The sequence below is a fragment of the Ixodes scapularis genome, unplaced genomic scaffold, assembly GCF_016920785.2.
Source record: "Ixodes scapularis isolate PalLabHiFi unplaced genomic scaffold, ASM1692078v2 PGA_scaffold11__112_contigs__length_91849675, whole genome shotgun sequence".
Taxonomy (NCBI): domain Eukaryota; kingdom Metazoa; phylum Arthropoda; class Arachnida; order Ixodida; family Ixodidae; genus Ixodes; species Ixodes scapularis.
The window spans coordinates 59,879,469-60,318,989 of NW_024609837.1; the positions used below are offsets into that span (position 1 = coordinate 59,879,469).

Here is a 439,521-nt window from a genome sequence, read left to right on the forward strand (position 1 = left end):
GAGATAACCCACCCTTATGAGTGACACAATTCGTTTTTTTTTTTTTTAAACATTGAAAGATAGTTTACTTTTTGTAATTGCAGCGTCCTGGCCCATGATGACCCATGACAAGTGAGCTCCTGCAGGAAATAAGCAAACATTCCTAACTGGGAAGGACAGTCGTCTCTTCTTCATTGACTCTGAACGTAAAAACAAGTTTGGCAGGTTACGGAATACAAAAGCGGCATTTTTAAATAATTTTTCTTGATCGCACATGGAACGCTTCATCCCACCCTTAATTTTCACGCGATTTTTTCTTGCTTTTTAGGTGGGCTATCTCTCAGGGACGTTGCGGTAGTTTCGTCAAATTGTTCGTCTAAATTGAAGACACGAACTTCCTCTTGCAGACTGCTTTCTTTATACACGTTAATTCAACTTATATATGACATGACAATCTTCTTTCGTGGGCCACCTAGAAGAAGGAGATGACGTAATAAAAGTAAAGTAGGGCAAACTTAGCGTTATAGTTTAAATCGCCATGGTCCCCGCCAGAAAAGGAAAAACGGTTTATTGTAAATAATGCTTGTTTGCTACTTTGTGCCACCGAAAGTGAAAGGGTGTACAAAAAAAAACAATATTGAAATTTAAACAAGCAAACTATATATATATATATACTCACTAGTAGTAAGACGAAAACACATAAATATACAAGGAAAATTACTTTGTGGGCGGAGAAAAGTAAATCCACGTTCAGCTTTCAGCAGCTGTCAGACTGCTCGCACATCATACAAGAGGCACGGAGTTTCTCCGCAGACATGACACAGTTGTCCGCGGACACGGCTCAGAAATGTCCGAGGCTTGTGTCTTGTCATACAAGAAAGAATGCGCGCCTCGGTCAGTTTCTGTAGACTTTTGCACAATTCACGAGCAATCTGAGCGCGGATTTAAAGGGAAATCCAAGACAAACCTCGTTTTGTCGACAAACACAGTTTTTAATCGCAAAACAAATGAAATAAAATGGGTAGTTTTAAACTGTCATGCTAGTGCCATCTGCAGAAAAAGATAATTAAAAAAAAAGAAAAAAAAAACATTTGAATCTCGCTGTTCACCATCGGGAAGCAAAACTGACTGCCTCAGTGGCGTAATTTTTTGTTTTTTTATTTACTGTAATTTTTGGTTCCTCGAAGGTCGTCAGGAGAAACGCGTTTCACGCATATACAGAAAAAAACAATTAACTAAGAAAACCTTGAAAAGTGAGGCCTAAATGATTGAACGGTAAACGTAAAGGGGCCATGAAACGAATTTCCGGGTGGGATAAATGATTTTAGATTGGGACTTTACTATAATCGCATACGTTTAGTGGGTCAAAAGAAAGAGGGTAGAAATTCAAAAGCCTGATTTTCGGTACAAACTTTTGAAAATATAGCGGAGTATTTGGTACCTTCTTTCCTTCGAAAACTCTCCGCCCTTTCACTAAGATACATCCGCACTACCCAAAGCACGTCAGCGGTGCAAAAGTGACGCATTGGACACGAGAACTGCGTCACTCGGACGTATGCTCTCGTCAACAATCAATCCATCGACGAATATTTGGATTCGCGCTCGTAGCCAATGAGTGCTCTGACGGAACTTATTGTCACTGGGGAATGACAAGTTCTATGGCGTTCATAAAAAGCACGGTGGAAGCTAGGAGTCATCGCACTGGTGCCCAAGCATGCCACGACCACGTGATTTCTGAATTCGCCGTAGAAAAATCGTTTCATGACCCCTTTAAAAAAGCAACGATTCGACGCAAACGACGTTAATCGAGAGAAGCCCAAAGCAGTGACAAGGGCTGCAGACAAAGAGCAATCCCCGTATATTGCAAACAGGCCAAGCCACGACGCAGACGGCAACGACTTGCAAAGTTCAGGGTACTTCTGAGACATCGGAAGTTTCCATTTTCCTGGTAAGAAGGTAATATCTCTTCACCTGATATCGATTTCGCAGCTAGTTACGATAGTTATACCTTTTTTAAAAACAATTGAAAAAAAAAAAAGTTCACCAAGTTGTTGGAGCGCGTGAACTTCGAGAATATGGTGAGCTCCGACCGGCTAGAAACTTGAGCCATGAACGGCGTGTCGTGCGGTAAAAGCATGATCCGAAACAGCTTCAGCTTTTCTGTCAAGTTTATGGTAAAGCCCCTCTATCCTGGGAAAAGTGACGCCATTCATTGTGGGAGCTGCTCAAGACACGTGCCGCCCTGTCACTTCTGGCAAGAACATGGCGTCTGAAATCTAGCTCAGTGCTGCGCAGTGCCGCCATTCACAAGGGCTGCATGTTGCACGTGCCTCGTGCATCGACGCACCTTGCGCTACTTTTGAGACACCAAGGGGCTTCAGTTTATGGTGTTTCGTTGTCAAAGGCTAAACGTCTTCATCTCGGCACTTCGTATCCTGACGAAACTCTGAACCAGGCTTAAAAAGCACACTTCGTGGCGTACCATTTTAATAAACTACACTTAGCTGTTCTTTCCCCCAGCGCAAAATAAAACGCAAAAGAACAAGAAAAAAACTTGAAGCTACTTTATTGTTGCCGCTATTACGTTCATACGGCCCAAGATCGTGTAAAAAAGGAGACGGCGAAACAAAACAAAGCTGTTCTGTTTACGAACGTGCGGCGCCATTATATCCCAACGATAAAGCGTCACGTCATGATAAAGCGTCACGCGCGAACACGTCATCGGCGCGTTGTCGCCTCTTCCTTCGCTTGTTCGCGCAACGTACAATGGAGACACCACACTAACTTCGCACTGTCAAACATCCGTTCAACATTTTTGTTATATATATATAAAAAAAATTTTAGTTCAAAACACGATGGCGCACATTTAAGAAAAAAAAAAAAAGAAAAGCAATACGGCGAGCAAGTGTACCGAAATTCGTCTTTCGCACATCGGAAACGCAAGAAGGAACATTCCGACCACAAGGCAACACAGAGACCCCATGGAAACCGCGCGATGACGAGGCATTCGAGCACGCACCGTCCGATTGGTTTTGGGTGGGGTGTGAACAAAAGCTCGTGGCACGAGATGCGCAATGTGCAGACGAACTTGCAGGTCGTATAAACAAAGCACGTTTTGTTGTCCTCCTTTTTTTTCTTCTTTATTCTTTCCCACTCTCGATCGGGTGTTCGGGACGCTGAAAATTCAGTGACTCGCCGCCAGTCTCTTCGCCATTACTTCTAAGTCACAACCGCACCGCTAAAGCATCATAAAAAAAATCTGTCTGCAAGCACTGTCATAGGCGTCTTTCTTGCAGGGGGTCCGGTCATGTTGGTCAGTAGAAACTGCCTGCAGGCATGTCTGAAGCATACATGTTTGAAAGCAAGCAGGCTTCCAACATGATTTGAGCTGTGCCGCGGGTAATTTCGTCATACATCTCTGCAACGGTCATTTTGTGTAATGTTTCAGCAAGTCTGACTGCGACTTTATTTTTTTTTTTTATCTTACTTGAATTTTAAAGAGCTTAGCTCATCTGCATTCGAGTGTCCAGCAGCTACCCCATTCCCAAACCAACAAAAAATAAATAAAACAAAATCCGGCCAAAAGAAAAAAGTTGCGAGCCCGGGGTTTTAACCGCGAGCCGCCGAGCCTTTTTACGCGGGCCAGCGAGCGGCTCCCGGGGTTCGAACGTGGGAGGCGGCCAACGCCAGGTCGCCGATCGCCAGAAGCCCCCGGGGTGAGGAGGAAAAAGCTTCTCGGCTGCCAGCCGCTGCATTTTTTAAGCTGCGCGGCAGCGAAGCGCTGCGCCCCGCCCGAGCAGACGGATGCCTTATGCATGAGCTCGACTGGAACCCGCAAGATCGCCGCCTTCCGATCACCCCTAAGCTGACAGCGCAGTGGGAGCCACGTGCTCCACTAGGTCAATGGCGCGTCGACCTTTCATCACGTGATCACTCTTCCCGCCCACACCCGCGCGCGAAGAGCGCGATCAGACGATGAAAGACTGTCGATCGATTGGTCCCGCGAGGTGCGTAACTACCACCGCACTGTCAGCTTCGAACTGAACGAAATGTATACTTTGCTCGTCTCTTAGTGGATAGAGCGGGGAAAGTTACGCGGCAGCCAGTCCAATCGGCTGCCTCCCTTTCATCACCTGACCCCCGCTCTCTTCGCGGCGTGGTTGTAAGACGATCACACGGTGAGAGGTGGACGTGTACTGGTTTAAACGAGCACGTAGCTTCGACCACACTGCCAGCATAGGGGTGAATGGAAAGCAAGGTGCGGGGGGTCGCTTGGCGCCCAGCCGTGGAATCCCACAAAATGGACTTTGAGGGGGGAACTTGTTTGAAGTTCTGGAGGGACCGAGCGCTGATGCCAGCCGCCGACGCTGCCTCCGGCGGCATTATTGCAGCCATGCTTTTGAAAGAAGGAAGAGAAATCGAGCGAAATTCGCAGACCTCTCTCGGGCATCAAGCTATATGCCAAACGTGGAGGGAGCCACAAAAAGAGCTACGCTTCGGAGTAACAACATTTCAACCATGGATGGATGGATGCTGACGGTTGTGCGCTTCGTAACGGGCGGTAGCCAGCGCCACCTAGCCTAGAACTAGCCATCTTGGTCCATCGAATCGTTGGTCCATCGAATCCATCGAAAGAGCATCGCCAGGGAACTGAGGATGGTTAGAAGAGATAGGGTGGAAATTTAGGGAGGGGGGGGGGGGGGGGGGGTTCGAAGAACGAAGGCACGTTCCGGGCGATAGCCTTCAAAAGGGCACAGTTGATTTGGGTTCTTGTTTGGGACGTCTTCTGCAGAAACATCTGGACGGTTTCAAAGTCTTTGCCCGTAATTCCGCCTGGTGCAGTTGAAAAAAATATATATATTTGGCGGTTCAGGAGGGAAGACCACTACCCGCGTGCCAGGCCCTTCCGCTCGTCTGCTTGTCCTGAGCAGGAGAGAAACACGTATCTAACAACGCCATCAAAAGCTCAGGGAGTCTCACTTTCGAATCGGTAAGAGTCTTGCGCTCTCCCTCAGCAAAAAGCATCGAAATGGCGGCGCCAACGAGTAAATCGGCGGTGGCATACATAGCAATTAGATTTAAAAAAAATGCTTTCATAAAAAAAATAAAAAGAAAACGTAACCGCTATGTTGAGCAAGGACATGTAACATCTTAGAATAACGAAAGCTCGTGACCATGGCTCTTCCACCTTCACGCCACGCCGTCACACCAGGCGGATGGTGTCAAACTCATCCATTGGACCCGAACCGGACACGACGCCCACCCGAACGATGACCCGGCGCTCGGGTCCAATATGCGCCTGCGCTATGATGTCACTTGCGGTGACGTCACGAACCTGATTAATTTAGGAGGCGTTGGCTAACACCCGCTTCACGCTCGGTAAGACCGCAGCCACCTCTATCGATCCGACCAAGCCAATCAAACAGCGCCAAAAGTGAACCGTCACGGCGCTGGTCGTCTTTGTGCGGAAGTTCGTCTGCTACATTTGCGGTGGTTGTGATGACGTTAGAACGCCGAGCTCTGATTGGCTCTAATTGAAGGATAGTGGGTAGACCTCGAGGCAGCTTGCTTTGAGGTCTGCCCACTATCCTTCCAACCAAGGCCAATCAAAGATCGGCGTTCTGACGTCACCACAACCCCTAAAAAAGGAAGTAGACGAACTTACCCAAGCAGCACAGAGGTGGCCAAGCATTGGCCAATAGCTGGCAATGGTTCTTGGGCCAGTGACCACACAGTGGCCAGCCATTGGCCGATGACTGGCCTTTCCCTGGTCATTGGCCAACGGCCAATGGCCATCAGCCATCGGTCAAGCATTAGCCAATGAATGGCCACTCTTTGGCCACTGGCCACAAGGCCATCTCCAGCCGTTGGCCATTGCCTGGCCAAAATCCGTGCTGCTTGCGTTGCGCTCCGTATGGCAGCGGCTAAACAAACCACGCATTTAAACACTAAAAAGTGCAGGATAGCGGCGCGTTCATTATGCGTGACTGGATTCGTAGGCGATGCCAAACGTACGAGGACGGCGAGCGCCGCGACGACGCATTTTTGCCGCTGCTAGCGCTACATGGCGACGCAGCTGGAGCGAGAGATGCACGTCCACAAACGTGACGCGCGTAAGCGTGACCTTGCCGTCACACTCGCACCCCCCCAGCTCTCCTCTCCTTTTGTTGCTATTCATTTTTTTTCTTTCTCTCTCTCTCTCAAGGACGACAAGTCAAGACACCGCGGCGCAGCTGGACCGAGAGGCCAAAAAGCAACCTTCCAGCCGCCAGCTTTTTGGCTGCGGCAGCCGCCGCTTTCAAGAAACGCTCTTCGAGGCGCTCTGTTTGGTCGAGTCCCTTATGAGCGCACGGCTGTTCGGAGTGTGCACGTGGAGCGAAAGCTCGTACTGCGGGAACCAAGGGATCTTTGGTTCGACAGTCTCTCCACCCCCCCCCCCCCCCCCCTGCCAATTTCGATCCGAATGAGCATCACTGCACTGGCAAAATGTCTTAATTAAAGCGGAGACATCAGGCACCTTTTATGGGGCTGACTAGGGTCACAGACACTGCTTTTACGTCGTACAAAAATACACATTGATTGCTGCAGACATAAAAACAAAATTACGTTTTTTTTTTTTTTTTTTTTTTTTTTAGAATAGGTGTTTTGACGCACCTTGAACCGCTTGAGGCGTCGCTAAAACTCCCTATTACCTCCGGACACGCATGAAACGCGTTCAAAGCATGTATGCTTCATACACGTGTACGGTTCCAACATCCCTGCAGACAGTTTTCGTACGAACAATGTGACAGTATAAACCGCCATACATGGAAGAAACACGGATCACGCAGAGACATGCAGATTTTCTTTTGGACGATTAGCAGTGTGACCCGCGGCTTACAACTTTCCGCGGTCGTAATAAACACACATTACCATTTCAATTGACAATTATACCAATCCCTTCACCTGGTAAGACGCTTTGAACGTCCTTGTCAACCACCAACGCTTTCTCTCGCGATTCAGAATCAAGTTGCCGCCAAGTAACACCTCCGCGAGATGACTTCCCCCCGGGACAACAACTACGCCAATCGGCCGCGCAATACACACCTCGCGCCGTCGCAGGCAGCGAAATGCGGAACGCACCGGCGGCGCGGGCACGGATGGAGCAGCAGCAGTGTGCGACTCTTCGAGAAAGCAAAGATATCCATCTTGGCAGCAGGTCCGCCCGAGCAGAAGCAGCGGCGGCACCCCGCGAGTCTAATTGAAGGGCGGTGCGCGGCCAAATCGGCCTCCTTCTCGGCGGGGTGCCTCTTGGGCAAAGGGGAGGCCGGCAGAGGCGGCGGCACCCGTCCCGATTCGTTGCCGAGGTGCCAGGTTCGACTCCGCAGGGGGTTTGTTGTTCGACTGCGCTTGCACGCCTCCCGTCGATGAACGACCGAGATTGGGAGCTTTGCGACGGCGAGGTGCTCCGTCCCGCGAGTCCATGATCTGAATCACCTTTACGGGTAAATCCAGAGCTCGAGTTCAGCAAAAAGTGCGACATTTGTCGTAACATGTTTATACAACTTTCTTTTTTTTTTTTGAGGAGGGTTTGGGGGGGGGGGGGGGGTATTTTTGAAATTAACGAAGGGCATATGGCACGCCCCAGCGAAGGACTGAGCACTAATTTGGACCACCTGGAGATCGTTTGACGTGCAACCGAAAGTTCGGTTACACATGCGCGTTCCCCGCGAAAAGCCTCTGTCAAACTGCGGTTACCTCGGCCGAGATTCGAACCCGCCACCTGGGGATCCATGTAGGCCCGCGGGGTGGCTGCTCCGGGAGGTCAGTCTGCCAGAGGTTTGTAGTGACATTAATACACGCTGAACACGAGAAAGGTATAGTCACTGCGGTACGACTGATGGCTCCTGTCACGGTGGTGATCATGCCGCTCAGCGCGCACCTTTCGTAGCGCATGTTTCGCCCCACCGAACGTGTTCTCCTTGGAGAACATGCACGAAAAACCACCAGCATGGTGCGATGACACCACGTGTGACGTCATCGCACGTGACGTCACACGCACCTGACGCAACCTGCAAGGCAACCTTACTAGACTACCTCAGTTGTGGAACTCCCATGGAGGGGGGTACCCCTCCCCTCCTTTCCCCTTCCCTCACTCCAGTCCACGGCCCGCCAACTCCCTAGATCAGAGCTTCCTACAAGTATAGTGACATTCTTTGAAGCGCCGACTGCGTAACGGTGCAGGTTTTAGGAAGCGAATGGCGGCTCACAGCAGAGGACTGAACTGATTGACTGACGCCATTTTGTTCCCACGGATTGTGCTGTGTCATTTGTATTGGTTGGTTACTTGTAAAGAGAAGTATCGAGGGAATTTAGCCTCCCGTCGTTCGGAGCGCCTTCTAGATTTTCGCTTCAAAGCTGCGTGTTCCATAGAGTACGGTGGAACGCCATCTAGACGCTGTGCTTCATATTCCTTAGAATACACTGCAGTGACCATAGCAGCCATCCGGCGCGCCGAACGATGGAAGGCGAGCCGTGATGAGAGAGTGCGGTACTGCCCGTGCAAGCAGGGCTGTTAAGAATGGAACCTTCGGCGACCTTCTTCCGAGTTTCAACGCTGCGGAAACGAGTCAAGACGAGTCCGGGACCGTCGCCCGCTTGTCGGGGCCTGCGCGAAACGAGTCCCGACGAGTCCGGGACCGTCGCCTGCGTGACGGGGCCTGCGGCAACAAGTCTCAACGCGCCCGTGACGTTAGCGGGACGTGTGTGTGTGCGTGGTGGTTGGTGCGCTCGGGAAAGGGAGAGAGGCATGGCCTAACTGCGGAGAACTTTGGCTACGTCACACTGGACGGCGGACTTTTCTGCGTCGCACTTGACGGCGGGTTCCTGCATCGCACTGGCTGCCCTGGCGGAGAGTGAGGGAGAAACGGACCCTATATAAGGCGGAGCGCGAGGCTGCTCCGTTGTTCTCTCGGATTTGACGACTGTATCGCTACCATGTAATTAAACCCTTCGTTACGTTACCAAGTCTCCCACCTCCACTGAACCCCTGGGTTCTTCACTTCGGGGAATGGACGTCGTCTCGAGCCAGGAAGCTTCCGGACGTGCGGCCTAAACCCCGCCTCGAACAACTGGTTGGCAGCAGTTGGGATCGGACCATGCGACATCGTGCTACATCTGTGGGTGAGCGTTTGGACTTTGCTTTGAGATTCGCCGGGCTTCAGATTATGGGTAATTAATTTTGAACTGCTGGGAATCCTTAGGGTTTGACTCGTGCGCTAGGTTTGTGTACAACCTCGCGACAAGTTTTATAGCAAAGCCAAAGCTAAAGAGCAGCGATCATGGATCTAATGAGGTTACTGAGAACAGATTTACTCTGTTTATGTGAAGAATTTGGTGTGGAGGTGGAGCAAAAGATGAAGAAATCTGAGATCAGTAAAGCAATTTCAGAGAGCGCGGAAGCAGAGGATATTAAAATTGCGTGGGAATTACTTCAGAACGCTAAAAGTGAGGCTGCAGCAAAAGAGGAACGAGAACAGGAGCAGGCTGCAGCGAAAGAGGAACGAGAACAGGAGCAGGCTGCAGCGAAAGAGGAACGAGAGCAGGAGCAGGCTGCAGCAAGAGAGGAACGAGCGCAGGCTGCAGCGAAAGAGGAACGAGAACAGGCTGCAGCAAGAGAGGAACGAGCGCAGGCTGCAGCGGCAGAGGAACGAGCGCTAAAAAGGCTAGAGCTCGAAATTGAACAACAGCGATTAAACTCGCAGAACAGTAGAGTTGGGGCTACGGTACGAGCAAGTGAGGCCGAGTCGTATCAAATGAAGAAGCTCCTGCAGCCGTTTAAAGTTGGGGAAGACGTGGGCCTATTCTTAGTTAACTTTGAGAGGACATGTGAGAAGTTGAGCTTCGCCCCAGAAACGTGGCCGCAACGGCTTTTGACTTTGTTGCCCTGTGAGGCTGCAGAGGTTGTCGCGCGCCTTAGTACTATAGACGCGGACGACTACGACAAGGTGAAGTCGAGCCTTTTGAAGCGGTATCGCCTTTCTGCCGAGGCGTTCCGTCAAAGGTTTAGAAACGCATCCAAAAAGAGCAGCGAGGGCTACTCGGAATTCGCGTACGGGCTTAAAACCAACTTGATAGAATGGTTGAAGAGCGAGGAAGTGTACGAAAGCCGAGACAAGGTAGTCGAGTGTGTGTGCCTCGAACAGTTCTTTCGTAGCATTCCGCAGTCAGTGAAGCTCTGGGTGCAGGATAGGGTGGGAGTCGACTCTGTTGAAAGGGCCGCTGAGCTAGCCGAAGAGTACGCGACGCGTAGAAAGCTGAGCGGAGAGGACAGCGAACCCGGCCGGAGCGATCAGCGCAAGCCCTTCCAACAGGGAAACGGCTCGCGAGAAAAAAGGCCCGAGAAGCCAGAAACAGGACAAAAGGTCCCAGAAAAGAGCGGAGATCCCTCGAGCGGAGATCCCTCGAACGGAGACGAGGCACGGAAAAGCCAAAAAGGGCAGTTCGAGGCAAGGAAGCCGTTCCTGTGCTACAACTGTCAGGAGCCGGGACACACAGCGGCCAGGTGTAACAAACCGCGGGTTGTGTTCTCGTACGTGAGCGGTAGTGACAGGGACCTGGAGCTTCTTCGTCCCTATCTTCACGAGCTCCAGGTAAACGGAAAGCCGTGCAGGGTACTTCGTGACAGTGCAGCGACGATGGACGTTGTTCATCCGTCGTATGTAACTACATCCGACTTTACTGGAAAGGTAGTTTGGATCAAGCAGCTGCTCGAGAAGCACAGTGTCTGTCTGCCTATGGCGAGAGTAAGGATAACTGGCCCGTTCGGAGAGCTAGTGACAGAGGCGGCTGTCTCGCAAACAGTCCCGTTGGAGTATCCCTATTTGTTTTCTAACCGGTCAGATTTCCTGCTGCGCGAAAGGGGTCAACAACTGGGAGGAGGGCTAGTTCAGTCGTGTACGAGGTCCAAATCGCGTCAGCTCGCCCCTTTGTTGACGAGTGATCCAGAGCGAAAGGCAGCTGACGGGGAGCAAGCACTCCCAGAGTTGGAGGCAGAGAAACGGGATGAGGGGGTCCGGGTTGTAGAACAGCACCGCCCTCGTAGCACTAGAAAGCGTACGCCGTCCCAACGCGCCGGCGAAAAAGGCGGAGGAAGACGGGATCATTAAAGGATCTCTCGTAGCTCCGGCGTCACGTAACTGTGGTCCTCCGTTACGAGTAGACAGAGTGTCTTTGACAGTCGAGCAGAAGAGCGACCCTAGTGTGTCAGGGTTTTGCGGTACTGCTCAGGAGATTGCTAGGACCAATGTGACGGGGCATGAAAAAGGCGGATTGTTTTATCGGCGCTATAAGGACCGCATTTTCACGTCTAGAAATCACGTGAAAATCGATCACTATGACTTCAGCGTAAGAAAGAGGAAAGGCAAATTTAACGGCAATGCCGATGGGTTGAGCAGATTTTTCTGATATCACCAAAAAGAGTAGGGATGATCTCAGAGGTTTTCGTCATCCACGGGAATGAGGATCTAAGTGGGGGCACTTCGTTAAAACCTCAAAAGGACCTCACAAATTGCGAAGAGTTTTTTGTCTTGTATTTTGTTCATAGTGACCTCGTTGGAAAAATGAGTTTTGCTTTGGCGACAGCGGGTCTCGATACCCGAAATTGTCCCTAGGTTTTAAATTGCATTGTTTTGGCAAATTTTGGTAATCCGTAATCCAGTCTGGCGGGTCTCTGGCGGATTCCGAGCGTTTGACTGCGGTGTGGCGTGGTGTTGTGGGGGACGTTTCCGCTGATGCCTCCGTTGTGAGAGGTTTGGGAGTTTGCTAGTGCTTGCAGCATCTTCTCAAGGCCTACTCCAAGCCCACCTCTTCAGGCCAGCGATAGTACCACCGGCCATTCGAGGTTTCCCTGGCCCCGGAGGGGCTGTTAAGAATGGAACCTTCGGCGACCTTCTTCCGAGTTTCAACGCTGCGGAAACGAGTCAAGACGAGTCCGGGACCGTCGCCCGCTTGTCGGGGCCTGCGCGAAACGAGTCCCGACGAGTCCGGGACCGTCGCCTGCGTGACGGGGCCTGCGGCAACAAGTCTCAACGCGCCCGTGACGTTAGCGGGACGTGTGTGTGTGCGTGGTGGTTGGTGCGCTCGGGAAAGGGAGAGAGGCATGGCCTAACTGCGGAGAACTTTGGCTACGTCACACTGGACGGCGGACTTTTCTGCGTCGCACTTGACGGCGGGTTCCTGCATCGCACTGGCTGCCCTGGCGGAGAGTGAGGGAGAAACGGACCCTCTATAAGGCGGAGCGCGAGGCTGCTCCGTTGTTCTCTCGGATTTGACGACTGTATCGCTACCATGTAATTAAACCCTTCGTTACGTTACCAAGTCTCCCACCTCCACTGAACCCCTGGGTTCTTCACTTCGGGGAATGGACGTCGTCTCGAGCCAGGAAGCTTCCGGACGTGCGGCCTAAACCCCGCCTCGAACAGGGCCTATTAGCTATTCCAACTGAGCTAATCCACTAACGTTGCTGCAAGGCAGGTGACGGCGTCGCACCCGCAAGGCAGGTTTTTGCGAACTTCTTTTACTGTGCTTACGCCACATTATTTCGGGTGGTCAGCGATCAGAAATCAGATTTTTGTTTCCTTCTTTTTTTCTTGTGGTGCTCATATTAAATAATGGCATGGCACACTTGTTTTCTGTGTTTCTGTCTAATTTGGAAGAGGAGTAACTATAAAATCGGGCTTTATGTGCCTTCTTAATGAAATCAACTCGGAGTTGAATGACGTTGACGACTGAGCTAGTTAGTTGTTCCTTCACAAAGACACAAACAGCGCAACCACATAGACTGTTTGTGTCGTGGTACTGTTTCTACAACTTAGAGTAATAATGGCCACTCCGTGCGGGGGTTTCGAAAACAAAAATCAATTTATATTCAACGGATAATGAAAATTAAAAAAATAAATAAAACGAGCAAGTATGTAATCAACAACCTGATTGATTGTGCCTAAAATGATTCACGATTTCAAGTAACAATACAGGGCGAGTCACATCGGTAATAAAACAACGTAAATACATCAAGAGCATTCGCTCTCTGCATCGTCCATCTTTTTTCTTTTTTTGTTCTTGCGATGCACACACTGTGACGCGCTGGTCACATGACGCACTCGGAGTACTGCGAGGTCCGTTCTCACGAAAGTTTTATCCACAATACAAAACACGGATCCCTAATTCTCTCTCCACATCGAACGCCTGCCATCGGTAGCCAGGACAAACACTTCTTCGACCATACCAACACAGCACATCTCAAAAACCAAAACAGCCACAACACTCACCTTAAAACTAACACCCCCGCCTCTCCCCTCCCCCTCCAAAAAAAAAACAAAAAAACAACGGGGAGACGCTTTGCAAGTGGCGCAAGCGAAAGCGGAGCTCGCGCTGCCAACCTATCTACACGTCCCAATTAAAATCCAGTAAAGCGAGGGACCCATGTCTAATATTGACTCTATTAAAAAAAAAAGAAAACATAAAAAAAAAAAGAACTCTCGGACCCAGCTATTATGGTGTTCGTTCCCAAGCGAACCGACGGTTCTGACCCCTGGTTTGAGGGTATCCCCAACGCGGTCCAGCGATACCCACTCCCGTTTTTTTTTTCCCGTTCCTCCTTTCAGGGAACAGGCCGATCGTATACCAACCAATCCAAAAGCAATTTCCGACGGCGTCGGTCGATGGAAGAAAGCGGTCATTAAGGTGTTTGCGCCCGCGGTGAACGCGCTTTGGTCCGACCTGAACGCCGAGCCGTTCCAACGTACTTCCTTCTCTCTCTCGGTCAATCCGCCGTGGGAATATAAGGGAGAACACGGTAGGACGAACGAACGAGGCTGGACGAAAGAAAGTAAACGCAGCGCCTATATAGAGTCGCGGATAATGACCGCGATATTCACTATACCGACGGCCACGCTTGACCGCGTCGCGAGAGAGTGAACTGTCTCGACCGAGCAGCAACGAGGCGCCATATGTATACATGAAACTGTCGCTGTGGCTCGCCGAAGAAAAACATTTCCGTCCGAAGAATTCAACTTCGTCTATCTTATTCAGGAACAAAAGCAAGAACGAGGTACACAGGACAAGAAGAAGGTGCTGACTTTCTTCTCCTACTTCTATGCAGGGTTGCTTCTCGCGGAGAAGCAGAATTAGAAACGTTTACGCGTTGTAAGTCACTGCCCTTGTTTTTCCTTGTGTTTGTCTCCTTCTCTTGCCCTTGTCTTTTCAGCGCTGCTGCTGCTATACTGTCAACACCGGTTATAACGAAATCGGTTATAACGAAATAGCGGCTATAGCGAAGCGATCCCTATTTTCCATTCCCTTTGGCACTCCATTATAACCGAAGTCGTTTATAACGAAATAGCGGATATAGCGAAGTGATATCAGACTCCCGCTGACTTCGTTTTAACTGGTCTCGACAGTAGTCCGTGACAGGCTAAGACTAAAGTGGAGAGGACACGGCCGCCTCTCCAGCGCTCGCTCTGCTAAACGGTGGGAAGAAGTGGGAGGAGCTTCCCTTGAACTCTTAATTAACCAATCACCGACTACAGTTGTCCGAAGCCTTATCTTTCAAATCGCAGTAATAGGTTTTTGTTTCTTTTTGTCTTCCAGAGGCACCATGTACCCGAGATCCACGAGTAAGAACCGTTTTTGAATCGTCACGATTGCCACTAGCACTCACCAAAATGACGGCCGCGCTCACAAGAAAATCTGTGAATCTAAACGTGACTTAGTGGCTCCAGGACAGACAACACGTCGGCCACACTTGCTGCCTTTCTAGATTCATTTGTTAGTCACACGCTCGGCTGTATTTTGATGTTCTCTACGGTGAGGCCACACGAAACTTGTTCGGTATGGAACACCCAGCATCTGAAACGAGACGCACATGTTCGACACCAATTCTTTTCGGAATAGAAACTTCCCAACCAAATGTAAACGAAATTAGTCATCCCCAGTTACACGTCATTTGAGATTTACGATGCAGCATTAAGGCAGCATATTTCAGTGATAAGTTCGTGCCGAAGAACGGACCTAACACCCACATCTCTCCGCTTAAAAAAAGAAAAAAAAAGAGGACCGATTTTAATATTTTTTGTTTTTCGGAAATTCAATATATATCATCTCTCTCTCTCTCCCTCTGCGAAAGCTTTTTTTCAGATTTTTTTTTTTAAGAACGCTTATATAACAGCGAAATTCCGCTGTAGCAATCGATTTCACTATCACTGGCACAAGCGGAATAGTTACATCTATACAGATTTTCCACAAGGGCGCCGCCATCTTTAATGTCGCCATATCCAGTATGGCCGAGAGCATTGACTTGCCGTCTCCACGCCAATAGAAAACATTCGGGATACATAACCCTAACCCTCATTCTCGTTTTGCCTCACCTCTATCTTTTTTTACTATTTGCATGTTGAATTTTTTTTTTCGCCGCACATGCTTGATTTGTTTTTCAGGCGGCTGGGAACGAAAAAAAAAACAGAATAAAAGTTATAGCGTCACATTTTAGCAGATTCAAGTTATATCATAAGCACGAACGACCATGTCTGACAAGGACGGTAAAATTTTGTCAGTAGCTGATAAGGACAAAGTCAGGTGAAGGCTAACCTAAACAGGAAGATCCCGCTCCGTCCCAATTTTTTCTTTATTTATTTAGTTTTAACTTTTAGTTTGAAAGAGGGGAGCTGTGAGTACCTCAGTTAAACGCTGCAGCAGTTAGTGAGGGCAAGTGGAGGGGCATACTTTCAGGGGGTCGTCGTGTTGGCGCAGCTGAACGAAACCTGGAGGTCTCCCGTTTTGTACAGCTGTGCCGAGGTCCTCCAAGTTCCCCCCACATGCTTCCAAGGGTTCGCCAAAGCTTCGCGCGAAAGAAGACAAAAATATATATATTCATAAAGTTTTGTTGGGAGCGGAAAGTTCGCGCCTCCTCGGTGATCTCAAGGGTTTCCAGCTTCGTACCCCTTTCACCACAAGTGTTGGGCAAAGTCAGAAGCCCCCCTCCCCTTTTTCTACCACCAAACCTCTCAAAGTACGTGGCCACGCTTTCTCAGGAGACAACCGTGAATACGTGGCATCCTTTTCTTCGGAGAGGTAAGCCTTCTGTCACCTCAGACCAAAGCAAAATGACCATCGACCATAATCCGATTTCGACTTACGATGCACAGCAACGGACGCTACTAGCCAATCGAAGCCAATCCATTGCCAATCCATACAACACGCGGATAAAGTAATGACGTGACCGATGTTTAAAGCGCTTATAGGCTGGGATGCCTCGTAGCGACCACTGCGGTTCAATCCCAAGGTGAAACGGAGAATACCTTGCGCTTTCCAGAAAACAATATTGTAGCAGACAAGGATAACTGTTCTTCTCGGGAGCGTTATGCCGCCCGATTGCCCTCTTGGCGAAAAGACGCAGCGTGTCAGACAAATGGTTCAAGATGCTGCTAACCCCTCCGAAAAAGAAAAAGGAAAAAAAAGACACGAATGCCATCTTTCGACACGCTGGCACATCGTTTCGAGTGGCCACTTGAAACCGTACCGGTGAATTGTAGCCGGTGTACGGTTAAAAGAAAGAGCGGCGTTTGCTCCCTCGAGCGTGTCTGGCATTCCGGAGGCGGCGGGGTGCACCAGGACTTTTCCAGGAACTGTCACTGCTTTCGGCCGTAAGCGCAGTGGCCGTCCCTCCGTCCGTCCGTCCCTTCGTGCCTGCCTTTTGTCAAAAAAATGACTAAAGGTGCCCGCGATGTCGGCTTTCCTTCTGTGCGTGTGCAGTAGCCCGCTAGGTGCCGCCACTTCAAGCCTCAAAGTCATCTGGACGTACGGTAATGTGTTCGTAGTGCGTGTAGTGGCCCGCTAGGTGCCGCCACTTTACGCCTCAAAGTCATCTGGATGTACAAGAATGCGTTCGTAAAGCGTGTAGTGGCCCGCTAGGTGTCACCACTTTAAGTTTCAAAGTCGTCTGGATGTAGGTAGAATGTCTTCGTAGTGCGCGTAATGGAACGCTAGGTGCCGCCACTTTAAAGTTTCAGTCATCTGGGCGGGATGTCTTCGTAGAGGGAACGTTTCAGATTTCGGCTTCCCCTTTTATCGAAATGCGACGGAACAACTTTGCCAAAGTTTGCAGGAGGGGAAAGTTATATTCGAAAGTTGGGTATTTCACTATGTTTTTTTCCAGCACAGGGCGAGACCTACCACAAAAGTTCAGGCTCCATGTATGCAAAAACGTCAAGTGTACTATGCGTAGAAGCACTAAAAACAAATGCACAATGTTCAAAAGTGTAAAATGTAAAAAAAAAAAAAAAAAAAGTTGTCTTTGCACGAATTAGTTAGACCCCTGATCTCCACATAGGGGGCTGGATGGCGCATTGAGTAAATAGGTGTGAAGCCGCCGGAAGTAAGCGGCTTGTCCCGGAAGTGAGCGCTTGGCAGGCTTTTCAACTGTTCCGAGTGCTGGTTTAAGCAGCGTTCAGGGCCCTGGATTTTTTCTTGTGATATCACAAGAGCCTGCCTCTTGCACAGTAACGGCACATGCAGACCCGAGAAGTCTCCTGGGAAGCCATTGGATGTGGACAATTTTAAGATTCTAGTTGATCAAGTGTGCATATGTCCCATGTTCACACGCCTTATGATCGGGAGTTAATTTAAAACGGAAATATTAAAACCTACTCAAAGACACAAGAAAGCGTGATATAAAACATGGACCGAATGCATCATAGGAAGCCCAGCAGACGCCTGACTTCCGGAACAAGCTTTGAACTTCCGGTGGCTTCACCTGCGCCAGGCTCGGAGAGCAGCTATGCGCCATCCAGCCCCATATATAGTAAGAGAACAGTGACCTCAACCCTACCCCAAAACCTAATACAACTTCTCGCTATCTGAACTATCGTTCCCCATCTCAGGGTTTACAAGATGTCGATTGATTACCAGCTCGCCTGCTCTCTCTCACTGCTTGGAAATCTTATTGGATTGTATCTGGATTTCAGGTTTTTCGAACTTTTTCCCTTTGCCTACAATCTGAATTTCAGGTTTCCAGATAGAATCCAACAAGATTTCCATTTCCATAATCCAGATAGGAAAAAGTTCTATCTGGTTTTGGGGTAGGGGAACCAAGATGGGTGTTTCGGTGCCAGAACGTGCGTGTGTATTTCTATAGCTCGACACAATTTGCACACACAGGTGATCGTCGGCTATTTAATTTTCTTCTTCTTGAGACAATGGATAGAACCACCATGGTTAACCAAAAGAGCTACAACGGCAGGGTGTATTTTTCAGATGCCGCGGCAGTGAGAGCGGGAGAACGACGACAACGTCGTTGGCCGTACTTCAGCTGCACGCGTACGCACGAAACTTTAGAGACACCGAAGTGCAATCGAAGGAACGAAACTCGCCCTGAAGAGGGACAGCCGACGGACCTCAGGGCCGTTCTTATTCTATCAGTGACTGCTAAATTTTATTTTTATTGATACTTACACCGGGACGACTTCGTCAAAATATGCACACGCACAAAAAAAAGACAAAAAAGCGTAAGCCCTACAGCCCAATCATAAGTGCCGGACCCAAATCCCCGTGTGGACCTTTGCAGGCCTCTTAGGAGGGGGAGGGGGACGCTCGAGAGATTTCAAGAGTGCGTAGAGGCGACTAGGCGTGAACTCTGCCGCTCTATAAGCACCCCGCCACTGCACCGGGTGTCCTCAGCCCCGAGGTTCGCCTGCTCTGGATTTCCTCCGGTTCGTAGAGACGGAATAATCAATGACTGGCTTTGGAGCTTTGTTCCAGTGGCCGCTTTAGGGTAGCCATCGGAACACGCAATTGTTTAGTTTACATATATTTTTTTTTTGTCAGTGTTTGAATGAGCGTTTTTGCTTATTAGAAAGGTTTGCACATTAGCAAATTCTTTTGATAATGCCACATAATCATAATAGGGTTATTTATCAGGTCGCAACAACATGTTTATATAAAGAGAACCCCAAAACCCAACCAGAACTTAATTGAAGCCGCGCCGTCCGCACAATGAACCCTCTGCTTTTCATGGACGCCACAGTACGGTACCAACGTTCAATAAATACGCAGGCAGAAGACTGCGAACGTCCGTGTGTTGTCAGCCGGCGTCAGGAGTGAACGTAAAGTCGGCTGGAGCAGTGTTTTTACATCAACATGAGTGCTTCACGGTAGAAAAGCTAGGGGAATGTCACGCAGATCTGGTAGGGGGCCGAAGACACACTACGAGGGCATAATACAGACGGCCCGGTACGTCGTTACATTGGTTACACACAAAACTGTCTGCGGGTGTTTTCATTTCAATTCAAGCACGGTTTTAGGAGTCGAATTTCTAATACTGAACAACAACAAAAAATGTTTTCGGGACCATTCTTGACATAAAAAAAAGAAAGCAAATGGCAAGCTTGGCCGACTTTAGTTTTTGCTTTCAAGTAATGGACCCCTGAAGCGTTCAAAGGGATAACTGACGTTTCTTCAACCTGTCGATGATCGCTCGTTTGGATAGCACTCCCTATTCTTCACCTCTTACACCACTGCACTATAACTCCATTGTGACACTCGCAAAATTATTTCGTAAAGCTTCCTGAATTGAAGCAAATCTTGCATTCTAAAATAATTTGAGAAAAAAAAGTGCAACTATTTTTTTTTTTTTATAATTTTTCTGTCACGGCTTTTTTTAAACAAAATCTGTCACGTTAAAAAAAAGAGAAAACACCCGGTAAATATACCTACTTTACATTACCAGAAAGAAAGTTCGAATTTTGATAAATGTAGGTTGTACAACAGCAAGATTTGTTGTATTACTTGGTATTACGCCAAATTTCAATTATTTTTAAGCTTACGTGTCACGTATTAATATTAGGTAATCAACCATATCCATATCAGAATATTGAAAATAGCACCCATGCAGTCACAACGCACTATCTACATGGCTCAAGCTTTATTTGCGATCATACAAACAAAACACTATTTTCTATTTATATTTTCCGATTAACCACAATCGTAACCTCGCTTCTAACAAAGGACGAAGCAAATAAAAATGGGATTGTTAAAAAAATCGGTCCCAAATGTATACTTATTGCCACTTGCGCTACCTCACCCCCGAATGAACAAAACACGTCCCCTTCTGTGTTCCCGAGTCTCGGGTTTCATTAATATGAATCATCACCAGCTCGCTTGTTTTTTAAGTATTATTTCACTTACTTATCCTCGGTGATTATGAGCCCATCGCAATGCGTACACTTATCTGCAAAGAAAATAACGTAAAATGTTCTTGCTAACGTTTTTAAACTCCTACACGTACGGCTAGCTACATAGTTCTGCTAGTTATTATTTGTGTCAATTTTGAAGTGGTTTTTTTTCTTTCCTTTCTGCCATGCCTTTAAAGGTAAATTACAAATGAAATATAATTTAAAAAAACGCATAACTTTGAACAAACATTACGAGACGCTATGCGAAACCCGCGCTTTCAGTGACGAGAACAACACGAGAACAACAGCTTGATGCTTATCTTATCAGCACTTCTTCCTATTGTCAAAGATGTCCGTCTCCGAAGAAGCGTTCAACGGCTCTCACCCTGCCAAATATTTCCAGCCTAATTGCCCCTCGTCCACAAAACATCGATGACCATCAAAAGACGACGGGAAGCCACGTTCTCGCCTCGCCAATACTCGCAGTCAGGACGCTCGGTCGGCCGTTGTATCTCGCCGGCAGTCGCGTATAGATCTGCGCAATTTCCGTTCACTCGAGTCGAGAGCGCGGCTACCGTCACGTGCGAATGACGCAACCTGACGCAGCAAACTTTGCTCCGTTTCCTCTCGCAAACACAGCCGGAGCCTCGCGTACAACCGGGGGCTCCGACGCCCGCTTCCTGTCGGGGGGAGGACGGGGGAACAGGGCGTTAGGCCTAAGACCCAGAACCCCGCCGACGTCGGTCAACAAGCGAGCGCCGGCCGCGCTTACGTCAATCTAAGCATCGGGCCCCCTTTGAGTGACAGGGCCAACTTGAAGCGGCGCTGGTCTCTTCGCTAAGAGGAACAAACAGGAGGACGGTAAAGTTGCGTTCGTTGTGAATCGTTCGAGCGTAGGGGATCAGTTTATATGGTACGAATCATGTACGTTATACTGGGTGTCCTATAGTCTCTACAAATCTGAAGGAAAAAAAGCCGTTCGTTTTATTAGTCAGGTCTGTGCAGGTGAGTTGTATGGCCAGTGGGACACAACATAAAGGGCTAATCGTCGCGACAACTCAAACAATTGATAAGAATGTGTCGATTAACTTTTCCGATTAGTGAAAATGAACGTATGGTTCCAATAGACCAATCTCACGGCCGGTTTGATTACGTCACCGCTGCCCCCATGCATCGTGGGAACTGTATGTAATCTTTCTGCACGAGCGATGTAACCCCGCCGAGTGCCTGCGCGAGCAGAGCACGAAGCAGCACGCGCTGTCTCGTGGACTGGCACCTGCCTCCTATGAACTGCGTAGTTATGGCGGCGTCACGCATGGGTGGAACGCTTAATGAGGTCGGTCTATTAGAAAACTTGCTGAGAACCGTCGAAAACGACCGAGTCAGCCAATTTTAGAAAGGTTTGGAGCGCGACAGTCTCACTTCTGCGACAGTCTCAAGAATAGCGCTATTCGAAAACGCGGACGCTATGCGGAGAGCAAGTCGTCTGCTTCTTGCGCAGGAGTGGCAGTGACGTCAGAACGACGCTGAGCTCTGATTGGCTGATTGAATAAAATAGTGGGAAGACCTCAAGGCATCAACCATCAAGGCTTACCCACTTTTTTTTTTTTTTTTTTTTTAACAGCCAATCCGAGTTTGGTGTCGTTCTGACGTCACGGAAACTCCTGCGCAAGAAGCAGACGACTTGCTCTCCGCAAGTCGTCTGCTTCATAAGCAACGCGCCGAAGTGGTCGGCGTTCCTCGATTGGCAAAACGCTCGCTACGACGTCATTCGCGGGATGGGTTCTGCTCCCATCGACGGTAATAAAAGCAATGTCAGACTGTCGACTTCGACGGCGCTCGAATAATAAAGAAAAACGACGAACTCCAAGCCTCCATCGTGCTTTCTGCACACCCATACACACACACATCATCATCAAACCCGCCGGTCACAACCTACGACGAGTAGCGAGGATCACAACTCCTGACGTCACGATGAGGGGGCAAATCCTGGTAATGACGTCACGGACGGTAACCGTAAAGCCGCCGATACATTGCTCAGATATCTTTTCGAGGTATGTTTGCTTCACACGTCTTCAAACATGTCTGTAGACAGTTTTTGTACGACCAGTGTTACAGGACCCGTCGCACATGGAAGGATGGATGGATGGACGAATGTTAATGGCTATAGCCTTTGCAACTGGCGGTAGCTTGCGCCACCTAGCCCAAGTCTAAAAAGACAAACACGCCACCGACAGTTTTGCAGACTGTCTTCTGGACGATGGATTAGCAGCGTGACCTCGGCACGAAAGAACGCTCCCGAAACATCGCGGCGCTAAGATTCGCAACTTTCACGGGCTATATTTGGAGTGCAAGTTCGTCTGGTTCTTGTACACGGGATTGCAATGATGTAAGAACGCCAAACTCTTATTGGCTGATAAAAAAAAAAAAAAATAGTATGTTGACATCGAGGCATCTAGCATCGAGGTCTACCCACTATCCTTCCAGTCAAAGCCAATCAGAAGTCGGCGTCGTTCTCACGTCACCGCAACCCCCGTGCAAGAAGCCGACGACTCGCTGTCCGCATAAGGGCGGCTCCATACTTCCTTCCGAAACGCCTGTCATCTGGATGATTGTCGCCGAACAGCCGAACGAGGTTCGGCCCGTGACGCGTAATTTATTCGAGTTTCGTGAAACACGAGAGATATGCGAGCCTTACGTCATACCCCCGCGTCAGGAAATAGTAAGCAAGCACCTTTGTTCCGAAGCCGAGCATCCAGGAGCTAGGGAGCGCGATTCTCCCATCGCCCAAAGTTGCGAATGTTCGAAAATACTAAAATCCGGTGGCTGGGTCATCGAGCGAGGGACGGGGCTTACCCGGCTGCCTTTAACCTGCGAGGCGGCTTCCCCGCAACTCGAGCTCCCTCTCTCCGCTGCGGCGGCCACAGGCAGGCGCCGTAGCTCGTCCGGTCGTTCCAGATAAGGGGCTTTCGCTTGGCGCCGGGCTTATCTAAACCACGTCCAGCGCGAACAGTCCGAAGCCACCGCGAGCCATTCGGCGCTGGCGGAGAAGTCTAGCCCGTATACTCCGTTCACCCTCAAGCTGACAGCGCGGTGAGAGCTACCTGCTCGTTGGGCCAGTCATGTATAGAAGACGTCTTTCTTTTTTCACGTGGTCACGCTCATACTTTAACCTGCGCAGACAGGGCAAAGTGTGGGGATGAAAGAGAGGCGGCTGATTGGCCCGGAGAACGCGTTGCTCCCGCCGCACTGTCGGCTTAGGGATGAACGTAGTACTGCCGCCCGAGACTCGCAGAAACCGCCGAGGTGGCCTGGGCTGCCTGCCCGGCAGAATTCGCGTATCGCACCGCGCAAAATACCCCGGCTCCTTTAGGAACGACGATGAACGACGCATGCCGCGTCTGCTGTTTTTAACGAACTTTCCTCCCTCCCTCGTCCGAAGCACCCCGAGACGCAGACAGTGACTCGAGGCAAATAATAACATCGATGGCAATACGAAAAACAAAACGAAAAGGAAAGCAATTTACCGGACTGACCTTTCTATTTTTGCTCGCTTCGTTTGTGTGCATCGTGTGTGTGTGTGTCGTTCTCTTACTGGAAACGGTTCTGGTAGGAGAACGTCGCTGGTTATCGTAGGCCTATTGCAGGCCGTTGCACAACGGAAACGTTTTGACGCGCGGAAAATTATGAAGTCAGATATAATCTTCTTAAGGTAGATATATATATAAAAAAAGGAGCGGCCCAGCCGACGCGGGTTAATAAAGCTCGGGCAGAATACCGCACCGTCATTCACGGCGCAAAGGGTAGACGTACCAATAGCAGTTCGAATTGAAGCGTTGCAAAGTTTACAAAACAGAAACACACACATACACAGACAGAAACAAACACACATGACATATTAGCAGTGTTAGCGTTTTTCTTCTTTTTCTAGCGGGAGAAATTACTATCTTTTTTCAAGTCTGTCAGATGAGTTAGGACCATTAAACTATATGCAGAATAATTCAGACAAACATAAACACACACAAAAGGCCTATGCAGATTCTAAACTTAGAGACTGTTTACCGGAAGTTCGAAGCGACGCCATATTAGTCAGATACGTCTAGTGGACAATACATTTTTTTTTCTTTTTTTTTTTTAAAGCCTGTGAATTTCGCTATGAAGCTTTGAACTGCCATCACATATTGCACAGATTAACATAACTAATAAGATGTACCTCGGCAGGTATGGCTAGACAAGACACCTGGTAGCGCGTAATAACAGTAAGATTATGCAGTGGCAATCATTTTCTGGGTTCTGTGCATGGAAGCATTCGGAGTCAAACGAGAGAGCTTCCTTTAAAAGATAAGGGTTCTTCAACTTAACATGAGGTCTTTAGGCTAATAACAGCGGTATAAAAACTGTTAAAGAAAGCAATTCTTACCCTGCGCCTTAGATATAACGGGTTTGAACAGTTTTCTCAAGTCCCTTTAGAGATTTTTTTTTTTTTTAGTTTTTCGTCACGGCGTCCGTCGTTTATCAGTGCGGTTGTTTATGCCAGATAAAACCACAATCGAGCTCAGCGAAGCGCCATGACCTTACAGTTTTAATCTGTGCGTTTGTGTTTTTGCGACTTCTAAACGTTAATGAAGTGTCCCTCTGACCACACGGTGTAACGAAGTATGGCGGAAAGATAGCAACTGCCGCCTGTCAGTTTCCCACAGAGGCGCTATCACACTGCTGATCGCGTTCCAAGCATGCGTACGTACGAAGCAAACCCGCTTAATTTGAACCCGCTTAATCCGAACCCACTTAATTCGAACCCGCTTAATTCGAACCCACTTAATTCGAACCCGCTTGATTCGAACTCGATCGAGACGTGCCCGCAGAGAATTTTGTCATTATGTCTGCAGAGAAACTCCGTGACTTTTGTCTGATGTACAAACAGTACGTGTTATCGCGCCTTCCTTTTTTTTTTTTTTTTGCGTCGGCGCTGTTTAATTTGAACAACTCTATCTTCTCATCACGCCCTACGAGATTCTTGGAGCATAATAAACGCTAGCGCAAAATATCCAATATATACGTGAAAACATGTGATAACTGAACATCTTGGGAAATGAAAAATAAAGAAGAAAGAAACGAAACCTGTAATGCTTGGGCCTGTTGGCTGGACATCGATTGAAACTTTCGCTCACGTTTTTAATACGTGAAATTTCCCTTCCCTCTTCTCCCTTTCTCCATTTAGGCCTGAGAGCCCTCTCCTTTGAAATAAATGATTATTCGTCATCGTCATTATCATGTCGTCTGTGTAACAGCACAATTGCCTTCAAAGGACTGGTGTACTTTAAAAGATCCCTTAAACTAGCCACGACAGCCACAAAACTCCTGGCTTACACTAGCGTATACTCCCTAAAATACGCCAATTTCGCTTGGTTATCTCACACAAAAGCCACACATCTAAACTGCAGATAATACGACGCAGGGCAATTATATACAATAAATACAGGCGCACGGACTCACCAACTGAACTTTTTGAAAAAGTCGGTCTATTAACCTTGGCTAGCGGAGCTAAACAGCTCAGGCTGATGTTTTTGTACTTTCTTCTTCAAAATACCTTAAAATTTCCAAATCCAAGTATGTTTTGGTTTCTAATACTAGAGTAACCAGGCGTGAACACTGTACAACATTGTCTACATATTCTTTTAAAAAAGACAGTTTTTTGTACTCTTTTTTTTTTCTCAATTAGTCACCAAAGAATGGAACGAACTTCATCATTCCGTTACTAGCAGCGCCACAATAACCCAATTCCTAGCACATCTACATGCTTTGTCAAACAAGGGATGAGTGATGTAAGATTACCAATTTTGTTTTTTTTTATTGTAGAACGATTGAGGGCTGGCCTGCTATGTTTCTTTTTATTGTATGTTTGTTATAGATCTGAATTCTGGCTTGTACCTTTCTTAGGCACTGTTCAATAGCGTGTATGTGTATGTTTCGACCTTAAAGTGGCAATTATAAAACTTCCAATTTTCTTGTATCTTGACTGACAAGGTTTCTCGTCAGTCAAGTTTCAACAGCTTTCTTGTATCTTGCGTCCTTTCCTGCTAAAGTCCCTCTTGGGACTGGCAGTATTTTCAAATAAATAAAAAAATATCAAATGAGTACATAGAATTATAGCACGCAAGACTTCTATCAATTGAGACGTAGCTCTTCGGTGTACTCAGTTTAATTATATTTTTCTTTTTCATCGGCCGGCCGACCCTAAAATGTTCCTCGTCGTCAGGTACTTCAACGGAATGTTTTGGTTACTTTTTGAACTTACGTTCATTTTGTGCGTGCGCGCATATATTTACTCCCGCCGTAAACGGCTTTGGCCATCATGAAAGTGTATGGTCAATTGCTGGGCAATTGTGTTGCATGCATGAAACTCACGTGAAGTTAATTTTCCCGGTGAATTTAGAGGACAACCTAAATTGCCATATAGGCCACCTGGGATCCAGTCACGTGACGTGAATTTTCCCGCTAAATTTAGCGAGAAAATTAGGGTCACGTGACATGATGTCACGTGACGAAGAAACTGAATTGGTGTGTAGCTCTGTGACGTCCCATGATGCAACACTGCGCGCGTTGCATTATGGGCCGTCACAGCACACGGCTTCACAAAATTGCGGCTTCACAAAATCCGTAACAACTAACCAAAAAAACGTTAAAAAAAAAACCTTCGTTTTTTTGCACAACGTGGACCGTACGCCGCACAAGTGCGTCTGCTCTTTTCACGTTCCGTGCGCATTCTCTGCGTCGCCCTCTGATTGACGTGCCTCTCCTCGCGTTCTCATGTGCCAGAGACGTATGCATTGAAACCACTTGCTCGCCGCGTACACCGACACACTGTTTACAAACGAGCTCGCGTCTGCCCACAGTCCGCGTGTGCGAAAACCCGATTCGCGCGAGGCGAAGCTTCTGCGCATGCGCAGTGCCGACAGCAGCGCCACCGCGGGGCGTGACGTCAGAGGGTTGAGTTGGTGAATAGGGGGCGGTTTGACAAAGCGGGACGCGGTTCACTTCCGGTGAACCGCGTCCCGCCATGTTGACCGACAACGTTCGCCCCACTTCTCCCAAAAGACTGTACGCAGACGATTATAGTTAATGGGCTTGTTTTTGGAGCTGTTGAAAAGCAGGAGCGTGGAGAGTGGCTCCGTCAACAACGGGACTCAATTGGCTGTACTATAGAGCCAAGATGGGCGCCGCCATCTTGGTACTTGGTGCAGAGCACACGTAACTGTGGATCGTCACCATTCAAAAATGCTACTTCCTCAGCTTTAGATGCGGTGTCAGGAAGCTCAGGTGATCATGTTTAGCTTTGTCGCGAACTGTTTTAACACGTCTGGGGGACGAAGAAGCGTCTCCTGCGATTTCGAACATAGCTTCAGATTGAAGCTATGTTCGTGATTTTAAGCACAAAATGGCTGGAGTGCCGTTACACCAAAGCGTAGCTTCCTTAGTGGCTCCAGGCTCGACGTGGGACGCATTTGGACCGCAGAAAACCTTGCCCACTATGCGTAAGTTTAGAGCGTAAAATGCTTTTCTAACGGGACCCCCGATCCCAACATTTTGTCCGTCCTTCGTCCGTTCCCGCATTTCTCGCTAGACTTAGCGGGGAAATTGATGTCACGTGATCTGACGTCATGGGACCTACACACTAATTCAGTTTTCCCGCTGGATTTGGCGAGGGAATTGATCTCGCGTGACCTAAACATCTACAGTTTTCCTGTTACACTTGTATGACTCCCTGCTTTTGGCGTTCAAAGTGAATGCAGACAGTATAGAAAAAGAAATAAATATAAATAAATAAATAAATCTAGCGAGGAATGTGACTGGGTGGATACGCCACCGTGACGTCGATTTCCCCACTAAATTTGACACTGGTAAAAATACAGCTTTTCCTTCACTCCCCGAAAAGACCGTTTAATGTCTCCTAAGCAACTTAATTGAGACGACCGCTCTTTAACTACAGCATTCCAGGCATTATATAAAGGCACCTACTGAGGCCATTTTGGTCACTAACAGGTCGACTTCCTAAACACTCTCTCCCCCCCCGCCCCCCCCCCCCCCCCCTTGGTCTGCATCCCGCATTACCATCGGGAAGTATAAAACTCGAAAACCAGGTGACTCTCCTTTGTGTCGCCGACTACTACGGCAGATGCAGTCGATCGCACGGCGTGGAAAAAAACAAAAAAAACAAAAACAAAAACAAAAAAAACTAGAGAGAACTGGAAAACACTATTCTGCCCCTGCCCTAACCTGGCCCCCCTGCCCCCCCCCCCCCCCCTCCCCCCGCATAGAAAGATATAGTGCAAAAGTTTATCGACTTAAGACCTCCGCAAGACTTTGAGCCGGAAGAGCGTCACGTGGAACCGCACCGCTGCAGCGTCTTTGACAACTGGTGTGTTTCTTGGAGCCGGGTAGATCGCGTACTGTCACACACTTCTAATGTGAGCGGCGTTGACCGAGAAATGCGATGGAATGAAAAGCCTCATGGCATCGCGCGACTATTGCGAACGATAACGCTAATAGCCTCGTCTAAAACGGAGCACCCGCTACCACGTTGGAACGGGGGATAGTCTGCCGCATTATGGCGTCACTATAATGCCGCACTGTCTTTGCTTTGTTGTTCAAGTGAAACAATCTGAGCGGCGATCCAGAATCGTTACTTGTTCTTTGACAATTGCTTTCATTTTTTTTTCCCCACTTCAATCAAGGCAATATTTCCCCGCGTTCACCCGTCAACGGCTGAAACTGGGCCTGCTATGTTTTGTAATCCTCAAATTTAAATTTGTACTTTTCTCGCACTATTTATAGACCCAAATTTACGCGTCAGTAATGTTTTTTTTTCCTCACTATCTTTGAATGTTGTTGAGAATACTAGCTGATTTCACTGTAACCTTTCAGCTGCGAATACAATTCACTGCCAACCCGATCAAAGTTACCGCCACGTTCAGTTATCATCATCGTCATCACAGGGACAGCAGTCTTCATATCTCTTTGGGGGGAGGAGGAGGGTATGTTTACAAAGCCTTGAACTTTGTCTGCCTCAACAGGCGACTTGTCTCCCAGCTGTAGATGAGAAACTTAGTCAGTGCAGCACAACCGCTAGCCTGGGGTTTTTAACGCGAGCATCACGCAGTACTGATACACGACCGCACGCCGGTACGATGCTCATCTAGATCGAAACGGGCACGCACTGGCTAAGTTTCTTATCTACAGCTAAGACACCAGACGCCCACAAAGGAAGACTAACTTCCGGCTGTATTAACATACAGACAACAATTTACTTTTGCACTACAAAAAAAAAAAACACATTCCATTGGCGGATTGTTTGCTTGGGCACCTTATTGTGATATAAGTATATACATATATAAAAACGGCGATTCCCGTAGTTTACTGTTTAATTAATCGTCTTAGGATAGAGCTTGCTCTTCCCCGAAATATGGGCTACGAGCGCTATCTTTTGGGCACTCAGCGGCCTTCGTATGTGCCTCAAGCCATACATGTTTTGTGGCGTTCCTTTGCGAAGACTTCGTGCGTTAGGTTCCGACAGACCTTGTCGAGCGCTAATTGCTTTCTGCATTCCACACGGGCGGCTTTCAGTTAAGCCCAGAAGCAGTAAACGTAACGACAAAGAAAAAAACAGTCGCGTCTGCCAGCATTTCCGGAAAAAAAAAAAGTCGAGGTACAACTAATTTTATAGAGCCAAGTGTTATCACTATTGACGAAGTGCGCGAGCCAAACAAAGCGTTACTGTGGTCGGCATTCCAGCAAGAATTGGCGAAACGCTCACCATAACGTCTAGGATTTTTTTTTCTCTTTGTTTTTCTTTGATCAACGCGTTAACGGAAATAAGGGTAAGGTCAAACTTTCAACGTTTACGACGTGGGTTTAAAAATGCGACGACTTCAACCGTCCGCCCTGCTCTTTACACCCTACCATCAAACTGGTCGTTTGTCTTGTCGTCGCGGCGAGGGAAATTCCGGAAGTGACGTCACGGATAGTATAGCGATAAAACCGGAGTCACACACTGCTCGCACACCGTACAAAAGACGCGGAGTTTCTCCGCAGACATGATGACAGAATTATCTGCGGAGACGCCTCACGCGTGTTCGAATTAAGCGGGTTTGCTTCACGCATGTTCGAATTAAGCGGGTTTGCTTCAAGCGTAGATGTATGCTGCGAACAAGTCTGCAGGCGGCTTTTGTATGATGCACTGTAAAACCCGTCATTGTCGCGGCCCTGATTTTTCGCGAATCGGGCAGCGGGGTCATTATTCGCGACCATCATATTTCGCGAATTCGAAAGGCTGGAATTCGTCTCTCCAGGCAATAGAAATATTTGCACCGACTAAAGTTCGCGAATTTTACAAGTTGCAAAATTCGCGAAGATTAAGGGCTCGCGAATATATTAAGGGGTTTAACAGTATTTGCAGTCGGACCTCGGTTTATTAAGACAGTGCCATCGATACATCTCAGCTAAAGCCCCTGAATAAAAAAAAAAGAAAAACATTAAGCGGTCTTAATCTAGGCGCTAACAGAGTGGGGAGGGGCTTTTTCACCCTGAGATGTTACACAAGGAAGTCGAAGCTTTAGGAAGTGTGATCTAAGCGACAAACACATCCCGGACTAAACGAAGCGCGATGAGCTTAACCCTAGAAATTTCACATCGTTGGGATGTTGAAAGAACCAGACGCAGCGTGTCACGAAGAGTAAATTAAAGGGGATGTAATGCATAGTGATTCAAGCATAGCATGGAGGATTTAGCCCTACTAAGCTGTGGCGATTTACGGCAATGCACTTAGAACGCATACACAAGCCGGCACACAAGCCTCGACCACATCTGCAAAGTTGGCACAGCCCCTTGTCACTAAAAAGTTATGTTTTCATCTCTTTGATCCCTAGAACGTATCGTGAAGGAAGTGCCTTCCCACATCCATAGCAACCATCACACATCTTGACCCTTTAAAAAGAAAAAAAGAAAAAAAAACTAACAAGTGTTTTATTAGAATGGAAAGTTGGGCGAGTTGGTAGGAATCCTTTTTGAAAAACAGCGCGAATAACACACGGACAAGAAGGAGAGAACACACAGGACGAGGCGCGTTTTATGTAGTTGGGCTGTATTAACCATTCGTTTTTTACGTTTGTAATTCTGTCCCCATTCCCACCTGGAATGTTTCGGTCTTGAGGGTACAATAAATTAATAAATAAAGTATAGACTGGCACGCCTGCGCCCCCCCCCCCCTTTTTTTCCCTCAGTACACTATTTTCTTTTCTTTTTTCTTATGTTTTTCACGCGCGCACGAACGCGCTAAGTTTTGTTTTCGTTCTTTCCTGGTTTCCTCTACAATTTATAACCTAAGCATAGAGTAATACGCCCTAACTTAACCACGGTTACCGCACTACACTTGTGGACATCATTGTCCACAAGGCTATGCAAGCGATGGGCGCAAGTGCGCTTGCGTATTTGAGCGCCTATCAAAGCTGTGCACGCACAAATCGAAAGAATAAAACACGGAGGACAAGCACGGGGCAACCACGTTGTTTTGTTCTCATCCTCCGTGTCCTGCGTGTTTTATAATCTTTCAATTTTAAGTATTCATGTTCAACTCGTTCGGCCTTTATCAGCACTCTTCACTTCTTCTGAAATATCTGTTCGAAAGTATGGTGTGGGTGACTGCGCTTGTGCGTAACTGCACTTACGGGTGACTTAACTACGGTTAAGGGTGCCCGTGTAACTAGAGGGTATAACTAGCTGGTATTACTGCACCTTGATTTTTATAATTTATCCAAAATAACTTGGCAACTGCACTTCACCCTTTCACGAACTTATGGGCGGTCGCCTCGAACGAGCAAATTTTCTCCGCCGCACAACTCGCAACAGGAAAACTCAAACAAACAAGACGATAAAATATCCACTGCATCACCTGGAACGAAACGCACGTGGAAAGAGAGATCCCTCAATATCATATACCACGCGCGCAAAATATCCACGTGATCTCTTTTTCTTTTTTGTGCTCTAGTTGTTTTACTTGAAACGAACAACGTTCTCTGTCGATTCAGTTCGAAAAGCCATGGGCCATTTCGGTTAAACACCCTCCCCCTCCCCTTACCTCCCCTCCGCTCTTAGGTTGGAAAGAATGAGTCACAGTGCGGAGTAGCACCATATAACCGTGCATTCGCCCGCACTCAACAGCACAGGGCCCATGCGGAGCTGGTGTTGCAACAGGAAAAGTGCATCAGCTTTCCTCCCCCAGTCAGTCCCCACCTCCCTGCGAACCTCACGTTCGGGGTTATAACCCCCCCACCTCGAATCCACCCGGCCCCCCGAACTTTCTCCCTTACCCCTAGAGAGAAAGTCAGCAACTCTCAGCGCTCCCCTACGCTCCCTTGTCTTGGCAAACGGTAGAAGCCACCGCCCACGAAAGCCAATCACGAGGGCCGAAACGAGCCACGTGACAACGTATACCGTCGGACTGCACTTTTGTCTGAAGCTGTCAGTGACTTCGCTCCGTGGCTTGGATCTCCTGGGGGCCGGCCGAAGGTGTTCGTCACTCGCCAAGCTGTGGTGAACCCGAGTCCATTCCCCCGCCATCCCCGTCACGACTACCATATATACCACTACCAAATAAATAAATAAATAAATAATATAATAAAAAAGGATATTTTCAACATGTTTTAAAGGTAATCCATTCATTAATAATCCTCAAGTTTGAAAGCGGTTCCCGTATACACTTTCACCAAAGATGCCCACGGACACTTAATTTTGGTTGTTCTAACCAGAAGTAGTTTCGGTTGTCCTAGTTTATTTTATCAATTCTTTAGTTATATGCATAAATTGCACGTGACATCATCACGCCATGTTGGTGGTCATTCCTGCTTGCGATGACCGTCATTTCTAATTTTGCTGATAAAAACAAGTTCTGCGGTGAAAAAAGTCTGCTGCAAAAGGCACGTGCTCAGCACCGAGCAATGCTCAGCTCGTGTGACGTCGTTGCAGGCCATGTGGCGATTGCAGACATATTGCTGGAATATACGAGACAACAGACGACAGCCAACATTTGAGTTCGAACAAGATCGAAATGAGATCCTACGGACCGTGGCTTCTTTAAGATACGATCCTCCTCAAAGAAACCGAGTCCTCGCCAAAATTGTCGAATCAATTTACTGCGTTTTTTTAGGTCATTTGTTAGTTTCACTTTCCGGCCTGTTACTCGTTCGGCCACACAACATGCTCCTTTAACTCGGCTTAAAATATGTTCCTAACCAAGGGCTATACTAGCGGTGAGATGGGTGCTCGCGCTTCGACGACCTTTCCTCTACCTGCCCTTTGGTTGATATCCTCTACTTCACATTCCATGGAAGCTTGGCATAGCACGTTCGGCGTGATTGCTAGCGTGCACGCCAAGCAATGAGGGCATCCTCAATTCAGGCCGCACTCAAATCTATGAGCCGATACCTCGGGGACAACTTTCTGAGGCAGCCATATGGGCCAACGTATAAGCGGAGAGCAAGTCGCCCACTTCTTGCGCGGGGGTTGCGGTGACGTTATAACGACGCAGAGGTCTGATTGGCGTAGATTGGGGAAATAGTGGGTAGACCTCAATGCTAGACGCTTTGAGCTGTACCCCCTATTTTTTTTCAATCGGCCAATAAGAGATCGGCGTTTCGACATCATCACAATCCCTGTGCAAGAAGTAGACGAATTTGCTTTCGGCACACGTTCGCGGACCTTGAGCGGCGATGAAGGCCATGCATCTGCTATCTTTAGCCTTAATTCAATGCTACAAAAAAGTGTCTCGACTGCAATAGTAATTTAGTTATTAATTCCGGCACCTCTCCGTTTCGATATGAACGAGCATTGTGGCGGCGTGTGATCATGTAATCACTTGTATATAAACTGTTGAACATACACTGACTAAATTACTCTTCGGGAGCGTTGAACCACTGATTACAGGTCTTTAGGCAGAGCGACATCCCACTCTAGAAATATTCGCAAGTTTTCTTCTTTTCTTTTTTTCTTTTTTGATTTAGCTTAAGTATTTCAGGAGCTGTCGTTATCAATTTCTGCTCGTTACAAAGTAATAGGTAGCTTATCTATTCTCATTATAAAGCACACCGCCATATTTTCCGCAGACTCGCACGCACGCACACACACACACACACACACACACACACACACACACACACACACACACATATATATATATATATATATATATATATATATTCAACCGCGCATGCATATTGGTTGTGTTTTATTCTTATTTTAATTATTTAGCGATACTCTTATTGTCCTGACAATTGCAAGAAATTTCCGGGTCAGATACGAGGTTCAAAAGCAAATACTGCCACCAACAAGCTAAATGACTTCTTTTTTTTTTTTTTCGAGGGAAAAAAGTAAGTGACGTGCACCAGCTGTCTCTAGAAAAAAAAAAAAGTATCTTTAACGAAGGGGGAAAAAAACGCCGGTACTTGTGAACACCATTTCACACACTTACACGAACCAAGCAGACACGACTTTACTACAAGCACGTACCCTCGGAGTGTGTTCAACGAAAAACAGCCCTCAAGCCGAGCCAACTTCCCGTCGGCCACCACCAAAGCCAGCCGTTAGGCCTAACCGTAAGGCCCACAGGGGTTAGGCGGACCAACCGTCAGTAAAAACCTTCCAGAACAAGGCTTAGCGGTTCCGCCGCTCCGCTCGCCGCCCACTTATCCCTCCCCGGGCCCAGCGAAAGCGCGCAATCCGAAATGACACGTCCCTGCCTACCCACCCGCGCCAAGCAACAACGTCCCTGCCTACCCACCCGCGCCACGCAACATACAGTCCGTCCCGTGTGACAGCTCGTCCCAAAACTTTTCTTGTTTTCTTTGCCGCGTCTGCCTCTCTTGTTGTCTCATTTGACAGCTTCGGCGGCACTTTCGTTCTTTATGTTATCGCGTCTTTTTATCCCCTCTTGTCGGAGGCATTCTGTGGATGCGAAGGCTTTGCCACTCTGCACGTGGGTTTGTTTCTTCAGCGAAGGCAGAGGGAAGGAAAATCAGTGGCTTTCTAAGCTCCGTTTCCACCTTACGATGGAGCACAGCGGACGCTACGAGCCAACCCCAGCCAATCCCCTCACTGAGAGCGTAATCACGTGACCACTCCCCGCGGGTTACGGCGTCCCTCCTGAAGACCACGTGACGCTCAGGCGACACGCTATTGGTTGGGCTCGCTCAAAGCGCCCGCCGCAGTGCGTCGAAACAGAGTATAGTTGAGAGGGTAAGCGCGGCGTCTCGGCGGGCTATTATTATTGTTATTACCTCGTCTTTATTATTGTGTAGGAGGCCGAGAGATGTCGATTGCGTGAGCGAAATGCCTGCCAATCTCGTCGAAACAGGCGGCTATAGGGAGTGAGCGAATTGAGGGCTTGCACGGGCCTTCCTTGGGACGTGCAACGCTGCGTCGGCTCGTTGACGTGCCTTGTCATTGTGCTGGAATCCGACGGGGGCTCCGCTTCCCCAAGAAGGCGAGTGTATTTTCCTATAGTGACAACTAACGGTGCCGCGAACTTTTTGGCGAACCCGAGTTTCGACTTGAAACCTCGAGATTCGACTCGTCCGGCGCACCTTCGAATTTTTGCCAACATTCGACAACGTAGACTTTTGAACTGTGGAGTCCAACTTCTACACTGTCTTAAAAGTATAGACGTTTTCTGTTTCCTGACGTTTTCAGTCACGTGGGTTCCGTATCTGGTATGCGGGAAGAAAAAAAATAATAAAACCTTTTAACCTTGAATGTGCGAGAAAATGTAGGCGAGGCAAAACAAGAATGTCTAGACAATCACGCATTTTTCGTAAACACCTTCCAGCGGCGTGCAGAGATCAGAACAATGTTTTACCGCATGCTAGAAGTGACGCCATTCAAGATGGCTGCGCCCTTGTGGAAAAGGTGCACAGAAAACAAGAATTTGTGCAGTGCATTTGATTCTGTTGTGCGTATCTATGTTTAGGCAGCGGTAATCATTAATCAGCCGTACCTGGTCTCTCCACTGTAGATGAGACATTTAGCCAGTGCAGTATACCACTGACAGCTTCGTGTCGTTAACGTGGGTCACAGAGTATAGTTATTACACGACCGCACACCGTCACGATGCTTGTCTGTCACACAACTGGCATGGTGGGGGTCGAACCGAGGACTACTGGGATTTGGAGTTAGAGCCTTCGCTTCTTGTGTTCCGAGCTACAGTTCATCGACACACCCAGCCACCGATCCCCCTGGCTGATTAGGGTGTGGGATAGTGCGCGACACGGAGAGGAAACGTAAAATGGAAGACTGGACAGAGCGCTACTAGCAAGACGCCTAATGTTGTAGACAGAGAGTGACAAAAGATGAAGTAAAGAGTAGCAATAATTTAAAAAAAAAAGATAAAAAAACAATGTACAATATTAGTATTAAAACAGGCTATTTGGTTTAACATATGTTTAACCAACTAGCCTGCTAGATGATCTTGGCGCGGTTTCCCTGGCTTATTTTATATTTTACACGATACAAACGCACACACACACAAACTTTTAATTATTTAGGCAGTTTTGATAATGTGAAACAATTAGGCGATAGATATTGGTAGCTCTCTTTCGCTAGGTAGCGTCGCCAGCTTTTTTTTAATTTCCGAACAAGCGCATATTCGTGAAACTTTTTGTCGAACTTTGCGTTAAAATTCAAATAATTCCAACTTAAGTTATATCAGATTTGCTGGATTTAAATAAAATTTATTTGATTTAAATCACTGTAGCTAAAAAAAAAAACTGAAGCTTTATCACTATGCGTATTCTTAAGAATTACATATGGACTAATCAATCAACAACACGAAAGAATTACTTACATTTAAACTGTTTAAATACAATGTAATTAAAAACTTGTTATTCACGTAAATCCGCCATACCAGAGAAAAAGCAGCTTATATTTCTACTGAAAAATCTGTATTTTTGTTTTCGCCTTATTTGTTTGCGTGTGTAACATTAATTTTCTTGTTTTGGTTTATTTCGCGTTTTGACTTAGGCTACATCACGCACATGACATTGAAATGTAGAATTTAGAATGCGATGTGAAATGTACAGCAAAATCCTAGATGCTCTGATTTGCTCAGAAAAGCTGTTCGTGTTCAATCAATCTGCTTCAATTTTTTTTTTTTTTTTTTTTTTTTTTGCTTAACGATTTGTTGATTTTAATACAATACATGTGCACAAAGAAAGCATCAAGTGACATACGAAGAGCAAATAAAGTAAATAAAAAAAAGTATCTTTGGGAATTTCGGGGAAAGGAAGAACGACGGGTACCGGGCTCGGACGCTATCGCTGCTCTCGTTGCCAGCATTAACTGTTGGCTCAGACTCGATCGTTGCGTAAGGCGGCCTTCCATCGTTCCGTCGTCGGGTTCGTGAACGGCACTAGGCCGGGGATCTTCTGAATCATCATAGGAAAGCCGATGTGATTTAAGTGACAATTTTAATCACGATTTAAACCATCTTGATTTTTCTTCTCTGCCTCGGTGATCCTGTTCGGCCCAATCATAGTCGTCCCGTTTCTACCTAATAAGCTAGAGTCGCATGGATGTGAACGCAACCTAAGGCACTCTTAAGAACAAGACTTCATCAAGACTGGGGCGAGGTAGGGCCCCAACCTTGGCCTTGATATCGTTTTTTTTTTATTTTTTTTTATTTTTTTTATTGCTTCTGTTCTATAACATTTACTAATTTTATTTCTATCAAGCATGTCCTAATTCCTCCGTCTCGACTCCTTGTCGAATTCCAAGTCGGAAGAATTTGACAATGAGTGCGATCTATCTTGGTATACGAGGGCACGCGAAAATCTAAAATACAAAAACTTTTTGTTTATTTATTTTTTTTCGAAACAAGACAGTGTTTAGAGAAAAGTAGGAAGTTTACTTCGAAAACCTGCAGATAAGCAATGATCCATAAAGTTGCCCATCACTGACGATCGCTCGCGACGCAGTCTTCATCAATAACTTCGACAAAAATTTAAAAAAGAACGGCGAAACCCGTATTTTTCAACAACACTATCAAAAAAAATGTTTTGCCGAACTTTTTTTAAAAATTATTTTCCTCCTCCTTCGCATCCCCTGGAGAGGAGATGCGAAGGAGGAGGAACGTGTGACGTGTGACGTGTGGAATGAAAGAGAAGCTGCGAGTTTGGAGCTTGGACGTTGACATCGTGAGACTCTCCGACATCCTTGCTGTCCCCTATTCGCGTTTCCAACGCTCTGTAGGTTGCGCCACTCGTTTTTCAAAATGGCGGATACATAGTGAGTGTCGGCGATGCGTGTTGGTATACCAGTTGCTGAAGCTGTCTCGTACGCCCACTTCAACGAATGACAGAAATAATTCCCGCTCATGTGTGCAAGCTGGAATGTTAGGCACGCCGGTCACCTCTTTATCCTGAAAATAATAATGATGTTTAGCGTAATATTTACACCAAGCGACACATTTTAATTCAGAAATAGGTCCGAAACCATATTCTATATCGGAGTTATGTCTCAATATCGACGTTAATTACGGTTTCACTTGCAAACATTGCGATGCAAACATTTGCCTAGAAAAGCCTAGTTCGTGGACGGTTTCCAATTATAATTTAAAATAGAGAAAGTAAAACAAAATCCGTTTCCTATAAATGAAAAAGTACAGTGTGCAATGCCACAGCAAAGTTAATATGGAACTCCTTGGAAGTTGAATTTGTAAGTGCTGTTAAAACTTTAAGTCTAAATTTTCACGAACATATGTTATGGGACTCCCATATTCAAAACCTTACACTTAATTACTCCCGAATATTGTAGCTATTCTGTATAAACATGCTACCTCATATTGTAAAGCTATTATTTTATAATTCATTATTTAATTCTGGTTTATCCTATTGTCATCAAGTGTGGGGGACCACTAGCAGAAACCTTAATATACTGTATTTATTGCAGAAGAGAGCAATTTGGAGTCGTAGCTAAAACGTCATATTACTTGCACACTGAATTAACTGTTTCTAAAAATAAATTAATAAAAATACAAGAACATTTCTAATATAAGCTTGCGACAGTATACGCGGCCTCCCTTCAATTTTTTAACCACCCATTACCACGGACATCTAAACTGTCAAAAATATTAAATATGCAGTACGTAGTGCTGGATCCTTGAGAGTACCTCGTCCTCGAACAAACTACGTGCTTCAATTGGTGAAGTATACACTGCCAACAGTACTAAACATTTTAAAACACCAAAAATGTTTGTATTGGTGCACTTAATATAAGAAACATTACGCCGGATATTAATCTCAAACTTTTAATATTTTCTCCCACATAGCTTCCGTACTTTCAATTCGTAATTTGTTTTTCCCCGTTGACCGGTCTCCCAGCAGGAGGCAGGGGCTTTGTCGAGCTGCATTTCTGCAGCATTTTTTCCTGTCTCCATCAGCCATACGTATAATGGGAGTAAATAAAGTAATTGAATTGAAGTAACTTGAATTCAAGATATTCTTACAATGTAATTATTGAGCCAAGCAACTGTTTGCGGAAAATGTGTTTTCTGGCATACGTGTCCAATCCAGGCACTCCAATATGTTATTTTTTTAGAGCTTAGGGAACGCTTGACGCATAGAACTGTATATTACATCTTGTATTTATGGATGTCTTGATAGCGATGTCTGAATCTTTCATATACCAAAAAATGTGTACCTTTCCGTAACTACTATTATGTTTAAACTGCCTATTTTTGTGATTGTTGCGTTTACTAGGGCGCCTACATTATCGCAATTGCAATTTGTATTAATAATAATGAAATTAAAATAACTTAATATGTAGCTTCTCAAACTCTAATGTTATTTTTTTTTTCGCCTATGATCTAATTTCAAACGCGCGAACAGCTATAGCAATACAGAGGGGGCAAATTGTCATTACGGGTGCCAAGTGTAGTAATTTTAATTAACAAGTTATGATGTAGAAATAGTCTAAATGAATAGAAACTTTCTATCTAATACCAAATGCATGTAAAATTACATTAACTGTGGGCAAAACATATGGTGGTACTAAAGTCGCGACCTTCGACATTCGGCAAAACTTCCAAATTCGCCCCTAAAGTCCTTTCGGACCAAATGCCCCTGTAACAAAATGCAGGTTCCGTTGTCTTCGTTTATTTTTTATTTTTTTTTAATTTATTGACAAAAAAAGTTTTTTTAGAACATTTTTTATTACTGCACTTGTTTACACGCCGTCGTTTTGTCAGTTTCATCCTTTCCAGTACGAAGAGACACTTACCCTCTCACACGTGTATGTTCACTGCGGGCGGTACCCTCTCACACGTGTATGTTCACTGCGGGCGGCACGTCTCGTTGGGTTTGGAATACCGGTGAAACTGGAAGGTTCAATGTAGTGCTGCAGCACTACATCGGGACAACGAAGAGTGTAGTTTGCATAAAAAAAAAAAAAATGGCGGTTCGCGAGCCACGATTGCGAGCACTCCCGCCGTGCCCGCTGAGGAGAAGAGCCGGTAAACCCTCGCTAGAGCGCTTTCCGTTTCCGCCGCGAGAGGGCGAGCAACGAGCTGGAGTCGCGAATAGACCCTTTTCAACAATCCACCACGCAGCATTAGAGGTCGTCAAGTTGCTTGGTGGTATAGGTTTTTTTTTAGTTCCTAGGATAGGTGGCGCAAGCTACCGCCCGTTACAAAGGGTATAGCCGTTCGCATCCATCGATTAATGGACACAAAGCGTGTGATTGGATCCGAGTCCTCGCCGAACGATGACGCAGTCCTCGTGTCCAATACATACTCAGAGTACGCGCCCAAACAATGGCAGACAGGCAGTGGCGCGTACTTTTGGAAAGAGTCTACTGAAACGAGGGAATGCCCTTCTACATTGTATGGAGGTTCACACGGTAGATGTCGCATTCATAGAGTCGTTACAGTGTAGGCTGGAGGTTCAACTGGCGCTAGTGTCGATTCGACTTCCGGGATGCGAATTGACGCAGACAGCAACCAGTCTCTACTTTCGCGGTGCTCACATGTGCATTCCTATCGGAAAACGTGCGCGCAGTTTGTCTCTTCGTAGGAAAATAAGATTAATAACGTTCGAGTTTTGGGTTGTACGGAATAGTATGTACCCTTCTTAATATCATAAGTCTAATTTCCTTAGTTAGAGGATTTTTCTTCTTCAGTGGACGATGTTAAACTTCGCTATATCTCGGGCTCAAAGATGTGTTCCAGAGAAGCTTGTGCAAACACGAGCGACCAATCTAAGCAAAATAACGATCGAAAGGAATGTAGAGTGAGCTCGAGGTTCGCCCACATTCCGGTGACGCTTATATATTGCTAATATGCCCGTCCCGTCATATATATGAAAATGACTCCGTCGTGTATTTTTACGAGCAGTGAAAAACATTCATAACGTAAATAATAAAGTGCATGGGCTATGAAAGGTGCCTCTTTTTAATACTTCCTACGCCGGGCAGCTTTTATTGGGCACCTGCTTCCTGGCTTCACCCTACTTTCAAAGATCTCGAGCGTGCGGGTCAGGTTTTGAACGCAGAACAAGCATCTTCCCACATATGCACGCGTAGAGAGAATAAAACAATGCTTACTCATTACAAATCGGATTATATTAACTTGACCTTCGTTCTTTATTTTGATCGTCTACATGCACATTGAGTTACTCATCCAGTGTTCTTGAGTAGCTCTTTCCATCTTGGTTTTCCCCATGTCCTTCATTCGCTTGGTACTTGAATCCCATCCCCCATGCAGAAAAGCGCCGACGCCGTGTTCCCGCTAATAGTGCCCGACAGTGTACATAAATGCATGTATGAAGCTACTTTAGCACTCCGTATAATAGCACAAATTTTACAAAAATAAAAATATAACAACAACAACACTGTAACTGAACAATATTTTATTTACATGATTCAAAAATGTTCCAGGCTACTTAAAACGTTATAATTATTCGTAATATTTGCCCTTGTAATCAAGCAGGAGTAAAAACGCTTCCGGTTTTCCCCGTAGAAATCCACTACCGGAAGTCAATTTTCGGCCGGTTGCTGTCTGCCTCTATTTACAACACCACACCAGCGCCAGCTGAAACTCTAGCGTACATTATAATAACTCTAGGGTCACATGGTATGCAAACTTCTGTGGGCGTCCGCCACTCCCAGAGGAGACGACGCCCCCCTGCGTCGAAGACGCTACTTTTAGAAACGGGAAGGTGGGGCTTATCGAAATGTATAGCTAAAAACTTCTCCGGCCTTGCGGCGAAAATGCGACACAGAGAAACTGGGAAGTAACGCGCACCCTCGAAGTGACGGACGCCGCGTGGATCATCTCACGGATAACACACCAGAACGTGCTACTGGGGAGCTTAATCGATGACCCGCAGTTGCTTCTACTATTGAGACAGTTCTCAACACTAGAACCGGCCGTCCGCAAGCTTGTTCGAGAAAGCGATCTCTTTCAGCGCAACTGTGCAGAACGAGACGCCTTCTGACACTCAGTCAGCCTCTCAACTGCACACGCACACGTATGTGAATGCGCCAAAGTTCTTCACAAACGCACAACTACGAACTCTCACATACACACACACGCATGAGCGCGCAAGAGTTTATAATTTTTTTCCGGTAGCAACACACACACACACACACAGACAAAAGAGACGTCTGCTCATGGAGGAGAATACGGAGACAGCTTCGGAAGCACACATTTCGACAAGTTCTCCCAACAGACGCAGACGCACATACACGGTTAGTGTAGTAACTTCAGAAGCACAAAAACACAAACTTCAAATAAAAGAAAGAACAATAAAAAAAAAAAAAACAGCCGAAACAACCAGACACTAAATGAAAAAAACATAACGAAAGAAAAAAAAAAGAACGAAGAGACAGCTTTCCCTCGCCTCAATCAGGCTAATGGTCCCGCACCCCGTTTGCGCTCGCTGCGGCGGCGTCGGCGGCTTCCAGCGGGCTGCCTTGGGCGACGGCTTCGTCGTCGGATCCGCCGAGCGCCGCAGAGAGCCGTGCCACCACCGGCGCTGCCGAGCGAGTAGAGAGATGCCGACGGCGGTTGCCGCGAGGCAAAGCCTGCAACCTTCCTTGCCCGTCCGGGAAGAGCGGCAGGCTTGCCTTCTGCACGGACGGCGGCGGTAGCGGTGGATCGATGTACCCGGGAGACACTGGACACCGCAGTAGAGAGCGGTCGCGAAAAAGGTTGGGAACAGGGCACGAGTTCGGTCCACAGCTAAATTAGATGCGCGAAATGTTTGAGGAGGGCGAACCAAGTCGGTCTGCTTCGAAGAGTGGCGTCTATTCGTCTTCCAGTGGTCATCCCCCCGGGCTAGTAGTGAAGTACGACTGCCAGCCTGGGGGCACTCGCAAAAGGATTACACCACCACCAAAACAAGCAAAACCAAAACTAGAAGTTTAGTGCATCGGGGAAATTTAGCAGGGCCTATCTTTTCGAGACAATAACATTGCCAAGTCGCGGTCTAGCTGCTCGTATACATCGTGCAAGAGACGCGGAGTTTCTCCACAGACAAGGTGAACAGAATCGTCTGCGGACACGGCTCATATCTTTGTAGGCTTCCGAAAATGTCTTCAGGCATTTTTTGAACGACCAACGTGTCAAAGCAGTCTTTCAGGGAGGCGTCTCAGACGGCGTTTGCCGGCTGTCTTTTGTAAGACGTGCGAGCAGTGAGACCCGCAGCTTTTTTTTCCACCCAACTTTGACCGTCGAGCTCAATGTACCGCTCTGTTCGCTCTTCACGAGTCAGTGAGAGCCACCGAATGACCCCAAGATTCGTGCGTTACGCGAGGAGCGACGTGAAAAGGACTGCTGACCAGTCGCGTCGGAGATAGGAGATTTCCCTTCTTCTTTTCGAATTCTTTGGTAGAAATGTCTGAAACGTCTTACGGTGTGTGTGTGTGTGTGGGGGGGGGGGGGGGGGGACTCCTTTTGTCTCCCACTTCTCCTCTCCTTCCTCCCCTAAATCGATGTCACTGCCACTTACGCGAGGTAAAAGCCCAAAAGGCAGACCGTATGCCGCGTAGCTTCAGAGCGTGATATTAAATAGATTAAGCTGCCCGGTCTTCACTAAGGTCCGATGAGCAGCGGGGAGTTACTCCGCGGCGAGTACGAAGGGACCGAAAGTGCGCGTTAGCACTCTGACGTGACCACTCTAACTATCAAAGATATCTGTACAAAAAAAAAAAAAAGTTAATCTAGCCGGGACTTGATGATGTGGATGCTTCGGCTAGTGGGTAATTTATTGGCTATTTGGTTTCTGGTGTGTAAAAATTTAAAATGTTCACATTAACGGCAAACGAGAAGAAGCTGACTATTTGAGGAAAAAGAAACATATCACTGAGCTGGTAGTCAGCGCTGCGAGTCTGCTTCCTTCTTGTGTGCCTCTCAGTGTGACTGTATATCCGCGCTATTCCATCCTAGCCGAGAGAGAGAGAGAGAGAGAGAGAAAATATTAATTTTAGCACGCCTAGGTCCGGCGCTCCAATGTAGCTTTACCGCTCTTCCCGACAACGAGCTCGCGCTTCAATCACATTTCTGTAGTGTCCGCTCTCGGCGTTCGCTCGCTGCTTTCGGAATTTAGTTTGCTTCAAAATTCGGGGGTGTTTTCATTTTCTCCACGGACTCGGTGTTTTTCGGTGGTTATTTTCCGTGCCGGTAAAAAGAAGAAAAAAATCTGCGTTTATCACGGCAATTATGTCGAAGAAAACAGAAGACAGCCGCCAGATTCCCCGACCTCCAGAGAATGCGCATGTGATCCAAATACATAAAAAAATACTTGTTTTTACGAATGAGAGAAGAAGAAAAGAAAAGAGATGGGGTTCACCGAAGGAATTAGTGGCTTCGCGGACAGTTGCGTGCAAGCAGTGGTCCGCATCATCATAATATAAAACCGATTCGAGGTCAATTCTTTTTCGATGTTTATCGGTATCAAACAAAAACACGAAGCCCTACTCATAAGCTGGAACTACTCCTTCCAAAGTTACGCCCCCTCTCGCCCGTAGCTGTCCTCTTAGACTAGGAGAAACGGGAACAAGACTTTAATAAAATTAGAGACTCGGGAGGCTTCCTCTACATGTTTAGTTCTTCTATGTGCCGGGGAAGTAATCAAAATCTCTGAATCAGATGACCAGTAGTTACAAGAAAAAAAAAAAAAGAAGCGATTTGTATTCATTACTTTATATAAAGTTACAACTCAACCCCCAACGACAAAACGCTCAAGACACCTACGATGACCAAAACAAAAGTTACTGCTTTCGCAATTCATTTGCTCAATGGATTACGGACGGTGTATTATGGCAACGCTTTCACCGTCCTTCCAATAGAAATCCTCAAGCCACGATCGCACTGCTTACACACCAGAAAAAGACAAATACGCAGAGACTGTATGAGACCTTTTATTGACTGTATGAAGAAACTGGCATACTTATCATAGCAAAAAATAACCCCTGTCTGTTTACGTCTTTGAAGAATGCATATGTAGGAAGCAAACATGGTTCCAGCAGATAATACTGACATGTCATGGTGTAACAACAACATATACAACAATCTTTTTTTTTTTTTTTTTTTTTTGAGCACGAGTACGCGGTCACGCACCATTCGGTCCTGGAGGAGTGTTCTACCCCCTAACACGAGGCTGCGCTGCGGCGAAGCGACACGCACAAAACCGCGATCCCAACTCCGCGAGCGTAGCTTCTCCGCATTGCACTACCCGCGCGGTGAGAGGCGCACTCAACGGAGCCAACCACCCGAAAGCAGACGACCGACGAACACTGGGAAATATCACAAAACTTCCAGTTTCCAGACACGAAGATAAAATAGAATCCCACGTAGATAAAATATAATCCCACGTTATTCTGAGCGGTGACAAAATAAACGATGAACTTCGCCGCAAGCTTACCGCGACAATTCGGCACTGTAGCGACGCACGAACCATTAGTTTTCGTATTGCTACAGGGAAACGAACATTGGACGCAATGCTGGTACAAAATCCTCACACTTTCGGAGGAGTTCTTACACTGAATGTACTCCTCTCATGTAATGCCCGCAATTGAGCCTTTGAGGTACCATGAATAAAGAAGTAAATGAATGCACCGGAATGCGGCAGGGTAAGCATTTTGGGCGCATTATGGTGCGAATTACGTGGTAATCGCATCACTAGACTCTGATACGTAGGGTAACTTTAGTAGCGTTACGATTCCCACATCATAACGAATACGCGAAACCAAGTGAGTACGAATACAGTCCATAGTAAATGTAGCGCGAGTTGTGCACCCCGACGGAATGCTAGAGAAGCACCTCGCTTGGTCCAAGTTTGGGAATCCGAGGGGCCCAACAGTGCTTTGCTCCAGAGCGTTATTTACTGCCGAATATACACTTCTCGTTGGATTTTCTACTGTTTTCCTCCGGTTCGCCGCGTGATCCGCAATAGTGCCCGACATGTCCCAGAAACGATGCGCGTCAACCGAACAACCCGCGGCGAAGCTTAATAATGGCTTTAGTATTATGGTTCCCGAAAAGCGTCTTCCGTTAATCTGTTTACCACATCAAAAAAAAAAAATAAAAAAATAAATAAAAGCGGTTTGCCGATTTTTGTTTGGTGACGTTATAAACATTTCCTGCTGTCGCCCGTCCCGATCCTGGCGGTGTTTCAGCAGCGGTGGTAAATATGGCCGACGCCTGTTCGGCTGCAAGTCGAGGCTCCAGTGTGACAATCCACGGAAGGTTCATCTGCCAGGAGTTGCAACGCCGCGACGACAGCGACACGTCGCGTTCGCTCGTGATTTTCGTCAACGCTTCTACGACCAACCGCCAGGGTCGCGACGTCCTACAGCGTGACACCCCGGTTCTTCCGTGACGTCAGTTGTTGATACTTTGGGACCACTTATGATGCGTGGTCGAGATGGGACACTAGAAACACACCAGTCGGAGACGCGCTTCAGGCACCATAGTACGTCAAGCTACACTCAAAGTTGCCAGGTGAAAACCGAACCACTCGAAACGAAGCCCAATTCTGGCATTTTTTTGGGAACTGAGGAAATGGCAACGACCGAACAGCCAGGAAGTGAACCCTAACCCTTGCACTTGCTTTGTAATGTGGGGCCCAAATAGCCAGGCTCTGGCCGAAGAATACCAAGTCAGATTATGCCTTGGCCTTATGGGGGCCTTAATAACCCTGAATGACCAGACTAAAAACAAATTTTGGCCCAAAGGACTGTGCTGCCTGGGCAAAAGAAACAAAAAAAAACATACACACGTCAATGTAAAAATTCTTTAAAAAAAAGAGACTATCCACCGGCATGCGCAGTCACACGAAAACACACCGCGAGAAAGACGGAAAATAAAAGAACAAACGTCAGCTCACTCCTGAATTCGGTCTTGACGCGTAAGAACGCGAGACGAGCAGTCGTCCAACTCCGCCCGCCAAAAACAGCACGATCCTTAAAAAGACACACACACACAACACCCTCGCCTCCAAAAACAAAAAACACGCGCATTAACCATGACAAGCAAAGAAAGCCAACTCAACACACACACAAAACAAAAACAGAGCAAAGAAAAAAAAAAAACAGAAAGGCTGTTCGGGATGACGACACGTCGCACGACTGCAACCCAAAAAGCAAAAGACGAAACAAAACGCCTGCTACAACTACAGACAAGCAAAAAGCCAGTAACGGCAGCAGGACGGTTGCACTCAGATAGCCAGCCATCGAGCCAAGCCGGAGGAAGGCGTCCCATCCAAAGCCAAGCCGAGCCGAGCCCGGCGGCGGCAACGGCGGTGGCGGCGGCGGCGGCGGCAACGCTAGCGTCTGTAACGCCCCCCCCCCCCCCCCCCCCCCCCTTCCAATCAATACGTGGATGCTTTTAGGGAAAGGGCAGCCTGGCAAAGTCGCGCAGCCTTTCTCTCTCATTCTCTTCTTCCCCCTTCTTTCTCCCGGAGCATGCTTTCCATCACGGCAACGAGGGTCTGTGCAGGCCGAGCCGCGCACAGCGAGCCTTAGCGAAAATAACCACACAAATAACGCAGAAAAGCGTATCGAAGAAGCTCGCAGGCTCCCGCACGATGCCTTTAGAAGCGGGCATACGTCGTTCCGTGCGTTCTGAGGCAAGATGTGTCGGGAATAGCGGCTACGATTTCGAATATGTCTAAAAGTAACCACCCCCCTCCCCTTTTTCTTTTATCTTCATCCTTCTGCAAAGACAATCAAAGTCCTTGATTGAAGCGATCGTTAATGTTAAATCACAAGGCGATTCCAAGACCGGCGCGAGCTTCGTAGCTTCGTTATAATGCTTCGGCGTCATGTAAGCCTTCTAGCGTGCACGCGCAGCAAAAGCACCACGGAAAGGAGCGAGACAATGTTGCGGAGGCAGGGCATTAGAAAGATAAGCCCTGCCGTTCTTCCCCTTCTTTCGGTAGTTATAGCGTGTCGAGATAACGGAAGACGTATCGCATTAATACACACGCGAGGTAATGCATGAAGCGACATAACCTATACTACGATTCTCGGTAAAGTAAAGGAGTACGGCACTTCGTGGTAGATTACTGATCTTCCTCTTCATGCGTTGAATCAAGATATATACAGGTGCCCCTCAGATTAGCTTTTTTTTAAATTTATTTTATCAATACGTACACGTTGTACACGTTTCAAGAGCCAAAATCATGGTGTTTTTGTTTTTGGTTTTTCGTCAACCGAACTGTGTGAGAACTGCTTCATGCAGCACATAAAGGATGCGCCAAATCTACCCCTTTTTCTCGATGTGACAACGACTATGGCATTGTCTCAGCCCACATCACACCTTCTCAAGTTTGGAACCTATTGGCGATTTTTCGTCACGTGTTTCCGAACCCACTTTCACGGTTTCTCCTTTATACCACAGGCGCCGTGAATATCAGATTTCCCCGAGAAGGCTCGCGAGCAAACCTACCGCCGCAGCTTTTTTGTTTCAGCCTCTAGCTGGCGTCGATTTCGCTGCAGGGTCGCCAACAGAAGCGACTAGCCCTCCTCACCACTACATCTATTACTCGGCCGTTCAAACAGAAGCCAAGCTCAACAGACTCTAGACCTCACGCTCAAAGAAAAGCCTCCAAACAGAAGGCTAACAGCCTTTCCGACAGATCTTCGAAACAAAGATGCAGTTGGTCACTTCCCCTCCGATCCGTTTAAGCGTACGACGTACCCCAGCGGGACGCTAACCAGCCGTTCTGCCAATCCAACGATGTGAACCTATCACGTGGGCTACGCGATCCGCGACCTTCCCGAAGATCACGTGATACCCTCACGATGCACTGTATTGGCTTTCTGGGCTCCTTATAGTGTCCCCCACGGTCCATCCCAAGGTAAAAGCAACGTACAGAAACAAACGCCCGCTTCCCCTACCCGGAGTTCTCAAGTACCCTATGTTGAAGAGCCCTCGGGATGATTCTGGAATCCTCCACCTTTATATATTTATTAACGTTCGTGGGGAATAAAAGGAGGCTAGGCGGGGAGACTCCGGTCCTAGACGCAGTTTTTATGCCGGAGACAAATCCGAAGAAAGCCCTTAGTGAGTGCTCCCGATCATCTCTCCGGCGAACGGGAAGACAGACACTTCCCCTCCCTGCGAGTTGGGGGAGTTGAGAACCTTCTACGTTACTTAGGCACGCTGAATTCCCCCGAGGGTGACAGAGACCTTGATGCCCGTGATAGACCCTCTCGGAAACAGGTAGCAGACGGTGCTTAATGCAAGACATTGCTAAAAAAAAAAGTGAAGCTTGCATTAAAGTTTTGTAAGCGGAGGTGTCGTAATTTCTAGCCACTCGGTCACGTCACGGGACGTCATCATGTCACGTGGTCAAAGAAAGTTACATCCCTTTACACGACGTAAGCGGTCCAAAACCGTTCTGCCCGTTTTGTTCTAGGATACTATCACTGTACTGCCCGTGGAAGCTCCATGAAAATCACCTTGTCCCTGCCTAACTTTTCTCTCCGACGAAAAGTTGCTCGTTTGTGTCTTTTTCACAACCGTTCTACACAAAACCGTTCTACATTTCACCTCGCATCGATCATCACCTCAAAGTTGGAATCTGCAAATGTAATACCAACGCATTTCAACTATCATTCGTCCCTAAAACGTCTTTGGAATGGAATCACCTTCCGACTTCCGTAATTTATATTGTTGATGCCCAAATGTTTAAAAATGCTATAAACACTCTTTACTGTCCTGAGCCGCCATGATACCTTATGTACTCTTCCCTTTTGTTTCCGTCTGTGTGTTATTTTGTTACTCCCACTTAATTCTTAATTAATTAATTCTTAAAAATTAAAAAAATTAATAAAATAATAATTAAAATGAATCGTCAGCGTCACTGCTTCAGGCTGTCACTGAACTCTTGTCTTCCAAGCTTTCTATTTCCTGCGATGGCATCGAACGTTGCCACCGTCTTGGTTCACGCATAGATGGTAAGATCAGACCCGTAATTTTTAAAGTGATAGACCATAGAGAAAAAATATTAATCTTTAAAAACGCCCCAAGACTTAAGGGCACTCGTGTGTTTATCAACGATGATTTTTCCCTTCGCGTGCGAAATATTCGCAGTCAGCTATGGCGTGGTACGGCTGATTTTAGACAGAACGGTGCGAAGGTGGTTTGGCGCTACGATTATGCACTTGTCAGTAATACTCGCTATACGTGGGATGTGTCTAACAACTGCCTTGTAAGGGTCAATCCCCCTCGCCTTCCGGATAATTCTAATTGACTTCCTCATGAAAACTCGTTTACCTTATTGAATCTTAATGCCAGGAGCATTCTCCCAAAGTCCACTGAATTTGCTGGTATTGCAACTGCATATTACCCTCATGTGATTTGTGTCACTGAAACGTGGTTGCATGACTCCGTTCTTGACTGCGAATTTACTCCACCTAACTACATTGTTGTGCGTTGCGATAGGTCATGTGGTAGGGGTGGTGGCGTTGCTTTATTTTTCAAATCTGATGTTAGTTTTTCTGTTCTTCCTGGCTTACCTAACACTGAGTCACTCTGGTGTAAAGCTTATATCGATAAATTTGTTCTTGTTATTGGGGCAGTTTATAGAGCTCCGGGTACTTCCCCTCAGGTTATTTTTGATATTCACGATTACATTTTAAAGCATAACTTCGGTGGTGGTAAATTCGTTCTGACTGGAGATTTTAACACACCTGACGTAAATTGGAAAACGTTAATAGTTGGTAGTCGTGATAAAATTATATGTGATGCACTTGTTGATACTGCACTGTCATTCGATTTAGATCAAGTTGTTAGTGAATGTACCAGAGATAACTCAACTCTTGACCTAGTTTTTCTTAGTAACAGCATTGCCAAATCTGGTTATGAGTGCAAGGTGGTTGATGGTATTTCAGACCACAGAGCTGCTGTTGTGACACTTAATATTCGTGCCTTACACGTAAAACCCGAGATTGTTACTGTTTTAGACTTTAACAGAGCTAATGACGAGTCAATTCTTGACGAACTTAGTTTTGGCTTTGATGATTTCGAGACCTTTAGCCGTGACTATAATGTTGATGTGTTGCTTAGCAAATTGTGCTCATTAGTAAATTATTGTATTAAACGATTTGTACCAGTCAAATATAAAAAGACAAATCAAGCCCAGCCATGGATTACTAGAGAGGTATTGCAATTAACCCGCAGACTAAAAAGAAATCGGAAATTAAAACTTTGTGATAGTCCTTCGGACGTCAAACGGTTTGAAAGCCTAAAAAATAGATTAGTGGCAACAATGACAGCTGCTAAATATACTTATTTCAACGTTACATTGACTAACTTTATGAAGTCAAATCCGGCTAAGTTTTGGAGGTCGATCGTTCCAAAAAATGACATTTCCCGCAGTTTTATTATTGAAGATGAATGTGTCACTGACCCCGTAGACATTTCGAATGGCTTTAATGCACATTTTCGGTCCGTATTCACTGAAGATAACGGTTGTGATCCTTCCTTTTCTTTCAATCTCCCGTGTTCGTCGTTAGAAAACATTCCCATCAGTACTTCTGGCGTCCTCCATTTGCTCCTAAACATTGACTGCAAAAAAAGCGCAGGTCCCGATGGTGTTCCTAATTCATTTCTTCGCCGTTACTCTCTTTGGACATCGAGATACTTGGCCTTAATCTTCGAGAAGTCTCTCTCTTCTGGAAGAGTTCCTAAACTTTGGAAATCAGCCAGAGTTGTTCCAATCTTTAAATCTGGAAACAAACAGAGCCTTCTGAATTACAGACCTATTTCATTGACCTGTACCTGTAGTAAGCTCCTCGAGCATGTAGTCTACTCCCATGTTTCCGAATACCTCGAATGCAATTCAATTATCTGCCCTCAGTAACACGGTTTCCGTCGTCATTTTTCAACCATCACGCAACTACTGGAATTCACTCATGATATCGCTACGACTTTAAATAATAAAGGACAGGTTGATGCCATATTCATAGATTATTCGAAGGCATTCGATAAAGTTTCTCATTCCAAACTACTGTTTAAGTTAAAGGTCATACTTAAAATCCCCTTTTACTCGACTGGATCACTGATTATTTAAAAGACCGGTCACAGTTTGTTTCGTATGGGAATGCTAATTCATCAGAACCTAGGGTTAGTTCAGGTGTTCCAAAGGATCCGTATTAGGGCCCCTTTTATTTCTCCTGTATATTAATGATATTGTTGATAACATTCCCGTTAAAGTTCGTCTTTATGCCGTGACTGCGTCCTATATAACGATATTCATTCGGCTAATGACCAATTGTTACTTAATGAATCCTTCGCACGTTTCTTCAATTGGACCAAGCAATGGCAAATGGAAATAAACTTTGAAAAATCTGTGTTTATGAAATTTACGAATAAGAAATCACCTTTCGTTTTTAGCTATGGCATTGATGAAATAGTACTAAGGGAGGTAAGCGACTTCAAATATTTAGGTATTATTTTTACTTCCAACCTTAAATGGGATAGGCACGTCGACTATATTTGCTCCCGCGCCCTCAGAAAATTGGGCTATGTTAAACGCACGTTAAAAAATTCGTCTAAAGAGGTAAAATTAACCGCTTTTAAAACTCTCGTGAGGCCGATTTTTGAGTACGGTTCAGTGGTCTGGGACGTTCATTTAAAAAAGGACATTAATCTCATTGACTCTGTTCAGGCTAAGGCTATCCGATTTATTTGCAATCGATATGATCGACACTTTTCACCTTCATCCGCTTTGCCAACATTAGGGCTAGAATCTTCATCGCTAAGGCGAACTATCAAGCGATTGAAGTTGTTATATAAAATTGTTAATAATGAAAGTGGCATTGAATGTATGAAGTATATTTCGTTCTCAGATATTTCGCGCACTAGGCGTTACCATCCCTTAAATATTGTACCCTTTCGTTCTCACGTAAACTGTTTCAAAAATTCCTTTTTTCCGCGCACTGCTGAGCTGTGGAATAGTATTGACGGTTCTACGCGTATGCTCCAGTACGACGACTTTGTTATAAAACTCGCGAAAGTTGACTTCCTTTGATGTTTGGTGTTTCTGGCGAATCATTATGTTGTTGAATATGTTCTCGTTTATTGCTCTCTCTACTCATGTTTTCAGTTGTGTAATCCACTCCTGCAATGACTTCAACTGAGGTCGCAGTATACATAAATAAATAAATAAAATAAATAAATAAATTCCGCTTGGCCTTGAGGGTATTTAAATAACTAAATAAATAAAAAAAAACGCCGAGCAAAACAAACAGACAAACAAACAAATTCTTCGTTGTGATTGCTGAACAGTGTGGTTTCCCTGGTTATTGAAAATTAGGGAAGGTGGCGCCATTGCATAAAGGAGGTGTGAAGCATTCTCCGTATAACTACGATCAATCTTACTAGCATTAGACGTAAGGTGCTAGCGCCTGTCATTTATTCTCAACTAGCTAATTTTTTAGAGTCTAACTGCTTTTTTAGTACCGCCCACATGGCTTTCGAAAATTCTTCACTTGCGAGACTCAACTTTTATTATTTACTCTATCGAAAGAGGGTCCCAGGTAGACTGTATATTTCTGGAATTTTCCAAAGCATTCGATAAACTTTCTCACAAGCTACTATACTGCTAAAACTGAAGTCTCAATATTGATGCGAATGTTTCGTCCAGGATCATCTGCTTTCTCACTTACTGATATCAGTTCATAGCCGCTAAGGATAAGAAATCTCCCCTTGTTTCGGTTAATTCTGGTGTACCACAAGGTTCTGTATTGAATTCCTCATTGTTGCACATATATATCAATGATGTGCCATGTTTCATTTCTTCTTCCATTATTTTTTTCGCCGATGATTGTGTTATTTACCGGGAGGTTATTAACACCTTGATTATTTAGAATTAACTCAGTTTCTAATTGGTGCGATTTGTCCTGGGTGCAACTAAATACGACCAAATGCAAAGTCACAGGATTATTGCGTAAATCTAATTTTCATCTACCTTTTCTTGCGAACGTCCCCTTACTTTCCGTGTCTCCATATAAAGACTTGGGTGTTCCTAGATATGCAGATATCTCGCGGCAGACACGTGTTGAGCACGTGATTAATAACGCTAACCGCATACTGATTTATCTGAAAGGAAATTTCTTTCGTGCTCCTTCATCTCCAAAACTTGTTCGCTCTAAGAAAACACTTGTTTGCTCGAAGGTACAACATGCTTCTGCTATCCGGGACCCTGGTCATTCTAAACTCATTAATACTCTAGAATCAGTACAAAATCGCCCTGCTCGCTTCGTTCTTAACAACTATTATCGAACCGCCAGCTTGACCTCCATGAAAGCCACCCTATCGTTGTCTAACCTTGCTTTACGCCAAAAAATAGCTCGCTTGTGTCTCCTTCATAAGTTACACCATACTAACCATTACTTCACGAGCGACTGCTGAATCGCCCGTTTTATATTGCCTCACGCACGGATCATACATATATGAGGTAGGCATTCCAAACTGTAACACTTATACATTTCAAGAGGCGTTCATCTCGAAAAGTTATGGGGACTGGAACCATCTTTCAGCACCGATAGCCATAATTGTCAATAATCTACTATTTAAACCTACCGTCAATAATCTATACTGTCTCGACTGATTATCAAAATGTACTAACCCCACTCCCCTCTTTAATGATGATGCCCTTGAGGGTATTTTAAATAAATAAAAAGATAAACATGCAAGCCATGTATGGCGGCATAGACACCTATTCGGCTCTCCAGCATTACCTTCTTATATATATTTTACTAACCTCTCCCCCAAGCACACACACACACACAAACACAAAGTGCCTTATACGTAACATTCGGTGTTTTCGGTAAATACCTATAAAGCCTGGAAATTCACCCACGATGCGGTTTTACTGAAATCGGGGAAAACCGAAAAAACTCCACATTCAAACTGTTCTCGAATATGAAAAAAAAAAAAAAAAAAAAAAAAAACAGTTTAACGGGATATAAAATATGTATCAACAGCTTTAATTAGTGTTATTAGTGTTTTCCCGAAACTTAACCCCCCCCCCCTCCCTCCCCTCCCCTACCCCCCTCTCCGGCATCTAATGAACTACCCTCGATGCTTCTTCTTGCTGTGGAACAAAGTATCTTATCTCGATTCTTTTACTTATCGGTACGGGGACGTTTTGCAAGTATTTGCTTAAAAGCAACTCTGGTCAATATCGTTTCATTTGTGATTACGACTGTTTTTAGCTAAAGCAAGGTCCCTGAATGACAAGATATAATTATTATTATTTTTTTCTGCTCGATAATGGGCGTATTTTTATATATATCACGACTCAAAGTTTGGTTTGGGCGCCTACGGCAAAACCGAAACTACCTGCTAGAGGGATGGCAACACTGATCATCAGCCGTTCGGCCGCGACGTAACGTCACGAAAGTGCCGCGCCAGTGTTGCTCGACAAAAAGCTAACCCGCTTGCCGCCCGCTAAAGAGCAGCGGGTTGCATCTTGAAAATCGGTTTAAGTGGAGTACGCGGCTTTACCTTGACGTAATATTTCAGTTGGGATCATATTTCGTGTCACGAAAGCGACACCAGTTATTTCTTTTCGTTTCGTTTTCGACCGGAGTTGCCCTTCTCCACTAAAACCGACTTTCAAGATGCGACCAGCCGCTCTTTAGCGGGCGGCGAGCGGGTTAGATTTTAGTCAAAAAACACTGGCGGAGCACACCCGTGAAGTCACGTCGCGGCCGTACGGCACATGACCAGTGTTGCCATCCCTCTAGCAGATAGTTACAGTTTTGCCGTAGACGTCCGAAAATAAACTTTGAGTCCTGATATATCTCCAACACTACACAAAACATCGAAAAAAAAAAAACTTTGTAATTTAGAGACACTGCTTCAGCTGAAAACCGCTTTGATATCCCCAAATTAAAAATAAAAATAAATATATTGACCAGAGTTACAATTTAACGCGTAAGTTCCCCCTACTCGAACGAAGAATCCCATGTCCGTACCCTGTTTTCTTCGACATAAACCCCGATCAACAGCGTTTTGTTTGCATCGACAGAAAATATGAACACCACGAAAACACAAAATTTGCGAGGAAAAAAAAAAACACCCCGAATTAAAACAAAATCACGAAAAAACACGGATTATTCTTTATACGGGATCGCATAAACCCAATTAAAAATTACATAAACAATTGAAAGCCGTGCCACGACCTTTTCTTTACCCCTGAACGCCAAGACAAAAACCTTTTCTTTCTTCTTGCTCAGACGCCAAAAAAGCCCCTTGCACCGTCCTATGGATATATGGTCACGTCTGCAGTGAGTTCTTAACAGGAACCTAACCGATATCAAGGGCGAATCGCTCCCCGAACGAAGCCATTTCGCGGACGTGTGGACGGCCAATGTTGCCGACCTGAAGATCGTGCAACGATCCTTGAAAACAATACGCCATAAAGAGGAGAGAAAGAAGAAAAAAAAAAAACCGAATATAAAAGAACAGAATACCATAACACGTTCTGACCAGAGGGTGCCAGGACACCTCGTAAGACCCTTTCAATATTGAAGAGATCTTGCTGTTCGTTTCGCTTTCACTAAGAAACGCTGAATTAATAAACCCCACTCCCTCTCTCTCTATTTTTGCCTTACAATGCCATTTTTTTTTAATACGTGAAAAAATAATGAAGACGTTGGATTCTTTATTTGGTAAGTTAAAAAACAGTTTATTTTTAAGAAAGGGAGCGTTACGGTTCGTGATTTTGCGTTGGTGCTTCTTTCGAAAATAGAAGCGAAGGGGCTACTGTAGCTAGAGATTTTAAAGCATCGCTCAATGAATAGGCAACTCGATTCCATTAGAATGACTAGAGACGTGACTTATCACGTTGCATTCATATGGCTGGAAGAAATACATAACGCCTATGCTTTTTTCGCTACATTTTCTCGTCGCTAAACATATCACGCGTTAAGTTTATGTAATAACTTCCTGAAAGAAGTATAATTTTTATTTTCGTTTTATTTTCTTTTAAGTGAAACACAGTTTTCTGGTTCCTGTACCCTTAAAAATATAGTTAAATTAAAAAGCGCACTTACAGCAAGGTACAAAGAGCGTGTTGTCGAAGTGAACTTCAGAAGAAAGTAATAATAATAATAATAAAGACGCAGAAAACGAAATATTAACTAATTTTTAATTTAGTGACAAATAAAAGTGTAGTCATCTGTGTTTCGACTCGTGTCGTCTCTTTCGTTTTGAGGTTTAAGGTAGTGGGTGTTCCCACGTCAGATCGAACAATGATGGTCCGGGTCATATTTATTATGTTAACGTGAAAAAAAAAAATATTTGTCAAAGCCATGTTCCCGGGCTGGTCATTCAGCTATATTCGAACGCCGCAGCTAATTTTATTCCTGAGATATAAAATGTCGAAGCTCGAGGTGGGGAAATTGCCAAAAGTTCGATTTGGTACTCGACACGGCCGTCAATTTCCCACCGAAGCATGCACGTGGTCAATATATATATATTTTTAATTATTTTACAAAAAATTTGAAAAGCATACACGAAATATTAAAAAAAAGACTATACAAAACTTTTATGAAAAATAAATTGCGAAACAGGTTACACAAAGACGTTTTAAAGACACATTTACAAATTATCTACTACCGAACTACATCATATAAAACGACGCAAAATATATCAAAATGATTATAATGCAATTAAATGCAGAGGGGCAAGCGAGCTGGACAGTAATGATGAAAATAATCCCTGGAGAAGGGGAACAAGACGGGGGAACTGACGTCTAACCCCTGGTTAGCTCAGTTGGTAGAGCGCTCCACTTGTAATGGAGAGGTCCCGGGTTCGATACCCGGACCAGGCGGATTTTTTCGGTCGCTCACCAGTCACCTAGCTGTGTTTGGAGATTTATGTTTGTCCCTTGTCCCTCTTGTTCCCCTTCTCCAGGGATTATTTTCATCAAAATGATAATCTTTAAATGCGTTTTACGAATATTTAAATATATAGGATTGGCCATTATTGTAGTTTTGTTATGAGAGCAGAAATGCAGTTCCTTTCTCTAAATGTAGCACAACTGGAAGTCAATATAAAAAAAAAAAAGTATAACTCCACGTTTTTCTTAAACTCTCCTTAACGGTTTACAACGACTTGAACTAACTTGTGATGGGAAACAATTGAGTAATATGTGACCTCCCTAAGAGAAAAACGACAGCAGATATTCACTCAAATTGAGCTAGCTTCTCTTCGTCACAGGGACTTTGCCGCACGACGTCGGCTTAAAACAGACATTTTCTAGAACCGACAAGGGCTGGTGGCTCTCTCGCGTAAAGTGTAAAAAGTTATGATGTCCCCAGGTTAACTTTATATGCCTCCTGCTTCGCCCAGGAGGCGCTGCGGAAAAACCGGCTTGTAGCGCCCCCTACGATTTGTTTATCGGTATTGGGTGTACACACTTTGCGCATTTCAATTTGTGTCGCGTGAAAACTTCAGCCGGCGGTATGAATTCCCCCCTTGCGATTGTTTTACGGCACGGAATCGAACCAATTTCTAACGTGGGAAGCTTCTTTCGTTCCTCGACACTTCGCAAGGGGAAGAAACTCGGCGATGCATGCTAGCGCAAGCTGCGTTTACGCCGTACAAGAAGCCGCCAATTTGGTGTAGGCGCGCTGTCAATCGCATAAACAGCGAGCTTCCTACGATGTCGAGCTTGAGGTGAGCATTACGAGATACGTTAACGCGTCTTGTAAGCAAAAACTTCCAAACTGAAGTCCTTCCGTACAGCCAACGCGATCAGCTGATGACCAACCTCATAAATACGCGAAAGCAGACGCAAGCGATCGAGCGGCGACCGGCCGTCCGTCGGCCGAGCAGATCTTTCCTACGCCGCACGCTGCTTTGCGAGCTCTAGCATCTTTTCTTGCGCATTTGCGCTGTAAGCTCGACACAACCTAAGATCAGCAGTAAGAGCTCCGCCTTCAGCCTTCAGCACATGCTTTTTGCCCTCGGTAAGGCGTTGGTGCGCGCGCACACTCCTTTGTCAAAAAAAAAAAAAAAAAAAACTCTCGCCCGAGACGGCGCTTTTACTGCTGATCTGACCTCGCAAAAGATGAGGTTCAATCGGATCGCTCCACTGGTCGGACAGTATAGCGTGTTCCTGTTCGTAAAATTCGCACCACACACGTTTCCATGCATGCCACGGCCGCTTGATCGAGTGGTCGTGTTTACCAGAACAACCTGGAGGGCGAGAAAAATAGTAATCTCGCTTACTCAGTGCGCTGGGCGGCTAGTATCGTTCCCTCCGCTCAACTTCATACGGTTTCGATGGGAACCCGTAGAAGTTTTTTCCGGGGTTAAGCCCTTCCAGTCCTTGACAGCTGACGACGCAACAGTACCGTCGATGGCGACGTTTCAAACACATCGAGGTCGCGGTGCTCGTTCCCGGTTTCGACATGCTTGGACGAAGAAACATTTACTAGCTTGTTGTTAGCTCGGGTCTCCGGAATAACGTCGTGCGGTGACGATTAAGAGTGACACATTTTGGGTCTTGACCACGCGAAAGCATAAATAACAGCTGCGTGCGCGGGTAAACAGCCGTCCCCGAAAAGGGGGCCGCGGGACTAGTACTACTCAGAAACTCTATCGCCCGCTACCGGAGGGCGCAACAGTACGATCAAAGCTTCAGCGCAGGAGGCCTATATTTGTGCTTCCTTTGTGTTTCCCCCTAGCCCCCCCCCCCCTTTTTTTTTGTTGCTTTTTTTTTTTCGTGAAACGTACAAGTTGAGTTTTTTTTACGGAACGCCGTAAAATGCTGTGCATGCTTTATATATCTATATTCTGGGTGGATTTAATAGTTTTCAATTACGCACACCATGTTTCTAACTGAAACGGTACCTTTAAATGTATTCACTAGAACGTTAATTGCTATAAGTAATTAATAACCAAACTGCATCACTTTTCTCCTGACTTTGCCCCCTGGCAGAGGCCAATATTATATTCATCAACCATTCTTCTTTGCGATGCGCACTTTTCGCAAGAACGATTTGGCACGCGTTTCGTGAAACACCCTGTATGTACAGCTGACTGCGTCTCCCAAGGACATGACTTTCATAATATATATACAGATATGTACAAAATATGACCCGGACTACCACTCTATCAACTGACATGGAAACACCCGACAACAAAACCGTCCTGGTTATCGACTTCTGTCTCTATTCGATTGCGCGGTACGCATCGACACTTAGAAATGGGTAAGCTGGCTTGTTTGTCGTCACACATTGTTGAACGCTAAGATACCGACTCGCCTTCCCTCCGCGCTGATAGGTCCGCCTCGTGTGAAGGCTTTGGGTTTCACGGTAATGCGCTGTGCACACGGTCCTCAACTGCCGGCAACAGTGGCGTCCACAAAGAGTCCTTCGTGAGCAAATGGCCCGGGAAAGTGGAGGAAGCCTGGGAGGCGGGTTTTGGAAAACGCAAGGAACCACAAACATAAAACTAAGCTAGGGAGAGCATGACTTTCTATAGCCTACAATGGAGCAGCACTACTGTACAACCTTCGTCAATTGATAAAACAAACAATCTTTTTTTTGGAGTTGGCGTTTTACGGCAAAGCCCCTATAACGAAGACATGCTAGCGCAATTTGAGTGAAGGTTCGTTGCCTTTCTTTCTCTTAAAGAAGTCCAATGTTTTGCCATTACAAATTAGTTTAAGTCACTGTAAAAGGTTAAGGAGAGTTTAAAGAAAATAAAGAGTTTTTATATACTGACGTGCAATTTTGCCACGTTTAGAAAAACGAGCTGTGTTTCTACATTGATAAGATAACTAGAATAATGGCTAAGCATATTTTTCTTCTGTATCCGTAAAATGCATTTAAAGATGATTATTTTGATATATTTGGCGTCGTTTCGTTGAAGAAGTTAGTTGCTAAATATTTTGTGAATGTGTATCTAAAAACAGTTTACTTGAAGTGGTTCCATTTTTTTTCTGCATGGAAATTTTTTTATTGTAGTTTTTAATATTCTGTGTACTCGGTGTAAGCCTTTCACACAATAAAAATTATATATTAATACTACGTGCATGTTTCGGTGTGAAATTGACGGCTGTGGGAATTGGCATAGCGCAACCTTGGCGATCTCCGTGCCTCGAAATGTTATATCTCTGGAAGAAAATCAGCTAGGACGTTCGCTTACAGCAGAATGCTCCTCCCAAAAACATGGCTATCACATAAACATTTTATATAAATATATATAAAAAAAGGTGACCCGAACCATCATTGTACGATCTGACGTAGAAACACCCTACTGTTATTACATTCACATTGCAATTAACTTTGACTTCGCCGCATCCTGCAACGTAACCCTGTTACCGTTAAAACATTTGGAAGAATAGTGCTAAGTATGCAGATAAAAGTAAAATTAATATAACCCTTATTTGGTAATCTCTGACCGTAGTAACAAATTAAAAAGAAACAGACAGAAAGCTCTATAAAAATAACCAGATTAAGGTTTTTTTTTCCTTCTACTTTCTTTTGTAAGGACGCTCCAAATATCTCAATCAACGTTACGAAACCGGCTTATGATTCACAGTCAAAATCACCAACGCAAACAGAAACTGGCTTTGCCTCGTGGCAGATGATCCCCAGACTTTTGTAAGGCTTCACAGACTTCTCATCCCTGGCCGACATACACACGTACGCAAGCGCAAACACGACATACGCAGACGGGAACACACAACGCAACTTCCGCATAAAGAACCTATTCAAAACAATAAGAAAATCGAACAAAAAAAAATATATATATATATATGTCACCCGACGCCGCCACGTGTCACTGTTGTTCTTTCGACTCGTACCGGCTACGCGTGGCAGAAACCGCGGCTACGGCTACGGCTGCGGCCACAAGAGCGGATTGCCCATCGCCTCGGGCCGTTGACGCAGTCTTCGGGGTCCGATCCGCGGCAGCTCGAGATTAAAACTCCAGTCACCCTCGCCCAAAAAAACACACCCACGATCGGGAACCGCTACAAAAGCATAATTTGACGTCAGCTGTTGGTTTAGCGCCTTTATTTAAGAGAGCGAGAGAGAAAAGGCCTTCCACGTAGCTAGTTGGGGCGTAAGCCACGACTGTCAATCACAGCACGCCGTTTCGCTCGCTTCGCTCGCGCTGCGGCCTGCAACACGACGCGGCCACTTGCCTGCCTTTCCGTGAAGGCCCCTGTTGATGCAACGGATTCGCGGAGCCCAGAATCTGAACAAACAAAAAAAATAAAAGGAACGAAGGCGGCAATGGGCGACCAGTTTGGCGACGTGATCCCACCCCAACGCAAAAACAAACACTTAATTCGAACACGATGATGCTACGTTGAATTATGCTACGTGGGTTGACTTTCGCGTACCTTTTCCGAGTTCATTTTCACTGTAAGCATTCAAGTAATTTGCACGCATCATAAAAACAACTTTCAAGCGATTCCGTCTACCGTCTTTGACAGCCCTCGCTGGAGAATTCGTTTGTCACTTGTTCACGATAAAAATACGTCTTAAATATTGTCGATTAGATGCGACTGACGTGCTTGTGGGAATAGGCAGCCGAGTATCAAGTTTGGAACCCCGACTTTAGCAGACTTCGTTATTCCTAGACACAGGGTACCTTATATCGCAACAGCGGCAAACGCAGTTCTATATAGTAACATAACGGTAATCAGGACCGCGACCGTGTGCTGCTAAAAGGAGTTTCTTTACTCTTCCGCTTCCCATCAAGCTTTAATCTCACCGTACCGACACCAGAGCAGCAGCTTCCGGAGTAGGGCAGCTTTTTGTATCGCGTCACCATCAGCATCAAATGAAGTTCATAGTTCCGCCAATTGTGCGTTACGGGCACGTTACTGGTCAGACTTTCACGATGCACGATGAGTTCGGACATTATCGGAGCAATAAAAGAAAAACAAGACATTTCCGGGTCAACTGCAGTTGTATCATTAGCGATAGATTGCTCGTGCGCTGGCGAAAGTTCGAAAAAACTGTCGTCTGCTAATCGCATAAACAGACGGTAGTATTATTTTAAAGGAGTCTACTTATATTAATCAAAAACCAACACAACTGAAAACGTGTCCCACTTCAAGCGAATTTTGGAACATCTTTCGTCGGTTCAAGCCTTCCATTAAGGTTTTAACGAACTTGCCCGATAATACTTTCCTTTACAATGTATGTCGCAGGAACGCAGCGTAATATAATGTAACGTCGTCCCTTTTATTGATGGCGCCGCAGCTCGGGGTTGAGCAAAATGACGACGACCAGATCACAGTGACGATGGCTACGAAAATGCATTCGTAACCATCGCAGCCTGCACCGCAAACACAGACTCCAAGCTGGCTTCGCCACAACATAACTCTACTTGAGGGGAAGCCGAACTTCACGACAGGAAATGACTCCTCGCGAAAAACTTTCAGGGGGCCCGGAAGGAGGAAGTCTGAAGGGTACCACGTTCGTTGATAAATAATTTGTGTCTGTGCTTCTAAAACGGGCTTATTTGACGTGTCTTTTTTTAAACATAGAAATACGATTTTTTTTTTTTTGCACTTGGAAGGAGGTGCAGAGTTGGGAGGTCGATGCCATGAAAACTTGGTCACGGACGTGATTAATCTATCTGTGCGTCTCTTTAGTTGGCGGCGCGGTGGTCTGCACATTTGTCTTTAAGGACTACGAACCACCGCCATTCGCTTCTTGCGTACCGGACATCGTCATGCGGCAGGAGCCCATGGACGTTTCCTCAGCTGCGGCCGTAGTTCTACGGAAATTCATGCAACATAATAAACCTATCCACCAACCTTGTTTATTTTTTTTTTTGCGTGAAAAGTTGCCTTTAAATTTTTAATATTCCGTGCACACGTGATAAACCGTGCGTAAAATAATAGTAAAAATTATTACCACGTGCCTGCTTCGGTGTGAAATTGACGGCTGTGCAGAGTACCATAGTGAAACATTGGCAATCTCTACGCCTCGAGTTTCGAAATTTTATATCTCCGGAAGAGAATTTGCTATGGCTTTCGCAAATAAAACAGGGCTTTACATAAATTTTTCACATAAATATAAAACAAAAATATGATCCTGACCACCATTGCACAATCTGACGTGGAAATACCCTATAGGCGGGATCACACTGCCTACACATCATTCAAAAGACAGTCTGCAAACATCAGTTTCCGCGATATTCCTGGTTCGAATGCCGCCTGCCGAGTTTCCCATGGAACTCGTTGCCGTGCGGTATTCGGAGCTCCGATCTCGTGGTGACTTTTGTTCATGTCTCGGAAAGCACAGCGGTTAACTCGTCAGTGCGGCAGGGATGCCCTTTATCCCCCTCCACATTTTGCTCTCTACCTAGAGCCGCTATGTCAGAGTATCACCAAAAGCGAGAAGGTGAAAGGCTACGCCTTGCGGGGTGCAGCAACCTAAGTTTTGGCGTACGCAGACGTTATTGCCTACATCTGCAGAGACAAAGCAAGTGTCAGTCACGCGGTAGCGCTCGCGCGCAGTTTCTGTGCGGCAACTGGTGCGGCAGTGAACTTGCAGAAATGCAGAGGGTTCTGGCACGGATCCTGGGCAACGACGCCCTCTGAATACGAGGGTATCGAATGGAGCTGTACGCCCTGTGAATACCTTGGAGTGCCTCTGCAGCACATCATAAACAGCCCGGCCTAGTAGTCGGATGCAGCGACCAACCTGGAACAACGCGCCAAGCGCTGGTCTTACCGAGATATGTCGATCTTCACAAGGTCGACAATCCGCAACGTCTTTCTTGTAGCCAAGCTCCGGTATGTTCTACAGATACTTCACTGCGCAAGTCGAAACATAAGAGTATATTTGTTATGTTTGTATGGAAACCCTCCTGGGAGCCCATGCGACGGGATAACCTTTTTCCGGCGCATCCCAGAAGGTGGCATCGGCCTGTCGCATCTATTTATGCGCCAATTGGTATCAAGATTTCTTTTTCTCAGAGATCAGGGAACCCCTTCCGTTTGTGAAATGATTCAAACAACACTGGCATCCCACCTCCCAACGTTTTTGGTGTCATCGGCGAGAGACCGAACCCCTGTCAGTGGGGTACCTTACAGAAGTTATCGACGCCTTCAGCTTCTTAAGGGTCAGATTTTCCAGGGATTAATTCAAAACTGTTTCAAAGAGAAAAAAAAAAAAAAAAAACTATCACGAGATTTTGTGGATGCTCATTTCCCAACATCAATCGATCGCACCATTTATGAAGAGGGCCCTGGTCGAGATGCATTATGTCGCGTAAAAGAGATGGGAATCCCCCCAACAATCAAAACCTTTTTTTTTTTTTTAAATTGCACTGTTTTGTATTACCGACTAAAGTATGACTAAATAAGAAAAGAGTGTTCGTTCCATGCACACTGAATTGTCTACTGTGCAAAGCAACGTAAACTATAGAACATATTTTTATTGATTGCTCAGACGCAATTTTTTTCTGGGACGTCCTGCGGCACACAGTGAAAAAAGACCTTAACATTTCACCGCAGTCAATGCGTTTCCTACCGGTTTCTTCAAAAGACACTGTGGCGTGTGATCTCATTATGCTCTTGGGCTTATATACACCGACACGCGGGCTTGACGTCACGGCGCTGCGGCGGCGCTGCGATCGCGCCGGAGCCGAGGGGTGTGGGCAAAAGGGCGCACGTTTCACATGGGCGTCATAGCATTTCAGCATGCCGCGAAGCTGTGTTGCCGTTCATCTCACCGAAATGTACAAGAAAAGTAGCGGACTGAGCTTCTACAAGTTCTCGGCAGGCTCTGAAAGGCATAGAAGGTGGATAATATCCGTGGATCGAAAATTATGGTCGCCTCGCGCGTTTGTGCGGCAAGCGTTTTCTTGGAGGCAAGTGCGGCTTCCATTTCAATCTCCGTCCCGAGGCTTGCTTATGTACAGGGAAACCGTTGTCTGATCGAAACCACCCGGATTTCGTTCCCATGGTGTTCGCGCACAAAGCACCGGCCAAGCGCTCGTCGGAGGCTCGCTACGCCCGTGCTATCCAGCAGAAGGGGATCGGCGACAGAACGGCAGTGTTGTAGGCGTTACCAAAAAAAAGTAACGAAATACGTTACTCGTTACTTGCAAATCAAAGGTATGCGTTACCGAGCTACGTTGCCTAAAAATAAAAGGAACGCGTTACCGCTACCGATAAAAAGTAACGCACGTTACTTCTGCGTTACTTTTTAAATTATGATTTGCACGTTTTACGGTTTTGACGATACAGGTAAGCATAAGCTCACATATCAAAAAACATTATGTTCATGCAGAAACAGAACATAATTACTTTATCTCTTTTTACGGTTTCACCTAAATACTGACGAGAAAAACGCAAAGAAAAACATGGCTTGACGCCTAAAAACACGGAAAAACTTGAAGTGCAATTGTAGTAACGAGTAACGTAACTACGTTACTTGAAGTAGCAACGTAAGGTTACCCGTTACTGTGTCGAAAAAGTAACGAGTAGGTTACTATGTTACTGTAAAAAAATAACGCGTTCTTGGTAACGTCGTTACTTGTAACGTGTTACCGCCAAGACTGCAGAACGGACAAATCGTTACTACTTATCATGCCTTGTGGTCATGAGAGTAGAAAAAATAGCATACCTTGACTTGAAGACGCCGTGTGTATTTATTTAAATAATAAATACACTTCCGCAGACCCACAGCCTGCTGATCCCGCCGGCAGTGCGGAAACCGGCTCGAAGTAATCGTAGGCCTCGAGAGACTTGTACGCCTGCTCCGTGTCGGCCGTGAACTGGCTTGGCGAAAAAACTAAATAAACTACGACGTAAGCCGTCGACTTCGGTGGCAGCAACTTCACGTCGGAAGTCCAGCAGGCCTTGTTTACGGCGTACGGATCCTCGTAGGCAACGCGGTCCACGCACGGTTTGTTTCGATACCGCCGCCGTTCAGGCTCGGGTAGCGAGCTCAAATAGTCGGGCATAGCATACGACAGACGTTGCCAGGAAATACGACTCACAAATAAAGCTAGAAGCGTCCCTACAACGTCAACAACGAGCGCACGCCACACAACGCAATGGCGAAAACACGGAGGGCCGGGTTGCTTTTGCCCACACAGCTACCGCGCATGCGCGGCCTTCCGGCCGTGTTGGTAAACAGAGCCGCTCCGCGTGTCGGTCTATAACATATAGAAATCTCGGACGAATTAAGACCTGCTAATGATTATTTTACTCGGTGCATAGCCCAAATCAAAAGTATTCGCAAATCCAACCCTCTATAGACGGCGCGGCGGTAGTTCCAATATGCCGGAAGAAACGGGGACAGATTCTTCAGGACTTGCCGTGCGCCTGCTCGCTGACGCTGGTCAGTGCGCTAAAATCGATATATTTGTCAACAAATGCGACGTGGTCAGGCTAGGATCGTATTACAGGTGACGAAGATGTTGACGCGCGTTAGCAAATCAAGCATGTGGATATTTAAAACTTGCAGAAACCTCAACTTGCGAAGCTTTGTGGTGGGCGAGCCCGTTTTATGCACCGGCCACGTCACCGATTGTGGCAGAATATTTTTGAGGGTGAAGAAGATATCGTGTTTGCGCTTTGACTGGCCATTAGTGCTCTCAAAAAGTGAGCCGCGCACGGTGACCGTCCAAGCTTCGGTAGAGCAGCGTTCACAGTATTGATGTCTTCGCGTCACAGCCTCGCAACTCGCTGCTCACCGTCCCGGTTTTAGCGTATTGCAACACGTGATCAAACTTCTCTCTGGTTACTGATAGAAAGTTTGTTACCGCAGGCTACCGTGCGGTGTACCATTACAACCGGAAGCTCGCGCTGCTCCTTCAGAACACAATTTTCAGAGCGAGCCACGAGCGTTGCGGTGCTCGGGGTATCCAACGGCTGCCCGCGGTAACTTTGCTAAAACTGCCTATTACTATAATCGGCGTGTTCAGGGGCTTTACTTCTTGCTCTATGAAAAATTAAGATTTTAATATACCGTACATTTGTTTTTGTACCGTTTCATTTGAAACGTTGAGGCCGCTCTCGCCAAAACTGCCCGTTCTAAGCTCTCGTCAAGAACGGCTGGCTAACAAAGACGCGCTTAAAATGCCTCGAGCATTTCTTTTTTTTTTTTTTTTCTTTTGCTTTGTAATTACCTGAAAGCAAGTACGCGAACTCTGTATTTTTAAAGTGCTTGGAATAAATGGTCATGTTCCTTGTAATGGCCTTAAAACGCGAACCCGTTTCCGATACGTATTGCTCGACATATTCGTAACGCGATCAGTTTTCTCCTACTTAGGTGTAGTGTGAAGCTAGCTCCATCTAGGGCAACTATGAACAATGCCTCCACCACCCCCAATACCTGATCCCGGAAGAATAATAAAGTTTCCTCCTCCTCCTGGTTGTCTTGGAATGCAACGCTGATCAGATGAACGGCATCGCTCTTCGCCACGTGCCATCGGCACGCTTCGCTCTTTGCCACGTGCCGTCCGCACGAGGACAGCCAGGGTGTCGTGATTGGTTGTAACGCATTTACATTGTTGAAGGATTAATAAAAAGGGCAGCGCTCGGAGAGCGCGGAGAGATTTTGCCTGAACCGCCACCTCGAACAGATGTATCCTTGATCGGACCTATTGACGGTTGATGTCCTCAGTCGGAATTACCGGGCCGCTCCACGGCATAGAACCACGCTTGACAACTCGGCGAGTTGTGCCTCACCGGCCACCCTACGTCAATGGTATTCAGCTCAGCATAGACTCTAGATCATCTATGAAACCAAGCGGCGTTATGTGCGGACCAGGGGCATTCCCCTTTAAACATAACATTTGAGGAAATAATAGACGTTTCATAGACCGTACGCTAAAGCCCTACTTAACTATCGGGAGCGTTCGCCGTCACGTCAAGCACAAATTGAGCGGGTGGCCCTACAAAAGACCAGAAATCCACAGCGTATGCGATAAACGAAAAGTCCGTAATGAAATTAGACATCCCGGTTCTTCATGCACCGCTGTTGCAAGGCGGAGCACAAGAATGCCTATTTTACCGCGCTCACTCTTTGCGTTAAAACAGATTCACCCATCAAGCCCGACAGTCCCTGCCACCTTTTCCGCGCCGCAGCCGCCGTCCCCGCTCCTCTGGTTCTCCGTCCGTCCGCAAGAGGGCGAGTGGCGGGCTGGAGTCGCGAATATATGAGTGTCGCAGAATTCTGCCTGACTGGTTGCCTCTGCTCTCTAGCTTAATAAATAACAAAGAGTTCTAGACCATACTATTCTCCTGAGCTAACTTATGATGTGTACCTCTCGTCCTGTATTCCCGTGCAATAAAGACGAGAAAGAAAAAGTATGCGTGGCCTAGTCGGTAGCGTTTCTGGCTCGCTACCGAAGGTCGGGGGTTCGAATCCCGCGTCCGCCTGAAATTCCGCTTCCACCCAGAAGTCATTTGAGACATCCAGCGACCTTTAAATCGCATTACATGTCATGTTTTAATCACTTTCATCCCACGTGTGACGTCACGTTTTACGTGAACGTTGTTTGAAATTCCCGCGCAAGGTCATGTGACTGTGACATCATGATCCTATTGACTTGTTAGGCTTTTCCCGCCCCACCGACGCCGACTTGTCCGCGACACGATCTCCTAAACGCCATCGCGTTAAAAGGTATTATTCTTCGAAAAGTGGCCTAAAGCAGACATCTTTTAAGGTTTAAAAGCTATCTTTACACGCGGGGTGCTCTTTTCTAGTATGATGTCTCTCCGAGAAGGGTCAGTGGAGAAAGGAAGAGAGGACTTCGATCCTGAGAGGGGAACATTCTGAGCCCACTGTCATCCATAAGCTAGCTTGCTTCCGCCGGCAGCGGACCCTTCGAGGTCTACTGGTTCCCTGAACTCCCTTCGAGGAGCAGAGGTGCGAGGGGGTTGACCTCGGCTCCGAGGGGGCGAAGTGGCAGGTGGAGCCAGGGGGTCTTCTCCCCCGCTACGGGATGGATGCTGACGAGGCAGCACCCACTTTGTTCCCAAGGACCCAGAAGGCCGCGACATGGCACGCGGATCGTCCCGAAACATATTGTTTTCCAGTCGAAACCATTGGCCGCACCGGTCGCTTGCGTGCGGCCTGGGCAAAAAGTGGCCTAAAGCAGACATTTTTTAAGCCTTTGGAAACAAAGGTGAAGCGCTACTCTGCATCAATACAATATATATATATATATATATATATATATATATATATATATATATATATATATATATATATATATATATATATATATATATATACATACATATACATATATTAAAGTAACCTTTAAGGCGAAAATTTTCTTTCGTTTCCGGAAGGGGCAAGGTCGGGAGTGTGCTGGAAACAGTTAGCCAACTCCGGTCAATATTCTTGAATTCGGGATTACAACTGTTTTCAGCTGAAGCAGTATCCCTGAATAACAAGATATATTTTTTTTCTTTGTTCTCGATATTGCGTATAGTTTTACAAATATCACAGCTCAAACTTTTGCTTTCGGGTGTCTACGGATAAACCGAGACTACCTGTTAGCTGGATGGTAACACTGATCATCAGACGTACGGCCGCGACGTGACGTCACGGGGGGTGGTGCGCCAGTGTTGCTCGATTAAAAGCTAACCCGCTCGCCGCCCGCTAAAGAGCAGCGGGTCGCATCTTGAAAACCGGCTTTAGTGGAGTCCGCGGCTTCACTTTGACGTAATATTTCGGCTGTGATCATATTTTGCACCCCTAAAACGATACCATCATTTATTTTGGTTTCGTTTTCGACCAGAGTTGCCCTCCAAGCTTCATTCTCACATACATCTGCGACACGCTCCTTATTAGAGCATTTGACACAGGAGTCGCTACCCCGACAGTTTCGCGACCACCAGCAGACCCTTTGGCACGTGAGCACCGCTGAGGATTCGGCAGATAGGGCCGGACAAGGCACTGAAGGTAGCCTGACTTTACAGTACTTGGAAGAGTCGGAGAGTCGAAAGTCAAACAAACATGTCTTGCTTAACGTTCTACACAATCACGGCAAATGGTAATGCGTCGCGCTACAACAAATTTCCGGCTAGAGAGACTCTCAGCTAGTTGCTAATACTGTGTCAAGCGAGTCATCTTCAGAGATGACCCCTTAGACAGTGTTCCGATTTGGGTCAAGAGTCACACTGACCTTATTCGCCTGGAACGGAGTTCAGGGCTAGAGATTATTTACTTTGCTTATTTATGTTTACCTCAACAAGAAGGTCGCTTTATGCTATCTTTTTGGCGCTAAACTCTGCGCCGACAACCACTTCAAGCACTTCGGACACCAAAATGGGGTGAAAGATTAGCAAGTGGCTTTAACCCCTAGGCGTGTAAAACAAGACTCTTCCGTAAAGAAATTAGGGGACTTTTGTGACTATGTCGAGAACATCGGTGCGGTCTCTTTAAAGAGGCCGATCAAGATGTTTTAACGAATGGGAGGAGATTCGGTGCTCGGGTCAATAGTGAGTTGGTAAACCACCCACACTACGGAGCCGGACACGAGGGTAGGCACTGTGCCATAACAAAGAGGGTTTCGCTGACAACTTTCCGCGGCACGATACCCAAGTGCGGCTGGAAGGTCAGGACCTGCTTCCACCCAAGGTTGGCCCTGCAGCCCACGAAGATGAAAATGAACAGAATGAGAAAAAAAAAAAAGAGGTAAAAAGATGAAGGGAGGAGTGAAAGAGTCGACGGACGTATTTCCTGGCCGGGTTTTACCAGGACAGCCAACGGCGAGGAGCAAGGGCCCAGGTAGTGTATTGCCCCGCTTGGTGGGCCCCGAAGGGTCCAAAACCTAATCCGGGCTCGGCTGAGACACCTGGATGCCCTTTTCCCCAGACACGGGGGCGCCATGCACAGCCAGGCGGGGGTGGGTGAACCCACATGGCTTGGGGTCCGCGGTGACGCCACTCACACCAAACACCTACTTACGTAGGGCACTTACGGAGGGCACTTACGGAAGGAGGTGTTTGGTACTTTCCGGTACCAAGAAGGAAACAAGGGTCGCTGTTCCGAAGAAAGTCTCGCAAACAGTTCAATGCGGGTCCTGTTTCAAGTTAAAAAAAAGAAAGAAAATGTCGACTTTTTCTTACATTTTAATGAAGCTTTCTTTTTTTTTTTTTTAAATCAAGGACAGCTAAGGGTTTCGTTGAGCTTATTAGTGCATAATACTATAATAGGGCCAGCTGAACTTACGGAAATAGAATGTAGAAAGAGAAATGGAAATACATTATTCTATATTGTCAACCCGATATGTCTGCCCCTTTTTCTCTCTATATTCTATTAGAGCGCAACTCTTAGGCGCCCGCTTCCGGCTTCAGCGGCGTCGCCGTCGGCGTAACCGCGCGGTGCATTATGGGAAACGTCCCACAATGCACCGCGCGGGACCATCGTGACGTCATTCGTGACTGGGTCCCGCGCGGTGCATTGAGACATTTCCCATGATGTAACGCGCAAGGAGGAAGAGGGAGGGAGAGGAGCCTAAATAATGAAGGGAGGAGGAGAGGAGTAGCAGGGAGGATGAGGAGCTAAGGAGAAGTATACCCTCCCCTCAGTACCCTTCCCTCCTCCTCTTCAAGAGCTGCGCTCTAATTCGGCGTTACAGGGCGTTGTAAACGTCTTTTTGTTTTTTCCTAAGTTCAGCTGGCCCTATTATAGTCAGCTCCTATTTTGGCATTTTTGGTTTCTCCCGATTTCGATAAAAAACCGTCTCGAGAGATCAATTTTCCGGGTTTATCTGTATCCAACGAAAACACGGAGCCTTAATTCACAACTAACATATTTTCAATCCTAAAGGTAATCTTGTACCACCGAAGTGCCCACCACACCTGCAGAAATGTGACCACACGATCCCTTCGGATGGCAAAACTTTATTACCAGGCGGTAAAAAAAAAGCAAGCAAAAAAACAACGCTCGGTCATTTCTGTAATCTCAGTCGTGCACAGCACGACACAAAGCCGCCCAGTTATTTCTGCTATGACTCTGACATGGCGTACTCCATGGAGACTCCACATCTTTCCTTCGTGCTTCCTTTCCATCAAAATAGACAAAACAATAAATAAAGGCTACAAAACCCGCGTACAACAAGCTCGTGCCGCTTCGCGAAACGTGTCTCATCTCAGCGTGCGCTAGCGAAACCAGTCTGGAGATGCGTTAACCCCGGAACCTTTGGCAACAGAAACAAGACAGTTTATTGTAAGGATCGGCCAGGCCTCGTTACCAAGACGAAGTTCTCGACTCGTGACTTTCTGAGAGACGCGCTCGGTTTGTCAGATCTTGCCACCCCAGGATCCCGGTCTCATTACACCTATTTGCTCTAACGAACCAACCCCAGTTAAACTTGGAAGATTGAAAAAAAAAAAAAAAAAAAAACCCAATAAACCTACATGTTTTTTTGTTTTTTTTTCAGTTAAAAGTTAAAGAGCTTTCGTCAGAGAAAAGTCGGAAAAATTTTATCAGTCCAATTTTGGCCGCGTACTTTTGGAAATACGACCATATGAATTGAAGAAAAAGAAAGAGGAAAACTTTCAGCTCAAACGCACAAATCAAAAAAAAGAAAAAAGAAAAAAAAAAACGCACACCAGTAGGGAATGGACGAGGTGCTTGGCCAAGTACTACGGTAGTTAAGCTTGACTCTCGAAGACGGCAGCTTCGGTGACTCAAATGTGTAACGGACCCCACCGTTTGTATAATCCAGTGGCAAAGCAAAAAAGCCATACAACACAAACACCGCTCGTTAAAAAAAAAACTGATTATGCTTTACATCTGACGACAATTCGATGTTGGTCGCGCTGGTGGGACCGGTTGGGCCAACGTACAAGTTAAACAGATACGGACAATCTAATTCAAAATGCAGCTAGAGCAAGATTGCCACATCAGATCTTTCTTGCGCGAAACTTAGTCATTATACGTGCCACCAGTACGAAAAAAAAAAAAAAAAAAAACATAAAAAAACAAATAAATGAACACGCACGTAGCATAAACCAAATGTACCCGTGTCAAAAAAACTCAACTATAGTTCTTAACAGGATAAGAACGGCAGAGCGTCTCTTTCGGACGGTCGGCCTCCAGCACGCTTTCGCCGACTACCGCCGTGCTTCGGCAGCGCGCGCACGACCGAAGCTCACGAGACGTCGAAGCGGCATCGAAGGTAGGAAACTCGCACTGGAGGCGGGACAGCAAAAACTCCTCCCTGTACACCTCATCCTATCAGAAACTACAGATCACTAGCTGTGCATCTTGCGGCCGTTAACGGAAAAGTGGCTCGGAACCGTCGGGGGTGTTTTGTCACGAGGCCGGTGACCTTCGGGCGCCTGCACATAGAAAGTTCAAACTTTCACCGAACGCGCACCGAGCAGGTCAGCTTTTACCGCGTGAAATTTCCAAAGCGCCCGATTCTATTCCCGTAAATAAACAACAAAAAAATTCCAAAGTTAAGGTTGGGGGCGTTCACAGACGACCGAGTTAACGACTCAATTTACTTGTGACGCCATCTCCCGATAGGCGCATCAACGAGCAGACGACGCATTTCGTTGTCTCTTTGCTGCGCCTATCGGGAGATGGCGCAACAAGTTAATCGCGTCGCCAACTCCGTCGTCTGCGAACGCGCACAACCTCGACTCTAACAAGATTTCTGAGCTCATTTTTTCTTTACAGGAAGATAAGTGCGTTTTAAAGTTTCACGAGGTAAAACTGACCTGCTCAGTGCAGATTCAATCAAAGTTTGACCTTAATACGTGCAGGCGTCTATTTTTTTTTCCGGCTCATTTTACAGGGGAAGTTGGGACACCCCACATAACAGAGTAAATGCAATTGTGCGCAAATTTAAATGCAACCGAGAGGCTCCAAACGTCTTCCAGCGCAACGGAGAGGTTAGACACGAGCGCTGATTGGACGCGAGCATTAACTGAACGATCACGCAGCGCTCGCACCCAATCAGTGATTGGCGCCAGCCTCCGCTGGGTGACGTAGCATATTGACCACTCAGGCCTTCTTTTCTAGGAAGCGTTGGATCGAGTTGGATGATCTCGCCACTCCTCGAGAGAACGAGTGTAAGTAAGCTAGAAAAAAGAAAAAGAAAGAAAAAGTGTAGGGTGGATGAGAAGGTGGCCGCGGCTCAGCACGCTTGGATTGTTTCCGAAAAGAAAGCCTTGGCCGCCGTCCACTTGCTCTTGGGAAAACGCTGTTCCAAGCTCCAGCAAGAATCGGCGTCAGCTGCGATGGAAAAAAAAAAAAAAAAGAAAGAGAAACAGGCATACACGAGTGAAATTTTGGAGACAAACAGGAACACAAATACAAATACAAACACAAGCGAAATTTGAGTACGAGATTGCTTAATGGTGTGTATGGAAATAGCAACTACTAAATGAGTGCAAATGAAAAAAAAAAAAAAAAAACTGAGACAGTTCGAAGAATTTGTTGGCAGGAAATTTATAACGATACACTTTACTACCCACCATACGACCTAAAAATGAAGGGTAAACTGAAACGTGTACGTGGGGAAACGACGGTTAAGTGCTTAGGTAATATCGAACCAAGAAATAAAACCGTAGCAACAACGTTAGATGTTTTCAGTGGAAACTTGACGAAGGCCTCTGGACTGTTTCGTAGCAGCAGCGCCAGTTAAAATAAATGAGGCGAAAGAAAAATACTCTCAAAACGTTATCAACAGGCAACACACGCGCTTCCTTCGAAACAAAATACACAGACAAGTAAAGGGCCGTTCACACACTTGCAACCGAGTAGGACAGAGAGCGACCAGACCGGTTTTTAAGCCTCTTGCGACGTTTTAGGACCGGATCGGCTGCTGCGGAGCTGGTCCTAGGACGCCGCAAGAGGCTTAAAAACCGGTCTGGTCGCTCTCGGTTAGAAGTATGTGAACGAGCTTTAAGAGACAATACGCATTAAAGATAGGAGTAGGCAAGAAAAACAACATCAAGGAACATTCAACCATGTGTGTGAAGAAAGACAAATCATCAGTCGAAGTACTTTCACTGCGTGACTTTGGCCATACTAAAGACGTTCGACACAGCGTTCCCGTCACGCAGTTACAAAACCACCGCACTCTAATACTCTGTGTGACGCGCCGAACATTGGACAGTACCTCCCAACCAACTGCACCCGATATTCCTCAAGCGGACAAACAAATAAACGACCCAAACGAGCGAACCAAAACAACCGACAGACTCAACTTCCACCGAGAGTTGGTCACAAACGGACAATGCAAAAAAGCCGCAAACCAAGCGCACATAAAGCACGCACACTACCCCAAACACACACACACACACACGGACGCAATGTGTCCTTACGCAATCCTCCCCCTCCCCTCCCCTCTCCCCCAAACCTCACTAATAAAAAAAAGAAAACAGGCACACACGTTTTTTTGGAACAACACCTTCGCGTACTCACTCGATTTGACTTTATCCCGGGCCGACTTCTACATCAACGCGAGCAAACAAGCTATACAACAAACACCCCACACACTAAAACAAAACAAAAAAAAAAAAACCAAACAAACCCCTTTGAAGGAAAAGAAAAACAAACAAAAAAAACAAAAAAACTGGCGGCCCACACCCCAAGCTTCTACCCCAAAAAAACGAGCGTGCGTCGCCGGCCGTATGACCACCGCCGCCACCCAGTTACGCGCGTAGCTAATGGCCGGTCGGTATGAAAGAGGCGCGTCTACCCCGCTCCCCCTTCCGTTAAAAGCCTCCTCTGTTTCTCCCTCTCCCCCCCCCCCCCCGCGTTAAAAGCCTCCTTTCCTCCCCATCCTCCTCCCCCCTCTCCTCTTCCCATCCCTAATTAGATTCATAACTCCGCAGGGACACACACACACGGCGTGCCATAGCCGCACGCGGCTGCTCAGCGTGAACGCATGCCGCTGTTAGCCGGAAAGCCAAAGTGCATTAGCCTGCTCTCGCCGCGCATGCGCGGAAGAGGGAGGGGCGGCAGACGCCGGCGCGGTGCCGGGCGATCTTTTGCCATCCGTCAGAGGAGTGTGCCACGCAACGCTCACGACAGACAGTGCGCGCGAATGGGCCAAAAGCGGAACTTTTTACACGCGCCTTCTTTTTTTGTTCTGTTTTTCCCCCTCGTTGCAGGGAACACGCCCCCTTTAGTCATACGGGTGACGATAATAGTAGCGGTCATAACTACGGACGGCGCGAACCTTCCACAGATCCAGTTCGACCAGTTTCGATATTTTCTTCTGCGAACTTTTTTTTTTAAGGTGAAGTTTGACTGAAGCGCGACTATTCTGCGCATTCGCGGAAATTGAGAACGATCTGACGCCACCAGGCGGAAAGAGGAGTGTGTGTGTGGCATTAATTGGATAATTTGTTTCGCATTCTAACACAACTAGATCGGTAAACATTTTGTTCGCTTTTATATTGCGTAAACAATGGTAATCACTTTCTACAATTTTGACCGAGTTATAGTGCTATATACTTTTTTTTTAATCTCCCGTCTATGCGTTTGGCAACACTGTTCAAAAGTTTTAACTACCAAGCACGTAGAGACTACCAAACGCAGAATATGTATTTACTGGTCTTAGCATTATTGAGCTGTCTCCCATTCGCTGCTCTTCAGTCAAAACATCGCCGCCGACATCACCAGCGCGAATATTTGACCGAAGTCAAATATTAGTTACGTCTAAAAGTTTCTTAAACGGTCCGTCCAACTCTGCAACGCACCAAGTTACCGAATTAGGCTGACTCTAGAGGGCAAATTGACGCGCAACCAACAGCGCAGTCAAGGCTACGGCGTTGACGTAGTAACAATGAGCTAAACGTCATCACCATTGCCCCTTTTTGCTAGTTTTCTTACTCCTCCGGGGAAGCGTAACGGTGACGTCAGCAACGTCTCCTTTCGGCGTTCGGCGGTGTTCACGTGATTGGCGTAACGCGCCTGCTCAGCGCGCTTCTTGGGAGCGGAGCAGTCCGGCCGTCTCGACGTTACCGCTGTCTCCCTCGTCGCAACTACCGACGTCGTCGTCTCACCGTTTGTGATTATCCTCTCCCGGAGTTTTGTTCATACCACGTGCGCAGACTGACATGCACACGTCGTCGAATCCCGCGGACACCAAAACGTGATGAAGAGTGCGGTGCAGACGACACTTGTGCCTGGCGCACGCCCGGCCCAATCCCGCCCGTCGTTGCGTAGAGGATCACGTGACATCTCCTACCACGTGAACAGCCACGTTCTTGGCGGCCCGAGACATATGTTGACGGACGGAGCCGATGTTTCGATTTCTGCTCATATAGAAAGTAAAATTTAACAATATATATATATATACCATTTTCCGCGAGGCAGATGACGTATAGTGTACTTTACTAGTGCCTCTTTAATGTGAAATCTCCCATTATCCCGTCAGAATTCAGCGAAGTTGCCCTTTAAGCCCCAGCGCAGGCGCTGCTACAATCCTGCGAAGCAAATGAAGCTGCGCCAAAGGTGCGTTTTGATCAAGCAGAGTAGATCACGAATAGTAATCACCATCAGCACGCATAGTAAATCACGCCTCGACGCTACGCTTTTTTTTTTCTATGCGCGACTGGTTTGGCCCCGGTGGTAACAAACCCACGAATACAAGCAGCGCCTTGAGGATAGAGTGAACTAGAAAGTTCACTCTATCCTCAGTTCCCTGTAGTGAGGATAACACTCTTTTACGCGGTTTGATTGGCTCCATCGAAACTACGGCGCCCGAAACGCTTCACAGGCAGGCGTGTTTAGCGTCCCATTCTGCCCACGCATCGAAAGGGGTCTCGCGTAACATTTGATAATTGGAAATTCAGACACACTTCGAATCTCTTATACTTGCAACCGTACGCGGAGAAAGATTCGACGACGACGCGCGAACTATAATTTATCTATCAACGCAATATCGTTGAAAAGCTCGTGTCGCAAAAAAGCCAGCGTCACTGGCGTGACGCGAAAATCCAGATTGGTCGATAGGGACGCGACGTCACAGCCACACGACCTCGCAAGGGAATATCAAACAACCCAGAACGCTCACGGGACTCGTGACGTCACGCCTGGAACGAAAGTGGTTAAAAAAAAAGTGGCACGTAACGGGAATTCAAAGTCGCCGCATGTCTCAAAACGATTTCACTTTATAAAGTAATTCATTTTTCTTAAAGAAAAAGTCTGAACAATATTAGGTAGCGAGCCAGACACGCTACTGGCTAAGCCTCGGAAGGCACGCTTGCACGGCGAATGAGAAGGCGATGCAAACGGGGTCCCGGATCAAGCTATCGCGTTCCACTCTTAAAGGCGAAGCTTAAGCGACTGCCATGTTTTTTGTTTTGTTTTATCTTTTCCATTATTCTTTCATTTCATTTTAAGTGCAGACGGAGCCGACGCAGCCAGCTGATAGGACCAATCAGACAAAGTCAACCGAGCACCATCGTGGTGTCCGTCATGTTTCTGTACATGTTCCATCATCGCTGAACCCATCCTATACAGAAAAGGCGTAGCACCGGCTGCGTCTGGACTTAAGCCGAAACGAAGCATAAAATCCCCACTCGGAATCGGCAAAATTTCCAAAATAAATAAATTAACAAAAAAAAAGTAGTCTCCCGCGATCGTTCGCCCAGACGAATCCCAAAGACACACTGTCGCGCCCCTAAAACAGCGAAGGTAAAATTCGTAGTCTGACAAGCTCGTACCACGACGAGTGCGCGACACAACCAGAACAAAGACACACCCCGTCGATCTAAAACTGTCAACGCGCAAAAAGCAAGACCCATACGGAAGAAGCGGGTCGCGCAAGCCAAACTAAAAACAATACAGACACACAAAGAAAGAAAAAATAAAGAGACAGAGGCCGGTTAAACAATACAGCAGGAGCAGCAAAGGCGGCCGAGAGTGCTCGGCGGCAGGCCAGTCATCCGGGGGCCTGTCGAGGCTCGCGATACCGAAGCACTCCACGCCGGATGACGTCATGGGGAGCAGACGACCGTCGCCGCGAGCAGCGGCGTCCATTAACCCCCCTTTCCACAGCCCCCCTTCTACCACCCCTCAACCCCGTCGTCAGTAAAGCCCCCATCGGGCTCGAACAACGCACTGAAACGACGATTACGGCCCGAACGCAGCAGCAAAGAAAACGACGCAGTCGGTGCGGCAGACGGCGAAAAAGAAGTTATTTGTCCGCGTTCTTTGCTCTATTATTTTTTAATTATTTAATGCTCGTTAACGGCGGCAACGCACCAATCACATAACTTCGTCCGTCCGTACGATCGTGCATCTCCCGCTAAATTTATCGGGGAAATTGGCGTCACCAGTCTCAAAAATAAATTCAATTTTCCCGCTAAATCTAGCTGAGAATTCGACGTCACGTGACCGATACGACAATTCCATTTGCCCGCTAAATCTAGAGAGGATAGTGATGAAAAATGGTTCGTCACGCCCCCGAAACAACTTTAAAGTGCCAAGTCCTGACGTCAAGCGACAACAAGACTTGGCAAAATGACGTCAGTTTTTCGCGGTCTCCTCCACCATTTACTTGAAAAGGAAATCATATCATTATTATCATTATTGTTGTTGTTATTATCATCATCAATGTTATTACAAATTTCAACAATCGCTTCTTTAAGAATTCCGTGCACTATAGAGACGCAAAAATAAAGGTTGCTTTTACGTCAACCGTTTTATCACAACGAAATTGACTGCATAAGCAGGATGTTACCGATTGACTTCAAAAATTGCCAGCGACCTCTATCTTCAAATTCAACCCATGGAATGCAGCATGTAAGAAGCGACCGTTTAAATTTGTTCAGACACATTACGCTTTCATTCCGGGAAGTGAAGAGCACACTGTTAATTAATTTACCCGCTAAATTCAGCGGGGAAATAGATCTTACGGTGCCAAGCAACCGACGTAACGCGATATCATGCGACGTGGTCGCGCGAGGCGACATCGCGGTGCCCAATCGCGTACGCTTACGTAACACACCGACGTCACGTGGCGTCCATTTCTCCGCTAAACTTGGCGGGGAAATGTACCGACGGACGCTCGCGTCGGACCTGCGCCCCCGTGTCGGCCTCCCCTGGGTGACGTCAGAAATCCCGCACTACGGCCTTGTTTGGGACAACTCGGGCGAAGGCAGAGAGCTCGCTCGCTACCACGAGCGATTTCGGTCGCAAAGCGCGAGCGAGACAAAGGCTGTACAAAAGCCAGGGCCATGCTCTGATCGCGCACACGTGCAAGCGCGCTCGTGCAGTGAAAGCGTCGTTCAAGGCTACGTGCTCGTGCTTGCAGCGTCGGCTTAGCTCGCACTTGTCGCGAAATGAAGTGTATATATGGTGTATTCTAGAGTTAGTATTGTGTACGCTAGAGGTTCAACTGGCGCTAGTGTGCGGTTTAAACTTGAAGCAGATGGCAACCTATCTGAAATCAACTTCCAGTGATGCACGTCTTATGGAAAACAAAAAGATAAAGAGTGCATTTTCTCCCAGGGCTTGATTATAAGTTATTATCCCAAAATAATTCGTACGTACCAGACACTTCGGAACATCTCTCAGTCACGCAGACGAAAATATTTGTCAGTTCCTGCATTTTTTACTTCAAATTTGTGGCATTAAACGCGGTGCTAAAATGGCTTCAGACGTGTATTTATGTACGCTGTCTGCTAGGGTTTTACGTGCAAAAGCAATGAAGAGCACCTCGAAAATCCAGAGACGTCAAGGGCTACGCACTAACACTGGTTCAGTACCCAGCTGTGCATGCAGACAATCAAAGTAAGGTAAAGCCAAGTAATGAGTGAAATTGGCAATAAATAACATCGTTGACTTACTCCCGGTTTTGATCAACATGGTTGATGGTGCGTACAAAGGTCATCGTCCAAGAACTGAGCTTCCTTCAATAACGTAAATCTTGTCTGTCTCGGAACGAGGTAGTTTTACAGAGCAACAATCAAAAGCTGTCGTGGCTCCCTTTGCACGATGTTACGTCAACTACAGCTTGCGCTGTTGCCAACGAAAACTATGTGTTTTGCGGGTGCGATCTGAGCAGTTTTTTCTGTTTAAAATTTAATTACTTGCGCGGCGAAGGATTTAAAAGTTCGGATATTGTGCCCGGAACATTTCCCTAAAGTAATGCCAAAGTAGTTGTTTTCCGAACACACAAAATTTTACCGGACAATACCCTTAACACCCGATAAATTCAGGCACAATAAAAAAAAACAACACAAAAAAAAAAACGTTTTTAGTGCGTTTACTTTTGCTGTTTTACGCGTTTTAACCGCTCGTAAACCGTCAATACGGCAATACCCCCTCTGTTTTCGAGGACGCATAGACCGCCGCCTTTTCTGATTTCCCACGTCGAGCAGAGGCATTTTAGTGGCATGCAAATATCGCCGATGATCAAGATTAGCGTCGTAGGGATGTCGCCGCTCCTTGAACAAGCGCTACCTTCGTTTCGACCGTCATTCTCGTTAAGATTCGCAGCTCGTTTTTACACACTTGCCGTGGGACATATAGGACTGGATTAGGAATACTCGGAAGTTAAACTATATATATATATATATATATATATATATATATATATATATATATATATATATATATATATATATGTAGTGTCGGACATCAGAATAATTAATGGGAAAATGACCGATTAACTTTTCAATTAGTGAAAATAGACGTGTGATTTCAATTAGAAACTTGCTGAGCGTCATCGAAAACCACTAAATCATTTCAAAAAGGCTGAGTGCGTGAGAAACGCAGTAGGTCACTTAAGTTACCACTCGTGGAGCAGGTGCAAGGCTCGCGGTTGCGGTAAGGCGTCCGCGCGATTTTTCCGCCTCTTATCTAGCCCCAGCCTTGTACCTGCTCCACGAGCGGTAACTTTAGCGCACTACTACGCTTCTCACGCGCTCAATGTCTTTCTGAACATTACTCATTTAGCGGTTTTCGATGACGCTCTGCAAGTTTCTAATTGGAACCATAAGTCTGTTTCCACTAATTAAAAAGTTAATTATTCACTTTTTTAGTTAATTAGAGAACTAATTAGTATCGCGCATTCTCTGACGTCCGCCACCACGAGTATTATGGTTCAGAGATTATTACCTTTTTACCTCCAATACATTAATTTTAAAAACTTTTGTCACTCCTACGCGAAACACCCTGTACATACCGTGTAACTTTAGCAATTTCACTTTTATAAGGTTAATCGAGTTACCTACTATTGGCTACGATCCAAGTAACAAAGGTAATTCCGGTGATTCTCCGTCGAAGAGACAAAATGCACAGGAGCACCGCAAAACAAAAGTGGACTGGTTGCTGTCGGCTTCAATGTGAAAACCGGAAGTTCCATAGCCTGCCAGATGAACCTCTCGCACTGAAGACACGGTGTTCAATACAGACACGACGTCAAAAGAATATGCGAATACGCCTCGGGTATACGCCCGAAGCATATGCTTAGCTTCACACGTACGTTCCGACATGTCGGAGGACGGTGTTTACACCACCAACGTCACGAGACCATTCATCCGAAGGAAGAAACACGTCCGAGACCGTCTCCTGTATGACCCGTATTCGCTGTGCGACCGTGGCGTTTATCGAGAGACCCGCTCGCGAGAGCACGAGTCTGCCCCACGAGTCTCTCCTTCGTGCACCGCCTTCCGAGCACCCGGGTTACGGTGGCGTGCGCAGAACGCTCGTGCCCGACTCACATCAACCTTTTTAAACGTCGATTCACGCGGCTCAATTTTCGCTCGCGACTTTCCCAGATGCGACGACGCTCGATCGGCACCGCAGCTTCCGTCGCGCTTTTTCTTATCGCAAGAGCGACATTGCAGCTTGGAAATCGCGAGCAGGATCGCACCCTGCGGATCGGGCTCGAAGTGAGATCGGTCTCGACACTTCAGCGTCTCATCCAAACTTTTTCAAGTGTCTCTGTTCGGTCGGAGGGAGAGCTCTCCCCAACGGGTAGCTTCTGTTCAAACGGTGTCAACAACGAGACGCGAGAACGTCGCGCACATATAAAAGCTCGCAAATAAACAACTGACCGCAGCATGACTGGTAACCTCTATATTTGCCGGCAGAGCGCGCCAGTCAACGCCCGATCATAAGCACGGGCACCACGGCAGCCCGCCTTCCTTTTGTCCCCTCGTCGAGAGAGAGAGAGAGCGAGAGCAAAGGGGGGTTGACCTATTAAAGAAACCGAGGGAAGCGAATAATATGAGAAAACGAGGGAAAGAAAAAAAAAAAAAGATGACGTCCGCCACCGGAAGTATCGGGCAGAGGCCGGAAGTGGGTCGCTGAAACCAAACCGGATGTCAGAGGAAGAGTTCCGGTTTGCTGGTCTAACCGCGCGCGCGCACTAAAACGTAGAATGAGGGGAAGCGGGGAGGACCCAACGCAACTCCGTTCCCCACGCGATGTTTTACCCGCGGATTCACTCATTACTCTCTCTTTTTTATGTTTTTTTTTTTTTTTGTGCCGTTGACAGCGCCTCTTCTCCGTTTTCGGGTACGCATAAACCGCCACCTTTTCCCAATTCCCATGTCGGGACAGACGTACGTTACGCCTTATTCGTGCAACGTACGCAGCGTGGCCTGTCCGAGGGTAGGGCACTAATTCAAAGCTAGATCTCAGGACAAACCTTTCCTATATCTGATCACGCCAAAGCTCGAATGAGTTAGAAAAACAACCCTATAGACCGTTCCATTAGGGTCATAGCGGAGGGCAAAAAGAGGAGAAAATGTCCTACCCCTCCCGCCCTATGTCGTCTGCTCCGCCGAGTGGGCAGTAACTAGCATCCGGCTAACGTACACACTGTTTAAAATCGCGTCATTTTGGGAATTTCAAGCGCAGGTGCGCAGATTTTGGTATGCCAGTTATCGTGTATTACTATGCTAGATAAAACAGACTAACAGAGTCCAATTGCGCTGTTATCTGCGTGCAAATAAAAAAAAATAGGGAAAACTGTGTCAGACTGGCCGGTCTCTCCGGCGAAAAGTGAATCCGGTGGCTGTACCTTTTTTACTATACAGAGTTCGTACTGGTGTAGGCCTTTAGCCACCATGAGTGGATGTCTGGAATAATTAATAAAAACGTGCTCTCCTGTCGCAATACACGCAGTAGTTGAGGGTAGTACTGCCGGCTGACTCAACTGCTATTTAAGTAACGGAAAAAAAGATACGTCAGTTGATCATTTACCGAAGTAGAACAACAGAGAACTCTAGGCTGATTTTGGAGTAGCCATAACTATTCCAAGAACGCGAACCACTTCACAACGGCAGCCACGAGCGAGAGTTCGATGTTCCGTGCAGCCCGCCGATACAGCCCAAAGATGGAGAATGGCAACCTCCCGGTTTGTCGTCTGCTAGCGGAGCCGGGCGCGTGCCCTTCTCTCGTTTTACCCCGCCAAACCCGCTGAACTTCCCGGATGTGTGGAGAGGGCGCTGCTGTCGAACAAAATGGTGCCGTCCAGAGGGCGCTAAATGGAATGGTCCATAGTCAGCAGAAGGTCAAGAACCAAGTACTCGCTATGCTTATAGCGCGAGCTTTCCGCCTTCGATAACAGTTCGTCGCACGCCCAGCCAAAGCCAGGGGGAGGACGCCGCGAACCCGAGTTGGAGGCGGAGCTTCAAGCGGGATCATAACCTGTCACCAACTATATATATATAAGAAACGCCGAACGATAGTGAACGGTAAAATAAACCAGTAACGTAGTACCGCGAATTCGAACTACAATTAACGGGGCGCCGTTGCTGAGATCCACGCCACGCGGTACACCGACTGTTGGCGGTCCATCTTGGAGCAGCCGTACCTCGCTACTGTAGTCACAGATAGGATTGTATAGAACGCCAGGGAGGTGCTTGGGTCGTCCTGCCTTCAGCGCGAGCTTCCCTCCTTCGATGATGCTTGGACGAAAGCACCACGGAAGGCAGCGAGTTCGTGCCGGACATTGGGCATCCAAACGAGATGCCTTGCGTTCTCGTCTTCTCAGTGACTGCTGGCACCCGAGTGTCCTGAACGGTTCTTTCAGCCGTAAATCATTATTCCTTCTCAACTCAAAAAGGGAAATTAGAAGTCACCCGGTAGTGCCGTAGCGTTTCATCGGATGCAACGAATCTGAGCTTCCACAGTGTCTTTTCAACCGCACCATGCATGTGACGATAAGTGACGTCACGGCACTGGTTGGACACAAACGCGAATCCAAACGTTCGTCGACGTTTTTTAAAGGAAGGGAGACCAAGAAAAAGTCCGCGCTATACTTTCGAATTTCCGTACCAAAAAGCAGGCTTCTCGGCACTAGTTTTCTTTCGACCCACTAAAGCGACATGCGATTAGTAAAAATCCCAACCTATCAAGTCGTTCGTCTCGGCCCCAAAATTAATTCCGCGGTCCCTTTTAAGGTGCGGCGCGCCAAGCGAAAACAAATCACTCGCACGGTTTCGCCTCACGCATACGGCTGCAATCTCTCAGAAAATGCTGCATGGATGCCTCGTACTACACGGGCCAGATTACATCCGCTATTGCTGACCTTCTCTCGTCTTATACCGAGACACCGAAACTACAGTTGACGGGCCTCCACAAAGAAAAAATCTGGGGAGAAGGACACAAATAGAATCTAAGATGGCAATAACCCGGCTTCCTACGGTAATGACAAAGTGGAAAAAAAAGAGGGGGAAAAAAAAACTTTACGAGCCACGCAGCTTCTACGCTACCTTACCAGCTCAGCAACAAACACAGACGGCGATAACCGCCCCCAAACGCAGACGCGCGACTAATTGATATAAATACCTGCAAACGACGAAGCGACGAGATACTGACGCTACTGATCCGTAAAGAAAGAGAGACATCGGAGTTCTCAAAATACTTGGCGCAAAAATAAAAAAAAGAACAAGGGCAGAACGCGAATCCCGACCTTATTTTCGTCTTCAATCTAAAAAAATCGGAAGAAAAATCCTAAAACACGCAAACAAACAGAAAACATTATACGGCCTTCCTTACAACAGCCTCCCACCCTGCCCCAATAAAAAAAAAAAAAAAGAAAGACGCAGACACACATGCAACCTTTGGCATCTTTTCTTTCGCCTCTTTGCTCTGAATTTATTTTTAGTGCCACCATATCGTTCTTCTAGGAACAAACTTTTTCTTAAAAAATAAAATAAAAAATATACCCGCATCGCGTTTTTTTTCCACCCCATCCCTGGAAAAGAACTAAACAAGTAGAAATAATATAATAATCTTGAAAGGAACGGCAGAAAACTTTGGAAAAGCGTATGCGCTGGTCTCGTCTCCAGCCCCACACAAAAAAAAAGTATTCCGTTTTCAAAACTTCTTTTCCTCACTACGGGCGTTGTTACGACATTTCTTTTTTCTACACCAACAGCACGAAACTCTCTCGTGTATATTTACTTCGCGAGCACACAGCGAGTTTCCAGCGCCCAAGACACTAACGCACACTGCCGCCGCCGATCCTCTGTCTGCCCAACGCAATAAAACACACACAAAAAAAAAAAAAAATACACGAAAATTGCGAAATTTAGAAGAAACATCGAAAGAGCAAACTATATCAGAAAACCCGGGAAGATTTTTTTCTCCCCCTCTCTTTCGATAGACGTAGAATATATACCCTAAAGTATATACACATAAATAGAAGAAAAAAAAAGAAAGTTGACGAAAGACAAGCGAAAAAGAACATAAACTGCCTAAGGCAGGGAGGAGAAGAGGGGAAAATAGGGTAGAAAGAGGAGGAAGAAGGAAATCTAGGGAAGAGGAAAGAGCGAGAGAAACGAACACCGGTATTGGTCGTTGCCAAGCGACGGGGGCGGAGTTTCGTTTCCGCCAATGGAACGCGTTCCGTGTCGCCTGGTAGGCGACGAAAGGGGAGAAGAGGAAAGGGAAGGTTTCTCCCTCTTCACTTCAGGCACTGAGGAAAGGAAACAGATACATAAACCGAAAAGGATAAAAAAGAAAAGAGAAAACGTGTTCTAAAAGGGACAATAACATACAACCGAAAGTTGCCCAGAGATAACTTAGAAGAAAAAACATAGGGTGCGAGTACGCACATAACAGACGTGGAAGAGCGCGTGCGTTTATATAGACGAGCACATGCACGTCCACACGCGAAATGCCCGCCAATGTTCGAAGGAGCTTTGATACGAGCACCCAGATTCCGGAACCTCGCTATGCCGTGTCGTGGTCACACGCGCGGCAGAGCCAATCAAAGCTGTAAGCGAAGCAAAGAAAAAAGCGTTTCAAGGTAGCCACATTTTATCCATCTGGTGCTTATAAATAGCGTTTGCCACACTTGTCCGAAGCATTCATTTGACGCTTTTTTTTTTTCGTCCTCCAGGAACGCGAGAGAGCGAAACGATATCAGACGAGCTGCGTGGCCAAAAATCAGGAAGTCTCTTTAACCGTAACGATCGCTAATTAGGCGCCACAATGGCGGCGCCTACCAGGACGCTGGGGACGACAGGAGTAGCGATGTTCTATTTACTGGTTGTAGCCACGCGCGAGCGTTTTCATCACCGCTGTAAAGGTGAAACTTCCTGCAAAATACATTCGAGTTTTGCAAACCCGCCCCATGAGCAAAGCACCCTTAAAAGCTAAAGGGGCTGTGCAACAATCATTCGGTTAGAACGTATCTCGATTTGCGCAAGTTTACTGGTGCTAGTGCTACCCACATACCCTAATGTCGGCGACAGGTTAAGAGTGAAATGGAAGCTCCTCCCACCTGTTTCCACTTTAGCAGAGCGAGCGTTAGAGAGGAGGCAACCCCCTCTCCAGCGTCCGCTCTTCTCCCCCTAACGACGAAAGATCACTGCGAGAGCACTTGGGCTCATGGCAATCAATGCCCCTGCAAGCATTCGGGTAGTGGCTAGTGTCAAATCGCCGCAAAACACGGCAATGTCCGCAACTCGGCACGCGTCCCCTGCTTTTAGCCAACACTCAGCGTGTGGCGACCAAGAAAGTTACCGGCACATAACCCGCCGGTCCGTCTATTCGACCGTCCGTGAATTTCTTCCCTAAATTAAGAGCAAAAAGAATTAGTCACATGACGTCACGTGATGCCGGGTAACGTTACACGGCGACCCAACACCCTGTTGTCAATTTCCCCGCTAAATTTAGCGAGTAAACTGACGTCGCGTGACTTGAGGCCGTTTTTTTCCCCTTCTTTTTGTTTTGTTTTTACTTTTCGGATAAGGAAAAATATAAGTAATGCGGACGGGATCGGCGAACACGGTATTAAATGGGAGCTTTCGAGCGCGCGACGCAGCGTTCAGGTGATCCGGGGGATCAGGCGGATGTCCGGACCATATCTCGCTCCGATATCCACGTCGCCCCGTCCCACACACGCGTCTCCACTTGAAGTCCCCCCACACCCTTCCCTCTTTACTTCTTATTCCTCCTCCTTCTCTTTCACCCGCTGAAAAAAAAAAAAAACAACAACAACAACAACAATAAACTAAAAGGTCCGAGCAAAAAATATTAAAGAAAGTAACAGCGTTTCGACGCGAACACCACGATGAGCGAAGCGAACCTTTCCGTAAAAAAAGACTGGTTTTAAACTACTTTATTTTTTTTCGCCGTAGATTTTATTACCTTATTAACAACTCGAGAACACACCAAACTATGCACATTCAATGCCGCCGTTAAGAGGACGAGAGTCCAACGATTGATGCGTCGTGTATAGAGATCACAATTATTTGTCTCCAGAAATTTTTGTGTTACGCCTCGAGCATTTATTAAAATCAGATGACTACTATAGCCTGGAAAGCTACGATAATTACAGATACACGTTAATAAGGTGCACACACAAAAAAAAGTGCCTTTTTTTTATACAACGTAAAACAAAAACGAGGGAGTACTGAATCAAGGGTCACTAATCGGCATAAAATTTGTACAAACAACAATAACAACACAAAAAATTTGCAAACGAGATACCGCCTACAGCAAGCGATAAAATTCGACAATGTTGCAGGGCACTTTCATATTACACAACCACCAAAGAAGAAACCAACAAAGACAACACCCCCTGTAAAGCGTGCACCACCGCAAACGTACCATTAGTGCGGGGAAGCCAACCAGCAGTCTAAGCGCGCAACGTAAACACTTAGAACATAATACAAATACTGCGCGCGTTTTGTATAAATTTAATAACCGTCAGAATTACTTATGAAAACAAGCAATCTTTCTGTATTACCGCTCCTGAAAATGATTCTACTACAAACCGAGCTGGACGATGAAATGTCATCGGCGCTGATTTTCGGAGTAATCCACACCCTTCACTATTAGAAATGAGCTTGGTTTCCCAAAAAATTGACCTTTTCGCGCAGTCTGGGCTAATTACTAATATACCATTGAATGCGGGTGCCCTGATGTCATATCAATTATCCACCTTTTACGTTAATGTCAAAAGACGAATGCCTAGAAAAGATCTAAGACTAGCATTACTAGGTCAAATTTATGCAAATTAGTCCTCTATACAAAATTCCTTCGGAGAATAAAAAAAAAAAAAAAAAAAGTACGCGGAGCGGACACACATAATTTGTTCATGGGCTGTTCTTGTTGAATCATTTTCCCATGACAAGTTAGTCCTAGTTGTATTTCCTCATCTGAACTACCCATCTGGAGATATCACATCATTGCAACTATTAGCAGCAGTACAAAAAGACAGAAACAGCAGCAAGGAAACAAGTAGGTGAACGAACTTCTTTGAAAAAAAAAATGCCCCGAAAGGTCAAACATAGTAAAGTACCAGTAAAACAAAAACACTATAAACACATACAAAATAACAAACAAACAAGGAAGTTGTATGTAATCACGATTGAAAACGTCAACGTCAAACAAAACCATATTTAGTTTTATTTATTTATTCAAATACCCCTCAAGGCCCAATGTATGAGGGTAATACACGGGGGGGGGGGGGGGGGGGGGGGCAAGCAAATATGTAGTACGCAGATAGAAGACAAAAATTATGCAGACGATATGAGAACGAGGAATAAAAAAGAACCTAAGTATTAGTATAACTACGCACGAGCTCCTGAAAGTTAGACATATCTAGTTCAGTTGCATTGTGAGCCGGCAGGTTAATCCAGTCGATTAAGGTCCGTGGTATGAATGATCGTGCGTAACTAGATGAGTGGCATGTGATGCGCGCTATTTTGAATGAATGATCGCGACGTGGAAAAATAATGGGTGTTTTAAAAAAAATCGTCGTGAAGCGATGCGTGGTGATAGAGCTTGTGAAATAATGAATATGATTTCCATACTTTTGAACTCTACAAAAGGTCACGTTACACCGAAAAACGTCCACCCGAAATCTGCGTCTCAAGTCACAGTGTCTAGTCACAACAGTCTGACTGTCACACTGTCCTGTCTAGACACTGGCAGTTGATTGGCTAAAGTCGCACTCAACGAGGGCGCGGTATTAGCCAAACAAAAACGCTCAAGAAGAAAATCACTAAAACGTGAGGTGTGAACATAATAAAGTCAAGCTCAGCGCGCCTTCTTAAGGCGTGAGTGACTATTGCACACAACAACAGACACACATACACCCAACACGCACTGGCGCAGCCCGCACCACCGTTGACTCGAGCGTCCTTTACTTCATAACCGAAAAAAAAAAGCTACGAACTAGGGCACGGCCGGCGTCCACTATAGGTTGAACACATCTCGAAAAACACAGAACGTGAAAAGAAAGCATCCCATCGCCATCGACAGCAGTCAAGCTCTAACAACCCGAGAATCAGCATAACCGCCACCGCCTCATTTAAAACGCACCCCCAGCCTCATTTTCGGCGGCGTCAAACCCTCCCCCCTTTCCCGAAATTGATAAACAGTCCGAAAGCGGAGGATAAGCTTCTCCCTTACCATCACCGCGAACCGCGCGGTGCTCAATCCGTACCCTCGTCACTCTAATGAATAAATTAGCTCCGCGAAAAGCCGGCGGCCGGGAGGGGATTAGGCCTAAGTAAAGCGCGTGCCACCGCGTCAATCGGGCTAAAAGCAACAGCAGGGCACACCCCCGCAGGAAGCGCCATCTAGGGAAGCCTCCGCAAACACAACTCCCTCTCGCGCGCGGGCGCGAGGGAGGAACGAGGGGTTCAGAGACAGGATTAAGCGGTAATCCGCCAGAACTAATCGCCAACTCCGAGTCCCTCCCCCCTCCTCCGCTTCGGCTTCGCCACCGCAGACGCGGCCTTTTTGGTGGGCCAAGATGGCGGCGGCGGCGCCGACGTGAAGATTAACGAAGAACTCCCGCACTGCGGGAGAAACTGTTAACGCTAGGCAGCTAGTTTATATGCTGCTGTTTTGGGGGGTCCTCTCCCATTGTTAGGTACCCTCGCGGGGATCAATACGAGGTATACGGCTTTCATTGTCGTTTATCTACGAGCTTAACGTCAATAATCTGAATACGAAAAAAAAAAAAAAAAAAAAACACTCGACCTTGCGAAAATTGTTATCCGAGCCCGAAATTCGCATGGCTAATTGGAATTAAAAGTCTGAATCTCGGAGGAAAAAATGCACAAAAATAGAGCGAAGGATGATGCAATTTTACGGAATGTTGGCGATGCACGCGATCGCATGATAGACGAGTTCCGGTTACCCATACTGCATTCCAATAAAGCAACCGATCAACATACCTAACAAGCGCCTATTCCTTACACATTCGTTCAAGAGTTATTCTGGAGCAACGCGAACAGTTGGGTTATTGTTAGTAGATTTAAATTACACCGAAGATTCAACGTGAAATATGAAACATAGCAGAAATATGAAGATACCTTATTTTGCCAACGGCTGAACAGTACGTCGTAGTCCCTCTAGGATTCCACCTTCCATTTAATACATATTCCTACGACAACTCTGACCTTAAAGGGACACTGAAGTAGACACTGAGATCATCTGTTTATGGTGATAAATCAATCTACAAACTCTAACATTAAAAAAAAATATATCGAAGTTACACTTATGGGCGGACGATTTTCCTATTAAAAATCTAATCAAAGATCGTGACACGTCCCTCTTTCTACTCCTTGGAGCAGACACCAGGAGGCGCCGTCGGAGTTTGTCAAACAAATCAAACAATAATCGATGTATTAAGTCTCCTACGCCTTAAGATTTTACGTTTTTTTCCTTCTTTTCATCATAAAACACAACGCGCAATAAAAAAAATAGCAATAACGTTCGGAATCTCCACGCGATATAACTATTTTCATCGGTCAAATTCTACGGAGGCGGTGGTGGGAGACCTGACGATGCCGGATTGCCCCGCCGCCCAAAAGAGAAAACAGTGCCAGAGTATTTCCATTGCTGCGAATTACCGGGGGACGTCTTGGCTTCTAGAGCAGGTAATTTTTTTTTATCGATTAAAGCTTAACAAGCAAACAACGTTCCACCAAAAACAAGCTCCTAGAAAAAAGAAAAAAAAGACAAGGAAAAGGCATTTGAGTGTCCTTCCTCACACATTGTACACGAGACGCGGAGTTTCTCTGCAGATATGAGGACAGATTTATCCGCAGATACGGCTCAGAAATGTCCCAAGTATGCTTAGCTTCGAACACATACGCACGCTTCGAACACATCTGCAGCAGACGGCGTTTCGTATCACCAGTGTGACGTCACCAGGGGTGGAACTCATGAAATGTATTTGGGAGCAGCCACGGGAGCAGCTGAAACCGCTGTTTTGGAGCAGGTTGGGAGCAGCTAAAACTACCTTCTGGAGCATGCTAGGAGCAGCCCAGATCAGTTTTCATTGCACTTCATTTTGTGTCTTAGACGAGCACGGGAGCAATTTCAATTCTGCTTAGCAGTACAGATGAACATGAGTGGTTAGGGACCTAGGTAAATGGGATAACAGTGTAACAGATGCGAAAACTTGAAACTTTGTGAGCCTTAATGAGAACCAAAAAGCAAGTACCACATGTTTCTGAAGATGGTGTTTTTGATATTCTCTGAGTGGCTTTCAGCTGCTCAAAATGCAAATCAGCACTGCTTATCGCACAACCCACACGTGCTCGACATAGTAATTATATGTGCGAACCTCTTGACGTGCGAAAGCAACGGACGTGCAGTTGCGTGGAGGAACAGGGAAACAAATTTCGAGTTTATCCTATTGTGCAACTGAATACCGAAGCAGCAGACTACAATTAACGGAGTTATTGTATTCAAAGCGATAAGCAGGAGCAGATCTACCACTCGCTTTAGAGCTGCTGGCCGGCAAGGTATCGGATCGGACCGCGTTTCAGTTCTATCAAATCACAATTTATCTTGCGGGAATGCGGTTCCAACTTCTAACGATGAAGTACTAAAAGGAATCTTCTGCTCATTTGTTTTCAACTGGCTGACGTACGCATCCCGGGCCGCAGAGCCCCAGGCAATCTGACGCTTAACGACTCGACCTCACCTCGGCCGACTTGCTTAACCGCTTACGGTTGAAGAATAACAATCCAGTCGCAGGTGTAACACTTCGAATCCGATCCCCGAGTTTATTTTGCGCGCTTCCGACTGGGGATACACAGGGAGAATAAACAGAACAAAGGATTGCAAGGCCGGCGAAGCTAAACGCGCTAATCGTTGCCAATCGAGTCGATAGAAACCGAAACCAAGACAAAATACTTTTTTTTTGGCGCACGTTGTGCGATTTGGTGCACAATGGCGCAAGGTATTGGCTGTGGCGCAGTTTCCGCGAAATGGCGCAGGATGGCGCAGACAAATGCGTCTGGCGCGAAATGGCGCAAATGGCGCAGCCGTTCCACCCCTGCGTCACAAAACATGACCATCAAAAACACCGAACCAGTAACAAACACCGTTCACACACACGTCCGACACACCTGTCCTCGACAGGCTCCCTTTGCTGCCCTTGGGCGTTCCACCGGGCCACGACGCAACGCTTTTGCGACGAGCGGGCACCCCCCATCTCACAAACATCCGCAGTGCAGACATAAAGGACACGGGCACGAGCGCTGTGGCTTTGAAAAGAAGTGCCTCCCACATGCACCAAGTTCTCACACGGACGAAAGCCTCTTCTTCTGAGCTATAGGCATTTCTCTTCACTGCAGACATTTGAGAGACGGAGTTATTATATATAACGGTCGGCTTTTCGGGCGTTGCGAGCGGACTATAAGAGTCCCACCCACGCTTAATCGAAGCACACGGGAGCCAATTTTAACGCGGTAAATATCCAATAAACGAGAGCACGCGGGCATGCTTAGGCGAAACGAAGATCGGAGCGCGGGAGTAATGGGACATAAAGACAAATCATCCCACAGTATAATCGCAACTCAACTCTCTGACCTCTCACACCTGTTGGCGCAGATGCTTCGCCTGAAACGAAATATCTGCACCTGAGTTTTTTGTATTTTTCCCCCTTTGCCGCTGTAAGCAAAAAGAAAAAACAAAATAAAAAAACGCGGACTTGTTTGTCAATAGTGCGTTGGTCGATGGTCACCGACAACTTTACAAACGGGGGATGAGGGCAGCTCGAAGCATCCCATTACCGCTCCGCGGCCAATAAGATTGCAGCATTAGCCAATCAAAACTCACCAAAACGATTCAGGAAGCAATTTAACATAATACTACGTCACGCCCCCACGTTTCTCAGGCGGACAGTGACTGCAGCGCAAAAGAGCGCGTAGGAACGCTAAAAAAAAAAAAAAAGCTCCCCAAAAAGTGTTTAGAATATAGGGTTAACGTTTGTACCAGTTAAGCATAATTGTAACTGTAGAGCGAGCAAAAAAGAAAACAACAACAACGTACAAAACGACGAAACTTACCCCGCTTTTTGCCGCAGTGCAAGTCCAAAAGGCATTCCTGTAAAAAAAGAAGTAAAATATATGTGGTCATCAATGTTATCAAACAAACCTACAGCACACAAAAAAGCCTAATCACACACAAAAAAAAAGAAAAACAAAACCGCAAAGGCATTAAATCTTGCTGGAAGGAGAGGTTGGAACGGGAGGAAGAGGCTAGATCAAGACTGGTCGGTTTATGGGCGGTCCAATGGAGACAAAAGCAGCCTTTGTCGCACTCGTCCGTCACGTTAGAACGCGGTACCCTGGCGTCCGAAATCTGGCTCTCGCATTCAAACGCGTTCCACGACTGCAGTGGAAACAAAAGCCACTCACTAGCTTTACCTATACCTACTAATCCCTCGAATCAGACCTCGGCGTTCTCGGACGTCTCCTCCGCGCTCTTTTTCCTCCTTCTCCCCCTCAGTTTCTTGGCACATATAGACGCTTTACACACGCGCAAAATTACAGCCGCCATTGCTGACCTTCTCTTGTCTCTTCCATATGCCGAGCCACTGAAGCGAGCGTTGACAAGCCTCCAAAGAGGCCAAGACTGTGGAGAAGGACGCAGTGCAATCTAATATATCAATAACTTGCCCTGCTGTGGTTATGATGAAGTGAAGTAAATGTAATATGAAGAAACAAAAACTGAAGGTCAGTTATGGCGGCGCCCATGCACAGCTGCGGCAAAGCGTCTGTAGATGACTGCAAGCAGGGCACCTGGCCGCCGCCATGTCTCTGCACGCGCGAGCAAGCACATGCAATCGCAAGCCTGTCAAGGCAACGTTCATACGCACGCTTCGCGTACGCATGAACGTATGCGTGCAGTAAAGACAGAGGCGTAGGCCCGTGAGCCTAGCTCAGCAGTGTTCTTTCATTGTACACGAACTTGTGCCACTTTCCAAAGTCACGCGCTCGTGCCCATGCCTTTGCCTTCTCCGCAAAGATTTGTAAGACGGATATTTTTTTTGTAATATTTCTCTACCGTCATGGCGCAGCACGCCAAAAAAAAAAAAAGAAGAAGAAAAGATTCTGTAGGCTTACAAACAAAAGCCGACTTCATCTCACAAACATCTGCAGTGCCGACAAATGCCCGGGTGCGAGCGCGTGGCCCTGGAGTATTCACTGGCGGCCATAGCTGTGTGCGCGAATTCTGAGCGCCTGCTGATGGCGAGCTTCCACACTTCTTTTGCAACGTGCATTCCGCATCATCGAGAGTGCCGGTCTTAGCAGCCTGTTGATGTGAGCTCGTTCTGAGCATGCGCTCTAAACAGCACCCACAAATATGGCGCCCAGTGAATACTTCCTATTCGCGAGGTATCCCGCAAATAAAACATCATCGCTTCACGCGCCTGTCCCCTTGTCTGCACGCGTACACATTCGTAAAACAAAATATAATCGGCAGACAATTTTTTTTTTCTTTCACGCTGGTGAAACGAACCAGACAAACAAAAGAGAAGAAGAAAGCGAACCGTCCCAAATTCGAACGCCTCGACCAAGAGACCATGACCAAGAGAGAAGCGAACAGGACAAGCGGCGTCTGCCCAGTGCCCACCACCCCCGCGGCCGTGCCGGACACCCCGGAGTCGCCAGGGCCCGAAGCCATGGACGCCTCCGAGAAGCGCAAGACCGTCATCGTGGTAAAACAACTCGCGGGGCTCGAACCACCCGGGTCTCACCCATTGTCCCGTTTTGTTCCACCGCAAACTGGCGCCACAATCTGGGCCAAGCCAACCGATCACGTACAGAAAAAAAAAAAAAGCTCAGAATCATGGCGCATTTACCCCGCATGCGTGATATGTTGTGGGTGACGGCAAACGCACTAAAAAGCCGATGAAAACCGTGACGATTCACTTAAATTGCTGCGTGATCGGCTCCGTCGAATCGCGGTCTATCAAGCTAAAGACGCTGGTTCACAGAGCACCGCCTTCTTAACCTTGCACGTTCCAAGGCACCGGACCATCCACGATCCATTCCAATATCGCGTGCAAATGTACAGTGCCCCTCAAACTTAACGCCGCCACTAGATCGTTCGGTTTATTTACTTGCTGAGCTATTCCTGAACCTAGTGGTCGAACTACTTGGTGAACATTCGCGTCCCCGATAAGAACCCAACCAGGGGAAGGTATTCGAGCAGCTGCAGCGACCAATTTATCTTTGGGTAGCATGCAATAGATCGATATTTGCGTAACCGAGTGTAACCGAGTGGCGGCGTTACGTTTGAGGGGCACTGTACTTCTTTGACCGGTTCACTCGAAGCACGGGTGTTTCGGGGACCCTCTCAACACAAGCAGACGTAAACTCCCGCGCCCTATAACGAAACGTGAGCAGACGGTGCCGGACGAACGGTTTTGTTTAAAGAGAAACGGAGTAAACGGTAAGGAACGAGTGCTCGCAAAGGCTTATTTTTCGCATCGCCCGGCAGTCCGAACCCAGGAGCCATACAGTGCCCGCGGTTGCAGGTTTGGAGTGCGAGGCTCTGGTAGCACAGAGCATCAAAGAGCCATTTCTCGGGGAACCTGGACGTCAGCGCACAGCTTTTGCAGCGGCGACGACCCGAAACACGCACTTGTTCGCTCGGGAGAAGTGTGTTTCGGCATCTCGCCGCAGCGGGGCGCCAGTCACGTGGCTCTCCCCTCATCCGTTGTTTGCCGCTCCACCTTTTTCCACTTCGGCGGCCGCTTCTCGTGGCGATCTGCCGGGCTTTGTCAGTATATAGGAGGCTATGATTCCACACTATCGAGCTCGCCGGTCTTGAGAGCCTACAAGTGCGAGCTCGTTCTCTGAGCACGCCCCGTGAACGGTGCACTCAAATATGGCCGTTATACTCAATACCCCCGCCCCAGACGCGAAAGCGCCAAGAGGCGTCCATGGAAACGCTACGCATCTAAAAAAAAAAAAAAAAACACTCGCCACGCTTTTTCCCTTTCCCAGGTGGGCATGTTCGTGGGAGCGGTCGCACTGCTCGTGGTCGTCTTCGTCTCGTACATGACGTCGGCCGAACTCGCCTACCTCGCGAAGATCCGACGAAGCACCCAGGGCGGCCACGACGCGACCAACCGCACGACGCCGAGGCGCGTCACCGAAGAGCCCGACGGATGGAGAGGCACCACCGACGACCTCTCGGACTCCTAGCGGACGTGGCGACCGGAAGGTTCGGCTGTTCACCGTACCCGTCGACAGTTTTCTGGGTGAGACTGTTTGTGTTTCAACCTCCGATAAAGTATGCATTGCATTTTTACGATACCACCTTTTGTGGGTACAGTAAGGAGGCTACTTAAGGGCACATTGACAAAGTTTTGACAAGAATGTAAAGCTCTCACAGCGTCACGTGTCACGACGTCACAATTTCACGTGACGTCACGATGTACGTCAACGTGCCACGTGCCACGAACACAAAATCCCCGAGGGTTGCTTTATGAATACCCTGCCTTTAAAGCAAAAACGACAAAAAGACAAAAAAAAAAAAAAAAACACCTTCAGATGCGCTAAATTTATATCCATACTCTATAGCCACTTCTCTACACAATCACCGCGCAGATTTAGGCAATTATCACAAGTTGGCACAAGCTTTCGAATGTCCTCCCCGGAGAAGGTTGCCGGCCGGATTCTCAGTGGTTCCATCATGCGCCAACATGACCGCCAGTCAGCACGAAGGAAACTGCACGAAGTATCGGGAAGGACGAACAAAAGGGGTGGCTGTGGATCCAGGCAGCAACCTTCTTTGAGCACGCAAAAAAGCTAGTGCTGCGTCCTAATGATCGCCCCAAAATCTGCGCCGTGGTTACACGAATAAGTAGCTAGAATATAAATATAAATTACGAGTACATTTTTCTTCTCCTCCTGTATCGAGGTTTGAAAGCAGCCGCGCTTCGATAGGAAAACGCTTTGATTGGGCGCCAGTCTGGAAACCGTGGATACGCTTCAGTAATGCTTAACTACCAGACGATTTACCCCACTGATCTTTATTGCAGTAGGTCGGATCGCGGATCGGGAACACGTCGGTGGCACAACCGGCGGCCATTGCTTAACACCAGGCAATAGTCTATGGAAGAAACACACAGAAAAATGGAGGAATATTGAAGCTTCTACGCGGTGTTCAAAGGCGAGTATTTTATGAAGTGGCGCGATCATTATATCGGGTATTTGGAGATCGAATAGGCATTCGTCGAGCGTTCGAAGGCCCGTAAAAAAAATCAAACTAGTCAGAGCGCCCACGGCTGATCTGGCAAGGTTGCTCTCGTAGTAGAGTAAACAAAAAGAACCTGCCGTCAACGAGACCGTCCTCGGGAAAGCCCAGAAGTTGATGAACGTCGAAAAAGTTCCACGTTCGCCGCGGCTTTCCGGGAGTGAGCGAATTCGGCGTAGCAAAGCCTTCAAAAGCTTGTCGTCAGCTAAACCCAACTCATCGAAACTGTTCTCAACTCCTCGGTAACTTTAGCTAACTCTCGACTCGTTGAGCTGCACTACAGTTTTCGCCCAGCGGAGTCACTCTTGACCGCGAAAAATATGTTTATATATATAAAAAAAAGAACTGTGTGGGCTGTCGATTTTTTTATGTTTGTGCACAAGCTATTTAACCAGCTCATCGAAAAGCAGTCAAAAAGTTTCATTGCCGCAAGAACAGCTTAAAAGCGGGGAAAACGGCACTCGCTTCTCGTCTTCCCCATGGAGTCCCACGCATTTGGTGGTGTCTGTCACGCAATGGGTGCCGGTAATGCCAATCAACTCCAGGAAGACAAAAAAAAAAAAAAAAAGCTTCGATTTGCGATTTACTTTACTACAATAGAGGTCGGTGATCTAACCATAGAGCAAGATGGCGGCGGGCGCCCAGAAGCCGCACTCGTAAACGTCCATGGTCACACTTGTGAGGTACTCGTTACAAGTAATCAAATTAACTGTAATCCATTACTTTTTTGGAGTAATTTAGTATATAATTCGGCGATCCTAATCCAATCGTGGAGAATAAAAAAAAACAGTTTCAAAACAGAAAAAAAAGAAAGCCGTTTTTGAAATGTTTGGAGAAATAAAAAAAACAGGAACGCTTACTTTTTGAAACAAGAGCCAGTTACTTTTCAAGTAATTAAATTAGATACCATACAAGCGAGAGTCATTGTAATAGTAATCGATTACCTAATCTCGAGTAACGCGTACAGTACCGTATTAAAAAAAGAGTTATCGTTATCAACGTTTTTTTATCAGCACAGCGCAAGGACATCACAATAGGCTTCTTGCTATTTTTCAGGTGGCGATTACGGTCGGGCAGCGCTGCTTCGAGGACCTGTCATAAGCGCACCGCGAATTCATCGCGACAGAACGGACAAGGGGCTTCTGCGTACCCGCGTTCTTTACATCCGGACACGCGGACGACTCGGGGAAATTTCGCTGAGATTCAACGACACACCAAGAAATTATTTTCGAATCAATGATTGGCCCGTAAAACGAAATCGGCAGGTATCGGTATACTAATGTGGCTCTAGACGAGTAATAAACTCCAGTCAAACAATGTATCACCATGTAAAAGGTCAATGTCCACTCGCGGAGAGAGGAGGGAAGGGGGGAGCACTCCCTTGCTGCATATGACTAGCGCGTGCGCGCAACATTGGTTGTTGACGGTACCCGAAAAAGAACCGCGAAGCGTAAATTTCACAGGGGTGGAACTCATGAAATGTATTTGGGAGCAGCCACGGGAGCAGCTGAAACCGCTGTTTTGGAGCAGGTTGGGAGCAGCTAAAACTACATTCTGGAGCAGGCTAGGAACAGCTCAGATCAGTTTTCACTGCACTTCAGCTTGTGTCTTAGACAAGCACGGGAGAAATTTCAATTGTGCTTAGCAGCACAGATGAACATGAGTGGTTAGGGACCTAGGTAATGGGATAACAGTGTAACAGATGCCAAAACTTGAAACTTTGTGAGCCTTAATGAGAATCAAAAAGCAAGTACCATATGTTTCTGAAGATGGTGTCCTTAATATTTTCTGAGTGGCTTTCAGCAGCTCAAAATGCAAATCAGCACTGCTTATCGCACAACCCCCACGTGCTCGACATAGTAATTATATGTGCGAACCACATGACGTGCGTAAGCAACGGACGTGCAGTTGCGTGGGGGAACAGGGCAACACATTTCGAGTTTATCCTATTGTGCAACTCAATATCGAAGCAGCAGACTACAATTAACGGAGTTATCGTATTCAAAGCGATTAGCGGGAGCAAGGTTAAAGTACGCCGACCAGATCTACCGCTCGCGTGACAGCAGCTGGCAGGCAAGGTTCCGGATCGGACCGCGTTTCAGTTCTATCAAATCGCAATTATCTTGCGGGAATGCTGTTTCAACTTCTAACGATGAAGTACTAAAAGGAGTATTTTGCTCATTTGTTTTCAATTGGCTGACGTCCGGATCCCGGGCTGCAGAGCCTCAGGCAATCTGACGCTTAACGACTCGACCTCACCTCGGTCGACTTGCTTAACAGCTTATGGTTGAAGAATAACAGTCCAGTCGCACGTGTAGCGATTCGAATCCGATCCCCGAGTTTTTTCGCGCGCTTCCGACTCGGGATACACAGGGAGAATAAACAGAACAAAGGATTGCAAGGCCGACCAAGCTAAACGGGCTAATTGTTGCCTATCGAGTCGATAGGAACCGAAACCAAGACAAAATACTTTTTTTGTTTTTGGCGCACGTTGTGCGACTTGGTGCATAATGGCGCAAGGTATTGGCTGTGGCGCAGTTTCCGTGAAATGGCGCAGGATGGCGCAGACAAATGCGTCTGGCGCAAAATGGCGCAAATGGCGCAGCCGTTCCACCCCTGTTTCATCCGAGGACTTTATTTTTTGCCCTTTTCAGATGAGTTCAAACTGAAAGCAAATTCGTTTGTACAATACATCTAGACACTCTCCTGATCTGTGTTATACAGAACGACGACCGCGCCAAATCCTCCCCTCGTGGCGTGGTTTATTTGGCGAAGCCTCTTCCCCCACCTGCTTTCTCCCCTCGCCGCCGGAGCACGTGAAGACAATACTTTAATGTCCCTATATTACGATTATTTTTTGTGGTTAGTTATTCAGCTTTTAATGGACCACAATCCCCAATATTGAGAAATGATTTCTCGAGTTACAAAGTCCCATCGTTCACCATATTTTAAGTAAACGGTCGGTCGGATATAATGAATTGAAACATGTAATCAACGAACTCTACAGATAATGTATATTTTAAAATAATATATAAAGTTTAAAATGGTCATATGTTATCGTGCTATAAAAACGGAATACGTCAACTAATCAAAATTACGAAACATTAAATTACGAAGAACCCTTCGATATTACATTTTCCAGAACTTCCATATCGATAAATTCCACGTGAAGTATGTTATTAGGCCTACAACTTTTCCCATGCAGTTACGGCAAATTGCAGTTTCTTAGTATAAAATACAGATGGCGACACGTGTTCAAGAATAGCTTGATGTGCTTTCGCCGTCGTGTGCCGCTTGGAACGCCACGTGAAAGGCAGAAAAAGTGCCAGATGTCAGGGTGTCAGGTGCCTGAATGGCCGCAGTGAGCGAGCCCGAGATGTCATAAATATGATCACATTGAAATGTGTGTAATTGACCTCCAAAATCCCCGGTTTGCTAATGGCGCACAGGCAATTTTATATATTTCAACGCGACGGTTGTTTTGTTGTGCATGTGTCCCGCCATTAGCTCAGGACGACTTGCGCATTTTGTTCCGACATAGCCTCCTCTATACTCACAAAGCCGGGCGGTTCGACGACGGAGCCATTAAGTGCCCGGTCGCAAATTTGGAGCGCGAGGATAGGTAAGCAGGGAGCATTTCGCGGGGAACCTGGACATCAGCGCACAGCTTTTGCAGCGGCGAAGACCCGAAACATGGTCTTCGAACCCGACGAGAAAAGAAGCGGTAGCGCGAGCAACGCGAGGAGCACGAGCGGACATTCCGTCGCTCGGGAGAAGTGTGTTTCGGCGTCTCGCCGCAGCGGGGCGCCAGTTACATGACTCTTGTCTGCCGCTCTGCCTTTTCACTTTCGGCGGCCGCGTCTCGTGGCGATCTGTCAGGCTTTGTCAGTAGAGAGGAGGATATGGCTCGGAGCGTAGGCAACTGGCCCCCTTGCACGTGAACTGGCGCAGCCGTGCGCGTTCCAAAGAAAGCTCGCGCAGAGAAAAAACAAGCGAAGGATTAGGGATGCCAATTTCAGGATCTAGAGAAATACAACACTGTATCGAAGCGCCACCACGCATGATTTCTTGCATTAGTGTACAGGTCTGGAAGGCGATCTTACCGCCATCTGTTGGATCAGAATCACACTCACCAAGGGTGGGGTTGCAGCACGCTGCATGTATTGGCTGGTTGGATACCCCTCTCCCAAAAAGCCAAGTAGCGACTTGCCCCTGACTGGAGGCCCACATAACTCCTGCCCCCCCCCCCCCCCCCCCCCCCCCCCCGCTTTTTTCTCTTCACCCCAAAATAAACAACAACAATGCACGTATTGGCGTCTGCAGTAGCATGGCAGTATAGTCACTATCCTACGGCCAAAGCCTAAAATAAATTGTATCTTGCACGCGCGTTTCTCGACGCCTTATTTTGGTTATTTACTTCGACCCCTTTATACGGGGAAGGCGAGCGGGTTCGGCGCCTAGACCCATTCCCAACATTCTCCTCGATGCTCGACTTAATTTAACTGATAAATTGCCCGCGGTCATGGGTGGCGAGCAGACGCCACGCGCGGAGGATCGCAAACTGATTCGTCTCCAAGTAGTACAACACGCCACATTAATGCATTACTACTATATTCTAGTTCACTGTAGCATTACTGCTACATTATCCTACAGTGAAAAGAGCGCACCGGTCTTTTTGTACGTCGTTTCGAGAGGAACCACTCTTCTCGGACTTTATGCACTGTCAGCATCATCTACAGCTGAGACGCCAGACACCCACTAAGGCAGACTAACTTCCGGTTGTATAAACATACACACAACAATTTTTGATTCGTCTTTAACTATACAGACCCCTTAGCTAAAGCACCGCCGGACCGGATACCCGTTGTGTCGCCACTGTTCGGACGATAGATTCATAATCATCATCGTGAAATTGACATAGTATTAAAATATGAAACGCGCGTGAGTAAGAGTTCGAGTTGGAACGTTGACGTGTGTGGACGTGTTTCTTCATCGCTTTTACCGATATACAACATAATTTTGTCCGACGAGGATGTTGAGATATCAAGCATAGCCGTTGCTGGTTCGGTCGTCCGACGGTCCACGAACACCGGCAGCCTTCCGGTGTTACCTATGTTTCAAGAGAAACCAGACAAGCCTCCCGTACTCCCGTACCTTGGAAGCAATGGCGCCGGTGTCCGAAAATTACCCGACGATCGTGAACGCCGGCGATTTCAGTCCCGAACGAAAAAAAGGCAATGTGGATCTACGCGTTAGGCACACATTGCCGCTGCGTGCGCCCACTCCAGTTTCTACGCCTACTATGGGGACGCGGGACAAAGATTGAGGTCAAGGCAAGGCACCGATTACTCAAAATGCCTACATCTCTGCAATGTCCACAGATACGCCGAGACATACAACGTCGTGGCCGAGTGAAAATGATTTCGACAGCGTGCTAGCCCAAATGCCTGACGAGACTGTTGGAAGGGATCGTCACCGCCTTGAAGTATCTTGCTACCACCTGCCACTTTGGGACGACCTCTGGATGAGGCTCTACGCGACCAGCTGGTCGAAAAGGTTCTGCTTCACCAAGGTACGAAAACGTCTTCTGCTCGAGGACTCTGCACCCACTTTAGACAGGGCCGTCCTACTGGCTCGTCATGGGGAGCAAAGCAGAAGGGAAAACCAGCTCATAAATAACATCTCGGCAAGTTCTGCGCCAGTTCAAGACAACCTTTCCGACGAACAAGCCTCTGCGAGCTGCGGAAGTAAAGTTACTTGACTATTCCAGGAAACCCATTCCAGTGCAAGGGTGCATTACTGCTACATTATCGCGCATTGATATTTGTGTACGTCGTTTCGAAAGGAGCCACTGTTCTCGGACTTTATGCACTGTCAGCATTGTCGCTTCGACTCGAAGGATCTACAATGCAATGTCTCCCAGATTTTGAACAAGCTAAACGTGAAGAGGAAGAAGAGGTTGTATGTCAGGTGACCAACTGCTTGTCTACAGGAGACGTCATAAAATTTCTACATACAGAAGATTCTGAGTGCAGTGCGAAGTCACTGGCCATCACAAAAGCGCTCTGCATGACCCCCTGCGGCCATACCTCCAAGATCCGTTCAGAGCTGTCCGAGATGAAAGGTCTTCTTCTCCGAGTGGACAGGATCGTTCCGAGGTTTACTCTGACAGCATCACAGCAAGAGGCATCGCATGGGCTGATGATGCTCACCCAGGAGTAGTGCGCACAAAACAGTGCCTACGCTTGCTCTACTGGTGGCCAGGTATGGACACAGCAGTTGAACGAACTGTCCGACAGTGTGCGGTGTGCCAAACGGCTCACAAGTCGGCAAAGAGGTCTGTGCCACCACTTCAACCAGTTCCCATACATTCGAGACCATGGGAGAAATTGGGAATAGATGTGGTCGAACCGCCATTCGAGCGTGCTCCACAACACTGCAGATTCGTGATTACCGTCGTGGACTACTGCAGCCGCTGAGCCAGAGGTAGCATTCACAAACAATGTGACAACAACTACGGTGACCACATTCCTGCGTTCAACTTTCAGCAGAGAAGGCTATCCATCAGAAGTTGTGACGGACCATGGCAGTCAGTTCATTTCGTCACCGTTCAAGGACTTCCTCCGAGAAAGAGGATATCCGCCACCTTCATTCGTCTGTATACCACCTACAGGCGAGTGGAATGGTTGAAAGATTCAACCGCGTACTTAAAAGTTTTGTTCAACTTTCAAGTTCGGAAAATCACCTTTTGCAAGAGGCGGTCACTGAATACTTAAAGTTTAGAGAGCGACACCTCACTCCTCAACCGGTTCCACAGCAGCCCATACTTGCCGCATGACAGAAATCTTAGGACAAAGCTGGATGTCACGGGATTGGTTCATGTTCCAGCGGCCGGAGGATCATCCGAAACCAAGCAGGAACAAAAATAGAAGGTGGAGAGACACCGGGTGAAGTTGAAGAAATATACAGATGCCAGGCGAAGTGCAAAGGCTCGAGAATTTCAACCAGGTGATGCGGTACGAGTAAAGTTACCCACTCGTCGTTTCACGGGAGATCTTTCCTTCTCTATGCCTCGGAACATTATGCTCGACGACGGGAAAATATGGAACGCCAGCAAGTTCTCGAGAGTACCAGAAGAGTTAGTTCCTACGTTTTGGGGGCCTACTACACCACGAGGCACCGGTTTCGGCATATCGGATGATGTTCATCCCGAAATGCTGTGGCAGGATGGTGAGGAGCAAGGGACAGAAGAGGCCACTGAAACTCAAGACATTCCTGAACAAGATGTTTCGACTACGCCACCACCAGAAACGCCTACGGTGAAACCTCGGAAATGTGGACGAAAGAGTGCGCCTCCTGCTAGGTTCAGAGACTACCAAGTGTGGAAGAGTGCTTAGAGTATTGACTCCTGCGTAAATAGGAACTGTAAATATTTTCCCAAAGGGGACAATGTTGTACCACCACTGTTCGGACGAAAGATTCAAAATCATCATCGTGAAATAGACACAATATTAAAAGATGAAGCGCGACTGATTTAAGGTGCTCGAGTTGAACCGTTGGCGTGTCTGGGTGTATTTCTTCATTGCTCTTGCCGATAAAACATCGGTGACTAACGGTGAACGTTAATTGTGAGAATGAATTCTGAGAATCACAAAAAAAAAAAAAGCGTAATTACAGCACCGGTGGAATACCCAAATGCTGGCTCTCGCCGAGGTAACAACACGGCACAAAAATCGCAAGGTATGAGCATTTTCTCGTTTATTCGTTTGACTGCCATCGAAGCAATACTTCGCTAAATGCTTCTCTAAGGGAATAGAGGACCTTACGCACACGCCGTACATGGGTACTTGTTGAAAACACGTTTCTTTGTATCGTTTTTTTTTTTATTTTTTACGTGGTGCTTTGGGATTCATCGCTGGCCAGCCGGTGGGAAGACACGACCCAAGTCTTCCTCGATGTTGACGTGCGATTCGGGACCCGACAATACACCACTGACCACGAGAAACAGACCCCCTTGAGCAGCAGGGTTAGCAGGGTGGAACAGCGAGAATAGCAGGGTGCCAGCCCAGCCCAGCCCAGCCCAGCCCAGCGCCCTCCCCCCTTTCCTTCGCAGAAAGATGCACATGCTTCCTCTTGTGACGGAGAAGGCCGTATGAAAAACAAGCGGCTGAATCCAGTCCGGCCGTGGCAACCGGCGTTGTGCCCGTTACCGAAAATAAGTAACGAAATAGAGTTGCTCGTTAGCTCATCGAAAATGAACACGTTACCGAGATTCGTTACCGTCCTGTAAATGTAACGAAACACCGTCAGCTTTAATTCCATGAACCAAGGAACTTCTGCGTCAATTAAGACTTCACTATTCCGCAGCGATGAGCCGCAAATCGTGAACGTCGACAGCAACTGAACTTGTAAAGAACTATTTGTCATTCTTGCTATTTTTCGCTTATCAGATTTGTAGAGTGCAGCGCGGGCACAATTGTCGCGTTGACCCTTTAAACAAACCGAAAAAAAAAAAACGTGACTAATTTTAGTTCAACGTGACGAGCGACGTAATTTGATGGACAATACCGTAAAATTGGTAGCGAAACGACTTTATTTGTTAGAAGTTTCAAATGCTAACAACTACGTTACAGAAAAAAAAAGACGTAACGCGTTACCAGTAACGTCGTTACTTTGCACGCGTTACTTCCCAACACTGCTATCAACGTCATTTTCAGCAGTAACCTAGGACAGACTAGAGCCACGAAATGAGCTACGCTTAGAGCTACACCGATCTGCTAGTGGGCGCCACCATCTTGGTGCTCAAAGCAGAGCAGACGCAACTGTCAATCGTCACAATTCAAAAATGCGGCCTCGTCAGCTTTAGACAGGGTGGTAGGAAGCTGACGTCATATCGTTTTGTTCTGTTGCGAACTGTTCTAACTAGAGCCACTAAATGAGCTACGCTTCAGAGTAGCGACACTTATCCATCTTGGGGCTTAAAGTCACGGTTGCCAGTTATTGGAAGCTGTATCTGAAATCCCACGAAACGCTTTTCTGTCCTTTAGAAATGTTTAAATAGTTCGTGATGGAGCAAAGCAATATTACACGAGCTTCCTAACACCGAATCTAGAGCTGACGAAGTCGCACTATTGAAATACGACGGTCGGCAGTTGCGCTCGCTATGCACTAATCACCAAGATGGCGGCGCCCACAACAATATCGGGGAACAGAGTGCAGACACTTATTTGGTGGCTCTACACTTTGTCTCATATTAGCGTGGCGCATTCTAAAAGCGCGAGCTGTTTGCATTAGGTGAAGTCTCGGCGGCTGCATGAGCGCTCGTGCAGCGAGTTCTCCAGTCAAGGCAATCAAAGCGACCCGCTCACGTTTCCACTGAGGTAGCCTAGTTTCCACAGCCTTCGCAGTTGGTCCATGCTAAGGTGGAGGGATCGGTGGCCGAGTGGGCTAGCGCACACCAGCTCGGAGCACGTGGAGCGAAAGCTCGCGCTGCAGAACACAGGATCCTGGGCGCTGCAGAACACAGGATCCTGGGAGCAATCCCCACCCCTCCCCGTTTCAATCTGGACGAGCATCGTACCCGGGTACCGGCGTGCGGTCCTGTATCACCACTGCGTGATCCACTATAAAGACCCGAGGCTTGCGGTTGTAGTGCACAGTGCACTGGCTAAATTTCTAATCTACAGCTGGGAGACTCGTCGCCCATTGAGGCAAACAAAGTTCTACGCAGTATGAACATACAACCCAATTTTTCTATGCTAAGGTGAGACGAAGTATAGCTCTAACATTGTTTTCAGGACGGAAAAACGTTTCCCTCGAGTCCAGATAAAGCACCAAGATGGCAGAATTGTCGTTACACTGAAGCGTAGTTCATTTGGTGGCTCCAGGAAAGACCATCATTCGCGTAACGTATCCAACTCGAAAAACATGGCAAACGCATTACGACAAAATAACCTTTTTATTAGACTACAGCAGCGGTCAGGCGATCTTCGCACGGCACTGTCTTTGGCATTCTGGGTGTCTCCTTCCCCCTCCTCCCGGGCGACGGAGGCGGAAAAGGCTGGTTGCTCGCTGCCGTCCTTCAGCTGTTACAGCTTGGCCCGTCGCCTGACCCTGCCAACGTGCGTGACGTTCTCGGAAGACGTCTGCGTAGGCGGCTCAGTGTCGGGAACGTCCGTAGGCTGATCAGGCGGCTCACCACTCGGAACATCCGTAGGCTGCTCAGGCGGCACGACTGATGAATGCTCACCATGCTGCATACTCGACATAGATGCGTTGCCGTTCGACGTCGCGGGGAAGACATCGCCACCGCTAGGGCCAGGCACGCCGGGTGTTTCGGATTCGGCAGGCGTCGTGTCGTTTTTGGCCTTGGACCCGCCCATAATGATTAGGGCGGCGATGCCAACTAGGGCAGCCACGATGACGAACACAACCACGATCGGCAAGTAGCCGCTCGACATGGACCCGCCGGCGGCTTCGCCGCCCGTCGTTCCCGCGGTGGAGCCGACGCTGGACTCCACGCCGCTCTTGGACTCGCCCGTCTCATCCCCCATGGAGCTGAAGGACACGGCGCCGGGGACAACGAATCCGCCTCGCTGCTTGAGAACGCTGCGGCCGCTTGTGAAATCCCCGACCACAGCGCGTGGCTACAGCATCCCTCCGCACGGGCGCATGCTTCCTCGTCTTCTTTGCAAAGACCCCCTCACGGAGGATAATAATAAGAAAAAAAAAGTTTACAAATTTACAGTTTAGCGTGCGATCACCACAGCCAGCACACGCGTGTTCCTGGCTTCAGAAAGTGGGCAAGGCACGCACTATACTCACGAACGCCGGAAATGACACAGGACACCTTTCCTGCTTCGATGAATAAAGGCTGAAGTGAACCCAAAACAAAATAGTCGTTAGCTGTTTAGGGAGCGGGTGCTTACTCCGCCAGCGTGCGGCGAATTCGTTACCCACTGTAGGGAAGAAATTCAGCCAGTCCAGCTGTACGACTGCTATAGCCGTGGGTCTTCAACGTGTATCACGCAGTAGTGACACGCGGTCGCCTGCCGGTACGATGCGCGCCCAGGTCGCGACGGGCTGGGGGGGACGATTTCGATTGATTGATTGCTTAGGGGCTTTCTAATGCAACAGGGACGGGGCCATCCTACGCCAAACTTAAATATTTAGACAAAGCAGAGGTAGAAATTTATTTAATGTAAAAGTTAAAGTCAGATATCCTGGTAGAAGACAAAATGCGGACAAAGATATAATTAGCTGTGGTGGTCACGTACAATAAAACGTGCATGTTGAAAAAGCTAGAACTTACACAAAAAAAAAAAAAAAAACCGCATCTCCACGTGGTGAATGATGTTGACTGGGGCGAAGCTCGGGTGGTGCTTGTCAGCGTAGACGCTGAGCCGCAGCACGCCGAGCCTTTCGTTCGTTTTCATCCATGTCACGCTGCGGTCAAATGCTCAAATGCGTATATAACCACGTTCCATACCACACATTCTCTTTCTGACATGGATGAAAACGAACGAAAGGCTCGGCATGCTGCGGCTCACCGTCTACGCAGACAAGCACCACCAGAGCTTCGCCCCAATCAACCTGCAACATCATACACCACGTGGAGATGCGGGCTTTTCTTTTTTTTTTGTTCTACACGAGCACGGGAGCACGTGCTCACGTGCTCGTGAGCACGAGCACCCGACGCCGGACATCGGACGGACATACGGACATGGCTAGCCCCTAAGGAGCTTCGCCCCAAAAATCTTTCTCAAGGAACGTGACAACACGCTCGAAAGGAATAATCGGCTGCTCACTAAACACAAGGGCAGGGTGAAATGGAATACAGTACATGGACAATTCCGGAAAACAGGAGCGTCTTTGTTGTCCAAAAGCAGAGCAGAGACCAAGAATATGCCACACCGTCAAGATGTCATCACAGTGTTCGCAAAAAAAAGGTGGATCTGCCCAAGGCGACAAGTATACATGGGTGGCATAAGTATGACCAAGCCTCAAGCGACAGAGTATCTCACGAGACCGGGTTTTTATAGGAATGGCTCTCCCATATCCCTAAACAGGCTTGATGGAGCGCAGGTCATTGTCAGGCTCTTGGTCCCATTCTGATTGCCATTTTATAATAATTACTGCCCTAATAATAGGTTTCAGGTCTTGATGTGGTAATTGCAGACGTGTTTACTGCATATTATAGGAAGAGGCCGCAAGCCTGTCGGCCTTCTCATTGCCATTGAGCCCAACGTGGCTGGGTACCCAACAAAATATGATGTCATACCCCTTTTGCAGGCCTTCATTTTCGCACGCACGACTTGAATGAGATTGTGCTTTGAATCCTTTACGGAGCTGATTGCAGTTATGACACTTCCTGAATCAACAAACACGACGGCCTTCATTGTATGACTTTCTATAATACAGTCCACTGTTGTTAATGCACCTTAAAGTTCTGCAGTGAATATACTGCAGAACCGTTGAACGCTCGTGAATGATTCAGAGTACACAGCAGATCCAACAAAAGAGGTAATCTTTGCCCCGTCGCACCAAGTGATAAAAGAAGATACCCCGAAAGAACCTGTTGTCAACAAGAACCCATAGACGGTGCGTGCGTAAGGTCCTCTATTCCCTTAGTTAAAAATTTAGCAGATTATTGATTTGATGGCCATCAAATGAATAAACGAGTATGCTAATATATCCAGCGATTTTTATGCCGTGGCATTACCTCGGGGAGAGTCAGCATTCAGGTCTTCAACCAGCGCTGTAATTATGCTTCTTCTGGTGATTCTCAGAGTTCTTGCTCAGAAGTAACCTTCACTCTCAGTCACCGAGAATCTAGCAGCACCTTACGCGCTTGTCGCATTTCCAGCACAACGTAAGGAATGTAACGCAGCATGCTCCGCGATAGTTTGCAAACGTTTTACGCGCACGCTTCTTCTTTGTCGACTTCTCCCGCTTGCTTTGACCAAAGTCCATTGGCGAGGTGCGCGACCGAAAGCGTCGCTGTGGTCGGCCTTCCACGATTGGCCCAAAAGCTGACTATGACGTCGGAAAGGGTATACCATTGACGGAAATAAGAGGAATGAAAGAACTTTAATTTCGACGGTGTTGGGAGTGTTGCTATGAGAGCGCAATGATTTCAGGCTTCCACCATGCTATTTACAAACACCATCGAAATTGTTGTTCGCAAGGTAATGACGTCACAAGGGGGAGCCATAGGAGGGCGCCACCAAAACATCTCGCCGCTAATATTGGCGACGTGCGCGACCGAAAGCGTCGCTGTAATCGGCCTTCCACGATTGGCCCAAAAGCTGACTATGACGTCGGAAAGGGTATACCATCGACGGAAATAAGAGGAATGAAAGAACTTTAATTTCGACGGTGTTGGCAGTGTTGCTTTGACAGCGCAATGATTTCAGGCTTCCACCATGCTATTTACAAACACCATCGAACTTGTTGTTCGCAAGGTAATGACGTCACAAGGGGGAACCATAGGAGGGCGCCAACAAAACATCTCGCCGCTAATTCAAGCGCACACTCCCGCGCCATGGACTGTCACATAGCTGCAGAAAATTGCCCCCTAGTATGGCACAGTGGCACAACATACGGCCACGCTGTGACGCGGCTCCCGACCGCCCAGTAGCTCTTAAATCCACTACTTTTTTTTAACTACTTTAACTAGGTGTAAAGGCCCTCTATCCTGGGGGAATGGGCGCCGTTCATTGTTGTGAAAGTGCTCGAGACACGTGCCGCGCGCCAATTCCGGGAAGAACATGACGTCTGAAATCTAGCTCAGCGCTGCGCTACGCCACCATGATCTTCCCAAGGGCTGTACGTTGCACGTGCCTCGTGCATCGACACACCTTGCGGTACTTTTGAAGTGTAGGGTGCCTTCATACACACGCGCGCTTTTGCTTGAGTGGTGACATTTCAGCCATTTTTCCGCCCAATCTTTTTTTTTTTTTTTTATGCATGTTGAAGTGCGCGCAATGCGGTGTCACTCAGCGCGAGCGCGTAGCTTTGACTAATGCGTAGACGCCATTTTACCGCCCAAGTCACGCACCGAGTGCGCCAGAGCGTCACGCGCTGGGACATTCAGGGCAACAATGGATGTCTTCACCCTGAGACAGACAGACATGTAGGCACCCTAACTACGTGTAAAGCCCCATGTTTCAAAAGTAGCGCAAGGTGCGTCGAAGCACGAGGAACGTGCAGCCCTTGGGAAGATCATGGCGGCACAGCGCAGCACTGATACAGTGTGATTTCAGACGCCATGTTCTTCCCAGAAGTGGCGCGCATTGCGCGCCACTTCTGCCTCGAGCATTTCGACAACAATGAATGGCGCCACATTTCTCATGATAGGGGGGCTTTAACTACGTGCCAGAGCAACTGTATATGCTCCGCATTGTGGAGCAGAGTACCGCAATAGTGCTTGCAGGGCGGCCATGTTGGATCCAAAGCCGCACTGCGGGAAGCGACCGTCGCTTCTGCACGAGCCCCGGACGCGCGAGCTACGCGATCGTCCTCGTGCCGTCGTCTTCCCCGACACTGAAAACATGTTTTAAAACACCGCGCGCGTTATAAAACAAGGCGATTATACTGTATCCAGTGGCTACACATTACGTTGAATGGTCAAGGAACCTTGCAGTACGTTCTGTTTAAATGTAGGGTGTATATTTTGCAAACGCGAAGCGAGAAACACGATCCACCCAAAACTTGGCGCCTGCAAAATCGCTTTCCCGCACGAAAGCCGGATCCAGCTCGGTGTACGTGACCACCTCCCCACCAATACTGAGTTGGCGGCGAAAGGAAAAGGAACGCAATACTCTGGCCCATCGCCTATGCAGTTACTCGAATTACGTGCCAGTGCCGCTTCGGAAACAGGAGTTATCACGTCTCACTGAACAGGCCGTAAGAGAGCGAGAGCGTATCGAGTCCGGCAGTGCATTGGTCTGACACGATCCACAAATCTCCGACAGGGGGTGCCAAAACTAAAAAGCCGACATTGCACAAGACAAAGAAGACGAAGTCCGGGGGTCGAGAGTAACGTTCTTCTTTTCTTCTGGGTGAAATATTGAGTTGAGAGTTCAGCGTCTCTCCTGTCTCCTGTACTCTTCTCTATAGTTTCCTCACGGTGCTCGCTGACCTTTAACAATGTATAGATCTATCAGTTGACAAGCCCCATGGGAGAGAACCACTCGAAAACAGTTCTTCCTAGTTGCCTGCTCGCGAGCAGGTACAAGTGAATAGCATTCCTAGCGCCACCAGCGACAAAGCCTCCACGGGCGAAGGAGGAAGACAGTTTTCGACTGACGCTCTATTTCCGCGAACGTTCGCGCACACTTTGTTTAGCATTAAAAAAAAACAAAAAAACATATAATCACTTTTCCCCGGAAGCAATGTGCATCCAACGTTCCACCGGTTCTGCTCATAGGACGGGCTGACGGCACAGCAAGCGCCACCAAGCGGACGTGTCACGAAAAGGCGTCAGGCGTTCCAGGAAGCTTGTCAACTGACTTTGTTTGACCAAGTAGCGCCGGGGAGGGCAGCATCAGGCAACATGGCGAGGCTCCCCGCTCCCGTAGCCCAGTCCGGATTTAACATGAGCATAGCGGACTCCGACGATTCCGACGAACTTTCCGTCACCAAGCCGGCCGCGTCGGGCGCCCCCAGCCCCAAGATGATCGTCACCGTGGTGGTCGTGTCCGTGGTCGTCAGCTTCGTCACGTCCGGGCTCGTTCTACTGCTCTTGGGCTCAAGGTCGGATAGCGGCTCCGATTCCAACTCCACCGACCATACATCGAACTCCAAGCCCGTATCGTGTCCGGTGACTCGACTATGTCCTGGGACGGGGACACCGTGTGTTCCTGGTTCCACATGCGCCCCTGCGCCACCGGCGGCGCCCGCTCCCATGCAGCAAACACCTTGTCCACCAAACCTCATGTTCGTACATGTCCCTCATTATTTGAAAAGGAGTCGTCTGGACGGCTGAGCGTGGTGGCCAGCGTTTCGCTAAGGCACTTCAAGTCCCTTAGCCACACGCTGGCTTCAAAAACATTCCTTGTTTAAGTACCTACTTCGTTTCTTCACCGCTCAGAGACCCAGCTTCTTCGGGACTAAGACACTTAGCCATGAAGAACCCAAATCCCTCAGCGAAACATCGGCTGATCCTCTAAATACCGGTACAGAGATTTATTCAGCGCTAAGAGCCCTAGCTTTTTGAGCAGTAGCTCCTTCGGGACTAAGCGACTTCGCCTTGAAGAACCTAAGTACCTTAGCTAAACGTCGGCTTGCACTCTGGGGGCCGCTGTAGGAATTTCTTCAGCACTAAAAGCCATTGGTTCTTCGGCTTCTTCAACGTTAATAGCTCGACTTAGCTGAAGAGAATATACTTCGTTTTAGCTTAAGTTCAAACGCAGCCGATATACAAGCGCGAGCACGTGGCCCTGAACAGTGCCTGCCCTGCATGAGAGCGCGTGCCCGACAAGGACGCTAAAAGCCCGGAGCTCGCGCTTGTAGCATCAGCTGCGTCTGGATTTAAGCTGAAAGGAAGTATAATACCCCGGTCAGACGTGCACGTTAAAGGCCTTCAGAACGAACCCCTTTAAAGGGTCGGCGAACCAGTGCTCGCCGATAAGTGGGAGATCGCGAGCTGATTCGCTGATTCTTTAAAAGTGTTCGTTCTCAAGGCCTTAAACGGGACCCTCTGAACCTCAGTTTCTTAGCCAAACGGCGGCTGGCACTCCGAAGGCCGGTTTAAAGATTTCTTCAGTGCCCAAAAGCCCTACCTTCTTCAGCTTCTCCAGCGCTAACAGACCTAGCTCCTTCGGGACTAAAGGACTTAGCCATGAGGAACCCAAGTCAGCGAAACATCAGTTGACACGCTGAAGGCCGGTTCAGAGATTTCTTCAACGCTAAGAGTCATTACTTTTCTTCAGCTTGTTCGGTGCTAAGAGACATAACTCGTTCGGGACAGAGGGACTTCGCCAGGGCCGTAACCAGGGGGGGGGGGGGGGGGGGGGGTTAGGAGGCTCTGATTCCGCCCCCCCGAAATTTTTTTTCTGGGTACGGCCTTGGTCGGTGCACTGGCAGCCAGCCGATTTTAATCTCCACCTCTGCGCACGCGCAGTGGCGCCGGTCGGCTACCGGGTACCAAACCGGGACCGGTTCTCCGGTTTGCTGTAACTCCCCATTATATGCCACCGATGCACATGATTCATAGGCGAAAATAAGACAATAGACACTTTCAAAATGGCCGCCGTTGTCCTCGAAACCCCCCCCCCCCCCCCCCCGAAATTTTTTTTTGGGTACGGCCCTGGACTTCGCAATAAGAAATTTAACTTTATTAGCGAAGCATCAGCTGACACACTGAAAGCCGGTTCATAAATTTCTTTAGTGCCAATAGCCCTAGCTACTTCAGCTTCTTCATAACTAGATCGCTTGCTCCTTAGGGACTACGAGACATAGCAATAAAGTCCATTCGGGAAACGTCGGCTGATTCTCTGAATGCCTCGATTTCCCGAGCTAAATTTAGCGAGGACACTGGACTGAAGCTGTCATGGTCACGAAGACGCGAACTTTGCCGCTACATTTAGCGGGTAACCGAATCGCTGTACAGGTCCCGTGATGTCAATTTCCGTTAACGTTAGCGGGGAAACAGATTCGACGCTTCGGCAGCGAGACGTGAATTTTCCCGCTAAATCTAGCGGGGAAACTGAGTTGACGTGTGGGTCAACTGCCTTCAATTTCCCCAAGATGTATGGGCCACGTGACGTCACTTTCCCGCCAAATCTAGCGGGGAAGCTGAATCGGCGTAGAGGTCACGTGACGTCCATTTTTCCGCTAAATTTAGCGGGGAACTGAATCGGTCCGCATATCCCGAGACGTCAGGTCACGTGACATCAATTTTCGCGCTAAACGTATCCGATAAACTGAATTCGTGTATACAGGTTTCGTGATATCAATTTCCCCGCTAAATCTAGCGAGAAATGCGCGGACGGACAAAATTTTGGGATTGTGCGGGGGAAGGGGGGGGGGGGGGGAGGGTGGTTCCAAGAAGCATTTCATGCTTTAAAGCAACGAGCAGCTTGACGACACGCTTTTAGGGCCACTCGGTCTGCTCCCCCAGAACGCGACATCGGCTGCAGTCGGAACTCGAAGTCGAAAACGGATTGTAGTTCGAACCACAGCTCTCTCACAAACAGGGAGGGTGCGTCGGGGAAGCCCGTATAAACCGAGGAACACACGAGCGACAGAAAACGGGCGCCGCGCGGCGATACCCATAGCAACAACAGCCCGGGACGCCGTGACGTTGACTTCTATGCCAAGCCGCCACGTCACAGCGTCCGCGCAAGTTGCTATAGAAACTGCCGCGCGGCGCCCGTTTTAGTCGCTCGCGCGTTCCTCGCTTGAAGACCCGACGACCAGTTCGCGCTTTCCACTTTTCCCCCGCTTCCTCCTCTCCCACTTTCCACCCTGTCCACCGCTGCCCGTTTCCTCCTCAGCATGGTTACGAGGATCTTCTGCCTTGCAGAATCTCGGGACTCTCCTCAATCTGCGCGCATCTTTTCCCCGCAGATGTCCCGGCGGCACGCCGTGCGCGGCCGGCACCTTCTGTCCGGCACAACCGCCGCCGCCGCCGCCGCCGGCCGAACTCGCGCCCTGTCCCCCCACCGGATTTTGCCCCAACTTCCAGCCGTGCGTCCCAAACTCCCCGAACGCCTGCCCGCCGGCGGCGCCGCCACCCTGGCCGCCGCAGCTTCCGCCGCAGCCGCCGCAGCCGCCGCAACCTGTCCCGGCCGGTGAGGAATGCCAACAGGGCCAGGCGTGCGCCGCAGGCGGCTCCTGCCCGGCCACGGGGTCGTGTGCCGACGGCGCGCAGTGCTCCGCGGCCTCCCCGTGCGCCAGCGGCGAGGCGTGCACGTACAAGTGTCCCACAAGTAGGAGAGGACACGTAAAGCGAAGGCATTTGAAACCAGCGGCGACCAAGAAGACCCAACCGACGGCGGGGAAGGGCCGCAAGCACGTAAAGGTCGCCAGGACTCCGAGCAAACCGAGGCATTTCCGCAGCGCCGAGGAAGCCGGTAAGCACCGAAGACTGCGTGGGCATCGAGACGCGTGTCGGATCGCGGGTGCGCGTCTAAAGGGCTGTCCAAACGTGACAACAAATGCCGTGCATAGCAAAAAAAAAAAAAAAGTTTTGAAGCAGCTTAGAACCGGAGGAAGACTACCACTTCTGGTACAGCAAATGCCGTGCACGGCATCTGTTGTGTCGTGCGTTACTTGACAACGAGCGAAAGCTATCGTCCCCTTGGAGCGGGCGAAGCACCTGACATCCGTTCCCAGAGGTACACGGGCGAGAACGTAACCCTAGCAGCAGTAGAAAAGGGGAAAAGGGAATGACGATGATAGCAATTAACGCAAAAGTGCGAGCGAGCTGGAGACAGAAGGACGTCGATGCTTTGTCGCCATGGGAGAGCTCATCTATCGAAATTCGCGAACGGTGCCGTCTCTATCCCGTCCTTAGCTTTGACAGCGTGGTATACTCTGTTTCACCTTATGATGTACCGCAGGAAAGGCTGCAAGCGCGAGCTCCTTTCTTTAGGGCACATCTCGGTGGCACGAGCTCTGGTGCATTAAGGGCAGCTGCCAACGCTATGAGCTCGCGCTTCTAGCCTTCGCTGCGGTACAACGTAAGATGAAACGGAGTATAGTAGTAGTATGCGTTCTTTTTTTTTTTTTTTTTTTTTTTGGGGGGGGGGGGGAAGGGGGGCACGTAAATTGGCCATGTAACCAACAGTTCAATCGTTTATATTTTAGCAGAGAAACGTGCGCCCCTACTACACAAAGCCTCTCACCTTGAAACTACGGTGACGGTCAAATTTAAAAATTCAACACGTTATGAACGTATATGATATGGGCGATTTCATCTCAAATCAGGCATGTTAAAGATGCTTTTCTTTTTTTGTGAGAAAAATATACGTTTCTGGGGCGTTTATAAAGGAAGGAGGCATAAATCGTTTTTCTGTATTTTTTGTTCTCGAGTTATGGAGCGTAGAACACGCTGCGGCAGAAATTAGCATTTTCCTTTGCCGTCGCAGGTCGTATGTTTGATACCCTCTGCTGCCGTTCTTTTTTCTTTGCCTCCTTTAAACGTTTTTCTAGCACTTAGTAGGCACTGATAAAATACAAATTCACAAGATTTTTTAAAATTTTTTCTTAAATGCGAAATATTTCTAAAAATTTGTTTTCTAAAAAAATGTCAAACTCGTCACTCAGGTCGATTTTTGGTCAACTTTTGACAGATCATTACTTTTTCTGTACTTGAGGTACATTTTACTTCTTTAGCTTTATAGAAAGCCCTAAGCATGCCTAGTATACATATAGTAATATCATTATGATCTGCTGAGTAGCCGCTCCGCTACCTTCACGTAAACGCTGTGAAAAATAACAAATGTTCACACATTTCACGCGATTGATTTGTGCTATCGCGATTTCACGCGATAGCACAAAAAGTGAAAACATTCTTTGCTTCATAATTTATTTCTCAGTACTCGTACATGATAAAGATACAAACATTGCTTAATTGGGAAGGCAATAAACACGTGGTTTTTTTTTTTTTTTAAGCAATACTAAACATAGTCGATTAAAAAAAATCCGCAGTTTAGGTCACAGTTGCTCGAGGAAGCATGTTTGGGGATTTTTACAAAGATTGGAGCGACGAATAATAAATATTAGTTATAATGTTGTTTTACCTAAGTGCATACATATTACAATAAAAAAAATATAGATGGTCTCTTTTGAATACTTTGAGATTGAGAATGATTCACGACAATCGTCAAAACCTCGTCGTTCTTTCCCGCTTCTTTTCTTTCTTTCTTTTCTTTTTCTTTTTTCTCAGAAACTAAACACGTCAGAACATTAAAATAAAAAAAAAAAGATTGTTCATCTTGGAACATGAGCCACAAAATATAAAAACCTAAAGCAAAAAAAAAAAAAAAACGACTGCACCTCGTTGCCTGAATCCAAATGAAACCGCCCATATACATATATACAATTTTTTTTTTTTTTAAGCATAATCTATGTTTAAATGAAAAGCCAAGAAAGTTGAGTCATACGGCCAGGGGGACATAATATAGGGGTCTAATCGTAATGATCAGTCGGCTAATTCGTTGAATTCGTTAATTAACGTTTTAATTAATGAAAATAGACATGGTTCCAATTGGAAACTTGCCGAGCGTCATCGAAAACCACTAAATCAGTAATTTTCAGACAGACTTTAGGGAGTTTTCGTAGATCGCTTTCGACGTCCCGCAAAGCTCTCCGCAACCCGCTACGCTACCCCGAACTCTACAGTCAAGGCCATCGGCGCGCAGGCGCATTAGCGGCTTCTTCGTTGCGGAGGGCTTAGCAGAGTAGGAAACGCGGTCTACGAAAACTTCCTTTTGAGCGCGTGAAAAGCGTGGTAGTGCACTAAAGTTACCACTCGTGGAGCAGGTACAAGGCTAGCGGTTGCGGAACGCGACGACAATAGGGAGTTTTCGTAGATCGTTTTCGCCGTCTCGCAACCCGCTACGCTACCCGGAACTCTACAGTCAAGGCCATCGGCGCGCAGGCGCAGTAGCGGCTTCTTCGTTGCGGAGGGCTTAGCGGAGGGGGAAACACGGTCTACGAAAACTCCCTAATAGGGAGTTTTAGTAGACCGTTTCCGCAGCTCGCTAAGCACCCGGATAGCGCTCCGTAATCCGTCACAAGACCTTGAAATATGCAGACAAGGCTGGCGGCGCTCATGCGCAGCTGCGGCGTTTTCTTCGCGGATACCGTAACGGAGAAGAAAAACGATCTAGTACAACTCCCTAATAGGGAGTTTTCGTAGATCGTTTTCGCCTTCCCGCAACGTCCTCCGCAACCCGCTACGAAAGCCGGAACTCTACAGCCAAGGCGTCAAGTATGCAACGCGGGCTGTTTTTAGACGCACAAGGTTGTCTACATTTTTTTTTTTTTTTTACATAAATTCGCAAACATGCCATTTAGAGCAATTTTGACTACATTGGGATAGCTATATTAAACGAACGGTAAGGAGCTATGTCATGAGTATCCGCGGATTACCCGCGAATATCCGCAGTTAACTGGCGGATGCGGATAAAAATGAATCAGATTTGGCGGATTGCGGTTCGGATGCGGATGCCAGGGGCTGCGGGTGCAGATCAGATGCGGATATTCGCGGGTTCGGATCTACATTTTTTGCCGAGGCGGTCCCTAACCGTGTGCGACCGCACAGTGTAGAGTGAATAGGTGAGTGGTGCGGAAACATTGCTCTGTGTATGTCTGTCTTCAGAGCGCAATCATGTTTTCTAACGTACCATACCAACTTGCCCAACAATCAGCACTTGCCATCGCGGGTTTCCGTACCTAAGTCTTGTAGCGCAGTTCGCGTATGCCCAGCATAAAATGCGCCAGCGGAGACGATTTAGTGGGTCTGCATTTCAGAGAGGTGAACCAGTGTGAATCCGCCCATGCTAACGATATTCTGTTTCTTCTACACAGCAACCTCGACAAGTAAAACGTGGCATCAATGTTCGGCGTGTTTTTTTTTTTTTTCGGCAGCTGGAAAGGTGTTTTTAATGCATGTGGTTTCGAGCATGCAGTTGAGGGTTTGTGTTTAAAACTTAAACTGATAGTTCCTGACACTATTTTATATCGTGATATTTTCTCAGTGGCTCCCGCCTTATACGAGTACTTTGCGAATCCCGGACAAAAGCTCAGCCATTTTTTCACAGACCTGGACAAAAGCTCACCAGGATAAAATGTTATGTTGGTCTTAACACGAGTGCGGACAACTTATGTGCATGCGTGCAACACTAAAATGTAACAATAAATTAAATTTGACATGCGCATGGATTGATTTGTTGATTAGAGTAGAAGCAAGTTTATTTACCGATTGGTTAGAAGCGAATGCAGTCCACTAGTAGCTCCAGCAGTCTTCGTAGATGTCTGTATACCCGGAACATCTCGCAAATATTTTGCAGACGATTCTGCAGGCGCAGAGTAGTTTTTCGCACCCGCTTCACTGGGTAACTTATTTTCATCTTTGTTTGAAGGCCAAACTCCCGTTCCAAAAGGCCAAACTCCCGTTCCTTCAAAATATTTTTAAAAATTCGCAACTCAATTACAGTTTTGCTTGTTTTCCTTTCACATTACCCTGAGATAATCCTTGATTTCAAATACACTTACGACGCACAATGACAGAAAAAATTCAGTTTTCTTAGCAATTCACTTCAAATATTACCCTGTGCCCCAAGAAAACCCATGCATTAGTAATGAAAATACATTGTGCCTAACCTCCATGTGCACGTCTAGCGTAAGCACATGGCGTGACATAAGCACAATGAAAAAGCGAGGTGCACCGAGGGTGACTTCGCTTTTTCGGTCACTCTTCGAGTTTAAAACATTCAGCTCAGAAAGTTTCTTGGGCGTGGCACAAGGGTGCTCCAGCATACGTTCAGTCAAGCAAGCTTGATCTTATCAGCTCCACTCAGTTTCGGTCCCAAATCGTTGCTTCTCAGCTGTCTTTATAGCTTATTTGTCCACACTTTTGCATGGGATGGGGGTACCAGTTCTCCTAAAAATGGTGCAATTTCCATCGCGTCCGCACTTATTCTAGCCCGTGTTTCGCCCGGCTAGCAAAAAAAAAAAAAAAAAAAATGAGGTGAGCTTTTGTCCGGGTCTGTGAAAAAAAAGGGTGAGCTTTTGTCCGGAGAGTTTTTGTCCAGTTATTACATATACTTTGCTGCGGTGTGACCGCCTTTCCACTCACACTTTTGTATTGTTTGGCGAAAACAAAGTGACGCAATGTCCTTTGTTAATGTTTATGTTTAGAAAATATGCAAATGCTTCAAATAAATGTTATAAAAATTTTTTTTTCTTCTTTTGAGCGAATCTTTTGGACAGTGTTGCGGACTCCCAAGACGATCTCATAACTGCTTTACGATTAGCCTCCTGTACTATGTCCCCCTGACCGTATAACTCACCTGCACAAATTGCACAAGTGTAGCTTTAACGGACTTTTTTTAATCTGTTACATTTTGATAAAAACACCCTAGTGTATGTATATATATATATATATATATATATATATATATATATATATATATATATATATATATATATATATATGTGTGTGTGTGTGTGTGTGTGGTGACAGAAATACCCAGGTTCAATCTAAAATGGGCCGGAAAAATCAGCCTGCATGTAGCAATCTAAACACTCCGCCAAAGATGTATTTGACGGGTTGATTTTATCTTGTAAAATTACAAAGCGTAGCTTCCTTTCTGTGAAAAAATAGGGCCGAAGAACTTGCCAGGGTCAACAGCGGACGGCCGTTGACCCAGGCAAGGTTTTGGTGGGGCGCGTTTTGTGCACGTATTGATAGATGGAACTACCTCTTTATCGAGACCAGAGTCATTGAGACTGATCGCAACGACCCTGGTCTATTAAAATGAACATAATCTTTTACAGCAGAACTGTTAAGGTCTAGTTTCCCCAGTATCGTGTCCGTGGACAAACAAATGTCAACACAAAACTCCAGACAGCTACCGCCATCTATGAGAAATGGCGGCAGCCTTTCCAGCCTTTCCACTCTGGTTTTCACCAGAGTGGGAAGCCTGAATTCCTCTAGGCATCATCCTCAAGGTCGTCCTAGAAGTCGTCCTTGAGGTCGTCCCAGAGGTTGCCCTTGAGGTCGTCAGAGAGGTTGTCCACGAGGTCGTCCTAGAAGTTATCCTTGAGGTCGTCGTAGACGTCGTCCTCGAGGTCGTCCTGGAAGTCGTCCTTGAGGTCGTCCCACACGTCATCCCTGAGGTCTTCCTCTAGGTGTTTTCCTAGACGTCGTTGAGGTCATCCTAGACATCGTCCTCTAGGCGTCGTCCTTGAGGTCGTCCTAGACGTCCTCGTTCGTAACCCCAAGGACGTCGTCCTTGAGGTTATGACATAAATAACCCTGGATTGTTATATATATATATATGTACGATTCTTTAACCGTTCAAGTAACCAATTACACCATCACACTTTAATCCTTTCATTTATAAATAGTTCATTCCCACCACTTGAAGTAACAAAAAGAAAAGAAAATGCGGTTGCGGAACGACGGCACACTTGCTGCCGATGAATTTCGTCTGCGTGTTGTCTGCTTTGTATCACTGGTCAGCTACACCTTCAGACGCTGCTCCCGACGCCATCTATAAATATGTGCATCAAACGCGACCTGCCATTCGACTCTGTCGATTGCATCAGCATTCACCGTTGACCCTGGCAAGTCTTTCAGCCCTATTTTTTACAGAAAGGTAGCTAGCTACGCTTTGTAATTTTGCATGACAAAACTGACCTGTTAAATACATATGATGAAAATTTTAGATTTCTACGCACAGGCGCCAATTTTTATGGCCCACTCTAGATCAAACCTGGATATTTCAAACAGCTTGTGTGCGTGTGTGTGTGTGTGTGCGTGCGTGCGTGCGTGCGCACGCGTGCATATACACATATTCGCGACTCCAGCGACCTATAGGGGGCGCCACCACCAAACAAACATGGCGGCTGAGTCCAGGTCGCGTCGGCTCGGCCGGGCCACCTGAACGGGTGGCGCGTTCAATTTAACAGATTTTCTTTTGTTTGATGCCCAATTTTATAGGTATTTGGACTGCAATGGTTAAGTGTAGCCGGTGCACATAAACTTGCAAAGCATAGTTTATTTTTCCTGGTGTTTTTTGTTCTTTTCATGTCAAATTTTCGTTTCGGAGATTTCGTTCAAAACCGAAACTATGGGCTCCGTAGAGACGGTAATATACTAACCAGTTTTGACCATCTAAGGAAAGCAACGATGACTACAGTATTGTTCCACCGAGAGTAATTTTCAGCTAACTCGCATGCCTCGACCATGCGACTTATCTGTCCGCGAAATCGAGCTTTTGTGCCGTCTGCTCGGTGAACAACACAGGCTGCAGGAAAATTACGAAAATTAAGCAAGCGCTTTTTGAGCCAAGGATCATGTTAACCCGCCGGCACCCCACTAAGCAGCTGATACTCTTATTTCAATTCAGGTTTTAGTAGCAATTGAGAAGTCATTTTGACAAGCGGGTTATGTATTATATTACGTACTCTGTCCCACTAAAGTGGGACATAGTACGTAATACGGCTTCTAACAACGTTGGAAGCCGTGACAGCTTCTAACGTTGCGAGACTCGTCCCCCACCTTTTGAAAACAGATAATTTCCCTCATTCATCATTTGCAGGGAGCAGGTTTTCCTGAATCAAGTAATTGCGAAATCAGCCCAACTACTTCAGTGGGGTCCAGAGGCTTTTTCGGCGAAAAGCAGCCAATATGAATAGCCAACGCACTGACCGGCGTGGGTGGCTCAAACTTAAAGCTAACCGAACACAACCTAGCTCAAGAAAAGCAGCTATCGAACCTTCGCATTCGCTTGACTGCAACCTTGATGTTACCTCCAGTGAAATGCCTTGTCTGTCGTCCTCAGTCCACTGTTCTACATCCTTATAAAGAAACCACTTATCAGTTACCAAGCAGTCGTCACTTTGAATGTGATTCGAGACAGACAAGAAATCAAAACGTTTTTCCGTGATTCCTTCCCATCCAAGAAGTCGAAAGCAAGCGATTATGTGTTCTGGAGTAAACGGGCTTTCAAACACGTGATGGAAGGAACCAATCTACTGAGGCTTCACCACACTAATGAACACTCAGGCAAACTTAAGAAATTTTCGGACCTTCGTCAAATTACATTGTTCGCCACCGCGCTGACAACATGTGTCCGCGAAAGCCACCAGAGACGCGGAGGGGCGCGGAGTGACCTGGTCCGGCTGGTTCCCTGTTTTCCCACTTGGTGGCGTCCTTTTTGCTGGAGTCGCGAATACGGGGTGTTTTACGAGAAGTGGACAAATTCAATATTGCGAGAACTGAGCGTCGCAACGAAAAAAAAAGGCTTGTGTCGTTTTGGTCCTGGGCCAGGATAATTAAGTTGTTAATTATTATTGCGTAATAAACTTTTTTAATATTGTGTTTAAGGCTATGATTTCAATTGGAAAATTGCTGAGCCTCGTCAAAAAACACAAAATAAATTAATTGCAGGACGATGGAAAGCACGTGCAGCCTTTTACGGCTTTCTGCAGAACTGCACAACTTTGAAGGGTCTTTAAGTTTCGGTTTGCAACCGGAGCGCTTCTTGGCAACGACGGCACCGTGCCCCATGGAGAAATAGTGCAACCAGGCGCTGCTGAGCTGCCCTCGCGCAACGCAGCAGAGGCTGGTTGCACTATTTCTCCACGGGGCGCGGTGCCGTCAGTGCAATTTTGAGGCAAATCAGACTACCAAAATTTCGCCGGAGTGAAGTACCAGCCCTAAACTCAATCGAACTGTGCAGGGCAAGGATCGCATCTATCCCCCGTGACATCCAAGCAGCGCACCAACGATCGCGACATCTACAACATTCACGACTAGACCGTGCTTCATACTCTCAGTGCAAGGAGTGCCCTTTTGGAGTCGCATACCCGTCGCCGGGACTGCTACAACGCCGGCCTCTGTCGAATAAACCACTCACTGTCTCTCTCTCTCTCTCTATTTCGATATGTTGTGTAGCAACGTTCAAGCGACTGTGTTGTATGGCAGGAAAAAAATTAACAGAAATTCTCTGTTAATCTAGAGCACAGTAAGAGCAATAGCTGCGACAAGTCAGGGCTAAGTCGTTGGGTTCAGGTACTACAAAAACCCTGAGTATTAGCGGCGTGTGTGAACTACAGGAAACGTTTCTCTAGCTACCATCATCATCGTATGCGGCGCCACGGGTCGGACAGACTGGGACAGACCGTGCAGATCTTGGATACCTCGGCTCGTCAGCTCGCTTTGTGCACTGTAATTGGGTAATGCACGACAAAGCCCGTTATACACGTTGTGTTTATTTGGTGAAGAGATATTTGTACTATGACATTTTACCAAAGACCGAGACCGTGGCACGCGTAGTCGTGCTAACAAACACTTTTGGCGGTGAGATGTCGAAGCGCCGGGATCGTGGCACGCGTAGTCGTGCTAACAAACACTTTTGGCGGTGAGGTGTCGAAGCGCCGGGATGGTGGTGTGCTGTTCTCTATACCCCAGTACACAAAAAGCTGGATGATGAAGATAGAATGTCTAGCACTTTATCCCACTACAACTACCAGGGTGAATAGGGCGGGAGTATCTTTTATTACGATTCAGACAAAATAAAACAGAAAGGAACGTTTCACCAAATTGAAACTAGAAAACCTAAATTCGTGAACGTCTTGCGTGTGTAGTAAACGCTTCAGGGAAAGTGAATCGGCATATCCTGCTGATTTCAATGTACTATGTCACAACTGGCATCTTTCTAATTCCAAGCTGAATCATTTCTGAATTTTCTAAGCCAATAAACAAATATTTCCACAAAATAGATGACATAAAGAAACGGTGGCTGGCTCCTGGAGTCGTTTCAATTAAATCGCTGCTTTATCACCCGATCGACGCAAAATATTCGAGACAACTTAGCAATCGAAGTCTTAAATCTGGTAAGCCGGTGACACTTCAGCATCCCGAAAAATGAGGTATACACCTGCCTTGAAATACTACCGCTTGTAAGTTTCATTTTGCGGACCCAAATGTGCATAATGCATGATGCGCTTCTCAGCGAGTGATTTGAAATTTGTAAGCAATTCTTAGTAAAAACTGGACAGAACAAATTGATCAATCGCCCAAATTTGCCAGGCCACGTCCAACACTAGGAATTCATAAATGTTTCTACTTTTCTTTCGAGCAGAAGTCGCGATGTGACAAACTTCTTTGCCACATATTCGACGCGCGAGGAGCTAAGCGTCAGTTGATAACGAGAATTCGCTCGTTGGCAACTGTCCAGTCACACTTTGATAGAAGCGTCGGTATCGGCAAGCTGAATGTAGCTAAAACAAGTGTGCGGCGCTTTGCAATGCAAATGTGTGTGTGTGCACAGCTAAGGAGACAGCACGTCATTTACTCTGGTGAATGCAAAACCTTTTTCTACAAATCTCCACAGATCTGAAAAAAAAAAAAAATCAGAGAGGCTGTGAAGAGCCCTGAGGCACGCCACACAAGCTGCAATTTAAAGCTCTAGGCTTGTCTTGAAACATTCAAAAAACATTTTTTGTAATATAAAAAGCAATTTTGAGGCACTCATTAGAAAGATCACTCACAAAAATGTAATACACGTTTCACTAAACAACTAAACCATTTTTAATCGGCATAGATGCAAACTAACATAGCCGCTCCATGCTTTGACATAGTGCACCGTCTGCTCCCATCCTACCAGCTCCGTCACAGAGGTGACGGTGTGAGGTGGCGTAGACGCGCTGGATGAATTTTATATTAAGAGGTATTAGCCCCGAGAGCGAACACAAGCGTCGCTGCGGTCGCCGCGCCCTGATTGGGTGAGGTGTACCGTGACGTCAGGGGGAGCACTCCGCTCCGCGATCTCGCATCGGCTCGCTTCCCAGCACCGGTTTCCTGGTTTGGCGTTGTGTGCCGCAAGCTCTTCGAGGAGCTGGACTTCAATTACCCGGTGTACAAGACGTTGAGTTAGGCCGATATTGACGTGCTTCCGTACATTTTATAAGCGTGCTCGTCCCTTTTACCTTTAAAATTGGGTTACAAATCCCGAAAGCTATCGGAGGAGGCAATTCTGCCGATGAACCTTCCCTCCCGTCCACACGACACAAGGCGATCTTGCGAGGGGTCGGTGAAGCGGTGGCGCAAGTGTTTCAGACGCTGGAATTCTGTTCCTTGCCTGGTCATGATTTAGGACGATATTACATCATGCTTTTAAGGCATTTGAAGTGGCATTTATATCATGGGCCTTTGAGTGGTCGGCAAATTAGCTCGCGACCCCGACTCTGCGCTTCCACTCTGCATGCGCTGGTTCGCAGATGTTTTAAAGGTCCTGCGTCTGATGATATTTGAAGTGCTCTTGGAACAGGGCTGTTTTACATCAATGTAGCTTCTTCGTGAATTAATTATATAGTTTATACACGTATGCAGGCATATTTCTTAGAAGATGCACGATTACTGAAAATTAGTTTGTATGGTAGCAGCAAAAACGGCCGAATTGCCCCCAGGTGCCTGTATGATACGTATTGAACTGCCCAAAATATGCACAGCAATAGTGCTGTAATTTGGAATGTTTATGATTTTTCCTGACATTCTTTATTCCAGCCTTGGGTATTAAAAATAGACGGTCTAGTCTGAATTGTCATTTCCAATTAAAAGAGACTGCTACAGGTCCCCAAAAGCTTCCTCAGCCTTCAAACTCCCTACAGCTGGACTCTCTGACAACAGAGCAGAGCAGGAGTAAAAGCAAGCATTCGAACGTCTGTCCAGCGGTAGATGCAGCACTAGTAGCAGAAAATGTGGAACCTGTGAAGGGCGACTGTCTGCGTGAGAAAAGCTTCTGGTATTTTAGCTTCAGGACACTTCGATTTAAGTAAAATCTCAATTTTAGGGCTTAAGGGACTAATAACGAGCTAGACACCTTCGCTTACGTTTGTTATACATTACTTGAGGGTTGATATAAACAAGTCCACAAATATCACCCGTGTAGTCCTTTGAAATACTATCCGAATCCAGCAAAGGTTAAATGCGAGCAATGTATATAATAAATGTTCCTTGTTTTTTTTACTTTGCTCCTGCACTTGGACTGTCTTACTTGTGATTCTCTCCCCATGGCCCAGACTGTATTTAGCATTTTGCTCGAGGAGCATGCAGCTTTTCTGCTTCGGCGATCTTGTTTGAAAACAGAGGTACAAAAAAAAATAGTATACATAACCTGCCAATTTATTCAGACCATCAACAGCATTTATTGTGCGAGACGTAAATCTATAATGATGTTCCTGCAATTGTGCCCATATTTCTTTATTTTCATATACCAGCTGCGATTCATGCGTTGCCTGCCCTGTCAAGCACGCTTAAAATGTTGGTTGAAGTTTCGCGTGTAGCTACAGGCCATACCTAAATAAAGGCTCATATAAAAATTTACACTTCCTACGGAAAAACGCCTAAAAAAATTAAATAGAAACGAGCGCGCCGACAGCTAGCGTTGTCACAGCCTCCACAGGGCGAGCGGGGCGAGTCGGGGAAAAATTCTCTCCTCGCCGTGACATCACTCCGGTTCGCCGTAAGGGGGCGCCACGCGAACTTCTCGGGGCTAATACCGTGCTGCGAAGTTACACTTAACACTTAAGTGTAACTTCGTAGCACAGTATACATCAGTGTCAAACCAACTAGCCCAAATCCAGCATTGTTGGATTTTATAAACAAGTACCGTCAAGCTGGTGCATGCTGGGACGCACTTGAGCCAAAAATGGCGGCGCTGCGCCGCAATCTAGTTTGTTGCGGCGGCACAGCGCCGGCGTCTACAGTAGAACAATAGGAGCGAGCTCGCAAATGGCGGTGCATCACCGGCAGCCACAGAAGACAAGTAGGAGCGTGGGCGTCTGGATGTGGGATATTCCACGAGCCGAAAACGGCGACGCATTGCCGGCATCCAATAGGAGCGCCTGCGGCACGATCAAATGATGGCAGTACCTGGGTAAGTCAGAATATCCATCGCTCTAACGTAGCTGAGTGGTAATGCCCCCGCCTCGCAAGCAGCGGTCCCCCATGGGTGCCAAGCAATCTTTTTCAAAGATTCGGCAACGTCGACGATGGACGCCCTACAATGCCAACAACTACAACATCAACAACGGACGTCATTTAGAGTAATGGGAAGAACCCAGAACAACTATCGCTGTAAAAAAGAAAAAAGGAAGCAGTTCCTGGCTGTATTTTGCAAATTAATGCTGGCGACAGCTGAGGCATGGCAAACCTTGCTGCACACAGTTAAGCTGCTGTGTTTAAATTTGTCGGATTTGCGTCTGGCCGAATTTAGCAGACAGAGTGGGATCCAACGCCGTGACCGTAAGTTGCCCCAAATTTAGAGACACAATCTCCAATCGGTTCAGGGGAAAAACAAAAAAAAAAATTTCCCTTTAAATATAGAGGCTAAATTGCGACACTAAGCGACATGACGCCATGTTACACTAACGTCAGTGTCACGCTGTTTGTGACCACGTGGCATAGTGATATGCCACTAAATTAGACAGAGGAATATCTCGCTAAATTTGGCGGGGAAAACTTGCCCCTAAATTAGCGGGCCAAAACCTAGGGATTTGCGGCAAAACATGACATATAACTAGGGTTCCGTGTTTTCGGACAAATAAAAAAAACCTCGAAAAAACACTTGCCGGTAAAATTTTGGCTATTTGGATTTATCCAATAAACTCCGAATTGTTATCTGCCAGTCCACCCCCCCCCCCCACACACACACAAAAAAGTCAAACAACGTTTTCTTTTTGTTTTTTGTTTTAATCTGAGCAGCGCAGGGTGTATGGTTCTAGGAAAATGCCACCATAACTATCTTCCAAATGTCGGACCATTGTCAAAAGGGGTCCTGCCCCTCGTCAAGGTTGATACAGGGCAACAAGTCATTGCACATTCAGGACACGCCAAAAGCCACTCAAGGAGAGGGTATGTTTTTGTAACAGTGAAAGTTATGGACCATAGAGATTGTATAAAACAGGGAAGAGGGGCAGTTGAAACTTCTTTATTACCTCCTTAACCACTCCACCTTGCGCAGCGGCGGGCTAGATTGATGGAGTAGGGAGGGATGACTACGAGCTTGCTAGCGACTACCTCCGGGAGTTTACTAATTAAAGTTATCGACGTTTATCGAAGCAACACTTGTGTGCGATTTTTGGCGTGGGACAAATTAGTATTGCCAATGGCAATGGCACCAATGCCAAATTCAACTAAAGAAATTTTTTATTTTGTTTTATTTAATGTTTTATTTTTTATCTGGCACACGTTTAGATCCGGTTATCATTTAGGTATTTATTTATTTTTAATAAGAAACACTGCGAAATTAAACTCAGAATTTCGGAGAATTGGGAATCAAACAAATATAAAGTCCGATAAACTCAGAATCTTCGTCAAAAAATACACTCCGAAAAACACCCTCCGGATTTGAGGAAAAATAAACTCCGAGAACACAAAACCCTACATATAACTCACGCTGCAAAAAAAAAAAGAGAACAGTAGCGAAGTGTGCAACATAGTAGATCACGTTCACATTGAATAAAGCCCACAAAAGAACGTAACACCAAAAGTACAAAGTAAAATTTTTCTCTTTTAGTGCAGGCATGTGACCACCTCTGACATTGCGCCGCTGCAGTGGCACTGCTGTCGGCTCTGCGCATGCGCAGACGCGTCACTACACGCGAATCTGGTTTCTGCACATGTGCAGAACCCACACTTGGGCAAATGTCGACATGTTTGTAAACGGCGTGTGTCGGTCTGCATTTTTAGGGGTACCACAGGCTTCCGTGGAACGGATAATTTATTTACTGGTCTACTGTAAATTTCGCACAATCTGAGAGCAAACATACAAGGTTTTTAATGATTTAGTTTAGTTTCTTAATGTGAAACAATATGTCCCATAATTATTACACCCAGCCCACCACCAGGTAGCGCGTTCAATTTCAGTTTTCAATTTCCGCACACGCGCCTGATAGCCGTAAACTGTTGCCAAACTTTCTGTTGGAAGTTTAAAGGAGCTGAACCTGGCCAGACTCAAATGTCAGCAGGTTGGTGAAATCTTTAATAGTCTTACTGACATCAAGTTGCAAGGTAACTGATGAATGTGAGATACGAAACAAAGGGTTAGAGAAAAAATTACATCAAGTCGAAATGAAGTAAATTTTATCAGCCTTTTCTTACAATTATAATTAAAAAAAGAAAACACTTATGAAATAAAGTAAATTGAGGTTGTTAACATTGCAAACAAGGCATATGTCCCTGGTGAGCAAAAGTTCCACCTGTGGTCAAATTTTTGATGTTCAACATCATGGCGATAAAAATGACACCCGTGACAACTGCACAAAAAAAAAAGACTTTTCTCCATTTAACTGGCTAAGAAATTTTTTATTGAACAATCAGGAGTTTAACCTATTAATTCCTCAGCCACGGTTTAAATGCATAAACGAAACAAAAAAGGTCCATAAATCCGTTTCTTCGGAGAACATAGACTGCAGCATATTTCAGAACAGATTCGAAGCAGTATTGAGAGAGACCAAACTGTGCAGCATCGCACAAAACTTTTGCTTCTGGCCATGGTTTTTAGTTTTTTTTTGTGTTTCTTATTGAAGTTAAAGGGCACTTCCATTTTTGCAAACTGCAAACTTGGAGGAGGTTTGCCAGTGATCAATTAAAAATTTCCGTTTAAATCCGAAAGGAAAAGAAAACTACTACTTGTGAACAGTATTCACCGTGAACGCAGCAAAGAAAAATAAGAAAATGAGCTCTAGATTTTTTGTTTCTTTTCCAGATCATACAGCATTTTCTTTTTTATTATTTTTTATCACGGTCCCCTGAACAACTCGCCAGCACTAATATGACCAAACTCTCAGCCACGTTGCACCTACTGAACAATAACTAGGAATGTATAGGCCAAAGATATAACGGTCTATTCGCAGAACAGATCTTTATCTCCGAAGAAATCTGAAGAAATGTCGTAGAACTGCGAGGAGGAAAAGCTGCAAGAAGCAGGAGGCTGTTAAAAAAATTCAAGCAAGCTTTCACAAGATGTGGTTTTATTTATTCGAGTCAGCGAAGTTCCCATTTTTGTTGAAGGGATACTACAACGAAATTTCGGCGTTTATAGAGAAATAAAATGTAAAGATGTCACTGCGAGTTCACAGAAAGCATGGTACAAGCAGTCTCTTCTCTTTAAAATCTTTAGACCTTCCTCTTACATTGGCCCTTGACCTTGCCGTTGTAAGCTATCTGGCCCCCATACTCAAATGAGTTTGAAACCACTGTTTCAAGTGATGTGGAATGCAAAAAAAAACTTCTTGAAGTACATCAGCTATCGGACAACACCTAACATTTGCTTGGTTGTGCCCAACACTTCAGAATGCGGCACCGTTGCTTTTCATGATTTATTTCACATGTTTTATATGGACGAAGGACCTGAATGCCGTGCAATAAAATTTGCTGTGGACTGGAAAATGCCTGTATCTCGTACAACTGCGCCAGAACCTTCCCTCGTGCGCATCGGTCAAGAAACATCAAGGATGTTTGCATTCACAACCTTTTACTTAACACCCCGATTGTCTCGTAGCTAACCCGCTCGTTATACATGAACCATACAGAAAATCTAAACTAAACAACACTCGCGAACCAAGTTAAAAACAAGGTGAGAGCCAGGTTAAAAGCGAGACTGCAACCATACGAAGACGCGCTCGCACGATGGCACAAAAAGAGTGCCGATTTTCTCAGTGTTGCGTACATGCACTTACATTTGTTACGTGCCGGCAAGACAGAGGGATATCCAGCTCGCCTTTGTTGTAGATTCAATATTTTAAGTGAGACACGAGCTGAAATGACATACGAGCTCGGAACGCTCGGAAGATCGTTGCAGGGCGTGTCACATCCTAAAGGAGCAACTGTCGAGCCAGTCCCACCCACACACTGGATAAGACATTTCCACTGCCAACTAGGACCGAAACTTCTTAGGCACGCATGAATCTGTCAAATGTCAACGTGGCACCGACAACACCATCAGAAACTAAACAGGACGAAACCACAGAGTCAGGATGGTGGTTCTGTTGGAGTTACTATCCACATGTCCGCACAGGCTCGGGGGATCAGCGGACATCCGTGACTCAGTCAACGTGGCCTCAAAACGCAACAACGTTTAATCCCCTCCACAGCATGTGATTACAACAAAAGGAACGGAGATGGCTAATCTGCCAACCTTTACCTCATCTTCTTAGTGACGTCACCAAATCACTTGACCACATTCAACCGTGCACCTGGCTGCATCGAGGTCGAGGGGTGAGGGAGCGAGTTACTGGCAGATGCATCACGTCTCGAACCCTATTTCTCGGACGCATTCAGTTGTGGCAATGCCTGCGTCCCGAAACTTCCCGAAGGCGTCGTCGTCACTTCTGTGTACGTCTTGCCCGAGACGTCACAATCTGATGTCGAGAATGTCGTGACTCAGAATGTCCCAGTGGCAAGTCTCAAAGGTGCGCCACGACTCATCACCGGAGAATCACATTGACGTCACCAGTAGAAAAAACTTTGTTGGTGTGTATGTCAAATGCAACCTACCACCCGGAACAAAACCCGTCTTGACTTAGTCTTTGGCAGGGGCGCTGAACTGTGTGCTGCGAGTTCCGCTTCCTACAGACTTTAGTGACAACAAGGCTGCAGTGTGTACAGTCGAGTAAATAAAGAGTGGATGTGCAGAAAAGCAAGTGCTGCCATATAATTGCATAGAAGTGCCACACTTTTTTTTTTAAATTTTCGGGGATTTTTTAAGTGCGGCTTATACGCGGATAAAAACAAAATAGTTCTGGATGCGCATAAAAATATTAACAAACCTATGATCGCACGCAGCGGTCTCAAGCGCCTTCATTTCGGACTCGATCGTCGCAACCCACGGTGTCCTCGGTGCTCGAATGTGACCGGCGTCGACGGTGGCCAGAGTCGCTCTTTTGAGCTGTGCAGGAAGCGCCTTTTTGGGGTACACGTTAATCATGTACTCCGTAGAATTTTCTCTTGACGTTCATTTCAATGCCGACGTCGAGAGGTTGCAGCGCACCGGCAAGCCCACCTCGGATCGCACGCTTTGCCCGCCCTTGTATTTGCGACCCGTTGCACGTCCGCCGCACTCCAGGGCACGAGTGACAGCTCGAAAAGTACTTACCCACTGCTCTCAGGTTGTGGGGTCTGCACAAACCAACTTAGCAGAACGAAACGTCCACAAAGCCCAACGGCAACATTTGAAGACCCGAGCATCCGATTTCGCGGCAGCTACTTCCACATGGGCGGAAGGCAACCGTGGATGGGACGAAAACCATAAAAAGGGCAGCTTTCCAAAGCTCTACTCCCATAATCATCCTCATCTGCGCTTCAAAGTGTGGCAGAAAGCGCGAGCGGAGCTGCGTACGTGGTGGGGTAAAGATGGCAGGGACACGGAGCGCACGCCACACCGTGGAAACGGTCACACAACACCTCAAAGAAAAGGGAGGGGGGGGAAGGCTAATACACAAATAAGTTTTTAATTTCTTTTCTTTCTTTTTTTTTAATAGGGATGTGCAGCCTTTACACGAGTGCTGATAACAGCTGTCATTATCCCTTTTTTGCTTACTGAGGCGAAAGTAAAATGTAAAGGTTTTACGTTCCAAACCAATGGAGGGCATCTAACATGAACCGACAGAGGACTCAAGGTTGCTTTCGACCATCGAGGGACCTTTTCAGGTGCATCCAAGATCTCAGTCACACGTCGCCTTCTCCGTAAGGTGCCTCCGTCGGACTGCAAGCCCCTCGGCCGGGATTCGAACCCGCGACCTGGAATCTGTAGGCAGCCGCTTTGCCTCGGCGCCACCAATGTGGCGCGCGCTACGGCAGTAAGTCGAGGATGTTTCCGTACTTATAACGCGGCGATCGCGAGGCTTCACCTCGGCAATGAGGCAACGAGACTCGAGCACTACCCGAAGACCATACCAAGGTCGAGGATTTGAACAGACGGCCCTCGACTTACCTCCACGTAGTTGGCGAGCAGCACGGGACTGAGCTCCTGTTCGAGCACGGCCCGGTTGTGCTCGTTGCCGAAGCAGCATGACACGAGAGTGGGGAAGAGCACTTGGGTCAGCTGGGGATCGCTGAAGTACTCGAAGGGCAGGGTGCACAGCAGCTGAAGCAGTGTGGGCTGCTCTCCCGACTGGATCACAGCCTGCACACCCCGTGGGAACTAGCTCAATCGACGGTAAAGTGCTGCTTCAGATGGCTGGAAGTCTGTCGGCCTCAATGAGCGCCTGGCATTTCTACCCTAGATGAGAAATATAGCCAGTGTAGCACGACTGCTAGCCTGGGGTGTTTAAAGTGCATCGGAGAGTAGTGATTAAACGAACGCGTGCCAGTACAGTGCTCTCGTCCAGATCGAAATTGGGCAGGAGTGGGGATTGAGCCCAGGATCCCTGGGTCCCACAGCACGGGCTTTCGCTTCACATACTCCGCGCTGCAGTGCGTTGACATATTCAATCACAGATGCTCCTCAATCAGAGGTTGGGGATGCTACGTAGTGATACCTGTCAATAGCAGGACCCCTATACACCGAGACAGTCAATTCACAACAAGGAACGAAATCCCTGAGCTAGTTCCGTCAATAGTATAGAAGTAACTGAAATGTCCACGCCTGCATTACAAACTTGCCACAACTTTTGTTTGGGGTAAAGTAAGGTTACAGTACTTTCGAAATACTCCTGCAGGCATTCGAGGTGCTGCTATTGATGCAGTGAGGATTTCTTTTCTAACTTACTTTACTGCTGAAAGGAAAGTGCAAGTCACTACACTATTCCTGCAAAATTTTGCCATTTGCCGAAACTACCGTAATATCCCGAGTCATCGCCCACCCCCCAACCGCCTGAAATTTGTTAAAAAAGTGGGGTGGGCCACGTCTCGGTGGGTGAGCACAAACACTTGAAAAAAAGCGGAAAAAACCGCCTATTTTTCTCTGCGTATCTAGCGCTGATGCACAAGAGATACATCAAACTCAAAACTCGATTTAGTTTCATTGTTTTATAGAAAAAAATGCTCACGAAAGAATATTTTACTATAGCGAAGTCCGTTGCTTGCATACGCGCTAGAAACACCGCCGATCTGCATATAGCACGAACGTTTGTTCCGTGAAAGAATGTCACCATTATGTTCTCCCAGTTAGTAAAAAAAAAAGAAGAAAGAAAAGTCTACAAGAAAATATAAAAACCGACCAGGCGCAACGAGCGAGCGAGCGGACCAAAGAAGCGACCAAGAGCAATGCTGGGAAAGCGGGAACGCCGGTGGTCGCGTTGGCAAATACTTTGGCGTCGGGCCAAGTCGGGCGCCTTGTCAATTGCAAGCTCTTGCGCAACTTTCTTGTTCGGTGCGTACATACGTGCGTCCGTGCACGGCGGGCTATCAATGCACGGTTGGGACGCTCTGTAAACGTCTGTGTAGGACGTTCCAGCAAAGCTTTATTTACGCTTTGGCTTTGCCTAAAATATTGCACAACAGCGGTCGCGACGGGCGGGAAGAAGGAGCGGGTTCGCGGTGACCTTACTTCGGCGGAGACAGACTTTGACCTAACACTCCGCGGTTACGTTAACAAACTCTTATTTTGTTATCTCCATCGTTTTCTTTTCGCACGGATACACGACCACTTTGGGGTCGCTCACGGAGGAAATGCGTAAACAAAAAAAGTGTCTTTCCCTCCTTCGTTTTACTTTGTCACGGACGTCCTCCAACTGTAAGGTCCGCGGCCGCGTCATTCGGGTAAGATGAGTGTTCGCGGATCCCAGAGTCCGCGCTGGGGTATTTGAAGGGGTGGGCAATGACTCGGTGTTTTTCCGGAAATCGATATTGGCCAATAAAATGGGGTGGGCGATGGCTCGGGGATGGGCGATGACTCGGGATATTACGGTAAGTCATTTCGTCGAGGCTACGAAAGCAGTCTGGCATCACGTGCATCACAAAACAATCTGCGCCACACACACACAAAAAAAAAGAGGCCGCATCTCCACGTGGTGAATGATGTTGATTGTGGCGAAGCTCTGGTGGTGCTGATGATACTGGTTTTATTGTTCATAGGTAGTGCTGATGGTGCCGATTTTGTTTTTTTGCACATGAGTAGTGCTGAGCTCCGGGTTGCATTTCGACTTCATTATTATTGCTTTATGGTCGGTGAAATGCAGAGCCAGTGGTTCTTCTAGCAAATCAGCTTGGATCCGCTAGAAGCCGTGGGAACGCATCCACCGCTTAAGTCAACAGTCCATGTCAGAAAGAGAATGTGTGGTGTGGAACGTGGTTATATATGCATTTGAGCATTTGACCGCAGCACCCTCTCGTCTATAAACGTTGAGCCAATGCATGCAAAGTTTAACGCGATTATATACGGATTTGACCGCAGCACCCTCTCCTGTATAAAGCGGTCCTGAGTTCAAACCCCCGTGCGGGTGTAAGTTTTTTTTTTTTTTTTTTTAAAGTGGGCCAATCCCAAAAGCAGTGCAATCAGTGTGAGCACAGACGCCGGACGGATGGATGGATGGATGGACGGACAAGGCTAGACCCTAGGGAGCTTCGCCCCTAAAAGGAAGCAAGCAGACTGCCACAATTTTTGGCGTACAAGTTGCATTCCCTCCCTCCCTCCCTCCCTCCCTCCCTCCCTCTCCCTCCCTCTCCCTCTCCCTCTCCCTCCCCCTCCCCCTCCCCCTCCCCCCCCAAACTTCCGGAACGCAACACGACGATGACAACGGCACGACCAAAAGGACTCGTCGGCGCGGGAAGGCGCAAGTCTCACGGAAGCACCCGCGAAAGGTCCCTGCGGCAAAAAGAGTCACCTGGTTGTCCGGAGAGAGGACGGCGAAGTGTCCCACCAGCAGCACCACCTGGTGCAGCAGGGGCCACTCTTCCCAGTGGCTACAGTACCACAGCAGGTAGCTGGCAATGTGCCTGAGCTGCAGGGACATCCCCTCGGCACCCAAGACGGCCTGGGAGGGACCGGGGGGTGGGGAAAGCGGCTCCGTCAACCCGATTGCGGGTGTCCGTAGCCACATTGCGTGTACGTCACACAAGAAACGTGGTGTTCACCACACACACGATGGCAGGATTGTCTGCGGACCGTGTCTCGGACAGTGTGTGCAAACTGTATTTTGCGGGATGTATTAGCAGCGTGACAGTGACTTAGGAAACCACGTGGCTTAGACGTTCCGTCGAATGTAACAAAGGTGCAACAGCACTCGATGAGGTTTCCAATAGAAAATGGACGCCGCGGGACCGGAGGTCGCGCGATGTGGTCGTGCGACGTGATTCCATGATGCCACATGGCCTGACATTGCGCTACCTCGGGTCACGCAATGTCAATGCAGAGCGCAAGTTTGTCTTCTTCTTTTGAAGGGGCTGTGGTGACGTCAGAACGCCGAGCTCCGATTGAATCTGCTGAAGGATACTGGGTATACCTGAAGACAGCTTGTTTTGAGGTCTACCCACTATCCTTTAAGCAGGGCGTCATACTGACGTTTCCGCAACCCCCGCAAAAAAAGCAAGTGACTTGCTCTCCACATTGCCTTGTTAAGTTTAGCTGGGAAATTGATGTTATGTGATGTTATGATAACGCGCAACACAGCAACTTAAAACTGCGACGTAGATTTCCCCACTAAATTTAGCTGGGATGTGGATGTCGCGTGACGCTGCGACGTCGTGCGGTTGGAGCAATACTAGCAAGAAAGGCCCGTGAAGGGCTTCTATATAAAGCTGCCGCTTTAAGAGAACAATAAATAACGCCTTGGTGGAAACTGTAGATGCACGCCCAAATAATTAAAAAATGCTCGGGCTTGTGCCGAACTCCCGCAAACGGAGAATCCATCCAGAAATATATTCATATATGCGAACGTCACGTGACATCCAGAGCTTCTCGATGTCGTGCAACGTCAGGTCGTATGACCACACGGTCATGTGACCAAGTCACGTTGCGGTCGTGTGACCAGGTCATACGCCATTACCCTACATAACATTGTGTGGTCAAATGATCACGCCCAGCCTGTTTGCAATCTAAATAATTGGCTATTGCGATCAACTGGCTACATGCGACGTCACCACAACACCACGAGGGCCACTCTGCCTGCGATCCGATTTATCCATCATGACAGATTGGCTGTCAACGTCACTGATTGGCTATGACTCACCAACCGTGATTGACTGGCCGATCAACTGATCGACGTCAACCCACCTGGAACATGGGCAGATCGAGTTGACCCATCTGGTTGAGAAGATCCAGGGCCGCGGCGGTGACGGTCAGGCGCCCTGGCGGCAGCGCGGGGGGCTCTTGCCCCGCTGCCCTGCTCCCTGAGGGGGCCCCCATCTGGAGCAGGGTCCCGTACAAAAGGGACACCGACCCCGCCAGCTGGGTGACCCCGAAGGTGGCTGCCAGTTGCGTGGGGTCCTCCTCCTTCTGTCGGCGGTGTCGGCTGCAAGACAGGGGGCGCGTAAGGAACCATACTTCTCGAAGACAAGCCCCATCTCTTCCTGAACGAGAATACGGAGCAAAGGCTACCAGTCGGGGCATCCGGGTTTTAACAACATACAGGGTATATCCCCTTAAAAAAATTTACGGTATCTTTTTAATAGACTATGCGTTGTCGAATGCTCAGTTTTCATTCAAAAATAGTGCTAGTGGACCAAACCAGGTGCCAAAGTTTCAGAACAAACCGTTACCTTGTTAAAAAGTTGTGAGTGATTTTTGGAAACTGCCGAGAACAAGCCCCATTTTCTTATCAAAAGTTCTACAAAATAACTTGCATCTTTCGAAAAAGGTGACAATTAGTTCTGAAACTCTGGCAGCATCTGGTTTAAACCACTAGTGATACGCGTTTGGGTGGAGGCTGAGCGTTTGGCCATGCATACTTCATTTCTCAGGTGAAAAAAAACCACTATTGATTTTCTTTGGAGAAAACAAGCTATGCATCACATGAAAGACTTCTCATGCACACCGAAGCATTCGTGAAAACCACTCAATGCCACAGTCTTCTATAAGAAAATAGGTTTATTATCTGATCTTGTTGACGTGATGTTGTGATGAGAAAACTGAGGACTGTTGTGATCCTAATAATGATTCATAGAAGTTTTGGCACAAAAGACAGATGGGTGTCGGCGTCACTGACGTCTCGGTGTTGCACTAAGGTTTGTCAGCTGGCCAGCTGAACAATAGCTGGTTAGCTGAAGAGTAGCTGGTCAGCTAGATACACTCGACTTCCGTTATTTCGACCTTGACGGGACATTGGGTAGAAGTATCCGAATTGGGTAGAAGTATCCGAAAGTCAAACTAAAAGATGCTTGGGAAATTCTGAATATCCTGTGCATTAGATCAAGTAGGCTAACATTTTTATAATGAGCCGATGCATACCGCCGCAGGGCGGCGGCATTGGCTGTGTATGTCCTTCGTGTGTTCGGTGCGGCGGCAGCAGCAACGGCAGTGACCATCGGTGGCAGTAGTTGCCACCAGCGCCGCCACCGCCGGTAACCACTGCAACACCGCTGCGGCGCAGTAGTGTTGCAACGGTTGTTTTGTGTTGAGACCCACCCGGCTGTGTCCCGTGTCTAGACATGTGCTCTCTTTTTCTCTCTCTTCACAATTTGGCGCATGCTTCAAAATTTTAAAACGAGTTTTTTTGCCAAAGTGCGCAGCCGATCGCGCTCCTCGGTGCAGCCGATTGCAGCTGGTCAAATTAACCGATATGTTATATTTTAAGAGTGAAATAATAAGTTTTTTGTTTTTTTTCCATAGAAATATATGGGCTTTTGTCAGGACCTTTGAAGAGGGTGGAATGAAATAATAAGTCGAATTAAAGGGGTAGTGAAACGAAATTTTAGCGCCGATCTTGTTGCATAAATATGGGCTAGGGACAGGCACCACCTCGGAAATATAAATATTGCGCTGTAAAACACAGGAGAACTAATTTTAAACTAATTAAACGATTTCAAATTCTCATCTGGTGGATGGGGGGAAGTTCTCGTGACATCACTTGTGCCAAAATAGCAGCGCCGTTCTGCGGCAATACGGCGTGCCGGCAGAATTCGCCTAGGCCTGAACGCGTTCGCAAAGCCTTGGCGGAGAAAGCCAAAGCGTAGTTGGCCACAGTGAGCTCGTTCTCGTTGCGGCTCTTTGCACGACACGGCCCGAGCATGCTTCTGGCACGGCCGGTATTAGTTGCTGCGAGTTGCGAGCTGCGAGCCGACGTTAAAAAAGATATGTCTGAACTACGAGAGTGCCAGCAAGAGCCACGCAAATACCTGTTCACGCTCGGAGCGCTCGGAGCGGACACGCGCGTTTGATCGAAGTGCTGGATTCGCTCTGTTAGACCGCGTTTCGGTAAGCGCTTCTGGACCGATCTTTTACGATTGCAACTGGATACTGACATGACACTCGACAAAGAAAGGTTAGACCGACATCGCGTAGCTCCCACGAACTGCTATAGCTCGACAGTGACGTAGCGTCGAGTCAGAATAAAAATGGCATACCAATAACAGAGTGTACATACCGAGTTGCGAAGGTAATCCGTATGGCGTTTATTTGAGCTCTATATCACACAAAACAAGGAGATAGAATCAATGAGAGTCCCTTTTCGACGACAGCGTTCGTCACCGCTGTCTCGGAAAACAAGGAGATCGAGATGACAAGGGGAAAATATTGACCTCTGAAATTTAGGTCAGGGATCAAACTACTGGTCCGGTAAGGGTCCACAAGGGTCGCCGGTCATGGACAGACGGTCTTGGCCAAGGACCGCCGGAGCAACGGTGCGCCGAGTCGATGTTGCTGCTAGGCCTACTATATTCTGCCGAGCTCGCTCGGTCGGCAGAATCGTGGCTGTTGTAGCTCTTCTCGTGTGTTTGTGGATCCTGCGTTCTTGATCGTGGTCTGTTTTAAGTACTCCTTCCTTTTTTTCTTGCTGGTTGAAGTCGGGACGCACGAGAAGAGCACGAAGAAAAATAAATGTCCGTTGGTGGCCGATACCAAGTAACATAGCGACGCTGTCGGCCTTGTTGATTTGATCGTAAAAAGTGCGTAAGACAGCTTCGGAGCTGTCGTAGGATTCTGTCGTAACCTGCGCAAAGGTTACGACAATTTCGTTTCGAGAGCACGGGTTTTCTCTCAAATTTGTCGTACGCACTTTTTTCGTCGTGAATTCGCTTTGAGAATCCGGCCTCAGAGCTGGTTTTGTCAGTGCTGCCGTGGTTGCCGACTTGCCGTGGTCCCGTGGTGCAGCGTGTGTGCAGCCCTTGCACATCTCAAACGGCCACGTTGTCACGGGTCGTAAATCGTCGACGCGCCACCAAGTGGCAACGCTCGTAACCACAACATTCACGCCGTAGCCTTTCCCGACCGGCACAAGTGACGTCACGAATGCGCCCAATATCCCAAGACGCATCGCTCTCTCCGATGGCCGATTTTTGAGCGCGCGCCCAATCGGGCCCATCAGGGTGAAAAATATAGCCATCCGTTCAAAATACAAACGCGCGATTATGATTTATGAATATCATTGATCATATTGAACCTATTTCTGACCATAATAGGTGTATTTCAAGTTTCGCTTCAGTATCCCTTTAATGCAAGTCAGCTGTAGCATTTAGTTAGCTGAAAAGCAGTTGGACAAAACAACAGCTTGTTGGGTGAATAGTAGCTGGTCAACTGGATAGCAGCTGGCCAGCTGAACAGCAGTTAATCAACTAAACAGCAGCTGGTTAGCTTAATAGTAGCTGATCAACAGGACAGTAGCTGGTCAGCTAAGAAGTAAATATTCAGCTAAACAGCGGTTGCTCAGCTGAGCAGTTAGCTGAATAGTAGGTGGTTAGCTAAGCAGTAGCTATTCAGCTAAACAGTTCTTAGCAGCTCGTCAGCTTCAGCTGAGCAGCAGTCAGTCAGCTGAACAGCAGCTGGTCAGTTAAGCAGTAGCTGTTCAGCTAAACAACAGTATCTCAGCTGAGTAGCAGCTGGTCAGCTGAATAGCAGCCGAGCAACTGTATAGCAGCTTGGCATGGTCAGCTTCTAGACCACAATGTTCTAGCAGTTTTGAGAACCATCAACGGAGTCAGAGATGCAAGAATATGATGAATGATGACATCAACAGAGAGAAAAAAAAACCACTGACGTGCGCTTGAGAAGCATGAAATGCCATTTCAAGCATCACACTCTCCTAAAATACCATCGTGGCACGTGTACAGAAACGGCTCACCTGGCTGCTACGAGGCGTGCCAAGCAGGCGACAAACTCCATGGCCTGCACCAAGAACTCTGTGAGTTGTGGGGATTCCGAGTCCAGGGGCGCCCGGACTTTCCCCAGACACTGGGCCAGTTTGTCCACTGTGCCCATGCTCACGGCATAACTGAAAACGGCACCACAGAGAAAAGTTACGTTAGAGTTGGATGGATAGGTAGACATTAACCATTTCATTACTGCAATACTTTTTCAGTTTGTGTCTTAAAAATCCTGAATTCGCGCACTTCTCACTTAGTAGTTGCGCACAATGAAAAAGCGACACCCGCAGAGCTCGCGGGTGTTGCTTCCCCGCAATGCACGGGCGCTCGGCGAGAAGTGCACTCAACAAGGCTAACCAGCTGCAATTGTGCGAGAGTATATACCGTAAAATACCGGGCGAGCGCCCACTCAAACTTTGGAGATAATCGCGAAAAAATGGGTGATGGGCGCTTGTCCGGTCATGAATTTTACACATAAATGTACCGTGCTTATTTTCTCAGATCTTACAAATTTGGTAATAGACACTTAATGTGGAATGGGCGGATCCACGGTATTCTACGGTATGTTGGGCAGCGATGTCTTGACAGCCTGCATTCATCATTCATGCTCGTTTCTTTCTTCTCAAATTTGAAATTGAAGAAAGAATATTTATTTGCATAGAGGTAGTAAGCAGAATTAGAAATCCCCTTGATTAGGATAGCTGCGACAAATTTGTCGTTTACATGCCAGTTTATGAATATAGTTATGCTACAATTAGCGGAGCTTAGAAGTGGACAAGTAGAAGCTCGGGAACAACCTTCAGGAGTTCAGCTTGATTTTCTTTTTATGCATGGTATATCAGTGAAAGGCATAGAGAAAACTATTCAATATTCAATTAGAAAATATTCGTCCAAAACCACTACGCGCTTTGAATTCGGTTCTAACTCAAAATTTACTATTTGCACATGACTAGTTCTCGCACTTGTTTTCACAAACAATATTTACAAAACTATGTTTCTAAGCGTGATAACAAGGGATTTATTCTGGTCCTGGACTTTGGGTTAAGATAGTCATTGAGCTTTAGAAGTTTGCATTTGCGTGAGACATACATCCAAAAACACGATATGGCACACAGAGCAAGAGTCTGGACAGAAGTTCTTATTTCTTTGCGAGTCTTCTTAGTTTTTGTGCAGACAACGCATCTTCTTGTCAAGCTCTCTTTTTTCTCGGTTGAAGGTAGTTAGTGGGTGAAATGTTGCTCTGTCAGTCTTGAGAGGGTGTTGTCAGAGAGTCTGCCCTTTCTGAGTCTGGCCATGGGGTCAGTGTTCTGCTGGATCAGTCCTCCCACTCGCCTAGACCGGAACTCGAGGTGCGCCATGATTTACCCAGTCTTCTAGTAAAGGATGAATGCAGGAGCAACAGCGGGAACGTCCGCATCGGTGAGCACAAACGAATCAAAGTTATCCTCGGTATCTTTGCCAACATGTTTTTACACACTCCTGTAGGGATCGTTGCAGCTCTCAGCAAACATGCTCACGAGAGAAAATCTGACGGTTGCAAATCAGTTGGCGACTTTTCATCTTCGGGTTGCGGGTGCGCTTTTCTCGCATGAAAAACTTCTCGAAACCGTTCAATACCTTGCTTGTTCTGCAAAATGGTGGACAGTGCCGAACCGCCAATGCCGGAATGTCAAATTCTTTGGCGATTTCAGACTTGGGCCGGCCACTCTTCTTAACCTCGCCGATCGAAGCAATTTTCGGTAAACACTCCCAATCTCCCATACGATACACATGAATGGGTAGTATGCCGCAGGTGCGCGCGTCAAGGGCTCCCGGAGGGATCATTTCCTCCGAGCTCATCGCTCTCTTGACCCGATTCCGACAGGTGTCAAGCAGCGTTGGGATGTGGACGCTGCTCTCGCTGTGTTGCTGCTTTCTGCCTGCGTCAACATTGAAAGCAGCTCTCTGCGCACTGCGCCCTCCATCACCCGTTTATTACGATTTCTTGTTTGCCGTTTTTCCAGTTTGCCATTTGCATAGGTGAAAAAGGGGGAGGAAACGCAAGGGTCTCCGTGCGCCCCCATGTAGGATTGCGTGCTTTCGGCACCACGACCTTCGTAATAAGCGTGGTCAGCTGCCGATACACTTAGAATAATCCTGATAAAAATGTGCATATTTCAGTCGGGACCACATTGAATTTTGATGAAAGCGATTTCGTTATAAAAAGATATCACTGTTGTTTAATGGTAATGCCTCCGCTTCGCACGCAGCGGACCCAGGTTCGATTCTTGCAAGAGGCGGGCGGTGGATGGCCTACATCGCCAACTATAACATCATCAACAACGACGACTACTACAACGGCTACAACATCATCAACGGACATCGTTTCCAGATGTGGGATGAGTCCATAACAGCCACTGCTGTAAAAAAATATGAGGATGCCAACCTGCACTGATATGCTGGTTCCTCACCTTGTGATAGGGTGTTTGTCGAAACAGAGAGGGCATCCTTAACTGCCCCGTGCGGACTTGAGCACATTTCGTAATTTAACCCACCGGTTTCTGAACTGGTTTCCTAGGGACTCTGGGACTTCCCCAGCCCCCAACTTTCCCCAACCGTCTTAACCTCTGCGTAAAGCGTTTTTCGTGTCTAAGTATGATTCGAGAAGATTATTGTTGTCTCATTGTCACAATTAAGTGTGACAATGAGACAATGAATCAATCACTCTCTGGTACATGAATTATTGTTCAGGGGGCTTGTAGGCGTCTGCACAGCTCTACTCTACTAATGCTGAGGTCGTAGTTTTAATGTAGTGTAAAAACCCAAGACACTGCCCAAAATTAATTTTAAAAAAAGTGGGGTGGGTCATGACTCAATGGGTAAGCACAAAATGTGTAGAAAAAGCTAAAAAAAAACACCCATTTTTTCAATATATCTAGCATGACTGCCACAGTCGTACACTAAACACAAAACTCGAATTAGTTTCATTGTTTCATACACGAAACTCATGAAGGAATGCTTTACCATCGCGAAGTCTGTTACTGGTATATGGGCAATAAAAACTGCCGATCGGCATATTGCGCAAACATTTGTTCCGTGAATGCACGTTTCTTGAACGTTGCTATGTTCTCTTCGTTAGTAAAAAAAGATTTAACAAGAAAATCGAATCTGCTGCGTTCGCGATTTGCGGTATCCGTTCCAGAGTTCGTAGCGGATCCCCGTGCTTTTGTCGGTGATCTGCGCGTGCGATGTCGATTTTTAGCTGCAAGTAATACGTGCGAGTTGTTCCCGCGTGTATATGGCATCGTGAAATGCGATTCTGTTGCATCCGCGATCTGCAGTATTTGTTTCTGTAACATGCGAGCTTGTAGCGTATTCCCTTGTTTTTGTCCGCGATCTGCGCGCGCGATGTCGGTTCCCATGACAGGCAAGATTGTAGCAGGTTCCCGCGTCTTTATTGCCCCCTGAAACTTGAATTTGCTGCGTCCCAATCTGCGGTATCCGTTCCCGTGAGGTGCGAGTTCTCGCCGGGTTTCCGCGAGTCCTTCACACTGTGAAACGCAAATCTGCTGCATCCGCAATCTGCGGTATCCTTTCCAGTGACACAGGAGTTTGCAGCGAATTCCCGCGTGTTTATCGCATTGTGAAACACAAATTTAAGGTGTCCGTGATCTGCGGTATCAGTTCCCGCGTCACGTGGTTTGTAGCAAGTGCCCCGGCGCTTATCATTAATTTTTTATCAAGTTTTGCTGTGGCATCCCCAAAGATAGCCCACCCCATGTTTTTCACCATTTATCTCTTCATTTTGAGTGCGCATCCTTACGGGATTTTACGGTAGGTGCTACGAGCGAGCGAGCCAGCGAAAGAAGCAATGAAGGGTGATGCTGGGGAAGCAGGAAAGCTGGCACTCTCGTTGGCAAACACATTGGCGTTGGGCAGAGTTGGGCGCCTTTCAAACGCAAGGAGCAGGCTCTTGTGCAACTTTCTTGTTTGGGGCATACATGCGTGTGTCCGTGCATGGCATGCTATCAACGCGGGTATAGGCGGCGTTGCTGTGTGGTGTGGACGGCACCCCGAACAGAGAGCTCGAAATGAAACGCTTTACAAACGTCTGTGTGCGGCATTCCAGCAAATATTTATTTACCCGTCCATTTTGTCTCAAACACTGCACAACCTTACCTACCGCAGTCGCGACATTCTGGGAGAACGAATGAGTATTCGCAGTGACCTTATTTCGGTGGAGACTGACTCGGACCTTACACCTTTGACCTCGCACTCCACGGTCACATTCCAGGATGTGGAACACTCGCTGACCTCGTGATCCCTGAATAGGTTACCGCTTGTGTCATCTTTCCGATTTTCTTCTTTGTCCAAACAAACTTTTTTGTAAGCAAACAGAGTTTCATTTTGTTACCTCCACCGTTTTTCTTTCACACACGTGTACTTTCACATCGGGGTTGCAGAAATCGGGGAAGGAATGCTTAAACAAAGTGAGACGTCTTTCCCTCCTTCGTTTTACTTTGTCACGGACATCCTTCAATCGTAAGGTCCGCAGCCGCATAATTCGGGTAGGATGAATGCTCGCGGAGTCCATGTTGAAGCATTTGTAGGGGTAGGTGATTACACTGCGTTTTTTTTAAAAGCGATATTCGCCCACACGATACACGGGGATGGGCAATGACGTGGGGCATTACGGTACTCGATTTTGTACAATTCCCATTTGTACAAACGATACACCATTTTATGGTCAGTGACAAGATGAGGACAGCAGGGAGGGGCTTCAGTTGTCCCACCCCAGCACGAGCTTCCTACCTTCGACGACGTTTTTCAGCATTTTGTGCACCTTGAGTGCGCACGTGCAGCCAAAGCGAGGCGGAAGGCACAGAGCGCGCGTTGGAGGACGGCCGTAAGGAAAGCATGGCCCACCGTTCCCACTCTGTCGGCGACCACGGCAGATGTACTGAGAAGCACGACCCACCTTATCACGTCCAGCAGTCGCTGGTGGTTGTCGTCCGACGTCTGGACCTCGGAGTCTGCGTTGGTGACCCCGCGGAGCGTGGCACGAAGCAGGTTTAGAAGCGCAGTGGCCACGGGGTCCTGGCCGGGCTCCAGAGATGGCACCGCACGTCCGCTGCCCGGGCTCGAGCCCCACTCGTCGGGTACCGAGAGCTACAACAAGAATTGAGAGATGGCCTCACCAACGATGGCTCCGATTCGCAACATTTCATTGAGTTTCAGGGAATGATTGGCAGACAGCAGTTGATCACTCGCTGTTGCTGTGTGCTGGGTAGGTTTATGTTGTCACGAAGGAACAAAAGAGGAAACAAAGAATAACTGAGGAAGCTGAAACGTTTAATGGGGCAAACTTGTGCCCAAGAAATAAAAGAGGAAACAAGATAACAGCAGAGCGTCGCGGGCGTCGAAGTCGGCGAAAGAGCAGAGTCGAACGCTGGGGCGAAACTGACTCAACAAGGTCGCGGGCGGCCTCTTATCTTGAGTGCGTCGCTATCTCGAAGATTCGGCGAAAGCGGCTCGAGCGTCGCGTGATTGGGGCGAGAATGAACACGCACTTTCTAGAAAACAAAAGCAGGAATAAATGATAGAAGTTGCGTGCGGTACATGAATAAACGAGAACTTTCTGGGGGTTCCGGATCGAGCGTTGCTTTCTCAGCCCTGCGCGCGGCATCATCCCCCCCCCTTAAAAGTGCACCGTCCCGATGCAGCACAAAAACGGAAAACAAAAAACAAAAGGACAGCAGAATTCCTAGGCGGAGTTCACAGTCCACAGTTCACTCGTCGACGAGAGTGGAGAGTCCTATCGTTCGTAATACGGCTTCAGCCGGACGACATGCACCACCTCGGGTCGCGGCTGACGTCTTGCAGATGGGCGCGTTCCGTCGGGTAGGACTTCGTAGTTCAGATCGCCCAGGCGTCGGATGATCTTGTAGGGTCCGAAATAGCGTTTCAGGAGTTTTTCGCTGAGACCGCGACGACGAATCGGCTTCCACACCCAAACTCTGTCTCCGGGCTGGAAGTGGACGTCGCGGCGACGAAGATTATACCGGCGAGCGTCGACATGTTGCTGGTCTTGAATTCGTAGTCTGGCTAGCTGGCGGACCTCTTCTGCACGTTGAGCAACCACCTGGGCGTCATCGCTCCCGTCGTCGACTGACTCGTGCGGCAACATAGAGTCTAGCATAGTCGTCACCGCCCGGCCATACACCAGCTGGAAGTGCGTCACTCCTGTGGTCTCTTGCACTGCAGTGTTGTAGGCGAACGTGACGTAGGGCAGCACTCACTGAACTCGACGAGAAGGTCACAGATTTGTCGTCGTTGTGGGGTAGGCAGGACTGGGTCGATGTCAAACTGCGAATACGGTGTTGTCTCGTGTGGCCACGAAGAGAGGTCTTCTGCTATTTCGGTAATCGCGGCTGAGTCCGCGAGTTCCTCGGCGTGACCCACGGCGGTGCCTTTCGTAAGGTGCTGAGCCTCCTGTCGGAAGTTTGTTACGAGTGCAACAGTGTGTCCGTCTTGGAGCTCCGCGATGCCCCTTGCGACGCCGATCCGATCCCTCTTCCTAGAAGCAGCTGGAGGCTTCCCTCGAGTAGAACGTCGCCACAGAAAGCCTCGTCGATCCCGATGGGTAAAACACTCGACCGCGGCGGTAAGTTCACGTGATCTGCGAGGACTCGGACCGTGGATGACGTCGCTTTGGGTTCCTTCACCGCTGGAGCTGGTTTTCGTAGCCAGAGCGTCAGTCGGTTTTCTCTGAGGTCGATGACGGCGCCATACTCGCAAAGAAAGTCCATTCCTAGGATAACGTCCCTCGAACAGTCTTGCAGAACGACGAACTTGACAGGGCGCGTCTCACCGTGGATCTCGACGCGAGCAGTGCAAATCCCGACTGGTGTGATGAGGTGCCCACCGGCGGTCCGTATCTGTGGGCCATCGCACGGCGTCGTCACTTTCCGAAGGCGTTGGGAGAGCCTCCCACTCAGGATGGAGCAGTCTGCACCCGTGTCGACGAGAGCCGACGCGTCGTGGCCGTCGATAACGACGTGTTGGTTATTCTTCACCGTTGCAGGAGCGTCGCTTCGGTCTCTGGTGGTATTTGAGTGGGGGCCGTCCGACGTTCGTGGAGGATCTTGGCGTCGGTCGTCTTCGGCAACTCCACCTCCAGAGGTTGCCACGCTTAGTTTCCCCGGCGAGGAGCGAGGGGCCCCCGACAGGCTTTCACGTCGGGGTCGGTGCATCAGCGAAGCTGGACGTCGTGGTGACGGCGACCGGGATACACGGCGAGCTGCAGGGGGAGACTGAAGTCGTCGGAGGTATTCTTCAATCTCCCGCGGTCGTTCACCGGAGCGTGGACGTGGATCGTTCGGATGGAAGCCACGCAGCCCTATTTGCCGGTAAAGGCAGCGGCGGTAGATATGGTCGGCCTCCCCACAGTGGTAGCAGATGGGTCGTCGATCCACTGTCCTCCACACGTCGGTTTTCCTCGGCGCCGACTGTTCTCGGCGGTCGTACTGACGTCCTTCGTCGTTTCGTCGGGGGTACGTCTGCGTTGGTGGGTCTCGTCGTGGCGCCACCGGGTAATGACGAGCAGTTGGCGGCGGTCGTCGGGCCACTGCGGCGTAGGTCAGTGTCGGCTCATCGGCTGCGGCCACGGTGACAGGGGCTTCCGGAAGGAACGCTCGCTGAACCTCGTCGCGAACAGCCTCAGCAATGGAGATTGAGGCCGGGCACTCAGCAGTCGGCAGAAGCTGCTCCTCCCGGACAACCTCGCGAATGAGCTCTCGAATGCCCGGGATGCCGTGGGCAAGGCCGCAAGGGGACTGCGGAACCGCGCTGACGCCGGGTAGCCTCTGGTAGTGGCTGTCTCGGGCTTGCAGGGCACGCTCGATGTTCGTCGCCTCGGTGACAAAATCTTCGACTGTTGTCGGAGGGCTACGAACAAGGCCGCCGAAGATGTTTTCTTTCACGCCCCGCATCAGGAACCGCAACTTCTTCTCTTCAGGAGCGTTTGGGTCGGCGCGGTTCATGAGGCGGAGAACGTCCTCGACGAAACTTGTGACGCTCTCGTTTGGCCCTTGGCCACTTGCTTGAAGAAGTTCTTCGGCCCGCTGACGTCGCTGCTGGCTGGCAAAAGTGCGTCGAAGCTCCGCCTGGAAGTCTTGCCACGACGAAATTGACGCTTCGTGGTTTTCGAACCACGTGCGTGCCGTGCCTTCCAGAGCGAAGTAGACGTTCTGGAGGCACTGCTCCGGTGTCCATGCGTTATGGCGGGCAGCTCGTTCGTAATGTTGCAGCCAATCTTCAACGTCCTCTTGGACCTCCCCGTGGAATGGCGTTGGAGTCCTGGGTGCGACGGGAAGGTATACGATGGCGGCGGCGGACGGGTTCTGCGACGACTGGTTGTCCATCGGCGGCCTCGTTTGCTGCCTGGTCCTGGGTGGGAGAAGTTCGTATTCCGGGGGTAGACTTTGGGTGCGGCGACTGGATCGGGTCGTAGGTTCCTCGTAGAGTAGGCTTCTCACCGGGCTTGGAATCAGACTTGCACTGCGGGCCCTTGGAGGGGAACGCTGCACGGGCATGCGGTACCCCGCACCTCCACCAAAAATGTCACAAAGGAACAAAAGAGGAAACAAAGAATAACTGAGGAAGCTGAAACGTTTAATGGGGCGAACTTGTGCCCAAGAAATAAAAGAGGAAACAAGATAACAGCAGAGCGTCGCGGGCGTCGAAGTCGGCGAAAGAGCAGAGTCGAACGCTGGGGCGAAACTGACTCGACAAGGTCGCGGGCGGCCTCTTATCACTCTTGAGTGCGTCGCTATCTCGAAGATTCGGCGAAAGCGGCTCAAGCGTCGCGTGATTGGGGCGAGAATGAACACGCACTTTCTAGAAAACGAAAGCAGGAATAAATGATAGAAGTTGCGTGCGGTACATGAATAAACGAGAACTTTCTGGAGGTTCCGGATCGAGCGTTGCTTTCTCAGCCCTGCGCGCGGCAATATTACGATTACCGTTTGGTTTCAGCTAGAACAGGATTACCGTTGGGTTACAGTTAAAGCAGAATTCTAAGCGTTGCAGATCAAAAATTCACTTACTGTTTTAGAAAACACTCCCTAAAGTATAAATTGCGACAGGAATTGATATAGGAACAATATCAAGAAAAGGTAAAGTTCTATAGAAATGTTCATAAAACAAACATCAAAATCCTAGTATAAAGGCATGAATAGCGATGTTTACAAAACAAACATCAAAATCCTAGTATAAAGGCATGGTAACAATCGTAATAACAAGACTAATCGAAACTGGAAATTATAAAGGTGGTACGACTAGCGTAGTAGACGAGCGAGGTTTAGCTAGGCTGACCAGCAGTGCACCAAACTAAAACCAACCCCCCAAACCTTAGAGCGACTTCCAATCAGCTATTTGAGTGCCATCTCTTATTCGTTGGGTTTTACATAAAAACTTCTGGTTTTTGCCGGACAATTTGTTAAAGAGGATGAGACATGTATTATTGTTGCTGTTTACAGATTTAAAAGTATACCTTGCTAAGGTGAAACAAATATATTGGTTAGCTAAAGTTTCTCCCCTTTACTCTGCTCTCATTGGTCAGTTGTTTTCTTGTATTTTGACCGTTGAGACCAGTTGCACGTTGGCTGTGTGCTGCGCCGGCTGCTTTACGGCGCCTGGTACCTGTGCCGGCGGTGCTTTTGGTTTGCGGCAGCAAGCAGCGGCGTTGGCTTGTTGGCCGTCGGTCTGTTTCGTCTGCCAGTGCGCCAAGCAAACAACATGTTTTTCGGCTTGGTGGTGCTCTAGTTCTGGTGACAACAGCATTGCCAAGTTCTTTGGCTTCCCAAGTGACGAAAAGCAAAGATAGGGGCCGCTTCCTTCTTTGGGTTATGCAGTGTCAGATCGCCAAAAACTTGCTGGTGCATGTTTCATATTACAGTATAGACCACTTACAACGTAACCGCTTATAGTGCAGGACCGGGTATAACGCGGCTTTTTTAAACCACCGGTTCACCTCCCATAGAACTCCATGTAATTACATACCACTTAAAATGCAGGCGCGCGAAGGGAAATACCGGATATAGTGCGGTTTTCGGAACAGCCCGGCGACTGCGCCAACTCACCGATGCAGAGAGCACGCTTCCCTGTGCGACACTAGATAACGGCGCGAGCTGCAAGCGGCACTCGCGGGCAAGGAGGTTGCTCAAAGAAGCGGGGAGAAGCAAAGAGAGAGGCTTCAGTTGCCATAGCGACGAAGGAACGCACGCACGTGTCGTTCACGTGCGTGCGTCCCTCCACCGCCTTTGCTGCGTTGGAAACGTTGGAAACAACCGCAACGACAGACCAATCGCAGGTCGAGGAGAAGTGTTCGCGCACGTTGCATGCCGGTCGCGGGCCGGCCGGCCGGCTGCTTCTATCCGCAAACATGGCGTCGGTTTGGATCGTCGACGTAGACGGCGTGGTAGAAGCTCATCGTTCAGCGTAAAAGCGCTATCCTTGACTGGGAATTTTCGTTGTGTGTCGCTATGATAACCCACTCGTGCGGCGATGTTGTGGCGGCACTCTTAAGACGGCAGAAACGCCCGTGTCGTCGTGTTTGTTTACTTCGACTACAATGGTGCTTTCTAAGCATTTGTGTTTTTGAACATTGCCCGGATTTCTTATTTGGAGCATTTCATGCCTGTGCTCAAGTTGAAGGTATTACTGGCGCGTGCCGTATAAAGGATGCGAATTTTCACGCGTTTTCATTGCCGGAGAAAAGTGATCAGGGTTAGCAATCCTGAACGCTCGCAACGTTCGTCCGCAACCCGCGACGCCGTTCGACGCCATTAAAAGGCTGCGCCAGGCAAAAGTCGCTGATTAATTTCAAAATGTCTGACACACTTGAGAGTCTGGTGAAATAAAGACTTTCCTCAAACTAAGCTTTATTTTTCATCTAACATAAAATAAATTCTTTTACAAAGGTAAGTTAACTGATGGCATGCATTTTGGCCTGAAAAATTTATGTTTTGGTTATAGCGCGGCACCGCTTATAGTGCGGATTTTCGTGACTCCCGCGACATACGTTATATGCGGTCTACACTGTACCATACAAGCAGGTGCCGTGCTGCTGCTTATCTGCATAGTCGCCAAGCGGTCTACACTTTAGTAGAGTTATTATAGAAGGTCAGAAGGAACAGGGCAGTTAGGCTGAGCAGTACGGGGGGATTGTTGTTAAGCACTGCAGCTCGGTAGCACGTGCGTGGAGCGAAAGCTTGCGCTGTAGAAGGAACCTTCAAGATACCGTGGCAATCGAATCACTGTTGCTGATTAAGGCAAAGCTGAATGTGTGATTGCAGGTCTGTGAATACTTGAATAGTAGTTTCGTGTAGACTTTGTTACTTTATTGTGCCATGAAGTGAATGTCTGTTTCTGTATAAAGAGAGTGCCTAATAGAAAGAGAACTTGCAAATTAAATTTGGAGTCGTGCTCGGACCAGCAATGTGAAAAGTCACCCATCTTAAGGTGTGAAGCACCAGCAGCTGGGCGCACTTTGCATTCATTGATTGACAATTTAAAAAGAAGCGGCTATCACTGGGCATGCACTGTTGCCAAGGCGATCTCAATCCAGCGACGCAAAGTCAAGTGGAATCATTCAGGAAGTGTAGAACATTTAGATAAAAACGTAAAAACACACTTTTTTCCTAAAAAAAGAAATTGCCATGACATTGCTTTGTGGAAGAATGAGACGGCAGCAATGGGATGCAAGCTCATTCAGAGTTTGAAGCGGCTCCTGCTTCTCTTAACTTCGGCGACAATAGGACGCAAGATCGTTCGGAGTTAGTCGCTGAGGGTGAGAGAGAGAGGAGGGACAAGGCTCCTCACACCCTCTCCCATGACCAGGCAACTGCCATGACAACGGCACCCATTTTCTTTATTTTTTATTTCTTGTTTTGTATAAACCCAACGCCCGTCAGGTGAGATTTGGTGCCACAGTCTGCAATTGGAGTCCCAATGGGAGGTATAGGAAGATTTCGGGGGTTGATAAAACTGTGTGAAAGTTTTCTCTTCTTCTCGATTTCATCAAAAATTAGGTTAGAATTATACGTTCAAATATTTTTTTTATTTAAGGCGAGATCTCCAGTAAAGGGGTTGACTTATATTCGGGTCGATATGGTACTACTCTACTTGTTACCACAATGTATCGTCCTCCTGTCGCAATATACATCGCTATTAGTGCACGAGTTTTTCTTAACCCTACCTAGCATTCCCCAATGCGCAACTAGACTGCACAGAGAATATTGCTCGATAAAACAAGCCCTCCTCATTTGAAGTGCCCTTGCTCAAACACTGTTGCTGCTGTCAACTTCTGCTCAGTATATATCTAATATGAACCTTATGCTCAAAAGACTATGTATTAGATGTTCCCCATGCGCCGGGCCATGACCACCTAGGTAAAGAGCCGTGAACGTAAGTGCTGAGTTGGTCGGCGCTTGGCTGGGACTCGCGTTCAATGAGTCAAAACACGAGTTCCAACTAAACGCTGGCCCCGGACGTAAAACATTCGTCACTATCTACAGGGTGTCCCCCCCAAAAAAGTTTACAGGGTTTTTTCACCCAATATTAAATTATGCATCGCCGAACGCTCATTCTCCGCCCAAATGTAGTGCCGGCGGCCCAAACCAGGTACCAAGGTTTCACAACTAACCGTCATCTCAATAGAAAGTTACAAGTGAATTTCTGAAATTTTCAATGGGAAAAGGGCGGCCGACGGAGCTCTTGAATACACAGAGCCGAACGGCACCAATTAACGAAAACTGGCCCATTTTTCCGTTTAAAATTTGCAGAAAACCACCCAAAACTTTTGATTAAGATAACGGTTATTTCTAAAACTTTGGCATCTGGTGCGACCTGCTAGTGCTACATTTGGGCAAAGAATGAGTGTTTGGCAATAAATAGTTAATTTTTGAGGCAAAAAAAAAAGCGCCGTAAAGTTTTCTTGGAACACCCTGTGTTTGGTGTTGACAGAGCCGAACTTACGTTGAGACGATGAGTGAGGATGTCGAGGAGTACTCCCACCCTATTGCTGAGCACAAGGTAGCTGCAGTTAGCATCACTCTTCTCGCAGGCTATCCTCAGCACCACGCATGCACGAACAAGGCATCTGAAAGAAGATTGTTCGAAAGTACACTATAAGGAACGAGCACACGTACCGCTTCAAGCTGTGCTCCCGACGAGCTTTTGCAAACGTTACAAACAATCTGAAAGGCTACGCAACTTTAATAAATTGCCCGATTCACAGCTACACTAAGTATTGTTCGAAAATTTGAACATTATCAATGTTGCGAACACCATTTTCAGAGTGGTGCTAGTTTAACTTTCCAACGGAAAGGAAACCTGCATGTTTGGTCATTTTGCCAAACGCGTTTAAATGCGGTAGCTTTATAGGGTGAGTAATGCTCTTCATCCAGGTGGTGCCTAGGGCAGGATTTTGCATGAAAACAGATTACGTCACACAATTGTCAGTTTGCGATGCTGCACGCACTTCTCTTCAGCACCACCTGGATACAAAGCTCTCGCGCTGAATCTTCTGGATCGCCACGAGAGGAGAAGCGCACTTTCCTGCCCTTTCAACTCCTTTCAACAAGGAGCTGTGCAACGATTTTAACATTGAAAGAATTTGCATCTTCTACTTTTTACATTGCTTATCTTGTCACAAAGGACAGAAAACACATCTCCTTCCTTCGCAATGTTGCGATTCCGCCACGTAATCGCGAGGCAAAAATGAGAATATTTCCCCGACCTGCAGCCGCGAGCGGCGGCCACGAGAACTACGCGGCGTGACGCCAATGGGGGACTCGTAAAAAGATGGCAAGTTGTGCAAATATCTGCTCCATAAAAGGTAATTTTCTATAAATCTTGTCGTTCCAACATATATATAAATGCGTCAAAAACATGGTATCATCGACAAGACTTATTATACGGAGTTTTAGTGGCGCCATCTATCCGAGGTCCACAAAACCGTCAGCTCTATCTGCTACTGTGAACAGCCGCCAGGAACCGGAGGGGAGGGGGACAGGGCCGGATGGGGGTGGCCGGACCAGGACAAGCACGTTGGCACTTTCCTCCTTTTGCCATGTTGATCGCGCTGCACAAGCACGTGGTCGCAAGCGGATGAGTTTTCGCTGCTCACTGATGGCTCTAGAGAGAAAACTTCACTGGAACCTTGAGAGTCACAGAGCGCGTGACTCGGAAGGTGGTGAAGGAGTTGAGAGGTGCCGAAAACCTCAATCTCTGTCCATTTTTTAAACTAAAACTAGGACATGCAGGGAAAAGCGTTTTTCTGTTCTTTACTTCAGAAAGGTCGAGACACCAACTCCCAAATTATTTAAGCAAAGCACTGAAATTGTTGCACAGCTCCTTTCAGGACTGACCAACCTACACATTTTGTGCCTGAGGTTGGTTGGCCCTATAAAACTACCACTTTAAAAACATAATCATCTGCTAGTGCAAAAAGAAATACTGTTACTCAGGTGTCCTTACAGTCAGGTACTCAGGACATACTATTTCATAACTGTTTTAGTGTGAACATTCATTCATTTCAAAGGCATCACGGTCGTGATTCCCGAAACACCCTTAATCACTAAATTACCCGTAGTAATGGTTTTACAACTGCAAAGTGTGAATGTTTCTACCATCAAAATCGAACTTAATTCATAGTGTCCGCTCAAACGCAGGTACCGTGCGCATCAGCCAAGATGGCACCGAGGGACAAAGGAATGTGCTAACAAACAGCTTTTCTCGCTTTCTCGCCTAGCATGACACAGTGTGGTCTTGACAACCCCACTGGCGATACCTGTGCCAGTGCGGGTATTTCCATCACCAAATACAAACCAAATACTCGTATGGTCTGCACCTTTAGATAGCCCCCACAACGTAGAATACCAACTTTTAGACATAGGAGCACCAAGGGAGACTTCAAGCATTGGTTTTCCCATAAACCTGTAGCCTCGCACGACGCTCTCTCAGCCGGCAAACTTTTAGGACTTTGTTCTCTATCGCACGAGTCGCGAATTTTTACATGGTGGGGGGAAGTGTAGCGCAGAAACAAGACGACCTGACAACTGACAAACACTCGAGCGGAGTGCTTGAGCCGATGTATGCTACAGTTGAGAGGCACGACTACCTGCAAAACAGCTACGCATGCATAATTTGTGGACCATCGTCCGGAAAATATGGTAGGCACTGTGTGTCTCACAAGCAACTGAACTGAATTGGAGAGGGAGAGGGGAACGGCATTGCCAGTCACCGTAACAATACTTCGTTTCGGCGTGAGTCCAGACGTAGCCGACGTTACGAGCTGATGGGACTGATTAGACAGCGTCAAAAGTGCACCATCATGGTGTTCCTGAACCGATCATAAACAGGAAAGGCCTAGTGACCTGCGCTTTTGACGCCACTTGATTGATCCCATAAGCTCGTAGCGTCGGCTGCGCCAAGACTCGAGCTGAAACAAAGTATATTGTAAAGTACTGCAGAAGCGTCCCTTTTGTTCAAGCGACCAACATTAACATTTCCTGAACTTAGGAATTCTGCAAACTATACGTTAACCGCCCGACTTGACCAGACATGCGCCCATGTCTAGCTTAACCAATGAGGTAGAGGGCCTTAGAGTGATAAACTGGCAGCTGAAAGTGACCCCCAATTGGCCACAGCCATGTGGCACATTTTTCACCAGAAGACATTTGATCTTATAATTTTACGTCTGGATTTTAACGAAGTATCACGCACAAAAGGTTGCTTATTGATCTTTAATAACAGTACCGATGAGAAGTGTTATGTTTTATTCTATTAAGTCCAAAATGTGCTTTTACGACAAAAACTCGGGCAGCTTTGCAATGCCTCCGCTAGATGCCGTCAGCAGCGGTGCTGTATTTTGGATCTTCATCTAAGCTAGACACCGATCTCCGGGGCTAACAGTATTGAAAAAATAGTTTATTGTGTTTATTACAGCGATCGCAAAACACAAATCTCGGCTCAGTTTTGCATAAAAGCCTCAGGATTTAGTACGGCCATGTGTCCAGTGGTCCAAACTGAACAACATAACAGCAGACAAATGGGGTCACTTTTACCTGGTGAACGGGATACCAGTCTATTGCTCCAAGCCCCTCTACCTGAATGAACTTAATACAGTGTAGACCGCATATAACGTATGCCGCGGGAGTCGCGAAAATCCGCACTATAAGCGGTACCGCACTATAACCAAAACACCAATTTTACAGGCCAAAATACACGCCATGAGACAACTTACCTTTGTAAAACAATTTATTTTATGTTAGATGAAAAATAAAGCTGTTTGAGGAAAGTCTTTATTTCACCAGGCTAGTACACTTTTCTCTCAAGTGTGTCACGCATTTTGAAAGAAATGAGCGACTTTTGCCTGGCGCAGCCTTTTAACGGCGTAGCGGGTTGCGGACGGACGTTGCGAGCGTTCAGGATTGCTAACCCTAATCACTTTTCTCCGGCGATGAAAACGCGTGAAAATTCGCATCCTTTATATGTACGCATCCTTTATACGCACCGTATAAAGGATGTAATACTTTCAACTTGAGCACAGGCATGAAATGCTCCAAATAAGAAATCCGGGCGATGTTTGAAAACACAAATGCTTAGAAAGCACCACTGTAATCGAAGTAAACAAACACGACGACACGGGCGTTTCGGCCGTCTTGAGAGTGCCGCCACAACATCGCCGCACGAGTAGGTGGATCTTCCCTTCTAGTACGTGCTGGGCTATCATAGCGACACACAACGAAAATTCACAGTCAAGGATAGCGCTTTTACGCGGGACGATGAGCTTCTACCGAAACCGACGCCATGTTTGCCAATAGAAGCAGCCGGCCCGCGACCGGCAGACCGGCTTGCAACGCTCGCGATCACTTCTCCTCGACCTGCGATTGGTCTGTCGTTGCGGTTGTTTCCAAATTCCAATGCAGCGGAGGTACGCACGCACGTGAACGACACGTGCGTGCGTTCCTCCGTCGCTATGGCAACTGAAACGACTGAAACCTCTCTCTTCGCTTCTCCCCGTTTCTTTGAGCAACCTCCTTGCCCCGCGAGTGCCGTTTGCGGCTCGCGCCGTTATCTAGTGTCGCACAGGGAAGCGTGCTCGCTGCGTCGGCGCGGTCGGCGGGCTGTGGCAGAAACCGCACTATAACCGGTATTTCCCATTGCGCGCCTGCATTTTAAGCGGTATGTAAATACATGGAGTTCTATGGGAGGCGAACCTTTGAATGTTTAAAAAAGCCGTGTTATACCCGGTCCCGCACTATAAGCGGTTACGTTGTAAGTGGTCTATACTGTACAGTTCTCAGTGAAAACAAGGTGGCCGCTCCCCCGGTATTTTACGGTAGGTGAAGGAGCAGTCGCCGGAACTGAAGTGCACATCCAACAAATGAGCAAACGTTAATCGCACCTAGAGGGCACCACGGTGGGCAGTTCCGCGGTGGCCTTGAGGACGCAACCCAGCAGTTCCATCAGGGACGAGAATCCGCCCAGGTGGCACAAAGCGTCAGCGTCGGCGGCGCTGCCGACCACCAGGGCGCGCTCCAGCTCCCCTAGCGCCCTGTCCAGACCGGACACCAGAGCGCCGTCCCAGGGGCCCTGCCCCTGGCCGCCCAGGCAGCGTCCTATCTCCTTCAGTGCCTTGGCCAGCCTGGGCGACACGGAACAACAAACCTTTCTCAGGCACCGAGAGCTTTGTTGGTTAACGAATTTCGGGAAGCTAGGTGTCCCGAAAAAAAAACTTGACGACATTTGTTTCGTTGCAAGAACGAACTATGCGTTGCCGAACGTTCGTTCTCGGCTGGCGGTTTGAACCAGATGCCTAAGTTTCAGAACCGTTATCTCAATCAAAAGGTATATAAGTAATTTTTTTCGAAATTTTAACAAGAAAATGGGGCTCGCTCTCGCCCCTTTTCGGTAACTGCCGTCTTTCATCTCTACGTATATTGAGGGCTCGGTCGGGACTCTCGGCAACCATTTTCCCAATGAAAATTTCAGGAAATCGCGACTTTTGGATAAAAGAACGGCTAGTCGTGCGAATTCGGCATGTGGTTTGGACAGCTAGTGCTACATTTGGGTGGAGAATGAATGTTCGGCGATCCTTACCGTAATATCCCGAAAGACGGCCCACCCCTAAAGATAGCCCGCCCCCTATTTTCCCCATGATTCACTATTTTTTTCAGAAATGCCAAAAGCAGCCCACTTCCAGTAATTAAGGGGACCCGACCAATGGTGACCTCAGCAAAACCAGTTTTACTTAGCCATGGCAGGAGGTAAGCAAACATTGCTGACTGGGAAGGGCAGTTGTCTTTGGTTCATCGCCACTTCCTGCTATTGGAAGTTTCGAGGGTAACAGAATCTAAAACTAGCATTTTTTCAACTCTTTTTTTATGCCACACCGAAAGTTAGCCTACCCCTTATATTCATTCAATTTGCTATTGATTCTAGGTGGGCTATCTCTTGAAATATTATGGAGGTTTACTTTTTGCGTCAAAGAAAACCTTGTAAACTTTTGGGAGACAACCATAGTTTTATTTTTTCCATACATAACAATACACACTCCCTTGACCCGATTCAGACAAGGCTTGGGCAGCGTTGGCTGCAGGCGCCGTGAGTAGTATTGTAATGTAGATGCTGCTCCCGCCGCTACCTGCCCGCGTCGGCGCATCAACATCGGAAGCGGCGCTTTGCCCTTCATCACCCATCTCTTCTGTTTATTTGTTAACCGTTTTCCCAGTTTCCCATTTAGCTTGGTGGAGATGGGGGAGGGAACACAAAGGTGTCCATGCGTCTCCGTGTAGGCTTGCATGCTTACGGCACCTCGACCTTCATAATAAGCGTGGCCGGCCGCCAATACACTTCGAATAATCCGGTTCGAAATGCATGCATTTCAGTCGGGATCATGTTGAACTTCGATAAAAACGATAATTTGGAAGAAGCGATTTCGTTACGAGGGATTACTGTATATCCTCAACCTTACACAGGTATTTTTGTCACATTTTGTTTCTCAAGCTGGCCAACAGTGTCGCATGGTCGTTCCAGACACCCCAAGAAACCCGATTTTCAAACACGGTTTATAAAATGTGGATGCAATATTTGGGATTTAGGATCTTTGAGGTCTCATTAATTTTATAAAATTAAGTCCGGGCATATCTATTTTCTTTGCACGACCCCTTTGAGCGCTCTATTTGACCGGACAAGTGCCCACGTCTAGATTAACCCAGTTTTCAGTGAGAGTGGGGTGGGCACTCCTCCAATATCTTACGGTAACGAAAAACGGTACCTGTTTGTCCTGCGTTTCCTTTCTATATCTAGCCCATTTGTGCACCGTTTTTGTATTATGTTCGCAGAGCAGGACTTGCCAGAAGCACACACACCTCATCTTGTTCTTCGATTCCACGGTCTTGGGCCTCTCTGCAAACGCTTTCTCGTAGAGTCGGCCCCTGCACGAAAGCGAGAAAATGCGTCGGATTGGATAGAGGCTCGTTGTTACTGAGGTCGGATCCAGCCGACAGGGGGCCACACGCCTCTCACCTTGCGCTCATCTTGTGTCTGAGCTTCTTGCAGCGCTTGCGGTGGGCCTTCTGTCGCTCCCGGTCCATCGCTATGCTCGGATCCAGCTGATCTGCCGACGCATCCACAATGTGTTTCAGGTTGTACGATTCCTGTAAAAAAAAAAAATAGGGAGGAAAAATTATTTTTGCAAAATGGCTAGATTACTTGATCATGATTGGATTAGTACGTAACAAAATCAGAGATTCTTTCCCAAAATTTTAGAAACTGGCACACGCAGCTTACAATACCTGTAAAGATTTATGCATATTACTCTTTGCATTCACTACATTTACATTCATCAGAAGCATCTTCCAATGCACAGTAATGAATGGAATTATAGTGAAGAGTACAAATGTCAAAACGAAGAAGTAACACAAGAATATATAAATCTAAAAAAGTCCTTGCCAATCAGGAATTCTAGAGAAGGGTGTTTGATAAGGGTTTTCCAAAAATTCCCACTTAATTCCAGCTCATGTGCTGATATGACTAATAGACTTTGTTTCCCTCCTAGCAACCTCCTTTGCAAAACATTGGGTGATTGCAGTCATGGGGCCTCCAGAGACTCACAAAAACAAATAATACAAGTAGCTATCAAATTTCATGTCAGAATTTCAATGCCAAGTATTGGTCTGCACAACTACTACAATGTTTTCTTTATCAGAAACTCCCCAATATACTACCATCAATCGCAAATATATGTGCAGCACATACACATCAGATCTATTTTATGAAAACAATAAAAGGGGCTTACACACTGATAAACATTAAGTTATTGTGCGAGTAGTGGATTTTGAGTTTGAAACGAATTCAAAAAGAATAGTGTTTTTGGCCGAATATTTTTTGATTGAATATCAAATTGTTTTTTCAAGTCTTTTCCTACTGCGAACCATACTTAAATAAAAATTCAGCTGAACTTATGATGGTTGTTTCCAATCTTCCACTCATCCACTTCTAAGCTCAGTTAATTTTAATATAACTATATTCATGAATTGTGACAAGCAAACGACACATTTGCCACAGCTATTCTAATTGAGGAGATTCATAAATCTGCTAGCGATATGAGAATATTCTTTGTTCTATTTCAAATTTGACAACAAAAACAAGCATAAATGATGAATGCGAGCTGTAAAAACATTGCTGCCTAACATACTTTTGCATATTCGCGGTGGGTTAGCCCCGTTGAGTGCGCTTCTTGCCAAGGACCTGTGCACTGTGGGAAAGCAATACCCGCAGTGCCCACGAGCTCTGCGGGTATTGCTTTTCCGCAGTGCACGGGTGCTCGGCGAGAAGTGCACTCAACAGGGCTTACCGCCACGATCAACACTTGAAAAAGTATGAATATCGCATTTCACCTCGAATCAAATATTGAATAGCGCATAATTCTAAATTACCATTCGAAAGCTCGATTATTCACACAACACTATTATTTTAAGGTGTTTTGGATTCAAGACGCATGTACTACAATCTGTGTGGTTCAAAAAATAACTCATGAATGGGACATGACAGCAATGTCTACCTACTGTTTCGTACCATAAACTTCAAGATGTGTAAAAGAAACCAAAGACCATTGTAGGTTAGCAATGAAAGGCTGCAGAGGCCTTGTTAAGAGAGCACCTTGACGTTTTTCCCCAGCAGTCTATATCAATGTTTGATGTAAAATAAATTATTGATGACTGAATGATTCATTTCTTATTTCACTCATTGCATGATTGATTGATTCATTCATTCACATCAGCATTTTATATGAGTTAAAGAAATCTAATTAGTTTAATATTAATTCCTCGATGGATTACTTGATTGGTTGATCGATTGATTGAAGACTTACCAGTTCCTCCACAGACGGGGCTTCACCATCGTAATTCTCACGGATTGCCTCCTGGTGCTTCTTCCCTCGCAAATGACTCAGCAGGTAGACCTCCGAACCAATCTGCAAAGTGCGATGCCAGATTGAGCACGCGGCAATCCGGCTGTAACTCGAAAGTTCTTGTGCAGCACCCTTCTAGATAAGCAACAATGGTGCTTTGAGGTGAGAAAAAGTGACCTCTCGAAGGTGGCACAGATTTGTGCTCTCCTATTATGTCTGCTTCATATTCAAGACTGAGATTGACTAAGCCATGGGAAAGACAACTTCACTGACTTTCACACCCAATTTTTGCCACCAACTCGTCAGACGGTTAAATCTTCCCATCAGTAAAATAGTCAAAATTTACCCTTTTGAAAAACCTTATTCTTAAGAGAAACTCTGCTAGGAAATTCTGCTTAAACAGTCACTCTTAAAGAAGCTCCATTTATGTGTCAATTTAATTGCAGCATTACAAGGCATTTAGAGAACAAAAAAGCTCGAAGATCATTTTACATGGAACAAGACAAAACATTCAAATTGAAATGAAAAATAAAAATTTGCCCCTTTCTTATCTTAGCATGGTCAAGGCAGTAGTCATACAGAGAATGTATTGAGCATTGCTTCACAGCAATGCTGCACAGGCGAATTTGGTATATATGTTATGCGTGGAGGGCGCAAACGTTGTCACGCGTAGCACGTCTCAAAGAAAGCATCTGCCAAACCTAGCGCTTGAGCAGGAATGGAATGCGAAGTTCATGTGTCGCAGTCGCGCATCCCAGCTTTGACTCTCGTGTATCGCGTTTCTTGGTCTCCTCGGTAACATGCGCTTGTTCTCGTCTCACTCGCTTCCTGCACACTCTTTGGCCACATGTGCACCCACACTCGCTAGATAACAAAGCCATGGTGCTCGAAGAACGGAACGGGAAGACGGAGAAGTTAACCTTCCCGGTCTTATAGGCTGTTCTGTGAGGGGGGATGGGGAGATTAGCCGAGAGGATTTAAGAGGAGAGAAAGTAGGAAATAAAAGGCGTCAAAGTCACTCGATTCGAGCGATTCAAACCCGGCACTGTTCACGAACACTGAGGTTCATCCACCCCACAAGCAAAAGCCCAGGAGTACTTAAACTATCGGAAAGAATAAACACAAATTTGGGACGAAAACAGACGCATACAACTCTTTCAGTTGTATGCGTCTGTTTTCGTCCCGAATTTGTGTTTATTCTTTCTAATTGTTTAAGTATATTTACCAACACGCTCGTTTTAATGTTAACCCAGGAGTACTTTCCTTAGGAAACAAACCGGAGCTTCTGTGGCCTTTGCTCCTTTGTGTGGTTCGTCTCGGACACCTAGAACCTTGGCCACGGGGAAGGGCCGGTTATACAGAAATGCAAGCATGCTTTTGAGTTTACTGGTTTCTTTTCCATATCATCCCCAAGAGGCCAGCATTAGCAAGGCACAGATTAGGTACGAGTAGGATTCCATGTTTCCGGAGTATATTTCTCGTGAAATTCAGAGGACGTTATTAAAAGTTAATTTTTTGCCAAAAATTTAGAGTTTATAGTGAAAAAAAAAGGTTAGGGCACAAACGAGCTGGTGGTGGTTAAACATTTGACTAAAAGCCCCGAGACTGGGACCGCAATCATGAATCATGGGAATGTGGTAAATAAGCCATCCCTCACATTGGACACAGAACAGAGAAAGTTCCTACAAATTTGGTGCCTTAGCGCGTTAGGTCAAGTGTTTCGTTGCGGCCTAGGAGGTTTTGGTTGCTTTTATCAGATTTAAAGTTTTATCAACATCAGTTCACTTTGTGTTGGATTCCTGGTCGTTTGGTTTGTTGCCTCCTTCCTGTTATAGTGTTCCAGCTTTTGCCAGAAAAGTGTGTGTTTTGAGTGATCCTTGAAACGCCTTTCTTTTTGGGTTTCTTGGGGGCACTGTCAATGTAGAAAACGTAAAAAAAAAAAAAAACGGTCTTTTGTTTTTATGTATAAAGGAGGTCACTGCACCTCAGTTCTATTGCAAAGGTTTCTTTGTTGTAGTGTTTGTGGCACCAAATTCTCCATTTCTCCCTCTCTCCCCCTCTCTAGTCTCTAGTGTTTTATGTAGGATTTGATGCCTATATAAGCCCATTCGTGGTTGAATAAAGTCCAGCTGTGTTTCAGACTTTGTATTTGTTTGTCCCTTCTCGTCCCAGTCTCGGGGGTTTTTTAGTCAAGAGTTTATAGGCAGTTTATTTTTGTTAGATTCTCAATTCTCAGAAAGAGGAAGTTTAATATTTGCTATGCTCCCAAATTTCTAAGATAAAAAAAGAAAAAATACATATTAACCGGAAATAGCAATACGCTAAATTTATAAGAAATCACCCTTGCCATTGGTAATACTAACTGACCTATGACAAAACTTGAAAAAAGAACACTTTAGAATTGCTGAACTCATTGATGCAGTCGCAGGAATGCTAATTTTTTTCCCATCCTGTTCCACTGCCCCTCCTTGTTGCTGCAAGAGGTGAAGTGATGAGATTAGAAGCCTCAGCTGCCCCCTCCCTGCTATGAAATCTTAAGGGGGGACATAAACCTAAATTTTAAAATTTTTTGAAAAATTTTATTTTTCAATTTTGAGGTTTTCAGTTTTGGAAACTAATTATACACCCTTACACCAAATTTGCTAATCATACACCAAATAGTTACGTTGAAATAAAATATTTTCAGCACATTGTGAGGCAGTAACAAAGTAAAGGAGTTCAATGTTTGAATGCATTTTTCTCAGTTCCACTTTTTGCTGCAAATTTCATACGAAGGAATCTTTTGTTCGAAGGTGAAAGTATTCTGATACCACAATTAAGATGTTTCTGAACTGAAATTTACTAAGGAATCAGGCTATCTACTTGATTTTGTTTCAAGTTGAAGTCCTCAGTGATAAAAAAAACTAAGTTTTCAAAAATTTACATAAGACAGATATGCATCTCATATTTTGAGGTAATAACTCTTTCTGAAATATTTACATTTAAGTTATTAAAGCTAGATAGCCCGAGGTCCCATATCCCCCTCTTTATATTCAAGCAGTCAAAATGGTGCTTAAAAGCTTCATTTGCATATCATAGATTTCTTAATGTATATCATATCATAATTTCTTAACACATCATCCTATGCAGGTATGTAAATTTGCCCTAGAGAGCTGAAAGTTTGCACAGTACACCTACATCTGAAGGTAAATCTCCCCTGCAAATTTCATCACGATCACTTGAGTAGTTCAGAAGTTCGACCTCTAGCGATGAAAACGGGCGCCACGTGGCAGTGTCGTAGCAACCGGGACAGTCGTCCCTACATCACTTCTGCACGGCGCCGCGTCGCTCGCATATGGTCGATTTAGATAAAGAAGTTCGAAGCGCCTGTGGTGCGCCTAGCGGGGAGCAGCAAATGCCGAGCAGCGCCGAGTTTTACTGTTCACACGTTCCACACTCAAGGTTATCAAATCGCAACCCCACCTTCCTCCGAGAAGTTCCAACTGGAAACCAAAACAGCGGGTTTTGTCGCGACCAAGAATTACAATGCCCGGTCCTCCCGAACGAACCTCGACTGCATAAATGTTGAACCTTCTTTCGTTGATATTACGAGATTTGGAAAGAATCTGGGGAGGATTCCTCGAGAGGACCGCTGACCCCGCGCTCTGACCAAACTTACTTGCTTGTAGAATACTTTTTTTTTTCTCGCAATCGTGACCTCCAAATTTAGTTTTTCGCATAAATCTGAATTAAAAGATGTTTTACCGGCGAATGTTTTTCGGGTTTTAATGAATTTACCCGGAAACACAGAAACCCGGGCACGAGTGCCACATCGACGTTTCGCCAGAACTGGTGTTCGGTCGACGACGGCGCGAGTTCCAGTTCGAACTGTGCTCCCGCTGCTGGACGGCGGCACTTACCAGGACGTTGCAGAGGGAGCAGATTTTCTTCGTCTCGTACGGCACGTGGCGCGGGGCGGCGTCGTCATTGGATGAACACTTGCGAACACTCAGCTCGAACGCCTTGAGCCGAATCTGCTCCATGTTCTCCTCATGCCTCCGTGCACTCTCTTCTTGCTGTCGAACCAAGGGGCGGAATCAGAGGGTCATTCCCACTATGCCAAGTGTTTGAAAGAAAAAAAAATGTGTTTCTTCCCCTGCAAAAACAAACTGCATGTCACCCGACGCCCGGGTTCTGCCCAGAGCTATTGCTAGTGGTTAAGGCCAGATGCCAGAGTTTCAGAGCTAACTGATTCGAAAGTCGTAAGTGATTTATGAAACTTTTCAATTAGAAAATGGGGACCATTCTCATTGGCAGGTGCTGTTCATGTCCCTGTATTTGTGGCTCCATTGGCAGCAATTTTCTCGCTAAAAGGTACAGAAAATCACTTACGACTTTCGAATTACATACAGGTAAATTTCTAAAACTCGCTCCTGGTTCCTACGGGTGGCGCTACATTTTGAAGGAGATAGTTTGGCAATTTGTAACTTATTTTTGCAGTGAGAAAAGCATGATCTCTTTTCTCCCGAACGTCCTGACAAACAAATCCATTGTATAGTTATAAGACCACGTGGAAAGTTTGCATAGTCTCAATTCAAGAAAGAAAGCAACGGTTTATTACAATGCTCAAGTGTAAAAAAAAAGTGAGCTGAAATTTTTTTTTTTTTAAGACAAGCAATTTAAAAAGGTTAATAAAGCTTTCTGTTTTAGTAAAAAGTTGCCCCCGGAAGATGAAATACAAAACACGCATGTTTCAATATTTTATCTTAGTACAAGTCCTAAACCCCACAAAGTAGAATGTAATGAATACTTGTGAAATTGTGGTCGACAGGCAACATATCTGCATTTTTATCAGCTAAACAAGAAAAAACAAATGTTTAGCTGAAATGAGCCTAAGTGAAAAAATTTGATTAAAACAAAAAGATATCTGCGGATGATCGGCGAGTACCCCGCAAATATGCAGGGCCCTACAGTTAAGAGAGAAACACCCATCAGCGGCTCAAGCAGAACAAGCGGCAATGAACTTAACATTCAGTAGTCTTAATGGGATGAACAAATGTGGGTGATCACTTTCAACCTTTTGAAACTTGCGGCCTCAACAAACAGGTGGAAAATATCATTGTCTTATAATAAGAATAAAGCATCTGTAGTGCCCTGCATATCCACGGGTTACCCGCGGATGATCCGTGGATATCCGCAGTCGACTGGCGGATGCGGGTAAAACCGAATCAAATTTGGCCGATTCGGGACAGAATGAGAATACTAGGGACAGCAAATGCGGATAACCACGGGTCAGGATCTACATTTTTGTCGGGGAAACCCATAAACGTGTGCGATTGCAGAGTGTACAATGAATGAGTGAGTGATACTATGAAGTGCATCATCGAATGTTTTGCGGGAGCAAATTAGTCTCTTAAAAAAAAAGGTGGCAATCGGGAAGAAAATATTCTTTTACGCCGAAAAACACACGATTCACACCAGATTGCTTTGGTGTGTTACATCTCGCTAAAAATGCTAACCCTATAGAAAGTAAAAAATGCAGGGGCATTGATCGTCCCGGGAAAGCGTGTTCTTGTTTGGCAGGAAATGGGCGAAAAATTTTCTTCGGGCAAAGAAAACCAAAGACCTGTAAGCCACACCAGAATAGAAGAAACCTCCTCAACAAGTGAAACACAAGTGTTTGTGTGTGTGTATGTGGGTGTGTGTCTGCAGATTTTTTTTCTCAACAGCTGCAAGTTACTGCTATACTCGTGAACAACTTTTCATGGGAGAGTGCGCGTGCCCGTACCATTACCTTCATTGTCAAAAAAAGTTGCCTCTGAGCACAAATATATGGTCTGGAGCACGCAGTTGCGGATTCGTGATTAAAACTGAAAACGATGGCAGGTTACGCTATGATTAAATATTCTGATATTTTCTCAGGCGTGCTCGCATCTTATCATGTGCATGAGTACTTCGCTGCGGTGAGTGAGCACCTTTCCTCTCCTATTTCTTTATTGTTTGACTTAATTAAATTAACAAAATGTTAGTATTTGTTTCTTAATAATAAAAAAAAAGCATCTGCTAGAAGTAAGCGTTACAAAAAGAAAGAAAACAAATATCAAAAATTTATTTCTAAGAACGACCTCATAACTGTGACCATCTTTCCAGTGATGTGAAATGTATCACTTATAGTATAAATATGATAAAACAGAATACGATAAAATGACTCGCTGTATTCTGACGAAGATGAGCAAATGGCTTACAAGCTACAATCCAGACACATTTTTTCTTTCATTCATGCTTCATTTTACGATTTACCAAGAATGCAGGTCAGATGTGGCTCTGAATTTTGCAGACACGGATACAAAGCATGTGGATGCGGATCGGATGCAGGTGCAATAATTTCGCAATATATCAGATGCGGGTCAGGTGCAGACACAAAAGTCTGCAGACGCAGATGATCAAACTGTTGTCCGAGCAGGGCTTAAGGCATCTGCCAGCAACTTTGACTCTCTGCCAACCATAGAGACGAGAGACATTGAATTAAAAAAATAACTACATTGATAGCTTCATTAACATCTCAGCTCTCAAAACAGAGGACGTTCGTACAAGGCTGCTGAAGACTACTAAGTCTGCACTAGACATTGCAGGGTCCCTTTAAAACTTGACCCAGCTTTGACCCCGACTATTTCACACCTTCCCGTTTCCTCTGAAGCACTCGCTTCTTCACCTCCCCCTCCTCACAACCTGCACACTCTTCCAGCATATGTGCGAGTCTCACCTTGAGTTGAATTTTCTTCTGTAGTTCTTCAGTTGTCGCCAGCTGTGCTGCATTCAATGCCGTCAGGCGTTGCTCACGTTCCCTGCATGGCAGGCATGCAGCTTCTTGTTTTCCAGCTTGTCAAGCTTCGTCAATTAGATCACAATTATTTAAACCGTTTTTTACTCTCATACTGTATTCTAAACAAGCAGTGAACCACGTAAAAAATTCTACTAGGATGAAGAAACCTAAATACAAATGCTACAGTCGTTATTTAGCATCTCCAATAAAGACTCATTAATTAAATCTTCACATGCTTAGGCAATAAAACAAAACCCAAGCTTCCAACGTGCGATTCAAATTTCCATGACTGCCTCCTGGTTCAGTTCTTCCACGTTTCCCGACTTTCACAAGTTGACCGAAAGCCTCTGTTAACTGCGGATACCTCAAAGACGAAGGGTTTCATCTGCAAAATGATAATGCATCTTGAGGTGACATACGTATCCTAATAAATAAATAAATACATAAATGAATAATGTCCAACTGTAGGTGTTTTTTAGAAGCCAACAAATTCCTCAGACCCTTCCCAGAAGAAACAAGAAAAAATAAAAACCCAATATCCATCTTGTCCGAGTCCCCTTCTTTTTCTCAAACGCACTGTCCCAGCGACAACCAGAAATGAACCTATTTCAACCATCCATTACCCATCAATTTCACGAAACAATGGTTTGGGTCGCGTCACAATCATTGAACAGACAGGGCTTTGAATTGGACAAGGACAAGCCCGTCAGAGTGCCCACCTCTCCTTCTGCTTGAGCAGGCTCTGACGCAGCTTCTCCTTCTCCTGCTGCTGCTGCTGCACCTTCTCGTCCTTCAGCTTCCGCTTCTCCTTGATCTCCAGCAGCTTGGCCTGCCGCTCCGCCTCCAACACCTTACGACGCTCCTGCACCCAAATGTCGGCCCAATGTCGGCACCACCTCCGGCTAAGCTACGGGGGCCCCTACGGCCTGTTGCAACGCAAGTGCTACGACGAACGACGACTAATGCTGTGACTGACGATGACTGTGCCACTAATCTCCTTGTCTCTCCCTTTCGTTATTCCGTTCTTTGGCTCACTAACAGATCATGCTGTTAAAGTCTAACTGACCAAACTGTCAAGACAATTCAGTGAGAACAGTGAGAGGAGCCCTGCCTACGAAAACAACGCTCCACTAAATGCCGAATGCAGCAAGGTGCCTCAAGCGGGTGTTTGCTTTTGAAGGCGCGCCAAGGCATGTCTTTCGATCGCGCCGCCTCGGTCAGTATCTAAGCGTGCAAAGGCACAGAGATGCAGCACTTCGCAGTGCTGAGGCACGTCCTTTGATCACGCCGCCTGACCGCAAAGGCTTGCATTCGACGAGCTGCATAATTTTTCGTGGGGTGCTACTCTTTCGCGAAGATTTCCACGATTCTCAAGGTAACACGACTGTTCACGCAAAGTTTTCAAATGCTTTTTCGGCGAATGATGGCGGACGAGCAGAAAATGCGTCTTTAGGCATGCAGCCGCCCAGCTTCTATAACGCTTCGCCCGGCCGACTTTATGCGGGCCCAAGGTGGCTGATTCGGAGCCTCCGGCAGCCGCATTTGCGGAGCGGGAAAGCGCTATCCAACAAGTTGTCACGGGGATCAGGGGTTAGCCCTCTCACAGCTGTGGGACTCCTAGCTCACCAGCGTTACGTTCAACACGAGGAAACAAACTTTCTGCACTGGCTCATAGTGTTGGAAAAAAATCCCCCTCCTCTAAGCGCTGTCAGCTAGTGCGGAAAGTTGATCCTCGTAGAAGTGCTTAAAGGACTAGAAGGCAGAACATACCTCAGCAGCTGCTTCCTTGGCGGCCTTCTCTTCGAGCTTCCGCTGTCTCTCTCCCTGGAGAAGCAAATAAAATAAACGCCTTATACAAAAATTTATTAGGCTAAAGCGGGCAACCTCTTACTCAAACATCCGATTAACTGATGTCTCTAATCATAGAACATTCAAACACGTATCTGATTAAAAAAAAAAAAAAAAAAATTTGTGGCCCATTTTTTACATAGTATCGTATTTTCCAGACTATAGTCCGCACCCGATGTATAGTCCGCAGGGGGAAATTCGGGGGGTCAAAAATAAAAGATTTTGCTTAGATAGCCCGCACCCGGTGCATAGCCTGCACCCGGTGCATAGTCCGCACCTGGTGCTTAGTCGACACGAAAATCTTTTCATAGACGGCACACGTTTACAAATGTCTGCTTTTTAGCTCACAATAAAGCCTATAATGTGCATAAATCATCATTAACATACACTTTCGTGCACAAAATTAGTAACGTCTTGTCATAATAAACGACCTTGAAAAACATAATTCCTGTATAGTCCGCACACATAGATAGTCAGCACAGCCAGAAATTTCAACTTTTAAACATGTATAGTCTGTGGACTATAGCCCGGAAAATATGGTACTAGTAGTCTTTCAGATTATGCATAATAAACAACTTTTTACAAAAAAAAGAAAGAAGTAATTATTGGTGAAAGATGCAAGACAAGACATGCTTCACTGCATTATGAAGCTGCACATGGGAGAAGTATACCGCGAGGAAGTCAAGCCAGTATGAAGTTGCTTGGTAGCCAGCTTGGATCGGGCAATTAGCACGGCCCTAGCCTGGCGCACACATACAGAACTGAACAGGCACATGCTCAATGTTTTACTGCTATATATTCAGCCCTGCTTCAAATGGCACACAAATGTGAGTCAGATGTTTTAATACATTAAAGTGATGTGCCAAATTTCAGACAATGTGCCACAGACCCACACCTAGCATCCTACACTATAGCTGTCTTATTATGATAGAAAGAAAATGGGCACTCATATACGTAGCAGAACAAAACGCAGCGCAAAAAAAAAAAAACCTACGCGCAGCACTGCAACTTATCACCAAGATAAAAGCATAAGATCTAGAAAATGTTTTAAGACGTAAAAGAAACAACAACCTAGGATCGATAAAACGTGAACAGGAAGGACTACCTGTATGTCCTGCAGGCGTGCTTCGTGGTCTTTCTCCTTGGACATCAGATCGATGCGCTTGTTTTGCGCCTCCAGAGTATTGATGAAGGCGATCTCGTTCACCTGCGCAGTTTCGTGGCCTTGACCTTAGGACTCGACCTCTGGCATGGGTGCAGTCAACCTTTCTGTTTTCCCACTGCCATACAAGTATTGAAACCCATGTCTTCCAAACCCATCCCACACTTATAGGAATCTCGATGTCCCTCTCAAAGTATGGCTCCTTCTCATCAGAACTAAAAAGAATTTCAAATGTGCCACTCGCTTTTGCTATTTCTAAAGAAACCACGAGACATACATAAAAGACTTGTATGGGGTGTTCACATCTGCTCATCAAAATTTTGCGCCTGTTTACCGCTTCACTTCTTTGTAGCACTAAGCATTGTTTATTTACTCATTCACTCGTAACATGCATATTTCTCTATGAATACCCCTTTTTTGCTCCCACGTCGAGCTATGCTACACGGTTCGTAATATCTTATGTGTAACAGTATTGAAGACATTTAAGTATCGAGCCAATCCCCACTATAGTAAGACGCCTTCCTCACAAATGAGAAAGCGCAGGCGATGTCCATACAACGTGCATTGCTAAACAGGGCAAAAGCATGGCCTTATTTGTGCATTTTAATAACCGAGAAAAAAATAAAACTAAGGTATTGGCTATTTCCTCAGCGGTGCAGCAAGCACCCTCCATCATGCTACATGGCTGAACCCACTTGCAAAGCACCACGACAGCGACTATTTAAGAAAATGTAGACTGTAATGAACTGAACAACCCGGTCACAACTTTTTGCCCTACCTTTTCTTCCTCGTCGTGAGCTCTCTTCACCTTGTTCTTCAGCTGCATCTCTCGCTTCTCAGCGGCTCGCTGCAGACGCTTCTCTAAAATCTGACGGCGCTGAAGCTGAAGTTCCTCCTGCTGGGCTTTCTTCTCCTCCACCTGCGCAGAAGCCCGGCCCACGTAATACTTCGTTGTTTCGTCAACCAGTGACGAACATGGCTGGCTTCGGCGTGTGGAGCAAATGCTTGCACTGCAGAGCGGGCTAGCAGTAGTAGAGTGTGACAAGTTAGTGGCGCCCCCCTCCAGTCCGCCCGTCTGCCGCCGCCAGGCTCAGCGGGCAACATTGTTCACCACGCTAATAAACACCGTTGAGCACACGCGCTCCGGTCAGTCATCGTCCACCCTCACAACCAGGCTGCGTGTCGTCTCCTCAAAATTTTTCCAACTACAGCACGAACAACAGACGCTCTCGGGGCTGACCTAAACAGACGTGCGACACAATTACTTCACTGGCTTTAGGATCTGATGAACCCCTAAACAGGCATACCCTACAAAAACATGGCATGACTATGAATTTATGGTGATGCTTTGGGGGCAAGAAATTGCATCTAAATCATCAATCTTCAGCATCTATGGCCTAAACCATTCACAAGCCCGCACAGCAGCACAAGCAAGCTCGGAGCAGGCTTTCCTGCAGCACAATTATGTTGTGCGGCAAAGCCCAACATAGCAGCGGTGCTTCTTTCATATTTCTTGTACCGTAATTGTATCTGTGCACTTTGATACTGTCTACATTCCGGACACAATTGCTCAAGTACATTCGGGAAATTCACACAGTCCCTGCGTACCGTTCCTACCAGAAAACGTCTCGCTCAGAACAATGAGAGATTCTAAAACGATCCTTCTCTGCTAATAAAGGTGACCTCTGAGATTAGCAATGGTATTTTTTTTAAGAAAGTAATTCTACTATGCAAAGAAAGAAAAGCGAGTAAAGCCCACCTTCTTGGAAAGATCACGGCACCGCTGTGCCTTTTCCTCTCTGATGCGTTCTCGCTGCTCCTGTGCCTTGGCCTGTTTCTCCTGATGACGTTGAAGAGTCTCCGAGAGCGGCCTGCAGCAAGTGGACAGCACACCTTTTTCGTAACATTAATTATTCAAAGTTGCTTATGTTACAGAAGCGTTATTAAGTAACTGTATTTTACCTAGAGTTCCCGGTGAATTAATTTTCCAAAACTTTGCACATACAACTGCAAAAGTGATAATGTAATATCAAACATATTTCTGGAAGATCACCGAGTGATTGTGCACGTGTCCAAAGGCACAATAAGCATCCACCCTCTACTTTGGAAACATTAGAAAAATAAGACATGCCAAGCACCAGACCCTGACTTCTTAGCAGACCTAGCTAGCCAAGATTCTCCTACGCTGCTTCTCTGAGAATGCTGGAGCAATGTAACAAAGCTCGATGTGCACATGCCGGTGCTAGGCAGTAAAGCACACTCCACCACGTGCCTGCTCTGCATCTTTGCTTTCAGATAGCCGCATGCGAATAGTGGATTCTGAGTTCAAAGCAAGTTCGAAGCAAATAGTGGTTTTGGCCGAATACTTTCAAACCGAATATTGAATAGTTTCTCCAAGCCTTTCACCACTGTTGCACCATGCTTACACGAAAACCTAACTAGACTCGTCAAAGTGGTTCCCATGCTTGCCCACTTGTCCATTTATAAGCTAATTTTTATCAAATTATATTTATGAACTGACCTGAGAAAGTCCTGTGCCTCGAGATGGCAAGTAAACAACGAATATGACGTAAAACAAAGCTTATAGAGATGTCCATCTATACCTTATTGAATGGATTTACAAACCTTGCTATATGAGAATATGCTTTCTTCAATCTAGAATTTAAAAAAAAAAAGAATCACAAGTGATAAACACAGGTTGTCAGGGCATCTCTGCATAACATATATGCTCACATAACAGCCAGTTTAATTTTGAAAAATTTACTGCAATGCAAATATCAACATTCCCAAAGTTTTTTTTTTTTTTTAAGTACACCAGATGCATGCATGCACCATCCCACTTTGAAAGTGTGTTTTTCGCTCAAGCACGCAAATTGCGATGTTCACACTTTTAAAAGTGTTGATCGCAAAGGGTGACCCCGTCAAGTGTGTTTCTTTCCCAGCACCGGTGCGCTGTCGAGAAGCAGCACGTGCGGAGCTCGCTTTCGCGGGTGTTGCTTCTTTGCAGTGCAGCTATGCTCGGTAAGAGAGGCGCACTCAACTGGACCAACCTGCTGCAATCAACATTACAAAAATATGAACATCGCAGCTCATCTCGAAGTGAATATTGAATAGTGCATTATTCGAAACCACTCTTACAAATTTTTAATATTCGCATAACACTCCTGAGTCAAACAAGTGTCCTCCAGTTTTTCACGATTATATCTCCCAACTTCTGGATGGGCCTTGCTTGGTATCTTGCTGTAGTCCCCGCATCTGGAGTAAGCTGGTCTAGAGAACAGGTAACCCAGACCACAAAATTTTGTTTGCCTGAAATTTTCTAAAAATATACACTTCAGGAAAATTCCGAGACATACTGTCACAAACAAAAGAAAGCAGGTGTGTGCGAAAACTAAGACAAAGTGGCTCATCGGGAAAACCTGTACCCGCAACTAAAATGGAAAGTACCGCACATTTTGCGACAATGACGAAAGGGGTGACTGGCTCGTCTGCTTTGCCCATCGCGGCTTTTTCGTGGCCCTTGGAAGTCGACAGGTTGTCTTGCGTGTCACGCGCAACGAGGCAAACATGTGTTGAGTGGGAAACAATGCTCCCAAGACTGTCTTCCCTTCTTATGTACTTTCACTTTAAAGTTAGTTCACTCATTTGCATTTGAGTGTGATCGCCTCCGCGACAACTTGTGGCCACTGATGAGAGAAAACATTGGGGCCATCTATCGGGCAGTTCTGGAAACACTTCTGATCTGCGTACAACTAGACCGAAGGTTTTGCAGTATTCGCAAAATCAAATCTATGGTGCATAGGCAATGAAAAATCTTTGCCGAGGATTCGCTCCCATCTTTGACCATACCTCGGCAAACCTCACTCATGAGGGCCCTCACTCACCCTCACTCACCCTCATCCTCACAGGTGAGGTGAGGGTGAGTGAGTTTCTGAACCAGGAAAATTCATGAGTGTGAGGGCCGTGAGGGCAGTGAGGGCTGTGAGGGCTGTGAGGGCGGTGAGGGCGGTGAGGGCGGTGAGGGCGGTGAGGGCGGTGAGGGCGGTGAGGGCGGTGAGGGCCATGAGGGCGGTGAGGGTCGTGAGGGTCGTGAGGGTCGTGAGGGTCGTGCGGGCGGTGAGGGCCGTGAGGGCCGTGAGGGCCATGAGGGCGGTGAGGGGTATGAGGGCCATGAGTGCGTGAGGGGCATGAGGGGCGTGAGGGCCATGAGTGCGTGAGGGGCGTGAGGGCGGTGAGTGGCGTGAGAGCCATGAGCGCGTGAGTGGTGTGAGGGTGGTGAGTGCGTGAGGGGTGTGAGGGCCATGAGTGCGTGAGAGCAGTGAGTGGCATGAGAGGCGTGAGGGCTGTGAGGGCCGTGAGGGCGGCGAGTGCATGAGGTGGTGTGGGGGGCCATGAGTGCGTGAGGGCGGTGAGTGCGTGAGGCCCCCTTCAGATCGAGCATCTTTCTCAGCAATTCTGGTGTTAATGACTGGTTGTTCTCTAGCTTTCCCTAGATCGACACGAATTGCTGAGATCGGGTCCGGCTCGAAATAAGCAAGCAACTCGGAGCAATTCGAATACGTTTGAAGCGGCTGCATCCAATCAGGGACGCAAAATTTTCACGTGATACCTCGTGCCGGTGATGATGACACCGAAAGACTTGGTTCTGGTTTGAAATCGATCGTTTTTTTGGAAATAAACTGTTTCAGAAAGGTGCATTAGTATTTTTAATGGGCGGTGAGTGGCGTGAGGGCGGTGACGCCGGTGAGTGGCGTGAGGGCAAAGAGTGGCGGAGGGCCGTGAGGGCGGTGAGTGGCATGAGGGCCGTGAGGGCGGTGAGGGCCGTGAGGGCGGTGAGTGGCGTGAGGGCTGTGAGGGCGGTGAGGGCCGTGAGGGCGGTGAGGGCCGTGAGGGCGGTGAGTGGCGTGAGGGCTATGAGTGCGTGAGGGCCGTGAGGGCCGTGAGGGCGGTGAGGGCGGTGAGTGGCGTGAGGGCGGTGAGTTTCGCGAGGGCCATGAGTGAGTGAGGGGCGTGAGGGCTGTGAGGGCGGTGAGGGCGGTGAGGGCCGTGAGGGCGGTGAGTGCGTGAGGGCCGTGAGGTTCAGTGAGGGTGAGTGAAGGGCTGAAGGTGAGTGTGACTGTGAGGGTGAGTGAGGGGCTCAAGGTGAGTAGCTGTGAGGGTGAGGGTGAGTGAGGGGCTTAGGTGAGTGTGGCTGTGAGGGTGAGGGTGAGTGAGGGCGACCTAAAATGCCGACCTCTGTCTTTGACACACGCTGTAAGATAGCACAGCACGACGAGAAAGGCCGCGAAGCATGCAGCCGCGCCCTCGTGCGCCGTGCCAATGGGTTCTTTTTTGCTTTCTAGTAGCCACCGACCCCAGATAACTGAGTCGGCAAAGCACCTCGCTCAAAATCTCACAGTGGTGACTTCAAATCCTGCTGGGGACTGAAATCTTATATGGTTCACTATGGGCGTAACACATTCGGGGTCGGTTTTTCGTTACAGCCGGCTGTTACAACCAAACGTTACAGAACTCCATGAAAATCAACCGATAAAACACATGCTGCATTTAAAGAGTTGGGCACCTCTTGCGTGAGGCAGAGGAGAGCTTCTCGTGCATTTGGAGGGCCCTTCCAGGAGTCCTCAGCTCCAGGTCTTCCAGGCAGTCCATCTGCTCTCCCCAGCTCAGTCCCATCTCGTACACCAGTTCCTCCGCTGAGTAAAACAACGAGCAGCACGGATCAGTGGAGAGGGCACCTCAATCTCTAACAGGCGTGCTGCAGCAGGCACCGAGCACCTAAGCAACACTACAAGACGGTGCAGGTGCAACATCTAGCTTGCCAAGGCATAAGGGGAGTCCTCATGTCTCGACGGTGCAGGTGAAACATCTAGCTTGCCACGACACAAGGGAAGTCCTTATGTCTTGATGGTGCAGGTGAAACATCTAGCTTGCCAAGACATAAGGGAAGTCCTTATGTCTTGATGGTGCAGGTGAAACATCTAGCTTGCCAAGACATGAGGAAAGTCCTAAACCTCACCAGGCGAAATGGCTTCATGACAATTATACTACAGTAGAACATCTCTATAACAAAGACTGATATGGCAAAGATCATGTAGGGTGTCCCAAGCGGACCTTCCGCTGTAAAACAAGCCAGAAAAATCAGCGCCTGCAAGTAGAGTTATAACTTTCACCGAATGCACACCGAGTAGGTCAATTTGACTGTGCAAAATTTCAAGCCACAGTTGTCGTCCTGTAAAAAAGATATGAGCAAGAAAACTGACCTAAATCGAGGTTGGGAGCGTTCGCAGACGACCGAGTTAGCGACGCCATTTACTTGTGGAGCCATCTCTGATAGGCACAGCGAGTAGACAACAGAGTGCTTCATCTGCTTGCGGCGCATATCGGTAGATGGCGTCCCAAGTAAATAGCGTCGCTGACTCGGTCGTCTGCGAACATGGCCAACCTTGACTCTGGCAGGATTCTTGCTCTCATTTTTTACAGGAAGAGAACTGCACCTTGAAATTTCATGTGGTAAAACTGAACTGCTCAGTGCACAAATGGTGAAAGCTAGAGTCCATAGATATCTCTCCAAGATATCTATGGACTATTGATGTCTTGGCATGACACCTTGGCAACATGTTGAACTCGGGCTATATGACATCTTATAGCCAAAAAAATGAATGTGTTGTCTACCAGTTTACTTGACTTACTTCTTTATTCTGTTGTCCCTGATATTTCGATTCCTTCTAAAGTGTTTCCCAACTCGAGGAGAATAAGGGGGGAGGGGGGAGGATTCATTGAGGATTGTAACATGTATCGAACCTGGATTATATTGAGATACCAAAGATACGTCTGAAATTGTATTTCATAGATAAACAGAAATGCTATTAGAAATTGGTTTTGTGAAGGATACCTGCTATTGCAATGCTGCCTACGCTGTGCAGAACCATAGTGTGAGAAAGGCTCTTTAGGTGGGGAGACACAGCTCCCTGCCGTGACCAGATAATGTCCTCCTGTGCGCTAAAGTTCTCGGAGTCAAGTATAGATGGCGCTGCGAACTGTAGGCCGGGTGGTTTGGGTACGACCGACCGTCTGGGCAAGATGCGTGATCAGTGCTTTAGGGAGCTTGCGCGAGGAAGGCTACTGTTCTGGGTGTAGTGTTGAAGAGGGCGTTTTCTACTTTATCGCCTGCCTTGTTTTGGCATGAGTTAGACCATCCCAAAATAGTAAACCAGGGTAAAGAACAGACAGGGGGGGGGGGGGTTTGACCCGCCAAACCCCCCCGCCCCTCCCCCGCCCTTTTTCTGCCTACGCCACTGGTCACTACGCACAACAGTCGAACCCTTGAGTTCTCGAGTCAAGGTGGATAGCGGCGAGCAGCAATAGATTTATGGACCTTACACCACGGTACTCGCCCCTCTCAGCCTAGCACATCTAGGGTAGGCAATGCCGCCAAAAATATCCCAACTATTCCTGATTAGAAAACAAAAAATACATATACCGTATTTACTCGCACAATGAACGCAGTCGCGTAATGAACGCACTCCCCAAGTCGGCTCTCAAAATTTTGACTTTTTTTTTTCACTTGCATAATAAACGCACCCCCAACACGGATGTCAAAATTTTGACCCCCTCCCCCCACAGCGCTAAATTAAGGCACTTTTCTATCCTGGTGCAGCGAGGTCGCGAATGCATGGGCAGCGTGGGCAAACAAAACGCCTTGCAAAAGGCGTTAAAAAAATTCGAAAAGATCCAACGGAAGCAAAAAAAAAAAAAAAAAAGCTCCTCTCCATGTTCTTACATGGAGAGGAGCTTTTTTTTCTTTTTTTTTTTTGCACGGCGCAGTCTGGACTTTGGGTTCGCGCGCCGCCGCGCGCAAGGAGGTAAGAAAGAGAAGCGCTCTAAGTTGAACGAAACAACTTGCGAAAGGCGGCAAAAAGAAAAGAAAAAAAAAACCCACCGAACTGAGAGAAAAAAAACAAAAGGAAAAGTTGAGTTTTTTTTTTTTTTTTTTCTTTTGCACAGCGCAGTTTGGTTACGGGGGGGGGGGGGGGGGGGGGGGGGGGGGGGTCGCGCACTGCGCTTAGGGAGGTGAGAAAGAGGAGCGGAGAAGCGCTCTAAGCAAACGAAACAGCTTGCGAAAGGCGGCAAAAAGAAAAACAAAAAAACAACCTATGGAACTACAACCTATGAGATAAGAAAAAAAAAAAAGATTAGCTTTTTTTCTTTTTTTTTTTTTTGCAGAGCGCAGTTTGGTTACGAAGGTCGTGCGTCGCGCGCAAGGAGACAAGAAAGATAAGCGGAGAGCCCTCGCCTAAGCAACGCCTAAGCAAACAAGACAGCTTGCGAAAGGCAAAGTCTAAGCAAACAAGACAGCTTGTGAAAGGTGGCAAAAGAAAAAAAACCCAAGGAACTAGGAAAAAAAAAAAAAAGATTTTTTTTTTATTTTTTTTTTTTTTTTTGCACAGCTTAGTTTGGTTACGGGGTCGGGCGCCACGCGCAAAGAGATAAGAAGTTACTTCGATTTTTCAAAATAAAAGGTCCGTTCATTATGCGAGTAAATACGGACGCAAAAATTTTACTTCGCGTAATGAACGCCCCCCCCCTAACTTTGCATCGATTTTTCGGAAAAAAAAGTGCGTTCATTCTGCAAGTAAATACGGTATATACATCTGTACACTACTAAGTAAAGCCACGTGCACCTGCTCATCAATCTGAATGCGAGTTGTAATGTTCTTTCTGAAATTAGGGGTTGTTTGGTGTTGGGGATCCCACACAAATATCGAGCCCGTCATTGGTGTGCTGGGTGGAAGGCAAGGTGGGGAAAATAAACATGTTAGAACGTATACCGCGACCACAGTCAAGCTTTGGAATAAGAATGTTATCCCAAAAATTATAGCATGACGCTCAAAGACGCGTCTGTTTGCATTTCCTCGAGCATGCCTCGAACCTTCTATGCTCACCTTCAGGCAGCATACTTCCAGGCCGTTCGAGCTTTCCAAGTACTTTCAGGAAAAAAAAGTGTGAGATAAACCACAGGAATTCTTTCCCAGCAGAATGTGTCGCAGTGATAAAACTTGTGGTGCCCTCTAGGAGAAGGCAGAGCAAGCAGACAGAGGGGGACATTATCTGGTCGCGTGCTCCTAAGGGGGGCCGGCCGCAGTCTCCTCGCCTGAACAGGCCTACCTTACACCATGTGCAGAACTAACGCAACACTATGCCCATCACCAAAAGTAGTTTTCTCTTCTAGACACCACATATATAGTGTTCATAAAGTTGTAAGATGCAAATAAGCTGTCTGTAGAAGGTGTGAGCAACAAGAGCTTAAAGTAAGTTGCCCCCCCTCCCCCCCAAAAAAAAGAACAATACACTTTGGAAGTGGTGAAGGTGGCCACAAAGATTACTGTATGCATCTGCTAACATGAAATGCACACTGAGAACTTGAATTAAACTTAAAGGGAAAATACCCTTTTGTTTTCTACAAGGCAAATCACATAGGCATGAAATGCACACATCATGATACAGTCGAGCCCGGTTATATCACACTCGGGTATTTCAAATTATTGTTTATATCAAAGAGTCCAAACATCCCCTTGAAAATCACTGTAACAGTATAGGAGCGTTGTCTCTTTGTATCCAACTCCCATGGTGGGGACACTCTATATAGCGCACAAAGCCCGTTGCTTTTACCGCGATGCAATTGCGCCGGTGGCGAGCACATCGCTTGCGTTGCGAGGCTGGCAGACCGCCAAGCCCGCAGGCGCATAGAGAGAGTAGGGAGCTTGGTAGAAGAGCGTGTTGGTTTAAGTCATGGATGAAGAAATAATAAAACAATTAAAACAGGGACAACACAACCACATCTATCAGGGAGTGTTCGCTGTCGGAAAGGTAGCCTGCACCTTTTCCCCGAACACAGCTGCTGCAGTGTTCAAAGAAAGCCTAAAAACAAAATAAAAAAAAAAAAAAAAAAGTCTTCAGCAAGTTGAGTGTGTTGACAACGGGTATTGCAATTGCACTTCCAACGCCTTATCTTTGTTTACCTTTTTCTTTTGCCGTTATTGCTTTGCCCGTCTTTTTTCATTTTATTTTTGCCTTTTTTTTTTGCTTGAATTTAGTGAACTTACTTTTTTGTTGCTTGCTTAACGTTCGTTATTTGTTTATACTCTTGCTTTTTCATTTTTCTTTCTTTTTTTTTCTTATTTTCATGTTTTGTCGCTTAAGCCATGTAAAGGTCCCGTCAGGTGCATATGCAAGTGCGGGGGCGTTTGAGGTCTCTGCCAAGTACGCTCTACTGTATTTAGAGGCTCTTGAATGTTCTATTTGGTAAGCTCCCGTTTGTTGCGACCTTCGGTATTAGCAAAGACATCGAGAATTATCAACTCGAGCTCCTAATTTAAAATTTTTGTATCTCAAATTATTGATATATCAAACTATTTTATGGTCCCTTTTGAATTCGATGTATTCGGGTTAGACTGTAAAGCTTGAATGAAGATTATTGAGACTTCCTTTCTGTGACCGACTTGGTTTGGTGGCTGCAGAGGCACTTTACCTTCAAAAGCTTCCGAATCATCAACGTCCACACCGTCATCTTCAAAAGGCGAGACAACACTGTTGGCAACGGCCTCTTGCGGATCCGTCTGCACCAAGAAAATCAGTGGTCAGTGTGATGAACAAAGTGAGTGCGTTTATGAAGAATTCAAGTAGACTAAACCAAACAAATGACAACGAAACAAGCAAAGCTAAAAGATTAAAAACCAAGCCACAAGTATTAAAACATGGAAGGTCCCAAAAAGCTGAGAGACTATTACTGACACATGTACACCTTTTGGTATAGATTGTAATTTAAAAAAAAAACATGTCGCATAGATTCCCCCCGACATCCCCCCCCCCTTACAGCCTATAAAACAAAACAGCAACCTTCACTTTCAGTCTTATAATGCATAAAATACATTATAGGAAATTGGTGAGGGAGTTGGTGTGTCATGTGACGTATATTTTCCCGGAAAATTTAGCAAGGTAACTGAATGGTCCCGTGATGTTGATTTCCCCCGCTAAATTTGGTAGGGAAACTGCAACAGTGTCTAGGTCACAAGACATTAATTTTTCCACTAAATACAGCTTGTAACTGAATTGTGTGTAAATGTTCACATGACATCACTTTCCTGCTAAATCTAGCGAGGAAACTAAATTGATGTTTTGGCCACAAGACGTAAATTTTTGCACTAAATTTGGCCGGAAAACTGAGTCGCCGTATAGGTAACGTGCCAAGGTCAAGTTCCCTAAAAGTACAGGTCACGTGACGCCACTTTCCCCGCTAAATTTAGCAGAAAATGCCCGGACAAACAGAGAGAAGGACAAAAATTTTGGATTGGGAAAGGTGGCTCTAAAAAGCAGCTCATGCTTTAAAAACGCTCGAGTCCGAACACGATGGATGCTAGAAACTCGGGAAACCGACGAGGAGATCGGACTAGCATTGTTTTCTTTCGTTAGCTTCCTTGGTGTCAGAAAACCACCGTGATCCTATACTTGACCAACCTCCTTGTTACTTCAACATCTGAACGTGTTGCCAAACGAGATGCACTGCCGAACCCAGGTACCCCAAATCCCGTCCCCACTCCTGCCCGTTTCGATCTGGACTGGCACCGTACCACCCTGCTGTCGCGCATCATTAGTGCACGATGAATGTCGAAAACCTCAGATGCGGTTGTACCGCGCCAGCTAAATTTCTCCTCTACAGCGAAGACACCAGACGCCCAAAAGGGCCAACTCAATTTCCCCATATAAACATACGCACAACGCAATCGGTTATGCCAGCTACTCACCCTAGCATCCTCCAGGGGCGAGGCAATCCTAGACAGCACCATCCTGTCAATCGCCTCCGCCTCTTCCTCCTCGGCAGCCTTCAAGGAGCGCAGGCTCTCGCGGCTTGCCCTCTGCGACTGGGGACGGTCTCTCCTCCCTTGCTCCCCTCTCCTTCGCGACCTCTCTCTCTCGTCTGAACCCACGAAACTCTTTGACTTGGAACCCAGCGTCGGAGTGGGCGGAGCTGCGAAGCCATTCTTTTTGGGCTCGCGCCGGAGGGCGAGCGACGGCATGGACGTGGCGCTACGCGGCCCGACGTGGTCTCTCGCTGCAACGTTTCTGGGCCGAGGGTTCTTGGCGACGACGGGCGGGCCGGAGGACAGCGGCGCCGACGACCGTCGAGTTTTCGGGCGAACGGAAGAGGCGGGAGCGACGGCGATCGCGGGAGCGGAAGGTGACCGCGCGACTCCTCCGCGGGGTGGCTCCGACGAGTGGTGTGAGTTCGGCGCGTTCGGATGGCGGGGTGCAAACTTTTTGGGCGGCGAGTTGCGCGACCTCGTCTTGTTGCGGCAGACGGTTTCCCATCCCTCGGAGTCATCTGGGGAGAAATGTAAGGTTGTTTTTGTAGCGGCGGGATTAGTACGTGGAACTGATGGAACTTGAATGAACTCGTATGAGCCCGTAAGAGTTCATACAGACTTTTATTTATTGGGAAAAAAAATTAGAGCCGTGTTTGCTAGAGAGGGGTTCTCAGAACTCGTATAAACTCATCCAAGTTTATTTAATTTCTTTTTGCTTATTTCTAAGGTACCTACAGTGCACAGAGGTAGTCATGAATAATTTTTCCAAGCCTTTCAGTACCGTGCACCATACAAAATTTCAGCTGAACTCATGCACATTGTTCCCAACTTTCCACTTGCCCACTTCTAAGCTCAGTTAATTTTACTGTCGCTATATTTAGGAACTATGGCATGTAAACGACAAAATTGACACAATATCCTAATCTAGAAAATCAATCCATTAATCCACTTGCTATGTGCAAATATTCATTCTTCAATTTCAAATTTAACAAACAAACAAAAACAAAAAACAAGCACGAAGGATGAGCATGGGTTTTCAAGACATCACTGCCTAACACATGCACCTGCATAATTGCGGCAGGTCAGCCCCGTTGAGTGTGCTTCTCACCGAGCACCAGTGCACCGCGGGCAAGCAATAGCCGCGGAGCCCGCCAGCTCTGCGGGTGTTGCTTCTCCACAGTGCACAGATGCTCGGTAAGAAGCACACTCAACGGGGCTAACTTGCTGCGATCGACACTTGACAAGTATGAACATAGGAGTTGGAAACTACTATTCAAAAATTCAAATATTAGCACACCACTACACAGAGGTCATGACTGCATAGGGTAAATGATACAAAAAGCTATTTTTTTTTCTCACATACAAAAGCACATTGCTCGACAACAGAATTATTAAACCAAAATGAAATACAATGCATCAAAAACATAATGCACAGAGAAAACACACAAGAGGGTCTAAGTGAAAGGAAGAAAACATGGCAAACCTATACGGGTTCATGAGCAACTGCATATCAGACATATACTACTTCCAATACATTTACTTCTTAGCCCTTTCTAAATCCTCACTGCACGGTTACATAAAGCTACAGAAAGACCTCGACCCAAGCGATGAAAGAAGATATAAAAAAAACTCCCGTCCAGATTCTTTCTCGTCGCCGCTCACTCACCGAGATCGACGGCCATGGGGTCCAACGAAACGCTCTTTGTCAGCAACGTTGCCTCGCCACAAGCATTCGGACCCTTCACCATGTCCGCCCAACTGTGACCGCTCGAGGTACTGCTCAGAGACAGCGTCGATTCGCTCTTCCGAACTTCGCCTAACGGTTTGGCAACGTTGGAAATTGGCTTGGGTGGACTGACGACGGTGGTTGCCTTGCGAACGGTCGCTGTGGTCACGACGGTGCTCGAAGCTGCCCCCCTTGCTGGTGGAGCTGTTCTTGCTGGGTTGACAGCTCCGGGCCTAGAGGAAGGAGGTACTGAAGGCCGTGAAGGAGCATGAAACCGCTGGGACGGCGACCCGGTCTTCAGCGAAGAACTGTAAGAGGCTGGCTTGGGTTCTAAAACAAGAACGAAGGTGCCGACTTTATTAATGTGAAAAATTGTAACCATAGTCTCATTTAACGCGTCTCGTTACTAGAGGTCCGTGAAGAACAGAACTTGTTTACAGAACTCTCCTCATTTAGCTCCAAGAAACAACGCTTTCAATGTGCCTGCTGCTCTCCCACTCACCACCTAGAAAAGCCACGACTTCCCGTCGCTACCGCCATCAACCATTCAGTGGTCAATACATAGAGCTGAAGAAAGATCTACACCGTCCAGATCCCAAAAGACAAGAATTTTCTGAATCCTAGAGTTGGTTCAGAAAACTACCAAACATGCATTTGATTTCCATTAATCCACTCGACTGAGGACTTTGGCCATTTTCTCGAGTCTAATTTAGAACAAGTTTGTGTAAATCGTAAAAACAATTGTCCGCACTATGCATGACGCACACAAAGTGAAATAATCCTCTGATCTCCCCAAGCCTTTACCTGGAGTGATCCTGGATTTGGCATCAGTCACACTGGGACGGGGTCCTGGTCTTGGCACTCTTGCAGATGTTGACTTGGCTGATGGACAAGCCTGAGACAGAATGGCTGCTGCCTGACCTGTCTTTTGAGGCTTAGGGGCCTCCGATGCTTTGGATGGCTCCGGTGTCTTGGACCGTTCCAAGGTCTTGGAGACTTCTGGTGGCTTGGACGTGTCCGTAGTCTTGGAGACTGCAGGGGTCTTAGCCGACGCCGTAGGTTTAGACCTATCGGAAGTCTCGGAGGCCTCTGATGACTTCGATAAATCTTGATCTTTGGCTACCTCTGAAGTCTTAGGTATATTAGAGGCCTGGTTGGACACTTCTGGAATCTCCAATGTTTCAGGCAACATGGCTGGTTTTGGAGAGCTAGACACTTCTATGGGCTTGGGTGCTTCTGTTTCAGGGTTTCTTAGGCATTCAGGTTCCGCAGGAACATCAGCATCATTGGCACTCTCAATGTTTCCAGTTATCTTCACTTCTTCTGAACTACTTGCTATATCTAAAATACTATTCTCCTGCTCCGAGCTATCTGCTTTTACTAAAGCCCTGGCCTCTTCAGAAGGCTTGGCTTCTTCAGAAGGCTTGGCCTCTTCCAAACGCTTTGGCTCCTCTGGGGTTGTTGCGGGTGCTCTTGCAACATCTTCCACTGTCACCACGGAATCTTGGGCCGATGTTGACGCTACACTCGACTCGGGGAATGATTTATTGACCACATTGTCAGCATGGCTGTCGTTAGCCGAAGTACCTACAAAATGGCAAGCATGAGAAATAAGCAGCACATAAGGTTCCCCAAGAGCTCACGATTATGCGACGACACATTACGTAAGACATTCAGTATGCAGACCAGAATTGAGTATGTAAAATAACATTCACCTAGCTCAGTAAATGAATATCGGAGAAACATTTGTTTTTCTTTAGAATACCTAATATATACTAAGAATGCAATAATCTAAAAGTATTTTTCTAAAAAACAAAAAACTGAAAGAAACAAAACGAAATAAGAGAATCGGTTTCTTCAATGAAGAGCTGCCCGATAATGGAACTTGAAGAACACAATGTTCGGTAAATGACAGCTTTAAAGAGCAACTCCGCTTCATTTTTGTTTTTAAAAAAAACAATGCAGTCCTCTTCAGCATCACCAAGAAGGACCACAGATAAAATATTAAAACATAGTTGTGACTACATGTTTTTAAAGTCTGGCAAACTTTGCAACGTGCCAAATTGCCGAAATCTGCTGACTCTAGTGGGCAAACTGAGGCACGACCAACAGCACAGTAAAGGCTACGGCATGTCCGTAGCCAACACTGAGCTAAACGTCATCACCATTGCCCCTTTTCGTTTGTTTTTACTTCTCCAGGCATGCGTAACGGGCGACGTCAGTGACGCTTTTTCTCGGCACTCAGCGGTGTCCAAGTGATTGCCGTCGACAGCGCAGTGCGTGTCTTGGGAGCCATCCGGCCATCCTGCCGCTATCACCATCTCCCGTGACACAACCGCCGTCGGCGTCTCACCGTTTGTGATTAGGGCGTCTTCGTCCCGCAATGTTCTCCGCAATTTGTTGCGAGATCCACGACTCTGCAGGCAAGGCTAGTGCCACTCGCGCGCAGTAGTGGTGTTCTAGTTCGGGAGAGCTTAGCCGAGGTCGGGAAACAATCTATGAAAACTCCCTAATGTCTCTCGGAGTTTCATTCGCATCATGTGCGCAGACTGATGCCACAGCTGTGCAGACGTCACCGAATGTAGTAGGCACCAACACGTAAGAACCTTACCGAAAACTGGCGAAATGTGCAGTGCAGACGACACCCTTTTCGCCCGTCGTGTAGAGGGTTACGGTAATATGTGACATCTTGTACCGAGTGACAGTCATGTTTTTGGCGACCCGAGGTCAATGCTGCCAGATGGAGCCGAAGTTTCGGTTTCTGCTCACGTGTAACGTAAGATTTAACAACATGCACCACACTTTTCGCAAAGCAAATGACGTAGTGCTTTTTATTAGTGCTTTTTAATGTGAAATCACACATTATCCCGAAATTTTCAGAATTGAGCAAAGTTACCCTTTAAAGGTCTAAATATAAAGGAGAGGGGTGTAAATGCTTTTAGGTTACATGGTACAAGCTACCACCCGATACAAAAGGTATAGCCAACACCATCCATTTATGTACCGCATTTTCCGGTGTGCAAGACACACGTTTTTAAAAAAATTTTCGGAGGTGCGTCTTAAACACAGGTGCGTCCTATATACTAATTTTTACTTAGAAACGTGCGAAAAGTGGGGGGTGCGTCTTAAACAATGATGCGTCTCATACATAAGACACAATTTTTTTCCCCAATTTTCGGCGATGCGTTTTATACACAGGTGCGTCTTATACACTGGAAAATATGATATACTGAATGACCGTCATACCTGAATCCGAAGAGCTTATCGACTTGCCGGTCTCTGGCACCACCTTGAGAACACAGTCTGCTCCAGAAGCATCCTGGTGCTCTAAGCTCTGCACCGAGCCGGCCCCAGAGACCGTGCATGGAGCGGCAGCTGCTGGAATGGACTCCGGACCACACTGCGTTCCGACCGTGAGCCGCGAAGGTCGCTGCGCAAGTCCGGGCCTTGGAGCCATGAAGTTCCGCGGAACGGGTTTACCCAAGGACGGCTTGCGCACTTCCCACGTTAGGCAGGTCGGCCTGGATGGTTGCAAGATTCCGCAATCAATGCCAAAAAAAAAAAGTTTTGTTTATAAGTGTCAGGTAAAAGTAACTCTGTTGTGAGTTTGTTTACACAGTGAGAAATTAGTCAGCCCCCAATGGGTGTCGGACGTGTCCAAAGCAGATGAGAAACTTAGCCAGTGCAGTACTGCTGCAAGCCTGGGGTCTATAGTACGAGCACCACCCAGTAGTGGTAAAGGACCGCGCGCCAGTGTGGTGCCGATTCAGATAAAAACAGGCAGGGGTGAGGACGGAACCCGGAAGATATGGATCCTGCAGCGTGAGCTTTCGCTCCACATACTCTGAATTGTGACGTGTTAACATACACGACCACCGATCCCTCGGGAATGTTTTCCGTCCTACCTGTTTGGAGGGGGAGTGCTTTCGAGCTGTTTGCTCAGCTGGATCCAGTTGATCAGCGCTGTGAACTCCTTCCGGTAGTTCTCCAGAATAAGAATGGCTTCCTGCAAAAGCAAAATATCAAGATCAGAAATCAAATGCCACAAAGAAAAAAATATTGTGGAAATGGCCCCTATCGGTGACTGAGCTCGAATTCTTGTTAGTGCAGGGAGGAAGTGTCAAAAACACACTTTGTACAAGGCTGGACTGAACAACGGTCAATGTAATAGGGCTACAAAAAAATGTCCTTGCCTCCTCCAATACATCTTTACATCGTATAGTAGTATTAAAATTAATGTATCAATGTATTTCTTCCCAACAGCATCTGAATCTTCTCATTTGCTGCATTACCATGACAACTGTTCCCTTTAAATAAGAGAGCCATGCCAGAAGAAAACAACTGAGAAAATACCAGTGTTGAAAACAGGTTTAAGTGTGGGTACATGAATGTTGGTTTGGCATCATTTTTAATTGCCAATTTCACAATTATTCTTAATTTGCAATACTAAAAAGCATACCGGAAAGGGTAAAGGCCGGTGATTCCGAAAACATAGGCAGTTGGGGTAGCTCGAAAAATCACCGGAGCACCCTGCACCCGCACCTTGCACTCCAAGGTGCTCTCGTCGGTCTCGCAGGTGTGGTAGATCTCGTCCACGGCTCGCTGCAGGTTCTCGAACAGGTAAGCCCAGTAGCGGGCTCGTAGACCTTTGTCCGGACCGCGGCCGGCTGACGACGACCTCGCGCGAAGCTTGGCGCCCCCGCGTGCGGCGGCGTTTGGCGGTGTCCCCATACCGGCGGCAGGAAGGGGAGGCTTCAGCGCCGGCGACGGCGACATTCACCAACGGGGCAGATACTCTAGGAGCCTGATTCCCGAAAAGACGGCGTGAAACGTCAGAGGGACCGTGAAAGGGAGGCGGGTGGTGGAGATCTGAATCGGCACACCCGAGCAGAGTTAATGCGGAACGCAAGTTCGTCTGCTTCTTGAGCAGGGGTTGTGATGATGTCAGGACGCCGAGCTCCTATTGGCCGATTGAACAAAATGGTGAGTAGACTTCCCAAGGCATCTAGCATTGAGGTCAACCCACTATCCTTTTAATCAAAGCCAATCTGAGCTCGACGTCGTTCCGACGTCTTCACAACCCCTGTGCAAGAAGCAAACAAACTTGCACCAAGCATAACTCAATTTGCATTGAATGTGGCGTCCTCTCGTTTAGGGCCTCTGCCTCAAAGAGCCACTGAAAAGAAAAAAATCGTTTTTTCTAAACAGTCTAGGTGAGACGTGCGTGTCAAGAAATACATTTTTTTAGAAAATTTTTTTTTTGTGTGCAATATTGATGGCGCAAGATTTATGTTAGTTGCATCTGAATTATGCATGCAAGTTCATGACATCACAAAATGGCCATACACTCTTTCCACCTCAAAGAGATGGTCATACTCTCCACTTTAACGTGATGGCCACAGCTTCTCCCCCAGACGCCCGAAATGCCAAGATAAAACAGGTGGAAAGGAGGTAACCACCTACTAAATTGTGTCTCGCGCCGTCAAAATTGCTCTAAAAATGTTTGTTTTTTCGCATAGACTTAATTTTTTTACTTGCGTGTCCCAACCAGACTGTGCAAAAGAAATTGTATTTTTTCTTTTCAGTGACCCTTTAAAAGGGCACTAAACCACTTTTTGTGATGGTTTATTTACGGCCGTAACCCAATGTGTGGTCTCTAAGCATCCTAAGAAACCAAACGTTACGTTCATGCAGAATCTCCTCGTCCGTCAATGCCCTCCGGTATTTACGATAGTTCGAAGGTAATCAATCTTTGATACCGATTTTAATAGAGAAAGGGCCCATAGACTGAGTTATGACCGTAAACAGACTACCGTGGGAAATGGTTTAGTGCCCCTTTCACTGAGGAAATTTGCTGAACCTAAACCACAGTTTTTACGAGAGACATAAATGCGTCTATGAATAGAACTAGTGCTTTAACAACAGACAATTCCTGAGAAAATGAGCCGAAAAGTTGGACAAGTAATTTCAAGGGTTAAGTAGATGACTCTGTTGACTCCGCCGATAACAAAAGACCCACTCGGAGTGCGTGGCCCAGCCCCCGTCTCAGCCACACACTACGATTGGGTCTTTCATATTGGTGGAGACTGTACCTTCTCTCCCACGAGCCGGTATCTTGTTAAGCATCACGGAGTCCTTCACGTGATGGGTAGCATTGCAGAGCAACTACTGGCCAGCGGTTTAATTTTTACTCTTCATTTCTGTTGTGCTGCTTCAGAGGTTTCGATCAACCTCTGACAAGCCTTACTAAGTAAACTGCTTATCACCAAAAATAAATATTTTCTTCAATGGCAAAAGTTGTAGCATAAGAGGGCAAGGAATGTGCGCCTCATGGATGCAGATTTTGCACACACACAAGAAACAAACAGCGCATGCACATAAACACTGGTCCCTGTATGTTTTATGGATGCGAGATGTTTATTCCGGGCGCCACAGGGCTAGTCAAAGGGATTGATGACCGTTAGAAGGGACCGTATAAATCGGTTTGTGAATGTATCGAGCAAAACTTTCTTTAAAGAGGTGACCAAAGAATGTGCCTTAAGGGTATAAAAGTTTCACAAAAGTTTCACTGGACAAACTTACCCGAGTAAAAAGGTTGAAACGAAAAATATGAAATTTCTACCTACTGCAGCCAATAGATGTCGGTAGATTGAACAAGTGGGAGTCGGCAGTGAAGGCACCTAGAGTACCACATTTTTTGGCGTGGGCTACGGTGATGACGCCGCTGTTGTTGGTGACTTGTTTGAGAGGTTCCCCTCCTCATTAAGGCGTGCCCCACCGAGTGTAGAACAGTAGGGCGTCCCAAAGGTTGCTGCCAAAACTCTGCCCGAAAATGTCGGTGGACCTCTTTCATTAAAAGAAGACAATTTTTACCTGTTTGCTGAGAGTTAAGCACATTATGAAGATGACTTAAACCCCAAAACAGCATGGGCGAAAGTTGCAGACAAGAAAAGAGACACAGTAACAACCAGAGAGTGCAAAGCAGACTGACACGTAGCCAAAAATAATTTTTTCGAAAAATAACGAGACAACACATCTGTTTTATTTTTGTTTTATCTTAATCTTTTTTTATACTTCATTTGTAGAATAAAATAATCGTGCACTGACAACTTGTGCGGAAAAGGGTGTGTCACTTCTGGCTCAGAAACATTGTCTGCTATTGCCGAGGTCGAGGACTGCTATGCAGAAAAAAAACAAGCCTCGGACAGCGTCTGAAGAGTGCCTTTTGAATTATGTATTATTTAGCAGTGTGACCGACTGTGGCCTAAGAGCACGGCGCCAAAACATGTCGCCGTAATATTCCCGAAATTTCAAACGGGGGGGGGGGAGCCTTCCCTACTGCACCCTCCTCCGAACGCCCGCGTGCCATGTTATCGTCTGCAACCACGGCATTGCTCAAGCATAGCGTCTGTAGAGAGCCTAGATTGAAGAGAGGGTCCATCTCAGACCAATGGGATAGTCTGCAATCTAATGGTGGACGCCACCTGCGAAGATTGGTCGCAAGTGCGCTTTCGTCCGGCGAGGGGAAAAGCAGGCGGAAAGGCAAAGACGTTTGCAGACGATCAGTGCTTTCGGCACCTTCTCGCAGCTTGTGCAGCAAATGAGACTCGTGAACCACATGACCCCGAACGCAAAGTTGAAAACTCTATAATGCAAGCTGCCTATTTGCCTGCGATAAAGCCGCTCAATGTGTTTGGGTTTGTCTTGCAAGTAGCGTCAAATGTGCCAGTGCACGAGGCCTGGGTCGAAAGCAGCCCTTGGAAGCAAATAATGGAGCATCACTGAAATGAACAGCCCATGGAAGCGAATGGTGGCAGAGCACCCGCTCTTGCTTGTTTCTACAACAGTGATCGGCGGTACTTTTAAAACAACTTTATCGAGAGGCTTTAGCCTGAGAGCTTACAGCTGCCATTTGTCAGTTGTTAAGAAAATCAAACGCCTTTCTTCTGGCAGACGACCGCCATCAGTAGGGATCTCATGTTTTGCGTTTCCGACTTTTTACTCAGGTAAGTCTGTTCGGTGAAATTTATATACCCTTAAGGCATGTTCTTTGGCCACTTCTCTGGAAGAAAAAAAAAACAAAAAAAAACAACAACAAAACAACATTCAGCTCAATACAACAAACTGATTTATGGGGGTCCCTTCAACTCGCACAGTAAACTGCCAAATAAAAAGTTTTTTTTTTGTTTTTTTAGGTTTTTCCTACATTGCTCCCTTCAAACAAAAATTCAGTTTGAAAGAATAATAGCCACCGACGAACCAAATCTAGACCGCCCCAAGAGATACTGACATTCGTGGGAGTGTCCCTGGCAAGTTGACTCGTCAGACGAAGAGTTTCAGCTCAGCAAATTTAAGAACCAAATTAGTAGCCTTAGGAATACATCACGGAGACAGGGCAACCTGAGTGGTGTCTCTGTCAGCACACAAAACTTCAGTATGCTAATAAGAAAGTGCGCACTTAAACTTCCGAAGCATCTGCAAAGCGTCTTAAAAAGGGAGGTTCGGGGTCGGAGTGACGCTGGCTCACAGTAAGCTCGCGACGAGTTCGTTTGAAGTTGCTGAGAATGAGTAATTCCATAGAACTATTTAATATAATGTGCACAAGGCTAGACAGGGCAGGGTTGATCAGGGTTGATAAGTGCATCAGCTGCGGATAACAGTAAAAAGACAATGGTTCTATGTTAAAGAGACAGCTGAATACAGGGTAGTGTGGCTGGAAACGCACTTAGTTCGGTAAGTAGTTAAAGTCCATTTAGTTAGTCGCTGACAAAACCTCCTACACAATTGTCACTTACTGTTTGCTCCTGTGCGTCCCACAACTTCCCACACACCTGCCAAACCGAGTCAACCGAGTCAACCGAGTCCTTCTGTTCTGCAACAGATGACTAAAATCCAAACAAATGTTCCTCTGAAACAAGTGAATAGACAATAAAAACGGAAACCTTTGAATCGGGCAATGTGTTCTGCCATCTAGTGTGCTTTGACAGTACTTACAACATGTAACTTTTTAGACTTTTAAAATGGCTTTACCTACTTTTACTAAAAATTTATAAATTTAATCAAACCTCTAGTGCTATTTACAATATTATTTTTGTTTGGGTTTCTGGAAAGTAACTTGCGAGCGACGTTTGTTGTTAAAACAACCCGCATACAGCTCAATGAGTAACCCAATCTATTAGCGCTTATATTTATTAAATGTTAATTTTCAACTGAAAACTTTGTTTTTATATTTTGATCACTTTTATTTTCGCCAAATTGAGCGGAAAAGACAGAAAGTGCGAGGCATAAACGCGATCAGCGTAAACATCAACGTTCAGGAAAGATGGCGTCCTTCAGGTGCATACTGGCGAAGTTCCCGCAAGCGAGTTTCCTCAAAGTTCTAACCAACACTAACGTTCCCCGGGCTGCCGCCAGCACGTTACGTTACCGTCACTTCTCGTCACATAAGGACGTTCTTCAGCAGTCCCCTTCACACTGCCTCGGAGGTAGTGTAACTCCATCACATGCACTATGTGCACCTCTCATCAATTCGAAAAGGTCCTGTGCTAGTCGGAGCGGTAATCAAGACCAAGACTTGATGAACTGTCCACGCATCGTCTGGCCGAGCTTCTTTCTGACGCTGAAGAACTGGATTCAGGCTACCTTCATCATCAAACCGTACTTGGACAGGAGCTACAACCAGACGGAGTTTTTGAATGGAGCTAAACAGGTGACCTTTGGCTTGACTGATGTCTTCGGCGAGTCTTCGTTTGGCAAAATTTCCGTCACAGTGTGTCTTTAGCCGCTCTGTTGGCGGCAGCTGTTTTGTAGACTCATTTCGCGCATAGCAACGAAATATTCTTAGCCTGAAATTTCACCTCACACTAATAATTTAAAATCAATGACCATCACTTTTTTTACAGCAGTATCGTGTCCGTGGGCAAACAAATCTCGACACGGAACTCCGGACAACTACCGCCATCTATGAGCGACGGCGCCAATCAGACAACCGGCCAGCCGGTTGTCTGGTTGCCGCCGTCGCTCATAGATGGCGGCAACCTTTCCACTCTGGTTTGTTGACTTGCGGCCGGCCATTACTTCATTCCCACTATAGTACAGCTTCGCTGGTCTTCCTTCACCAAAACAAAAAAGCTAAACATTTTTTTTTTTTTTTTTTACGTAAGAATAATTGTTAACAGCTTAATCACAAAAACAATACTAGAGATAAAAGACAGAAACTGGTGGTTTCACCTGTGTGTTGTACTTGTATAACTAGGGACATCTCCAGATTTGTAAAAGGAATGCACCTAATGGGGTATCCACATGAAGGAGAAATCCGCCACTTTCCTCCGCGGAGCGCGCATCACGTGAGACATACGTCATCCCTTTTTGACGCCTCAAGGCGCCCTTCTCCTCCGTGGCGGAGACGTGGAGGCTTCGTATTTTAGCATGAGAGCTCCGCAGGTGCACGCGGCGGAGCCAAGGACGGAGTTTCCCGGGTTGTTGACGTCACAAGCTCCTTCCGCGGAGTTCTCCTTCGTGTGGATACCCCTTAAGAGACGTTTACACCTACGCATGCTTTTCAAAAGTTACCTATAGTTAGAAATAGTAACATCATACCAAGGGCACTTTTTCACCCCCAAAAATAAAACAGCATTTGAGATACATGAAAAGCACCTATACTTCGTTTCACCTCAAGTCCGGACGCAGCTGGCCCTACAAGCTGATAGAACCAATCATAGCGTCAAAAGAGCAGGTCCCCGGGCCTTCCCTGTACATGACTGCCTAAACAATGATGGACAGAAGCATGACGGCGCGTTTCTGAAGCCCACCAGCAAGCAGGGTCGGCTGTGTCCAGACTTAAGGTGAAACGAAGTATGGTTACTGATTTCCAGTGACTAGTACCCAGGTACCTTGCAACCCCAATCATCCCTTCACTGTTGGCTACAGTGAACGTGATGGGTTTTCGTGTTTTGTCACAGGTGGCGAATCTCGTTTATGTTTCTAGGCGTTAACGTACGTCTCTGCCCTGGTGGCCAGAGGAGACTTCAAGTCCTTGGAAGGCCTGGTTGCCAGCCCTGTAAGTGACGGCATTCGAAGGTTGGAAAGCTTGGACGTGCCGGAACGTGCTGTACTTCGTTTTGCCGTAACTTGGCGAGCACGAACGCTTACGGCCTTCTCCCCCAAGCCAATCAGAGCAAAGGAGGCAAAGCACGCGACTGTTTTTACCAAAAGGTGCAGGGGCGAGACGGCAAGTCTAGCAGTTGGAGGAGAGGGGAAGGAGGAACTCCTCTCTTACCTGGACCCTCTCTCGCATGTCCCAGACGTTGCTTTTGTCCCCCTATAGATGATTAGCCTGGTGCTCAAAATTGGTATAAAGACGGCTTTCCTCTTTCTCTCTCTCTCCTGCCTGTGGCTTTGACAGCACTGCGCACAACTGGTGAGGTACAGTCTAGTGGCAGGCCTTCCGATGCACCAACTGGCTCGGTGGGGCCGTAACATTCACCGTTTGCCAAGTTACGACGAGTCAGAGTGGGGTTGGAAACGCAACTCCACATCAGTCCCTTGCCAAGTGGTCAACTTCTCTTATTGATTGGGGAAAGGCTACCGCTAACTAGTTTTTTCCAGCTCAAAAAATCTAAAACTTGCTAAAGGAATCTTGAAAAACCGCCAGATTTAAGGCGCAGGCCAGGAATGACTGTTTTAACACCATGTTTCAATGTTTGCCTCCTTTTTATCTCAAAGGTATCGCGAGTGTTATTCCCACAGACAGCAATTTTGTCGAGAGTGAGTAAAAATAACGACACTGCGACTCTAGCTCAGCACAGAAATTAAGCCATTTACGACCGACAAACATAAATGGGAGCACATTTTAGTTGGCCAGAAAGCACACCAACACGACATGAAAACCGCCAGAAATCTCACTGACTGCAAAACCATAATTTCCCCCGCAAAACAACTCTGAAAGCCGCCAAATTTAGCGGGAAACCTGCTAAATTGGCCACACTGCTCTAGAGCGACTGAATTCTTAAATTCTAGGCTAGGTGCGCAAGCTACCGCTTGTTATAAAGGGTACAGCCATTACCATCCATGCATCCTTCCATCCATTCATCCAATCAGTTAGGCTTGGGCAGCTGCCCTTAATTCGCCCCGAATTTCTTCTCGGCACCGCCATTTTGGTGCCTAGTGCCGGGCGGGCGCAATCGGCGACAGTTAGGATTAGAAAGCCAAACTTTTTGAGCTTTGGACACTGCGTCGGGAGGCTTGGGCAACAGCGTCTCGCTCTGTCCCGATCTGTTTTAACGTCTTTGGAGGACGGAAAACCGTTTCCAGTGGTTTCAGGTAGAGCTTAGGGTGAACTGCCAGCCACGGTTTTAAGGACCAAGATGACTGAACTGTCGTTGCACCGAAGCGAAGCTTACTCAGTGGCTAGCTACCTCCATACATACTCCTAGTTCTCTTTCTTAGACAGGTAGTACTCCACTTAAAGGGCAACTCCGCTTCATTTTTGGTTTTGAAAAAACAATGCAGTCCTCTTTAGTATCGCCTAGGAAGACCACACGTCAAATATTACGACGCAGTTCTGTCTAAATGTTTCTTAAACGGTCCGGTAAACTTTGCAACTCGCCAAGTTGCCGAAATCGGCTGACTCGAGCGGGCGAATTCAGGCGCAACCAACAGCGCAGTCAAGGCTACGGCATAGGCGGAGCCAACATTGAGCTAAACGTCATCACCATGGCCCCCTTTTGCTTGTTTTTACTTCTCTGATCGAGCGTAGTGCATGACGTCAGCAACGTTGCCTCTCGGCGCTCAGCAGTGTCCACGTGATTGGCGTACGCGCCTGCGCAGCGCGCTTCTTGGGAGCAGACCAACCGCCCGCCGTGGTCCCGCCGTTACCGCCGTCTTCCTCATCACAACCACCGTCGTCGTCTCACCGTTTGTGATTATTGCCTCTCGGAGTTTCGTCCACACTATGGACACCACATGTGCAGAGTCGCAGACTTATGCCGCAGTTGTGCAGACATCGTCGAATGCCGTAGACACCAAAACGTGGCGAAGAGTGCGGTGCAGATGACACTCGCACCTGCCGCACGCGGCACGCCCTCCCCCATCCCGCCCATCGTTGGGCCGAGGATCACGTGACATCTCATACCACGTGATGGCCATGTACTTGGCGGCCCGAGGCCAATGTTGCCGGACGGAGCCGAAGTTTTGGTTTCGATTTCCGCTCGTGTTTAAAATTAGATTTAGAAATATATACCCCATTTTTCGCGTTATATACCCCACTTTTCGCGAAGCAAACGATGCAGTGTCTTTTACTAGGGCTTTTTAATTCGAAATCACTCATTATCCCGAAATCTTCATAATTGAGCGGAGTTGCCCTTTAAGAAATAGATTACCGTGGGAAACATTGCCAATAGGCGAGTGAGGTTTTTAGCTTTTTTGGCCCAATTCCCCCTCCCCCCCCCCCTTCCCAAAAGGTCATCCCGGCAATATCCCACACTGCCTGGTCGTGGTTAGAAAAATGCAGAAGGGCGAGCAAATTGACTTAGAAGGGAAAGGGGACGAATCACACTTTTGGTTTCTGGGCTAGGCGGTGCAAGCTTCCATCCGTTATAAAAGGCACAGCCATTAGCATCCATGCATCCCTCCTCTGTTATGTGGGTGACTGCCGATTGGCAATATTATTTTTAAATCTTTTAAACATAGAAAAATAGAAAAATTTGATGGGGAGTGGTGCACCATTTGGGGGGATCGGCGGTGAGTGTGTTGGTGCACCACAGCTCGGTGAGCGAAAGCTCGCGCTGTGGGACCCAATGATCCCGGGTTCGATCCCCATCCCTGCCAGTTTCGATCTGGGTGTGCTTCGTACCGGTGCGCATTTCTGTAATCACCACTGCATAACACACGTTAAAAACCTCCGGCTTGAAGACGTATTGCACGGGCTAAATTTGTCACCTACAGTGGAGACGCCCATTGGGACCAACTGATTTCCCGCTGTCTTAACAAGCGCACAGCAGAATCACTTCAGTAAACTTTGTCAAAAAACACTTTTGCAGAAAATAACAGTTTGGCCTGCATTGCTAATTTTGACGAGTGGCGCACAAACGCATGGAGTGTATGCGCCCTCCTGTAGCATCTCGGTTTTCGACTTGTTAATGGTTACTGTACTCTACCTCAGGATGCGCAAGAGTGGCGGTATTAATGGCCGCTACATTTCATGCAGACCATTTCCGAAGTGCAGAGGAACTATTCCCGCTTCACCGAAGAGCAACGTCAGAAGCTGTCCGTGGAGCTCACAGACATTTACTTCTGTTTCCTGTACCAGATTGGCATCATAATGGACGACAGTAAGTTTACATACTTTTATATCTCGCGGAGCAGAAAGGCTTATGCTGGGTCTTTCTGCGAAGGCTTTAAAAAATAATAGATCTAGGGCAGTGTTGCGGAATGGGCACCTCCATTCCATTCCATTTCCATTCTGGGGAATTAGAGTTTTCGATAATTCAATTCCTTTCAGCTCCTAGGAATGGGAGCAGTGGGCCCATTCCCACTCCTGGAATGGCTGAATCGTTCCATTTCATTCCTCTAATTCCTAAACGTAAAGATTGGCATTTGACAGCTACATTGTGTTGCCGGCATAAGCAGCATAAAGCTGACATTATCAACGCTATTGCAAAAAAATGCTAATGGCCTCAAAAAAGCACCGATTTGACTAAGCGGAGCGCTGGTGTACTAAAGTGTTTGTTTACATTGTACTGCAAACACCAAGAAGGCCCTTTGATATGTCGATGCTTGTTTAAGACATCGGGCTTTCGACCATGTGGCTCACAACGAACAGCAAAACTCAAATCCACTCATTTTCTTTCTTTTTTTTTTGCAATCTTTTTTTTTTTGCATTTGATTTTTAGGACATACGCGGCCAGCGTGTTTGTTTGGTATTACCTAAAAAATATTGAGTTTGTGCGTGGCACAGAAATCAGCTATATTACTGTATTCTTCAAATACACCAGCAACACGGCTAGTACGCTGCTGGAAGCGACTCCATGCACAGCGGCAAGAACACATCCTCTGAAAAAGTGCAACCTCTACAGTGCAGCATGAGGGACCGTGTAGACCATGTCACGAAACTGTCTTTCAGCAGGTCTAGTCAGTTTGGTCATGCAACAACAGCGGTGACGATTTTCTACTTCACCTTATGATGAGCTGCAGCAGACAGCATGAGTGCCTTCTAAGTGTCGTGTGACCCTGGGGCGCAGCAACGTGCCGTACATGTAGTCCTGCTCACGGTGCTGGATTGCCTGGGGTCACTCGTAGTGTCCGCAGCGGTCCATTGCAAGGTGAAACAAAGTATGCAGAGACTCAAGTCAAAGGAAATGAGTGGGAATCCGTTAGCTTGCTTGTAACCCTAACCCACTTCAATGTAAAACATAGAACACAGAAAACATGCATCGGAACAAAGATCAAGAGGCGGACTTACACATAAAAATTCAGTATAAAAAAACAAGCGTCGGAGCAATGTGCAAGAGAAGAAAAGAGAAGTGAGTCTCGCTTTGTTTTAATGCCGAAGCGAACCCACATTTTGCACTTCAAAGGAGTGTGCGCGAATGAACCTGGAAGGCAGCAGGGTTGGCCGCCTGCTAAACAATGCTCCTTGAACTATAAGAAAACAATAACTGATTATCTTTCGGCAGTGCGCGAGTCAACGAGTTATCAGAGCTGATGAGGAGCCGAGCAAGGCAGTTTCTTTCTTTGTCGCTCCCTTCGTTTCTTTTGCTTGGTGCTTGGTTTCTTACTTCGCTCTCGCGTAACGCCGGTGAAGCCCGTCGCCTGCGCCTCCGTGAAAGGTGCCACCGCCACACAACCCTCCCCCCCGACCCTGTGCTCTTTGCTCTGACGCTTGTTTTTTGTATTACATTTTCTTGCGTATAGGTTTGTGAGGGCTCCTCGCGGGCTAGCAGTTTCCCGCTCATTTTATTTCTGAGTAACTGACTTGCTGACCGGCTCGGTTTAGCTAACTGTAAACACAAAAAAAAAAAAAAGAACCGGGCCCATTCCATTCCCATTTCAGGCAAAAGGCATCTAATTCCATTCCCATTCCATTCCCCTCAACGTTGCTGCCATTCCATTCCCATTCCATTCCGGGGTCGCGAAAATGCGGAATGATTCCGGAATCATTCCAACTCCGGAATGGCAACTCCGCAACACTGATCTAGGGTGTTCTATAAGAAAGAGAAACTCTTTTCAAGAACAGACTGCCAGCCACAGCGGACCTTGGGGATGAAAAGAAGCACCGTAATTTCCTAAATAATTATCTTTAATTGGTGAATTACATGTTTACTTCGTCAAAATAAACAAAAGGTTTCAATTAGAAACTTCCTGAGCATCGTCGAAAACCCCTAAATCAGTGAATTTTCGATTGACAAAGTGTGAGGATGCGTTAAATTTACCACTTTAGCAGCAGGCACAAGGCCGGTGATGTGAAAACAAGAATGATATTAATATTATATGTGTTTTCGCATTGCCGGGCTTGCACTGGCGATTTTGAAGCGAATAGTAGTTTTGGCCAAACATTTCCGAATCATATATTGAATAGTTTAAGCTTTTAAATGAAAACCGAGCTAAACTCGTGAAGGTAATTCCCAAGCTTCGGCTTGTCTAGCCAAGTTTATTTTAATCCAACTATAGGGTGGTCGAAGTCACCAGGCTCAATCTAAAATGGACCGTAAAAATCAACGCCTGCACGTAGCAATCTAAACCTTTCGTCAGAGGTGTATTTCACAGGTTGGTTTTTCTTGTAAAATTACAATGCGTAGTTCTCTTTCTGTAAAAAATAAGGCCAAGAAACTTGCCAGTGTCTACGGCGGGCAGCGACGCAGACGACAGGGGTTCAGTAGCGGCTATGTTTGGCGTTCGTATTGATAGATGGCGACGGGAGCAGCGTCCGAAGGTGCAGCCAACCAGTGAAAGAGAGCAGACGGCATGCAGACGAGATCCGTTGGCAGCAAAGGCGCCGCCGTTATGCAGATGCTTTTTTTTACTTTCAGTTTTACTTTTATTGTCCGCACTTATGTTTTAACCGAAGGTACATTTCAAAAAGATTATGTTCATTTTAATAAACATTGGTGGTCGCGCGCCGTCTCGATAGGGAGGTAGTGCCATCTATCAATACAAACGCCAAACACACCCTGCTACTAAACCTATGTTGTCTGTGTCGCTGCCCGCCGTAGACCCTGGCAAGTTTCTTAGCCTTATTTTTTACGGAAAGAGAACTACGCATTGTAATTTTACAAGAAAAAAAGTGAAAGCCGTTTACAAATCCCTGTAACGCCGAATTGGAGCGCAGCTCTTGAGGAGGAGGAGTGAAGTGTACTGAGGGGAGGGTAGACCCCTCCTCCTTCTCCTCCTCCCCCCTCATTCTTTAATATGCTCCGGGGGGGGGGGTCACGTGACCTCGGGGGGGGGGGGGGGGGGTGTCACGTGACTTCGGGGAGGGGGGTCACGTGACCTCGGGGAGGCGTGACCTGGGGGTCACGTGACCTTGGGTGTCACATGGGGGTCACCTCAAGGTCACGTGACCTCAGAGGGGTCACGTGACCTCAGAGGGGTCACGTGACCTGGGGGGTCACGTGGGGGTCTCCTTGGGGTCCCGTGACCTTGAGATGACCTTCAGAGGGGTCACGTGACCTTGGGGGTCACGTGACCTCGGGGATCACGTGACCTTGGGGAGAAGACCACGTGACCTCGGAGGTCATGTGACCTCAGAGGGGTCACGTGACCTCAGAGGGGTCACGTGACTTGGGGGTCACGTGACCTTCAGAGGGTCACGTGACCTTGAGATGACCTTGGGAGGGGTCACGTGACCTGGAGGGGTCACGTGACCTTGGGATGACCTTGGTTACGCCGACGCCAACGGCGACGCCGCTCAAGCCGGGAACGGGCCCCTAAGAGCTGCGCTCTAAAACCGACCTGTGAAATACACCTTTGACGAAAGTTGGAATACATTTTAGCGCTCAAAAAACCGGGACAAAGAGGCGAGAAACAGACAGCACAGTGCGCTACTAACAACTGATTTTATTACGTGAAACGACACTTTTATACCATCAGAGTTTCTGATTTTGCTCCGTCACTAGCCAACCCGGTGCCAGGCCGCGTCATTGAGGAACGCACGCTCCTTGTCCAGTAAATCAATTGAGGCCACGCTGACACATGCTGCACCACCCTTCCTAATCTCATCTGCCTCGATTATCTCCCTCACAGTTTTTTCCTTGTGCCGTGCCAGAATCTTGCTCTCGGAAAACAACGGCATACACTTGCACCTTTCACAATGATCAGACAGATGACCGTCCCGATAATTTCCTACTTTAAGTTTGTGCTCCCTCAGCCTATCATTAACACACCTACCTGTCTGACCTATATACTTGTTTCCGCATGATAAGGGGATCTGATATACTACTCCCTCCGCACATTCAACGAAGGGATCCCTGTGTTTTACCGCGCAGCCAGAAGGGGCCTTACAAAAAGGATCTGTCATCCTACATAATCTACTAAGTTTGTTTGGTGCGGAAAACACTACTTTCACGTTTGATCTATTGGCCACCTTCCAAATTCCAAAACCAACTAGCCCAGCAATCGACTCTTTTGACGAAAGGTTTAGATTGCTATGTGCAATGTTTTACGGTCCATTTTAGATTGACCCTGGCGATATGGACCACCCCATATATATTTATTGTCTGTGGCCTCCGAAAATTTAATGCCTACATTATGATGGCAAGTAAATGAAGCAAGCGACATAAAATCCTATAGATATGTTCGTGCTACATCTTATCGATAGGATTTAAGAGTACTAGTCCTGTTATGCGCAAATATCTTTTCTTCACTTCCACCTGATTAACCCCAGTTGTCAAGCATCTCTCTTTCTCACATATACTGCTAGACCAGGCACGTAGCCAGAAGGGTGGCCCATGGCCGCCCCCCCCCTCCCCGAAATCTTCCATTTTGTTGGGGCCTTCTCTCCCCCCTCCCCTCATACAACATTTGGTCATGGGCGAGCCCCCCTGAAACAAAGTCCTGGCTACGTGCCTGTGCTAGACCATATGTTGCACGGCAAGATGTGGGTGACGTGATGCTGGGATTATGTTGGCAAGGTTAATTCTACCGTAAACCGGTTTTGGAGGTTCAGTGGAGACCGGAAACCGTCAAGTCAGTTGGTCTTTCCGTTCTTGCAGGGAACGACCAGAGGTTCGTCGAAGCAACCGTCGTCTACCATTACATGCCCGGTCTGGAAAGGATACGACAGTCACCTTCGCTGCCAGACGAGACCATGGAGCAGGTCCGGAGTAGGGTGCACGTCGCCAACTACAGGTGATGCCACTTTTTCTAGTTAAAAAGGCGACGATTACGGCATTGGCATTAGTCGCGAGCATGTTTCATGTCGAACCAAATTGCTCAAAGGTGTCCCAGCCCCTACACTGCTTAAAGACGATCCAAACTTGTTCGCAGACATGCTTTTGCTAGACGTGCTTTTTCAACTAACGCTGCACTACAGTTACCGACAGGGCAAAAATGGCAGGGAACCTCCTTCGAATGTCAGACTTCCAGCATGCGCACGTGCCCTCCACCATGCTTTGACTGTGTGTGCACGCTCGGAGGCGAGGTGGGGAGCTTGCACTGGTTGCGGGATGACTAAACTCCCCCCTGCCATGCCCATCCCATCTGCAACTGTAGTTCTTCGACGTCCAACATTTTTTCCAGTTGTCTCTTTTTTTTTCGCTATTTCTTACTTTTTCAGCATTGTTTTATTGTTTTAATTGTTTTATGGTCTAAATCATTAAAATTATGGGTAGCTCCGTTGGTTGGCTGTAACACAACAATCTGCTTGTTCCCAAAAGTAATACATTTTGTGCAAGTGACTCACAAATCTGTCTCTTATAAAAGGTGTGAAATAACTAAATGCTAGGTTTTTCCTTTTTTTTTTAAGCATGGAATGTATTTTATGGGTTGTTTTTTCACGAGAGATTCGTCATGAACAAGCACCATGAGGGGGTGACTCACTGGGAGCATTACACAATCCATTTTCCCCACTAATTTCAGCGAAGGAAATCAATGTCACGTGATCAATAAAAAAAAAAGTACTGTAATATCCAGAGAGATGGCCCACCTAAAAGCGAGAGCAAATTGGGTGAATACGAGGAGTGGGCTAACTCTCGGCGTGCAATCAAGAAACTTTGTAAGAGTGCCAAGCTTGCTTTCACATTGAGGGGCAATGGAGCGTAGAAAACTGTCCTTCCCAGTTTGCAATGTTCATTTATCTTCCGAAGTGACTGAATGACACCAGTTCTGCCGCGGTCACCGTGGGCCAAGGCCCCGCAATTATTAGAGGTGGGTCATCTTTTGGTGTTTTCTGAAAGAATAGCAAATCGTGCCAAAAATAGGGGGCAGGTTATCTTTCGGGGGTTGGGCACCTCTCGGAATATTACGATGGTTTGCTCGCTAAATTTAGCGGGCAAATTGATGTCACGCTACCTAAACACCAATTCTGGTGTTTAGGTAGCGTGACCCATTGAATTGAGAGGGGGGGGGGGTTCAACAATGCGTGACCCGGAAACGCTCAACTGACAGAATAATTCAAATTCTTCGTCGAATTTGGCGAAGAAAAAAAAAAATGAGTAAAACAAGTACACGGTTTTACATCCTGCACTCCCGGGTGTTTGTTGGCACGACGAAAAGTGCGCATTTGTTTTACGTCACACCTTCTTCGCGCGCAGGTTCATCCGCGAATACACCAAGGGTGTGCAAGGCGACTGGACGATCAACCAGCTGAATCACTTCAAGCTGGGACCGTGACCGCCCCCTGTACGCAGAACTTTGAACGCAGGTCGATAGCAGACCCGTTTTCTCCCATACCTACACGTAACCGCGGTGCCCCGAAGGCGTCTCCAGCCAGCGTGTTTAGCATCTTGTCCCGAGGCAGAAACCGACGATGTCGCAGAAGCCAGAGCGTCATGCCGTTGGACGTCGCGGTCCCGGCGGCAGGCCGTGAACGGTGAAAAGCACAAGCGAATGCATCCATTCGACGACAACGCTCCTGTCGTTGTCGTCGACGGGTGCTGCGGAGACAAGTGAACGCGCAAGCGTCGTTGCGCCGTCCCGACCTTTGGCTGCCGAAGCCTCCGTGGACTGTCCCAATGGAGAGAGAAACCTGCGTTGGAACGGATGTCTCCCACATCCAGCACCACCACTGAGACGCCGCCGGGACCACGACCGGTAACACTTCTAAGACGACGCCAAGCAGAAATTGAGGGACCGCTATTTTTGGACGCAGTAAACACGCCAGAGTCTGAGACGCATTCACGGCACTGCAACGTAACGGCGCCTGCGGCATAAATTGTCGGCAGGCTTTCTTCAGAGACACTGTAAATTGATGCACTCCGTCCGACGAATAAGCGTCGAATAAAAAAATTGAGTTGTCAAAAGAACAATGTTTTTTTCCAAAGAAAGAGAAATTATGCATACCAGTTACGCCCCTCGAAAGTATGCAGAGAGAAAGCCGTCTGCTTCTCGCGTGGGAGTTGCGGCGAAGTCAGGACGACGCCGAGCTCAGATTGGCCATGATTGAAAGGATAGTGGGTAAACTTGAATGCTAGATGCCTCGAAGTCTACCCACTATTTTTCAATTGGCCAATAGGTGCTTGGCATTTTGACATCATCGCTACCTCCTGTGCAAGATGCAGACAAACCTGCTCTCAGCTTTCCTGTCCAGACAACTTTTTTCGTTTGAACACATTTGCAAGTCTTCGACTGGCAGTCGTCGCAAACGTGTAGTTTGGCAATGTTTGCAACCACTTGACTCGCTCATTTCGTATACAACATTGGTTCGTGCGAGTACTACTGGGCAGTCGAATCGTCTCAGTCTACAGGCAAGATGTTCTTCCTGTTTAGGCACAATTTAAGCTTAGCTGGGACCATGTGCTGGAGGGGCATGCCTATATTAAAGACTTAATCATGTATTTAGTATTCATAATATTTCAATTGTATTAAATTTCTGTTTTCTTTTTGCCACTTAGCAAATACCTGTCAAAGTAATGACTAATCGGATAGATTATAATTGCTGCCAGCACGTTTCACAAGGGTAAAGATAAGCAGAAAAGGATCCTTTGCTGCTTAGAGTTCAGCCAGAAGTGCCAAAGCACAGGCACACTAAAGGGTATACGCCGAGCGGCAAAAACAAAATAACTGCATTGCAAAATGCCAGCGCACGAGTTTTTATGACAACAGCCGATAAAATTCATGGGTCTCGTTGCCTTTCAGAGGACATCAGGCTGGTTCAGACATCTGCAATCAGCGTGTTAGCTACGGCTGCGTCCGTTGCAACCGGAACGACCGCTCTGAATTACATTCACATTTGGTGTGAAATTATGTGGCATCAAGGAAGGAAACGGCAAATAAAAACATTAAACTAAACGTTCTGCAACAAATAAATATCTTAGAGCCCTTCCACTTCACGTGCAGATGGAGGACCAGCAAAGCTGTTTTTTTTTACGTCTAGGACAGTGCCTAGAGGACGACCTCTAGGACAACTTCTAGGATGACGCCTAGGACTACCTCGAGGACGATGCCTAGAGATGATAACAAGGGACCAGGACCTCACTATCTAATAATGCCAAGAAAGGCCGAGTCACGCTGGTTGCCCCCATCTTTGTTTTTATTTATTCATACTTGTCAGGACCAATAGGGAGTTTTTTTGTCAACATCCACGGACACATTTTTCCCCAGATCCTAGCGCATAACAGCTTTGCTTTAAACGAAAAGGTTTGAACGAGGCATTAAAACAACAGCGGTATCGTGCGACCGCTGTCAACACGCTCAGTCGGTCAAGGATTTTTTTTTTTTACATTGAAGCTGGGATATGTTAGGGTCTGGGAAGAACTGCGTCTCGCATGTCGACAGAAAACTCCCCATTGGTCGTGACAAGTATAAATAAATAAAAACAAAGATGGGGCAACCAGCGCGAGTCAGCCTTCCTTGGCATTAGTAGATAGTGAGGAACATCATCCCTTGTTATCATCTCTAGGCATCATCTTCAAGGTCGTCCTCTAGGAGTCGTCCTAGAGGTCGGCCTAGGCATCGTCCTTGAGCTTGTCCTAGAAGTCGTCCTTGAGGTTGTGTTAGTTGTCCTTGAGGTCGTCCTCGATGTCATGAAGATAACAGCTTCGCTGTTATCTTCTCTACAATTTTTGTAGAAATTATTTTTGAGGTTTTACAGTTTGGGTCACATCCTGACAAAAAAAAATCCCATCTTCTGGAAGAAAGAAACAACACCCCACCCCTGAAAGGAGCAGGCACACTATATATTCTTTTGTTTAGGAATTTTTGTTTGAGTAGAACAAGATGCCCGGAAACTACGCCGGAGGTTTGGGTAGTTCACTTGCTCAATAAAATCTGCTTCTTATTCCAGATACGCCGAGGAGCCAAAACATTAGGGCCACCCCTACGCTGTGGGAATGAGCGCGCCCAGCAGATGCGCCCATACGCATTACCTACTTGCCTGCCGATGCGGACGATAGTCAATGGCTGTCGGGGATATGTAAAGTGATCATTTTGTCCACTATGTGTGCATGTAGTACATTGAAAGGCTGCCCATTTAAGCAGCTGTGACGAAGGGCAGATTGTAACGACCCCAAGGCTCGGAGCAAGTATCTGGAAAACTGCAGAGCTCGGTGGGTGTTTATGAGCTGCCGCTGTTAGTACTCATCAAGAGTGGGAGGATGACTGTGAAACAGTTAATAGACGCTGAGGTGTTGCGCGTCCGCGCTTCATCAGAAAATCTGGACGTCGGAAGCAATATAGGGTAGTTGCCTATCTTGCTTGGTGAAGCAATACAGGCGACTACTTGTGGCTCAACTGACAGGTAGGTACAAGGCGGTTCCGAGGTATACGGCCGTGTCCAAGCACACAGTTCATCGAACTCTGTTGGATATGGAACGTGGAACTTCGCAGCAGACGACCCCTTCGGCTCTTTTGCATGCCAAAGGTGAACCAACACGTTATTAGGTAGGTGGTCATAATGTTTTGGCTGATCGGTGTTGTTTCGGAGGACTTCGAGTTCGCTTTATTTGAGGTTGGGCCCAAACTTACAAGGCTGAGTCTAAACGAGAGGCGATTTACTTTGTGGCATCGGCACAAGGGGGATTTCAGAGCTAAACTCTTCCCACTCTACAACCCAATCATAAAATAATCCCCCCATAGATTAAAATATTCCTGGCTATGCCTTTGGATTCACATGGTTCTCTTAGAGCCAGGTAAAGGCCAATTTCAATTGTGTTTACAAAAAGAGGTTGGCATTCAAAGTGTGCCGCAGAATCACCCTTTACTGTTATTTTCCCAACAATATTTTAGACAATTTTTTTTTTTTTCCAAATTAAGATTTGCTTGTTTTTTACATGTAGTTTCCGAGTGTCTGCTAGTTAAAACTACATCTTTTTTTCATGTCGGCTTTTTTGGGGCGATTTCAATGGAACTTTAAAGTAGCTACCATTTGTGCATTTCCCACTAAATTTAGCAGGAACACTGAACTGTTTAGGTCATGGGACATCAATTGACCTATTCACCAATTAAGTTTCCCCACTAAATTTAGCTGGAAATTCGGTGTCACAAGACCTATAGACATTTTTCGCTTACTCTCGTATGGGCAACGAGAAACCATTTCACCTTGCAAAGAGCAAAAAAATAAAGGGGAGACAAAACGGGAACGGGCGACGGTTACTCTTATATCCTAAATGTATTCTATTGGGGTGGCGACGGCAAAACAATGTTTTTGTCCATACTACAAGTGGCAATATTTCAAGTTGGCGGTGCCCTTGTGAAGTAGGTCTACAGTCGGTGACGGGCAGTGGCATAGGAACTTTTTTCGGGGGGGTGGGGGGGGGGGGGGGGGGGGGGGGGGGGGGGGGGGGGGGGGAGGCCGGGCTGGCTGGGGTGACGACTTGGGTTTTGGGTACGCAGAGGGGGAGGGGGGTTAAAATGCACATATTATAGGGTCGGCTGGACTTTTTTTTTTAGGGGGGGGGGGGCTAAAACCCTATAAGCGTTTCCCCTGGCTGAGACCCTTTAACCTGTTACCGACTGTACACACCAGTTCACTTTCTGCACTAAATTTAGAGGGAAATTTGATGTCACATCACCTTCACACCAATTCAGTTTCCCCGCCAAATTTGGTGAAGAAATCAATGTCGTGCGACCTAAACACCTTCCGTTTCCCCGCCCAGTTTAGCGGGAAAATTGAAGTGGCATAACCTGACTACATGTGGCACACACAATTTTCCCACTAAATCTAGCCGGAAAATTGATGCCACGCGACCTGTGCATCCAGTTTCCCCATTCAACGTAGCGGGGAAATTGAAAAAAATAAAGGTTCTTCACTCCCTGAAACAACGGTTTAAGGTCTTCTCAACAATTTTAAACGATTGCATTTTAGAATTTGCACTTCACGCATTACAGGACTGTGAAGATAAACGGTCAATGTCAATTTTCTTTTTATTACATGCATACCAAACACAAAACTAGGATTTCCCAATGTTAAGATATTTGTACACCCCTACCATAAAGCGAGCATCTTTATGCCGTTCCCCAACGTACATAACACAACCAAATTTAGCAACTTTTAAATCGGCTTGTGCACTTACCCCATTGCATTATGTTACATTAGAGCATGAAAAAGGCACCATTCTTTGGAAGGGCAGGGAAAAAAAAGACAGGGCAACCCTTCTCCAGCTCTCACTAAACGTTTATTTTAAGAGACTCCTAAACAAAAACAATAAGCCGCCACAAGTCAATCTCCCAAGCCACGATTCTCTGCTCTTTGCAAACAGATTCCGTCTGAAGGCAGCTGCAGATTTGGCCAAAGTCCACAAAAATTAGCTCTGGCGTGTAGACAGAAGAGCGTGCGCCGCTGTCACACTCTCCTCGGCAGCCTTCCTCAAACAAAATCACACATGCACACAAAACAAAAAAAACTCGTTTCGAAATGCCAAGTTTGGTTTTGCAAATGGACCGTGGGGGAATGATGTCTCTGCAGAAAGTCCGGGTAAAAAAAAAAAAAAATGGAATGCATTTTGCGAAATTTGAAGTCCACGGCAAAGACCCGACTATGGTCCGTCGGATCTTTCTTTGTGTCCTACTATTAAGTTCTAATAAAGAGTGGAACGGAACGTGGCGTTGTTACAGGAGTTGCTCGTGCGGGGAACATTGGGCTAAAAGAGGTTTGTTTGGCGCAAGATTAAATGGCCGTTAGCCGATTGCCCGAACCTGACACTAGGTACATGGAACTGCTCTCTGGAAGTTGGCATACCGAACTCTCGAGCAAATTCCGAAGGCAGTGGGAATAAAAACCACAAAAGAACCCTCGCGGAGCTCTATTTACAGTGCAGGACACACGGGAACTCGCTTCTGAGGATGCATAGATTAGGAATAAATTAAGAGAGCTTCGGGGCTAAGAAACACATTTTCACCGAGTTTCGTGCAAATGCTAGAACTGGATTCCGGTTAAGATTCTTCTCTGCTGCCTTCAAGATTGCGTGTAGTAGACCAGACGGCCAATGGAATTTTTCCGTATAAAGAAGACGTCGAGCGGCGAAAGCTCAAACTACGTTTGGTATCCGGAACGCGAATTGCCATTGCCTCTCCTGTTTCCTCCCGGAGTCGCCACTGAGGTAGGAAAGGTGGCTCAACTCCTCTACCGCCGGACGCCAACCGTAGTTCCAGTTTTGGCCGCTGCGTGGGGAGGGTCCACAGTCGTGCAGAACTCTCCCCAAGAAAGGTCCACAACCGCTTCGAGAAAGATGCAAACGCCGCTGAATCGAAAACGCTCGCGTTTAAAGGTGTACGAGGGAACCACGTCGAACGAACGGAACGCAAAGGCACTTTTAGGGACGTCTTTACAGCCTTCTTACTATGTGTAACCAAAAAAAAAAAAAAAAGTAAGGTAAGAGAAAGAAAAAAAAGCTGCACAGGCGTTGAACCTGAGGAAACTGAGAGAACTTGTTTGAAGGTCTCGCGCAAAATGACTAGACGACAAAGTCCAAATTGTGCTCGCCCCGCAAACATCCTCGCGCTTACAAACTGGACGCCGCGGGCCAGCTCGCAAACACGTTTCACGTCAAACATCCCGCACGGGCGTCCCGTCACATGACCGCTTCCCCGCGGCCACCTTGGACCTCGTAAACGCGAGTCTGCACGAGGCTTCCAAAGAATGAGTGCAACAACAACCAACAACAATAAAAAAAAAACTGGACTGGACCATTCATGCAGAACTCGTTCCTCTGCTTTCGCAAGGTGCTAAATTTGGGCAGACGTGACGAAACCCCTTTTCGACATTGCTGACGGCAACACGCCGACACGCTAGCGTTTTGACTGCGTCCAGTTGTTTTCAACCGAAAACGATCGACAAAGAGAGGTCTTCGACAGTGTGACGTTTTTCGACCAAAAAATATCAATGATGACCGTCTCGGACATGTCGTTATCCTAGACTGAAAACGATTGACAATGCAAAGTTTTCGACCACGTTCCTTCAATCTCGACCGAAGACGACCAACAACGCGACGTTTTCAACCGAAAACGGACGATGCGATACCTCGCACAGTGTTCCGTCGTTCTCGTACGAAAGCGATCGACAACGCAGTGTTTTTGACCGAAGACCAGCGACAATGCGAAGTCTTCGCACCACCGAAGGATCGACGGCGCGACAGTCTATGAATCCTGACTTCCTCCCCCTCAGCAAGCGCAATGACGCCATTTTCGATCGCTCGCCTCTCCCCGCCGTTGACCGGAAACGATTGACAGTGCGCACGGAAACGGAGAGCTGACTCCTCATGGGCGGGCGGCCTCTCGGGACTGCTAGACATTTCCTACCTACTATGTACAAGGCCCGTTTATGTACACGTATAAACAACAAGCGAGGACTACGCAGCAGTGTCGTACGAAGGGACGGGGGAGGGTGGTTTTGGTTGCTGCCACGTTTGCGCAGTTCCTCTGTCGCCTTTTCCGGGTTTTTCTTTTTGCTTCCCATTTCCGTTAAGACGGAGCTAAAACGTGGGTCTGGAAAGAAGGGGTGGGGGGGGGGGGGTTCCGCGTCGGGTCGATTAGCCGAAAGAAGTCTTGGCCATCCGCCAGGTCCGCTCCTCCTGTATCCGCTCGAAGCAGTCAAACATGAAGAGGAACTGCAAGATACAAGGAAAGATTTCTAAGGGGCGATGCAGGTCGAAAGATGGCAGCATTTTATTAAAAATGTTATTTCAAGCTTGAGCATCTTTTTATCTTTAAATCTTTGTATTTTATGTAAAGAAAAACAAAAAAGAGGACCGAGTATTGTTGTGAAATTAGTCAAGTTTGCATTTGAAGACAACCCCGCGACCTAGAAATGCATAAATGGAGGCCACAATTATTTTCAGAAGTAGGCCTGGCCATCTCCTCTCCATCACAATCTTTTGTAGCTTCAATTTTTCACAAAAAAATAATAACAAAGTTTTTTTTCCCTTGATGTGAAAGTGTGCCGCTACAAGTCTATGGTAATGTTTGAAAGCAATTTTCTCTTTTTGCAATTTTGTGACGTCTTTGCAGTTTGGCACAACAATGTTTGTTCTTGATATTGTCCTATGACAACCAAATTTGGTGTGCATAAGCTCGAGTATATGCGGAATGCAACTACAGTTGAATCTCGTTAATTCAAACTCTCTTAATTCAAACTAACATGAAGGTCCCATCCTATGCTCCTCTATGGGGGGAAACTCCCGGTAAATCAAACTTTGCTTTATTCAAACAAATTTTCGGTCCCCCTTGAGTTTGAATTAACGAGATTCGACTGTATCAAAGTTTAATTAGAATGCATTCATTTTATGTCTATGAAAACAAAAAAAAACTGAGCTGTTAAAAAAAAAGCATTTTTCCAATTTTAATTTATTTTAAAATCAAAGAGTTTTCGTACACAGCATTTTTGTTTCTGTTTGCATTCGGTGGTTTAAAGGAGTGTATTGGCCGATTTTACTAGTTAAGTGTGTTCACATGTCCCATGTGCATGCAAGAACATGTCTTTTTTTTTGTTTTATTTTGCGTGTGCATTGCATTTAGAATTAAAAGAAAAACAGGCTATATCAAAATTAATGCCAGATTTATGCAACAAGAGATCAAGCACTATAAACTTAAAATTTCATTCAGTTATCACAAAGAATTATGAAAAGGTTTCCCCTGGCACGTTTCCTAAGCCTAACAAGCAAAGTAATTGCATGTTTCAATTTACGAAAATTAGTAACCGTCTGTGCCGCTGGAACTGATCTCCGTGATGCACTCCATCACTTTCACAGAGTTGACATTGAGTTCTACGGCCGATAGTGGGTGAACAAATAACTGGTTAGCAAAACAACCCATTAGAGAATGAGACAATTTTCCTATGGTTGAAGGTCTTGTCACAAACACACCTATCAGAGGATGAGCCAATTTATCAATTTCGCCACGAACCCGGCAGAGTACAAGTAGACTATATGATTGCGTTTTGACGAGGCCCACATGTCCCATGTTCGGAAGGCTTTTCTCGCCTTAGTGGTTCCATAACTAAAGTTCGCTCAAACAAACGCAACTGGTTCTGCATCGGAAGTAAAAGTGCTCACAGGCAACGGATGCCAGCCTGCTTTTCTAAATATTACCTCAATACATAAAAGGTATCAATTTTTGAAATGAGGGCTGCCATTAATCGAGCTTCTGCTCACCGAACAGTCTTCGCATTTCATCGACTGACTCTCTTTAAAACGCACGTGGAATGGCAGTAAGGAAGGAAGGAAGCAGAGTAACTCACGTAAGGCGTGAAAATCTTGACCCAGCGCGGTTTCTTGTCGGGACGCGTGTACTGGAACGCAAAGGCCATCCCCTCCTCGTCCACCTCCCATTCTGCGACCGAGTCCCAGAGAAACTCTATCACTTGCGCCTGCACGAAAACGCCGAAAGGCAGCTTGACACCATCCGAGAGGGGATACTGCACAGAACGTGAGCACACGAAGAAGCAGGCGCCACCCCTAAATATCAACGGCGATTGAGTAAGTTACACACCCTGACTGCGGAAGACGCCGCAATGCTCAAATACTTACCTCGTTGAGACAGGTTGACGCTAGTTACGACATCGTTGCGATGTCCCAGCAAGGCATCCGGTCCAAATGGCTGCACTGTCCATCACCAGGAGGTGACGGAGAGTGATGGAAAGCTAGCAACATAAGGAGTGATGGGCACTCCTTATATTGGTAGCTTTAGGCATCTAGTCCAAACAACTGCACTGTTCATTATCATAAGAGGGGATGAACAGTGATGACACCCCTTATGTTGGAAGCCTGTCCAACCCCAAGAGGTGACGACGATCATGGACGCTCTTTATGTCGGTAGCTTCTACAATAAAATAGGATGTGTCAAGTACAGTAATCTCTCGTTATAACAAAGCCAACAGGATGCAAGAAAAATTCTATATACCAAGCGGTACCATATTTACACGATTGTAAGTCGTCCTCCCACATTGCACAACAGCAAAAAAAAAAAAAAAAAATCTTTAGAGGCGCATTTTACGGCGAACACGTGAGAACAACAGAATATCTCTTTCAAAAGCCCAGCCTCCGGCACGCGATTGGTGCTTTCTATCGTGCTTTGGCTGCGCATGCATGTGCGAGGCACATGAGATGCCTAGGAGTTGTCGAAATTACGAAGCTCACGCTGCCGGCGGGACAACTAAAGCGCGATCCAAACCAACGCTTCTTTTTGCGCCTGTAGGTCGTGCGGCTGCGGATGTGACGTATTTTCGTGACGTCGCGCCGCTTCTTCGCTCCTTCCGGGCGCGCACAAGAAAGTTGGATAATTTCAACTTCTTCTCAACGCGCACAAAAAAGCGGGGTGACGTAGTAGGGCGCTCCTGTGTGCCGGCCAATCGGTGGAGGGCGAGCTAGTTCCGGCTCCGCGTTTCTCGCCGTCTGGCTGCCCTCTCCTCCCCCCCTTTTATTCTCTTCCAACATGACAACGCGATCTCTCTCTCTCTTTCTCTCGCCATCTGGCCGGCCAGTCTGTCGCAGTTGCACCTTGCTTGTGCGCTCTTGCCTGCGTCCGCGCGTGCGCGCTCGCCCGAAGTTTTGCCCGTCCAAACCAAAGCGCACGGTTCTGACTCAGAAAGCGCGCCCGGAAACAGCCAAAACGTCACGAAATGCGTCACATCCGCAGCCGCACGACCTACAGGCGCAAAAAGAAGCGTTGGTTTGGATCGCGCTTAAAGCTGCTCCCTGCCCTTCTCACTCAGTCCGCGACTAGAGACTGATTCGTCCACACTGGTGATGTCAGTCCCGTCATGATCGCTGCCACGTTCTCAAAGCATGTCGTCGGCGTCGTCTAACGAATTCTCGCACTTCACAAATTACAGCATCAACAGTGTCTTCCGCGCTTGCCTGGCGAACGCGTTGCACGTCCCGGGCAGGGACTGATTGTGCGCTTCTGCGGCGTACATTGCGAGCCTGACCTCCCACTCCAAAAGGCGGCCCCAACTATCCAGACTTTGGCCTGCGGAAGGTTTTTAGTTTGCCGTCGCAGTTAGGACTCCGCGCCATTGCAGGCTCCACTGGAGCACCACCCGCGCCGACGGGTCGAACTTTCATCCAGTGGCGCAGTTAGTGGTTGCTTCTGGATGAAGAATGGCCAGAAACGAGCACCAAAAACCTAAACTGCCCGAACCACGCGTGTCAATACAAAAAAACATAGTTGGCGCTCCAGCATGATCTCAACACTCGATCGAACGACGTGCAATTGTGGATCTTGCTAAATACTGCGTAAAGAAGCACGAAGAGTGAGGCGCAAGGCAGGTACCAGCGGCCATCCCGGAGTGGCTCTTACAAAGTGCCGCCACCACCAAGAGTCGCGTGCGCCGTGCGCTGTTCACAGCCATACATTCAGGCTAATTTGCGAATTGCTATCATAATACTCGTTCGCAAAAAAAAAAAGAAAAAAAAAGAACTTGTAAATTGAGCGCACAGAATAACTCAATGCTCCAGGTACAGCCAACTGAATTTGTAACAAGTCGAGGTGTTCTTAAAGGGGCACTGACACCCCAAAGGTCGTATTTATTTTTATTGTCTAAAACGATGCAAGTTGCAGTCATAGACACGCAAAAAAAACCGCATCGCGAAAAAAAACTTTCCCGCGCGCGCGCGCGCCTTTTTATTTTTGGCGTTTGATTTTCCCGCCTCTCGCCTCCTCGCTTCTTTTGATCGGTGACGTCAAGAATCATGAAATTTAGAAGCTTTGTAGGCGACATCTCTATAACATTTATTAACGGCAATCCTAAAACATGTTTTTTAACGCAATTGCGAAAGCACTACGGCCCTTCTTTTTGAAATACCAAAAATCGGGAGTTCGTTGTGGTGCCGTCTCCTGGATTTGTATCCTCCAACGGAAAACGGGCGACACCGCTCAAAACCGGTCCGCCGGCGTTCGCTTGCGCTCACTCCTTTCCTCCTCGCTTTGGGTCGCCATGGCAACAGCAGGGAGTGGTGAAAGGAAGTCGACTCTCAGGTCTCCGCAATTTTTGACGTCAAGGCACCGGCGCCGATCGCGCGGGAACTTCGAATTCGGCATTTGGAAATTGTTTTTTTACTTCACAAATACTGAATTCCAAAATTTCAAATTTTGAGGGTAATGTCCCGGCATCGTTTTCAATTGTTTCGGATAATAAAAAAAATATGATTTTGATGTGTCAGTGCCCCTTTAATATCGCAATTGTTTTGTTTTTGTCTGCGGTGGAATGCTTTGGGTCAATTATAAGTCGACCTCCCCCCACCCCTTTAAGATTTTCAAAAACTGAAAGATGGGTCAACCCACATTTGTGAAAATATGGTGATGATACGGGTATGATAAAAGCAATAGAGCCATAAAAACAGCGCCAGCAGCCTTCAAGGGGGACGGGAACACTGCAGAACGCTCTGACCATATATTTAATTGAACAAACTTTGGTTATGAACATCTCGCGGCAGCTTTACCGAGTAAAAAACTAATTAAGTGGAGTTTGCCGTTAATTTCATACGAGAATTAGTTATCCTCGAATTGCTCCAGGCATCGCAAAAACGCAGTCATTGCCGCTGCACTCCACTTTGTTTCGAAGCAGCCATAGGATGTTTTGCATCTCCGCAGTCGTCGGCGTTTCTCGAGGTACCTCTCCGACGTCGCTTCGTGTTTACCCTGGCCGCACGCAAGGCCTATGATCGCAGCATCCGTGGCAGGAGCAACAACGAGAATGTCCGCATCGACAAGCACGAATGAGTCTAAGTTATCCTCAGTGACTTCGCCAACATGTTGTCACACTCCTGTAGAGATCGTTGCAGCTATGGAAATCGCATCCCGGCTTGGCAAGCATGCTCGCGAGAGAAACTCCGACATGCGCAAAGCAGTTGGCGATCTTTCATTTTCGGGTCGCGGGCGTCTTTCTCATGCGTGAGAAAATTCTCGAACCCATCCAATATGCCTAGATTATTCTACAAAATGGTGGACAATGTCGAACAGCCGGTGCCGGAATGTCAAATTCTTTGGCAATTTTGGACTTCGGCTGGCCACTTGTCTCAACCTCGCAGACCCAAGCGACTTTCGGTAAACACTCCCAGCCTCCCATACAACACATGTATGCGTGTAGTACACCGCAAGCGCGCCCGCACAGGCGTGTGCATTGGGAGATTCCAAAGGATGATCTCCTCCAGGCTCCATCGCTCCCTTGACCCGATTCCGACAGGAGTCTGGCAACGTCGGCTGCGGGTGCCGTGAATAGCGTGGGAACATTGACGCTACCCCTGCCCGCGTCCCCGCGTCTGTGCATTGGCATCGGAAGCGGCACTCTGCCAGCTCTGCGCGCTCCGCCCTCCGTCACCTGTTTGATTCCATTTTCCCAGTTTGCCATTTGCCTCGGTGCGGAAGGGGGAGGGAACGCAAGGGTCTCTGTACGCCTCCGTGTAGGCTTGCGTTCTTTCGGCATCATTGCTTCGTAATAAGCGTCGTTGGCCACCGATACACTTAGAATAATCCAATTCAAAACACATGCATTTCGGTCGGGACCCATGTTGAACTTTGATAAAAGCGATAATTCGAAAAAAGCGATTTTGTAATAACAAGGGATTACTGCGTATGTCACCGGAAGCGACGCAGTTCGTCGGGGTTCCCTGCAGAGTTGTACGGGCCGAACGCCTGTGGCGCGACCGGAAGTCCGGCCAACCGCACCCACCTCTAGAGTCCCGTCGTCCCTGCAGGCTTGGAGCTTGAGCCCGTCCATCCCGAGGGTGGAGACCACGTGGCCGTCCTTGCGGGCATCGCAGGTGCAGTGCGGGAAAGACAGCTCCCCGTAGCCCTCCAGCGTCCGGACCAACTCCAGGTACTGGACACGAAACCGAAACGTCAAAGGTCCGTCGGACTACTCTATCACAATGCGAGTTCCGCAACTGTCTGCTGAGAAGCACCGTACAGTCACCCCAAGAATAAATCACTTCATACTCTGCTCTACGTTCCCCAAAAATGAGGTAAACCAAATGGACTGTCGCATTTTTGCTAAATTATCGGAGCCCCCGAGGACCACGCCGTGAGCGTAGTTGCATGCACTGCACGTGTTCACATCTGCAGCAGTTGTAAATGTTCTAAGGAAAACCTAAAACAAAAGGAGCGTTGCATGTGCATTTGTCAACAGCTAGTTCCTATTAATCACTTTGAATCTCTTCTTTGCATGTGCATCTGTCAACAGCTAGTTTTTATTAATCACTTTGAATCTCTGGCATTGACAAGGCGAGTGTGTGCAGCTTGTATACCTGCATCCTTAACATTTATTCTGGATGCTCGAGTACTTTAGCGAAAAGGCCTATCTTGGCAAACAAAGAGCAAAAAGAGTCCCCAGAATCACACCTAAAACTGCCGACACACAAAATTTCGGCATTAGATCGGAACCAAACGATTTCGGGCTGCACACGCCGTCACGAGTCGAGGTCACGCAAATTACAGTCACCGCTGTGCCATTTCTCTGGCGACTCAAAAAAAGCGCCGCCATTTTGCTCCCAGCCTTTTAGGGGCAAAGCTCCTTAGGGTCTAGCCTCGTCCGTCTGTCCGGCGTCCGTGCTCACATAAAAAGAAAAAGTTTGCGCAGTCGACAGGATTCGAACCTGTGCGGGGAGACCCCAATGGATTTCTAGTTCATTGCCTTAACAACTCGACCACGACTGCGGGACGAGTCGGGGGCTCTGAGATGTGGTAGTAACTCAAGAGCTGGGGATGTCATGGATGAAACGTTGCATGTAGCCGCTCAAGGTCTATACAGGAGAGGGCGCTGCGGTCAAATGCGTATATAATCGCGATAAAATTTGCATGCATTGGCTCAACGTTTATAGACAAGAGGGCACTGCAGTCAAATGCTCAAATGCATATATAACCACGTTCCATACCACACATTCTCTTTCCGACATAGACCGTTGACTTAAGCGGTGGAGACGCGTTCCCACGGCTTCTAGCGGATCCAAGCTGATTTGCTAGAAGAACCACTGGCTCTGCATTTCACTAACCATAAAGCAGTAATAATGAAGTCGAAACGCAACCCGGAACTCAGCACTACCTAAGAGCAATAAAAAAAAAACCAGCACCATCATCTACCTATGAACAATAAAATCAGTATCATCAGAACCACCAGAGCTTCGCCCCAGTCAACATTATTCACCACGTGGAGATGCGGTCATTTTTTTGTGTTTTTCTGAGGGGCATTTTTCCCTTTCTGACGGCCATTTTCTGTTTCAGAGTTTGATACAGCCAATAGGTTGTCCGTCATAAAAGTACATTTTTCGTGCACTTTCGTTTAAAATATTTGGGCATTCATCATAGACAATAATTCGCTGAATCCGGATTTGTTATAAACAGAGGCGACTGCACTCAGCTTGAGGACGCAGTAAAAAAATGAAAGACGTTTACAACTCCCTGTAGTACCGAATTAGAGTGCAGCTTTTGAGGAGGAGGGGAGGGAACAGAGGGGAAGGCATGCCCCTCCCCTTCCTCCAGCCTGGTGCATAATGGGAAACGTCCCATAATGCAACACGTGCGTTGCCGCGGTGCATTATGGGACATTCCCTATAACGCACCGCATAATTACGCCACGGCGACGCCGCTCAAGCCGGAAACGGGCGCCCTAGAGCTGCGCTCTAAAAAATGGCAAAGGGCTCATAGTTTTAGATTTTTTGCATTCGTGTCCCCAGCTCGGGAAGCGCTCTAGCGAGAGTCTCCCGTTTCTTTTGCTCAGCGAGCACGGCGTTACTGCTCGCGATCGTGGCTCGTAAACGATCATTTCTGAACGTAAACAACGCTTTTCACCGTCCCAATGTAGTGCTGCAGCCGGCATAGGATTGTACCTTACTAGAGAGTTTTAGTATTGCGTATTGAAGCAAACGCAAGTGCTGTTTGCGGTAGAGGCGCGTGCTTTCTGCTGCGCATGCACATTGTTGCCACGCGCCAATCTATGACAAAGAAATTCGGGCTTCGTGCATGAGCAGTGTGGAACACGCAATGCTAAAAGGAAGCACACAGTGGTTGCGTTTGCTTGAATACGTGATACTAGAACTCACTACTGTTTTACTGGTTTTCCGACGCCAACAAAACGTGATGCAGTGAGCAGACGTCCAAGCGAGTAGGCCTTCCTTCGAATCGGAAAGGCTGAGATCGGCGAAAGACAGTGTGCAAAAATTACGGAATTCCTCATTTTGTATTTTGGGGCATTTGGTCTGGATTGATTGACGGCAAATTTTGAAGTTTTGCCCATTGCCAAAAGTCGCGACTCTGATAGCCTCGTATGCTTTACCCGCAATTAATATCATTTTTGGTGGATTTCTTAGACTAGCTAGAATGTTTTAATTGATTTGAGACTTTTTATTTTATAACTTGTTCATTAAAAATTTTGCAATTGGCACCAGTGATAATAATTTTTCAACTTTGCATTGCCACGGTTGTTTGCACGTTTGAAATTGGAAAATGAGTAACAAATTACATTAGAGCTTGAAAAACTATGTATTAAAATATCCTAATAGTATTACAATTCATAAACATTGTGGTAATGTAGGCCCCAATAAATGCCACAATCACGAAAATATGCTGCTTAACCGTAATAATCTTTAACATGCGTTGCCTTAAAAACCACACACACACTTCTGTTGTCCAACTCAGATTCTGTTTTTGGGTTTTGTGAGAACCGCATCTCTTAATTTACGTTTTTTGAACTCATTCCACCCCGGTGATATTTTGTAAAATTTTGATTGATTTTGTTATTCTCGTGCTGGGAATAAATGCTAAGCAATTAATCATCTAAATGCCCCAAAATCCATTAAAGGATATGCAGTTAATTATTTCACATGACAATTATCCGAGTAAAAAAACGCAGCAACAACACAAATATCAGCACCGATTTTTTACCAATACAATATTTTATGCTACGTCTAAGGTGTATGAAAGAACCGGTCTTTAAAGGAACAATGAACTTTCTAAAATACTTTAAAGTGTCTGGGTTGGACACATTTGTCGCAAAATAAAGTTGGTGTGCTGGCACGCATCTCTGACCCTCACTATAACTGCCACGTAGGAAAGCGAGTGGCACCACCTATAGACGCTTTCAGCGAGTCAGTTACTCGAGCTGCCACCAGTCGGCGCGCCCTTCGCACGCTCTCCGGGCCGCCATGGCCGACCTTCAGTTTCTCGCCGTTGCTCCGCGTTGTGTGCTGCATAGGCGACTACCGGAGCTTCATTTTCGTCTTCTTTTACGTTCCGCGTTGAAATCTTGTATTTTCTTTAGGTCCTTTAAATATTTAAGACTTTCATTTAATCATTTGATATATATATATTTCGACATAGCTCTTGTATTTTCTTATTTATGGAATGGAATCGGACAGCGAATGGATCGACGATACAAGATTATGAGGCTCCAATGACCATGTAAGTTCATCCCATTCTTAAGTTTTTGTCACTAATAAAGGGCAGTCAACACTATTGCAACATATGTAAATTGCCACTGACGCAGTAAGGCTATCACAGTCGTGCTTCTCGCTGCATGTGCGCGCTCGTTTCCGTAAAGTCGACCCGCCATGTAAGCGATTTAGCGTGCGACAGACGAGCGACGGAGATTTCTCACTGTGCCCGTCGCATCGCTCTCTTTTTTTGGGATTTCTAGAAAACGTCGCTCACCGTCTTGGTCGCTTGCTCCGTCGCTTCCATGCAGTTTTCCTCGTCGCCGTCGCTTATCTGGCCGCTCGCCAAATAGCTTGCATGCGGTTTATACTCAATTTCCATGCACACACCATTGAACCATTGGCGCCTCGATATTAAGTATAAACCGCATGCAAGCTATTCGGCGAGCAACGAGACAAGCGACGGTGACCCGCTTCGCTGTCGCTCGGGCAGTCGGGCGATGAGGTAAACCGCACGGAAGCGACGCGAGAAAACGACCAAGACGGTGAGCGACGTTTTCTAGAAACTCAAAAAACCGAGCGATGCAACAGGCGACAGTGAGAAATCTTCGTCGCTGACTCTCGTCGTTGTCACCGTCGCTCGTCTCGTCGCACGCTAAATCGCTTGCATCAGGTCGGCTTTACGGAAACGAGCGCGCACATGCAGCGAGAAGCACGACTGGATAGCCTTATTGCGTCAGTAGAAATTCGCATATGTCGCAATGGTGTTGCTGCCCTTTATTAGCGAGAAAAACGTTAGAATGGGATGAGCTTACATGGTCTCTGAAGCCATAATCTTGTATCGCTGATCCATTCGCTGTCCGATTCCATTTCATAAAGAAGAAAATACAAGAGCTAAGTTGAAATATAGATATCAAATGATTAAATGAAAGCCCGAAATATCGAAAAGACCTAAAGAAAACACGCGATTTCAACGCGGAACGTAAAAGAACGTGAAAACAAAGCTCCGGTAGTGGCCAGTGCAGCACGCAACGCGGAGGAACGGCGAGAAACTGAAGGGCGGCTATGGCGGCAGGGTCACGTGACGTGAAGATGGCGGCGCCCATGAAAAGTTGCCTGAAAGGGTCTATAGACAGGGGGAGTCGCGAATATGCCGCACCAAACCGGGTACAGAAAACTGTCGACCTAAATTCCAGAGAGAGAAAAATGGAGAAAAAGGCGGACTTGCCTCCATCTTTCGTGAGCAATCCTGCAGTGCCTTCAGCTCGTACAACTTATTGCCAGGCTTGATTTGGCCCTTGTTCACGTCGTCGATTGCCTGCAACACGCCAACAAAACAGTTTGGCAAATCCTCGCGATGCAGAGGCTTTGAGTGCAAGCGTGCGTTCCAAAAGCTACGAGAGCAAACTCCGGTGTGTATTTAAGCAACCCTGCTGACGAGCGTCACATCGAGAGACACATAACCAAGTTTGACAGTTTAGACTGGTGGTTTTTAAGTGGAGGTCCATGGACCCTTCGAGGTCCCTGAAGGCTTTCTTAGGGTCTGCAAAGCCTTCAACTGTCAAACAAGTTAAGCAATTATTGATGTTGGTTATTTTACAGCACTAAATAAACCAAAGCAAATGCACCAAGTTACAGTTATATGCCAGTTTGTAAGAGGATGTACTGTCCAGTTCAAACTTTACCGAATAATGTAATGTAACACCGCAACGAAGTCCAAGCCATAAACATAATCTATGCTAAAAACAGAAAGACTTGGGGCAGAACCAACAATGTTGTTGTCTAATTAAAGGGGTACTCCGGCAGTTTTTTTGAGCTACCCAAACAAATTGCATTATCTGAATAACCTGACCTTAGTCTTCACGGTAGGCTATTTATTAATGCGAAAGCATTAACTGTTCCATGGAGCGAAGCCAGCGTTATTTGTAACTGTCGGCAGCAGAAAAACGGCACCCACAAGCAGAATTCCCACTGGCCGCGACGTGTCACATCAGATGCGTCGCAGAAGCCGGCCGGGCGCTCAAGGTCAAAGTGGACGCGCCTCAGAAATAATACAGAAAGAAAAGCACAACAACGCAGATGCGTCGTCACGGAAGTCGTGGAGCCGGCGGGGGGGCCGCGCCAGTGGAGTGGGGAACTGTGATGTCACCACCGGCGCGCCGTGTGAAAAAGGAAGATGTGGCGCGCTGCATTCGCAAAACATTCGGCAGACACACTTAGAACTGCTTACGTGTAGGAATGCTTTTGTATTCTTACACATAAGCAGTTTTAAGTGCATTCCTACATGTACGCAGTTTTAAGCGTCTCAGCCGAATTTTTTGTCTCGAAATTCAAAATAGCTATTAAGAACACCGTGCATGAAGATGATGCAGAAACCAAACTCCAAATTTCCGCGCACTATCCAGTGGTGTGACGTTGTAAATGGTACAGACTTTCAGGTCGCGCAGGTAAGTCTGACCTAATTAAGCTGAGCTTTTTTTTTTTTTTTTTTTTTTCTGCTTCTAAGTGAATAAGCTTCCAAGCATTCTTTCTCCACCATCAAACGTCTCGTAATCAGTTAGGAACATAGTGCACCGCACAAGTTGCACCATTTTTGTCGTCCCACTCCAGTGTTGCCAGTAGGGGCTCTCGGTTTAAGAAACACGATGAGAACGAAATTCAAAAATTCAATAACTTCACAAAATATACATTTTTTCCGCACAATACTTGTGGGCTGGTAGAACCGTGTCTATTGATGTGCTGAGAGAATTTTGAGGCAAATCACCAACCATAAAAAAATCACTGGAGTACCCCTTCAAGCGATTAGCTGCGGACCTAATTGAAAGAGCCGTGGCAGGTCGCATCTCAATTTTCCCGCTAAATTTAGCGGGTAAATTGAATTTGTGTACGTCGTGTGACATCAGAGCCATGGAACGCAAATTTTCACGCTAAATCTAGCAGGGAAACTGAGTATAGGTCTTGTGACATCATGCGAGGTCATTCTCTGGACTAAATTTAGTGCGGAAACTGAATTTGCGCATCAAGTCATTTTCACGAGACGTCAAGTCATGCAACGTCATATTTCCCGCTAAACTTAGCGGGGAAAATAAACGGCCAGAAATGTGTCTCAAAGTGGCCTGAAGAACCCAAGACAGCCAATCGCTTTAAAAAAACAAAACAACGGGGAGCACACTTACCTGCCAGAAGAAGAAGGTGGCGGCGATGGGGTGGGCGTCGGCCAGGCGCACCTCTGTCTCCCTGGTGAAGAGCCACTTGCGCACCAGCAGGCAGGTGGAGGTGGCCGTCGAGTAGTTCTGGATGTACAGGTTGTGCGGGAACTCCGACGGGCCCAGCCGCCTCTCGAACCCATACTCCACAATCTCAAACAGGGCGAAGTAGCGTGCCACCTCTGAAGGGATGGCCGCCTTCTCCACTACCGCCTGGTACACCTGCGAGATGGACAAATAACGCTCAAGTTTAACCTTTTCCTGACCACGAGGAAAAAACCTTTTTTATTACATTTCCTTTCCGAAGAAAACCGTTAGGTTTCCAGAACGATGCCATACGTAGAAATGAATCTAAATAAATGGGCTTCTGAATGATGCAAGCGAGACTTGAATGATAGCGCAATAATTAATTTGTCAAATGCAACATTTTTTTCAAAGCTTGGTCCAAACCAAATAAAATATGGCCATAGTACTTATAACGAAAACGAGAAAACACAAAAATTCAATGGTTATGACTGATTATTGTTGTATCAGCTTCTAGAGTTTCTAGACTAGAAACAATCAGTTTCTAGTCTAGAAACTGATCATTATAAGCAGTACATTGTTACATGTGGATTGCACTGTACCGAAAAAAAAAAAATGTGTAAAAAGTAATATATACCGTAAAATACCGAGCAATCACCCACTCAAAATTTAGAGATAATCGTGAAAAAATGGGGGATGGCCGCTTGTCTGGTCATCAATTTTACATATTAATGTACAGTGCATATTTTCTCAGATGTTACAAATTTGGGATTGGGCGCTTAAGGTGGAATGGTTGGATGCTCGGTATTCTATGGCATACATATGAAATGCTTTTCATATTCACAACGAAAAGTTCAGAAAAAGAAATCTAAAGCTCTAGCTCAAAAATATTTTCAGCTACCAAAAATCAATTCAACCCTCCCGACTGTCATGTCATTGGGCTACGCAGTCTATAAAGCAGTGATGTGCAGGTCATGGGAACTCGAAAATCGACAAAGGATTCGCGAGAACTGCCGCGCTTGAAAGTGCGTGCCGGACCCGTGGAAGCGGCCATGGCTGCCAACAACAACGCACCGCCGGTTTCACACTTGGCCTAAAAATCGCTGCCACGCAAAAAGAAAGAGTAACAGAGAAACCAAAGCGGCAGTTTTCAAGCTACCTACAAGAGTTCCGAAATTTCCTTAGGAGTTTTGGAATGGGCCCCCCATGGCCTTCGATCATGGGTGATTGACGCTCTACGAGCAGTCAGGAAAGAGCTAAACACGTGTCCTCCACGAGCAGTGGCCGTCATGAAATGCAGAGCACGACTACTGGAAGAATTGTCAACACCCACCGAGTCAATTTTCTTACGTTCCCAAGTCACTTGAACAAGAGAAAAAAAGCTTGCCTCCTCCGTCGAGCTGTTCTTCCGCACCTTGACGACCACGGTCGTCCGATCGGGCAGCAAGACCTTGAGGTCCACCAGACTGGAGCTCCCACCCTTGAAGGAGAAAAGAAAAATGATTAGTCACCCTTCGATCAAGGATTCCACTGAAACAGACTGTTGTTTACATCCTTAACAAAAGCTTCATGCAGTAGGCTCGAAATAATTCAAACTGATATTTCATACTTCTATTTAATTTAAACAGATTTTAAAATTTTGGTTGTTTCACCATGTTTTTAATGTATTCATAAGCCGCTTAATTCGATTGGGGTTTTCGTGTAGTTCCTACTTTTTGTTTTCACAGCCCCCGTAGAGCATGTTCCTCTCCGAACGCCGGTGCGCCGCGGAGAAACAACACCTGCAAAGCTTGCTTCCGCGGGTGTTGCTTCTCTGCGGTGCACCAGAGTTCGCTGAGAAGCACACTCAAAGGGGCTCCAGTGAGCACACAAGGGCTATGAAAACGGGCACTAGGCGAAAATTTTCATAACACCTTGTGCAGACACTGTGACATGGCGTAGGTTCACGTCAAGGCGTCTGCGCAAGTTGCTATGAAAGCTGCCGCGCAGTGACCGTTTTCATTGCCCATGTGTCCCCAGTCCACATTAGACAACAACTTCACCTGAACAAACTTTGTTTTGGTTGAGTTGTCATGTGCTGTCTAAACAGTCCAAAATAAACAACATTTTTTGAGGGATAAATAAACTGATGTCATGCATTTCACAAATGTTTCATGTGTGATCAATAGGCCTATGTAGAGGAAATCGTCAAATATCTGCTTTGTATGCATAGCCATTCATATGGCAAAGCATAATTTTAGCTTGCATTATAAGCAAATGATTTCTTGATAAATCAAACAAAATTCGTGGCTTCCTGGAGTTCGAATCAAAGAGTATGCTGTACATGAAAGAAAATTTGTTAAAAACGGTGCGATTGTGCTTTCACCGACTTGTACACCCGTACTGCATCGCGCATGTGACCCATGTGAGGTGTCGCAATACGCCATATAACGCGACACGTCACGGTACGTTACGTCAGATGACATGGTCGCATGCGTGGTGACACAGTCGTGCAACACCGACAGCAGAGCACCGACGACAGAACGCCGATGACGGAATGACGACGCCCCTTTCGTGTCGCTGTCTCGTGTCCATCTATTCCTTAAAAACCTCCCCTGTAGCCCGTCCACGTTACAAGGAAAAGTGAAGTAGCTCACGTGTTCGTCATCCATGTCGGTCAAGAAGTCCTGCATAGTGTCGCTCTCCGCTATGACTCGGATGGCACACACTGTGGAATGGAAAAATGCATGTGTTGGGCATTGACGTACTGTGGACTCTGGAAAGATGGGGGCACCTTTCTCGAGGTATTGCTCTAAGCCCCGACGCCGGGCGTCCAGTTGCTGGTCCGACAGCGAGAAGGGCCACTTCCCGGGCAGCTTGGGGAAGCTGAAGTCCGGGAACTCCTTCCTGAGGTTCACGTGCAGCACCGAGAACTCCCGGTACCGCCTGGAACACAGGTGCCTGCCTGCCATGTAGATGTTATATACCTGGGCAGAGCAAAAAGAATGCCGTTACAAACCTAGGGCAATGAACAGAAAGCGCGTCGGCGCAGCCAGCGGGCGAAGAGAGCAACTCCGGGCGGGACGTGACCCCGAGCAATCAGACGATAGCGCTGCGTCACACTTTGGCAGGGCACTCGGACATCTGAGAAAGAGATAAAGTCCGACAAATGCAGCTGCGGGGCATTCCGGGGTCACAATTAGGGATTGTGACCCCGTTGTGAACCCACAATTAGGGATTGTGGCAATTAGGGAACCACCCTAGGTTCAAATTCGAAAGATTTCTATATTTTCTAACCGAACTGATGTTCGATTTAGAAAAGTTTCTATATTTTCGACCGTAGGGAGGTTCGAATTCGAAAAATTCGCAACTTTCCAAAATAGTGGGGTTTCGAATTCGAAAAGTTTGAAGCTTTCACGGTTTCTAAAAGTTCGAATTCGATTATTTCGAATATTTGTTTACTTGAGGTTCGATAAAATTTGAAGATTTCGAACTTCCCTCATTTGAAATTCGAGAGATTCGAATGTTTCGAATTTCTTTCTACATAAAGTTAGAAAAGTTCAAAGGTTTCGATTCCTTTTTAAAACTAAATTCAAAAAAAAAAAAAAAAAAACTTTGGAGGTTTTAAATTTTTTTGAAGTCCAAGTGCGCAAAGTTTGAAGTCCGGTTCTCATGTTTCGCCGCAGTTTCAGTTCCAAATAACGTTTTCACGCCTCACTGGTTCTCACGAAATTAGGTTTAGAAAAGTTCGGGTGTGATATTTAGACTGCGCGAAGTTGGTCAGACAATTAAATGAGACGACGAGTGCCCCGGATGTGCTGGAATATTTGCCAGTGCAGTGACGTGTAACAATAGATCAGTAATTGTGACCGCCAGCCCGGGGTGGTCATTAACGTGCGTTACGAAGTAGTGATCCTACGAATGCACTGTTTAACGATACTCTGCCCCCCTACCCCCTTGCATGCTGGTAGTAATCCGATCGAACGCCGCCCGAGTGACGCTGGCATATAGTAAGTTTAGTTTGTACATGATGCAAAATCTTGAGACTGGGAATGAAATTTGAAAGAAAAAGTGTAAGAAGACAGAAAAAAAGGGACAGGACAACGTCTCAAACACAACTCAGCTGAAAACTCAGCTCAGGACGTCGTCTCAAACTCAACTCAGCTGAGTTTGAGACGTTGTCCTGTGCCCTTTTAGAGCGCAGCTCTTAGGGGCCCGTTTCCAGCCTGAGCAGCGTCGGCGTCGCCGTTGGCGTCGCCGTCGGCGTAACCGCGCCCCTCCCTCTCCTCCTCCTCCTCTTCCTCCCCCTCCTTCTCCTCCTCCCCTCATTGTGTAGTATGGTCCGGGCGGGTCACGTGACCTCGGGGGGAGGGGGTCACATGACCCGTTTCCAGCCTGTGCGGCGTCGGCGTCGGCGTTGGCGTCGGCGTCGCCCCTCCCCCCGAGTAAAGGAGAGGGAGGGGGAGCAGGAGGGGAGGAGGACTCGCAGGCATGATCACGAGGGAGGAGGAGGAATATACCCTCCACTCCTCCTCCTCAAGAGCTGCGCTCCAATTCGGCGTTACAGGAAGTTGTAAACGGCTCTCACTTTTTTTTCTTTCTTCTTACACTATTTCTTGCGAATTTCATTCCCAGTCTTGGGATTTTGCATCATGATCAACATACACCAGCTCGCCTGCACCTTGACAATTTTTTTGTTTGTAATTGCTTTGGAGGCTTATTTTCTGGGGCGGAAGAAACGCCGAGCAAAAAGCACGGAAGCTGACGCAACTTGAGGTCGAGGAGCGTCCTACCATACCAGTGGCGTCGGAAGAGGAAAAACGAGGGGGGGGGGGGGGGGGGGGAGCTCCAGTCTCCCCCCCCTCCCAGATATTTCGGATTGTTAAAGAAAACAATACGGGGAGGAGGGCATGGTCGAGCTTATTTTAATCTGAAATTATTTATGCATATCTATAGCCATTGTCGCTCTTCACTGCATAAAAGATAGCGTAGATGGTCATTGCAGCGAAGCGCTGATGTAACGCTGCTCACGTGCCATCAGGTACTTATCGCATGCCATGAGCGACAGTTTTGACGGTGCGATACAAAGCTGGTGGACGCTCCCGTCGGCACGTGCTTAGCACAAGTTAAAGCTATGCTTGTAGCACTCCGCTGCATGTGTGAACAGGCCTTTAGAAACTCGTTGTCAGGAGGCACTACTCGTCACATGCACGGTGGCTCGAGAGTTCAAAGCTATGTCTTTTCGACCTAAATAACTGTGCCATTGGTAAAAAATATTCAATAAATAAACATAACAATAAATTCAAAAATAAAAAGCCGGAGAAAAAAAAATCTAATAAGAACCCGCCGGAAGTGTTGTATTCTTGCATATTCAGAGGCCCAGAACTATGAAACAAGTTTCTCCTACTGAAATGTGTACAGGCCAAAAGAAACACGTCCCAAAAACGTAAAATGAGAAAAAAACTTTCTTTTATGACGCGCTGAACTTGAACAATTTTAGAATTCTTCCCCCATGAGTTAATTTATTCCTCAACGTGAAAAAAAACAAAAAAACAATAAATACATTATTTTGTATTCTGCAGATGGTAATGATATGTACTGTCTCTGGTGTTAATTTAAATGTGATACCCCAAACAATCTAGGCGAAAAAAATTACCAAGTTTAGGGCATAATTGTCCGTAGGTACATGTCTGGATATTTATTCGGAACTCGGTGTTGAACGATAATCATATCTTAAGATGACACCCACCTAGGCTATATATAGATCATTCTTAAAAAGTGTAACATCTCTACCATAAATAGCTTCGGCTATAGCGCGCTTGAAATATGGCACAAACGACAATCGTCAAAAACCCGTCGTCCTTCCTCGATCCTTCGGGAATCTATTTTTCTAAAACCAAGCATGCCAGATGATTGAAATAAACGGCATTGTCTTTTGCAAGGAATGCGGCACCCCATGTAAAATTGCGAAAAAAATTACGAATGTACCTCACTGCTTGAATCCAAATGAAACCGCCCGCCGGTCTTTCGAAGTTCGACGAACTTCGAACTTTTACCCTAAAAGTCCGAAGTTCGTCGAACTTTTGACTTTTCAGGAATTGAGAGTTTGACAATTTTCGAATTCTTTAGATTAATAAGTTGGAAAGTTCAAAAATTACCGAATTTCTTAGCGTAGGAAGTTCGAAAAGTTTCGAACTTTTTAGTGCAAGAAATTCGAAAGTTCGAAAATCATCGAATTTTTCGGTCTATCAAGTTTGAAAGTTCGACAAGCATCGAATTTTGCAGCGTAATAAGTTCGAAAATTCGAAAAGCATCGAACTTCTTAGTTTAATAAGTTCGAAAATTCAACTTCCGTCGAATTTCTCGATATGGAAAGTTCAAAAATTCGAAATCTTTCGAACCTTTCGAACCGCTTGATTCGATCATCGAAACTTCGATTCGAAAAAAGTTTGCGGCATCCCTAGTCACAATAACTTAAAGGGGCACTCCAGAGGTTTTGCGAGCTATACTGCCCCTCTATTATAACGTCTGACATCACGTCTTCAGTGCTGCCAGTAGGGTCTCTCAGACAAGACTAAGTTTCAACAACTTCGCGGGAAAAAAAAAATATGGTGACTCGTAATTTGCGAAACTAGTTCAGATGTGTCTGTTGATATGATGAACCAATTTTGAGGAAAATCAGCAACCTTCATAATTTTGCCAGAGCTTAACTTTTTCCTGAGTGCCCATAGGCAATCGCTCACAGGTGATCAATAAAAATTCCAAGCGCCGGCAAGAAATTAAATTTAGTGCGGAAAATTATGTTCCACAATCTCGTGGATAGCCGAAGAACTGTAGTTTCGGTTTTAACGTAGGGTTGAGCTTCATCACAAGCTGGTGTGCAGTCAAAAATAGACCCGGGAACGGTGGTTGCACTTGTATAACATGGCTAACGGCTTACATCAGTCTTTGAAACAAAGATGGCATTATTGACATAATTAAACTGTATTGTGGGATATTTTTTTAGACCTCAAAAGCTACGGAGACAATTTAGATAATGTTATAGGCGTCGCTTAGCAGATGGTTGTCGGTAAGCATCACTGTCATTTCCAATGCTGTCCCAAGTCGGCGTGCACGTTTTATGCTCGCAGCAAGGTGGACAAAAATGCTAAATATGAAGGGAATGCAATCAAAGCTATGACAAAACCCAGGTAGAACACAAAGAAAGCATATTCTGCTGGGGATGTGAGCTGTGTTTCACCAATATAAGCATTCCTTCATTGAAAAGCACACGTGTTACGGAAGCTAACTCTGACAAACCAGAAATAGACGTCAGTTAGAGTGTGCTAACTTTCAGAGGTAATAGCTAAGGGTGTGGGGCACATTTTGTGTATTCTGAATTAATTTTATTTGACATAGCTGTAAAAAATTTGGCCTTCATACGCGTTTTGCACATACATTGTACTTTCAAGAAATAAAATTTTCGAATATTTTTCCCATATCATGTTAACTTTCGTTTCTTGTGAAAGAACAACTAATAGGTCGCATTTTTATGGGTCATACTGCTCCAGACGCAAATCGGTTAGGAAAATAAAAGCGTGTGCACAGATCCTTTGAAAAATCCTACCGTCCCCGTGGTCAGGAAAGAGTTGACCTAAGATGGTGCTGCCTGTCAGACTATTGAAAGCCTGGTTGCAACGGTAAGAGAGGCTTCCGGCGAGGCAGACTAGAGGCACGATTTCATCGGCGTTACACAAAACACCCTGTACGTATGAACTACTTAACAATTCCAGCCTCTATGCGTACCAAGACTATTTCAAAACAGATAGGAAAGAAGCAGCCAGTGAGAAGGCACCCTTACCACAAACTTGTCGCCCGACCGCTCTAGCCAGTTGTAGTCCGGAATGGAGATTGGTAGGGAACGTTTTTCGCTGTAGTCGACGTAAGAAACACCAGAGGAATCGTCGCTGGGCTCCAGCCGTTCAGCTTCCTAGTGAGAACAGGGCACAGAACATGCTCGAAAGCGGCCCACCACGGAATGCAGAGCAGGCAAATTGCATCACCAAAGACACACCTGAGCTGTGACTGAAATGACCGTTAGCGTGAGCTTGTCGCCACCAGATTTGATAAGGTCCACGACCTGCTTGTGGGTTGCACCTTCGACATTGACTCCATTGCTGCAAAGCAAAATCACGAGCGAACTTAGCAATCGACACTTCAAGCGGCGGGCAAGTTCGTCTGCTTATTGAACAGATGTATGGCGACGTCACGGTGCCAAGCTCCAATTGGAGGACATAATAGGCAGACAGAAATCCTCTTTCTTTTTCTGCAAGCGGAGCGAGCAGGTACGTCTGCTCCTTGCACAGAAGGTGCGGCCGGAGGGTGCCGAGCTTTGGTGTTCTGTTCGTTGCAGCAATGGCTGCCTCACGATTCATTGCTTTCGGACATCCACCAGTTGTTTACAAACGAGGACTTGGCCTCTAAGAAAGGGGAGATTAAATAGTTTTAAGGTTATGTTGTTTTGTCAACTAGGAACTACCCGATGCACTACAATGAACTCAAGTCCAAGATGTTTGGTATCCTCCGAAGAGGGCAATGTCCACCGGGACTAAGCTTTGTCGCACAAACGACCCCACCCTCTCAACTTTTCACAGCTCCTCAATTCTGCACGTGGGACTTGTTTTGGTACACTTACTTGCCCCGTACACCCTGTCCGAACGTCCCGTGCCAATTTACCCTTTTCCGGAAACCCGGTTCGAGGGTTTTCCAATACGAAGCTACACGAGTCTGGCACAAGCGAGAGCAAACATTCACCCCAGTGAGGACACTAGATCTTGTCAGCTCCAGTGGGCTACGGTGACCTTGATTCAGATCCCAGACATTGCTTTTGTGACCATTGTGGCTTATCTTTTGCCTCCTAAGTAGTACAAAGAGGCATCGCCCCTCTCCTTGCTACTGGCATCTTTTCTTTAATCGAGTTTCCTACCAAGAAATCCTCGAACGAACCAAGTCTTTGACAGGGGGCACTTCCGCCGAAAGAGGTGGATTGATGAAAGGTAATCGCTAAATAATCGCGGTGCAGCCGACACTGAATAAACTGCTCAAAACTACAAGCGACAATAATAAAGCGCAAGTTGCAACACTTTGAAAAGTTGGTTGGCCTCATTCTTTACGGGTGGTTGGCTGACAGGCACTCTAGTGTACGGGCTCTCGCCTTTCTGTCTTCGCCTCGCAAGCCACCCGGGGTTACATTGCTCTTGCAAATAAAGATTATTATTATTATTATTAATTACACCTTGAAATTTCACAAGGTAAAACTGACCACCTTAATGCACATTCAGAAAAAGTTTGAGCTTTCTGCATGCAGGTGCCGAGTTTTCCGGCTCGTTTTACAGCCTACGATTCACTGTGCGCACCTCAAACTTTGTGCAGTGTGTGAACCGAGCATAAACCTTCTTTTCCTTTTTTCAGGAGGTGACAGACATCCAAAATCAACCAAATTTTTTTTTTTTTTTTTGTGAAACTTTACGAACATTTTTTAACGTCTGTTCCTCTGAATCTCGAAGTTCACGCACGAACCGAAGTCGTCCAGACTACAAATTATCCTACCCAAATCTTAAGAAGTAAAAAACAGAGAACTCCGTGATATCTCTAATTCGCGAGGTCTGCAGAAAAGATAAGCGTAGCGTCAAGGTCGCTGTTCACGTGAGTAATCCATCCGCGAACAAGTTTACTGAGTCGCCAATAAAAAATGATCGGACATCGAACATTTACTTTAAAAAACAAAAACAAAAATCTCGCTGTGACAACCACCGACGCGATTTCTGCGCGTCGATGCTACGATCACGGACGCCCAAAAAACGGGCTCGCGTCAGCACGGAACGCAGCTTAACAATCATGTCACGTAAAATTGGGTCGGAGAGGCGAACAGCTGACTGGGAACGGGGTAACCAAGCGGAAAAATACGGCACCGATTAGGCTTAATTAGAACTTTACGCACCAAACACCAACAAACGAGGTCTATCGACGGTTTCAAAAGGAAAAGCACACGGCTTCACCGCACAACGCTGGGTCACGGTCGGTTTCCCGCACACGCCGAACACGGGAGGAGAGAGTAGGAAGTGAATTGCGAAGGTATTAACACAGCTTACACTTCAAGGATTCTGTCACCGCGACGAATTCCAGCCTCTTCGGCGGCTCCCCCTTCGAGAACGGCGCTGACGTGCTGGAGAGGAGCGTAGAGCTCGCCGTTGATGCTCTTGAGCGGGCCACCTTCGCTCACTTGGCCGCGAACGTTGAAGCCGAACCCCGTTTCAGTCTTGCAGATGGTGACAACTCGGGGCCCCATGTGAAGCATCGGTGCTTTTTCATCGTTCGGAGGCGGACTTTTCTCCGAGTCGCTGTCAGCCATCTTGTTGGGGTGGCAACGCACGAAGAGCATTGTGGTCACGTGCTTTGACGGACGGTTCGCAAAAGAAAGGTCGCTTCAACACGGGGCAGCCAATCGGATTCTTGTATTTGGTTATTTTGCGAAGTAACCTGATTTTAGCGAACCACTCCGTTCCTGTGCGCCCTCTTTGCTTTTTTAGGGTTTCGGTTTCAACTGCACTCCTCGTTAAACTCGTGAAACTTCCTGAACAGCTGTCGTAATTGCAGCTTATTCAATGGGCAACTGATGTTTCGTGTCTCTAGGAAGTAGTGAACGACTGTTCGCACCTGTTGTTAGCCTAGTAGGTCGCCTTGAGGTAGCTAGTCGAGTACACGTCAAGTGTGTTGATTGAGCGGCGGTTTGTAATGCTGCTGCTAACTTTGTCTATGGAGTATCAAAATATCTCGAGGACAAATCCATTTTTGGACGTGCCAAACTGAGATCAACGGTATGGCGGATCGGCTCTCTGGAGTTGCAATTATTATCTGCATCGCGCTTGGTGTTCTGGTAAGAAAGCATCAAGCTTCTATGAAACTTCGTGCAATTAGTTGCTTTCCTTCTCAAGAGGAGCTCCTCTGCGCAGTGTTTAATGGGCGTTTTTCTTTCTTTTTTGTTTTGTTTCTCTAGACCTTTCTGCTACTATTTATATTTACAAAGAGACAGATCATGAGGTTTACGCTCAAGTCCAAGCACAGTCCACATGTCCCCATTGGTCATGGCGTGTCAAAGGTATGGGCTTTCTTGTTCGCCTGTGTAACATCAATATTTTTACTACTAGCTGTTCTCATGTAACGATCTCGTGCATTTTCCACAATTGTTTCCAGTCACTGAAAGATGAAGTGGATAGGAGACTGCTCATAATCAAGGACATAACATTCGAGCCAGTGCTCCTGAAGCGAAGTGAAAAGTCGTACTTTGACGAGGGAAACTGTCTGGCGTCAGGTACGGAAGTTTGTCGGCTTCAATTACCAGAAGGTTGACTGATCATCATTGCGTGTTATCACGATTGAAGGAAACAACACATTTTATGTCCACTTTAATATAAAGGCCAACCTGCAGCTTTTACATGGCACGGCATTGATGTATTTCACACTCCGAGTCTTCAGCAATGAAAGGAAAAGATTTTCATTTCGAAGGTAGTACACGTTGTCCTTCAAGCAATCCAGTCCAACTTATTTCACATTCAGCCAGCACGAAGGCACCACTTTCTATTATTTATGCAAAACCTTCAGTTTTTCATTGAATGAAATTTGTCAACAAGGTTCATGTATGTGCTTCATATTTATATGCAGAGTAGAATATATGCTACTCTGCATATAATGCTCTCATTTATATGTCATTCTGGCCAGCTCAGGTGCTAGGCACTTTTATCTTTTAACTTTTAAAATGTCAGCCAAACCAAACGGTGAAACTTTAATTGTGTGTGTGTCCGCATCCTGCATGCTTTGTCATGAGGTTATGTGCCTCCTTTTGTCAAATCGGTGAACATTGGAAAAAAAAAGAGCCAAAGTTAACTCTCGCCACTTCTTTTCATAGCACAGCCCCAGCATCTGTTTCGTATGGCCGTTGTGGACAGCTTGGCTGAACTAGGTAGGTTTTTCCATGGATAAACCCGTTTCTGCGAGAGTTAAGGATGTATCTGAAAGGTGTAATCCGTTCAATTTACTCCTTCAGAGGAGCTGCTCTGCTGTAAGGACAAGACAAAGACACGCAAGCCTGGGCAGGACGTTCGGGTGTTTCTTCTGCGTCAGGTGCATGGAGGCCCCTTTGCCGACTGCGACTTGCGCAGCATTCACAAGTTTCTTGATCTCTACGAACATGCCAGGCATGGTCCCAAGGTACAACAGAGAAGTTCTCATCAACCGCTATATCCCGAGATATAGCCCGCCTAAAAGCGGGAGAAATCGGATGAAAATGAAGAGGAGGCCTACTTCAATGTGCAATCAAAAGAACTTTTAAAAATGCCATTTTTGATTTGCCAAACTTGTTATTTCATTGAGGGACAATAAAGCGTAGAAAACTTACCAGTCAGTGGCCTTTGCATATCTCCTGCCTTGGCTCACTAACTCCCTTTTGACCGAGGTCACCGTTGGGCAGGGCAGTGCAATTACTAAAATTAAGCTATCTTTCGGTAATTTAAAAAAAAACAAAAAAAAAACAGAAAATTGTGCCAAGAATAGGGGTGGGTTATCTTTTGGGATATTATGGTAGTACATATTTTCACATTGTTAACAGTCAATTGCACATCAAGATACGACACAGCTTCACTTAAAATTGTTCTTTTTTATGGCTCTTTTGCGTGTGTCCATATGGCCATCCCCGACTTCACTCGTTTTTGATTTGGATACTGATCATGACCTCTTGTACCAACTGTATAGTCGCATCCTTTCCCATGTGTGAAAACGTCTCTTTATCGAACGTGGCCACTCTTGCATGATCCTTTGAGATCATCCTACTCAAGCCTGTTATCTCTTTTCTAGGAGTTTGGGCAGGAGCAATATCTTGCATTCATGGACATCCTTGAAGAGCTAAAGAAGAGGTAAGGACTCACCTGAGAAATGAAAACTGAAATATGTGTATTAAGTGTTGTGAGAAGTGAATGCCCAAAGCTTAGCCGAAAAATCTGAATTTTGACGAAGCGGTCGTGGACAAAGCAAACGCATATTATGCCAGCAGCGACAACGTCGCACTGAACACAGTGCCGACATGAATTGTCCATTTGAACACCGTTTGTTACCTACTGTTTACATAGTACGTACTTCTAAAATGAAAGCAAAAGTGTCATCTGAAAATAGCCATTAAATGTTGGTTTGAGCTACATTAAACGTTGCAAGCAGTTTTTTTAGAACTTCTTCTTTGCCTTGCTGTTAGCAATTAGTCACCTCGAATGAGCTTTGGTCATGAGTTCAAGGATGTAAAAATGACGCATGTTAGGGCTTGCAATTCTGTAAAAATTTATATAGAGGAAATTTACATCCCCAAGATGCGTACCAGGAGTTGTTTCTAACGAACCTCAGGTCCTATGCATGGTTCTATTTTTGCTTTAATGACAGTGAAATGTGGGACAGAACTGAATTCTTTCTATTATTGGTTCAGCAGAACTTGGGCTTCTTTGCAATCTTTTTAATGGCCATTGACGAAAAGAATATATGGGTTCACTTATGATACAAGATGAAAAAATTACACAAAATGGACACGAAACATATAGACCAGTGGTTCTCAACCCTTGATGTTTCGCGGACCCCTTGTGGATCGACAAATATGATGTAGGACCAAGTTCATGGTGAGGGAAATATAGAGTTACAGGTTAATTATGATAATAATTTAATAAATGGATATAACTAAGGGCTAGTGTGAATCAGACTTCTCTCATTGATATACACATGAGAAAACTCACCGAAAATAGGAACATTTCTTTTCAATCTGAAGAGAGACAACCTTTATTGCCGAGCTTGACTGATGATGCAGGACTTCACGGACCCCTAGAATGCCTTCGCAGACCCCAAAGGGTCCACGGCTTTGCAAAAAGAGCTCTCTGGCCGCCGCCATTTTGCGAACCGAGCGACCCCTATCAGCCAGAACTTTCTGCCACCTGCCTGAGCTGGGGAAACCCTGTCAGCGTGGCTCCCCACCTGCATTGTGCATTCGGAGTTCGCCGGCTTTTCTTGGAAGTTTTAGGGGCGAAGCTCCTTAGGATCTAGCCTTGTTCGTCTGGCGTCCGTGCTCACATCGATCTTGCTCGTGCTCACGTGCTCGTGTAAAGCAAAAAAAAAATGTTTGCACAGTCGACAAGATTCGAACCTATGCGGGGAGACCCCAACGGATTTCTAGTCCATCGCCTTAACCACTCGGCCACGACTGCAGGACGAGTAGGGGGCTCTGAGATGCGGTGGTACCACTCAAGAGCTGGGGATGTCATGGATGAAACGTTGCATGTAGCCACTCAACGTCTATACAGGAGAGGGTGCTGCGGTCAAATGCGTATATAACCAGAATAAAAATTGCATGCGTTCTCTCAACGTTTATAGACGAGAGGGCGCTGCGGTCAAATGCTCAAATGCGTATATAACCACGTTCCGTACCACACATTCTCTTTCTGACATGGATGAAAACAAACGAAAGGCTCGGCATGCTGCAGCTCAGCGTCTACGCAGACAAGCACCACCAGAGCTTTGCCCAATCAACATCATTCACCACGTGGAGATGCGGGCAATTTTTACCTTGTTTGCCTGCTTAGGATGCTTACCCTTTGTGTTTTTCTTCTACTGTGAGAACCAGAGAATGTCGGGGCTCGTTGGCTGAACAGCCTTCGCTAGAAACGAGCGAAGAGAGCGAACGTTAAGCAGCAAGCGACGCGGCTCGTTTGACATTCTTCAAGAAATATTTTCGTTGAGATAATCTCCAAAAAGCCTTCCCAGCTATGTTCCTGGTTTCGCAAAAAGTAGGTGATAGGGTTGGGTCTGGGGTGTGGTCAGACGTTCGTTCATTTGCTTCGAAGCTGTGCAAAAAAAGCAGCTCTCTTCAAAACGTCTCGAAACACGCTGGATTCCGTCCAATCGTCGACACTGTATATTGGATATGATTTGAGACCTTGCTCAAATCCTGTCTGGATGACGCGGCACCGTGGGGTACGTACAATACATGTTGTTCGATTGATGAAACTCATTGAATTACATGTGGGTAAGGAATATCCATGCAATGTGGATATCCTGTGTGGTCAAATATTTTTGTAGATTGTAGATTGACACGGCTGAGTGTATGGTGCCGTAGAAGGATCAACATAAAATGAAACAAACATTCCAGTTGCATTTCTTTTCGCGCATGGACTCACCAAAACAGCTTTCATTTCTTTGTTTTTGTTCCCAATAATAGTTCAAGGCGTTCTTAAAAACCGCAGGAAATTCTGTTCTCCATAGTAGAACAGAAAATAAAAAATAGAATGCGGCAATTTAGTCTCCACCGTCCACAAGTGCGCCTACGCAGGCTGCCACAGCCCACCGACTAGAAAATTCACAGCCCAGAGCAGTCGGGCGACGCTGACGTACCTACTCTCTCAAAACCAGGCACGCGCGCTGTAAATCGCTTCGTTCGAGACTACCGCTGGAAAGGTCTATACTATAGTACTTTTTTCACGGGGGGCCCCAGTACCAAAGATTTATGGGTGGCCTAAATAAATATATCTGCCATCCTTTCTTGGTGCATGCGAAATGCACCGTTTCTTAGAGTCGAGTTCTTGGAGATTGAATCCGAGATATTTTGTGAAAGTTGTGTGTTTTTCATCTGTTTACTTTCTTGAATATAGTATTGTTTGGAAGTTTGTTCTCGAGTCGTTAAGGCTAATTGTGTCCCCAAGTAAATTTCGGTGGACCGAATTGGACATGCTGTCATGCTCTATTGCAGCATTGCTTCCCACGACAAAGGCACGCCGGTGCACAAACCAGTGGCGCAAGACTGTCTGCCCAATCGGGACGCCGACGAATCGCGGCGAGTCGACTTCGACTCCACCCCAGCTGGCAACAATGGAAAAGCCGCCGCTGCCACGGAACCCTTGGCAAGCTGTCGACCGACAACCTTAGCCTTTGCGGAAGATGACAAGGGTCGCGACGCAGCCCTGGAAACGTCCGTCTGACCCCACCGTCGGTGTTAAGATTTTGTGACTGTGAACTACGGTGCTGTGTCGGTGTGACAGGTCGCCTCTCTGCTGCGAAGGGCATTTGTGCAAGAACAATCGCGGAAAGCGGACAAGCGAGGGAAGCTAAACTAAGCCTGTCGCGTGTTGCGACTTGTGCGATAGTTTCGGTAAAGTGAAACAAAAAGTGTGGTTGACTTTGTAAATCTGGCTCATCTTTGATCCCCTGTATGGCATATTACTGTTTGTGCACGACACTGGATTCAAGGATTATGTCAGTTGTACTTGACTTATTAGTTAGCCATGCTTAGACAAAAATAATAATAGTTTTGTACAAAAAAAAAAAAAATTTAGCGTGCAATTTGGTTTTAAAGAACCATATGGGGGCCACTCCTATTTTGCTGCTTTTCCACAATACAGCCAAGCATGCATAGGAAACCTGCTGCCTGCTCCTGGCTTTCCACGGATATCGATGCATATTACAAGAAAGCTTGGGCAACCTTGTGATACAAGTTCATTTGTCAGTGAAACCACCTCTAGTATGATAGCAATACTAAGGCCATCAAACTGCGAGATTGTGTTCATACGTCTGTCACAGCTTGATTGCCAAGTTTTGTATAAAGACCCGATTTTGTGTACGATTCACAGTGTCACTTCGCACTTTCACAACATTACACACATCTCGCGATGTTGCGTCGCATGTCGAGGTCACAAATGTCACAACATGACACTGATGTCGCGACGCTTCATTGCATGATGTTATGTCATGCGACACCATCAGATGAAAGATTGCCTCGACAGACGTCCGCAGCACACCAGGCAAAGGGTCCCGAGTGCTGTTGCACGACATCTTTTCTAACAACAGCAAGAGAAAAGGCATACATAATTCTTAAAGGGGCACCGATACCCCAGAGGTAGTATTGTTTTGTCGGTGTCAAAAATGATGCAAGTTGTAGTCATAAACATGCCAAAATAATTTCCACACGTGTGTGCACTTTTTTACTTTTGGTGCTTTTCTCTCCCGCTTTTTATTTATAGTGTAATCAATCATGAAATTTAGAAGCTTTGTAAGCAACATTTTTCTAATATTTAATAATGGCATCCGTAAAACATGTTTTTTAATGCAATTGCTGATGCACTACAACCTTTGCTTTTGAAATACAGAAAATCGGAGTCTGGAGTGATGTCGCCTCCCGGCTTTCTATCCTCCCTCAGAAAACACGGCGACGCTCGACACATGTAGCGCCGAGGATGATCGGCGAGTGGGGGAATCAAACAACCTCTCAGACTTCGAAAAAAAAAAAATCGTCAACCGGTCAAAACAACTGGGTTTGGTGTCTGTGTACTGTAGTTTCGGTTGTGACTCCACTGGGACAGCCTTTCACGCAGAACCGGTGCGTCGTGGTCCCTCACATCACTCACAAAAGTCCACTGCGTGTTTTCTCCGACCTCACACAGTTTCAGAGAGATTGAGATCGCTGAAAGGGCCCTAAAAGAACTTCAAACTTGAAAGCGAAGCGTCGTCTGCTCAAAGCAGACATGTATACGTTACCCAAAAAACTAACTAAATACCGTTACTCGTTATCGATTCTCAAAAGGAACGCGCGAGTTACGTTAAAGGTAACGAGTTACTTTTCACGTTACTTGGACGACCAAATACACAACTGTTTTTGTTTCATGGTTTCTTCTTTTCTTTTCAGTAGTCGTAGCACTTATGCAGTAGCTACCTCTCGAAGTTTTCACCAGTTATGTTTCCCCGCTCCTTAAAAATACATCTCCGGCGATACTGAAGAGTCGTTCTACCGACGCGCTCGAAGGAACGGCAGTGTTGTGCTTCAGGAAGAGCTGGTGAATCTTTAAGAACTGCGCCTTCATTGAGGACAGCGGGTAATGGGTTCTTTGCCTTCTCGTGTTCACAACCTCAGAATTTACATTCTGTCCGTACCCGGCTCTAGAAAGTTCAACCAATGAACCTTATTGCGTTCACTGGGTGAAGGACATTCCCAGCTGTACAGTTCAGTACAGCAACGTTTATCGCTGGACAGATTAGTCGAACTGTTCGACTTACGTGTTCAGCGATATACGTTCCTGTACTATCGTACAGTTTAGATGTTTTTCGGGTTGCCCACCTACCGTTCTCGCAATAGACGCATACTCAGGCTAGAATAAAAACAAGACCGTTTAAGCGGTGTTGTACACGTTACTCCTCAAAAGTAACGAAATACCATTACTCGTTACTTGGCCTTCAAAGTAACTAAATACGCGACTCGTTCCTTTTCTAAAAAGTAACTAAATACGTTACTCGTTACCGAAAATAGTAACTAGGTAGAATTAACTCGTTACTTGTAACGCGTTACATACATGTCTGGCTCACAGCAATAGCCGGCACGCAAGTGGTTGATAATGGGACGCAGGTGAACACAACACTCTGTTTGCAGGCGCAAGAGAAACTCGAGTTGCAGGACGACTCAATCATTGACGTCACTGCACTGGCGCTGATAGCAAGGGAACTTCAAATTCTGCTTAAAGAAATTGTTCTTTTTACTTGACAAATACTGAGTTTCGAATTTTGAGGGTAATGTCCAGGCACAGTTTTTAATCGTTTTACCTGCCAGCGCACCTCTAATGCGGCACTTCTCGCTCCTAGAAGAAAGAACAAGTTACACCATAAACACATCTTTATTTTAGGACACAATCGTCGACACATCTCGCAGTACTCTCCGTAATTCAGTTGCATCTAAAAAAAATCGGCGCTAAGTAGAACCCAGAAGGTGTAAGCCGAAAAAAATTCCACATTCATAAATACATTATGTACATACGCAACCCGGAGCTTTAGAACTCTGGCACACGCGCCACAGCACTGCACGTTGTCGTTTGCTAGAATCGCGTTTTCGCTCCGAATCGAAACGAGACATCGTAGCAGACGTTCGACGCCGCCGTCGAGGCGCGTTTCTCTCGGCTCTCCGCTTGCACGGAGTCCTTGCGTTCTCCGAAGACGCGACGAGTCTCGACTGCCATTTAAAAACATGACTAGCGACGAAAACGGACTGACACATAACTTGGCGGCATCCGCGACACCTCAACAGGTTCCGCGCTTGCATCGGCGGCCCACCATCGAGAATAAGTTTAATCAAAAACAAAACGTCTGACGCGAGCTTTTTTTTTTTTTTCTCTTCTTTTTCTGTTGCATAAGGCGATCCGACATTCCCCCTTTGTTCCCCGCACAACAGACGGCCGTGGCCGACGATGACGCGAAACTCCACAAGTGCACGTTTCGGGACGAGAATGGGTGCGGGTGGCCGTACCTAACGGGAGGGGGGGAGCAACTTATCACAGCTATAACCTCACGTCCAAGAACAAAGAACCGGCAAAAAAATAAAAAAGGAAAGGCGGCAGAGTCGCAGCTCGAGATCGGCCATCTTGCCTCCTTGACGGAAGAAAGCGAAGCGTTCGCTTCGATGCCGGCGTAACTCTCGTAAAACACCGGGGCACGTCTGTCAAGTTACCGTTCCGTTCGAACTGCGGAAAAAGCTAGATAAACTGACAACGCGGCGTACCGCAAACGTAAAAAAAGAAGAATGTGTCGGGAATGAAGTCGAACGGGGAAAACGAGCCCGGAGTTTTGGCGAAGCTTGCGACGAGGTTCCGGAGCGAGGTGTGAAGTGCGGCGAAGGCGGCGCGAACTTCTAGATGAAGCTCGCGACCACGGCGTCTCGGTCGGGGAGTTGGCGCAGCTTCATGGATCCGTCGGCTCCGCACGAGTAGAGGCGTCCGTGGGCGTCGGTCGACAGGTGCGTCACTCCCATGCCGATGTTACGGAACAGCGTGCTCCGCGAGTGCTCGTTGGGAAACGCGTACAGCAGCACGTGCACGGACAGGCCCCACACCTAAAATAAAAACGCAAAAAAACAACAACATTAAGTCTTTGCACCGTTTCTAGAGCACAGCTCTTAGGCGCCCGTTTCTGGCTTGAGCAGCATCGTTGGCGCCATCCCCGTCAGCGTAAGTGCACGTTGCATTATGGGACGTTTCGCATAATGACATCGCACGTGACATCACGAGGGTCACGAATGACGTCACGAAGGTCACTTGTGAAGGTCACGATGAAGGTCACAACCTTCACAGTGACCTTCATGACGTCACAAGGGGGAGGAGGAAGAGAGAATACCCTTCTCTCCATACCCTCCTTTCCTCCTCCTCAAAAGCTGCACTCTAATTTGGTATTACAGGGAATTGTTAATCTCTTTAATTTCTTGGTTTCTTCCACATTTTAACGTGGTTCTTGTGAAGCGCCCTCCATTGTAAACCGCAGAAGCGAGCGTTTTCTAAATGCCTTTCTTATGCGTGGTTGTCCTCAACCCCTGCGTTTTTACGGACCGTAATTTCACGCAAAAAAGACTTAAAAAGACGAGGAGCAGGTGCCTGACAAAGTTACGTTTGGTGGCATCCTATAACATCCCTATGCTCGTTTCTTTTTTTTTTTCTTCTTTTTTTTTTTCTGCAACTTTGTCAAAGTTGTTTATCCACCACTGCAGCCTTGCACATCTGCGAGAACCCGTGGCTTTGCCTTGCGTTCCATTCACACACACCCTCGTGTGAAAGAGATGCCAAACAAAACCGTGTTGCTTAGACCATTGAAAAGCTAACGCTTAGTACAAGTACTAGAAGGGCAAGCTTACATGGGGAATGCAAGTTCTTATTTTTCATCTTAAATCCCTAGAGGCCCTCAAGGTTGAATAAATGGTAATGATAATTGTAGTGTATTGAGATTATTTCATCGACAAATCGTTTCATCGACAGCTCAAATTAGCTTTATTCTGTAATAAGCTGCAGGAGGCTGTCGCCATGAAGCGGCGTGTACGGGTCGCTCAGGTGAGCTCAAATTTTTGTAATGAGCCGCCTCAGACTGTTGCCGCAAAGCGGCATGAATGCAGGTGGGGGGTAGGTTAACGTGCACCCCAGTGATACACGCGTGACGAAATGTCCATACACCGTGCAACTCGCGTAATGAGTGTCGACAAAACGAAAGTGTCGACGAATCGTGTGTTCATGAAAAGTTGTCCACGAAACATAATTCCACGAAACGAGTTTCGGCAAAATGATAGGGACCCGACAGACAGCCATGGAATACGGTGCCATGCCGGCTGGTTTAACCTTGCTAGTTAAATGAGGTTTTGTTCAAAGACAAAAACATAATAATGATGATGAACTGCACTGGCTAGTGTATCACTTGAAGTGAGATCCTAATCTTAAAAAGCAAAAATTATAAAACAAAAAAAATTCCTCGTTTATAGGTGCATTTACAACATATTTTCTAATTTCTACACTCAGGAAGTGCACATTTACATAGTTGCATCGATTCAAAATTTTTTACTTGAGCTGTTCACAAGCATGTCTTGGAAAGCTTTCTATGTTTTTTGGGGGTTTATTTTTTCACCCCAACAAAAATTGTTTTGCCACAGTATCTTTGGATCTAGAACTTTGATCTGAATATATTTCTTTTTAGGGTTGGATACTTTACAAATCAGATAGTGCAACAAAATTAATATTTCTGAAAAATGTTAACTTACAAAAATTTTCTAAGTGGCAAAGAGTTTAATGACTCCTTTCTAATCCTTAACAAAATAAATTTCAAATTGAGATAACATTTTTTTTTGCTTAAGCTAAAATTACAAGAATAGTTTTGTTTCACTGTCTACTGTTTCTAGGATATGCATAGTTTTTGATGGGGGTATTTTAGAAAAGTCGGACAGAAATGTATGTGACAAAGTTGAAATTTCCTCGGAAACTATAATACCTAGATAGGAAAACAATGAGCTAATGCTTGTGCTTCGCAAGAAATGCTGTAGTATATGTGACAATGTAATATAAATTGAATGGAATTGACAGAAAAATGATTGTGACCAGGACCTCCTCTTGAATGTTACCAGGCTTACCTTGATGTCTCCGTCTGCGGAGCCGGATATGTAATACTCTTCTCTCGGATCTACGGCCAAGCACTTGATGGCGGTATCGTGGGCCTGGAACTTGTGTCGGAGCTGCCGCTGACGCACATCAAAGATGACTGCGGTGCAGTGGTCAAGGCTCCACTCAAAACAACCGCCCAAATGACGGACGTTGTCAATCTCTCCTACCCACGAAACAACTAAACACTTAAGGAAACCATTTAGAAGAAAGCTGTAGAGCTCTCAACCGTAACCCACTGGCTTTGTGGTTGCTAAAAAAAAATTGAGCAGTCCACAGTACGGTTAGAGCGATAGCTGCGACGCGTTGCAGCAAGGTCGGTGGGCTCTCAAACCAAGAGCAAACTCTTGGCTTGAGAGCAAACCAAGAGTTTGCTCTCAAATACATAGAATCGGTGCACTTTCCTTTTAAAGTGCCGTGCATCACGTTTTGTCGTCGGTGTTCGCATTGCCCCTTCTCTCGTGAGAGTGGCCGGGAGTTCGACAATTGCTTACACATTTCTTTCTGTGCGCAAAAGAGCGTAATCAGCAGCTCTATATTTTATGGGAGTTCAGTGTCTTTTCAAGACGTCCCTTGTTTCGAGATACGGGCGACGCCGACACAAGAAAGGATACAGATGTCACCTTTCTTCCCCGCGGAGATGAGCAGCTGGTTCTGCGGCGCAAACACGACCGCCGAGCTGCCGTGCTCGTGGCAGGTGAACGCTGCCGAGAGAAACGATGACACCAAGCTCGAGTGACCCTTGTAGAGAGCACTACCTCCTTACAGGCTCAGTTACTTTCAAGAAAACAAAAACATCAATACTTTATCACCTTTTATCACCTCTGTACTGGTATTACAAGCACACTTCAAAACTGGATTACTATGTGCATCTCCATATCTTTACTATATATGAAAAAATTCTATGCATTATAATTGAGGAAAAGTTTTCAATCAGAATGACATGCAAAAAATCACCCGGAAAGCCATCTGGGTAGTAAGATATAAAATTATATTTAAACTCGCAAGTCATGAAACAGACAGGTACTCGCAGTCAAATTTTTTCTCTTCCAAAAGTACCAAAACCTCTTTATCCTCTGACAAAGGAAATTCATTCACTTTGTTAGAGACTCTGAGGGTTTTTCTTGTCAGAACCCCACTGGAAACGGGTGAACACTGCTGGAATCTGTGCAGAGCGCAAGTTTGTCTGCTCCTTGCATAAGGGTTGCGACGATGTCAAAACGCCGAGTTCTTATTGGCTGATGGAAAAAAATTGTGGGTAGGCCTTGAGGCATCTAGCATTGAGGTATACCCACCATCCTTTCAATCAAAGCCAATCGGAGCTCGGCATCGTACTGACCTCGACGAGGTCGACGCAATTTTTGCACGAAAAGCTGACAACTTGCTTTCCGTGTAACTATCAAAAAAGGTTAAACTTGTTTCTGTTGCTTAGGAGTTTGGTTACTTACCCCTAAACGAGGTTTGTAACATATTTCATTGAACCATATCCTACTGCAATACATTTCAAAGAGATTGTTTCCCATCAGCAGTTCGAGCACAGACATTCGAACCATTCCGCATCATTTCTTTCTTACGGGCCCCTTGCACAAAAAAGTTGTTCAGGTCCCCGCATCAAAAACAATACCTTAAAAAAAAAAAAAAAAAAAAACTACCCAGAAAAGAAAAAAAAATTCTGTGTTTGTTCTTTTGATGAAAAAATTTTTCATTTTCTGCACCACAGTCTCCGGTGTTAAACGACATGATTAGCCATCTGCCAACATATAAAAAATATTCCTAGAAAGTTTCATTTGGTAACGGGACGAAAGGAAAAGCTCACTCATTGTTTCTACTAACTGGAATCTAATGGGCAATGCAACTGTGGCATTGTTTTTTTACTTTGTGGACGTCTTTTATAGGAGATGTTAAAATTCTGTCGACAACATAGAAGGCGAAACGTTTATTAGATTTTTCAGTGCGACGTTAGCATAAAATATATTACTTTTTGGAAATTTTGTTTTCACAGGTGCACTGTCCAGGCATTCTGCTGTACATCTAGTCAAGAAACATTTTGGGTATTGCAAATTAGTTTTTTAATGATAGTTTCTCTAAACAATGTCAGTGTGTTCCAGTGTGTTCCTTTTTCACAATTGATGTAAAAAGATGAAGCTTTGCACTGCATTCTGCCTCACAACTATCAGTACATACGTAAATTTAATTCATATTAAGCCAGAGCTTCAAAAGCTGACCCTTCTAAGTAGCATATCCTCTTTGAAACAGCGAACTGGTTGAACATATAAATGTGAAGATAAGTTTAAAACTTTTACAAAGCTCAAAGAAGTGGAAGCTGCTACCTAAGAAGAGTTCAGAAAGGGACCCACTCAGGGAGACTCAACATAGAAGCCAACATTTCGCCAAGAATCCTATACTCTGCATCACTAGTTATGTGCAGTGCAGGCGAAGGCAACGTCAGGCGAGGGGAGAGAGGGAGAGCACTAGAAACGTCAGAAAGGAGACGAGGTTTCTCCTCTCCTCAGCCTTCCTAATGCTTGCCCTTTCTCCTCTCACCCAGTATTGCGTTCGCCTGTACTGCACGCAACTAGTGACACACAGCGTAGAGTGAAACGTTCTGGTCTCCCAGGAAATTCTTCTCCCGGATTCCAAGTTACAGTTTGGGAGGCCGTTGTCACGAAACGCGAGGGTCGCGGGGAGCTTCCTCACCGGAGACGAGGGCCTTGCGGTGGGGAAGGAGGGTGTCCCAAAGGCAGACGTTGCGGTTTTCATTGGAATGTCCCGCTGTGGCGATCAGACTGGACGAGCTCACAAAGGCAAAGTCACTCGCTTGTTTAGAGTGACACGACGCACTCTGCGGAAGGGAAGAAAGACACGGAGCAATGTGAGGTGTCCGCTGAAGCAGCTGCTGTGCCCGCTTCCCTAAAGTAATCAAGTTAAATCTCTACGAAGGCAGATCAACATTTCTCCGTGTTTCCGAGGCATGCACCTAATGTTGCTTTTAAGCTTAGCTAAAACTTTGTTGCTTCTTGCAGCTTTAGCACGAAGGTGGTACAAAAGTTGCAGAAAATTAATATTTACAGCTTCTTCCCTACTTTTAACGCAGAATGTGCCTATACACTCGTTTTCTATGAGAAAACCGTTACATTTTACACGTGGGACCCATGCCGCATGCATACAGGGTCTGTCCCAAAACTTCCCGGATTGATTTTTTGTGGTCGGCAACGCCGCCTGGCGGGGTGGGGCTTCAGGTGGAGAAGTTAGTGGGGGATATAAGCTTCCAAACGAGACCGGTCTCAGTTGTCTGCTATCAGTTGCTGAGGCAGGTCACGCTCCGCGCAGAGGCATCTACAGCACCCTCGTCGAGAAAAAAAATGGACCAGTTTTTGGAGAAACGTTATGCAATCAAGTTTTGTGTGCAACTAGGTAAAAACGGGGCGGAGACGCTCGAAATGCTTCGGAAAGCCTACGGCGACGACGCAATGAAAAAAAGCCAAACTTTCATGTGGCACAAGAGGTTCCGGGAAGGTCGGGAGTCCGTCAACGACGACGACCGCTCGGGACGCCCGTCGACATCACAAACGGATGACTCGGTGCAAAAAGTGTGTCACGTTTTGGACAAGGACCGGCGATTAAGCGTTCGAATGGTCGCAGATGAGTGTGGAATACCCAAAACAATCGTTCATCGCATTTTAACAGAGGATCTCCAAATGAGGAAAGTCTGCGCGAAAATGGTGCCAAAGGTCCTGACGAGTGAGATGAAGGAAGAGCGTTTGTTGAAATGTCAGGAATTGCACGAACGCTTCGAAACAGACCCAGAATTTTTGGACAGAGTGATCACAGGGGATGAGACGTGGATTTTCGAGTACGATCCCGAATCAAAGCGTCAGAGCAGCGAGTGGCACACCACGGAGTCTCCTCGCCCGAAAAAAGCAAGGATGAGCAAATCGCGAATCAAGGCAATGCTCATTGTGTTTTTTGACAGAAAAGGTGTGGTTCACAGTGAATTCGTGCCACAGGGACAAACAGTCAACAAGGAGTTTTACTGTGAAGTGCTCAAACGGTTGCGAAACAGGGTTCGACGAGTCCGAAAAGAAATTTGCGACAACTGGATCTTGCACCATGACAATGCATCAAGCCACACCGCGCTCATTGTCTCCGAGTTGCTGGCCAAAATATGTGTGCCAACGCTGCCCCAGCCACCGTACAGCCCCGATCTGGCACCACCGGACTTCTTTTTATTCCCAAGAATCAAAAGAACCCTGAAAGGAACTCGGCATGGGACGCTGGAGACGGTAAAAGCAGCTGCGACGACCTCACTGAAGGAGGTTCCTGTTGACGGCTTCCAGGGCGCCTTCAGTGATTGGGTTCAGCGTTGGCAACAGTGCATCGAAGCAGGGGGAGATTACTTTGAAAAGTTCTGAAAAGATTGTAAACTGATATTGAATAGATGATTTATAAAAAAAACTATTCCGGGAACTTTTGGGACAGACCCTGTATAGCCCCAGAGGAATGCCAGAATGTCATGTGATACCATGACGTCATGTGACATTCTGATGTCACGGTGCCACGTGATATGCTGATGTCCCATGATGTCAAGTGACACCCTGATGGCACGTGATATCATGATGTAACACGACTCTAACGTTACGGTGCATGCGACTCTGCGACGTCACATGATATACTGACATTAGGACGTCACGTGACTCTGTGACGTCATGTCACACTGCGATGTCACGTGACATTATGATGTAATGTGACTTTGACGTCACAGTGTCACACGTCTCTGTGACATCACATAACTGTGATGTCAGGTTGCACCATGACGTCACATAACAGCCTGCTGTCACGCAACACCCTGACGTCATGTAACATTATGATGTAACGTGACATTACAACGTCATAGAAGCAGGTGTGCCCGGCTCATTTGCAGCACATTCCATACATCTCCAGGTTCATAAAATATGATGAAGACATGCAGACTTTTTAAGTGCGTTTTATCGAGTTCAGGACATGCCCAAAGAGAGCAAATAAGTGTTTCACTCACAAAGAAAGGCTTGGCATTTGGTGATGTGACCCCCACTTGCCACAGGCTGAGGTTACCGTCACCGTCTGTGACGCCAAACTTGATGGAAGAGGGGCAAGAATAAGAGAGATTAGGAATTTGTTCGTTATAAAACAAGTAAAAAAAGAGATAGTAGTTTACATGTAAAACAGTTTAGAATCAGCAACTGGAAATGGTGAGCTCACATTTATCTCAAACGTGAATTTTACTGGTTCAAATGATTACAGTGATGTCTCATTAATATGGACACCTCCGTTCCCCCTAAAAATCGTTCATAAAGTGAACTGTACAAAATAACAAAACAAAAACGTGTGTATTTACCCAGTTCATCCTTGAAAATGTTGTCTATATAGTGGGGTATCCATATTAACGAGACATGACTGTATATCAAAATTTCAACGGGCCATTTTCATTATGTTGCGCTACCTTTAAAGAGGAATGAATCGAAAATATTCAATGAATGAACCATTATACAGCCAAAGATTTCTTCTTTTGGTGGCTTCATAACCTATATTCTATTCAATCATCACGGTTCATTCATCTACACATGTTCAATTATCAAAATTTAAATATTCAAATCACTCTTTATCAAACAATTTAAAAATGAACTGTTGCTATCCGTATACCATATGTTACAAGACACGCTCTAAAAATATGCTGGTATAGGCATTGCCCCAGAAGGTATTCTACCAGGTGTCTCAAAGAGTGGCCAGGCTCTTTAAATCAACCGCAAGAATCGGTTTCTTAACCCAGTGGTTCTCAAATGGGGGTCCGCGAAGGCATTCTAGGGGTCCGCGAAGCTCAGCCTCATCAGCTAAGCCCGGCAATAAAACTTCTATTTTCCCAGATTGAGAAGAAACGTTCCAATTTTTGGGTGAGTTTCCTCGTGCATGTGTCAATAAAAGAAGCCTACTTTACACCAGCCCTTAGTTTATTCATTTACTCAATCATTGCCATCATTTACCTATATTTTCCCCTTCCCCTCACCACGAACGAGGTCCCCCGTCATCTTCGCCGATCCACAAGGGGTCCGCGAAGTAACAACGGTTGAGAACCACTGTCTTAACCTATCAAGCTACAATTTTGTGTAGCGTTGCCCACAGGTGGTGCATTTTGTAGCGTTAGCTACACTGGTCGAGGTTGAGCAGTTTCGCGTGGCCCTCATAATGAGCCGTGCTCATTATGCGAGCCATGCTCATTATGCGGAGCGCACGGCAGCAGTGGCGGAGCTCCGAATAATGAGCATGGCTCGCATAACGAGCATGGCTCATTATGAGAGCCATGCGAAGCAGCCGCCGCGCGCTCCGCCGTTGCCTCGCCTGCCTCGCCGGTCTGCGCATTCCGGAGCAGTGACGTCATAGCCGCGGCAGACGCACTGGCGCCGCCGCGTGCCCAGCTGTGCGCCTCCGTTGCGCAGTAGCCAAGTCTGATGCTGCACCGGAGCCGCTTGATAGCGCCACTCATTTTGTGCGCATAAGCTCACGCTACGTATATCCTGGCACAGCCGAGCTAAGCCACTGCAAGTTTTTCTATAAAATTTGCAAAGAGCAAACTTAGCTGAGGAAAAAGTAAAAAGGACCGCATCTCCACGTGGTGAATGATGTTGATTGGGGCAAAGCTCTGGTGGTGCTGATGATACTGATTTTGTTCATAGGCAGTGCTGATGGTGCTGATTTTTTTTTTTATCGCTCATAGGTAGTGCTGACTTCCAGGTTGCATTTTGACTTCATTATTACTGCTTTATGGTCGGTGAAATGCAGAGCCAGTGGTTCTTCTAGCGGATCAGCTTGGATCCGCTAGAAGCCGTGGGAACGCATCTCCACCGCTTAAGTCAATGGTCCATGTCAGAAAGAGAATGTGTGGTATGGAACGTGGTTATATATGCATTTGAGCATTTGACTGCAGCGCCCTCTCGTCTATAAACGTTGAGCCAATGAATGCGAAGTTTAACGCGATTATATACGCATTTGACTGCAGCGCCCTCTCCTGTATAGACGTTGAGCGGCTACATGCAACGTTTCATCCGTGACATCCCCAGCTCTTGAGTTGCTATCACATCTCAGAACCCCCTACTCATCCCGCAGTCGTGGCCGAGTGGTTAAGGCGATGAACTAGAAATCCCTTGGGGTCTCCCCGCACAGGTTCAAATCCTGTCGACTGCGCAAACATTTTTTCTTTTCTTTCATCATTTTCTTTTTGCCCTACACGAGCACGAGCACCAGCAAGATCGATGAGAGCATGGACGCCAAACGGACAAGGCTAGACCCTAAGGAGCTTCGCCCGTAAAAATGCACCACCTGTGTGGAATGCTGCTCAAAATCATAGCACAATGGGGTTAAGAAACCGATTCTTGCGGTCGATTTAAAGAGCCTGGCCGCTATTTGAGACACTGGGTATTACTTAGTTGACTATGGTTTGTACCCTATGCTCCATATTTCAAAAATCCATGGAATTTAGACTGCCTTAAACTTACCCAAAGTTAGTACTTCTTTTTTTTTTCACAAAAACCTTCCTTACAAAAAAAAAATAATTCCAACTGCAAGAAAATTCTCCAGACACATGTCCAAATACCTTATTGCCTTGCTGGTTGAACAGAAGGCTGGTGACCTTGGCGAACGTTCCGGCCAGTCTAGGGGTGGACACCGGCTGCGTGTGTCCCCACTCCCACAGGCTCACCGAACCATCCTGGCAGCCAGACAAATCTGGGACGCAGAAAGAGTAGAAGAGTAAATTGACAGTGTAGCAAAACTTCCCGACGTAGCTGCAATGCAGCAGCTCCAACAGAACTTCCTCCCGTCATAACCACGGGACACCCTTCCATCGTACCTACGGAGTGGCTCCTGTTGTCACTAAGATGTCGCATTCTTTCATAGATCCCGAGGTTCGACCGATTCAGCAAACCTTAAAACTTTTGGCTGGATTCGACGAAGTTTGACTTATTAGCAGCGTTGCCCGACTTCCACACAAAAAGAACTAGAAAATTTGCAAAACCATAATTTATAAATTAGTTTATTTTCTATTTTATAAAACAATTACCAAATGCTACACAATATAAAAGCAAACATGCGCACATTCGATGCTTTCGTTAGTTTAAAAATGTGAAACAATAAAATACCCAACCAATATTGCACCCCTTGTCTACTAGGGGGCATCTGTCTGCATTTCAATTTTCGTTCGTGCGTATTAAAGCTGATCTTTGGTCGAACTTTACGTGAAGGCTGGTTCCCAAATTTGCGTTGACTGTGTTGCGCTACATTGCGTCATGCAATGCAGCGCCTCCCCATTGGCTGGTTGTAAGGGTCGCCATAGCAACAGCTTGACGCAAGCAATCTTAACGAAGTCAAACGCAGTCAAACGCAAATGCGTAAACGAGCCTCTAGAAGTTGGATCTGGTCGAAAGCAGACATTGGCAGGTTTGCGACATTCCCAGCCGTCGCCATGAAATTGGGGCTTTTTCCCGTCGTAACTACGGAACGTCTTCCCATCGTAACTATGGAGTTGCTCATGTTGTGATTACAAAGCTTCCGCCTGTTGTAGCTTCAACAGAAGCCGTTCCGTAAGGACGTTCGTAATGCAGTAACCAGACACTCACACAGCGGCAGCACGGGATGAGAGGTTAGCCGGCGAACGGAGTCCACCTTGTGTCGCTTCAGCTGAGGAGAAACGCAATTGCCAGAGTCAGGTATATGTCAAGCCACATATTACACCACTTCTGAGGCAACTAGAGGGACCAACACGTTGCAACATTCCTGATGCCGAAGCACCTTTATGACACACCTACCTGTTAGCAAGTAGTAGTGTGGTTCAGTAAAGACCAATGTTTGCATGTATGTTGTAACACTTGTATAGTTTTCTAGTATTAATATGTTGCAAAATGGGTTTCATAAACAAGATGTGCATATTATACATTATTCAGTGTAATGGGATTTACTATACACCATTCACAGTGTAATGATACATACTATATCCCTTAGTGGAATGTACAATACACCCTTCAGTGCAATGGCACATATTGTACACCATTCATTGTCTAATAATATACACCTTCCAGTTCTTATAAAAACTAATTAATAGGATGCATAACAAGCAAAAAAAAAGGGTCAGCCAAAAAGTTATGTTTGCAAAATGTTTGCCAAACCCAGCACCACAATGGACCTCTTCCACATACCGACGGCACCAGGCGGTGGCTGCACGAACTAAAAATCGAGGAAGTGACCTACCTGCGCTACCAAGCGATAATGGGAGCTACGCTAACAGTTTCTTCGCTCTCTGAGCAGCGGCGGCTGCCCAACGCGACTTTAAAGAGGAGCATCCGTGGCGTCCACCAAAACGTCGTGTTTTCCTCTCCGTCGTCGTTCTTTTTTCTGTGTAACACAATTATATATATATATGCTGCAGTTACGTGTTCTAATCGCTGATATACAGCCTCCTTCCGAATTTCCTCGATTTTTCGTTCAGACTTCCGCCGCTTGGCATCGAGTGCTCGCGCGTGCGCAGAACGCTTCTCGGAGAAGGTCCATTGAGAAGTAGAAAGCATGATGCAAGCATTGAGTTCTTAAGGGGTACTGGTGGCAGAACACTTACCCTAAAACAAAAAATGAAATGGCAAACAAGAAACACAGCGGCACATGCTGAGTCGTTCCAATGAAACACTGACGACAGCACAGTGACAGTGAAAGAAATGATAGCAAGCGAGGCAAAAATACAAAAGCGCCAAATACAGTGGAGGCAGAGGATTAGTTCAAAATCAAAGAACCTGCTCATCATAAGCACCTTAAATGTGTTTTTTTTATAACAGCCCTATTCTACATCTCCCAAAAATTTAAGACGTATAATGACACCCATGGCTTCTAACCACACCAGCACTAAATATTACTTTAATAGGCGGTGAACAAGAGAACAGAGGAATCTGATAATGCGTTCACCTCTTCCGTTAGTACTGCCTGATAGACATAGCACTAACTATGGTCTGCTTGGGGGATTGCATACGTGCCTAAAAACTTTCATAAGCACTGTTTAAGTCAACTGAGTAGGCTGGACGAGGAGTGTGTTCATGGATTTTTAACGATGAGCACGGACAAAGAGTGTAGTCGCGACAAAATGTATGTTTATGTCTTCTAGTGACAAAGAGCATCGTCGTGTTCTACAGGCAAAGAGCATGTTCATGTGTTTTAGCAACAAAGCATGATCATATGTTCTAGTGACAGAGGGCATGTTCATGCATTCTAATGACCAAGAGCATCCTCATGTGTTCTAGTGACAAAAAGCATCATCATGTGTTCTAGTGACAAAGAGCATGCTCGTCTGTTCTAGTGACAAAAAGCATCCTCGTGTGTTCAAGTGACAAACAGCATGTCCATTTGTTCAAGTGACAAAGAACATGTCCATTTGTTGTAGCAACAAAGAGCATGTTCATGTGTTTTAGCAACAAAGCATGATCATATGTTCTAGTGACAGAGGGCATGTTCATGCATTCTAGTGAAAAAGAGCATCTTCACGTGTTCTAGTGACAAAAAGCATCCTCATGTATTCTACAGTCAAACCCGTTGATATCGAACTCGCAAAAAAAATTCTAACAGTTCGATGTAGTGGGTACTTCGATATAAAAGTTTTCATAAAATTGACTCTCAAAAATCCACTTTTTGCTGACATATTACACAATAAAATAGTCTTGCATTTGCTGCTTTTTCTTTATTGCATCCACATAATATTTTTCTACGTTATCGACGGACTCCAAAATGCTGAGGCCGCTGCCTTTTATATTCGCGCATTAGCGCTAAACCATGCCGAGAGCACGGCGCACGTCCGAGCAGGAGCACCTTCTCCTGCAGAGCGCCGTTTTGCTCTGCAAGTTGGCTTTCCCCTAAGGCAGGCGGCAGCATTAGGGAAAAGCCAGCTAGCAGAGGAAGCTGACTTTTTTTTTTTCTTCTTTTGCAGACGGAGCAGTGAAAGGGAGCACGGAGAGCCTCTCCCCGCTCCCCCCGCAAAAGATTTTTTTTCCTCCAAACAATCAATGCGGTTGCCAAAAAAAAAAAAAAAGTCAGCGTACTTTGCAATCTGGCTTTCCCCCAATGCGACCGCTCGCATTGGGGAAAGCCAGCTTGCAGAGCAAAACGGCACTCTCGGCAGTTCGATATATCGGTAGCGGCTGCTATTTTTGTTCAATGCAACAATAGTTTTTGCTATATATTATCACTACTAATATTACTCTGCACAAAAATTGTTCGATTTGAGGGATAAATCGGTGTAAACGGATTCGATATAGTCGGGTTTGACTGTAGTGACAAAGAGCATATTCATTTGTTCTAAAGACAAAGAGCATGTTCATGTGCTTTTGGTGACAAAGGGAATCCTCATCTGTTCTAGTGACAGAGAGCACGTTCATGTGTTCTAGTGACTAAGAGCATGTTCATGTGTTCTAGCGACAAAGACCATCTTGATGGGATCCAGCAACAAAGACCATATTTTGTGTCTTCTAGCTCGCTTTGGTTCATGACTATACTTATGCTGCCGCAACACTCCTGCAGGCATTGCTCTATCATACAGAAATACAAAGTTCTCCGTTATGAAAGATGTTGGCTCACAGCAATGCCTATACGAGGACAACAAAATATGCAGTAGGGTAGGATTAAGGCCCATGTCTAATTTGGCACCATTCTTTCTTCAGCTTCCCTTATGACAGTACTTCTATTCTAAGTGTTATCTGCAAAAAAAGAAATGGGTTCTGTTTCAATCTATCTCGACTTCCGGCTACCATTTCAAGTGATTCCTCCTCCACATCATTTGGCGGCACCAGAGACATGATTGAGGCCACTATTTTGTTCGAAGGCACTCACCGGTTTGATCATGTGACGGCTTCGCTCGAGCACAAACTGACAGAAGTGGGGGTTTGAGCTCCCGGGGAAATTGAGCCCTTTCATCTTTTTTTGGGGGGTGGGGCATGGTTTTATGCAGCACCAAGAGAGGAAAGGAGGTTATTATGGGAGTAGGGGGGTAGACAGGGGGTTAAGAAAAGAGAAGAGAGAGAGTACCACGCCTCAATGTTAGTGGGTAAGATCGGGAAGAGTTAATAAGAGCAGAGCGGAAACTATGAATCAAGTGTGAGAGTGAAAACCTTGTTCAGAATCGGTTTGTGAGGTTCTGGCAGGGTTGCACATATCGCCTCGGGTGCTAAAGGTGCTATGCCGTCTCATGTGTTCACGTCAAGAGCATGATGTTACATCCTTAGACTTTGTGAAATAAGTTTTTGAACCTGATGAAAGTGCTTTCATGAAGCTCAAATTTGTCAAACTTGGCCCTCGATAAGCCCGTAACGTTTAAGCCCAACTTTTCGAAAAAGCGCACGACATTCAAGGCGGTCGACTTTGAGTAAGGTCTAAAATATTTAAACATTTTCGAACTCAAACCTCGAGAGGTTTGTGAGATCTCTCAGAAACGTCTGGCATCTCCTCGACACGCCAGAACTCCACAAACCAGTTTCTTCACATTCAATAAAAAAATTTATGAGATAAAAATTGCAAGTACGCACACTGCACGAAACGGTTAGCATGGCATCCATAGTTTTTCACGCTTTACACGGTCGGACAGATTGATGAGATCCGAATGTTACCGCTTAAGTTGGGTCTCCGAACGAGCATTCCCCACCACACAAATGCCTCAATGGACGCCTTTCAAGAAGAGTCGACCGCTCGTCCGCACTAAGCGTGCCACACCCTTACCTGGTCTCTTGTCGTTTCAGATTTGTCTTTGGGGTCAACCAGAGCCGCCAACTAATCTACGCTTCAGAGTAACGACAGTTTTGCCATCTGGGTGCTTAGAATCACTGTTAAAGGTGATAATATGAGGCATATTTCTTAAATTGCAGAAAACTGTTTTCCCTCAAACAGAAATGTAGAAAAACTGCTTGCAACAAGGCAAGACAGTACCGCCCCAGCTTGCCGGACCCATACCTGAAGCTCGAGAAGTGACATTTTCAAATCTTTACCAATCGCCAATAACACTGCATTAGTCATGTACGAATGATGAATTTTGAGTTTCAATTGACTTCAAAGCAAATAATAGTGGTTTTGGTCGAATATTTTCAAATCAAATAGTTTCCCAAAGTATTTCAGTGCCGTGCACCATGCTCAGAACGAAAATTCTGCTTAACTCGTGAAGGTTGTTCCTTACCTTCCACTTGTCCAATTCTAAACTCGGTTATTTAAATATAACTACAATATGAACTGTGGCATGTAAACGACAGATTTGTCACAGTTACCCTAATCGAGGGGATTTATAGATCTGCTTGCTATATGCAAATATTCTTTCTTCAATTTCAAATTTGACAAAAAGAGAAAGCACTAATGATGAAAGCGGGTTGTCAAGACATTGCTGCCTAACATATACTTTTGCATAAACGCGGCGGGTTAGCCCCGATGACCGATGAGTGCGCTTCTCACCGAGCACCGGTGCACTGCGGGGAAGCAATACTCGCAGAGCTCGTGGGCTCAGCGGGCATTGCTTCCCCACACTGCACGATGGGAAGCGCACTCAACGGAGCTAACTCGCCACAATCAACATTTCGGAAAGCATGAATATTGCAGTTCACCTCGAAGCGAATACCAAATAGCGTGTTGTTCGAAACTACAATTATAAAATTTGAATCTTCGCACAACACTACTCCGCACTAAACATAAAAATGGCAACACATACAAAAAAAAAAATGGGGAAGGTAGGAGTACAGCTTATTCAGTGGCTTTAGGTGTAACTAAACAATGCATTAAACAAATACCAAATAGTGTGTTGTTCGAAACTACAGTTATAAAATTTGAATATTTGCACAACACTACTCTGCACTAAACATAAAAATAACAACACACACAAAAAAAAAATCGGGGAAGGTAGGAGTGTAGCTTATTCAGTGGCTTTAGGTTTAACTAAACAATGTAACAAACGGGTCTCACTTCGATGCCAATCAGTGAGACGCAACGTAAATTCCGCCATCAACATACCATGGTTGTTCCTCGACCTGTCTGTGCCGAAAGACTGGGTGGATTGGCGCTGGTCGGACTGTTGAAGGTCGAAGCGCCGCCCAGACCACCCGCGCCCGGTGCCGCGTTGAACCGATCCAACGGATGTTGCACTACCAGGAAGTCCAATGACTGGGCAACTGCCTGATCAGGAGGCCTGTTCCGGAAAAAAATTTCTTTGTTATGTGTAGGAAAGTGTTTGGGCACCTAAGGACTTCTTACGTTTCCTTCCTATGCTAGCAGTTCCCTGTTCCAACTTAAGGCACTCCCTTTGCCACACTTTACTTGAAGTGTGAGCGTAGCAGAGGCTATGTGAGCGAGCACTGAGCTTTCCGCATGACTGCTCATACAGTGCAAGCATCGTTCGAGGCAACGTGATCATGCTTGTAGCTTCGGCTTTGCTCGCACATAAAGTGAACCAAACTATGATAGCGCTGTCTATTTACAGGGCCTTAATTATACCATGCCCTCTCGTTCACATGGCCGTCAAAAGCACACATTTTAAGATCACTTGCTTCCCTCTTTTCTAAGGTTATCAACCACACCTTAATGGAACCGAAGAGAATTCTTGTGTTAGCTAGGGCTATATAATTTGAAAGTAGAGTGTTACAAGCAGTGTGACATTAAATGAACCTCACTCAATTAAAAGAAAGCTTAGTATACCTAGAAACTGCAGCCCACATCTTTTTTTTTCAGCCTCAATTGCCTCCAGCCGACTCCTGATCTTGCGCACACAAAAAAAGACATTTATAAGCAGTTCCTGCATAGGGTTTCGACACCAAGCTCAGTATGGTGGTAGTATTAAAGCCCCAGATACTAATTACTACTTTTATTTCTTCACAACACTAGTATTGACTGGCAGCAAGAAATCCCCTCCTGCTTTCCTTACGGTGCTGCTGCTCGGTAAGCACTAATGCCACAGGTCAAGATCCCCACCTTCCCCAGCCCAACGTTATTACATTAGCTCAGTTACGGAACTGCTCATAGACCCTGCCTGCATGAGCAGTACCCCCCTCACTCACCACGCCTTGCCTCTTGCTGCTCGACGCGCCGGACGGCTGCCATACTAACTACAGCGTATTCTATGGGATACGTATGTTTTGAAGCACAGCGTCCAGATGGCGTTCCATTATACTCTAAGGAAAAAAACAGTTTTCGAACGGAAACCTAGATGGCGCTTCAAATGACGGAAGGTAGACAGAAGTGAATGACGGGGGGTACCACCTTCCACGGGAGTTCCACACCCGACCTAATCAAGCGACGTTGCCCTAGATGCGAGGCAGCGCCAAGTCAGGGTAATCTCCGGTGGAACTACATAGTTAACCCCCCCAAAGGTTTATGCGTCGAACCAACTTGAGGCATCCGGTAGGCCCCCGTGAGAGACTAAGGACTAATTTACACCATTCGGAGTCCATAATAAGCAACAGGAATCTCGTGTAACAGCTGTCGGAGTAGAATCTTTGCCACCTGGAACACGAGGCCTGTGCACTACGCCACTGTTAGTGGATCCTAACTCGCCACGAGCGGTAAACACGCTAAGGGGGCCAATCACGCGGTGTCAGAAGTGCAAGTCAATGGGCCTTTTCTGTTTACGATTGGTTCAGCCAGGATAGAACACATGTACCATCACGGCGTGACAAATGCCGTGATGGTGCACTTTCGGTGCCGTCTGAAGTATAAGTGGTATTGGCGGGACACGATACCGGTTCAGGTTGAGGATGTCAAACTCTGCCTCGTCGTCCAGCCAGGGAGCTGGTTCCAGCAGCACCGTGATGTCGAGTTCCTGGAGCTCTTTGGGCGTGGCCAGCGCTAGGATGCCGTCGTTCACCTGAAGGAGTGCACCAAGCACCGCAAAAGCTCGTTCTTCTCGGACTGAGACGATGAAGGAACAAAATCCGGACACCGGAGTCTCCCAAAGCTCCCACGCTTTACCGTTCTAAACCCGTGCCTGTTAATTAACCACGAGCGGCAGTTGTCCACCGCACCGAGACGTGACCACGAGCCTGTCTCGAGTTTTGGTCGTGACTTGTTTCGTGTACTCTATGTCAGATGGCGGCACTGTCGAACTTCGGGTCGATGGTGTCACCATCCGAGTAAGTACCTTCGGATAAAGGTTAAGTACCCTCAGGTCTCTCGACTGCGTGTGGTTCGATTTTGCCTAAAGTAAGTGTGTCCGTGTCCCCCCAAAAAAGTATTTATGTCAATCCTATGGATAAAGAAGATCAGCACACCTCTGTCATCTGTACACAACCTGATCACATCATCATTAGATGCAGCGCCAGAGACCTTCGTGGTATGGGCCACTTGCCTTTCTGCGGGCGCTGTGGTTCTCCTGAACCAAAATATTAATTGTTATTATTAGTAGTAGTAGTATATTGGCTATACACAAAATGTGTTTCTGTGGACCTCTTTGAAGCTAGTAGCAAACTTTTTAGGAGATGAGAGTACACGGGGATGTCTTACTGACGAGCTCTGGTTGGCAGAAGCTCGCCACCCTTGTCTCAACAATGAACGAACGCAAACGCTGAACACCGGTGTCCGGCATTAGGCATTTGAATGGTGCTTCCTTTTTGTAAGTGTCCTTTATGGCACAGCGGTTGAGCGTTAGGCTCATGATCGTGGGGTCATCGGTTGGATTCCCGTTGGGTCCTGTTTAGAATTTTGCTCCTTTTTCTCAACTAATGACTATTTCTTCTCAATTACCTATTCTTTAGCCCAAATAGTTCTCTGAAGTACAGATTCCTCGGGGATCCTGGTCCTTACAGAGATTCTGTGTTAAAAAGAAATACGCAAAAGAAAGAAAATGGTTTGCCTCAATGCACATAAAGATCGAGATGGCTCGGAAGTGGAGGTCAGACTTGGATACTGAAGGAACGCAAAAACATTTATTGCAACTGACAAAAAGCTCTACTATTTCTAATAAATTGTTTCTCCTGTACACCGTGCTTTTTGAACATATGACGGGAGTAAAGAGCTTTGCACGGTTGGCACGAACGTGCAACTTCCAATTTTTTCCATTTTAGGTAGTCAGGGTCGTGTTAATTGCAAACCTGAGCTAGTAAATTGTAAAATTATCGATGTACTCGTCCTCAGATGTTACCTTAGGGCCTACTTATCACACGGCATCTGTAAACTCCGCCAGTATTTTCTCGCACGTCTCGCACAAATTGCAAAGTCAGGAATGAACACCGTTTGTGTGCAAACACTCGCAAGTGTCAACCTTTGAACCAACAATCTTGCTTCTTCGTGCCCCAAAAGGATCTCCTAGCTTTCCAAGCAGCCAAATTGTCATTTTAAACCGTTCAACACAAAAAAACACAAAAGCAATACAGACTGCCCCTCTTGAGATCTACTTTGAGCGCTGGCACGGCACCACTCCTGCCTCTAAGTCTACCTGCGGCCTCACCTGGCTGACGCAAAAGGCCGATATGCTCTCCTGGTCCTTGTGGATGATGCGGACTGGATCCGGCAAGGCACCATCCATGGAGCGGTCGTCTCCGGCGTCGCTCGCCGGCACGGCGGCAACAGTTGCAACGTCCTGAGTGAAACATTCACTGATGCTCAGTTCAGGCCAACAAGAATACAAAAAAAAGTGCCTAAAACAAAAGACTGCACGTCTCCTTGGTATATTCCAGAGGCGCTCTAAATGCATAGCACTTAAGTGTCCTCTGCAAAATCGTGGTGTAATGTGACGTGACGAGATGTTAGATCGTGTCACGCGATGTCGCAACGTCCCAGACACAACAGTGCTAAGAGCTGGCCCTATAAATGCTGAGTGCGCAAAAAGTTATTAGAAAGATTGTGAAGTGCGTAATGCGCTCTCTAGAGATTCCGTCGAGGCAAGCCTCTCGGTAATTCGGAGTACCAAGCCGCTCTAAAACTATGGGTGTTCTTTGGCAGCCTCACCTCTGTTGGTGGCGCCACCTTGTGCGAGAAGAGGTAACGGATGAACAACTCCTGGACCTCTTCTTGTCGCACCAGGTAGTTCCAGAGTCGCCGAGCCGGCAGGGCAGCCGGGTGCCTGCTTCGGCTGTTGCGATAAAAGGGGGATTGGTTAATGCAGGAACCAGTGGAATTTTGAACAATTCGAGGAAACATCGCCCAAAACACTGAATTGGCCGCGCGATACAGCTGCAATGCGGAAATTGAGCCCTTCAAACTGCACAATCTAAGGACTTCTTTCATAATTTGTACATAAAAAATAAGCCATGTCCAACACCAAAGTTCATCACCAAGGTCGGCACCCCATATAAATGTGAAACGTTCACTAACAGTGTGATAGTAAAAACCTGGAATACAGGTCAAACCCTCAATTTACAAAGTGTTGAAAAAAAAGAAAAGCTTTTATTACGAAGTACAATCATAGCTAGGAAGAAAATCTGACGAATACAGCCCAGCAAGAGATTACAGCACATTTATTTTCTTTGCAGTGCTTTGCATTTACATACAATATGACACACGTGAGCGAGCGTTGCTCCGATTCTTCAAAACCTTCGTCTGTGACAAGCGTTTGTTGCCGTCCGCGTCTCAGAACATGTCGTCTCCTCTGCCGTCAATCGCCATGCTGATGCTGCACTTGCGGAAGGACTTGCACGCCATTTCGTCCAAGAGCGACTTCTATGCCGGTCGAAAGTGGCAGTCACTGCAAGTGGCCAGTGGGTGTCAGACTGCCATGCGTTTCTACATATGCGAGTGCTTTTCCCTTGAAGGCAGTAAATTGGCGTCTACTTCTGCTGATTCTCGCTCGGGAAGCAGCAATGATGATCGTTACAAGAAGCAGAAGTAGCACAAAAATCCATTGGTGGATCCTCAGGAAATGCATTGGCATGACCCTTGAGAAATACGACGCATGTCCCCTTTTGGAGAACGCTAACACTGACCCGTTCACTTTTGTGTTTTGGCCCTCTCTTTGAACTTTCTTTTGCTTCCTCTTTTTTTTGCTGCCTCTTTTTGGCTTCATAACAGGGTCAGTGTTAGCGTTTCCCAAAGGATGACGTGTGTGGTGTTTCCCAAGGGTCATGCCAACGCATTTCCCAAGAATCCACCAATGGATCTTCCTTTAATAATTTTCCAGCAAAGCGGGCCTGCCGAGCCCGCCTCTCCCCAGCCTCTGCTGCACGTAGACCGGCGTCAGCTTGCTGCTTCTTGCGCCGTATTTCGACCAGCCGAGCTAGGTGCCGCTTCCACTCCCCTTTCTCGTTCACCCGCCTTGCACGCTTTGACGCTGCTTTCGCCGTTCACCGGTTTCCCGCGCGCGCATTGGTTTTCGCCTTCTGACGTCCTCCCTCTCGCCTTTGTCCTTCACTACTCACCTCCCCTCCATGCGGTGCACTTCTCTTTAAACTGTTTTGTCCGCAGACGAATGCAATCAGCTTTTCGCTGTCATTTAGGTACTGATGCTAACGCATTAAAAAATAAAATGGTGGCATCAGGCACCCACAGTTGCCAGGCTTTTTTTATCCTTTCTGCCGATGACCGGTTACACGACGAGGGTCAACTTTTTCCAGTGCATTTCCAAAAATAATTTGACCTTTATTCCGGTTTATACATACTTATCTACGAAGGGATCATGAACAAGACACGCTCATGGTGCAATATGCATTGGAGCAGTGATGGGGAAGTGAGAAAAAAAGGACCACGCAAAGTGTGCTGCGATTGACAGCGGTAGATGCTGCATTGTGGAAAAGCACGTCGAAGGAGATTTACCTACAGCCAATGTGCTGTACAATGTCTGCAGTGGGTTCTTTGCTTTCGGCGGAATCGATGCAGGAGACACGTGCGAGGATCGATCTATGCTTTGGTGGAACGATTCTGCGAAATGTTGCGCGTGTTAGAAGGGAACACAGTGAAGTGCTTCTTCTTTTTTTTTTTTTGCTTACACGCTTTTTTAGAATTGCCTGTGAAGTGGAAGAAGCGAAAGTATGTATGTGAGCTGTTCTGTAGAGGTGCAAAAAGCACATGAGAACGAAACCTGGGCGGCGGCACTAAGGAGGTGAGAGAGCATGTCTGCACAAAGCAACCATGTGAATATTCTGCAACAGCAGCAGCCAGAAGGGGGGGGAGGAGTGGAAGAAGAGACAGCGTTGCCAGAGGGTATTTGGATGTAGTAGGAACGATGGGGAAGCAAAGAGCGCTCTAACCGTGGTGACGTGGGATTTTCAGAACAGTCGAGGCTACAGGGGGGAAGGGTGGGGGATTTGGGGGCGGGGGGGAGCAAGAGAGAGCCTTGTTGTAGTTTGCATGTATATGTCTGAGGAACGCCAGGGAGTGGGGTTTCGCATTCGCACATGAGCAGTTTTCACCGGGAATGAGCACTAGCTGCTATTGCTGTAGAAGCATACTGAAATGTTCTGATTCGATAGTCAAAGCCGAAACGCCCCCTACTTCACTTTGAGGCCAAATTTGGAATTCCCCCCCAAGAACACAAAAAACCTTGCACCGATCCATCAAATTTGGCTGTTCCAGAAAGTCCAAGCAGAAAAATATAAAGAGACATACTTTGTTCAAGGACACTCAATTTCTTTCCAGAATTCACAAATATTGCAGGTGTTCCACGGGCTTTGCCGCACGGCGTGCGGGAAAACCGATCAGCTGAAAGCTTGCAAATCAGTATGTATTTGCAAATGTCCAGGGTAACTAACTGTGGAAGATTTTAATCACAGAAATTTTACATTCTGATCTTCGATGTAGAGTTACTTCACATTCATGTAAGTACAACATTTGCCGAAAAGACTCGAGCATGCCCCCTGACGACAAAACTGATGATGAAAGTAATGCTGGCATTCAGCTGATAATCAGTGCCACGTTTGTCTGTCTTTTTAATGCGAAATCATTAACTGGTCCCATAGAGTGAGCAGACGTCACCAGCTTTGAAGCCGCGCCAAACGGCATCTTAAATCCTTTCCCCAAGTGAAGCCAGCTCCCGGCTATGAAACGACGCAAAAAGCCTAGCCAAATGGCACCTAGTTTCCCCGATCCCAAAGCAGTGGAGTGAAGCTGATGGATTTCGGCTTCAGTCCCATTGGCTGGCACGCGTCGTAGTTTCAAGGAACCAGGCTCCCATTGGCTGCTGCGCGTCAGTTTCAACGACCGCCATCCCATGGCTCTGCGTGTCCGTCAGCACACCGGTAATACGAAGTGTCCAAGATCAGAGCGGCGAGGAGAGGGCATGCTCTGCCGTCGACGCATACGCTGCCGTCGAAATAAGGGAGCGGAAGAATGACGTGCATGCTTTTGCATTCAAAACTCATAAGAAGTGCTTAGGTGTACCTTGAGCCTTTTTTTACTAGCCCTTACATGTTTCGAGCTGTCCTTTTTTCATCGTCAAGCGCCTCACCTGAAAGGGGTGTTGTCCAGTTCGAGGAGGACCTTGTACTTGAGGATCGGGGGGCCTTGTGTCGGGGCCCCTTGGGGCGCGCCGGCACCTTCCACGTAACTGTTGGGAAGCAGCCCCGGTGGAGGACCCCCGTGAGCCTCCAGGGCCTCCCGCAGGTGGCGCAGCCAGTGGTCCAGGGAACGCAGGGAAGCGTGTAGCAAGGGGCTCGTCACTGGAAGCTCTGCAAGTTCGCCGGTTTGAACATCTCAGCCAAAACGTCCTACTGTGCATACTTAGTGCACATTAGGAGACCAGATACCAGACAGACAGAAATCTGCAATCAGTAGCTTCATGATGCTATTGCATTAAAACGTGATGAAAAGTCGGGACCAGGGTGTAAGGTAGACAGGTGGGGAAACGGCCCATAGAAGCCTGCCGCAGTGCCGTGACCGGATTGTGTACTCGTCTGCTTGCGGGTACCCCCGATTTGCGACAGATGGCGCTGCGGCGAGAGGAAAAAAATTGGAATCGGATTCGCATGGAACTCTATGGGAGAGTGCACAAATAAACCGAGAGCACGACAGTCCTCCATTGAAAATCCACGAGAAACCATCTCCGTCAGTTTAGCCGGTCGCCAGCGGTCGCCCACCCGGAGTGAGAGTTCGCAGTGCTCCACATAGATGGCACCACAGAAAAAGAGAAAACCGAGGGGGACACCATCCGGTCGCTCATTCGGCTCTCGTTTCCCCACCTGTCTATCTTACACCCTGGTCAGGACACACCAGTCTCTGAACCATTTTTCCGCACAGGAAAGACGGGGCATATCCCAGTAGCGGTGTCAGCACGGCGACAATGGGCGCCCGTCAACCAATTGCAAGCCACCTCTCTATGCCCCGCCTTTAACAAGTGGTAAAATTGGATCAGAAAGTGCTGTGTCCCGACCTTTCTTTACGTTTTTAATAGAGAAATCGGCGTCTGTGATTGTAATTTTTAGGCATTAGGATGCATAGGGCCCGTAGAATCTGTTACGACCAAGAAGAGACGATCGCAGGATCCTCTTAAGTGCCCCTTTAAGCATTTTACAGTATTTGATTATTTCCTTACATAGGCCTACTGATTGTGCCACACGTGAACCATTTGTGAAATGTATGACATATTCATTTAAGTAGAGGACACATGAACAATGAAAAGTAGCACCGCGCAGCAGTTTTCACAGCAACTTCTGCAGATGCTGTCACATAGACCTATGCCGTGCTACCATGTCACAGCGTCCGCACAAGTTGCCATAGAAATTTTCACGTGCTGCCCTTTTTCACAGTTCATGTACTATGTAGAGCCCTGCATATCCGCGGATCATGCACGTATATCCGCCGTAAACTGGCAGATGCGGATAAAAATGAATCAGATTTGGCGGAGTGCAAATCGGATGCGGGTCCGGATCTACATTTTTGCCGAGGCGGCCCAGAAACGTGTGTGACCGCACCGTGTAGAGTGAATAAGTGCGTGACACTATGAAGTGCATCATCGAATGTATTGCGGGATCAAGCTAATCTCTTAGATAAAGGGTGTTAATTGGGAAGAAAATTGTTCTTTACGTCAAGAAAGATTTGATTCTCACCAAAGGTCGCCTTAGAACATTCTATATCGCCAAAAATGCTGCCCATAGAAAAAGTAAAAAATGCAAGAGTATCAGTTGTCCCGGGAAAGCATGTTCTTGTTTGGCAGGGAAAGAGCGGAAAACATTCTTTGGGGCAAAGAAAACCCAAAACATACAAGCCAGAAGAAAGTAGAAGCAGCCCGTAAGTGGCTTCTTCACCTATAAGTAGATCGAGGAGACTGAATTCAATCCTTTGGAGTGGCAGAACTTGCGCCAGCACGAGTTCCCGCACCTCATTCTTGTAGTGTAGGCTGTGCATGCCATCCCACCACCAAGTGCACTAATGGAGAGAGACTTATTATTAGTGGGTCTTAATTTCAGAGAGGCGAACCAGTCTGAATCCGTCCATGTTGGCGATAATCTGTTTCTTCTACACAGCCACCTCGACAAGTGAAATGTTGCGTGTGGGCGCGTTTTCTTTTTCTCGACAGTTGGCACCGAGTTGTTATTAAGTATATGGTTCCAAGCATGCAGTTGAGGATTCGTGTTTAAAACGGAAACTGATAGCAGTTGTTGCCACTATTGAATATTGTTATATTTCCCCAGTGGTGTACTTGCACCTCATTACATATACACAAGTACTTTGCTGCAATGAGTGAGCGCCTTTCTTCTCTCACTTTTTTATTGTTTAGCCTAAACAAAATGACATAAAGTTATTAGCCTGTCCTTTGTTCATTTTCATGCTTATAAAAAATGCATCTGCTTGGAGTGGGTTTTACAAACAAAAAGGGAAACTAAATGTTAGATTTTTCTTCCTTTCGAGTGCATCTTCTGGACAGAGTGTCAGTGTCATGGACCCCTAAGACGATCTCACCTCATAACTGCCATTATCTTTCCAGCGATTCGAAGTTTCTCTGGAACAATGATCGCTTATTTTATAGGTACGATAAAACAGAATACGATAATATTACTTTCATCGTATTCCGAGATGAAGAGTTCTTTGTACAAAGGTAAGCAGACAGCTTATTGGATACAATTCAGATGCTTTTTTATTTTTATTAACACTTGATTTCATAATAAAAAGAAATGTGCAGATTGAAGGTCAGCTGCTCTGCAAATGCGGATGCAATGATTAAAAACACTGCAAATGCGGTTTGGATGTGGATACAAAGTTTGCGGATGACCAGGCTCTTATTTGCACAGGGCTCTTGATGTATGCCCTGTTTGAGCCCCGTTGAGTGCGCTTCTCACCGCACACCGGTGCACTGCAGAGAAGCAACACTCACGGAAGCAAGCTCCGCGGATATTGCTTCTCTGCAGTGTGCTAAAAAAGACGCGCACTCAACGAGGCCGCGGGAACAAAAAGTATGAATTACACGAAAATGTCATTTGAATTGAGCGGCTTATGAATACATTAAAAACGTGGCCAGACAACCGAAATTTCGAAATTCGTTTGAAATAACCAGTTGCTTGAAATATCAGAGTTTTAATTATCGCGAGCCTACTGCACTTGTGTTGTATTTTATCTTAAGTTATAATGCAACAGGGACTCCTGTCGGCACCTTCGTCCACACCGGTGACACCCGTGCCAGTCACCAACGAAATTCACTCACCCTGAAGCTCGATTCCCGCAACCGCAAGGAAGTCCCTCAGGCTATGCTGTGCCAGCTTGAGGGTGGCGTAGCGCATCAGGGCCCACGCGTATGACCCGGGGTCTAGCTGCTCCAGCCGAGACGCCTGAGACGCACGTCTGCGATCCGCCGTCAGGTCCCCGAACACGTCGTCTTCGTCGTGGTCTTCATCTTCATCCTCACCGGCTTCCTCTTCGTCGCTCGGCACTGATTCCGCCGAGTCGTAGTCCAGGGGTCCCCACTGGTCTGGCAAAGATGGCTGCGGCAAAACAATAGGTTCTTCATCCAAACCCTTCGCTCGTGATGGCATTCAAATAGAAGAAACTTGTTCGAAAAAAACACTCCACTTTTGGAACTTGGTCTTCTACGTGCTGGGTTACGAGCTAGGGATGTGCGAATAATCATTTTTCAGTTCGAAGCAAATACGAAGCGAATAGTTTCTTTGTGTGAGTAAATACGGTTAGACACGTTGCAAAACGTGCGGAGCAACAACAGCAGGAAATTTTGGGAACCCTCGGTACAAATTAAGCACTTTCTCGTTGCGCCTACGTGACTGTGCGCAAGTCGCGGCAGCTACCGCCAGCAGCCATCTGCCAGAACGTTGTACGTCCTTGGCAGCATACTGGATTTGTGGCAGCGTAAAGGCATCACGACAGGTGAAGTTATTCACTTATTTGCATACGTTATTCGTCGTAACTTACCCTCATGTCTTGCAGCGTCACCGAATCCACTTATTTTGCATCGCAACCGTGGTAGGGTTCAACTAGGTTAAACAAAGCATTGGTGCAGCAGACGACAGAGCTGGTACAAAGGAGAGGGATGAGAAAAGGACAGCCTCGCAAGATAGCTAACGCTATACCCTCTCTCCCGTTTCCGTGCGCTCGTCGGCTCGTCGCTGGTATGACTCGGCTCTCAAATGTTTCGAACGTTGTTGCCATGGCAACCTGCGCCTGTTCACGTATGCCGCGTGGAAGCGGGAGGAAAGATGATGGGAGGGGCATATTGAGGACTACCCTTTTTTGTCGCGTGGCGCGCACGGGCTTTTGGGATTTTTGCAAAGGGCCTATTGAATCAAATAATTTTGAAGCGAAGCAAATAGTTTGCAGCCGTCCATTGTCATGGCAGAAAACCCTTGAGACACAAAAAAAAAAGGAAAAGCACAACAAGGTCGGGGGATTCTCTAGCGATCGTCCACCAGGTCGCCCGCACAATTACTCTTATTTCAATAAAGTCATATCTCATTAATATGGACACTTTCATTTCCCCAAATAATCATCCATAATGTGTATCATCCATAATCAGGGTCCCAATCACAACTAATGAACAATCGTGGCACCAGAAGACACGGATTATTAGGGGAAAAAATGCTGAGACTTGTTTGCACAGACACTTTGATGTAAGCTCTTATAAACGCAATCCGCAATAGATTTGTGGGGGTCAGGAAAGACGTCTGTCGATGCAAATCAACAAACTTATCTTTATCACCACACAAAAACTGAAAAGAACATAAAAAAGGGTGCTCCCCTGAGACCGCCCTGCTACATCGTCGAACGCTGCCAGGCTCGTGATGTTCTCTTCGAACCCGGAGCTCGGTGCCGTCGGTGCTGCTCGTGCCGCGCGCTTGAAACGTCATTAGCTGCTGACGTTGTGTGAGTCACTGCTCTAAGTCTCGCGCTTTGGCGCCACCGCTGTAAGTCTCGCGGTTTGACGCCACCGCTCTAAGTCTCGCGCTTTGGCGCTACAAGGGCTCCCCCCCTAGAGGAGTCGCCAGGGCGATGTTGTGCCCAAGAGACGGAGCGATGATGCTGATGCTCAGTGGCTTGTAAGGATGCTGCCGACGGCTGGCATGAAGGCGGCCAATGTAGAGGGTGTAGGCTGGATGCGGACGATAGTTCAATGTGAGCAGGCTTCAGGCGGTCGACGCAGATGGTGTCATGCCGCCCGTTCAAATCCAGAACGAAATACTTGTCGCGCCTTTCGAGGACCTTGAAAGGGCCATCGTAAGGTTGTTGCAGAGGCTTCCGGACTGCATCTCGACGCAAGAAAACGTGTGTGGCCGAGGTTAACTCGTCGCATACGTACGTCGGATGACGGTCGTGCTGCCTTGTTGGTGTGGCACGCAGGTTCCGCATAACTTCTCGAAGCTGGGTGGCATAGCTGAAAGGATCGGGCACGGTAGAAGTAGGAGACGTCACAAACATTTCTCCAGGGAGGCGAAGTGACTGCCCATAGACTAGGTCTGTGGCAGTGCATCCCAAGTCTGGCTTAAGTGTTGTGCGGAGGCCTAGAAGCACGATGGGAAGAAGTGTGCTCCAGTTGTTCGGGTCATTGTGTGCTCTTAGTGCGGCCTTTAGGGTACGATGAAATCTTTCCACAAGGTCGTTAGCAGCGGGATGGTAGGCTGTTGTTAGAATTCGGGAGGACCCGATAAGAGTCATGATCTCGTTAAACAAACGAGATTCGAATTGTGCGCCTCTGTCGGTGGAAATAGATAACGGAACTCCAAATCGTGAAATCCAACCACTGACGATTGTCTTCGCAATGGTTTCCGCGCGGATGTCTGCGATAGGGACAACTTCTGGCCAGCGGGTGAATCTGTCTATGCAAGTGAGCATGTAGATGGCTCCGTCGGATGGTGGCAAAGGACCGACGATGTCCACGTGGATGTTGTCGAAGCGAGCGGTGGGTGTCTGTACTGTGGCGAAAGGTGCAAAGGTATGTCGATGAACCTTAGACAGCTGACAATGCAGACAAGTGCGAGCCCATTCACGCACATCTTTGTTAAACTCTTGCCAAACGAAGCGTTGGGCGATGAGATGTTGGGTCGCCCGAATGCCGGGATGAGAAAGGTTGTGCAGTGAGTTGAAAATGGATCGCCGAAACGTTGGAGGTACCACCGGTCGGGGTGATCCCGTGGACATGTCACAAATTATTGTTGTGTCGCAGCCTGGCAGCAACACGTCACGCAGGTCAAGGTTGCTAGATGCGGATCGTAGCTTCGGCATATCTTGGTCGCCTTGCTGTGCTGCTGCTAGAGCGGCGAAATCCACAGCGGTGGGAATGGCATTGCAGCAAGGTATCCGTGACAACGCATCAGCAGCCCAGTTGCCTGTGCCTTTGATGTGGCGGATGTCACTTGTGAACTCCGCAATATATGACAGGTGCCGACTCTCTCGAGGAGAGAGACGGTTGCTGGTTGTTTGAAGTGCGTAAGTTGTCGGCTTATGGTCGGTGAGGATGTGAAATTGCCGACCCTCTAAATAATGCCGAAAATGTTTGATGGTGAGGTATATGCCTAGTAGTTCTCGTCCAAAAGTGCTGTACCGGGACTCGGCTGGTGCCAACTTCTTGGAAAAGAACCCAAGGGGCTGCCAGTTTCCGTCAGTGAACTGCTGCAGTACTCCTCCTACAGCGACGTCCGAGGCATCCGTCATGATCGAGAGAGGTGCACCAGCGAGCGGGTGCGCCAACATTGATGCTTCTGCGAGCGATGACTTGATGGTTAGGAATGCCTCCGCTGCATCTGGAGACCATGGTAGAGGTGTGGTGTCCCGCTGAGTTCCCTTTAGGAGATCAGTCAGGGGTTGGAGGACAGTGGCGCAATGCGGCAGAAAACGGCGATAGAAATTCACGAGGCCAAGGAACTCGCGCAGCTTCCTGCGTGATGTAGGCGTTGGGAAGTTCTTGACTACGTCGACTTTGGATGGAAGAGGGCGAACACCCTTGGAGTCGACCCTGTGGCCAACAAAATCCAGTTGTGAAACGCCGAACTCGCACTTGGCCTTGTTGATGATGAGCCCGTATTCCGCCATGCGCTGGAAAAGGATCTCCAGGTGTTCGAGATGTTGTTCGGCGTTAGCGCTGGACACCAGGATGTCGTCGACATAGGCAAAACAAAAAGGTAAACCCACTGGTGACGCTGTCGACAAACCGTTGAAATGTCTGGGCCGCGTTACGAAGGCCGAAGGCCATCCTCACGTACTCGAAAAGTCCAAAAGGTGTTGTGATGGCTGTTTTCGGTATGTCACCTGGTTCCATGGGGATCTGATGGTACGCTTTGACCAGGTCAATTTTCGAAAAGATGGTAGCTCCCTCCAGGGACGCTGAGAAGTCCGTGATGTAGGGTAGGGGATAGCGGTCTGGAACGGTGGTGTTGTTCAGAGCGCGGTAGTCTCCGCAGGGCCGCCAATCACCCGGGGGTTTCTTTTGCACCATATGGAGGGGTGATGCCCATGGGCTGGACGATGGTCTGATGATGCCGAGTTCAAGCATGTGCTCGAACTCGGCTTTCGCTATCTTCAATCGTTCGTCTAGAAGGCATCGTGGACGAGCATGAGTGGGAGGTCCGGACGTTACGATGTGATGTGTCACATCATGCTTTACTGGTTGCAGAAAGTTGGCGGGACGTGTAAGCGACGGGAACTGCTGGAGTAGGTCTTCAAACTTTGTAGTGATTGGAATGCAACGTACTGGGAGTGGTGAGATGGATGCTATGCCTTGGACGGCTAGGTGAGTCGTGGCATCTACAAGGCGTAACCATTGCATGTCCACTAGCAGGTTATACTTGTGGAGAAAATCTGCTCCAGGGATCGGGTCTGTCACGTCGGCAACCAGGAAAATCCATCTTAGCGGTCTTCTTAACCCGATGTTGAGGGTCAGTGCTCGTTCACCATACGTCGCGATAGCGGACTTGTTTGCGGCCTGCAAGGTGACGTTAGCGCGCTGCGGCTTGGTTGACATGGCCGTCACGGGTAGGACGCTTACTGCGGCGCCGGTGTCGACTAAGAACCGAAGACCAGTATTCTTGTCTAGTACAAAAAACAGACGGCTGGTTTCGGAACCGGCACCACTCGCCACCTCTAGTGGTGGGTCTTGGCGTTTTCCAAGGCCGTGCATGGTGAAACGCATTTCTTAGCTTGCGCGCCGAAAGTGCAATGGTACCAGCACGTACCTTGGGAGGGCAAGGGATGTCGAGGCCTACACTGTCGGGAAGATGACCGTGGTCGTTGGCCTGCTGGAATGCGATCGGTGAGAGCGGCGATCTGTGCAGAGAGTCGTCCAATCTCCTTGTGGAACTCCTCTCAAATGTTGTTGACGTCACATGGAGGTGTCACCACTTCGGCCGAAGGAGTCGTGGGAAGCGATAGTCCGGACTGGTTTTGGACGTGTGCGATGGTGGGCACTGCGACTTCCATGACAGAGTCCGCGAGCTTTGCCAGATCCTCAAGGTTGAGTCCAGCGGCAGCGGCGAGAACCATGCGGACACCTGCCGGGAGCCGTTGCAGAAAAAGTTCTCGCAGCAGCGCTACATCGAATGTCGGCGCCTTCTCACCCAACAGTTGTTGAAGGCGACGCAGTAGTTGTGTTGGCTTGCGGTCGCCCAGCTCCTCTGAAGTAAGGAGCTGTTGTAGTCGCCGCTGTTCCGACAACGTGGTCTTCCGTATGAGCTCCGCCTTGAGGATGTCGTAAGGGGAGTCTGCCGGCAGTGTCAGGACCAGATCCCGAATTTCCGCTGCGATGTTTGGCGGAAGCGCTGCGATGATGTGGTGGAACCTCTGGACTTGTGATGTTATCCGGGCCGTGGCGAACTGGCTCTCCACCTGCGCGAACCAGATCTGAGGGTCCGCTGGCCAGAACTGAGGCAGTCGAAGGTGTAAAGCTGAAAGTCCACCAGTGGTAGGTTCACCAGACTGCGCCATGACGACTGGAAGCGGTTGATGAGCTTGGCGCAGCAGGGAAAGGGCTTCAGAGGTGCGGCGTTCCTCAGGTCACCAATTTGTGGGGGTCAGGAAAGACGTCCGTCGAATCAAATCAACAAACTTATCTTTATCACCACACAAAAACTGAAAAGACATAAAAAGGGGCTCTGCTGAGACCGCCCTGCGACATCGTCGAACGCTGCCAGGCTCGTGCTGTTCTCTTCGAAATGGAGCTCGGTGCCGTCGGTGCTGCTCGTTCCGCGCGCTTGAAACGTCATTAGCTGCTGACGTTGCATGAGTCACCGCTCTAAGTCTCGCGCTTTGGCGCCACCGCTGTAAGTCTTGCGCTTTGACGCCACCGCTTTAAGTCTCGCGCTTTGGTGCAACAGATTCAAGAGTAGACTTGTTGCTCCTACTTTTATGGCTGTTTGCATTCCAGCCTTGGATGGTAAACTCATTTCAAGTACACACTGGATACTGTTTTCGTTCATTTATTTTTTGTCCGAGTTGAGGTAATTTACGCAGCACTTCAGACTTCGAAATACTTAGAAAATATTCTAAAGTGATGACTAGCCCCATTCAATTAAAAGTTTGAGTCAAATATAACATTATTCGCTTCAATTTTCGAAAGTTTCGCATATTCGCACAACCCTATTACTAACAATGCGTTCCAAATGCATGGCAAACACCTCTGCTCAAGTTTGTGAAGCCTGCTAGCAAGAGCATTCATAGTATGTGTTGTTGGTTTTTCTGCCGCCGAGTGTACACTGGGGAAAGCTCCTACTCCAAGAGCAATCGCCGACTGCACACGAGCGGCATGCTTTGCCATGCATACTTCAAGCTCTATCGGTGCTACATCTGCACATGTGAAAGCGAATCGCGGCGGTTAAGCGCTCAACTGCCAACGTGTGATGAGCAACCGCTGACGTTCACACAGCAAGCGACCGGCGAATTACTTCTCAGAAGCTCTCGGGAGCCAGCGTCGATTCCATCGTCCCCGCCACAGCTCGGGTTAACGTTTTCATTGCTATCACATGTGTCGTTGTTGCCGTATGAAAAAATTGCTGGGCGATTGCACGTGGAAATTTCTAGCGTCACAAACGTTTCACAATGCTCCAAGTTTCCCGATGCCAGATGCCTACGTTCACGGTGCTCTTCATCAGGTCGTTTAACGCATACTGTGCGTACACTTGACGGTTGTTCCTAGAATGAAGCAATGCTACCGCTAATCGGGATGACCAGCCTGGTGATCTTCCGGAGCCTTCCATACTCTCGAGCTCCTCTCCCTCAGTGCGCTGAGGGGTCGAGCTCCACCTTGCCTAGCCCTCTGGTCACATGACCTCCCCATTTACCAATCGGCTTTGAGTACCCCACTCCTCCTCTCCCACCGGTCAACCAATCAGTGTAGAGCCTTGCAGCCACGCTTTTAGCCAGGCTTCGTTTTTAGGCTTCACAAAAAAACTCGTTACGTTGGCCCGGGTCCTTTGGAACCATACGACGAAGCATGATCGCCGCATCGTCACGAGCTCGCTCAAGCTATCGCGGCGAAGTACGTACATGCCCGTCCGGCCAAAAGTTACGCAGATTTGCTGCCGGGCCAAGTTTTAGGGGCGAAGCACCTTAGGGTCTAGCCTTGTCCGTCCGGCGTCCATACTCACATCGATCTTGCTGGTGCTCGCGATCGTGCTCATGAGCTCACATGCTCCCGTGCTCGTGTAAGGCAAAAAAAAAGTGTCGCAGTTGACAGGATTTGAACCTGTGCGGGGAGACCCCAATGGATTTCTAGTCCATCGCCTTAACCACTCGGCCACGACTGCGGAACGAGTAGGGGGCTCTGAGATGTGGTAGTAACTCAAGAGCTGGGGATGTCATGGATGAAACATTGCATGTAGCCGCTCAACGTCTATAAAGGAGAGGGCGCTGCAGTCAAATGCGTATATAATTGCGTTAAACTTTGCATGCATTGGCTCACCATTTATAGACGAGAGGGCGCTGCGCTCAAATGCTGAAATGCGTATATAACCACGTTCCATACCACACACTCTCTTTCTGACATGAATGAAAACGAACAAAAGGCTCGGCATGCTGTGGCTCAGCGTCTACGCAGACAAGCACCACCAGAGCTTCGCCCCAATCAACATCATTCACCACGTGGAGATGTTTTCTGGGGGCACTTGTTCAAATTGGTGTGCTGCTTTCGTGGCTCTATATCCATGGCAGCTGCTGTGAACCGGGGCGACGGACGGACATGTCGGTTGCTTCTCCCGCCAAAGTGCGGCGTGCTGGGCGTAAACAAATGGGAAGCGCACCACGCGTCACTTTCGAGGTGCTGCCCATTGGTTTAGCTGCCGGGCGACTCAGTGACCGTACCGAAAATTCAGTCTGGAAGCGACTGCGACTGTTGCGACTTGAAAGTGTGATTGCGCCTTGAGAGCTGGGCCTTAAAACGCTACGAATTTAAAAAGATGCACCCGAATTTAAGCACTTGCGGTCCAGACCAGACGCAAAAGTTTCAGAGCTTGCCATTATACGATTCGAAGGTTATAAGCGACCTTCAGAAATTTTCAATGGGAAAATGGCGGCCGGCAAAGCCTCCAAAATACATGGAGACAAAGGGTGCCGGCTACCGAGAATGGGCCCCAATTCCTTGTTAAAAATTTTCGAAAGTCGCTCGTAATTTTTGTGGCATCTGGTCCAGACCATCAGCGCTACATTTGGGCATAGACAAAGTGCTCAGCAAAGCATACCTTAGAATACCGCACATCCCCCATTCCACATTAAGCACCCATATCCAAATTTCCAACATTTGAAAAAATATGCACAGTACATTTATATGTAAAATTGATGACCGGACAAGCGCCCATCCCCCATTTTTTTTGCAATTATCTCTAAATTTTGAGTAACCGCTCGCCCGGCATTTTACTGTAGTTTAATATTGCATTAAAACAAATGCTGTATATTGTTTTCCCGGATACTCCGTTTGTGCAGATCAATCTGTTTCTGACTTATTGCAGAATGAGACTATCATCCAAAAGTTGGAGATAATTTTTAAAAAATTGGAGAAGTAACACTTGTAACCACAATGAGCAAAAATGCGGAAGGGCCAAGAAAGGGGGCGCAGTCGTTGCACGCCATCGGGGCGCGCAATAACTGCACCCCCGAAAGATTGGGCTTTACCACTTTAGACATGTGCACTCACAGCAAGCTTCGTTGCACTGCACAGGCACGCTGGGAGAAGCAGCCGACGTGTAGAAGTACCTTGGTTAGACAAGCGTGATCGGAAGTCTGGGTTGGGTGCTTGATCTGTCTTTTGCTTATTAAACACGTCAGCACTTATTGCCCTGGTACATGCAGCCGTCTTTCGTTAGGACAGTCGTGGCTTGGACCAGATCCGGGCAGAACCGGTTTCGTGAATCCACGGCACAGTTCCCGCCTTGCTCTTTCGCTTCGTTTGTTCGCTTGTTACGTCCACTTTTCCTCTTACGTAAGAGAGAAAGTGGCACACTTTCGCTCTTACATTTTCTGGCACACTTCCAATGATGAGCCATGGGAGTGGGAGAGGAGGGGATCAAGTGGCCGTGGCACAGCGTAAGCGACAACGTAAAACCGAGGCGCAGCAACAACTTCGTTTGCGCGAAAACGCCGACACCCGGGAGAAAAAATTGTCTCTTCGAAGACAACAAACAGTCTACGGACCGTGGGCGGCGACTGAGGGAAGACGCGGTGGCTGAATCCGAAACTGCCGCTGCCCAAGAGAACGGACTGGCTCTCCGAAGACAACGGTATGCAAACCGTTGCGAGGTTGGGATTCCCATCCTACGCAAAGTCGGAAACCCTGCGCTAGATGCTAACGCATTTCGTCAAGAACCGGCGTGGCAACAGCTACAATTTCGGTGTCACACTTTTTTTATGTTTCACGAGTAGCGCATAAAAGACGAGGACAGAGTAAGAAACACAAACGACGGACGAGCGCTCTCCGTCGTTTGTGTTTCTTACTCTGTCCTCGTCTTTTGTGCGCTTTTAAAACCAAGATGAATAACTACCAACTAGCCCAACTTTCCACTCTACTAGCACATAGGCTCTTATTGTGACATGGGTGCATGCTCGGCATTTTACGGCGAGTAGGAAAAATCCCCGTCGCTATCGGAGGGATCGTAATCGAGACCTCACACTCATACAAATGCAATGTGACGGCAGCCTGCCCACCTTGGACATGAGGCACGACATCATGGACAGGACGGGTGGCACGAAGAGCTCCCTGTAGGTGGGTCGGTCCTCCCTCTCCTTGGTTTGTGGGGCCTCGGTCTTGAGCTGGGGCAGGATCTTCATGTTCCACTTGACCCTTTGCCGCGTCAGCGCGTCAAAGATGCCCGTCTCTACCGTCGCTGTGGCCTCCTCTGAAAAGCATGATCGACACAGCAGCGACGTTCGACAAGAACATTAAATGAGAGGCTAATGAAACGAATACAGTCGGACGCCTTTATAATGAATGCCCGTTTAATAAAGTACAGTCGCTGACCGATTTTTCGGACTTCGCAGGGAACGAAACAATGTCCGAATAATAGAGCAGTTTGAAAAAGCCGAGCAGCTGGCAGATTTACCCAGTCGGCAAACGCGTGTCATTTGTTGAGTGATCGGAGGTCGATGCCGGTGGTATAGCGATTGTTCAGATTCATATTTTGATAAGTCAGTTAACATTGTTGCGCAGAAGTTTGGACGGTGGGAAATTAGTCTACAGTAAGGAGCGCCTGGCGTCCCGGCAAACTTTGCCAGTGGCGGTACCGGCGGTAGGACCGCTAGCTAAAGGTCTTTAACTTGCGTTGTGAATGATGAGTACTAAAATGTGTGCCAGTACAATTTTCATTTAGAAAAAAAAAAGTGGTAATCCAGCTTAAGATGCCTGACTTCTGCAGAGCGAGCGTTCGCCCCACATGCTACAAGCTGTCATGTGCTAGCAGACTCGGCCACCGTTCTCCCTTTCGACAAATCAGTTGTCCACGTAGTAAACCTCGTTTCTGATGTCGCTCACGCTATATATGACGCTATACTTTTTCCTAAAACACCTCAAATGTTGCGGAGGTATGTCAATATGCGATAGCACAAATTCGGCTTCACGTGGTTCAGTTCTTGCGCTCAACTACTACAACAAAGTTACCTGCACTTGGAAAAATTTCAAAGGTACCACAGACTTCGCCGTAAAGGTGTCTGACTGTACAATTTTTAAGCAACTTAGTTTCTTTCTTTCTTGATAATTTTGATATATTATTACTGTGACCCATAAACTAAATCCCATAAATTTCCAAAAAAGTGAAAAGGTAAACAATTGGATGGTAGGCAAGCTTAGTTTAGGTTAGGCAAGGTTGGTTTAGGCAAGGTAAGGTTCGCTACAAGGTTAAACAAAGTTAGGTTAGGCGAGATTAGGTCAGGCTAGGCAAGATTAAATCAGATCAGGTTAGGTTAGGTTAGCTGCAAGGCTAGGCAAGGTTAGGTTAGGTTAGGTTAGCTGCAAGTTTTGGTGAGGTTAGGCAAGGTTAGGTCAGGCTAGGCAAGGTTAGACAAGGTTAGGAAAATTTAGGTTAGGCAGGGTCAGGTTAGGCTATACAAGATAGGCAAGGTTACGCTACGCAAATTTAGCTTAGGTAAGATTAGGCAAAGATAGGTTAGGCAATCTTATCCCTTCAACACCTCACACACAACCTCCACGCGCAGCCCAGCGCAAAGCGTACTCACTCTCGGGGGCCACGCTCGGCGTCGTGCCACCGCTGGTGCCGGACGTTGTGACCCTGAGGAGCTTCTTGGCCCCTCCCCCGAAGAGCATGCCCCAGGTCTGCTTGGTGATCCGCTGCCCGACCAGGCGGAACAGCACGTGGCAGTCGCACGAGGCCAGCGCGTGAATCAGCTGGCTCAGGAACACCGCCACGAAGGACTCGCACAGCAGCGTGTGGAGCCGGGGGCCGTCCTCATCCTTGTCGCGCGCCATCAGGGCGCGCAACGACTGCACCCCTGAGAGAGCGTCGTGCCCAAACCGCCGAAAATTGGTATCGCGGACGACTGCCGGGCTCCAAGAAAGTGGCCCGTCTAAGACGAGACTGAACCAAGGGGCACAAGAAAGAACACGAGGATAGGAGGAAGACGCAGACAAACACGGCGCTGACTTTCGACTGCAGTTTCCTTTCAAAACAAAATGCATTGACGCGAAAGGTGACACAGAGAGAACAAGACAGGGTGTCCCTCCATCAAAGAAGAGATGTACCAGACTTATTAATCGGTGGCAATTCACTCTCGAAGAGAGCTACGGATTTCACACTAATACAAACAAAACTGTACGGCCAAAAAAAAAGATTAGTTTGGCACACATACTTTATGGTTTAATGGAGAGATGCCATCTTGGTTCCCTCATATCTTCTTTTGTGTCAATGCGTTTTGTTATGAAAACAAACGACAGTCCAGAGTCAGCGCCGTGTTTGTGTATGTCTCACCTTGTCTCCGTGTCTTATTTTGTACTGCTTTAGTTATTCTCGTCATCCACCAACTTACCCAACTATACACCTGGTCACATCTAAAATGAGCGGTGAATCTCAAACAGAAGACAGCAGCTCAAAAAGGTCCTTCTTAAAAAGATGCTTCCTTTGAAAATAAATCAAATTCTTAGAAGATTGAACGGCCAAAATATCCCAAAAGATGGCCCACCCTAAAAGATGGACCATCCTTGTTTTACATGGGGTCTGAAGATTTGTGCCATGGGGTAGAGGTCACACAAGTTTTAAAAATAGTTTCATTTGACAACTTAGAAGGCAATTGATCTAACAGAGTTTATCACTGCTCTTCAAATAAAATGACACCCGCAGTGAAGGCTATGGCAGCTGATGCTGGCACGAAAGGAAGAGCAAACAAGTACAGCACATTTTTTGCAACTTCTTTTTGGGTCGTACACCAAAAGTTAGCCCACCCACAATTCTCTCTCAGATGGCTCTCGTGGGGCAGTGGTCATCTTTTAGAGTATCACGGAACATCTCTCCTAGCATTCTCGCCTGTATGCCATTTTCAATTGGGTGCACTGAAAATATCGCACAATTAAAAAGTTTTTTTTTATTTTGCATCAACCCAATGGAAGGACAACCCATACTTATAAACTACAGTAGGCTCGCGATAATTCAAACTCAAATGTTTCATACTGCTGGTTAATTTAAACAAATCTCAAAATTTGAGGCTTTCCCGCAATGTTTTCTATGCATTTATAAGTTGCTTAATTCGAACGGCGTTTTCGTGCAATTCATATGTTTTGTTCTCGCGGCCCCATTGAGTGCACTTCTTTCCGAACGTTGATCTACTGCGGAGAAGCAACACCCTCGGAGCTCGCTTCCGTGGATGTTGCTTCTCCTCAATGCATTGGTGCGCTGCAAGAAGCACGGTCTATGGGGCTAATAGTTCACAATAGAAAACTTTTAGAGTGCAGCTCTTAGGGGCCCGTTTCCGGCTTGAGCGGCGTCAGCGTCGGCGTCGCCGTACCTGCGAGGTCACGTGACCCCGCCCTCCCCCCGAAGTCAGGTGACCCCCCCCCCCCCCCGGAGGAGATTGAAGAATGAGGGGAGGAGGAGGAGAAGGAGGAGGGGTATACCCTTTCCTCCTCCTCCTCCTCCTCCTCAAGAGCTGCACTCTAATTCAGTGTTACAGGGAGTTGTAAATGCCTTTCATTTTTTTGTTGGATGAACAAACTTAATTTTGTTTTGAGCAGTAACGTTCTGTCTAAACAGTCCTGGATAGACAATATTTCTTAAGGTGGATATACTTATCTCATTTCATCAATGTTTCATGTGTGGAATATGCCTGCTTATGATTAGCCATCCATATAGCAAATCATAATATTTAAGGGGGGAGGCTGGTTTTTAACTTATGGTTTTTTATTTTTCATTTATCGTGCTGGAATTTTGTATAATGATGTATTTCTCTGTGGTGATTTCAAATATGCAATTTGTTATCAGATAGCTCTACTAAATCTTGAGTTATTAATAAATTTGTTATTTTAATTAGGTCCTCCTTACGGGTCGTTACCATAAAATTGGTAAAAATATATCAGAAATTTTTATAGAATTGCATTCTCCAAGATATGTTTTGTGCGGTGATGCTATTTTAAGACTGATTTAATGATATTTCATCGGTAAAAAACATTCGCAATCAAGTTGCATAAAACGGGAAGCTATATCTTTTTGAGACTAATTAATTAAAATTATTGTATGATATATAAAGCAGCAAAAATAGCATCACCGCACAAAACATGTCTTGGTGAATGCAATTCTATAAACATTTTTGATATATTCGGAAAACTTTTACGCTAATGACCCGTAAAGAGGACCTAATTAAAATGACAAATTTACTGGTAACTCAAGATCTAGTAAAGCTATCTGAAAACTAATTGCATATTTGAAATCAGCACTGAGAAATACATCACTATACTAAATTTCAGTACGATAAATGAAAAATAAAAAACAAAAAGTTAAAGACCAGCCTCCCCCCTTAAATTAATTTCTGATAATTCAAACAAAATTTGTGGCTTCCTGAAGTTTGAATTATTTAAAGTCTACTGTATTGACCAAGTGAAAGATAACCTATCTTCTGGGACATTTAGTTGCACAAATTTTCGAGATACGCTCTTACACTCAAATCCTCCCACATGATGAAAACTTTTGCATGAGAAAGGATGTGCTATCTTTCGTTTCTGGTACACACCATTAATGATCACTAATCGTTAACTAATTATTGAATTAATTACGGCGCACTTACCCGGCCACTTGCTCGGAAGGGTGGTCGGTGTAAGGGGCTCCTCGCTGCTGCTGAGCCGTGGTCGCCGGTGAGCATGACCAGCCAAGAGGTGGCTGTTCTGGTACACGACACTCAGGCTGCAAGCAAACGGTCCATAGCTGTAGAGCAGTATTAATGCAATATAGGAGCAGTCGTGCAGTATAGGAGCAGTAATGCAGCAGTCGTGCCACTCTCGTTAAGTCTGCTTTGCGCCCGCACTCTCGCATCAAGCATTATCCCTTCACACTCTCGCATGCGTTAGGCCACACCGTGCATTTACGAGGGTGCCCATCAAACCTCTGGCATCGTGGCCGCGAGGCGGCTATGCAGTTGCCTCGCCTCAGACACGATCACATGATCATGTCACCGCAAGGTCGATCGGGATCTCGAATTCGGCTCCCGACGTGCCGCTTTCTCTCCTAGCCACTGGATGGCGCTGCAGGTGCCCCAGGGCGGGCAAGGAGAAATTTCTTCGCCCATCGTAATATAGACAATGAACCGGGGGGCGAACGGCCTCTTAGGACTCTGGGCGGTACCGAGAACAGGCAAGTGTGTGCGACCGGATCTCGGGTAATCGCGGGACACGAGGCCTGGGGGCCCTCTTTGTGTTTAGCTTTGGCTTTACGGGCGAGTGCGAATATTGGTGTAATGTCACGTGTCTTTGTATTTTAGATTGAGTGCTTTGAGCGTTCTGTTGGATGAACCAGTAAAAGGGAGCAGAATCCTGCTCCCGTGAAAGATCCAGGCTGGACTTGGGTTGTTTGACGGACCACGTGGGATCTGGCGTATCGGCGGCAGTACGCGATTTCATACAAATGGCGCCCAACGTAGGGCGTATGCTCGTAAGCACCGGGACTGGGATCTGCACTTGGATTCGATTCATCAAACAGAACGCTCAAAACACTCCAATCTAAACCTTCACTGCCTTGCACCAGCTTCTCGGAGAAGCAGCTTATGCAGAGGAACACCTCGGTTAAGTCAGTAGGCTCAGAAAATTACCGGCGTGGACGCTCAATAAGTTCTTTGCTCCCGATGTTTCAAAAGAATGGCTAAACACTTATTCCTGCAGGGAGTCACGCTTGGTATTTTACGGCAAGTTCAATTAAGAATCCATGTTAGTTTAGGACAGGTTACATTGGTTAGCTTAGTTGAGGTCATGTTACGCTACAGGGAATCTAGGTAAGCCAGGCAAAACGTGTCGAGCACAAGGGGCCAAGAAAGACGGTTCACCTGAGGCAGTCCTCAACGTCCAGCCCCCTGTTGGTGCCTTGCACCTTGCCCCCAAAGCTGTCGCTGTCACACAGGGCCTGGTAGATGCAGGCGGACAGGGAGGTGCCCAGGTCCCAGAGCACCGAGACCCTCGAGAAGGTGCTGGCACTGGTAGCAGCCCCAGGGGGCTCCTGGAACTCCACCACGGTCTGCAGGATGTCTTGGGCCATCAGCTGCGGGGTGGGACAGACGGCGGAGGAAGTTTGAGGGGTGACGACCACGTGATGAGTCTTGTGTTTTGCTTCTACGGGGCAGTTTCACACGACCTACTTCCGGCTTGTCGACGTTGCAGGACGCCACGTTGACAAACTTTGTCCCCATGTCTTTCTATGCTCAGAAGAATTGTGTTCGAGATCGCTCGATTTCATATATGTCGTAATCGACCACTCCAGCCAGAGCAGTAAGGAACATGAAACGGCATAGGACGATACTAAATTTAGTTTACAGCGGAGCTGTTAAGGGCTAGGTTTCCCAGGGTCGTGTTCAGTACCAAAGAAATGTCGACACAAACCTACACGAATCTCTGGACAGCTATCGCCATCTATAAGCGACGGCAGCAACCTTTCCAGCTATCATAGAAGAATGGATAGTTGGGCGAATTGGTGGGAATTCATTGTAGGAAACAGCGCAAAAAAGAGACGAGGGCGAAGAAGAAACACACGTGACGACCGCAGCGCACGTCACGTGTGTTTCTTGTTCATCCTTGTCTGTTTTACACGCTGTTTCCTACGCACTTATCAGCTTCGGTTTGGACTCACGATGGGTTGGCTGCATGCCCTTTCTTCGGGGAAAGAAGACCGGGTGCGGAAAAAGCGGTGACGTATGCAGCAGCGCGAATGGGTCCGCAACCGCCGAGTGCGTCGAACGCGTCAGATTCTTTTGCGAAAGAAGAGCAGATCGCTCGCCTGGAAAGCCACCGCCGAGAACAGAAGCTACAGCTCCGCTGCTCTTCCTTGTTCACCAGAGTGAAAAGGCTGAAAGTTTGAAAATTCCAGTCTTTATTTAAAGGGGTTGTGCAACAATGTTTGGACTTCAGTCAAATAATTGTGGTAAATGTTCCCAGTCACGTCTAAATAAAAAAAAGATGCTTTCAGCCTTTCCATTTTGGTGAAGAAGGAGGAGCAGCGGAGCTGTTGCTCCTGTTCTCGGCGGTAGCTTTCCAGGCAAGCGACCTGCTCTTCTTTCGCAAAGGAATTTGAAGCGCTCGAAGCACGCGGCGGTTGAGGACCCATTCGCGCTGCTGCGTACGTCGCCGCTACTTCCGCACTCGGTCTTCTTTCCCCGAAGAAAGGACACGCGGCCCACCCATCGTGAGTCCAAACCGAAACTGATCAGAGCATAGAAAACAGCGCGCAAAACAGACGAGGACGAAGAAGAAACACACGTGACATGCACTGCGCTCGTCACGTGCGTTTCTTCTTCGTCCCTCATCTGTTTTTCGAGCTGTTTCCTACGATGAATTCCCACCAACTCGCTCAACTATCCATTCTTCTATAATAGCTGAAAAGGTTGCCGCCATCTGTGAGCGACGGCGGCAACCACACTGGTTGCTTGGTTGCCGCCATCGCTTATAGATAGATGGCTTTAGCTATCCAGAGCACAGTGGTTCAGAGGTTCGTGAAGGTTTGTGTCGACAGTTCTTTGGTACCAAACACGATCCTGGGGAACCTAGCTCTTAACAGCTCCGCTGTAAAAAAAAAAATTTGCTTATGTGCGTTAGTTTAGAAAACAAAAGTCAAACAATTGACATCTTCGGTGCCTCCAAACCACCCTCAACTCGTATAGTCAAGACCGGTTATAACAAAGTCGGTTATAACGAAAAAGCGGCTACAGCGAAGCGATCACGATTTCCCATTCCCTCTTTTGCCCTTCAATGACCGAAGTCGGTTACATAGCGAAGTGATTTCCGATTCCTGTTGACTTCCTTATAACCGGCCTCAATAGTACACCGTCTTCCAAGTTACATGTGCAGTGACGCACAAGGGGGATAGGAAGTATCCAGTTGGGTTCTCTTTCCGAGCCTCCAGCACGCGCGGCCTCTGACCGTATTTGAAAGTAGGTCTGAGCGATGTGGAAATGAAGAGAGGGGGGAGAGCAAAGAGTTTGCTATTCTCCAAACAAGTTTAAATGGTGTAGTAGCAAAACGAGGTGAGGCTCAAGGGAGGAATAGTTCCTTTCACCTCGGGCAGATGGCACCACTAATAATGCACTTAGGGGGGCGCTACATGAGATAGAGAGCAGCTCTTATACAATGGTTTATTTTATGGGCAATTACAGAACTGTTGAGGACTAAGACATGTTCACAAAAGTGCGTAATATCCGCCTGTTGCTTCAAATTATTGTTAAGCAGTAATAGTAGTTTCTCCAGGAGCCGCAGTCCTCTCTCACTCTCCGCACAGTCGAGAACATTTACGCAGCAGCGCAAGGTGTCCAACGCAACGATCGCGTCCGCAAACGTGGGTGCAGCTTAATCGTTTGTTTCTTGCTCGACATCTTCATCACTTTCTTCGTTGTCGGCAGTAGTGAGGTCGGCCACGGTGACCGCTATGCTCTGCGGTTCAGAGGTAACGCCTCGATCTCCTTTCGTTTGGCGACGATGCTGTTTAAGGTTGACGGCGCGAGTCCGAGGTCTCTTGCGACGTCAGATCTCTTCCGGCTGGGACTGCAATCCACCGTCCGAAGTATATCTCTTTAAAAAAAGACACCTTCCTTTTTTGCAATGCCATGACCGTCGTCAGTGGGCGCAAAGCGCACGTACTCCGAAACACCACGGTTCACGCGATCGAGTGGAACAGAAACTAGAAGCGCAGCGTGCATGCAGGTGCACCTCGTGCAGAGAAAGAAAAGGACAGACGAAAGAGAGAGCAAGAAAGGACGAGCGTTTGCCGCCTCGCCAGCCTTGCTCCCCGTCCAAGCAGTGCTCCAAGGTCACACCCGGGCAAGATGGGAAGCTGTCGCAGAGCTCAGCAAAGCACAACGAGGAGACAGAGAGACAGAAAAGAGGGGAAAAGGACCGAAGGGAGGACAGGCATCTTCTGCGTGCCCGTGCATGCCCTGCGACCCGCATTGCATGGTTTGGCTTTGCTCCGCTAGCTTCGCTTCAAAGCCACCGCGGCGCCCGGCGCGCTGAGGCACCGCGATGCCGACATTTTTGGACGTAACAACTGGGAAAGCAAACGTAACAGGCATGAAACTAATACATGTATCTCTTTGGAAGTAAACGGGATTGGCGTTTTTGAACGCAGCAGCCAAGAAAACGCATTAACCGAAAACGTATCAACAAGGTTCTACTGTACCGAGCTTTGTAGTTGATGCAGCTAGGCAAACATACTCTTAATGAGCAGATCCCCAAAGTTTCCCATCTGCCTGTACTTGATCGCCCTCCTTACAAACTTAGTCATCATGACCTTTATATAACCTCAAAACAAGCTAAAGTCACGTCAAAGAGACGGTGATCTTCAGATTGATTCAAGCTTATGGCCAATTCGTCTGGGCCCGCATCGCACCGGTGCAGTGTGGTTCGTGGTACACAGAAGGCTAGAGGGGAGAGGGGAGCTTCTTTCTCTCCCCGCCAGTCTTTCCTGTACTAAAGTGGGAAGAGTTTGCTGCACTGGACGGGTGCGGCGTGCCCCAGACGAATAGGCCATTAAGTTTCATAGAGTGTTTATTCTATGACAACCGGGCGGGCACACTCTCAACGAACAAAGTCGACATATGGATTAGTTGGTACACATTCACTTTGAATGTATATGACCTTGAACGAAGCTGAAGGTTACCTGAAGAAGACGAACAGGGTCGGCCACCACTGTCTTTTGACAGGCCACGCTGGCAGCCAGCAAGGGAAGCGTGGTTGGGAATGGAAGCGGCGACAGGAGCTGCTGCTGTGATCGGTCCTGTTGCAATTCCTGCGAGACAAAAAAGAAAATACAACTTGAGACGTATCCTTGAAGAAAAATGTAGCTCTTGGCCTCAGAAACACTAGAGAAATTGGTTTCCACCGAAGCTCATTACAGAATTTAAAAAATATTAGTTTTTGTTGTATTGCAGGCTGAATTTACAAACTAGCCTCTAAGACAAGGGAGAAGACACTCGCACTAAATGTAGAAATTAATACCATTAGTCAAAAGTCACCCCTGAACTACTGTTCACAGTAGCCAGGTTGTAACAAATCTAGAGGTGAAGTCACATTTCTATTAGTACTATGGTTGTCATATTCCAAATTAATGTGCCATTGATTTGGCACATTAATTTGGAATGTGAGCAAAGTCTCGTCAGAGGCACTGTAGGTTCTCAATATGTGGTGCCCAGAAACAGGAGCACTTAGACGGTAACCGAGAGATATTTTCTCAAGATGCCAAATTGGTTTCAAAAGGGCACCTTTTCAAAGTTTCAGAAGGCCAGCTGACATTTTGTTGCTAAGGAACTTACCTAGTTTCTACACGGACTACAGTCAAACCCGGATATATCGAATTCAAAGGGGATTGTACAATAGTTCGATATATCAATAATTTGATATACAAAAATATGTTAACATCAGCTCCCAGTTGAAATTTCCGCGCGTCTCTGCTAATACTGAAGGCCGCGACAAATGAGACCTTACCAAATAGAGCCACTAAGAGTCGCTAAATACAGTAGAGCTTACGGTAGTTGGGGAAGACCACAAACACCGCGGCGTTTATGCGACCGACAATGTTTGCGATCGTTTACGCGCGCGCGACCTGCGCCCACCAACAAAAGAACTCGAATTTTAAAAAAAAAAATTAAAAAACGGGAAAAGCGAGTTGCATAAAAACAAACAAAAACGCTCAATTCATACAATAAAATCTAGCAAGCAACAAAAAAAACCTCACTAAATTCAGGCAGCAAAAAAAGAAAGGCAAAAAGAAAAAACGCGCAAGGCAAAAACGGCAAAAGGAAAAGGTAAACAAAGATGAGGCGTTCAAAGTGCGATTGCTCAACCATTGTTGTCGACACACTCAACAATTGACAAAGACTTTTTTAGAGGCGAAGCTCCTTAGGGTCTAGCCTTGTCTGTCCGGCGTCCGTGCTCACATAGATTGCCATCCCATCTGTCTTCTTAAAAAAAGAAAAAATGTTTGTGCAGTTGACAGGGTTCGAACCTGTTCGGGGAGACCCCAATGGATTTCTAGTCCATCGCCTTAACCACTCGACCACGAGTGCGGGACAAGTAGGGGGCTCTGAGATGTGGTAGTAACTCAAGAGCTGGGGATGTCATGGATGAAACGTTGCATGTAGTTGCTCAACGTCTATACAGGAGGGGGCGCTGCGGTCAAATGCGTATATACCGTATTTACTCGCAGAATGAACACACTTTTTTTCCCGAAAAATCGATGCAAAGTTAGGGGGGGCGTTCATTACGCGAAGTAAAATTTTTGTGTCCATATTTACTTGCATAATGAAGGGACCTTTTATCCTGAAAAATCGAAGTAACTTCTTATCTCTGCGCGCAGCGCCCGACCCCCTAACCAAACTAAACTGTGCAAAAAAAAAAAAAAACTCTTGCTTTCTTTTTTTCTTGGTTCCTTTTTTTTTTTGCCGCCTTTGGCAAGCTGTTTTGTTTGCTTAGGTGAAGGCTCTCCGCTTATCTTTCTTATCTCCTTGCCCCCGGCGCGCGCAGGACCCCCTAACCAAACTGCGCTGTACAAAGAAAAAAAAAGCTCCTCTTTTTCTTCTGTTTTTTTCTCAGTTCCATGTTTGTTTGTTTTTTTCTTTTTTTGTTTGCCACCTTTTGCAAGCTGTTTCGTTTGCTTAGAGTGCTTCTCCGCTTCTCTTTCTTACCTCCTTGCACGCGGCGGCGCGCGAACCCAAAGTCCAGACTGCAGTGTGCAAAAAAAAAAAAAGCTCCTCTCCATGTTTTTTTTTTTTTTCTTGCTTCCGTTGGATCTTTGCGAATTTCTTTTAACGCCTTTTGCAAGGTGTTTTGTTCGCCCACGCTGCCCATACATTCGCGACCTCGCTGCACCAGGATAAAAAAGTGTGTTCACTTCGCGCGTGTGGGGGGAGGGGGTCAAAATTTTGACTTCCGAGTTGGGGGTGCGTTTATTACGTGAGTGAAAAAAAAGTAGAAATTTTGAGAGCCGACTTGGGGGGTGCGTTCATTACGCGAGTGCGTTCATTGTGCGAGTAAATACGATAATCGTGTAAACTTTGCATGAATTGGCTCAACGTTTATAGACAAAAAAAATATCAGCACCATCAGCACTACCTATGAACAAAATCAGTGTCATCAGCACCACCAGAGCTTCGCCCCAATCAACATCATTCACCACGTGGAGATACGGTCATTCTTTTTTTGCTTATTAATTTTGGGGCTAAGGGGCACACCCTGCCCTCCCTACGTGCCCACGTGCCCTTCCCTTTGTTTTTGCCATCCCCCACTTTCTTTTTTTATAATTGCTCTTTTTTTTACATATGTTTTTTTTTTTTGAGTGTTCCCGTGCACGTATGCTGGCTTGGCGGTCTGCCATCCCGGCAACGCAAGCTATGTGCTTCATGGGCGTAATCTGACCGCAGGAGAAGCGATGGGCCGCTGTGCTTCGTTCGCTATGCGGAGGCAAGTTCGTCTGCTTCTCGCGCAGGGGGTAGCGGTGACGTCAGAACGCCAAGCCCTGATTGGCTGATCGCGCCCCCCTATCTGAGCGTCGTCTGCTCCTTTGCAACGTCGTCTGCTCGCTACGTCGTCTGCGTCTGTCTTACCTTTCCTGCGACTTTCGGAAGTGCAGAGGCCAGATTCACGAAACGATCTCACGCCAAAAATGTGCGTAAGACAAAACTTAAGAACAAATTCGTATTCACGAAACGAAATTTTCTTAAGTTTTGCGCAGGTTACGACGAAATTCTGCGACAGCTCCGAAGCTGTCTTACGCACTTCTTACGATCAAATCAGCATGGCCGACAGCGTCGCGGTCGCGACGACCCGCGGACGTTTATTTTTTTACGTGCGCTTCTGACGCGTCCCGACTTCAAGCAGCAAGAAAAAAGTAAAAAGTACTTGAAACAGACCACGACGAACAAGAACGCTGGATCCACAAACACCCGGGAAAAGCTCCCACGGCCACGATCCCACCGAACGCGACCAAACGAGCTGGGCAGTTAGGCCTAGCAGGCACTCCGCGACTCGGCGACCGTATGCCCACGACCGGCTGGCGTGCTGAGTGGAATATGCCCGCGCGACCCTTGTGAACCCTTCCCATATCATACTTTGATCGCTGACCTCAATTTTAGATTAAGGGGTCAATTTCTTCCTCTTGCTATCTCCTTGTTTCCCGAGGCAACGGTGACTCTCACCGATGAAAAAGCGGTGAATCTCCGACAGACGCAGCAAAGGTAAAGCAGCCACCGCTTTGACCGCTTTGACTAGCAGACGTAAAGTAGACGACGTTAACTGCGCCAACCCGCCGACGCCGTTAAAGAGTGAGGGGTCTCGCCGCACACGAATGGAGGGGAAAAGTATTTGGGAGGGAACTTGTCTCGGTTCTAAGCAAAGAAACCTCGGCGCCCCGGGACACCTCGCCAGTGAGTCCTTTGATTTCCCTCCTTGATGCGCGTCTGCTAGTTGTTAGACAAAAACAACGTACCGCTCAAGTTATTTCGTCTGCCCTCTCTTAAAGGCGAGGTCAAGTTCGCTCCGAAAGTCGCAGGAAAGGTAAGACAGACGCAGACGATGTTGCGAGCAGACGACGTTTCAAAGGAGCAGACGATGCTGAGATAGGGGGTTGCGATCAGCCAATCAGGGTTCGGCGTTCTGACGTCACCGCTACTTTCTTTCTTATGCGCAGAAGACGAAAATGAGCCCACTTGCGAGGCGTATATCGAGTGCCCCTGCCATGGGAGTTCGATACAAAAAGACAACGCTCTATACTATTACATGTGACTTTTCAAGGGGATGATTGGACTGTTCGATATAAACAATAATTCAAAATACCCGGGTGTGATATAACCAAGCTAGACTGCATAGCTGTGAGTGTTCACCTCTTTAAAGATTTAGCTATGAGACTTCACATCTTCATAAACTTCACAGACTTCAGAAACCTTGCAATAAGACCATTTTTTCAACAAGTTAGCTATGAGACTGCTTCCTCAGAGACTCATAGCTCCGAGACTTCTTCAAAGACTTAGGTACGAGACTTTGCTTCTTAATAAACTTGGCTATGAGATTTCACTTCTTAACAAACTTACCTATGAGACCTAGAAAAGCTAAATCTCAACGAAATGTGAACTGCCACTCTGAGGCTTCCAGGAGATGTTGGCTCTTCTTACCAGCGTGGACTACCCTCGCATCTTGTCTAGACGTACCAAGATAGTCGACGACCAAACGAAAAGCTTGAAATACAGAAGGGTGCACGGCCGTTCGCACACATCTGCCAACCCACCCACCTGAAGCAGAAGGTTCAGCTCCATGCGCACGGCCGCCAAGCCCCCTCCATGAGCACCGTGGAGCCCAGTGTAGGAAAGGAGGGTCCGGAGCAGTGCCTCGTTGGCCTTGAGCCACAGCTTGCGCCTTGCCGCGCGCACCAGCTTCGCCTCAAAGTCCTGCTTGTCCGCCACCAAGATGGCGTGCAGCGTCGGAACGGGCCCGCCACCCGCCAACCCTAGCTGGCCGTCGGCGGAAGGTCGGTTCGCGCCGTCAACCGAACTGGCCTCGCCCACGGCGTCCGGATGCAGGGAGGTCTCGGACGCTGGAACGGAGGACGTGGATGGGACGAAAGGCAAGAATGAAACTGAATCGCGTTCATATGCAGTAATCGAGAAGATTGCAACGAGGAAAGATACCAGCGTGGCAAAGGCAGGGCTGATGCAGAATGTGATGCGTTAGTGTGAAGAAACAGTGCACATGTGTAGGAACCAGATGGCGCGAAGCAGGCCCCGTGTCGTGCGAGGTAAGCGCACAAGCGGCCCCTGGATGTCTCGCTCGTGGGAGTCATCTGTTGCGGTGCAAATGCAACTTTCTCAGAGCCTGTTGGAGCGTGAGACGCAGTAGATGGAACGTGCAGAAAATAAAACAATTGAATGTGGCGGCGCCGACCAGCGTCCTCGAACCAGCCCGCTACGTCAACCCATTGTGAAAAAGGAGTCTGCTTTTTCTTTTTTACAGCAATAGCTATTATGGGTTTTTCCCACCACTGAAAATGATGTCCGTTGTTGATGTTGTGGTCGCAGTAGTGGCTGTTGATGTAGTAGTTATGGTTGTTGTCACGGTTGAGGTTGTAGTTGGCGGTGCAGGGCGTCCGTCGTCCACGTTGCCAAAGCATCGAAAAAGATTGCCCGCCACCCGCGGAAATCGAACCCGGGTCCGCTGTGTGCGAAGTGGAGGAGTTACTGCTGATATGCGCCACGGCGTTAACAAGCCGCTTTAAACCTGAAGGTTTTGTAGCACCCGACGCCCACTGCATGAGCTCTATGGAAAAAAAAATAGCCAATAACAAAATGCCCTAGTAGCACTGTCAATACCAAAAGCTCGTGCCGGAAGACGCGCTTTTAAAGGGGCGGTGCAACAATTTGCGGACTTTGGCTAATTAATTGCGGGAATTGATCCCGGCCACATATAAACGAAGGACCGAAAACTATTCTTTCCTACTTGCCCTAATTTTCATTAAAAAAAATAAAAGAAATTGGTATCTCTGGCACCCCTCAACTCAACATTGAAGCGGCACCAGCTTCGCCTGTGACATCATTCGGAGTGGCGTTGGTTTCCGGTTGGGTTCTTCTGGCTTCCGTTTCCCCAGCGCTCGCCGCTCTCCCGCTCTCCCGTCGATTCCCGACCAACATGGCGGCGCGGCGGGCAGTCGAAGTCAAAGTCGAGGTCGAGACACCAGGAACAATAACGATTCCACGATACTACGGACCACGACCAACGCACTCCGTCGAGCGAGGGAAAGACAAAACGTCCGGGTTGCTCGTGTAGCCGCCGCAGGCGCCACGGGCGTCGACGGATGACGGCGATGGCAGGTTCTGTTGACTTGCGGTAGATGGCGCCACAAATAATTCATACCCTTTTAGCGGCAATATTAGGCTTTTGAAGCGTTTCTGCGTGCCTAAACAACAAGATTTTTTAAACTTAACCTTAAATCAAGCTTACAATTGCCTAACACTATCACTTACAAAAACCACTCCGAATGACGTCAAACCACAGGTTCCATTTGCGGCCACCATGTGGCCGCAGGTTGGGAAAAAAAGGGTTTTTTCTTTGCGATTACGCAGCGAAATATATTTTGGGGTATGGTGGCACTTTTTCTCTTATGCCGAAGTAAACAATATAAAAAATACAAGCTGCACATTCATTCACTGTTAAAATCATTGCACCGCCCCTTTAAGCTCTCCAGAACAAAAAAAAAAAAAAAAAGTGTTATGAACAAAATAGTAAGATGTCTTTTTTGTTCCGAACGCTTTTGTTCACACACCCCACGGTGTGTGAATGCGACGCCAGTGCTCAAAAATTTCGCCCTGAGTTGTCGCAGCTATCATTGTAAATGTACTGTAAATTAACATAGGACTGGTAAATTTTGTTTCCTCTGCTTTTCTGTCGCTCTTTCTTGTGCTCTTTCTCAGGGGAAGACCGGGCACGCTCGTTTCACGGAGTGGAGCACCGCTGTATGTCTGAACACATGATCTTTTACCCCCACTCGGGGTAACATGGAGGCAGGTTCCACTGGCACGGGTGTTCAATCGGTAAGGAGAAGAGAGCTGCGCCAGCGTTTGGCTGGTAGTCCGCCTGTTGACTTCCGTTGCTGGCACCTAACCGAAAACACTCTTGCAAAGTAATGGCACATGAACCTTCCCTATTATGACATTCCGACTGAAATTAGGCTACGTTCTTAATCCAACTACAGCCGGAGTTCGATTATGAAACTAGTTCCATATGGGTCCAGCTTCTTGTATAGAATTGTATAGTTTGTCAAAAATGTATTTAAGTTACAGTTACAGTTAGATACTTTGAAGATACTTTTTTAAATTTAACTATGAAGACATTGATGACAATGCACAATGACTGCAATTAATATTTATTACCTTCCTCTTTCACTTAAGAGCTCTATTATTCCACTTTTTCAGCTGACAGGAGAAAATACCGATGAACAGGAAGGTTCATTTGAATATTAGGGGGGGGCGCAGAAGGATGAACCTTTTGGAACTGAATAAAGTGGAAAAGGCCGTTAGTATCAAACAAGGTAAAGAAAAGAGTGAACGTAAACAACACAAGGTCGTCCTGGAAGGCGTTCTGCTTTGCTTTTTAATTTCATCCGTGCAACGCAGAACAAGACTCGACCGTGGATCACGAGCTCACAGCCCCTGGAAAGGGCAGGTCGACCAGTAGAAGCATAGTCTGTGTCCCCGGTCAGACAGTGTCTACCGGCGGCGATTCGCTTCCGCAAAGAAAGCTATCAAATCAAAGTCAAATTTGGGGGTTTTACGTGCCAAACCTACGACGGGCATCTGGCACGCCCCAGCGGAGGACTGAGGATTAATTTGGACCACCTGGGGATCTTTTGACGTGCAACCGAAAGCTCGGTTACACGGCGCCTTCTCCGCAACAAGCCTCCGTCATATTGCGGGCACCTCGGTCGGGATTCGAACAAAGAAAGCTATCACCGCAACTGCTGCGGCACAGACGACAGGCTCTCGTTCAGCATTAAAAAGTTCACCGTTAAGGCTCTGCTATAGAATGACGTTGAGTGTAGCCAAAGCGGCGTAATGCAGCGCACACAGATACTGACTGGTCGTAGATATCGAGTTTCTGCTCGCCAGACAATGAAACGCGCGTTCTGCACTATGCTGCATTCTTTGCACTCAACGTCGGAGTAAAACAGAGCCTTAGGTGTCTATGCCTTGCGTATTTCCGGGAGGTGACTCTGTCGCTTGGCTGAAGAGGCGTCAATGTTCGATGAGGCCGGGAAGGGTGAAGACGGGGCAAGAAAGCCATGCACAAAAAAGTTAAAGTAAAGCAAATGATAAATGCACTTTTCCGCTCGATGAAAAAAAAAAACAGAAGTAGAAAATTTTCTGCCCTCTGGGCCGGCCCTTTGCTCCGACGAAAAAGTTTCGAGTTCTTGTTTTATTTTGTTGTGTTTAAAGTGCGGCCCAACCTAAGCACAAGGTCAAACTTGCTGTAGTGCTCACAAAATAGGGCCATTTTTTTACGAAAAGTATCTGTATCTTTAAAGATACTTTTTAGCTACGGTTCCAAAAAAGTATAAGTTATCGTTATAGTTACTTAAAAAAATGTATAGCGTTACAGTTAAAAGTTACAAAAAAAAAAAGCTCGAGGTACACCTAAGCACTTCTTATGAGTTGTGAATGCGAAAGCATGCACGCCGCTTTTCACTCCCTTCTTTAATCTGCGGCGTACAACGCACTGACGTTAGACGTGGAACGGTGGAGCCGCTGCCTCGCAGACATGCAGCGCCATCGGGTGAGCGATTGTTCAAACTGTCGTGTGCCTTGCAGCGCAAGGAAGGCACAGACAGCAACATAGTTCCCAGCAGAACGAACCCCTCGGTTTATTCCATGGGCCGTATATATTGCCACGCGCCATATAACTGATGAGAGGCGAGCGAAAGCGGTGGTCAGTGATAACACGACAGTGTGATAAGACAGTCAGGACGACACCACACAAACTGATGCGCAGCGGCCAATGGGAGCCTCTTACCACTGGGACCGAAGTGTAAAAGGTGCCGTTGGCTAGCTTTGAGCATGGTTTCATTAAGGTGCCGTTTTGCATGGTTTCAAAGCTGATGACATCAGCTTGCTCCATGAGACAGTTAATGCTTTCACATTAAAAAATTGTAAAGGCCTTTCACTTCCCGTGAAGATGGAGGACCAGTAAAGCTTCTATCTTTACGACGTCTAGGACGATGCCTAGAGGACGACGTCTAGGACGACCTCAAGGACGACTTCTAGGACGACCTTAAGGATCGTCGATGTCTAGGACGACCTCAAGGACCGACTTCTAGGACGAAGTCTAGGATGACCACGAGGACGACGTCTACGACTTCAAGGACGACCTCGAGAATGACGCCTAGGACGACCTGTCGGACGATGTCTAAGACGACCTCAAGGACGACCTCGAGGACGACGCCTACAGGACGACCTCTCAAACGACCTCAAGGACAACTTCTAGGATGACCTTGAGGACGACCTCAAGGACGACGTCTAGGACAACCTCAAGGACGACTTCTAGGATGACCTCAAGGACAATGCCTAGAGGACAACGCCTAGGACGACCTCAAGGACGATGACTAGAGATGATAACAAGGGATCAGGACGTCACTATCTAATGATGCCAAGGAAGGCTGACTCACGCTGGTTTCCCCCCCTTTCTGTTTTTATGTATTCATACTTGACCCCTCTTTTTGTTTTTATTTATTCATACTTGCCACGACTAATGGGGAGTTTTCTGTCGATATGTGAGGATGCATTGTTTCCCAGACCCTAGCGTGTAACAGCTTTGCTGTAAAAAAAGTAACAAGTTACAGTACCTATTGCGATACAAGTATCGCGATACTATTCGAGACTGACATGTAATGCGAATTAAAGGTCACCCCATCTCTCAAATGATTTCCCTTTATAAAGTAATTCATTTGCCTTAAAGAATAATCTGAAGAATTTTAGGCGGGATTCAAACCCACGACCCATTGGTAACGAGCCAGACACGCTACCGTCTAGGCCATGTCCGCCGCACTTCCTGCTCACTAGAAGGACGACCATGAGAAGCGAATGAGGAGGAGATACGAACAGGGCCGGATAACGCTATCGCGTTCCACTCTTAAAGGCACAGCTTAAGCGTCCTCCAAGTTTTTTCATCACATTTGAAATAGAAGTACCACATTTATTTAAAGATAACTCTACCTTTTCTTTAGGAAAAGTAGTCAAAAATTAAGACCAGAGAATTTCGACCTACATTCATGACCAAATTTCGCGACCCTATCGAGCGCATAAAGCTAACAAGTCACAGAGCCGGTGTCGCCATAGCGCCGCGCCGCTTGTTGTTTCAACAAGCTTTTGGTGCACGAAAACAACTAAAATAGCAGCAGCCGGCGGGCCTTAGCTCACGCGCATCCTTCGGGGGTCGGGTTTCGTGCCTGTCCGCGGCTGCCGCGGCCGGCGCCGCTTACGGTGCCTCTTGCGATGCAAGGGGGACGTGACACATCACGCGTTGCCTCCGGCCCTCTTCCCTTTCAGATGCGCAGCAAAAGAAAACGCAGAGAATTCCCTTCTGGTTGCTCGCGTGTTTAGGTATATTCGGTCTTTCGTTGCTTCGCCCGTCTCCATTTCCTTAAGTTTTTTCTTGTCGCCATTTTGCAATGGTGTCGTTGAGATATTGTTGCGAATTTGTGGGGACGCCGACGAAGTTGCCGAAGCTTCCGATGACAATGACATGTCCAGAAGTTCTGACAATGATTAAGTTTTTGGCATCGCGCTGTGATTTAGCAGAGAGCGCTTTAAATAAAGATTTGTTTAATTCTTTTAACTAAAATTTCCTCTGTTCTTAAAAAAAAAAAATCAACCTATATTTGAATATTTTTTTTATTTTTATTCTTCGCAAGTGTAATATAAAGGCATCATCCTATATTTATGATCGACTTATATTTGAGTACATATGGTAAGAATATTTGCGTATTGCAAGCAGATTTCTATATCCTCTCGATTAGAATAGCTGTGACAAATTCGTTGTTTACGTGCCACAGTTCATATTAAAATATAATAAATATATTATTAATATTATATTATATATTATTAATATTATATTATATTATATATTATTAATATATATATTAAAACATATTAAAATTAACTGAGTTTAGAAGTGGACGAGTGGGAGGTTGGAAACAACTTTAACGAGTTTAGCTGAATTTTCGTTCTAGCGTGGTGCACGGTAGTAAAAGACTGAGAATCTATTCGATTGGAAAATATTCAGCCAAAACCACTACTCACTTTGAATTCACTACAAACTCAAAATCTACCATTTGCACATAGCAAAAAGGCATGTTTTACGTAAGAACAAAGTTGTAAGTTAGCATGCAAGACAGCACCACAGCTCCCCCGGCGTTGCCAAAGAACAGAATGAAAGGTATCCGTAGAACAACACCCTCCCGGTGTAAGTCCCCATGCCACAGAAACACACACCTGAGGACCCTGTTGGGGGAACCATGGTAGCACCGTACTGGCACAGCTCCTTGAGTGCGGCCACGCAGCGCTCCAGCCACAGGTACAGCTGGTGCCTCAGCTGGCCTCCATCCACCTCAAAGCCAGTGGCCAGTGTGCTCAGCTCCTCCATCATGATCTGTAATCCAGCGGGAAGTCAGCCGGCTCCAGTGGGCATCTGGTGTCTACGTTGAAGTTGAGGAATTCAGCCAGTGTAGAACCACCGCTAGCCTGGAGTCTTTAACGCGCACCACGCAGTAGTGATACACAACCACACACCGGTACGATGCTCATCCAGATCGAAACGGGCAGGGGTGGGGATGGAACCCAGGATCCCTGGGATCTGAGCGCAAGCTTTCACTCCTCGTGGTCCGAGCTCCAGCGCGTTAATAGACTCGGCCACCAATCCCCCCACTAGTACATGGTAAGTCAGCGCAGAACATACCAGATGAATCGCCGAAATCCAAAGCTGATTCCCCATGGTACCAATTTGCGCAGAAAAAGTTTGATCACAATTCAGGACATCAATCATCAGCAATTCATTGGTTTTGATAACCTTAAGTTCCAAAAGGTAAGCGATTGCATTCCGGAAGGCAACTTAATGTTCCTCGAAAGCCATCATCGCCGTAACAGCATAGCAATTTTTACGCATTCGTTTATTTGCCGTGAAGTTACGAATGGTGCATTTATTTTTTTTGTTTTTAAGTTTTAAATGCTTGGCATGAAGGGATTGTCCATTCTGTATTCACTGCCGTTCTCCTATACAGCATCTATTATCTCTCCCTCTCTTTTCCTACTATGGGGATTTCTTTCAAATTTTATAGAGATACTTTACTATAGTAGAAGGCAGGTTAGACATGCAGTAGAAACTCCGTCTCCAGCATGAGCTTTCTACCTTCAATAACAATTCGGTGTCTCATGAGAACACACAGCCAAAGCATGATGGAACAGAAGATGAGAGCATGCTAGAGACGGAGCTTCTATTACATTCTTAACCTATCACCAACTATAACTGCATAAAAATTTCTTTGTATACATACTGACGAATCAATAATATCATACCTTACAATATTAATGACACACTAGTAGGAGGCAACTTAAGGATGATCAGAAATTTGGCTGCACACCAAGGTTCATCTGTTTTTCCGTGCCGCCAATAACCAATTGTCATCAATGATTTTATGTTGGCAAACGTTCCCCACCTTCAGGCAGGCCATGAACTTGAGCTGCTGGGCCATGATGTCCAAAGTTTCCACCCGGTTCTGAGACTGGGCATCCTCTGAAAAAGGATGAATACAAAAACAATCGCAAAGTCAAACTTCTCCAAAAAACTCCCTATGTTGATCGACTAACCCGACGCGTCCTGCTGCTTTAAACTCTTGTTCCCGGCGTCGTCTTCGACGTCCGCCGCCAACGGCTGACTCCAGTCGAAGTTCGACGCCCGTTGCGTCGCTGCCACGCCCGACGGCTGGCTCCAGTCTAAATCTTCCTCCTTCTGGACACCGCCCGTGCTCAGCGGCTGACTCCAGTCAAACTCGTCGGCCTTCTGAGGCTTCTCCATGCTCAGCGGTTGACTCCAGTCAAACTCGCCGGCCTTCTGAGGCTTCTCCACGCTCAGCGGCTGACTCCAGTCGAACTCCGACGCCTTCTGCGCCTCGTCCAACCCGTTGGCGAGGTCTTCCCGATTTCCCGTTGACCCCTCTTCGGCGAGAGTCGCGTCTTCGTCGAGGATGCAGTTGGGGAGGCGCGATAGAACCTCGAGGGCCAGGGGCGGGCAGCCGGCGCGGAAGTGCGCGTGGCTCGTGGTGAAGAAGAGGCGGCGCTCGAGCGGCGTGATGGTGTCGCCACCACCCGTGGCCAAAGTCTTTGAGACCGGGCTGCCAGGCTTGAACCCGGAGAGCAGGACGGCGCGTCCCTGGCGGCGCCGGTCGCTCATCGACTTGGCCAGGTGGCGCCGCACCACCAGCGGGTGCGTGCGGAGGTACAGGTAGAAGTTGAACACGCCGGGGTCGGCTGCATGGAAGTTTTAGGGAGTTTCAGCCGGTTGTTCCAACAACAGTATGTGATACTCTGCTGGCGATAGCAATTGATGGGGTTTTTTTACTGAACAGAATTTGCTATTGAAAGGATGTGGAACATGATACGTGAGGAAGAAATTGTGAATATATAAACGACCCCTCTTTTACTTCGTCGAAGCACCTCTTCTTTAGGGGCATCGCATATTTTTTTTCTGAAATGCCGCCGCGCATAAACTCCGACCCTGAAATGCTTTTGTGGAAACTAAATTATTCTACTAATACGCAGTTCCTAACCCATACTTTAGAGCCCCCATAAAGAGGGAAATGTCAGCACACTGCTACCACATCTAACTCCGTGCGGCACAACACCATTGGTCATGTGTGCCGTAACATCAAACCATGAGAGAGTCAGCCATGGAATAGCATCAGGAGTGTCAGCCACATAAGAGTTTCAAACTATGGGAGAGCATCACCAACCGATGTTGCATACACTCCCTTTGTGGCCATAGGAGAGCTTCACACAATAAGAGAGCATCCACCATGGGTGAGTTTCAAACAGTGAAAGAGCATTAGCAACTGAGCTGAACTCTCTTCCTCACACTTTCTCCGTGGCCATGGGAGAGCTTTATTTTATAGGAGAGCATTAGCCATGAGAGAGTGTCAAACCATGGAAGAGCATCAGCAACCGAGCTGCACTTTCTTGCTCACACGCACTCAGTGGCCTTGCTTGCTAGGGCACGACCAACGTGAGCAAGGAAGGTTTGCGAAGGGTTCCCACATAAGGAGAAAAACAAAGGGAAAGGAGAATATGAAACCGCCCACTCTGATTGGAGGGATTAGTGGGTAGACGCAAAGGCTAGCTCTCTGCCCCTCAATCTCCCCACCTATCAGCGTCGTCTGTTCCTCGCGCGGTATCCCGCCGATGCCAGCATTTGAATGTTGAGCCTTTGCATCTATACTCCGACATCCCCTGCATGCTCTCCTCATCTCCACTCCCTCAGCTTCTCTCTGCACAACATTATCGCTTTCACAGTCGATGTCGAGTCTAAGGAGCTCGGCAAAAGACCGACCCCTAGACCTCGACCCAAATGTCTCCGAACCTGTGTCCGCAGGCACGTTGGGCACGGCTCCTTTCCCCGTGGGCGCGGTCACCGGGGTGGAGGGCGGCTGCACCTGGGCGCTGTTCCTGTGGTGCTGCTGCCCCACGTGGGTCTGGAGCAGCGTGGTGAGGGCCTCCTCGTAGCGCTGCAGCAGCCACAGCGCCATCGAGCGGAAGAAGGGGTCCGGGTGGGCCAGGGCCAGGGACGAGGACGCGGCCCCCTCGGGCTGGCCCAGCACCTCCACATCGAGGAGGCGCTGGAGGTGCTCCGGGGTGGAGTCCAGGTCGCCCTCGTGTAGCCTCACCACTACCATGGCCAGCTGCAGGTCTTCCAGTTTGTTCAGGCACACCTAAAGGGGGTTGGTAAAAAAAACAACACAGTGTCTCTTATGTTATCTTTAAGACGACTTGAAGGCGAAAGCCCAAGCCCCGATGCATTAAAAACAGACACATGAATTACGGATGTGGCAGAGGTGTATTGCGTCGGACTACTGAATGAAAGGTCGCTGGTTCGACGCAAGCCGAGGGGCAAGAGCGAAAGAAAGGGGTGTGCAAATACTCGAATATACAAATTCAAATCGAATAGCAAGTTCCCGAATAATACTCTTCATGAATCGAATTCCTAGTATTCGGTCACTCGAATATTCATAATATTCAGCCAAAGACGTGCGGTCAGCGCGGAGCTGACAAAAGAGCAGTTTTTTGTCTCGATGTTAGCGTCGTGATGTTCAACAAACCATGCGAGAAATTAATAAAGCTTGGACTTGGGTTTGGGCTAGCTTTTTCCTCCTGAAAAGGAGGAAAAAGAAAAGAATAAACAGTTGTTAGTCTGCGCCCATTTGTGTTCGTTGTGTTTCTCCTCATCTCAATGTAAACTCATCCTTTTCATTTTCAATTTTTTAGTCACGCGTTTGTTCTGTAGAACTTCGCAGCGCAGCACGTCTATCAATATGCGAGAAACACCTCTTGGTCCTACCATTGCACAAAAATCTAATGCACAAGTTAGAAAAAGAAAGGCAACGAACGCCACAAACTTTATAGCACCCAGATTTACTCATGATCGTGACGCAATTTAACCTTGAATCACAACCAAAACATCCCGTTTGCGCCGCTTCCAGAGAGGAATTGTTGGGAGGCCGGAATTCCACGCCATGCCTAACTCTTTTCACGAGTAAAGCCCCTCGTTTCAAATTGAAGCGCCGATGTAGAACACACTTGCCACACTCACAAAAATTGGCGACTGCAAGATCACAAAAAGTAAACTACGTTAACTTTTTAACCAGCCGAGTTGTCGTCATCGTTTCGGTCATTCTTTCGGAACTGCAAGCCACAAATTCTGATTTGGAATGAAATGGAACGGAAAAATAGTGTGCCTAGATTTGAAAGGGTTTCCAACTGTTCGATAGCCGCATTTGAATTACGAACTGCGAGAAGGCGACGAAAGGACGTAAGCGTCGATTGGGCAGGCGTCGTCGCTCTTTCGTTTGCTCGCCTTCTTCCCGCGCGACTACACAACACATGCGCACTTACAACAAATCTGCGCTGGAGCCATTTCTGTGGTTTCAGTTTTACTTGCTCCCTCTTTTAGATCTAGGCTCTCTAAAACAGGATAGACGGACAGAGGAATGGATGCATAGCGGCAGTTAGACGGTGATTTGCGCCACCTAACCACATTATTTTTAGGGGTGAAGCTCCTTAGGGTCCAGCCTTGTCCATCCGGCGTCCGTGCTCACACCGATTGCCATCCCATCTGCCTTCTTAAAAAAAGAAAAAATGTTTGCGCAGTCGACAGGATTCGAACCTGTGCGGGGAGACCCCAATGGACTTCTAGTCTATCGCCTTAACCACTCGGCCACGACTGCGGGACAAGTAGGGGGCTCTGAGATGTGGTAGTAACTCAAGAGCTGGGGACGTCATGGATGAAACGTAACATGTAGCTGCTCAACGTCTATACAGGAGAGGGCGCTGCGGTCAAATGCTGAAATGCGTATATAACCACGTTTCCTACAACACATTCTCTTTCTGACATGGATGAAAACGAACGAAAAGCTCGGCATGCTGCGGCTCAGCGTATCAGCACCACCAGAGCTTCGCCCCAGTCAACATCATTCACCACGTAGAGATGCGGTCATTTTTTTTTTTTCAGAACTTTTATATATTTGAGCTTTTGTTCCTTACGAGATGCATATTCTGCACCAAGCACATAATCTCCACATATAATAATCTCATTAACAGCACACTTTGAAAAATTCCTTCCAATAAAATCACTATTCAAGATTCTATTCAATATTCAATTCAATATTCAACTTTTTTTACTTAATTCGATTGGGTATTCGATTTGATAACTACTACTGTAAAACCCTTAATGTTCGCGAGCCCTCAATTTTCGAGAATTTCACGAATTGAAGAATTCGCGAAATTTAAGGGCGCACGAAAATTTCGGTCCTTAGGATTTTCAATGCAGGCATCTGGAATTTGCGAAATTTAGTGGTCGCGATTATGTCATCTGTGACCGATTCACGAAAAATAGGGGCCGCGAAAATAAAGGGTTTTACAGTATTTGGTATTCGCACACCCCTCGCGAAATTTCGTTTTGGAGGAATATAGCGCCTCCACCAATTTTGGCACAAGCAACGCCATCTCGTGGTCCAGTGGCGAACCGTGGGTTTTGGTACCTCTCGTGTCGCCAGTTTTCATACCTCTTGTGTCTCGACGTGTTTTTGCTCAAGGGCTTTGAAGGTCGACTGAACGCTGAGACATACAAGGCTTTCGGCCTAAAAAAATAAACGAATCCGAGTGCATTTAGGCTACGGCGTGACACGTGCCGTAGCGACGGGAAGTCGGCATTTGAGTAACTTGCCATCGTTGTGGCGTCGTCGTTTCTGGGCCTCTTCCCGAGCACGATTACGAAGATTCTCACGCCGTTTTCGTTTCTCCTTTTTTTTATTCCGCTCCTGTGCCTGTCTACGAAACCAGCCTCCTCGGCACGCTGTAACCGAAGGTCGCATTCTTCGGACCCGCTACAAACTTTCGGCATTTTAGTCGTAAGGAGTGCAAGTTTGTTTGCTTGGACGGTCGTGCACACCACTCGTAGCTACCGTATCTACTTGTACACCTTGTACGTTCGTGTAAATCGCGCACCCCGTGCCGTTCTGTGCCAGTTTGCCAGCTGCGTCCCCAAACACACATGAGGCGAGCTCGGGAAAGTTGGTGTGTCCGCGAGAGGAGTCGGAAGGACGCAACTGTCGGGGCTGCCGAGTCACACGAGACGGAACGCACGTGCATACACAAACACATGTGCAAACGGCACGCGCGTATGCACGCATACGTGCGCGCATGCGTTCAGTCTCTCATTGGCACACAAACACACGCATGCACGCACCCCATTTCTCTGCCAGAAGCCCGACTTCCCCAGTTGGGGTTTCCCAATGAACCGACCCGCCGTTGTGGAAGTATGCTCACCCGTAAAGTACAAATAGGAGCGAGAGGTCTCACCTGAACGGCGTCCTTGACGGAGCCGGCCAGGAGAAAAAAGGCAGCGGCGTGTTCGAACTGTTGCTTCCCGAGAAGGACGTACGCATTCTTGAGGGCGGCCTTTCGCCAGCGGTCCTGAACGAAGTTGTTCTGGAAGAAGTCCGACATCCGCTTGTCGCTCACCGACCTGCAACAACAACGAGAAAAAATGTTGACCCTTTCTTGCATTACTGCAGTAAAGGAGGCCATAACACAGTATGTATTGTCTCTCGCTTTGCAATGATGCCGCACAAAGGAACTTGGCATGCATTTTGTGCCTCAACGGCGCGAACATTGCCGCGCATAGGCCAGTAGCTCTCTTGTTTCGAGCAGCACCTCTGGCGAGAAAAATGTGATACTTTTAGAGCGCGTTTCGATTGCATGTCGTTACGCTCCCTTCCATTGCTCACGGGCGCTGCGAAAGAAAACAGAAGAAGCAAAACAGCCGAAAAGGATGCATCCTTGAGATTTCGAGAGAGCACAGAGGCCGTTTTATTTCTTTAGGCACTCCGTTAGTGCACATGAACAGGCACCGACAAAGGCCCACATTCAAACGTGGCACGCGCATTATCATATGCTATGGTGCTGCCTTCATGGTCACGTCCAGAAAGCGCTACAGCCAGCATTACGAGGGCACACCTTGAGGACGCACTCGCACCCCCTGGCCAAGAGAAACAGGCCTATGGAGTCTCCAAAAGAAACGCCTGTAAAAGCTAGTGCCCCAGCAGGAAAAAATTGCAGTTAATTTCTGGCGACGTGTGAATAGTGGATTTTGAGTTTGAACCGAATTCAAAGCGAAGGGTGGTCTTGGGCGAATATTTTCAAATTGAATATCGAATGGTTTCCCCAAGCTTTCTGCTAATGTACCGTGCTTTGTGGGAGACGGGGGTGGAAGACGACTGGGCGGGGAGCATGTGAGAAGCGGTGGGCCGAGGAGACACGAGCTGGCGAGTGACGGAGTGTGCTGCGCAAGGCTGGGGCCGGTGGGAACGACAAAGCCGGTCTGGCCCGTGGCAATCCCCGGAGTGGTCCCCCAGCGAGGTTCAAATTGAGAATGGCGAGAACAGCGAGCCCTGGCCAGGCCGGCCCGGGCCACGACGATCCCAGAGTGGTTCCACACCGAGCGATAGCCCGGAACAGCTAGCCTATGCAGCACTGGCATGGGGAGGACGATATGCAGGCCAGGACACCAACTCCGACCGCGAGCTCTGAACGATGGGCGACAACCAGGGTCGGCGGGCCCGGAGTGCCGGCTCTTGAGGATGGGCAACCGGGAAGTAAAGTAAACCTCCTTCTTCTCATTGTGTCTGTCTTCTCATTGTGTTGTGCCACTCCTTGGGAGACGAGCGAAGCACAGACCGATCGAGAGGCGATTATTATCGAGCGACCTTACAGCCTAAACGAAAATCAAGCTGATTTTGTGGAGGTTGTTCCCGAGCTTTCACTTGTCCACTTCTAAGCTCACTTAATTGTAGTATAACTACATTCGTAAACTGGCATGTAAACTACAAATTTGTCGCAGCTATCCTAATCAAGGGTATTTCCAAATCTGCTCTCTACCTACGTGTAAATATTCTTTCTTCAAATTCAAATATGAGAAAAAAAGAACACGCATGAATTATGAATGCAGGCTGTTGAGACATAGCTGCCCAACATCTACTCTCGCATAATCGTGGCCGATTAGCCCCATGGAGTGTGCTCCTCACCGAGCACCTGTGCATTGCGGAGAAGCAACACCTGCAGAGCTCGCGAGCTTCAAGAGTGTCACTTCCCCGCAGTGCAAAAGTACCCGGCGAGAAGCGCACTCAGCAGGACTGACCCGACGTGGTCAACACCTCGAAAAGCACAAATATCACGATTCACCTCAAAGCGAATTGCATATTTGAAACTACTACTCAAAAGTTTGAATATTCGCATGGCCCTATTAATAATTTCTCTTGCAGCCACACCCCAGCTTTGACCCCTCTATTCCGCGACTCCCTGTTTCCCCCGCAACACGTGCTGCATTCTCTTCCCCTCACATCCTCCACACACTCCCACCAAACGTGCAAGCATGCCTGCTTGGCACATCCCAGATAGGAAAGCCCTAGTGCTGTATTTGCCACGTTCCTAACAAAGCCCATCACAAAGCAGGTTGGAAACGAGCATACTGGCAGCGACTTGTGTTTCACCCGTGTTCAACCCTTTTTCGAGTGATGCTCTTCCGTTACAGGAAGCTTGCAGCAAGAAAACTAATACGAACCAGCCCCATGACACATTCTGTGTGTTCAAATGACAACATTAGCGGGTCTCACCTGAACAGCCCGGCCAAAATGTTTTTCTTCTTGAGAGCCATGTAAAAGAGGGCGGCGTCCAGTGGGTTGGAGTGGGCTTGGAACGAGCTCTTTGCCAGCTGGGGCAAAAACAAAGGGTTGCATTGGGGTTCACATCGTCAACAAAGACACAGAGGTACGGTGATCCCACGAACTCGGCCATTCCAAAATATTGGTTAGGTCGAAAGATTTTCTTGTCGTGGAATGAACTCCCATAGGCATAATGTATTTACTCATAGCTTGTCTCTAAAGGTTTTCAGTAGTGATGGGCCAAACTTTTGCCAAATCGAAAATTCAGAGCCGAACCTTGAGATTCAGTAAAGCCGAAGTTTTGCCAAACTTTACTAAAGATTCCACAAAGATTCGGCAAAAATACCTCACTGCCAAGCTTAAAAGTTGATATTTTGGTTTTTGGGTGAAAAAGTTTTTAGGCTTTTTTAATGCACATTGACACATTTCTTACTAAATAAGGTGATACTCTGCAAGATAAATTTTATCAGTGTCATATCTGTGTGTTTACTGGCAAATTTACGGTGACTTTTTGCAGAAGTGGTGTGACAACAAGGTCGGGTAGTAGCGGGCACAGTCACGAATCGCGAGTTTAGGTTTTGTGGCCTCATCAGCGCTGTACATTGTTAAAATAAAGGTGGTAACACAGGGTTCTTACTTTCTCTGTGAGTCATTGTTTTGTGCGCGAAAATGAATGCAACGGTTACTAAGCCTTCCCCAAAAGAGATAATGCTTCACGCTTATGTAGCAGAGTCAGCAGCTCGTTTGGTTCACACGCAGGTGGCTCTGGTTCGATTCCCGGCACTGCGTGTCGTTTTATCTCTCTTTATGAAAATAGAACATTCAAGAAGGTTGGAGAACTGTTTAGCCTATTCATGTTCAGAGTGCATGGTTCGAAAAGGATTGAGGCAAAATATTCAAGGCTCCCATGGAAGCTTATACGAAGCTTTGCCGCACCGTACAAATCAGTTTTCACCTGCACTCAATCCTGCCGCTACGGCTGTTCTTCCCGTTCAATTATACTTTGTTTGGGCATAAGTTTGCCTCCTTATTTAGTGATTCATCACCTCATCTGTCGTCATTCGTGACACTAACAATATTATTGTAAATACTATGCATGTTTTTCGATTTCAGTAACTTGACGCCAGCTTTGCATGGAAGTGTGCGTCCCAGATTCACAATGCCTCGTTCTTAGCTTTTAAAATGCTGGTTTCTTATGTTAGGACAGATGCGGATGTTTAGGAGGACGGGAAAAGCTAGGAATGTCGGATGTGCAACGTCGAGCATGACAGTTTCACGTTTAGTTTTATATAGATAGATGAAAACCGTGAAATAACGCTGATTAAAAAGCAATATTATTTTGTTTTGGCACAAACCGTACTTGTGAGCCAAAAACAGGATTGCTATAATTGTGAGGAGTGCTTTGAAGTACTAGTCAGTCAATGTTGGAACTACCTCGTTGCATCACTGGAAAGATCAATGTAATATCACATTATCCAGAACGTACTTGCGCAGTGGGCCGCATCGATTCCTGGCCGATCTTCTGTTCTTGAGGCACAAAGTATTGAAAAGAACCTGATATGTGTTGCTAGCATCTCGCGGCTACGCTCAGCTATATAATGTGACTACGCATATAAGAACTCTCGTACGAAGTCCAACCACCGAAACCCGCTCGCACCCATCAAGTTTCATTCGCGGAGGAGAACGGCTGTTACCAGGGTCTTCAGACTCTCTCAACCTGCGACAAAGTGTGCACCTCGCTGCGCCATTTACTTATGTATTAAACAAACGCATATAACCGGAGTTTGTGAAATTCACACTCACAAAGTCTGACAAACGCAGTTACCATATACTCCGCACCTCGCCGTAACCACTGGTAGTACTACACTCTACGATGGTAACCGCACCACCACACAGCGTCCATTTGCAATGCCGTGGCCCCATCAACCCCCTCGCACAGTCGCGTTCGCACGCGTGCACAATGTTTGTTGAATCTTTGCTGAACTCTCCTTCAAAAGTTTGGTAAGTGCCGGACTTCGCTGAATCTGAAGTTCGACAGATTCGGTCCATCACTAGTTTTTAGAAGGGTCCTCAGACATTTCGAAATCTTGTGAAGAAAAATTTAAAAAGTTTGGGCACAGCAAACAATAAACACAGTGGCCCAAACATTAACTAACAAACCACCACTAATCCAAAAAAAAAAGTTTTCATTGTTGTGTGCACAACAACGTGCAAAACAAAACAAAACAAAAAGTTCCATGTTCATGCACGTGACAACGTGCGGAGCAGCATGCACCTCAAGGATGTTTCTCGTCTTCCTTTTTTCCTTTTTTCTCCCAAATCTTGGATTGGCAAGCGGAGGGTTCGGGACCCACTGTTTCCCTTTCCCTCACTCTCAATGTTATCGTCTTCACTTTTGCATCCTTGCTTCCCAGTTCTGCCGTCTCATTGCATGAGTGTTGTTTGTTTGTTGCAGTCGTTTTGTTCTCCCCACGGTGCCGTGTGAGCAAGTGTCAAGTCCAGTGACGCGATTGTTAGAAGGGTTCCATTTGCACAAGGTGCGATTGGTACAAAAAAAATATTTGCTTCTTTGCTGGTCTTGAAATTCCGCTTATCTCAAATTTGTTTCCAGTTTCTTCGAGTTGACGAGGGTTTACTGTACTGTCTTATCGACACACGTAACAGACCAGGGGCTCTAGACTCGTCGAACACACCATTGGAGCTGAAAGTTGGCGGAGTACGTCGATTGGACTCTGGTGACAAGAGCACAGCGGCGGCGTCACCAGAGTCCAATCGGCGAGCTCCATAGACTCGGGCTTCTGCTTTGCGTCTGACGTGCCCAGGGACCCAGCAAGTGGACATCCTCTACCAATACCCCAGATAGGTGACCATGACTCAGTGAAGCCGGATTTTGCAGAGTGGTGTCTGTTCCACTTTTAGCAGATCTTTCTGATCTTCTTTCTCAAACAGTCCAGTGCTTTAAAGCAAATGTTATGGTTTAAGTGCCAGAGGAACGAAGGGCATCTGGCACATCCTAGCAAAAATCTTTATAGTTTAATGTAAATTATGGGGAGTTTACTTCATATGTAACCAAAATCTCAGTCTCATGACGCCTTCTACAAAACTAAGTCGCCGTCAGATCACAGATGCCTCAGCGGCGACTCCAACCTACCGACAGGGGTGCAATGTCACTGCAAAGCATTTCGTCTGAGTCTATTCAAGGCACTATTATATATATATATATATAAGCAGTCTTCCTGTTCTTGCAAAACAGTATTAAAAAAACAAAGGCCTTGGGCAGGTTTTGAGTGTTAAACATGCCTCTGGCACGCTTAAAATTAAGTGTTTCACGGAGTTACAAACGTTACTTTGAGAAAAGAAATGTATTTGGGACCTCGTAAATGCCGTAAATCCCACTCAAACAGGCACCACTAGGCTCTAAGCACCCTTTCTTGTTCAAAAAGAGCAACAACCAGAAGCGCTCAAGTTCAAAGTCACTTATAACCGCAGGTAGGCTAGAACTAGAAAAGAAACTTCCGTGGGACCTTTCTACAAGCTTCTTTCTTTTTTTTTCGAAGATAGATACTTAGTGAAATACACTACCAACATTCTCTTTAAATTTCTTGGTGGTAACAAAACGAGGCATGCCTGGAATCGACGGTGCTCAAAATTTAGATGATGGGATTGCGCTGCAGGCATTATGCAAACAATCTCGAAGTGTGCACAATCCTTTCCCATCAAAGAATCGCCAAAATACATCAGAAGAGAACAAAGCTTAACAATGTGCCGGGACGGGCCAAAGAAATTGAAAATAAATAAAACTGAGACCTTCTCAACGATTCTGCGGAGCAGCTGGTTGGAGCGTATCCACCAGCCGAGGCCGAGCTCCCTCAGCTCGGCCCAGCGTAGGGTGGGCTTCTGCAGGCTGGGGATCAGCTGCACAAGTTCCTCCTGGGTCTCCGAGTGAAAGGCCCAAACCAGGTTGTGGGAGCCCAGGCCCTGGCGCTGAAGCTGGGCCCGGTGCGCCAGCGGCAGGCACCGCACCAGGTACGTGTGGTGGCGCACCGCCAAGAAGTAGCGCAGCCCACAGTCGTCCAGGGAGTCTTGGGAATAACCGGTGGAGTTGCCTTCAGCTATGGCGCTGGGAACATGGCTCCGATTGGCGTGTTTACCGCATCCTCAAAAGTGGTCCTTCGAATTCCACCCGATGCATTTACCGCGTCCTCAAAAGTGATCCCTCGATTTCCGCCTGATGACATCGTAAAAGTGTCATGCTGTCACACGACACTTGTTATGCTGCCGCCATGTCATGGCAACAGTATGACAGTGTCGTGCTGTTGCAAGACACAGCAGAGCCGCATGCGGCAGACGCCTCTTCCACTGAACATCACCCTGCAGCCAGACGGTCGACGGAAACCAAAGCAGACGCAAGATGAGACGCCGCGACGGCAGCGACTCTCGTGTTTGCTTGCCTTTTTCACCGGCATTTCTACAATTAACCACCAGGATCGCGACATCTGTCGGCATGGCACGCTGGCCCCTGCGACAGAATCTGTCGCCAATTTGGGACCACTCTCAATGCGTGAATGGGACAGAACGGTAAACACACCAGTTGAAGGCACATTTCAGTACCCGTAGTTTGGCCGGGCGGGGCCCTGGGCCATGGTGAAAAGACGACGCAGGAGTGGTGCAAACGGCTTCAGTGACAGGCAGATTGGTCGTCAAAACGAGAAAGAGCTTTACGCGACGGCACGATACTCCTCTTTAGTTTGCCGCCGCAAGGCAGTGAAGCAAACAAAAAGAAGTGGCGCAAAAGATATCACTTCAGTGGCATTGATTATCAGGTCGGTCCAGACATACAACAGCCCAACAAAAAAGAAGGCGGACATATTCTATGTCCGCCTTTAAAGAGGTACTAAATCAGTTTTCAAGTTCCTCTCTCAATCTATGCACCGTAAGCATCAAAGAAAACTCGTAACTACAAATGTGCATAACCTTTTTTTCTCATAAAAAACGCAACCAGACGTCTCAACACGGCCGTTTTTCTGTCGAGATGTATCTAAAGAAAGGTGTAATGCAATGTTTGGTTGCGTTTTTAATAGGAAAAAAGTCTACACATGATTGTCACTTTGGTTTTTCTAGGATGCCTAAGGCACTTAGATTGCATTCGCACCATGAAAAGAAGATGTAGAAAAATGCGTTAGTAACCCTTTATTTGCTCTCATGAGCTTGAGGTCATCATTTCTCCTGCATCAAGCAAGAAGATTCCCGTGTTGTTTAAGAAAGGGCTACGCAAAAGAGTCATCTTCTGAACCTTTGTCCTAATATGAATGAAATTTACGGCATATACTGGCAGTTGCAAGGCAGAATGCAGTGCAAAGTTTTATCCCTGTACATGCATTGTAAAAAAGATTATAGCCATTTTTATCAGCAACACACTGACATTGTTTAAGAAAACTATTGTTAGAAACCTAATGTAACGCCCAAAATCCAGAATGCTTAGAGAGTGCAACTGTGAAAACAAAATTTCCATAAAATAATTTACTTTATGCTAACATCTCGCTGAAAATTTTAATAAATTTGTTGCCTTTTATGTTATCAACAAAATCTTAAATTCTTTTATAAAAGACATCCACAAAGTAAACAAGCACAGCCACAGTTGCATTGCCCGTTAAATTCCAGTTAGGAAAAACAATGAGTGAGCCTTTCCTTTTGTCCCATTACTGAATGATAGTTTTCAAGTGAAATTTATGCCAAAAAGTGGAATGGAGAAAAACAAGCTCAAAATGCTCGAACCTCTATTTTTTCTTTAGCATTAGCACACCGAAAATAATTTATAAAGAATATAACTATGGAGTGTAAACGAATGACACTTTCTGGGAATACTCTCTAGATGCTGGTGGATATAAATATAGAATTTTTAAAAATCAACTGTTTTTGCAGAAATTAATCTTTTTTTCTGGGTAGTGTCTCACCTCAAGTCACCCACAACTGCATTAAAGATCACAATATTTTATCAAAGCTTTCTTCGAGACATTTACAATAATGTAGGTGATTTGACACGGGTTTTCTTTGAAACTCACCAGGAGTGGCCTGAATGTCCATTTCATAGTTCTGCCGAACGCTCTCCTTTGGCACAGCTGGAAAAAAAAAAATTAAAACAAAAGGTTATACAAACAACGTTCACCGCTGCCACGTCTAATGCATATCCGAGTCATAAGTAACAGCCGACTGACAGGAGTACATCTCTGCAGTGCACCCACGCCCGATAAGAAGCGCACTTAACAGGGTCAACCCGCTGCGACCAACACTTAATGAATACTGCAGTTCATCTCGAAATGAACGTCGGACCTCTCTGGGCATGCTGACAAGGCTACTCTAGAGTAAAAGCGGCGACACCCACTGTGGACAATCTCGGAGTCGAAGCGGTCGGCAAGGGTGGCGTGGAAGGAGGCGATGGTGTCGGCCAGAGCGAGCAGGTGCATTTGGTCCACGCTCGACAGGCCCGGGAGGTGGCAGTGCGTCAGCAGCTGGGTGAGCAGACGAGCCTGGAGAGAACCAAACATTGGGTACCTCCAACATCATCGTAACCTTGCGTGTCTAAAATTTCTTCAACACTCAGGCCGTGGGTTCGCAAGCTAGGCTCCTAGCAACCAAGGCGTTCCCCAGAGTATTTGCACAGGTTGCCAGAGCTCCCAAACTAGTCCTCAGCGTCACATAGCACCATGAAGTCCTCGAGAACAAGCGGCGACACCAACACGGACGTGTCTGCCTATCTCTTGCCGAGCTTCGGCATGTTTGCCACTTGGGGCGATTCGGGCATCAGCTAACAATGACGGCATTGGCGGGCCTTGTCTTTTAGGAGGTATTGCGAGAGCCAACCCCATAAATGCAACCTACGCATTAAAGGAAGTAGAAGGAAACTCGCACTCTCACCTGGCGCATTCCAAAATGGTTCGGGTTCTTGTCAGGTGCAGACTTGTGGCGGTCTCGTAACGGTTTGGCCTTGGGCTGAGCATCCTCCTCCTGAAGGAAGTCTTCCAGGGACTTGTCCTTCTTCGGTGCACTCTCAAACAATGTGCTGTAGTCATGCTGAATGAAGAAATGACGAGGCTCTTATCAGTGCACTATCCCCTATAGCCAAAGGTTCCACAAATTCGAGCAATTTTAGAGGTTCCTCTCGAGCGTTTTTATGAAATTCCATGACCTACGTGGAAGAATACAGTCGACTCGGACAATTGCAAATTTATTATCCGATGTAAATATCAATAGAATACCAAAGAGAAGTAAATATCACGACTTCAATGTGACAGGTTAAAATGAAGTGGACCGACATGGCCAAACTTATTAATAATGTGTGAAGACAGAAGGTGCTGTAGAATGCTATAGAAAGGGTAACAAGCACTCTTGTCAAGTGCAGGATATCAACGAAGTGCTGAAAAAAAGCCCATTTTAGAGTGCAGCTTTTAGGCACCCGTTTCCGGCTTGAGCGGCGTCGGCGTCATGACTGTGAGGTCGTGTGACCCCCCCCCTTTGAGGAGGAGGAGGGGGAGGAGGGAGGAAGAGGAGATGAGGGTAGGAGGTTGAAGGATGAGGAGAGGAGGAGGTGAAGGAGGAGTGGGAAGGAAAAGTAGCAGGCAGGATCACGAGGTGAAGAGGAGAGAGGACGGGTATACCCTCCCCTCAGTACCCTTCCCACCTCCTCCTCCTCCTCAAGAGCTGCGCTCGAATTCAGTGTTACAAGGAGTTGTAAACGAAAGGGTCTCTGATGATGTCCAATTTTCTTTGCACCATTTACATTGCTGCCAATCTCTTCGTCTTCACAAATTCCCTAAAATTCCCAGATTCCCCAAATTCACAGATTACTTAAATTTAGACTCTAAAATTCCCACATTCCCTAAATACCCAAATTCAACTAAATCCCCAAATTGCCTAAAATCCAGACTCCCTATATTTCCCACGTTTTCAAAACTCCCCAGATTTTCTAAATTTCTGATTTCTCCAGGTCCCCAGATTTCTTACAGGCTGCCCTCGGCTATCACATTTTCACACACCCTGGCGGCACAGAGCACGTTTTAAATTGTGCGACCCGAGGTAATCGCAGCCCAAAAGCTGGCATCCATGCACCAGAAGTCCCCAAGGCAACCGTACCTGTTCCTGCGGCGAGGCCACCTCTGTGGCGTCTGCGCCGGGCGAGATGTCCATCCGCCCGAGCGCCGCCAGCTGCGCCGTCTGCTTGTCCGCTGCCAGCAGCGCAAAGAGGGGCAGCGGTGGGATCGACTGGATCTCCACGTAGTCCAGTTGCAGCTCTTCGGGCACCACGTTGCCGCCGTCCTTCGGACTGTGGGTCCCCGACGGTCCGGTGGCGGGCGCGGCCAGGGACAGGGTGCGCGAGCGCGACCACCCTCGCATGCTGTCCTCGACCGCCTCTTCTTCGGCGGCACCCTCGGCTATCCCACCGTCGGCTCCTCCGCCTGCCCCGCCGCTCGGAGCCTGCTCTCCAAATGACCAAAGGACCCATCTCGCAGAGCGTTCGGCGCGTCGTCGATGACACCACAACTACGGTGCCCGAAACGTGCCTACAAGCGGTGTGTACGGCGTCCTGTCCCACCGACACGTCGAAAGTGGTCCCGAAGTGACCAGCCAGAGTGTCATGCTGTCGGATGTTGCAATCCTGGCGGTGGGTCGTAGAAATGCTCGCGAAAAGCACGAGCGAACGTGAGTGTCGCTGTCGTCGCAGCTGTTGCGACACTGCCAGGATCACAGCCGGCGACAGCACTACACTTCCATCGCGTCACCAGGCGGAAATCGAGGAACCACTTTTTACTAAGCAGTAAACACACCGGTCAGAGACACTTACTGACACCATACAGCATAATGCTACAGAAAGTGTAACAGAATCAGTCTTGTCAAGTGCAGGATATAAACGAAGTGCTGAAAAGAAGCCCATTTTTTAAAGGGTCTATAATTGTGTCCACTTTTCTTTGCTCCATATACATGGCTGCCAATCTCTTCGTCTTCACAAATTACCTAGAATCCCCAGATTCCCTAAATCTTCATATTTCCTAATTTCACACTTTTTCTGAAATTTCCCCATTCCCTAAATACCCAGATTTCATGAAATTCCCAGATTCCCTAAAATCTCCAAATTCCCTTAGTTCCCTATGTTCCACGGATTCCCTAGAACTGATTCCCTCAGGTCCCCAGAATCGCTCAAGTCCCCAGAGTCTTACAGGCTGCCCTTAGCTACCACTTTAGTTTACAGAAGGCAGGCGGCAGCATAGTAAAAATTTCAATATAGCCAACGTCTTGCGCAGTTGAGGTTCATCCTTCCAAAAGAGATTAATGCAAGTAGTGCCATTTTATAAGACGCATCGACGGAAATTTGGGAACCGCCGGGAAATTCAACATGTCCGACATCTCTTACTCTCGCAAAAGAAGTTAGTCACCCTTCATGCGCGGTCGCGCTACGTCAATTTGCATTTTGGCACAACAGCGAACTCACCTGTCCCGTCTTGGAGACGCAGCGGACCAGGTGGCTGAGGATGGCCTTGACCCTGCGGATCTTTCCGAAGCCCAGCAGCTCCATGAGCTGCTTGGGGTGGTACTGGGGCAGCATGGGCCAGGCCAGCCGACTCGTCTCAAAGAGGCCCAGGTCCGGCATTGGGCCTAGCGTCATTTCAGACTCTCTGCAGGCAAGGAAATGAATCTGCCTCATCACAAAGTTCTCCACATGGCACTTAAATTAGAAGTGCATCTACACTACAATTTTTTTAACACGAGTTGGATATGAAGAGTAAGGAAAAATGACTCGTGATGTTGAACCAAATATAAAATATGTGTAAAAAACAAATTTTTTTTAGAGACCCCTGAATGTTCAGAGCACGCCTGGACACAAATTGCGAGCTAATTGCCCAAATATTCTTAGTTCTTTCAATATGCAATTACCAAATTGAACAAGATTCGAATAGAAAAATTATATTCAAAATTTCTAATATTTGTACTCCCCTAGATTATTTAGAAATATTTAGGCATGTGCAAATAGTGGATCTTGAGTTTGACGTTAATTCGAGTGAATAGGGATTTTGGCCAAATATTTTCAAATCCAATATCAAGTAGTTTCTCCTTGCACTTTTGCAGCAAGCTTAAAGGGCCCCTGACAAGAAAAAAAAAACTTTTCTTAACAGCCTGGTTGGGACATGCAAGTAAAACAAAATATATTACGCAAAAAAAAAAAAGTTTTTTTAAAGTGATTTCGGTGGCGAGAGATTTATTTGAAATTCTGCGTGCAAAGTCTGTGACGTCATGGAATGGTCATTCGCTCTTTCCACCTCAACGTGAAGGCGAAGCCGATTCACCGCTCCTCCATGTGCCCGAAATTCCGAGAGAAAAAACAAGTGGAAAGGAGGTGACTACCAACTAAACAGAGTCTCGCACCGTCAAAATTGCTAAAAAAAAAAAAATTCGTTTTCGCCTAAAATTGATTTTTTGACATGCATATCTCAACCAGACTGTTTAAAAAAATTTTTTTTTTGTTTTCAGGGTTTTTTTAAACGAAGACCCAACTGAACTTGTAAAGGTTGTTGCCAAGCTTCCACTTGTCCATTGGTAAGATACCGTAAAATACCGGGCAAGCGCCCACTCAAAATTTAAGAGATAATCGCAAAAAAATGGGGGATGGCCGCTTGTCCGGTCATCAATTTTACATATCAATGTACTGTGCATATTTCCTTAGATCTTACAAATTTGGGTATGGGCGCTTAGTGTGGCATGGGTGGATGCACGGTATCCTACGGTAAGTTAATTTTAATCTAACTATATTTATTGAGTGTGGCCTCCAAGTCCAACACCTACATTGAGATGGCAAATAAAATTATGCATTTGACATAAAATTTAACCTACCGCAGAATACCACACATCCACCCATGCCACATTAAGCGTCCATTACCAAATTTGTAAAATATAAGAAAATATGCACAGTACATGTATATGTAAAACTGATGACCGGACAAGCACCCATCCCCCATTTTTTTTTGCAATTATCTCGAAAGTTTGAGTGGGCGCTTGCCTGGTGTTTAACGATATAGAGATGCCATGTTGTACATAATTAACAAGATTTTTAAATATTCTTTCTATATAAAAAATATCTCTTCTTCAATCACGTATGATTAATAGAGGTTGTCGGGGCATCTCTGCTGCGTACTGCAATGTAGATATCAACCTTCACGAAGTTCCCATTCTTTTTTAAATACAATGAGTGTGCGTGTGTACCATCCTGTTTTGGAAACGAGCTTTCTTCCTAAGCACGAGAGTGCAATATTTGTACTTTCTGCAGTGTTGGTCATGTCAGGTTGCTCTTACCAAGCACCGGTGCACTGCAGAGAAGCCACACCCGCGAAGCTTGCAGATAAACTGCAATATTTGTATTTTTCGAAGTGTCGATTGTGGCGGGCCAGTCCCGCTCAGCACGCTTCCTACCGAGCACCGGTGCACTGCAGAGTTGCTTCCCCACAGTGCGCAAACGGCAAAGACTTTCTGCTTACGCTGCTACTCACAGATGGTACCACACGCGCTCGTATCTGCCGGACCTGCTCTCGGGAAATCACCTCAAAGAGGCTTCCATTTTTATGTTGTGCCATCTTTGAGCAACGGCTTCGATCAGGAAGTATTTACCGTTTTCCTTCCCGAGCATAGGAAAAAAACAGGTTATTTTTAGGCCTAATCACTTTCCCGAAACCTACTTTAAAATTTGAGTATAATCGAGGCACCACCCAAATACAACTTTGTGAAAGGTTTCAATTCCCTTCGGTTCATTGGTTTATTAAATAAAAAATACTTTTAAGCCTGCATGGCAAACAGGAGCACCCTGCAGAGAGTATTAAGGTTTTGCGGTACTTGCAGGATCAAACATATGTACTGTGTATCTACAAGAAATGGTCGCTCACAATGTTGTCAAAAGTTTTTCAAATCCAAAACGAAAGGACGCACAAAAAAATTCTTAGGAAAGACACGCAAGACGGAATAGTCTTAGGGCCACCCGACAGGTAGCGTTAGTGTTTTCGCTTAGTTATGGAAGCGTAGAGTGGGATGCTTACTTGGCGGCAGACGCTAGTCGCGCGGAAGATGCGTCCACCCGAATCTTCTTCTTGTCCAGTGCCTGGGACGACGAGGAAGAGGCGTTGCGGGCCAAGCCGAGGGGTGCCCCCGGCCCCAGCCGGAGCTGGGACATTTCCTGAACGCGTCCCAGCAACTCTTCCTCGGGAACCATCCGCACGCGGCACAGGTCCTCTTCTTCCGCCCCACACTGGGGAGCACCCCTCATGCCTGGCACAAAGAGAACCCCCATTTGCAACACTGGGTCGGACCGAAAAACCCTCACGGTTCTGTATACTTTCTCCTTGAGTGAGAAATTTTAATTTATACTGTAAAGACCAGTTATAACGAAGTCAACGGGAATCGGAAATCACTTCGCTATATCCGCTATTTCGTTATAGCCGGGTTCGGTTAACAAGGTGCAAAAGCGAATGGGAAATCGTGATCGCTTCGCTGTAGCCGCTACTTCGTTATAACCAACTTCGTTATAACCGGTCTCGACAGTATTGAACTTTTCACAGTCTAAACACTCCTACAACCAAATGTAACCAAACAACAAACTAGAATAGACAATTAAAACGACAAAATTTGTTTTAATGTGTGGATTTTAAGATGCATAAAAACGACACAGTCTTTTCATGGGCTCTAAATACCACGAAAGGCAGTGAAAATGACGTGTGCTATGTTTCACATGGCCTCTTGACTCTAGCGGATGATGATGCCATGTTTCTAAAGCCCACAAACAAAAGAGTGTGCATGTACGGTTGAACCCAGATATATCGAATTCCAAGGGGATTGCAAAATTGTTTGATATATCGATAATTTGATATACAAAAGAGTGCTAACTTAAGCTCCAAATGAAAATTTGGTGGATCCTCTATAATTACTAAAGAATGTGACATATGGAAGCTGACCAAATGCCGCAGCCAAGAACCGCTGAATACAGTGCGATCCGCTTACGACGATACCGCATATACAATGTACCGCTTATAACAGTCGGTTTATAAAGAACCGCGCTTTTTGATACGTTGGGTCTGCTCACCCTTAGGAGCCCCCTTCTGCGGCCTCCACTGGGAGTAGATGTGCATTTCGCTGTCCATGCCCACCACCAGGATGCCGTCCCTGACCCAGGACAGCTGCATGGGCAGGGCCGGCAGTCCGTCTGCCGTCTCCAGCTTGGTGCAACGGATCTGGAGCCAGCGCACCGCCTCCGCTCCGGCCGCAGCCACGGGCGCCCCCAGGGAGGACATTTGCTTGAGGAGGGGGCGGGTCCCGCCGGAACCCAAACCCTATCCGAAGAAAATAAGAGGGTCCGTCACATCACGATTCAAGACACGTCGAGGCTAATTCACACACGTCGAGGCTAATTCACACACTTGCGCTCGAGTCTGATGGACTGCACTGTTTTAAAGCACAAAACACCTTCCAACGCCCCCAAATCCCATAATTTTGTCCGTCCGCGTATTTCCCGCCAAATTTAGTGGGGAAAATTGACGTCACGTAACTTAAACACTAATTCGGCTTCTTCACTTAGTTTGCTGGGAAAATTGACGTCACGCGACCCGTTACGAGCCCTGTACACCAAAGTAGTTCCCCCACTGAATATAACGGGAAATCTTACATCGCGTCACCAGACATCGAGTGGCGTCTACACGAATTCAACTTCTTCACTGAATTTGGCAGGGAAATTGATGTTCGGTGACTGATGCACCGGCTCGGTTTCTCAGTTAAATTTGCCAGGGAAAATAATACCACGTGATGTGTGCATCAAATTAGTTCCCTGCTCAAGTGACAAAATATAGGCTCTTCCTCACTCCCCAAAACAACTGCACAAAATATTTTTAAAAAAAATTCAAACAATCACTCCTGAAATGCTGTATTTGATGCATTATAAAACTTTGAAACTTTGCTGCCAATTTTTTTTAACACAGAATGCACTTAAGGGCTCGAATCCCTGAGGAAAGCCTGACGGAACGCCACGAAAAAATGTTGCGTGTAAACCGACTTCACGTATGGGATCAAGATAAATCAAGCACTTCTTTTATAAAAGACTAGCCATGTCACGTCATGTCAAATCGCACCTAGAATTCGACGTGACCACGTGGTGAAGTCACAGAAAGTCGGGACACATTCCAAAGAGAGGGAACACAAGGCTCTCCGTGTCAAAGCAGACAGCGAACGCCTGCATTGATTGAGCTATCACTTATAAATTAATCAAAGGGCTCGGACACAAGGCATTTAAGTCTCAGCTGAAGAAGTATACTGTTCAATCAGATAGTTATTAGCTTGGCAAGCAAGCTGCGAAGCCAGATGCTGAGTGTACATAGTCCCACTTTAAAAGTGTGCTTTCCCCCTAAGCACACGACCGCAATATTTGGGCCTTTTGAAGTGTTGATAGCGGCGGGTTAGCCCCCTTTGAGTGTTCGGTGCACTGTGGAGTAGCAACACCCACACAAGCGAGCTCTGCGGGTGTTGCTTCTCTGCAGTGCACCAGAGCACGGTGAGAACCACGCTCAACGGGGATAACTCACCACGATCGACGCTTAAAAAAACATGAATATCACAATTAATCTTGAAGAGAATATCGAATAGCGTATCATTCGAAATAAAATCTGAAAATTTAAATGTTTGCACGACTCTAGAAAGTAAAAAAAGAACTAAATAAGCAGACAACAAAAACTTGAGCGCATTTATGCTATCACTCAATGTATGTCAAAGCAACAGCAGCTTGACGCTCCTGTGATTCGCTATCATTGTGGCCTCCTCGTCGCTTCTGCACGTCCTCCTAGACATGGATTTAAGGATTTCACACCATTTCCGATTCCGCTTTTGAATCCATCCCCATGCCCGATCTGCGCTCCGCCTACGACGAGCCTAATCGGTGAGCCGTAACCGAAAGTCGTGTTTTTCGGACCCCCACAAACTTTCTGACTTCTAGCCGTACGGCGTGCAAGTTTGCCCACTCGGAGGGTCGTGCACGTGCGCCGGCACGATGAGGGTTCGGCCGCGGCCACTGTCAAAGTGAGAACGGCATCTCTTTTGAACGCCTGGCCTTCGGCATGCACCCGCTACTTTTCGATGCAAACTCCAGCCCCGGCGCGCTCGCTTGAGCCGGCAGGAGCTTCCGCATAGGACGACCGCGTTTCCATTCGCGGCCGTCGGTGCAAAAGAAGCGCAAGAGAGGCGTAAAACACGAGATCCTCACCCTCTGCTCGAGGCCCCCGCCCCCCTGCTGGATGAGGTCCTGCGACACCGGAGTGAAGAGCAGCACCCTCGACCCGACCGCGACCGTGAGCACGTGCGAGCCGTCCTCCGACGACACCCAGTCCAGCTGCACCAGCGACTTGTGCACCAGCGGGCACTGGTTGCCCTGTTCGATGACGGCCCGACGCAGCGTGTGCAGCGTTGCGTAGCTGGGCACTGCCAGCAGCCGCTGCAGGGACCCCGCGGGGGGACCGCTCAGGTCCCCGTCCGAGGTCAGCCGCTGAACGAGCGTGTCGGCAGTCTTGCGGTGGCGCAGCGTCGAGTCCATGAGTGGGGCAAGGTCGACGCCCGGCGCCGTCTGGTCCATGCGTGCTAGGCTGCAGGGGGAAAGCAGAGGGCGAGGCCAAACCCTCGTCTGTGAACCGAGCCACTCGAGAGGCTATATTTTGAAAGGCGCAGCAGAAAGCAGACAAAAGTGTATGCAGAGCACAAGTTCGTCTGCTCCTTGCACAGGGGTTGCAATGAGGTCAGAACGCCGAGTTCTTATTGGCTGATTGAAAAGAAATAGTGGGTAGACCTCGAGGCATCTAGCATTTAGGTCTACCCGCTATCCTTTCAATCAAAGCCCATCAGAACTCGGCGTTGTTCAGACGTCACCGCAACTCGTGCACAAAGAGCAAACAACTTGCTTTCCAAATAGTTTGCTGTAGTTTTGACCCCTAGTAAGGCAGCCTTTTAGTAGTACGAGCGCAATTTATGCATTGCTGAGACATGCACTGGGCTCGTTCGATTTACGTGCACCTCCTGCACTGAGCATTTACAAAGTTTAAGAATGTTAACCAAATGTTTACAAAGTTTGTTAACAATGTTAACCAACTGTTAATGTAGTTTGTTAATACTAAAAAATTGTTAACAAAGTTTGTTAGCATCATTAAACAATTGTTAACGAAGCTTGTTAACAAATTTGACAGCATGTCTACAAAGTCAGTTAACAATGTTAACAAATTTAACAAAGTTTGTTAACACTAACATATTGCTAGCAAAGTTAGTTTCCAACATTAACTTACTGTTAACAAAGTATGTTAAAAAACCAATGCAGAGACCAAGTCGTCTGCTTCTTGCGCAGGGGTTGCGGTGACGTCTGAACAACGCTGAGCTCTGATTGGCTTTAATTGAAAGGATGGCGGGTAGACCTCAATGCTGGGTGCCTAGAGGCCTACCTACTACGGTATTTTTTTCCATCAGCCAATAAGAACTCGGCATTCTGACATCATCGCAACCCTTGTGCAAGAAGCAGACGAACTTGCACTGCCCATAGGAAGCATTATAATAGGAACCCCAATGCTCAAGGCACTCCAAACAGCTTGGGTTCCCCTATTCGAAAACTGTCTAGTATTAACCAATTGTTAGCAAAGTTGATTAAAGCTTTTTTTTTTCCCTATGTTTAAAATTATTAAAGAACACTGTTAACCAAGTTTGCTAACAAATTTAACAAAAGTAACAAACTTTTGGGCTGCTTCACTGCAAGTGTCAAAGAAAGCTCAAGTTTCCTCGACTCTCACTCAAAGCAGCAAAGGCTTCCTCCAAGCCCCAAAGAAGTCTCAAACCCTCGAGCTAGGAAGATGAGCAACACGCTCGTAATGCCGAATGACCTTTGACGCGACATTCCGTCGACACGCACCTGACGTTGTTGAGGAGCACGGTGTCTTCGAGGATCCATTCGGAGCCGCCCGTGGACTCGCACTCGTAAATGGCCACGCCGAGATTGACAAAACGGTCGGAGGGGTTGACGGACGTTGGTCGCGTGAACGACTGGCCCCGCTTGTAGGCGCACGCCACTCGGCCGCTGTACGCGCAGCTCACGCTCAGAGGTGTCCCTGAGGCAGCAAAGAGACAACTGTGATGAGCGATTGCAAGGACACGTGAGGCACGACAAAATTAGCCCGTACAACTAGCCAGCGATTTTCTGGTCTTTCTCGAAGTCAAATGCCGCTATTAAAACAATTAACATGGTGACATAGTGCGCTTGGACAAAAAGTGAGGTGGTAAAATTTATTAATGTATACCAATCTCTGGGAAGATGTAAAAAAGTGCCATGTTTTCACAAAAGCATATAGTGTACCAGGAGAGAAGTGAGGAAAGAACAAGATTCCTGACTCTGAGAATCAAAAAAATATTGTTTGCCATGAAATGGTATATCAAAGGAGTTTAGCACCAGTGATAAGGGTGTGCCAAAGGGGCATGGGAGTGATATGGATATGCTAGAAAAGAGAAATAACTAGAAACCATTCATTCCAAAAAAAAATATGGCTTCGATTTCTACTTCATATACTGCTTTGCAACATAATAGTAATGATGTGTGTATGTTTAAACAGCCAGAAGTTAGTCGGCCTCAGTGGGCGACTTGTCTCCCAGCTGTAGATCAGCAATTTAGCCAGTGCAGTACGAACGCTAGCTTGGGGTCTTTAACGAGCACCACGCAAGAGTGATACACGACCGCACGCCGGTACGATGCTCATCCAGATCGAAACGGGCAAGGGTGAGGATTGAACCCAGGGTCCCTGGGTTCTGCCGTGTGAGCTTTCGCTCCACCTGCTCCAAGCTGGTGTGTGCTAGCCCACTGGGTTATCTATACCCAACCTCTTTGCAGCAGTTAGAATATGAAATGAAACCAAGATGGAGGCACTCACCAGGCACGGGTATGGCGCTTGACGCCTTGTTCAGGGTCATCTCCCACTCCACCCACGCGTAGCTGGGGTTGTTCTTTTCGTCGCGATCCACCAGGCACTTCCAAAACCTACAACGAGTGCATTTTAAAATTGTTTGAAGCAAGCAAACATGGGAGTGCAAAGAAGACAGAGACAAGCGCTCTCCATTCATAAAAGCCCAATCTAAAAGTGAGCGCCCCAGTACCGTATTTACTCGCATAATGAACGCACTTTTTTCCCGAAAAATTGACACATATTTGGGGGGCGTTCATTACATGAGGTAAAATTTTTGCATTTACACACTTTGTGCAAATGTCATATTAGATGCCAATATGACACGGCAAGGTACTGTGGCACATCTCCAGTGATGGAGGCGCACCCACGGCTGGTCAGGGGCGCGCCACAATAACCATGCTTTATAAATTGCAAACCTTTTTAGGGCGCTTTTGGGGTGCCTCTTGCCGAAAAAAGCGCCCTACTAAGCTCACTCAGCACGAAAGGCAATCCGACCATTCTTAGGCGATATATATTGCTAGTATCCGGCAGCGCACTCGGGTATATCCGTGAGTATGCGTATAAAAACTCGTACGAAGTCCAACCCCCAACCACCGAAGCCCGCTCGCACAGATCAAGTTTCGTTCACAGAGAGGCTACCAGACACTCTCAGCCTACAGCGCAGCATGCACCTCGCTGTGCCATTCTGTTACGGATTAATTAAACGCATTTACCCGAAGGATGTGAAATTAAGCCTAACCACTTTCACGATTTCAGTGTCTGAAGGCGGACCACAGATGACGGACGGCTTGTTTGTTGACATCAATGCATGCGATAGGCGAAGAATGTCCGGGGCTCGGCAATTCGTCGACCCAAGCTTCGTCAAGTGTGCGCGACACTCGGTTTCGCGGTTGATCACTTCTGCAACAACGCACTTGCAGCCATTACGAGAGCGGCTTGGCTTGGCTTGACTTGGCCTGACCGCTTGGCGGCAAAAGAAAACTGGCTTGGTGGCTTGCTAAATTGGACACAATTCGAGACTCGCGGATGAAAAAATTGGAGGTGTGTTGATTACGGGAGGGAAAAAAAAAGTCAAAATATTGATGCCCCTTGTGGGGGGTGCGTTTAATATGCGAGTGTGTTTATTATGTGAGTAAATACGGTATACACTCCGTGCGACGCGACTGGCGCGCCGCCGCGCGGCCGGTACCGAAGGTAGGCAGTGAGCTCCCCAGAGAAAACGAAACCGAAACCACACCGCGTACGTTGGTACGCGTTGAAGTCAGAGTGGTGCTGTTGCGCTGGGTTCACAGCATGAAGTGCTGCTTGTGCTGCGTCATTAAGTGCTTCAATAGTTATGCGTCGTATCTCGTGGAGACAAAGTTTCACAGTTTTTCACCTCGCCGATGTTTTGTGGGACAGCAACAACGATGGAGCCGTGCCGTACGACGCGAGAAATTTGGTGTCCCGATCATGTCTGCCACTGTGTCGGCACGGCTGACATATTCTACACTGCCGCTTTGTGCTCTGCGTTTGTTTTCGTACCAGCAACGCCTACATGTGTCAGCGCCGATGAGATGAATTGAAATGCCATCCCACACTGGCGGGTATGCAGTGCCAATTTCGTTGGAGGAATGCCCTCCAAAGAAGTTTCGTCCCCATCGTACGTGTCGATGATATTTCCGGACAAATATGGCACGCAATCTGTACTTCATGAAGAAAGATTTGAACGGTAAAAAAAGTGACAAATATAAATCTAAAGAAAACAACCACGAAACTCGGAATCACTGGAGAATCGGCGTTTGAGTATGGAAGTTTATGTGGTGTGCTTTCTTTCTTGATCAGCCTCCTTTTGGATGTGGAAGCACTGACACCCCGAGTTCTGTAGACAGCAATGTTTTTTTTCTCGGCTTTAGAGCCACCTATCGCAAAGTGGTTCGAACTAGAAGTACCGTCCACTGGTCCCTTCCTACCTGTAAAGTGTGCACCTCCCACGATGAGTGGTATTTTCTGACAGCCTTTGACGGTCAAAGCCAGTTCCCATTTAGTTACGCCGCCCAAACTAAATTTCCACCTGGTTTCGCTATGCCAACTATTTTTGTTATAATAAGTGTTGTGCCAAGTGACGGTCATGTCAAAGTACCTGTGGGCCGAAAACCAGCACCTCACACAACAAGTTATTACACAACAGCTGACCGCAAAAGCCCTTGGCAGCCAAACCGTGTGTTGGCTGACAACTTTGTTTTCTCGGCTTTGGAACCACTTTTCGTAAAGTTGTTTCAAATGAAAGTACAGTCCACTAGTACCTTCCTACCTCTAAAGTCTCCACCTCCCCCGACCAGTGGTATTCTTTTGACAGCCTTTTCATGGTCAAAACCGGTTCCCATTGAGTTACGCCACCCAAACCAAATTTTCACCTAATTTCCCTATGCCACCTTTTTTTTTTTTTTGTATAATAAGTGCTGTGCCATGTTACTGTCAAGTCCAAGCACCTGTGTGCCCAAATCTTCACTGTGCACAGCCCGCTATAACACAACATTTTGGGTTCAATATCGGATATACCGTACAGCTTTATTTCTTCATTCTAAACAACTTTCACACCTGCTGTCTTAATGAAACTTGGCACACTTCGTGCAGAAACTTAGTGGACATCTCACTCGCCTCCAAATATCATCGCTCCAGCAGTCCTACGTTTACAGCGACGAGCGAAATAAATTTTCCACTCAAAGCAATTATGGTGGCGGCCGTCTTGCTTTTCGGAAAATTGCTCCAACTCCTTTTTTGGCCGCAACTAGAGAAATTCCCCCGAATAACGACTAAAACTCAATATATAAGAAGAGGAGAACAGCTAAATGCCCTTCTTAGGTCTGCCCCAGCATTCATGCAACGTCCCCCTCAACGTATCGGCTCAAAAAGCAAAAGTTTCGTCCGTGCGCGCTTCCGCCGCCACAGCTTGGCATGCGAAAAGGCGCCGCAGGCTGCTGAACGCGCCTCACAGTCGAACGCCAGCTCCTCCGCTAGCGGCGCAGCGCGCGTTTTTCAAAGCGCCCCCTATAGTTCCCGCACGCAGTGTATATGCAAAAATAAAGAAGTTAAAAAAATAATAATTTGTTCGTTTCTTTGACTTCGCTCGACGTATTCCTATATTCATGGCATTTAGAATGCATTCGCTCACGTCCGTCAGAAATCACGGTCTGTCGCACACGTGATGCACCACACCAAACAAATTGCTGCTGCTGGGCCCAGCACCCCCTTTTTTTGCAGCCACAATGCTCGTTACTCCATCTTCTTGCTGTGCCCGCCCTGGTCACTCCCGCGCTGCTTTGATGGCATACACTCCGCGACACTAATAGTGCAAACAAGCCCGAACAGTTCCCGCAATGCAGAGCCGTATGTGGGGAGAGTTTGGCCACTGGGTGTGGCGATGAAGGCGCCGGAGAGGAGAAAAGTGAAGGGAAAGAAGGAGAGCGCCGAAGGAATGAGAGAGAAAGAAGGGAGCAAAGAGGAGACGATTGCCATTTTGACGCAACGCAGTCGGCGCCGAGCACTGTTGAGGCTACGCGTCGTCTGCTACGAGCTTATTCCTTTTTTGCCTGAATAAAAGTTTGCATTCAAACGTGGAGAAACTTCATTAGTTAGGATTTTAAGCCACTGAGGAATAACACTATATCATTTTCTTGCCAGAGCCTGCCAAATAAAAGGAAAGAACCGAAATTTGGATGTCGATCCCATGCATTCCGCCGGGCGAATGAATGAAAATGGCGGCCCTCCCCGCTCAGCTGGGAGCAGCCAGGAGTTAACGCGCATGTGCCCACGCTTCTCGCTCTGCGCCACAACCTGATTGGCTCACTCGGGAGGGGGCCGTCACGGCGGCAAGATCATAGACTGGCCAAACTCTCTCCATATACGACTCTGCCGCAATGATGGAATCCACTGGCCCACTTCCCCCAAGTCTGTTGAAATCTCCGACATGACATACGAGGTAGCTTGCTGGGCTGGTTGGTTGAACGACATAGTAAAAGCTGTCATTGAACGACACTGTGCATGCGTGGAAGTTTCAATAAACCTTCGGTTGTTAGTCAGCGTATGTCCTGTATCCGTCTTCTACTTTGTGTCCCGTCTTTTTTGCACTGTTTTTCACTATGACATACGAGGGCTGGAACAAGCAGTCCGTTTAATTTAAGATTGTGTCGCATTACCTATGACGAAGGCAAATCGAGTTTAACAGTGCCTTGATTTGGAATAATATAAACAGCAATGTGAAAGTGAAAATGAACTTTTAGGTAGAATCTTTAAAATTAATTTTTTCTCGAGTTGCTAGATGAAAGTTGAGATCAGAAATTTGCCGTATCGCGCATCACATTAGTAAAATGTAGAATCATCTATTACGTTAGTATCCTGCAATGATAGCATTTTTATTTCACGTAGCGCGTGTTGCCTGCCACGTTCAAAAATCTATTTTGTTGTTGAACCTCAAACTAGCATTTGGCCATGGATCCAAGCACTGATTGCACATTACTGCTGCAACATATTATAAAATAAAACAAAACGAATGAAAGAAAAAGAGCCTTCATTGGTTTCTTTTGTTGTTCTCACAGTTTTGATGGAGCGTCATTGAAACTATCATAGTGGTAGAAAGTGATAATGAAAACGGTAGATTTCGATGCCCGCCGGTGCACTTTCGAAGTAAGACGCAAAAGAATGCCAAAGTCGTGTTCGCATTAACCGTGTCGCACTGTGTACATCAAGCCTGTCAGCAAGAGCCTCCATAGTATGTGTGGTCGGTTCTGCTGCTACCGAGGGCCCACTGAGCAAAGTTCTCGACCCAGAGCAGTCACGGATTGCTCGCCGGAATTGGCGACTCGTGCCAGGCTTTGCTGCGACCGACAACCGCAGGCGCAACAAGGTCTCCTTCTAGGAAATGCGAAAAAGACGGCGAATTCTTTTTAGCAGTTTATTACACTTTTTGTGAAATGTATCCAACGTAACATTTCCAGCTCCATACTTGATTCGATTCGACCCTGCCCTTCGTTATTCGCGTGGGTCCAAGTGAAACTCACCTGGTCAGCCCGTCCGAGCAGGCCGTGGACAACACGTAGGGTGCAAAGCACGCTGGGTAAATGTTGGAAGAGCTCAGGTGCCCAGCCGCCGGGGCAGCATGTGCGATTTCCACTCCCTGGGGCAAAGGGAGCTCTTGCGTGCACACCTGCGGGAAACGTAGGCGTCGTACATTCTCAAGCCGCAAACAAAGCGACGGCACCATGCTACACGTCGACGTAGAAGCCTGCACCCTTGACTGAAAATTAAACGAATTTTCGTGGAAATAACTTAAATATCAAAAATTATTTTAAAATTTGCCCCTTTTTCTCATTAAAGGCGTCGCTGTCGGTGTAGAACGCACAATCGGACAAACACTGGCTATAGCGTCTTTAGCCGCATTTGTTGTTGCTTTCATGAACAAAAAGAAGAGTAATGCCGGACTGCCAACTTTGATGGCATTGGTTTAAGAATGCGATGACTCCCAGCTTCCACCATGCTTTTTGGACACACCATCAACTTGCAGTTTGCGACTGGTGACAAGTGGTCAGGATAGCAACTCGCGACATCATGGTGAGGCGAATCCCAGTTGTGACGTCGCGGACGGGAACCGTAAGAGGGCGCCACCGAAACAACCTTAGCGCTAACTGTGGCGAAGACAGTGGTAAAGCAGCACGCAAATCCCTTATTTTGAAACACCAAAACGAACCGAGCAACCAACACATTTTCACATATCACCTTTCAAGGATAAGTAAGCACTGTGCTTTTCAACATATAAGTTGTGTTTTATTGTTTTCTAAAAATCCATTAGTGTGTTTTATATACATTGGTGCAAATTATGTCCTTTCATTTTTACTTCTCTAAGTGCGAGGCTTAACTGCAGAAATTTGCAATAGGGGTTGTACATGCTTTTCATTCGATTCGTTGACGAGAACATCGAAACTTGCTCTCGCTTGCGCATATATTGCGATCATAATACGGTACATATAGGTGGACTTTTCAATGCAGTTTTTCTGGGCCGACCTTAGAAAACATATACATAAAAAATCCTGAGCGAGCACCCAATCAAAATCTGAAGATAATTCTGTAAAGCTGGAAGACGGGTGCTTTTAGGTCAACCTATATGTGAAGATACGTCATTTGTATATTTCCTGAATGTTACAGAATTGAGGAGTAGACAGGCGCTTAATGGAGTGCACTGATATTTTACGACAGGTGCGACTTACACAAAGGTTCGACTTACAGACCGCAAAACACGGTACTCGTATTTTGTTCAGCGTGCAGCCCACTCCCCCTGACAAAGCTCTCACCTTGCAGGTCGTAATGCGCAGAGGAGACGCTCGCGGTGACGCCGAATTCGGTCCCCCCTGACCGGACGCTGCCAGTTCGGGGCTGTTGCTTCGGGACGACAGTGAGTGGTCACTGTCATGAGGTGGCAGGTCTTCGGGCAGACGGCCAGAAGTCTGTGCCATCCCCCCTGAAAATTAAACACCCTTGCTCAGCTACAGACACCGAATGAGAATGGCAGTGTCACAGCAAAGATGCAAAAATGCTTCTTCTCTCCCCCCATGGCGCAAGAGAGATAAGTCGGGCATTTCCATAGGCCATGCCGCATGAAGGAAGAAGAGAGGAGAGCCCCAAAGACTCGTCAATAACGGTGCGACGAGCAGCAAGCATCGACGGAGCGTCTTCCCCAACATCTGCTAACGATAACCTCAACACGGTACTTTAAAGCATTGCTCATGTCATACGAAATCCCACTTTGGAAGTGTCCAGTTGCTACACGTAACACTGGAGGGTTTTAGGAACTTCCACCACTTTAAATTCCACGACAACTCTACTTCTCAAACCACGACACGAAACGTAAAACATGTTCTGCCAGAACTCGTCGCCTTGCATCCACCTTCCCCGCGGAGCTTCGCCTTAATCGCCTGCAAGCGTCCCCCTCTCCACTCGTCACTGAATGCCAACATTACGCCCTACCTTCACCGCTCAACAACCCCGGGAAAATTTGCGCCTTCGCTTGTGTTGCCACTGCCGCAGACTTTTCCTAATGGCGCCATTACGCCAAGGCCGTACTCCATCCCAAAAGCGAGCATGGAGGAAAGGGCTGGCATCCATGGCTCGCGACCAGGGCCACGCTCACGTTGACCACCGACGAGAGGCTACCCATGCTGCGTGTATGCGGCGATGCGAGGATCACGAGGATGCGCGAATCACTTTCCCTTTGCACATTGTGGACAAAGGCACTTTTTTTTAAGGTTGTGCTAGGAGCGAGACAACTGAAGGACCTCCCTGCTGTTCTTAACATGTCAGTGACCATAGCTTCTTACAGAGTCCGCTTTTGGCGATGGCAATAAAAGGCGCAATTACTAACGCACCAAATGACACCACCGTACAGTACTAGCATCTTCTTAGGTCTGTCTGTGTCTCACGTTCTGGTCATGCATTTCGTGCCATCTCGTGTCTCGTGCTTAGAATACGAGGCGTACCAATGGGAGAGTACGCCGGAGCAGTGGCATTATCTAGTAAGTCAATACTACGCTTATTGAGTGTGCAACAGCGATTGCGGCAGTGATGCAGAAAGAGCGAACGATGTCCAGCTCCAACTTAAAAAGCTAATAACTCTCGAACTAGCTCTCTTGGCACAATCCAATGCACAAGAAATCTTCTGCCAAGCAGAGTAAAGAAAAAATAAAATAGCGCTTAATCAAGTTTTAACACCGAATGTTTTATAGGGATGGGCTTCACGAGAACAGCGACATGTTACGATCGAGCGTTAAGCTCAACCAACATAAAGGTCAAAGTCATAGAAGCAATATAGCCCCATAGGGGCTATTTCACTTACCTATATGACCTTGTGGTCAGGGTGCCACGAGGCATACTGACATCATGCGACACCGTGCAACGTCACAGTCACGACCTGATGTGATGTCACACACACACGCACAGCATGTGCCCAGGTCATTTGCAACACATTATGCGTGTCTCCGAGTTCATCAAATATGACTAACGCATGCTTAAATTATTTTTTTTGCAATCCACTTCGTGACATAACACACGAAAAGAATGGATTGCAATGGTTTACGGCTGTAGTTCGTTGCAACTCAAGAAGGCAGGGCGATGATAAGACGGGTCGGGAAGGAGGAAGCAGACGGAATGCTAAAGAGAGGAGGAGGTTCCCCCTCTCTTCTCCAGCGTTCTGTCTGCTTCCTCTTCCCCGGCCCGTCTTACCCTCGCTCTACCTTCTTGAGCTGCAACGGACTATAAAAGCCTCGTTTGCGGCCGTTCATCCTCCGACACAGGCGTGGGAACTTTCGCAAACGGTTCGTTGTTGGAGCGGCGACGAATAGAAAGGAAAGCACGCACCGTCGGTAGAAGCCCTGGAGCTGATGACGAGGCGCCACATGTGCAGAGCTGAGCGCCCCGACTCGGCCTTCTCGAGCACCACCAGGTAGAAGGGCTCCTCAAAGTCCGAGCTGTGGCGCAGGTCCACAAACGCCTGGTACGAGGTCTCCAGCAGACCCACCTGGCGCTCCTGCGACTCCTCCTGGGGGCCCAAGACGCCGGCCAGGGTGCCCCCGCTCTTGGCCCCCACGATCAGCTGCTCTTGGAACACGTGCAGAAGTTGCGTGTTCTGCCAGTCCTGCGCACCCGCAACAACTACGATCACGAAACGGTGTCGGACTCGCGAAACGGAAACGGGGGCTGTGAAACTTTGCACAAATGCAGAGACGTGACAGCGACGGCTGTTGTTGTGTGTGGCGAGACCCGCTTTTATGCGTATCCACTCTTAATTTACTCGATCGCAGATACAACACGACCTCGTGGCCACTGAAGTATGGGGTATTCAAAAAAACATATTTAGAGTTTATTTGAGCACGAAAATGAACTGCGCATTGCCGAACGCTTATTCTTTACCCAAATTTAGGGCTAGTGGTCCTAAACTAACCATCATCTCAGTCAAAAGTTATGAAAAAGATTTTCTGGAAATCTCAACGATAAAATGGGGCGCCCATTTGTGCCCGTTTTTAGTACCTGGTGCCGTTCAGCTCCATGCATTTGAGAGCTCCGTCGACGGCCATTTTCCAATTTAAAATTTAATAAAAACTACTAACTACTTTTGAAGTTTTGAAGCGTCGGCATCTGGTTCGGACAACTGGCGCTACATTCAAGCAGAGAATGAGCGTTTGGCGACGCACAGTTTTCTTTGGGGGCGAAAAAGACATAATTTTGTTTTGGGGGGACACTCTGTGCGTAGAAAAGGATCGCACTGCTTGCACGAGTCAACGCCTCTGCCCAAGACCAAATTCGAGACACGTATCGCTACGAATTGTGGGTTGCTTTACGTCCGACAGTACAACCTCCAACCATATGAAAGACCCATTCACCGACGCAGTTTTCGGCAGCTCTGTGGGATTCACTTTGGCCAGGCCCACGTTACTCTGGGTGAGGAAATAAACAAACCTTTCGTTTTATTCTCGCTCCAAAAATGAGGTTCATAAGGCCAACTTGTGCTTAGCACTGCAGCAAAAACTGTCAAGGAGAATGGATCTATTACGTCGGTGGAGACTGTACACGCAAATCGAATTCTATGGTTAGGAATGTGTAGCGGCCTCCCCCACCTGCCGTAGAAGAAATAGAAAACACCGCCACCTAGCAAGACCAAAGTGCATGTGCTCTTCGAGGCGTCACAGGTCAGTGCATGTGTGAGCGCATGTGGAACAAAGTTTCCTGCCTGGCAAAACACCGACTCAGCGAGTGCAGCTGGGAAGCCCCTGTGGCCCCGTATAACAGCTATCTCTCTAAAATGAGAATGAAAAACCATGCTGCTCGCGTCGTCCTAGGATGGTACAACTGTTACAGAAGTTTTAGTGATAGGATAAAAGCACCACAATAGAATTCATTGGTACTTCAATAAAAGCATTTATGTTTCAAGTTTTTATTCAGTATCTATCATAAAACCACTTGCATTAGTAGTTTGTCATACTCTTCACCTCCCAATTATATTTCACAATGTAAAGCCCACATTACAAAATACACAAGCTCTGTACCACAACGAAATTGAGTAAAAGTTATTTTTTCGTAAAGGTTACTAGGGAACATAATGCATTGCCTCTGCAATTGTTTGTGCCCCAAGTTTCCCCAATTCTGAAAAATGTTTTAATGTTTCTTTACCTTTTGCAGCAATGCCTGATGGCACTGCAGGTTCAAAATTAAAAAAACAAAACAAAGGGATCATAAATCTTTTTACAGGCATGTTGACATAGTTTAGGCATGTGCGACTAGTGGATTTTAAGTTTGAAGCAAATTCGAAGCAAATGGTGGTTTTGGACTCAAATCGAATATCGAATAGTTTCTTCAAGCCTTTCATTACCATTCACCATGCTTAAACAAAAATTGAGTTGAACTCGTGAAGGCTGTTCCCAACCTTCCACTTATATAAGTACTATATTTATGAACTGTGCCATGTAAATGACAAATTTGTCGCAGCTGTCTTAGTCAGGGGATTTATAAATCTGCTCGCCATACCCAATTATTCTTTTTTCAATTTCAAATTTGATAAAAAAAAAAACACCAATGATGAACGCGGGTTGAGGAGACATCGCTGCCCAACTTTTCTCTCAAATAATTGCGGCGGGTTAGCCCCATGGAGTTCACTTTGTCACCGAGCACCCGTGCACTGCGGGGAAGCAATACCCACAAAGCCAGAGAGCTTCGCAGGTGTTGCTTCCCCACTGTGCACAGCTGCTCGGCGAGAAGCGCACTCAACGGGACTAACCTTTTGCGATCAACACTTCGAAGAGTAAGAACATCGCAATTCATTTCAAAGCGAATATTGAATAGCATATTATTCGAAACTACTATTCAAAAATTAGAATATCCACACAATTCTAGTTGCGAGGTAAGTGCACCAAGAAGCGGCGTAAGATCACGTGGCCACTCGTTCTGGCTGCAAGCCGAGTGGCAACGAACCGCACGAGCACGAAAAGGGTATCTCACGTGGGTGGCCTCTGCAATCGCGTCCAGTTCCACCACGCAACCGGGACGCGCTGTCGACTGAAGGCTCACGATGCGGAAGTCGTCTTGAAGGTACACATGCTGCGCGTCAATGCCGGAAGAAGTTGTGCTCGAAACGCTCGCCACCTGTAAGAACCACAGACACCAACGAATGCCTTTGCAATTGATGGTGACTCTGATGGTAGCTCATCCCAAACACGCCTCAAGAAACCTCATTTTCCAACCTATTGTCAGACAAGTCTGCCATAACGTTAAACAGATATCCTGGTCAGAGTACTCATAGCTAGCAGAAAACTGGTGACAGTTGCCTGGTCCTCAAGTGCGCTAAAGCCTGGTTCACAACTTCGTGTTTCACCGTGACTGATTCTACATCTTGTGGTGGCTTAACATGACAACACGCTGGAACCATCCGACCGGTTGCCTCACAGCACTTCCGACCATAGAGATCATACATACTAACTCTAGAAAAAAAGGTCCGCCATTTTCCCATGCATTCTGGCTGCCGCAAGCGGCGGAGCATGCAGGCAGACCCTCGGGGTCCCACATGGTTACCAACTGCCTTCGACTTCACAAATATAATTATATCATCAGAGCAGTTACATGAACTTCAACAATCCACAAACTTACCGGTGGAAAGATATTCGCGTTCCTTTCGAAGCTTTCTTTTTGCATAGCGCGCAGATGTGCAGCCTTCCGTCAACTCTAAACTAAACCAGATAACCGAGATCACCAGCTTCGCCATAGGCTTTGCGGATGGCCGCGGCGTTGGCCGCGCCCCAGAAATACGAAACCGCGCAACCACCGGATTTTAGAGATTTCGACAGAAGGGAAGTTAATGCAGCGTAATGAATACACCACTTTTTATAAGCGTTAGAATAGCTCAAAATTTAGTTTACAACGCTAAATTATCACTATTTATATTGCTGAGAGTTTTTAGTCTTTGCGATTACCATTGCGACTTTTCGTCCTTCAGCTGGCAACATTGGTTTCTTTCTCTCGTGCTCTGTCGCTCTCTTTCACGATCTTTCACTCGGGACCCAGGATGTCGGCGCGCGGGATTTGCCACTCCTCCTCACCCACCTTTACCCCCCCTGCTTCCGACCTCTAAGTATTTATGTAGGCACGCAGGTATCTTATGCTTTATTCTTTCACCAGGGGCTTGAGATAAGTCCGACAGAGACCAGTTCTCATAGACATCTATGTTTCATCTCGTAAGTGCTGTGAAACCTTCAGCCTAACTATACGTAGATCAGAAGGGTTTGCAGGGCTACCCAATGGCACCAATTTCTATTGTGGTCGGCTGGATCGTGGATTGGGAGCCCGATGGTGGCACTGCCAGTGGCCGTTGCTTGACACCAGGCAATACGTGCAAGTCTACGAGAGGAACGAATAAAAATAAACTTTTTGAAGCTCGTGTGAAGTGTCTTGCAAAGAAACTTTTACAAGGTTTCGCAGGAATAGCAAGACAAATGAGAACTCTCTCTTTACACATTTTTTCTCGTAGGGTTCGACGAGTTATCTGGTGTCAAGCAATGGCCACCAGTGGTGCCACTTGGTCATAGTGCAGCCAATCAGAGTCCGATGTTATTGTGTGAACGAGCCTTCAGAGTGCGAAGCAAGTGGAAGCAGGAGCTTGTTCACCAAATGCAGATGTGCTACAGCTCCAGGTGGCTTAGTTTATATTAACATTCAGTCGGTAAACATGGTTTGACAATAGTTTGGACGGACAACCTCTCGGCTTCATGCGAAAACTAAGGGCGCACAACGAAGGCCCCAGCGATGGGTGCTGAAAGTAGAGAACTCACGTCGGCGTTGTCCCGGCGACGCGCAGCCTGCACTTCGGCGAGCAGCGTGCGAGCGTCTATCACCGCCTGGTACACCCGCAACCGCCGACCGTCCGAGGCCACGAAGCAGGCGCTCGGAGAATTCGAAATGCTCCCTAAAGTGGTGCTGCATGATAAAGGTAATAAACTTACAAAACGACAGTAGCGCCAGCATAACACTAGGAAACAGTACAAAACAGACTTGCTTTACCACATTGTTGTACATACGACAAATTTATCACTTTGCTCTGACGAAAAATCAACTTGGACTGTTCCCCCATACACTTGGAGCAAAGTCTTTCGTTTAAAAAAAAACTTTCAGCCTTTCCACTCTGGTATATAAGGAAGACCAGCGAAGCTGTATTGTTAGGTGAGACGATGACGTTTTATTCTATCGGGTGTCGCAAATAGCAGCCAGCCTCTTTAAATAGACCGCGAAATTCGGTTGCTTAAGCTATCGCGCTACGATTTTGGGCAGCATTACCCACAGGTGGTGCATTTTTTTTGTAAAATTTGAAAAGAGTGAACTTACCTGAGGAAAAAGTAAGGAAAGAAAAAGGCTTAGCTCCTATGGAAATGCAGCGAGTCTCCAGTCTTCAAACAATAAGGCGCCCTATTGATTGAAGACCGGTGGCTTCACTGGGTTTCCATAGGAGTTAAAGGCTGACGACCAGATTCGAGATTCTGCAAGGCAGAAGATCCTCCTCACCATGGGGGAGGAGGAAAAGACAACGGTGGACAGGGTAGAACGGGGAAAGGAGGAAGCGAGGGAAAAGTGGAAAGCGCGAATTGGTCATCGGTCTTTAAGCCTTTTTCTTTCTATACTTTTTCCTCAAATAAATTCGCTCTGCAAATTTTACAAAAAAAAAAATGCACCATCGGTAGGCAACGCTGCACAAAATCGTAGCGTAATAGGTAAAGAAACCAAATTTTGCAGTCGATTTAAAGAGCCTGGCCGCTATTTGGGATACCCGAGGGGGCTGCGCCGATCACAAGGCATGCTCGATGGCACAAACGCAGGTGGCCTCTGACGCGGACGCCGGGAAAGAGACAGCATGGAACACAATGGGTGACTCTTCTCGTCTTATGTGAGTGAGGGCGACGGTGAACTGGCTCGAGTTTTGTGCCGACACGCCACTTGTCCGTGGAAAAGTAATGGCCGGCCGCAAGTTGGCAAGGTTGCCGCCATCGTTCATAGATGGCGGTAGCTGTCCGAAGTTTTGCTTCGACATGCCGCTAAAATATTAAGGAGGGCTAGTTGGATAAGCATTATGAACAATAAATAGTGCAAAGGACAGACAACAAGAACATGAAGGCAAACGCGAAGCGCTAGTCCCGTCTTTGTGTTCCTGTCCTTGTCTGTCTTTTGTGCTATTTATTGTTCATAATACTCCGGGGAATCACCGGTTTCCTAGGAACCCGTTTTGAGAAACCACGCTGTAGCTATTCATCATCATCAAGTGCAGGAACCCCACCGTGCGTTTGTCCCGACACCTTAAAATTAGCGACAAGTCGCTCACATTCCTAAAAGCTTTGGTGCCAGGCCAGCCTGTGGCAGAGAGCAATGCAGGCATTTCAGGCTCACCTGGGCAGCAATGTGGGCACCCAGGCCACGTTGGAGAAAGCAGACGGCTCCAGCGAGTTGATCCGTGCCAGCTCCGCCACTCCCCCAGACTTGGACAGAGGTCCGACGGACTCCACCTTCCAGAGGATGAGCTCGCTGCAAAAGCCCTCCGTCGGTGCGGCAGCTAAACTGGAATCCCGCCGCTTCCTCCCGTCCCGCTCCTCTTTGCTGTCCTGTCGCGGAAGCTGGTCTTCGTGGTCCGCTGGGTCCTTGACCCTTGGCAGGTTGTGGTGCGAGGTTGTCAGCAGCAGCGGAAGCACAGGGTGGCACGTAATGTCGTTGATGCGGAACCGATGGCCCGAGACTCTTGAAGCGTGACCGATACTCAGCACCTGTGACAAGAATGAATGGATAGATGGATGGTAGAGGCTATACCCTTTGTGTTAGGTGGTAGCTTGCACCCCCTAGGCTGCGACATTCTGAATTTGGCCCTAAATTTCTTTTTTTTGCTAAACCATCAACTCTAGGAATAAAAAAATTACACGAGTACACTTAAGAATACTTACATATCGGAAGGCGAAAGCCAGTCAAGGACGATCTCTGGAACGACGTCTCGAACGACGCCTAGGGAATAACGTCTAAGATGTTCTTTAGGACGACGTCAAAAATGACGTCTAGGACGGCCTCTAGAAGGACATCAAGAAAGACGTCTAGGACTTCTAGGACGACGTTGAGAATGATGCCTAGAGGATGACGTCTAGGACGACATTGAGAATGACACCTAGAGGTGGACACTAAAGGAGGCTGTGGCGTATTCGCGTGAGCGGCCACGTTTGCTTGCGAGAGCCGCCGTAGATGTAGACGCTGCTGCCGATGTCGAGGCCATAGGTGTAGACGCGGTTGCCTCACAGTTCATCGCATGAAGCACACAACGAGCACAGATGAAGTACGAAGCGCACCTTTTGCACACAACGCTCCGGCAGTGACATCACGCTGATGATGTAGGGTGATGCTTGATGACATCACGTTGATGACGCTTGACGACATATTTTGATGGTCACCGCAACGCCACCGCTTGTTTTTCACGTACTGTGACAAGTGAGGTCGTCCTACAGGTCTAGGGCGAGTTATAGGATGACCGCAAGGATAACACCAAGGACAGCATCATCCTTGAGCATACAAATGAGCGGCGTGTGCCGTGCGATTGCGTGCTGTGCAACAAGGCCTAGGAGAGGGCCTTGTTGCACAGCTGAGGTAACCATAGAAGGATTGAATTATTGGCTGTTATAAACTGAGACTAATCAGTCAGGAAAGAAGGTATAGTCATGCGAGGCTGTTAACAATAATATCTCGGGAGACGCCAAGTTAATAGGGAGACCGTTACAGTCCTGCACGTGGAATTGAGTGATGCAAACAGGAGGAAAATAAAAAACGTGCATCACAGTAGTGGCAGCAATGTCCTAAACCTGGTTGCCAGCCCATGTAAACTGGACAGGCACCCACCATATCTGTCTTCCCTGCTATATGTGCCACTGGTTGTGAGAATTACCATGAGTGCCGCAGCAATCCGGAATAATGCAAAAAATAAAAAATCACCTGACAATATTTTAAAAAAAGTGTGGTGAAATGCCAGTCAGGCGTGCCTGTAGTAGCAACGTCAAGTCTTTGACCTACCCGGGCTCATAGTTGCTGCAAGTTCCACAAAGTGCCAGCTCCACGAAATCCAAAAGCACACGAAGCCCGTGCTGCCCGTAAGTACCGAGCACAAAGGTTCGTTCGATTATAAGTAGGAACACCAGACTCACGTGGGTGAAGCGCGACTCCTCGCTGAAGGTGAGGTGCCAGAGGTTGAGCGACCCGTTGTGGTGCTTGGAGAGCATGCACACGCTGGGCGAGGGTGCAGCAAGGCAGCAGAAGGGCTTGGGGCCCGCCTCCTCGGCCTCCTCGCCGCCTTGGTCCCCCTGAAGGCAAGAGAAGATGACCATCAGCGGCCATTACACACTAGAGACAGGAGTGCTAAATAACTTTCAAAAGAAACTTTGAAACAAAGTATTTTTTTCTCTTATGTCCGACTGTTTCGTCTGGAAATGTGGGGTTCCTCGTGTAGCACTACCACATTCCAAAAGGGCCAGTGGCTGAGGAATCATTTTCTTCATGCCTGTTCTTCTATTGTATTTACGTATTTAAATTTGGATGAAGGTCGTATTACGGCATTTTTTCTTAAGTTGGGTGTTAATCTATAACTTGTTAGGCATATGCATATAGAAGACTTTGAGTTTGAAGCGAATTCAAAGCGAACGGTGGCTTTGGCTGAATATTATCAAATAGAATGTCGAATTGTTTCTTACAGGCTTCTCACTGCCGTGCATTATGCTGAAACCAAAATTCAGATGAACTTGTGAAGATTGTTCCCAATCTTCCACTTCTCCACTTCTAAGCTCACTTAATTTTAACCATACGTGAACTGTGGCATGTAAACAACAAATTTAAAAATTTGTTTGCTATATATGCAAACATTCTTTCTTCTACTTCAAATTTGACAAAAAACACAAGAATGATAAACGCGGACTGTCAAGAGATTGCTGCCTACCATAACTTTTGCAAAATCGTGGCAGGTTAGCCCCGTTGAATGTGCTTCTCACCGAGCACCTGTGTATTGCGGGGAAGCAATACCCGCGCAGTCCGTGAGCTCCACGGGCATTCCTTCCTCGCAGTGCACAGGTGCTCTGCGAAAAGCAGACGACCTCAAGGACGACTTCTAGGCCAACCTCAAGGATGACGCCTCGGACAACCTCAAGGACAACTTCTAGGATGACCCCAAAACGACGTCTAGGATGACCTCGAGGAGGACACCTAGGACAACCTCTCGGACGAGCTCAAGGATGACTTCTAAAACGACCTTGAGGACGACTTCTAGGATGACCTCGAGGACAACGTCTAGGAAGACCTCAAGGATGACTTCTAGGACGACCTCAAAAACGACTTCTAGGACAACCTCGAGGTCAATGCCTAGAGATGATAACAAGGGAACTGGACCTATCTAATAATGCCAAGAAAGGCTGACTCACGCTGGTTGCCCCCTCTTCTTATTTATGCCACGACCAATGGGGAGTTTTCTGTCAACATCCGCGGATGCATTTTTTCACAGATCCTACTGCATAACAACTTCGCTGTAGAAAAGCATTCCCTGAGAGGGAAGGAAGAACACCGAGGCGAGTAGATGACGCACCGGCGGCAGCTGCACGGCCGGCACCGGCAGCTGTGTCCAGCTTCCCAGGCCCTGGAGGACAGTGCGCAAGTCCAGACCCGCCGTGGGCAGGTACAGGGCCAGGTGGTGGGAGAGGGAGGCCGCATCCCCCAGGGGGATGGCGCTCGGAATCCGCGACGAGAAGCTCACCAAAGCTTGGCGAAACGACCCTGGGCTGCACTCGTCCAGCCAGTCAACCAGCCTGCGGCAACGAAAAATCAATCCATCGAGCGACAATTCTTATTAGAGTAAGTGCATGCCATAGGTTACTGGAGGACCATTAGGTCCATGACCATTTTGGCTGTGGGCCATACCTGAGGTGACATGCCAGAGAAATGCCTAACTTGGCACAAGCTTGGCAATCCTAAGGACCTGACTTGGGCCTACCGTAATATCCCAAATCCTTGCCTTGCCCCCCCTCCCTTCCCTGCTGCCTGAAATTCATAAAAACTTGGGGCGCACTATGTCTTGGTGGGTAACCAGAAAAAGTTTCAAAAAAACTAAAAAGAAACGCCCATTCTTTTGTAAATATCTAGCGCAGCTGCACAAGAAATACATTAAACTCAGAACTCAAATTAGTTTCATTGTTTTATACAAGAAATTCTCGTGAAAAAATATTTAACTAATGTGAAGTCTGTTGCTTGCATACGCACGATGACGACTGCAAATCAGCAGGCAGTGCGAACATTGTTCCGTGAAAGCGTGACAGAGAGCCAACAAGGAACTAGAAAAACCAACCAGGAACAACGAGCGAGCGAGCGGGCAGGTGAAAGCGACGAAGAGTGATGCTGGGGAAGCGGGAAAGCCAGCAATCACGTTGGCAAACACTTCGACGTCGGGCCAATTTGGGCGCCCTGTCAATTACAAGAGGCAGGCTCTTGTGCAACTTTCTTGGTTGGAGCACACATATTTGCGTCTGTGCACGGCAAGCTATCAACGTGGGCTGAGGCGGCGTTGCTGCGTGGCATGGACGACACCACGAACGCGGAGCTCGAACTAGGACGCTTTGCAAACGTCTGTGTGCAGCATTCCAGCGAGTCTTTATTTACCCGTTGGCTCCGTCTCGAACATTGCACAACCTTACCAGTCGCCGTCGCGACGTTCTAGGAGAGTGGATGGGTATTCGCGGTGACCTTATTTCGGTGGAGGCTGACTCTGGCCTTACATCTTTGACCTTACACTCCGCAGTTATGTTCCAGGATGTGGGGCGTTCGGTGACCTTCATATCCCCGAATAGGTTACTGCTTGTGTTACCTTTCCGATTCCTTGTTTTGTCCGAACAAAACTTTTTTATAAGCAAAAAAAAGTTTCATGCTGTTATCTCCATCGTTTTCGTCGCGCTCTCATGTACTCCAACCTCAGGGTCGTGGAAATCAGGGAGGAAATGCGCAAACAAAGTGAAGTGTCTTTCCCTCCTTCGTTTTGCTCTGTCACAAACGTCCTCCAACCATAAGGTCCGCGGCCGCGTCATTTGGTTAAGATGAATGTTAACGGATCGCGATGTCTGCGTTGGGGTATTTGTAGGGGTGGGCGGTCACTGGGTATTTTTTTGGAAATTGGTATTTGCCCAAAAAGTGGGGTGGGCGATGACTTGGGATATTGCGGTAATATGATTTAGCTCTGAGAACTCAGTTAGTGCCGGTGTAGTACTTTTCTTTGTAATTTTATTGGCTTTTCGTGGGCTTACCACATAGCTGCCAAAGTGCCCCACTTGAACCAAAGAAGCAGCAGTGAAACCTATTGGTAGGTGATTTAGGCCCAAAGATGCCAGATGACAGCCAAACAACAGCAGTAAAGCCTAACTTTGGCACTTGTTTGGCAAATTAGGACCGAGATTCTCCTACCCTGGCCAAAATAAGTCGTTTGCCTCTAACTTGGCCCCTTTTGGCCTTTTAAGGCTCTAAATTTCCAGAATAAAAGCAAATTTCGGCCCAAAAAGCTGTACTACCTGGGATTATGATGTTATGTTATGCCTCTCCTATTATGGCCTCAATAGGGTCTGGTACTATTATTAAAGCAATGAACAAAACAATTGTTTGTCGTACCAAGCATCGCGGTTCAAACAGCACAGTTTCGGCATGCTGCAGGATTTTAAACACAGCCAGAAGAGCTGCGAACTTAAAATCAAGACTGTTTTCTTTCTGTTCGGTTGTTCCAACACAAAGTTCAAAGTGCAGTTTTTAAATTTTAGAAACACAAAGAACTCTTAAGGCCCGTTCACACACTTGCAACCGAGTACGACCAAGAAAGACGAGGCCTGTTGAAATCTCTTAAAATTTCTTAGGACAAGAAAACACACTGGCACGCTGGCGCCATCTATGCGGTGAACCTGGAACTGCACTTCACAAGAGCGAAGGTTTTGAAGGATTTCCGAGGTCAAATGTGAGAAATGGTCGTTTAGAACTTTGACAAAAGTTTCTCGAGCCAAGAAAGAAAGGATGATGCACGAGAGGAATAGAAAATATGCTGGACCGACAAGTTTACACTGCCACCCAATAGATGGCACCAGTGTGTCCTCTCGTTGTAAGAGATATTAAGAGGTTCCAAAAGGTCACAAGCAAGTGAACGGGCCTTTAGTTCCATGGATAAAGTTGGAAGAGGCAGAAGTTGCACCCTGTTTTGAGCTGCGCCGAGTGTTTTTTCGTGAGCTTTCTATAGCTCGGGGCGGAGTCACACTAAGCTCAGCAAAATTTAGCAGGTAGCGTTTCCCCCTGAATTTGGCGGGAAAACGTGAAGTGGTGTATAACTTTACACCAAATCTAAATTTAGACCAAAAATGACCGCATCTCCACGTGGTGAATGATGTTGATTGGGGCGAAGCTCTGGTGGTGCTGATGATACTGATTTTATGGAACGTGGTTATATACGCATTTGAGCATTTGACCGCAGCGCCCTCTCGTCTATAAACGGTGAGGCAATGCATGCAAAGTTTAACGCGATTATATACGCATTTGACCGCAGCGCCCTCTCCTGTATAGACGTTGAGCGGCTACATGCAACGTTTCATCCATGACATCCCAAACTCTTGAGTTACAACCACATCTCAGAGCCCCCTACTCGTCCTGCAGTCGTGGCCGAATGGTTAAGGCGATGGACTAGAATCCATTGGGGTCTCCCCGCACAGATTCGAATCCTGTCGACTGTGCAAACATTTTTTCTTTTTTAAGAAGACAGATGGGATGGCAATCGATGTGAGCACGAACAACGGACAAGGCTAGACCCTAAGGAGCTTCGCCCCTAAAACAAATCCTGTGTAAAAAAAAGAGATAAAAGTCAATGCGTTTCTCGGCTGACAAATATGGCCGGCATGTTCCAGCACCCACTGTGCTCCATTCATCGCTAAGCCGACAGGACAGTAGAAGCTGATTTCTCGTTGGACCAGTCAACCATGGATCTTGGGTCATGTGATCGCTCCCTCTGCACATCCTCGCGTGAGGTGAGCGGTATTTCTTCATGAAGCGTTGAAAAGCGTGCAATTGACTGGTTTGGCGAGAACTTTCACTCGGGGATGATCACACATACAAGCTCAATACGAAAGCGAGCTTGATGAACAGAAGTGACAATTCTACGAAACTACAGCAGCAGGTAAGCGGTAACAAAAAATTACAGGAGGACACTTAAGACTCCTTACGTGTAGGAAGGCGAAAGCATCATAGTTTCACGGGAGAAACGTTTTCGAGTAATGTTTCTACACTTATAGTTTAAAATGACATGTAGGATGTCAAGGACAACGTCCTATAGATAGACGCCAAGTACAGCGCCTAGGACGACCTCTAGGATGACATCGGGGATGGCATCAAGGACAGCATCTAGGGCACCAATGATGACCTCTCGGACGACCTCAAGGACGCTGTCCAGGACGACCTTTAGGACGTCTGGGACAACTTCGAGAACGACGTCTAGGACGACGTCTAGTACAACCTCTGCGATGACTTCAAGGACAATGCCTAGAGGACGACGCCTAGGACGATGCCAAGGACGGTGTTGTCCTTGAGCATACGATTGAACGGCGCGTCCTTGATGACATATATCTATGGCCATCTTTCGGGCACAACAACACTGCTTTTTTGAGCAATGGGACACGCAAGGCTTTTGCCTTAAAAGTACTAATCGGTACAAACCAGACGAGGAAACTTCCGTCGACAGGGTGAATGCTGAACAGCAGGTCCGGACTCTGATGCCACTCTCGAAGTAGGGACTCAATCTTTCGATCAAGAGCGTCACCCAGAGACTGCTCCAGAGAAACAAGAAGAGGGGGAAACAAAATCGGCAGAAATGAGACGAGCCTCATTCAGACGAGCATCATATTGATGTGCACTCGTGCAATCCCCACTGCATCATGCACACTAAATGTGCCAGGTTAGAAGATGTGGTGCACCAGTCAATTTGGTCATCTACCATGGACACGCCAGACGCTCCCCAAAGTAGATTGACGTCCCGCTGCCTAAATGTTCACACAACAGATTTTACTTTTGGATAAGAGATAAGCCACAGTTTACCTTCCATGTTAGTTTTTCGACTTAGAGGCCTTCTAGGTCAAGAGTATTTGGTTCTTATTCAGGAACATTGTAGCGCCTTCCAAGAAACGTTTAAGAAAAACCTATAAATTTTCTACAAACTTACCAAAAACATTCCAAATCTCTTGCTATTTGCTAAACAAAAAAAATCTAACAGCAGGTTCACAGAAATTATGTTTAAATCTCTATGAGGAAGAGCTGGAAGAACTGACGAAACCTACAAGGACAAAAAGTCTGCCTAAGAGCCGCTGCAAGTTCATGGGTTCCAAATCAAAAACTTTTATTCTCTAACATAAAGACTCTTGCGGACGTTGCAGATAAAAAAACATCAAGGTTTCTTGCGTTTTTTAGATCGCCTGAGACTGGGTGGAAGAAACACAACGACGTCTCAACGTCGTCGTCGTGTTTCTTCCACCCAGTCTCAGGGGGTCTAAAAAATGGTAAACTTACACCAGCTCGCCTGCACCCTAACTTTTTTTTTTTCATTTCTTGCGTCTCGTTCGATTTGGAACTGAGACCGTCTAGATTTGGTGTTTATTATAGAGTTCAAGAATTTTGCTATGGACGCGCCATTATCGTGGATGGATGGATAGGTGCTAACGGCTGTACCTTTTATAACAGACAGCAGCGTGCGCCACCTAGCCTAGAAACCAAAAGTGCAGTAATCCCTCGTTATAATAAAATAGCTTTTTTTTAATTATCACTTTCATCAAAGTTCGACGTGGTCTCGACCGAAAAGCATGCATTTTGAACCGGATTATTCGAACTGTATCGGCGGTCGACCACGCTTATTACGAAGGCCCTGGTGCCGAAAGTCTGCATGCCTACACAGAGGTGCACAGAAACCTTTGCATTGCGTCCCCCTTCTTCACCAAGGTAAATGGCAAAAGGGGAAAATGGCAAACAAGAAAAAGGTGCGAACGGGTGACGGAGGAGAGAGCTTGCAGAGTGCTGCTTCCGATGCCGATGCATCGACGCGGTCAGGGAGCAGCGGGAGCAATGTCCACGTTTTGACGCGACTCACGCGCTCATGGCCGACGCTGCCAGACTCCTTTCGGAATAGGGTCAAGGGAGCAACGAAGCCCATGGAGCCCGGAGGTCATCCCTTCGGGAGACCCCGACGCGCGCGCCTGTACGGCCTGCGGCATACTACCGTACTACGTACTACATGCCGCACGCTTCGAGATCTCGGAGTCAATGCACACGCACATGTGATGTGCATCGTATGGGAGATTGGGAGTGTTTACCGAAAGCCGCTTCGATCTGCGAGGTTGAGAAAAGTGGCCGTCCCAAGTCCAAAATTGCCAAAGAATTCGACATTCCGGCATCGGCTGTTCGACACTGTCCGCCATTTTGCAAAACAAGCAAGGCTTACTGGACGGGATCGAGAAGTTTCTCATGCAAAAGAAAGCGCACCCGCAACCCGAAGTTGAAACATCGCCAACTACTTTGCGCACGTCTGATTATCTCTTGCTAGCATGCTTGCCGAGCCGACACTTGATTCCCAGAATAACTGATTCATTCACGCTTGTCGATGCAGACATTCCCGCTGTTGCTCCTGCCACGAATGCTGTTATCATAGACCTTGTGTGCGTCCAGGGTAAACACGAAGCGGCGCCGGAGAGGCGCCTCGGGAAACAGAGACCACTGCGGAGACGTGAAACATCCTACGGCTGCTTCGAAACAAAGTAAAGTGTAACGGAGGTGACAGTGTTCTTGCGATGCCTGGAGTACCTCGAGGAGAACTGACGCCCAGATGAAATTATCAGCAGACTCCACTTAATTATTTTTTTACTCGGTAAAGCTGTCGCAAGATCTTCATAACCAACGCCTGTTTTATTCAATACACGGTAGGAGTGTTCCGCGGTGTTCCTGTCCATTCTCAAAGCACCTTGCGCTGTTTCTTTGGCCCTATCGCTTTTATCGAATTACTGCTTGTATAGAATTTTTTTGCCGTCCCATTGACTTCATTATGACGAGGGATTATTGCATGATTCTTCCCATCGCCCTTGCCACAAAAGACATTTCTAGGAACAATCCAAAAAAGCGTTCATTATAGATAGCGAATTTCCGAGTTTCAGACAAGTCTTACGAACAAGGAAGCATTCATTGTCATGGTAAAGAAAAGTGGTATGAAAAAAGTTAATGAAAAGTTACACTAAAACCAGTTTGTGAAGAATTCCACTGTAATGACATGATACAGAAAAGGGCACAGGAAGAAGATGCAGGGTAAAGAAGATGTATATTGTTGCGTAAAGGTAGACTTCGAATATAGGCATAAACGCCCCCAAATTCTAACCCATATTGGTTTTTTTTTTTTTTGTTTTTTTTTGCTGATACTTTTTTTTTAGATATTTTTTTTTTACCTATTTATTTCTGAAAAGGTCTACTTATGCACGGCAATATACGGTAGTGCCTTAACATTGGTTCTCCATAGATGCAAAATCTCAAATATAGTGCTGACTTTACTGGTGCACACCACATCACTGCACAAAATTTTCAGCATGACGTACAGTGCAGTCCACTTATAACGATAATAAGAAAACCCGAAAATTCAATAGTTATAGCCGACTACCATTGTACAGTCAAGCCGGTTATATCACACCCGAGTACTTTGAATTCTTGTTTATGTCGAACAGTCCTAACATCCCCTTGAAAATCACATGTAATAGTACTATAGGAGCGTTGTTTTTTCGTATCAAACTCCCATGGCCTCCCATGGCGGGGACACTCGATATAGCGAACTAGAGAAGCAAGCATGGCCGCTCGCACGGGCACCGGTCACTTCTTTTGCGGTCGGATTGTGCAGGCGGCGGGTACATAGCTCGCGTTGAGGGGCTGGCAAACTGCCAAGCCAGCATACGCACACGGACGGAGATACGCAGCAAAAAGAGAATTGTAAAAAAAGAAAAAAGTGGAAGATGGCAAAAGCAAGGGGAAGGGCATGCATGCGCATGCGTTGGGATGGCAAAGAGTGCCCACTGTTCGAACAATAGCGTGCTCTCTTTCCCCGAACACTGATGTCGCTGCGCGACTCCTTGACCCCAAAATAAAATAGGGAGTGTCTACATCCACGCGCGGGGACGTAGCCACGTCGGGAGGAGATAAGGCTCCATCCACGCAATACGTCACTTCCGGCGCACTACGATCAACTTCCGGTCTAGCTCCCCAATGTTTTTCCATTTGCTTGACGGCCATTGCACCTTGCGATTTTGCCGTGCGCGGACTGCTGTTATGGTGTACACCATACTGCTGTCTACTGTGCCTGCCTGGTCTTCCGCAAGCGGTGTTGACTTTCTCTGAAGCGTTTTTATTTTCTTTCTGTTTTCTCGGACAAGGAGTTTGGCCGTTTGAGTATTAGCACGGTCGCGCTTCTGATTTGCTTCAAGTTTTGGTTGCCGGGGGTTCGATGGCGAAATACTTGTCCTAGTATTTCCCATCGAATGACCGGGTGGCTGTCGAAGTGCGGGCGTTTAGTGGCATTAAGATCGAGGCTTTGTTTTCCAAGGTGTCTAACGCCCTGCTCGATTTTGGCACAAACAACACCAGCGTTTGTGCCAGCGCGTACGTTGACAAATATCGTCGGCTGGCCGCTCAGATCTTGGAACGCAATCGACGATGCAGATCGCCTTTTCTTCCGTCCTTCCGAGGCGGGGGAACAGGTTCTCTTCGATGGAGTGTCAGCGTAGTCAGATTGCCGAGATCCAGGCGTTGAATGATCGGCACAGAGACGTGAACTGGCTCCTGCAGGAGTTCTGCCGCAAGCAGGGTTTCGTGTTCATCGGTGATCTCGTGGACGAGTGGCATCTGTGCATCGGCTACTGTCTTATTTGTCATGGAATGAACTGTTTCTGGAATCTTTTACCCAGTTTTCTCGATTGAATGCTCTCAGTATGTTTGTTATTAATGGGACTAGTGCATGTTTTCCCTTTCCTCACAATCTTTGTGTGATTGCAAGCGTGCGCGCAAGTCAAGAACGTACGAAGCGGCGGGCACGTACTTGTCCCCTTCGATACACATAAGCTCACATTAAAAGGCTTCGAACCAAGTCAACCACAAACACGACAAAGCCTCTCCGCCTCGCCTCAGCAGCGATGCGCACATGGGCGAAGGCCCTGGAGGCCGTACCCGCACCGCCCGCACGCACGGATGGCACGCACGCCGCCCACACGTGTGTGTGACTCCTGGACAACATAAATATAAAGATATATATTGAACATGATTGTAAACCTGAGACTGGGGCAGAAAAGTGGACACACCAGAAGGTAGAAAAAGACGAGGCAACGTCTCAATTGGTACTACTATTTTCATGATGCATTATATTTGCTATTAGTCTTAGAAAACAGTAAACCATTTTTGTTAGGTCACGTGACATATTAACCTTAAAACAACAATGAAATATAACCTCTTTATTTTTATATCCTATATTTACTTATAAGAAAGCGTAATATGTACATAAAAACAAATTATCTCCTTATTTTATAAGTCACGTGACCTTTTGCGTGGATGGAGCCTTATCTCCTCCCGACTTGGCTACGTCCCCGCGCGTGGATGTAGCCTCGGCCAATAAAATAAGCAAAAAAAAAAAGAAAGTTTTCGTGAAGTTGAGTGTGTCGACAACAACGGTTGAGCAATCGCACTTTGAACTCCTTGTCTTTGTTTACCTTTTTCTTTTGCCATTTTGACTTTGCCAGTTTTTTTGTTTTTTTTTTTTGCCTTTTTTTTTTTTTGCTGCCTGAATTTAGCGAGGTTTCTTTTTTGTTGCTTGCTTAACTTCATTCTATAGATCACAGTTCTTTTTTATGCAACTTTTTCCGATTTTTTTTTTTTTTAACTTTGTTTTGTGTTTTGTTCCCGGCGTTGTGTGTAGAAGATCGCAAACACCGTCGCCTAAAGGCGGAGGCGGCGGTGTTTGTGACCTTACCCAACTAAGCTACTGTATTTAGCGGCTCTTAGAGGCTCTATTTGGCAAGGTCCCGTTTGTCGCGGCCTTCGGTATTAGCAGAGACGTGCGGAAATTTCAACTGGAGCTTAAGTTAACATGTTTTTGTATATCAAATTATATCAATATATCGAACTATTTTTTGATACCCTTTGAACTCGATATATCCGGGTTCGACTGTATCTGGACTAGGAACTGATTGTTATAAGCGGTAAATTGTTATATATGGTATCGTTATGAGTGGATTGCACTGTACTCACTATAAACAATTAAAACATAAAAATACTGTCCAAGACAGATGACAAAACCTTGGCAAGGTCGTGTTGAGCTGTCCATAGGCGACGGTAATTGCAGACGACATCCAATACATCCCAAGTTTGGCATACATACCTCAGCATTCTTGGCAGATGCTTCAGTGGCCAAGGAAGCAGACGACGATGCCGGCGAGAAGGCTTTAGCGGCTGCTGACGCCTGAACTGTTTCTTCGGTCGGTGCCGCAGCATTTGCAAGACGCAGCGACTTCAGGCCTGACCTCCCTTGCCAGCTTGCTTTCGACACTGCAAGCAGATGGTTGCTCATTAAGCAAATATCCTAAAACCGTCCCTTGTTTTGTTTTGTTTTTTTAATTTCAAGCTATCAACTCTTACTCCAGAGACAATAAAATAGTTATTTCAGATAAATCTGGATCAGTAGAATGTGACATCTTTCATTACCTAATTTTAACTATCCCAGCTTACATTAGGTTTCTATTCGGCAGTCAACGAGAGCTTTCAGCATGAACTGATAAGTGGATGAAGGGAGATAACACTGAACGTAGACTTGTGGAATGAAAGTGTCTCAGAGGTTTGAGACTCCATTTATAGCTTTAATGTTCAAAAGTAAACTGACCATGCCATACAGGTAGAGTCATGTTCAAACAAAACTAGAACAGTTTTACGCACTTTCCCATTGACCTTCGTCTATGTCTCCTTCAACCATAAACTAGCTTGTGAACTCTATGTGTAATACTATTGATGATGACATAGACCATTTTCTTTTCTTGTGAAAGTTTGTGTTAGGAAAAATTTCTTTATGAATTGTTTTTGTCTTTAATTTTCTAATAAGCGTAAACTTTTTCCAGTGTGACTATAGCTTTGTGCGATTCATTTATGACTTTCCTGTGACAAGTTTGATCTTTTTCATTTTCTACCGTCTGTGAAAATATAAAAATTGAATCTCTTACATTTTCACTCTTGTACTAAAACATCAAAACCACAAGGTTGTTCTGGGGCACGAAAAAAAAAAAAGATTGATTAAAGGATCATATATGGTGGTGATATGTGACGTGCACACATGCGAGATATAAAAGACATGCCCCAATGCTATCAGCTTTTCCTTACTCGTGTCTTCAGCATGGTAAATGCAGAGCATATATTGTAACGAATGACAATTGATGAGGCGAAGATTTTTGAAGAAACCTAACGTTTAATGGGGCGAACTTGTGCCCAAAACAAAAAGGAAACAGAAGAAAACAGCAGAGCGTCGTGGGCGTCGATGTCGGCGAAACTGCAGGATCGAGCGCAGGGGCGAGACGACTTTGGCTCGCCACGCGAAGCTCGTTATGTACACGCGTGGGCTTCTGGAATGGTCGGCGTAGAAGGTTCGATGCTTAGAACATTCTAACCTCGACTTAGCAACACGGTTCTCGAATTTACCAGAACATCACATTAGAGACAACAAAAATGCGTACCCGCGGCCAGGAATCGAACCCTGGCTTTCTGCATGGAAGGAGAGCGCGATAACCGTTAGGCCACGAGCGCACTGCCTGCTTGGACAGCTGCGCTCGCGGCAATATGCAAGGCCAGCTCCAAAAGTTTTCATGTCCGCAGATGTAGCCTCAACGATGTCAGTGTCACTACCTGCGACATCATCCCAAAGGTGCTCCGTGATGTCAGGCGACAACGTAACACTATGGAGTCACGTCACGTGGCCGCACGACGTCAGGCGACATTGTGACGTGGTATCGTGGCACCACGTCACATGACACCATGACATGACATCATTGTGACGTCACATCACATGACACCATGTTGTCCGACACAGTGACATCGCGTGGCACTGTGGCATGACACCGTGATGTGACACTCTAAATGCTCTTGTCGTGCCACTCAAAATGTGCCTTTCAGTGACCTCCTCCCTGCGTCCGCAAAAAGATCAGTGTCTAAAAGAGGCCCTATGAATGCTGTGCCTTTAAAACACCTTGGGAAATGCCAGAGGAAGAGCCAATTTTTCAACTCATACCCTCTAGGTCACCGGTAAACGAAAACAAAGCCCACCTCCACCTTCGGCATCTTCAGCGTCGTCCATGTCCCCTTCCCCGGCGAGCTCTCTCTCTTCCTCAGCAGCATCGTGGGCGGCCTTCAGTTGAGCGGCCAGCTGCTGTCTATGGTGCTCCCTGCGGGCCTGGATGGCCTTGAGGCTCAGCTCCTGAATGAGCTGTTCGGTGGCGCTGCTGAACGACATCTCCTTGTTGTTCAGCCAGTGAAGGACGAAGTTGGGCTCATGGCCGTTGCTCGACGCAGCTGCACTGAGGCTTGGAACTAGTGGAATGTCTGCAACCGTGCGGCGGTAGCAGCAAAAAGAGAAGGGTGAGGTAAGACGAGCAAGAGTTGGTTCGACCGAAAAGGATAGCAGTGCCGAGAGACAACAGACTGTTGTCTTTTGGCACTATTATTCTTTCCAGCAATGCCATGCCAGTTAGGCTAAGTCATCGACATGTTAGTTTGTCTATTAAAAAGAAAAAAAAATGTGTTGTGTGCATGTTTTAACAGTGGGAAGTTAGGCAGCTCCAGTAGGTGTCCTGTCTCTGGTATGGATGAAAAATTTAGTCAGGGCAGTACAACCGCTAACCTGGGGTCTTTAACATGCATCATGCAGTAGCGGTACAGGACCTCACACTGGAACGCTGCTCATCTGGATCGAAATGGACAGGAACAGTGATTGAGCTTTGAGTCCCCGGGTTGTGCAGCACGAGCTTGTGCTTCGCATGCTCAGAGCTCAGGGCCAAGCCACCCCTTTTTTTTTATTGCATCAAAGAAACGTTAGCCTCTTGTAAAGTAGAAAAAGTCAGGAAAAGGACAGGAGTACTGATTTTGGTAGAAAGATGGTGAATGAGAGACAGAAAGGCAGGCCTAGACGTCTGCTCAAAACATCGAAGCAAAAGCACAAGAAATCAAGCAGGAAGAGTGCAAGAAAATGCATTTAAATTGTTTTAAAAAGAGTTTGTATTGAAAGGAGCTGGATTGCTCTCTTTTCAACAGCGATTGTTGAACAGAGAGTAATAGAAACCAGAGTTAACGATGTCAAATGACATAAAGGACAGAAGGAAAACAAGCGTCGAGCAACGTGCACTTCCTGGCTGCTTTTTAATCAAACCCTTCAATGCAACACACCCCTGGAGCGATTATTTTGTCTAACACACCACCAGAGCGTCTCGGTGGACCAAAGTGTGGCCTACCACACGGGCAACGTCAAAACAAACACTTATCATCCACAAAGCGAGCACACCAATAATCTATATCGGATTAAAATAGTACAGTGGTAACAAGAACAATGTGCATTGTGTTTTCCGTCCATTTCTTGTTACTGGGTATTTTTTCGTGATCAAGCATTTAATTTTTGTGTACAAATTTTGTAAAGTGCACCTAAAAAAAAAAAAAAAAAAAAGATGTAATGCTGAAAGTTAACTAGTACACCGACTTCTCACTGCCACAGTCCCCAAACGGTGACAGCCACCCTACAGGAGCTTAACTAATGCTGCCTATAGTCATCGACGAGATGAGAACACCAGGAAGGGTTTCCCATTGTCTCGCCTCCAGCATGAGAGGGGGAACAGAAGGAAGTGAATGCACGCTAAAGGCCAGACAACCGAAGGAGACGTCCCACTGCTCTCATCCCGCCAGCGATTCTAGGGTTCAAACTCCGTTACCAAGCCAGCCTAAGAGAACACTTTGACTGTGTACACGCTCGGCACATCTCACGAAGGAAACCGGAAATACGCGATAACACGACCACGGCGTACCTGTCTCGGCGTTTATGCTAGCCGCCAGATGAAAGTGGAGGCCCGCAGCCACTCCCGACCCCTGGAGCCCGAAGCTGTGGAAATCGTGCACACTGTACGTGCTCGGCAGGGATGGGATGGTCTCCCGGGGTTCCTCGCCGCTCTGCGCCGCCTGCCGCCGCTGGTATTCACTCAGCGACCTGTTAAAAAAAAAACATGCGCTTTTTTGTTGAGTGTACCGATGGCAAAGACCTGTTCGCACATTTGAATTTAAATGTGATCGATTGCATTTATACGCGGTAACGCACAAGTCAAAAGTGTTCATTGGCCACCCGACAAACAGCGCCAGTGTGCCGGTGTGTTAAGCGGTGACGAGAGCGTGCGATGCATTCGGCTTTAGTCGCTGACAAGATGAGGATGGCAAGAAGGGGCTTCGGTCATCCTGCTTCCAGCGCGGGCTTCCCACCTTCGACGACACTTCGACTTTGCGTGCACCTCGAGCGCACAAGCACTGCCGAAGCATGGTGGAAGACGCGGGGTGCAAGCTGAGGCACAGCGTTCGAAAGACACGCCGTAACATTCTCATTTTGCCATTCATTATTTTGCTGCAGAGTCACATATATTTTTAATAAAGTAAAAAAACTCAACTGCTCTAAACCGAGATACGAGCACAGAAGCTCATGGCCTGAAGTCACGTGGCTACACCGAATAAAGCTTTTATTTTTTTTCCTCCGCTTTTTTGGCTTTTGAAGCAGACGACAACGACAAAGAACTTGCGTGAACTGTTCATTGTGCGATTGTTTGGCACTTACATCTCTTCCGCTTGATAATCTGCACTTGAAGTTTGATTGGCCGTTACTACTAACTACACTTTCAAAGTAGCGGCCCCTCATCGCAAAGAAGGTCCGTTGCGTGCTGCCATAGTGTCGTCCAGCCTGCGGTACGTCGCCATAATGAAAATGATGTGTGCATGTACTCTTTGTAATCTGTGCAACATTTTTAATGCAAAAGCATTAACTATCCCATGGAGGGAGCTGACGTCATCAGTTTGAAGCATGAAAACGGTATCTAGTTTCCCTAATCCCAAAGGAGCAAAGTAAAGCTGATGGATTTCGCCTTCAGTTCCATTGGCTGGCACGCGTCGACGGGGCTCCCATTGGCTGCTGCGCTCGTCAGTTTCCACAACCGCTCACCCCATAGTGCTGCGTGTCCATCACCGCACCGTTAACATGGAGCGTCCAAGGTCAGCGTGCCCAGGGGAGCACGCGCACTGATCGGCGACGAAAAGTACGCAACAGATGAAAAAGGGAGCGGACGAGCGGCTTGCATGCTTTCGCATCCACAACTCATATGAAGTGCTTAGGTGTACCTCGAGCTTTTTTACAGGGGAGCTGTTAAGGGCTAGTTTCCCCAATATTGTGTCCATAGACAAACAAATGTCGAGACAAAACTCCCGACAGCTACCGCCACCTATGAGCGACGGCACCAACCAGACAACCGGCTCACAGATGGCAACAACCTTTCCAGCCTTTCCACTCTGGTTTTCACCAAAGTGGAAAAGCTGAATTTCTCTAGGAGCCGTCCTCGAGATTGTCCTAGAAGCCGTCCATGAGGTCGTCCTAGACGTCGTCCTTGAGGTAGTTCGAGAGGTTGTCCACAGGATCATCTTAGAAGTCATCCCTGAGGTCGTCCTACACATCCTCCTCGTGGTCGTCCTCGAGGTCATAGTAGAAGTCGTCCTTCAGGTCATCCTAGATGTTGTCCTAGAGGTTGTTCTACAAGTTGTCCTTGAGGTCGTCCTAGAGGTTATCCTCAAAGATGTCCGAGACGTTGTCCCTGAGATCCTAGGCGTCGTCCTTCTCATCATCTAGGACGATCCTAGGAGGTCGTCCTAGATGTCATCCTTGAGGTCATCCTAGACGTCGTCCAAGAAGTCATCCTCCTAGACGTCGTAAAGATAACAGATTCGCTGGTCCTCCATGTTCACGTGAGGTGGAAGGGCTCTACATTTTTTGTTTCTTTTTTGATCAACGTAATTGCAGCTTTTTGGACACCCCAAAAAAATGGGGTTCATATTCTTTTCTGTTTTTAATCTGGAATGTGTGCCTTAGATAACCCACGACTTTGAATATATTTGGTACACATAGTTTGGACACCACATGACCATAGAAATGAGAGTGAACGAAACTGAAACCGGCCAATTTTCGACCGGCTGTTTTCAGGCGGAAAGAAAACAAATTTTGGGCCACAAATTGTGTTCTGGATAGTTGGGCTCTTATAGGCCATGTTCAAAAGAAAACCTCGGCTAGCATACAAAACCTTTCAGTGTCCCCTTTAAGATGACCGCATGAATTGGCTTGGTGACGTATCGCACTATGATCTATCACGGTGGCACCCGGAGGTGGTGGAAGCATTGCACCAAACTTTCAAAAGAACCAATTAACCTGAGAAAAAAGTAAAAAAAAATAACTCATTTTTCCTACTTATGGCACCCATCTGCTATCCACGCACCCCAACCTACTGGCACAACAACTCACAGATGGAGGCAGCGGCCCCGGCGTCAGATTACTACCTGGTCACGCCAACGGCAGACGACATGTAGCTGAAATCACTCGATAAACCATCAGTTTTGTTTTGTGCCCAGTTAGTATGTGTTATCGGGAACAAAAAAGAAATCACGCACTGACTTTTAAAGCACCAGAAAAGCAAGTGTCCTTCACAATAGAAAAACATTGCTTCTGGTGCAACCGGGCGGTAAGCTGGCTGATGCTAGTGCCACTGCCGCAATCGGTTGTTGTGCCAGTCAGAGGGTGCATACATAGCAGACGGGTGTCGTAGGTGAGAAACATCAATTATCATTTCTTTTAACTTTTTACCCAAATAAGTTTGTTCTTCGAAATATTGATGCAACGCTTCCACCACCTTCGGGCACCTCTGTGGTACATCCCAGCGCAGTATGTTACCAAGCACGATTTATGCGGCCAGTTTAAAGGTTCTTCCCAGATTCATAGGAATGCGGTGAAAGAGTATACAAAGGTGTTGACCAATGGTTACAAGCATCCATCGTCCAGTTTTGCAAGGTTTTCTCTAAATATTGGGTGGGTGCTTGCTCGACAGATTACGGTATAATGCATACTGCACAGGTCTGCAGAGCGAGAGCGTTGCGCCGCCACTCACTTCATGTGGCGCAGCTTCTGGAGTATGCGCTGCCTGTGGCGCTGCGTCTGCAGGCGGGGCGTCTGATTGGCCAGGGCCTCGATCTGCTGGACATTGACCAGGCCATCCTCGGGCAGCAGGGTCTGCACCCAGAGGCGGCAGATGTTGTCCCGGCACGACGTCACCAGCATGTTGGCCACCGAACCCCTAAGGAAAGAAACGGCGCGCATCAGTCACACCGAGCTTTTGATGCAGAATGTTCTCGTATGCTGACCTCTGTCAGAAAACCCTTACGTTCAGACATCAGATTCTTGCGTTAGATTCCGGCGGTACAATTTACGCGTGGGGCCCAAGCCCGAAATCGCAAAAGAATTCAACATTCTGGCATTGGCTGTTCGACGCTGTCCACCATTTTGCAGAGCAAGCGAGGCTTTTGACGGGTTCAAGAAGTTTCTCGTGCAGGAGAAAGTGCCCTCGTCTCGAAGATGAAAAAATGCCAACTGCTCCGCGCGTGTCAGATTTTTTCTTTGCGAGCATGCTTGCCAAGCCGGCACATAATTTTCATAGCTGCAACAATCTCTACTGGAGTCTGTGAAAACATGTTGGCAAAGCCACCGAAAATAACTTTGATTCGTTTGCACTTGTCGATGCGGACGTTCCCGTGGTTGCTCCTGCCATGGATGCTGCGATTGTAGACCTTGCGAGCGGCCACGGTAAACACAAAGAGGCATCGGAGGGGCACCTCGGGAAACGCCGACGACTGCGGAGACGCAAAACATCCTATGGCTGTTTCTAAACAAAGTGGAGTGCAGCGGCAATGACAGTGTTCTTGCAATGCCTGAAGCAGTTTGAGGAGAATTGATGTCCAGATGAAATTATCGGCAAACTCCACTTAATTATTTTTTACTCCGTAAAGCAGCCGCAAGATGTTCGTAACCAAGGTTTGTTCAAATAAATATACGGTCAGAGTGTTCTGCAGTGTTCCCGTCCATTTTCAAGGCTGCTGGCAGTTTTATTTTGGCTCTATCGCTTTTATTGAATTACTGCTTACAGTAGACGCGCACTAAACGAAACTCGAATAAACAAAATTATCTCTTAAACTAAACAAATCTAAAAGAGTTAATTGGTTTCCCATAAAATGAGCACTAAGTTGTGCTCGACAATCGAAACACCTTTTTGCGGGCAACGCGGATAAACGAAACCGAGCTTCATATTGACTTTGTTATTGTCGTTATCCAGAATCCAATCCAATCCAATATGCAGTCGTGCTAGTCGCGCCGTGCACTTTTGTTTGTGGACGCCATTTTGCATGTTGTGTTCGTCCGGCGTTGGTCTGTAGCGTTTTATGTGCGTGACTCTCTAGGGGCGTCTCTATCTATGTGCGTGCAATATGGAAGGAACCGCTAAAAAGCGCCCGCATAATGTGTTGTCTTAAAGCGACAAAATTAAAATTCTTGGAGGCATGAAGCACGGCCAGGAGTTGAAGACGGCCATCGTGAAAAGGCTTAGCATCCCGAAGTGCACTCTTTCGCCCCTGGTAGGATGAGAATGCGTCTAGCCGACCATGAGGGCCTCGAGAAGGCGCTTTTCCTGTGGTTTAAGCATGCCCAAGGCTCCAACCTTCCAGTGACTGGGCCTATTTTGGAGGAGAAGGTCGAAAATAGATTTTTTGGTGATTTTTTGGCCTGAAGACCCATGTCCCCCTTAAATGAAACTGCTCATAAATGAAACAAATTTCACTGTTCTCGTCGAGTTTCGCTTAAAGGGAGTGTACTGTATATAGAATTTTACGACGTCCCGGTGACTTCGTTATAGCGAGGGATTACGGTGTATTAAAATTAACAGAGCTAAGAAGTGGACAAGTGGACGTTTCGAAACAACCTTTACGAGTTTAGCTAAATTTTCTTTTAAGCTTGGTGCAGGGTAGTTAAAAGCTTGGAGGAACTACTTGATAAGTATTCAATTCAAAAACATTCGGCCAAAACCACTAATCTCTTTGAATTCGATTCAAACTCAAAATTCACTATTTGCATGTGGTTAGGTAGTTACCCCAGATTCACAAAGTTGAGAATGCTCAACTCGGGCAATTTTTTTTTTTCCACCGCCAATGGAGCAGAAGTATTAAAAATTTCGTCACTGCCACTGGATGACTCACACTTCCGAAATGGGTCCACTGCCCTCATTCTATACAGCATGTACAAAAAGAAGCATGTTCACCTGGGCATGAACTTGCTTGTCCGCCGCCATGACAGCCCTGTGACGGCTCTCGGATGCGCCGCATAGACGAAGCCAAAGTTCCACGGCTGGTCTCCGCGTCCGCCACACGTTCTCGCGGCGGCGGCTTGACCGGCCGATTCCGGGGCTGGTGTCAAAGGGAACAGGCTCAATCAGAAACTTTACATTCATAAGATTCAAGTTCACAGTCACAGATAAAATAGGACCTACTCTGTTTCACTTTACATGTGAGCATGGCAGAAGCCACAAGAGCGAGATCTGGGCTTTTAAAGTTCCTCTTATGCACACATACTCATGCAATGCAAGCACTGTTCAGTGCAACGTGCTCATGCTTGTAGCTTCGACTTCATTTGCTCTTGAGGCGACACAAGCTATAGCACAAAGTCAAAGACAAAAAAGAACCCACGATGAACCAATGCATTTAGCTCGGCTATTGGTACTACCCCCTGGTAAACAGATCCCTCATATGATTCCTCGACACCTGTATGCACACAGTTATTGTACCACCAGTTGGTTACACTAAAGTGGGTGGCATGGTGCATTCAACATGTCCTACTTCCATCTGTGCACGACTGCTCACCAGTACATAAATGACTCCACAGGAGTTTAAATGAATGCTTCCGTTTTAGGGGACGTCGTTCTGTTTGGCAGATGTACCAGAGCACCGTATAAACCGGAATATAGGTCGCATTTATTTTTAAAAATGAACCTGAAAAGGTTGACCCTCATCTTATATAAACGGTCATTAGTGGAAAAAGAAAAATAACCTCGCAACACTGGGTGGCTGAAGCAGCCATCTTGTTTTTCTTTGCAATTGCCTAGCACTCTGCCACTCGTCCACTTGTCACGATGGTCGCGATTCACTTTCCCTTGTGCTCCTTGGTTTGTTACATCTACCGTTGCCACTTTCGGAGTGATAATGAGCGGAAGTAGAAGACGGTTCTTGGTAGCCTTCAAGAAGAAGGCAATTGCCTCTGCAGAGATTCACGGGAACCTTGCAGCGCAGCGAGGGTTCGGTGTATCGGAGAAAAGCATACGCTGCTGGCGAGGCCAGAGACAAAAACTGGCGGCGGGCAGCAAGGCGACGAAAACTGCATTTCGTGGAAGGACTGCGGTGTACCCTGAATTTGAAACAAAGGTGGCAAATTTTATTCGGGATCTGCGTGCCAGATCGCTACCTGTGACGTCGGAGTGCATCCGTACGAAAGCAGTCAAGGTCGCTCGTGCCTCCAAGCTCTCGAGGGCACAATTAATTCAAAGGGAAAGGGACGGCATTGTCCCTTCGAATTGTGTAAGTGAACTTGTCGTCGGACGAAGGTTCTGAAGAATCTGAGTAGTAATGCTAGAGCACTTCCTCTTTTATTGCGTGCGAAGCAATTAAATAAATGTGCCGTGTTTTCTCACCCTTTCGTATACTCGGCCAATTTTGTTACCAAGGTGAGGTTGCATTTTCTTGCTATAAAAATTTTTTCCCGTTTTTTCCAGCTTGTAAATTAAAGGGTCGACCTATATTTTGGTATGACCTATATTCCAGTTTATACGGTAGATAGGAGGCTTACGTTTTTCCGAAGTAATTCCGGGTAGTCTTACTAAGACGAAAAGTAAAAGAAAAACACTCAATTTTTTTAAGTATTGCTTTCTGCATCAAGGATTGATAAGAACATCAAACTCGGGTGGAAAAAAACAAAAGAACTTCACTTTCTGGGCAAAGAAATGCCCCAAAAGAGAAGTTTTGGTCTTACCTTCACTTCCCCATCCCCTTAATTTGCCAGTGCTATTTAAAGATTCTTTGCCTTAAAGATACTACATGGAAAGGTATTCTTACCTTAATTAACAGCATGGTAAGCTCATGTTTTTTATGTTGCGCTCAAACAAAAACGTCCCTGGTTGCACGGACGTTAAAGATAACAAATGGTGTAACAAAGTTTCGACGTCGCCCCGCATTAGATTTCTTCCAAAGCCTTGACGTAAGAATAGTACTTCAACCTGTTCCACCATTGCCAGCAGATGAGGCGTGCGAGCAGTCAAGCTTTCAGGCATTGAGCAAATCAAATGTCAGCAAGTAAAAAGCATGTGAATCTGCCAAAGTGGGGATTATCAAGCTGACTTCGACGTGCTTCTGTAGTCGCTGACGGGGTGAATGAAAACGGTCAAAAAGTAAAAGTTTTACTAAAACCATGGATGGATGGATGGATGCTGATGGATGTACCCTTTGTAACGGGCAGTAGCTGGCACCACCTTGCCTCAATTTTGACTTCACTCAAAGTTGCCAACGGCCGGCGACCGTAGCAACTCACCTTTGTGACTGTCATGCCAGATCTTGACGAGACGATCAGACTTGCCCGCAGACGCAAAAAGCGTGCCATCCGGCGAGAACCGCAGAAAACTAACTGGCCGAGATGTCCTGGAAAAAGATGAAGGGGTTTAGTGTGCGAGATTCTCGAGCAGGAAGATGTTACAGACAGCCGTGTTTGGTGTATTTGGTCTCAATCCGACTCTTAGTGACTCGCTTGCTCAAGGAAAACAAAAAAAAACAGCAAATTCCTAGACGACAAACTGCCTAGCCATACAGGGCAGGTGCGGCCAGACTAACATAATTGAAGAGCTGCAAACAAAAAATTGAAGTGGCTTAGCTCGGCTATGCCAGGATATACGTAGCGTGAGCTTATGCGCACAAAATGAGAGGCGTTGTCAAGTGGCTCCGGAGCAGCGTCAGACTTGGCTACTGCGCAACGGAGGCGCACAGCTGGGCACGCAGCGGCGCCACTGCGTCTGCCGCAGCTATGAGGTCACTCCTCTGGAATGTGCAGACCGGCGAGGCGCGCGTGGTGGCGGCGGAGCACGCGGCGGCGGCGTCTCTGGCGCGCCAGCTGTGCGCCGTGTGACATCCCTGCTCCTCGCACTTGCGCAGCACGGAGCATGGCTCATTATGCGAGCCACGCAAAACTGCTCAACCTCGGCCAGTGTAGCTCACGCTACAAAAGTTATCCGGAAAGCTGCATGTAGTATGTCTGTGGCATTGGGAAGGAGGACGGTTTAGGTCGAATTTTGAAAACATTTCCTCGCTGTAGTGCTGGATTTAATAAGGCCGCACTACAGAAGCTAAACGTGAGAAAGCCGATATATAGGTTGCCTGAAATGCCAACGCTCTATCTAAAATGGGCTGTAAAAATTGGTGCCTGCATGCAGTAATCTAAACTTTTCGTGAAAGTATATAGTGCTGGATTTAATAAGGCCGCACTACAGAAGCTAAACGTGAGGAAGCTGATATATAGGCTGCCTGAAATGCCGACGCTCTATCTAAAATTGGCCATAAAAATTGGTGCCTGCATGCAGTAATTTAAACTTTTCGTGAAAGGTGTAATTCACAAGTGGATGTGAACTTGTAAAATTACAAGGTGTAGCCTCCTTTCTGCAAAAAATAGGGTAAAACAACTTGCCAAGGTCAGCTGCAAACGACGCCGCGGACGACCGGGTCGACTAGTGGGGCTTTGATAGATGGCGCTACCTCTTTGTTTCGGCTTGCTTTTAAAAGAAATATTGAGACTGCCTGCGACGACCGTCGTCTACTAAAATTAACATAGTCTTTTTGTAATGTACCTTTGATTTAAAAATAAATGCCGACAACAATAGCAAGACTTGAAGTAGCAAAAATAAAAAAAAAGCGACGACATGCGCAGGCAACGGATTTCGCTTGCGCGTCGTCTGCTTTCTTTTGCTGGTCGGCTACACCTTCAGACGCTGCTCTTGACGCCATCTATCAGCATGCGCGCCAAACGCACCCCGCCACTAGACTCGGTCGTCTGCACTGCCGTGCGTCATTGACTCTTGCAAGTTCTTTGGCCCTATTTTGTACAGAAAGGGAGCTACACCTCGTAATTTTACAACGAAAAACCAACCTGTGAAATACACCTTTGACGAAAAGTTTTGATTGCTACATGCAGGTGCCAACCTCTATGGCCCATTTTAGGTTAAGCCTCGGCATTTCAGACACCCTACAACGAATGCAACGGATGAAGGAGAACTTTGTGCACCGGAAGCTAGGAGGCCTCGCTTATGTCAGCCACCGACGGAGGTTGATGGCCATGAATCCAAACTCAAATCTTAAAAGAAATCTTTTTTGAACCGTTGGTTCAGGCGACATACCGGGCTGAAGCATTTGCACCCACCTTCATCGCTAAGAACACCTTCCAGTGAAGCTTGAGCATTCTACAGCATTCAGTGCATCAATACACCGCGAAACCCCCCCGATCGTTTACTCGAGCAGAGTCAGTAGATTGATTGTAGAGCTCGAGAGCGGTAATGTCGGAAACGAAAATACTATTTTACCCCCGAAAAACGAAATCACATGCCTGCACTTCCAAATACAGTCCCACGAGGCAGTCTCCTCTGGGAGCGGGGGCGGAGCTTCCTCGTTGCCCAATTGGAAAGAGACGGCGGGGCCGGCGGCCATCCGGACACCGCCCCCTCCGTCTTCACGGAGAACTTCACTCTCTCCCTGAATGGTGCAGCGCCAGAGCTGGATCCAGTCGCCGCCGGTCAGAAGTCGCGTGCCTGGACCGCAGAGATGGTATGCACAATTCAAACGCTTATTAAATCGCAGCCCGGCCTGCAGTCTGCACGGCCCAGCACATGTATGTTTGTCGCTCAAGAAGGCAAGCCAAGCATGCACCATGCGTGTGAACATTGAAGGTGGCAGAGGCCAGAAGCTCCTTTCTGGGATAGCCTACTGGAGAGGAGCTACAACTATTGTGCCAACAATACTTGTATTTACATCAAGAACCATAATAAAAATTGTCCAGTTCCTCGCAGAACGTTACCGATTTCCCCCTTAGCGCAATGAATTACGATATACGTAGGTGCATCTTAGATTAGCTTCATCTAACACTAAAAGTATTGTTTCCTCTTCCAACAACCCAATCTCGCAAGAATTACTTTGCACAACGTACTAATAACATGCAAAACTTTTTTCTTCTTTTTATGTGACGAGCATGGTGGCTAGGTTGAGAACTTGACCAATAAGAACAACACTATTTTAAAAAATGTAGAGCCCTTCCACTTCACATGAAGATGGAAAACCAGCGAAGCTGTTATCTTTACGACATCTAGGACGATGCCTAGAGGATGACGTCTAGGACAACCTTAAGGACGACTTCTTGGACGACCTCAAGAACGATGCCTAGAAGACGACGTCTGGGACGACCTCAAGGACTTCTAGGACGACCTCGAAAACAACTTCTAGGGCAACCTCAAGGACGACCTCAAGGACGACCTTGAGGACGATGTCTAGGAAGACCTCAAGGATGACTTCTAGGACAACCTCGAGGGCAATCTCGAGAACGACTTCAAAAATGACCTTAAGGACGACGTGTAGGACAACCTCAAGGACGACGTCTAGGATGACTTCTAGGACGACGCCTAGAGAAATTCAGCCCTTCCACTCTGGTAAGACCCAGAGGGGAAATGCTGGAAAGGTTGCCGCCGTCTATGAGCAACGGCAGCAACCAGACAACCGGCAAGTTGGTTGCCTTGTTGCCGCCGTTGCTCATAGATGGCGGTAGCTGTCTGGAGTTTTGTGCCGACATTTGTTTGCCCACGGTCACGATACTGGGGAAACTAGCCCTTAAGAGCTCCGCTGTTAAAAGCGAAAGTATGCAAGAGAGCTGAAGTTAAAAAAAAAGAAAAACCTAAACCTCGACATACGAAGAAAGAAATAAACCGACAAGACACAAAATGTTATCTTGTCCGTTATGTTATTCCCCTGTGTGTCGGGGTTTGGATTGGGTAGAATCATTTGTTTCTGTTTCTGATTTAGCGCTTGGATGACGTAGCCGAACGCCGCGTCAGCATTCAGCCGGGCTCGCATATCATTGGTAGCGCCCCAATTTAACACGAATCTAGCCGGATGCCCGTGCTCAATCGAGGAGGGTGATGCAGAAGAAACCAGTTCACAGGCCCTTTGTTGGGTAAGCACCAAGCTTTGTGGCGTAGAAAACAAGCGCGACAAAGCAACCCCTATTGCTCAATATCCTCGCCAATATACAAACAGGTGCCCTCAGAATCAAGACGAAGAAAAGCTTAAGAAGTGGTTAAAAACACCTTCACTCGTACAATGAGGTCGGACACCGCCATCCGAGGATCCTGAATGCATCACTTCAAGACTTATTAAAAAAAAGAATACCTTCAAGGTTCCAGGAGAGCACGCTGACAGTGTAGTCCAGCTCAATCGTCGCTGTTTGGATCCATTTGTAGTCCAGTTTCTGTGAAATGAATAAGAGGCTTATACACTTTGCACAGTGTGAAGCTTTTAAGAGTGTCTTCACACACAGTGCCTTAGTTAGGATAACTGCAAACCTGACAGAGTGCACAAGTGGTTAGCGAGTTCCCAAACACGACATCAAGAAAACAATGTATGCTGTGGAATTCGTAGCGTGAAGAAAGAAAAAAACATTCTATCAGATGAACCACTTCTCAGGTGCTGGTCAATTGACATGGCAGACGGTCCTGTCATGCTATGCAGCACCAAGAAATTAGCATAGTGAAAATAATGAGTTTCGGTAACAGATGAAGTGCTACTTTGATCAATACTTTTTATAACTTTTATCAGTCATATTTTCTGAACTATAGACTGCACCCGGTGCATGATCTACATAAGCAAATTTTGAGTGAAAGAAAAAGCTTTTTTATAGATAGTTTGCATACCCAGTGCTTAGTCTGTACATAAAAGAATCTCGTGCACAGAACACCTTGACAAATTCCTGCTCTGTAACCTCAGAAAGGAACTTCATCATACATAAACAATCATCAGCATACTCTGCATACATAAATATTCATTAACATACCCCACCATTCACAAAATCTGCCATATTTCATCGTAATGAACGACATAAAAAAACAAATTTTTGTATAGTCCGCACCACGTAAAATGCCAACTTCTAGACATGTATACGGTAGTCGTGGACTGTACTCTTAGAAAATATGGTTATCCACACATCCTGCAGGTGCTCAGATTGCTGCTATACATCAAGTTACATACGTGAGCTGAAGTCTGCTGCAAGAGGGGAGAAGGTTCAAAGATGGCGACATCTTTGCCGTAAGCAGCCGAAATCTGCAAAGAGAATGGATATAAAAATTCAAAGCTCGTCATCCTACAAGTAAATACCTAAGACTAATAATCACTACGGAAGAATTTTAGTGCCAAGCTGGAATCATTACATGCAGAGAATTGACAACAAAATAATTTCCCACTCTCAAATTTCCTTCTAAAAGAAGGTTGAAAGGCATTTCTGTCGACAGATCTGAATTAAAAGGAGTTTTGAAGTTGGTGACGTCCACGAAGTAGCAAATTTCTTAGCGGATGTATTGCATTTTGTTATAGTGAGCTAATGGTTACCGTATTTACGAGACATACTTTGCCTCTTTCCTTTGTAAGTTCACAAGGAAGCTAGACAATTTCACGAGTTCAGTACAGCACTGCCAGAGGTCCAAGTGTGTAAGTGTAACTCCTTGAAATCCCTTGTTTGCTGGAGCACTTGCATATGGGGAGCACTTCCTAGGGCCACACCCTCAAACTTCTCATAATGAACACAGAGCTCTTCAGATAAAATATAACAGTGTACAAAAGTAAGAGCAAACAGAAATAGAAGCATAAAACCTACCTTTCCAATGTCAGTGGAGCAATCGATGCAGCAGACTTGGACATTGCCATGGCACACACCTGGGATGATCTGTACCCTCTCAAAGTTGCTTGCCAATATCACTATATTGCATCCAGCAGCATACACCTGGTAGAAAAAATGAGCACAAAATTAAATTCAGTTATTAATATCTACTTTTCTTTTTTTGTCGAGGCATGATATCAGAATTTCCAGTAGTCTAGCAAGGTTTGCCCCAGTCACAAAATTTAATAGCTTGCACTGATGTCCAAGCTATGCAAAGTAGGTCACCAGCATGGTGGGCACTGACGTGATTTGGTCCGCCATGCTGGTGGCTGATTGCTTTATGCCATTGCCATGATATACTTCGAAGCAATGAAAAAAAAGTAGAAATAACCACTGCAGAATGATGCCGCGTGCAAGTCCCGTATGCATTTATATTTATACCATTTAACGAAACTCAGCTTGCTCGTGTGTTAATAATATCTATACCGGAAGTGTAAAATGCGATTGCTCGTCCGAAGCGCAAATCAAACCCAAATCTCCCTTCAACATTACCACCGCTTTATCTCCCAACGTCGGCACAGAAGCTAGCGGCAAAATTGAAGGCTTTACGACCGAAAAAGCTCCTAAAACTTGGAAGGGCACCAACGATGCCCCGCCCCCTTTTTAAAGAGCTGCGCTGAGTACCACCTCTCACCTACGAGTTCAAGATTGTCAATAGAAAATAAACAAACAAACATAAGTGATCATATCTTTTCCCGACCGCTTCGATAAGATATGTCCCTCATAAATCGGCTTGCAGTAACCCCGGAAACTGCTGAGGGCACGATTTTGGAGCTGAGACGAGTAAAAGATCGAACGCGATTGATCGAGACGTGGTGATCGCGCCGGTTCTAAAGCCACCGAACCGATCGCGCTCACATTTTTGTGCAATTAAAAAATATACGGCTCCAAAAACCGCTGCATTTATGCGATAGCTAAGGTAAGCTTGCACTCACGTACCGAAGCGAGAATGTAGCACATAGCTGTCACCACCAACCAAAACGTTTGCGAACTCAACGATTTGGCGGTCACTCACCGTGAACGGTACGCCTTCTACGCTTCCGACGGAGTAGCAGTGATCCCCGGCGTTCACAGCGCCCGTCAGAACTTGATGCAGATTCATCGTAGCGTTCTCTCAAAGTCCTGTGGCAGACTCCACGCGCGTTCACGGTAAAAATCCAGTCCCACGCCCCCAGCGAAGTCCTCGTCAGAGTCCGCCGCAAGTGGTCGGACGGTTGAGACGAACTCCCGCTGCACAAATCGGGGGCTTGGTGGATTAGTCTTCAAGATGTGAGCACGTCTCGATCAGGGCACCGGCCGTACCGGTAACCTGTGGCCCGTGACATCGTGGAAAGCTTGACCATCGCGGCGGTAGAGGTTCTGTGGCCCCGCCGTCAGATAGGATATGTAGGCTTAGATTCTGCGTCAGACGTGTTGGAAATCACGCTGGGTAGGCTCCCGGCTTCGTTCGCGGCGTTGGAACGGGTCCGAGGGGGGCATGGGGGTTGCGACTATCCATCGAGGAGTTTAATTGGACCTGAGGATCGATGCGAAAGCGCTGGGGGAACAAACATGCCCGCCGAATCAGGCGGCGGGGGATATCACGGCGAAGACCGCAGTAACACGCGTAAAATGGCACACAGGCGCTAGCAGACGAGTTGTTTCGCTGGATCGTCCAGAGATGGCAGCACGCTGACAGATGGTGTTAGTTGTTGAACGTATACGCTAGATGGCGCACAGGGCCGCCCAATGTTCTTTATATGCGTGGATACCCCATTCATTTTGGCACGGCTCTGCATTTTGGCAGAGCCTACATTTACGGCTCTGCATTTTGGTATTAGGTATTTGGTATTTATTAGCGCTCGTGAGCGCAGGCAGCGCAGGCAGCGCAGGCGCCACAGAAAGGCGTGTAGCCCGTGCAATAATGCGTGATGCCTGTGAGGCCCGTCTAGAGGGGGTGATTATGTTAGTGATTAATGAACAGTGAAGCAGTGATGCACTGTGAGGCCCGTGAGGGATGGGGCAGGGTTATGCCACTGTGGGTTATGCGTGTGATTGCAGGTGTACTCCAGCCTCGCGACAAAGTTCTATAGTAGGTTACAAGTCAAGAAGGTAGCGGCAAATGCCCCTCAAAGGGAATCACATATCCCTCCGCCACCTCCACATCCAATAGCGTCCCATCGTTTCCGTGACGTCGCGGCCAACGCGCGAGGAGGGTCTTGCCTTTCTGTACATATTTGCTTTATCTTTCAACTTTAACTTAGCATTGTGGAAGCCACGAGAGGGAGATTAGAGTTTTCCCCCTCCAATGGAAACAAATACGACTTTCAAGGATTAGGTTCCCCCTCCGATGGATACAAAGGCTGCTTTCAGGGGCTCGGTTCCCCCTCTGATGAATACAAAGGTCGCTTTCTTAAAAGTGGGATCGGAGACAAGTTGGCATCACTCTGTAGCCAATATCTATTCATTGAAGCGGAACAAAGAGCGTTTCCAGTGAACTCTTCTTTCTACTGCGGAGGGATTTGAAACCGGCGCATCACGTTTGTGGGAGGAGCTTCTCCTACCTTCTTAACTTGTAATCGACTATTGGGGTGGAGGACAGACCGTGACGCCCCAAGCGGTTAACTGAACAACTACACGAATGGGGACAACAAATACAATGACGCAGCGCTCGGCCGACATAACCGAACGCGGCGTCAGCGTTCGGCTGGAGTTCGTGTTCTCCGGCGAGGGGGAGGAGGGCTCTTTTCTTTTCGCTACGGCCTGCATGAAAAATGCAGCATGCACGATCCCAGCTCAGCACAAAAGCCGAAATGGGTCAAGCTCGCATCTCTGAAAATAGATCCGGCACTTAACGTCGCTTCGTCGATTGTTAGTATTTTTTACATTAGATTGTGCCCCGCGCTCTATTGTAGAAGATGACATGGCCATGCCCATAAGGCCTGTCGGCATCTGCACAGGCCTTGTGTTGAGTAAACTCCGAGCGTGGGGAAAACAAACAGTGAAAACAAACGGGTCAGAGCGCCCTGGGCCGACCCTCGCTGAAGGGCCGAGCGTGGATTAGGGCCGAGCCAGCCGGAACTGCCCAGTGCGGGGGCTAGGCCGACCACTGCGAAAGGGCCGGGAGGGGTGTCGAGGCCGAAAGAGGGGGGAAGGCCGGGCACGGCGGCAAGGCTAAGGGAAGCGTAAGGGCCGATAACGGGGGTGGGGATTAGAGCGATCAGTGCACGCGTGGCTCCTTCGTCGACGTGGGAATTCGTTGGAAAGAAAACCGATAGATGGCGCGCCCTGTTTTCGCTCCTTTCTGTTTGGAGACCTGTTTGGTTTGACGAGTCTGGCGTGAAGCACGGTGGAGGAAAAATGTGTTTCTTCCACCGCGGCCTAAAAACCTTTCTTTTTTTAACACATTTTGAGCGAGCGAGCGAGCGATTGTCACAGCAGAGTGAAGTCTGGAAAAGCGAAACAACGTAATCCCGCTGCATGAGCTCTCGTGCATCCAGATCTTCTTGCAGTGCTATGAACTCGTGCTCTAGCTTTCGCTATAATACACGGGGCTCCTAAATTGTCTCAACATTTTTGTCTTTTATGTGCTTGCCCAAAAGGGCACGGGCACAAGCCCTGTTTGCATAGAAGCCTCTTGGCTCCCCTCTAGGCTGACGGGCACAGTGTCTTCACGCGGCAAGGTCAGGAGCTTCATTTCGTCGCGTACTACTACTTCCGACTTTATGAGCCCTCACAGTGAAAGGCAAGAGGAAGAACCTCAGTTTTTTCTGCACCCCAGCCAACAGAAGAAAAGTAAACTTACCATGATCCCAAGGATAAATTCGGAGTATACTTGATGTGTGGTGTCTGAGGTGGCCAAAAAAAATGAAAAATATTCCTACGAGGGAAACTAAGCCTATCGCACATATTACACATTCTGTGCACTCCGAATCATCTGTGCGACCGATCTAGGTAATTTGCAAAGAAAAAGTCTACTAAGCAAACGTTTGGATACAATACAAATGAGGAGAACTACGGAATAGGATTTGCTCCTTTTTGATCCAAAGGCCCGACAGAATTCTAAATTGAAACCCGGATCACACCGCTTACACCTCACACAAAAGACAGTCTGACAGACACGATCGAGTCACCGCGAGAACCGTGTTTCGAATGCCGCGTGCCATGTTTCTTCTTGAACTCATTGCCCTGCAGCATTCGAAGAACGGACCCCGCGGTGACTCGCGTTCGAACCTGTCTGCAGACCGTCCTTCGTAGGATTTATGAGCAGTGTGACCCCAGCTTAACGTTCAGGTATATATTTTATCATGAAAATCCTGAAAGATTACGTAGTCGGGGGTGGTATGTCATAAAGCAAAAGCGACGGGATTGCCATGGTGGGGAAGAACAATCAGAGATGCTTAAAAGAGATGTAAAAAAAATTGCAAGGCGAGTAAAAAAAAAAGAATTAAGATTAATTAACCGCGTTTCTATGAGAAAGCAATTGACGTTGCACTGAGTTTCTATTTTTGCACGAGCTCACTAGGTAGCCGGACAAAAGCTCACCGACAAAAGCTTACCTATTTTTTTGGCTAAAGACAGGCTGGGATAAAGTGCGGGCACGATGGACATTGCACCATTTTTAGGAGGACTGGTACCCCTTACCATACAAAGGTGTCGACAGATAAGCCATAACAGGCGAAGCGACGATTTGGGACCAAAATTTAGGTCACCGATATTGAGTGGAGCTGATAACATAAAACTTTTGGGGTACCCTTGCGCCACGCCGAAGGAACTTCGCGGATCGAAGTTTTGAACCCGCTTTTTCAATATTTTTAATGTCACGCTAAACGCGCACATAAAGGTTATCCAGAATCTACTCATCGACATTGCAAGAACGCAGTGGCATATAATGGTCAGTGGTAAGCGTGTTTCACATGCAGCGATTTCGGCCCTAGAGCGGCGCGATTTCTGCCATCGCTGCGCTCGTGCCGCTCAACCGCTAGTGCTGGCCTGAGCGCCGCGACGGCAGAAATCGCGCCGCTCTAGGGCCGAAACCGCTGCATGTGAAACACGCTTTAGTCTGGAAATACCTTTAGCTTATTACTGGAAGCATGCTTAAATAGGCTGGTTTAGGCGTGTTAGCTTTGCCTCCAGAAGTTGAAGTTGCTCGAGCGCTTGTAAACTTTGTTTAATTTTGTCAAGGCGCGATTCAGGTGTATTTCTGCAAAGTAAAAAAGAAAATAGCGTGGTACAGAAATTATATATGTTTTGCTGCTTCTTTGTGCATATTAAGGCGTCTGAACCAAAATGGGTTCATCGGGACCGCCAACTAGGGCCGCCGTTATGTCCACGCGTCTATGCCTCGCCATTCCGTCGTGGCCAAATGCATGGAACTTTCGCTCTAGATTATTATGTTAGACAAGCTTTGTACACCAACTACGGGTTTATGGACAACATTTCGTGTCAGATGAGGAACCTCTTTGCGATTGACTAGGGAAAAATATATTCTGAAATGTGATTATAAAAAGACGGCTCTCTGACTACGGCACTACCGCTGCCACAATAAGACGCAGAATGCCTCCAACATGGCGTCAAGGCACTGATAGCAGACGACAATGTTGGTTTCGATTTCGAGTCTAACCAGAAGTGAGTTAGGTGCAAAATCGTATACTTAAAGGGGCAAAAGAAATGAGCACAAAGAAGTAGGCGTGCACACTCGGAGCGCTACAAACAACTGAATTTTATTTTGAAAAAAAAAAAAGAAAACGAACATATATACACACTTTATTATACCTCACCCCAAATGAACCTGAATTCCTTATTTGATGAAACGAGTGACGACGCACTCATGCAACCGTCATACTCATTTACACTTTCTGCCGCTTTTTTGGATTCCTACTTCCCCGGAGTTTGTGTTTTATCCAGCAAAGGATCACACAAACACTTATTACAGTGGGCTTCGAAGTTCCATGAAGGAGACCGCTTTACAGAACGTTGATGACCTATGTACGATCGGGTGGTGCACGGAAGCACCCGATGACAAAAGCTCCGTGTGAAATGACCACGACTGACACACCGTCCTTTTGCCCCGCCTTAAAATGGCCAGTTTCATCAGGAGCGAATGACGCGAATTCTCAGATAAGGTGGCCGGGTCCTCACCGTGACGGCGGAGCACTTTGCTTCTAATTAAGCGACAATAAGTGGGCACGCGAGCGTGTGTAACGTAATCATGCCGTCATTGGAACAATGCTGGTTGAAGCTTGCACAGGGATTCTGCACGTGGGGCTATCATGCTACATACGTACGATCGCCCATATGTCGTTGATATTTTAGACTACCGATGTAGCGCATCCCACATGTTTGTGTGAATGTTTTTTTTTTTTTGTGCGCATGTTTTTTTGTCTTTGTTTATTTTTAAGCGTAATCTAGTTAGCTTCAATGGTGCTCTGAGGGAACGCCAACAAGGCCGACAATTTTCTTGAAATTTATATCGACCCTTTTTTTTTTTTTCGTTGGTAACCATTTTATTTTTATTGTCTCTTTTTAATTTTGACTGTAGGCTTCAAGTTGAGTTTCGAGCTTCGTGTCTCTCAGTCGCTTTTTGTCCTTTTGCTCTAGAGTCTTCTTTTTTTTTTTTTATATAAGACAACTTTACCACATTCGTTTTGGGACAACCGGATCAGAGGCGCTACGCGCCCGCCGGATCAGTCATCACCTGCCCCGCTCTCTGCGCGTGGTTACGGGAAGGAGCGTGATCACGTGATTAAAGTTAGACATGCGACTGGTTCACCGAGCACCTTAGCTTCCTCTACACTCTCAGCTCAGGGGTGACGGAGTCCAGCCAGCGAAACACACACAGAAAATGAGGTCGCGTTGGCCAAGGCCACACGATAAGGTAGGGGTCGACTGGAGGACGGTGGGGACTGTTCGACTGTTTCGGGGAACTTTCGCCATCGTGAACAGTGTTGCGCAACCGGGAACTACAAACGGGCAGAAACAGCTCTTTTCTCCAAGAAAAAAGAATTGCAAGATGAACATGCGGATATCAGGACATCGTGGTGCCAGTTTTTAAAGTTGTTTTAGTGCATTTTATTGCTTAGCGGACTGTTTTTATTGTGCGAAGCGGCTCGGCATATTCACCATCCACGCTACCTCTACTGGAAACGGCAAAAACGGGGGTTCTAGAGCTTTAATCACCAGCAGCACATTCCGTCTTAATGCCAAGTGCGATCTTGAACACGCGGATTGTCAAAACTTGTACCACTAAATAAGCTACGCTTCAGAGTAACGGCATTTGGCGGTATTGTGGCTTAAAATCATGGTTGGCAGTTATGTGAAGCTTTATCTGAAATCACAGAAAACGCTTTTTCGTCCTCCACAAATGTTTAAACAGTTCGCGACAAAGCAAAGCTATATTACATGAGCTTCCTTACACCGAATTTAATGTTGAGGAAGTCGCACTTTTGAATAATGACGATCGGCAGCTATGTCTGCTCTGCACAAGCACCAAAAAGACGGCGCCCACAACAATGTCAGCGAACGGAGTGCCGATACTCTAGACGCAGCTCATTTAGTGGCTCTAGTGAAAACCATGGATATACTCTCGGCAGCCCCTACACACCTGTGACCTTCCTGTGTGCATACATGTCACTACTAGCCTCGACGGACCGAAGACGCGATGGACCGCCCTTCCTTCCATGTGAGTGACAAAGAGAGGACCTCTTGACCATCGGGGACATGTGTTCTTGCTACACAATGTACGCTTTGTCATGATCCGATGAGTTTGGACTGCGTAGAACTCTGTGACAGGAATCTCCGACGAGTCCAGCCTGTAACCCACAGAGATCGGCCCGACTGGCCTTGTACAGCGCTAATTGTAAGTGTCTTTTTTTTTTTTTTTTTATTCAAATAGACTGTTAGGGACAAACTGATTGGTTATTTTATATGTTCGAAGTCATTTTTATTTTATTTTTCCTGTTAAAATATGGGTGTCTTCTTGTCGCAAGATGTATGTCTAAAGCTGAATACCACAGAAGCGTTGGTTAACCCTTATTTGCCCAGATTCGGTTTGTTGGCTGGAAGTGGAGTTTAATTTATATCAACGCTCTATTTGAGTGTATTTGCCTGTAATTTTCTTTACTCGTCAAGCTTTTTTTACGTGCGTGATTTATTTGAAATGCTTGATTGATTCAAGCGTTATGTTCTGTTCAGGTGTAATGTTCCTCTCGTACAACAGGCTATTTATTGAACTGTTAATTTTGTAGCACATTTGACACTGGTGAGCTGAAAAAGGCCAGCGATTTGGTTTATAACTTGTAAATAATATGAAGGAAACACGAGTACATCTGTAACTACATATTTCTGTGCCGCAAATTCCGTAAATGTAAAGAAGTTTTTTTTTTTTTTTTTTCCAAATCAACGTAGAGATATAAGTGTTAACTTAAATGGTGAGATTGTAATTAGCAGGTCTTAAGGCTAGATGAAGGGTTGAGGAACCCTATGATGTTGCAAGAATAGGGCTAAACAATTTATGGATTAACCTTTCTACTATTTGATTAATTTCTTTAATCACTATCAATATTTAATACTAGATCGGTTGAGCTCTGAGTTAGGACAAGTCGGGCGAACAAAACAACAGTTAACGTCTATGCCGGGTTGCTGGAAACAGCGTCTCAGCTGAGACTAGGGAAAGCACTGTAAAAGCCAGCGCAAAAGCTGAGCGCGACTCATACTTCGTCTCAAGACGCGCGCGCCCCACCCTTTGCAGTGCTTTTTTTCACCCATTGTCGGCTGGGGCGCTGATTGCAGCAAGCCGGCCCAGGTGTCTTACTTGCTCATCTATTTGTTATATAAGGCAGTACTGCTATCTCCTAGAATACGCAAGTTTATTGTATACAAAATAACGAAAAATATTCGCTGGAAACGAAAGTTTTCATTATAGAAATGTAAACATTAAAAGAGTCGGCAGGCCTTTTTGAGATTTTATGTTAGAGAGCAACTGAATCGATTAATCGAACAGTTGATTAAAGGGTGACGAATAATAAAGCTATATATATTTTTTATTTCGATATTCATAATTGACAAGGGTAAGAGAGAACTGACAGTGACTGAAAATGAAAGGTAAACGAATATTTAAAATTACAGTGGTATGAGGTGGCCTAGTGGGAACTGGCATTTGAATTGAGGCCCTCGCTTCTGTTTCTTTTAGAACTGTGTGCCCAGAACTCTGCGTGGGATCCAATCACGTTCTTGCCCGGTTCACAGCTTGCAGGGGTGAATCCTGGCACTCATTTTTGCTTTAATTTGTCTTTAATTGTAATACTTAATAAAACGTATTGACGGTACACTTTGAATTGCATGCTTCTATATTTACCTGGATGCGATAAAAAAAATTCCACAGTGAATGTGGCTTGTTTACTGCAGCTTTCTTTTCAGATGTATATGTAGTGTTCAACTGACCACTACAAATACATCTGAAAAGAAAGCTGTATGTCCGCTAAAATGGCTGCCGATAATAGTACAACCCGCTCTTGAAATCAGATGCCAAAATTTAAATAGCCAGGGCATAAGGTGGGGAGCTAATATTGGATAAGCCAGTGATTAAGGTTTGATGCCAATATTGGTTGTAGGATTCACAATCAGTAGTGGTCCAATGATGGCTTAGGTGTTGGTGAAATTGTGGCCCAACGTTGGGCTTAAATTTTGGTTAAAAGGCGGTCGAACCATGGCATAAATGATGGTCCAATATTAGCCTAAATATTGGTTGAATCGTGGTCCTACATTGGCATTAGTTAATGGTCCAACGTTGGATCGGGTAGCGGTTTCGAGAAAATCAACATTAGGCCAACATTGGAGCCAATGTTTGCCATTTGCGGGCCTATTTGGTCAAACAATGGTGTGCTGCTTGGAAGTTGGGGCGCAGTAATCGTCTAAAAGATAACGCACTATGTTTCTTTTTTTTTTTTGGAAGTGTTATGTGTTCTGTCGTCTGCTCTCAAGCACGTTCTCGCTGGACTGAATCATCGGTCTTCCTCGCGCAGATTCCGTCTGCGACGCAGGTGACTTCTACAGTCATTATATAGAGCTGTGACTCTAGCGTGCAGTGACTTCCAAGCATGCTTTGCCATCCGTGATCCCTCAGTTTTAGCAGACCGTTTTTGCACCTTCGATACGATACTTCAGCGGTGCGATCGGCCATGGAGTAGTTATGCCTGGGCGCGTAAAGGCCTGTTCACACATACAGCGGAGCGCTAAGTTAGCGCTACGTGAGCGCTCCAAGGAGCGCTCATGTGGCGCTTCCTGGCGCGTGACTTAGTTCTAACACAGCGCGCGATTAGCGCTTCTGTAGCGCTTTGTTAGCGCTCCAGTAGCGCTTTGTTAGCGCTCAAGTAGCGCTTTGTTAGCGCTCCAGTAGCGCCTTGTTAGCGCTTCAGTAGCGCCGTGTTAGCGCTTTAGTAGCGCTTCTTGTACCGCGGTGCTGCGGATTAGCGCGTGCACTGCGGTTCCGGATCCTGTGCTTGGGTGCGAATCAGCAGCACCATGGCGGACATGTGGGATGCTGAAATAGAAATGCGACCAATGCTCTTACATACGCGATTAACGCCCAGAAGAGCCTTCTGGGTGCGCGACATCTTTCGCCACCGAGATACCGACAGGTATACCTAGTGAACTTTGTTCCTAGGCTGAGGGACCGAGACACAAAGTTCTTTCCAAGGCGATTATTTTTTACCTGCATGTCTTTGAAACCAGGGTCACGCATATCGAATAGAAAGCGATGAGGTCGTACCTAATCAATTAGTCGCTCAAAGTCCATGACTCTGGGTCGCCTGCCCGACCCTTTGCTTGGAGAGCGGCTGTTTTACTTCCTCTTCTTTCAATGCCAAAGGAAAAACAACAACAAAGGAATCGCCGTGCACGCGCTGTTCCGCAGCAGCAAGCACGGCACAAGGAGCGTGCAGAGCGCTAACAGAGTGCTTCTGTAGCGCTAACAGAGCGCTAACAGAGCGCTAACAAAGCGCTTCTGTAGCGCTAACAGAGCGCTTCTGAAGCGCTTACAGAGCGCTACTAGGGAGTTTTAGAATAACGTACGCAATTTTAGCGCACGCAAGCGCTAAATTTAGCGCTTGTATTAGCGCACGCGACGCGAGAGAGTTTTAGAATAGCGTTTCTCCGCCGCGACGCAAAAGCCCAAACATCTGGCGCTTGCGACGCCACCAAGATACAGTAAAAATTTTTATTTCACACACGAAATGATGTAACTTTAGAAAAAGAACTATTTTTTGGTCCAGAGTAGCATTTTAATTAGTTTAAACATGAGAACGCGACACGAGCGGTTGACTGGTCGTGTCCGCTTGCGTCGCCTCGGCAAGAGAGGTCTCGTGTACTGGCCTTCGCACATCGTTCCTTCGCCGTGAAATGTTCGCGCGTCGCAAGCATCAAGTTGCCGGTGATCGCTGCCAAACGTACAATGTCGTCCCGTATTGAAAATTGCAGTCCCGAGGATGCCGCCGACGTCGCACTCACGACGCCGCCAAAGCAGCCGCCGTAGCCGCCAACATAATCGTGGAAGCCGCCATTTTTTTTAACTGTGCTCGTCTTGGATTGAGCCTACTTCTCACCACGAATCCTCCTTGGAGAAGCGCAAAGACTCTTTGCGTACGCACGCTATTTCCGAGAAATAGCGCGCGCTAAAATTGCGCACGCAAAGCGCAAAACCTGGTTTGCGTTCGGAGCATGCGCAGTGGCGACGACGCTATTCTTTGCGCACGCAAAGCTTTAGCGTGCGCTATTCTAAAACTCCCTACTGAAGCGCTAACCGAGCGCTACATCACGCGCTAGGAAGCGCCACATGAGCGCTCTTTGGAGCGCTCACGTAGCGCTAACTTAGCGCTCCGCTGCATGTGTGAACCGGCCTTAATTAAGAGGGGGCGCACCTCAGAGCCCCATAGAGAATACATGAGGTTTTTCACCAAATTAAAAAAAATTCTCACATAATAACGGCTGCGCGGATCTTCTTGAAAATTTCGGCTTTAAAGACATTGAGTCATTATCGAGACACTAAGCGCAACAAATGTTTCATCATAAATTTAATTATATTCTTTAAAAAATCATGAAAATGGTCAAAATCGGCTAATTCGGCACTCTTGCGTTCGGAGCGAATTTACAAAATTATATAAATTCAAACATAAGAAGTATTGCGCTTACTGTCTTCTAAATTTATTACGGAATCGAATAATATTCAAATTATTCATGTAAGTCGATTTGTTCCGTAACTACAGCAAATATAAAGAACCAAGGTGTCGGTGCTTGTTTTCGTTGTTTTTAAGGTACCTCTCTCTCCCGTGCGGTGGCGCTCGCTGTCCACGAAATGCGAAATCGTCCGTTCGGAGATCGGCCGGATCGGCACTGTGCGAGGTGTTCTTCCGCGGCCGTATTCCGCGCCCGTATCCTGTTTCATTCTGCACGCCGAGGCGTCGCATAGGTCGGCATTTTAAGCTGTCCTCACTCAAACTCACGATCACTATTTTTTCCTCAATCAGAACTCACGCCCACTCACGATCACGATTTATTCAAAATAGGATCATCACCCGGACTCACCCTCACGGCTCAACGCAAAACCAAAACTCACTCGCCGTCATCATCACGGTCGTCACGCTCACAGATCATCACGGTCATCACGCTCACAGGTCATCACGAATCATCAGACTCACAGGTCATCACACTCACAGTTCCTCACGGTCCTCACACTCACAGGTCATCACACTCACAGATCCTCACGGTCCTCATACTCACAGGTCATCACGGTCCTCACGGCACTCACACTCTCAGCTCCTCACGGTCCTCACTGTTACAGGTCATCATGCTCATCACACTCACAGGTCCTCACACTCACAGCTCCTCACGGTCCTCACACTCGCAGGTCCTTGCGGTCCTCACACTCACACAGGTCCTCACGGTCCTCACACAGGTCTTCACGCTCATCACACTCACAGGTCCTCACACTCACAGGTCATCACGCTTGCCGGTTGCTTTCTTTGTGCTTTTCTTTTGTTTCTCTCAAGCCTTTGGTTTGTCTTCGCGTGAGTCGTGCGGCGGGGAAACTTCTGAGCCATTAATCCAATTTGAAAGAAATGTACTATGTTAATGTTTATGCTCCGCGCATTTCTACCAAATTTCGTAAACCTGGATGAATTACGAAAGAAACTAAATGCAAGCTGACTAAAGTGGGTGCGTTTAACTTTCGCCTGCTGACAAGGGCGGCGGGGAAAACAGAAGCGCGCCTTCCGACAGGTTACACAGACAATGTCGCAGTGATTAGAACATCGCCTCGCTGTGCATACCTCGCTCATTTGTACACAGATAAACAATTACTACATATATCACCTCCGTTTCTTTTTTTTTTGTGCCACCCACAGGTACTTACTTCTACGGAAGTTTATGCAGAATGTATATATAGTAAACATATGGGCATCGACCCATATTTTTTTTGTGTGTGTGTGGGGGGGGGGGGGGGGGGAGAGAACGGTTATATTAGGTAGGGTGGTTGCACGTGACGACGGTTTGAAATCTCACCATAATCCCTGTTGACAGTGGTGTCTGTCAGTCGTATGCTATTCTATGAACAGAGGCCGCGGTGGCTGAGTTTTCTTCTCACTTGAGTTGCTTCTGATTTTGTTGATCGACCGTGCTTGCCGGTGTAGGCTGCGATTTAAGGAGAATCATCGGCTGGCATTGTTTCTCAGTCATGTGGGCCTTTATAAAATACTGTCAGCATTCATTATCTTGATACATGCAGCCGTCCTTGAATTGATTTCGTTTGGATTGGTTTGACTTTGGCATGACTTTGCTTGGTTTGGTTTGGGGGTTTGCGGCCGTCCCCATGTGGTTCTTTGTCGCGCTCTCGATCATGTAGGGCGCGCCACTTTTCATGTGGCAAGCCGCGTCATTCTTGACACGCAGTTTTATAATGGGCAATCAGTTCGTCGAACAAGGTTTCATAGACAGATTGTTTCATCGACACTGCGATGTTTCATCGGCAGATCGTTTCTTCAACATTTGTTTCATCGATGTGTCATCCGAAGATCGTTTCTTCGACATTCGATGCTCGACAGAGCTTATTACTCAGCCACCATATTACTACATTTCATAGACACTTTTTTTGTTCGTTTGGTTTTACTCGTACGTCTAACGACATTTCTCTTTCTCTCTCTTTCATCGACGCGGCGTTGGCTCCTTGACGTCATGCGTTCTTCGCGTGTTCGCAGCGCACTACGGTGTCCGCTTCGGACAGGGCGCAGGTGGCGCAAGCGCAAATGCTCCTCACTCTTTGTACGCATGCAGTGCAGTGTGCTGTGCGTGGTGTTGGCTGTGCGCTTACGTCGCTTACGTTGCTGGAGTGGTGCGTGCGGCGCGGCGGCCTTTTGCACACGTATGACCGTTTGGCCGCGTGCTCGGCCTGTCTAGCGGATATTGGTTTACTAAAGGAGCGTGCCCTATAGGGGGGCGGGGGGGGGGGGGGGGGAACTGAGGCTCGGAGCTCGGCAGCCAGACGGTCGGACGTAATTGTTGCTTTCTGTCGTGCTTTTGGCCGCGTGCACACTTGACGCTCGGGAGATGCTGAATCATTCCAAACTTTTTCTCAAAGGAGTTTTTCTCGACGCAGTGGTGGCTCATTTTTTGTAGCGTCATGTGAGGCTTATTTCGTGCCCAGTAATGCACGCGAAATTCCAAAACTGACGTTTTGCAAGTGTTCCGAAATAGGTAGTGACGTAGAGGTTAATCTGTCGGTTTCGGTAGTCTTTAAAAGTCTAATGAACGAGGTATTTGCATTGTTATATAGTCGGAGCATAAGGAGTTTGAGCGAATATAGGGGGCACTCCGATCGATCCAACATGGCGGAAAAGAGGGGGATAGATTTGCGGCGCCCGTAGATCGGTAGCGTATAAATTAAACAAAGCGTCCTGTTCTGTTTGTTTACGTGTGCGAGACGATCATCGCTTCAACCAAGACCTACCGTGATGCTACAAATGAAGTGTTCAAGCCAGTCGAAGGCAAGCAATCTTGCCATAGTCAAGATATGTGTGCAAGTGTTCGACGTGAGCTCTCACGCTGGTGCAGCTGTCATCAAGTTGAACCGAATGTACTTGGGTCCAAAGAAAGGTGCACATCAACAATGTTGGCGCGTTGAAACTATGACGCGTACTTTATCTAAAACTAAACTTATCGGTCTGCGGCTACAAACATTTTCGTTGACGTTGCTTAGATGAAGTAACCATTCAGGCCCATTCAGGCCTCGCATTAAACGGTGTTGCGAACTCTTCGGTTGTTCTAGTTAATAGTGCTAAAAAGCGGTTGGATGGAAAGTATGACAGCTACAGCATACAAGGGACGACTGAGGTCTTTATCCTGCGTTCTATGTATGGAAACATCGGTATCCTTGGTGTTATATTGCGATCAGCTGGTCGCCGATCGTCCTGTTTTTACGCATAATGTAAACAAGCCCCGGAAGCGCCAATCTCATTTCGATGTGCTTGTGCACCCCTACAAGCCTCCTTTTGGCTCTTGTGGAAAGCTTTATTGTAATAGCAATAGTCTCATCGGCCGTTCGAGTTGTATGTACCACGGTGATATCTGCTGTGTGCGATCTGCAAAATAAACAAGTCTGTATTAAATGCCAGAAAGAGAACAAAGGTAAAGCTTTTTTAACTTTTTTTTTCTTTTCACAAAAGAGGGCAAAGCTTCTGAAACAAGAGCAACCTAAGCTGATATTTGAGTGTGCTCAAGAATGAATGGCAAAAGGTGCTTATGCTAAGTGGTAGATGTACACAGTTAATTTTCTTTTGCCTCTGCATTGTAAATTGAAAGATATGTGTCAGCAGAAGGCACGTGTCCCTTTGAAAATGTATTTTATTAGGGCAAAAATAGGTTTTCATACACAACCGAAGAGTTCGCAACACCATTTAATGTGAAGGCCTGAATGGTTACATCATCTAAACAACGTCAACGAAAATGTTTGTAGCCGCAGACCGATAAATTTAGGTTTAGATAAAGTATGCGTCATAGTTTCAGCCTCAAACGCCAAACATTGTTGATATGTACCTTTCTTGATGACAACTGCACCAACGTGAGAGAGCCCACGTCGTCGAACACTTGCACCCATATCATGACTAGGGTATGGCAAGATTTCTTGCTTGAAGTGAAGATCATCTCGCTACGACTAGCTACGAGCACACACTGCAGCGATGCAGGCGTCGAAGGGGTGCATCGCAGTCAGTCGCCGTCACCCGACGCTGCTCGTTTGACATTCACGGCTTTCCGCCAAGGTGCTTCGTTTGTACTTGGAACCAGGTGTTATTTTCTGTGCTTGTGTCTGTGCTCAGTGGCTGGATATGGGCCTCAAGAGCAGTTCTTCAGGCTCAATAGCATTCGCCGAAGAACTTGCGAAGAAAATGCCACCCAGGAAAAAAAGCACGAAGACACAACGCACCAGCTTGGTGGACTATGCACTGGTCGCGGAAACCAGGCCCTGCGGAGTATACACCAAATGCAAACTATCTAAAAAAAATCATTTTTAGGTTCAAATTGGCTTCTGCGGACTAAACGCCTCGACACTGCCTGTTATTACGCATTGTATATTCACCACTGTTTGTTGCGGCTTGAGACTGCCTTCCTGTAATGATGCAAAGGGATCAACTGAACCTTGAAATAAACATATTTAAGCACATCTAGACACGATGTTCCTTAAAGCCAGATGGTCAGGGAAAAAGTGTGCCATTACCTAATTTACCAACAGCACACCAATGGTCATGACAATCAAAACTCACCGAGTCAATGGGCAGTTTTCCACCGCATTATCGCCGTGTAATCACCCATTTGGTCCATTAAAAACCTTGAGGCTGTAGCCACCAGCACACTTATTCTAGATCTGGAAAGCTTATGCTGTAGACGAAATTCCCATATCATCACATTTTTAGCAAACTGAATGGTCCCACCTGTTACACTTTTAGCTTTGGAAGTAAACCAGTTCACAATACCACCAGTGGCATACATCGTGCCAAGCATTAGTGCCGCGTGTGGCAGCAAAATGGCCTAACTAGGGAAGCAAACTTAATCGATCGTGTTGATTAAGGCACCTAGATACGGGAGAAATTATCAATCAATCAAAGAAGGACCCTCGAAAGGGAAGTTTTCTCGCCGAACGAACATTACTTTTTATTGGGCGTTCCGCAATGTAAGGCCGAAGACATTCACTCCGTGATCGGTACAGAAGCATTTGCTCAGTAGTCGGTCGTGCGTGATAAAAACAACAACAAAAACAAAGGTGGATTAGAAACGCGATAGATTCGCCTTTGCACGGAGTACTTAAACTTAAAATCGTGTCAACATAAAGCGACTATGGCCCGCCATGCTAGCAGCTATCTTAAATTTTACCCGTGTAGTCGTCACACCCGTGCACCAAACGAAAGCGTTGCTGCAAGCACCTCCGCCGTCAACTTTGAGTCGCTATTGAGTCTGAAGAACTGCTCTATGAGGTCCACATCCAACCACTGAGCACATAAACAAGCACAGGAAATAAAACTCGGTTCCAAGTACAAGCGAAGAATCCTGGGCGGAAAGCCCTGAATGCCAAACGATCTGCGTCGGGCGACGGTGACTGACTGCGGTTGCGCTCCTTCGACGTCTGCATCGCTGCGGCGGGTGGTCGTAGCTAGTCGTAACAGATCGTGTCAGCTCTGTTGCTCGTACCGGAACACTAGAGCCGCGTAATATTCTTGCTGCTGAAGTTTATAAGCCTACGTTCGTGGCCAACGCATTTACATAAAGCCAACGCCCAGCTAACCTATCCCCCTCTTTCTCTTTCGGCGACCGGCCGCCAGGGCGGTGACATCGTCGCTGAAACTCCTCAATCGCCTACGTCGTCTTCTTTGCCATAGGGCAGCTGACCGCTTCTACGTGCGCGAGCTCTCGCTGGAAGCGTAATCCTATTTATATAGTGCTCATCCGTGTGTACTGTAGCGAATATTTCAGGCCCAACATATCAATAGTTTATTGTTATCAACCAGGAAAACGCAATATCTGTAAACACCCCCCGACAAAGAAAGAAAACGAGAGCTCGCCGTTCGCTTTGACCAACGTTGGCTTTGACCAATAGACCGATCTCACCAACCGTCAAGAGCGTGCGTGACGCAGCCATAGTTGTACTTCACAGGAGGCAGCGGTAGTGCACGAGACGGCTCGTCTCGTGCACTACCGTGGCGTTTACCCTCGTGGGGAAAGATCACAGTTCCTGCAATTCATTGCGACAGAGGAGGCATTGCGAAACTGGCGATGAGGTCGGTCTATTATCCCAAGCCCGATTCACAAATCTGCGTTTCGAGCGACAGAAACGACAAAAACAACACGAGCGACATGACAAAGGGGACGATTATGTTTGTATTACAGAGCGTGGCAGATAATGCAATGAGCAGCTTTGTCAAGCAATCATGTGTCACGGTTGTCCCGGTGTCATGTCGTTCGTGTCGTTTCTGTCTTTCCTGTAGCTCGGAAGGCAGATGTGTGAACCGGCCTTTACGAGCCTACTCTGATGGTACGCTTGAACGTCACGGAAAATCGGTCTCCTCGCCTTTTCGAGGTGTCGCCACGGGTACGAATACTGGCGGGGTATTAAGTGATTTGTTCGGCACACAAGCGTCACTACAGGTTATGACTCTGTCAACATTGCTGAATCCTATTCTAATTGTAAAATAAAATATCGAAGGTGTCTTCCCGGGCACAATGTCCGCCCATATCAAAATCGAACTTAACGGTTTTTTTAAATACAATATTTAGCATTATTTCGCGCATTAAGTTCCCGGAAATTAGCAGCACATTCGGGAAATTGAAGTTGAGTGTTTTTTTTTTTTCATAACTCGCGGAAATGACAAACGGTTTCTCCGGACATTTAGTTGCAAATTCACAAGATATATTATAATTTATGTTGCATAATTATCAAATTCGCGGCCTTTCTGTAACCATCGGTTCGAGACAGATTCTCTGTCGCTCGGTTAACATGTGTTCATTCAACGCAGTAGCGCACTTCAACGAACCGCTGATCAATCTTGCCGTCCGCTACACCATTGTAAAAATTCACTACGGGCTTGAATCATCGCGATATGTGTCATATGCCTTCCAACGACAAGAAGTGTTTCAGAATTGAATTGTAAAAAGTTGGTTATCAGATATATTATTTTTGTTTTACAAGAAATTCTTGCCTCACTCTGAGCACCTATGCATTAGACCATAACAACGTAAAAAAGAAACATGAATAAACAACGGCCAAGGGGAGCACAGCGTCACGCACGAAGGGGTCCCTATCATTTCGTCGAAACTCGTTTCGTGGAATTACGTTTCGTGGACAACTTTTCGTGGACACACGTTTCATGGACACACGTTTCGTCGACAGTGTGACGTTTCATCGACAATCGTTTCGTCGACAGCACCACCGTAAAACGTTTCGTCGACAAACTTTTTTTTTTTTTTTTTTTTTTTGCGGTTTTGAAAGAAATGCCGGAAACTTATAAAATAATTTAATTATGACTTTGTTCTTGAGTGAGAGCGATGAAAAGGACATGCTGGATCGCGAAAGGAACGGGGCAGCAGAACGAAGAGAACGAAGTGCGTAACGATATAGCCTCAACGAATACCGAACGACGCAATACATACTGAACGCCTCAACGGATCAGAACGTTTCTCAACAATGTAAATATTGTACATACACCCTATTATTCCTTCTCTTAACGCTATTTAACAATACATGCGCTTGTAACAGATGAAAAAGAAGATGCCTAGCGCAGTTGCTCTCCAAGGTGAGCAACTGCGCTATCCTCTCGCTCTCATCCGTGTCAAATGGAAAAGCAAGAGCGCGCAGGACTTCGCGCGGCCTTTTCGGATATTTGCAAGTTCCGATGCCCGTTTATGGAACCGAAAGTTACTGGAAGAAGAAAAGTGGTGGAAAAAAATATGCGTAGGCACAAAGCAAAACTTCGATCCAATGGTGGGTTGCGGAAAAGGGCGTAAACACTGTTTTTTTTTTTTTTCTTCTTCATATTGGTTATTTTAAAACAAAACTACAGCTTGCAGCCTTTTATTGCAACATTACAGCCCTAATACTTCAATTGAAATTAAGCGTGTTCATTACCCTAAATTATTCAAAACGAAAAGTGATGCAGTGTTTTACTGGCTACTCCGGCTTATACGCGAAAAAACTGTTTAGTCACACTAGTTTCATCGTCATGTATCCTTAAAGGGGTACTCCGCCGTTTTCTTCATAGTCCCCGATTTGCCTAAAAACTTGCTGAAAACACCAACACACATCGCTGAACTAGTACCCAAATATTTGGACAAAATAACTTTTTTTCGCGAAGTTACAGAATTTACAATTTTGGTCCTCATCGTGTTTTCCAAAGTGAAAAGCTCTACTGGCAACATTGAAAAAGTGACGTCATGAGTGTGCAGGGGTTCACTCTTTGGGCTGTAGACTTTGTTTTCAACTGATTACGAGCAGTTTTATGGTGTCAAATGAATGCTTTGGAAAGTCGCTCCAGCTCCCGCGCAGCAGCACGATACAAATGATCGGCATAGTTCATTTTTAGACTGCCCGCTCGAACCGCATTCGTGACGTCACGGCAATGAAAAGCTCGGGTATATTCGAATCTTCGTTTTGGCGTCATTTTCATTTGCCGATTTCACAATAACTATTCTGATTTTCGCGATACAAAATAGCATATTAGAAAGAGTAAAGGACGGCGATTTCAAAAATATAGTTAGTTCGGGTTGCTCAAAAAGTCGCCGGAGTTCCCCTTTAAGGGCCGATTAAAAAGGACATTACACAATAAGGGGGCTGTAAACAATGTCAAATAAAAATAAATAACAAAAGCACGAAAACCAATAACACTCGCACTACCGGGAGGACCGGGAACACGCTGCCCGCCAGTAAACCTAAAAAAAAAGAAGAAAACTACATTGCAATGCAAAAAATAAATAAATAAATAAATAAACACGAGAATTGGTAACAGATAAATAAAACAGTACACGAAGTTTAGTCGTATTACACAAAGTAAATCATAGTCGATATCGAATGTGCATCTTAATCCATTGTATAGCTTCTCTCGAGCAGCCGCCACATGCAAGGCCTTGGAGGCGGTAGTACCACTAGATGAAATCTGTCGGTAAGAGCCACGCGCGACATTAAATTATTATTTTATCGATTCCAGCAGACAGATACCTGGGGCAAGTTCGTAGCTCTTTTCATAAAAGAGCGGCTTCCAAATCTAATGTTCTTTGGTCACATATTGGCTTATCTGCATGCAAAATTTCAGTATAGGCATGACATATGGAGAACTATTGTGTTATTCATTATCCAGAAGCTAAATATGCTAAAGACTAAAAATCGTATACGGTCTGGTAAGTACAGTAGGTTGAGTACCCAGTGTTTGGAGGAGAAAACAACCGTGTTTTATCACCGTAAAAGTAAACCACGCGTTGGAAAATGCTCAGTCTCCTTTAAAGTTTATTGCTAGCGGCTAAGACCAGATGCCAATTAGCTTGAAAACCGATTTTATGCCATTTTCAACGGTAGGAAGGCTGTGTGCACCCCAAACAGGCCTCGTTTATTATTTCAAATTTTCTTTAAGAGCTTCAGTGTTTTGACGTGTGGACTATCTATGCTATGTTCAGCTGGCTCTTGAGTGTTCTGCCTAAAGACGCGACGCGCGGAAAGATACGCTTGCTCTGGAAATGACCCAGCCACTTTTTCAGAACAGTCGGTGTGCCGGCGGCCAGCCCGCGAAGGGTTGCATTCGATGACGTACAGACACCTCGATCACGTATATTGCCGAAAGCGTAGCCCTCAAGAGCTGCGCATATTGTTGAATGTTTTAAAAATCTAATTTGAGAAAGGACACTGGTCGATAACAAAACTTCCCGGCTTTGACAACGCTTCCCCAAAGGTTCGGGCAAAGACACGAGCGAAACCATTCAAATCGTAAGTTCCGAAAGCAGTGCAATCGGCAAGCTCCCCCCCCCCCCCCCCCCCCCCCCAAAAAAAAAAAAAAAAAAAAAATCATAAGCAAAAAAAAAAAATTTGATAGTTTAAATTGGTGAGGCAAGATGGCTGCGCACTGGTTCGCCATACTTGGCCAAGTCGGCCATCTTTCATCCATCCATCCATCCAACACAAGGCCGCGCGAGGAGGCGCAGCTGGCGGAGCTTGCAGAGCGAGCCGAGCGAGCTGTCGACGAAACGTCGCAACATCTGTCGATGAAACGAGCACCCGCTCGTTTCCACGAAACGATCTGTCGATGAAACATCGCAGTGTCGACGAAACGATTTGTCCATGAAACGTCGTTCGACGAATTGATTGCCACCGCGCACGAAGCCCGGGCAATTGGCGCCTCGGAGTCGCGTCCAGCCGGCGCGCCGGCAACCCGGCCGTGGCCGTGGGGCAGGCGCTGCAGGCGCCGCGACGTTGCGGCCACTGCGCGCCTCCGTCAGTGAAGGCACACGGCACACGGCGAATTCTGCGAATCCCGATGAGCCAGTAGATTTATTGGAGTAAGACACATGGCAGCGTCTCACAGGCGTCCATTCTAGATGCCACCTGTCTCTATGCGACGCTCTAATTGGCCCACTGAGTCGTAGCTTCCACAGTTTGCTAAGTGTGCCCATAGGCAACCAGCAATGCAGCTTGGAAGTTGGCACGACACGTTGCGCCATCTAGCGACTGAAAAATAAAACAACTTGGATAGTCCAGGACGGCCTGGGTCGCGAGGACTGTGGGCGGGCGCATTTAGAAACCACGTGTGAACGTGGCATTTTGGATCGGCGTGAGCCTTTTTGGAACTGTTTTTTCATAAAATTAAGTCTCAACTTCACGTCTCTATGACCTTTCCGGGTTCCTGTGACATCTCCCCTAAGCCTAGAGTTTTCCCCAAAAATAAACGCCGCTACTGCTGCGTGAAAGACTGCCACGGTCGTGCAGGTGACCCAAGCGTCAGACTTTTTAAGACCTTGGGAAGCGACACGGCGACAAAGTGGATTACTGGAGTGCGATGCATCAAGTAAGTGAATATTACATTAATTCTTGAAGTGAACGAAAATAGATGTGCAGGCTTGGAAAGTGGTCTGACAGACTCCTTTTGCAAAACAACGTATTTATACTAGTTTTTTTACGAGTCTCTGAGACAACCATTTAGAGAAATACAGTAGGAAAAATTGGGCCGATTGTTGCTTCGCTTTGACGTCGAGAATCAGGCGATCAGGTCTTCAAGCGAGATGCCCTTCGACCTGTTCCCGGCACTCGTAGTTGTAGGCGTGCATTTGGTTGCGACCGCGCGCGCCTTTCGGCACGCGCGGTTGCAACCAAAACCTTTTAAGCATGCAAGTTTTTAAATAGTGGATTTTCGTAGAACAAATTTTTGTTTGTTTCGGCTACCAAATTTAATGCTGAGTCTGGTAACAAATGTGACGGCGTGCGGAAAACAGGATGCTCACTTTTTTTCTGGGAAAAGCTCATGCGAAGCGTAAATATCCTTCTCATATCCTGTCGCCAGACTTGTGCACTGTTCTCTAGCACGGAGAGTTTGGTTCTAATTACCCACATTTTATTCTAGTGTCGTGGGGGCGCCGGGAGAAGAAGAGGACGGTCGAGCGAGGCGCGAGCGGGGGCCAGCCGGCGAGGAAAGAGGAAGAGCGTGCTGCACGAGGCTGGGGCCGGGCAGGAACGATAGAGCCGTTCTGGCTGGTCCGGCCCATGTCGGTCCCAGAAGCGTTCCACCAGCGAGCTTCGGATCAGGACCGGCGGAAACGGCGAGCCTGGCCTTATCGGCCTAGTCCATGACGGTCCAGGAGTGGTTCTGCAGCGAAGCTCTAGCTGTGATAGCCCGGAACAGCTAGCGTACGCAGTGCGTGGGAAGGACAATCCGCAGGCGTGGACACGGACTCCGACTGCCAGCTATGAACGACGGGCGACAACTAGGGTCGGCGGGTCCGGACTGCCGGCTCTCGAAGACGGGCAACCGGGAAGTACAGTAAACCTATTCGCTGCCTTCTCGTTGTGTTGTGTCACTTCCTGGGAGACGAGCGAATCGCAGACCGATCGGGCAGCGATTATTATAGAGCGACGCCGCAAGCGCACGAAGACAGTTCAAACAGGTGTCTAAATGACAGCTTCAGATTATGCTCTCAACACTTGGACCTATCAAGGCTCCCGATGGTCTTAAAAAACCGCATAAAATAAAAAGGGACATGGCGCGCACGTGCACACGGGGACTGCTGAAATCGGGTTCGCCGCCGCTCGCCACGGCCCGACGGGCAGACTAGCCACTGGCCGACCCATTAAGAGAGACCCCTCCGCTTGTGGCGCCGAATGCAGCACTCTCGTGGCGCCGCCTGGCCATTGCCGGCTGGCTGTCCTGCACTTGCGCCATCTTGCCCCAAACAACACTTAAAAGCATGATATCGCACAATGTGAAAGACCTCACTCGAAGCTTCGATCGATCATGACACCGCCTTTGTCGCACTTCCTGAGTGATGACTCATTGCGAAAGGTACGTTGAGGTGCGCGGAGAAATGAAATTCCGGGTGCTGATGAGGATCATGCGAGTCATTTAATTTTATTGCAGCTGTGCGAACGTTATAGTTGACGCAATCATAAAATTCTGTGCCCACTGACACCAACTTGGCAACAGGAACCGAAATACACACGAACCTTTCTATGCCACAGAGAGAGGAGCGCTAGCCGTATGGAGCGCTTCCCCAACTCCGACGTTACCGCGCCGCCTCGAGGCGCCGTCAGTCCGTTGGCGTCTCGCAGTCTGCCGTGAAGCGAAGAGCGAACGCCGAGGAGAGACGAAGGCGACCCCCCCCTCCCCCCCTTCCTCATACCCCCTCTGCCCTCTACAGCTGGTTGAGACATTTCGGAGGGCGCTGGCAAGGAGGAGCCTGCAAGAACAAGCACCCCCCTCCCCCCCCCCCCCCCCCTCCTCCGCCCTCCACAGGAGCCGGCGCGTTCACATGGCGAAGGAGCAGGCGAGCGACACCCAAACCAACTCTGAAGGCCCGAACCCCACGCAGTACTTGCGAAGCGAGAGTCTCCTCGCCCACTAAGACGGCCCGGGAGCTCACGTGACCAACCCAGCTAAGAATATACACGTTTGCAAGTCCGGCTTCAGGGCGCTGCCATTTTGCCTGTCTGGGGTGCGCTTGGACCAGTCATAATCCGATTACGAAGCCTTGCTAAGGCGTCGTAATCGGATTATGGCCGCTCCCGAGAGCGCACCCCACTGAGGAAGATGGCGGCGCCCTGAGACCGGACTTGCAAACGTGTATACCAGCGCTCACCGCGACTCATCCTGGCCATGGTCCTCAGGCTCACGCCATCACGCAGACTAATGCGATCACCGGACTCATATCCACCCAAAGACTCACGTCTTGATTCAGGCTCATGCTCATGAGCCTCGAAACTCACAATCACACTCAAGAGACCTCAAAACTCACACTCATGAGTACTTCACTTAGCGCTCAAGCTCACACTCACACTCAAGAGTTTTAAGAACTAACAATCACACTTACGGTCAAACTCACGTTCATGAGTTCGCAGGGCTCACACTCGCACTCACACTCATTAGTTCTCAGAACTCGCGATCACACTCGCGATCAGACTCACGCTCATCAGTTCTCAGGACTCACGCTCACACTCACACTCGGAAGTTCACGTACCTCACGATCACACTCACACTCACAATCACAATTTCTCGAGACTCGCGGCCTCACTCACGATCACCTGAAATCTGATGGTGAGCGTGAGTGATCGTGAGTGATCGCACTCATGAGTGAGAATGCCGAAGTATGGGCGTTAGTGTGCGTGTCTGTCTTTCCTGGTTCTCGCTGGGTAGGTCTCCGCGTTTTCGCAAGTGGCAAATTCACCTTGAAGCTATGTGTCGAAGACAACCGTCCTCTGGCAAGCGGACCGCGAGGTGTTCCACAACCTCGCGGTCCGTCAACGCGTTGTGCTTGTTTCTACTTTTTTTTTCTTTTAAAAACGGGCTTTTTTTTTTTTTTGACGCAGTTTTATTTTATCGTTATCCTTCACACAAACGTCCTTCGGCCTTGGGGTCGTGGAAATCGGGGATGAAGCGTGCACAGAGTAGATCGTTGTTTGCCTCCTTTTTATTTTTCACGGACGTCCTGTGACCTCCGTACGGTTCGTGGTCACCGCAATCTAACGCGGGGAAAAACGGGTCGCCTGCTCTGTAGTCAGGGTATTCCTAGGGGAGGGTGATAACTCGCTGTTCTTCTGGAAATTCACATATCACCCAAAAAGGTGACATAGGTAATGATTACGGTATGTTTTTTCCGGTGTTTATTTTTGAGCGAAAATCGGCGCATGTTTTTCGGTGCTTATTTTTTAATCACCAGTGTATTATGGGTTGAACGTCTTGTGATGACGCTAAAAAGCGTTGATAACCAAAGAAAAATGCGATTGGACAAGAACATTTCAAATTTCCTATTCTATTCACATATCCATTACGCTCTTCTCGTGGGAGCATCTATCCTGACGAAAAATGCCTAAGTCATTGAGCTGTGAACGCATACTCAGTGTACAATATTTCGGCCTAGAGAGGTATTGCGCACGCTCGAACGCGCTTCACAGCCCAGTAGACAAATTTGGTGGCACCCAGAAGGCGAGTTTTTGAATGGTCTGTACTAGGCAAAAGAAACAAATAACAATCAACGCATCTCAGCTCTTCAAGCGAAGAGGCGCGTTTCTAAGGTCAATGGTTCCGGACGGCACTAATGTTGTTGGCGTTGTCGTAAGATGACGTCAGTTCATACGAACTGACGTCATCTTACGTGATCACGTGACACAAACACGTCATCTTACATGATCTCGTTACACGAAACCACGTCATCTTACGTGATCACGCTGCACGAAATGACGCCATCTTACGTGACCACGTAACACGTCATCTTGTAAGTCAACCTCTCCCCACAGCAGCGCGCTCCGCGCTTTCCGGGCCCGTGCAGTGCTGTAGTCGAAAGCAAGCTCCCTATGGCAAGCGAAAGCTTCTGAAGTCTCACATTGAGAATACTCGCAAGCGACTGTCTGTGGAAGCTTCGCACGTTGAGGTTTTTGTTGAGATCGAGCCATCGTGTTCCATTAACTATAGTTGAAGTTATCGTTCAATAAAGCCCTAAAAATATGAATGTAGTTGGTGTAGACATCAAGATCTAATCAAAAATGCGGTTTGACGTCGTTTAATTAACATGTATATACAAGTGTAGAAAAAAATGAGTTATTTGTGCATAGATGTTTAAAAAAGTGTTTATTATTCGACATAGGACTTTGGGAGAAGGATGTGTTCAGATTTTTCTTCATGAGCGCAAATATACCTGACGCAATAAATAGTGGCGATTTCATCGTCCCAGTGGTGAGCAGGTGATTTCTTGCTCGAAACAATGATGCCATTTCATAAACCAAGTTCTGTGACATATGCTTTTCCAATGTCTGGTCACTATATTGTAAACCTTTCAGTCCAAACGAGTATACTTGTTTGTTTTTGTTAGCTTAGGAGGGGGGTCACAGAGCCTATCTTTTTGTCTTCCTCTAGGACAGACGTACAGAGTTATACCGCAACACGTATCTGTGGAGCACACAGAGCTATCGCTCTCCTGTTGGCGGTACAGTAGCAGACGACACAACGCAGCTCCGTAGTCTATCGAGGGCACGGCTAGCCGCGGCCCGTAGCGCGACCGTTCAGACTAGGGAAATGGTTTTGAAGAACCGAGAAATGGTATCTTGTGTACAATAATCACATGTCGTTAGTATACTAGTATTCTACTTGCTAAGCCAAATAAATATTTGCAGCTTGTGAGAATATGTTTGCGTGACGATTTACCGTTCACACTCCTGACGGATGTTAGCGAATCCTTCATGTTCGTGGCTCGCAGTTATCGGTACCCCCTCGGAGTGACTTCACCATATATATTTTTTTCTTGCTTGCAGGACATTATAAAAATCACAAACACGCGAGAAAAAAAAAATCTTATGAGTACGCGTGATTTTGAGCTTCGCAGCTCTAAAGATGCCCGGTAAATGTCGTCCAGCTTGGGAAGAAACTAATCCTTTTTGTTGGAGTTAAACTATCGTATGCTGGCAGCTCGTTTCCGGTCTGTTTTTTCTATACTCCGTTTCACCGTAATTTGTCAACCCTCAGTCAGAGCTGCTGTGAGGGAATCACAGTCGCGGAGCAAAGCACGTGACAGCTACTTTTAGGAGCAGTTCTATGGCACCTGGAGCGCGTCTCCGACTGGTGTGTTTAACGTCTTATGCTGGCCATACATCAAAAGTGGTCCCGAAGTGCAACAAATGACGTCACAGAAGACGGATTGTCACGCTGTTGCATCTCGCGATCCTGGCTATTCATCGTAGAAATGCTGGCGAAAACCACGAGCGAACACGAGTGTCGCTGTCGTCATGGCGTCCCAACGAAAAGCAATTGTACAATTTCGACGTTTTTGTAATTCGGTAATTTAAATTACTGTATACAATTTTTAAGAAAATAAAGACATCATAACCAAATAGGAACTTCCGTGCTAAAACATGCAGTGCGAAGTGAAGACAACTACTATCTTTTTTTTTTTTTTTCTTGATGTCCACAAAAAAAAGGCTATGCAGCATCGATCCTACCGTTTTTTTGTTGTTTTTTTTCGCACATTATGTGATGTCCTCTAACACGAAAGTACCGACGTAAAAGCGCTGTAGAGACGATATAAAAACAAAAATTTAAGTGAATCGAGCTTTGTAGTGGAACGGAAAAAAATAAATAATTAACGACTTTTTACGGTAAACACTTCACCTCTAAGTAGAACTTCAAAAAAGTGACGGTTACGCGCTTTCATGCCCATTTCAACAAAGTTGGGAGAGCGATGTATTGCATCTTGTGAATAGACATGTGGAGCAGCATGTTTATGTTAGTCTCAACCGTTTCCGTCTGTGTGTGCTACGAATACAGAAACTCTTTTCGTAGAAAAAGTGATGAGGAAATGGCGTGCCCTTGATGATACGATTGTGATTATGAAATAAAATTTTTAATCAGCCAATAATTGTGACCAGTCCGGTCGCCTGGAACCCCGACAACAACTATCGTTCTCTGGAAAGTTCATTCTAATATTTACACGTTTTGTGGAGTTCATCGAGCGAATAAGAATGTTCCAACAATGAGCTAAACTTTCACGAGTTCCCGAATCCAACACGGCGCTTTTGAATTTTAGCGCCGTAGATAGTTCTGCGAACAGTGTATACTTCTGTGCAAATATTCGTCTAACAGTTTTGCAACGTTGGAAAGCATCGGAATGATTCAGAATCACTGCGGAGTTGATACTCGGGAAGATAAGACGGGCACTTGGGAGAAACGGACCGTGGCATTTGAAACAGGGGCACAACCGGGGGACAAACGTGCTACAATCGCATACCCTTCCAAGGTCATCGCTTGGGCGACCGCGCGCGCGCCCAAGAAACCTTTTTTTTCTTCTTCTTAGGGGTGGTGGGGGGGGGGGGGGGGGGGGGGGGAGTGGTGTAGGCGCTGATTGTCTTCCTCCTTTGTGGCTTTTGACAGACGCACAACGAGACTGGCAGAACAAGCGCATGATTCATTTCTTTCGATGGAGGCGTTCTGTCTGTGTATGCGAACATGATTTTTTTCCCCTTTTAAGCGCGAGACACATGGACGGCAGAATCGTCCGATCCGACGTCCGATCCGACAGTCCGAACGCCGCTCCGAATCGCCGCACGCGACAGTTTGAGACACATGCTTCCGACCTTGCATGCGACACGACGATCCGTTCGGCTCCGCCCAGGAGATCCAAGCACTCCAGCGGAGGTCCGCGTTCACAGATCTCTGGTCCCATACTGACGGTTTAGCTCACACGAGCGAAGTTCGAAGCTCGTTCTCGTTAGCGCGTGCATTCTTTACCGAAGCCATCTTTCTCGAATGGGCCAGCGACGCGGGATCCACGCGTCCGGCTTCCCGTCGCCCGTCCCGCTTTCTTATTCGCCCGCCAGACCCAGTACGTCATCATGACGTTCGCGCTAGCTGTGCTGTCATTGGCTGGACGCATCCGACAATCCGTCCGCCGTGCGAAAATATCTGGCGCGTTGGACGCACGTCGGATCGCCGATCCGACGCCTGAAGCATAGAGGAGGCTATGCCTGAAGCGACCAAATTTTTCGGATCAGGCAGTCGTATGCCGGATCGGACGTCGGATCGGATGGATTTTTCGCACATGTGTCTCGCGCTTTAGTAGTTAGTTGTTCTTGCCTTGACTCGGGTCCCAGTGGGTGCGTTGTCGTTGTATGCCCACTATTTTTTTTTTTTTTTAGTTTATGGTAGTTTTTGCGCTGATGGGGTATCAAGGTAGACAAAAAAACGAAAAAACGCCTTGACACAAAAAAAAACAAAAACAAAAAAAAAAAAACGTTGTTGCGATCAGGAACGTTTTCAAAGCGATTTTAGGAGCCTGCAGTGTTACCACAGGTGCAGGATTGAGAGCGTAACCCACGCACTTGAAGAGAAGGGGAAGCTCTCGTCTTATTGGAACTCTCTTTTATGGGTTTCCACGTCGCGATTGTCCTTCAAAATCAACTGTCATTTATTTCTCGCTCGTGGCTTCCAAGTACTGGAAGCCACGACTCGAGCCACAATAGTTTTGCAAAATCAAGGTTTCGTTGAAATGGATAACCCTCACGTACAGTTCGACGCGCAATACCTTTGCCGTATTGACTCGCGAGAGATGCCCCCAACACGGCTGAGTATGGCGGTGTTCCAGACCTAACATCTAAATTTTGTTGCCTTACCTGGTACTATTTCGCGCCCATTTTGAGCCATATCAAAATGAAAGCGCATGATGAAATAAAAATGACACTCGTTTTCCGCTCGATGGAAATTTCACGCCAGCTCGCTGTCTTTGCTGGTACCTTGAGCGTTTCCCAGCAATGCGGAGAGTAAAAAAAAAAAAAAAAAGAACACGTACGATGGCATCCTTTGCACACTCATTACTTCTATAACACTGAGCCACCTCGTATCCTTTTGTTTTTCTTTCACGGTACTAATTTCTTTCTGCGCATTACGGCTGTTACGACGCTAAGTCTGTCTGCCCTTCGAATTTGAACTTAGGCTCAGATCAGGGACGAACCAGTTTAAATCAGGAAAATATAATTAACACTGTAGCAAAGTAAATCTATCATATCGATCGGAAATACGATTTGGCACATTGTATCTGAACACATATTGTGCACAGCGAATGCAATAGCGAGTCAGCGTGCAAACGCCGCCACACTGAGCTACCATAACATCTCAGCGATTTTTGCATAGCACCGAGCACGGAAAAGAGAAAACAGTTATTCATTCACATAAACGAAGCAAATTTATTTAAAGCCCGGACACTCCGTACGTCCAATCTAGCTAAGGTTATCAATAGACTCGACCATGTCATTTGTCGAAACAGATAAAAGACGTTGGCAAAGATGATTAGACTGAATAAGTGAATCTAACGCACGTATCTTACCAACTGACGGTGGCGCGCCTTCAATACCCTCTCCAATTGTCATTGCGCATTTTGGACACACTTTGGGGAGCAATGCATATTTACATCGCCGCCCGAGGTCTCCATTGAACGTGTAGTGCTGACCCAAATAAAATGCTAACCTGACTCTCAATCGCTCACCGCAAAGGACGATTTCGAACAGGCGGTACTGTAGGTCACTTAAAAAAAGAAAAAGAAGAAAGCAAGCTATAGAAACGAGCGTCGTAAAAAAGGGGACCGGCATTTTTATTCCTACCTCCGAACAGAAACGAGCGCCACCCACTGCATCACACAGCGCAGAGGCCGGACTCGGCCACCGCGCGTACATACCAAGCGCGCGCGAGGGTGGGAGAAACTTCCTCCGCCGGGAGAACACGGCACATTTCGGGATCTATTTCACGCAGCGGATAACGCGGGCCTTTTCACACCTCGATACTGGCGCCATCTAGAAGTTGCGCGTTCAACCACGTTTCGAGCCGCGCGCCATCTGGTGGCTGAAACGGACGAATAAATAGAGGTACCGCGCCCTCTTAACGGGCCGGCTGGAACCACGGCAACTCTTCTCGCACCGATTACAAAATTTGGATTCCGGTGTCGTAGCGGGACTCAACAGTTTTAATCATGACTGAAAGTAAACATCTTGCTGTCCTTTAGCTGCGGCAAGTATATTTGAACTTGCTAAAATTCGTGATAGAAAGAAATAAATAAATAAATAAATAAATAAAAGCACGAGATGTGCATTCTCGCTTTTTCTATTTATATTCCTAAAAAGTTGACGCAAAATACCTCATGCGTCCATGGCCTAGCGGATAAGAGGGCTACTACTTTGGCCTACCTAGCGAGTGGATATTCAATTAAAAATAGAAAGGAAACCAACCCGTCCTGGGTTTCTAAACCCAGGACGGGTTGGTTTCCCTCATATTTTTCCTTATGAAAGTTTTGCTAACAAACTGTGCGTTAAAAAAAGAAAAGAAAAAAAAAAAACAGGTTTCCAAGCTAAACTTGTCCGACCAAACAGGTCCCCAAACAGAAAGGAGCGAAAACAGGGCGCGCCATCTATCGGTCTTCTTTTCAACGAATTCCCGCGACGCCGGAGTAGCCAACCGTGTGCTGATCGCTCTAATCCCCACACCCGTTCTCGGCCCTTTCGCCTCCCTTAGCCTTGCCGCCGTGCCCGGCCTTCCCCCCTTTTTCGGCCTTGACACCCCTCCCGGCCCTTTCGCAGTCGCCGGCCTAGCCCCCGCACTCGGCAGTTCCGGCTCGCTCGGCCCTAATCCACACTTGGCCCTTCCGCGAGGGCCGGCCGAACTGGTAGTGACCCTATAGTTCGATCTCCTGCCCATACGTATTTCAGGTTTGTCACTGATGGGCATGCTGACAATGGACCTTTTGGCGAATATGTGCTGCCACCTAGACACGCGACTGGTGGCAGCGACTGAACAACGCCTCTCCCACCCGTTGGACACCCAAAACGTCAGCCACATCCTGTACGCCCATTGAGCCACTGTGACCTAGATAAGTCCTAATCGAGCGGCCGCACCTAGATACGGCTCCCCCAAACTTGCCTTTGTCCCCATCGTGGGTTATCTTCTGCCCCGAAGTCGACACAAAGGAACCCTCTTTCCTCTCTGCTCGGCCAGAAGGAGGAGAGGGAGGGTACTATACACTCCGTGCGACGCGACCGGCGCGCCGCCGCGCGGCCGTTACCGAAGGTAGGCAGTGAGAGCCCAACCGAAACGAAACCAAGCCGCATACATTGGTACGCATTGAAGTCGGAGCGGTGCGGTTGCGCTGGATTGCAGCATGAACTGCTGCGTCGTTAAGTGCTCCAATAGTTATGCGTCGTATCTCGTGGGGACGAAATTTCACAGTTTTTCACCTCGCTGATGTTTTGTGGGACAGCGACAACGATGGACCCGTGCCGAACGACGCGGGAAATTTGGTCTCCCGATCATGTCTGCCACTGTGTCGGCACGGCTGACATATTCTAGACTGCCGCTTTGCGCTCTGCGTTTGTTTTCGTACCAGTAACGTCTCCATACCTCAGCTCCAACTGAAATACCATCCCACACTCGTTGGCATGCAGTGCACATTTCGTTGAAGGAATGCCCTCCAAAGAAGTTTCGTCCCCATCGTACGTGTCGATGATATTTCCGGACCAGTATGGCACGCAGTCTGCACTTCATGAAGAAAGCTTCGGATGGTACAAAAAGTGACAAATATGAATCTAAGGAAAACTCCAATGAAACTTGGAATCACTGGACAATCGGTGTTTGAGTATGGAAGTTGATGTGGTGTGCTTTCTTTTTTAATCAGCCTTCTTTTGGATGTGGAAACGCTGACACCCCGAGTCTTGTTGACAACAGTTTTTTTTCTTGGCACCTATCGCAAAGTTGTTCGAACTGGAAGTACCGACCACTGGTCCCTTTTTACCTGTAAAGTGTGCACCTCCCGGCTATGATGAGTGGTATTTGCTTGACAGCCTTTGATGGTTAAAACCGGTTCCCATTTAGTTACGCCGCCCAAAAATATTTTCACCTGGTTAAACTATGCCACCTCTTCTAGGTGCAATAAGTGTTTTGTCAAGTTACGGTTGTACAAGTACCTGTGTGCCGAAAATCAGCACCTCGCACAACCAGATCACAACAGCTGACCGCAAAAGCCTTCAACGGCCAAACCGTGAGTTGGCCGGCCACTTGGTTTTCTCGGCTTTGAAGCCACCTTTCGTAAAGTTGTTTCAATTAGAAGTACAGTGCACTAGTCCCTTCCTACCTGTAAAGTCTCCATCTCCTACGACGAGTGGTATTCTCTTGACAGCCTTTTCACGGTCAAAACCGTTTCCCATTCAGTTACGCCGCCCACACCAAATTTCCACCTGATTCTCCTATACCACCTACTTCTGGTATTATAACTGTTGTGTCAAGTTACGGTCATGTCCAAGAACCTGTGTGTCCAAACCTGCACTTCGCGCAGCCCGGTAATAACACAACATTTTGGGTCCAATATTAGATATTCCTGACAGATTTATCCTTTATTCGTTCGAACCACAACTTTTACACTTGCTGTCTTAATAAAACTTGGCCCACTTAGTGCACAAACTTAGTGAACATCTCACTCGCCTCCAAATATCATCGCCCCAGCAGTCCTACGTTTACAGCGACGAGCGAAATAAATTTCCCACTGAGAGCAATTATGGTGGCGAACGTCTTGCCTTTCAGAAAATTGCTCAAACACCTTTTTCGACCGCAACTAAAGAAACTACCCCCAATAACGACTCCCACTCAATATGTAAGAAGCGGAGAACATCTAGATGCCATTCTTAAACCTGCCCCAGCACTCATGCAATGTCACCCTCTACTTATCGGCTCAAAAAGCAAAAGTTCCGTCCGTGCGCGCCTCCGCCGCCACAGCTTCGCGCGCAAAAAGGCGCCGCAGGCTGCTGAGCGCGCCTCACTGCCAAACGCCAGCTCCTCCGCTAACGGCGCTACGCGCGTTTTTCAAGGCGCCCCCTATAGTTCCCGCACGGAGCGTATAGAACCATTCACTTTCGAACCGATGTTTCTACAAAAGGTCCATTCTTGGTGGCAATGAACGCCATAGTTGTACAGCGCGGACGAGGCATAAGCCTGCGTGGCGCTCAGTTCTTGCGAGCAGGGGCTCCAGATGACCGGTACGGTGGTTCCTGCGTGGGACTGTGCTCAGGTAATCATCCTGGGGGTATCCCTGGCCCAATGATGGTTGCTAAAAGTCTCAGGGTGGCCATGTCTCTCCTGGTACCGAGCGACGCTGGTCCATCCTGAGGTTCTAAGTAACTGGCTCGTCGAAATGTCGCTTGGTTGGAGACGAGGGATCGGGGAACTCCGGGCGTAGACCCCGTATGCGGCTTTCCGCTGAATCCGCTCCAGACTTTCTTGTGTTGACGTGGATTGAGGGGACCAGATGGGTGGACAATATTCTGGGATGGGCAGAACAAGGGCGGTGTAGAGTTTCGCCATCACGATGGGTCCTTGGCCCTTGCTGATATTTTCTACGTATGTACCTCAGCAAACGGCGGGAACGCGATGCAATGGAATGAACATGGTTTGAGAAGGTTAATCGGGTAAATTACTTAGCTAAGGATAAAGAAAAGGCAAGTAAGTTGGTGAAGTAATTCAGATCATTATGAGGAGCCGGGATCGAAGAACCAAGTTTGTCGAACCTCACTTGTTTCCTCGACCTCGGGTTTACGGGGTTCTCGTAATCATGTAAATGACTTCACCTACACATCATTGTCTTCACCAAATACCACGCGGGCCAAGCAAATCTAGCCGCGCTAGTATTTTAGAGCGCCCGTTTCTGGCTTGAGCGGCGTCGGCGTAAGCGCGAGGTCACGTGACCCCGGAGGTCAAGCGACCCCCACCCCCCCCCCCCCCGAGGTCATGTGACCCCCCATGAGGTCACGCGACCCCCCGATGTCACGTGACCCCGCCTGACGTCACACGACCCCCCCCCCCCCCCCCCCTGAGGTCACGTGACCTCAGAGTCACCTATCCCTCAGTACGCTTCCGTCCTCCTCCTCAAGAGCTGCGCTCTAATCCGGCGTTACAGGGAATTGTAAACGGCTTTCATTTTTTGATTACTGCCCCAGTGACTCCGCATTATTCGTCCCGGCGTTGGACCATTATGCGGCATTTCCGAAGGTGGGAAGAATGCGCGTGCACAGCTTTCATAGGCGCTCAAACACGCGTTCCTGTACCTTTGATTCCATGTCCAAATTCCTAGCCTTTAGAACGGTCTTCATCGCAACAGATACATGACCCATATCAAGTAAAGGCTACACCTCCAACGCGCGCATCTTGCCTTCTATCGTGCTTTGACAGCGCGTGCTCACGAGGCGAGGAAGTGTTGTTGAAAGTAGAAAGCCCGCGCTAAAGACAAAACGTTTGCTAAAGATGTATATATATATATATATATATATATATATATCAGGGTGTCGAACCGGAACCGAACCGAACCGAAAACCGGAACCGAACCGGTATTTTTTCCGGAACTGAACCCGAACCCGAACCGTTATATTGTTATCGCGATGAACCCGAACCGGAACTGAACCGGAAAAAAATAACGGTTACCGGCTCATGTCAAAACGGTTCGGCCACGCGCTGTTGACAATGAATGTGCTATCAATGCCATTTGTTTTTTAAGTGCCGTCAACTGACACACACCTCGCTTACATATTTTTCTTCTCCACTCAGTCTTAGGAATATAAACGCTGCATCCATGAATCTTGACATAGGAACCAGTATTGCGCTGGTCGCGGCTTGCACGGAAGAAAATTGGAAAACTGTGCAAAAAAAAAAAAAAAATCGCGTCACGGGATTTTGTTTTCCTACAATCTCGTAAATCCTAAATGCTGCTGTGTGCTCATTTCGTAACACGTTTCCAGAACGCGCGAGTTCTTGAAGCTTGCTTCCATCGGAATGAGAAAAGAAAAGGCTGTGGAGTTTGATAATAATGCATCCGGTTTCGTGTAGGCACTTAGAAGCTAACATATTTGTGAGACAGCGAAGTCTTCTATTTTAATATTTATCCTATTACGTCCTTCTGGCGTTGCGTTCGGTGAAGTGTTTTTCATATTCCGTATCTTGTTTAATGAAAACTTCTTTAGGGTCTAATTTGAGTTACCGAAGGCTAGTTCAAATAAAGAAAGCTGTATTTTCTCCCCACTGTTCCTTCAATTGCTTACACGCCGAGGTGGCGGGATAGTTAGCGAGTTCTACTTCTAAGTGGGTTTGTAAGGAGGTCGCGGATTTTACAGCTACTGCGTCGGACCCAATTAGATGAAGTCCGAATGCGTAAACGTCGGTGATTTAACCTTTGAGTGCACATAAAGAAACCATTCCTGGTAGAAATCCCTGAGCCTTACACTACGATGTATCCCGTTTCGTATGTGCTGATTTCAGATGTTTTATTTGTAATTTATTTTGATGTTGCAATTTGTCATTTATAATTTCCGAACCGGTTCGCGAACCGGTTCTGCGCCCCGAACCGGTTCGCGGATCGAATTAATCGAACCGGAGCTGAACCGGAACAAAATAAATTTACCTGAACCTGAACCGTAACCGAACCCGTATTTTTTTCGGTTCGACACACTGATATATATATATATATATATATATATATATATATATATATATATATATTTGTTATGAAGTTTTACGACGTCGTTTGGAAGTTAGGTGATAGGCAGTTGTGATGCATCGAACAAACATTATTCTTGGAGACCTCTAAAATTTCATTGAGGGGAACGTAACAATTCGACGAGTGTCGACTCAGTGCATTTACATAAAAAAAAGAAAAAAGAAAAAAAAAAAGAGGCTAATTTAAAGAAACACAATGACAGCTCCAGTTTTCACTAATATTGGCACCGAGCAGGAGCATTATAAGGTCCCTCGATAACTTTTCTTTCAATAAACTTCAGTTGCGATTCAGCCGTTGTCCTGTCGTATTCTTCACCCGTTCTTCGTCCCTGCTTATCTAAGGCTGTTTTTCATCAAGTTTCCCTCGATAAGGCCTCCACGTTTGCTCTGTATAGCGTCACGCTAGGCGGGCAGGGGCTTATATATGGTGCCAGCTGAACGTGAAGGAAGATTACATACAGAGAGAAACAGAAAAGGCATACACACTGCTGGATTAGCAACTGTTTAATAAAAGCCAGGGCGCGGAGGAGCGTCACAGCCAACTGAGTGCGCGACTCGTAAGCTCCACGTGGCCTACAAGACGTGGTGGAGCTGGCGTCACAAAAAGCACAACAGCTTAGAGTTCAAGGGACATTTGCAGGACTCAAAAACATCGCACACTCATGTTTTTATTCAGTTCTGATACCAGGAAAACGAATCGCTACATTTAGGCTGCGACGTACGCTCGGACACGAAACAAAAGTTGCTCAGCACCAGCGGGCTGCGCGCTTTGAGGCGACGTCGGAAGTGTTTCAACTACATGCACCGATATGAACGCATGAGAAAGACTTCAGATATCTGAACGCCACTTGGCGTACAAAGGCGACCATCATTTGATACCCCCCGTGAGTGCTGACAACACCACCCAGAAGATAAGGCATGCGGGTTACGTCATCATTGGTGAATCTCCGATCCACCCCAAACGGCCAACACATCCGCTGTAGCTCGACGGCGGCGATGCTGATGCGCGCTGGGTGGCGTGGATCCACGATCGACGACGTTTGGGGAAACAGGTACGGGCCTTATCTGCTGGGTGGTATTGGCTGTGCCCGGAGGCCCGAGTACCTCGCAGCTTCTTCACTCGCGTTCACCGCTTCAGCGTAGCCAGCAGGATGTTCTCCTTGGAATTGCCGACGCCGCCATCTTCGGCGCCATCGTGTCTGAAGAGAAAGAATCCCATGAAAACGATCCGATATTAGAAATCTAGAACTCTCGTCTGTCCATCACTCTCTTTCGCAGCATAAACTCTGTCCTTCGGTCACCCATCCTCTACTAAAGGTGTTAATTGAGCGTGAAAAACTGTTACCATGCGGAGAGCAAGTCGTCTGCTTCTTGTGCAGGAGTTGCCCTTAATGCTAAATGCCTTGAGGTCTACCCGCTATATATATATATTTTTTAATTAACCAATAAGAGTTTGGCCTTCTGACATCACCGTAACCCGTGTGCAAGAAGCAGACAAACTTGCGCTCCGCATACTCCTTCGTTCCACTATGACGCGTTGCACGGATCACGGTTTCCATGACAACCACCCCGTCGTAAGCGTAGTCATAAGCGGTCGCGACGCAGTGAATCACACTCAAACGAACATGTCTGAACTAGAAGGTAGTCGCACCGCTCAAGGAATCGTGCAAAAGACACAGTGTCCACCGCAGACACGATGACAGAATTATATGCGGACACGCCTTCGAAGAAGTTTTGCTTCATACTTTTGCGGAGCGGAAGTTCGTCTGCTTCCTTCGCTGGGGGTTGTGGCAACGTCAGCACGCCGAGCTCTGATTGGCTCCGATTGAAGGAAAGTGGGTAGAGCTCAAGGCAGCCTGCTTTGAGCTCGACCTACTATTCTTCAATCTGAGCTCGGCGTTCTGACGTCACAGCAACCCCCCGGCAAAAGAAGCAGACGAATCAGCGCTCCGCATATGCATGCTTCGGCCATGATTGCAGATAGTTTTCCTATGGCCAATCTCACGGGATGGTCATATTGGGAAAAAAACAAAACAGACATTTTTTTTTTTTTTTTTTTTTACCTGGGGACGACGGACGAAAAGGGGACACGTCGTGTCCGGTTTCCTCAAATATGTGTGACATCAACCAGCTCGCCTCTTTAGACTAGGACGGTGAGTGTAATGCTCTGAACGCAAAGATGCAACCGGGATGGACAATAATAACGAAAATAATTCCCGGAGAAGGGGAACAAAGGACAAACACACATCTCTAAACACAAGTAGGTGACTGGAGCGCGACTGAAAAAAAAATTCGCCTGGCCCTGGTATTTAACCAGGGACCTCTCCATTTCCAGTGGAACGCTCTACCAACCGAGCTAAACCGGTGGGTTTTAACAGGTGCCACCAGTCTCACACCCACAAGGCCTGTATTTTAAGGTTGTGGTGTTAAGGTAAAGGATGTCCTTTGTACCCCTTGTTCCGGCCCTTCTCCAATAATTATTTCCGTTATTCTTGTCTAGCTCGCTTGCACCTTTGCATTAATTACATCATTATATCATAACCTTAAAATGCAGGCCTTCACCCTTATTGGTGTTAGACTGGTGACAGCTATTAAAACTCGCTTGATTCATTGACGTCTAACTCCTGGTTAGCCCATTGGTAGGGCGCGCCACTGGAAATGGAGAGGTTCCTGGTTCGATACCAGGGCCAGGTGGTAGAAAGTGTCCTCCACGAAAATTTTCAGGGTCGTTTTCACGGCAACAATAAACTACGCATCACCCAGCGCCCATTCTCCACCCAAATGTAGTCCTAGCGGTCGGAACACCGTTATCTTAGAAAAAAAGTTTTAGGCGATTTTCTCAAGTTTTTAATGAGACCGCGGCTTTACGGTGTTTCATTTTGTCAATAGGGAGTTTTCGTAGATCCTTTCCGCTCTCCCGCAACGCTCTCGCGGTCTACGAAAATTCCCTATTGTATGTTGCATCGAAAGCGGCGCTCGTGCGCATGCGCAACGCTAGCGTTGTCTGCAGAGTTTCGGATCCCACAGAAGTTTGAGAAGAACGTTGCGGGACAGCGAACACGCGCTACGAAAGGTGAAGCAGAGGCTCGAACAGTGACAAAGCAAATTTTCCAGATGGCTACCGAACCGCGCCATACTTCTTTTTTTTTTTTCGGGGACCTACAAGGTTAAATATGGAACCATGTTTTTCGGCCTACGTGGAAAGTATTTCAATAAAACAAACGTGTAAAAAAAGTTTCTTACTGACAAGTTGGATTTACTGAAATGAGTGCCACAGGCGCCAACCATGCCCTTTCTAGGTTTGACGAATATTTGGCCTATGTGGACATTTGCTGGCTCATAAAAACAAATTGTTTTTCTGTTAGACATTTTTTTGATGCGGGCAACGTACTGTACTCAAACATCCGCATTTTATCACCACCGCAAACGTCACAACCTCCACGGAGTTTCAGCATTCTGCGATTTTTTAGCTTATTTAATCGGATAGAATGCCAGAATTTTATTTTCTCCATCGGACCTCATATTTCAAGAGCTTGTAGCGTAGCCGCGACCATGTCTTACCACCGGTGTCAACCTTTCCCTTTTTGTTTTCCGATAATGAGGAAGAGATACGGCACTCGAGATCTTACTAAACCAATGATAATCGCCTCTTTACCCGTTGTCACCAGCGGCGTACCAACTTTTTTTGGGGGGGGGGGGGGGCAGCCCGGGGGGGGGGGGGGGGGAGGGGTGCGGTGCGGTGCCCTTGGCATTTCTTGGGCTCCGCCGACCTGTGTTTGCCCTGCCCACTGGCGGCTGTTTCAAGAAGGGGGGGGGGGAAGCAAAACACATGCTTGCCCCCCCCCCCCCCCCCCCCCCCCCCAAATTGGTACGCTCATGGTTGTTACCTCAAGAAAAAAAAAAGAAGAAAAAGAAAAAATCAAGTTTTGCGCGTTGTTCATACGCCGCCCGATGTAGTTCATAAAATATCTGGTGGCTGGAGAAAGAAGCGATGCTTTTGGCGTTTGAAACGCGTACATCCTGATAAAGCAACACGCATATCGAATTTAAACGGCGCCTACATATATCTTAATCCATCTATTGATTGAGGGGAGGGGGATTAGTGGGGCTCCGCGAGATCACCTGTCGGGTTGGAAGGTGTTCTCGTAGATGGGATTGTCGTCGTCCTCTTCGGTTGCGGTCGCCAGCGTCGGGGACATGTTGAGACGGCGCGGGGCAGGGGCAGGCTTGCGGATGGAACTGCGCTGGTACCGGCTAAGTACTGTCCGCTTGCGAAGCGCCGGTGCCTCCTGCAGCGAACCCAAGCGGGATTAAAGTTCCAGCTCGGTGCACGATGGTTCAGCGTGGTGGCGACTAAAGTTGGTGGCAGGCTAAAGGCCGACGACCAGACTTGAGATTCTGCAGGGCAAAAGATCCTCCTCACCATGGGGGAGGAGGAAACATGCAACGGTGGACAGGGTAGAAGGGGAGAGAGGAGGAAGCGAGGGCCCGTCACTCTTTCCACTTTAGATGAGGGAACGCTGGAAAGGAGGAGAGTCTCTCCTCTCCTCCTCTCCAGCTTTCGCTCAGCTAAAGTGAAAAGAGTGGAGGGCTTTCGCCAGACTCGAGATAATGCGAAGGTATTTAGAGATCACTCCGCGTAGCGCTTTAAGAATGCTGTGGAAATCAAATCGGGACAAGGAAGATCGGAACACTTAAACAAATGCTTCTCCGAAGTCACATCGGTGTTATTTTGATGCTTCCGATTTCGAAGCAGAAAATTCGGACACGGAAAGAAGCGTACGAAATACACAAATATCGCGAAAATACGTGGTCAGCGTTCACAGTCACGAGAGCTCTGGCCGAGAATAGGCAAATCAACCAATCGGTTTGATCACAGAAAAGTATGGAAAGGAATCGGCGAGTTTTCGCCTACGTATTCTGGGCCCTCGTTGCTGTAGTCAGGAGGGGGGCTGCTTGGCGCCAGTAGAGCCGTCTCCGTCAGGGGAACAGACACGGCATCTTTCTTCTTCTTAGTCAGCTCGGCGGGGTCTGGAAAAAACAAACAAACAAAAGTACGTAAAGCCGCTCTTAGGAGGCGACATCGGACACCAAGCTGTGCACAGTGGAGTCACGGAAATAACGTGTTGGTGACAGGTGAAAAACGAAGTGGAGGCTCCTCCCACCTCTTTCCACTTTAGTAGAGAAATCGCTGGAGAGGAGGCGAGTTCCTCTCCACCGTTCGCTCCGCTGAAGTGGAAAGGGGTGGGTGGAGCTTCCACTTCGTTCTTCACCTGTCACCGACCATATGTGTGGGCACAAGCTCACTTCACAACGTTGGGGATACTCACAAGTCGAATGATGCTCGTGTACGCCACTCCCACGTCTCGTGGTCTAAACAAGTTACTGCCATTTTTGTGTGTCATAATGTTGTTATCATACTGGCCAGTGCACTCGCGGATAGAGCTCCGAAATGAGCAGTACATGGTCACTTTTCCCACTTGAGTTGATCGGTCTGATCTACGAAAGGAACTCAAGCAATTTTAAAGCCAAAAAAAAAAAATCATTTTTTTTTTTTTTTGTAAAAATGGGGCATTAGAGTATGGCGGGATGGATGAAGGATATTTGGTGTGCGGGTGGCGCAATTTATTTACATTACCATAGTCGCATATAGACCGTTTTACTGAAAGAGGGCGAGAGAGAAAAGGGGAAAGGGCTACCGGCGCTTTCCTCCTTTCTGATTGTGTAGAAAGAGTGAGAGTCCCGAATGACAGGCTTCACCGGTGTTGGGTGTCTGCTGTGCGCGAACTTCGTTCGCGCTTTCTTTTCTGTTTTAAGCTCGCAAACTTAATTAGAGCCAGAGGCTTCGATGGCAACAGTCCCCCGGTTATCAGGACACCATTGCCGGGTCATAGGGTGCACGAATAAAAACAGAAAGCATAGAATACTGTCCGAGGACATATGTAGCTTGCAAGGAATCCAGCAAGGCGAGAGCGGCTGCAATGTCTTTGAGCTCCATCGCTTTCCACATGACCCCTGTCTCCGGCGGCAGTGGATTGCGTCCGTAAACCGAAAAGGCGTTTCCTTAACGCCATTCTCTCGACTTTGCTCGGAACATTTCGTGAATGGAGCGCGCACCGAACACTGTACCGCCGATGAACATGGGGTACGCTCGCAATGTGCGTGCGAGTTTTCTCATGATAACTGCTGTTTCAGCTTGTAAAATTTCGTAACTGAATTTATCTTAATAGTGATAATTTGCAGTGGTGACTGAATCAATTTTATCATCTACAACACTTAGTTGAAGGCTTATTTCCGCTGCCGGGTGAGGCTGGAAATTGTTAAAAACGTAATTCTAATGTTGTTTTTTTTTTTTTTTTTTTTTTTTTTAATTGCGATTTTCTGCGCGATACCAGATAGCCGGCAAAAGCGCTCCTTGAAGTGCCGCTGGTGGGTTGTTTCCGTTAACTAAGGCGCTTTGAGGCGCTTGATAGTCGCTGCAGGGAACGTCTCGTGTGTTGCGATCTGCGTTTTCGAGCCCAGTGTGCACGTTTCTTTGTTCGAGTCATGGCATCCGCCAGTGTGGCGACGGGGGGAACAGCGGCAGCGAACGTGCCAGCTATAGAAATTGGAGGTCAGCACCGAAAATATTGCATCAAATAGTGAAATAATTCGTGGCTGCTTCGAGGCTTTCTGAGGTTCGATAAAAGTACAGCTAGAGCGTCTTCGTCTTTCATTCAGAAGGAAATATAAGAACAGGGACACGAAGCTAATAAAAACAGCACAGCAAGACGATATGTAGCAGCTCCGGGCGTTTACAAAGTTAATTGAGGTTCCCGTTGCGTGTATCGCTTGTTGATTACAACTAAAAGCGGCTACGTTGAAATAGGCTCATTGCAAGCAAAAATGTATGAATGGTTCATCATTTCCAGTCATCCGGAAAGCAATGGAGCTTAAAAACATTCCAGCCATACTTGCTTTGCCGGATTCCCTGCAAGCTACATATAAGCCTTCGGACAGTATTCGACGCTTTCTGTCGTTATTCGTGCACCCTATCACCCAGCAATGGTGTCCCGATGACCGGGGGACTGTCGCCATCAATGACCATGGCTCTAATTAAGTTTGGGAGTTTGAAACGTAGGAGAAAGCGCGAACATAGTTGGGGCACTGCAGACGCCCAACACCGGCCAGGCCTCTCATCCGGGACTCGCACTCTTTCTACACAATCAGAAAGGGGGAAAGCGCCGGTAGCCCTTTCCTCTTTTCTCTCTCGCTCTCAAAATGGCGCCCACGATAAAACGGTCTATAGGTGTGACCTACGTGTGCCAGTGCGAAATGACGCCACGGAGCCAGAGAGCGAACCATATCGTTCAGCACTATTAAAAACAGCTCAAAAGGACGGGACAAAAGTAGGAGGACACAACACAGACGTCGATAGCGTCTGTTTTGTGCGCTGCTTCAACCTTGTCTCAAATTTTGGCGCTGTTTTTTTTTTAAATTTTTTTATTGATGTCGTTTGACAGCCAATTTACCCAGCATATCAACCCTTTTACAGTACATCTATTTTACTTTCTCCTCCGCATAAATTGATGACGTAGCGCGATGATCACCAAAAAGGAAAGGCAGTCAGTTCCTATTCTTAAAATCTGTTCTAAAAATTAAGCAATTTTTACCACAAAACCTTATATGAAAAAAAAAAAAATAATTTTAAGACGAATACTTAAGAAAAAAGCTCTTGCCTACTCCTTCATTATAATAGAGGAAAAATTTGGTAATATCTACTCGTTATTTATCTAATTACATAATTTACCCATGACTTTAATAGCTTGCCCTACGATTCCATAAAACAAAAGGAATATGTTAGCAAAGCTACTTTTGAGTATCTATATTTCTTTTAATAAAGTAAAGCCGGTTTGTAGCTATTCAAGATTACTGCCGTGGGACTTTAGCCCTAAAGGTGTACCCTGCGAATTTTTTAGCTACCCCAACTAACTATATTTTCGGAATCACCGGCCTTTACTCTTTCGGGTATGCTAGTTAGTATTGCGAAATTCACAGTAGTTACTGTGAAATCGGCAAGTGAAAATGATGCCCGAACCAATATTCAAAAATATCCGCGCTTTTAAGTGCCGTGACGTCAGGGGAAGGCATGCCTCCTCCAAGGTCGATGTGGCAGTCTAAAAATTGGCTACGCCGAGCATTTGTTTCGTGCTGCTGCGCGGGTGCTGGAACGAGCTTTCCAAGCATTCGTTTCACACCAGGAAACTGCTTGTAATCAGTTGGGAACAAAGTGCACAGTCCAAATTAGTGAACCCTTGCTTTCCGCTGACGTCACTTTAACACTGTTGCCAATAGAAAACTTGCACTTTAAAAAACGTGGTGAGGACCAAAATAGTAAATTCAATAACTCTGAGAAAAAAATTAATATTTTGAGCCAGTATTGGGGTTTTCTATTTCACCGATGTTTGTTGGTGAGTTTAGCAAATTTTCAAACAAGCCGGGGACTTTGAAAAAAAAATAATAACGCCGGAGTATTCTTTCATCAAAGGCACGCATATCGTCTCGATTTCCTTCTCCTGCATTTCCAACAACAACAACAAAAAAAAAACTCTCTGTAGTTTTGTCAGGTACAGTATACCTGACCCCTCTCAAGAGCTCGCGCCATCTAGTAGCGGCAGTGAGTTATCAGAATCCGCCATTGTTTGGGCAGACAGTCTGAACCAAGCAATCGTATTGATAACGAGTGCTTCGTCTGCGTTTGGCAACGACGATTTATATAAAAAAAAAAAAATAGAAGGTGGTGCACATTATTGACGAGGTTCATTCAATCACGCGCTTCGTTGCCAAGATGGAAAGATGGATGCATGTTAAGGGCTATATCTTTTGTAACAAGCGGTATAGCATGCGCCACCTAGTGTAAGTCTAAAAAGACAGTCATATGATTCCTCCCGCCCTTATAAGCCAATTTCCTCCCCCTAATTAACACCAGACAGTGTGGGACATCACCAGGATGACCAAAAAATGGCGACCACCAATTCTGCCTGATGGAATTTTGAAAAAGTCTTCTTACCTTCGTATATTTCCTCGTAGTCCTGCAGAATGTCGATGCCGAAGAAGGTGCTGATGATGTCAGGGTAGCGAAGGTCCATGAAGAGCACAACGATGCCTACCAGCAGGCACACCAGTCCTGCACGTAGTTAAATGCCTATTTCTATAATTCCAAGCAATGAATGAGTGAATTAACGCAATCATCTTATCTAAACAAATCACGTGAAATACAGAATCTGCGTCTCCCTTCGGTGTGTGATGCTACAGCTGGTTTTTCCCAGCGTTCTCAGAAAAAAAAAAAAAAAAGGAATATTCTTACACCCCTTTTTTCATATGCGACGCCCTAAAAATTCAGTTGGACGTACAGCGCGCTGACATCGAATCGACGTTACCAACTTTCACGAGCGGCTTGACAGCCGAGTGATACAACTTATTATAATAGCTAATGTACAGTACGTGCTACTGACTACAAAAAAAAAAAAAAAAAAGTGATCGGGGTTTTCTTGGCCTTACTGCAAAACCTCAGTGATTTTTTTTCTGTAGTCTTTGACACGTACATTAGCTGTTTAATGAAGTATATTTCACCGTTCTGAAGCCCCTCGTAAAAGTTGGGGCCGTCTGTTCGACATCAGTGCGCTTGCTGTACGTCGAATCAAAACTTTGGGGTGCGTTATATGGGACAAAAGGGTGTAAGACGACACCAGACATGTATGTAACGCGTTACTGGTAACCAGTTACTTCTACCTAAACTCCGCCTCATTAAAACCGTGCAGCACAGCTAAAACTACAGGGGAGAGAGTGTATCCCGAACTGCTCAAGAGTAGAGAAAGGAGGAAAAGGGGGAATCCCAGCCCTTCTCTCCCGTTCCTCCTTTCCCTCCTCTTGAACAGGTTGGCATACGCGCTCTCTTATGTAGCTTTAGCTGTACTACACGGTTTTAGTGAGACGGAGTATAGTTTTTTTTTTGTTTTTTTTAAGGAACGAGTAACATACTTATTTACTTGTAAGGCCAAGTAACGAGTAACAGTATTTCGTTATTTTTGAGGGGTAACATGTACAACAGCGTTTATACAACCTCGTTTTAATTCTAACCTGAGTATGCGTTTATTGCGACAAAGGCAGATGGGCAACCCGAAAAAGAACTAAACAGTATTACAGTAAAGCACATTTATCGCTGAACACGATGGTCGAACTCTACGGCTGGGAGTGCCCTTCACCCAGCGAACACGATAAGATTCGTTGGTCGAACTTTCTGGAATCGTGTACAGACCGAATGTAAACCCGGAGGTCGCCGCCAGCGCAGGAATACACAGATCCCATTGTCAACTTGGAACTTGAGAAGCAGAGAGAACAAAAGAGAAACGAGGATCCCAGATTCACCAGCTCTTCCCGAAGCACAACACTGCATGCCGTTCTTTCGAGCGCGTCAGTAGAACGACTGGTCAGCACTGCCGGAGTTGTATTCTCAAGCAAGCGGGGAAACATGACTCATGAAAACTTTGAAAAAAGACTATAAACCATGAAACACAAGCAGCTGTGTATTTGGCCTTTAAAAGTAACGAGAAAAATAACTCGTTAGTTTGAAGTTAACGTAACGGGTTCGTTTTGAGAATCGGCGACAAGTAACGTATTTAGTTACTTTTTGAGCTAGTAACGAGTAGAAATATTCAGTTACTTGTTCGGATAACGTGTACTTGTCTGATTTTAGTCAAAGCCGTTTACCCTACCCTGTAAACATGACATGCTAACTTCTTGTTGACTGTAATGACCTCCTTCTGACTTCATCGTTCTGTTCTTTTCTGGTTGAAAACTTTTTGTTGGCATTCCTGTAGATAGTGTTAACAGAAAGTCTACAGGGTTTCTGAATTCCTTTCAGATTGAATTATGTCACTTGTATCTTCTAGCCAGCTGATAACTTTTTTTTTTTTCATTTTTCATTCAATTTTGTTTTTTCAATCTTGAAGAACATGAACATCTACTGTGTTAAAAATTACGAAAACTACGTAAGTTTGCAGACAGAGCTACGCGTGCTTTGTGCTATAAAAATGAGGTCAAAACAAAGTTCACCATTTGGAATCCTCTGAACGACCGTCAAACTCAATTTTAAAACAACTCATGCAACTCGCCATTGATCTAACCATCAAGAGGGTTGCTGCACCCGCGGGTCACATAACATCAACAAGTCGCACCAAGACGCTTGTCGAATAATACCATCCATCGTTTGAACGTTCCTGGGTGCCAGACTATTTATAAAAATATAAGAAAGTGCACACCGTTGACGAGGTTCATCCAGAAGCACCATCCGTAGATCATCCGGATGTGGACCAGTTGGTCACCGTCGTAAAATGGGACCTCCAGAGGGATGAAGTTGCGCACGCTTGCGTAGACTATCGTGCCCGCAATCAGACACGATCCCGTCAAAATGAGCACGCATGCTCCGTACCAGAGAACAGTGAAGAACACCAAGTTGCTCACGACCCACAAAGGAAAGGCAGTCCTGGAAGAACAGACGAATCCAAAGGTCATCAAAGCATCCATCTAAACTCATATCAAGTACACGTTCAGCTCTGAGCCTACAAGGCGGTCTCTCTCCTGTGCTATAGACAGGTTTAATGGTTTCTATGTAGGAGCACATTTACGAGTTGACGCACACCATGACAACATGGCTGGGCAGGTGAGAGGGGCTTACCACAGTAGAATGTGCGTGTACCACCCTGCTGTCCGGTAGTGCCTGCCGAAACGGATGCCTTCGCCGTCGAAAGTGAAGTACTCGGCAATCCAGAGGATCGGAAAGGGAGTTCCTTTCACTTGCGCCGTCCGGAAGTCCCGGTTGAAATGACCCGCTGGAGGCGACAAAACCAATAAAATTGAACATAACTCCAACTCCAAACTGGCTTAGGTTTCCCAATCTCGCTTCAGTCTAAATGGTTCGCTTGTTATAAAGGGCGGTGCCATGCAGCGCAAAAGGAACTATTAGTTCTAATCTGTCTTTCCAAAAACAATTACAAAAAATGCCAGTCGCAGCTTCTTGCACATACGTTTGGAGAGAACTTCACGAAGCGCCACACTGTAGAACTTTGACAAGCAGGGAGCATTATTGTTGAAAGTTGAAACTGACTCGCGGAATAAAAGTTTCTTGTTATGTCCGTAAGTTTTTCATTCTTCTTTTTTTTTTTTTACGTAGTGAAGCTCGTTTATTTTGTCAAATACCTGAGTACCACATTTTTCTTATGCAGAAGCATCTGGCTATTAAAACCTTTTATAAAATCCGTCCGAATTCTCCGCATTGCTGGACGCTATGAAAGAGCATCGGTGGATGAGGGCATCGTCCACTCGCCGTCAAAACATACCACGACACATCAAGACTTCCACGAGAATCACGGCATGCGAAAGCACGTCCAGGAACGAGCAGATAAAATTACCTTGAGGTCCGAATCCCGCCCTGCCCTGCTCCCATGCCCATGTAAACCTTTCGTTGTAGTCCACCTTGTCGCCTGCCGTTCCCTCGTACACCGTCTCGTCTGAAAAGAAGACGTCATGATTGCAATGTTCACTGCGAGGGGAAACAAAGTCAAAACTTAAACCCCGTCAAGCGAAAAGTAAAATAGCTGCGGAAACTGAAAGGGGACAATCCAAAACGAAACCATCTATAAAAAATTCTAAAATATTAGACTTAGTCTTCTATTGTCCTTCCCCAGACTTTACCTTCCTTCCTTTATCGTGTTTCATCCTTATCTGAACATCTGCATATCTGCATGTGCACCTGAAGCGCCATTGTAGGTATAATGAACAAAGAAGAAAAACTTATCGTACCTGGCCTCAGAGCGACTATATTTGCGTTTTCAGCCAGGAAACCACCGTCAAGCAGGCTGGCACTATATGAAGCTACCCAACGAAGACAATACACGAATCCGGTGCGTTAGCTGAATCCAAATGCTTTGTGTCATTGATGCAGAAAGTTCCGGGCTACAAACGAGAAAACATGTATAGCAGGCAGCTCGGCGCACTGTTTACAGGTTGCACCTCTATTCATGTAGGTCTTGGTACGATACAGAACACAGTGATATAAAATACGGAAAACACATCTGAAACCAACAGCAAATTTGCCAACAGTCTCCTGAGCAGGCGGTGAGTGAGGGTATTTCGAAATAAATAGCGCGAAGGTCAAGAACAAACTGACGGTACAAGCGCTAACTCACAACTGTCGTTTTAATAATCACACAGAAGACGAGAAAGAGAACAATGAAGGAAGAGGGCGTTACGTTGTTATTTCTCAGTTCCCTCAACGTAACTTCCTCTTCCATCAAGACGATTTCATTTTGGGAATTTTCATACCGAAAAGAAAGACGAGAGAGAAACGCTACCTCTTTCTCGTCTTCTGTGTGATTATTAAAACGACAGTTGTGTAGCGCTTGTACCGTCAGTTTGTTCTTGACCTTCGCGCTATTTATTTCGAAATATGCATATCCAACTAGCCCACCTTAATATTTTAGTAGAGTGAGGGTACTTGATTGCATCTAGTTTTATTAAATCTCACATTTCTTATTAGGGAGTTTTCGTAGATCGTTTTTGTCGTACCGCAGCAACGCTCTCCGGAACCACCTACGGGGTCTGGAGCTCTGCAGGCAAGGCTAGATGTCACATGAGCAATAGTGCAATCCAGTTATAACATAGTGGCACCTTCGTAGTGGAGAAAGAAGCGGAGGTGTATTATTGACGCTCAAAAAATTTCTATCGGCGACGAGATGTTTCGGTGGCTCCCTCTTACAGTACCTACTTGTGACGTCACGACTTGGATTATTGATTGTCAGCAACAGTTTCGATGACGTGTGGAAAAAAAAATACGGTGGAAGCTTGTAGTAACCGCGTCCTTAGCCAACACCGTCGATGTTGGCACCTCACATCATTCTGATCCTCATTAATGAAAGTAAAATGTATCATATACAAGACGTCATAGCGAGCGTCTGGCCAACCCTGGAAGATTAGATTAGATTAGATTACATAGATAGATCGACAGACAGACAGACAGAGAGACAGACAGATAAAAAGATAGATAGATAGATAGATAGACAGACAGATAAAAAGACATATAGGTAGATAGATAGATAGATAGATAAAAAGATAGATGGATAGATAGATAGATAAATAAATAGATATATAGATAGATAGATAGATAGATAGATAGATAGACAGACAGACAGACACACAGATAGATAGATAGATAGATAGATAGATAGATAGACAGATAGATAGATAGATAGATAGATAGATAGATAGATAGATAGATAGATAGATAGATAGATAGATAGATAGACAGACAGATAGACGCACAGATAGATAGATAGATAGATATATAGATAGATAGATAGATAGATAGATAGATAGATAGATAGATAGATAGATAGATAGATAGACAGACAGATAGACGCACAGATAGATAGATAGATAGATATATAGATAGATAGATAGATAGATAGATAGATAGATAGATAGATAGATAGACAGATAGATAGATAGATAGATAGATAGATAGATAGATAGATAGATAGATTTTTTTTTTGGGGGGGAGGGGGGGGGGCGGTTCAGGTAAGTCAGCTGTGGGGTTCATGGCTTAAATGGCCAAGTGGCAACGAAATAGGGACTTACTTCGGAGGGTGATGTTGACGCTTCGTAGACCGATCTTCACCTCGATCTCAGCATGCAGCTCCTGGTGACTAAAAGCTCGGTAAGGGGTGACGGCTCTGATCTTGGAAACCTCCCACTCCTGGCCGAAATTGCAAACTGCACAAGAGAGGAGGTGTTCTTAGGGCGTCACGTATATTTTCCTCGCATCACTGTGTACAGCCGCAGTCGCGCCGCTCGAACATCATTACATACACTCTAAAAAAATCCCGTGCGTCTACTTTCCCGCACAACACTCGGAGAGCCAATCATCGCAACTTACGGAGGCAGCTCAGCGAATGACGATGCCGAAACATATATTTAGACCAAAAAACGTTGTCTGAGTTGTGACATTAAGCAATGCAAGCGTGACGTTTTGCATTTCTTAATGTCAAAGAGGTGACAAACAAGACCTCTTGTGTTTGTCCCCTCCTTGTATCCTCCGTCTTGGGTTTTAGAAATGTTTAACCAGCTGGCCTGCCTTAGTACGTTATCGTCTAATTACCTTATCTTTTTTTTTTCAATTTTAATGGGTGCCTATATTGGTCTACCCATAACGCGTTAATATAAAAAAAACACAAAAAGGAGAGTATTGCGGAAGATTTTGGTCACTACAGACGCGAAAAGTTTATGGTGCGATGGTCCCAACTCACGCAGTATGAAGGCGCCGATGAAGAGGCTCACGCCGACTCTCACCAGCACGTTTATTTTCTGCGAAGAAACGAGCGATTTTAGTGGCTCCGAAGGATAGCTACGAGGCTTAATTTGTCCGCATACATTGCAATTTTTTTTACGATATAAACATTAGTAGTTGCGTCTGAAAATAAAATTTTAAGAGTACAAAAAATTGTAAGGAGAAAAAATGCTATAGTAGTTATGCGTTTAATAATTTTGTGCTAGTTTTGACAAACGCAAAAGAGCAAGAGCAACACATTTAGACCTTCGTCGGAACACAAATATCTAGTCAGCTTCAATATATTGATATCCTCTAACAACAATTACTGCGTACGTCCAATACAGGAATGCAATACGACTTAGGTATTTTCCAACCTTTAGCTCGTGCTAAAGGTTGGAACCTTGCTGGTTCCGAAGAGTTCCGCGACATCATAAGGTATGCTATAAAAGCCTCATATAATTCCGTCGTCGTAAATGTCACAATAATTGAGTTATTCTACATCTGCCGCAAGTTTCACTTCAGTAATAAATTTTCGTTTAAACAAACCTTGCATGATTCGAGAAGGAGATAGAAAGGAAACGTTTTTAAGTACGTGCTTCAGAAATTTTTCAAGTGCAGAATTCGGCCGACACTGAGCAAGGTCTCCAGAACCCGAGATCTGCCAATTCTCTGCTGTCTTGTCAACACTCCTCGGGCCTGGGATTCTTATTTCTAGTACAAGATCGTCGATGCAACGTTTTCGACATTTCTAATCAATTCCGATATAACAATCTCTCACCTGTCCTCCTCGCACGCCTGGAAGCAGCAGCAGGAAAGCGAAGGTGAGAATGCAGAAGGCTAGGATGAGTCCCGCTTCGAGGACATCGGCCGTCACGGCAGTCTTGTTCTCGCCGTACATGGTCGGGAACGGCTTGTCCCGCAGCGCCGAAAACCAGGCGCTGGCCCGGTACATGACGTCCATCTTGGCGGCAAACTGCATATGCCAAAAGTTCACGGTTTAATCGTTTACACTAATTCCTTGTTTATACAGGTTTGTAAGCAGCTGCGCTTTAAAAGCTCGTCTGGCAACCATGAGTCTGCCTATGCAATGCTCAATGCTTGACTATCAGACGACCCATATCTACGCGATCTACATCTACGCAAGATGTCGGCACCCAGGGGCCGCACTCGCAAACGGGTATAAACAATAAAGTTCATCTAAATGAGCTGAAGGTATGCTGAGCATTCGCTGGAGCCGGTTTTATTAAGAACAAAGCATCTGCGCATGCTTCCTGTTGCGTATAACTAAGCGAACTAGGAAGACAAGGACAAGAGAGGACATCACTATGGTCTACAATACGGAAACATGGGCTAGTTGGTTCAAATTCATAGAATTGTGTGATGGAAACCAGGACAATCGAAGACACCACAAGGCTCTAATATAGTGTATTCCTTGCGTTATGGTGCTTTTGCTATGATGTCAAGACATTGTGGTGTCCTAGGTGGCACAGATGTCCTATATACATTTTCAGGAAATCCAAGACAGTTAGGACGTCATAAGAACGTCCGTACAGTCACGTGAGCTACCAGGTGTCGTGGACTGCCTGACTTTTTCTGGCGTTCTTAGTTCTACAGATATGTACTTCCAAACTGGCCTGTGGCATTAAAGAAATGGGTTGATGGAAGCATGATCTACTTACCAAATGGGCTTGATACTCGTAGCACTGACGAAGCGAATGTAAGATGGCACATGCCTTTGTTAATGAAAAAGATCGTTGGTCTCATGAAAACATGCAATCTCTGCCGGTCTTCTTACCACAATGTTTAGCTGCGCACGGATTACAGGAATGGTCTGAAATTTCTTATATTAATTAAGGTGTATATATACCCTCCGTTGTGCTTCTGCTAGCGTACTGAAATTTTTCCACTGCAATCTACTTTTTGATCGGACAGGTTAGGTTACCGCAATTCATCATATGTAGTTAAACTTTCAAAATATTCTTAAATGGTCGTGATGAAAGTATAAACTTTGCTTAATCAAGCAGAGGATTTGAAGCTCGCGGAAGCCTGGAATATTGTTGGACTTAGGGTGCCTCAATGTCCTTCTGTTTAGGGTGATGCCACCCTTTGTAGTACCAGATGCCGACAGCACGCGCTCACGGGGAAAATACAAAGAAATCGACGAAAACAAAATGTCGCCATAGCACAGTCAGCGCCACAGACGCGTGCAGGGACACGCTCTTTCACGCGGTTCTGAACAAAACATAAAAACAAACGTGTGTGTGTGACAAAATGGCGAGATGCCACCACCCTAAGCAAAGCGCACATGAAGGCACCCTAGTTGGACTTAAATCACAAAAGTGTGCCACCTAAGTATAAACCAAACTGAGAAAGGGGTAATTACCCCTCTCTCAGCTCTCCTAAAATCACAATACAAAGACATGCTAATGGTAACGCCGTACTTGTTGGGGCTTCTTGGAACCGGGCTCACTGAAAGGGCTAAGCCTAAAAATATATACTATTGTCCATTGCGGTTTTTGTTTTCAGGCCAGAAGGTTAGTGCTCAAACTGATATACTTTCTCGAAGACGTACCTTTCACTTAGTGCGCTGGCAGACGTATACTTCACTCGCACAACGGCAGGTTTCAACCGAACTCACTCTGGAACTCAAAGTTGTCTCAACTATGACGATAGCAGCAGTTGGGATTTGCCTCGAGGGAACGACAATCATGTGTTAATGACCCACTATCTTCTCTACATTGGTCCTTGAGCACGAGCTGATAGACAACTAAACAAGTTTGCCTTTTGAAACCGCAATAAGCTAAAGCACAAATACGCTTTACAGTGAAGGGAACGAATGATCACAACGTTATAAAACTAAATAAAGTGATTTTTATATCATCTTGTATTTGTTATGACATTTTGTTTCTTTATAAAGCAACATGACGCCACAAAACGCCGGATAGCAAACCGCACGGTCCACTGTAGCCAATTCGACACCACAGAAATAGCTTACTGCTGCTCGACGGTGTGTGGTTAACTGACGTCAAAGTAGCGCGGCACCGTGCAAACATGTGATGCTTTGTACTGAGCCGCAGACATAAACGAGTCTCCATCTACAGACACAATATAGATATATAATTGTTGCATTGCAACAATTATATATCTATATTTTTTTTTTGAGAATAACTCTTGAGATACACAAATCAGGTTGAAGAGCAGCATCACACAGAGCACTTACCGAAATATAATTTCCCTTTCGATGCTGATCTCTGAGAAATGTATATTGCATTCGAGGCTCGAATAGTGGCTGAAAACGTGAGTACTGTTTTGTACTGATATTTTTCTGTATTTTCTTTGCCTTATGTTATTCCCTTACCTGTTATTGACTGTGAACTAAGTATCCGAGTTTTATTTCTCCCCCGAACAGCTGAGAGCTATGGATTAGTGCGGCTCTCCTTTTACCCACACCCTAAAAAGAAAGAAGGGTGTATTCTTACACCCTTTGTTTCATATAAAACACCCCAAAACTTCGGTTCGACGTACAGCGCACAGACGTCGATCTGACGGTACTAACTCTCACGAGAGGCTTGGTAGCCGTGTGGTACAACTTATTAAAATAGCTAATGTACGTGTTACCGACTACAAAAAAAAAAAAAAGAATAATCGGGTTTTTTTTTGTCCCTACTGCAAAACATCAGTGTTTTCTTTCTGTGGTCTTTGATAGTACTTTAAGCTATATAAAAAAAGTTATTTCGCATTGTTATCAAGCCCTTCATAAAATTTGGGTCCGTCTGTTCGACTATAGTGCACTGTACGTCGAACTAAAGTTTTGGGGTGCATTATATGAGACAAAAGGATGTAAGGCGATACCCCTTTTTTTAGAGTGCATATACTACTGCCAAAGACAAAATATTCTTAATTCTCTCTCAAACAATTGGTCAACGGAAATAACTACTTACCCTACCGAGCCAATGAAAGCCCGAGGTCACTTGCAGAGGAACTCCTCGACTCTTCGACGCGGTTCGAAGACCAAAAGCGACAAAACGGCGGTATCTACTTAAGGCGAGTACTCCGTCGTGCCACGCGCTTCCACATGCGCTGGTTGGAGAATTGCAGCTTCATCAGTAGTTCCTTCAGTCTAGTCGACAGAGGAAGTATCTCTTTCCTGCGAGCAACATCCGCGAAGTGTGTACTGGAAGTGCCTCGGTTTATCGCTGACCGGCAGCGTACATCCGCCCGCACTTTGCCTTACAGTCGCTGAAGTCATCGAAGGCTCTCCTTGTCTGCATCGACTGCATCTCGCGACGAGTTGTGTCGCCATGCGCCCGCCATGGCTGCTTGAAATAGTGCTATTGGCAGGAGTCCTTTTGCCCCTTGTGAGGACACAGACCGAGGCTGTGACAAATGCGAATCTTCCACCAGATACACCTTCTCCAATACCGCAGCCATCACCGTCCAACGAACCATTAGGTAAGAGTGAACGTTATCCTAGCGCCATAGACCATTTAGAAGATCCCGGGTGATGAACAACGTTTATTGTGCAAAGAAGCGAGTTATATATGCTAGAACAGACGCGACACAACATGTCAGGCGTTACAGGATCAGTAGCAAATTACGTGACGTCAGGATGACACAACTTATGTCCTGCTGCTGTTTGAACGGTCCGAACATACTGCACAATGGCGACAAGAGACACGACGATACATGGAAGTCTGCAAGAACTGTATAGCACAACGGTCAAGCGGTAATTGGGGAATTTCTAAGGTTGCTGCAACGGTGATGCCGCTTTCAGTGTCCGCTATCGGGCAGGACTTTCAAAGCTTCCGACAGAAGATGGACATCCTAAAAGGTTCGACTCCATAGACGCCGTTACTGTCAATCTTTTCGCTTTTTTGCGTTCGAGAGCGGAATCCCGTCTTAACTTGAACTGTTTCCCAAGGTGAACTCGTACTGAGTTTATTTATTCCTCGGTTAACGTTCCAAATAAAGCGATTTATTTTAGGTTCTAATTTATTTACGGACTTTTGTATAT

General features: G+C 46.9%; 7 protein-coding genes across 8 annotated transcripts; 3 read left to right on the forward strand and 4 right to left on the reverse strand.

Annotated features, from left to right (window-relative positions):
- Window positions 1-51,004: 51,004 nt before the first annotated feature.
- LOC121835080 lies at window positions 51,005-52,119 on the forward strand (the record flags this gene model as incomplete). The annotated part of the gene is made up of 2 exons (XM_042289014.1): window positions 51,005-51,889; window positions 52,108-52,119. Coding segments are annotated over 2 exons (897 nt in total), but the record flags the coding sequence as incomplete, so codon positions are not given.
- A 22,168-nt stretch (window positions 52,120-74,287) lies between these two features.
- LOC8036132 (S phase cyclin A-associated protein in the endoplasmic reticulum) lies at window positions 74,288-200,355 on the reverse strand. The gene is made up of 28 exons (XM_042288939.1): window positions 200,241-200,355; window positions 195,988-196,249; window positions 195,351-195,451; window positions 194,692-194,966; window positions 192,250-193,032; window positions 191,386-191,775; window positions 189,660-190,237; window positions 188,387-188,474; window positions 183,422-183,551; window positions 179,618-179,729; window positions 178,637-178,777; window positions 177,802-177,903; window positions 176,619-176,672; window positions 175,568-175,710; window positions 174,789-174,870; window positions 171,946-172,101; window positions 168,008-168,109; window positions 166,162-166,292; window positions 166,005-166,070; window positions 164,039-164,278; window positions 159,604-159,727; window positions 151,544-151,734; window positions 146,565-146,714; window positions 142,565-142,802; window positions 141,177-141,326; window positions 138,344-138,535; window positions 96,458-96,494; window positions 74,288-75,941 (listed from the first exon to the last, which is right to left on the reverse strand). The coding sequence occupies exons 2-28, from the start codon at window positions 196,219-196,221 to the stop codon at window positions 75,844-75,846; spliced, it is 5,088 nt and encodes a 1,695-aa protein (XP_042144873.1). The 5' UTR covers window positions 196,222-196,249; window positions 200,241-200,355; the 3' UTR covers window positions 74,288-75,843.
- A 369-nt stretch (window positions 200,356-200,724) lies between these two features.
- On the forward strand, window positions 200,725-212,919 carry LOC8036133 (m-AAA protease-interacting protein 1, mitochondrial). The gene is made up of 5 exons (XM_029983144.3): window positions 200,725-201,154; window positions 202,433-202,504; window positions 205,652-205,775; window positions 210,654-210,789; window positions 212,193-212,919. Exons 1-5 carry the CDS (start codon window positions 200,768-200,770, stop codon window positions 212,269-212,271), a joined length of 798 nt encoding a protein of 265 aa, XP_029839004.3. The 5' UTR covers window positions 200,725-200,767; the 3' UTR covers window positions 212,272-212,919.
- Window positions 212,920-217,192: 4,273 nt separating this feature from the next.
- On the reverse strand, window positions 217,193-243,070 carry LOC8036135 (sorting nexin-27). 2 transcript variants are annotated; one of them, XM_029983145.4, is made up of 11 exons: window positions 242,734-243,070; window positions 240,657-240,759; window positions 240,444-240,572; window positions 235,398-235,590; window positions 235,261-235,331; window positions 234,012-234,104; window positions 232,571-232,822; window positions 230,623-230,712; window positions 225,701-225,850; window positions 221,270-221,398; window positions 217,193-219,641 (listed from the first exon to the last, which is right to left on the reverse strand). In XM_029983145.4, exons 1-11 carry the CDS (start codon window positions 243,021-243,023, stop codon window positions 219,564-219,566), a joined length of 1,578 nt encoding a protein of 525 aa, XP_029839005.2. In that variant the 5' UTR covers window positions 243,024-243,070; the 3' UTR covers window positions 217,193-219,563. The 2 variants fall into 2 exon arrangements, with proteins under 2 accessions (XP_029839005.2, XP_040359053.2); XM_040503119.2 differs by having other exon boundaries at window positions 235,261-235,590; window positions 242,734-243,060.
- Window positions 243,071-243,128: 58 nt separating this feature from the next.
- Window positions 243,129-249,282, forward strand: LOC8036136 (protein C1orf43 homolog). Its single transcript, XM_002411687.5, has 7 exons — window positions 243,129-243,518; window positions 243,639-243,740; window positions 243,836-243,953; window positions 244,548-244,601; window positions 244,686-244,849; window positions 245,492-245,550; window positions 248,412-249,282. Exons 1-7 carry the CDS (start codon window positions 243,462-243,464, stop codon window positions 248,638-248,640), a joined length of 783 nt encoding a protein of 260 aa, XP_002411732.4. The 5' UTR covers window positions 243,129-243,461; the 3' UTR covers window positions 248,641-249,282.
- A 2,018-nt stretch (window positions 249,283-251,300) lies between these two features.
- LOC8036137 (dmX-like protein 2) lies at window positions 251,301-383,016 on the reverse strand. Its single transcript, XM_029983147.4, has 57 exons — window positions 382,402-383,016; window positions 381,324-381,449; window positions 380,702-380,773; window positions 379,847-379,925; window positions 378,018-378,219; window positions 375,963-376,069; window positions 373,648-373,792; window positions 371,452-371,637; window positions 368,296-368,474; window positions 366,551-366,826; window positions 364,626-364,792; window positions 358,898-359,007; window positions 354,759-354,978; window positions 353,335-353,490; window positions 351,551-351,921; window positions 349,948-350,092; window positions 348,125-348,268; window positions 345,491-345,767; window positions 343,432-343,598; window positions 342,145-342,290; window positions 337,073-337,179; window positions 336,064-336,259; window positions 334,384-334,759; window positions 332,221-332,467; window positions 331,181-331,409; window positions 328,591-328,774; window positions 327,237-327,578; window positions 326,022-326,177; window positions 325,489-325,633; window positions 325,169-325,225; window positions 322,914-323,188; window positions 319,059-319,156; window positions 316,747-316,912; window positions 313,253-313,601; window positions 311,488-312,147; window positions 311,337-311,413; window positions 310,117-310,273; window positions 303,373-303,674; window positions 298,752-298,880; window positions 294,937-295,148; window positions 293,689-293,804; window positions 290,638-290,910; window positions 289,114-289,304; window positions 279,191-279,467; window positions 276,002-276,221; window positions 272,572-272,695; window positions 272,072-272,203; window positions 270,369-270,493; window positions 268,648-268,822; window positions 266,494-266,577; window positions 263,250-263,310; window positions 262,229-262,359; window positions 259,640-259,717; window positions 257,302-257,446; window positions 255,219-255,308; window positions 254,577-254,704; window positions 251,301-252,527 (listed from the first exon to the last, which is right to left on the reverse strand). Exons 1-57 carry the CDS (start codon window positions 382,486-382,488, stop codon window positions 252,327-252,329), a joined length of 10,377 nt encoding a protein of 3,458 aa, XP_029839007.3. The 5' UTR covers window positions 382,489-383,016; the 3' UTR covers window positions 251,301-252,326.
- Window positions 383,017-419,778: 36,762 nt separating this feature from the next.
- On the reverse strand, window positions 419,779-438,633 carry LOC121835141 (dual oxidase maturation factor 1-like). The gene is made up of 11 exons (XM_042289106.1): window positions 438,449-438,633; window positions 435,286-435,480; window positions 434,485-434,542; window positions 433,817-433,951; window positions 431,593-431,691; window positions 430,860-431,013; window positions 430,444-430,667; window positions 428,193-428,309; window positions 424,059-424,174; window positions 423,266-423,432; window positions 419,779-420,342 (listed from the first exon to the last, which is right to left on the reverse strand). The coding sequence occupies exons 2-11, from the start codon at window positions 435,466-435,468 to the stop codon at window positions 420,270-420,272; spliced, it is 1,326 nt and encodes a 441-aa protein (XP_042145040.1). The 5' UTR covers window positions 435,469-435,480; window positions 438,449-438,633; the 3' UTR covers window positions 419,779-420,269.
- Window positions 438,634-439,521: the final 888 nt, after the last annotated feature.

Coding starts and splice junctions, on each gene's coding strand:
- LOC8036136 (XM_002411687.5), top strand. CDS start 243,462: ATGGCGGATCGGCTCTCTGGAGTTGCAATTATTATCTGCATCGCGCTT. Junction 243,741..243,835: donor TTGGTCATGGCGTGTCAAAG/GTATGGGCTTTC, acceptor AATTGTTTCCAG/TCACTGAAAGATGAAGTGGA. Junction 244,850..245,491: donor ATGCCAGGCATGGTCCCAAG/GTACAACAGAGA, acceptor TCTCTTTTCTAG/GAGTTTGGGCAGGAGCAATA.
- LOC8036133 (XM_029983144.3), top strand. CDS start 200,768: ATGGCGTCCTTCAGGTGCATACTGGCGAAGTTCCCGCAAGCGAGTTTC. Junction 201,155..202,432: donor TTTTGAATGGAGCTAAACAG/GTGACCTTTGGC, acceptor TTATGTTTCTAG/GCGTTAACGTACGTCTCTGC. Junction 202,505..205,651: donor AAGGCCTGGTTGCCAGCCCT/GTAAGTGACGGC, acceptor CATTTCATGCAG/ACCATTTCCGAAGTGCAGAG.
- LOC121835141 (XM_042289106.1), bottom strand. CDS start 435,468: ATGGACGTCATGTACCGGGCCAGCGCCTGGTTTTCGGCGCTGCGGGAC. Junction 431,014..431,592: donor GGCGGGATTCGGACCTCAAG/GTAATTTTATCT, acceptor TGTCGCCTCCAG/CGGGTCATTTCAACCGGGAC. Junction 430,668..430,859: donor TACACGCACATTCTACTGTG/GTAAGCCCCTCT, acceptor CTGTTCTTCCAG/GACTGCCTTTCCTTTGTGGG.
- LOC8036135 (XM_040503119.2), bottom strand. CDS start 243,023: ATGCTCTTCGTGCGTTGCCACCCCAACAAGATGGCTGACAGCGACTCG. Junction 230,713..232,570: donor CCACCTTCTTCTTCTGGCAG/GTAAGTGTGCTC, acceptor GGCGTGTTGCAG/GCAATCGACGACGTGAACAA. Junction 219,642..221,269: donor TCAAGATTTTCACGCCTTAC/GTGAGTTACTCT, acceptor TGTATCTTGCAG/TTCCTCTTCATGTTTGACTG.
- LOC8036137 (XM_029983147.4), bottom strand. CDS start 382,488: ATGAATCTGCATCAAGTTCTGACGGGCGCTGTGAACGCCGGGGATCAC. Junction 380,774..381,323: donor GCTCCACTGACATTGGAAAG/GTAGGTTTTATG, acceptor TTCTCTTTGCAG/ATTTCGGCTGCTTACGGCAA. Junction 359,008..364,625: donor CATCTGCCAAGAATGCTGAG/GTATGTATGCCA, acceptor TCTCTGGAGCAG/TCTCTGGGTGACGCTCTTGA.
- LOC8036132 (XM_042288939.1), bottom strand. CDS start 196,221: ATGTCGCCGTCGCCGGCGCTGAAGCCTCCCCTTCCTGCCGCCGGTATG. Junction 194,967..195,350: donor AGCACTCCCCCTCCAAACAG/GTAGGACGGAAA, acceptor GCAACCATCCAG/GCCGACCTGCCTAACGTGGG. Junction 177,904..178,636: donor CTCACGACGAGGAAGAAAAG/GTAGGGCAAAAA, acceptor GAAACTGCGCAG/GTGAACGAGATCGCCTTCAT.